Here is a 514439-nt window from a genome sequence, read left to right as displayed (position 1 = left end):
TCCAGGAGCCACAAAAGAGACAGGATCAGTGCAACTTGGCCTCTCCCTGGATCCCTGGATGCAGGTCAGAGTGTGTGTGTGTGTGTGTGGTCTAGGAGGCCCCCAGGCTTCTGGCTTTTTGCAGCAGTGTCTATTTGACTCCCGACTCTAAACTTTTCATGCTAAACACATTCTGCAGGCCACAACCACACCTGTCTTCTTTGAACAGATCTTTTGTCATGTTGCTCCTTTGCTTCCAAACTTGAGAGTCAGTGTTTTTTACTCGAAAAATATGAATTTTTGAACTTCCTTCCAAGGCCTTTCATTGAGTCTACTCCATGGCTTGAACTTTAAAATCCCTCCTACGCTCCTGAACTCTGCTCTCTTCACTGTGACACAAACATTCCATTCCCTTCATCTCAGTCCCTTTCATCTTCCCACAAGACACCTTAAGTGCACCATCCTCCCAGGCTCCCTTAAGCCTCACCTCCTTCATGCGGTCGTCTCTGAGCACTTTGTCCTGCCTCACTCATCTGCGGATCTCCATCTGCTGCAGCTTGGAGCTAAGTACGTAACCCTAGATTAACAGGGATTTTTGTCTGCTACTTTCACTGCTATATTCTCCCACTTAAAACGGTGCTGAGAACATGGTAGGTACTTGATAAAGATTTGTTGAATAAATTAATAGTGACTATTAGGTCCTCCATAAATATTTAAGGAAGAAATCATTATCAAGAACTAGAACAGAATGAATTTGATCAGTAAGTTAACAAGCATGTGCTGAGTGATTGCTATGTGACAAGCGTTGTGATAGTTCCTAGGTATTCAAAAAATAATGAAACCTGAATTCTGTCCTCAAGAAGTTCATGGTGAGAACAAAATTGTTATCCTACAGAATCAAAATCTGGTGAATATTTACATTTTAACATATATAAAGATGAGTATGGAAGAGTAAAAACAGTAGATTTTTGTTTAAAAAAGAGCAAGAGTTTCACATCACTTAGATTTCCACACCCCTTAGATTTTCAAAGTTGATAATACCAAACTTTGGTAAAAATGTGCTACAGCAATCACCCAAAACAAAGCTAGTGGGGACGAAAATTAGTGCAGTGACTTTTGAGAGCGATTTTCCAGTTAACTCATAGGGTGAAGATGCATGCGTATAAGACAGCCCAGCAATTCTACTCCTGCATAGAAAAACTCTCAGACATGTCCACGGAGACAGATACAGTAATGCTAATTGAGGCACTTAAAATGAAAAACTATAAAGAACCAACATGTCCCATTAACAGCAGGATGGATAAAGTATGATTGTATCCAAACAGTAGAATCTTCTGGAGCTGTGAAAATGAATGAACTTGAGTTATAATTACCCATATGACTCAATCTCACAAAAATTATGTTGAGCTTGAAAAACAAGCAAATTGTGGAATGATAATGCAGCATGTTCTTATTTACTTAAAGTTTAAATATAGAATATAATACAATATATTATTTGTGAATTGATGTATACATAGTAAAAGTATAAAATATGCCCGTTAGGGTGACCAACCACCCCAGATTGCCCCGAACTTTCATTATTTTACCTCTGGACGTTCCGTATCCTGGGAAATCCCCCAGTTTTAGGAAAACCAAGATAATTGGTCACCTTCCCTGAAAAAGAGAAACATCAACTTTAAATAGCAGTTACTTCTTGAGCGAGGGAAAGAAATGAGATTGGATAAAGGTATGCTGAGTATAATTCAGCTGAATTTGTAATGTTCTATTTCTTAAGCTGGGTTATGGGGATGTGTGTGTTTGTTACGTTATTCTCCATGTGTATATCTGAAGTATTTCATAATTAAGAAATAAAATGAAAAAAACTCTAGTAGATGCTACTTGTGCCACCCAGATTCACCCCAACCTTTAGGACCGAAGCACTCACCCCTCCAGCTGCCCAGAGTTTGGCGGGTTTGTCACCATAGTCTCATCTGACTTCTGAACTTCTCCAGTTCCTAATGGCCTTTGTTTGAATAGATTCACTTCATCTCTGGGGGCAGCCTGCAGTCAATGATTGGTTGATATGGGGTATAAAGGCTCACCCTCCTTGCCTCAATTTGAGACCATTCTGAAGGGTCACCCAGGCTCCAACCCTCCCTGTGGGATCAGCTGAGATGTCTGTTGTGATAGCATCACACCGCACCTACTTCTGCCCAGTCCTGTTTCCTTCCCTTTCCCTATAGGTGTTGATCTGAGGATCTGAGAGCACTTCCCATTAAACAAATGCCTGGTTTGGGGGTGGGGGGGGGGGGAAAGAGAGAGAGAGAGAGAGAGAGATCACAAATTATAAAAATACCTTCCCTACCTCTATTTTTTCTTTAGCACCTGTCCCCCTTGTATCCCATTTTATTTTAAAATCTCAAGCCTATATGCTACAAAGAATTCTAGGCATGGCTAAACAGGATCTGGCTATGAAAAAGAATAAAAGAATTACTGATTAATTTTCAATGAACAACAACAAAGTGATACATTTTTCTTTTCCACGGAGGGATTTTGTCGGTTAGAGAACATTCTGGCACATGGCTTTGTTGTTCTTACCAAGTAAGTAATTTAAGGACAGGTGATTCTATCTGAGCTGAGGTATGTCATTTTGAAAACAAACAAACGGCGTCTAAAACAACATACAATGAATCAGTAACTTGTGTAATACAATGTGGATAATAGAGGGGAGAAAGAAAATAGGAAAATAGAGAGGCGAGAACGATCAGTGAGGTAATGCAATGGGGCCAGGTTCAGAACACGGAAACAGAAAAATAAAAATAAATTAGAAAAAGGAGCATCTCAAAACAGTCATCTGTCCATAAGCTTAACAGATCTTGGAGAAAGGTCAATCGTTTGATCTTGGACCATAGCCTAAAAACCTACAAGAGCACAGGACCACCTCATCTGAGACATTTCCTTGAACCAGTTATCACTCTATTGTCACCACCATCCTCTCCCAGTCCTGACCCCCATAACCTTGCATCTGGACAACTTGTAAACTCCAAGAATGCAGGTTCCCTCTCCCAGGAAGACACACACACCACCACCACCACCACCACCACCATCACCACCACCACCACCACCACCACCACCACCACCACCACCACCACCACACACATAGCCAAAATTCCTACAGTAGTTGAGCCAAGTTTCTTGGGGGCAGGCACCATTTGGAACTACTTTCTGATTTCTGCTTGCAGGAAAGGGCTCTGGATGTAAACTAGATTTAAATCACGGCTCCACTACTTATTAGCTACCTGTGTGACCTTGTTCAAGTAAACACACCTCAGTTTCCTCAACTATAAAATGAGAATAACATTCCTCATAAAGTAGATATAAGGATTAAGCAAGAAAATCTTTCTGAAGCATTAAGTGAAATGCTTGGAAACATATATAGGGTTTAATAAATGGCTGCTGGGTTGAATTTTAAAAATTATGATTCTAAGAAGGTACAGGAACATACATATTTCAATACTATGCAAATTATTTTAAACTGACAGTGATGCAGGATTAAAATAAATCTAGTGAGGACAGAAAGGAGGAATAAACTTCACATTCTTACCAAACCATCTGTAGAAATGTTAAAATTAGAACATTCTTTTGACAGAGAATTGCCACATTCAGTTAAACTGAATGGTGGGGGGGGGGGGGAAATGGTCAGGTTCTGTTTAATGTAACAAATCCTATGAGAGTAATTAAAATCTGAAGCTCTGTTTCTTTTTTTAGAAGTAATGTCTGCTTAAAATGAGTCTAATTGTCTCTATTTACACACTGACTGCCTAGCACCCATCCTGCTGCAGACAAGCTGTAATTAGCTCCATTCAAGAACAAAGCAGTGTCCATTTTTCAGCTGCCTTCTGGCTTTTGAGCTTAGGAGGCAAAGGAGAGTTTTTGGCTCTCTTGCAAAATGGAATTTAAATGTGCCACAAGCAGTCAGTTGTGAGAGTGATAATTGCACAGTTTGTTACAATTGATTTATACAAGCCCCAGAAAAGAATGAAGGTCTTCTGGCTAAAATTATCAAAAGAATAATCAGTGAAATTTTCAGTGAAATAATACGTGAAATTTTCCTTCCATGGGATTTTAATGGCTGCATTTAGAATAAAATAGTAATGTTGACCTATTTCTGATAAAGTGAATAAACTAGCTGATATTTTGGGGTGTGTCTTTCGTAATTCTCATAGATATCACCCTTTTGAATATTCATTATGATCTGCTTTATATTCAGTAGTCTGTATTTTTCAGATGAAGAACTTTCAGTGAAAAAAAATCTTAATTGAATTATATGTTGTGAAAATATGTATGCAAAAGTTAAAATGGTACTACTGGACCCAAAAACTTTTAAGTGCCATCACAATCTTTTACAAAGAGAATGTACACTGAATTAGCACCCCAGCTCTCAACACACACACCACACTCACACGCACAGACACACTCAGCTCAGAGAAAAAAGAATGATTCCACTTAGGTGTTTCACATGCAAGTATCTTAATTTGCTTGTTTTATTCAATCTAGAAGTCTCTTTATTATGTGAGTTTAATAGCTATATTTGATGTAGTTCCTGAGGTGTTTGGACTGTCTCTGCTATTTTACTGTTAGTTTCTATTTTCATACTTTCTGTTTTGTTCCTTTTTCCTCCTTTCCTGCCTTCTGTTCTCTTCCACCTTCTTTTTGCCAGTTTGCAAACGTTCTATTTTTTTCAATGGTTTCATTAAAATTTTTAATGTGCTTACAAAATACAACTCTCAAAGAAAACAAGCACTTAGCATGTTTATCTTTTCTCTGTACCCCACCTATCACTAACTATCTTTCGTGTTATTATCTAGGATTTTAGGTCCATCTTGTCTTTAAACAGGAAAAATAATTATTATTTCTAGTTTTGCAGCCAGTAATTATTTCCATTTTCCAGTCAATATTTGCATCCCTTACCTTCCTCATGATTTATTTTTCTTCTTCCTTTAGTAATTTTTTCAGGGAAGATCTTTGGAAAGTAAACTAGTTTAGTCTTTGCCTCACGATAACTATTCCATTCTTTCTCTCTCACGCTCTCTCTTTTTCTTAAATTACACTTACCTTTGGGAAAAAGGAATACTTTCACATAATACAAAATTCAAGGAAGTTAAATGTTATTTTTGTTGAGTGTAGAATTCTAGGTTGAGTATAGCTTTTCCTTGTCACTGTGGAAATATGACTCCATTCTGGAGTCTCTTTTTCCTGATTAGATGTTTTGCATCCATCTGATTGTCACTTTATAGTTTCTCTCTGGTGGCTTTTAAGAATTTTCCTTCTTGGTGTTCTACTTCTACAAGGTATTCAAGAGTGGAAATTTTGTTTAAAAAGTTGTCATGTTTGATATACCTCGATATATCTTTTAATATACTTTTGATATACCTTGTTATTCTGAAGACTTACATCAGAGCATTATAACCTATCTTATTATACATGTCTCTTCACTTCATTTTCGTATTTTCTGTCATTTTATCTCTCTATGCTGTATTATGGATGATGTCCTCACTTTCAATCAATGATTCTTTAAATGAATCCAGTTAATTTTGATACTTTTTAATGTCAATTATTAATTTTCATTTTCCAGAAAATTTTTGTTGGTAGTTTTTTATAATTCTTTGTTCTCTATTATAACCTTTATCCTTGATCTCTTTTAAGATATTAAACATAGTTAAAAGACCCTTGGGGATTGCTGTATTTCTATTTCTTTGAGTACAAATTTTTCTGTTTGTTTGGTTGTTAGATATCTTTCATGGTTTTGTATTAGCTCATAAATTTGTAAGTTTGTGGCCTTAGCCCTCACTCATAACTATGGATGACTCGTTTCCTGTTCAATAGAAACTTTAAAAAAAATCTGTGACTATAGATTTTTAAATTTTAAAATATATGAGCTATCATTTTGATGTACCTGTGCTAGAAAGAAAAATTCTGTGTGCTCTTAATTCTCTATTGTGACTGGAAATCAATTTATTTGATTTTTGAAATTCAAAGACTGAAAGAAAAGATAAAGCAAGAAAATATATCACATATGTTTAAATAGAGTTAAATAGGGCACAGTGAAAACAATTCCAGATAGATTATAGCTCTAAGACATTTCTATATGGACTTGAGATTCTATCTCTGTTTGGATTACATGTATTTAAATATAATGTTTTTCCAAAGATAAATAATTGAGGATTATGAATTCATTCATTTTTTTTTTAATTTAACAAACTATTATTGAATGCCTCTGCCCAGAAGTGTACTAAGTATAGTTATAAAAAGACCAGTAAGTCTTAATGTTTTCATCTGTAAACATTATGAAGTCGCTGTAAAGAGTAGAGATGAAGATTATAAGTGCCCAGGAGAGCATCTGGTACATGGTGGGCATCTAATAAACGGGAGTTTCTGTTTTACTATTAATACCATCAGTTGCCTCCACCACAGAGAGTGTGTCAATTTGGGAAGACAAACAGATAAATACTTAAATACACGAACACTTATAAAACTTAAAAAAGGATCACTCATCCATGCTTGGGATGGCTGGGAAGCCTTTGTAGAGAAGATACGTAAACTGGGTCTTGAAGACTGAATAGGAGTTTGCCAAGTAGAAACATTAGAAAAAGTGGAAAAGCATGTTCAAAGACATGGAAACTTGAAACAGCAAATTATATTCTGGGAACTGCAAACACTCAGGATGAGTGCAAGATGTAGAGTGAGCAGAGTTAGAGAAGATGTATTTGAAGAGTTATACAGATACCAAGGAAAGAAAAAAGGCATTTTAGTTATAAACTGCATCAGTCTGGAGGAGAGATGATGAAGGACTCAACTAGACAAATACGGTAAGAATGAAGAGATGGGAATAGATCTGAAAAACAGGAGATCAAATATGCAGGACTGGCAGTTGGTAGAATGTGGAAGTTCAGGTGCCAATAAGACCCCTTACCAGGTGTGGGACTTAGGAAAGTTGTATAACCTCTCAGGGCCTTAACTTCCTCATTAATGAAATCAAACTGCGAATAAAATAGGGCCTATCTCGTGGGTTTGTATCGAGGATTAAAAATGTAAGACATGTAAAGTACTTAAAAGTGCACCTACCCTGTTTTCCCCAAAATAAGACCTAGCTGAACAATCAGCTCTAATGCGTCTTTTGGAGCAAAAATTCATATAAGACCCGGTATTATATTATATTATATATTATATTATATATGACTCAGTCTTATAGTAAAATAAGATTGGGTCGTATATAAATTTTTGCTGCAAAAGACACATTAGAGCTGATTGTCCAGCTAGGTCTTATTTTTGGGGAAACATGGTAACTCATACAAAGTCACGATAAATGATGACTGTTGTTTCCCCCTGGGATGTGGAGGGTGCTGGAGGAACCAGCATGAAGCCCAGCTTTCTGGTTTAATCACTGAGAAGTTGCTGCTGCTACTGATGGAGACAGGGCCCGTGGAGGAGGGGCAGGTTTGCCTCAGATTTCCTGCCCATCAATTAGGAAGGATCAAGCTATTGTGAGGGGTCAGATATAGCAGGCCTCCTGGGACCTAATCATTTGCTTTGTTAGACAACCATTTCAAACCTTTCATCTGTACTGTGGTTGCTGGAAAGCAGCGTGTTAATACAGTACAGGGAATGAAATGTGGGGGCCTGAGTCGGAAATGCCCAGGAGGTCCCTGGGGAATTTCTTATCACCTTAGGGTGACAATAAGAAGTTCACAGAAGGAAGGTGAAGGAACTTAGGAGCATTTTGAAAAACAAGTCTGAAAATAGCCACACTCTGCCTGAAAGCTGAGAGAAAGAATCGATCCAGTAAGAGAGCAAACTCTGGATCCTCTCTGATTTTCAGTTAGGATTTTGTGTAATTTTTTATCTGCTAATATCATACTCTCATGCTTAACAGTTTTTTTATTGTGCGTTATTTTATGTCATCTTATAAAAACCATGGAGGATAGGAAGAACAGACATCATTTCCATTTTACAGATGAGAAAACTGAGGCTCAGGGAGATACTATTATTTGCTCAAGTCCTCCTGGCTAGAAAATATGCAAAATCAGGATGAATGGCAAACATTTTGATTTCCATTTCCTTGCTCTTTCTAGTTCTTGTTGTTGCTTCTCAATATGCATCTCATTAGTGAGGAACCTTCTTCCCATCTCTCCCAATGTTTCCTTCCCATAAAAGACGCTCAATCAGTGTAACCCCTGGCCTCTTTTCTCTTTCCTCACTCCACTCTGGGAAGGTAGTAGTAACTTACCTGACTGGTGAATTTAGGAAGACTTCTCCCCTTATTTCTTTTGGGAAGGAGCATGTCTGCCCAGAACGAAATTCTGCTCTGCTCTGCAATTCCAGGAGGTTCGTGGTAAGTGGGCGAGTGAGTGAGAATGAGGAAGCTTTTCTGGTTCATTTCTGCCTGGAATTTGGTGCTTAAATTTGCCTAATCCCATTAGCAGGCTCATTTGGTTAATACCCTAAGCTTTACTTTCCCATTTAGCTTTTATTACAAATAATGTCAATATTTTGGTTTCTATCTTTATTCATTATTTGATTTCTCAACTTGCTCAGAGCCTAGACAAAGAATAGCGCTACTGTTTATTGGGGCAGGGGTCCCCTAGAGACTTCCTACATATCTGCAACATTCTAGAGGATTTGGAAATAAAAATGAAGTGTGAAATCAAACAATCATGACCAGATACTACAAAAACCACAGGAATGTTGCATGACTCAGAAAATATATTAGACATCAACAGAAGTTAGCTTGGAGAACCCACTTGTGGTATGAATGATCAGATGAAGATGCTGAAAATGAAACCCATTCTTTTAGGAGAAAAATCAATGGCTCAGAAAACAAATTAACCTCTATTCACTGCTGAAGTCTCTAGAAACAAAATTAAAATCAATATATACCAAATATGCAGTGGTTCTTTAAAAAAAACCCAAAGCATCAGAAATGAAAACTAAGGTGAAGCATTAAGCTTTTGGGGAAACCATTTTTTTCATAAAATGGCCTTATACATGAGCTTCTTTCCTTAAATCATCTTAAAATTCACTTCTTCAATGCAGCCTGCGAAAGTGAACCTCTCCCAATTTTTAAAAATTATTTACTGTCTGTTAGATACCTTCTTAAACATAAATATGTCCATAAATATACAGGTAAAAGCAGAATATGATTCCTTACTGAAGAAAGAAGTTTAGCAAACTTCTCATTTGGGACTAAAGATGAATTTACAATCAGAAAGGAGACCCCCCCCCCCCCCCACTTTGAACCAGGGCTGGGGAACCTGTGAATGTGTATTTGCGGATCCCGGGTCTTGTAGATTGCTGATTCACATGGTAGAATACAAAACTCATTTCTGTGCAGGTCACAATAGGTGCCACATGGTGACTCCCAGAAGGAAGGGAGCAGCTTGGTGTCTGTCTGGTTCTTTCCACGTCTCCCGCTTCTCTCCTGGAACTGTCAGGGTGCATGTTCAATGGCTCATTTTTGCTCGCAATATCTGAGCCTCTGACAAGCATGCTCATGTCACGATGCCTATTTACAAAGAATCTCTACTGAGTTTCTGTTGCTTTTTCATTTACTAATGAAGTAACATGAGACTGGCACTGGATATATCATTCTAGAAACTTGCATTGAAGAGGGTGTGATGTGCCTAGATAGATATTTTAAAAAACAAGTGTTACAAAACAGTTGGTACTTCTGATAGTGAATTTTTCTTTCAACTTTGGAGTTTTGCTTGGGTGCTCCTAAACATGCTGTATAAGCTCTTTTACCGGCTCAAAAACTTCCTGTGGGGGCATGAATTGGGTCACATTAATCTATGTACCCCTCCCAATGGTGTGCATACAGATTGTGCTCGATAAATACTTGCTAGGGGCAAGACTAGTCATATTACTGAGGGAGGAAAGAACTTGAAGCCACCCAGAGATTTCCTCATTACTCTGATTTACCATCAGGCTCACATCCTCCACAAATGCATTCATATGAGGAACAAAAATGTTGTGCTATAAGGGGCAGTAGTTCCAGCAACAGGAATGTTTTTTCTAGATAGCTAGAAAGTTTGCACGGTTACTTTGTAGGTAGTGGCTACAAACAAGAAGAATCCTTTAGTGCAACTAATCTGAAAATATTTTCACTTGTCAGAAATACCTTAATTTTATTAGAATTACCAGCCAATGTTAACAAATGTTTTTGTAGTTTTTAATGAATATTGCCAGCTGCTTTTCACAATGTTTTTTTGGTTTCCAATGCCACCAGAGGGATAAAAACATACCTTTCACAGCACTTCTCTCTCTTCTCTAACTCCAGGTAGTAGTCTTTTTTTTTCCAGCTTAATAAATGGAAAATGCTAGTTCGTTGTTCTTATCATTGTCATTTCTTTGACTAAACAATTTCTTCTATTAGTGTCCTTTTGCTTATTCAGTCTTAGTGGTCTCTTGGCTGATTTGCATAAATGTTATTACATAAAGGTAAAAAACATCCCCTGCCTTTGTCCTTAGAGAGAGAGAGAGAAAGAGAGCGAGTGTGTGTGTGTATGTGTGTGTACGTGTGTGTGTGTGTTCACAGTCTGTTTGTCTTTCGTTTGGTTATATTTTTCATATGAAGAGCTTTTTAAAATGCAAGCAGTGAAACCTCTCACTCTTGTGATTTCTTCTATCACTTCCAAGTTGGTAAAGTTGCACTGCCCCCCAAAGTTTGATAAATATATTTTCTTTTCTTCTACTTTTTTTTATGGTTTGATTTTTATAAATAAGGAGTTAATCCATTTGAAATGTATTGGGATGCATATGTGAGATAAAGGTCTAAATGATTTTTCTGCCAAATTGCTAACCAACTCTCCTAACACCATTAATTGAATTATTCTTCTCTTCTAGAGTATTTGGCACTGCCTTTGTGAAAAATCATATGTTCAATTCTTCTATGTAGTAGAATGTACAACTTTTATGTTTATTGTGATCCGGTGATCTGTCTATTCTTGAAAGATTACCACACTATTTCAAATATTGCTTTAGAATCTTCTATGTAAGACTGCTCACCGCTATTTGTCTACCCCACCAACAATATTACTACTCCTTTGTGAAAGTTATTTTATAGTCACCTTTGTTGATTGCTGCACATGAACTTTAAAATATTTTTCTTTTTTTCTCATAAAAGCATTCCTGTTGGAATTTTGTTTGGATGTCATTCATCTCTATATGAATTTAGAATTGACATCTTATGCTATTTAGTTTTCCAATACGGTATGCCTTTCCATTAATTAAGTATTTTAACTCTCTCAGTAAAATTTTGGATTTTCTTAGGAGAGGTCATATACATTTCTCATAAAAATTGCTCCCGAGTATGTTATCTTTTTCTTGCCATGGCAACTGGAATCTCTTTCTCATTATATTCCCAGTAGCTTCTCATATGGAAATGCTGCTGATTTTCACAAAATGCATTTAGCTCTTATTCAGCCTTTTTTTAAACCATGGGTCTTATCTTTTGTAGAGAAGTATTGGGAGAAGCATTCATGAGACGAATGTTTCTGTATCATTTATAAAACCCAGAGTCACCCTTATATGACTCAATGCCCCCTTATATGAAAGATGAAACATATTTATGTCCTCTGCATCCCTGATCCTTGAAATACTGTTCCCTCCTACCTCAGGCCAGCCCTGTAATTCCAGCTGTGGTCAACAGCTGTTACCCAGGATCCTCTTTCCTTGTCTCCTTGGTGTTCCAGTTCCTGCTTTGGGCCGCCTTGGCGTGGTAAGCCAACTCAGAATTTTCTTGTAGCTTTTAGAGTTAGGCCTCTCATCCATGTCCTCATGAAGCCACTCTTCTTGTTTTGGTGTCAGCAGCTGCTACCACTGAGCGGCTGTCTGTCTCCATTTGTACTAGTCACCTGGAAGTCCGTCCAGCCAGACTATTCCCTGGTGAGGATCCAGAAGCAATAGCCCATTTTGTTTTCCTTTTGTTCTCCAAGAAATCCAAAGCTAAACTTGTGACTATGTAGCTTACCCCATGCTTATCTCTTTTCTTGATGGTTTTTCAATCTCATGAATATTTTTTCATTATCTTGTTTTATATATGATTTAGTATCATAAGCCTCATCAAATCTTTTCTTAAAATAAGCAAGATATAAATCATTAGCGAAGAGTACTATTAAATCATACCATGTACGCTGTTTGGATTGACAGCATTAAAAAAAAGAGGGTGAAGCAGTGGGGATAGGGCACACAAATGTCTTACTATATGACCAATTTTCCATTGAGAAAACAAGCTAGAATACTTTCTGTGTGCCTACAAATGTATATGTGTGTGTGTGCACGTACTTGTATAGATACCCATGTCCTATGTATATGTACGTGTGCAGGTTGGTATCCAAAATATACGTGTGTGCACAGCTGATATTAAAAATATTTTAAAACAATATGGTCATCTAAATTTACATATAAATAAAATTTTAAAAATACATTCCCTTTTAGTCTCTAATAGAACTGCTTTAAATGATATCGGTTATAGGAAAGAATGCATCAGATAATTTCTAAATTGTTGGATGATTGTTAGAAATTGCTGGTGGGATGTTTCATGTGACTGGTGAAATGGTGCCCCCCTTCTGAGCCATGATTCCACACCCTGAACTGCCTCCAACTCTTCCAAATACTCCCCCATTGAGCTGTAGACATTAGGTCCCCATAGCCTAGGACTTTGTTGTAGGCACAGAGCAGCTAAGCCTGCGGCTCAACGTCACAGCCAGGCAGCATCTGGACGCCAGTGCTTCCCACGGGGACTGGACTCAGATTACGTGCACCTCCACCCCTGCCCATGACATGCAGCTGTGCTTGGGCAGTAGGGAAAGGGAGGGGGAGTCTCTTTGTTCCCAGAATACTCCTGGCCAGACTCCTCAATCAGATCAAAGAAATGGGTGCTGTTACCTGGGGATTCCTAGAATCACTAACTGATAGGACCCAGAACAATTCCCACCCTATTTAACTGAAGCAGACCACTGCCGCCAGGTGGCGCCAACCACAGCGGCCCGGACAGGAACAGATTTGGACATCGCAAGTCGGGCTGTTAAAACCTGCCTCAGTCATTTAATTAACCTGGCAATAATGACCCCGTATTTGCACGGCTGCGTCTATGGGGGTTTCATTTTCTGTATTATGGGTGGGGGGTGAAATTTTAGATTGTTATGAGGCTATCCGTTAATTTTTAACATTCCCATCAATATTTCATTTGAAAAAAATTGAACACTGGAGAAAAGTTACAGGAATACTGCAGTGTATAATGAAGCCCTGCAGGCCCTTCATCTAGATTTACCAATTTTTAACATTTGGCCACATTCTTATTTTCTCTCTGTCGCTATCTCTCTCAACCTCTCAGTCTCTCAATCTCTCTTTCTCCCATCTGTGTGTACATTTTTTTTTCCCCCTGAATCATTTGAAACTTACTTGTATCATCCTGACTCTTCATCCCTAGATGTTTCCGCATGTGTCTCCTAGGAGCAGGGCCATTCTTCTACATACCCACAATCACAGTCAGAAGATGTAACTTTGGTGTTGTATTATTATGTACTATTATCTAATACATAGATCTTAGTATTGAATTTCCTAAATTGTCCTGATAATGCCATTTATATATATATATTTAAATCCAGGTTCGAATCAAAGATCACACACGGCATTTATTTGTCATGACTCTTGAGTCTCCTTAATCTGGAGTGATTCCTCAGCCTTTTTTGGGGGGTCTTTTAATGAAGTTGACATTTGTAGAGAGTCCAGGCCAGTGTTTTGAATTCACCTGATTTTTTTTTTCATAATTAGACTTGGGTTAAACATTTTTGGCAAGAACATCAGAAGGTGATGTTGCATTCTCTTAAAAACAGTTTTAAAAAGATTCAGACAACTCTATTTTAACAACATGCTTTTGTTTAGAAAGAAAATTGCTAATCACTCCTAAATTTACAAACACACACACACACACACACACACAAACCTTATTGTGCTTCCTCATTTGCCATTCGGATCCCATTTTCACAAGCATGTCACAGATAATGAAGATCATGTAAAATCAAAGGAAATTAGGCCCGTGATAACTGGTAGATCCAAGTCCGTAAGGGGTTACAGTTAAGTTTGTTCCAACTGGGTCTACTGAATTCAGTCTCTGATGGAAACCTGTGTATTGGTCCAGCAATCTTCATTTCAAAGAACCACCATTTCCCTCTCCATGTGGCCTTGGTCAGCTGTCAATCATGGGACTTCACTTCTCTACCCTGGTGATTGGTTAAAGGATAAGAGGGGTGGATGTGATCTGACAGAGCCAGGGTCTTTGCTGAGAGATTACACACAGGTTCTGAAAGAGAAGGCTCCCTCTTCCTCTAGGATCATGAGATAAATGATAATGCTGGGCGGAGCCACTTGTGGTCATCGTCCTGATTTTATGGGGGAAACTCTACAGGAGAAGAGAATAAAGCTCATACACAAATGAAGCAGGGCAAGCTGAGATAAAAAGATCAGTGAAGAGAGCAGTGTTAGTTCAGGTGACACTTTTTAATCCTTGGATCTAGCCATACTTGAGGTTAGATTACCTGTAAATTCCTTCCCCCACCCCCTCAAGCTAGTTTGAATTGGGTTTCCATGTCTTGCAACTGAGTTTTGACTAATGCAGTCATGATTTAAGGACTTGGTCAGAATCTCTTAGGGCTATTTTTCTTTGCAATTGTGGAAGCCATGGCAAGTCACCGAGGAGCCCCAGGTGACAGTAGGGATGATAATATCCATTTTAGGGGTGTCTGTTGTGAAGATTAAGGAGGGAACTAAGTAAGTACTTCACGGTGCATGCCTCATATCAGGGAACTGACGAACACTAGAGACGTGTACAAAAGTCTAGGGCATCTGCCCGGCTTCTGCCATTGGCTCTGTGTCCTTGAATTTTTCCTCTCTCTGCCCAGACTAAATCAGACTTTGCTGAGAACAGTGCTTGGTCAGGAAGTATTCATTGCTCACTGTCAACATCTTGGTTATATCCTCTCTATTTGTCCTATAAGCACATCAGCACGAACAGAGCATTGAATATGTCTTGAGGGTATTCAGCGTTTGTCAGGTTATTATTTTTCCAGATGAGAGGGAAACCATGGGTGAGGTTAAGCAGAGCTTCCCTGACGTTTTTGGCAGTAGCCATCCCCTGCTCCCTGGAGCTCCCTCCATGAGCTCAAGTTGAAACTCAGGGGCAGGGCTAGTGGTGGGGCAAGGAGAAGGAAACACTGGGCTTGGTAGGGTTTTTGTTTCTATTTGTATTTGTTTAGGCTTTATTTGTCCTCTTTCTGCGGTGGTTTCCAGGAGGAAATTTGTTCTGTCAGAGCCTACAATATCCTCGTATTTTCTGCTGTCAAAGGGGCCAGTGGCAAACAGTCTTTCAGAAAAGCAAAAATCCCAGAAGAAAGACATTATGAGGTTTGTATAAGCACAGGGATTCCAGAATTGCAAAGGCTCTCACAAATTTATTTTTCTTGACTATTGCTCTAAGTAGTACCTTAAGCAATTGTTAAAAGGGAACACCCCAGGTAGGAGCAAACAGATGTCCTGACTTACTTCAGGCCTGGAACATCAGTGGAGACGACACAGAACTGTGGGCTGGAGCGGCTATCCCACAGCATGAATTTGTGGCTGGACTGGACTTTCCATCCAGTCCGTGACATGTTCGGAGTGGGGAGCAAAGGCGTGGGAGTAACCTCTTATGCCTGAAAAATGTGCCTCCAGTGGGGAGAATCTGCGGGTCTTGCATTGTGGAAGTCAACCACCAACTGAGTTTCCCAACAACTTCCTGTATATTTTGGGTTTGAGTGATGGTAAGCCCAGAGCTGGAAGTGGATTTGAGCAGACCTCAGTTCCAGGGGTCCTAACTAAAGAGGACTCTCTTTTGCTACTTGGATTCACTTGCACCGGGGAAGGACTAGTGGGGTGGGCTGGCAGGAGCCTCTTTGCTGTAGGGGCTGTTAGATCCTCCTTGGAAAGAACTGAAGATGCAGGCACACAAATTCAGCCCAAGAACAATGTCCCAGAGGCCTGAGGCAGGCGTGGTTTGAGTACAGTGCAGTCCACCTCTCAGGTGCTCCCTCCAGAGTCCTAGAGGGGGAGCTGCAAGGAAAAACCTAAGAACTGCCCTCACACATCCTGTGTCTGGAACACTTCGTGGGCACTGCTTTGGGCCATGCTTGGGGGAGGGGCCAAAAGGCACAGAAAGGGAGTTTCCTTCTTCTAGCAGTGCAGCTGTGGGTGTCACAGTGAGACTTGAGGGGCCAATGCAGGGAGCATAAAGGATGGTGACAGCAGTGGTGCCACAAGGAGGGGCCAAGGTATAGCTTTTGTGGGTCCCAATGCCTCCAAGAGCAAAGGCAGGCAGTGGGTGTGCTGGGAGACAATGCCCCCTGGTGGGCACCGGATGCAGTACCAAACTGGCCCTGCTCTGTGTGGTTGAGACTTGGGCAGAGACATCAGTCCTGAGGACTGAATGGGGGGCAGGCCGGTGGGAGCCCAGGATTGGTGAGCTCATGAGCTTCCCACACCCCAGATTTTCAGAAATAATTGGAGGAAATGACATTAGACAGGGGCGTGGGGAAAATGAAGAGAAACTTGATTTGTTATTGTAAATGTAACCCATTGTTATCCTTTTATTCCCAAGAAGTGAGTCTGGGTGGTGGGGGGAGAGAGAGAGACGTGAGTTCCACCTGTAATTTCAAGTCTGTTTATTCAGATGATAAATAGTTTGTGCCACAGAAGAAGAGAAATGAGAAATGATGCAGGGCTGTTTTGCTTAATTGACTGAGAAGCAGAATTCGGAGGAAGCCTGATTTGGCCCCCTGGTGTCCCGGCCACATCAGGAAATCACAAAGGGACTCAGAAGATCAACTCATAGCTTTCCTTTAATTCCCCCTGAGGATCAGAGCCTAGAGTTAGCGTTAGAAATGTCTAGGGATTTGAAAGCAAAGATTCTGGGAGAAGGTTTGAGCTGAAGTATTAATAAGGGGGGTGCTCACATCTAAATCAGCATAAGATTTCAGGGCATCATCTAGTCAATTCCCTAACTAACAATAAAGTGAAATAAATGGGAAGCAATAATATTAGACAGCTCCAATCAGGCTCTTTGGAAATACCACTTGCAGAAATAGTGACTATATTGGATTGTCCATGTATAATCTACTATTCTCTTGTGAGACTAGTTTGTACACAGGAGTGTAAATCTATCATATGATGGCTGAAGCCATAAAGTCTAGTGTTCTGATTTGGTTCTTGGGAGATTCAGTGAGGCACAGCGCAACGAGCATTGATATTGTGATCAGAACCTGGTTTTCTCTACTTTTTACTAACTTGTGTGACCTCAAGGAGACCCCATTGCACCTCTTAGATTCAGGTCTCATACAGGTAAAATGTGGATAATAACAGTTGCCAAGTTTCTGTTATTGTGGGTAAGAACTAAACATCTCCAAGTTTCAGCATGGGTTATTAGTAGTGTCGTGTTTATTGTGAACTGATTTTAACAAAGTCTGTATACGCAAAAATAACTCTTAATAAACACACATTGCAAATTACGCTGCCCACTGACATGATAATGACAGGTGATAATGACATTAAGAGCTTCAGGTTAGGTCAGCACTGCTCTCGCTTTTCTATTAGGTACAACTTTTAGGGATGCTGAATATAAAGATCAGCAACTCCAATCTGAACCTCAGAAATTATAGTTTTAAATCATCTGAAGTTTGGTCTATCTAGCGAGGTGAGATGGTTCAATACCTTAGAGAAATAAGACCCCAATACTTGGATTTGACATTAAGCCATAAAGGGCTGCGATTATGCTACATCAAGCATCCAGGAAAACTAAAACCCAGAGAGGAAATGAAGTTAACTCTAGTTGCCTCATTTAATTCAAGTGTCTACCCTTGATCACCCTTTAAGTCATTCTCCCTGACTGTCCCTTGTGGATCAGGCTCCCCAAATTTTGGATCCACCCCTGAGTAGGATATGCAGAGAACCACAAGGGCACAGAGGTAGAACACTATGCCAGGCTAGGAAGACTTCCAGGAGGAGACAAAACTGAAAAATGAGACTTAAAGGATGAGAAGGGGATTTTCTCCACAAAAAACAGGGAGGGTAGAGCAACATTCCAGGCAAAGGAAAGAGTCTGTGTGAGTGAGTGGGTGGATGGATGGATGGATGGATGGATGGATGGATGGATGGATACCCTTTACCTAGAAATAAAGGTATCTCCTAAATGTTGGTAAACCTTATGCTGGTTAATGGCTGATACTTTCATCCCTCTGGAAGTATCTCAGTCGCCAGGGGCATGCATTGTATGATTGGTGAGACCCTGACTTGAATCCTGGCTGTGCTGGTTACTTACTATCTGTGTGGTCTAGAACTAGTTATTTCCTCCAACTTCTTAGGCTTCTAGTATCTCAGTTAAAAAATGAGGACATTAATGTCCACGTCAAAGAGTTATTCTAAGACTTAAGTGGAATTTTGTAACGCTGTTAATCCCATCCTTGGCATGTAGCAAGTACTGGATGAAAGATCGCTTTAACCCTCATCATCCCATCATCATCATCACCATTATCATCAACAAGCAGTTTCCATCCAAGAGAAAGCAGCGACTCACTGCAACAGCCGCTGGCATCACATTCAGCCGACACCAAGGTGTGCTAGGTCCTCTCAGAGGCAGAGATTTACGGAAGCAATGCACAGAGGTCACCTGAAGCTCTTTCTTGGTCCAAACATGCAGCTCAGCCTGAGAGACCAGAGACTGGTTAGGGATGTGGCTGCTGAGCTAGGCACAGAATCAGATGCAGTGAAAGCTGGGTTCTACCCAGGCAGTACAGAGAAGCAGAATCAGAATGGCACATCGGAAGGAAGCTCTCGGGATTCTTGTCCTTTATAAAAACAGACACTGTGGACTGTCATTTTTGCCCCTGCACAGAGAGAGCAGCGTGCCCAGAAAAGACCAGTTAAATACTGTCTCCCGAACTTACTGGCTCTGCAACCTTATTTAATATCCCTTGAGTTTCATCTTTAAAATCACTTTTAAAATTTCTTCAGTCACTTCCAAACTCTGCCCAGCTCCCCAGGTTGCTGTGGGCATTAGACAAATGACCAAAAGCAACAGACTCAGAGTCTCAATGAGGAGTGGTGGTGCTGTTGCCCAGAAGTGTCCGATTCTTAGATAACTTGCTCTTCTCAGAGAGCAGAAGGCCACCTGCCTATAATCAATATCTCTGGGAAGCTGAATTATTTATTTATGATACACTTGGGTTTACAAGGAAGGAAATTAGTTCCTTTAAAACAGTAACATTGATTGGCTTAAATAGCAGAAACAGCACTCTCTCATCCTTATTTACAGACCCTGGACTGCATTCAAGTGCACAATGGCACATTATAGATGTACTTTCAAGCCTACAGACAACTATGAGGGTCAAAAGATCAATTAAATAATCTTAACTCGTGAGTGGCCAAGAAAATATTTCAGCTAAAACATTGATCTCGGTTCTAAAATATAAGACAGTGGAACTAATTAAGTTCATGTGCAGTATTCAGACAGCAGCAGCCTGTATCCCAGCCCTAGGGGGCATGTGACTGATGGAAGGCAAACAGAACCCAAGGATGGGAATAGAGGAGAAAGGAGTATTTATGAAGCACCTCTTCTGGCAAGGCAGCCTACCTGGCCGTTTCGTACAGGTAGCTCACCTAGTGTCTTTCAATTTCTGGGAGGTTAAGTTCCTCATTCCTTACCTTCAGGTAATACAGCTGGTCAGTGGCCGGTGGCACTAAAGCCAAGAACTGATTCAAGAACCAGTGTTCTTTGTCATCCCCACCCTGACCACTCAGATAGTCAGTCAACAAACATCCATTGAGCTGCTTCTATGTACCAGCCACCTGGGATGCAATGACACTTCAGGTAAGTTCTCTGCCCTCAAGGAACTCAGTCTAGGGAGGGAGACAGACAAGTGAGCTTGCAGTTTCCACATGGGGTGGATAGGGTGGGATCAGAGGGTGATTTATTGTAAATCTTAAGCTTCAGGACTCTTCATTTGTATGTGTCCCTTCATTTGTGTCTTTTTATAACCAAATCTGTATTTGTAATTTCGTAGTCTTTTTCTTAAAGAGTGCCTCTCAAATTATATAAGCTTCAGGACCCACCAAGCCTAGATTCAGCCCTCAGCAGATACATCTGTGTCAGCTAAGAAGACTAGGAGTAGGTGGCCCTTGAAATGAGACTTAAGCAAGAGAAGGATTTTAGCTGCACAGAAAGGTGGGGTGGGGGATGGGGTGGGCAAAGAGAACAGGATGTGTGCAGGCCAGGGTAGAGGGGGGTTAAAATAGCTCAATTTATTCAGGGAGCAATGATGCCATAGAGCTGGGCAGTTGTTAAGAAAGGTGTGCTGGCTGTGGGAGTGGCTGGCACGGGATGGGGTGCTAGGCAGGGAGGGGCAGGAGAGATGTTGGGCCAGTGTCGGAAGGGACTTTTGTGCTGAGTCCTACAGAACTTTAACTTTTATCCTTCATGCTAGCAGGAACAATTGAAGAATTTTCAGGATTTTTTTTTCTTTTTTTTCTTTTTTTTTAGGATTATGGTTTAGAAGCATCCCCCTGACAGCAGGATGGAGGATAACCTGGAATTAGGGTGACCAACTGCCTAGTTTACCCAGGACTGTCCTGTTTTTAGCACTGAAAGTTCTGTGTCCTGGAAAACCCCTCAGTCCCAGGGAAACCAGGACAGTTGGTCACCCTACCTGAAGAAGGGTAGGCCCAAAGCCAAGAGAACCACCTAGGCGGTGTCTCAGTAATCTCCCCTGAACCCCAAACTCTGTGCATCTAGCTACCCGCTTGACAACTCTACTTTGATGTCCAATTGCCATCTCAAAATCAATGTATTTAAAACCTCAGGGCCTTTGCACTTGCTGTTCCCTCTGCTATAAATGCTGTTCCCTGGGACAGCCTCATGGTTCACTCCTTCACCTCCTTCAGTCTTTACTCCAGTCTTACCTTCTCAGCGAGGCCTTCCCTGAAACCCTCTTTATAACTGTAACCCTACTTCTGAAATTCCTCGTCCCTGTCCTTGCTTTGGTTTTGTTCATAGCACTTATCACCATCCAACATACTTCATGTTTATGTTTTTGATGTTCAGTTTTCCCCACTTAGAAAGAACCTTCAGGAGGGCAGAAATTTTTGTTTTATTCACGGTGTATAGGACAGTGTCTGGCATGTAGTACACATTGTTTTATTGAATGAATCGAGTTATCCTTGGTTACTCTTTATTCTCACACCCCACATCCAATTCATCTGCAAATTTTGTTGATTCTTGTTCCAAATCGGTCCAGAATATGACCAGCTCTTACGCCTCCACCACTACCATTCTGGTACAAGCCACATCATTGCTTACCTGGGTTATCACAAGCCCTACCTGGGCTTCCTGTTTTCACCCTTGTTCTGGACAGTCTATTCTCAAAACAGCAGCTGGGGATCCTGTTAAAATGTGAGTGAGATCATGGCTCTCTTCTGCTCACTCTTCACCTATTTCCTATCTGGCGTACAGTAAAATCCCCTTCCCGACAGGCTCCCCGACAGGCTCCCCTCGGCATCTTCAGCTGCCTTCAGGCTCTCACTTGATCACTCCACTCCAGCCGCACAGGCTTCCTTTGTGTGCTTCAAACATGGGAGGCACTTTGCTACCTCAGGGCCTTTGGACTTGCCATTTCTCTCTGCCTGTAATACTCTTCGGTAGGTATTTGCAAGACTCTCCCACATGCTTCAGATCTCCAATCAAATGCCTCCTTACCAGGGAGCCTTCTCCCCCACACCCAAAGGCAGGAACAGACCCACCTTCACACAACTGAAGGTCCTTTGTTTTCTCTCTTGGTGCTTGATACCTCCTGAGTCACATGTGGTGAATTGTCTATTGTTCCTCTTCTCCTCCCCCAACCACCGCTTCACAGTACTTGAGTATAAACTCCATCAGAACAGGGACTTCGCTGGTGATGGACCCTCAGTGCCTAGAACATGACCGGGCACAATACAGGTGTGCAATCAATATTGGTGGGATGAATAAATGTTGCATGAAACATCTAACATCTATGCGAGGAATGATGAGAGTCTGAACTGAAGAGGGAGCAGATATAAGACCTGCTAAGGAGATGCAAGCTTCTGGGCTTATTGGGAAAAATCATAGCCCAGGCCTGTGATGAATAAATTAATAAAGAATAAATTAATATAAGTTTTAGCTGTGAATTATATTAATTTAGCTGTGAAAGGACAAGTTCACAAAGTCCACAACCTAGCATTATGGGGACACCGCATGATATGAGTCACTGCAGGAGGAAGAGCCAGCTGGACGGATGGTAAGTTAGGAGTTGTTAGTCACGTTAAATATGAATGTAGATGGAAGGTCTTGGTTAGACTATGGAATTGGGTGAACACCTGGAAAGTCAAGTTCCAGAAAGGACAGAAACCAGGGGGAGTTTGGGGGAACCAAGGCCCTGAAACTGTTGGACAATTTTTTTTTGGTACCATCGTTAGGTTAATTAAGCTTCAATTACTCTCTGTCTCGGTGAAGAATCTAATTCCAGGTACAGAGTGTGACTGACTGAGCTGAGATGGGATGCAGGAGTGATTGACACAAGCAACAGGAGAGATGCTGTTACTCCCCCATCCCCTAATATGTCACCTTGCTGCTTCTAGAAAAGGAGTGGGATTCTGGGCATTCAGGATGACACGTGTGCTTGAAAAGGAGAAAGGAAAATGGCTGCTGAGTAAAGGCAAGAGAAGGGGAAAATGACAGCACACAGAGGAGACAAAGGAGGCATCTATAAAGGAAAACAATTATGGCCATTCCAGCTGCTTCCAGGGGCCATGTGATGGATTTGTTCCCTTCTGATATAATCTCCTGCTTTTCTCCCTTTTATTCATTCTGCTCCAGACACACTGGTTTTCTGGTGTTCCTTTACCCCACCAGATACATTCCTGCCTTGGCACATTTGCACTTGCTGTTCCCTTTCCTGAAACAGTCTTCCTTTATCAGCACGCCTCTTCCCTTCAAGTTTTGTTCAAATTTCACTTTCCGAGAGATGCCTTCCCTGGTCACCCAGTCCCCTCTACTTCCTGCCTTCTTTCTCTGCCTTACTTATCTCCATTTAGATAGGATGTTACCACTAGCTAACATTATATATTTAGTTGCTTAATACATGTCTTCTTTTATGAGACTATAAGCTCCATGAGGGCAAAGGTTCTGTAACCCCAGTCCCTACCATTATTCCTGATATGTAGAGGGTGCTTGATAAATATTCATTGAACGAACAATGAATGAATAGTTTCTCCACTCTCCCTTCCATTAAGGTTATCGAGTATGTATATCAGACTTCAAAACAACTCAGAGAGACAAGCTCAAAGCTGAGATCCTAGGGATGGCGAGAAGGGAACAGAGGAAATCCAGTAAAGGCAGAGATTCTCTGCTCCTCTAATCACTGCACACAATGGGGAAGCCACAGGCAGATGGGGATTCCAACTAGGGATTGAATTACAGTTTCTATATGCCATTTGCTCTCTTAATGTTTTAATTGATCCCTGTATGGCCTTGTGGTTATATTTAATAACAGTGACCCCAAGAGTTGTCGACATGCCCTTTTATCTTAGAATTTCCAAATACAAACAGTTGAGTTATATTTCTTATTTTGCAAGTAACCTGAGAGCAGTATGATGTTTCTTTGTTGTTGTTGTTGCTGCTGCTCATCTAGTAAGTAAAATGTTTCTCTGAATTCTGTGAGCTGCTCTAGCAAATTAGTCGAACCCAAGGAGTCAGTCCTGGGAACCTCTGATGTATAGTCAGTTGGTCAGAAGCACAGGTACCAACTTGGACTTGAGAGTGGCATCTGAAGTGGAGGGCAGTCTTGTAGGACTGAGCTGTTACTCTGTGGCATCTGATGCTACCTCCTGGTAGATGCTGTCAGAATTGAGCTGAATTGTGGGACACCCAGCTGGTGTCTGAGAATGGCTTGGTGGTATGGGAAGCTCCCTCCCCCAACACACACACACACACACTGGAATAGGGTGCAAAACATTTAAATGCCCAGACAACTATCTTGGTCCATGATGTTTGATGCCATGTGCTGGGATGGCAGAGTCATCCATGCTGAGTTTCTTCTCCTAAATTCATTAATCATGTAAGTGACTCCTCCACTGGGGATCAGAGATAAGCCCGGAGTGTGACTCTAATGGAGGTTCTTCAAGTGGAAATACGAGGAATCAGATCAGAAATCAGTGTTACCTGGCACACTTTTTTTCCCCCCTTTTAACCTCAATTTTACTTTAGGAAAGTAAAGTTAAGTAACATAGTAAATGTAAAACTAGGACTCTAGTTCAAATCAGCCTGACCCTAAAACCTGAGTGCTTAACCACTATACTATACTGCACTAGGTTACCATTACTAATAGCTTGCTGTTAAGTAGTTAACAACAAGTTGGGGGTGGGAGGAAGAACCTGATTTTTAATGTTTGCCCATTAACTTGGTGTAAATATTCCCACCAGGCCAATTTCAACCTGACTTGCAAAGTTCCTACAAATTGAACAATCTGCCCGTGTGAGCCCATATGAGCCAACTCCAGCACACCTCTGAAATAGACTTAGCTGAGCCTAAGGGATGTCTCCAACTGCCTTTCCTAGTACCCAGGTTTTATAGCCTTGGGTCTAATTATGATAACAGCATTCCAGACCAAGTAGAACACCTGGTGAACCCACACGATGTTGAGCATGAAGCAGTTAAACAGCAGCAGCCTGACCTATGGCCTCTGAGGGATGTTCACGGAGCTACATAGGAAGTGTCATGGCTTCCTGTTTCTTTTTGATGAGCTATCCTTTTTCAGAGAGATCACAAGTAGCAAGTGACTCTTCTGGCCAAAAAAACTGTCAGGTGTTCCTCCTGCTGACAAAACTCTGAGAATGCCAAGGCTGGAGCTGAGGAAGTGCAGTTCTGCAGCGAGAAGGACAGGAACACTGGAGTTCCAGAGAGAGACAGCTCTATTTTCACAAAGCCACAGGTGGCATCTTGCAGGGCCTGTCGAAGGGATGCAATGCTTCCTTTGGCAATCAATGGATAAAGACTCTGAGTTCAATGAAGGCTATAATTTGAGCATGTGCCGGAGGAAAGACTGAGACTCTTTAGTAAAGTGTCTGTGGTGCAGGGCAGTGCAGGGCACAGAGATGAGGATTTGGACAAAACCAGCCCCAAGAAAGTTCTCTTACCACATCCTTAGGAGGAAGGCTGGAAACTCTTATCAGAATCCACTGCGCAACCTTTGTAGTGTGTGGACAGTTGAGTTTGTGCCACAACTATAAATAGTTCTCTTAACCGAGTGGGTTCAGTCCCGTTCAATAAATCATTTTGTTAAATGTACAAATTCCTGAACTAAAGACGCTCTTCAGCGTTGTTGAACACAGATTCTAGACGTAGAGGACCCCAAGTGAGGATGAGAGTCAAGGTTCTCCATGTGAGCAGAACAAGGCCATCAGCCCCTCCCAGAATTCTCGCTCATCGAGGCCTGACCCTGTCTGTCTCTCTCTGTCTTACGTAAGCGGGACGCTTTGATCTGGCTCTGTTCTCCTTCGCATCTCTCTGTTCGCAGAGAATCTGTTCCAAGGTCCTAATGTTTTTTGGTAAATCTCACTTGCTTCAAATCTGTCTTATTACTCCCAAGGTTGAATCACAAAACCCACACTCCCCTGTGTAGATTCTCTTTGTCTAGTGGTGGCTTCTCCAGTGACAGGATTGTAGACATCTTCCCAGGAGGTACTGGAGAGTGAGGATCTTGCCCTTCGGTTCCGTTCCACTGTGTCCCCATCCATGAGGCGATAATGCTCACCTATTAGTCTATGAACAAGCCTCAGAGGGTCCATGAACCCCTAATTTGTGTGGATCGTGTCACTGCGTTCATTTTTCTGGATAGTGGACCTAACAGATTCTAAAATGACTCTGTGGCCACCCCCCACCCCTGCCCCAAATTAAGATCTGCTGAAATCGTCTCTATCTTTTGGAAAATTAGAGCATTTGACTTCAAAGTATGTCTTCTTTTTGTCCCCCCTCCCATTGACATTTTCTTAAACTTAGAAATGTGAAATTATTTTTTCTTCTACATCTCTATATGATCTTATCACCATTATTATTATTATTATTATTTTAATTTAAGACTTTTTAGGAAAAAAAACTCTTGAAAAATAGGTAAATAGATAAATAGATAGTATTGAAATCAGCATTTGTAATCTGGGTCATAGGGCATGTTGTATAAAAATATGTGTGTTAATGAGAAGCCAGTAAGATGAATTTTAATTATGTAAAAATATAAAACCAGAGAATCCAAAAACAAATATGTAAATAGGAGGGAGTGATCTTCAGCAGAAAGAGGGCATAATGTGCTTAGGAACAAAGCAGAAAACAGCAACAGAACAAGAAAACGCCTTTCATCTCTCGCTGCGTAAAGTGTGTCCCTGGACCAGCAGCCCACACTTCCCCGGGGAGCTTGTCAGAAAGGAAGAGTTTCAGGCCCCACCCCACACCTGGGGAACCAGAATATGCATTTTTAACAGCATCACATCCAGGAGATTTCTATGCAGTTTAAGTTGGAGAAGCGCAGCTCTGACCTATCTCCCCAAGCAAACGCCAGGCCATGCCTAAAACATCACACTCTACAAATCAGAGCTAACTTCTGTGACTGGTGACCATGTGCTGGATTTCATGGGAACACTTGACATGGATTGTCTCATTAATCTGGCAATCCTTTGAGGTGGGCGCTATTATTAACCTCAATTTATAGGTGAGGGAAGGGAAACTTACAGAGTTTGAATAACTTGCATAGCTCTCTAGCCTGACTCTATCTGACTCCAAAGTCCGAGCATTTAACCACTCTCTTGATTAGTTTTTTTTCGGCATCTAAAGAGGATCCACTCTCTTTTTCTTACTTTAGTGTGTTGATCCCACAAAGAACCTTGACAGGTTCTATCATGCAGGATTCTTTTTTCCTTGCCAGAATCACAGAATCAACATCCACATATCCTTTATCTAAAGTCACCAGTTGTCAGTGTTCTGCCACATTTACACTCTCTATACAGATAGATAGATGTTTTCTAAATATGCAAATTAGTTACAGACGTTATAGCATCTCACTCTTAAATTCTCCCGCATGAATTGCCAAGAAAAAGGACTTTGTTCTTCTGCATTCCTATAATACTATTATCACATGTAAGAAACAAACAATTCTCTAATATATTCCAATACATAATCTGTATGTAACTGTCCTCAGTTTTCTCCTAAGAATGTCTTTTATTCCTGTGTTCATTTCTTTTTGTTGTTGTTGTTCCAGGATTCAGTCAAGCATTATGCATTGCCTTTCCTGATTATGTCTCTAGCCTGTTTAAATCAGAACAGAACCTCTGCTTTCCCTATTTTCCCCCACGACACTGACACTTTTAGAATCTGAGCCAGTTGTTTTGTGATTGACCCATATTCTGGATTTCTTGTTTCCTCCTGATTAGCCTCTGCTGAAACATTTGGCTGGAATGTGCCATAGGTGATGTTCTGTTACCGGACATCAGGAGTTACATGGTACCAGGTTATCTCACTCCCGATGCTTGCTGGGAATTTTGATCAGCTGGTTGATGTGAGGACCACAGTTCTCTTCATTGTTATGGTTCCTTTCCCCTTGCAGTTATCATCTGCGATGATTTGAGATTTTGTGAATATCTTGCTTCTTGCTTCCCAGCAATCTTTCATCCAATGTTTTTAGCATCCATTGATGATACTTGCCTTAGTCAATTAATATATCGAAGGTGGCAAATTTGTGGGGTTTTTTAAATTCTATTATTTCTTCAATTTTCTTTATTTGCTGACATTCTTCTTAAAGAAGAATTTCCCTATTCCTTCTTTTTTGAGTATTACTAGGGAGTCATAGTAATTTTTTTTTTAAGTCAATGCTTCTTTGTCCTTTTGACATAGCTCCATTAATCTTGGAGCACATCTTTTCTGTCTGGCATAAAATGTTTCGATACCACTTTTACTTTTCTCTGCCCCAGAATCGGAGCCAGCCATGTCCATTAAGAAGCCCTGGTTTCTTTAAGTGGGAAATGGTATTTCGAAATGAAGAAGTAAGTGTGAGGTATGCTCATTGTTACTGGAGTATCATTGCTTCTGGGCGTTTTCTATACAGAGCTAGAAAAACTATTAAATGATGACTTCATAATGATTCCTCAATTCAAATAAAAAACAACCCAAGACCTTAATTTCCCCATTCTGTATATTTCCTTATACCACAGGGAAAACATTGGTTTTCAACATTAATATATTTACCTGTTTATGGTGTCATATAATAAACACAAAATAGTTTCAGAAACACACCAACCAATAACACTGCCAACAATAAATCTATTAAGGAAAGTTCAAGATATCTCTGTAATTCTTGGATCTTAAAATATAGTCTATTAGGGGTATGCAGTTTTAATATTGTATTTAAAAGTTATTTGAATTAATTTACTTTTCTGTGTGACTGTTATCTATCTAGTGTACGTAAGATTCACTTCTTTCTGCCTTCGGTACTAAGGTTTTATTTTATCTTTCTTTTTATTTAATTTTATGTTTTCAATATATAAAATATTTACACAGATTAAAAGTTAAAACTAATAAAGAAAGTTCTAATCACAGAAGTCTTGTTTGCATCCCTATTCCTTATACCCCACCCACCCACCCCAGCTATTTTCATTTGTTTTTATTTATCCTTCCTGACTTTTTGCAAAAGTAAGGAAATACATGTATATATGTTTTTATTTCCCCTTCTTTCTTATAGAAAAGAGCATATCATGAGCACTCTCTTGCACTTTACTTTTTATCACTTGAGGGTATATCCTTCACATTATTTTGTATCAGTTTGTGGAGATCTTTCTCATTTTTTATGACTGTATAGTATTCCATTGTGTTGACGTACCATAATTTATTCACAGTGCCCTATGGATGGGCACCTGGGTGTTTCTAGTGTTTTGTTATTACAAATAATGTGATAAATAACTTGTACATATTTTTTGTATTTCTGCAGGTGTATTTTCAGGGTAAATTTCTAGCAGTGGGATTGATGGGTCAAGAGTTAATACTTACGTACTTTTGCTAGAAAATGCCAAATTCCTCTCCATATGTGCTATGCCATTTTGCTCTCCCATTAGCAACATATGAAAGCTTTTCCCCCATAGTCTTGCCATAAACTGTATTATCAACCTCTTGACTTTTTTTTTGCCATTCAGATAGTTGAGAAATAGAATAGCAGTGGAATTTTAATTTGCATTTCTCTTATTATAAGCGAAATTGGGAATTATTAATAGATTTAAAGTTCACTTGTATGTCTTTTTCCATGAACTACCTGCTCATATCTTTTACTATCAGGCAGGTTTTTAGCGCACAGTCTATGAATCATCAAATTCTATTTATAACATCAGAGTTTACAAAAGACTTTCACAAGTCTTCTTATTTGATCCTAAAAGATTTTGAAAGCCTCAGAAAGAATGAGGACAGCACTGTTGAAACAGAACAATTTCAAAGACAGACTTATTAATCTGGAAAATGTGGGAGTACTTGCAATTATACGCATGAACTACCTTGTCTGATTCTGTTAGAGACCTTGAGCAGAATATTTCATGTAGAAGATTATTAACACTGACTGAGGGCAGCTTGGAACATCTTTATAATCATTTAATAAATATTCTAAGAAAGCCAAAGTTGTCACATACAGTTTGAATTGTTTTCTGCTTACAGTATGCCCAAAAGGAATGCTGGGGCGGGGGGGAAATGGGGAGTTGGCAGAGCAGCAGCTACACCCACCAAACTTTTCAGTCTGATGGATTTGTTCACTTGGCTATTTGTGTGGTTTGTTTTTTCAATTTTTGCTTTTATTTCTACTTTTATTCAGAAAGTAAATTGAACTCTCCCTAATGGTTGCAAAGTCCAGCAATTTTTCTTAAGAGGTTCCCTGCTAAGAATCTTCCATTTAGCAAATCAAACCACTAAATGCAAGAGGGGTTGAATTATTGGAATTATTGCTTGGCAAGTATAGAATGGTCAACCCTGCAACACAGTGACCCAGAGAAAGATTTTGGAAAAATAAAGATCATTCTGCTCAGTTGGAATGAAATTGTTCTGCAAGGAATCAAATTGGCCCTCTGTCAGCATGATCTTCTTAAGCAAGAGAAAGATAAATGTGCTCTGTCCCAAATGAATCTGGCCCAGCAAACCGGGAGGGGGCGGGGAGGGAAGAAGCCTCACCAGCTTCCCTATTGATCTGAAAATCACCTTCTGAAAGAAGTAAGGTGAGAGAGAGCACACATCTCAAGTCCACAGACCGCTTTCACTCATGGGCAGGAAGAAAGAAAGAATAGTGTCTCCATTAAGCTTAGGCTATCCTCAGAAATCATGCCAAAAATGCACACAGGGTTTTTGTGGAGGGGAATGGATGACTCAGAAGGTAGCAAAACAGCCACCATCTTTCTGAACCGTTCCCTTGACTAAAGCTGAGGTCAGCAATGACTAAACAGAGTTAGCATCTGAAGGTAATCGGCGACCATAAGGAACGAAGTACTCGAGCCCTCAGTGTGTCTATAGAATAGGTATGAAGGTTACAATGGTGACCACCGGGGGCTATAATAGATAGGAGAGAGACAATACAGAGTGCAGGTAGATTACAGGAGATTGGGTGCAGGAGAATTGATACATTTTTAAATCAATTTAACCATGGTAGAATTTCTAAACAATAAAATGCACACTTTAAATGTATAGTTTGAAGAGTTTTGACAAATGTACATACCCATTGCCATCACTGCTATCAAGATATAGAACACTTCCATCATCCCCAAAGTTTCCCTTTTTGCCCATTCCCATTCCTGGATTTAGGCAACCACTGACCTGCCTTCTGTCACAATAGATTCAATTGAACTTTGCTGTGCATTTCATGTAAAGGGAACCATGCAGTATTTACACTTTTAGTGTCATGCTTCCTTCACTCCGCATAACATTTTTGGGGTTCATCCATGTTGTTGCTTATACCAGTGGTGAGTTCCTTTTCACTTATCCGTTTTTTGGGGAGTGTACCACAATTTGTTTATCTGTTTGCATATAAATTGACATTTGAGCTGTTCTCTGAAGTCGTTGTTCATTCCCACCAGCAATAAATGAACTTCTAGTTACCCACATCCTCACCAGCATTAGTCTGGTGTCATTAGTCTTTTCATTTGGGACATTCAAATGGTGTCTTTATTTGCACTTCCTGGGTAACTAATATTTTTTTAGCATCCTTTCGTGTACTTAATGGCTACTTATATATGTCCTTTTCATGTTTTTTGCCCATTTAAAAAATTGGGTTGTTTGCCTTATTATTGTTATAAGAGCTCTAGATAGATGTTCCTGATACAAATCCTTTGTCAGGTACGTGTATTGCTAATATATGTTCCTCATTTGTGTCTTTTACAGGGTGCTATTGGTGGAGAGAAAAACAAATGAACCCAAACCAGGGACACTGAGAAAGACTTTTTCCAAGAGGAGGTGGCTCTTGAATTCAGACTTGAAAGAAGAGTCAGTGGATGGGTAGGTAGAGGGTGTTCAGGCCCCCATGGTAGATCTTTCTCAAAGACACCAAAGGATGACCCAGTTATTTTCTTCCATGTGGATAAATCTCCAATGCAGACTGATTATATCCAGGTGTGAATATGATTACATTAATTGGTACTAATATTAGAATCGCTAGTAAATATATTCCTCCAAAGGGATATTTGAAATTAAAAATAATAATTTGCTCACCAAATGTCCTTCAATCCACCCCCCTGTATAAATCTGTAATTTATGAAATTGTAGAGGAGGTATTTTGGGGTAGGAAACTTCTGGTTTTGTCTAATGTCAGTGAAATGTAATTGACAGAATATGCCAAGACAACACTTAAATAATTTATGTCAACCTCTTTCATCATCGTGTAAGCAGTGAAATAACCATCATCTGTAAATAGTCATTGTCAAAGTGGTAAAACAGTACACCTGGGAGTGAGCCAGGCAGACCATGGGGTTGATGGACAGTAGCTGTGTTCTCTTTTATGTAGTAGCAGCTACAAATATTATGAAGTGAAGAAAGTCACTATTTCCTGGTCACAGGAGCTAGGAGATAATAGTGATTCTTTCCTTGGGGGAGTTTTGTTTGTTTGTTTGGTTTTTTTCTGGTGGTATTGCCTGGAAGTGAGCCTGTTCCTACTGAAATGGTGGAGATTCCTGAGCTGGATAATGGATAGATGGATGGATGAGTGAATCAGTGGATGGAAAGAAGGAAGGATGGAAGGATGAATGGCTGTCTGGATGGGTGGATGGATGATGGATGGATGGATGGATGGATGGATGGATGGATGGATAGATGGATGGATGGGTGAATGAGCAGATGGAAGGAAGAAAGGATGGAAGGATGAATGGCTGGATGGATGGATGACTGGATGGATGGATGGACAACTGGATGGATGGATGGACAAATGTATGAACGGGTGGATAACCAGCCAGCCAGAGGGATTTTATCTCTCTATTTGTGAGAACAGATGAAGGAAGAGCAATAAGCAGGGCAGTAAAAATAATGTGCATTGAATGGGAAGGAGTAAAAAGAGAAATTACGAGATAATAGATAGCAGTAGTTAGTAGATACATGAAGAAAAGAGAAATAAAAGTACAAAGAAGAAGCTATTTGCAGCAAAGGACCACATACCCCTTTAACACATGTAACCACAGGGACTGTGACAGGGTAAGAGAGTTGAGAGCTGGTTCAGCAGCCGACATCACTGTACAGTTCATCAGAGAGTGATGGGCAAGGTCCCAAGGGAGGAGACAGACATACCTTTGCTGGTCCCCTTCCCTTTATACGCCACTCTCCCAGACGGCATCCCACTGTCTCCTGTTCAAACGAAAAAAGTTATTCTCAGTACACTGGTTTTTAAAATTATTATTGAGATATAATTCACATAATATAAAATTGAGCCTTGTAACATATGCAATGCAGTGTTTTTTTTGGTGTAGGTAGAATAGTGCAAACATCACCACTAAGTCCAGCATACTTTCATCGCCCCCGTTAACTGTCACTTCCCATTTCTTCCTCCCTCCAGGCCCCTGACAACCACTATCTGTATTTTTTACCTTTATTTTTTAGAGCAGTTTTAGATTTACAACAAAATTGAGAGGAAGATACAGAGATTCCCCATAGACCCCCTGCACCCACACATGCAGAGTTTCCCTCACTATCAATAGCACTCACCAGAACTGTACATTTTTTAGCAAGGATGAACTTACAATGAGAAATCCTGATCACCCAAAGCTTATAGTTTACTTTAGGGTTCACTTCTTGGTGTTGTACCTTCTATGGGTTTGTACAATTGTATAATGACATTTATCCATCATTATAACATCATGCAGAGTATTTTTAGTGCCCTAAAAGACACTTGTTCTGGTCCTATTTATCTCTCCCTACCCCACCCTCCCACACTGTCTGTTTTCTCTCTATATAGATTTACCTATTCTGGGCATTTCATATAAATGGAATCAAACATATGGCCTTTTGTCTGGCTTCTTTCACTTAGCATAATGTTTTTTTTAAATAAAAGAATTTTATTTTTTAGAGGTTTTAGTTTACAGAAAAATTGAGGATGAAGTAGGGAGTTCTTATATCTTCTTTACCCACCCTTTACACAGAGTTCCCCATTGTCTTTTTTTTAAACCGTTTTTTAATGTACAGTTCCATAGAGTCAATTATATTCACAATGTTGTACCAGTATGCTGTTTATTTGTTTTCTGTGTGTTTTTTTTTTTTTTTAAGGTAAGGTATAGACTGGTCTTCAAACCAAGGAGAAAAAAGTCATGCCCTCCCTGGAACCGAGAGTTCATGACCTTTAATAATTTTTCAGACGGTCTCCAGAGGCAGCAGCTGGCTGGGGTTCAGTCCCCTTTGCATTTTAGGAAGCTCCATTATAGGCCTGAGATGGGCTCTTGGGAGCAGCAGTGACTCTCCAAGAATATGTACGTTTCTCGGTGACCTTGTAGCATTGATTTGTTCCCCTCCACTTTAGTAAATATTTTAAAGTGCTGAATTGAATTTTGAAGATCGGAAGCTTATTTTTATCCCTAATAAAACTTAACTGAGTAAATATCGAAAGCAAGAAATGATTCAACTCTAAATACTTGTTAAGTCTTCCTAAAAGTATTTTAATTGTTTATTTGTAGCACATTTGTTTCCTCTGAGCACGGAGGCCACGTGACTTAAAAGATTTGGAATACTGATAATATTCTTAAGCATTGGAGATGTTTGCAAACTAGGAGGGTGATTTAGGAATAATTCCCATGGGACTAGATTACTTTTCATGAGTACAGAGGCTACATTGGAGAGAAAGTCTAAGGACATAAAATGCTCTCTGCATTTTTAGTTAATCTATAGCTAGTAGAAAAAAACACTGGATTAGAAGCAATAATCACTACTATTTGTTGAGTGATTCGTATGTGCCAGGTATTATGCCAAACATTTTTACATGTGTTTTGTCTTTTAAAACTCACGGTGGTCTTATGAGATTCCCCATCAGCTGGTCAAGACTGCCTCAGACCTTCACTGCAGCCTGAGGCTCTTCCTTCCCTCTCTCCTTCCGGGGGTTAGACCTGCATTGTGATCTGAAAGCTCCCCTGGCCTACTCTTGCTCCCATCCCCATTTATTGTTCACAGACACTTCCCTCTGTAAACCCTTTGAACATCTAATCCTGTCTCAGCTTCTGATACTCAGAAGACCAGCACTGACACAACTTCCAACATTGGTGGGAGAGTCAGGAAACTATTTCAAGGAGTCCAGAAATTCCACATTCAACAGGCAATGTCTTCAGACTCTAGGAATCCTAGGTCTCACATTTCTATGAACTGCGACTTTCCAAATGAATATAGATGACAAATATAATGTGGAGTAATTTAAGAACCATTGAATTTATAGCTACTTTTTGTCACTATGTATGTTTTCAACCAGGGGATTTTAAAAGGATGATTGATAAAAGGGGTCTTCACTCTTGAAAATGTTGGGGGGTATTGGGCTAGGTGCTCGCTCAGGGTCTCTCAGGTCTGACATCCCCAGAGGCCATGCAACATGGTGGTTCCCGAGCGATGCTAAGAGCATGAGCTTTGGCATGAACGGGCCTGGGTTTGAGTCCTTGCTCTGCTATTCACCAGATGCATAAGGTCAGGCACTTGGATAACTTCTCCAGGTCTTTGTTTCCTGCTCTATCCAATGGAGATACTACTAGTGGTGTCCTTATGGTAAGGTTGTGAGGGTTAAATGAGAAAAATAAATGTAAAGTACCTTGCCTGGCTCAGAGCAAGTGCTAATAAAAGTTCAGTGGCGTTATTACTATTACTTATTCTTAGCTACATTTTGTATAATCATCTTCAATTCTAACTAAAAGATTGTTTATAGTGTATTTTATAGTCTTAAGCTCTCTATGAGACTACTTCTTCTTATGGATAGCACTTCTTGTCTTCCTAAATTTCATGGTTCATCCTTCCAGAAAAATTGCATCTCATGTTCAGTACACCCCAGACTCCTCTGAGCTTAGACCTTTGAAACTAACTGAGCTTTCATTTAATCATCTGGAATAACCTTGCCCTTAGTGTTTTTTCCCTTGTGTAATTTCTTTTCATAGCTTATTTGTCACTAATGCTCAGACTAGGGGCATAATAGAAACTTGAAGAATTGAGGAAATCTATCATTCACACAAGTCCATCTCAAGTAGATGACTGTTTCAGGCGGATATAGGGGTTTGTGATTTGGGAGGAGGGAAGTTATGGGAGTAATATAAATAGTTGATTCTTTGAGTGCTGATTTTACAGTTGACAGAAAAAAAAAGTCTTCTGGGGTGGCTCATTAGTAGCACAGGTGCCAGGGAAGCTGTTCTCATTTATGTCAGGAATCCCAACTCTCAATTTCTATTAAGGATTAGAGAAAAACTTTACTATCTGATTACACAAACAGACTGGACTGAGGAGGGGTAACCGATAGGAATGTTGTTAGCTGAAGGTAATAAAATATGACTTAGGTAGCTTCAACAAACTGGAGTTTATGTTTCTCATATGAAGCAAAATCAAGAAGCAGCTGGTTGTTGGTGTTGGTTTATCAGCTCAGCGATGTCTGTGTTTATACCCCTGAGATTCTTTTCACCTTTCCTTCATTGTCCCAAAATGGTTACAGGAATTCCAGGTGTCATGCTGACAGTCAAGGCAAGAAGAAGGAGGAAGGAGGATGGAGGATAAGCAGTTTCAGCAGATCCCCAATAAACCCTGTGCTTATGTCTCATTGGCTGGGACTGAGGGTGGGGCCCACCTAGCTGCAAAGGAAGCTGGGAAATTAAGTATTGAGCTGGGAACCTTGCTATCCAGGACCCAATCAGGATTCTATTAGTAAGGGAAAGTGGAAAAAGTATATTAGGAAGGCAACCAACACAATCTACTCTTAGAGACGCCCCTAAGCTTGTAAATGATGTTTATGTCTTAGATCCACTTACTTTTTCCTTTGAGGGAAGAATGAGTGGAGAAATATTGTAGTGAAAATACTGGAGGTCAAAACACATCACAAGAAACTTCAGAGAGATATCCACAATGTTCTCTCTATTTAAGTTTCCACTGTACTGAGAAATAATTTTGTGGTAAAACTTAGAAATCATATTTTTAATCATGAAGAAATTTTTGCTGTAAAAACGTGGTGGTAACATGATTTACCCATAATTACAGAATTACAGAATGTAACAGAGATTCTTATGAAATTACCTTGATTTCTCTGAAACAACATATTATATTTAGGAAAAAGTACATCCTGAAATCTGTTTGAGAGGTCAGTTGTAATTCACCAAAATTAGTTGTCTCCAAATTCACATTTTGATTTTAAGTTTCAAAAAAGATTCAGATTACATCAGGAGCTTAAGCAGAATATAAATAGATCTTAGAGTCCTGAGGTGTGCAATATAAAATAGGCCATGCCTCAGGAGTTTCTTATGACGATGCCTGCAATGTGAACTTTTGGACCCTGATTCTGCAAAAATTATCCATCTTCAGAACTAGGTAAAATTGTGAAAGCTGGGCAAGTATCTGTCTGAGCTTTTTCTCATATGTGTGACATTTAACTATGTCAGAAATTACAATGGAAATATGTAGTTTTCTTTTCAGCTTTATTTTAAATCTTGCTTAATAATTAATTAATTATATGTTTATCCTGGGTGAAATAAATATAATTATTTAGCTGTAGCATATATTTACATTACTTATATAAATCTCCTCTTCCCTAATATCTTTAATATGTTTAAATTGTTTAGCCCTCATATTGTCCTTTTAAAAATTGGTGATCTTTTCAAATTATGTTCTTCATGGAAAACTTGACAATTACAGAAAAGTGAAAAAGAAAGCCTTATATAATTTAAGACACACATGCATGTGTTTATTTGTTTCAATCCCGACGGCCACTTGGTGCAGTGTCCGGGATGGATTTATACACAGGGATACAGTGATGGTGTGTGTACCTGCAATGAACTAATACGTCCCTGAACCTGAGTACATAAAACTATGTTCCAACCTCAGTTGATGCATTTGGTGAGAGCAATCCATTTCCAGGCCAACTTGAAAGTGGGTATGAGGTTAGGAAGGGTAGACAAGGAAAGGCAGCTAGCAGAGGCATTTACTCATATGTTCTTATATGATCACCATGGCAATAAAATACTTTGACCTAGAAGTGGCAGATATACTATCTGGTCACATTTCTTTTTTTTTTTTTTTTTTGACTAATAAACAGTTTCATGGAAAGGCCTAATTTTAACAAGCTGGGGACATGCTATGCTTCTGTATATCCAGAATGGAAGGAGAACTGGAAATGTTGGAAAGTAGCAGTAATGCCTACCCCAGTCTACTTTCCTGATCACCAGGTTTTTAATGTGCTTTTCTCCTGCACACCACATTCACTCATCTTTTCCCAAGGAGACAACCCAGTAGTTTCATGTTTCTGAGAATCCAGGATGAAGTGTACTTCAGGTCCAAATTTTGCTTCTATGGATCCAGACCACTGCACTATGAAGTTCCTGGTGTGCCTAGTGCCAGGCACAGAGCAAATTCATCATGAACAGCCACCCGTGACCGTAGGTTAACAGCAGCAGCCACAGTGGCTTCTTGCCCATCACATTACAACACAGCATCTTCTTCATCAAGACATGTTTTTAGTTCAGGACACCCATTGTTTTGGCAGCTGAGCATCTGGTCCCCCTTTTTAGGGAATTTGCCCTCTTCTCATCTCACTCCACATGATTTAGATGGAACTGCTCCTGTCCTCTTCCCACTCAGTGTAGGCATAGGACTAAGCCTGAAAGAATCAATTTCTTCCATCTTACTGACCACTGAGGTAGGTTCAGAGAAGAGTGCTTTACCTAAGTTGTTTCCAGGAAGACTCAATCCTAGGATATCTACTAGAAAGGGGGAAAAAACCCACCTTTTCTCTATTAGAGTTGTCGGGAGGATAAGATGAAAGCCTATACCTGCTGAAGGCCATCTTGTGACCAAAGTAAGAAACTTCTAAAAAGTAATTAGAAAACAAAAAGGAATGTCAAGAAATGGTGAGAATGAGATTGAGTTCTGTGGATAGCATTTGAACCCCTGGATTCAACCATGGTTGGTTCTCTGAAATGTTCAATAACTCGAACGAGTAATTTCTCCTTTTGTTTAACTCAGGTTGATTTGGGTAGTTTTACTTGTAGTGGTGGATTTCAAAAATGGCCACAAATTCTTCCCCTTCATATATTTATATCCATTTGCTCTATAATTTTAAGGGTCTAGTTCCACATTGATTCTGGGCCTAGTCATGTGACTTCCTGTGGACAAAAGATGCCCACAAACATGACATAGAAGAGGTTTGAAAACCATGTGCACAGCAAAGCTTATCCTGTCTTGACGCTTTTTTGACCCTTCATCACTGCTGCCATGTGAATAAGTGCAGATCACTTCCTTGCTGAACAATGAGAGATCAAATGTTCAGCAAGGAAAGAACCTGTACTTAAGCAGAGAAAAGAAGTCTCAGCTGAACGATCTTAGATTAGCCAGCCCCAGCCGACCTACTCACTGATCACAGACCCATGAAAAAGCCCAGTGCAGACAGCCAAGCTTTGTCCAGAACTGAAAAACTTCCCACAAGATCATGGACCAAATAAATGATTGCTATTTTAAATTCATAAGATTTGGGCTGGTTGGTTATGCAGCAAAAGCTAACTGATACATTTGCCAACAAAAGAGGGCTACCTGCTACAACCATGATAGTTCTTTTATATCTTTTCTAGTCATTTTTAAAACACCAATTTTCTCATAGTTTAATGAGCATGTAAGCAATGTCTTAGCCCACTGAATTGATTTCAGTGCTGAAAATTTTAGGCATCAGGGAAGAACTATGGAGAAAATGAGAATCTTTTCACGTACTTACTGACCATTTGCAATCTTCTTTTGGAAAGTGTGTTTAAACATTTTGCCCATTTTTGGGGGCAGAGAACAGGGGGAATTGTCTTGTCATTGAGTTGTGAGATTTTTTTATATGTTCTAGATACAAGTTTTCTGTCAGATATAAGTACTGTGAATATTTTCTTCCAGTCTAGGGCTGTGTTTTCCATTTTCTTAATGGTATCTGTTAAACAGCAAATTTTATAACTTTGATGAAGTCTAATTTATCAATATTTTAAATGGTTGATAATTTTTGTTTCATTTTAGATAATTTTACCAAACTCAAGATCACAAAGATTTTTCTCCTATACTATTTACTGAATTTTTTAATTGTTTTAGCTCTTACATTTAATGCCATGATTCATTTCAAATTACATTTTGTATATGGTGTGAGATAAAGGTCAGGGTTCATCTTCCTCCCTTCCTCCCTCCCTTTTTTCTTTCCTTTCTTTTTTACTTCCTTCCTTTCTACCTTCCTTCCTTTCTTCCTCCCTCCCTCCTGCCCTCCTTCCCTCCCTTCCTTTGTATATGGATGTCCAATCGTTCCAGCACCATTTGTTGACAAGACTATCCTTACCTCATTGAATTACCTTGGCATCTTTGTTGAAAATCAATTGACCATGTAAGTGTGGGCCTATTTCTAGATGCTCTGTTCTGTCCCATTGATCTGTATGCCTATGCTTCTGCCAATACCATGCTATCTTGATTCTGTAGCTTTATAGTACATCTTGGATCAGGTGGTATAAAAAACCGAGATTTTTTTTTGTCTTTTCAAATTGTTTTGGATGTTCCAGGTACTTTTTATTTCCATATAATTTTTAGAAATTTCTTGCTAACATCTAAAAAAGCCTGCTGAGATTTTCATATGGATTACATTTAATCTATAGTCCAATTTGAGGAGAATTGACCTCTCAACAATACTGAGTCTTCAGTTCATAAATATGATATATCCTAACACCTATTTAGGTCTTCTTTAATTTCTCCCAGCAGTCTTTTCTAGTTTTAAGAACACAGATTTTGCACAATTTCAATTAAATTTATTCTGAAGTGTTTTTTGTGCTATTGTAAATGGAACTTTAAAAAATTGCTGCTGGTCTATAGAAGTAGAATTAATTTGTGTTCAGTTTTGGTAATTTGTATCTCTAAAGGAATTTGTATGTTTCATTTAAGTTGTCAAGTTTATTGGAATGACATCATCATCATTTTCCCTTACTATCCTTTTAATATCTGTAAGGGCTATAGTAATGTCCCTCCTTTCATTCCTAACATTGGTAATTTGTGTCTTCTCCCATTTTTTCTTGATCAGTTTAGTTAGACAATTTCAATTGTATTAATCTTTTCGAAGACCCAGACTTTGGTTTTATTGACTTTCTTTACAGATTTTATGGTTTCTATTTCTTTGTTTTCAAATGTTATCTTTGTTATTTCCTCCTTTCTACTTTCTTTGGGTTTAATTTATTCTTCTTCTGTAGTATCTTAATGCGGAAAGTAAGATCATTGATTTGAGGCTTTCCTAATTTTCTAATATAAGCAGTTAAAGTTTTAAATTTCCCTTTAAGTGCTGATTTAGCTATACCCTACAAATTTTGATATAATGTTTCTTTCATATTTATTCAGTTCAAAATATTTTCTAATTTCCCTTGTTATTTGTCTTTGACCCAAGGGTTATTTAGAAGTGTGTGTTTCATTTCCAGGTATTTAGATGCTATTGATTTCTAATTTAATTCTATTGTGATTTAGGCATATATTCTATAGGATCCAATCCTTTAAAATTTGTTGAGACTTGTTTGTGGCACAAATATAACTTATCTCAGTGAATGTTTCATATGTAACTGAAAAGGATATGCAGTATTTCATAAATGTCACTTAGATCAAATTGATTCACAGTGTTTTTCAAATATATTGTCTTAACAAATTATTATTAGTAGTATACTTATTCTTTCAATTACTGAAAAGTGTGTTAAAATAGCCAACTATAATTGTAGATTTATTAATTTATGTTTTTAGTTCTGTCAGTTTTTACTTCATGTATTTTGAAGCTTTGTTATTAGGTGCATAAACGTTTAGGATTACTATGGTATTTGATGAATTGACCCTTTTAACAGGAAACTTCCCTCTTTATTATTGGTAAAACTCCTTGTTTTAGACTCTATCTAATGTTAATATACTTCCTCTAGCTTTCTTTTAGTAGTGTTTTCATGTTATATTTTTCTTACCCTTTTACTTTTTTACCTGTGTCTTTATATTTAACACACATTTCTTGTAAACAATATATAGTTGAGCCCTGCTTTTTAATTTAGTCTAAAAATCTCCCTTTGATTGGCATGTGTAACTCATTCATATATAATGTAACTATTTATGTTGCTGCTAATTTCTTGTTATTTGTTCCACCTATTCTTTTGTTCCCCTTTTCATCTTTCCCTGACTTCTTTTGGATTAATTGAATTTTTTTTTTGTATTTCATCTTGTATCCACTATTGGTTTATTAGCTGTTGTTGTACGTTTTGTGGTTGCTTAAGGATTAGAACATGCTTCCTTAATTCTTCATATACCAGTATGAATTATTAATATCCCTCTTTACTTGTCATGTAAGAACCTTTCAACAGTATATGTTCTGCTTACCTCCTTCTGTCCCCTCTTCTATTATTGTTATATGTTTTACATCTATACATTTTATAAATGCTATAATACTTTGCTATTATTTTTACTTTAAATAGTCAGTTGTCTTTTAAAGAAATAAAGAAACTATATCCTCATTTTTAAACAGATTAGCTCATGACTGGTGGAATGCCATTAGTTGACTGGCTTAAACCTGAATAGCTAAATCAATCACTGTCCAAGAGAATGGATTTATCCTTAGACTGCTTAGGCCTACTGAAGCACTAAACTGGGTACACTTTTCCTGAAGCACATGGGGTTTGTAGGGAAGAAATATAAACTTGAAGAAAAACATTATTGTACTTTAAGGAAGAAAGGAAATAATTTATGCTGTCTAGGTAACCAGCAATGACCACTGGCTCGAGTTACTTCCTTACTGGTTTTTAATGAGTCTGGCTGCACTACTAAAGGGCTGTCATCCACTAGAAATACACATAGACACACTCTAAGCAGGTCCAGTTCCATATAATTTAATTGATTAGAAGATTTCATTGGTATGGTTTAATATTATTGTGCATTTTATGTGGATTGCTAGGTAATTAATGTTATGGAATGGCAGGTGGTATTTCTCTGCATTGCATAGCACTCCTGGGAATCTCAGAAATATAGGTAAGTATCTTATCATAAAGTTATATTAAGGAGCTTGATAAAGAAGATATTAAAATCGATTTCTTGAAAATCAATTAATGTAATCCATCACATCAACAGGCTGAAAATGAAAAATCACATGATCATGATCAATCACATGATCCATCACAAAAGATGCAGAAAAAGCATTTCATAAAATATTACCCATTCATGACAAAAACTCTCTGTAAATTAGGAATAGAGAGGAACTTCCTCAACTTGATAAAAAACAATCTACAAAAAACCTGTAACAAATATCACTTAATGTTGAGAAGCTTGAAGCTTTCCCACTTAAATCAGGTATAAGGCAGGAATGTCCTTCTCCATTCCTTTTCAACATCACACTGGAGAAGCTAGCTAATGCAATAAGACAAGTAAAGGAAACAAAATGTATACAGACTGGGAAGGAAGAAATAAAACTGTGTTTGTTTGCAGATGACATGATCATCTATGTAGAAGATCCAAAAGAATCAACAGAAAAACCTTCCTGAAATTAATAAGTGATTATAGCAATGTTATAGGGTACAAGGCTAATATAAAAAATCAGTTACTTTCCTATATACCAATAATGAACAAGTAGAATTTGAAATTAGAAACACAGTACCATTTACATTAGCATCTTCCAAAATGAAATACTTAGGTATGAATATAAAAAATATGTACAAGATCTATAGGAGGAAAACTATAAGACTCTGAAGAACAAAATCAAAGAAGGAATAAATGGATAGATATTCCACGTTCATGAAGAAGATTCAGTATTGTCAAGATGTCAGTTTATCCCAATTTGATCTACAGATTTAATGCAATCCCAGTCAAAATCCCAGCAAGTTATTTTGTGGATACCAACAAACTGATTCTAAAGTTAATGAAGAGGCAAAAGATGCAGAATAGCCAACACAATACTGAAGGAGAAGAACAAAGTTGGAGGACTGATCTACCTAACTTCAAGACTTACTATAATGGTACAGTAATCCAGACAGAGTGATGGTAGCCAAATAATAAACAGATCAATGGAACAGAATAGAGAAGCCAGAAATAGACCCACATAAATATAATCAACTGATCTTTGACAAAAGAGCAAAAGCAATACCATGGAGCAAAGATAGTCTCTTCAACAAATGGTGCTAGAATGTCTGGACATTTACATGCAAACACAACAAATCTAGACACAGACCTTACACACTTCACAAAAATTAACTCAAAATGGATCACAGACCTAAATATAAAATGCAAAACTATAAAACTCCTAGAAGGTAACATAGGAGAAAACCTAGATAACCTTGGGTAGGGTGATGACTTTTAGATGACACTAAAGACACAATCCATTAAAGAAATAACTGATAAGCTGGATTTCATTAAAGTTGAAAACTTCTGCTCCGTGGAAGACAATGTCAAGAAACTGGGAAGACAAGCCATATACTGGGAGAAAATATTTGCAAAGAATGCATTAACAAAGGGCTGTTATCCAAAATATACAAAGAACTCTTAGAACTTAACAATGAAAAAAAACCAAAATCAATTAGAATATTGGCCAAAGACCTTAACAGACACCTCACCTAAGAAGGTATATGGATGGCAAACAAGCATATGAAAAGGTGCTCCACATCACATATCATGAGGGAAATGCAAATTTAAAAAGCCAAAAAAAACAAAAAACAGTGAGATACCACTACATAACCATAAGCATGGCCAGAATCCAGCACACTGACAACACCAAATGCTGACAAGAATGTGGAACAACAGGAACTCTCAATTCATTGCTGATGGGGATGCAAAATGGTACGGCCACTTTGGAAGGCAGTTTGGTAGTTTCTTACAAAACTGAGACATACTCTTACCATATGATCCAGAAACTTTGCTCCTTGATATTTACCCAATGGAGTTGAAAACTTATGTCCACACAAAAACCTGCACATGGATGTTTATAACAGTTTTATTCATAATTGCCAAAATTTGGAAGCACAAGATATCCTTCACTACGGAAATGGATAAACTGTAGTATATCTAGACAATGTAATATTATTCAGCATTAAAAAGAAATGAGCTAGCAAACTATGAAAAGACATGCAAGAAACTTAAATGCATATTACTAAGTGAAGGAAGCCAATCTGCATAGGCTACATAGTATATGATTCCAACTAGTATTTAATTCTGGCAAAAGCAAAACTATGGAGATAATAAAAAGATCAGTGGTGGCTAGGGGTTGTGGCTGGAGTGGGGAGAGATGAATCAGCAGAGCACAGAGGATTTTTAGGGCATTGAAAATATTCTGTATGATATCGTAATGATGGATACATGTCATTCTACATTTGTCCAAACTCATAAAATGTTTAATATCAAGAGTGGACCTTAATCACTGGACTTTGAGTGATTATGATGTGCCAATGTAGGTTCATCAATTGTAACAACTGCTACTCTGGTGGGAGGTATTGATCATGGAAAAGGCTCTGAATGAGTGGGGGCTGGGGTTATGTGGGAAATCTCTGTGCCTTCCTTTCAATTTTGCTGTGTACCTAAAACTGCTCTAAAAAAATGTCTTAATTTAACAAATGAAGTTCTTTTCTTTTCTTTTCTTTCTTCTTCTTCTTCTTTTTTTTTTTTTTTTTTGGCTGATGCCCCTAAAGGCCAACAGCAAACAAGTAGAAAATGTTCCATTTCAAATAAGATGTTACATTCCTCATGCAGAACTTACAATTGAGGTGGTCAAACATGGTTTTGCAACCCGCAGCCCCACATTCACCTCAAGAATATAGTGTCGAATCTGTTGACATGTTTATTATTAACTCCATTCCTTAGGAGAATTGCATCATAGTCTTGCCCAATTGCTGATGCTATATTTGTCCTGTATTTGCCTCATTGGAAACAATTTCTTTATTGTTGCATGTTTGTCTACATTACCGTGTCAGTGCAAGCACATAAAAAGATTGAGGAGTAGAGCTTGTGAGTATGTGTTTTTCTAGGTGTTTCTGAGATCTACACAGAGAAATGTCAGAAAGGATCTAAGAAGACTGTGGAATATTGCACCCTGTAATTATTCATAAGTAGTCACTCTTACGAACTCTGAAAAGGAGAATAATAATTTAGTTGTCGGGATTTTACCTGAGACATGAGCATATAAACAAGTAGTACTGAGTTCCTTTTAGTTTACTTAGCATTTTCACTATTCTTTTCCCCTCTCATCCATGGTAAATTTCGTCAGAACTTTAATTAAAGTAGATCTATATCTTAACTTCTGTGAGTATTTGAAGATAATACTGAAATAAAAACAGAGGAAGCTTATTTGTGAAGATACTAAGATTCTTAGCATTTATCTTAGATTGCTTCTTCATTTTTCCTAATTCTCTGTGTAAATATACACCTGAAAACAGCGCAAGTGGATTTCAACTGCATTAAGTTTTGTGCATTTTTGATATTAAACAAATATGGGTAAAATAAAATACTAATTAATTCCTAAAAAAATAAAACAAAATAAAAAAGAATATACTGTTGAAAACGAGTAGGGTGAATTACCAGACTCCTGGGAGCTGAGAGAAGAATCACAAGCAGCTAGTCAGAGGAGATGCATTGCTTGTGTCATGGGAAGTTCAGATAGATGTTCCCAGAGGGGAAATCTCTGAGGAACCTAGAAGGTGCCCCATGAAAGAGAGAGAAAGGTCTAATCTGACATGAAAGGCCACATTTGTTGTGATCCAGTGTTAGCTCTTTTGGGCTTTGGGTTGTTTCAGCAAATGAAGAAACCTCAGTTAACGTCAATAAATGGAGAATTCGGGAGCTCTTTCATCCAACACATTCTTTTTACTTCAGGACTCTGCTGCTGCTGGTTTTTAAATCTTTTTCTGGGTTTTGTTTACATTTTATTTCTGAGTTTGCTCTTCTGCACTGGAGGCAAATATGTTCTTCCCTAATGATTATAATCTCCTCACATGAAAATTTTTTTTTCTCAGTAGGCAGCTAGCTAAATCAATTCAGCATTTTTCTTGGTTAGTATGTTATTTATTTTGGATGATTTGGTTAATGTTATTTTAAAATGCCTTTAGAGTTTACTACCCCTCTCCTATACGTGTTGTATTAAACAAATATTTTAAATAGCTCTTATTAGGAAGTGCTCATAAATAGAAGGTTCACATGCCTCCCCCAAATATCAACTTGCTATGTGCATTTTAATAATCCCATTATGTTTGCTTTCACTTCTCTCAGTAGGGAGTTAGAAACTAAAACATGTTTGGAATGAGAAGGTCTAGTTTGTCTATGGAGTGGCGAGGAAGTTCAGTGGTTTGGAGGTCCAGGTTGGGAAGGTGTGAAGCAGAGCTGATACAGCCAGGACGCACTGATGACAGTCTTAAAGTATTGAAATATTTCCATACTGGTTGGTAAAAGACAAGCACCACCCCAAGACCCCCCATTGTCTGGCTCCTTGGTTCCCTTAGTCTGACCCCCAACCCAGCGGCTAACTGGTCAAACCTGGCATGCCTGGATCCCTGTTTGATTGCCAGTGCTTGGTGTGGTGTTGGCTGTTCAATATTATGAATATCACCCCTTGGTGAAAGGATTTACTACTTGATTGGCATTGGAAATAATAATAATATGGGTTAACATCTATTGAGAACTGTCTAAAGGCTTTGTGTACATATTTACTCATTCCATACCCTCCACTATTCTGCACTGTTGCTCTTTTTACCCCCATTTTGGAGATGTGTAACTGAGGCCCAGGTTAACTTATTTGCCCAAGGTCACACAACCAATAAGTGGTGGAGTTTGGAATTTGAATTCAGGCTGACTCCAGAACCAGTGCTCTTGTCTAAGTCTCCTCATGGCTCTGACCTTCCAAAAAAGAAAAATAAGACCTAAATTCTGTCTTTGTGTAATTCATCATCTAGTGAATTCCATCAAGCTCCTCTTGTCCTGGTCTGGCCAGTACAAGTCCCACACAATAAGAACCCCACTTTTTGTGCCTCGAAAGAACAGAGAGTGCAGTTTGGACACAGTTGTCTGGCCTGGCCAAAGTATGTTGTACAGTGGTTTCCATGTCAGAGAGACCATTTGATGAGGAAATTCCAGAGGAAATGTTTAGTGTAGGATTCTAATTTGATAGTGTTCATTGAAGACCAGAAGAGTAATATTTTCATAGGTTGCTTTCAAGAACATGGGAATTTGTTTTTTAATATAGAAATTTTTGCTTTTCACATTGAGATGGAAATCTGTGGTAACATTTTTCATAAATATGAATTCAGAATAAGGTAGGTCAACTTGAATTCCACACAAATGAATATAAAATGTTTTCACTTGTACAGCCATTGTAACACTCCGAATTTTAGGATGTTACATGTGTCTGTTTTCAGAAAAGAATCATGTCATTTATATAACAACATAAATTGTATTTAAGGTAAATATGTTTGGATCCTCTAATAATTTTTTTTCTGTATTAATGCATGGGATTTGATAACAAGGCAGTGCCTCCAAAATCAGTTCTATTTTATCCAACATTTGGTTAAGTTGCCAGGACAATATTGTGTTTCCCGAAAATAAGACCTAGCCAGACAAGCAGCTCTAACGCATCTTTTGGAGCAAAAATTAATATAAAACCCTGCCTTATTTTACTATAAGACCGGTTCTTATATAATATAAGACCAAGTATAATATAATATAATACAATATAATATAGTATAATGCTGGGTCTTATATTAATTTTTGCTCCAAAAGACGCATTAGAGCTGATCGTCTGGCTAGGTCTTATTTTCGGGGAAACACGGTAGTTAGTGTAATATGTTATAAAAGGCATTTATACGGGGACAGAATGCATGAAGTGGTCTCCAAACACATATTACAGGCAAAAGCTTTTCTGTTATAAATTGAAGAGAGATTTTCATGACACTTGAGAAATAGAGGGCAGGAAGCCAGAACTAGAATAATCTGCTCTCTTCCTCAAGATAAGAACTCACCATTCATGTTTACTTTTGCAGTTTGTTTCAACTGGCTGGTCCTGATGTCCTTCGGAAAAATCTCACTTTGTCTCTTCTCTACCATCACACCTTACTGCCTCTCAGTACAACTTACCTATTTTTCTTCTCAAGGAAAAAGTATAAATAAAATGCTTATTTTAAATGGAAGATTTAGAAGGCAATACAATCAGATGGTCTATGTGTATTCAACACCATTTGGAAGTATATCATGAGCTCTGGAATCTGGTTTTAAATCTTGGATCCATCCCTTACTAACAGTTAATTAGCCACTTGGTGACTCAGTTTCCCTGTCAAATGGTGATAACAATAGTAGATTTGATTAATCTTACTATCGATTAAGAGTGTAAATATATATAAAAGATATAAAGATATAGCACTTTATATGTGTTTAAATATATACAAAGAATTAATATGAATATTATATTTATATATATGAGCAGTTCCTGGTACACAATAAATTTCATTGTTGCAAATTTGCCAAATTTTATAAGAACATGTTATAAACTTTCATTTAAAGCCCTAAATATGAGCTTGTTGTATCTGCTTCTTTGATATCTTAAATTATTATTTTGTTTCAGAAAAATAGTTTGAAGATTATACATTTCCATTTAACAACCCCAAATTTAACCGTGAGGGCCTAACAGTTTTAAATAATTCAAATTTAATTTTGGAATTTTTAAAAAGAAATGTTGTCATTTAATTTTATCTATATATTTTTTCCTGGTATAGCAAATTATAGCACAGATCCAACGGGGCCACAATTATTATAGTAAAGGGATCTGTTATGAAGCTATAATGCTCTATTGTTGTAATTACTTTTCTTTCAAAAGGCTGTGTTTGGGATGTGAAACATTTGCTATGCCATAATTTTTTAATCTCTGTTGGATCAGGCTCACCACTGAAAATCTGATGAAAATTATGGATCCTCTTCCTACCTTAAAAAAAATGTATATACACACCCAGATTAGAATGTAATTTTCAGGAGTCGCGTGAACCCCATGAAGCGCCCCCATGGACCCTTTCCTGAATCCTCCAGTTCCAGGGAGAGTTTAATGGATTCCAGAATAAGAACCCCACTTTTTGCGCCTGGAAAGAACAGAGAGTGCAGTTTGGACACAGTTCTCTGGCCTGGCCAAAGTGTGTTGTATAGTGGTTTCCATGCAACAGTCTTTCTTAAGGGAGGGAGATGCTTGAGAGCTACAGAATAAAGTCACCTGCAGCTCAAGTCTCCTAAACACTGACCCCTCAACAACCCCTCCTCTGTATCATCAAATATTCTTTTCTCTCATACTTAATCATTCAACTAATATTTATTGCATAACTAATATGGGCCAAATAATGTGCTAGGTGTTGGGATACACTGAAATGTAAGACATGGTCCCTGCTTTCCAGCAAGAAGATGGATGGGTAAATAGAAAAATTATGATGTAATCAATGATATAATAAATATATTAAGTGTTATGGGAATACAGAGGAGATAGGGACTAAAAGCTTTGATCAGTCAATAACAGCAATATTTTAAAACGTTCAGTTTGTTAAATCTATAATAATGGATCAAATTTTAAGTCAAGTTGATTACAGGCAAATGAAAACTAAATTACTTTTCAAATGCAAATAGTGTTTTTTAGTTTATTTTTTTTAATCACAGTTGACATTCAATATTATTTTATATTAGTTTCAGGTGTACTGCATAGTGGTTAGACATTTATATAATTTGTGCAGTGATCCCCTTGATTAGTCTAGTACCCACCTGGCACTATACGTAGTTATTATAATAGTATAGACTATATTCCCTATGCTGTACTTCATATCCCCATGGCTATTTTGTAACTACCAATTTGTACTTCTTAATGTCTTCACCTTTTTCGCTCAGTCCCCCAAAACCCTCCCATCTGATAACCATTAGTTTTTTTCTGTATCTATGATTTCTGTTTTTTTGGTTGTTTGTTTGTTTGTTTTGTTCTTGAGATTCCAGACAAGTGAGATCATATGATATTTGTCTTTCTCTGTCTGATTTATTTCACTTAGTAACTCTAGGTTCATCCATCTTGTTGCAAATGACAAGATTTCATTCTTTTTTATGTCCAAATAATATTCCATTGTATATATGTACCACATCTTTTTTATCCAGTCGTCTATAGATGGATGCTTAGGTTGCTTCCACATTTGGCTGTTGTACACAATGCTGCAATGAACATAGGGGTGCATATATCTTTTCAAATTAGTGTTTTGGATTTCTTCAGATAAATTTCCAGAAGTGGAATTGCTGGGTCATAGGGTAGTTCTATTTTTAATTTTGTGAGCAATCTCTGTACTGTTTTCCATAGTGGCTGCACCAATTTGCAATTCCACCAACAATGCATGAGGCTTCCCTTTTCTCCACATCCTCACAACACTTGTTGTTTGTTGATTTATGGATGATGGTCATTCTGATAGGTGTGAGGTGATATTTCATTGTGGTTTTAATTTGCATGTATCTGATAATTAGTGATATTTGAGCATCTTTTCATATGTCTATTGGCCAGATGCAAATATTATAGTTTTAAAGAATGAGTATGTGTAGAGTAGCTATTAAATTACGAAATTAAAGTAAGTTATTAAAAATATTAATCTCAGAGAGTTGGGCTCTTCCAGTGTCAAATGCAATATAATGTTCAGGGCAGTTAACAATAAATCAAATAGTTCTAGTTCAGAGCATGCTGAAAAGAGAACTAATTTTTCTCAATCTATCATCTGAACAAATCATTTTCCTGGAAAGATTTAGAACACAGCTTTCATCAAGGTTGTAGCCGTTCATATTTTACTCCTGAAAACATGGACAATGAATAAAATATAAGAAAATTTGAATGACAAACTTCTCTTTAAGAAATTTTACCAGCAACCACACAAATCTTGGACCTCATCTTTCAAATGTCATCTCCTTGGTGAAGTCATCTTTGCTGCACAAACAGAAGAACCACTTGCTTCCTGCAGGGTTTGGTTAACAGCTTGTCCTTCATCACTGTATCACAATTCTTTATTGGCTTTTGTTCCCCTCAAGAATGTGAGGTAGGGACAGCACCTCCTCCTGCTACAGACCAGGAGGAGGAGGCTGGGAGACAGGGAGGCTGCTTGAAGAGCTCACTGTCACCTGACAGCACAGTCCTGCTAACAGGAAGGCTCTTAGCAAACCTCACAATGAAGGAATGAGGTGTGTTTGTCCATCAATTTCTCTACGGAGAGAATGGTGTGCTCAATCTTAATTTTATTGAGGGAGCTGAATAGCTCAAGGATTTGAGATGATAGCATGTGGGCAGAAGTTCTGGTGGCCTTAAGAAAGGTTAATTAATTAGACACTACATTTTAGTTCTTGCTAATTAGAAAGAGCTGCCAAGAAGAATTAAAGGGCAATTTGTAACTCATTTTGGTTGTCCTTCCTTGTGACCCTACCTGAGCTAAAGCGTGGAGGTAAGGAGAGGAGAAAGAGCTGGAGGTCAGAAGACAACTTGCAACTGGCCTTGGGTCCCAGCAGAGGCACAGACGGGATTCCAGGGGGCAGCTCCCGGCTCAGGCACCAGGGCAGGCACGGAGGGGAGGGCAGGGGAAGGGCACCAGAAGTGGAACAGGCTGACCTGAGGGCCCAGCCTTGGGTGCAGAGGAGCTCGGGGGCGGGGGTGGGGAAAGCAGGGAGGCTGCGGACGATGTAAAATGTGCTTGGGGGTGCACTGCCGAGGGCAGGCCTGGAGAGCAGGCCTGGAGAGCAGGCCTGAAAGAGCAGCCCGCCCCTGGGCTAGATGGGCTCCCACAGCCTGGGGCTGAGGGCAAGTCTCCAAACTGCTCTAGGCTTGGGGGCGACAATTCATCGCGGGGTCGGTGTGAGAGGCTGAAGGGACTCCAGGGGGAGAGGAAGTGGGGGCCCTCACGGGACAAGCTCCAGGCAGAGAGCAGCGTTCAAGACAGAGCTTCAGAGATAAGGATACTGTACCCATCACAGTCTTGCGAGGCAGGCATGGCAGTAAAGGTTACCGCCACTTCACAGCTAGGGGGAATGAAGGCTCAGAGAGACGCGAAGGTCTCGAAGGTCTCGAGAGCAGAAAAGCTGGCGGCTAAATTAGGCCGGTGAGCGCCGAGGGGCTGCGGCGGCGATCACAGGAGCACGAGGCCAGCTTCCTAAAGAAACGCCAGATTTTGCCTCTACCAGATTTCTCTGTCCTCTCTGTGCTACCACCCGAGTTGGCACAACCCCAAACGCAATTAAACAGCCTTGACAGCATAGTACCCCTATTCCTTGGGCGCTGGCGTTATTAAAGGCCACGATTCCTCAGTGACCAGGTCAGCCCTGAGCCAGGAAGCCCTGGGTGCGCTCACGGTGTGGTAGTGACTTGACACTTGGGTAAAGCGTCCGGTGCGCCTGACCCCGAGGGGGACATTGGGTGGCCTCCCCTTTTCTCTCGTTCTCCCCACTCTCCCAACTCTCTTCCGATGGGTGCCACTTGCTTCTCCGGTCTCTTTCTCCCTCTCACTCCCCATTTCCCAGTCAGCTGATTGCAAACAGAAAACCCGCACCATAGAACGGATTTCCAGGGAGGGCGAGCCTCTGGGCTCGGACATTGAGTCATTCAACAAACATTGTATGAGTTTGAGCCCTGATCGAGGTGCGGGGCAGAGCGGGAATTGGACACTGGTGCCATTCGTGGGGAGACAGACGCCCGAACGAAGGTTCAGGATGATGTGCTGAGAGGGTCTGAACTGTTGGTGTCAGAAGTCGGTACTCGGCGGTTAATGACTTCATTAATAAAAGTCCGCAGGACAGACTTGCTACTCTCCCCCGGACACTGGCCTCGGCCCTTCTTGAGACTGTCCCCCAGGGTGGGAATCGCGGGCGAGTCACCGGCGGCCGGACCCAAACCCTCTGTCCCCGGGCGTGCTCTCCAGTGGAACATCCCTAGAAAAGGAGCTGAAGGCGTGAGGTCCCGGAGGCTGTTGCACGCTCCCGACTCCCCTAGCCCACGTTTGTCCACGTCACCCCTGCCGCCCTGACTCGAGGCAGCATCCTGTTGGCGTGGACCCAGCCGGGGTCCTCCCCGACGCGCGGGCCTTCTGCCACCGCTTGTCTCCCCCCTCACCCCGGCACCTCCCACCTCCTGCTTCGCCCCTCCTCTCTCCCGGCCCCGCGTCCTCCGCTGCAGGTTCAATCCCCGCGGGGAGCCGGAGCGCCGGCATTCGGAGCGCGGCGGCCCGTCTGCGCCCACGTTCCCCAGCGCCCTTGCAGCGGAGACCCGGCTGGGGGCACCTGCGCGTTGCCGGCACCTCACCCGGGCGGCCGCGGCGGGCTGACTGGGCATGCTCAGGAGCAGGGCGGCCGGGCGCCGCGGGAGCCAAGCGCATGCAATCGCCGGACCCGGCGCCGGCCGTCCAGGGGCGCCGCGCGCAGGCGGCCGCTCTCTCCGACGCCCTGGCCAGCCTAGGCAGGACACCGGCCAGGATGGCCTCTCTCGCGGCATACGGTAACAGGGGGCTGTCGCGGGGCTCCCGGGGCGGCTGGGGCGGGCGGGGTCCGGGAACCGTTCGAGCACCCCGGGAAACTTCGGGGTTCGGCTCCGGAAGGGTCTGGAAGGGAAGGAGCCGACTGCAGCGCGCGCCGGCCTGGGGGGGGGGGGGGGGTGGATGCTCCGCGCGGTTGGAGGCTGCCTGGAACTTGGAGAGGGGGTGTTCACAGAAAGAATCGGTGGAGTTAAAACGCCTAAAATTTAGAAGGTATCTCGGAGCTTCGGGACTCCAGAAAAATCCATTTCGCTTCAGAACACCGAGGGGAAAGGATACGGGTGTTAAGTCCTTTTTAACGGTGCGAGGCTCGGAGATCTGCGTTCAGTCAGCGCTTATCTTGCCCGCGACTGACCTTGGGCAAGTTATTTAAGAACTTTTCTGTTCTTGCATTTCTCTATCTGTAAATTAGAGGTGAGGACATCTTTCTGCCAGATGCTATGGGATAAAATAATATGCACAAAATATATTTTTAATGCAAAAAAATCAGCTTGGAAATAGCATTTCTATGGAAATAGAAGGCATTATTCCCCTTTGTTAAAGAAATATATTTTTTATTAAAGAAATATATTTTTTTTATCATTTTAAGACGACATCGCACAATTCTGAAGGAAAAAAAAATCACAGTGTGAAGGTTTCAGATTCAGCTAGAAATCTCAGCGCGCTGGCGAAGCCAACAAAGCTCTTTATCAATATTCCTGCTTGTGTGGAAAAAGCAATTCTCTTTAGTCCTTTATCAGAGATGCTGTGGAGACTGGGTTATAGCACGCAGAAACTCAAGTAGACCTCCCTCCCTTCCCCTGGCTCCCAGTCAGTTGAGGTGATAACATCTAGTTTGGGCGTTTTAAACGCGAAGGTAGTGAGCAATTGTTGGGGAATGTTCAGCAGGGACATCTTCAAGCCTGGAGTTGGCGGGAGGGGAAATTTCTGCTCTTTTGCGTGGAGGCTTCATTCTCTGGGACGGTGATGTCCCCTGCTCATTTCCCCAAGGTTAAAGAGGTCAGTGTTTCTTTCTTAGGATTTAAACTGTTTCAAATGACCATTCGGGTGGCTCTGAGGATTTGCAGTTGATGCTGGGGAACTGCTAACAAATTGTGAGCTGGTAACAAATTGCATATTAGTGGCCTTTTTATTTTTTTCTTGAATCATTTTCTGCTGGGTTATGACTTGTTCTTGCCTCTGCTGCACGTGTAACACACAACACTGTCGCTCTTGGGTTACCATCTGGGGATAAGTCAACACTGTATTTCAGGCATGGTATTTCAGGCATATTCATTGGCAGGAACCTATTTTTACACCTTTTCTTATCAGAGGGCTCTAACTCTTGTTTTTTTATATCATGTTAGATTTCACATGCTGCTCTGTGGATACTGTCAATAATAGGTTTACATAATAATCAGTTCCACAAATTTTTGCAAGCTTTAAAGGCTTAATTGGGCACCCAGGTGGAGAAAATGAAGCCAGAAGTAGTGGAATTTTTTGAAAAGTAAATATATGTCAGTAATTAAAGGAAAAGGTGGCAGATCATTTTTTTTTTAGCAATTAAGAATTACACAGGTTTCTCTTTAGAGCCTTAAAAGAAAATGAATTTGTGCTGTTTTAAATATATCCTTGACAGACTTTCCTCCCTCCCCATCTCTAAAGTGGTGAGGGTACCTAGCCACAAAGTATGCATTATTTCTTTGGTGAGTAGAGATAGGATCCAAGACATGACAAGGTAAGTTAGTCCATCAGGGTTTTCAATCTAGGGAACACGTGAAGGAAAAACAAAATTGAACACATTGAATCTATTTCTCACTCTAAGTGCTGTTGAGATCATTATTTGATGAGAGCCTGGCCCAGCTCTGGAACCTTCCACAAATCATCTTTCTGAAAATTGAACTGCTTTAAAAAATGTCCCCTTTTGGTTCTGATGGATTTGGGTTTATAGATTATGATGGAGGGTGATCTAAGTGTCTTGCCTGGAATTTGTAGGATTCAACTTTTTATATTCATTTGGCTGATTAACAAATGCCTTAGTTTTGTCTTTGCCACAGGAGCTGCCAAGAGAATGAACAGTTATACTGTAGACCATGTGTTTTAGGTTCCTAAGGAGAGAAATTTGGCTTATGTATGCATTTCATTATCAGCAGCTTCCAGTAAACCTTATTAGCTACGTATCCAAATGTGTATTTTGACACTATATTGGAACTCTTGCTCTTTCTGTATTTTAGCATCAATTTTTATGTCCAGGAAGTCGTCCAGATGCATATATTCTAGAAATGTGAAATGAGATTAGGGTAATCAATAACTGTAATATGCCCTTTAATAAATATATGTTCAATGGATATGCAGTTTTTAAAATTCTGGATTTTTAATGCTTCAACCTTTTGTACTAAGCTCTGATTTTTCGTTCCTCGTCCTTTAAATGGTTTAGGTTCTTAACCGCTTTTAGCTCATTACATAACCACGTGCATGAGACCAAGGATGGGTGACAAGTCTCTTTTAGAGAGAAATGACTGGGTCTTGATTTGTTCTTGACAGTGCAGAAGACACAGGGCTGTGTCCGAGGCTGAACCAGGAAGGGACTTGTGGTTGGTTTGCTAGCCTGACATTAGCTTCCGGTTTGAGGAGGCTTAATAAGGGGTCCAAGGAGCTTACAGAGCACAGAGGGGCTAGGCTATTTTAGATAGGGAAAGCCTCTCTGAGGACATATTTGAATGGAGACCTAAATGGAGGAAAGGAATGAAACATTCTATTATGTGAGGAAAGAACATTCCTGGCAAAGGGACCATAAGTGCAAAGGCCCTGGGGCAGGAACAAGCTTGTCATGTTCACAGCCAGCTGGAAGGTTAGTGTGGCCAGAGCTGAGAGTGCAAGTAGAAGACGAGAAAGAAAAGTAGTCAGAGCCAGTATTGCTGTTATAACTATTTTCCCCTCATTTCCCTCCTACCTCTTAAAGTGCTTCTTTTTTTGTGGATTCTTCCTTCTGTTTATGTTGGTGTTTGCCTGGGTTCTGTCTCTCAACTATGTGGATGACATTGATTAGACATCTACCAAATTTGAGACAACAGTCCCAAGTGCAGACTCAGTCTCTTAGTGGGAAACCTGTAAATTGGGGGGGACAGTTTCCTGCATTGTAAGTAGAAGTGTGGGGTATGCTGGGACACAATAATAATGGCACTTTATGTGAATTAGCTTATTTCAATTTCACAACCTTTAAGAAATGAGTCCAGTGTTGGCCCCATATTCATTCGAAGAAATTGAGGCACAGACAGGATGAAGAACTTAACCAGGCCTTCTGTAACAAGTGGGGAGCCCAAATGCAGGTCTAGAGAGTTTGGCCGTGGAGTCTAGGGCTGAGGGTAGTTAGGGAGAGGTAGAACATGAGCGAATGTGTGGGTGGCTGTATGAGGAATTCCAGGCAGAAGGTATGGCTTGAGCAAAGGCTAAAAGGTAGTGGGTGACCAGAAATACAGGACTTGTGATTGGAAGGGGGTATAGGAGAGGGTTGTAGTGAGAGCTAAGCCTAACCATGCAACATGGGAATGGAGTGAGGCAAAGAGATGAGAGCCTAGGACATAATTTCCCTCCTTTGACTTTGTCTTTCTTCAGGTGACTCCCAAATTGCAATCACCAACTCAGAACTTGTTGTTTGAGTGTGCTATGCTTGTATACCCAGCTGTCTGCTAGACTTTTCTACCTGTATGCTACACATCTCAAACAGTGTGTCCAAAATAATTCCTTTCTCATACCTGTTTCCTATAGAATAACGATAGCTACTGAGCTCAAACTATGTTCCAGACTCTAGCCTGGACCCAGGGTACCAGAATAAATGAGATCGCACCACTTCTTTCACAGATGGCAGGGTCAGCTGGAGAGGATAGATTCCTAAACTGAGAATTCTAATGCAGTGTTGTAAGGGAGGGGCCGGGAGGAGTGAGGGGTAGGTCAGGAACAGTTACCTGGAAGAGACATGTTAAAAGGCCAACTGGGAGAAGGAGGGCATTCCAGGGAGGGCAACAGCATGAAACAAGACAAAGGAGAGAGATGGCAGAGGGCTTCAAGGCAGCCACGAGCAGCGTGGTGTTGGAAGAGCATGATGTCCAAGACAGGAGTGGTTGGTAGGGGCCAGTGTGCTCTATTTAGTTACATAGGCCAGAATTCTGGGAGTCCTCTTTAAGTCCTCCCCTTCCATTACATACAAACAGTGACATTGGGCAAACTAATTCACCTCCTGTGCCTCAGTTTTCTTACCTGTAAAATGGGGTCACTATGAGGTTTAAATGCAATCATGCTTGTAAGTGCATAGGAGAGGTACATAGTGAGTACTCAGTGAGCATTACCGTGTTGCCCCGAAAATAAGACTTAACCGGAAAATAAGCCCTAGCATGATTTTTCAGGATGGCATCCCCTGAACATAAGCCCTAACGTGTCTTTTGGAGCAAATCTTAATATAAGACATGGTCTTATTTTCAGGGGAACACAGTAGCTGTTACTATCAACTGCCTCTCCCAGCCCATATACTCTTTTTTTATTAAATTTATTGGGGTGACCATGGTTAGTAAGATTACATAGGCTTCAGGTGTACAATTCTGTACTACATCATCTATAAATCCCATTGTGTGTTCACCACCCAGAGTCAGTTCTCCTTCCATCACCATATATTTGATCCCCCTTACCCTCATCTCCCACCCCTCACCAATATACTCTTAATCACCAAGTACTGCTGATTTTTCTTCCTTAAAGTCTTTCTCTTCTGTTTTATCCTCTTCCTGGCCACTGCTCTTAGGCTAGTTCAGGCCACCATAGTTGTTCACTCCTAAGGCAGAAGCCACCTCCTCAGCTGATTTCCCGGCCTCTAGTCCTGGCTCCTCCTAATTGCACTTGCAAATCTGATCCTGCTATTCCTCTGCCTAAAACTCTTCAAGGGCTCCTCTCTGTTTACAGGTCAAAGTCTAACCTCTCTAGTTTGGTAAACAAAGCCCTCCAGGAGCTGACCACCCTTCTCTCTGGGTGCCCTTTGCCCCAGCATGCCACCTTTTAGGGAGGCAGGTGGTTTTGCGTGGCTGAGGTTTACTCAAGTGTCTGGACCCTGCTCTGAAACGCACCTCTTTCCCCGTTACGAGGCTCATTCTCCCTCCTGTTGACCCTCCCCATCTGACTTGGTTCTTCTTTTGGGACCTCTCAGGGTAAGTCCTCTCCCTCACAGTTTATTGTTTTGTGCTATAAGGAGGACTCCCCTCTGTGGTTTGTAAAATCCCAAAGGGCAAGGACTATATCTTTTATCTATGTGCGCATAGTAGTTGATCCATATCTGGCTGTCCAACTGCCTGAAGGACAGAATGAAGGATAGTAGGGGGCAGTACCCCATGCACAAGAGTTTAAAAATCCATTTTCCTATTGCAAATAAGCAAGATAACTTTTACCCTTGAACAAACGAAAAGAGCAGATGCATCCATGCTACTTGGTAAAATCAGATGCGTGAATTTACGGTTTAGCTACAAAATAAATCCAGGGAGCTATTTGATGACTTCTCTTGTTCTTGCCCTCCTCCACCTGGCAATGCTTGTATTACGCTATCCAGACTCTCGTGGTCAGCACTGATTAGGATGCTTTCCATTGAGAAGCTGCAGCAAAGCATGTACAGATTGTTCTTTCACCTCAGCCCTTCATATTTTAAAGTTTCTTTCTGGGGTAAAATTAAATTAACATTTTATTTTGATCCTATGAAGAAATGTTTTAGTATTTTCCTTTAAAACATTATGTTCTTTGTAATAGGCATGTTGATTTTTCCATTAGAACGTACCCCCACACAAACAGCCCACAGCTACCGAGGAAGTTTCTAGAAAAAACAATTCAACATATTTTGTGAGTGCTTACTATGTATCAGGCACTGTTGTGGGTTCTGGAAGTTAAAACAAAAACGAAAACTGCCTGTTTTCATGAATCTTACATTGTAGTGATAAGGCATGGCTCTTTCCCTTCTGGAAAAAAATTGAAATAGAATATAGGATTTTCAACACTGAATGGAGTAGGTACCAGTAGGAAAGCAAGGACAGGAAAGGAAAGGCTTTTCTGTAATTAGGGCTCATGAAAGGGCTTTTTGTCACGGTGCTGTGAGAGTAGAATCAGAGGGAAGCTGAGATAATGAGTATCAGGCACGGTGTTTAAAATGCAGAAATGGTGATTAAAGTATTTGAAAGCTTACTAGAGGCTTGGGCAGTCATTTTCTGTGTCTTCGATGCATTAGGCAGAGCCAGGAACTGTGGTCATAAGACGAATAAGGGATGATGTTGGCCTGTGGGCGTTTGGGGCTAGCTCAGGTCCAGTGGAAGATACAGAGCATGATGTTACTGCTACTAGTAAGTACTACCACTCATTCCTGTCCTGCCTCCTCATGCTGTTGCAAACGTCACATGAAAGAGCAAATGCCAAAATGTTGTGAAAACCTAGAAAACCCTATGCAATATACAGCACGCTGTGCAAGGTCCACTATATAGCACCAGGCTGTGTTTATCCTCCTCACGATATTATTTAAGAGATCCGTTTTTATAGGAAAAGATCTGGTGAGTGGAAACACACGTTTTAGACTTTAATCGATTCATCACACCTTAGAGAGACCTCCCAAGGCACTAGATCCTACCTGGGGCCAGGCCTTGTCTACTGTATGTGGTAGTTAGTTAATGTTTTTTGAATGAATGAATTTCAGTCACAATATAAAGAAGGAAATGAGGCCCATTTCTTAAATAGCTTCCTGAAGAATTGAACCTGAACCTTTTATCCTTATTTACTTATCCTTTTTATTTTTAGTACTGCTTTTTGTTTTAAAGCATTTTTCATCTAAAATTAGCAAAGCTACTTCACCTTTATTTTGGTTCGTATTTGCTTGCTGTAACTTTTTATGTCTTTTACATTCAACATGTCTGTGTCCTTATATTTTAGGTGTTTCTCTTATAAACAGCATTTAGTTGGTTATTTGTTTTAGAAATCCATCTCACAGTCTCTTAAACAGCAAATTTATACCATTTACATGTATTGTTATTACTAATATAGTTAAACCTCTTTCTACTGTTTTACTTCATATTTACTCTTTGTCTTGTTTTTTCCCCCCTTGTGCTTTATTCTCGTTTGTTTCCTTTTCCTAAGTTGAGTTTTGTTAAATCCCCTCTCCCGTTCTTCCCCACCGTCTATCTCCCCCCCCCCCCCCCACCAATGCAACAAACTGGTTTGGAAATATAATCTATTTCTGTTGTTTTAATAATTACCCTTCTAGTTTTACTTAAATCTTACTTAACAAAGTCTACACTTACTCATTACATTTTGTTAAACTAACTCTAAATCTAATCTGTCAGCCTTTCCCTGAACAATCCTTTGACTTTGAACACCTACCTCCTGGCTTGTATAATATTATTATTTAGGATTTTAATTCTATTTTTTAAATAGATCTTCCAAATGAGACATTATAATTATCATTTTATATTAACAGTTTTTGTTTAGATTTGCTTATATTTTTACCAGAATTTTGCATTCAGTGGAAAGATGTAAATAGGCACGGTACTTGCTTTCTCACTGTGGTTAAGATGAAAGGTAAGATAGATTGAATGTTGAGATGAGCCTGATTTTTGTTGTTGTTGTTATAAGATCATACTGGTTCTGAGTACATGAAAAATAATTTGAGACAAAGAAATGTGTGTTAATTTTGTCACACGTTTCGTTTAAGTGGGCCTCTGAAAACAGAATACATGTGATGATGTCCATCTTGTTCCCTATAGAACTTCAGTGCTTAGTACATCCGATAAAATCTTGTCAAAGACGTAGTGCCAGATACAGCAGGAATCCACCTCACCAAGCTTGTGACATTAATCTGTCCTCCTTCTGTCTTTGCCTTTGTTATCAAATATTTGTCTAGTGTAAGACAAACCTGCGTTTTAATTCCAGCTTTATGACGTCTCAGAGTGTGACTGAACCAGTTCCCTAATTTTGTGAGTCTCTAGTTCCTCATATGTATAGTGGGCTAACTATAGCTACCTTAAGTGAGTGTTTTGAAGCTTCAATGAAATAATGGATGCAAATGAAATAATGAATGTTTAACATGGTGCCTGGCGTGCTCAGTCACTAGTGTTGTCTAATGCTACTGCCAGCTCATTTTCTTAGTTATTTTGTCAGATTTTGCATTCCTAGTTTGCACTGCCATGATTTCTGCCCCTCTTCATTTCTTAAAAATATGACTGGGAACTATAATTTATGTATAAACAGATGGGTAAGAAAAATTTATAATTTAACAAATAATTATATATAATTTAACAAATAACTATATACCATGTGACCACCACCTCTGTCAAGGAATAAAACATTCGCAGCACCACGGAACCCACCTGGCACTCCCTGTTTGCTTCCACAGTTCAAATTGCCTTCTTCCCCGCCAAATGGAACCACCTCTCTGACTTTCATGCTCATTATTGGGTTACTTTCCTTTACATTTTTACCATCCATGTATGCATCCATAAACAATATAATTTAGTTTTGTTGTGAAATTTTCATAAACAGAGTCATGTATTGTTTTGTATTGCTTCTTTCATTCAACGTTATGATTGTGCAATCCGTCCATAATATTTTGTGTAGGTTTACTTCATTTTCTTTGCTGTATGGTATTCCATTTTAGGGATATCCTTGGACTTTTTAAGTTTAACATACAAATAACATCTAGCATTAATTGAACACTAGGTGCTGCCTTATTAGGAGGTTCCCTTATTATTCCCATTGTATATACGAGGAAACGTAGCCACGTGGAGATGAAATGTGCCCAAGGTTGGAACCAGGTATCTAGTTTAGATACTGACTCTAGAATTTGTGAGGATTATTTATGTCAAAGTCTCAATTTTTTCCACTAGTCTCAAGTTACCAGATTAAAAAAAAAAAATTAACTCAAGTTGGTTCCTAAAGGGACCAGATAGATATTCAGATCCTCCCATAAAATTTAGCTTTTTTGTTTTATTGCCTGTATCAGAGAAACTCCTTCCTTTGTACAGAGTCACCGTGTACCGCAACTATCACAGTCTTTGGACTTTTGCTCTTTGAGTCTTTTTGAAATATTGCCACCATCATTACACCCCAGTTTTACCATTCATATGCGAAGTGTGATCAAAAGATACAGTGAGTGTAAATAAAAAAGTTATTATAGTAAAAGACACATTGCCATTAATCCCCCTCAAAATACTCCCCCTCGTTTCGAACACACTTATCCCGTCATTCATGCCACTTTCTGAAGCAGTTCTGGAAGTCCTTTTTCATGAGTGTCCTTAGTTGCACTGTTATGGCTGCCTTGATGTCCTGAGTTGATTAGAAATATTTACCTTTTATGGTCATTTTGACTTTGGGGAAGATCCGGAAGTGGCATGGTGCCAGAGCCGATGAATAAGGTGGATGAGGACACATTGTAATTTTTTTTTAAGTGGGGAATATTGGGGAACAGTGTGTTTCTCCAGGGCCCATCAGCTCCAAGTCGTTGTCCTTCAGTCTAGTTGTGGAGGATGCAGCTCAGCTCCAAGTACAATTGCCGGTTTCAACCTTTAGTTGCAGGGGGCATAGCCCACCATCCCATATGGGAATCGAACCAACAACCTTGTTGTTCAGAGCTCGCAATCTAACCAACTGAGCCATCCTGCTGCCCCTGTAATGTTTTTATTTGACATAAATTGCCATACCAGAAGTGATGTGTGACGTAGAACGTTGTCATGATGGAGGATGAAACCATTTGCCCATTTCATGTTAATGCATTGTTCATGATTCATGATTTACGGGACTTTAAAACACACCTTCTCTCAACCATAGCTCACACCTGACTGACTGCACTGAACAAATTGAAACTTGTCACACACTGTTACTAAGTTTTGACGCGCTGCTTCCTGTATTGAAAATCCCTGCCTTTCCATTGGATGGCACTCGGCAGCAGCATTCACCACATTTTGTGATCACAATGGAAAGGCTCCATGTCACACATCACTTCTGGTATACGGCAATTTCTGTCAAATAAAAATGTTACGGTGTGTCCTCATGCACCTTACTCACTGGATCTGGCATTCTGGCTCTTCCCCAAAGTCAGAATGACCATAAAAGGAAAATATTTTGAATCAATTCAGGACATTGAGGCAGCCACGACAGTGAAACTAAAGACACAAAAGAGGACTTCTAGAACTGCTTCAGAAAGTGACAAGAACGATGTGATAAGTGTGTTTGAAGTTGGGGGGAGTATTTTGAGGGAAATGAAAGGCAATGTGTCTTTTACTGTAATTTTGTTTTTAATTTAAACATTCACCATATTTTTTTTATCACACCTCATCATATGATTCATATTTCAATAGTTTCACCATTTAGATTTATTCACAGCCTCTTCCCAGACATTCATTACTAATTTAAGCATTCTGCTGCTTTCCTCTAGAATTCCTTAGTATGTTTTTCTCCATTTCTTTTCTTCTCCCTATTCATAGACATTTATGTACTTGGGAAAACCTCTCTCTCTCTCTCTCTCTCTCTCTCTCTCTCTCTCTCTCTCTCTCTCTCTCTCCTTCACTCCCTGTCTCTCTCTCCTTCCCCTTTACCTCTCTCCCTCTCCTTCTCCTCTCGCTCTCCACCTTTGATGCCTCCATTCCAGAATCTTTTAAGGAGAGATCATGAGTGAAGGGTTTCAAAAGAATTAGGAGTGACAACTTTAGAATAGAGTAGTTTGATATGTTTTAGGTCTGGATTTTGTTGATTCAGCCGATTCTAAAATATATGCTAAATTATTTGCTAACTATGAATTTTGTATGGCTTTGTATAGCTGATTATTTTTATTTAACATACCCCATTTCCCCCCTCCCCCAGAAAAAGTTAGATAAGACTTATTGTCATTATTTTCAGATGGAAAAAACAATACTAAAGGAAGTCAAAAGTTTGCCCAAGTTCAGTGATTATATACAGCAACTGGGCTTCAAACCCATCGGCTGACTCCTGGTCCCATGTTCTTTCTCTGATCACAGCCATCGCTAATGAAGTTATAACTAATAGGAAAGGGAAATAGTCATTTGTTATTCTTTCTTTAATTTCATGCATTCCTTTTTTCTTTCTTTCAGTCAATGAACATATATTGAGCATTTATTTGCCTTATGCCAGACACAGCACTAAGCCCTGGAAATTGCAGAATTGAATAACACCTGGGTTTGAGTAACACCTTGACAAGTACATGGTTTAGAATACACATAAAGCAGTAAGGTAACCGGCTTCTTTTCAAAGGTTCACATTGCACCACTTTGCTTTTATGAAAGACCTCCATTAGTACCTGTTTTCTCTAACCGACAGAAATCTGAAGAGGATTTTTGCTTTTAAATTCATGGTAATTGCTTTTTTGCTTTGTGCCATTTTGGCTGATGAAAAGTTTCATAGGCATGCTCTCCTTCTGGGTAGCAGGGAAACCTGTACTGGCCCCCCTCATTTTATTGTGCTTCACTTGATTGCGCTTCACAGATACTGTGTTTTTTAGAAATCGAAAGTTTGTGGCAAACCTGCGTCAAGCAATTCTAAGTGCATCATTTTTCTCACAGGCTCATAATGATTTTAGCGATAAAACATTTTTTAGCAATAAAGTATTTTTTATTGAAGGTGTGGACATATTTAGCCATAATGCTATTGCCCACGTAATAGACCACAGTGTACTGCGAACATAACTTTCATATGCACTAGGAAACCAAAAAAAATTCATGTGACTTGCTTTATTGCGATATTCACTCTACTATGGTGGTCTGGAACCGAACCCACTATATCCAAGGTGTGCCTGTACCATCTTGCCTGCTCATCTCTGTTGGGGGCGTGGGGGGTGGGGTGGTGCCTTTTACTCAGGAAGCACCCTGGAGAATGGAGATGGCCTGGGAATGTTTCTTAGAAGAGTAATTGGCCACATGCACTTGCTAGAATTATTTTTTCCCATGTTAAAACAGTAATTTTTTTTTCTTTTTCATTTTATCTCCGTTCGTGGACCTGCTGTGGCCTTGGTGTTGCCTCTGAGGGTCACCAGTGTTTCTCTGCCCTCTGGTTCATTACCTGCTTGTGTCAGTATTTTCCAACCCAAGCACATAGAGACACCCCCGCAAATGACTCTTATTTCCTCTGACCAGGTGCCTGCAGTTCATTCTTCCTAAGAATGTTTACCTATAAAATCATCTTCTCTTCCAATCCACATCACTCTCATTAAAATCTCAGTGTTTCCAGAAATCCCTTTTCTTTGACTGGATTTGACTAATCGTTAATAATTATTTTTCTCCCTCAGATCCAAAATTTTCATCTTTGTAGATGAGAGTTTTGAAGTTTTCCTAGTATTACGTAACATAAAGTATTCAGCTGTTTCCTTCAGGCCAGTTTTGCAACCATTACTGTAATGACTATGTCTCTAACCTGTAGTGTTTTGTATTAGACAATAGTATTTACTCTGATATTTTAAAATCAGTTATTGATGCCCTACCATGTTTTATAAACAATTTGAAGCAGTTCTCATCTGGATTTGAGCTGTTTTGCCACATGCTGTCATGTGACCTTGGGCAAGTCCCTCAGCCACCTCGAATCTCAGCCTTTCCGTCAGACGCGAAGGGTGATGCCTGCCCTCTTCTATCTTGTGCATGAGATGATATGGATGAAAATGCTAAGATGCTATGTAAATGTGAGGTTTGGGTTTCTTTTGCCCCTTCTGTCTAGAACATTTCCTGTTCCCGGTAGTGAAGAATTCAGTGCAGGGGGTTGTACTTTTTGCCTCGAAGGGAATCTCATCCACTTCTCTCTCTCCGCTACCACTTCTCCCACGACTTGGCAGTCACCGCCTCTCGCTGTCAGGATTATTGCAGCTGCCTCTTAGAGGGGCCTTTCTGCCTCTTATCTCACCCTCCTCCCCTCTGTTCTCCAGCTGCCAGAAAGTTATCTCTTCGAAATGAAAATGGGATCGTGCTTTCTAGGCAAAATCTAAACTTGTTAATGCTGTTTATAACACCCTTCATAGTTTGGCTCCTGCTTCACCTCTCCTTACTGCGTTCAGCTGCAGCCGTGATAACTGGAGGCTGGATCTTTCCCCTCAGTTCTTCCCCCTTTTGCCTAGTCCGATAGAATTCACATTTAGTTTTAGTTTAGATGTCACTTCCTCTAGGAAACCTTACCTGGTACCTTCTAGTCCTGTCACCTGCCTCTGCACACACTTCCTCCCCCAGCACTCTTCACCTCGCTCCCCCCCAATTATAATAACAGTGACATTGATCTCAAATTGTTTGTGTGGGCAGCCTGGGTTGTTTGTTGAAATGTTCCAAGTACCTGGCACCTAGTACTCCCGAAGCATCCATGAATGAATGAGAATGAGACTGGGCAGACACCGAATGCTGGTCTATTTACTAGCAGTCATTGTGGTGTCTCCCAGAATATAATTGACCTTCTTTTTCTTAACAGACAAAGATGTGAGCAGTGGGAGTTATAACCTTTCCAGTGCAACGACAGGCAGCTACTACAGTTGTGTCAGCCAGATCACCATCGGTGAGCAATTGTGTCATTTTGTTTTATAAAAATTATTATTGCCTGGGAAGGCTGGTGAGGGGGAGGGCTATGGAAGGAGTAGAAAATGCAATGGCATGAGCGTTTATTTTCTGAATCAGAGCAATTGCTTGTGAATTCACCTTGCTGCAGCGCCCTCTTGTGGGGCACTTTATTGCTTTCGCATAGAAATGGCCGGAAGCAATGTAGTCTAAAGATTTTAAAAATCCGGGTTTGCCCAACTTTTCGTTATTTGCTTTAACTGTTTCACTTGTGTATCGCCTGTATGATTATGCACTTAATATTAAAAATCATTTTTAAAGATTTATAGTCATGTAATTTAAAAACAAATTTTATATCACCATTATAAATAGAAAACATACATTATTTTCCATAAGTACGAGGTGTGACAATTAAGTTCACGAACTTGTTGCAACAATGTTGCTAACCTTTTTTTGATATCAGAGAGATTATTCATTATGAATTTGTACCAACTGGACAGTTAACCAAGTTTACTATTTGGAAGTGCTGTAAAGGCTGCGTGAAAAAGTTAGATGACCTGAACTTTTCACCAACAACTCATGGCTCCTGCATCAGGATAATGAACCAGCTCACGCCACGCTGGCTGTGAGGAAGTTTTAGCCAGTAAACAACTAACTGTATTGGAACACCCTCCCTACTCACCTGATCTGGCCCCCAATGACTTCTTTCTTTACCCGAAGATAAAGGAAATATTGAAAGGAAGACATTTTGATGACGTTCAGGACATCAAGGGTAATACGATGACAGCTCTGATGGCCATTCCAGAAAAAGAATTCCAAAATTGTTTTGAAGGGTGGACTAGGCACTGGTGTTGGTGCATAGCTTTCCAAGGGGAGTACTTCTGTAGTGATATTCAGCAGTGAGGTATGTAGCACTTTTCCTAGGATGAGTTTGCAAACTTAATTGTCACATCTCGTAAGTGTGCCCTGCGATTTTGAATCAGGGTGACAAGGAGTCTGAACCATTCCTAGAAACACAGAAGTCAGGAAGAGGATGTGATGGCTATAGATTAGATGTGCTGGGTTTGAGGTGCTCATGAAACTGCTCCCACCTTAAAATGCCCCACATGAAACTGGAAATGTGGAGGGAATGGGCAATAGCTGAAGACAACATTGAGGGCCCATGATGAATTTTGGGGGGAAGCACAATTAGAGTAGAAATAATGACAGGTAGAAAGACCAAATGTGCACGTTTTTTGGAAAGCCCAAAGAATTTCTAGAAAGGGAGACTGAGGAGAGTTAAAGTTGAAATCTGCTCTGGTGACATCCTGGAGCCAGGTCAGTAGATGGTGTGATGTGAGCCAAGTTGCAAAGCTCTGAATAAGGAGTGATGAGCTGACTAGGACTTCTTTTTACAGATGCTTCCCAGTGAAAGTGGAGGGAGCGATGGCAAGGACCATATCATAGCTGCCACTCTTGGGGAGGTCTCTCTCTGTGCTGAGTTTTGTTCTAGCTACTCTTTTTCTGTTTACTCATTTAATCCTCACAGCAATCCTATGAGGTAGATACTGTTATTGTCCCCATTTTACAAATGAAACTAAATTCTCTAGAGATTAAAAAAGTTGTCTAAGGCTATATGAGTAGTAAGAGGTAGGATTTGAACCCAGGTAATCTATCTCCCACTGGACAAAACTTTTGTCACTTGCCATCTTGCAGACTGGCTGGCCAGGTGCCCTCCCCTGGTCTAGTTAGCTGTGGCCACCATGTCAGAGTATTATATGTTGAGTTGTGTCCTCCAAAGAGATATGTTGAAGTCCTAACATCTGATACCTTTGAATTTGACCTTGCTTGGAAATAGGGTCTTTGCAGACAGAATCAAGTTAAGATGAGGTCATACTCGATTAGTTGGGACCTAACCCAATATGACCGGTATCTTTATAAGAAAAGAAGAGACACAGAGACATTTAGGGAGAACACCATGGGAGGTTGAAGCAGAGATTAGAGTGACGTATGTATGAGTGAAAGAACAACAAGGATTGTCAGCAACTTCAGAAGCTAAGAAAAGGGCATGGAACAGATTCTCCTCTAGGGAATTCAGAGAGAGTGTGGCCCTGCTGACATCTTAACTTTTATACTTCTAGCTCCAAAACTGTGAGAGTATAAATTTCTGTTGTTTTAAGCCACCCAGGTTGTGATTCTTTGTTACAGCAGCCTTAGGAAACTAATATAACAGATGGTTACTGACATATATAGTTCCTTCTGAAGTGGAGGTGGGTATGACGGACACTTAGTTTTCTCAGAAGGTGATGGGATAACTGAAAGACCCTTGAATATTGCTTCAGCTCCCTGACTCAAAATGGTTGAAACCATAAGGCAATGCATTATTTCACATAACAGGAAGACCAGAGGCAGGCCTGTCCATAGAACAGGTTGATTAAGCTCTTCAGTGATGTTGTGAAAGACTTTCTACCCTTTGCTTTGCTCAGAGAATTTATCTTTGTGGTGGCAGCCAGATCGCTGCCATGGTTCCAGGAATTGCATGTAGATACAACAGTGATCAGAGGGAAAGGAGCTTTGGTGCCTTCCTCAGGCTTTCACTTGTGGAACTGAGAGGATTTCCTCTGAAGTACCTCAGAGACTTTTCCTATCTCATGGGATTGGGTCACATGACTATCCACGAACCAATCATTGACAAGGGAGCTGAGATTATCTTTAGATCCATCATGCCCAGGGGGAGGGAGGTGAGGATGAGGTCACTTGCCCTGAGTTACATGACTGAGTGGGGCTGGGATGAAGTCCCAAACAAAATAGGGCTCTATTGGGAGGAAGAAGGGGTATGGATTCTGCACAGGCATCAGGCAGTGTTCAGTGCCCATAGTCTGTCCAGCACGAAGCACTTTTGCAATATTTATAGTAAAAGCAGAAAATAATTAACAACCTTAGACTCAAAATACTGGAGGGAGGACAGATCGCTGGGTCTTCCAAGGAGTTCAGTTTTAAAAGCTCCTTTTATTTCTTTCATTTTCTTCATTTCAGTCCTCCTCTTACAGAGGAGTCATTTCACAGAGAAGTGTCATATTGTGAGAGAATTCCATTTAATAAAACAGCACACTTGTGGATTTCCTAATAATGTAGTTTCTATAGGAACCTATGTCCTGCCTAAAGCAGAGTTGCCAAAAAATTTCAAGAAACAGAAAAATGACTCTTTCTGAAATCTTTCTATTTATCCATGAGACCTTGGATAACTCCTTATTTTCTGTTAGTAAACTCACATCTTACCCATGTATAAGAGATTTACGAACTTCATAGTTAATTAATATCATTTTTTTTCTCAAGACTGCCTGAAATTTTGAGTGTTCCTTACGTGTTTCTCTTTACAATTTTGGGTCTAGTGGGTGATAATGTTGACATAGAACACAGAGAGCTGAGACCCCACTCCCCACGTGGGCACAGGCTGGTGGGTGGGAGAGAATGGGCAGGCTACCAGTGTGACATTTCTATTACTTGCCTCTTGGACACTTGGATGCCAGCTGTTCCCCTGGATGGTCGGTTAGTTATTCTCTCAAAATACTGTGACCTCATTGCCACTTTTAAACTTAGGCTGGTCCATTTATATTCCATCATAATTATGCAGATCTTATCATAGCTCATCTGTATCAACACCATGGATTAAAATATTTGCTAATGAACTCCCGTTCAGGAGTGAATGCTGTAGTAATTTCTTAAACTAAAAAAAGTGCTTGCTACCTATGTGAACAATATCTTTTCAAAATTAACTATATGCTACAAATCAATTATAATTTTATAAAAGATATGGTAAAACCTGAACTGTGGAGAGACCAGAGTTCCTTGGGACTATTAAACATGTCACTTTCACACTGTGCTCTATTCTGTATAACGACTCCCCAGGAGCTTGGGAACGTGGACTGAGAAGAGGGATTTAAGCGGGTTTCTGACTGAAGCAAAAGGCAAGGGAAAACATGGTCCTGTAATTCTTCTTCTTGTAAAAGTGTTCTCTGCTGTGAATAGAAGGTAACATGTTTTTAAATTTTTAATTGGAACATAATGGGACATCGATTTAAATGGGAGCATTCTGGAGTTTGATTTCTACGGCCCCAGTACACTCTTAGTAGCTCTGGGCAATCTAAGAGTATTGATCACAAAAAAATAAACAAATTTGTATCGGAGGTTTAGTGTAACAGACTCTCTTAGGGGCAGTCCTGGGTCAGTAGGATTCACATCAGTCTTCTACAGCTCTGAACGTTGAGAATCTGTGTTCTCGTCGAATATTTCTAGAGGCTCCATAGCCCTCGCTCAAGAAAGATTTCACTCACCTTCACTGCATTCTGCTGAGTTACCTTTTAGGAAAGTGACTGACCAAGAAAAATTCAAACAATCCAGTTGGCATGTGTCAGCGTTTCTCTTTCCTCAAGTGTTTCATTGAGATCCTTCTCTGAAAAATTGTTCAGAACGAAAGAAATAACCTAAGAGTGATTTGTGGGGAAATAGGACTGGTTTCCAGCCCCAAGAATCCCTCTTGCCCCCCACCCCCTGGTAGTGAGGATGGTTCAGTGGTCCAAGAGCACCCAAGTTGTCTTCAGTGAGCCTGGGCTTGAATCTTGGCTGTTATTTCTGTGTAGCTGTTGACCTTGGGGATGTAACAATGTCCCTTAGCCTCAGTTTCTTCATCTGTCAATGGGAATAATAACACCTGCCTGACCGAGCTATTGTGAGGTTTAAATCAGGTGGTGCTGGTAGATGCCTTAGCACAGTGCCAGGAAGCGTTAGGCAATACGGTAGTTTTAGTGGATGTGTAATTTTATAACAGTGAAATCGATTGTTCATTTCTAGGCTTGAGCCTTGCCTTCTGTGTGGACGACTAATAGGTCTGTGACTATGGTCCCATTTTTTCTGATCTTCATTTCCTTTTTTTTCCCAGCCTCCTGCCAGACATTTCCACATACCATGTTTCCCTGAAAATAAAACCTAGCCGGGCCATCAGGTCTACTGCGTCTTTTGTAGCAAAAATTAAGATAAGACCCGGTCTTATTTTACTATAATATAAAACCAGGTCTTATATAATATAATACTAGGTCTTATATTAATTTTTGCTCCAAAGGACGCGTTAGAGCTAATGGTCCGGCTAGGTCTTATTTTCGGGGAAACACAGTAGATATTTCTACTAAAGCTCCACTCTTCATGTCTAAAAACACACCCAACCTTCCTCATGCCTTGTAAAGCCAGTCCTGATCACCACAATTAGGATGAGGACATCCACCATTCTGGTTGCTATAAGTCTCTTCTGACATCATGCCAGTGAGAGACAAAGCTACCTGGCAGCCCCAAACTCCTTTCTTCCCATGTCAGGGTTGCATATCTCTCCGAACCTCTTTTCCTTTCTTGCTGCCCATACTTAAATTTGGTCCCTTAATAACTCTCGCCTGAACTCTACTTCATAGCCTCTTGCATCTAGGAAGAATTCACTTAACAGTGGGTATCTATCTGTTGGGAGTCAGCTCGGAGTCTCGCTTTGTGCGAGGTGGAAGAGGAGTGAGGGAAGGAGTCAAGTAGAGAAACACTGGGAGGGAGATTCAAAGGGGACTGAGACACCCTCTGACCTTGAGGGAGTCTCAGTTCATGAGGGAGACACACATGGAGAGAATGAACACTTAACTGTAAAGTATGGGCGGGGGCCGTCTGACTCATATCCGTGTTCCGGTGGTTTCTAGCATGGTGTAGGAGGGCTGCCCCAGATGCCATCGTTCAGTCTTGTCCCTTGTACCTCTTTTGGGTCTTCTTGGTTCCTAACACCTACTCCTCAGTTTGGACTTTCTCCCCTCACACCTCCAGTCCCCACATATCAGCATCTTTTACTGGGCTTCCCTTCACTATGGTTAAGACCTTCTAGAGGAAGAAGGGACAGATTCTGGCTACTTTTGCAGCTATTAATTTGATTATTTCAGTCTCCACTTCGCAAACTTTTGGGTATATTGTTTTCCCTGCCAGATAAAATCCAATTTTCTTGCCTTGGCATTTAAGACCCTCAACTGTCTTGTATCAGCCTACTTTTCCGTTCTTATTTATTTGTTTTCCTGACTACACTTATATTCTTTCTGTTCCTAACTTCTGTATCTCGGTTGCACATGCAGATGCCTGCTCAGGTCAGGCATGTAAGACACATGAGTGAGTAGGCTGGGAGTGTATTAGGGATGGTGGGGTCTGTCGCAGACTGGGGAAGAAACAATGTGAATTCCCTTACTCCACCTTAAGAGGGCGGCTGCCGTGGTTGCTCCAGCTGTTAGTCACCATGTAGGAATGCAGTCCAGTGTCGCATGATTTTTGGAGAACATTAAGGGATTTTTCAAGAGAAGCTAGAAGGCTGATTTTTCTGTACATTTTTATTGTTGTGAATTTTGATTGATTTTTATTTCAAATTAAGAAAAGCGTGGACTGAAAACACATCTGTAGAACAACTGCAGTCCTCTGGCCCCAAGGTTGCAACCCTTGCCCATAAGGTCAAGTTCATGCCACTTTTTTCATGATCTTGTCCTTCCACCTAAAAGGGCTTTCTCCCCAGAGGGAAATTTCTGTCCTACTTTAAACTGTTTCTTTCATCTTGCTTTGTACCCAGGTTAGTTGTAGTTTAGGGGGAAACAAATATAGATTTTAGAGTCAGTCAGTTCTGGGCTGAGATTCTGTTTCTGGCCCTTACTGACTGCTTGACCTGGGGGCAAGTTGAGATCCAGTTTCCTCATCTATAAAACTAAAATAGTGATAGTCCCCTTGTACAATTGCTGTGAGGATTGGAATCACTTACGCAAAGTGTCTAGCACATAGTAGGCCTCCAGGTATTTTTTCATTATGAACGTAAGTCTTACCTCCTATACAAAGACTTTACTAGACTCTGAGCTCCTTAAGGACCAAGACTGGGCACATAGTATGTGATTAATAAATGTATGTTGAATAAGTGAACAAGATCCATCAAGTGTGGTGATTCCTGCCTCTTTATTCGTAAAGTAACATGCATCCTTATCTCAAGTGGTATTCGACTTGACTCACAGGTAAGACTTTGGGAAATATAAAAATCACTGTAGTTAAGGCTTTGATAGCTGCTACTGACCTCATGTGTTTGTCTCACCAGGTTATGACGTTGCTGGGCCTGTTGCAATTGGGCTCACTCACTGGAAAAATCCGTATGTGCAAGGCAGACCTCCCCTCCCGTCAGATCTGCCGCTCTTCATCTCCAAAGATGCAGGCATCTCCGGGTACTACCCGTCCCTCACTCGCAAGACGGAGCTGGCCACACCTTTGTCTTGCCCAGCCTCACTGTCCATCACTCCAGTGCCTTCTTACAGCAGCAGCAGCCAGGAAACCTTGAGTCAAGACACGACAGGTAACGTTGTTGGCTTCCTGTTAGAGATTCCGGACTCAGTATAGTGAAGGTTCACGTATTTGCCTGCTGACCAGGTTGCATCTGTATTTCTGCTTGTGTGATGTTATGGACGGCAACAATTTCCTCAAATTGACAGCTTGGCTTTGCCAGAAGGAAGGTTGGATGTCTTTAGAAATATCTGACCCAAGTCTGTATTTGATCTAGTTCTATTTAGTAAAATGATCATCTGGAAATGAACCCCTGAATCAGAATTCCAAGTTTTGTCATATGACTTTTTGTTGGTTTGTTTAATTTATTTAATCCTCTGTTTAGTGACAAGGCATCTGTCTTGAACTAAACTCTTGTATTCGAAAAAGTCATCAGAAAGTCATTTTGAACGCCTGAGTGGCTGCCAATTCATGTTACTCCTCCAATTCCATCTATGTCAGGGGTCTGCAGACTACTGCCCGTGGGCCAGATCTGACCTGATTAGTTCCACTCAAGAACTAAGAATAGTTTTTACTTTGTAAACGTGATTGGTGTCTTAGTGTATTCAGGTTGCGCTAACAAAAGCCTACAGACTGGATCGTTTATATGTGTAAACAACAGAAATTTATTTCTCACAGTTCTGGAGGCTGGCAGTTCGAGACCGGGGTGCCAGCATGGGTAGATGAGGGCCCTCTTCTGGGTCTCAGACTTCTCATTGTATCCTCACGTGACAGTAGGGGTGAGGGATCTCTGTGGGGTCTATTAGAAGCACACTAATCCCATTCACGAGGGCTCCACCTTCATGACCTAAGCACCTCCCAGGTGCCCACCTCCTAATACCATCACATTGGGCATTAGGAATTCAACATATGGATTTTTGGGAATTGGGGATGGACACAAACATTCAGAGCATACAGCTGGAAAAAATTCAGAGAATAATAATATTCTGAGACACGTGAAAGTTACATGAAATTGAAATTTCAGTATTTATGTGTAAAGTTTTATTGGGACACAGTCACACTCAGTCATATATTCATGTGTTATCTACGGTTGCTTTCTGGTAACAATGGCAGAATTGAGTAATTGTGACAGAGACCATATGATCTGCAAAGCCTAAAATATTTACTATCCAGCCCTTTACAGAAAATGTTTGCTGACTGCTGACCTGTGTGATCCTTGGGAGTTGTGACCTAAACAATTAGGGCAAGAAAACTGCTTACAGCATCTTACCTTAAAATTGACTGCACTTTAAATGAGCCACAGAAAGTTTGATCTATGCAAGGATAACCAGTTAATTGTGTTTGTAATAAAAACTCCGACTTGGAGGTTTAAATTTTGTAACATCTGTCCTGCCATGTTTTTCTTCCATAGATACAGCACTTTGTGATAATGGTTTAGTCGGCCAAATCCAGTGCATAATTCCTGTCCTGGAAATCAGTCTTTGAATGTTGACAGTCAGCATTCACAGTACCACTCAACCATTCACAGATGCTGCCACCTAGAGATGAGATGCTTATGTTGCAGACGTTCCAGATTGTCAAAAGCAATCTCTAAAACAGCCAATTGCATAAAATGTTCAGTCACCATTAAACTTGTTAAAAATGTCGACTCCTGGGCTCTATGCCAGGGGACACTGTGTTCATGGCGTAGAGTGAGCTTCAGCAGCCTGTGTGCTGCAGGCTGCCCCTCCTGGGGGCTTGATTCCTGAGGCTCACAGATACGCCGTGGGGGACGCCCTCCAAAGTATCTTTGGTTAAATGGCTAGATGAAAATCGAAGAGATTGAACTGTAGGGTACGGGCGGACACTTGCATGTCATCAGCTAGCTCCGCCATGGCAAAACTACCCATCTTTCTTGTCCGCCCTGAGGGTCATTTTGAGAGGAGAAAAATCATGATCTGGGGTGTGAACATTTTTCCATATGTATGTTTGAAATCTCCAGGGTTTTGATGTTATCACAAAGGGAAAACAACTCGGCTTGCTTTCAAAGTTCAGTAAAATCTGAACTTAAGAAATCAAGTGCTGCCTTTGCCGGAGTAGCTGAAAGGTTGTGACACTTCTTGACAAAGAGGAGTGTGAAATGGCAGCTGCCAGATGCACGATTTTACCACGTTTCCCTTTGAGTTGGCTTTTTTCAGAATACAGAGCACTGTACTCTGATATTTGGAATAGGTTTCTATTTTTAACTTGTAGGTTTTCAAAAACAAAAGCCCGTCATTCTCTTTATTCCTTGGAGCTTTCAATTAGCAATAAAATACTGAATTTTTCCAAGCAACTGGTATTATTATTATTTGTATACTTACAAAGTAAGCCTGAATATTTAATGATGTAGTACACAAGCATTTTATTGGTGTTTTATTATAGAAAAATTTAGATGCTGGTATAGCTTCTGGTATAAGTCTCAATTGTGATTATAAGGTCAATTATTACATTTATTTGACTCTTACAGGAATTTATTGATTTTAATATGTATTTTGTGTGAAAGCATCCAGTTTCCTTTCTTCTTCTTGTATTTCTTTAAAAAAATTTAATTTTATCATTTGTTCATATATATATATACACACACATATATATATACACACACATATGTGTGTATATGTATGTATATGTATGCACACACTTGTATATACATGCATATATATTTATGTATACATGTGTATGTGTATATATATGTATGTGTATGCACACACTTGTATATATATACACGTATATATACATATGCGTATATGTGTATATATATGTATATGTATATATAGATAGATAGAGAGAGAGAGAGAGAGAGAGAGAGAGAGAGAGAGAGAGACAGATAGATAGATAGCTTATGTTGCTAGTTTGAAGAAAACTCTGGGATGGGATAAGCCAGTTGAAGTCTATCAGAATGTCTTACAAATCCAGACTTTGCTAGACATACACCCTTCATATTTCACCCCTCATATTTTCTGAGCTTTCTTTTTTTTTTGCATACAGTATAAGTCTGATGAAGGAGCTGATGTGAAGGAGTTATTTTGTAGGCACGAAATAACTGTACAATTATTTCTCAATTGTGGGAGTTTTTTTATCTTTAAGAATTTAAAAATTATTTTTTTGTGTTTTATAAATCACACTACTCTACAATTTAGGAGCAGTTTAAAAAACACTAAATGACTAGAACTTCTTGAGTTCTCATTTTATTGAGCTGTTTTTACTCTTGCTACCACCCTATTCCATCATCCTTTCTCTTCATTGTGTGACTTACTTGTACAGTAGGTTTTCTTGTATTAAACTTTACTTAATCCCACTTGCCATCTTGTGTGGTGAACAACCTTGTGAAACTCTCCATGGTCCTGGATGTAGTGTTCTTTCCTCATGGCAGAGAATGTTTTAATCAGTAAATAAATCACAGCAGGTTAAGTTGAAAAAACAGTCTCCCCTTTTGGGATCGCTCCATCCATCCATCCATCCATCCATCCATCCATCCATCCATCCATCCAGTACATAACAAAGTTTCCACTCTGTACCATGTGCTGTGACAAATCCTTGGGATAGAAAATTCAGTGAGGCATCACCGCTGTCTCAGGAGCTCAAAGTCTACAGGAGAAGACAGATAGTAAATCAAGTATTTTAATTCAGTGTGATAAGTGCTTAGATAGAAGATTTCATATTAGGTGATTGTACACATGCATGTTTTTGTTAAGTTGTTTAACTGGTATACTATTAAAATACTAATAACATAGCATTAAATATACTATTATAAAAATATAATGTTAAAATATATTGGGTGCAAAAGATGTTATTAAATTATTTCTTCAATTAAAAGAAAATAAATTTGAGAGAACCATAGGAGGAAAGTTTGGAAACTATCCCCATGCCAGATATTTTGTATAGGTTTGATACCTAATTTTTGAAGACCACACTTTACAATTTGCATCACCACACAGCTTACATCTTTCGTCACTCCCCACCCCCAGCTGATCGTCGATTACTTTCTTCCATTGTATTCAGTTCCCAGCTGTATACTCCGATGACTCCAAAACAATACTTCCCCGTCTGATTTTGCTAACAAGCTTTAAAGATGTGTTTACAACTTCCTAGCAGACTTTTCAGCATGGATACAGTCCATACATTTCCAAATTTATGTTCCTTGAATGGAACTTTCTTCTGGTTGCTCTCAAAGTCAATTTCTTACTCAGTTTAATGGTGTCAGTCCATCAGACTCTCGATATAAAAACTGGCTGTCCTTATGCTTAACCCTCTGCTGGCCATCAGCCTCCACAGCCAGCTGGATAACACAGTCCTATGTCTGCCTTAGAAATATCTCTAATTCAGTGCCTCCTCTCCATCTCTACCAATACTATCTTAGCTCAGGTTCTCATCTTCTCTACCGAGATTAGTGCAGCCATCTTGTAACCAGCCTCCCTACGTTTTAATTCTTCCATGTCCACAGGGTTAGCTTTCCCAAATTCATATATGTCTACCTCCCTCCCTTCTTCTGTTTCTCCTTTCTCCTTTCACCTAGATCCCCTTGAACACCTCTGTTGCTTCCCCATTGTCAACCGAATAAACTGTAAACACTTCATACGTGGTACATAAGGGCTTTCTTAACTAGCTTTAACTGACAGTCTAGCATCTCTCACCACTCTCTACAGATGTATCCATGCAGTAGTTACACTTAATTCTTTATTGTTCCCTAAAGATTCATTATTTTTGCACATGTTTTACCATCTGCTTGCGTACCCTTCCTCACAGTCTCCTCCTAGAAAAAGTATTCTTCAAACCTAGCTAAGAGATGACCTCCTTCATGGATTCCGTTTTTTCCCCTCCGCATTTTTAAGTCATTCTTTATGTTTCCTTTGGCAATTCCTATAGACGTCTTGAATTCTGCTCTTATTATATACTGTAATATAATTTTCCTTTCATGTGTCTGGTTAGTTTACTAGATGTAAAGTTCTTGAGTTGAGAATTAGTGTCTTAATCATGTATTTGTTCAGTCATTGTACACCTGAGCATTAGAAAGTATGTTTTCTATTGTCATTAAAACTGCAAATTAGACACAGTTGAAGAGAGAATTAGGCCTGGAAGATATATCTGAAGAAATTACCCCAAATGTACTGTAGAGAGATAGGAGATTGAAAAATAAGGAGGAGGAGGTTGAAATACAGAAGACAGAATGAGAAAGTCCAATATATATACATTTAATAGAAATCCTGTTCTGGATTCTGAGAATAGAAAGAAAAAAGGAGAGGGAGAGAGAGAGGAAAGTAAAGAAAGAAAGGGGCAATGTCTGAGAATTTTCCAGAATTGATGAGAAACACAAATTCTTTGATTTATGAAATAATGACTACCAAGCAGAATAATTAAAAACAAATCCACGTATAAACATACTATGGTGAGTCAGCAAAAAAAACAAAAAAAAAACACAAAGGAAAAATCTTAGAAATAACCTGATTAAAAAAAACACATTACTTGCAAATGACAAACAAGCTAAGAATAGAGTTTCCAACAGTAATGATAGAGACAAGAAGACAGTGTATTGATATCTTCAAAGTGCTGAAGGAAATAACAGTCAATACAGAATTCCAAATACAGTTAATGATGATTGAAGAGAGAGGTTAGCAGAAGAATATTTTTGGAAAAAAACAGGGAGAGTGTATCCAATGCCCATCTATGTAAAGAATAAAAAAAAAAAAAAAGCCTATTTTAGAAAAGAAGAAAGGATTAAAATTAAAGAAATGAGAGAAAAAAATATATTTAATTCAAAAATATCTTTCTTGGAGAATGGTTTTCAACCAGGAATGATTTTGTTTCTCAAGGAACATCTGGCAATGTCTGGATATATTTTTGGTTGTCACAACTGGGCAGGAGGTATTACGGGCATCTGGTGGGTAGAGGCTAGAAATGCTGCTAAACATCATGCAATGCACATGACCTGATTCCTAACTCGGTGTCTCACGTTCATCATTAATTCTTAATGCTGCTTCCTCCCTTTCAGTTTCTCTTCCTGTGTGTTATACCTTTCCCTTGCAATGGATTCCTGCTTTTATGACATTCCCAGGTCTCTGCTCTCTCCTCTGGGGCTGTCTTTGATAAAGTATGTCTTTAGCACCCTTGATTTTCCCCCTTTTCCATGTTTTTTCACATCCTTTAACTCTCCCTAAATTGAATTTCATGCTGCACCAATGCGTTCACTTACATCGGTTTTCTCTTCTTCTTCATTTATACCAGTGTCTCAACCTTGGCACTCTGGACATTTTGAGCTCATGATGGGGTTGTCTGTGCATTGTAGATATGTGGCAGCACCTCTTGCCTTTACCCAATCTGACGCCAGTTGTGACACCCAAAATATCTCCAGACATTGTCGAATTGCCCCCAGTTGAGAACCACTAATTTATGTCAGTTAAGTCTGGTTCTGCCTCTGGAGCTCTGTTGAGTGGGAGTAATCTGGTGGTCATCATTGAGAATGGGGTCAAGCGTTCTAATGAGTTTTGCCCTATATTGAACAAGGGCCTTTTGCAAACTGTGCCCTAATCAAAATTCTGGAGTGAATTTCTTTCCAAAGAGAGAGATTATTTTCCCCCTGAGAATACAGGTGACACTTTTGATACTTGCCTACCAGCCACCAGTATACAGTCCTCTGAAATTATATTATAAACCAGAGCTTCTCCATTTGTATTCAAGACCAGCGGCAATCGCCTCGGGTCTGCAGACCCAGGAGTAAGGGAGAACTCATCCCTTTTGCCTGTGCCCTCCTTCCGCGTCTCCTGCATCTCACCACTTTCCCTCTAGGGGTCTCTTGGTTGAGCTGAATTTTAGAAAGAGATCCTTAATGAATTCCAAACATTCCTTATGGATTTTAAATAGGTTCCTCATTTGTGCAAGGGAACAGAAATGTGAAATGATTACCTCTATTCCAGATCAGTGATCATTTCCCAAGTCTAGCTTTTACTTGTGTACCTGTAGTCTGAGCACAGCACCGTGTCTTGTAGGATGGAAGATGTTGACGTACCTTTCCCAGGGACTTCGTTGGGCTTCCCGGTGCTCCTATATGGGTGAGCTCTGGAAACTTGAGATATGACGAACTGTGGTGATGCTGTGAATTTGCCTGAGGTGTAGAGTGCCCTAGAAGAGGTACTCATTTAATAGCACAATTTTCTTTCAACAAATTGTGATCAGATACACTCAGCATTGATGCTGAAGGAAACAGGGAGGTTTTGTATTTCTGAGCTAGGGGGCCACAAAAAGTGAGCCTGCAATTTGAGCTACTGATGTGACCAAAAGATGAAAGTAATCTGACCCAGCTGGAAGGTGGCATGCTCCCTTTTAGAGATGCCCAGAGCTGCTCACTGACCTGCCCCTGCTTGCATGCCATCTGCCCAGCAAGTCTAAAGCTGAAATTTCTGCTTGAGTGTTAGCCCAGATAAATTCACGGTACACAATAATGGGAGAACAGCTATCCTCGCTATGAAAAACAGGAAAAATGTAAATTAGACAGTTTCTAACCATTATATATATATTTTTATTAAATTTATTGGGGTGACAATTGTTAGTAAAATTACATAGATTTCAGGTGTGAAATTCTGTATTACATCATCTATAAATCCCATTGTGTGTTCATCACCCAGAGTCAGTTCTCCTTCCATCACCATTATATTTAAAATGGGTTTCTTATAGACAACATAAAGTTGGGGCTTGTGTTTTTATCCTCTCCGACAATCTGTCTTTTCATGATGTAGTTAGACCCCTCACATTTAAAGTGATTATTGCTATAATTGGATAGCTATCTACCTTGTTTGTAACTTCTTTCTGTTCATTGAATTTTTTTGCTGTTTCTTTTTTTCTCCCTCTTTTTCTGACTTTGGTTTTAATTGAACAGTTTATATGATTTTTTAAAAAAAAAGAATGGGTACCTACCCATGTCTCTCTCTGCCTTTAAAATTTTTCCTTTTGTCAAAATAGCCCTGAAGGGGTGTTTCAATTTTAATCTTGGACTAAATTTCCTGGTAAGGTTTAAATGGTGGTTAATATACTCAGGTTAGGAAGTTATAACAGGTAAACCACATGTCCTGGCTTTTGGGAAGGTGATTTGTGGTTTTCTAGAATACAGGCTGGGTAGAGGACGTCACAGTAGAAGGGCTGGCTTTTGAATAGAGGCTGTTCAGGTAAAGGACTGGTGTCCCAAACAGTGGGAGGGTGTGTGAAGGCTGATTCCAGGGCAGCTGGGGATAAATGTGTCCTTCACACAAGGTCAAGCACTGAATGCCTTATCCATAGAGATATTATTGCATGGGGTGCTTTGGTTCTCTGGGGCTCCTATTCCAGTATTACATTGATTTTTGGTGTTCCATGAGTTAACTGACATTTGTGCAGGCCCAGAATCTTAACCACCATGTATGTGTCACTTCTCTGAAAACACCTGACGTTCGCTGAGGACCACCTGTACTTTAGAACTAAGAGGAAATACTCCTTTGATGAGCAAATTGGCTAAGATAAATAAACCGCTGAGCTTTCTTCAACTTTCCTAATTTCCCCTTGTTCTCCTAAATTTTACTATATTGTTCTTTTTAGAATTCAAGTCTATGTCCCATCATTTAATTCTGATTCTAGCACAATCCTGTTCATTTCCTCCTCATGTGTAGTGGTTATTTAGTTTTAGAAGATTGAAAACAGTGAATCAGGGATTGATTAATGGCACACGAGGACAAAGTCAATTAAATGATGCAGCTTACTTGAGGATTTCTGATATAAGACACTGAAAAACTTGATTTAAAGCTGTATTAAAAATGATTTGCAAAGAATGATATATTTTAGAATTAAAAAAACCATTAAGATGGTCCAATAAACTCATCCATTCATCCAGTAATCTCAACTCTTGCTACACAAAGTGTCGTCCTCAATAGATAAGAGGGCATGAACTGGGATTAAGCAATATAGTCCAAAAGGGTCATTTTGGAGATAGCTTCAGTAGGACTTGGTGATTAGTGGATGTGGCATGTGAGTGAGTGGATATCCCAAGTACCTACAAGTTAAAATATGATACCGAACCTTTATAGTTTAGACCAGTGATCTTTTTAAAAAAAATTTTATTAAATTTTGGGGTGACATTAATCAGTAAAGTTATACAGGTTTCAAGTATACAATTCTATAACACCTACATATTGCATTGTGTGTTCACCACCCAGAATCAGTTCTCCTTCTGTCACCATATATTTGATCCCCTTTACCCTCTTTTGCCACCCCTCCCCCTTACCCTCTGATAACCACCATACTGTTGTCTGTGTCCTGAGTTTTTGTTTGTTTTTTGTCTTGTTTGTTTGTTGCTTTCAGTTTTATATCCCACATATGAGTGAAATCATATGGTTCTCAACTTTTTCTGACTTATTTCACTTAGCATAATCTCAAGATCTATCCATGTTGTTGCAAATGGCAGTATTTCATCTTTTCTTGTGGCCATGTAATATTCCATTGTGTATATGTACCACATCTTCTTTATCCAATCACCTATGGACACTTTGGTTGTTTCCATGTCTTGGCCACTGTGAATAATGCTGCAATGAACACAGGAGTACATATATCTCTATGGATAAGTGTTTTCAGATTTTTTTGGTAGATACCTAGAAAGGGGATTACTGCATTGTATGGTAATTCTATTCTTAATTTTTTTGAGGAAACTCCATACAGTTTTCCATAGCGGTTGTACCAGTTTATATTCCCACCAACGGTGTGTGAGGGTTCCTTTTTCTCCACAGCCTCTCCAACACTTGTTATGACTTGTCTTGTTGATGATAGCCATTCTAGTGGGTGTGAGGTGGTATCTCATTGTGATTTTAATTTGCATTGCCCTAATAGCTAGTGAAGTTGAGCATTTTTTCATATATCTGTTGGCCATTTGTTTATCTTCTTGGGAGAAGTGTCTGTTCAGGTCATCTGCCCATTTTTTAATTGGCTTGTTTCTGTTTTTGTTGTTGAGTTCAATGAGTTCTTTATATATGTATATATAGACCAGTGGTTCTCAAACTTTCATGTGAGTACAAATCACCTGGTGATCTTGTTAAACTGCAGCTCCTCATTTAGTAATGGGTGGTGAGGGGTAGGTGAGATTCTGCCTTTGTTACAACTTTCTAAATGATGGTCATGGAGCTTGGTATTTAGCACAAGACACAGACAACAAAAAATGAACCCCCCCCAAAAAGAAAAAAGTATCCAAGAATGTATGGCTACAAACAAGCAGATGCTGCGAAGGAAAGTGGTCTTTTTAAAGATCTTTGGCCATACTGTTTTTATCAAAAATATACCTCAGAGTTCCCAAAACACACTCCATAAAAATATTTGCTGTACCACTAGTTGTAAGCGGGAGGTTTGCTTATACCTTGTTATGGGAAAATTACTGACCTGTGAGGTATAAGGGTTCTAACATTTTCATATACATTTATTTATATACTAAAAACCAAACAAAAAATCCAAGCCACCATGGTAATGACTTGAGAGGCAGCTTAGTTTTCTTAGTTTTGGTTCCTTGAGAAAGAGATTCTGAGCCAGAGATGTACATGTAAGAAGTGTGTATTGAGGCACGCCCATGGGATCAATGTGTGTGTGTGTGTGTGTGTGTGTGTGTGTGTGGTGGGGAGCAGAAGGATGATGAAGGCAGGATTGGGCAGAGGGAGGATTTGGACAGTGATGATGCTCAGATGCCTCAGCCTGTCACATACGGAGATCTGGAACTGGAACAGCCCTTCAAAGGTGTCCCACAATGGGGCTTTTGTACCCTCCCATCATTGCCTGGATGCAGCCTTGTGCAGGGGAGGGGTATGACCTGGGGGAATTCTCGTTGAGGGCAAAACTCAGAGACTCAGCTGAGAGCCATGAGCACCAACTCTCAGGAGCAGGGGAGTTAGATGGCATCCTGCAGCATCTACTACATCAGATGACTGAGGTGAAGCCAGTAAGAGGATATAAATAGGAAGGGCAATTGGAGAGCGCAGTGGAGTTCTCAAGCCACGAGTACGGTAAGTCTGCTGACCTTTGTCAAACAACTTGTTTGTTAAATAGTGCTGAGGTGAAGTAGGTTTAATATTTTGCATGTGTGTTTTATCCGAGTTCATCCAGTGGGTTTGTGGACACCAGCTGACTTGTAAATCATTTGAAAGCCAAGACCAAGTAGAGGATCAGGGCTCAGAGTTCTCTTGAGAAGGAGGTCCAGCAACTGGGCAGGTTTTCTGAGCTCCTGGATTCAGGGTCAGCTTGTAGTTCTCTCTAGCAAAAGCGTTGCTGGTAACACCCTTCTGGTCACTATTCACCTGGTTATCATATTATGAGGGTCTGTTTGGAAACTTTGTATAGTCTTTGTCTCTTTCAGGAAAATAGGATACAACTGATTTATGGTTGGAGTTGGACAGTGGGAGAGTTAGGTCTACTTTTCTCACCTGAGGTAGTGTGGTTTGTGTTCATTCATTAAACAGCTGTTCACCGAGTGCCTACTATGTGTCAAGCACTGAATAGGTGCTGCATATTGTAAGGACCCACACAGGGCTCCTTTCTTTATGGAATGACAGTGGAGTAGGCTAGTGGATGAAACATATTAAACAGATATTAAGTAATTATACAAGTAAGAAAATTTGGTTTTCTCAATGAAAGAAAAGAACACTATTAGCAAGTATATCCAGAGGGGATTTAATTTAGATTTTGGAAACAGGTGAAGACTCTGTGTGACAGAGAGCTGAGAGAGCTCAAGGATGTGTTGGAGCTGGTAGAGATTATAGTGAGAATGTGGAATAGGAGATCAAAGACCTTGCTTCTCTTCTGCACTCTGCCACTTACCATTTTACCTTCACACGAAGGACTCGACCTCTTTGAGCCTTGATTTCTTCATTTGTAAAATGGTGCCGTCATGAGACTCAAGTGAGATTAAGTAGACAAAAGTGTTTTTCAAAATCCTGCAAGGGAGTTTCTGTGCAGCATGCTAGAAGTGCGTGGAAGCTGCTGGTCCTGTTAGTTACTCTGGCCCACTGATTCCTTCTGTTGCTTCTGTCACCTGTCTCCTGCTCATTTCTTCTGAGTTGGCTTGGATGCTGAGCTTGGTGAGTTGTAAAATTCTGTTCAACTACCTTTCAGCTTGTGGCTTTCAACTTTCTTTGACCATTACCTAGTACTTTCGTAGTGTTATCACTACTATTTTTTTCTCTTCTTCCTCTTCCTTCTGTCTCTATGTGTGTGTCTCTCTTTCATCCACACACACCTGAAAAAAATGTTTCAGGAAATAATACTTACTATTTGTCATATACTCTGATATTTTTCATTGCATTCCATCTTTTCCCCAAAAAAGTCCTAGTCAAGATCCATTAAATTGATGTTGTTGCCTACTAATTAATGGCAACCTGTAATTCAGCAACATTGATCTAGGTAAGATAATCTCTCAAATCCTTCCAAAAACAAATAAGGGTCACAGGGGTAAGTTTTTTCCTGGTGTGTGTGAAGTCTATTGTACAAGGAAATGCTTTCTCTTTGAAGACTGATTATTGTTTTTAAAAAATCATCTATGATGTGTGCGGGAATGAGACTGTCTTCCATGTTTGCAAAGCTATGATCCCCTCAAAAGGGCTCTGTGTTTCCTGAAGTTCTCACAGTGTTGAGTCAAAGAATCGTGGCAAAGGACCTTGTATCAGTTAACCGTTACCACAATACTACTGCAGGCCAAACAACCCCCCAAACTCAGTGTACAACACTAAGCATTTACTTATGCATCTGGAATTAGATGGCTCTGCTGATCTTGGCGGGGCTCACTCAGTGTCTCAGAGTTGGATGTCAGTTGGTTGATCTAGGCTGACCTCAGCTGGAGCAGTGAGGTGACTTGGCTTTGCTCCCCAAGTCTTTCAGCCCTGGCATGCTATCATGCAAAAGAAAAAAGAAAGGTTTCAAGCTTCTGCTGGGAACACATCAGGCAATATCCCATTGACTAAACCACATCACATGACTTAGCCCAGAGCTAATGGTGGGGCAGAATGTCTGTCAGTGGGTGGGCACTGCAAGTTGCATGGCAACGGGATGTGGAATCAGGGAAGGATAACAAATTGGAGCTGGTAACACAATTTATTCTAGCCTATCTCACACACATATAGTCTTCTTGACTCACAAGTGGACCTTTTCTCAAGGAAGGCTCAGATCTGCATCTTTAAGGCTGTTTTCCTGAAAGAGACACCATGCTGTCCTCCTCATACTCTGGTTGGGTTGTCCTCTTTTACTTAAACTTCCTTGTAAAGGCCCCTTCTCTCCAGGGTAGATCATCTTAGGAAAGTAAATGTTTGAGGACTCCCTGCCCTGCCAACATCGGAGATGTGCCTGGATCTGCCTGAAGCCTAGCTGTGGCATAATGTAGATTAAGCCATAACCCACACTATAGTTTTTACTCCTGTTGTTCCCAGTTCTTCCTAGGAAGATATTTATGCCATTATATTATGGAATTTTGAGTTGACTCATGAAGTTAGATATCTAAATGAGAGAGATTTTAATGAGTAAAGCTACTAACATTTGATGTCAAAATACTGTCTTTTGTTGCATAATCCCCCTAAGACTTAGCTCTGAATTTCTAGCTCTGTTAGACACCCCTACCTTCATGTTCCCACAAAAACCTGTCTGAACCAATTCTGTGTTCCCTGTTTCAGCAAACTGATCACCATCCATCCTCTTTCTCAAACAGACAGTGAAGAGTCATCTTAAACCCCCCATTCACAGCCATTATCTATCAGTTCTTTTTCTCTTGTGAATAACAGTGTCAGCCAGACACTAAACTTGTTCTTTGTTCATTTACTGGGTCAGGTTCTGTGCTAAGCACTGGGGATGTGAAGGTGACTAATACATGACTCCTTTTTGAAGCTCAGCATCTAGTCAAAAAGGAGAATTGTCAACACATAACCCACACTATAATGTGGAGCTATGAATAAAGTGTTTTTCTCAGTCCTCTCCTACATCTAATTGCTCTTCAATTCTTGCTCATTCTGCCTCAGAAATGTATCTTAAATCTACCCTCTTTTCTTCATTCCTCTGGTCATTTCCCATGCCATGGATTAAAGCTTTCTATTCTCTTACCTGGGCTGGGGCAGTAGTCTCCTGGATGGGCTCCCTGCCTTCACTCTTTTCTCAATTTGTTCTCTCCTCCCTAGTCACTTGGTATCAATGGCTAAAACATTGGGCCCAATGTGCCATTCCTTGGCCTAAGAACCATCGGTGACTTTGGTCGTTTTACAATAAGCAGAACATAGAATGACCATAGAAGGCAGCAATTTTAGTCCTGGGTATATTCCCAAAAGAATTGATAACAGGTGTTCAAATAAACTTGTGCACCAGTGTTCATAGCAGCACTAGTCGCGATAGCAAAAAGGAGGAAACAACCCAAATGCCCATCAACTGATGAATGGGTAAACAAAATGTGGGATAGTCACGCAATGTAATATTATGCAGCCATAAAAGGAATAAAGTACAGATATATGCTACAACATGGACGAATCTTGAAAACTTGTTAAATGAAAGAAGCCAGACACCAAAGGTTACATGTCGTATTATTCCATTTATATGAAAAATCCAGAATAGATCTATAGAGACAGAAAGCAGATTAGTGGTTGCCAGGGGATGAGGGGAGAAGGAGCAGTGATTACTTAATATGTACAGGATTTCCCTTTAGAGTGAGGAAAAGGTTCCGGAGCTGGAGAGTAATATGTTTGCACAACATGATTGACTGTACTAAAAGTCTCTCGTGGTAACTTTGTTCTGTGTATTTTACCACAATAACATAAATGCAAAACAAACAAAGCATCAGTGGTCCCTGACTGGCTATAGTTAGAGTTCAGACTTCATAGCATGGGGTCCGACACCCTCACGGTCTGGCCTGGCCTGTTTGCCCCAAGCATCCTGTGTTCTGGCTCTACTTGGTGTACTGCAATGTCTTCCTGCCTTTGCTGAGCCGAACGCTCACCTGGAGTGTCCATTCCTCCTCCTCTTCTGCTTGATGAAATTGAAGACCTGGCATAAACGCCATTCCTCTGAGGGCTTCCCCAGGCTCCATGCGCCTTCCTCTGTGTGCCCATGGCACCTTACTCAGATAATTAACCACAGTGAGTCAGAGCTGAGTGTGTATCTACACGGCCAAATGGTGAGTGTTGTGCAGACAGCGAACGTGTGTGGCCTGAATTTGGATCCCTGTGGCCTTGTACAATGTGAGATACACAATAGTTGATCAGTATTTATTGAACTAATGGCTTAATGATGAAGTCTTCATTCTGTCCTTAAACTAATTCTGTATCGCTAATCCTTAATTTATAACTCGGCCACCATCACTGTACTTTGATTACAATCCTCCTTAGTTATCTGCATCTAATTACCATTAATTGACTTAACCCTAACAAATTTCTCCCTGGTTTACTACCACCTGCTGCTTACCTTCAGTACGAGTATTTGTTTTCTTGACCGTTTGCGCACTCACTTGGCTCTCACCTACTCTCCAGTTTGCTGCTATTGCAGCTCATGTTGTCTTACCTCCCTTCCCTACAGAGAGATCCTTTCAAACCTTAACATGTAACCATTTTAACTGTTCTAGGGAAAAGACAAGTGACAAAGAACAAGTCTTCTACTACTTTATTAGAGTATCATTTGCTCTTAGATAGCGTAGTTTGCAAAGAGGGTCTAAGTGATAAAGCACTCGGAGAAAGGGGGTAGTTTCCTTTAATCCTAAATCAGGACTTCATGTGTCATTATTAATTACTATTGCTGCTGTTATTATTTTTTCAAGCATTAGATACCAGTTACTTATTAGGTAAAATGCAATGACAAAAATCCTTAAGTTCTAGCTAAGTGACTTTTGGATGTTTTACTTTGTCCATGTGTACTGCTAGCCTTCCCCCTCACCCACAATTATTGAGCTATAATTGGCATAAATAAGTTTAAGGTGTAGAACATGATGGTTTGATATATGTATATATTGCAAAATGATATCACAGTAAGTTTAGTTAACATCCATCATCTCACAGAGTTGCAATTTCTTTTTTTCCTGGAGATGAGAACTTTTAAGATCTCTCTCAGCCACTGTCAAATGTACAATCCAGTGTTGTTAACTAGAGTCATCACAGTGTACATTAGACCCCTCAGAACTTATTTATCTTACAATGCAAGTCTGTACCTTTGATCACCTTCATCCATTTTTCTGCACCCCCCACATCTGGCAACCATCAATCTGTTCTGTTTTTATGAGTTTAGCTTTTAAATTTTTCACTGGTAAGATTGATCGTACGAGGACGTTATTTCTCTTTCTCTCATTTACTTGACTTAGCATATTGTCCTCAAGGTCCATCTATGTTGTTGCAAATGGTAGGATTCTCTTTGTCATGGCTGAGTAATGTTCCTGAGTGTGTGTGTGTGTGTGTGTGTGTGTGTGTGTGTGTGTGTGTGTGACATTATCTATTCATCTGTCGATGGACACTTAAGTTGTTTCTATATCACGTTTGCCTGGACCATTGTTCTGTCACTGGTCTTCCCTGGAGTCTCTCTGGAAACTTCGCTGAAGTCTCCGTTCTCCATGAGACTTAATCTCTTTAAAGGGCAAATCTGGTGATGTCACTTCCCTTTGTAAAACTTGAGTGGTTCCCGATTGTCTAGAGAATAAAATTCAGTCTCCTTAGCCCTTCATGATTGGGCCCCTGCCTGTCTCTTTTCAGTCTCATCTCTGAGTACTTCTATATACTCTCCTTTGCCTGACTTAACTTCTAAGATAGGCCTGATTATTCTGTACTGTATGACAAGAACCTTGACCTTGTAGAGGGTGGAGTGAGTCACTGCAGACTTTGCAGTTGAGGAGGGTGAATTTCACACTTGGAAGGAATCTTTGAAGGCCACTGAGGCCACTCACCCCATTAATTCCTGATAAGAAAATGTTTGTTCTCTGAAGGCAGATTGCCAACCTGCCTCCTGTTTATTCTGATTTATAAAATGGGAATAGTACCAACTTTCATACAAGCAAATTATGAAGTCTAAAGCCACCATTAAATTCATCAAGGATTATAATCCCACCTGTCTCTTACATTCCTTTTCTTTTACAGTTTCTGCAGCAGGTTTTCCTTCTCTGTGTGTCTTCCATCCATGCATGCATGTTACTCTTTTTGTGCTTTTTGCCAACCTACTTTGATCAGTTTATTCACTGTATCTATTCACCAGTCCCTCAAGGACTGTGGATTTTAATATCAAGGAAAAAAATTCATTACTCAGGACTCCCCTTAAAAAGGAATGGCTGATGGTGCCAGGTGGTTACTAGACTTATTGGGGAGATCACCTCATAAATTATATAAATGTCTAGCCGCTTTGCTGTATACCTGGAACTAATATAAAACAACATTGAATGTCAACTGTAATTGAAAATAAATAAAAGCCTACTCGTGACCGGAAGCCTTACCAGTAACAAACAGTCAGTCACCACAGTTTATATGTCATATGTATTTTAATACTGTATTCTTACAATAAAGTAAGCTAGAAAAAAGAAAATGTTATTAAGAACCATGAGGAAGAGAAAGTGCATTTACAGTAAGTATGGAAAAAAAATCTGAGCATAAGTGGATACATGCAGTTTAAACCTGTTGTTCTAGAGTCACCTCTATTTAAATAGCTACATAATCTGATTTGGAACATCAGCTAATTAAGTTAACTTGTATCCAGTTGTTAGAACTTTGCAATTTCTGAAGTGTTTTACAATTAATTAAAACCAGAAGGACCAAAAATAAAACAAGCAATGGCTGGGAAGGATCACGTCAGACTCAGGAAAGTCCTAAATGAGCCTCTTTGGATCAGAGATGGGTAGTTGAGGGCCTGGCCGGGCGCCCTTCCTTCTTCAGCCTGGAGCTCGTCTGCTCTGAAATGCTCTGACCCACAGTGACACTGTTCATGGACAGACTCTTGCCCCAGGGGCACCTGCCCTTGGTGCTGGCTCATTCAGGATGAGAGAAAGGCTGACATTGAACTGTTCTTGAATGTGAGTTGTTAGTGCAGATGGTGGCCTCCGTGTGTGATGCTTGCCACGTGACCAGTGTCTGAGAGCAGTTGGGCACCTTCTTCCTACACTCACTGATGCTCTAATCCTCCTCAGAGGCACATGTGCAAGTGGAATGAGGCGCTGGCCCAGCAAGGAGCCAGTCCCCAGTTTTCTAAGGGGCCTCTCTGTGTCCTTAGGGGCAGGTCTGGAATTCAGTTCCTCACAGAAGCCATGCTACTCTCCCAAATTTTGTGATTCAGTAATGATAGCTACCACTTACATCCCTCTAAATAGTTCCCAATGGGTTTCCACATGCATTATCCTACTTGATGTTCACATTGACCGTGTAAGGTAGTACTGCTGCAACAAAGTACCACAAACTTACGGGCATAAAACAACAGAATTGTATTCTCTCACAGTTCTGGACGCCTGCCAGCAGTTCGAAATTAAGATGTCAGCAGGACTGTGCTTCCTCCAAAAGCTCTTGAGAGGAATCTTCCCTTTCCTCTTCCAGCTCTGCTGGCTCCTGGAGTTCCTTGGTTTGTGATAGCGTAACTCCAGTCACTGCCTCTGTGCCTCTGTCTTCACACAGCCTTCTTTCTGTGTGTCTGTCTTCTTTTCTGTCTCTTCTAAGAACACTTGTCATTGGGTTTAGGGCCTATCGCGTCCTGCACGACAGGAGTTGTGGGAAGCCAGAAGGGCGGCCCAGGGTTAAGAAAGACAGTAGCCAAGAATAGAGGCCAAAGGACTCAAGCCTCAAAGACTGAGCCCCAAATTGGGCCAGCTCGGGCCACCTCATAGCTTTTATTGGTTAACTTCTGAGGAGGTAAAGATTGTTAATCTCAAGATCTGTGTGTTACGTGGCCTTGTGCTCCAGCTTGTACTTTGCCTTCACACACACCCGCAATCCCGGGGGATCCATTGAAGGGGAGGGACCGATATTGTTCCATTGGGTCTCAGTTTGCTGAGACATCCCCTCAAGGAAGCTTCTCTGATACCTCTTCATCGGGCCTCAGTTTACTGAGGCCCTCTTGTGAAATCCTGGGAAGAGTGCGGGGGTAACAAATGATTTGGCAGCTCTAAGGCAATAAGGGCCCGTTCTAATCCAGGAAGATCTCATCTCGAGATCCTTAGTAACATCTGCAAAGACCCTTGTTCCAAATAAGGTCACGTTCTGAGGTCCCAGGTGGGCATATATTTTAGGGGGCACCATTCAACCCACTACAGGTAGGTACTAGAATACTCATTTGCAGATGTGGAAACTTAGGGAGGGTACATGTTTTGCTCAGGGGCATGTCAGAGCATGGCCTTAAGCCCAAGTCTTCCAACACCAAATCTCATATCTTCCCACTGGGCCATGTTGGGCCCCAGTCTCTCTCTCTGTGGGTATCTGTGTGTAGTGGGAGCATTGCTTTCACTCCATGTACTTAGTTAAGCCTATACTGTGTATGCCTTGTGCAATGCATACGAGTATATCCTTATCGAATTAAGAACAGACTAGAATGGAGGGTTCTTAACATGGCTGACACCAGAATCAGGGGAGACTGAGTTAATAATGGGTTTCTCTGTGTTGGCTCTGTCACTTCTCTCTCCTTATTCTTCTCTTTTCCCATGTCTTTAGGACTATCAGGAAAGCCTGGGCAAAGCTTAGCTGCTACAGTTCTGTGGTGAGTGTGGCTGAGCTGACTTGGCAGAGGATACGAGACCCCTCAAACATAGCTGCGTCCTTCTTTCCTTTGACAAAAGGCACCTATATCCCAAACCTAAAGATTGAAAGGAAATGTATAGAGAAACTGAAGATGTTTATATTTACATGTCTTAGGAAGGCTAGGTAAAACTGAGGGAGGTCAAGGTTGTGAGGTGCTCTTCTTAGCCCATTTTCCCCATGGAATCCTGCTGTGTAGGACCCTGTCCCCAGGGACAGTTCCCATAGTCCCAAGTTTTCCTTTTTTGCTGCTATATAAAGACTTTCTGCTCCCAGGTGCCATTTTTCTCAATGACTTATTTTTCTGTTTATCTCTTTTTATTTATTTAAACATTTTATTACCAAATTTTCAGACACATGAAAAGGCATAAAAATATGATGAAAATATATGTCCTCACCACTTACCTGCAGCTATCACACAATATTGGTGCATTTGAAGCATTCACTTCCCCACAGACGTAACCTGTACTCTGAATGTTGGGTTTACCTTCCCACACACTACTTTAGTGTTACGTCATTCCCTCTGTTCCTTTGTGACACAAAACCTTGATCTCAAGGGAATGCAGTGATCCTTTAGGTTTTGGAGAAGGCCATTGGGGAAGACATTTAGGGAAAGATAATAGGGTTAATATTTATTGAGCATTTGTATGTACTGGGTTCTATGTCCGGTGTTTTCCATGCACTCATTGACAGCAGCCATCGGCATTTGTAGTTGTCATCCTTGTTTTATAGCCATTTAGATAAAGAGCAGAAATGGTAACTGCCCCAAAGTCTAACAGCCAATGCCTGTTTGACTGCACCATGTTGTTTCTCTTCAAATTGCTGCTTATCTTTCTCTCAATACAGGGTGGCAAGGAGGGTACTTGTTGGCAGCCCTGGCTATGAATTGGCTGTGTGACTCTTAATGAGCTTCCTGACCTCCCTGGTCTCCCCTCATCTCTAAAGTGAGGAACATTGAGTCAATCTTTAAGGTTTCTCCTGTTTTAAAAGTCTATTAATCTCTTACACACATGCAGATAGACGTGCTTTCATGCTTTGGCATCTTATCTAAGGCCCTTTTCCTCCAGTCTCCCTTGAAGACATTCAGGTGGGCACTTTTCTGTCACTTTGACATTCCTTTGTGTCACACCCCCATCAGCTTGGAGGGCGAGGATAAGGGCCTGTAGCTACCACTACAGGCTAATCCCTGAGAGGTGAGAAATGCGAAGTATTCAACTTGGCTCTTGCACCCTCTTCCTCCTCCTCCTCCTCCTCTACCCAGGTCCTTTCCGATTTACTTAGACTTTCACCATCTGAAAGCAGTTTAGCCATAACAGAACTAAAAAGGCCTATTTCCACCCAGTAAAAAGGCTAAATGAACAGGGCTAATTTGTTACCCTAAGGGCATTTGTTACCCAGGTGAATATCCAGTTCCCCTCTTCTCTAGCAATTTCCACACTGTCTCCTTTCTCCACCCACAGTCACCTGTTCACAAATGCCCGCCTTTCAAATGGGCAGCTCTTGCAGAAGCCCCCTGACCCCCTCCTGTCCTGCTGCAGGAGCTGGTATCCAGCATGCCCCATTCCCAGTTCACGTAGCTCTGGGCACTTTTATTGTCATCGTGGGGCTTTTGTGAACTGGCCTTGAATTTTGCTATGACTTATAACCCTGTTTCTGGCATTCATTAATTAATATACTCCTCATTTTTTGAGCGCGTGCCAGGCTTGTTGCCACTTCCTGACAATATAAGAGGAATACATACTCCTGAACCACTTGGCGAGCTTGTTTTCTGCATTCTAAACAAAAGGCCTCATAACCACTTCGTTCCTAAATTGAAGACCTACTGTTTTGCATCTTAAGGAGAAGCAGCAAGGACGGGGGCTTTATTTGGTTAAAAGAAGCCTCTACGGAGACTCCATACATTTAGCTGCAGGCTACTTTTAAACTGGAAAACCTCCTGACGCTTGCGGATGGCTGGGATAATTACCAGATGATCATTTTTGTTCCTTTAATTCCTCAGGGCATCATTCCATCAAACGTATGTTCTGGAAGGAATAGTGCTGATTATGTATAAAGTGAAAACTAATGCTATTGGTCACACTGTTATTGTGAAATGACAGATGAGTCCAGCAGCCATCGTTGGTTACAGGTGAGTTCAGGGAGCTGCTCGCCTATTAGGATTTGCAAGGAGACATTGTTCTACCTTAGAAGGACATCGATTAAAGTGAGTACAAATGTCAAATTGCTTTATTTAAGAAATATACCGAGAAGGATTGAAAATTTGGCAAAACCTTGAGTTTTCTTAGAACTAGGAGGAATGAAGCATTTGATTAATGTCCTGGGGGAAGAGCAAAATCAACTTCTTAATGGAGAAGGACTGTTAGAAAGTCTGGATTTTGAGACACGCTCCAAGTTATTAAGTCCCGGCTCCACAACTGATTTGCCTGAGAACCTTAGACACATCCTATCAGTCAAATTCCTGTCTGATAATGAAATGCCACATTGAATTGTACATGAAGCTTGCCTCTGAGTACCATTTTTAAGCTGGAAGTGTAAATATAATTAATGAAGTTGTGTAAAAGAAAACAACAATGGGAGATAGTCAAGCTGTGATGTGAAGACTGCCAAAACACATTCTCCTTGGTTTTGCGGAATGATAGTGGTAGAAGTTAGAAGTCTTAGGCCAGGCCTCACCTAAGAATCTCTCCTTTCTCTACCGCAACAGGAAACACGGTCAAAAGCAATGTCTGTGGAGGGAGCGTAGACAAGTCCTCGATGCTTTGTAATACAAGTATTTCTTAATCACAGTGTCTGGTAGAATGAAGGTGATGGAGATTACAAATTCTTTGAAACCCATGGAAAAGGTTATGACTCTGACCTTGTATCTTTCGACATTTATTTCTACCCTCATCACACTGCATTTTAATTTACATGCTTACATACCCAGCTCTCTTGGGTCTCTGAGTGCCCCTGGGTCAGGTACTTTGTCTTATTTCTGCATTTTCAGTGTATTTTTAGCACAGGACTTGTGCCTTATCGGTCCTCAGTGTGTTTGTTGAATCAAATTGCTTTGTTTTGTTGGTTGTAGCTTTTGAGTTGTAAATACCATACTTTTATGTTTTTACTAGTATCTTTGAATGACAGAAGATATTTTTCTGTAACTTAAAATGTTACAATTTCCTCAAATTTTCAGGTTTCCCCATAGTGAGTTCACGTCACACTCAGCTATTTTAGGGAGAGTGGAAATAGCATTAATTTTGGTAGTGCAATTCTGTTCTTAACAATTGTCACCCCAATAAATTTAATAAAAAAAAAAATCTCAATGACTCCCTTAAATCTAAGTAATCCACAGATATTAAAAATGTCATGTCATGAATCTCTGTGCCTGTGATAGCATCTAGTGTATGAAAAACCATCTGTTTAGATAGCTATTTATGATGTGTTACATAGCTTCTCTGAAACCAGGAAACAACCAAAATACAAAGACAAAAAAAAAACAACAACATGGATGTTTTGTAGGATTAAAAATGACTGTGTGAATAGTCATTTTTAATCCTACACAACATCCATGCTTTCTCACAGGAAGACTTCTGAAGTCCATTTTCTTGGATGGCATTCATTAAATGTAAAATTATGCGTCCTTATCAATCTCACTTTCCTCATCAAGGATGCAAGGATATCCTGAGAGGTATGCTTTTGTGATTTTAATACAAAGGAAAGATGCTGGTGTTCTAGAGGGCTCCTGCAATGGATCTGGCCTCTTAATAAATAATGCAGACAGATGACTAGAATATTCATGAAGATGGAAATATAATTGTTATGTTGGTGTTAGGGTCTAACAATGAGAGTTTGCAGTGTGGTCATCTCGCTGGGGTGGAAGAGGACACCTTGGGGTTTCACTCTTGCCTCTGCCAGTACCAGCTGTTGTCCGTGGGTAATTCCTTAGTGTCTCTCTCGGTGATATGAGGCTGTTAGAAATTTGCATACTGGGTTGTTGTGGTGCTTAAATGAACATGGAAAATTTTCATGTGAACTGTAAAGGGATGTACAAATACAGTGTTACCTCGGTTTTCGAACGTAATCCACAAGTCCTGAAACGTTCAAAAACAGCCGACAGCTAGGCCTTAGGATCTTGCACTCAGCGGAAGCCGTGTGACATGTTCGACTTCTGAGTCATGTTCGAAAAACGAAGCATTTACTTCTGGGTTTACGGCATTCATAAACCAAAATGTTCGTCAATGGAGATGTTTGAAAACTGAGGTACCACTGTATTTATAAAGAATTAGAGGGAAGATCATCTGGATTGTAGATTACTCCTAGGAAATCTTTGTTAGTTCTTTGGACATAATTAAGTACAGATTCATTTGAGAAGGGTATACGTTCCCTCCCATGTCTAATATGATCTCTTTGCTTCCTAGCCTGTAGGTCTATGGTCGGGCTCTGTTAAGTCACTTGAACTTAAACACTTACCATGAAAGCCATCTCTTGTGCAGGCTCCAGAGGCAGAATTATAAATTGGCTATAGGATATTGGCTTAACACGTATTTCCAGGAGTAAAATGAATTTAGAATTTTATTGAGTACTATTTGATGTATTTCCACATAATGTTTTTCTCAACCATATTATCTAAACTTTCAGGAGAGAGCGTTTACAAATTTCAAGTACCGGTAATTCAGCTTAGAGATTGTTGATTATGTAGATAGCAATAAAAACATGTTCTATTACTTTTAGAATTTACAAAATGTTTGTCTCTCTGGATATAGTGATGGTTATGTTATACCATGTTTCTCTTTTTTGCTTCGGTTACCAGGAGACTCAAAGTTCAACTTTTAATTAGAGTGACGATTTTAGCCGACATCAGTGGTACTTAAGAAGGTTCTCCTTAGACTACTAGCATTAGAATCGTCTGGAGTGCTATTTATTATGGACTGTGGACCTCACTCCAGAACTCCTGATGTAAATTTCTTAGATCCTGTGTTTGGAAATCTGCGTTTTAGATGGAACACTGACGAACACTGGTTATGCTTCGGCACACTACAGTTTGAAAATGACTGGCTTAGGATTTCAGATTCTTGCTGCTTCTTCCCATTACATGAGTTTTGATTTTATCTTTTTAGCTTAAAAGCCGTATTATCTATCTGATAATCACACACAACCCTCTTGGATAGGTAGTGCAGAATAACTACAAACATTCTACAAACATGGACAAGATTATAAAAACCAAGACAGTCAAAGAAAGTTCTTTCTGCCAGTTGCATTGTATTCTCTTTCCTTAGGTACAAGTAAATTTTTCAAATGAGCTCTTGCATTGAAGAAGGCGAGAAGAAGAACTTGTGGCTGGGACCTGTTGGCTCACATTTGACCCCTTCTCTCTGGCAGGAGTGATGGTGTAGGTGATACAGAAAGGCACGGGGCTTCCTAGGTCTCATTAAAGAATGCCAGATGCCCTGTCTTGGTGTCTTGTTGCTGCTTTTACTTACCTGTCTCTAGTTTGACACTCAGATCCTTGGGGGCAGGGACTCTTTATTTGTTCTGTGTCTCTTAGGCATAGCCCAGCACCTAGCACGTAGAACACAGTGGAAGGCAGGGGTGGAGGGAGCGAGGATTATGGTGTTGATGATGTGAAGAATCCAAACTTAACCTATTGGTTTCAGTTGCGGAGAATTCTTACCTCATTGGATAGACCAGTCTTTAAAAATACACATTTAGAGCCACATGTGAGTGATTTTTTAAGTATGATTCACCCTCTGATACTTCCCATACCACTGACTATTGAAAAGGAATGGGGTAAAGGAGAACTAGCAGATTTTGGCCAGGACCCCAAATGCTCTTTGGTTTTCTTTAAATGCTCATACTATTCTTACCCGTCTCTGCCTGGCATGCTGTATTCCTTCACCCTCAGATTTCTGTATCGCTTTCAACACCCAGCACAGATGACATTTGATTCACCGGGAGACCATGTGGCATGATGGAATGACTGTGGGCCAGGGAAACCTCAACACAGGGCTGCCAAAACCTCAGGGAGTATTGACACTTTCTAGATCAGTGACCAGGGAAGACACTGCTAATAGATTGTAGATTTTTCTCCCTTGGAGCCTGATGCAGCTATAGAATCCCAAGGCAGAGTTTCAGTAAATTGCCATCACCCAGTTAAATTGCTGCAAAAGAAAAATTCTGTTTGCCATGGTGACCAGTCTGTCCAGTTTCTCCCAGTCAAAAGTGAGCTCTTTCTTCTATAATTCTTTTTAAAAATTGGTTTTTATTAATTAAGTGGATGTAAAATATAAAGCGTATGTAAGAGATAAAGGGTCACGTGACCTCATACACCTGTTTATCCACCATCCAATTTAAACAAAAGAACATAAGCACTGCCTTTGAAGGCTCCTGTGGGCTTTCTCGGTCCTATTCCCTCTTCTCCCCCATCTTAGAAGCAACACTCTTAAATCTGTGTTTTTTCATTTTCTTGCTTTATTTTATATGTTTACTATACATTCTTATCCTTAAACAATACATAGCTGAGTTTTTGAATTTTATGTAAACAGCATCATGTAGTATATTATTTTTGAGTCTTTCACTTCAAGGTAAATTTGATGAAATTGATCTATATTGTAGACAAATGTAATTCATTCACTTCTGCTACATATTGTATTCCAGTGTATTAATATACCCAACGTATGTATCCATTCCACCACTTGTAGACACGTGCAGGATTCCAGTTTGGAGAAATTGAGAACAATTTTGCTTTGAATCACCTTTGAGTCATCCAAGTGCTAGAGTTTCTCTAGGGTTATACACTAGAGTGGAATTGCTGGGCCATTCAGTATGAACCTGCTCAGCTGTATTGAAGGCCAAATTGTTTCCCAAATTAGTTATGTCAGTTTACACTTCCACCATAAGCACATAACAGTCATTCAGTGACAATCATGACGGTGGTGACTGATGATCGCTAATTCACCTAGGGTTTCCTGTGTGCCCGGCAGTGCAGTAAGTCCTCACTTAACGTCCTTGATAAATTCTTGGAAACTGTGGGATGTTTCCAACCTGCTTATTGCAGTTCAGGGTCACAGGTGGCCAGAGCCTTTCTCAGCAACTTGGGGCACAAGGTGTGACCCAACCTTGGACAGGATGCCCTTCCATCACAGGGCGCACTCGTACACACACTCTCACACTCACACACTCACTCACACACTCACTCACACACTCAGACTGGGACAAGTTATGTGCCATTTCACCTTATGTGCACATCTTAGGGATGTGTGAGGAAACCAGAGTATGTGGAGAAAATCCACGCAGACTTGGGGAGAGCGTGCAAACTCCACACAGACAGTGGCCCTATCTGGGAATCTATTTTTTTTCCCCTTTTCATCTGTGTTCTAATGAAATAATGTTAAACAGACCTACATTATTCCCCTCTAAGCACCTTACATATATAAATGCATTCAATTCCCACAATGGCTCCAGTGTCCTAGTTGCTCTGCATCCTTGCCAATGCCTGAAGTTGTCTGACTTACATTTTGCGGGTCTGCTGAGTATGAAATGCTTCCCTGTTGTGGTTTTACTTTGTATTTCTCTGGTAACTAATGACGTTGAGCATCTCTTCATACGTCTGTGGAGTGCCTGTTCAAGTACTTCCCCTATTTTTAATTGAGATATTTGTATTTTTGTTCTTTAAGTGATAATAACTTTCTACTATTATTTCCTACTTTTTATTATAATTATTTGTGTCCTGTCATTTCTCCCATTAGACTGTAAGCTCCCTAAGGGACTGACACTGTCTTAGGTGTTTGTGTTCTCACAGAGCCAAGCATTATGAATTGAAGCTGGAAATTGCACAGGAATATTTAGCTATCTAGCTAGCTAGCTATTCTTGAAAGATTGTACCGTTTACCAATCTCTTCCTATTTCCCCCACCCCTGCAGCCCCCAGCAAACACTTTTCTACTCTGTTCCTGAGTTTTGTCTTTCTCTGACTTATTTTACTCAACATGCCTTCAAAGTCCATTTATGTTGCAAATGGCAGGATTTCCTTCTTTCTCATGGCTAAATAATATTCGTGTGTGTGTGTGTGTGTGTGTGTGTGTGTGTGTGTATGCATACATATACATATACACATCTTCTTTATTCATTCATCTGTTCATAGACACTTAGGTTGTTTCCATATCTTGGTGTGATATTGTGATTTATAATAAGAAATAGTACATATTTGGTCTTTTTCCTCATTTCTGGCACAGAGCTCCTAAGTCTCTTGGATTTTCCTAAGTGGTGAGAGTGTTTAAGGTGTCTTTTGTTTTGTTAATGAGGTGACCTTTAGAATGCACTGCAGGATGCCGGCAGGTTGCCCAGAGAACCAATCAAGTGATTAAAGGGGTGGAACTTTAGTCCAACCCCCGGACCCCTCTGAGGAGAGATGAGCTGGAGGGTGAATCAGTTGCCAATGGCCAGTGATTTAATCAATCAGGACTATGTAATGAAGGCTCCATTAAAAACCCAAAAGGTTAGAGTTCTGAGGTTGGTGAACACATGGAAGTACTGGGAGAGTGGGTGCCTGGAGAGGTCATGGAAACTGTGCCCTTTCTGCGCACCCGCCCTATGCATCTCTTCTATCCGGCTGTTCCTGAGTTGTATGTGTCTATAATACACTGGTGGTTCCATAAATAAAATGTGTCTCTGAGTTCTGTAAGCTGCTCTATCAAATTAATCAAACCCAAGGAGGGAGTCATGGGAAGTTCTGATTTACAGTCAGCTGGTCAGAAGTACAGTTGACAACCTGGACTTGCACTTGGCATCCTGAGTTGGAGGGGATCATTGGAACCTCCAAACTGTAGCTGGTCAGTCAGAGGCATAGGTAATAACCTGGGCTTAACAATCGGCATCTGGAATGGAGAGTGGCCTTGTAGCACTAAGTCTTTTACCTGTGGAATCTGACTCTGTCTCCCAGTAGATAGTGCCAGAATTGAGTTAAATTGAGTTGAATTCTTGCACACCCTACTGGTGTTGGACAATTGCTTGTTAGTGTGGGGGAGCTTCCACACACACGTTGGAATTGGGTCCAGGAACCCTTTTACTTGGCTATTGTGAATAATGCTGCAGTGAACATGAGGGTGCAGAAATCCCTTCATTATCCTATTTTTAATTTCCTTTGACTATATATACCCAGAAGTGGGATTCCTGGATCAAATGGTAGTTCCATTTTTAGTTTATTGAGGAACCCCCAAACTGTTCTCCATAGCAGCTGCACCAATTTACATTCCCACCAACAGTGCATAAGAGTTCCCTTTTCTCCTATCCTCTCCAGCACTTGCTAGTTTTTGTCTTTTTGATGATAATCATTCTAACAGGTATGAGATGATCTCACTGGTTTTGATTTGCGTTTCCCTGATGATTAGTGATTAGTAGCGTTTCATATATCTGTTGTTCATCTGTATGTTTTCTTTGGAAAAATGTCTATTCAGTTCTGTCCATTTTATAATTGGATTGTTGTTGTTTTTTCTTCTTCTATAGATTTGTATAAGTTCATTAAATACTTTAGATATTAACCCCTTATCAGATACATGATTTACAAATATTTTCTCCCATTTGGTAGGTTGCCTTTTCATTTTGTGGATGATTTCCGTTGGCTGTGCAGAAGCTTTTTCCTTTGATGTAGTTTCTCTTGTTTATTTTTGGTTTTGTTGACTGTGTCTTTGGTGGCCACAGGAATATTTGTTGAATAAAATAATTACAGAGGGCCAATTTTGCTTTATAAAATGGTAATTCTTCCCCCACCCTAGTCATAGACATATTCCTTCTGAGGTTAACAGAATACCTGTCAGGGATGTTACAAAAAGAATTCCTCCACCGGGAAAGTGGTTGGACTACATAACATTTTTGCCCAACTCCAAACTTTCCCAATCTCTGTGTAAATCTTTGTCCTATCCAGAAAAGTTCCCTTTGTGTCTTGCCTCTAAGTCTTGACCAATCAGTTTCCCTGGATCCTTTGGTCCCTTACTTAAAGTTTCTTTTTTAAAAATCATGAAATAGAAGCCATGCAGATCAGTGCATAAAACACAAATGTACACTATAAGGAATAATTATATAACACTCAAGTCACTCAATTTTTAAATAACCTCTTGTGATGTCAGGTAGAAAATCAAACACCCTTAGAAATTCAGCCTCTTGGTGTAACCTAGAGAATGTTGGCAAACTATGGCCCTTCAGCCACATATGGCCCACTGCCTGATTTTATAAATAAAGTTTTATTGGGACACAGTCATGCTAATTTGTTTTCATATTATCTCTGGCTACTTTCATGCTATAATGGCAGAGTTGAATAGTTACAGCGGAGAATTTATGGCTTGAAAAGTTGAAAATATTTATTTACTACCTGGCCTTTTACAGAAAAAGTTTGCCAATGTAATAGCTTTCTCCCAGCTGTGTGTCTTTAGACACCTATGATTTTTTTTTAAAAACTTTGCAGTCTGTAGTATAATCACGGACGTTAATTGATGAACATAGGCAGCACTGAGGAAAAGAGCCAAAAGATTAAATGACAAATACCACTTAATGAGTCCTTAGTGTATGTCTGTTCTAGAGTCTGACTTGGAAAACCATAACCGACAATATGTCCTGGGTGGCTTCACCCTCACACTAGTCTAGCAAATGTTTGTTTGAGAAAAAGCAGTTAAATGATTATAACATTCAAAAGTATGACACTGTCTGATCTGTTTTAATGAAATGTTAAGAATAGCCAGAAACTAAATGCAAAGCAAATCATCTATAAATGTTGACCTCCTTAAGGGTATGCCGAATCATATCAACAAGATTTTATAACTAGAAGACTGGGACAACCCAATACATTTTTTAGGTCACGGGGTATATAACTAATTGGATAGAAAAAGGGATCGACATCTTGAGATTACATCTCTGGAGAAGGTAATACCTAAAACAGATTGAGTGTTTTGATTAATTTATTCCTTAGTGAGTAGAAATTAAACATCCAAACAGACGAAAAGACTTATTAGGGAATGGACTGAGAGCGTACATCCTCTGTAATTGGCATTTGGGAAGTGCGCGTGCAGGCTAGACCTTGTCCCTCACTCCCACACGCATGGAATGCTGCTTAGTCAAAGACAAACCAGAATGGGATGGCCATTTTCCATGTTTTTTCTTCTTCAGCACAGAAAGTTTTGGCTGTAATTCTTTCCTACAACCATCAATTTCCCTATAGCAAAAAAACAATTTAGTTCTTTTTGGACAATCTCATAAATGAAAATAAAATGAGGGAATAATTTAACTGCCTCCAGGGGAAGTGCAGTTGGAGATAAATGATTGTGTAAAGTTAATTTAAAAAAAAAATCCAGTGTAATCTCTCCTTGAAGCTGTATTTCAGTCGAAAGGTCTCACGCTCAGGGGGGGGTACCTATTGTGCTTCTCTGAGGCAAAAAGGGAGTTGTGATCTGAAAAAAAGATATACAATTCAAAGCCTGATTACACCACCTTCCTCCTTCCCGCTTCAATTAAAAAAATATATTTATATGTATAAAAATGCCTTGCTTTTCAATTTGCGTTTAAAGAGGGCTTGTTTGGGGCTGTCGGAGTGAAAAACTGAACACATTAAAATAGCAGTCTTTCAAGTATACAGAACATTATTTTTCCTTCCCCAAAGGAGTGGTTGCTGAAAGTGCAGGTCTTTGGAGATGTATTCTTTAAAAGTCATGTGCAGAACATGGGTGAGTTTGAGATCAGAAGGAGACCACAGATCCAAACCAGAACCCTCTGACTGATACAGGTGCATGTAAATGCGAATCTCTTTGATCATGAGTTCCTTTATGTCTTTTATCAAAGCAGAGTGTAAATGATACGTGGCCATGGGATACAGTGTTTAGGAGTTCAGTGTTTGTCATCAAACAGATCTGAACTCGATTCCTATTTCCAACGCTTCACAATTGTGTGACCTTGGGGAAATTGTCCTCTTAGAATCTTAGATAACCTTACCTGAAAAATGAAACTAAATTGATTCCCTGCCATTGTGTTGTTTTAAGTATGAAACGAAATAATACATATAAAATTCGTAACTTAATACTTAGAATATAGTAAAAGAGTGTGAGAAAAATAAGCATGACACTCCAGTGCTTTTTAGTGGCTGACCACTGCAGGGGTGAAGCGGGTAGCAACTAGTACAGACTTTTTTTTTTTTTCCTAATTGCCATTCTGACATTTTGCAAAGAAGAGCCTTTTGCTTGTTAAAGGGCGGGGGGGGGGGGGGGGGGAGGCGGGGCGGGGGAAAGCAGTGACTTCTCCCAGCTGTGTGTCTTTAGACACCTATGATGTTTAAAAATTTGTGGTCTGTAGTATAACCATGGACGTTAATTACCAACTGATAAACATAAGCAGCACAGAGAAAAGGAGCCAAAAGGTTAAATGCCAATAATAGTTAACACTTAATGAGTGCTTGCTATATGCCAGGTGCTAGTCATTCATGAATTCGTGCCCTTCATCCTCCTGAAACCTTATAAAGTAGCAGTATTACTATTCCCATTATACAGGAGGGGAAGTAGAGGCACTGAGAGGTAAAGTAACCTGTCCAGGTTACACAGCCAGGAATGGGTAGACCCAGGACTCGAGGTCAGGCAGTCTGGCTCCCAAGCCTGTTCTGGGCATGTCCCTGTGTCCTGGATGCTCAGATTGCCCCCGCCTGTTCTGGATGGTGAGTGGAGTGGTTGCTAGAGCTGAGGCAAAACCAACTTCTGAGAGCCCTCTGCAGCGATCCAGACTCACGCCAGAGCTCAGGGACGGTACTAGGTTGGTTCAAAAATCACCCCTGGGATTCTGCGCCAGAAATGACCCAAGGCCCTGCCTGGGTCTTACTTTTCTTTCTAGACCTCTCATTCCTGGAGTCAAGGGGTACAGGCTGTAGTGTAACTTCTGGAATCTGTTGATGAAGTATCTTTTGTGGCCGCTTCTTTGGACAAGAGTAACTTTTAATGTGAAGGGGCTACTTGAATTTTTCATAAAAATAATGGTATCTTTTAAGAACTGGTTTAAAGGATTAATGTAATTAAATTTTTAGAAATCTCCTTCATCTGCATTGCCCACTCACTGGTCCGTTGACTTTTGCCTTTATTTCTTTTACAACAATCAATTAAAACAGGAAAAGTAAATGCCTTTCAGATAATTCATGGCCTTTTCTTTTCCTTTGGAGGTTACTTTTTCTTGTAGATGACATTTTTAAGAACTGTCTGGGGATGAGAGGAAGGTGGGCAAGAATGCTATGTATGAGGAAAAATATCCAAGTAGTGGTATTAAGATAACTTTTAGGGACACTGCTTATCACTTGTCTTAGATGGGACACAGGTATTCAATGCAGTTTTAGTCATAAGGCACCTGAAAAACGAGTCTTCATTTTCACAGGTAAGGAAGAGGAGAAAAAGCAATTTAGTCACAAAGCTCGGACTAGAAACCGGGTCTCCTGATTTCTATGTCCCTGTTAACATTTGGAACTTAGTACTGGGAAGAGCAAAATGCCACGAGACAGAGGCAGCTCCCAGAATTGTCCCTAGGTTGCAGATGCAGCCCTAACATTCAGCTTCCCTAATGTTTGGGTTACTCCATAAAGAAATTCCATAAATGCGAAGGCTTTTTCTAAGTTTTATGTGGGGAAAAATAGAAAGTTGCCTCTGTTGCATGTAAAATTTGGCAATAAACAGTGCCATTATTTTGTAATGTTACTGCTTGGCATTCAGATTTATAAATTTAATCCCTATCTTTCCACTCCCACAAAACTAATCTTAGCATCTGTAAAGATTGTTTTCCAACCTTTTATTGATACTAATATTCCCTGTTTAGAGATTGTGATTTACTGCCTTAATATCCATTTATGAACAGGAATATTCTTACACTGTCATCGTATTGGGAGGTTCCTTTATTGGCTTTAAAAGACAATGCTTAACATACTTGAAAGTGTCTTTTTTCTTCCTCTTTGCCACAGCAAGGAGTTTGGATGGACTTTAATACTTTCCATGACAAGTAAGGGTGAATATAACTTCCTATCAGAGCTTCTGTCTGCATGAGATAATCAGTGCTGTTCCAAAACGGAGTGATAGAATTCCAACCAAAAGGAAAGAAATCATTTCTGTTTGTGTGTACTTGATCAATGGAAATGCGTGGTATCTGTTAGGTCCTTCCCTTCCCTTCCCTTCCCTTCCCTTCCCTTCCCTTCCCTTCCCTTCCCTTCCCTTCCCTTCCCTTCCCTTCCCTTCCCTTCCCTTCCCTTCCCTTCCCTTCCCTTCCCTTCCCTTCCCTTCTCCTCCCCCACTTTTGTCTTTCCTTATATCCACCCAACCAGTGTATACCTAGCACTGTCTTATGGGCCATTCACTTAGGGTGCAACAAAGAACAAGAAAGTCCCATCTGATGCCAGAAGAGAGGGTTGGTTTTAAAGAAATGTGATGGGTGCTATGATGGTGAACAAGAGAGTGCAGTGGGAGCACTTCAAAGGGCCCCAGCAGACTTAGGATGAAGTGGGCCAAGTTTAAATTTCATCTCCCATCCCACCCCATTTTCAGTTGATCCTGTAAATGTTACTTAAGAAATATCATATTTCCTTCTTTTCTTCTGTATTCCCACAGCACGTTTCTTCCAGTCCAAGTTTTCCAGGCACACTAGTTTTGGCTGGACATTCCTTAGAGTTTCCGAGATCGGTTTCTATTCCATCTGTCTTCTCTCCAGTCCCTTTTCTAAGCAGCTGCCCAGGTCACTTCCTGAAGCACAGGTCTTTGCTAAAACTCTTTATTGGTGACACCATTCAGGATTCAGTATAGGAAATAGAGGCCACGCTAGGTATTTTAATCAGGAAATGATCTAACATGGGGGGATAGGGAATATCAAATCAGGGGAGGGTTAGAGGCGGGCACAGGAACAAGGGTCTACCTCTGAGGTGTCTGATAGAAGTCTGGCATTGAGGAACTTTCAGCCACAGCTGTTATTCATGGATCAGGAAGCCATTAGTGCTGCTGCCCCTCAACTGCCTTTCCTCACCCAGCCAGGCGATAGACCATTCGATGCTGCAGGCAAACCGCACACCCCTGTGACCTTACTTATCAGAGCAGAAAGCAGCCCAAAGAGGTCAGGAAGATGGTCTCCATCTCACGTCTACCTTCCAAATCTCACGCAAATTCATTGAATTAGTTGTGTCTCATTCTTGTGCAGAGTCCTAGCTTTAAGGAGTCTGGTAAATGCAGGCATCATGTTACCAGTCTCTATATGGGAAGGGAGACCAAAATGAACAACGCATCGGGGGAGCAAGACACCCATGGCGTCCATCTCACCAGGTTCTCTGCTGCCCATCACAAGTGCACCTAACATTCAAAGCTGTGTGCAGTTTTGTTTCTGCTCATCACATTTTGCTGACCTCCTTTCTCTTCCACCATCTACAACATCTGTCACTGGCAGGTGCTCAATAGATTTTTGTTGAACATATGAATGAACAAACAAATCCACTCCTGACCCAGTTCTCTGCCTTCTAGCCATAACTTTAGTAGGAATGATGTTCCTGGCTGGTCCTAATTTCTTCTCCCTGCTGATGTCCTGCCCTTTCTCAGAGGCCCAGCCAAAGCATCCATCCTACGAGGGTCTTCTCAAAATTCTCCTTGAATCCCCCAACCCCATTTTTTTGTTGCCCCTCGCACACTTGTCTTAGAGCTATCACCATCTGTCAACATTCAGTATCCTATGTACTTGCATGTTTTTTGCCTGACTATGGTGAACTTAAGGGGAACAGTGACTATTTTATTCGCTGATGTGTCACCTCCCCCCTCGCCACTTTTTCCTTTCCTCCTCCTTTTCTCCAGACACAGCAACTGCAGGTCTCTTCTTCTATGAAGACTTTCCTTTTACTCTCTTTTATTTTCTTGTAATTGCAGTTGAAATTTGATAATTCATAGGTAGATGTAAATCTTTTATAGCTGCTTTTCTCCTGCCTTTACTCCTGCATAGAGTCCTGCGTGCTATTTGTTTTTATGCTATCATATTTTTCCTGTTTTAATGCTAAGTAGAAATACAAAATAAACCTAAACGGGGAGGAGCCTTAGAAGGGAAGAAGAAAAAATTTTTTTTGGTTTCTTTTTAATTGTTTCAGTGGAATTCACAATATCTTCATAGTGCTTTGCTTTGCTAGGCCCTGACAATGGAAATTGTATTAGCAAGATACTCTAGCCATTATAACATTCATAGTTTGGGTTCTGAGGTGTGAAAACATGGCCGTATGATTTTGTGTGTTTGTCACAGTGAATTTCTTAGAATTTTACTTTGCTTGTGTGGGATATGGGGAGTCCTTACACCTTTCTTTCTTTTTCTTTTCTTTTCTTTTCTTTTCTTTTCTTTTCTTTTCTTTTCTTTTCTTTTTCCTTCCTTCCTTCCTTCCTTCCTTCCTTCCTTCCTTCCTTCCTTCCTTCCTTCCTTCCTTCCTTCCTTTCTTTCCCTTTTGTTTTCCAGTATCTACTTCATATGACAACTGAAATTTGTAAAAAGATTACCTAGTCTGCAGGGAAATTCAGATTTTTTGTGTGTTTATATTTAAATAGACTTTTTTTTTTTTTTTTAAAGCAGTTCCCAGAAAAATTAAGCAAAAAGCACAGAGAATATCCATATACTCCCTGCCCCACACCCGCAGCCTCCTCCATTATCAACACGCCCCACCAGAGTGGTACATTATCACTCAACGTCCGTATTTCACATTAGGGATGACTTTTGGTGCTGTGCATTCTATGGGCTTTGACAAATGTATAATGTCATGTATCCACCATTATAGAATCATGCAGAATAGTTTCACTACCATAAAATTCCTCTGTGTTCTACCTATTTATCCCTCCTTCACCCTAGGCAACCATTGATCTGTATCCATAGTTGTGCCTTTTCCAGAATGTCACACAGTATGTTGCAATCACGCAGTATGTAGCCCTTTCAGATTGGCTTCTTTTAGTTAGTAATATACATTTAAGTTTCTTCCATGTCTTTTCATGGCTTGATGGCTCATTTCTTTTTAGTGCTGAATAATACTTAATTGTCTGGATTGACCACAGTTTACTTACGTATCCACCAAGAAGGACATTTTGGTTGCTTCTACGTTTGGGCAATTATGAATAAAGCTGCTGTAAACATCCATGTGCAGGTTTTTGTGTGGACATAACTTTTCAGCTCCTTTGGGTAAGTATCCAGGAGTGAAACTGCTACACTGCGTGGGAAGAGCATAAGCATGTATTTAGTTTTGTAAGAAATCACTAACATGTTTTCCAAAGTGGCTGGGCGAATTTTGCATTCCCACCGGTGATACAGATTTATTTTTGTTAGAGGTTCAAGGGACTTCTTACAAATTCATAAAAGGAAAAAAATCCATCCCTACAAAGGTTTAGAATGGTCAGTGTATGGCCTAGTTTTACTTTACCAAAATGTGAGCCTGTCATAGTCCTTTAAAACGCTCATTCTGCCTTCTCCTCACAGCTCAAGTAATAGAGTTCAAATTTGGTTGCAGAGAAATGAGGTGAAATTATATTAAAGAAGCAGACTAGATAATCACATCTGTAGCACTGATAATGTAGTTCATTCTTGATTTTCTGCTTGTGGATCAGCGACACTAGCAGAATGGGGGATGCAGGCGTTCTTCTGTCCCCCAGCTGACCCCTCAGGGGTCAGCAATCACTTGTGTGGTTAGATGTCCTCCATTTAGCCACGCCAAGGTGGAAAGGGGGGGACTAGTTCTTTAGGTGCAGATGGCCATTGCAGCTATGAGCAGAGGAGTTTTATTCCAGTTCTTTGGATGCATCATATTTTTTTCCCTGTGAGGTGGGGGAGAGGGTGAGGAAATTAGATAACCCTCTGGCTGGTGTGGAGGGCCCATTGTAAGCTTCAGGTCTTGCCAGCCCTCCTCAAGCCACACCCCTTCTTATCTGGGTGCCTGTGTGTTGGGTGGGGCACTGGGATTCTAAGGAACATCCACAACCCCTTGGCAGCCCCTATATTAGCAGTGAAATTCTGTGCTCAGGAAGACAGGGCTCTTTCCCCTCCAAACTTAAATGCTGGTGAAACATCTTGAGGAAGCCCCTTCTCCCCGAGAGAGTCAACCGTCTTTCCTGTGCCAGGCAATTCAAAGTAGAAAGTATGTTTGGAATGCTTTCTTACCCTAAGGTGCCTCACTTAGTTGGGTTACCATCAAAAGCCAGGAGTTTCAGAGGATGAATCTTTGTGGAGTAAATTAATGCTGGTGGTTTTTTATAATCTCAAGGAGAAGGAGAATTTTGAAATTTAAATTTAAAAAATGAGCTAATTAGAAATCAGCTCAGAGGGATTTCTAAATTCCTTGAACTGAAGGGTTGGTTTTTTTTGTTTTTGTTTTTTCCCCCAATCATATTAAAAACAATTCCACAAATATACAGTGAGCATCTGTATGTACCAGGCATTGTAATAAGCTGAGGAGAAGTTAGAAAGATAGATAGGATAGTCTTTCATTCCTCAGGGAACAGTCTAGTAAGAGAGCCAGACATACAGGGAAGCCCAGTCTTTCTATAACCACGTATTTGAATGTCTCCAGGGAGAGTTTGTTCCCGGGGATACAAAGATGAATACAACTCAGGACCAGGACTTTCCTGACGGAATCAGATAATATGACAGTTATGATACTGTGTGATCAGTGCCATAACTTGGAGATGGTTAACTCTAATAGAGGAGTGAGTAGGGAGTGAGCGTCAGGGAATGCTTCCAAGGAGATGCTTGAGTTGGGTCTTGGCGAATAAGAGTTCAGGAAGAGGAGGGCAGGGATAAGAAATTCTAAGCAATGGAGAAAGCTTGTACCGGAATGCTGAAATTAAACAGTGTGGTGAGTTCTGAGTGTCAGGAGATAGATGAATGGAGGCTGCAAGGGCGGGGCGGGGGGCTGATGGCAAGAGGACAGGTGGGAGAACAGTCGTGGGGGCTGTTGTGATAGGATAAGGGATGCCCTTCATCCTGCACATGGGAAGAAGCAGAGAAGAACTTCCTTCGGGAGAGGACCGGATGGTGGTTTTGTTTAAAAATCCTTAGGTAGCTGCGAAGGATGGGTTGGACAGAGGAGACTCAAGGGAGAAAGACTGCTTCTGAGACTATCACGTTAGCCCCGGGGAGAACTGGTGGCTAGACTGGGGCAGTGGGGAGATGATGGAAGAGAGAAGTGTGCAGGAGGTGAACTGGACAAGATGACCTAACATTAAGGACGACGCTGACATTTCTAAGTACCTTAGAAGGTGGCCGGAACAGTCTTCTATGTAAGAGTTCAGTAAATGTCATTTTCTTTGGGCAACAGAGTAGATATTGATGCTCTTAAATGGGAAAAAAAGCCAGAGGAAGAGCAGATTTGGGAGAAAAAGATATGTTTGATATTGGGTCTAGGATGCTTATTCTTTAAAAAAGTTAGCTGTTTCCTCTTTCCTGGCAATGACAAATAAATTCTTATGCCTACTTGGTAGATTGGCATGCTGCTGCTAATTGAAAATACTCCAATTGAAAACTATGTCCTTCCAGACGACCACTGGAAAGTAACCTTCATACATTATAGAGGATTGCCATGTTTATTTATTTATTAGGCCTTCTCTCGGGCTGGGCTAATCTGAAACAGGGATGGGATGGTCAGGCTTGGGAGGGTTTCTGTACCTCGCCTTTGAAATAGCTCCCTGGGTAGAAAGAGAAATTGTCTGGATTCCTGGGCTCCTGATACGCTGAAACCGTTTGTTCTATTTGATGCTTCAGAAATCAAGGACCTTGTCAATTTGTTCTCAGAGTCAGCTTGGACCAGAGCAATGTTAACATACAATGTGAATTAAGGATCTAGTAAATCTCCTGAGTTGTTAACTAAACACAATTTTTAACATTTTTGCTCCGTCTTCAGTTCCAGTTATATGGGGGGGATCAGCATGCCATTCTTGGTAATTCCTTTTCTAATGGAGACAGGAGCTGGCATATTGCTTGTAGGTACCCCTTGTCCCTGGATAGCATTTTAATGTCTGTTAATGAATGTTACACATTACTTAATATCTGTATAATCTTGAACGTTGTGGTACTGCTCTGTGTACCATATTAAGTGACCCCCAAGATTTCATTCCCCCTCAATAGTCAAGGATGATTGGAACTTTGTGCAAATGTAGAGAACATGGGGACAACTGTAAAACATGGGTCATGCTGTAAATAGTCGAGGAACGTATACTGAGTGTATCATACATTCTGGACACTATTTTGGGCTCTGGGGACACATTGAGAAGCACGAAAGAAATTTTCGTCGTCTGACAGAAACATACATTACACTGTAGAGGGCAAATGTTAAACAGGCAATCAAAGAAATAAAATGCTTACAGTTAAAGATAAATGGTATGAGAGGAGTGAAGAGAGTAATGTGCTGGAAAAATGATTGATGGGGTCAAGGAGACTTTTCTGACGAGGAGCCGTGCCAGGAGCTAAGGAAAGGCTGGGGCAGGGGAAGCCCATACACAGACCTTGGGGTGGGAAGTCGCTCTGTGAGTTCAAGAAACAGAAAGAGGGCGATGGTTGGAGGGCATGTCAATATTGTAGAGTTAGGGAGAAACGGCTACCTTTTTCCAGCCAGTCTTGGAATACTTATTAGAGACTCATAGTAGATGTACATATACTACATATACAGAGGTGCCAAGAAAAGGTATACACATTTTAACAAAGGGAAAAACTATATTAAAATTGTAATACTCAATATATACAGATAACAAGAGATGAATACAAGTCATGTGTATATATTCTTTTGGCACCCCGGTATATACCCCATCTCATTCACGTGAGGTAGGCATTGCTGTGCACATTTCCTGGCTGAGGGAAGTGGGTATCAGACCAGGTCCACACAGCCAGGAGGTCGCACAGCTAGGGCTTGAGTTAGGGCCTTCTGGCTTTTCCACCACACCGTAACTGCAGACCAGCAGAACTGAAGCACTTAGAATGACTAAGTGCTGAGTCATTGGCTTCCTAGGCTGGCTTTCTTATGGTACCTGTTCTAACAAATTGTGTGGTGGCTTTGATGGGATGTTTACAATAATTATCAAACGATGACAACAGCAGCAATAACTATACCTATACCACATACTTTCATAGTTTACAAACGACTTTGCCTTATAGTTTCTCATTTGTTGCTCAGAAGAGCCCTCAAAAGTAAGTAGGACAAGTTTTATTATTCTCATTTAGGTTGAAATCACCTGAGATTGACACAAGGAACTAAGCTGGGATGGGCTCTTCTGAGTCTAATCCAAGGCTCTTTCCTTAAACCACAGAAAGTCATGATTGAAGGAGGAATATATATATATATATATATATATATATATATATATATATATATATATATGTATGTATGTATGTATGTATAGATAGATAGATAGATAGATAGAGAGAGAGAGAGAGAGAGATCATAAGCTTGTAATCCTTCAGACTTCCACAAAACAAATTTGTACTGTCTTCAAATTGCTTTTGACTGAAGAAGAGGCATAAAATATTGATTCACTCATCATGTGTTTATTGAGCAACTATTGTGTGCCAGACCCTGGGAATAGTAAAGGATCCCAATTAAATAGGTTAAAACTAAGTTGGCATAGTGTTATTTACCCTATAACACAAGACTAGAAAAAAATTACTGTAGGAATACAGAGGAAGAAGTGACTAAGTACTTTGGGGAGTCTGGGGAAGGCCTCACCAAGAAGATGACAGTAAAACTGGGCCTTGAAGGATGAATAGTAGGGTTTCTCCAGGGAGAAAAGCAAGGAAAGTTATTCTAGGGGGAAAAAAAAAGATTATCATGATAAAAGAGTGTGGTATCTGTGGGGAATAGTAAGAAATCATGTGTAACCTGAGCATGGGGTATATAGGAAGTAACAGTAGGAAATGTACGGTAGACTGAAGTCTGATAGCAGAAGGCCTTGAATGCTAGGCTCAGGAGGTGCTGTGTTTGGCCTGACCATCCCAGGCTTGTTAGCAAGGGAATGGTATGACTATATTTGCTGTGTTGTAGAAAGCAAATGCTATTGGCAAGAGGAGGCTGGATTGGAACAGAAGCAAGGTTGGAAGCTACTATAATAGTTTAGGAGAAAGAACGAGTTTGTAAATTATTTGTAATCCCTAATGATGTGTTGAGGAGAAACATGGCTGTCACATTAATGTGATTTAAGGACTAATTGGATGTAGAGACATACCAACTGGATCATGGATGCACACACTAGTTTTCCATCTGTACACACACACATGCTCCATATTTTCGCCTCCCCAGGCTCAGCTCAATTTTCCCTGACTCTTTCCAGCCGTTGATTTATTTTTCTATCCTCAAGAAAAAGGAGAAAAAGGTATAGGTCTGTGTTCTTATGGATTCTTTTTGTATGATTTGATCTTTGACGATCCCACAGGATTCTTCTGGCTGAGAAATGCTGAGAGCAAATGAATTTTTGAAGACGTGGATGCTATGACTATATTTATGTGCTGCAGATTATTTACCTTTTATGTATTTGGAACTATTTTTGCATATTTCAGAGCCCACCTACTAAGCACTTTGGGGAAATTATTCTCAGTCAGTGACCTCTGGTAGGGGGACATTAACAGAACAACATCTTCTCGTTCCATTTTAGGTCTCCCACCAAACGAACACTGAAGATTTAGGTATTCGATAAAGGACTATGTTTTTCTGGAAAATTCTTTCATTCTACTCTTCTCATGAGGATCATTCATCTTGCTTTAAAAATGTAATGTGGGGTCAGAGTTGGGAAAAACAAATCAACAAATACAAATTATTTGCTCTTTATAAGCATAAAGAATTCACTTCTGCTGCATACAAGGGTTACATTTAGTCTCTGAGGTGAAATGAGTTTTTTTCTGCCTTAATAAGAACTTGTCTCATTCCTACTTCACCAACATTCATATAACACTGTGGGAAGGGTCCCCAAATAATCTTATACGTTTAGTCAAAAACATTTTGGGGTGCTTTGTCCATGTTCAGATCAATATGTTTCCATAGAGGAGAAGCAGCGTTTTGAGGCTGTGCCAGTTGTTCGTATACTGGCCTTACTGGCAACCTGGACAAGCTCCTTCAACTGCCAGTGCCCCGGTTACTGCAACGTCCATAATAATATGTCCTAGGAGTTCTGTGAAGACTAAAAGAGGTATGGGAAGCCACTAGAATCAAGTCTGGCACAAAGTAAGTTTCAGTAAATATTAGTTCCGTAACAGACTGGCATTTCCTTGAAAGAGATTATCACTTTATTTTCAAAAACATTGATGGCTGAATGTTATTTAAAATTCCTTGATTCTCATACTTCCGTTACAAATTCTGATGTCATAAACGGCATTACATGGTTATTCACTCTCTTGGTGATCTAGAAAATAGGTGTGTTTTTATTTTTCTCTTCAGGCTGATTACAGAAAGTGGAACCCAGTTCAGTGTTGCAAGCCTGAGCTTTAAGAATCCTCGAATGTCAGACTTTATAAAGCTCTGTCAGCAAGCCACTCTGAAGCAAATTTCTTCTTTTTAAACAAGTGGTGGGTATAGCTATGTAATTCAAATGATCTTGTAGTCTTAAAAGGTATTGAATCATGCTGTTGTAGAATTTTAGCCAGATTATTTTGGCTATTCAAATGGCCATCTAACAGTTATTGAGAACCCATTATACATTAAGTACTGGTGTTATACCAGTGAGCAAGAGACAGTCCCTAAAATTGACCCAAGTTTAATTGATTTGGATAAATGTTTTGTACTGTACAAAAGTTAATTGGTGCTTATTGCTGTCTGAAATGGACAGTGTTTCTATCATCTTTTGAGGAGGAAGGAGTGGAATAGTCGCCAAACTTTAAAATTAATTACATCTGAGTAAGTGACAGAATACCCATTTTTATTGACCTAATTGTTATATAGATGTGGCATTATTTAATCTACTAAGTAATTTGTACTTCTGCAGTTTTGTCATTTTCATGCTTCATTATCACCCTATATATTCAAGGTATTGAAGCTGTTCCGTAAACAGTACTAATCTCGAATACTTTGGGAGCTTTAGATAATATTCCCTTATTAAATTATGCTGCCCCGTGTTTTTGCAGTGTCAGAAGCTGTTGATGCTGATAAAAGCAAACATTCAGTTAAAAACCCTTTTCATGTTTTAATTAGATTTAAATAATTTGGGCATTTGTAGTTCCCAAATGGTTTTGATTATGGAAAACGCCTTATTAGTCTAATTTGGAACTTTGCGTCCACAGTCAAACATCATGGTTTGGTTTTATCTGAGAGACTTTAGAATAGTAGAATATTTTCTGTCTTGGCAAGAGTCACAGCGTTGAAATTTTGAAAAAGAAAAAAAAAAGATTTAAATTTGCCCATGAGACTATAAATTTCTTGAAGGCAGGGCCTGCCACTTTAATCTCTGTACCTCTGACACATAGTACCCTTTAAATGTTTGCTCATTGCAGTTGAACGGGAGTGAATAATTAAACAGAATTTGAGACTTGGGCTCCCAGGTTTTCCTTATTTAATGTACGTAGGACTACCCTAGCAAACCACACTTTCTTCATTTTAAAAATTTAACTTTATTATGTTCATCTTTGATGTGGAAGATTTTTATGGCCTCCTGCTGTAACTCATTTGGGTGGTGAGTTAACTGCTTCCTTGGAGACCAGCCCTTCCTTTTAAGCTGTAGTGTTCACACTCCCCAAAGTTAGCTTGCCTCTGGGTAGAGACTGCAACGAAATGTCCAAATTATAGTTCAACTTCTAGGTTAAAACAGAACCAAAATGAACCTTTTCATTTAAACAGAACCTTTTCTGCAGAGATAAAATGGTGACTCGAGGCAATCTCAGGTTATATAAAAGTTCTGAAGTTTCACCGTGGAGTCCAGTTGGATTGGCATTGAACTTTAGGACCCACTCCCCCGTCTACTTTAATCACCAATGAACCCAAATTGATTAACGTAGGTACTAAGTTTATAGGTTCAATATTAAAATAGAATGGGGAGAAAGGCCACCAGGAAAAGTGTAACATTTTTCACTCATCCTTTAGTCACCACTAAGAAGGGGATTTTGCTCCTTTTCCTCTTCCATTAGTCTCGCTCAGAGTTTCTCAAAGTTCAGTGTGCAGATGAATTATTGTACAGGGTTGTTTCCCCAAAACCACATAGTCTCTGTCTTACGGGTAATTTAACTGACCTCCAAAGGAAATGTTAGCTATCTTTATAAACTCATCCCTAACAGGTTCTCCTGTACATAATATATTGCACAAGAAAATGAATGTAACCGAGAGGCAAATTTCCAGAGAGACCTTTTCTAGCTGACTTCCTCACTTGTGAAATAGGGAATCTTGTCCCTGGTCATCCCATCCTGCACCTTTGGCGTAAAGAAACTCACATCCAAAGTACCATTATTGTACTCATGGTGACCTCTTGGTGCACATTTGCCAGGCTGTCAGGTCTGTGAGATGCCGTTAGACACCATTTAGGGTGGGTTTCAAGTCTGGTTTCTTGCAGAGATGCTGTGAGATGCGTCAGAAACTTCCTAAGTGGCTGGTGTAACTATGGGGCTTTGGATCTTGATTTTAGTAACAAGCAGATATTATCAGCAATTGAGCGGAGGGTAAAATGCCAGTCCTTCCAAACTTCTGTGGAGGCAGGGGCTGTCCTGTCTCTCTCAGAACGGGCTGTCATCTGCTGCTGCTCCCTTGTCACACTGACACGGCCCCCTGGCTGGGCTGATTGGTCGCTGGCAATAACTGATGTAGAATACTGATATTCTCGCGGGGCAGTTCCTTCCACTCCAAAGAAGCTCCTCTTCTCGCCTTTCGACCCCAGCCTGCTGCCCAGGCTCCCCGACCGCCCCTGCCTCCCCTGCACCCGGGGGCGGACGATCCTGAGCGTGATGCTCTGAGGCTGCTGAAATCCACCAGGCTCCTCTCACTCCGGCTCGTTCTCAGGAGAGTCCTGCTCCAGACTTCTCAGGGTTTTTTACAGCACAAACAACTGCATGCGGGCCCGAGGGGAGGCTGAAAGGGACTTGTGTGGTGGTTTTATCGCCTTTCATCACTTTGCTGGCCTCATCTGCAGCCTGCCTGGAGCTTCGCGGTGGATTTCTTTCTGCCTCAGACACTGAGGAAGGATCCCTTCTCCTTCTGTGGACCCTTTCTATTTTTATGGTAAGTGCTTGCCTTGAATGAGGTGCTCTGCTGCAGTGAACGGAACGCTCGCTTGCTTGCTGTCTTTCCAGTGATGCTTAGTGACCTTCTCTCTGCGTTTCTCCCGTTTTGGTGGATCCATGTCTGGGGAGCTCACTAAAATGCCAGGGGTCGTTTGTCTGGATTGTTTGTCCTTTTATTTTTATTTTCCCCCACAAACCTGAGCTGCTCAGCTGCGATGGAAACATAAGCGCTCTCTCTTTGTCCTTGAAGCAGCAGCCAGGGAAATGTGTTCAGGATGGTGAACTGCAGCAGTGTTCAGGGAATCAGTCAGTGGAGGCTGACTGACAAATTTAGGCAAGATGAGGGGCACTGTCTGGGAATCTGGAAGGCTTGGGGTTGGTCGGCCCGCGTAGCAAACTATTCTATCTTTCCGGGTGAAGGCAAGCACACGCATGAGTTATGTCAGAGTCCGCTGTGGGCAGTGGCGCTTGAAGCACCTGCGGGTGGGTCCAGAATGGCCCTGGATGTTGAGGGTTTAACAACTTGGCAGTAACATCCCCGACAGGAGGAATCCTGCACTGGCGGATGGGGTAGACAGCATGACCTCATCACTTCTTTCCCTTTGGAGTCTCAGGGTGCCTGTTCTGCCAACCATATTTTACATCCTCTTCAGAGGGTAGTGGGGCAGTGGTGATAGGGACATCTCTGAGTTGACAACGTAATTTCATCCTCCCGCTGGGAGACCAAATGCTTTGAGGCTATTAGAATAGTTAGACTTTTCTAAGAGAAAAAAGGTTTCCAACATGCGTGTTGCAGCACCACCGTCCAGTTGTTTATTCCAGGGCATTACTTGTAGAATAGTGTTCTAATTTTTCGCCTGGTCTCCCAGGCTTCCCTTCAGAGAGCACAGCTTCAAGTTTATTACTGGCTGCCTCTTGAAGCCCAAAGGAAACCCAAGAACATTGAGGTCTGGTTCTCACCTTATGGAACCTGTGATTAAAGGGGTCTGTCTCCACAGGGAGATATCCTTCTTCTTCTTCTTTTTTTTTTTTTTTGGTAGAAGATGTGTTGAATTACTTTGGTCAATGCGACATTCCAAAGAATAAGTGTCATAGTTGTAATTCTGTTTAGTTCTTTTCTAGTCTTGGGCTGGAGTTGGGTTATCTTATCTGATTTTGTGTGGGTTTTCCAATTCTGGTCCATTTCACATTAGGGAAGATTCCCATTCAATGTAATTCAGCCTCTGATTTATAAGATACTGTACTAATAATATATGTGATTTTGGGGGGTAATAATGAGGGGACAATGTCGGGTGAAATTTCTGGTCTCTCCTGTGGATTGGGAGTTTGGAATGTAAAGTTCCTTAACTGTCTTTCTTATTCTCACCACTTTTGTTTCCACTGTCTGTGTGGATTTTTCTTAAAATAGTGGTGATGACATCAGGCATATGCTTTTATCCTGCTCCCTGAGTCGTAAGAAGAAACATTTGGTGTTTTGTTTTTTGGTGGAGTACTCTTTCGTATATGAAAGCATACATACCAACATCTACAAACTCTTCTTCATTTAAATGATAGTCCAGTTACAGAGTAAAAGCAGCAGTGGGTAATAGCAAACATTACAAATCAGGATCCTTGCAGGATGTAGTCTCTGAATCCTTAAATAATGTTTGGATTACTTTAAGCATTGTTTGGATTAGCTATTCCAATTTCTACTCTTTCCTACTTCGATTATCGCTTGTAGCAACATAGTGATTCGACCGGCAGACTTCTCTGCTTCCCTTGATGATTCTTTAATATTTAGTTGTTTACTTTCATCTCGAGTGGTGTTTTCTTACTTTGCTTAATTTCCCCCCTCCATTTGCAAAGATTTTTATCAGGCGCCTGGCAACTGAATGTGAGGTATTCATATTCAAGATGGAAAGAGTTGGAATCAGCTTGGGTGTCATAGAAATAGACACTGTGTTTCACACTGCAGGCAATTTCAGATGCATTTAGAAAATATTCTTTTAATTAGTCGCAACTTTAGCCATGAGATTAATTCCATAGGCTTTCTTTATTTTGCTGAACAATGTTTACCTATGCAACCAGAATTGTATATATATATAAGCATATATGTGAATGTACCGTTTACTTGTGACTATTATGTGTTCATATTTTTAATAGTTGTAGCACGTTCATTTAGAGAATAGAAGAAAAATTCCAGAGATATTAAGATATGGCTTAGCATCCTCTAGCTAGCTTTCCTCCTCCTCCTCCTCCTCCTCCTCCTCCTTCTTCTTTTGCTAGGGATTTCCCCACTTCCCACACCCCTCCTCCAGGTAACACCTTTGGGAATCTGTTTGAATTGAGAGAGTGCATTCTTCAGCACTTTCTTGTCTCACAGCATGGGGTCATGTTAATTCCTTTGCAGGGTCTCTGAAGGCAGCCTAGAAAACTACTGCAAGAAAAATTGATGAAGGCAGTGCTAGTAGAGCCTAGCCTCTTGGTGTGATGAAGTCACTGCCACATTTTATGTGTGTGTGTTAATTGAGCTGCTGTGCCTTGCAACTGATTTGGCTTGCACCCCTAGTGAATGGATGTTATTTGAAATGGGTCTAGAAACACCTAGATTGGTGTAGATGCAATTATTAATTTTTCACATTTCTTAATCAGAGCTGTTGTCGAAACAGTGCTCTTACACTGTTTCTTTTTGGTGTTGTTTTAATTTGAAACTTGCAGCTTATGTTGTGAATCAGTACTCTCCATTTTTATCCTCTTTCTTTCTGCTTTCTCTCTTTCCCACCTCTGCTTTATATCTGTTTCTATATGTGAATGTGCGTAGATGTGCACATATAAACGCAGACAGTGAAAATTGACGATTAATGAAGAGTTGATTACAGCTTCTCTTTTAGTAACCGAACTCCAGTGTTCAACCTGTAATCATGTACCTGAGAGAAGAAATTGCCCCCATTAATAGGAATATAACCTCATGCTTCTTCTGCAAGCATTCTTGACATTGAAACTATTTTCCATAGTTGATTACCAGGAACAGAAATAGAATCAGTTTTGCATTTTAATTAATGATATTCTGTGTCTGTCTAGGTTGGACTGCCCTTAAATCTTGACATGTTTACTATCTAAAAAGTCTTTGTGTTAAGAGGGGTTGTTTATGGGTGATACAAAGTGACATCATTTGATTATGTGATATAGCCTTTCTGAGGGAATTGAATGAACAATATCATTAAGGATGTTGGTTGAATTTTTCTGTTGCCTTTTCCAACATAATTAAGTCAATGTAGTCTTTTACCATCTCTCCCTAAGCCTTTTTTACAGAGTGAAATGAGTAATGTACAACTCCCACATAAAGCTGCTTAGAGGGAGGACCATTCTTTAACAGAGATTCAAAACCATTTCTAACACCAGCTATGATGATCTACTTTGAAAGGAATTTGCTATTCAATTGGCAACTCAGACAGATTGTATAAAATAGGAGAAATGCTTCATGAGCTGGGTTAAATCCTGCGTGTTTGAAGTGCGCCTCCTTACTGAATTCATTTAGGACTGTAGTCGCTAGATCAGCTTCGCAGCAAAAAAAAAAAAAAAAGTCATGTCCTCAGTAGCATAACATAGCTAGACTGTCATAAACGTTTACATTGCAAGTTATATCTCTTGGGTGGAAGAGGGAGATGGCAGAATTTTGGAGGAGAACCAGATCACAGCCCCAAAATAATGCAAGATAAAAGGGGAAACTTCTTCCCTATATTTAAGATTTAATTCTCCAGACAAACTGTTGGCTCTTAAGTCTGAAGAGCCACGAGATGGTTAAAAACACATAATGACAGGTTTTGTGGGCCTTTTCTCTAATAGAAAAATTTGACCCTTCATTAGGCATCTGCTTAGTGATCTTTTGGCTTGTGAGAGCCAGCAGTAATGCTTATAGGAAGCAGACATATTGTAATACAGCAGGAATTCACTTACTTACATTTTTCCTGTTGGTCTCCCACTGGGGACCTCCTGTGAGTGTCAGAGAGGGAATGAGTGTCTGCAGATCATCAGAGATGACAGCCAGTCACAGTGGAATGTCTTCAGGACCCCAGGTTCCAGTCTAGCTCCAGCCACTAATTGGCTGTGAGACTCAAACTCATCTTCCACATTGCCCTTCAGTCACATAACCTCAGAAAGCTCCCCCAACCATTAAAAAGTGTGAACTGTTATTTTGCCTCTCTATTCTTTTTTTACTAGAGGGATGGTAATTTCTAGGGCAGTTGACCCATTCAGGAGGAGATGGGCTACACCTTCCCTTGACCCTACAAAGCCCCCAGAACTATGACAGTGACACGAGCATCGGTGTTACTCAGAAACGTGTAAAATCGTGAACCTTCAGGAACAGGACTTATGTGTATATGATGACTGCCTGTTTATCTTGGGATCTCTTGATGTGTCTTTCCTTACCATCAAAAGGGACCTTGAGGAGCATCTTACCTTCCCTCTCACTTCCTGGATAAGAAAACTGAGGCCCAGGAGAAGTTAAGTGCCTTCCCCAGGGCTAGAGAGACCTGGTTAGCACCTGGGCAAGACCAGTTAGTGCATTGTATATGGATTTACTCAGACCCCTGTTCCGTTCTTGGTGTGGGGCCTCTTCCACGATACACAGCTGACACTTACTGTGTCATTCATTGCTCACAAAACTGCTTTGTGGCATCTAACTCAGTGGTGTCCATTATTTCTGGGTTCATTTCATGCAGATTACGTGGCTGTACCAGTCAGAGTGAGTCACCGTCAAGCAAACGTTTATGGTAATTTGTTCACACTTGTGTGGAAATGTCTTTATTTTAATTGAAATTTTGCTTTTCTTAAATACATTTCAAGAATTTTACAAACACTATGCTCATTTTTTTCTCCTTGTGCTTCAACTATTTATTTGTTTTGTGGAGGGGATGATGCTTATGGATTGATTCCTTCATTCATTCACCTAATATTTATTGAGCACCTATTGTGTTCACGCTAGTGCCAACTGGTTAAAATCAGTGGTGAGACAGCTGGATGTGGCTGTTGCTCTCAGGGAGTTCCGAATCTAGTTCTGCTTCGTGGAGTTTATCATCTTTTGATTCTCAGCCAGGGGTCTGCTTACTGTTTCACATGGTTTCTCAAGGAATCCAGTTGAAAAACAGTTTGCTTGGGAAGTTCTTCCCTGGGATTCTTCTGCAGACTAGTTCCTTTCATAAAAAGGCACCTTTCCTGTCATTGTACCACATGTCTTCCAGTTTTCCAACATAGTATTTTTAGCTTCCGAGTTTTTTTTTACCTGACTGAACAAAAGAGGTTAATTAGCTAAACTTGTTTGTACTATTATTGTGATTCACAACACGACAGTTTCATTCTTTGGCTAAAGTAACCTGTGTCCTGGAATCCGAAATGGATCATCTGGATAGCACAGTGTCCATGGAACAAACTGCAGGTTAAAGACAAAACTCCTTGGCCTCTCATACCAGGTCCATACTAATGTACAGCCCTTGCTTTCTTGTTCTGTGGCTCCCCAGGAATGTTCCAGAATAATCAAATCATTTGCGGTGCTCAGAAATATGCAGCTCTCACTTTTCTTAGTGTGTTTGCACATACTGTTCCCTCTTCTGGGAATGTCCTTCTTCTTTCATCAGTCTAACTTCAGGGCAAGCTCAAATATCATCTTCCGTGAAAGCTTTTGGATGCTTGCCATTTTTGTTTGACCCTTACTGCGCAAAGCTGAGCTAGGTAGACCATGTATGTCCTCTTCTACAAAGGTCTCATAGGACTTTACTGACTATAGTGTCATTATTTGTCTGTTTGGCTCTCTCTCTCTCCCAAAGAGACATTTTGTTCTTTGAGGGCAGGGACTATCTTTGAATCTCTATACTCAAGGACCTAATTCGTGACCGCTACAGCAAAAACCCAATAGTCCTTGAACAAATGAATTGGGAATCACTATATACAACCTGTGGTGCTGATATTTGTGACTGTTGTTCTATATAGAAAACTCAATTTTTCAAAACAATGTGACTATATGAATTTTAGTGAGAAGGATAAAGAGATTGGCAGCCATCCTGATGTCATTCATTAGAAATTCTGTGTAACACCCCAGAAAAATGTCTTTGCCTCCAAAAGAGTTTCAATAAAGTAAATGACAAGAATTTATTAAGTGTCTTCTATAAGCAAAGCATTATGTTAGGTCCCCAGGAATGAATGAAAGATTGAAGAAGAAAAAAAAAGTAGCAGCATAATTTCTGTCCTCCAAAAGGCCACAAACTTGGAGGGATTTGTTCCGTGTATAAATGACGTGGTTACAAGGCAGACTGTTATAGAGAGGGATTCTAGTAGGCTGTAGACTTGCGGTAAGGCCGGGGTAGAAAGGGCGTCCCAGAAAGAGAGGCTGGCTTGAGCAAGAACCTATAGAGCTGACGGTGTGTCAGCAGGGAGGGAAGGGGAGTGGAACATGCAGGGGAAGATGAGGAACCTTTGGAGAGGGGAGATGGGAATGGTATCAGAAGATCTAGATGGCAGTCTATTTCTACAAGTTGGAAGATAATTAATATGGTCTAGAAAAAGCCACATGGAAATTTGTTTGGAATCTCCCCTCAGGCTTAATTAAATCAAAAGTCTGTATTCAGTAGGGAAGGAGGGCAGTTGCTCCCCAAGGAGCCACATAAGTTTGTTTCTCACTCATCCCTCTGGCCCTTGAGTTATACTTTGACATTCAAAGTCATCACAAGGAAGTGAAGCCCGGAAATCTAACTTAAATCAATCAGTTTAGACCTAGAGAGAGATTGAGGTCACTGAATTGCCTGTTATTATGCTGTCCAGAGGGTAAAGAAGCCCAAGGCTCTATGGTGCTTTATTACTAATAACTTGTTATGCTTCTTTGGCAATTAACTTTATTCTATTTACAAGGAATGCAATCATTTTATGAAACAGTGGGAATATGTATGCATCAGCTAGTGTCCTGTAGGTGAAAAGTGGCTTAGAATTTTCCATTTGTAATGGTTCAGTTCATCCCTAAAGTATAATTTCTGCTGTGCCTCTTCCCTCCTTTTTTTTTTTTTTCTAAAGGAATCAGGGAACATATGTTTAGGGAGTGGTAAGTTAAGTTTTGTGCATCTGAGAATTGGATCTGATTAGATGATTCTCCATTTTGAAAGTAACCTCAAAAGATTGAGAAGATGCAAGGAAAATCTCTAGATATCTTGACCAGAGCATGAAAGCAAATAAGTTTTATTTATGGAGCAAAAGATGAGACAGGAAAGCTTCCTTCATTCACTCACTCACTCAACAAGTACTTATTGAGTAGTTACTGTGCTCCAGGCACAGTTCTAGGCACTGGAGAAGCAACAGTGAGCAAGACAGCCTCTTCCCTTCAAGGAGTTAACATTCTGGCAGGACGAGGAGGACGATACAGGCAAACACCTTAACAAATATAAAGCATGTCACATGGCGATAAGCACTATGGAGGAAAAGAAAATGAAGCATGTTTTTGCTGCTGTTATCTTCACATTTCGGTTTTCTTTTGACTTATTTCACTTATGCAGTATGTTTAAATTATCTTCTCTCCGTTATTTTTTTTCAGCTTACTATTTTTATATTTACTTTTTGACTAGTAGATCATAAACCACAATCTTGAGGGTCCCCCCCGACCCCCAGATAAGTTCAGCTGTGGAAACAGTTGAAAGTACTATGACCAAAAATGAAAATCAGGCATTTAGTGCTTGAATTGACTTAAAGGAAAAGTACTGTGGACTTCAAAGCCCATGAGTATTTTTCTCAAGGATAAAGGTGTCAGAATTTCGATGAAGAACACAGGAAGAAATGGATCTGTTCTTGTGTGAGGGGAGCAGATTGGGGTGTCCTCCTGGGAAATCCGGTAGCTCGTGTGGAGAGAGTTCTGGCCCTGGGAGGGGACAGGAATGGTTGACGTCCCCAGTGAGCACAGCTCATTAAAAGGTAAGGATGAACTAGAAAGTGAACACACAAGAAATTTTCCAAGGAATTGCAATTTGAGAGGAAAGGAAGGGGAGGGAGAGAGGATGAAGCCCGTGAGACATATGTATATCAATGAGCAATGAGCAACGTTTACCAAAACAGGTTCTGCTTAATGTAGAACATCTGGTGAGTTGGTTAATGGAAATGGTGCCTTGAAACAAAAAGCATTATTTATGGATTTCCCCCATTTCCCACTCTCTATTCTATGTGATCTTTAATTCAGTATCAGTGTTTCATTCTACTCCAGCAAGCTTTCCATCTTGCTTCTAAAAGAATTAGGATTTACAAGAAAGTATCTCCTAGTGGTGGAGAGCCTGGGCCTGGGGCAGACAGTTCCCATTCTGCCTCTGCCACTTATTCACCTTTGGACCTTGGGCAGGTTACTTAGTCTCTATGTGTCATTGTTCTCAAATATAAAAATGGGTATAACTAACAGTCTATGCCTCATAGAGTTGCTGTGGGTGTTAAATGAGATAATACTTGGAAAGTGCTTAGTGCGGTCCCTATGAGATGGTTACACTACACAACGGTTAACTTTCATCATCACTTTGTCTTCCTGGCGTCAGAAGTTTGGAGAAGTTCTCATATGCACGTGTGTATTATTTACCTGCTTAGCAGGATTTTAATAACTAAGGTCATACTTTCTTCTTCATGTTTCTGATTAATGATTTTATGATGAAGCTTTCTGGAGGGATCTCACAGTTTTTCTTATTCTCTTAAATACTTGTTGTAATTTGGGATTCAATTGGATTATAAGTCTGAATGATAGTGATGTATGAACAGGGGAATTGAAAGACCACGTGGCAATGGGATCATGGGAGGATGACCTACTAGACACAGGAAGTGGCTTTCTGGCAGGAAAAGAGTAAATTGAGCAAGATGGCAGCAAATATGATTAAGTCCCTTTACTGTTGCTATTTGAGAGGGTTTAGGGATGGTTGCTCCTCAGGTGGTGTGTGTTCTAGGCTGTACTGTATAGATTTGTAGTTTCCTGGAGAGAATAGCCACGGAGATGGGATTGGTAGCGTGGTCCACGAGAAGTGGTTGTGTTCCAGTAAGTTTGTAGGAAGATTTCTGAAAGTAGAATGGCTGAGTCACGGGGCATGTGAGTTTAAGATTTTGATAATTCTTATGAAATAGCCATTGACAGAAGTGTTGCCAATTTACACTTCCACCAGCCATAAAGGGAACTGCCTGTGTCCTCACCCCTACACCCACTCACATTTTGATCTTTGCTAATCTGCTAGGTGAAAGGTGCTATCTCATAGTTCAACTTGAGCATCTTTTCATGTCTTTACTGTGTATTTTCCTCTTCTGTGAACAGTCTCTTCAGGCCCTTTGCAAATTCACTTGTAAAATTTGAGTTTGGGCCTTCTTGGTTTTTAGGAGCTCTCTGTAGGTTAAAGAAATTAACATTTCCTTGTGATTTTCCCCCACATATTTCCCCCTATTCTGTCATTTGTTGTTTGATATTATATATGACATTTTGAGCATAAGAACTTTTTATGTAGTTAAATTTGTCATATGTTTCCTTTGTAGTTTCTGGATTTTGCGTAATAATCCCCAAAGCCTAACCCACTCTGGGAACATGGAAACTGATTCTTCTACAATTTTGTATTTTGTATTTTTATGATTCTATTTTTGTAAATGTTTCTGGTTCATACTTATTTTGGTGTAGTAATGAAATAGGAATTTAATTTTCCCACAGGAACTACCCAGTTCTCTCCAAACATTTCTTGAACAGTGTGTCTTTTCCTTGCCTGTGATGTGGTAATTCCTGATGAAAGATGATGACTAATTGGATCAGGGTGAAAGGTGGCACAAAAGGGTAGCATCATCTATTCAATCCCCTTATGCAGTGAGAACTATTTTTGGAGAGTTTGCGTTGTTTTGTTGACTCAGTTTGTTGGCTAGCTCCACACTATGTTAATTTCTCTAGTTTTATGTGTTTCAATATCTGGTATGGTCAGTCTCCTCTTATTATTCTTTTTTCTGTTCCAGGATTTTCCTGGAGCTTCTTACATGCTTATTTTTCTCAATGAAGCTTTGAAATTGCATAGTTAAAAAAATCATGTTTTAGGGGAGGGTTAAATTAAATTCATAGATTAATCTAGGTAGAATTTTTTATGAAATTGAGCCAAACGGTCCCCAAACAGGATATATGTTCCTATTTATTTAAATCTTCTTTTATGACTGTCAGTAGTGTTTTAAAATATCCTTCATATGGATTTTGGTAATATTTTTGTCTTTGAATAATTTGAAATGGTTTTATGATAGGGCCTTGTCTAATCTTCAGATTTCCAGGAGTATTGAGGGATGAGAAGAAAATGGGAATGTCCTTTAGGTACCATAGAATGAATAAATTTCCTAGGGGAAAATATTGAAAATTTGTATTGGTAGATGTGATTGACTGATTTTTTTTCTTTTATCACTCCTTTAAAAACCCATATTTTGAATTGTTGATCTAACTATAAAAACATTTGTTTTTAAATTTGTAATTGAATTTAATAAATGTTCTTCACACTCCCAAATTCAGAGCACCAGTTGCTCAGATCCTTTTGCAAAGTGTTCTGTAACATTTTATTATTAATTAATTTGTCCAGTATTATTTAAACTCAGGAGGCATTTAATGAGCATTTATATATGAGGTCTGACAGTTAAGTTCGCGAACATATTATAACAATCTTGCTAACCTTTTTTGAGATCAGAGGGATTATTCATTATGAATCTGTACCAGCTGGACAAGCAGTGAACCAAGTTTACTATTTGGAAGTGCTGAAAAGTCTGTGTGAAATGTTAGACGACCTGAACTTTTCTCCATCAATTCATGGCTCTTGCATCATGACAATTTTCCTGCTCACACGGCACTGTCTGTGAGAGAGTTTTTAGCCAGTAAACCAATAACTGTATTGGCATACCCTCCCTGCTCACCTGATCTGGCCCCCAATCAGGTGACTTCTTTCTTTACCCAAAGATGAAGGAAATATTGAAAGGAAGACACTCTGATGATATCCATGACTTCAGGGGTAATACGATGACAGCTCTGATGGCCATTCCAGAAAAAGAGTTCCAAAATTGCCTTGAAGGGTGGACTAGGCACTGGCATTGGTGCGTAGCTTCCCAAGGGGAGGACTTCGAAGGTGACCATAGTGATATTCAGTAAGAAGTTATGTAGTGCTTTTTCTAGGATGAGTTCACGAACTTAATTGTCAGACCTTGTAGGCCAACCATTAAGAATATGAATGCTAATAAAATGCTTTCATTAAGGGGTTTGCTGTTCACTGGGAGGCTGACCTGAAAACAAATTATTATAGTAAAATAATGTGCTATTTTTGTAAATAGAGGCAAGGTAGAGTTGGACGATGGGGGTGAGGGTTTAAGGCTAGCCTGAGGCAATCAGAGACAACTTCACTGAGGTGGTAGAGTCTGAACTGAGACCATTAAATGAGATGCTGCCAGGTAGACAAAGCAGGAGCGGCTGCTCCAGACAGAAATTAGCGAGTGCAAAGCCCCTGGGGCACAACTGAGCTACAAGTCTCTGGAGCTAAGGTAGGAGGTGAGGCTCCATCAGTAGGCAAGTGGCAGATCTCCAAAGGCTTAATGTGACAGGCAAAGGAGGCTTTGCTATATTCTGTAGGCACTGAAGAAATTTTTGAGCAGGAGAGAGACAAGGTCAGATTGTAGCTGACATCACTGTGGTAGCCTTATGCAGTGCAAATAAGAAGGGTGTGTGTCTACAATGAGGAATACGGGTATGGAGATTATAACAGTGGGCACAGTGAGAGATTATTTTCATTACACATGAGGATTGACAAAGGGACCTTATGTAAGAGTCTTTCATTCAACAATTACTTATAATCACCTGGAGGCCAGGCTTCGTTCTAGGATCCAGGCATATAGCAGTCTATAAGACAGACTTGCTCCCTGCTCCCAAAGAGAGTACACTGAAGAAGGAGGCGACTAGCAAGGAAGTTGGCAAGTAAGCTGATATGACGGGCGATTTAAGTGCAACGAAGCCGAATGCAGGGGCAAGGGAGAGTGGCCTGGAGTATGCTGGCCAGAGCAGACCTCTAGCAAGGTGGTAGTTGAGCAGAGACCTGAGGTTGGGCGTTAGGGAGGGTACAAGCCAGGGGATATATGGTAAAGTGTGCCCAAGCAGAGGGAACAGCCGTTGGCAAAGACTCTGAGAAGGGCCTGTGCTTAGTGTGATTAAGAAATAGCAAGGAGGCCAGGAACGCTAGAGCAATGTAACAGAGAAGGAGGCTGGGAGCCAGAGGTCATGGTAGGTGTTAGATTTTGCTCAGAGTGAGATGGGGGGCCAGTATTTTGAGTACTGAAGTGCCATGATTTGACTGGCAGCCTTGAAAGGTTCTCACTTACTACTACTGTGAGGGGAACAGATCACAGGGAGTCAGGGCGGAAACAGATCAGTGAGGAGGCTGGTGCAGAAATTCAGAAGAGAGGTGATGATGGACCAGGGTGGTGGCATTAGAGGTGGTGAGGGGTGGTAGGGTTGTGGGTCTGTCTCCCAGCTCGAGCTGAAAGGATGCAGGAAGATGTGCCTCAGAAGTAAAATGGGCAAGTATAGATTAGGTAGGTGCTGCTAAGGAAATACACCGTATCTTAAAGGGAGACGAGGAAGGAATAGTTGGGGAGGGTGACTTCAGCAAGAGCAGTCATGTGGCCGGTATGGTGAGTGGGCCATCATGAACTCTTGCAGGGTTACATTCTATGCATCTGTATACTTGTACACCACACTGGAATGAGTGAAATGATTCCGTAGAGAATTCTGAGGATTTCCTTACTCTGGGAGGCTGCATTATATAGGGGTTAATTGGAAGTATATAAATGGTATCTACTTTCCTGAACAATAAAATTGATAGAGACTACCCTTAAATTTAACTTCAAGCAATTTCACAGCTTGAGAATTTTCAGCAAATAGTAATTAAGACCCTGATCATATAAGAAATGGACAATCCATTGGGATTGACATAGAAAAGGAACAATGTGAGGGCACAGCAAAGGACCCCCAGGTCATGGATCTTGGGAGTGTGGGAAACATGAATTAAATGTCACCGAAAATTATAAATTGCCTAATATTTTATCCAAGTGTTTTTGGCTAAAAGAGAGTTCCTTCTAAAGCCTAGGTACTTGTTTTCCATTAGCAAAGGTTATAAAATGTTCCAGAGAGTTGAGTCAAGGCTAATTCTTTTATATCTGCAAGTTATCTTTGAGTGAGACAGTGCCATCAGTTCCCAATAGTAACTCTGTTCCTATAAATCATGTGGTGTGTTATGTCATGAAACTGAAAATGCATTCATGAGAGTTTTTATGGATCTCAGCCAGGTACCCTTTTGTCAGACCTGCCTTTTGAAGGATTTTCGGCTGGCTATAAGAAATTAGATTTCCCCTGAAAAATTGAGGATGAAAACCATGCCCAAAGCTGAACTGCCCTAGTCACTGGGGACTGGGTAAATTTCCATGGTACAGGACAAGTAGAGATCAGAACTGGACAGGAGTGGAGACTGTTCCCTTGGCCATACTAATGAAGTGATACAGTGTGACATATTATTATTCTCCAGTTAACTGTACTTATAGGAAACCATGCACAGTCTTCATTGAATTGGGTGGGTTCATTCTTTCTTGAATTAACCTGTTGTTGTCATCATAAGTCACAAAATTAACTCTTCAGTTATATTTTGCCAGAGTGATGGATGAGAAGGAGTCCTTTAAACCATGGCAGTCAATATGAAACCTTTCTTTTGTTACCCCCATAGGTGGCATTAACTGGCCCTTGTTTTTATAACCTTATATAGATGTATGTCATAGTGTTAGTGATACACAATATACGTTTGTATATGAGTGTGTGTGTACACATACACACACACTCATACACACACACAAGGGTGCCAATAAATGTATACACGTTTTAAGAAAGGAAAACTGTATTAAAATTATAATACCTCAATATATACCGATAACAAAAGATAAATACAAGTCACATTTGACTTCTGCAATTACAAGAGGTGCTCAAAGTGGTTACCATCAGCGTCCAGATACTTCTGATTACGATGAACTATTGCTTGAGAAACGTTGACCGAAGTGTCCACTTGTATTCGTTTTTTGGCACGCTCGGTATGTGTGTGTGTGTGTGTGTGTGTGTGTATGTATATGTATATATGTGTGTATATATATGCATATATGTATGCATGCACGCATGTATGTCTGCATGTGTTTGTGTGTATATGTCATACACACACATGCAGACATAGATACGTACATGCATACATATATGCATATGTAACTCCTCTCCCTCATAGGCTATAGTAGTCTTTTTGAATCATGAACCATTCTTATTTTCCTTTTAATTAATTCTTTATATCTAGCTTAGTGTCTGGCACAAAATAGGAACTCAAAAAATGGTTGCTGATCAAAACCTAGAAATAGACTTCGTTGTTGTTGTTATTGTTCTGTTGTTGTTTTTCTCTTGATTAAATACTCCTGTATTCTGTTTAGTTTTGAATTACTTTTGGAGACCCTAATGATTTTACCATGTGTTCTAGGTAACTTTGTTTTATGTGACAGTCTATAGCATATTCATGACTCCAAGTATAAAACATAGGCAATATTTTAAAGGAAAGTAGCTCTGTAGTGGATGTGGAAGGAACATGGACATAGAAGGAGCAAGATATTGGATATAGGAATTCATATGTATATTACCTCTTACCAGAAGGCATTTAGGGTGCTGATAAGAGTACATAGTATTTGGCATAGTAAAAGTAGATGAAAGTAAGGAAGAAATGGTGGGAACAAAATGGAACCAGGAATACAATTAAATTGCATGCCTAAGCATAAGGATGCAGGGGCCACAACTTCGACTGTCAGCTTTGTGTCAGCCACGGGGAAGGGGAAACACTTTGCAGGAGTAAAGAGAAACCGGTTGCTCAGGATGATTGTAACTACTCTTGGCACCAGCATCAGATAAGAATTTCTCCCAGGAATCCCCATAAAGAGTGCACTGTGTCTAATCATTACATTGTTTTGTGCCCCTAAAACTAATACAAAAGAAAATAAATAAATAAAAAACAAACAAAAAATACAACAAAAAAAAAACTGTTGACTTGACCATCGTTATTTAGGTGTCTACATTTCCACCGAAGAGGTTGGGACCCAGGATGTTTTTAATAATTCACTGTCAATATGTCCAAAATGAAGTTTTGCTGAGGTCTTTTGCCGTCTTAAAAAAAATAAATAAATAAAAGAGTGCACTGTGTTTTGTTATACAAATCATCAAGTTTTGTAAGGTCGATTCTCCTAAAACCCTTTATGTTAATAGTATTGCTTCAAAGCAAAATTTTGTAGTGTTCGTTTACAACTGCAAGGTTCTGTTTAGGTCCCCCGCTGCCTGCTGATCTGGTTTGGCGATATGAAGAGTAGATGAACTTCTTGTCCTTCAAGCAGTCTTCCGTCTGTATTGTTTTTCTCAACTGAGGTTTTGAGAATTACTCATTGGCATTGAACTTGAAGTGGCATTCCTCCCAGACTCATAAAGCCCAGAGTACAGCTATTCTGTGTGGCCAGTTAAGGAGAGGCTTGGTGCCCTGACCGAGTGTCAAATTAAAGCTGTGGTTAGCATCCTTCAGAGTGAGCTGAGTTGTTAACAAACAGATTTGCCTGAATAGCAGGCTGCTCTCCTTATTTCCAAGGGCAGCATAGAGGTAGCCAACCAGATGGGCCAAGATTATACATAGAAGATTCTTTACTGCTCAAATGAGTGGTCCACTCTGGGAGCTTTTAAACAGCATCCAAACACTTAGCAAAGTAGGGATGGTTTTGAGGGCATCAGTTCCCAAAATCTGAACTATATGCTTAGTCTCATGTCTCACCTCCTCCTTCACAATTACTTTTTCCTGTTTCAGCAAAGAAAAGCATCTTTTTCATCCATCCCAAATATTACTGTGGTGTCTTATGCAGGGATATAGAATCTGCTGGGCACTGAACAAAGCAGCAATTTGAAATACTTTCTTGCCAAATAAATATGGTAGTATGAGCAATAAAAGCCTTTCCAACATAACCATATGCTATACCAGAATAAAGTTTTGTGGGAAAGTGGACTGAATGTAAGAGTTAAAGGAAAAAAAAAAAAAGCCATATAAATTTTCCAACTGATAAGGAGCTTGCACTTGATCATGTGTTTTTAAAATGGATAATGGTGTTTGTATTAGTTAGGGTTCTCTAGAGAAACAGAAGTAATAACATGTATATACACATGTACACATATTTTACACACATGTATGAGCACGCATACATGGGGTAGAGGGAGAGAGATTAAGAGATTATAAAGAACTGGCTGTCATGCGTTACAGAAGGTGAGAAGTCCCAGGATCTCTAGTCAGCAAGCTAGAGACCCAGGAGAGCCAATGTTTCAACTGAGTCCAATGGAAAAAAAAATGTCCCAGCTCAAGGCAGTTAGGAAGGAACAGAAATATTTTGTATATACAATTAATATGCATGATTTAGCTAGCGATCTGAAATAGTCATTAATTGGTACCATGAGCGTTTAACATACAACATTAATTTAGCAAAACTCATGGTATTTCATTTATTATACTGCCACTTGCTTTATTTGGATTAAATTTGTTGCAGTTTTTTTGTGTCTGTTTTCATGTACCTGAAAGTGGAAATACAGTGAATATAAATGGTAATTCTGATTTTATCTAGACTACAATTCAGATTTACTAATTTTAAAATATTTTAGACATTATTGTTAATAAGACTTTCTAGCAGATAACATTATGTATATATGTGTATGTATGTGTGTGTGTATTTTTGCCAGGCAACAGAAAAATATTTTGATGAAAAAAATTGAATGTCAGTACAAAATTGTAAACAACTAAAAATTTGGCATATTTAAATATTACAGTAAGCAATTTAAATATTACAGTAAGCAATATTTTTAATTGTTTATGCAACTTTAAAAAATATTTATATTCCAAAATAACCATTTTTATAAATGAAAATAATTGTACTTAGTTGATGGATTGGTGACAAGTGTATAGCACAGATCTTACAGATTGGCAGATGGCATCTGTGGATGATCAGAGAAACGTTTAAGATTTTTAAAGAGAATGAAGTTGATATTTTAAATCTCTGTAATTCAGCATTCTTTAATTGTCTTCACAAAGCATTTAAAATATAAAAATGTCATAGCATGAGCTACATGGCATAATACTACTATTTCATTAATTCATTGATTTATTTAAAAATATTTACAGAGAACCTGATATAGGCCACTGCTAACCAGTGGGCATATAATAGTGAATAAATATGGCATAATTTCTGTCCTTAAATAACCTAGAGTTTCACAGCATAGTTACATGAAGTAAACACACGAATCAATATATAATTACAAATGGTGATTATTGCTATGAATAAGCAACTGGCATGAGAGAGAAAAACTGGGGAAGCATAATTTAATTTGTGGTATTAGGGAAGACCTCTTTGACAAAGTGATATTTACATGAAGCTCTGAAAGATGAGTAGGCATTCAGTCCAGAGTAGATAACAGTACAGGCATACCTTGTTTCATTGTGCTTCACAAATAATGCATTTTTTACAAATTGAAGGTTTGTGGCAACCCTGCAGCAAGTCTTTTGGCACCATTTTTCTAACATTTGCTCACATTGCGTCTCTGTGTCACATTTTGATAATCCTCACAATATTATTATTTTCACAATAATAGGGGGTAGGACCTATTCTTTAAGTAAGAATTATATTTGTCATGGTGATTTGTGATCAGTGATTTTTGATGTTATTGTAATTAATTGTTTTGGGGCACCACAAACCACGCCCATGTAAGACCATGAACTTAATTGGTAATGTGTGTTGTGACTGTTCCACCTACTGGCCATTCCCCCGGCTCACTCCCTTTTCTATTAGTTTCTTAAGTGTATGCTATATAGAGACATTTCAAAATATGTGTTACCAAGTTAAAAAGTACTTGATTATCTGAAGCTGGGGTGCACTTGTAAAGCTTGCCTACTTGGTAAGATTCAAACAGGCAGAAACACAGTTTGTATTCTAGCTGTAATTGTGGTATCTGAGCAATTTAAGTGATTCCTAAGAGACAGAACCAAGGGTAATCCCTGCCTAGACAGTCTAGTTAGAGCCTATTTAGCTCTTGGTTGGAATGTGATTTGAGATTTTGAACACAAAGTAATTGAGAAGAATCAAAGCAGTATGATAATGAAGCTATAAGCCGGTTTACTAAAGAGCTAACTTAGCTGTATATCTAGTCTATGTGAAAAGAGTTTTTACTATGATATAAACGCATCTCCTTATAAAAGAATGGACAACCTTTACTGCTATGTGGGACAGCTTTGTTGTTCAGTTGTTGGATTCCATACTTGATCTACTAAACTGGCCATCGACTTTTATACTGTGGACTTGATTATTTTTTAAAATGAAGACATTATTTTTTAGAGCAGTTTTAGGGTCACAGCAAAATTGAGACAAAGGCACAGAGATTTCCCATATACCCCCTGCACCCACACGTTTATAGCTTCTCCCACTGTCAGCATCCCCCATTTTCAGCATCCCCCATCAGAGTGTTACAGTTGAACCTTCATTGAAATATCGTAATTGCTCAAAGTCCATATTTGACGTTGTGGTTCTCACTTGGTCTTGTACATTCTGTGGGTTTGGACAAATGTATAATGGTATGTATCATATAGCGTATTTTCAGTGCCCTAAAAGTCCTCTGTGCTCTGCCTACTCATCCTTTCTCCACCCAACCTCTAGCAACCACTGATCTTTTTACTATCTCCATAGTTTTGCCCTTTCCAGAATGTTATATAGTTGGAATTATACATATGTAGTCTTTTCAGATTGTTTTATTTCACTTACTAATATGCATTTAAGGTTCCTCTATATCTTTTCATGGTTTGATAGCCCATTTCTTTTTAGCACCGAATAATATTCCATTGTCTGGATATACTACAGTTTATTTGTTCATTCAACTACCGAAGTACATTTGGGTTACTTCCAATTTTGGCAGTTATGAATACAACTGCTATAAACACCCATGTGTACGTTTTTGTGTGGACATAAGTTTTCAACTCCTTTGGGTAAAATACCAAGGAGCAAGATTGCTGGGTCATATGGTAACAGTATGTTTAGTTTTGTAAGAAACCACCTAACTGTCTTTCTAAGTGGCTGTATTGCTTTGCATTCGCATCAACAATGAATGAGAATTCCCGTTCCTCCATATCCTAACCAGTAGTGTTCTGGATTTTGGTCTAGAGGTGCGCAGTGGTATCTAATTGTTTTAATTTGCATTTTCCTGATGACGTATGTGGAGTGGACATTCTTAATGTCACCAGAAATACAGTTAGAAGCTCTTTTATTCTAAATGCTTAGGACAGATTTTGTTGGGCAATGAAAAAAGATGTTTAAATGAGAGAATCATTACAACACTATGAAATATGATATATTTCTTGAACATTTTATTTTAACCAATAACCTAAATTAAGATGATCTGCTAATCTTTTGGTGGGGGGGTAAGACCTATTCTTTAAGTAAGAATCCATAATTTGTGTTCTACGTTATCTTTCTTTCATAAACCATGCTTGTAATTCATCTCTTCGGAGGACTTAGATGCTTGTAAGAATAAGCTAAGTGTGGAATTCATTTAGTGTTTTACGATTTCTCTCATTAATACAGTTGCACAAGCAATTTGTTTTATATATGTAACTCAGCTTTATCGTGTTTCTACAGCTTTCATAGAAACACCAACTTTTTTATACTTCATTGGTTTGCATTTTAAATAAAGTCACAATTACAATAATAAGTGTAAAGGGCATAACATGGTTTGGGAACAAACACAACTAGTACTTGGAAACCATGTAACTTAAATGAAGGGATCAGAAGTGGATGAGTGTGTTCAAGACCAGACAACTGAAGTGATGAGTGTTGGTGAGCTGTGGCATCAGTCTTTGTTTTACGGAGAGACTAAAGAGTGTTGGTTGGCGTGAAGTTGGGTAAGATGGCATCATCCATAAGTCATGACCTTGTGGATTGTGATGGAAACGATTGGCTTGTGGGAAACTGTGATAGGAAGTCTCTTTGACTAGGATGCAATAGATTATCTGCATTATTTTCTGGCTTTGCCTTCACAAAAGGCTGTGTCATAACTCAGAACATGTGACTATGCCTCGTATGCAAAAACAACTTTACAACCACGTGTGGGTTTTATAATAATACACTTAACATGAATACACGTAATTCATGTATGCAAAAGCTTAATCCTATTTTATGAAGAAATGAATGCTTTGGAACACCTTAATGAATAATTCATTTTTTGAAAACCCCTACCTCCTGGCCACCTCTAGTTCTCCAAGCAGATATTTGGTCATTCTTTCATAGCTTGAAAGATGGAGTAACAAATTGCAGTTCTCACTACTTTTGCTTTAACCATTCCATTTGTTGATATGCTCTTCCCACCTTTGATTGATTGATCGGCTCTCTAAAATACCATCCTTCAAAACTTGGCTACAATGTAGCTTTCTTCAGGAAACTTTTCCCAACACCCCAGTTTGGGCTCATTGCCCCTGGTTTTTGCTGCCATGGCACCCTTTATAGAATTATTAAAAAATAATTGTGTATATTAACACTGGATTATAAGTCTTTGAAAGGTAAGCACTGTGTCTCATTTATCTTTCTACAAAGTCTTGGCAAGGTGAATGTTCTAGGTCCTCAGTGTTTTACTGAAGAGCAATGTGCTAGAGTTCATGTTTCGCAAAGTTCACAACAATCATTCAGGTACAGAATTTTACCTTAACAGCAGGTCTTTATAAAGTTTGGATGTAAAGGGCAGGAACTTGGCAGAGGACTAAAAAAGGTTAATGTAAAAATTGCATTTTTAAATTACTGGAGGGATAATAGATTTGTATCTTGGCTACATGCTAGTATATTATCCAGGCCTTGAAAAATTTGGGTCAGCTTTCATACTAGATATATAAGCAGTAGAAACCTAAATATGTTCATCTAAAATTGGGCATCTTCTTAAATTATCCCAGGCTAATTTTCTGTAAAGCTGAGTTTCCCTCAAGTAGCTAAAGGAAATTGAGGGTGGGGAAGTTTACATGTAGTACAAATAGAGTTAACTAATTTTTAAGGTTTTAAAAAATTATTTAATATTATTGACTTTCATCATTATCAATCAGGTAATTAAAATACCCACTTCGTTACCTAATATGGTAGTGTCTAATGGGAGAAACAGGGGCATTGTTGAAAGAACATTCGTCTAAGATTCAGATAACTTGGCTTTAGTCTCATTGATGTCTTACCTAAGCTTTGCAGCTTTGAGTCAATCCTTGAACCTCCATGCGATTCAACTTCTAAATCTGCAGGTTGATGTTTTTTAACTGGAGGCAATTCTGCCCCCCTCATCCCCCTGGGGGATATTTGGTGATGTCTGGAGACATTTTTGATTGTCATGATTTGGTGGATGTTGCTGGCATTTAGTGGCTAGAAGCCAGTGCTGCTGCTAAGCATCCTACAGTACGTAGAACAGCTGCCAACAACAAAGAATTATCCACCCAAAATCTCAGTAGTGCCAAGACAGAAATCCTGAGCTGGATAACCTACGAGGGGCTCTTCCATCCTAGGTACCGTGTTTCCCCAAGAAGACGACCTAACTGGAAAATAAGCCCTAGCATGATTTTTCAGGAGGACAGCCCCTGAACATAAGCCCTAATACGTCTTTTGGAGCAAAACTTAATATATGACCCGGCTTGTTTTCGGGGAAACGCGGTATTGCTCATTCTCAAAAAGGCTGATATGTATTTTTTCTTAAATGACCTGCATAATATAAAGACAGTTGATGAATTCACCTGGCCAGTAGGTCTTTAAATGGTGTCCTAGTAATTTTCAGTGAACAAAGCAACATAAGCAGAGAAGAATAAATGTAGTCAAAATTTACTACTCTGCTCTTTTTCTGATTTAGCATTCTGAAATGTAAGTTAAATGTAATGGTAGAACACCCCGGATAGATGAAAATGTGTTCAGCATTGTGGCAGTTTACCAGTGCTGTCAGATAGGGACTAGTAGTATTTATAGGGAAGGGGGAAAACTATTTAATATTGGAGAGCTTAAATACTATAATTCAGTTGAAAACAGTATTTCAATAAATAGCAACTTTCAAAGATGGATATATATCCCTATGATTTAAAGTAAGATTCATCAGTGGTATAAAAATATTTTAGTATACTGAATTTTATCGCTTAGCATCAGTTAAGAATGAGCATCGATGCTAGTAAAATTTAAATTATTTTGGAGGAAACCTGTATTTTGAAATTCTCAGTGGTGATTAATGGTTATGGCCTATCTGCTCCATATTTTTAGGAAATAAAGGTTGATATAAAGAACCTGAAAATAAAGTTGCAAAATCAACAACATAGTGACCAACCACAGTTTTCTAAGTATAAGATACATTTTTCATTTGTTGTCTAAAATGTTTTTTAAAGGCTGTGGTGAAAGCATGCAAGGCTTGAGGTGGCTGTGGAAGGAGAACCTGGAGTTGTTCTCTTCTTGTCTGGTCACCTCTCTCGAATTCTCCTTCTCTGCCCACCTATCCCAACCCCGTGCAACTCGACTCACCATGCATGGAGTGCAAGTTGGAGACCATGCCAAGCTCTTTAGACAGTGGGTCATGTATTACTTGTCTTTTCATCCTTAATGTCTGGCATGCAGTCGCTCTGTCACCTCCCTGTCCCCAGGCTCTTTCCCTGTGGGCAGCCCTGGCCTAGTTTCTGCTTGTTGCTTTTTACCTTGGAATCCCACCCTCCCTCTTTTCCCCTACTTCTGGCTTCTCCTCTCCTTGCCTTCCAGCTTGGCTTGGCATTTACAATTTTTGTGGTTGGGTAGCTACATTTTATCTAGCATTTTTAGATGTTTAGAGCAGAAAGGGAGCTCTCCCACCTGACCACAAAGCTGGAACCCATTCATTCTTCAATCTATTAAAATCTTACTCCTTTATTTATTACCAAAGAAACTCTTTCAAACAGCTAATTGATGGGTCTCCTGGTTTTCTTTTCCACCCCAGCGAGAAAATTGGTTTCTCAAATTTCCCCCTTTTCCCTCCCCTGATTATTATGTAGCATGAGAATTGGCAGAGCAAAGACAGGCAATGATTACAAAGAATTTTTTACTGTGTGTTGAAATACATTTGTGGTGTTTCTGTCTCAAGGAAAACCAAACACTTGGCTCAAAATTGAGAAAAATGTAAGCCAGCAAGCTTATCTCTAACTCCTCATGGTGAAAGAAATTGAGATTTTAGAGCTGTCAGTAGTACTTGTGCAATTCTTTCTCTACTGCTATGTCAATTACTTTTTCCCCCTCAAAATAGAACTGGTGTATAGGCAAAATCTAAGCCAGCAGTTGAGATTCTGGACTATCTCCACCATCGGGTTTAATTCCAAAATGTTCATCCCTGCTTTGCAATGCAGAGTTGTAGTCTCAATAATTTTTTCTTGTGCTGATGAGGAAAATGATAAAAGAATGGATGCTTCTCTTCCGTCCTATGCTTTGTCATCCTGACCCTGGTTTTACTGGTTGATTTTCTCATTAATGATGCAAGGTCTAGTTATCTGCATTGTGCTCAGCTGGGCATGATTTCTCATACTTAATTTTTCATTCGTCAGCACTAATGAATAGTCTTGGAACTGGTTTACTTAGCTCTCTGTAACTGTGCCACAGCCAGCACCCTTTTGAATAAAAGTACTTATAGTTGTTGGAACTGAAGGGACATTCCTGCATTTCTGATTGGCTCCCAGATTCATCTACTGATGGCCTGAAGGTAATTCTCAGCTGTTTTATTTATAGAAATAGTTTATGCAGTGTAGTCATGTCTAGTAAGCTGCCATATGGTGCCTTAATATGCCACCAAATGGGCAGTGAAAGTTTAGGACCAAATTTCCAAGAACTAATAAAACAAATGTGATGTACAGAATGAACTTCATTTAGGACAGTAAACATCAACGGCTGCATCACTGAAAAGGGCTTTGCCTTTTTCTCGGCTATTTGGTAGACAGGAGGTTTTAAGCAGATATGTCCAGCATAGTATTTAATTTTTAATTATAAAAGCAGTACATGTTTATTATTTAAAAAGCAGTAAGTACAGACCAGAGGAATAAAGATGAAATGACTCAATTTATCCCCTCACTACCCTAATGCCACTCCTAGGGATTATGCTTTCAGATAATCATAGAGACAGAAAAAGAAATAGAGATGGACTCAGAGTCACATATATGAAATTCAAAAATATAAATGGATTATTTTATGGCTATATCTATATATTGCTATAGATAGATAGATAGCCAACTTGTTTCTTCAATGAATTCATCTTGGAGAGTTACCTGCCAGGAAATGTAGGTCCATCTTGTGACTAACAGCCGTGTAGTACTCCAGATCATAAGTGCCACTTGCCATAATTTAGGTATGTTTCCACTATTGATAAACATAAGGTTATAGCCAATGTTTTACTGTTATAAATAGTGACTTACTGAACATCCTTGCATGTATATCTTGGGAAACCTAAGCTGATGTTTCTGTAGCATTAATACCTAGAAATGGAATGGATCACTCAGGAGTTACTTGTCTACGTATGTCGAATTCCAGTGGATATTCTCAAATTGCTTCTCCCCAAAGACATTGTTTTAATTGACATGTTCACGAGCAGGAAATGAGATATGCTTATTTCCCCCCATGCTCCACCGACCCAATCAGTGCCCAGTGCTTTTCTCCCAATCAGTGCCCAGTACTTTTCTTGATGGGAAAAAGCTTTGGAGTTCTTAAGAATTTTTTTTGAGTGTGAATGGGCAGATGAGTAATTGAAAAATAACATCAACATAAAAATTAAGCTGAGGATTCCTGAGCTTATTTTTCACAATCGAGAACTTTTGAGGCTCTATAGGAGAAAGGAGTTTTTAAACAAATATACTCAGTTGTGTCGTATATGCCCAGTGTATCATGCTTGGAAAGAACCCTGGGTTAGGAGCAGGAAGGCCTTGTGTTGGATTTGGCTGTCCTGTAAGTCAGTCATGTCACTTGCTCCTCCAGGTCTCATTCCTCTATTTATTTTTTAAAGTAAACCTACATTTTTATTTTTAAATATTTTTTCCTAGATTAACTTTTTTTTATTAGTTTCAGGTGTACAAACAATGTACTAGTTAGGCATTTACATCCCTCACAAAGTGATAACCCTACTCCCCCAATCTGCTACTCCTCTGACATCATACATATATGTTACAATTCCATCGACTCTGTTCCCTATGCTGTACTCCACATCCCATGACTATATATATATATATATATATATATATATATATATATATATATATATAAAATTATAGTTTATATATATAATATAACATATATATAATATATAAAAAATTTATATATATATATAAAATTATAGTTGACATGCAATGTCATTCAGCTTCAGCTATACAGTGCAGTTGTCAGGCATCTACACAGTCCATGGCGTGGTCTCCCTAATAAGACAAGATCCTCAATTTAAAAAAGAAGGGTTCTATACTACAGAGTAAGGGCTTAATAAATGCTTGTTGAATGAATAAAAGAATGAACGAAACTTTTAAAAATTGCTTTCCTAGATTATCAAATTCCACTAGGAATCAAAAGAATAAAAATAAAAAGACAGCATCACAGATTTCAAAAAACTCCAGCTAAACATTCTTTCTATTTAGTTTAAGTTTGTTTTGTAGATTTACAGATTTTCTAAAAAACACATTTTCTCAGATGGGCACAAAATGACTTCTGGTTTCAGAGTACAATGCTACCTTAACTGATTTGGAGAGTCTCATATTCTACAGAAATGGGGCTCTGGGTAATGCCAGTTACTCACAGATGGGGATAAATTAGTTGTCCAAAACATTAAAATATGTGCTGCATAGAGCAACTTCAGTAGCCAGTGCAGAAGATCTTATCAATGAAGTACCCAAGACTCTGAATGTTTGCTTCACAGAGGAAACGGCTTGCAAACCAGAAAACTAAGCTGTCATGGAAACCTGTATGCCAGATGCTTTGTTTTAATTTTAGTGTTAACACATTAAGTGGAATCAGAGACAAAGGAACTGTTGTGATTATTAAAGTCAGGTTTTCTGGTTTTCTTTTTTGACTTGCTAAATTGATGTCCATTTTCAAAAAGACTTTTAAGATCTAGATGGGAGTAAAGTATTTTTGTGTGAGTTGCCCGTAGATTTATGTTTTAAAAACTGTTTGAAATCAAATCCAGGTGTTATATAATGGTGAGCTTTCTCATGTTTATTTGTCATTATAAATTATCTTTTTACTTGGAATCAAAATAATTTCACTGGTATCAATTAGTGACATAGGAAAGTATATATCCCAACTGCATATATTTTCATATACAGAATCCTAAATCTCTTACTTACAGACTTGGATAGTAGCTACTAACAGTTTAGAAATGAAAATTAATAGAAACTGGTATCCCAATCTACTGAATAGTCAGCCAGTTAGGAAAACAGACAAATACTGGATCATGTGATTATCTGGAGAGAAAGTATTTATTGAGGGCCGGCTATGGGCCTGACTATGCTAAACTCTCTATGTACATGATCTCATCTAATCTGCCAGCTTCTCTGAAATACGTCTTTATTTTCCTGATGTATAAGCTGAGGCTAAGAGATATTAAATGATGTGTCCAAGGTCATACACAGGTAAATAGGCTGAGCTGGAATTTAAACCCATTGGACTTCCAAAATGACACCATGTTGCCATATACAGTTAACTAGATACAAATATCAAAGGCACAGAGTAGACCTTTTATGGTAAGTAAGGCATAGAGTGAGGTAGGATGGAGACTCTGTAGTAAGAAGAACTAAAAAGACTGTGTGAAGGTCCCTACAGGACCATGTTAGACATCAAGTTAGATGTCAACAGCCAGCCTCCCAGTCTGGTGAAAATTTGAAACACTTAATTATGGACATGAACATATTTGCATATAATTCACACTAATGCCATTTTGATAAATGATCCAAAATATGCCTGCATGCGTTTTCAGCTTTTTAAAAGGAAATGATGTGATTCTGGGTTGTTGATTGCACAGCCTGTTCACTGGACATTTTCAGATGTTTCCCCAGAACATTTATGTGTTATTGTTTATAACATTTAGCTATTATTTATGAAATAAAAAGTTTAAATTGTACAAAATTTCTTTATCATGGAAGTTGTTATCAAAATCAAACACCTTGGGGATATGCCTCACTGAGGAGTTTGGAGCAATGAAATCGTTAGGCAGAGAAATGTAATTATCCATACTTCAGACAACCTCTGGTGATGGGCAAGTTAGTTGTACTATTCTCAGCTCCACTGTAGTTGATGTGACATTTTATAAATGAGCATAGATTCGTTAAAAAGGAGTAATGTTTACATGCAAAAGGCAATATAACAGTGAAAATTTTAATTGGAATATGAAAAATGACCAAAGAGGGCGACGTTGGAAAATGTATAGCAGATTTTTTATGAAATATGTATTTAAAGACAGAAAAACAAATATTTCTGAAGATATGGTTGAGAAAGAAAAATATATGGAAAATGGTGATTGGCCACAGAAAGATTCACAGAGCTCATCCATTCAGCATGATAATGATTTGTTGAATACAACTAATAAAATGGCTACAGAAAATTAGTTGATATCCATTAACAGGTATGCATTGATTTCCACTGATCGTACTCATAGATGTACTATGACTTTCTCTTTTCGTATTTGGCCCCTACCAGTTTGTTGGGTACTGTCCATGGTGCTGAAGCAGTGTTGCCGGCAGGAAGTTGTAGGGATGTTTTCCTGATCCTAACGGCCGTGCCATTTCCTTACCTTACACTGTGCTTAGATTGTAAATGCAACATGTAAATACTTTAGTACCATTTCTCTTATTGCCATTTCCAAGTATGGGATCTCTGTAGAGGTCCCAAATTTAATATGGCTAAGACGGAGATTTTCCCCAAATGAATTCTTCTTTGGTCTTCTCCATCTCACTTTATGGCAATGCTCTTTGTTACTCAAGCTGAAACCTTGGTCTCATCCTTCACTCTACTCTCTTTCTCACATTCCACATCTATCGGGTCTACCTTCAAAATACATGAAGAATCCAACAAATTTTCATCACTCCCGTGGGAACATCTTTGTATAAGCCACCATCTCTCACAGTTAGAGATTTCTCACTGGTCTTCCTGCTTATGTCCTGCCCCCTCGCATTCCAGCTTTTGAAGTTTGTTCTCCACACAGCAGCCAGAGAACTGTTGTAAAATGTGAAGTCAGGTCATAGCACTCCTTTACTGCAAATCCTGTGATGACTTCCTGCTTCAGTCAGAGTGAAATCACAGTCCTTATAATGGCCCTTACATGATGTAGTTTTCTTTCTTCTTCTTTTTTAATCACTGGGTATTTTTTTTTGTGTGTGAATTTAATGTTTATAATGCAGTTCTGTTGTCTCTATAGTCACTGTACACCAGGTCCTTGAATAACCTCATTTCCTTCAACATCACTTTGTTATAACGTTGATGAGATTTAAAAAAATTGATTCTCAGCAGGGCCATTGTTGGTGTAGCATTTGTACATTTTCCCTATGTCTGTGTGGATTTTCAAAGATGTGCATGTGAGGGTAGTTGGCATGTCTTAATTGCCCTGGTCTGAGTGACGGTGGATGTGTGAGTGTGCCTTGCGATAGAACGGTGTCCTGTCCAGCGTGGGCCCCTGCCTTGTACCCCGAGCCGTTGAGGTAGGCTCTGGCCACCTGAGACTCTGAACTGGAATAAGCGGGTTGGAAAATCATCTTACTTGTTTGTATTAATCTTTCTTAAGTGTATGAATGCCTCATATTTATTTCAATGTTTAATATTAGAAGTGTGTTGAGTCTTTACTTGGAAGTTTGACGTTTTTGTAATTAGAAATACTCATGTGCCTTTGAAACTTAACTCATGTTTATTCATATATAAGCCTATGGTAAAATTGGTTTTGTTAACTTTGTTTTGCTTCAAGTTGTAGTTTTGAAGAACCTATCATTGACGCTGAGGACTTACTCTAGTATGTATTAGGTCCCTAGATGTAAGTATGTACCCTTAAACAACATCTCTCCAATTCCCCCACCCTCAGGCCCTGGTAAATACCATTTTAGTCTGTGTTTTTATGGTTTCAGTTTTCTTAGATTTTACATATGAGGCATCATACAGTATTTGTCTTTCTCTAACTTATCTCACTTAGCATAATTTTCTCAAGGTCTATCCATGTGTTTGCAATGGGAAAAATTTCCTTTTTTCTCATGGCTAAAGTGTATTCAGTTGTGTGTGTGTGTGTGTGTGTGTGTGTGTATCACATCTTTATCCATTCATCCACCAACAGATCTTTGGGTTTTTGTCCCCCCCCCCCCCCCCCCCGTATCTTGGCTATTGTGAATAATGCTACAGTATGTCTCTTTGGTAACCTGTTTTTATTTCCCTTAGATATATACTTAGAAGTGAGGTTGATGGATCATATGGTAGTTCTATTAATCTTTTGAGGAACCTCAATACTGTTCTCCATAGTGACCGAACCAGTTTACCATCCCACCAGCAGTGCACAAAGGTTCCTTTTCCTCCACATCCTCACCAACAATTATTATCTCTTGTCTTTTTGACATCATCACTATTTTTACAGGTGTGAGGTGATATCTAATTGTGGTTTTGATTTGTATTTTCCTGATGATTAGTGATATTAAGCATCTTTCCTGTTGGTCATTTAGATGATTTATTTGGAAAAATGTCTATTCAGTTTCTCTGTCCATTTTTAAATTAGATTATTTTTGTTATTGAGTCGTATGAGTTTTTTTTGAAATTTTGGATATTAACCCCTTATCTGATACACGGTTTGCAAAAATTTTCTCCCATCCTATAGGTTGCCTTTTCATTTTGTTTGTTTCTTTTGTAGTACAGAAACTGTCAAGTTGATTAGCACCACTGATTTTTTTTCTTCATTTGTTGTTTGTGCTTTTGGTGTTACATGGCTTTCTTGACTGTTCTGCATTGAATTCACCTACTTCTCTTCTGCTCACACACCCCATTTCAACCATAGAGGCCCTTGTGGTTCTTGAATCTACCCAATTATGTTCTTGCTTTAGGGCTTTTGTACTTCCTGTTTGCCCTATGCCTGGACATTTCTTCCATTGTTATATGCATGGTTCACTTCTTCAGTTTCTTCTGGTCTTTATTTAAAATCTCTTTTTTTTCATTGATGTTCTCCTTGGTCTTCCTACCTAAACTTGTAAAGAATCAAAAACAAAAAAGAACCCCTCCCTCAAAACTGTTTATGTCTCCCCTTTTCTTGGTGTTCCGTCCCCTAGCATGTCTATAATCCAACAAACTATATTGTTTAAGTAAACATATTGTTGTTGTTTGTTTTGCCCTGTAAGATGTAAGCTCAAGACAAGTAGGGATTTTTTGTTTTGTTTTGTGTACTGCTCTGCCTAGAATAATGCCTAGCACGTGGTAGAAGCTCAATTAATATTTGTTAAGAATGGAATTATATTCACAAATGATTGATTGAGGGAGAATGAAATGTCACTATTTGATATAAACAGACACATCACATCCTATGAGATTATTATTTTAGGTAACAAAGAAAAATGTTTTTAGCATTAATTGCTTTATGGTTTGAATTCTAGTGTTTGGAGGTGCTAAAATGGGTATGAAGTCCAGTCACTTAAGATGCAGAGGACTTTAGCAGAAGCTGATGTGGTTGCAGGAGAAAGTACAAATGAAGACAAGCCCCTTGATTCTATAGTTCTGCCCTTCATTATTTACCCCTCCTTCTCACATATGTGTCCCAGAGAAACTGAAGGTTTCTAGTGGTGTGGAGCTAAGAGAGCTGTTCCCTCAAATCGTGTCATACAGAAAGAGGTAAGTTGTTTCTAGAGTCTTATTTCGAGAAACAAGGTTTGATACGTGCTCCTGATTTAAAAAAAAAATAATAATTCATAAATATGCACCTACCACTAGGGGGTGCTGGACATTCATATTCGCGGTAGTGTCCACAGTCTCACTGGGTTTGGCAACTTAGCATGTCTAGTCTCACCTCCTCCAAACCATTTTCTTACTTGTAGTCCTTTTAGCATTTTGTGTAAACTTACATTTGTTTAATATTTCCCAATTCCCCTTGCCCCTCAATATTTTCTCCAATTGGAGAGGGCAGTTATGGGAGCCTTTGCTTTCTCACCTTTACAGACTGTGTTTAATGCCTTGTGACCTCCTTCTCATTTGCCAAGTGGTGTGATTCATGCACTGGAGCCTTGTTAGTGCTTTCCCATCCTTTGGCATTTCCCCACTTTCCTAAAAAGTATAAAAGTCTTCTCAGTGATTTTGCCTGTGTGTGTAGGGGAGAGATTTTTAGAAAAAATGATGTTCAAAATGAGTAGTATTTACTCTTAGGAGTCCCTGTTCTTTCGGTTTTTGGTTCCCATGCTATTTTACTTTGGGAAAATAAGAGCCTATGAAAAGCCCCACCTTACTCTTTATAACTTTTACACGTGATTGATTGTAAAAGTAATGGGGACACCAGTATCCTATTGCCAAGAGTTAAATAGAAATCAGAAATAAGTGAAAGGTGGACATAGAAATAATTTTCTTCTCTCCAATCTAACATAGCTTACTATTATTAATTTAAAGTTTTTTCTTTTTGATTAGGACAAACCACTTAATAGAGTACTCTCTGATAGAGAGCCATATGGAGAAAACATGTATCTTGATTTCTTTATTTTTCAATTTTTCAGTTACAGTTGACATTCAGTATTATATTGTATTAGTTTCAGGTGTACAGCATAGTGGTTAAAATTTATATAATTTATGAAGTGATCCCCTGATAAGTCTAGTATACACCTGGCACCATACCTAATTATTATAATATTATTGACAGCATTCCCTATGCTGTACTTTACATCCCCATTATTATTTTTATAACTGGCAAATTGTACTTCTTAGCCCCTTCACCTTTTTCGCCCAGCCACTCAACACCGCTCCCATCTGGCAATCATCAGTTTGTTCTGTGTATATATGGAGGTGTTTGTTTTGTTTGTTTATTTTGTTCTTTAGATTTTACATATAAGTGAGATCATATGGTATTTGTCTTTCTCTGTCTGACTTACTTCACTTAGCATGATACCCTCTAGGTGCATCGATATTGTCTCAAATGGTAAGATGTCATTCATTTTAATGGTCAGGTAATATTCCATTGTATATATGTACCACATCTTTTTTATCCAGTCATCTATTGATGGGCACTTTGGTTACTTCCATATCTTGGCTATTGTAAATAACGCTGCAATGAGCATAGGGTTGCATATATCTTTTCGAATTAGTGATTTGGACTTCTTTGGGTAAATACCCAGAAGTAGAATTGCTGGGTCATAAGGTAGTTCTATTTTTAATTTTGTGAGGACCCTCCATACTGTTTTCCATAGTGGCTACACCAATTTGCAATCCCACCAACAGTGCACAAGGTCCCTTTTTCTCCATATCCTTGCCAACATTTATTGTTTGTTGATTTATTAGTGATAGCCTTTCTGACAGGTGTGAGGTAGTTTTAATTTGCATTTCTCTGATGATTAGTGATAATGAGCATCTTTTCATGTCTGTTCGCCTTCTGTATGTTGTCTTTGAAGAAATGTCTATTCATTTCTACCCATTTTTAATTGGATTGTTTGCTTTTTTGGTGTTAAGTTGTATGAGTTCTTTATAAATTTTAGATATCAACCCCTTATCAGATATATCATTGGCTAATATCTTCCGATTGATAGGTTGTCTTTTTGTTTTATTGATGATTTCTTTTGTTGTGTAAAAACTTTTTAGTTTTATGTAGTCCCATTTGTTTATTTTTTCTTTGTTTCCCTTGCCTGAGGAGATAGATCAGAAAAAAATATTTCAAAGAGCAATGTCAGAGAGTTTACTGTCTGTGTTTTCTTCTAGGAGTTTTATGGTTTCAGGTCTTACATTTCAGTCTGTAATCTATTTTGAGTTTATTCTTGCTTATGAGGTGTGATAAAAAATTATGGTGAATGTTTAAATTTAAAAAAATTTATTACATTAAAAGACACATTGCCATTAACCTCCCTCAAAATACTCACCTTCCCTTCGTACACACTTATCCCATCGTTCTTGCCACTTTCTGAAGCAGTTCTGGAAATCCTCTTTCATGAATGTCTTCAGTTGTGCTGTCATGGCTGCCTCGATGTCCTGAATCATTTTGACTTTGGGGAAGAGGCAGAAGTTGCATGGTGCCAGATCCAGTGAATAAGGTGGATGGGGACACACTGTAATGTTTTTATTTGACATAAATTGCCATACTAGAAGCGATGTGTGGCATGGAGTATTGTCATGATAGAGGATGAAACCGTTTGCCCATTTCATGTTAATGTGGTTTTCGTGATCCATGATTTACAGCACACTTTAAAACACACCTTCTCTCAACCTTAGCTCACACCCAATTCCACCGAACAAGGTGAAACTTGTCAAACACTGTTACTAAGTTTCGAAGTTCTGCTTGCTGTATTGAAGATCCCTGCCTTTCCATTGGATGGCACTCAGCAGTAGGATTCACTGTATTTTGTAATCGTAATGAAAGGCTCCGTGTCACATATTGCTCTGGTATGGCAGTTTCTGTCAAAAACATTACAGTGTGTCCTCATCCACCTTATTCACTGGATCTGGCACCATGTGACTTTTGGCTCTTTCCCAAAGTTAAATTTATTCAGGACATTGAGGCAGCCACGTCAGTGCAACTAAAGACATTTAAAAAAGAGGACTTCCAGAACTGCATCAGAAAGTGGTGAGAATGATGGGATAAGTGTGTACAAATCGAGAGGGAGTATTTTGAGGGGGATTAATATAATTGTGTCTTTTACTCTAATAATCTTTTTAGTTTAAACATTCACCATATTGTTTGATCACACCTTGTATGGTGAAAGAAGGTGGTCTAGGTCCATTTTTTTGCATGTATCTGTCCAGTTTCCCCAACACCATTTATCGAATAGACTGTCTTTACCCTATTGTATAATTTTACCTCTTTTGTCATAGATCAATTGACCATATAGGAATGGGTTTATTTCTAGGCTCGCTATTCTATTCCTTGGACCTATTTGTCTATTTTTATGTCAGTATCATGCTGTTCCGAATATTATAGCCTTATGGTATATTTTGAGAACAGGTAGCCTGATGCCTCCAACTTTGTTCTTCTTTCTCAAGATTGCTGTGGCTATTTGGGGTCTTTTGTGGTTTCATAGAAATTTTAAAATTATTCTAGTTCTGTGAAAAATGCCATTGGTATTTTGATGGGATTGCATGAAATCTATAGTTTGCTTTGGGTAGTATGGATATTTTAACGACATTAATTCTTCCTATACATGCGCACGCTATATGCTTCCATTTATTTGTGTCTTCTTCATTGTCCTTCTTCAGTGTCTTGTAATTTTCCAACTACAGGCCTTTTACCTCCTTGTTTAAATTTATTCCTAGTTTTTTTAAATGCAATTATAACAAGAATTATTTTCTTAATTTCTCTTTCTGATAGTTTGTTATTGGTATATAAAAATTCAATGGATTTATAAATATTGATTTTGTATCCTGCTACTTTACTGAATTCATTTATCAGTTCTAGTAGTTTTTTGGTGGAATCTTTAGGGTTCTCTCAATATAGTATCATGTCACCTGCAAATAATGATAGCTTTTTTCTTTTCCAATTTGGATGCCTTTTATTTCTTTTCTTGTCTGATTACTGTGGCTAGGCTTTCTAATACTATTTTGAATAAAAGTGATGAAAGTGAACAGCCTTTTTTGTTCCTGATCTTAAGGAAAACATTGTTAGCTTTTCCCCCTTGAGTATGATGTTAACTGTGGTATAAAGCCTTTATTTGAGGTGTGTTCCCTCTATTCCCAGTTTGCTGAGAGTTTTTAAAATAAATGGATGCTGGATTTTGTCAAATGTTTTCTCTGCATCTATTTATATGATCATATGATTTTTATCCATTTTGTTTATATGGTATACCACATTAATTTGTGGATGTTGAACCAACGTTGCATCCCAAGAATAAATCCCACTTTATGTTGATGTGTGATCTTTTTAATGTGTTGCTGAATTGGTTTGCTAGTATTTTGTTAAGGATTTTTGTATCTATGTTCATCAGGGATATTGGCCTATGATTTTTTGTTTTGGTGATGTCTTTATCTGTTTTTGGAATCGGGGTAATGCTGGCCTCGTGAAATGAGTTTAGGAGCCTTCCCTCCTCTTGAATTGTTTGTATTAGTTTGAGAGAGATAGGTGTTTATTCTTTTTTGAAAGTGCAGTAAAATTTGCCTCTGAAACCATCTGTTCCAGGACTTTTGTTTGTTGGGAGGTTTTTGATTACTGATTCAATTTTGTTAGTAGTAATAGGTTGGTTCAGATTTTCTGTTTCTTCTTGATTCATCCCTGGAAAAGTCTATGTTTCTAGGAATTTATCCATTTCTTCCAGATTGTCCCAATTTGTTGCCTTAAAGTTGTTCATAGTATTTTCTTATAAACCTTTGTTTTTGTGGTGTCAGTTGTCACTCTCATTTCTGATTTCATTTATTTGGGCTCTCTTTTTTTCTTGATAAGTGTGGTTAAAAGTTTATCAAATTTGTTTTATCTTTTCACAGAACCTTCTCTTGGTTTCATTGATTTTTTTTTTTTTGTTTGTATTTTTAGACTCTATTTTGCTTATTTTCACTCTGATCTTAATTATTTCTTTCCTTCTGCTCATGTTGGCTTTGTTGTTCTTTTTGTAGATCCTTTAGGTGTAAGGTTAGATTTTTTTTGGGGGGGAGGATTTTTCTTGTTTCTTGAGGTAGGTCTGTGTTGCTATGAATTTCCCTCTTAGGACTGTTTTTGCTGTGTCCCATAGATTTTTGGGTGTTGTGTTTTTATTTTCATTTGTGTCAAGGTGTATTTTGATTTCTTCCTTGATCTCATTATTAATCCAGTCATTGTTTAATAGCATGTTATTTAGCCTCCATGTGTTTCTGTGTTTTCCGTTTTTTTTGTCTAATTGATTTCTAGTATCATACCATTGTGGTCACAGAAGATGCTTGATATGACTTCCATCTTTTAAAATTTATAGAGGCCTGTTTAGTGGCATAACATGTAGTCTGTCCTGGAAAATATTCCATGTGCACTAGAAAAGAATGTATATTCTGCTGCTTTGGGGTGAAATGCTCTAAAAATATCAATTAAATCCATCTAATGTATCACTTAAAACTGCTGTTTTCTTGTTTATTTTCTGCCTGGAAAAATCTATCCGTTGATGTCTATGGGGTATTAAATTCTCCTATTATGACTGTATTACTGTTGATCTCTCCCTTTATGTTGGTCAATATTTGCTTTATGTATTTAGGTGCTCCTATGTTGTGTGCGTCGATGTTTACAAGGGTTACATCCTCTTGTTTGATCCCTTTATCATTAAGATTCCTTCTTTGTCTCTTATTATAGACTTTGTTTTAAAATCTGTATTGTCTGATGTAAGTGTTGTTACCCTTGCTTTCTTGTTGTTTCCATCTGCATGAAATATCTTTTTCCATTTTTTTACTTTCAGTATGTGTATCTTTTAATCTGAAGTGGGTCTCTTGTAGGCAGCATATGTATGGGTCTTGTTTTCTTATCTATTCAGCTACCCTCCGTCTTTTGATTGAAGCATTTAGTCATTTGCATTTAAAGTGATTATTGTTAGGTACATAGTTATTGCCATTTTATTATTCATAGTTATCTTCTTCCCCCGCCTCCCTTCTTCTTCTTAAAGAAATCCCTTTAACATTTCTTGTAATTCTTGTTTGGTGGTGATGAACTCCTTTAGCTTTTCATTGTCTGGAATATCTTGATGTCTTTAAATAAATTAATAAATGTAAAAGCTGTGTCAATATATGTTGTCATAATGTAGCAGTTAAAAATCAAGTTCTTTGGCATTATAGCCCTTGGTTTAAAATGAAATATGGTGCTTATTAGGTGAGTAATTTCAGGGAAGTTGCTTCTGTCTTGATTCTCAATTTCCTCATCTATTGAATAAGATTAATAACCCCTATCTCATAAAGTTATTGTGAAGATGCCTAGGGAGATTAATTATATGGCTATAGATATGATGATCAGAAAAAGGTATGGCAGTCAGTAGCGGCTCTATAGAAGTTAATTCTTTCCATTTTTATATGAAGATTTTTTATTTAGTTCTTAATTAGCCAGTCCTAGTGGAAAAATTTGCAATTGAATTTTCTCCTCCCTTAATATAATACAGTATATGTGTAAATCGCAAGTAGGAATTCTATCATTAGACTTTGTAGAATGTAAATAAAAATTAATATTTTGCTTTATGAAGCTGTTTTTTATTGTTTCTGGACAGACTTCAGAGAAGACATGAGTACAAAGTAATCACTTAATATTAAAGTTGTGTATATATAATTATGCTTCATTGAAACAGCATGAGTAGAATCAATTTAAAGTATAGTGAGCTGCACCAAAACTTTTTATGCCATTTTTTTCTTTTGGCTTAATACATTCCCAGACCCACTCCTTTGTAAATTGTGTGCCATAGCTTTCAGTGATGCATTGCCCATGTATATTTTCTATGGGTTTTTGAGGTCATGTGACCACAATTTGTGTAAGATGCCACACTATGGAAGAGAGTGGTGACAGTAGTATATTTAAGTCTTGGCTCTTCCACTCAATAATTGTGTGATTTTGGACAAGTTGATTAATTTGTTTGAAACACAGCTCTTGTCTGTAAAGAGTAGTAGTAATTTTGCCTATTGCATATTTTTGTATTGAAGCCTATGTGAAAGTATGTGTACATGAGAGCCCTTTAGAAACTGTAAAGTGCTCTCCAAATGTGCGAGGGTTTCTCCTTGTCAGACTGGTGGCTGCTTCTTTGACTTGTCAGCACACTTGTAAAGCAGTTTAGGTTGCTGCTAAAGTTGAGACTATGTGAGGGGCCCAAGATGATGTGGGGAAACCATCTTTCTCTACTTTCTTTTCTAAATGGCAGCGGTAAGAAGTCTGTGAGATGGAAAGTCAGGGCATTAATTATGGGACGATTCTACATTTGCCTAAGAAGATGAATGATGGTTTTTGTATATTTTGGAAATTAGACGGTGTTTAAGAGTCTTTCATTTTTTCTCCTTGAGTGTTTCAATGTATTCACTGAGTAGGACCCAAACAAGTTCTCCTACCTAATCTGAACAGGCCTTTCCCTTTACTTTGGGTAATACCACCGTTGCTTCTGTCTCCCGCAGACCCTCAGCCCTCTGCCCTTATAGCAGATGAACAGCCCTGGGTCTGCTTCTTGGACAATAATGGGCATCACAGGGGCCCTCCAGGCTCTCTTTCAGGGCTTGTGTGTCATCCTTCCTGCTCAGGCAAGGATTTCATACATTGCTCTTCTGCCATCAGTTGTGACCTGGCAGCTGAGATAATGTTTCTCACATTTTATTTAACTACTCTAGCATATTTATCTGAAGACATGGTTAACTTGACTTGCATTCATTGGTGGCTCTACCGTGATTTCATGTTTAGCTTATGCGTCCACTTTGAGCACAAAGTCTGGATTTAAAAATTTAAAGAGAAGTTGATTTTTTTTTTTCTCTTTTAATGAGGATAACAAGGGGCTCTTATAAATACTATACAGAAATCTGTCTCTTGTGGAAAGTAGGCCAGACTTATACCTCAGTGGGTAGCAGAAAAATATATTTCCCTCTCTCTAAAAGTTTAACATATATGAGTACGTACTGTACATTTTCAAATTTTAATGTGTTTATAACTTGTCTTGCTGCAATGCTTTTTATAGTGCGTTATAATTTGGTTAAATACGCCATTTTGAACTGATAGTTAAAACTGTATGAAGATCTTGTGGTTATTGATACAAGTACTTCAGCAGAAAACACTGTGACATGTAAAACACTGCCAAGCTGCAGTGGGTGACTTTTCCTTGAGGTAGTTGCAAACATCCCACAGTTGACCTTTAGTCATTTTTCCTGATGTCAGGTCCCTTGCATGAGACCTTCTGAGTATGTTGATGCTTGTGAATTGTACATTTCAGGGGTACCTGGAGAAAGCTCCTTCCAAAAAAAAAGGAGGTTTCGCCATCAGTTTCCTGATAGAGATTCTCTAAAATTCCAGATTGATTCCTTTTGATTTTTTGTTTTTGAACAGGTAGGTTTATAAGTGAAGTCACTTACCGAGCACTTCCTGTGTTCCTAATATGTGATAGACCCAGTGCAGTTACTAGAATCAGTCATTTCCACCTGTGGAAAATGATAAACTGGTTTTGATGATGGGGAGAAAGAAACAAGTTGAGGGCACTGGGCTCCCGTGTGTGGTAATAATTAAAGAGCTGGCAGAGAAGAAAAGGATATGTGAAAGTTTGACCATAGAATATGTTTAATAAATACTTATTAAATAAAATGTAGTTAGTAAAGTAAGTCTGTGGTCTGGCTTCATCAACTTGTGATATAGTGAAATGCCGACTGGCCTGGGTGTAGGGAAACATGGGTTTGGCATGACTGTCTGTGCCAGTAAGCCATGTAGTTGTGACCTCTTGGTCAAGACACCTCACGTCTCTGGGCTACAACCTCCTTACTAAGGGGGTGATGGAATGGGACAAAATAATTTCTACAATTCATTGAGCCTTGTGGGGACAGCGTCCCAGAGAGCAGTTTCCAGGCTCTCGGCCTCACGTGGAAAGGTGCTGGCTCGGTTATTAGATGGCCGTCAGCTGTAATCAGATGGCCATCCGCTGTGGCTGGGTGGCAATCAGCTGTTACCGGTTAGCCATTGGCCACTAATATAACTTCCATGGCTACACTGGCAAGGGGGTTGGTTGGCTGGCAGAGAAGCGGATGGTGGATTGCAGCTAGCAGGTTGGGTCATTTGGCAGAAAAGTGGATGGCGGATTGCGGCTAGCAAGTGGGGTTAGCAAGCGTGGATGTGGGGTTGCGGATTGTGTGGATCCTACTTCTTGTGTCTTGCCCAGCCGCTAGTGAGACTGGGGTGCAGGAAGATCCCCTGTTGGGGTCCTGGTGGATGTTTGCTTTTGTATCTCCAACCCAGCCGCCATCAAGAATATAGTGGTATGACTCCCCTATCTGTGGCTCCGCTGGTGTTCCTTTTCGCCCTCACCATATCCTGCGTTCTTGTGCGGGGAGCAGGAGATGAGACCCTGCATTACAAGCCTTCCCTGCCCCCCCCCCCGAAGCATGTACACCTGAATTCTTATGAAAATATTGTTAATATTTATTCGGAATTAAAATATAGCAGTCACTGTCTCTATTCCCATCTTACAAATGATGCAATTTGTCAGTTGACAATCCTGCAATCTGCTCTGGTGTCAGAGCCATGATTTGAACTGGGATCCACCAGTCTCGGCCAGCCCTGTGCTTACCCATTATGCTGCAAGATTCCATGGTGAAGGCTGAGGAAGACAGGGACGCCCCTCCTCTCCCGATCCTCTGTGTAAGTGTCTGAGGGTACTCTAAAGATGCCACTTACCGTGAAAGAACACAGGTGACTTTTTGAGAATTATGGACCCTTATACTTGGGGGTGCCTGAGAGGCCCGCTAAGGTCCTAACTTATTTTTTGTTCAGTGCAGGAGTCCTTTCTATTAAATCCATGACTGAAACTTAGCTAAATGATAGGTAGGGGCAGGTGTTGGGGTGAGTGGTAAAGAAGCAAGACCAGTAGTATTTTTTTTTATTAGTTTCAGGTGTTCAAAACAATGTAATAGTTTAACATTTATCATTTCTATCCCTCACACTGTGTCAACCCCCCTCCCCCCATCCACTATCCCTCTGACATCGCACACAGCCATTACATTTCCACTGTCTCTATTCCTTATGCTGTATACCTCTTCTTGTATTTATCTTAAGACATGTTCTTTAAGAGAGCTGTTCTGGAATAAGAACAGGCAGAGGAAATGGTATATATGTATATGTATATACATAAATACATATATATATATATACATATATATATATATATATATATATATATATATATATATCAGCACTTGTTGTTTGTTGATTTATTGATGATAGCCATTTTGACTGGAGTGAGGTGGTATCTCATTGTGGTTTTTATTTGCATTTCTCTAATGATTAGTGAGGTTGAGCATTTTTTCATATGTCTGTTTGCCATCTGTATATCCTCTTTAGAAAAATGTCTCTTCATGTCCTCTGCCCATTTTTTAATTGGGTTGTTTGTTTTTTGGAGTTGAATGAGCTTTTTATAAATTTGGGATATTAACTCCTTATCGGATATATCATTGGCAAATATCTTCTCCCATTCAGTAGGATCCCTTTTTGTTTTATTAATGGTTTCCTTTGCTGTGAAAAAAACTTTTTAGTTTAGTGTAATCCCACATGTTTATTTTTTCTCTTACTTTCCTTGCCCGAGGGGATATATCAGTAAAAATCTTACTTTGGGTAATGTCTGTAAACTTTCTTGCTTTATTTTCTTCTAGGAGTTTTATGGTTTCAGATCTTACATTTAAATCTTTAATCCATTTTTAATTTATTCTTGTATATGATGTAAGGAAGTGGTCCAGCTTCATTTTTTTGCATGTGTCTGTCCAGGTTTCCCACACCATTTATTGAATAGACTGTCTTTACCCCACCATACATTCTTGCTTCCATTGTCGTAGATTAAGTGACCATATAGGCATGGATTTATTTCTGGACTCTCTATTCTGTTCCATTGATCTATGTGTCTGTTTTTATGCCAGTACCATGCTGTTTTGATTACTGTAGACTTGTAGTATAATTTGATGTCAGGTATCGTTATACCTTCCACTTTGTTCTTATTTCTCAAGATTGCCGAGGCTATTTGGGGTCTTTTATGGTTCCATATAAATTTTAGGATTATATGTTCTCTTTCTGTGAAAAATTGTCCTTGGTAGTTTGATAGGAATTGTGTTGAATCTGTATGTTGCCTTAGGCAGTATGGACATTTTAACACTATTAATTCTTCTTATCCATGAGCATGTGTCTTCTTCAATTTCTCTCTTCAATGTCTTATAATTTTCTGAATACAGATCTTTTACTTCTTTGGTTAAATTTATTCCCAGGTGTTTTATAGTTTTTGAAGCAATTGTAAATGGGATTGTTTTCTTAATTTCTCTTTCTGATATTTTATGATCGGTATATACAAAGGCAACTGATTTCTGAATATTAATTTGGTATCCTACTTATTTACTAAATTCATTTATCAGTTCTAATAGTTTTTTGGTGGAGTCTTTAGAGTTCTCTCTATATAGTATCATGTCATCTGCATATAATGACAATTTTACTTTCTCCTTACCAATTTGGATGCCTTTTATTTCTTTTTCTTGTCTGATTGCTGTGGCTAGAACTTTCAGCACTGTGTTGAATAGAAGTGGAGAAAGTGGGCAACCTTGCCTTGTTCCTGATCTTAAGGGGAATGGTTTTAGCTTTTCCCCATTGAGTGTGATGTTAGTTGTGGGTTTATCATATGTGTTTATTTTGAGATATGGTCCCTCTACTCTCACTTTCTTAAGAGTTTTTTTTTTATCTTAAATGGCTTCTGGATTTTGTCAAATGCTTTTTCTGCATCTATTGATATGGTGATATGATTTTTATTTTTCATTTTGTTAATGTGGTGTATCATATTAATTGATTTGAGGATGTTGAACCACACTTGCATACCAGGGATGAATCCCACTTGATCATGGTTTATGATCTTTTAAATGTATTGCTGAATTCTGTTCGCTAATATTTTGTTGAGGATTTTTGCATCTATGTTCATTAGGATATCTGCCAGTAGTTTTCTTTTTCTGTAATGTCTTTGTCTGATTTTGGGATTAGGGTGATAGTAGCTTCGTAAAAAGTGTTTGGGAGCCTTCCCTCCTGGATTTTTTGGTATAGCTTGAGGAGAATAGCTGATAATTCTTTTTTGAATGTTTTGTAAAATTCACCTGTAAAGCCATCTGGTCCAGGGCTTTTGTTTGTTGGAAGCTTGTTGATTACTGATTCAATTTCCCTGGTGGTAATCAGTCTATTCAGGTTTTCTGCTTCTTCTTGAGTTAGCCTTGGAAGGTTGTATGCTTCTAGAAAATTGTCCATTTCTTCCAGATTGTCTAATTTGTTGGCATATAGTTGCTCATAGTAATTTCTTTAAATTTTTTGTATTTCTGTGGTGTCTTATCCTCTTTCATTTCTGATTTTATTAATTTGGGTCCTCTCTCTCCTTTTTTTGATGAGTCCGGCTAAGCTTTGTCAATTTTGTTTATTTTCTCTAAACACCAGCTCTTGGATTCATTGATCTTTTGTATTGCTTTTTTTAAGACCAGTAGTATTTTTGAAACACTTGTTAGGGAGAACTAACACTGAGTGACATGTGTTTCTTTAAATATTCCCCCCACCGTTATCCTCCCCAATCCACACAGAACTGATGACATTCGCCACCTTTTGCTCATCATCTCAGGAGTCATTCTGGTTTCTCAGAAACGTGTGTAAAGTGTTCACTTATGTAAACATTTTATGCTGATGCCGGAGCATCTGCTTTAGCCCGTTAATCATTCTTTTCTTGCTGTGCTTTTTGCTTATGTATTTGTTCAGACCTATTCCTTAATGATTTCAGCCAGCCATCCTGCCGAGTCAAAACCACTTGCCTTTCAAGATGTGCTCAGCCAGTTTTACTTGATCACAACAGGAATGAATTTATTGGACTATTTTGGGCTACATGGTCTTCAAGATACCATCTTAAATAAAGAGAACATAAAGGAAACAAAATTTTAATCATTGCTTTGTTTTCCAGATCTGTTTCATTACCTCCCATATATTGAGTGAAGTGTTCATATTATTTTGCTAATGCTTTAAGCACCTCAGCTCAATAAATATTTAAACTTTTGTGGAGGCAACTTGCTTTTAGATTTTATGGCACACTGATTGCTTGGGAATGACACTTCTAACCAACTGAAATATTTTTTTCAAAATACTGTGTTGTTTATTTTCTTAGTTTATTTGTGAACACTAGAGCTAAAGCCCATATGAAAGGGTATAGGGGAGGGGGTGCATAGTTTCAAAGAAAAAGGTATTGAGGAACTGGACAGGGTAATGAAAATTGAAAATGGAACTTATCAGGCCCAGACTATATATTTTTTTAGGTAATTGAGAAATGAAAAGCAAAAAATAATTATTTCTTACATTTAACACTTTCATTTCAGCACCTGATGATAGTCATTGGGGTTTGTTGCAGCTCAAGAAAAACATTGTGTGAAAGAGTAATAAAGAAATGGAAGGCACTGTCATTAATATTCATAGATACATTAGTTTACTATTTTTGAGAACTCATTCACCATTTCATGTTCAAATTTGTGTTTCTTACCAAATTTGTTTCTAGCCTTACTTTCATTCCTGAATCATATTCAGAGATGAAAAGTCATAGCCTGAAAGTTTAAATTTAGCTGTTCTACCATTTACCACCTCACCCTTAATATCAAACCTTCTTCAGCTCTCCTCTAATTAAGCACGTCTTCTGTAAGCCACTTAACCTTATAGCCCCTTGAAACCACACTTTGATCTGGCCTCCAGTCTGTTTCATCACTTTTTTTACTAGTTGAGTATTCTTGAGTAAACTGTCTCACAGAGTGCCTGGTTTATAGTAGGAGTTCTTAAAAGGTTTTGTTTCCCTTGCCTCAGAGCGTCACCCTTCTCCACCCATCAGATCCTGTCCATTATTCAAAGATTCGGTCTGGTCACATCTCTTACATGGAGCCTGTGGGACTTGCGTCCTCCTCTGCGCCAAAGAAGGAAACTTATTTATTTGTCACTTAATAGATACTGCCCTGAATTATTTTCTTCTTTATGTTGTATCAGTTGGGGTTCTTTGGGTAACAAATATTTGAAATAGATTTAGCAAACTTGAGTGAAGAGAAGGAATTTTGGGGAAGGCTATGAGTAGCCCACTGGATTCACCGGAGCCTGAGAACCAGGGTTGGAAGTGGATAGGCAGTACCACATGGATGAGGTATGAGGGCTGGGGAATGGGCTTATAGCAGGAGCAGTCTGAGTAGCAAGCCACTGCTGAGATGAATGAACTCCAAGCACTTCTTCCACTGTGGTGGCAGTTACTCAGGGTACAGATAGGAAGACTGTGTGATACGCTCAGCCCAGCTGTACCAGGGCAGCGAGAGGCAGAATCTGCCCGTTTGATGGCCTTAATGGCAGCCTGGCACCTGGATTTCTCATCTCCAAAGACTGCACATAGTGGGAGACAAATAACCCTCTAAAAGAAAACTTGGATGCCATTAAGAAGGCACCATAGATGGTTAGTGGCCAAACAAAATGTTCCCTAGTAGTTTTGCCCTTCAATCTCCAGAAATTTTAATTTCCTTGCGAGCACAGATTGCATCATGCTGTGTTTTTAGAAGTCCTATAGTTTGTTTATTCATTGCATACTTAGTAACCGCTTATTATGTGTGCACCAGCACGTACTTTAGGTGTTGTATATACAGCGTATATAGCAGTGTACATAAACACTCCTAAGTTGGGAGCTTGTGTTTTGGGGAGGGGGTGAGGCAGACAGTGAGCAAGATGAGTAAAATTTGGGATGTGTGTTAGTGAGGGGAAAGAGCGCATGGTAAGGTGATAGAAAATGCTGTGGTACAAGACTAGCAATTTTAAAAACTGGTCGAGGAAGGTCTCGCTGGGGACATTTGAACAAAAACGGATGGAGCAAGCATAGGGAGCAAGCAATACAGATATCTGGGGGATGAGTGATCACGACAAAAGGAACGCAAGCGTAAAGACCCTGGGCATGTTTCCGTGGCATTTTGTGGAACAGCAAGGAGGCCAGTGTGTCTGGAGTGGAATGAAGGAGAGGAAAAGTAGTTGGGGATGAGGTCAGAGATGGAGGAGGAACCAGCCCACCATGGATGCAATCAGTGTATGAACAAGACGTAACCTCTGTTTCCATGGGCCTTATGGTCCAATAGGAGACACAGATGTGTGAGGATGTAACTTCAGTACATTGTAGCAAGTACCACAATTAGGCTTGGGGGTGGAGCTAACTGCACCCACACAGCAGGACAGGCCTAGCTAGATCTGTTTGCCGGTGAGTTCTTCGAGGGAAGAATGTATCATTTATTTTACCTCCTGAACAGCTTGTGAAGAACCTTTTGTATATATTTTTGAATTCACTTTGATTGGCTGAATGAAGGATAGTATGGATTCAACTTGTAAGAAGGAGCAGGTTTTTCCTTAGTCAGGCACAGATGAGGCTTAGAGAGATGAAGGAAAATAGAAAGAAAGTCATAGACGATGGAAGGGCTGAGTTTTGACTCCGCAGTCTATTCTCTACGCAGTACTTTTCCTGTCCCTGGTATCATTGCTTTGATGTTGCGAAGTACTGAAAACGAAATCGCTAAAAAAAAGTTTGCAGAGGTAAACAGAATGTCTGTATTAGTTGCGTGATTTGTAATGTTAATGTAGTTGATTATTTTACTGCAATATAGGCAATTGATTTATTGATTTAATTGTGCTGTTTTTTCCTCATGTGGAAATTTTTGTGCTTATAGGTTTTCTCTACAATATACCCCCAAAATACACAAATGTAAAATGGCACCATGTCTCAGTATGGCTGCAGGCAGCCAGCAGAGAGGCGGATAATTTGAAATTTTCTGTTGCAACTGGTGTTGCCAGCATATTCAGCTATGTAGTATTATCTAATACTGAATGGCTCCTTCCACTATGGCCTCTTGAGTTGTGAAGTGGAAATTTGGTGCACTTATGTAACCGAGCACTTGTGTTATTTAATTAAGCAAGGTGCTCCATGAATCAACAAAACACCCCAAGCTGAAAGTCAGGAAAGTACATTTCAATTAGTGACAGCAGGACCACTTCCTTAGGGCCCCATTCATCAGGTGAAAAATATGACAGTGTGAGAAAAATACAAATGCATTTCTTACAGTATTCTCCCCACCAAACTGGTATTTATTGGAGTCAGTAATCTTTGCACATGCATCTCGCTTACATCCCTTTATGTTCCATCTGTCAGTTAGTTTTTGGAGTCCCCACAGATGGAAATGTGAATTTGTGTTAAGTATTTAAAACACCAATTGTAGGTTTGCCTGGCCTCAGAAGCCTGTTAATCAATTTGAAAAACATGTTGTGTCAGGCATTGTACTAGGCATTAGGGATACAACAATGAATAAAATAGAAGTCTTTGACTTTTACTTGACAAGACAAACAGAAGCCAGTAACTATCATATAATACGATAAGAGCTATGATACTAGAATACTTGAAATAGGATACTTTGAGAGTATAGAGAAAGAGAAGGTATTCCAGCAAGGCACAGGAAATGCTTCCAAAGGAGTTTATGTTAGAATAGAGAAAAGGGGCCAAGGGATTTCAGGTGAAGGGAATAGCATAAGCCAAAGCCTAGAAAATTGAAAGGGATGGCACTTGAAGTGTACCCTGTGAGATGTGCACGAGAAGGCTGGGCTGAGGGATTTGGAGTTATCCTATAGGTAATGAGGAGCCAGGAGAGAGAGGTGTTGAAGTTCCTGTGGAAGGCTCATCCACGGGAAGATGTCAGCAGACAGTTAAGAGTCTTCACTTAGACTGCAGGTTTGGAATTCATGGGGGAAGCTGGGTTGGTAATACCCCCAGAGGAGAGAATTTACATTGGAAGAGAAGAGGGGTCATGACAAGGCATTAAAGCAAAGCACTGTTTATTGGGTGGGTCAAACAAAGGATGTCAGAGAAGCCAGGCTTTGCCTTATGTTTGGAACAGGTCTTCCAACTAGTTTTTAAAAAGTAAATATAGTAATAATAATAATAATATAGTGATAGTGATAGGTAATATTTATTGAGCACTTGCTTTGTATCAGGCACTGTTCTAAGATGTTTTTCACTTAATCCTTATAACAGCCCTATGAGACAAGAAATGACAAGTCATGTTCTTGTCATTTCCAATTTCCAGATGAGGAAACCAAGGCACAGAGACTTTAAGGTCACTTGTTCAAAGTGACCTTATAATAATCAGTGGGTCCGGGAGTGCAATGGAAGCAATCTGGCTCCAGAGTTTGTTCCCTCAACCCACTACCATTTGATCCCTCTCAATAGTCTAATCATTGTTTGGGAGCAGGATTATAAATAAAAATTGCTCTCTCATCCCTAACAGTCCGGGCAAAGAGGTTTCAATGGTTAAGTCACATAAAAGTGCAGCTGCAACAGATTTGTTTTTTCCTTTAGATTTCCAAGTCAGCATGAGATTGTCTGATAGGAGCATCACAAACATCATGATTAAGCAATTCCATTTCTCAGAAAGCCTCATGGCTCTTGTAACTGCCCCTTCCTTGCGCACAGACCAGCTTATCCTGCTAAATGTGAGCGAGCCTTGAGTATTCACTATTACGCAGGAGCATATCTGCCTGTTGGTGGCCATGGTAGGGAGCATGGTTGATTAGCTGATGCTTGTGATGATTCTGTGTGGAATAAGATATAACAGTGCCAACGGGCTGCAGTTGGTGGAGGTGAAGGGGAAGGATGCCGTAGCAGATGGCTGGAAGGAGCATGGACTAAAAATGACCTGGGTCCCGACTTGACAGGAAATGACTGAGCCCCAAGATTGGTTCAGTGTTGATGATTTTAAGCTGACAGTCTCACAGGGAAGAAGAAGAGAGCACACATTCAGTCTAAAACCAAAATATACTCCCTATTCGTATCATAGGAAACAGAAAAAAGGCAAGTCCCAGGGTCGGGAAAAGTCAAGGAAGACTGTAAAGGAAAGGTATTGGAACTGGATAAGGGGTGTGGGCGGTAGCTTGAGCAAAGATGTGATGTTGGCATGCATATGGTGGGCTCAAAAGAGAGGGAGGAGAACAGCCTAAACATCAGGCCAGATGTGTGATGAGGAAGGTAGAAAATATAGTTTGATAAGTTGAGTGAAGTCAGATTATGGGGGCCTTCAGAGGAGTTTGGTGTTTGAACCATGAGAAAAAGGGAGGCAATGGAAATGCTTGAGCAAGGAATTAATGATGAAAGGGCTGTTTTAAGGTCATCGATCCTAGTACATTGGGTTGCAGAAGGACTGCAGGGAAGAAAGGCAGGTAGGAGACCACAGTCCTACAGTGTGTGTAAGGTGGGTTGTGGCATGGCTGTGGGACTAAGGAGCAAGGGGCAAGTCCACTGGGCATTGTGAAGTGAGGCTCGAAAAGGACATAGTTAGACATAGTGGATGGAAGAGAAGGGAGATTAAGTGTAGGTTCCAGCTTTGGGGAATGGAAGACTGAAAAGACCAGCGATGAGGTACCTGGGAAGATAGGCCTATTTCATTTAGTTAGAAGATTATTATTCAGAATTGATTCTCCCAGAATGATATACTATAGCAAACTGTTTCCAAGATGCTTATCCCTAGCGCTCTGGGCTCAGGATGCATCCTGTACTTACTGTTGGCCAGACTGCAGTTGTGATGTGATTCATTGCCTTTGGCTATAGGTTTGTACCAGAACTTGCAGAATGGGTGTCAGTGGCTGAAAGGAAAATCTCAGAGACAGCATAGGATCTCTCTCCATGGTACAGGGAATGATTTTGTGTGGACAGAACAGAGATTGGAAACACCTAGTCAAAACTGATTTGGAGATGAAACTCTGCAAATGAAGAAAGTTTAGGGACACCTTAATCAATTTGTTTCTTTTTAATGTACATAGAAGAACAATATATGTTAAAAATATCAATCTAACTAAGTTTAAAGGAGCCTTTCAATAATGATAAAATAGAAAAAATGTTAGTGATAAGAAAGCATCGTTTCAGAGTTTAGGTGCTAGGTTATTTATTTTTTCATCCTCAGTGCATGTCATGGTTTTCTTTATGATCAGTGACATCTTTCTTCAATGATATCCAGGACCAACTGCTGGTATGAAATTTGCTGCTGGAGAGTTAAGACACATGAGCATTTTAAAGACTTTTTTAGGCAGAACTTGGTTTCTTTTGTGTAGATTGAGTGGACTTGGATTCTGCCCACTGGTTCATTTAAGGTGACAAAAACAAAACAAAACAAAAGAACAAGGATGCTGTGCCTGTGAGCGTGGACTCTGAGAAAACGAATGAATTATTGTAAAATGTGCATTCGTCTGAGATATGTATTGATTTGTCTTCTCTGCTGCATTGCTTTTCTTCACAGAGACATGGGTTCCATAGTATTTCCGCTTATTGTGAATTTTCTTAATCATGTGCTAATGAGTGTTTGGTCTCTCTCCCTCTCCTCCCGCCTCCTATGTATGTACCAGTGGTAGAGATATTTAGTCTACCTTTTTCTGTTTGCTTTTTGTAGAATGTAATAATTAAATAGAAGTTGGCTGTCCATCTTCTATGACATTTTTGTCAGTGTGTTTTAAGAAAGGCACATTGCCTCCTTGTGGGTGTCCAATCTTCCTGGGTGCTCAACCAAATTAGTGGACCCAACACTGGCGTATATCTCAGCCAAATATCCTGTATAGGTCCTGACAAATTCTAATACTGCAATGTCCATCCCCCACCCAAAGCCAAGGACACGATATTCTTTGTTCATTTTCTGGCTCTAAATGTCCTTGTTTTATTTTTGTTTTTGCAGCCTAACCTTTTTGTCATCTTTGGCATTTTTCACAGACTCCAGCTCATTCCTGGCTTTAGTTAAAATTTTCTGACGTTCTTCTTATAGGTCAGTGCTACTTGTCTATTTCATTCTTTGTTATATGCACCCCCTTCCATCTTTTATGAGTTTTTTTAAAAAACCAGACACCCTCTGTAGCCACATTATTTTCTGTGATCTTTTGCCTTTTCTTTAGAGCTGTTTGCAAGTGTGTGTGTGTGTGTGTGTGTGTGTGTGTGTGTACACGCACTGAGATGTCATTTTTTAGAGTCTCTGGTTCCTTTTTAGAACTTCTGAGCATAACATCATGACGTTTTACTTCTAAGTTTAATAAACACTTTGATTAAAATCTTAAGTTTGTGTCTTAACCCAGCCTGTCTCTTCTTTCATGGACCAACTCCAAGATGACACAATTTCTTTCTCCCATACCAGCGTCACCAGCCAGTGGTTCCTGTTGTTAGAATTGTGATAGATAAACTGTGATCAAGAGCATGCCACAGACAGAAGAAGTCAAGAGTCATATGACTTCACTCATATGTGGGATATAAAACTGAAAGCAACAAAGGAATACGACAAAGAAACAAAAACTCATAGACACAGGTAACAGTTTAGTGGTTTCCAGAGGGTCAAGGGGGAGATGGTAGAAGAGGGAAAAGGGGATTAAATATATGGTGATGAAAAGAGAACTGACTCTGGGTGGTGAACACACAATGCAATATATAAATGATGTATGATGTATTATAGAAATGTGCACTTGAAACCTACAAGGTAGGACAGTTAAGTTTGTGAACGCACCCTAGAAAAAGTGCTGCATACCTCTTTGCTGAATATCACTATGGTCACCTTCGAAGTACTCCCCTTGGGAAGCTATGTACCGACGCCAGCGCCTAGTCCACTCTTCAAAGCAATTTTGGAACTCTTTTTCTGGAATGACCATCAGAGCTGTTGTCATATAACCTTTGATGGTCATCAAAATGTCTTCCTTTCAATATTTCCTTTATCTTCGGGTAAAGAAAGAAGCCATTGGGGGCCAGATCAGGTGAGTAGGGAGGGTGTTCCAATAGTTATTGGTTTACTGGCTAAAAACTCCCTCACAGACAGTGCCGTGTGAGCTGGTGCATTGTCGCAATGCAAGAGCCATGAATTGTTGACGAAAAGTTCAGGTCATCTAACTTTTTTATGCAGCCCTTTCAGCACTTCCAAATAGTAAACTTGGTTAACTGTCCAGTTGGTACAAATTCATAATTTATAATCCCTCTGATATCAAGAAAAGGTCAGCAACATCATTGCAACAAGTTCGCAAATGTAATTGACATTGGTTAGTAATATAATTTTACTAACCAATGTCACCCCAATAAATTTTCTAAAGAAAAAAGAGCATGGGCAAATCCCGGTTCAAATATAACTCCATCATTTACTCTCTGGGTGACTCTAGGGAAACTGTGAAGAAGACTGAAATAATGCACTCCCAAGTGCTTAGGACCGTGTTTGGCACATCATCAGTCCTTAGTAATTATTAGTGGCCACCACCACCACCATCATCAAAGTCATGATTCTGAGAGAAGAAATTATTGTCAAGCCAAGTCGAGAATTAACAGGTTCCCTAAAGAAGTGTCTCAATTTCTGATGTTCTGCATTGCTATGATGTTGTAACTGTATGAAAATGTTTCTAATCTATATTGAGGAAATACCCTTCACACCATCTGCTCCTGAGAACATCAATTTCTTTTTATAGAGCAGTTTAACTCAACCCAATTTCTGGCCCCAAACTTATAGATCCAAACCCTTATCAAAGTGTGTAACGGGATAAAGTGTCTTACTGGTATAAAAACAGTACCTTGCAATGTAGAAGGCATCAGATGCAAAAAGGAATGACTTGGTAGGAAGGACTTCTATCCCTCCAATACATACAAAATCACTTTTAACTTGGTTAGAATTTTGAATAAGGAGAAAGATATGGTTTAAATTAGTCATTTTAGAGTAATTATTTCATACGGATAGAGTGGCATGGAATAATCTGAGTGGTTGTGAGAGTTTAGACTTCAATCTGAAATATGTCCTGAGTTCATATTGAAAAACTGGCCAGAAGGAAAGAACGTTGGCATTATCGGACACTTCTCTTCAGTTAGAAGTTAAACTAAAACCTACTTATCACTTTATTTTCTATTCCTTCACTCAAAAACAAAGGCAAGACAAGGCACAGTGAAGGTGTCCATGCTGCATTCATTCATTCACTCAGCAGTTATTTATTGAGTGTGCAGTCTATGTCAGGTAATGTCTTGGGCATTAGAGTGAATGAGACAAGCCAGGTACCTGCCTTCATGGAGTTGACAGTCTAGAGGAGGGAATTACATGGTAATAGGAAATAAATTAGAAAGATAATTTCATCCAGTGCTAAGGGCTATAAAGAAAAGAAAGCAGGATGATGGAATTGGGTGGGGCCATGAGGGAAGACGTGAGATACTTAGGGAAGAGACGGGAATGATGAGAAGTTGCAGATCTGAGGGCAAGTACTCTGAGGTGGAACTGGGTTTATACTTCATCCTATATGGGTTGGGAAACCATTTATGGGTTTCAAGTAGGAGAGTAGCATGTTCTGAATTTCGTTTTCCAGCGGTTCCTCTGTCTTTTGTGGATAATGTACTGTGCGGGGCCTGTGTGAGGAGATCAGTTAAGAGTCTGGGTCAGCGGAAGGAGGATGTGGTTTGTGACTGGAGTGGGGAACGAGGGGATAGAGAGAAGTAAATAGATTCAAGAAACGTTTTGGGAGCTGAGTTGGCAAGACTTGCCAATAGACCAGCTGTGTGGGATGGTAAGAGAGAGGATGTTTTTGGCCTGCCTCATGGGTGGGTGGTGGAGCCCTTTATTGAGATCAGAAATAGGAGAAGCTGACTTTCTGAAGAGGGGGGATGAAGAAAGAGAGATGAAAAATTATGTTTGGGGCTTTTCATGCTTGGAAAAGCCTATGAGGCATCCACGTGGAGGTATAAATAGCCAGAGGAACAGTCAAAACAAGAGGGAAACTTGGGAGTGTTAATATAGTCATAATATTGAAACCACAGGAATGAGGGAGTTTGGCAAGGAAGAGAGAAAAGAAAAGAGGGTCTTGGGCAAAGTCCTGGAGAAATGCAGGTGCATAGACGAAGAGAAGGTTGTAAGAAAGATTGAAAAGGAACAGCCAGGAGGAAGGGAGAAAACCAGGAGAATATTTTATTGCTGAACCCAAGAGGAGAGGTTTCAGGAGGGTAGTTGTCCACCTTGTCAAATTCTACTGGAAGATTTAGAAGCTGAGAGCAGAAAAGGACCATCATATTGGCAAGATAGAAGTCATTGTACCCCAAGCACAAGTGATTTGGTGGGATTTGGGCGTAGGAGAGAATTAGAGGGATTCAAGAGTGAACAGAAGGTGAGATGGCGGATGGAGACAGTGAGTGCACATAATTCTTTTAAGAAGCTGTGAAGGGGCCAGAGAGAGGAATAGGACCTGGAGCAGGGCTATGAGTTAAAGGGACTATTAGAAATTTCTGGCATAGCACCTGAAAGAAAGTTGATCTGCGCAGAAGACTGGGTGACATATAGTAATTACTCTGATGCTTAAAGGCTAGAAATGGCTTGGGGTCAAAGTCAGTGTCCCCTTTTCAGCTTGAAACAAGCCTTCTTTCTTCCTCCTTTGTCTCTCACAAGACCATATTGTTTAGCATCCATCTGTGCCTGAAACCAGCCTGTCCTCTCACATTTCAGTAACATAAGCCAATAAATCTGCTTACTTTAAAAAATGGCTTAAAATACTTGCTATTGAATCTTTTTATTGTCTATATGATATATGTATATATTATTATGACACGTATCTCTATGATCATATAGATATACTGTCTGTATGATGAAATTTCAAAGAAATAAAAAAAGCATGCTCATTCTACTAGCCATCCAGACTAAAGGAAGAGGGGGATGAAAAAAAAAGGTATTTTGTTTTATTTTAGAGTTGTTTTTAGATAGCATATGTAACATTTATTTTACCATTTCAGTGTAAGGTTACATATATTTAAAACTGGAAATGAAGGTAGAGGTCATCTAGTTCAAATTCTTCATTGGATAGAGGAAATGGGTGCCGACAGTGAGTGAATGGTGGAAGGAAAGAACCTAGGAGCTGGTTTGTGACTTAGAAACCAGGTCTTTGGGGTCACTCAAACATGAGTTTGAATCCTGGCATTGACACTCAGAAGCCCTGAGACGATGAAAATTATTTCACTGTGCTATGGTTTTCTAATACTTAAACAAATAATAATGTATTGATCTTACAATTATGAAGCATAGATGAGGTTGCAAATTAATTAGCAAGGAATCCGGCACCTAAAAATCCCTTGACAAGTGTTAGCTCTGTAGAGTTCCAAGACCTTGAATGAATTAATAGTGTACACTGAAAAAAATCAAGATTTTTGTGATATATAAAGGTCATATTTTTCTCTCTTATGTCTTAGTTTTTGGGTAAAGTAAATATTCAGTTTCTCAATTGAAAGTATTATTTAGATAATTGTAGTTTCACATGAAGTTTTAAGAATAATACAGAGAGAACCCAGGTACAGTGCACCCAGTTTCCCCAATGGTGACATTTTGAGAAAACTATAATATCACTCAATAATGTGATGTTATGAGCAGAAAAAAATTTTATAGATGCTAATATCTATTAAAACATTAGGAGTTAATTTTAGACCACATTCATTCAATTGAAAACAAGAATTTTAAGCTTTCAAATTCACCATAACTCAAACAGAGGTATGGATAGCACATGTTTTGATTTTTATATTTATATTTTTTAATTGTGTATTTTTTTTCAGTTTCAGTTGACATTCAATATTATTTTATATTAATTTCAGGTGTACAGCATAGTGTTTAGGCATTTATGTAACTCATGCAGTGATTCCCCCCATTGGTCTAGTACCCACCCAGCTCTATACGTAGTTGTTACAACATCACTCACTATATTCTGTATGCTGTACTTTACATCCCCATGACTATTCATTACTGTTTGTAATTACTCATTTGCATTTCTTAATTCCTTCACCTTTTCCACCCAGCTTCCCGACCCTCTTCCCCTCTGGAAACCATCAGTTTATTCTTTGTATCTATGAGTCTGTCTCTGTTTTCTTTGTTCATTTATTCTGTTCTTTAGATTCAACATATAAGTGAGATCATATGGTATTTGTTTTTCTCAGTCTGACTTATTTCTCTCAGCCTGATACCCTCTAGATCCATCCATGTTGTTGCATTGATTCTCTTCTTTTAAATTGTTATGAATTTTACATAATTTGGAACTAAAGCAATATTCTGATTGGAGTATCTGATGAAACTATTAGACTAATGGATTTAGTGCTGCAGAGTTACGACTTTGCTCTGATTTGGTGACCCTGGCCAAGGCACTTAACTTTTATGTTGTAGAGCTGATTGCAAACTGGGACAAAAGGGTTACCCATCTCTGCCTAATTCATGGGAATGTTCTGGAAGAATTAGATACCGTGTCTATCCTCTTCCTATCTCTCCAGCCTCCTTTCTTGATACTTTCCTTTTGCTCTATACGCTTGACCAGAAGAATTTTCTCAATTTCTAAAGCATAAGATGTTCTATCGAATTTCTACACATTTTCTTATGCTGTTCCCTCTACCTGGAATATACCCTCATTCCCTTCCTGCTTGGCCTCCTAATCTATACACACATACGGATACTCGTTTCCTTCCCTTGCTCTCTAACTTCTACTGATTTTTCCGCTCACACCTTTAGCAAAGTCCACAGAGGCTGCTCTTCATGACCCTCCAGGCTGGAATAGGTCCCCACGTTGTATTTTCCCTCAGCATCCTGTGCCTCCCCTTCACAGTACTTACCGCATGTCCTCGTTCTGCTTTGTCTGGTGTCTGTTTTCACCAGTATGTGAGGTGAAGGCAAGGAGAATACTATCTTGATTGCCAGGTTATCGCACCTATCACAGTGCCTGCCTCAGAGTGGGTGCTCAGTAAATACGTATGGGATGAGTGAATGAATAAATTTAATAAACATACTCCTAGCTTTCTGAAAGAAAACACTATGCAGCTCAGGTGGAATTGTGGGTGATATTTCTATTTAGTAGGTGACTCATGTAGAAATAAGACTGTTAATATATTTAAAAATAGACCTCTGCGGGTGGTTTGGTTTTCCTTATTTTTTTCCCATTCCTTTCCTTCTGTTTTCATGTCGGAATGCTGTGTAATTACGTCTTGCAAAATACCTCAAACTGTGGCCAAAGCAAATTTTAAAAAGGAAGGCAGCCCAAAATAGAGATGAATGTTTACTTTGGTGCATTAAAGGGTTGTGAATTTTCAGTTCTTGCCAGTCCTCTGTAAAGAATTATGTTGACCTGGTACAGTAGTGTGTTGCCGCTTCTCATTTTGCTTCAGATTGTGAAAAAAAACCTCCCAGTTTTCAGGTCACTGGAGGTTATATGTGCTGCTTTCTTCTAAATGCCCAATATGGGTTTGTAATTTCAAATATGTGGCCAAGAGAAAATAATATTAAATGGTATTCTCTGCTTTTGCATGTTGTACTGACTTAAAAAAATTTATTCTTACTTTGGTTGTTTTTTATATCTGTATCAACTGGACTCATTTGTTTTGTTCCCCTTGTGAGATGAGACTTGTAAATGCTTCCTTTTGGGGGATTGGTCTTGAGTTGTCCCATCGTTCCTGCTTTCCATTTTCTGTGGCTGACGTGTTGGGAACGGCCCAGTGAAGCCAGCTTTCTGCTTGCTCAACACTTCCTTGTCTCTTTTTCAGTCTCCAGCAGGGTATTATTTTTAATCTTTATTAAATTTATTGGGGTGATATCGGTTAGTAAAATTACATAGGTTTCAAGTGTACATTTCTGTAATCCATCATCTATATCTCACACTGTGTGCTCACCACCCAGAGTCAATTCTCCTTCCATCACCATAGATTTGACCCCCTTTTTCCTCTGCTACCATCCCCCCTCCCCCCTCACCCTCTGGTAACCACTAAACTGTTGTCTGTGTCTCTGAGTTCTTGTTTGTTTGTCTTGTTCATTTGTTGCTTCCAGTTTTGTTTCCCACACATAAATGAGATCACATTGTTTTTCACTTTTCCAACAGAGCATTTTGAACCCCTGTTCCAGGAGATCCTAGATACCAGTGGTTTCCATACTTGGTTCACCATCAGAATCATCAGGCAGACTTTGAAAAACTTAAAAAAAAAAAATTTAGGGTCCCGTGCCCTAAAATTCTCATTCAGTATGTCGGGGTGGTACCTGAAAATCAAGCTCTGTTGGAGACACTGATGTACAACCACATTTGGAAACTGCTGTTTGGGAATCCTAAATGCTTGAAAATATTTGTGTCTCTCTGATGTTTTTTGGGCTAAAATCACAACCCATGAATATGGTCCCTGGTGATCACACTTCTCTTGATCCATTGCTCCAGCCTCTTTTCTGCCCATGACCCGCTCACACTCTTCTCTCAAGCCAAGCCAACTACTTGTAGGTTCCTGAAAGTACCACAGGGTTTCTTGGCCTTCGGACACGGTGACGCATTCTTATCCCCTCCATGGCCTGGGTAATTTCCACTGGTCCCTTGGACTCACCTCTCTTGATTGAGCTGGATGCCCCTGTCTGAGCTCCTCTCGAGCCTCTGCTTTTCCTCTTTTTTCATACTTAACATGTTGTATTGCTTTGCCCTGCACATAGTGGGTGCTTAATCAGTAGGTGTGGACTGAATGAGTTGCCTGTTTACTTCTGTCTTCCTTAGTATATTGTGAGCTCCTTAAAATAAGACTGGTGTCTTTTCTGCTTTGTAACCCCAGCAAATGTGTTGGTACATGGAGAGCACTCAACTAATCCACAGTTGAATGAATGCATGAATTAATTGCTAAGAAAAATAAAAGAATCCTGTCCTTGTTATGAAGATACAGTAGTTGCCATTGTTCTGAGTTGGGAAACATTTGCCTATTACAATAGAGACATATTTTAGTAGAATAAAAAAGAACTTGGGTCATTGACAGTAATTGTTACTGTGAATATTAGATAGAGAAACATAAAGGTAAATTGTTCTGTATGTCTTTTTCAAGTGTTTCGTTTTTATATAGGTGTTACAAATTCTGAAGGTACAAGAAGTATACAGGGAAAAGTCTCCTTACTGCCCCTAGCAACCAAATTCTTCAACCCAGAGACAATCAGTGTTTCAGTTTTAGGCCTTTGAAAAAACAAGCAGTAACACGTGGTACACACTGTTCTACTTGTGCTTTTTTACTTACTGCTGTATCATGGTAAACATCCTATGTAAATAAGCACACAAGAGGCTTCATCTTATCTCTTTTATAGCTTCAAATGTATTCCAATGTATGAGGGTATCCCAATTCATCCCTTTACTGATGGGTATTTAGGTTCCTATTTCAAAGTCTGTATCTATGAATTTGTTTCCTTGTACATGTCATTTTGCTTGTGCATATGTCTATGTAGGAAAATTTCTACTCATCAAGCCATTGGATACATGCCTTGCAATATTAACAAATTTCCCAAAATAGGGATTAGATCAATTGTCCTCTTTAATTGTGACCACAAAACTCCAGTGGTACCTCAAATCGCCATGACCTGTGGGCTTTGACCATCAAACCTATGGTCTTCCAGGCTGTGCAGTGTGTTCTTAATATGGACAGTTGGTTGAAATGAGTTGAAAGTATTTGAGGACAACTGGAACTAGGCAAGTCCAAGAAATTTTATTTAGGTCAAAACCTATCGATCTTTTTCTTTGTGAATAATTTCCTAGCTTTTGTGTTTAGAAATCCTTTCCACATCTATAATGCAGATAGATATTTGCCTGTATTTTCTACTATATATTTTTATAATTTCCTTGAAAATTAACATTTCTTAAAGAAGTAATTCTGTAATGCGTCAGGTGGTGGTAAATGAGACAAAGCAAAGTAAATCAACCAAGAGCGGCATTGGAAATGAGATTGTGAGGGAAGACCTCACTGATCAGGACACATTTGGGCAAAGAGCTGAGGGGGACAGGGAGTGAGCCAGTGGGTGTACGGATGTGTTCCAAGGAGAAGTATCAGCAAGTGCAAAGGTTCTCAATGGAAGCACACTCAGCACACTGAAGGAATCAAGAAGGCTAGTGTGGTGGACGGAGTGAGGGAGCGGGAGAGAGCAGGAAATGAAGTCTGAAAGAGAATGGGCTGGGGGCAGGAGTATTCCCGCTCTCTTACACCGTTTTGAGTACTTAAGACTGGGAGCCATTGCAAGGCTTTAAATAGAAGAGGGATCTGACGTGACTCGCTTTTAAAAAATTGCTCTAGCTGTTCGATAAAGCAGAGCTACCTAAAGGAACACATCCAGGCAGAGGGAAAACCATAGCGGGACCCTAAGGGGGGAGCACCCTGCCATGTGAGAGGAGTGGCAATAAAGCTAATGTGGCTGAAGAGGTGAGGGATGGAGATGAGGTCAGAGAATGTGGGAGGTGGGGGCAGAAGCTTTGCAGGACATACTATTCCATTTCTTACTGTCTTCTTTGTTGTCTAGGTTTTACTCCTTCTTAAGTTAATTTGGCTAGTTTATAGTTCATCACAAAATGGTCTGTATACATGTCTACTTTTTTCAGTATTCAACTGTGTTTAATTTTCTCTTAGAACTTTTCATCCGTCTGTATCTATCATGTATACACTTTTTCCATTTGAAATTTGTGTTTTGTTGCTTAAAAACTTGCTAAATTATGTTTGCAACATTAAGTCATGAAGAGAGTAATTTGGAGTCTCAACCAAGTTTCCGAAACGTAAGTCTGGGACTGTCTGTAGTTTTATGTAGATTTATCAACACGATAACCAGTTTATTTATTATTGCTTTTTGCATTTCTCTCATTCCTTCTGGATTCTGTTTGGTTCTTAACAACGAGCATATTTATGGTTCTGTGGGTGGTAAAATCTTATTTTGTTGAAAATGTCTTTGTTTTACTTCATGAATAATAGTGTTACTGAGTATAGAATTCTAAAGTAAGTTATTTTCCTTTCGTTCTTAATTTCTTAGAAGTTCTTAGAAGATATTTTTTTCATTGCTTTCTGCATCTTTTGTAGCTGATGAGAAATCTGTTGCTCTGATTATGCTTTCCTTCTTGGTCTCTATTTGTTTTAGCTATTTCCTCTTTTCTTTGCAGGAGTGCAGTTTGGAGTTGTGATAGCTGTGGTTAGACTTAGAAGTGTCAGAGACCCATGTCATGTCTTTCAGCTGTGGAAATTTTTCAGTCTTTATTTTGAATTTTCCCTTTCTCATTCTCGAATCCTTTTTCATTTCAGAACTTGTGTATACACCGAGTTGAGTATTCTATCCTTCATGTTTCTTAGTGGATCTTTCATATTTTTCATTTCTTCATTTTTCAGTGCTGCGTTCTGCACGATTCTCCCAGTCTATCTAATTAATGAATCTAATTTAGTTGGCTTCTTTTTGGTTCTTTTTCAAAACAATGTTTTGTTCCCATAGAGCTGTGTTCTAGTCCTTTTAACTCATTTGATTTAGTAAACATACGCGTATTTTATAGTCTCTTTAAAACTATTTATTCAGTTCTTGAGTTGTAAATTATTTTTATCTATTCAGCCTTCCTCATCATGTTCCATTTCCTCAGTGGTGTTTAGATTTCCTTTGTAGTTTATCTTCAGTAGAAGTTTTGGTTGTTTATGTGGGGAGGGTTTCACGTGTCCAGGCTCCTATGTGGATCCTTTCAGAACCAATTCATTTTTGCTTCCAACTGACTTAGATCTTGAACTGTTTTCTGTTTTTCTAATTTCTCAAGTCAGGATTCTCACTCTTTGGGAATATGAATTTGAATTTTATACCTACCCATTATCAAGGGTTTGGATTTCTCACAGGGGACTTATCTTTTTTTCTCCTTCATGGCATGTGCAATGAATGAGATTCCTTGCTCCTTTCTTGGGTATGTGGGCAGAGTTTATCTAGTGTCCTTTGCATGGACTGGATGACCTTTGAGTTCCTGGGCTTCATGGAGGGAGACTTACACCAGCTTTCACCTCACCTGGTCTCAAGTCCATTTCTTTTATCTCCTCATATGCTTTATCCCAAGCTCCTAGTTTCTTATGTCTTAATCTGAAACCTATTTGGACCACAGGTGTATCAGGTCCTGATTCCTAATCAGGAATTGAGTTCCTTCTTTGTCTCTGTACCTGGAATATTCCATTTCTTATTTTCAAGCTTGACCCTGTATCACTTTATGTTTTATATCTGTGTGTATATTTTTTTGTGTTAGTAATGTCAGCTTGGTTCGACACATTCTTTTTTTTTCTTCTTTATTTCTGTTTTTGTCATTATTAACTTCTATTTCTGTCCTTAAGATTTTATTATCATTATTATTATTTCCTAAAACAACATTATGCTAACGTTGGAGGAGCTTTATAAAAAATTTTTTTTTCTCCATAATCTCATCATTGGAGCAGAATGGCCTATTTCTAGTTTCTGGCCATCATTCAAATCTTTATTCATCGTGCTCTTTAGTTACAATCATGTCATATATTTAATTTTGTGTTCTAACTCTGTATTTCCAAGTCATCTTCAAATTACCGTTTTTAATGACCTCGTGATAGTCTCCTGAATTGGTGTACTCTGTCATGCTTAGAGAGTTTGTTTCTGTTTTTCATTGTTATAAACATTTTCTTCTCGGAATGTTTTTTCATATGTAGCTTTGCATTATTTTTATGGCTAAAATATCAAGAAGGAGAATGTTACTAAAAATTCTTGTCTGGACATTGTCAATTTATCCTTTGAGTGGGCTTTCTCATTTTATTGTGACATCAGGGATGCATTCACATAGAACATAAAGCACTTATTTAACACCTACTGTGTGAGAAGCTCTGTGTATTTTGAATACCATAGAGACAACTTTTATAAAATTAAGGCAAAAGGGACAAGCGCTGCAGTCTAAATCTAATTAAGGAAGAAATTTCACAGAAGAGCTTGCATTGCAGCCACATCTAGAGGAAAGAGTGGAATTTCCCTGGGCAAGGAGAGGATGGACAGTGTTCAAAGCTTAGAAAACTTAATGGACAAAGAGCCATGGGCATGAAAAATTTGCAGTGCATTTGGAGAACATTGAAATTGATGGTGTGGCTGGAATAATGGGTGAAGGAAGGGAGCAGCCTGGAAACGAAGTTAAAGGAGGGTTGTTAGATATAGATCATGACTACTTTGCTAAGTAACTTTGAACATCATCAGCCAGAGTTTTCATCTCGGCCTCTAACTGTAAATGCAGGTTTTAGAAAATCGTTCAATGTAGAACCATCGTTCCTTATGGTTGGCAGAGGACTTAGCCAGCCGGTTCTCTATTTTACAAATGATGACAATTGATTGCTATAGACGTTAAGGAACTTTTACAAGTATATATTGGTAACTAGGAATATATCTGGGGATAAACGTGCTCTCTCTTTCCAGAACTCTTTGTTGAGCATCTGTTCATGGCTCCATACTGAGAACTGGGACGTCAGAAGGTGAATAAAGTATAGGGCCAGCTCTCATAGCTGTTGGGGAAAATAGACAGGAAAAGCAATCATTGGAACACAGCAGAGTTGAGAATGATGGCAGAAATGGGTAGAGGTTACTCTGAGAACACACAAGAGGGGCAGCTGTTTCAGCTTGTCAAGGTGAGGATGGGGGCAAGAGGTTGTGGAAGATGATGTCTATGTTGTATCACGAAGGATGGGTAAGAAGAAGTTTGCCAGACCACGGTGAGAGAAGTGTGCTTCCACGTGAGCAAAGGCCGGAGGTGGGAAACAGCAAGGTGAATATGAGCATCAAAGCAATTTCATATTGTGCAAGAATCACCTGTGAGGCAGGCAGTAGAAAGATATTAAGCAAGGGCCAGATAGCTAGATAGTGTTTGCCATGGTAAGCAGTATGGGCTTTATCTTTTAGGATAGCAAAGGATCTTAAAATATTTAAGAGGGAAACTTGGCAGGACTTTCTGATTGATTGGATGTGGGGGTACAGCTGAGGGAGAGATGAGCAAAATATGATTCTCAGGTGGACTTATCTTTTCTTCTCTAGCTGGGTTCATCGAGATTTAAGGTGATGGAGCTTTTGTTTCAGTAGAATCAGTGCAGTGTGGTGCCCCATGTCAGTGGAGAAGCCTTCACTGGGCATACAGAGACTCAAGTGTTCTTGAAACACCCAAGAGGGTGTCCAGGTACATTTGGAGGTCACTGTCAGGGGCCATGCACTTTGTCACATTTTTAATAGCTGCTCTTTATTGCTAAGACGTCTGTGGGTATAAGAATGCATTTATAAGGTTTAGAAAACCTTAAATAGACAATTTCATATATGCAATGTTTGAAGCATAAGAACCAGCAGTTCTTATGGGTAGTGGGGCCCATCATTATAGAATGACTATAGTAGGTGATAATAACAGTAACTGACATTTATGAGGTACTCACTATTTTCCCCACGTGGTGCTAAATGCTTTGCATTCGTGATCTTATTTAATCCTCACTACAGTCCTTATATAGGGAAACAGGGGCACAGAGAGTTATCTGCCCAGCATCACTAACTTTAGTGCAAGCACCAGAGAGTGCCAACTCCGGAGCCCTCAGTCATAACACTCCAGGCCACCCGGCCTCCCCGTGAAACTGATATGTAGACAGGTGTGGTGTGCCATCGAGATTTTCAGGGTTCAGCTGTCAAAACGATGGCATCATTGAACCATCCATGTGAAATAAGAGTTTGGGTACCCTACCTCAGTTGTCTGTGAGGAGTGGTTGGATGTGGGATGAAAAAGAAATTGGTTGTCTCTGAAGCTAAGTTGTAATATAACTGCAATCTCCTTAACTCCAAATTATAAAATAACCTATGTCACTGCTTTTCTTATGAAAGACTTATGAAAGACTTTTCTTATTAGATAGGTTAATATGAGAAGACAAAATGAAATCAATTAAAGATCACCTGAAAGCCCCCTTCCCCCACTTTAAATCAAACCATTAGGGCAAGAAAAAGTAAAACTGAAATGTAAACCATCCCTTCTTCATTCCTCAGCAGGGAAATGGGTATGAAAATATAAATTCTATCATCGGTGGTAGGAGAATTTGAGATTGAGGACTTCATGGATTGGGAAAAGCAACTTTTTAACTCAGCTGATAAAAATCCATATAAGTAATATTTTATATTTGCTAAAATAAAGCTACAGACCTCATACTAAACAGAGAAAATTGGCATTTTCTATATTGACCTGGATTGTGTAATTAATTTCTAGTTAGTATCTTTTGCTTCTTAAAAACTTTATGCTCCCTTTTAGTTTAAAAAAGATCCCTCTTAATTTCTTTTATTTGATTACAGATAATTTGCACATGAAAAAGCTTTTGTCCTTATATTCTTTTCCTGGTTTTCCATTCAAATAGTCAATGTTGGTGTGACTTAAATCCTTATAAGACTTAAATTCCTTTCTTCTTACAATATGGAGTGGATTTAGGATTTGGGGTCCATTTTCCTTCAGCTTCCTGTTTCTTGCCAGTAGCTTCACTGCAAAATCTACTACTCTTCTACCATCTGTCCTTTTCTGTTTCTACCTCCAGTTCCCTCATTTTCTAATTACTCCAAACAGCAGTGACTCAAATGTATATTCAAAGCAAGATTCCCAAAGTTGCCAAATAGGAACAGGAAAGTGTCAAATACTAGATTTTCACAAAAGGAGTCATCATGCATCTGGATTTTCATTTCCCAGAGAAGGAGAGAAGGAACACTCAAGGAAAGTCAAGCTTAGGGTAAAAAGTGACATCACATACGTATTAGGGAACAGCACTTTCAAACTTCCATTTCTGTTGTACTTTTAAGATAGTCTTCAGGGCTGCTCACAAACATTTGAGTCTGTCCCTCTTTTGGGATACAGTGCAGTACAATTGCTCTTCCTTAATACAACTCAGATATGGCCATATGACTTACAGCCAATTGAATGTGAGTGGCAGTGACACGTGTCACTTCTAAGAAGGTTTAAGAGCTAATGTGTGCTTTAATTTCTTCTAATTTTTGACAGTAATTGTTGTATCCACTTGCGTCTCTAAGTGGTGATGTGAACAGGGTCCTCCAGCTGACTCACAATGGCACTGCATATAATGTGAGCAAGAAATAAATTTTTGTTGTTTTACGATGTGCTGTGATCACAAAATACGGTGAATGCTGCTGCTGAGTGCCATCCAACAGAAAGGCAGGGATCTTCAATACGGCAAGTGAGGCGTGGAACATTAGTAACAGTGTGTGACAAGTTTCACCTTGTTCGGTGTAGTCAGTCAGGTGTGAGCTACTGTTGAAAGTGTGTTTTAAAGTGTGTTGTAAATCATGGATCACGAATAACACATTAACATGAAAGGGGCAAACGGTTTCATCCTCCATCATGACAGCACTCCGTGTTACACATCGTTTCTGGTATGGCAATTTCTGTCAAATAAAAACATTGTAGTGTGTCCTCATCCACCTTATTCACCAGATCTGTCACTGTGTGACTTCTGGCTCTTCCCAAAAGTCAAAATGTCCATGAAAGGCAAATGTTTTGAATCGATTCAGGACATCAAGGCAGCCACGACAGCACAACTAAAGATACAAAAGAGGACTTCCAGAACTGTTTCAGAAAGTGGTAAGAACACTGGGATAAGTGTGTTCGAAGCGAGGGGGAGTATTTTGAGGGGTATTAATGGCAACATGTGTTTTACTGTAATAACAATTTTTTTGTTTAAACAGTCACCGTATGTTTTGATCACACATTGTAAGTCAGTGAGATTTTTTGGAGGGTTGTTTGTTACTTTGGCAGAACCAAGTCCATCCTAATTGATATACTGAAATACTTCTAGTGTCTGAAGCCCATAAAAATGTATAAGAGATGCAAATCACATACTTCCTATACATGGATCACAGATGATTTGAAGACTTAAACATTTAAAGTATTTTTAAGCATTCACTCTATGAGAACACATTCTTTCTGCCTCCCTATCATAGTGTGGAACCTATAACATGATTGTGTTTATGGCTTCAGCTGAGGAAGGATGTCCAATTCTTCTTTAACCCTGGTTATCTAGCACTATGTGTGACATTCAGTGGGCACTAGATTAATGAAAAGGACCCAAAACTTGCCTGACACATAATAGGTGCTCAATAACTGACTATTTGACATCAAGTATCTTAACACTTGTGGTTGCACAAAGTGCACTGTGGACATGTCACCTCCTTGGTAGCACTTTGGCTAATTTTCCATGGACAAAGAAGTAGTTTAATGTGAATTCTCAGGTTGAATTTTCCTTGCCACCAGGGCCTTTAAAAAAGCTTTATTTAAAGAAGGACCATTAGTGCGACTGTGGCTGGAGGGATGATGTATTTGCATATAAACTGTTTTGGAGCCAGATGCTGAGCTTGCATCTTGACCATCTTTCCACTGGGCATTATAATTAGGAGGAAATTCTGATGCTAAAGCTTGGCTAATGCGTAGTTATTGATTCAAAGTTTATTACTTCACCAGGGATTGCGAAGAATTTTATTGGGTTCAAAAAGTGCTTAATACATGTTATTCTGAGGTGTTGAGGGAATATCAGTTTGGCTGTTTTGTGTGCTCACCTTGGTCAGTGAAAACCCTGCCTGGATCCCTGGCTCCAGAAAGGATTTCAGGCATCTGGAAAGACATATGTACACAAGGCTGTTGTGATCCAGTCCCTACTTGCCTACCTTTCCATATTCTCCCTTCTAGATTTAAATTTATTCTCCCTAAATGAAGCGTACTTTCCCATGTCCCTATCCGTTGTCTAAGCAGTTTCTCCAATGCCCAAAAGGCCCTTCTTGGGTTCACTCATTCTCAAATATGTATTAAGAGCCTACTCTAGGCCCAGGTATTTTTCTAAGCTGTGTGAGTACAGCTTTCCTGGAACTTACATTCTATTGGAAGAGACAGATGATGAACAGATAACCAAGTAAATAAATAGAATGTCAGGTGACTAGAAGTGCTATTGTGAATAATAAACAGAGTAAGTGGGATCACCAAGGGGGGGTGTTGGGGTGGCACAGTGTTGCTAATTATTGCAGGGAAAGGAAAGTCAAACTGATAAGGTGCTTATCAGATGCCTTAAGGAAGTGAGGAAGAAAGCCACGAGCCCTTGGGATGGAGGGGAGCTGGAAGGGGTCCCAGCAGAGAGAACAGCAAATGCAAAGGCTCTGAGGCAGGAGCTTGCTTGGAGGGCTCATTGAAGAGGAAGGAAGCCAGACGGAGGGGGATGGGCTGGGAGTGGAGTGTACAGATCATGCATTACTTTTTGGTCCGTGTAATTTTGTCTTCAGGCTCATTGACATGGGAAGTTATTGTGAGTTCTTATTTTCCCCCCCATTTTTTAAATTAATTTTTGTGTGTGTGTGAGTTTTTTAGCAGAAGTGTGTCTTAAGAGGATCTGGGTGATGTGATGAGAGTATACTTTAGGGTGGTTAGAACAGAAAAAGGGTGACCAGTTAGGAATCTGGCAGACGAATCCTGCATGAGATGAAGGCTTTGATCTTCAATACTCAACTCAGGTGTTGGCTCCTTTGGGGAGCCTCTCCGATCTCCCCGAGGCTGAGCACCGTCTATCTCTTTTGAGCAACCATAACAAACTTAACGCTTGAAGTGAAGGTATGTAGCTGAGTCCACTTAAGTCTGGAGGCCAACTACGTAACTGAGTTCTCTGAATTAATTTCCAATTAGAATATCAAGTTTCTTATAGATAATTGATTTTTAAAAAGCCTGATTTAAAGCTTACATGTGTTAATATACATGTTATTAAAATTTAACAGTAACTTCAACCGTTATTTAGAACTTTGACTAATGAAAATATTTTGGAGGGAGGAATATTTTAATAAGGTTTAAAATTGCCAATGAATGGTAATACTAAAAAGCAGACTGACTCGTAGTGGGTTCTGTTGTTGTTTTTAAATTCTTTGTTATCTGCCCTCTTAATTCCTACACCCAGGGTAACCTCATCTCACCACCTTGTCCTTAATAAGTCACTGATAGTAAGAACTGTTTCTATTGTAGGTGACAGAACACCCAACTCAAAGTGCCTTGAGCAAAAGACGAGTCCAAAGGAATATCTAGCTAGCTTCAGGCATGGTTTGATCCAGGGGACACCAACAGTGTCATCACAACTGCTCCCTGTGTTTCTAGTCTGTTTTTCTTTGGGTTGGCTTCCTTCTCGGGCAGGCTGTCCACTCTGAGTTGCAAGGTGGCTTAGTTGCAAGTGACTCCAGCCATCTGGATGCCTTGCTCCAGGTCACTGCAGCAAAAGTCCCAAAATATGACTCTAATACTCTCATATAGTTTCCCTTGAATCAATATCTGCGGTCAAGGGGATGTGTTACTCTAATTGGCCAGACAGGCCTGGGTCTCTTGCCCCCTTGTAGATATGGGGATAGATTAGGTCCATTTTATTTGAATCATATGGAAGTAGGATAGTAGAGGGAAGGCCCCCCAAAAAATTAGGATGCTGTTAGCCGAAGAAGAGGAAATAGATGTTGGGTAGTCAAGCAACAATCATGTACTCACTACAAGCAATTATTTCCTATTTCTGTCCAGAATTCTGTCCTAGAAGGGTTCCCGGTTGGTAGAGCAGGTACGTAGATGTGGAATCCTCACCCCTAAATTGATTGTCACTGTAGTTTCCTCTCCCTATTTAGGCTTAGGATTCTCGGCAGGAATCTCCTCTTTGCCTCTCACACACATGCACACCCACACACAGACACCTTTCAGATAAGCTGTGCTTTTGCCTCAAGTGCTTTACTTGAATTTACCTCATCATATGTTGTGTGTATACGTTAAAAAAAAACAACAAAGAAAAATAATGCCTCACAAAAGCTGCATTTTATTTTACACTGTTGATGCTATCTATATGAATCTAGGTCTTAGTACGAAACAGATGGAACACTTAAATTGGGGTAATGTAAGAATGTAATAATGGACCATTTGCAAAGGTGTGGGCAGGGTGTAAGGAAACCATAGAAACAGGACAGCGCTCTAGGGCCAGTAACCGCAGCTGTGTTTACCTCCCCTAAGCCTGAAGGGGTTGGGGTATGAGGGAGCTGCTGGCAGATGCAGTTTCCACTAAGCTAAAATTAACATTAAAAATTCAAAAGTCTGTTTTAATGTTACACACTCCATGTTTAGCACAGGTTCCCTGATCCCACAGGGAAGGAACTGAGAGAGTAAATATCCTGGCATCGCTCTCCTTTCACCCTCCGGTCGTCTGCTGGTGCCTGCATTGGCAGAACCCAACCAGAAGCCACTGGAAGGGGGAGCCCATTATGAATCCATTCCAGTGATCGTCTCAGTGCACAGGGCAGGATGGAGAAGCGTGGGGAGAAGATCTAGAAGGGGAGTGGATGGTATCTAGCACAGTCTCCTCTTTTTGCCCCTCAGTAGATGTGCTCGTCTTTTGTCTAAGTGAAAAGTTCTTGTTCCCTTCACAGGTGACACATGAAGTCCCATTCAGTAATGGCTCATGGTTAAATAATGTCACTCACTGATACTCCCTCCTCAAACCAGTAGCAAAGGAAGAAGGAACAGTGTAAATATAGCTGCGGCAGTCCTTGACTGTAGCACAAGCTGTCTTCTCCCATCTCTGCTCCCTGTTTCCCGTATGTTTTTCCAGCTCCTCAGCTAGATGGGACTGGAAAGAGGTGGCCCAAACATTTATCCTTCCAGAATCTCAGCCCTTGGCAGTCCCTTCTTTACCGGGTTGCTTCTGTGTTTCCTGCTTCCAAGCACAGTCCTCCATGTTGCATTAGCACCTCAGTTTCTCTCTGGTAATTGTGATGAATCTTTGAATCTTTCTCTGCCTGTTATTCAGTAGTATGACCAAGCCAAACTACCCAGGGGAAATCTCAGCTTCTAACACAGTGGAACTCTGGCTGTGTTTCCTGACACAATAGAAGCATTTTTCCCTTAGGCAGTCAGACTTCGGAGACTCTGTGGTCAAGGTCATGGGGATGAGAAGCAAAAATTCTAAAAGTGGGTTATTAGGTATTAGGGTTACAGTTAGGATAGGAACACTCTCATCTCTCCTCCTTGCATCTGGACCTGGGCTTTAGGGTTGAGGAGGAGGTAAATTGTGGCAAGAGTGCCACGGTGCACTTCTCTTGCCTTAAAATACGTTCCCTGGACAGACGCCATGTTGAAAGAGACACCGCAGCAAATGGATAAGGCATTGTCCACATCCACAGATAATGGTGCTGGCAGAAGTGCTCCAGGTGATAACATGACACAGGCCTGATGCTAACAGTAAAGGTATACTTTCCCCTCAGTCACTGAAAGCAAACTAAATGTGGCTTCTTTTACTGGTGGGCATGGGGGCAAATAGCGTTTGCCTGGTCAGTAGCTGTATGCCAGATGCCACAGTCAGTGTTGATTTCTATGATAAAAATACCACTTCTGGAACCACAGCTGTGGTTGGCAGGACTACTTGGTTCAGTTTGTGGTTGTCTCCTAATAGTCGCCACAAACCATCTGGCTTTCTCTGAGTTAAGATAAGAGAGGAATAACCACTCTTTAATTCTCCAAGTCTGGGATGGTAGCACCAATCTCTGTGATTCCACCAGGTGTGTGGCAGTGATTGCAGTTTATGGACTGGGCAGGGTGGTTCTAGGAATGCTGTTTGGCCCTTACTCCCTGAAGCAGGGAACCGAGGTGGGGATTTTACAGTTGATAAAAGTATTGGCTTCTGTACATTCTGGGACTTGGGAAACAGCCCCAGGATGGCTGTCTGATGCCACTGGACCCACTATGAGAGGAACTCAAGCCAAGACTGTGTCGGCTATCTCCATATTGCACAACCCCCCCCCCCCCACTGGAATGCAATATTTCAGATAGTGCGTCAGAGAGCACTATGATTTCAGATCCAGTATCTAACTTGGGGAAGGTCCGAGTATTTCCCTTTCTCCCGTGCACAGTCACTCTGGAAACAGCCACAGGATCCTTCATGGAAGGCCTGAGGGTTGATTCTCAGCATGGCTCTGAGACAGCATTGCAGGGCTTCCTCAAGGGCAGCCAGCGTCTACCTCTCAGTTGAGAAGCTGTGGGTCGGTGGAGCTTGGGAAGAGGCTGAGAATCCCCACTATAGTGACTGTATTAGGTTTCAGCCCATCAGACCTGGAGTTTTCCCCCTGTATGTCAGGTACAACTACCTATTTCATTTCTTGGAATCCTGGGATCATTTAGTCATCACCCCACGTCCTTGTGGATCAAGGCTCCGATTACCACTCATCCCTGTGATGTCTTGTGTCCATGTTGTCACTGACGGTTAAGTGCCACCAGCTGGCTTCTGCTCTTGGATCCCTTTGTCTCCATTGAGACCAAAGGACCTGATTCCATGTCAGCATCCCCAGCCCCCTCCTCCCCACCACCATCTGCATCCTGAGAAGACAGACATCAGACTGAGGACAGCCACCACAGCTTTCCAAGGGTGCTTTCCCTCCATCTCCCCTAGTCATGGAGCAGTGTGGGAGTTGTGGTTAGGGGTTCGGGATGCTCAGAGACCCACCCACCCAGCACTCCCCTCTCTCTAAAGCCTCGGACTCTTTTCCCAACAGCAGGAGTCAGCTTAGTCAACTTCTGTACAGGGCCAGATAACAGATATTTCAGGCTTGGTGAGCCAAGAGGCAATATGTAATCGTTATTCTTGCCAAAGTCCAGTAGGTTTTTGTTTGTTTATATATATTTTTTTAACTTGTAAAAATTGTGAAAAACATTCTTGGTTTGCAGATTGTACGGAAACAGATGGCAGTCCAGATTTGGCTCACGAGCCATAGTTTGCTGACCTCTGCTCTACAGGGTGGCAGGAAAGTTCAACTTGACCGCGTAAACCTAGGCCACCTTTGAGCCCAGGCTTTAATTTGACAATTTGGCAGATCACTAATGCCACTTTTGAGCTAAAACATTAAATCCTAAATCCGGGGCTTGTGCCTCCTGTCAATGAGTTAAACCTCATCAAGTCTTATTTTTGTCCTCCTTGGTCCAGTGCCCTTGGAAAGTCACGTGTGCTCCCCTGGTTCCTGCCAATACAGATGGGCAAGGTTCTGCCAATCTTAAGGTACATGGGCTGTCTCATGCTTCTCCCTCTGGGCTGTGCTGGGACCAAACCTTAGCAATACACCTAGAGGTGATGAGAGGAGGTTGGGTGAGTCCTGATGATAACCCACAGATGATGCAGGGAGAGGCTGGTTTTCTTGGGGACGAAATACCTGTCCCCACGTGCAGGAGGATTTTGTGGTGCAGAATTTTCAGCTTTGTTTGTGTCTGCTGCCATCCCATCTATCAGGGTCACTCTCCCTTCCCACTAGTTTCTTACCTTAACCTCAGACACCCGGTGGAGCTGGTCACGTGGCTGGCACGCAGCTGTGCAGTCTTCACAGACGGGTTCTGGGCTCGCTCCTCAGCCCTTTCTGCCCTGTGACTCTTAGAGGATGAAGGATTGCTGAGACTGCAGGAGACAAGTGGTTTGGGAGGCTTTCTGGCTTACGCCTGTACGTTCTCAGCTGTGTAGTCACAGATCTCCATTTCTCTTTTCCTCTTGTACACCTTCTCGGGCTGCGAGAAGAAGCCAAGAGACTTCATAATCTTTACAGCCGTTACTGTCACCATAGCAATGAAGTGCCTCTGCCAGCATGACCTCCCAGCACCTTCCCCTCGCCTACACTTCATCTCGTGCCATCACTGGTGACAACTTGAGTAACTGATGTCACCCCTTGCCCTGAGTCATTGGTCTTCCGTTTCCTCCTTGCACGGAGGTTCTGCCCGCATTTCTCAAGTACATGAGCAATCCAATACCAGAATCCCACTGCAGGGGCTGAGTAGAAAACAGATAGTGTGCTCAAATTAGGATGATTTGAAGAGAAACTCATAAAGGGATATAGAGGCCTGTAGCAGTGGTGGGAAGGCCTAAGTGCTGGAACCCATGGCAAATGTAACAGTATGGAAAGGGTTGCCAGAAAGGAGCTGACAGGATCCTAAGGGGAGGGACATGGTTAGCACTTCGGACATTTTCCTGTGATATTTTATGCAGCAAATCTCATTTAAATGGATCTTATTTAAAACTCCAGCGCATCATACAACTCCTGTTTTTAAAAGTCCGCAAAATAATTATTGCACTTTCTTTAGACATCCTTATCATATTCTACAGCTGATGGAATTCAGTTAAGCAGCCTTGGTTGTCTATTGAAAAACAATATGAATAGAGTGAGGTTTTATTTTCAGTTTTCATTATTTTTTTCTTACAGCATAGTCCTTGAAACATGACAGTTTGTCATTCCTTATATTTGCAGAAGTTTTTTTTTTTTTTTTTTTAAGAACGCCATCCTGATCTTCTAGTTCCTTTTTTTAAAAAAAAGTCATCCTGATTTTTTATTTTCTTACTTTCAAATACCATCACAACATAATTTATTTTAATCCCTTAGCCTGTGGGTCTCTTGTGTCTGATGATTACTTTCATTTAAATTTTAATTAGGATTTGCAAGCCCTGCTTTTGGCACTGCAGGACAATAAATAAACTTTTGCAGTGTGGCAGGGTGATCCATAGTCCAGGAAATCAATATCCAGGCTTCTATATGTATTAATGCAAGGCAGGAACTATTTTCTTATTTGTTCCTGAAATTGCTTTAGGTGCCCAAACATACATGAAATGCCATCATTTAAGGGTGTAGGTTTGTTGGTTCTAAAGAAGTATCCTTCTCCACAATGGTATTTTTCAGGTGGTACTGGCACGTGTCCATGTTTTTCTGGAAAATTGACCCATCTACTCTCTGCCTTCATTTCATCGGTCCTCCCCAATCCTAGGAGATGACCAAAGACTCAATTAATAGGTGACACACGCGCCTCTTAACATCACTGTCCCCATCTGTGGTGCTCCCCATGGATGGTGCTATTAATTGTTCCCTGGAAATCTTTTCACTAGGGCTGCCCCTGGTGATCAAGCTCCATCCATCACTGTGATAACTGAGTTTTTGTATCACCTTAAATCTTTGATGAGCTGTTCTTAAAAGAAAGAAGGTCATTTGTCATGTCTGTTTCATTGAGAGAACTAGACATGACAAAGAGGTGTTACGTAATCCATTGCACCTATGAAACTTTCTAAGACATAGTCTAAAATGAATAGTGATTTCTTTAATCAAACTCTGTACAAAATATATCGGGTGTTGTTTGTGAGAAACCCCTCTCTCTCCAAGCCAAACCTTTTCACACCGTTTAATTTATAGCTTGAACGTCAACTCTCCTCTGAAGTGGAGTTTGAGACTGCTGAAGGCAGTTAGCTGTTCCCAGGGCTGTGCCCTTTCTACGCACTTGTGTTGTATTACTAAACACCTTAGGCTTATGTCTTTTTATGAATCTTCTCCTCCTATAGACTGAGCACCCCAAGAGCCCAAAATGTTTTTTATTTGCCATTCTGTACATAGGGTGCTTAGTTATGTGTGTTGGCCAACTGAGTAAATTTTCAGGGGCAAGCTTAGCTGATGTATCTTTGCATACATAATGTGATTGCCACTGATAACTCAAACGAGTACATTTATGATGCATTGATGATGCTGTTTTCCTAGTCTCAGCAGCCAAATGATTACTGGGTTCACTTTTTCTATCTCTTTTCATTTGTTCATTCAACATTAGTTGAGCACCTACTAAGTGTCAAGCTGTGACTTAAGCTTTGAGAATCAAAGAAGAGTAAGACCTTGTTCTGCTTTGCCCTTCCTTCAGTTGGGTAGACAGACACAGAAACAAATCAGTTGCATCCTAACACTACCGATGCTGTCACAGGGCAGAGTGGGAGCAAAAGAAGACTGAGTGGGGCAGGGCAGCTGAAAGAAGCCCTCTCACCCTCAGGGAGCGTGAACATGTGATTTTGAGATCAGCTCCATTTTCTGAGCAATCCTGGCAAATCAGTGTAGTTAGGAAGATGTGTCCAAGTGACCATTTGCATTTCACTTTATGATGCTAAGTAATTACTATGAGAATGAGCTGCAGAATTAACATGCATTTTCAGCTAAGCAAGTCATTAAAAAGAAATGTAAGTCCAATTTAGCTACTCTTTTAGCTTAGGCAAATTAATATGTTATCATAAAAACCCTGTTAATTTGTATGCTGATAGAAAAAAAAGCCACAAAATGACCTTATTTGCACTTTAATTTACATTCAAGCAGCTATAATTTTATAAAAATGGGACACGTTGGCTATCTGAAAAGTACTTAGTTATATAATTTCTACAAGTCATTGAAAGTAATTGTCATATCATAATCTAAGTGCTTCCCTGCGGTCCCCATAGAAAGCAGAGAATATTCTACCCTAAGGGCCTTCCCGCCCCCCACACCATCATTTATTTAACAGATACTTACTGAGTACCTACTGTGTGTCAATGAACAAAAAGGCAAATCCCAAGGCCACTCTTGGCCTGACTCCTTAGTGAGGTCACAATAATTTATTATTGAAAGGATACCCTCAGGGGCTCCTTCCAACATCCTGTACATTGTGATTCCTGAGCACGTCCTTTGAGGCTCTTTCTTCTTTTGAAACTGCACACACTCCAGGGATCTGCTGCCAGAGAAGTAACAAGTTTGTACTAAAGTAACTCTAATTGCTATGGCAGATAACTATCAAAATCTCTATGGCTGAACACAGTAGATGTTTCTCACCCCGGTCAAGTCCAACTGTCCTGCAGAGAGGAGTAAAACTCTGCCCTACCTCCTGGGATCCAGGTGTAGTCTCTGCCATCGTCAGTACATGGTCTCCAAGGTCAAGTTAGGGTACACCAACCAGCCAGCAGACTGTGAAGAGTAAGAGTAAGTGATTTCGTGCAGGAAGGTTCTGTGAGCCAGGGCAGCACACATCACTTTTGTCCTTATTCCACTGGCCAGACCTCAGGCACATGGGCACACGTAATACAAAGAAGGGAGCCTGGGAAATATAGTCTAGCTTTGTGTCCAGGGAAAATAAAAAGGAACTGCACTTGGTGAATAACTAGCCAGTCTCTGTAACAATGATGTTGAACTTCCTTTTATTATTAATTGCATTGACTACAACTGCTATTTACTGAACACCAACTTGTAATAAGAACTTTACACTGATTTCCTCAATTTTCACAGCAGCCCCATTCACCCATTCATTCACTGACAAATGTTTATTCGGTTCATGTTATGTGCCCAACATTGGGCTAGAGTGGAAGTAGTAGACATGGTAAAAACTTGGTCAGATGAGCGATATATTTTGAAGTTAAAGCTGATAGGATTTTTTGATGGATTAGATCTGGGATACAAGAGCAGCAGAGGGATCAAGAATGACTTTCAAGTTTGGGCAAGAGCAACTGGGAGGATGAGGGTGTCATTTACTAAAACTGAAGCCCCAAGCCAGGGGCAGGTTTGTGGGATGGATGGAACTCCAAAGTTTTCTTTGGCTATACCAGGTTGAGATACCTCTTGGACATGCTGGTGGAGATGTCAAGCAGGCAGTTGGATAAAGAAATCTGGGGCTCAGGGGAGAAGTTAGGACTAGAGATTTAATTTAGATGCTATCAGCATAGATATGGTTATTAAGCCTTGAGAGCAAATGAACTGCTCAGAGGAAGAACATTAGATAGAAAAAGGTTTGGGATGGTGCTCGGGGACCCTCTAACCTTTAGACAAAGAGGGACCAGAGCCAACTTCATGGGCATGTGACCCGTGCAGTCACACACGGTTCCCACACTTAGAAGGGTCTGCACTTGGTTTAATGGCTTGCTATTGCAGTTTTGAAATTCTTAATAATTTTTAAGGGCCCCGCATTTTCATTCTTAAGTGGACCCCACTAATTATGTAGTCAGTTCTGGGAGGAATTTTTAGTGAGGCACAGGAACTCGTGAGAGTGTGGGGTCCTGAAAGCAAAGAAAAGAAGGCCTTTAAGCAGGGAGATGTGTGAGCGATCAGGGGAAGTAAAGACAGAGAAATAACCATGGGATTTATCAAGATGGCGATTGCTGGTGACTGACAAGAACCATGAGTGGAATGGAGTGGACATAAAGGCCATTGGAGTTTGCTGAAAAGAGAATGGTCCTGTAGCTGACTATGTCCACAGGCTTTTGGGCAGAGCAGGCAAATGGGATGGTAGCTGGAAAGGGATGTGGGTCAAGAACGTTTCTGAATGTAAATGATGTTTATTTGCAATGTGAGTGATTCAACAGAGCGGGAGAAACTGATGATGATGAGTGAGAAAGGGAAGAACTGCAGGACACAATGCTTGTGTAGGTGAGAGGGCAGAGGTATGGAGGCCAGGTAGAGGGGTTGATTGTAAGAACAGACAGATTCTTCTGTTTCAGAATCACAGGAGGCAGTCTGTGGGTTCCAGTAGGTTGGTGATGTGGAATTGGTTCTAGGCTGAGTGCTCCTTTTTTCTTAATGGTATATGAGGTGAGGTGAGTAGCTGAGGTGGTGAGAGAAGGTGTGACGAGTTTTGTGTCCTGTCAGAGACCTGAAAGATTAACATATACTGCAAAAAGGTAGGACTCCTAGGCAATTCTGCACTGAATTCCCATTTGGGACTCTGTGAGCATCCATTTAAAGTCAACATGGTTGAATGATGCTTTTTTTTTTCTTAGCATCTTTAAACTACTCAGGTGCAAGTATAGGGTGGTAGGAGAGTTGGATTTATACAAGATTGGTTCTATTACTGTACTTGTTTTCTAGATGGAGAAATGGGTTTAAAAGTAGGTAACTAGCTATAATATTTGGAAGAATTTGGACATAAATCTTCTTCTCTGATACCAGACTCCAAGCACTTGCACAATATGTCATATTTCAGAGCTGTTCTTGATCTCATGCACTAATCAGTGTAGATTCTTCAATATTTCATTCCTCCCCCCAGTGGTAAGCAAGTGAGTGAGTAATACTACCATTTGTATCTCAGTTATTTCCTGGAATTATCCAAAAATATTTCTCAGCTAGTCACCAAATCCTGGCCCTCAGAATTATAGAGCAATATTGTCCATTAATGATATGCTGCTGGGGTGGGAAAAGTATTGCAGTTTGAACACCTCCTCTCCTGCCTTCTGGTCATGTGACTGGTAATGCGAGAATCCATTTAACATTTTTGAGCACCTTTAGTGTTCCAACTAGTATGGAAGGTGCTGAGGAGATAGGCATGAATCTGACCCAGGCTTGTCCCCAAGGAATTACAGTCCAGTGAATTCAATGAGATAATATATGCACAGTGTGTGTGACACAGGTGGGCACTGGATAGGTGTTAATTCTCTTTGCCTTCTCAATGCAGTTTGTCCTCAAGGATCTGATGACACTTCTTGGTGAGATCATCAACAGCCAGTGGGAGTTTGTTCCATTTTCTGATCACATGCTAAGTGGAGATCCCACTTATGTGTAAATATCCAACAGTGTTACCATTTAAAAATGGGTTCCCATCCAGCCAAATCAGAATCAACAACTTAGAGCCAAGGCAGGACTGAGTTGATTCTCCCTCTACTTATAAGAAAAGTCACGTTTTCCTAAAGCAATAGGATAAACACACGTTAGCACAATTGTTTATTGGCAGTGCTGGAACAGGTTCCCCAAGGAGTGCTGTTCTCTAGCAGGCAGTTATTTTATTGTATGTATTTTATTTTTTAATGAAAGGAGCATCAGCTTTTCTTGGTTTATTTGCTTTCAAAAAGAAATCAATGCGAATTCTTTAAATGAAATGAATCAACCATTGATCTTAAATTTTATCTTCTCAACACTGCATGCTCTGATTCAGCAGTCAATATTTATTTCTGAGCCTTAGACCTTGAAAAGTTCTGTCTATGGTACTTGAATTAGTGTGTCTCAAGAAACCAACCCCTGGTGAGGTGCTTGCTTTATAATGAGGCTGGAGTTTGTACTCCTGGAGGGGAGGTAGTTTGTCTTTCATCTCTGTACCAGAGTGCCAACTACAGGAAAGTTTCTTACATGAAGGAAGGACTGGACCCACAGTGGGGAATGGGGCTTTGCCTGGTGTCAGCGTCTTTGAATTGAGTACCATAAATCTCACTTTCTAAAGTTTCGGGGTGGACGGGTGGTTCAGTTGGTTAGAGCGCCAGCTCTGAGCAAGGGGGCTGATGGTTCGATTCCCACATGGGCCAGCGAGCTGCGCCCTCCGCAACTAGAATGAAGACAGTGTGCTGCTGCTGAGCTCCTGGGTGGCCGGATGGCTCAGTTCATTGGAGCGTGTGCTCTCAACCACATAGTTGCTGGTTCGACTCCCGCAAGGGACGTGGGTTGCTGTGCCCTCCTGCAACTAAGACTGAACACAACACCTTAAGTGGAGCTGCTGCTGAACTCCCGGGTGGCGGGATGGCTCATTTGGTTGGAGCGCGTCCTCTCAACCACAAGGTTGCTGGTTCAACTCCCACAAGGGATGGTGGGCTGTGCCTCCTGCAACCAACAACAGCGACTGGACTTGGAGCTGAGCTGCACCCTCCACAACTGAGAGTGAAAGGACAACAACTTGACGTGGATGGAATTGATAGATCCTGGGAAAAACACACTGTTCCCCAATAAAAAGTCCTGGAAATACACACTGTTCCCCAATAAAGTCCTGAAAAACAAATAATAAAATAAATAAATAAATAAATAAATAAATAAATAAATAAATAAATAAATAAATATAAAGTTTCTAGTGCCGTTAAAGTTCCTGACAGTGAAGCAAGCCATTGAAGCACATTATTATAGATGTATTCTTATATATTCAACTAAGCTTTTTATTTTATATAATTCCTGTCCAAGCAGATGGAACTCATTTTGTAGATAAAGGAACAAGAAATTAAGAAGTTTGGACACCTGTGAATTAGACTCAATGTCCACTAATAGAGCAGATAACTTTGGGTAACTGGGCCCCAGCTTCTTTTGGGGATCAGGGATTGGATTGGAGTTTGTGAACCTAATTGTGGTTTCACTTGTGAGATTGGAGTCCCTTGGGGCTGAGAGAAGATCTCCTTTTTTAAAAAACAAAACAAAAAACTTTTATTTATTTTAAGTGTATTTTTCCAGGACCCATCAGCTGCAAGTCAAGTAGCTGTTTCAATCTAGCTGTGGAGGGCGCAGCTCAGAGTGGCCCATGCAGGGATCGAACCGCCAACCTTGTTGTTAAGAGCACCGCGCTCTAACCAACTGAGCTAACCGACCACTCCTTCTTTTTTTGCATATTTCAGGCACACTGTAAATGCATAATAAATAGTTGATGAATTAAAAGGTACATATTTTATTTGTTCTTTGGGGGAAGATATGCATGTAGGCATTTTTGTACACTTAAAGTTGCTGAGAATAGGTCTTATGCATTTTCATCACACCCCAAAATGTTAACTATGTGAGTTGATGAATGTTTTAATTATCTTGGTCTTGGTAACCATCCCACAATGTATAAGTATATCAAATCATCACATTGTATACTTTAAATATATGCAATTATATTTGTCAGCTATTGCTCAATAAAGTTGGAGGAAAAATGAAGGCAGAGACCATTTTCTTTTTATTTTGTCTTTCTAGCATCAGGAGAAATAGTAGGAACATAGTAGGTATTCAATAATTGTTCATTGACTCCTTCCCTCCCTCTTTTTTTTTTTTTTTTCCATCCATCTACAGAAATTGATCGAATGCCTTCTAAGTGCCAGACACTGGGCTACATCAGTGAAAACAAAGTCCAGAAAGGGCAGAATTTTATACATATATAAGGAATGACAAAATAATAATTCCGCCAGCATTTGCTATCTTTTGCTATCTCCTATCTTCTCATTTACTTCTTGGCCATTAGTATGTCTTTTTGGGAAAAATATCTATTCAGTTTCTTTGCCCATTTTTAAGTTTAGTTTTTTGAGTTGTGTGAGTTCCTTGTACATTCTATTATTAATCCCATCAGATAATTTGGTTTGCAAACATTTTCTCCCATTCCATAGGTTGCCTTTTCATTTTGTTGATGATTTGTTTGCTTTTTGTGTTTTTTTTCTTTTTTCTTTTTTTGCTCTGCAGAGGCTTTTTAGTGTGATAAAAGTCCCACTTGTTTATTGTTTGTTGTTGTTGCCTTTGTTTTTGGTGTCAAATCCAAAACATTATTGCCAAGACCAATGTCAAGGAGCTTACCCCCATACTTTCTTCTAGGAGATTTACAGTTTCAAGTCTTACATTCAAGTTTTTAATCGATTTTGAGTTGATTTTTGTATATGGTGTAAGATTGAGGTTCAGTTTCATTGTTTTGAGTGTGGATAAAATGAAGGCACACTCCAATATCATTTGTTTTCCCAATGCCATTTATTGAAGAGACTGCCCTTTCTCCGTTGTGTGTTCTTGTCTCCTTTGTCAAAAATTAATGGACCATATATGCATGAGTTTTGTTTCTGGACTCTTGGTTCTGTTCCATTGATCTGTGTGTCTGTTTTTATGCCAATATCACACTGTGTTGATACGATAGTTTTGAAGCCAAGAAATGTAATACCTCCAGCTTTGTTCTTCTTTTCTCAAGATTGCTTTGGCTATTCAGAGTCTATTGTAGTCTATTGTGTGTAAAATTCTATATGAATATTAGGATTTTTTTCTACCTGTGAAAAATGCTGTTGAGATTTTGACATGGATTGCATTGACTCTGTAGATGGCTTTGGGTAGTATAGATATTTTAACAATATGAATTCATCCAGTCCATGAACATGGGATATATTTTCACTTATTTGTGTCTTCAGTTTCTTTCATTAGTGTTTTATCATTTTCAGTTGACAGATATTTCAATTCTTTGGTTAAATTTATTCCTAAATATTTTATTGTTTTAGATACTATTTAGATACTATTATAAATGGGATTGTTTTCTTAATTTCTGTTTCTAATAGTTCATTGTTAATGTATAGAAATGTGACTAATTTTTGCATATTGATTTTGTATTCTGCAATTTTACTGAATTTGTTTATTAGTTCTAATAGTTTTTTTGTGGAGTCTTTAGGTTTTTTGATATATAAAATGTCATGCAAACAGACAATTTTATTCCTTTCTAATCTGGGTGCCATTTTTTCTTCTTTTTGCTTAATTGCTCTATCTAGGACTTCCAGCACGCTGTTGAATACACGTGTCTTGTTTCTGATCTTAGAGGGAAAGCATTTAGCGTCTCACCATTGAGTATGTTAGCTGAGGACTTGTCATATATGGCCTTTATTATATTGAGGTACATTCCTTCTATACCCAGTTTGTTAAGAGTTTTAATCATTAAAGAATGTTGAATTATGTGAAATGCTTTTTTTTGCATCTATTGAGATGGTCATATGATTTTTATCCTTCATTTTGTTAATGTGTATCAAATATATTCACCTGCTTATATTAAACCATCCTTGCATCCCAGGGCAAAATCTCATTTGATCATGGTGCATGATTCTTTTAAAGTACTTTTGAATTCAATTTGCTAATATTTTCTTTAGGATTTTTGTACCGATGTTTATCACAGAAATTGCCCTGTAATTTTCCTTTGTCGTGATGTCCTTGTCTGGCTTTGGTAATGCCAGGGTAATGCTGACCCTACAAAATGAATTTAGAAGTGTTCCCTTCTCCTCAATTTTTTGGGAAGAGTTTGAGAAGGATTAGTACTACTCATTTTGATGTTGGTATTTTCTCATTACTCCAATGTGTAGGACTCACGCAGCTAGTTTGTGGATTTTCAAAGGCAATTGATCCCTGTGTAGCTGCACATTCAGGTCATCTGTGGAAGGAAGGAATTTCAGGAGAAAGGAATTTCAGGAGGCTTCAATGTCACCATCTTAGTCCCTCCCTCTCCAACCCTGTTTCTTAATCAGCCTGTTTTATCCTGCACAAATTTGTCTGTATTAGGATTTAAGCCCAAAGCTCTTCTAATGCTGCTGTTAGAAAGGCTCAGTTTCTAGTTCCATCACTGGTTACTTAACCTCCCTAATCCCTAAGTTCCCTCATCTTAAAGTGGTGTTGATAATAGTGACTTCATAGTGTAGAACATTTACCATCAGTCCTGATGTGCAATAATGAAAATATTCATAATTATGATAATACTAATAGTGAAAATAATAAAATAGCTAACATTTATTGAATGTGTACTCTGTGCCCGGCACTGCTATATGTATTAATTCATATCCTCAAAACAGTCATATGGGGTAGATACTACTATTATTCACACAGCTAAGTCAAGTTGTCCAAATTTTCACAGCTAGAAAAGGGTAGAACCAGAATACATAACAACCTAGGTAGATAGATTGCATTAATCTCATTGTCAATAAAAAGATTGTTAATTGTTAGTATATCACTATAAATAGTCAGGCCTATGTTACAGAACTTTCTCTTTGCCTAGAACTGCTCTATTCTATGAGGTAGATACTATTACTATCCCCATTTTATAGTAAAGGAAACTGAGGCCCCTAAAGGTTAATTGTGAACATACAGTTGGTAATGGTAGAAGCAGGATTTGAAGCCAGGCAGTTGGATACAGATTCCATGTTCTTAACCATGGTGCTTCAATGTGAGCTGCTATGACCATTACCCCCAGTTCAGTTTGGTATCCATGAACAATATAAGAAAATTTATATTATTATGTTACATTACATTATGTCATATCATATCACACCTACACACTAGACCATGTGAGCCTTTTTTGTGGTCTGTTGCAGCTCTGTTTATACTTTTACCTATTGTTACCTATAGCCCCCCCAGAATGTGCCCCTAACTGCCATATTAGTTTGTGAAAAGGCTAACAGGAGGGAAGTGCAAAAGTCTATGAAATTTCAAGCCATCAAGGTTTGAAATTTCGAACAGATATAGTCTGTAAAACATTTGAGAATCAGATGGGTAATAGACTTGTTGGGGTTATCACTTTGAGAGGTGTGTACATGTCTAATCACTGTTGTTTTTGTATACCTGAAACTAATAATAATAGAAAAATGAGTGATTCAGTAGGTCAGAATACCTGAGCAATGTTTTCCAAATATCTTAGCAATATTGATCTAAAACAGGGGTAGGCCAACTTCTTCTGTAGAGGGCCAGATAGGAAATATTTTCAGCTTTGAAGACCATATGGTCTTTGTTACAACTACCCAACTTTGCCAGCATAGTGCAAAAACAGCCTTAGCAGATATTTAAACAAATGAGTGTGGTGGCTATGTTCCAATAAAACTTTATTTAACAAAACATATGGTGGGCCAGATATGGCCCACAAGCCATAGTTTGCTGACTCTTAATCTAAGAGAAAGATTGCCCACTGCAGCAGGCATTGGATGCCAGTGAATTTTGGGATCAGTAGCCACCAGGAGGCATGTATTTCAAAACGACGTTAAGTTTTTATTTTTACCTCATGTTTATTTTCACCTTACCTTTTCTATGGAAACTGATCTCGCCGTCACCCCACATTTGCTCAACCAAGGTGCTTGTAAACTGTGGTCAGTTAAGGCTTTCAATATTTACATTTCCATGAAAGTGGTACATACCCGATTCCAGCCATGTGACTCATTAATATATTGAAATATGACGTTAGGGACAGGCTTTCAGCACTATGTAACAGTGATGACAGATAAGTTTTAAAAGATCATAGAGAGTGACAGTATGTGAATAGATGCTTTACTTTGACCTATCCAGAATCCTTTGCTAGATACTTTTTGCAGAGTAGGAGGTAAATTAACTAAATGTTTATTTTAGAAAAATGGAATGTAATTCCATTATTTATCATTGAAGGCATTTCAAATAGGCTTTAAACTGTAACAGTTGTCTGCCAGAGGAATTTTCGTTAATTATTAATTGTATTTGACATTTCATTAAATAAGCACTGAAATTAGTCAAGCTCAACTTTATAACTCAGATTACATAAATAATCTTCATTGTTCCTTTGAAATAATCATTGTAAATATGATTAAAAGATGACATTTCAAGTTTCATGTAATTTATTGCTATTTTGTTCCTATTTTCCAAACATTTGTTAAGTACATTGTATGGCTAAAAATGTAATCGCACCATTATTATCATATTTGCTGTAATCAGCAAATAATTAGTGGGTTGTATTCTGGAGTTAGTTTTGATACATTTTTAGACTTCTCTGAGTTGATATTTATTTTATGGTCAGTTAAATTCAATATTGATTAACGCCATTCACGCAGGCCCAGCTTCTCCATCGTTCTCCTTCATAGGCCCCTCAGTACATTGCTTTGGATGTCCTGGATGCTGTGCTTACTCTGGGGAGGGCCCATCATCAGTGGGCTTTGCCTGGGACAGGCCGATGGACCGGGGGCTTAGAATCGTTATCAAGAATATTGATCAGATGAAGGGGAGATGGGAACTTGAATTAGTGTTCTATTGCTTTGGTAACAAATTACCACACACTGAGGGGCTGATAATGACACAAATTTATTATCTTAGAGTTTTACAAGTGAGAAGCCCAACACAGGTCTCACTGGGCTAAAATCAAATTGTGAGCAGGGCCGTGTCCCTTCCGGAAGCGGCAGGGGAGAATGTTTGCGTGCCTTTTCCAGCTTCTAGGGTTGCCACATCCCTTTCCACATGGCCTCTTCCAGAAGCCAGCAACATAGCATCTCTCTCTGACGCCAGCCACAAAAGAGTCTCTGCTTTTAAGGACTAATAACCCAGGATAATCTCCCCATCTCAAAGTCCTTAATCACATCTGCAAAATTCCTTTTGCTATGTCAGGTCACATTCACAGGTTTAGAGATTAGAATTTGGGCATCTTTGGGGAGCCATCATGCCGCCTGCCACAGAACCTGGACTCAGTATCTTGGATTCACTGCGCTTCCTGTACTCATTGCTCCATCTTCTCTCTTCAGCTTCTTGTGTTTGGGCATCTGTTGCTGTCTCAGTTCATTTTAAACCTTTCTCTTCTCAGTTCTTCACTTCTTCAGCCTTCCTTTGCATGCAGTCCCGTTCACTCCCTTCCGTGGAGTGCAGTATTGCTGCGTAGGCTAGCCAAGCTGCCTGGGTTCAAATATCAGCTGTGACACTTATCTGTGACCTTTGGCAAGTTATGCACTATCTCTGTGCCTCAATTTTCTCATCTGTAAAATGAGGATAAAGAATGCTTGGACCACGTATGACTCATGTGATGATTAAATGAGTTACCATCTTGAACATTCTTAGAGCAATGCCTGGCACATAGTAAACCCTGAACAAATGCTAACTATACTGTTGCTGTTACTTTGGTTTTCTTCTAGACATCACCTCAAGATTTTATCTGTGATCTCTTCTGTCTTCTTCAGAAATGCAGCCCTCTGAGAGTGTCAGCATTAATCTCTAGGCAAAGAACTCCAGCCACAGACATTTCCAAACCCCTCCCCTCTGTTTCTGACAGTGCTGGGTGAACATTTGACTTGGATGTCTCAGGGAAGCCAGGGACACAGCATATATGAAGCCAAACCCAGAATCTTGCCTATCAGAATATTCCATTCGTGTTTTTATTTCTTCTCTGTCTTCAGATCCAAAGTTAATTTTGATTCTTTCCTCTCAACCCTGAACGTCAAGGAGGTTATCGGATCTTCCAGACTCTACTTTTAGTCTTACCTTGATCTACTGCCCCAGTTAAAGTAGACCTGCCTTCTTAAATCCCTACTCTGACGGCCCTCCCACAAGCCTCGCTCACATAACCTCAGTGATTCTTCATGCCTTAAACGGAAGATTATGCTTGTAGTGCAGCATTTAAGGCTTTTGAAAAATTCTCTAAAAGTTTTAAAATTCCATATGAAAGAAAGTTGTCATTATCACTACTTCCCAGTGATGTGATGAGCCAGTGTTACTGCTCATTTTAAACATGCTTGAAACTGGACACCTCTTCCTTTCCTGAATTCTGTTCTTTCGTGCTTTCATACCCTCGTGCCTCTGCTGCTAGAAATGTTCATTCCCTCTATCTCTGCCGATTAGAAACCTACTCAGCAGCCCAGGCTTAGTGACAGCAATGCCTTCTTTGTGAAGTTTTTCCTGGTAGCCTTTCCCACGCTCTCTAAGTCAGGGCTCAGAACCCACAGCCCACGTACCAAGCCTGGCCCACTGTCTGGTTTTATAAGTCAAGTTTTATTGGCGCTCAGCCACACTCATTCATTTATACATTGTCCATGGTTGCTTTTGGTCTACAGGAGCAGAACTGAGTATTTGTAACAGATCATATGGCCCACAAAGCCAAATATATTTACTATCTCACCCTTTACAGGACAGGTATACGGACCCCTTTCTCTCCTTGGAGCTGCATAGTCTGTATGGTACCGCCCTTGTGGACCTTTCACATCTCCCTTCTGTTAGAGTTACTTTTGCTCACTTGGTGAGACCATTTAATAAGTGGTTCCACTGGAATTTAGGATTGCAGTGTATACTTTTTCACAATGTGTAGGGTTCCCCATAGGAGGTAGATATCTAGTTTCTCCTTAGTTATTCGTGTTGCCTATTCACAACTGTATGTACCTGGGATATGATAACATTTGACTGTGCTGTTCTTTTATGAAGAGGCCAAACAGTTAAATTTGTTTTAAGAAAACCAGAGATGCCTCACTGGCTTCTTAAGGAGAGACCAAATGACCTTGGATTTTTTTTTTTATTTTTATTTTTTTAGCCCAGGAAGTATTGATGTCCTCCTTCAGATTGCATCAGATGCCATTGCTCTCCGCTCTGTTAGTGCTGGGGGAATGCCTCCTCTCAGACTGTGAGCTCCATTAGTACAAGGGCTCTGTCCTCTAATCTCTGAATCCTCACTGCTGAGCGCAGAGAAAGCTCTTAACAAATGTTTGTTAAATGAAGCAATCAATAAACAATTGAAGATCTCAAAAAGCAATCTTTCCCAAGGTATTAATTTTAAACCAAATACTTGTAATTGCCTACTTCTATCTTCTTTACATCCTTCAATATCACCTAGGACACTATTCTGTTATCTGTGATAAGTTTATATCTATCTGTGTGGGTTTGGATGGGGGTGGTGGTGGCATATTGTGCCTAAGTCCACAGAACACAAGGAAAACACCTAAGCTTTTCTGAGGTTACAAGAAATCCAGAGCCGTTCTCTCTGTTTCTCTGAGTGAGACTGTAAAGATTTAGGGTAAGTTAAGTATCACAGGATGAAGTAAAGTTGGATTAGTCTTCAAGGTAGTGAAGAAAAACAGATGACCCAAAATGACGCAAAGTGAGAAAATCTTGGGGAACAAAGGTAAAAGATAGCAAACCTGAAGTTTCTGGGAGCCTTCCAAGAGAGTTTTCAGTAATGTTGTTGATTTGCAATGATGTAGAACCATTAACTATGGAAGTTGAAAGAGCTGGATTTCCAAGACTCTGGTAACCAAGGGTCAGGTAGAAACATAATTCCAGTAAATGAGCAGATTTTAATAAAGGGACCTCTTATGTTACAAAGGAGTGGATAAGTTAAGGAAATTAATAAGACATGGTGAAGCACCCAATGACTAGCAACAGTGGGGAGTCTTTAATATGTCTGAAGAGACAAGGGTAATAATAGAACCCAGCAGCCATGGAAAAAGAGCCACCCACCAGGAGCAGACTGTGTAGAGGGCCCTCAGAAGTGCTGAGGCAGAAAGGGAGCATGGAAGAAATAACCCAACCTCTCCTCCCACTCTCCAGCCCTTGCTGGTGCCTCCCATTGGCTGAGGCCCCTGGGAAGCCTGTGAGGGAGCCCGGGTGATACAGTCTGTAGGAGTCAGCTCTCCAGGGCACAGAGGGTAGAGAATGGACTTGACATTATGGGGGCCAACAAAACATCACTCGCATGGAGACCATCTCCAACCTTCCTCTTTACGAAGGAAAAGGCGTCCCAAGGTGGGGATATAGAACCCCATGGAAATCCATCCCTTTCTCCATTAACACTCAATGGTTCTATATCCTCATAAATCAGTTTTCAAATGACAGAGGCAGTTAGTAAGGAAAAAGGAAGAATGAATGAATGTGAGCATTTTCTTATCTTAACATCCATTTGCACCAACATCTTTGCTGTATAGCATTCTAACATATGAGTGGACCATAATTTATTTAACTATTTCCCTATAAACAGGTATGTTTCTAGTTTTGAATATCACTATTGATAATAATGATTATATTTATAATGCCAGTATTAATAATTACAATTATGATCCTAAGTACCATTTATTGAGTGCTTATCATATGTCAGGCACCATGCTCTACAAACACACAACACTCTTTTGGCCTTTATCACAAATCTTTAAGGTATTAATTTAAACTCCCCATTTTACAAAGGAAGAAAATTGAGGCATAGCTCATAAGTCAACCGTAATTCACCAAAAGTCCCACAGCTCTTATAAGATAAAGCCATAATGTGTACCAGTATCCATTTAGCAGGAAAGCCATCTTCCTATTGCTTCCCTAAATTACAAAAATTCTTAAGTGGGACATCTTTGTACATAATTCTTAGTATGTCTGATAATTTCCTTGGCATAGCTTCCTAGAAGTGGAATTATGGGTCTGAGGGTATAATCCTGTTTTTAAGTAGTAAGGAATCACATTTAGTTGCAATTTGAAATGCATTAAATATCTATAGGGAGAAACATTCTTATCTGGGCATGAACTTTTAAGTTCTGTCAAATCGCCTAATTGCCCATGGTGAGGTAGCGATGTCTGAGGGCCGGTGTCATCATATCCTCATCAATAATGAACAGCATCATTTTTTTTGTCTCTTAGATCATTCTTTATGAAGGAAAAATAGTCTCACATGGGCAATTTTTCACCCAGGAGGGTGTTAACTGATGGGCTAGTGTGAGTGGGGAAGGGGAAACAGCTCAGCTGTTTAAGGCTCTCTTGTTTTACTATGTCCGCTGAAGCCTACCTGCTTCACAGGTCTCTGCTATCCTCCCGGTGACTAAACATTCTCTAGTCACAATCAGTGTAACAGAGGAGTAGAGTTTGAGAGGGTAAGAGAAGTTTCAATGATGTCCCATTCTCTGCTGTGTTCCACACTTACCCCTCTCTCCCTCTGTTCTTTTCTAGAAGTACGTAATTAGTGCCAACCATGAGCCATGCGTTATGATGGACATTAAATAAGATGGTCCCTAGTTCAGGGGACAGATATGCAGACAATTACAGTGCAGGTGGATATGCTTTGATATAGGTATGTACCAGGTGCTAACTGAGTACAGGAAAGGGACATGTCAGCTTAGGGTAATGAGGGTGGGTGGCTGGGTAAGACGTTGTGGGTAATAGGATTTTTTTCAGATGGGTAATAAATGAGCTGATTCTAGAAGAATGTGTTGACTTGGAGTTCTGAAGGAGAATATTTCAGGCAAGAAGAAGGGTGTTTGATTTGTGAATTCCCCACTTAGCAACCAAACTGTAACCACTGGTACTATTTCATTCCACCTTGTGAAGATTGCTACTGGGGCTGTGTTTGTCAGTTCTCTGCTGGGTCCCCCAAATCTCAGTGGATCCCCCAAATCTCAGTGGGTCACATCCTGAGACATTTGTTTTTTTGGTCTGGGGTCTTTGGGAAGTTGGTGTTGGATTCATCTTGGCTGGAGCATGTGGGGCGCGGTTCAGGGCTGCAGGTCAGGTTAGCATCTGTCCTCTGGGTCTCATTTTGGGCTCATGGCTACTTGGGACATGTGCTTTTCATAGTGATGACGGAAACCTCAGAGACCAAGCCAAGCATGCAAACACATTGCACGTCTCTGCTTTCATCATGTCCACTAACATCTCCTTGGCCAAAGCAAGTCGTGATGACCAAGTCCAAAATCTCTGGAGCAGGGAACATATTTTCCCTCTTTACTGGGAAGTACTGATGGGTCACATGGGGGAGAGAAGGTATGAAAAACTGGAGCCAATAATCCACTCTGTTACTTTGGTTTCCTGAAGTGAAATCCTTCTAGAAGAATTCTAGCAGGGTTTAAAAAGGAGGCTCTAAATCTGCCCCAGTCGCAGGAGAGAAAGAAGTTACAAAAAAGCTATAAAGAATCTAGAGGTGGATTTGAAGGAGAAACCCTAGTCATTTATCTCCAGCACTGCATTTGAATTCAATTCATGCTGGTTAAACATTCTTAGAGGCTCTTATCCTTTGGTTCTGTAAATTCTTCATATAGACATTGAGCCAAAAGTTAAATATGAGTAATATATCTAGTTTTTTATCATTTTTGGTCTCTTTTCAAAATGCTTGAATGCCAAGGTGGCGTTAGACTGACAACTGTCACAAAATTACAAATAACGGCTACTTGGCAGGAAGTTCTTCCTGGTTTGGATGTGTTAGAGTTGTCAGATTTGTGTAACTCCCCGATGCCAATCCATCAAATAGCCTGTCACCATGCAGGAAGACCAAATAGAAGGAGGCATGGCGCACCCAAGGACCTGATGTGATGGAGGAAGGTTGGGTCGTAGCAAAGCCTCTCATCAGGCCTGCCGGGACTAAGCAGTGTCCTAGCTTCAGGCCTCCACTGAGGTCCTCTGTGGATTTCATCTCAGCTTCTGTGACTGCTCCCTGCCATGCACCTTTGCTTGGTTACCCCCATTTCTGAGACTCGAAGCTCCTCAGAATCTGTTTGCCCTGTTGTCCACCTGAACTCACTGGACTGAGGTGGCACAAATTCTGCCCCCAGTTATGGGACTCTACCAAAGTTAATGAATACACCTAAGCTAATGACAAGAGGGGCGCGTCCTTTGATATGTGCAGTCCTGGGTGTTTGAGTCTTTTCGCTCCGGATATGGGAAGGTATCAGTATACTTTTGTAAATATTTTGTAAAATGTTTTTTGGAGCCAAATAAGAGAGGATATTAGAAAAGCTCCAGAAAGGCTGGGAAAAAAAAAATCCAGACCTGACTAGCCTGGAGAATTTTCACCTCCATTCTCTCAAGTGCTCTGGGAAGAAGTGCTGGATTTGTTCTCCACTGTGTAGCTCAAGTTGAGAAAAAGAGATAACTAGAAGTGAATAGCCCATTCCACAGATGACTTCTTTTCTTAATGAGGAATAGGCGAGTCTCATTTGTTGCTAATGTTGGTGACATTCAAAACATAGTTTTTCAGTGGTTTGAAAAGTTATTTATCTAGGAATTGACAAGGAGAGCGATGCAACACATAGACGTTGTTGCTGCAAGTTGTAAAACATTGACAGAACTACACGTTTCTGTGGCAGACAGCTCTGCTGAATCACAGGAATGACATTTAAATGAAAGCAAATCACTTTTACACAGGCACACATCTACTGGGTGATGCAGCCAAAACTTGTGCACCTTGGATCTGAGCCAGAGAGAAAGAGGACCAACAGATTTATTTTACTTTTAAATTAAAGTTTATTGGGGTGACAGTTGTCAGTAAAGTTACATAGATTTCAGGTGTACAATTCTATAATACATCATCTATAAATCACATTGTGTGTTCACCACCCAGAGTCAATTCTCTTTCAATCACCATATGTTTGATCCCCTTTACCCTCATCTACCACCCTCCTCCCCGCTTACCCTCTGGTAACCACTAAACTATTGTCTGTGTTTATGAGTTTTTGGTTTCTTCATTTGTTTGTCTTGTTCTTTTGTTGTTTTCAGTTTTATGTGCCACGTATCAGTGGAATCATATGGTTCTCGACTTTTTCTGTCTGATTTATTTCACTTAGCATAATAATCTCAAGATCCATTCATGTTGTTGCAAATGGCACTATTTCATCTTGTTGAAAAAAATACTTATATTTTAGATAGAATTTCTGAGAAATAAAGAACATATATGAGGAGCTTAAAAGAAATCTGAACTTTGTTTTCTGTTGTCAGAATGTTACACATTTATTGTGTTTCTGTGGACTCATTGAATTTCTCAGGAGAAAACTCACACCAAGTAGGAAAGATGGGCTTGAAATGTAGGAGGCAGAGAAAAGCAGGAGTGACTTTGGGAGCTGACCACACAAAGGAGACATGGGGAGATGATGCAGAGAATGGAAGGCCAAAGTCAAAACCTTGGGAAAAGACCTTGCCCACTACAGTAGGCTGACAATGGCTCCCAAATATATGTGCATGTCCTAATAATCCCTAGAACCCGTAATGCAACCTTATTTGGAAAGAGTTTGCAGATGGGAGTATGTTAGGGATTTTGCGATGATGAGGTTGTCCTGTATTATCGATGTGGGCCCTAAAATGCCATCGTAAGTGTCTTTGTAAGAGAGGCAGAGGGAGATGTGATACCAACACAGAGAAGGAGATGATATGACTATGGAGAAAGAGATGGGAGTGATGTGGTTACAAGGCAAAGGACACGAAGGAATGCCAGCACCATGCAAAGCTGAAAGAGGCAAGGAACAGATTCCACCCCCAGATCTTCTGGAAGAAGCACAGACCTCCTGATACCTTGATTTCAGACTTCTAGCCCCAAAACTGTGAGATAATAAATATCTGTTGTTTCAGGCCACCAGAGTGTGGTAATTTTTCACAGCAGCCCTAGGAAACAAATACCCCATCACTGGGAACAAGAGAAGCAAAGAGATTTAAAGCAGATGAGGATAAGTAATGGTGGTAAATGCTATGACTTAAGAGGTGTGAGAATGAAGAGTGAGGGGAAGTCATTGATATGATAGAAGGTAATGATGACAACTAACTTGTCACCCAAGCAACTGCTGTATTCCAGGCCCTGCCGTAAGACCTTTAGAGTGTTCATTCATTCTCACAACAACTCTATGAAATATAAACTGTGATTATCCTCATTTTACAGGTGAGGAAACTGAGGCACAAGAAGATTAAGTAGCATGCACTAGGTGAAACAGGTAGTAAATGGGATAGCCAAAATTGGAACACAGAAACTCTGACTCCAGCACCCACATTTTAACCACACACTACACTTTGCTGTCACCTCTAAGGATATGTGTTTCTCAAGGTCTGACTTTGGACCTTTTATCAAATAAGAGAGATGACACATTTCCAGGCGGAAAAAAAAGTGCTTTTTAAAAGATATTTTGGGGTGAGATGGAGGGAAGATTGGAAAATTTACCTCACCTGGACTCCATCTTTCTCAGCTCAGTTGGAGAGAGAGCTGCCTGCTGAAGCTGAGGGAGGCAGCCACGTCAGGCCTCAAGGAGTCTAGGGAAGATGGTGAAGGTATAATGAAACAGGAAGCACTAAATGCTCATTGTCATTTCCTTGGCTGGCTCTTGACTCTGTACCCTGCCTATGCCCAAGGAGTCTTTGCCCCGTGTAGATGCCACGTTCAGGGGCTGAATGGGGGACTATCATCCCACATCTTTGTGCAGAATGTACTTTGTTCAGAGCCCAGGAAGGAATCAGAGAAGTACACAATATGATCCTCCTCCTTGGAGACCCTTGAGCTAGTTGGAGAAGTGGGACATCCATGTGCTGGTAGGTGAATGACAGTACCAGGGCATTGCATGACAAGGGCGAACTGCAGGATAGAGACAGGAGTGTTGACTGTGAGCCCGAGGCACTGGAAGGGCCTCCAGGGAGGGTGCCCTTCTTAGTGACTGAGGAGTGTGATAGCTAGTCAGGAACCTGGAGCACAGTTCAGCCTGGATGGGAAAGGTGGGGGGTACTGGAAATGACAGCTCTGTAAGTGTTGTGTCAGAGGAGTGCCAGCATGCTGTACCTTCCAACCTTACCTTGATAAATTATAGACCTTCCAGCCCTACTTTGTTAAATTATTCAGAACCACTACAGACTTCAAACAATTAGCCTAAGTTCTGCTATTTAATTCTTTGGACTACATGGCTTAGTGGAAAAGAGCAGGGTTAAGATGCCAGTTCATTAGTTGTGTGTGACCTTGGACCAGTAACTTCCCCTCTTGAGCCTTTGGGTTCCCATCTGTAAAATGTAATTACCAGTTCTCTCTTTTCGGGTTATGTGAGGCGTTAATGGGATGCCGACTGATATCTCAACACAGTGCCTGGCATTTAGGAGATAACCAGTGTCCACGTTTTTTTCTAAAATAATTAAGAACAAATGATGTGATGCAGTTTATTGGCTGATAATTCATTTCTGAAGATATGATTGCTGCATCTTTTATAAACGTTCACCTTTTCATATATCTGGAGTATATTTTCTGTCTTGTGTACAATTTGTTTGCACATCTCTCTCCTCCATGGACTTGGCCAGGGTATGCGGAGAGCTCTGGTGGGCCGGGTCCTTTATCTGTACCTCTGAGAACTGTTAATTCTTGGAGGGCCTGGATGGATTTGCACAGGTATTAGGGGTTCCTCCCAAATTCCCCTGTAATATACCCAAATTCCTCAACTTCCTCATCCATCTTCTGGTAATACTCATGAATTCTTCTTTATTTTTAACACTTTCCCCATGATCTCCATTATCATATTTTTTAAGACATGGGATTCAACCATTTCAAGCACTTATGCCATTTATACCCACTGTGTAATTTTTATTCTCATTTGTCATTTGGTACTTCTTTGAGGGGAGTTACATAAGATCCCAAAGTGCCACACTGACTCACAGGCCTGGTCCCTTCAGCTTAATGATTCTCTGCGAAAGGGACAGGAAGCAGTGTTTTGGGGAGAGCCATCTAGCTCCCATTCTCAGACTGAGACTGCAGGTACTGTCTGTTGTTGACTTAAAACACCTGTCCCAGCCCTTTCATGTGTCACCCAAAAATCTGTCTTTTTCTGGAATTTCGATGGTTCTGCAGATGTTCACTTTTCACCTCTACGGAACTGTGGCGCACACAGGGGTAGTGGGGAGCGCACGGGAGGAGTGGAAGAATGCCAGTTCGGTGCTGTGATGCTAGTCCTGCCCATAGACACCAGGAGTCCAGGGCACGCACTTTCCCAGGCACCTGAGCATCAGAGCAGGGCATGCATTGCCAAGGGAAGGCTGCCAGGCTATCTCCCAACGGGCAACCCAGCATGACAGACCTTCCCCGGGGGAAATTCACAGGACCAAGGCTCAGGCTCATAGTATGTAGACTTAGAAACCAGATCAGGGGCAGACTCATATTAAGCAATTCAGGAGAAGGTAGATGTGTGAAACCCGGGACATCAGCTTATTAGCCCACACTGAACACCTAGGCTGCCAGGTAGATGGAACCACTCCTTCCCTGCACTGGAAGCTAAGTCTTACTTCACGGGTTGTCTGATGAGCGCTGTCAGAGCGAGGGCAGTTAAGTGGATAACGGAGAGTAAAATTGTGTGTTGGGACAGTCTGACCGTGCATTTGGAACACTTGAACTTTGAGGCTGTTGCCTGGATGGTCATTGCCCACGTGTGTCTCCCTTATACTCGTTTTGTTTGTTTTCATGCTTCCTTGACTGACCAAACCTCACTGTAATTCAAGTTATTCTTTCTTAAAATTTGTTAGAATTTACAAATTGGTCCAGGTCATATCTTTTCTCCCCCCTTGGGGAAATTTAAGTTAACTCTTTACACTTTTGACATGACGGATGCTTGCTGATTTAGTTTACCTCCGAGCAGGCTTTTTTTTTTTTTCCTGCCTCATGTCTGGGTTTATAGTAGACTTCTCATTGTAGCCTTCTGGTATTGGTAATGTGTAAACCAGTCATAAATACGCAAACCCTGCCAGGCTCAGTTTCCTCATCTGCGTAAGGCACCAGATTAATTAGCTAACCACTAAAGTAACTTGTAACTCTAAATTTCTACCTTCACATTTCAAAAGATTTTTCTCTTAATAAAAAATTCTGTGATGATGTTTAGCTTTCCCCATCACATGGCCTGATTCCTGACCAATTGATTCCCCTGGGCTGGTCTGCATTAAGTAAGGCCAACATTTTTCCTTGTTTTTTTTAAAGAACAGATCTGGAGACAGTCACCCTCTAGTTGGAATTCCCCCTCTGTCCTCACAGTGCTTCTTTGGACAAATCATATATTTTACTGAGGCTTCTAAAATGATTTTCTAATTCTCTTTTTCATCAGTAATTTCTTAGCTGGAATTCTTCTGTAGTGAAAAACTGTCTCTTATCAGCTATTTGATTAGCTTGAAATATGGTGAATAAAGGAAAAGCAGGACAAATGCTTCATTTTTTCCCTGTTTATCAATTTTCTGAGCAATGAATTGATATTTTAGCAACTTCCAATGTTGATCAATGTTTTTGTAAAAAAAATCTTTTGAACTTAGAATTTAATATATTTCATATGTATCAGTAGGTGTGACCCACATTGATTTAATCAATGAAATTGATACAATCAATATGGTTTTTGATGAGATTGCCATGATATCTGGGGTTTGCTTTAAACTACTCTATCTAGCACCTGAAAAACAAACCAATAACAAAGGGATAGATAAAACAAGATTGGAAAAATCTTTTTTTTAAGCTTTATGGAAAAATCTTGATATTTATTGAAGCTGGGTGGTGGGTACATAGGGTTCAGTAGTATCCTTTTTGCTTTTGACATGTTTTAAATTTTCCCGGAAAATAGCAGTAAAAAGGTACATAATTCTAAGGTTACCAGATGTGTAAATCCGAGTTCAATGTCAACTCTGGCCTCTACATGAATCCCGTGGAGAAAGTTCCTTGATTTTTATTGAAATTCTACATACCCCAGCAACACTTCCTAATCCTCATTGCTTCTGACAATAGCATGCCAGATATGTACGTATTTTCCAAGATTTGGGAAATAATTTTAATACTTGATTTTATTGGATCCTTGTTGATTAAGCTCGTGTCATGATAACTGAGGATAGCAACTTTTGAATAAAACAATGTGCAAGAAAATAATGTGATGTGCAAATCAGTTGGTATCACAATTCAGTTGGTATCATCACTAGCATACCTTAAGAATTTGAAATATATTTCTTGTACTTTGTGGAATTCACGCCAGAAAGTAATCTGACATTTTAGCCTTTCTGAACTGATTTTTCCAATATAATGATGCTGTTTCTCATTCCAGGTTTAAGTTTATCTATTCATGGGGCTGAAAAGCGTTTGCAAATCCATCAACGGCGAAGTGTGGCAAGCCGCCCAGGGTCACGTCGTCGCCTGCCTGTGGTCAGGCATTCCTCACTCCCACCAGGTAGAAGGTCAATAAAGATGGAGGCAAGCTCTTCTGGAACCAAAGCCTTCCATCCAGGTAATGCATTGGGGCAAGTTCAACACTAACACAGCCGGCATTAGTTATGTTTTTATTATCTCATTATGCCATTCTCCCAGTTATGCTTACTTTGTAAGAGTCTTGTTGGTTTTTTTTTTTCCCTCTCTTCCCTTCAATCAGTGGAAAATGTAACCGAGACCAGTAAGAGAAGAGAGAGCCTGATGTAACGGAAAAGTTTCAGGCTGCATTGTACCTACAATGGTAGAATCTAAATAAATGAAAATCCGAGTAAATAAACTTACTCAATTCAAAAAAGCTTATTGTGTAATAAAACCAAAGACAGATTTGGTCATTTTCTTGATAATTTGTTCTAGGGTAGCCCGGGGAAAAAGTCAAACCAGAAATGCCCACTTTGAAGCCTAAGATACCTGGTTTGACTTGCCTGCATCCACCTAAGATTAGGGGAGAAGACTGAAGTTATATTGAGTTTCAAAGCTCTGGGAAGCATTTTAACACTGAAACATGTTAAAATGCATCTATATCAAAACAGATAATTCCCAGCTAAAAGGTTCTATTTGTTGGTTTGGATGAGAAGTTCATTTAGGCATTCATTCATTTATTCAACACATTTATTGAGTGCCTGCTATATCCCAGACATTATTTTGGGTGCCGAGGAGACATCAGTGAACAAGACAACTTTTCTGTCCATCTGAATCACAGAAACATTGAACTTTGAGGGAATTCAGAAGTCATTTAGTATACTTCTCACCTGATCCTGGTTCCTCTGTGTAAAGTCCTGGCAGGTGGCCACCCAGCTCTAACTAAAGCCAAGCCTCTATCTCGAGCCTTGTCACACCATCCTCTTTCTCAGTTAATAACTTTATTTCCTAACCTCCCTGAGAAAGCCCGAGACCATGGGACATACATTACTACAGATCCCTTATCCTCCATCTCTAAATGTATCTCTGTTTGCGCCCATCCTTCCCCCCTTTCCTTCAGTGTTTAGAAAATGATAGTCTTCCTCGTGTCCTTGAACAAGGCTTCAGCTTTGGCCTTGGCCATCCTCCCCTCTTGAGCCTTGCCTAGGAGAATGTCCCCTCATTCTCATCTCTTCCCCATCCCTTACTGCTGGCTCTTTCCCCTCAGTCTATGAAAAAGTCTTGAGCTTCTCCCATTCTCATCATCTTTGTTTTACACTCGATCCTTTGCTCTTCTCTGCCACCCCCTGCCCCCCGCCCGAGTCAAACATCTCAAAGAATTATCTCCTCTTGTTTCTCTTCTCTTTCCCTTTCCAGCCACTTTTCACCCTAACACATCCTGGGTTCTAGCTCCTCCACTCCATCACAGCTGTTTTTGAGGACCTTAGTGACCTCCTTGTGTCACAGTGTGGTGAGTAGCAGACGTTTCTGATGCACCAGACCAGGGTGGCCCACCATTTCTTCCCAAAACAATGTTCCCTGGCTTCTGCGACAGTCTTCATTCTTGGTTCTACTCTTACTTCTTTCACGTGTAATTTGCCTGGTTTCCCATCTCTAGCGTCTCTTTCTTCTTCTTGCCTCCTGTCTGACTGTTTCCTTTATACTAAATCCAGAAGCATTCATCTTCACCCTGATCATGTCATTCACCATGCTTGTCTGGCTGGTTATAGGGTCAAGTTCAAACCTCTTAGCAGAAGAAATGTCCTTCAAGATTTACCCATACTCTTCCTTAACCTCCGTTATTTGCTCTCTTCTGCCTTAAACTTTATACTCTAGTGTACCCAGTCAGGGTTCAACCAGGAAAGCAGAACCAGTAGACGATATATACTAAAGCTTTATTCCAAGGACTTGGCTTCCATGATTCTGAGACCTGTCCAGGCACGTCTGAAATCCATAGAGCAGGCCATCAGGATGGGCAGTCTGGAACTCTTGGACACAGCTGAGGCTCCTCTCTGCAGGTAGAAATTCTTCTTCTTCAGGGAGGCCACTGCTTTGCTTGTGAGGCCTTTTAACTGATTGACTCAGTCCTGCCCAGATGATCAAGGATAATCTTCCTTGATTTTGACTGATTATGGACTTGAATCACATCCTGAAGACCCTTTCATAGCAATTTCTAGGTTAGTGTTCATTGAGTAACTGGAGACTGTGCTCTAGCACATCAACTAGACCGTTAATTGGATTAATCGGACAGTTAATCAGATTGACTTGCTTTCAGCTGTCCATACACATGGTGCTGTTTTGCATCTCCCAACCTTTGTTCATGTTGCTGTTTCTAGGATGCACTGGTGTTACTCTGTTATCTTTCTACAGTTTAAAATTATCTGTCCATCTCTCCACCATAAGGTTGTCAGGACAGGAATTCTAGATCGTTCATATTTGTATCTCTAGTAAATATTCGTAGGGTGGGACTAACCTGAACTTTCATTAGCAGTTTTTCAGACTACTACAATAGCTTTCTTTAAAAAAATTCTTTCCAGCTTTATTGGGGTTTCACTGACAAATTCAAATAGTTTTCTAATAGTTTTCTTTCAACATATACAGAAGGTGCCCAAAAAATGTATACACATTTTAAGAAAAGAAAAAAAAAACTACTAAAATTGTAGTAGTCAATATATACCAATAAAAAAATAGATGAATACAAGTCACATTTGACTTTTGCAATTAGAAGAATTGCTCAAAGTGGTTACCATCAGTGTGCAGACACTTCTGATTATGACGAACTCCTACTTGAGCAATGTTGACCAAAGTGTCCACTTGTACACATTTTTTGGCACCCTCCGGTATTTATTGCGTGTGTATTAGGTTGCCAGGCATTCTTCAAATACTTGGGATACATCAGTGAAGGAAACAGACAAAGGTCCCTTCCCTCAGAGAGGTCACATACTAGCTGGGGGAGAAGACAAACACATAAACATAATGAGTTGATGGGTTATATAGTGTTTAAGAAGAGGTAAGTATTATGGGTAAAAGAAGAAGTAGGGGAATCTGGTGGTTGGATTGTCTGTTGCAATTTTAAATGAGATGGTCAGGGTAGGCCACATTGTGGAGGAGATGTGTGTTCAAAGGCTAGAAGGAGCCGAGAATGCCATGTAGATGGGCAAGTTCATTCCAGCAGAGGGATGGCCAGAAGACAGGCTCTAGGATAGGGATGAGTCTGGAAGTTTGAGGAACAACACAGAGGCCCTGAGCCTGGAATGAGGGGAATATCAGCGGGATCAGATGGGGCAGGGCCTTGTGGGCCATTGTAAGGACTTTGAATCCTGTGTGAACTGGGAGCACTTACAGGGTTTTGAGCAGAACACTTCCATGATCTGACGTATATTTTAACAGAGTCCCTTTGGCTATTGTTTGAGAATAGACTACAGATAGAGAGCGTGAAAGGAGAAAGGTCAAATTGGAGGCCACCATAACAATCCAGTCGAGAGATGACAGTAACTCTGACTAGGGGCTGAGGACGTGTGCAGAGTGGTGGTGACAATTTGGATTCCAGAAGTATTTTAGAGCTAGACCAACAGGTTTTTTCAAAGGGTTCGATGTGGTGTAAGTGAGAAAGGAGAGATAAGAATGACTCTAAGGTTTTTGGTTTGAGTACATTGGACTGATATCAACTGACATGGAGAAGGCTGCAGGGGAAGCAGATTTGGTGGGTTTTAAGGCAGACATGGAGCCAAGATCAGAAGTCGGACTGTGAACATGATAATATTGAGAACTGGCAAGATCATGTGGGTGGTGGGATAAACATGTCTGGAGTTTGAGAGATTGGTCTCAGAAGGAGATACAAAATTAACTGCTGTTGACATACAAATGGTGAAAAGCAGTTAGGTGAAAGGAGATGACAAAAAGAAGAAGTAAAGATAGAGAAGGGGAGAGGATTAAGAGCTGAAATCTGGGACACTCCGATAGTACATGAACCAGCAGCAACGAAGAGCAAGAAAGAATGCCGAGCAAGGTTGGAAAGAAACCAGAAATTATGTGTCTTGAAAGTTATGTAAACAAAGTTTATCAAGAAGAGAGGAGTGGTTATCTAGGTTAAATGTCGCTGAAAATCAAGTCAGTCAAGGTCTAAGAATTGGCCATTGATTTTAGTAAAGTGAAGATCAATGATGATTTTGATAAGAACAGTTTTGTGAAGTGGTAGGGATGAAACCCTGACTGAAGTAGATCTGAGAATGGAAAGATAGGAATTGGATACTGTGAATACAGATGACTTTTTTTGAGCAATTTTGCCTCAAAAGATAGTGAAATAGGGGAGCCGCTGGAGGAGAAGTAAGGCCAAGAAGGAGTTTCTTTTCAAAATAGCAAATCTCCAGCAGATAATTTTCGAGAGAGGGGAGAATCCATGATGTGGCTGTCAGTGAGAGAGCTAAGGGCTGTGCACAATGGAATCATGGATACTTTATCCGTGATAACAGGTGGAATGGGAGAATATGTGGGTGGTGGCAGTGTGATGAGGATCTACGAATTTCTTTTCCCATTGTTTCAGTTTTATCTGTAATGTGGGAAGGAAGGATGTCGCTGAGAATGAGAATAGAGCCAGAGAGGGGTAGAGAAAGTGGGAGAGAGAGAAATATGCTGGATAGGGGAATGGGATTGCCAGCCACGTTAAAGGGCCACATAGATTTATGGTCTTGAAATTAAAGTAGGACTAATCACCATGGTTGTGTGTTTTTCTTTAACCATGTTTAACCACGCGAGTGAAGACATAGAATAGATGGGGAGTTAGAGCTACTCAGGGTTGCGAATTTGCCAAAGAATTAGGCAAAGAGAGAGGAAGTCAAAGATGCATGTGAAAGAATGATTATAACAATTGATTATGTGATTTAAGCTTGCTGAAAAGGGAGTGAAGCCATTAAGGGAGTGAGGAAGAGTGGAAAGTTGATCAGTTGGTTGGTGGTCCCAGATGGGTTGAAAGGGTGTGGAGGTGGGGTAATGGGAGGAAGAACTGGAAAGATAAGAGGTTGTTCTGAGAGAGAATTCATGGCACTGCTACTGTGGAGGGAGGAGGTGCTGTTATTAGTAATAAACCAGTCTACAGTAGGGTATAAATGAGTGACTGTAATAGGCTGAAGGGCAGGATCATTGGAGGAAAGAATTCTGAGGGACTGAGAGGCCAGGGTTTGGGAAGGGTCATCCATGTAGTTATTATAATTGTCAAGAATTGAATAGTGTTTGGATGAGTGATAAAAAGCCAGCTGTTAACCTCATCAAGAAATGAGGGAGCATGACCTGGAGGCAGCAGGAGAATTCAGTGATAAAGGATAGAAGGTGATATAGTATAACAAGATGGGCTGTAAGGCAGGGTGTGTTTAGGGAAAAGGGAATAACAATTAAGACTCAAGGAAGTCTTATATGTTCTCATCACAAGAACAAAAATTGTAACTATGTGTAGTGACAGATGCTAACTAGATTTATTGTGGTGATCATTTCTTAACATGTACGAATGTCAAATCATGATGTTGTATACCTGAACCTAATATACTGCTATATATCAGTTTTACCTCAATAATGAAAAAAACAACGCAAGGAAGATACCTTCTCCTTCTCCAGATCTGTTGGTGTTAGGGCTGTAGGAGAAAAACTGTCGCATATGAAAGAGCCACAGGGAAATAGTGACCTCTGGGAAGAACCAGGCTTTTATTAGCGTAAGAAGAAAAAGGGAGCAATGAGAAAAGACTAATGATAGCAAAACAGTTCTGGAGGGTCTAGTGGAAGGGTTTTGTATGTTGGGAATTTCCTTCAGTGGCTCTCTGATTATTTTTCCAGACCACCGCAAAGTTCTCCTCCAAAGAAGATGATTAATATTACCCCTTTTCTGCTTAAAAATCTTATGATTATCCAGAAGAAAGTGCATCCTTGTGAGCCCTGTACAATTTACCTCTCCCTTTTTGTCCTGGCTTATCTCCTTTTTTTATGCTCCATAACCTGCGTATTCTACTAGAACCATCCATAGTTCTTCACTATTTCTCAGGTAGGCTTTTGCTCTCGATTTTTCGGTCATTGCTCAAGCTCCTCCCTCTTTTTGGAATGCCCTCCCCCATAAATCTCTAGCTCATCTCATTCCTCAAAATTGACCCTAATTCCATTTTCCCCAAAGCCTTTCTAGATCCCACTGGTCAGAATTGATCTTCCACTTTGTAGTACTTCCACAGAACTTGGAAGATTTATTAAAGTCCACCTCTTTCTAGAATTTACAATTCTCCTGGAAGGCAGCAACTGTATTTAATCTATCTTTGTATCCTTCATCTCCCCTGACCCCATGCATTATTTAGAGTAAATTCTTACTAAATGATTATTTGTTGTTTGTTGAATCTATTCCGTCCATTGGATACAGGTTTGCATTCTGAAGTTACAGAGTAAATCGAATCCTTCTTTCAAATGATGATCTTTTAGTTGTTCAAACACTCATCTTGAGCTATTTGTCAACTGAAGCATTTCCTAGTTTCTTTAGTGCTTCCTTCAGTGACATGGTTTTCAGATTCTTTACCACCCTACCCACTCTGCTCTTACAAAGAGTCTTATTTTGTGACTGCTTCTTTGAAAATACAGTGCCCAGAGTTGCGTATGACCCAGGGTTACATATGACCCAGGCAGAGTAGAGTCAGCCTTTAATTGACATCTTATACTGATATTAATATAATACAATTTAAAGAAATGTTACTGAAGTGTTTCCCAATAGTGTAACATCAGTGTGGGAAAATTTAGTCACTGCTCTTATCTTAATAGCACATTGGCGCATTTATCTATCCATAATTTTATCATAGATTCTTGAACCCCATTTACATTGGCTTTCGGGTGAAAATATAAAGCCAGTTATTTAGCACAGAATTATAATTAAGTAAAATTATGTTAAACAGATTATGACTAGAAAGCCTTTTTAAAAAAAAATACGTATTTAAAACTCATTCTGCAAGATGGATGTGATTTCAACTTCATCCTTGTATTTTGAGTGTGCTTATACTAATGCATCGTAGCTCTGTTGAGAGATTATAGAAGAGCTCTCAAAGTGAGTTCCTTATTTGTAGTGAGTCATAGTCCTTAGAAGCAGCGTGGACATTTTAGTCATATTGAGGCCTATTAAGTCATCCATCTACTTTTTACAGAGTTAATAACCCCAATTCCCAAAGCACTTTCTAAAAGCCCACTCACTGGTTGTTCAGTATGAAAAGAAAGAGCAAGAGAGTCGTGCAGGTCTTCTGTGCCATCAGCCTTGAAGAATTTGGGTTCACGTATTTGTCTTTGAGTTTACAAGCATTTCTGAGTGTCTACTATGTGCTCACAGTTATTTATTTGAAAGATTCCTCCTCGGGGTTGGAATGGTATAGAACTGTATTACACACAAACCTTAGGGAGCTCACAGTCATGTCCAAAGAGGTGATCAGTAGATGTTCTTTGATTGTGAACCAATCATTTAATCCAAACAAAGAAGGAAGTTAAATTGAAACGATATAGTAGGAAAGCCTGGAGAATCAGCCTTAGAAAAAAATGTTTCACTATCCTGAATAAATGAATTTTTACCTTTTTTTTAGGGGATGGGGGTGGCGTTATTTGGCTCAAGTTTTGAAGACCTGGGAGAGAAGTCCTACTGGCCATGCACCTTTCTATTGATTGGGTAGAGGGTGATGAGAGAGGATGGGGCAGAAGGAGATCCATCCTTTAGCTTTTATAATAGGAGGGGAGTACCCCTTGATTTCTCCTTCTACCCAGGCTGCACACAGTAAGGGAAAGACAGTTCCCAAAAGGAAATAGAGGTGATATCAGAACAGGGAAATAAATATGCATGGAAGAATGCCCACTGCAGGAATCTGTACTTAACCTGCTATAATGAAAGTCAAACTGTATTAAGGGCTGGAAAGGTTGGTGCAAAAGTAATTGTGGTTTAAAAGGTTACAAACAATTGCAAAAACCACAATTACTTTTGCACCAACCTAAATACAAATAAAGTTATGGGAACATTCTTACTGGGGAAAATTTAAGAATGATTCAAAAATCATATGGTTGACAAATTGGACTTTGAAGATCATCCAGTATATCAGCAGGAGGATGGGAAGGTTGGCCATCCAGGTATAGGAAAGAGCACAATAATAGAGACAGTGCATTATGCTGGCTATGAATGCAAGCTTTGTTGTTAGGTATTTTAAACCCAGATACAAGTATGTTACCTGACACCTATATACAACTGACCAAATGACTTAATTTCTCTGAATCTCAGTTTCCTCATCAGCTAAATGAGGGTATTAATACCTGTCTCATGGTGTTAGAGTTGCCAGATGAAATACAAAACTCACAGTTACATTTCAGAATGAGTACTTTTTGGTATAAGTATGTACCAAATATTGCAGGGGGCACACTTAGAATAAAAAATTACTAGTTATTTACTTGACATTCAAATTTAACTGGGCACCCTGTATTTTTATGTGTTATACCTGGCAAATCTATACAAGCATTATTACGACAATTAAATAAATTCATTCATGTAAAATGCTCAATATGATTTTTTGGCACATAGTAGGTGCTCAGTAATAAGTAGTGATCATTTTTGTTGTCACCATCAACACAGACAAAATTCAGAAGAATACAAAAGCCTGAAAATATGTGTCTTCTGAATCATTTCTTGCTGTCACTGTCACCATTAGACAGTTTCCCAGTTAACTGGTGCCGGATACCGGTAAGATGGCATTTCATGATGCTGTACTGACATAGGAGCTGCTCACCTACACCTTGTATGTGCTGGTTTCTCTTTCCTTCTGATTGTTTTAGATGTTTCTCTTGTAGATCAATTTCATTTTGACCTTGTCTTTGATCCACTCATAATTAATGAATATTATTTTCCATTCCCTCTTAGAGGCCAATAATAAAAGTATTAAGTGGCACCAGGCTTAGGACTATAATTTAAGGGTCAAGATCACAGTAAACTGAAGCATTGATTATAATTTTTTGAATTTGAAACTGTAAAGCTTAGAGGGTATAGATCAAGTCATCCCACTTTAATTGACTGTGCCGTATAAAATAGAATTAGAAGCCTTCTGAAATATAAACTATTTCTTCTCTTGTTCTTCCTTTATCTGTTAGGCCCATCATATAGTGCTAGAGAAATGTCATTAGTCACAGAATATGTCCTTTATTCTCTTTTAGAATTTGCAAAGTGATGATTTGCTGATGTGTTTGATTATTTTCCCTAGTAATTTTAACCTTCTTTTATCTCCCTTTTAAAACCTAAGCAGCTCTTTCCCCCTTTATGTATGATTATTTTTCACTTATATAGATGTGGTATTTAAATGCTGGGACACGTTGGTATGGTGGAGAGATGGACAGGTAATTTTAAAATATTAAAAGGTAATGGAGCAAAATCAGTGACCTAGAATAACTGTAGTGCTGTCTGTATACAGAGGAATTAAATATGTGACAATAATAAAATTATAGCTACAATTATTAAGCACTCGACCATATTTCCAACCTCAAGCACCATTAAGCTATTTGCCTTCATTATCTTGTTTAATTCCCATAATATCCCCATGCTGTTACCCTTATTTTATGTTGGGGAAACTAAGGCACAGAAAAGGTTAAGTAACTTGTCCAGGGACATGGCAGTCAGTAAGTGGCAGAGGCAACATTCCAACTTGGGTGGTTTGATTCTCTCATTCGTTGTGCTAAGTTACCGTCTTTAAACAACTTGATAGCAGTATTTCTAGCAAGTTAGTAAAGAAGCTTTGGAAAATTTAAATTAAAAGCTCTGTAATAGTTCCAACCTTAGCATAAGAAGACCATACTGAAGAAGGGGCCATTAGTGTTCCATTGACAACATACAAAGTCACCTTAATGTGTTATTATTTCTTTCTATGTAAGGGATGCTCCACTTCATGGCACCTTTTTTTATTCTACTTTGCATTAGACCTTTGTTTTTTCATCCTCTCTTTATCTAGCTCCAACATATGAAACTCATTTCTGTTTCCATGAGTTTCAAAGATTGCTTTCTAGTCCTCCTGTTAAGGTCTGGTCTCAAATTAGGGAACAGACTGAACTCAGCAAGTGTCTTTCGTGTTGTTTCAGCCCTGAAACAGCAGTACCAGAGGCTGTAGGGAGAGTGAGAGAGATTTACAAATGAAAGGCAGCCAAGGAAGACTTACCTCTTAGCTGACTTGTCTCTAGTTCTGCCAAGGTGAGAATCAAGATTCAACTCATTCTTTAGGGAAAAAAAAACAAGGAGAAAGTAAATGTGGGGCTAATCTTTACAACAGTAAGAATCACGGTACCACCCCCTTACATTGGATGATCCTCCATTATTTCCAAAGGGCTTTCACAAATATTTCTCCTACATCACACTTAGTTTTCACAGAAGTCTGTGAGATGGCATTACCTGTATTTTGCTGTGGCTCAGGAAATAGAATTCCTTGCCCCGAAGTAAACAATCAGTGATTGATAGACCCTGACTAAAACCTATGTCTTAAATTTCTCATGGTGTTTTTTACTTTTTTTTCCACTATGTCAATTTTATTTTTCTTGAAGATAAGAATTAGTCGAGTGTGAAATTTTGGTATTTTCTCATCACTTTATCTGGAAACAGACATTTTGTTTTTGAGAATTGTGGCTGAATCTTTGCTTGACTGAGCCTAAGCAAGCTCGCTGCTCTTTTTGAGGAGATCTGAAGCATAGATGAAATGACGTATTTGTTTTCCTATTTGTGGAATGGATCTTTGGTAGGGCTGGAAGATAAGATCTTCCACATGGCTTTGAAATTATATGGAAGAAAACGATAAGAGCTCCTAGGACTTCTGTTTTATTTCTCATTGCGTTGAAGGTCATTGTGATGTCTTTCAGAATAGTTAGTACTGTGCTTTAGAAATAACACTAATCATCCTTCATTTGAATCACTTCCTCTTAAGTGGTTTTTTTTTTTTTTTTTTTTTTGGAAGTGTGATGTGAGTTTAGTAACTCACATCACATCACATCGGGGGTGCTTAGGAAAACAAGCTATTTTGAGCCTTGGCAAACGTGGGCATTGGTATCAGTGCCCCTTGCTATCATTTACTAAGTAACAAAATTGTGTTGTCTAAAAATACATACAGATTCTTCCCTTTGATATTTGCATTTTCTTTTCCCTTTGCTGAGGGACATATGCATATACAGAGGATGCAGAGGGTGCAAAAAAAATACATACACATTTTAAGAAAGGAAAAAACTGTATTAAAATTGTAATACTCACTATATACCGATAATAGATGAGTACCAGTCATGTGTATACATTCTTTTGGCACCCCTGGTATTTTGACCTATATGATGCATTTAGAGACACTTTTCTGAAGAATGTTTTCACAACCATTCAAACATACAAAGTATGAAGGAAAGCCATAGGAAAAGCAGCCCCAAAGAAAACCAAATGATTCATTTCTGGGAAGTGTTTTGTGGAATTTAAAACTGCATCTCCTGCCTGAGGCTATTTGAAATAATTTTATATTTAAGGAGCTTGGAGAGATTTATGTAACTATTTCACTTAAGATCATACAACTATATACAAAATAGTAATGGGGATGTAAAGTACAGTATGGGGAATATAGCCAATAATATTGTAAAAACTATATATAGTGTCAGATGGGTACTAGACTTATCAGGGAGAACACTTCATAAGTTATATAAATGTCTAACCAATATACTGTACACCTGAAACTAATATAAAATAATATTGAATATCAACTATAACAAAAAAATGCTCATGAGGCTGCAAAGTACAGCATAGGGAATATAGTCAATAATATGATAATAACTGTGTACAGTGTCAGATGGGTAATAATAGACTTATTGGGGTTATAACTTTGTGAAGTATATAAATGTCTAATCACTGTGTTGTTTTGTACCCCTGAAACTACTACTAATAATAATAGTAATAAAAGATCATACAACAGTAACTAGTGGCCTAAGACCTAAGCCTAGCCTAAGCCCTTAACAATGGTAGTCAGTTAATAGTAACTTCTGTTATGCTTAATTCCCTGAGTGAGGTTAGAGGCTGATATACAAGCTGTCATGAGGCTTGTTGTCTTCCAAGCACACTCCTTCATCCATCCAGCCCAAGCCCTTCTGTACACCCAGATTTATCATGCAAGTTAAAAGAGTAAACAACATTTTAGTGTTGCTGAAAGTCTCGTGGTTTCTATTCTGTAACCTCTCCTGAGTTTCTCTCGTCCTTTCTTCTGCAAGAGTCCCTGTCATCATAGCAACAGAGCTCAGCGTGGTGGGGAGATTGGAAGACCCCCGCAGAGCACTGCCTAGATGACATACAAATACTTCCTGCCATTTGGAGCTTTGCAGCTCAGACCGCCAGGCTCTCCTTGGAACTCTAAGTGCAGCGATGCAGTATAATTCAGGAGATGACTATCTTGCCAATCCTGGGAAACATGGAAGCAATTCTGTTGAAGATCAGCCATTACTGGCTGAAGCAGTGGGATTATTTCCATTTTAGACCTGAGGAACATCCGCCCGCTATTAGCCAAATGTGGTTGTCCAGTCAGGGCCCAGTCCAGAATTGGGTTTTTAGAACTCCTCAGTGTTAATTTGGAAGATCTTTAGCTTTTGTAGTGTCTAGTGTGGGTGAACCCATCTATTTATTCCTACTGTTACAAAGCTGAGCTTTCTTCTATAGAAGAATGATCATGCCATATCACTACATTTATTGTTACACAACCCTAATATAAAAGAGTGTGATTGGCGTGTCTTCTTACAATAGCATTTATGAAGCATCCTCTATTGTGAAGTCTTTTTAGCATATGGAACCCTAAATAGATTTTGGTAAGCCCTATAAATGAAATTAAGAAAGAGAGATGGAAAGTTTTTCCAGAACTAGGGGAATATCCCACCTGTAAATCTAGGGTTTTCAATTTCAGATCCTCCAGAAGAACGGAATTTAGTTTCATTTTTCTTAACAGATTTATCCTGGACACTGGCTGTTAGAGGGAAAGTCTGTAAAGAAGACAGACTATACCTCCCTCCCTTCTTACTACTGTTTTCCATCTTAACACTGTCATAGAAACACACTGAATTCCATACTGGGAATTGAAAACAAACTTCCAATTTCAAAAATGGTGTCTTTCCAACCCATTAAGTCTAAAAATATTACATGTGAGGATTTATTTTAGATATTTATATCAAGTTTTGAAATATCACTGTTTTCTGTTCTGTAAAAAAATGCTGCTTTTGGGGATTGACTGTCCTCTCAGGACAGGAGCTACCAATTTTTATTTGCAGAAGATAAATAGAATATAGACAGAAGTTCAGTTTTAGCATTGTTTATTATGAAGAAATCATGGAAAATACTATTTGTCCTCTTAAGCCTACTTTACAGAGTCCTCCATCTTTTGTGTTCCATGGGGAAGGTAAAATTTGACTTGTCACGCTTCTGTTTAAATATGGACTAACCATTCCAGGTACAAATTACAGGATGTTTTTATTGAATTGTTTTGATTTAGTCTAGGCCCTAGGCCTGGAATTGGCCCTCATTGTGCAGAGAAAGAATATGTCACATAAAATTTTTAGTGAGTCCTGATGATCTAATACTGTGAGCCAAGTTATTTACAAGTATGTAAATAATTGTCTGTAATTTTTAATAGAGCCACAAAAAATTTGTTTTTCATTTTATAAATGAGAAAAATGAGGCTTATTTAATGACTCAGGGTCATATACAAATAGAATTCAAATCCAGGTCAGTGTAGTGTCAAAATCTGCATTTTGTACCACTTTGTATTAATTTGTAAATATAAGAACTGTCTATATTTGATTGAACAAGAAATTGAATTTTAAGTAATTTATTTAAAGTTACTAAACTGAGGCAATATAATAGAATAACTAAGAATAGTGATTTGATGGGTGGGTGGAGGGCAAGGGAAAGCAACAGTAATATAAGTTACGTTGTCTTGTAGCATAGCAGAAAACAATAATATATAAAATTGATCAAGAAACAGCACAATTACACACACAACGTATCCAAAAGAAGTAAAAACACAAACTCTTAAAAGGGGTTGTACTGGGGGACTGGAACTGGGGTTGAGAAAAGTGTGGGGTTTGGCAACTGTTGATTTTCATTTTAAGTCGTTTGGTACTTTAAGATTTTCTTTATTATTTGCGAAAAATTTTTTTCTTTTCTCTTTTTTTTCAAATTAAAATTTATTGGGATGACAATTGTTAGCAAAGTTATGTATTTAAAAAGATTTTACAAAAAAGAGCAAATGTATGACCTCAAATGTATCTTTTGTGGTCGCCTACAGATAACCTATCAAGATGCCTAAAAATGGTGGAGTATGAGGGAAGATTGGGACATTTTCTTAGTCTGTATCCATTACTGTAACTAATAATGTGAAAATGCAATATGAGAGCATTAACTGAAAATGCAATATGAGAGCATAAACTGAGCAACTATTTTTTTTCAAGGCCTTGTTTTAGGTTCTGTAGGAGCTAAAACGGTGGATGCGGTTTGGTCCCAGGCCTCCATCACATTACAGTCTAGTTGAGGGTGCTGGAGATCACGAAGAGATCTAGATGGGAAGGAAGAGGAACTCACATTTTGTTGCTGTCTACTCCACACTGTGCTAGATACTTTACCTACCTTATTTTATTTTATTTTCACAGCTCAACAACAACAGAAAAACCTACCTTATTTTTGATGGAAAATATGGACCATAGAAAAGATAAACTACAGATAGCTATAAGGGGTCGGTGGGTGGATAATGGTATTTACTTCTTAAGATCAAGCAGAGCATTTAGGATGGGCCTTAAAAGTAGAAAAGGATTTCTATAGACAGAGATGGGATGGGAGAGACACTGACATATTTGCCAACGAAGAAACTCATGTTTGGAACTTGCTTCTTTGGTTCCTTTTGTACATAAGCATTTAGCTAAAATCCATGTAAGCTAGATACAAATCTAAAATGAGTTTGTAAAATATTGTTTACTCAGCTGAAGAACTTTTATTACATGTAAATGCTGTTATCAAGGTTACTTTTTATTGAAACTACTTTCAACTTTACTCATACCATAGAATCACAATTAAGATTTGAGTCTAAACATCCCTGTCAGTCAAGTGGGAGAAAAGCTAAAGGCAAATTTGGGGGTCACATGAATTTTGTAACTATTACTGATTCTTAAAAATTGTTCAGTATGTTCTTGACCTCATTAAGGATCTTTTAGCTTTCCTGTTTGATGTGACTTATTTGTTTAGTTTCCTTGGGATTGTGCTTAGCTGCATGTCAATTACTGAGGCCGAGTGGAGTTATATTTTATTTTAAAGATTCTTCAGTTTGAAAACATGACATCTTCACCGTCTGGCCTAGTGTCATGCGGGGGACCCTGCTCGCTGCGCCATTTGTCGTGCAGGGAGGCCTGCGGGGTCTCTGCTCCCGCTCCCCATACAAGAACGCAGGACATGGTGAGGCCAAAAAGGAACACACAAGGAGCCATAGGTAGGGGAGTCATACCACTATATTCTCTCTGGCGGCACTATACTCTCACTGGAGGCTGGATTCACACTGTCCGCAAACCGCCATCCATGCTTGCCAGCCCAGCCGCCATCTTCTTGCTAGCCCCCATTCTTCTCTTTCTCTTCTCTCCTCTCTCCCTCCTCTCCGTAGCCACAGCAGTTATATTAGTGGCCAATGGCTCACTGGTTACAGCTGACGGCCAACTAGCCACAGCTGATGGCCATGCAATCACAGTTGGCCATTTACTACCTGAGCCAGCACCTGTCTATGTGAGGCCGAGAGCCTGGAAACTACTCTCTGGGGCTCCGCCCCCACACTCCACCCCTACAGGCTCTCGCCTCACAATCTACGCAACAAGCGTCTTCCGCGAGGGGACCTGTGCGAGGAGCCTGGGGGTGAATGCAGTATCCTGGACACAGCCAGGCTCTCTGGGCACAGCCAGGGTTTCTCAGGGCACCACCAGTGCTTCTGGGCACGGCCAGACTTCCTGGACTTCTTAGGGTACCACCTGTCTTCCCGGACACAGCCAGGGTTTCTCAGGGCACCACCAGTACTCCTGGGCACTGCCAGACTTCCTGGACTTCTTAGGGTACCACCTGTCTTCCCGGACACAGCCAGGGTTTCTCAGGGCACTACCAGTACTCCTGGGCACAGCCAGACTTCCTGGACTTCTTAGGGTACCACCTGTCTTCCCGGACACAGCCAGGGTTTCTCAGGGCACCACCAGTACTCCTGGGCACTGCCAGACTTCCTGGACTTCTTAGGGTACCACCTGTCTTCCCGGACACAGCCAGGGTTTCTCAGGGCACCACCAGTGCTTCTGGGCACAGCCAGACTTCCTGGACTTCTTAGGGTACCACTAGTTTCCCCGGGCACAGCTAGGATTTCTCAGGGCACTGCCACTTTCTCTGGGAACAGCCACACTTCCTGGACACAGCCAGGGCTTTCAGGGCACTGCCACTCTCTGTGGGCACAGCCACACTTCCTGGACACAGCCAGGGCTCTCAGGGCACTGCCACTCTCTCTGGGAACAGCCCGACTTCCTGGGCACAGCCAGGGTACCTTCAGGGCTCTACTACTCTCTCTGGGAACAGCCCGACTTCCTGGGCACAGCCAGGGTACCTTCAGGGCTCTACTACTCTCTCTGGGAACAGCCCGACTTCCTGGGCACAGCCAGGGTACCTTCAGGGCTCTACTACTCTCTCTGGGAACAGCCCGACTTCCTGGGCACAGCCAGGGTATCTTCAGGGCTCAGCCAGACCTCTCAGCGCACTGCCACTCTCTCTGTGCCTCTCAGGGTACCCTGCTGGAACATCAGCGACTCACAATCAAGGTGCTTACATATTCTCAATGGCGGCCAGTCAAGAGACAAAAGCAAATATCCCCCAGTTCCACTAACAACAATTCCCAAACAAACAGTCAAGCGGTCCATTAAATTAGGGATGGAAGGCAATTCCCCATAGTCCATAGTCATTCGCCAGGGCTGTCCTGGGAGTGAGGGACGACCGTGACCTCACCCTCATCTCCCACGGAGGACTCAGCAAGCGTTACCTCCTGGGACTATAAGTCCTGCATCCGGGCTGCCTGAGCAGGAACTTCCCCGGCCCACAGGGCTGCAACGACCTTTGCTTTCTCCGGCCTGTGCTGGTTGGGGAACCGTCCACATCTTTCCACCTCTCCACGGGGCTCCATCTCTGCAGCAGCTGCATGGCTTTTCCTGTGCTGGTGGGAGAACCGTCCACGTCCTCCCACCCCTCCACGGGGGTCCAGCTCTCCGGCAGCTGCTCCTCCTGGTCTTCCTCAGACTGGGTGTTCACACACACAAACTGCTCCACCGTCCTTCGGAGAGCTTTGACCGGCACCATATCCTGCCGACTACGCCATGTGTCATGCTGGGGACCCTGCTCGCTGCGCCATTTGTCGTGCAGGGAGGCCTGCGGGGTCTCTGCTCCCGCTCCCCATACAAGAACGCAGGACATGGTGAGGCCAAAAAGGAACACACAAGGAGCCATAGGTAGGGGAGTCATACCACTATATTCTCTCTGGCGGCACTATACTCTCACTGGAGGCTGGATTCACACTGTCCGCAAACCGCCATCCATGCTTGCCAGCCCAGCCGCCATCTTCTTGCTAGCCCCCATTCTTCTCTTTCTCTTCTCTCCTCTCTCCCTCCTCTCCGTAGCCACAGCAGTTATATTAGTGGCCAATGGCTCACTGGTTACAGCTGACGGCCAACTAGCCACAGCTGATGGCCATGCAATCACAGTTGGCCATTTACTACCTGAGCCAGCACCTGTCTATGTGAGGCCGAGAGCCTGGAAACTACTCTCTGGGGCTCCGCCCCCACACCTAGTTTTTCAGAGTTGTGTGTTTTGACTCAAAGAAGAGACATCCGTGACTATAGGAAGAACTCCACTTCTCTGTTTTAGAAATCACATCAAAACTATTAATAAATAATCATCAAAAGTCCAAAGTAAACATACAGCCTTTTGTATATTGAAATAATTTAGTCGTTTTCATTTGGGCGGTAAGTGCTAAAGGTGAAGATTGTCACGTTGAAAGATTCATTTGAGAATGTCCTTACACAGAGGTTACTTTCCATTTAGGAAAGTTTACAAATGTCCTTGTTTTACACGAGCTCCTACTTTGTCATGTTAGACTTTAATGAATGACTTACTGCCAGAAATTCCAGGCCATTATATTATACTTTATGAAAGTATATTTTATATTTCTTCTGGAGCACAGGAAGAAAAATAACTTCTATTTAAGGGATTCTAAATGTGATCTTAATGTTTATCATGAAGAGAACATTGCAGTCTGCAATTTGGAGCTGCAATTTGGACCTGGAATTATGCATTTTAAGAATTACATTAATGTAAAAAATCTTATATTAAATTAGTTCCTTAATGGTTTAACATCTGTAATCTTTGTCTTGAATTCTCAACTCTAAGTACTTAATATTCTCCACTGCCAGAATCTGAATTTTTAAATGACTTTGAAATTATAAAAATATTTTATGGTTATTGTGAAAAACAAAGAAAAGGTAAAGAATATAACAAAAATATACCCATAATTTCACAGCTGAGAGATAACTTCTGTATCCATTTGAATATTTGTCTTTTAAAAAAAAAAAGATTCAAAAAGGGTGTGTGTGTTTAATATACTTGAGACATATCTATATATTTATGTTTCCTAATATCTGTTTTCCTCACTTTTTCATTATATCTTAAGCATTTCCCATATCATTAAATATCCTTTAAAAACAGACTTTAATGACCTGAATGCCTCCTTATGTGGCTTCTTTTGAAACTTCTTATGCTCTAATAATGTCCTCTAACAAAAGAAATTTATTAAAAATTTGTGGAATTTTATTAAAATTGTAGTTATTTAGTAGTCATAACTAGTCCATGAATTTATGAACTATTGACTATGACAAATAAAAGGTAAATAAATTAGGCTTCTGTTTATTAGTCTATTTAGGAAGTCATTTACTTTTTAGGTCATGTAATGGATTTTGTCTTGGTCTGAAGTACTAGGACATAGGACTTTGGTAAATCCAGTTCTCTCACTTCTAATAGCCTGTATTTGTGACTGTTAGGCTGTGGGTGGTATTAAAGACGAGTTAAGAGCATGAATTGGTATTATATTTTTACAACTTAGTAGCTGTGTGACTTTGGACAAATTACTACTTACTGCACTTCCTTGTCAAGATGAAAGACTAAGAGATAATAGAGTACATAGCACAGTTCTGGCCTATGGGGGGTATTGATTATTCTTGTGGTTTATTTTATTTTATTTTTTTCATTGCCATTGTGAGATCTTTGGTTATTGAGCAGAACAAAGGTGACTAGCCTTAGTCGAGTTTGAAAAGCATCAGAACTTTTCCCTACCCATTCAAAGTAGCCTGCCATGGGGAAGAAAGCAAATAACCCATTTTAATTTGGGGCCAGCAGGAAGCATCTTTGTTCTGTCCCATTGAGAAGCTTAGTCTCACAGAGAACTTCAGACTCTGCAATGAGGCAACTACATGTATGCATTTAAAAAGTTCACTGCTGTGTCTACAGTACCTGAGAGTCCCACAGAACTGACTTATCGCTTTCTTCTCATTATTCAAAGGCTAGATAGTTTTTATACACATGCCAGTCTTGTTCTAATCAACAATTATGGATGGTAATAATAATGGCTTCCATTTACTGAGTGTTGGCTGTGTGACAGCTAAGAGCTTTTCATGCATTATCTCCTGTAGTCCTCATGGCTACTCTGTGAGACTGTTACTATCACCCCTATTTTATAGATGAGGAAACTAAGATCTATTGAGATTCAGTGTTACCTCATAAGAATTTCAACGCTGGTCTGACTCCAGATTTTGAGCCTTTAGCTTTACTAATAGCCCTACTGCCTTTGTTTCATAATTACTGCGTAACCTCATTCATTTGTTCACTCTACATTTGTTGAGCTCCTACTGTGTGCTGGCACTGTTCTGAGTGCTGGGTTCTAGCATGCAGACAAAAGTCCCTGCCCTCTTCAAGCTCACTTTCTAATATATTAAGTTACTTGTGTTCATTTCCCTCCTAGGATACGTGTCCCTGTGTGGCAGTGACTGTGGCTTACTCCTCTTGAGTCTTAGGGACAGAACTGAAATTTTATTCAAGGCTCAGAATAATCCCTGGGCTTATAAAACAATTGTTTCTACAAAAATATTGGAAGTTAGGGCGTGCGTCAACATATTCATCAGGCTATTTGTGTATTTTAGCACTGGCTTTTAGCCCTTCCAGACTCCTCGATTGGAGATGTTCTTACTGGTACTTTAAGAAGTATTCGGAGGTTTCTTATTGTTCACGATAATGTTACTTTTTGATGTCTTGATTTCTTTGACTTCCTTAAATAAAGGTGGGTGGAGCAGCACAAAAATCCTCTTTCTTTAGAATACACCAAAATACATCAGAAAAAAACTAATACAAAAAGCTTAGTTACTTTATAGAATAAATGACAGTATTCTGATATCATTGAAAAAATGCGTGATATAGAAGGGAAGTCCAGCTGTGAGAGGAAAAAGTGATACCTTTTTTTTTCCTGTGATATCAAGAATATTAAATTCTTTTCTACAAATGAATTATTGTTTTAAAGAAGATGTCATAAAGTGTTTGTGTTGAATTTCACTTATTAGCCATGTAGAAGCTGAAAATAATTTTAAATATTCTTGGGTGCAGGCTACCATGTTATAGTCTTCACTTAGGAAATCATCAGTAAATACTGTAAAGAATATGGTATTGCAATAAAGCAGTTGCTTTATATTTGCATTGGAAATGCAGTTAAACCTTTTAGGTCCCATAAGAAGCAAATGGCTGATAATATTTTTCTTTTTTTAAAGAGTCATTTATCCAAGAGGGAAGATCATTGGCAAACCAGCTGGCTATTCATTTTAGATTTTAACGTTGCTTCTCCTTTTAATGCTGGGCTCTCTGATAACCAGTGCAAACTCCATGAATATCTTTCATTTCTCTAGAAGGAGGTGTGGATTTGCAAGGCTACCAGCTGGATATGCAAATACTACCTGACGGCCCAAAGAGTGATGTGGACTTTTCAGAGATTCTTAATGCAATACAAGAAAGTAAGTTTCACTCAAATTTTAAATTCACCGTGAAAGGAGAAACTATTATAATACTTGGGAGGGGTACCAAAACTAGAAATCTTGGATGCCAAGCTTTAAAAAAATACAATGATGTCTTAAAAAAAAAGATACCAGTTAAAATAATTTTGAGACCAGAAAAGATGGTTAGTGAAATGTGGGTTTAATTTGTGAAACTGAACCACATAATTTTGGGGTCTTTGAAGAAGCCTGATGGAAAACTGTAGTGAAATTATAAATTATGTAAATTTAATATGCGATAATATTTACTAAATTAGTAGGTATTATAATTTTTTAGATTACTTGATTGATCATAATGAAAGAAAAATCTTTACAAAATCAGAATATTTTTCCTTTGTTCAAATGTAAATAGTAGGAAGTAAGTGTTGATAAATAAGCCGAAATCAGGAGTTTATTCTCCAAAAACGGGTATTTGGAATAATCAATGATGGGCTGTGATTTACAAGTGAACCCCTCTTCCTAAGCATTTTGATTAATCAAGGTTTACTCTTCTTATACTACTGTATTTGTGTTTTCTAGTTTTCACCAAGGCTTTTATCATAATCAATACATTTACTCAAGTTGCAGATTAAGCATTAAGGATGGGTAGCACAGTATCACATACTAAGCCACTTACATTTGTGTTTTGTTATCAGAGCTCTAATTCTAGATAATGATGCTCCTCTTTTAATATTGAATAGTATTATGTAATGTTGCATTTGAAGGGTTGGATCTGAAGAACATTGCATAAAGAACCACTGCAGTGTTTTTGCTATGTTTAATTTTGTGACATTGCACTTTCCTATGAATTTTTTAACGAGCAATTTTAAGCATTCTTATAATAGTGATCCCCTTGTATCATTATACTTCCCTCTTGACCTTATGAGATAATTAATATCTCCACTTCATAGGTAGGACAACTAGGGTGGGAGAAGTTAAGTACCAAGATAATATGATAAATAGTGGAAACCAGATTAAAATGGGGGGGTCTCCTACCCTTCATTTAATTCCTTTATGAATGTGCTCAGTATAGGGTTTATATACACTGAGGTGAGAGATTCTAAAATTGAAGAAGGTGAGGCTTATTCTGAGAGAACTATTTTTAATGAAGAATATAAAAGGACCAGCTATTTGTTCTGGTTGGGCAATCCCTTCAGATTAGTTTAATGAATAGAAGAGAAAAAAATTTCCCCAGGAGAATAAAAATCAAGTTAATAGACATTGGAGAGAAAATAACTTTTCATGATAAGTTATAAAATTATGTAATTACTTCATTTGATTTGAAAGATGATAGATTATACAGTGTTGATAGGATTTTTAAAAAAATTTAGTAAATGATAAAAGTTGGCTTCTGCCATATGCAAGTACAGGAAATGAACTTAAATTCTTTTAGAGCTAAGTGAACTTATATCATAATGAACGAGATGTTCATGAAACTATTTTTATAGTAATTGTTGTTTGCATAGCTTAGTAAAGACACATTTGTTGTTGTTTTTTTAATTAAAGTTTATTGGGGTAATAATAGTTAGCAAAGTTGCATAGGTTTCAAGTGTACAATTAGGTAATACATCATCTATAGATCACATTTTGTGTTCACCACCCAGAGTCAGTTCTCCTTCCATCATCATATATTTGATCCCTTTTACCTTCATCTACCAACCCCCTCCCCCCTTACCCTCTGGTAATAGTTTTTCTTTTCTTGACTCCCCAGCATATGCAGATCTAGACTGTGGGACTCTTGAATGGTGTTCATACCCAGCAGACACTGTTGTGTTATAGTCCATTAGGTTCAAATGAGGCAAGAGCAAAGAACAGAGTGTTTGAAATGAGAACTCGGGGGTTGGAGGATTATTGGATAGTTGTTATCCGATAGTCTGACCTTTTTGCTTGCACATGTGCCTACATAATCAGAATAGCTGTTCCTCCCTCGGTGGTACTCTGTGGTTCTGTGGCTGGGGAGACTGAGTCATTTCTCAGGGACATCAAGTGAGTCACCTTGAATCCAGTTTCTTGAGCCCTGATTTCCAATTTTATTTTATTTTATTTTATTTTTAATCTGTATGCTCATGCTGTTTCAAAGGAGAAGATGAGAGAGAGGGGCTGACATACATTAAACTAGTAATCTTATCTGGCCACTCTGCGGTTCACCTTTTTACCTATATTATTAATATTTTCTTTAGTGTTAAATTCTCTTTGCCTTAATTTCCACATTTGTAAGAGAGAGAGAGTTGCAGTAAATCTGTGTAAATTTAGTGTTGTGCTTGGCACATGGTAAGTGCTGTCCTAAGTGTTGGCTGCCACCGTGCCTCTGTACGGCAAATTGTATCATCTCCACTTAAAACAAAGAAACAAAAGCTTGAAGAAGTCAAATAACCCAGTCTAATGGCTAGTAAGTAGGAGGTTTAGCATGTGAACCCAGGCTTGTCTGAACCCAAAGCTCATGTTCCTTGCAGAGAAAGGAAAATTATATGGTCAGTGGACTTTGAGGACATTTGATACCGAACACCACTGACTTCATTTCAGGTTGTGAAAAGGTAACCAAGGTTATGGAGCAAAGCTTGAATTAGGTACACAGTTCTCTAAATATCACATCATTCCTAGGATCTGCCTTGTTATATGTTAGGTTGGGACAAAAGTAGTTGCGGATTTTGCAATTGTTAACCTTTTAAACTACAATTCCTTTTGCACCAACCTAACAGAAATAATGGAGGTGCCTGTCCTTTCTTTGGAATGGAGTGTTAAGTAGTCAGAGAAGGTCTTCCTAAGAAACATGCTGTCCCAGGAACAAGGTAATGATGTTGGCCCCACTGCAGAGCATCCTCTGGGCACCCCATGCCATCATGGATGCTGTGTCTAACAAACAGCATTGCTGAGCCAGGAAATGTCAATGGAATTATTATTTTTTTTTAATGACCACATATATTTTTTAAATCTTGGGACTTTTTTTGTTTGTTTTTTTTTCAAAGGGATACTTTGACTGTCCAAGTATTTCAAGTAAACTTTCCATGACAGGAAAAAATGTGCCAATCTGTATCATTGAGGACTGTAGTTTTCTTACCCCAGTGTTTTGGGGATATGTTAACATAACCATTTAATAGTTACCATAATACACTGTTTTTTTCCCCAAATACATTTTTACATATACTCGCAATATTGAAAATAGATAACTGAACTGTTTGGAGTAGGGAGGGGTAGAAGGTGTAGGGCTTTGCCCACTCAGTTTTTCCTTTGCCCTCTCCATGGCCTCTGGAGTTCCCAAAAGGATTCTGGGGTTCCAGGGAACATACTTTAAAAACTACTGGCCTATTGAAAAGGAATAAACCCAGCTAAGTAAGGATTTATGTCCTTTCCAAGTACTTTATTTATTTTGAGTGTTCTAAAGTAGTCCCTCTTCTTTTTTTTTTTTTTTTTTTTTTCCCTTATTGGTAAACTAGGCAGTCTCTGCCTTAGGGATGTTACCAGATTCATTTGAAGAGTAATGAACATCTAGGGAGTGCCGGGCTTGCTAGTATTATCCTATAAATGCTAAGTACTGTTTGGTTTTTAAAATCCTAGCCTAAGGTGCTCAAAGCTGTGCCGAATCTGTGTCTTTCTCTGAATGTTTGAAAACATTTAATTTGACGCATTTTTTTAAATTTTAAAAAGTGTCAGACCTGTAGTGCTATAGATGTAGAATCTAGCTGTATTCAGATAAATGTTGTTAGAACTGTGACAAGATAATTGTTTGGTGGTTAAATGACTTCCTGTTCTCGAAAGCCTCACGCGATTAAAGAACAGTAGAATGCTTTCCAACAACAACAACAAAAACAACAACAACAATAAAGAAGCCAGCTAGAAATAGCATGGATTTGAGAGACAGAATGGGGTTAGAATTCATCTCTGTCACTTCCTAGCTGTGTGGCCATACTTAGCATCTCTGGACCTGGCTTCTTTCTCATAATACCTGTCCCATAAGGTGTTCTGAGGATGAAAGGAGAAACCAGACCTAACAATTCTTAACGCACAGTGGGCTCTCAATAAACTGTAGTCTATTCTTACTTCCTTCTAATTTAGCATCTGAGCCTAAGAGAGAAACCGGTTCTTTTGAATAATCTCACTAAGATAATTAAAATAGGGAAAGATAACAATTGATATACTCTTACAAATAACTTTTAAATGGACACTGAGTACCTCCTATTTGCTAGCCCCTGTGTCAATTTTGGAGCTCCCTTGAGCCTTCACCTGAATGGGACCCAAGACGTAGAGGTGAACTTGTTATAAAACAGCCAGGTAAGGTGTTCAGGTGGAGATGTAAATAATTTTTTTTTTTTTGGCATTCTAAATTATTCTTGAAGGTCTCCTTTTTTTTTTTTTTTTCATTTTCTAATGAGGCTTTGAGGTCAATATGCAATACCTTCAGAATTCTGAGTATCAGATGTAATAATGTAGAACTCAGGACAAAAATAGTATAATGAACTGGCACTCTGGAGAACAAATATAGATACTGAGATTATGCTGCTCAGCTCTCTCATGTCTTCAGTGCCCTATAATTTCATTTTATTTTCTCTGCATCAGAAAAATACTGAGATTAAAGCGCTTCTTTCCTGTAATACCAAGGTGGAGTTGTTCTGCTGCATTTGGAAAATAGAGAATTAACGAAAAGAGCAGTGAGTCAAACTATTTGATTTTTTTTTGTATTTGTTCCTTATTTTCTTTTAGACAATTTCTGAAAAATACTTACTTTTTTTCTTTCATTGCCTTTATAACATTGATTCCTTGATTTTATCCTCTTCTCTGGAAGTAGGAGGCTTCCAACTCCTGTCTTGGTTATGTTAATGTCTCGAGCACCTAAACTAAATGTTGGTTCAGTGAACAAATGGCAGAAGAGAATTTGTTTGCTCGTTTATTTGTTTATTTGTTTGAGCCCTTGCAGTATATTTGTGGTCTTTCTCTAGAGCATGAATGATGATGTTCACTGAAGGAATCATTGAAATGAATGCAAATATTTGATAAGTAGATTCAGTACTATGCAGTAGATTTGCCTTCTCATCACATAAAGAATGTCAGGACCTGCCTGTTTCCTGGCCCTCTGACTTCTCTGCAATAGTGTAGGGAGCCATCCCTTAGAAATCTCTTTGCTGTGCTGAGTTTGGTGATTTACTCAGACTCTGTAGCTGTTAGTTTCTTGACCTTTGTTCAGTTGTTATAAGTGAGCTCCTGCTGTTTTTCCCCCCAGGTCGTTTTAGGCTGAATGCCTGCTTTTCTTTGCAAAAGAAAATCATTTGGGTATCTCTCTTGCTTTTCCAAATGCATGGTCTCAATCTTATGGTAGCTGCCTGGTTCTGTTCATACAGCCCTTCCTGAGTCTGCATGCAATGCAGGTCCATTATTTGGGTTGCACAGGAATTTCTGCATTCTTTCTCCCTCTGGTCATTCTTTTCTTTTCTTTTCTTTTTTTACATTTACATTTTTAACAAAATTAGTTTCAGTTGCACAAAACAATGCAATAGCCAGAATTTCACCCCCCCCACAAAGTGGCAACCCTCCTCCCCCAACCTACTGCCCCCCTGACATCGTACATATCTATTACAATTCCATTGACTCTATTTCCTATGCTGAACTGTATATGCCATGACTATATACATATATATTCAATTATAGTTGGCATATAATATTATTCAGCTTCAGCTTCATGTGTACAGTGCAGTGGTCAGGCTAGATGGGAGGGGAGTGGTGATGAGGGAAAAGGGGAGGGGATTAGAAAGCACAGATTTGTAACTATGATACAATATTGCCTCTGGTCATTCTTAATGACTCCTAAGAACATTTTGTCTTATTTTCTTATTTATGAAATTAATAGCAGAATTGTTTTAGGCAGATGCTTATCAAACATACTTTCACTTGAGAAAAAAAGTACGTGAGAGGTCATGGGATCCATTAACAAAGTTACCTTGTTTGGACGTAGAGTATATTCCTGCCCACACATAGAGAGGCCCCGCTCCCATCTCCGCTGGAAAGTGAGCTCTATGAGGACGGGGCCCATGTCTGTCGTGTTCATTACTTGAGCCCCAGTTCCTAGCCCAGCATAGTGTCTGGCCATGGTAGGCACATGATAAATATGTGTTGAATAAATAGATGTTTAATAATTGGTTAACTTCAGAAGTTGGTGATTATTTTCTGTTTAAAGAAAATATACATGATAAATGTCTAACTATTACATTGTTTTGTGCACCTGAAACTAATTTAAAAAATGTTAAGAAAAAGGAAAAAGAAAATATAGAGTCATGGAATGTAAAGTACAGCATAGGGAATATAGTCAGTAGTATTTTGATAGCTATGGACGGTGTCTGACAGGTAGTAGACTTGGTCGGGCTATCACTTTGTGAGGAGTGTAAACGTCTAATCATTATGCTGTTTTGTACACCTGTAACTAGTAAAGAAAGCACATGATGTAAGTGTTCATCGAAGGATATTGTACTTCATTTATAAAATTTACCTCAGAGTGAAAGCTCATAGATCAGTAACAATGGTGAAATATTGATGAAGGGCACATATTTCTTCTGTCTGTGGAGAGTTTCTATGTTCAACAGTCTTCTTTCTGAGGATTCCTGACAGTTCAGCATTTCTAATCACTGTGAAATATCTTGAGAGGCCGGCAGGTGATAATGGTGCCTTCCTAGCTAAAATGTATTCTCTGAAAATCAGATTGCCATCCCGTACTGATTTCTCTCTTTCTCTCTCTTTTTAATTTATTGGGGTGACAAATTTCTCTTGAGCATTCAGGAATCCCAGACAGCAATTCTGCTGGGCAAAAGTAAGGGGAAGAAAGGGCTTCTCTCCCTTTTCCCACGTTATCTGGTTCCTCTCGAATCAAATAGTTGGGCGTTTAATGTAGAGCAGAATTTCTCAACCTTAGTGCTGTTTACATTTTGGGCTGGATAACTCGGTGTTGTAAAGGCTGTTCTGCGCATTGTAGGATGTTTAGCAGCATCCCTGGCCTCTACCCACTAGATACTATTAGCACTGCCCCTGAAAATCAAAAATGTCTCCAGACAATGCCAGAGGTCTCCAGGGTTACAGTTTGGTCCCAGTTGAGAACACAAGAAAGTGATCCTGGCAGAAGACGATCTGGTGGTGGTCTGTCCATAGCAAAAGCATAGGGGCAGTTCTCATGGAGTGTCTGTCTTCTCATCTGAGCCAGTTACCTAGACATGAACGTCAATGTCCTCTTTAGCTTCCCCCTTTAACCCACATCTCATGCCAATCCATCCTCCATAGCAACAATTACAACTTATAAATGCCCCTCTGCCTTCTTGTATTAATAAGGCTAGACTGCTAACTTAAGGTCCCTGAGTCTAATCGACAAACCGACATTGCTTGCAGATCTGCTCTGTGTCAGCCACCCTGCTAATATGTAATTCATCTCATATAATCCTTTCAGCCACCCTAAGAGAGAACTTTCCTTCTATATCTGTTTCACCAGTGAGGAAATGGGTGCACAGATTCACACAGCTAAGCATTTGGAGTAGTAAGCAGGTCTTCTTACTTTGTTAACATCATACTTTGTCCAGTTGTTCAAATCTAGCCAATTTAATTACTATCTACTTGAAAATGTAATCAGTATCTACTTGACACTGTGGAGCTCCTGGCTTGTGAATAAGAATCAAGTTAGGAGAAATGTATGTGCAAGGTCCTAGAGCCATAGAATGTTGGAGAAAAGGAGGCTCTCAGACGTCATGGCGCCGTGACTGCCTTGAGGTCATCACTCTGTCGTTCAACAGATATGTGTTGAGGGCTTCCTCCATGCTAGGACCTCTGTACACCAGTCAAGACAGACAAGGTTCCTGCCTGGTGAGAACTTATATTCTAACAGAGTAAATATCCAGTACACAAGTGAACAGAGAAACACAATGAACAATACAGAGCTTGATAAGGGCTGTGAAAGATTAGTGAGCAGCAAGAGGAGTTGGAGAATAATTGGGTGAGGGGGAGCTTCTTGACATAGAGTGGTCAGGGAGGTTGTCTGAATTTACTGAACATACAGCACTTCATCCCCAAAATATTAGAACCAATCCTTGAGTGCCTGGTGCACAGTGGGGGCTCCTAAACCTTAGTTGGATGAAAGGACCATGATGTTTTTACTTTGTAGCCTCCGAGTTTCAAAACCTATAGTAAGTATATTAGTTTTATTTTGCTGCTGTAACAAACTACCACAAATTGAGTCACGTAAAGCAACACAATTTATTATCTTACACTTCTGGAGGTCAGAAGTCATCAAGGTGTTAGCGAGACTCCCTCTGGAGGTTCTAGGGAGAATCGACTTCCTTGCCTTTTCTATCTTCTAGAGGCCTCCCGCACTCCTCGTCTGGTGGCCCTATCCTCCTTTTCCAAAGCCAGCAGCATAGCATATTCCAGTCTCTCTTTGATTCTGGCTCTCCTGCCTCCCTTGTAATTACATTGGCCCACTCAGATGATCTTGAATAATCTCCCCATTGTCAAAGTTTTGACTTAATCACATCTACAAAATCCCTTTCGCCATATAAGCTAACGTATTTACATGTTCCAGGAAGAGGTCCCCTCTGGGAGCCATGATTCAGCCTATCACAGTAAGCAATAAAGGTTAATTTTATTCCCACGCCTGCTTTATTTTACAGATGAAACACTTGAAGTTAAATGAATTGCCTAAAATCACACACTTGGATATAGCTTTAAGATCCTGGTTGCCTCATCTAAATATGTTCTCTCCTGTCTCTGTATATCCAGACTGTTCTTTTCTTTATAGCACTCACCTCACTTTCCATTTCTTTGATTATTTGTTTTGTTTACTTATTACCACAAGGGCAGGAAGACATAGCACTTTTATTCACCAAGGTATGGCCATCACACAGCTCTGTATGTGACACATGGTGTGCATGCCTCTAAAGGTTTTTTGAATGAAAGAATGAGTAGTCTTTCATATGCTTGGGTAAATAGAACCCAGTCTCCTGTGAATTATTCTGTGTATTGGCTTCTGACAGGTTAAACATACCTAGCCTTTTAAAGCATCAAAGGAAAAAGTGAACTTCAGTGTTCGTCCATAATTCTAGTTGATAAAGACGGGACCTGTACCTGGCATTAACGTTTGTCATCCACTAGTGTTCAACTTGACCTTCTGGTATGCTGCAAGGCACTGTGAATTTGAACATGGTATTCTGTATTTGGAACTCTGATGTACAGTGCTTTATGTATTGACATGTTGGCATCAGCAGTCTTTTGAGAGAGCCCTGAGTGGCTCACTTCATGATTTCAATTCATGATGAGAGGAGAAGAAAGACAAAAAGTCTGACTGCATGCTTTATTCCTGCATTGGGTTTTCTTTATTAGGCTCTAAGTAACAAAGGAGGAGTAAAATCACAGTTCTTAGTGAACCACACAAGTGGCACATGTATGGGTTTACTTAACAAGTTGTGTGGCACTTAAATGAAAAAAAAAATTAAAAAGTATAGGTCGTCTCCAACACAGAGAATGAGTTCTTAGAAGTCATAAATGATAGTGCCTTATGCTAAACAATTAAGTGAATGAAAGCTAAGCACAACACCTCCTGTTATCATGGAATGCAAATTATGTTTATGTTATGAAGGTACTTTACTTTGCATTGCATTGTCCTTAATCTCACCTAATAAAGACACTGTTTGGTCAGGCATGTTATATATCTGGCATCCTTTTCTCTTAGGAAATAAATACCTGTCATTCAAGGTGTTACTGAAACAATGAAAAAAATATGAAGCCAAAGGGAGATGTATTCTTTTTCAGTGTAGCGTTTAAGATCGCAAATCCTTAATCCCACTTGTAATGTATTTACTTTTGTTCTAGTGGCCAAGGATGTCAATATTCTTTTTGATGAATTAGAAGCTGTCAACAGTCCTTGCAAAGATGATGATTCTCTCCTTCACCCTGGAAATCTGACCAGTACTTCCGATGATGCCAGCAGATTGGAAGCAGGGGGAGAGGTAAGAGTGTGATTTCTTAGAAAAACACAATTTTTTATTTATTTTTTATTTTTTAGTCTTATGTAAACTGACATTTATTTGCTTTTTATTTGGTAACTTAGCAACCAAATCCATTAATGTGACTCATAGTTAAACATGTTTTTTTCTTTTTTTTAAGTTTAGATGCATTTAATAAAATGATTTAATAAAGTAGATAACAACATAGTAATAATACAAATTAAAAAATATCCAGTCTGCATAATAATGTCTATTGTTAACATATTTGGTGTTCAGTAAAAATCTACTGAATAAATATTACATTTAATTTTTGTCTTCAATTTGTACTCTATTAAGCATTTCTATCCTATTCTTCTTTTTTTCAAATGGATAGCCAATTGTTAGTTTTATTTGTGCTCATTTAAATTCAATGATATTTCCTGTGTGTTTTTTTTGACATTCAAAATTTATATTAGTTTTAGGTGTACAGCATAGTCATTAGACATTTATATAATTTACAAACGATTCCCCTGATTAGTCTAATACCCACTGGGCACTATATATAGTTTTTACAATATTATTGACTATATTCCCAAGGCTGTACTTTACATTCCCCTGACTATTTTGTAACTACCAATTTGTACCTCTTAATTCCTTTACCTTTTTCGCTCAGCTCCAACCCCTCTCCCTTTTGGCAACCATCAGTTCTTTCTCTTTATGAGTCCGTTTTATTGTTCATTTATCTTGTTCTTTAGATTTCACATACTCATGTAAATGAGATCACATGGTATTTCTCAGTCTGACTTATTTCACTTACATAATAGCCTCTAGATCTATCCATGTTGTTGCAAATGGTAAGATTTCATTCTTTTTTATGGTCGAGTAATATTCCATTTTATACATGTACCACATCTTCTTTATCCAGTTGTCTATTGATGGACACTTAGGTTGCTTCCATACCTTGGCTATTGTAAATAATGCTGCAATGAACATAAAGATGCACATACCTTTTCGAATTAGTGTTTTAGATTTCTTTGGATAAATACACAGTAGTGGAATTGCTGGGTCATATGGTAGTTCTATTTTTAATTTTTTGAGGAACCTCCATACTGAAAAACACAAATCTTGATCCAGGCAGAACCTGTAAAGCATATTTCAACGGACCGTTTAATGTAATCATATCATTGAACTGTAGGTTCCTAGAAAACAAGGGGGCAGGTCTTACATTCCTGATAGCCCCATGGTCTTGTATACTTCAGGGGTCCCAACTCTACGTAGGCTCAAAACAAACTGTCAGAGGTCCATGCACTTCCCATCTTATACCTAAAGACATTCTGTTTATATAAAGGAAGATTCTTAAAACAACCTGTTATTTTAAGATAATTGACATTCTTGGTGTTAGTAGCTACCGTGTTTCCCCGAAAATAAGACCTAGCAGGACCATCAGCTCTAATGCATCTTTTGGAGCAAAAATTAATATGAGACCCGGTTATTTTATGTTATATTATATTATATTATATTATATTATATTATACCCAGTGTTATATTAAAATAAGACCAGATCTTATATTAATTTTTGCTCCAAAAGATGCATTAGAGCTGATGGTTCAGCTAGGTCTTATTTTTGGGGAAACACGGTAGTATAAAGTAAGCTTTACAAGGATGGAGTTCCTTGTATAAATCCCCCAGCACCTAGAACAGTGACACAGAATGGATCAGCCCTTAGTAGACGGTGTTGTTTCAAGCATCTCTGAGTTCCATTTGCCTCTGTAATCTGGAAACTCATTGTAATTGTAAATAGACCTATCTGCTCATTTTGGGAAAAGAACTATTTTGTTAGCGGCATTCACTTTTGCTTAGGTGGTGTCTCAGTGGAGTTTAATATCTCCTTTGTATATGCACTGGGTATAGGTGATAGGAACACAAAATAAGAGTCATTTATTTACTGCATATTCCTAATGTTTTTACTATTCCAGAGCCAGTTAGCCATTGAAAGGATGACATATTAGAACAGGTTTTCTTCTCCTAAGCTTCCCAGATCTCTCCCTACAAACACCATACACTACTGTCCATGTTATTTTGTCATCCATTCACACAGATATTATGAATGCCATGATGTGATATAAATGAGAGGTCTTGAAAGGTACCTCAAAAAGCAACTAGTCTCATCCCCTTAACTTACAGATGAGGAAACAGCCTCAGGAGGGTCAGGGCTTTGCTAACCCTCCTCCTGATGCCTTAGCTGAAGCCTTGCAGGCAGGTGCTCGTGTGCTACATAAATAGGATAGTTCCCTGGCTTGGCCAATAGTTGTTACGACAGTGTTTACTTGGGTAGACTTCTGAGTACCTCTGAACGCCAAAGGCAAAAAATAGCCGGTGAGAATGGGTCATCAATTGTAGATGTCTACACTGAGTATGGGACAAGGGTATTTCCATGCCTTCTGGCTGAAATGTTCCTTCCAGATGAGGCTGCATGCACAGCACTTATGTGCAAGAATATGGATTCTAGCAATGGCCTTGGTGGGCTGGCATGTTGGCCTTCTCCATACTAATATTTGGAAACTGATGTATACTGTCGCCTGGAGAAAAAATAGCTTCCCCATTTCTACTTGCTAGTTTACAGACATGTTTTTGAAATCTGTCAGCCTGGCAGCCCATACGTGGCGTCTTTCAGGGCTGTACGTGATTACAGCAAGCCCATGGAGCCTGGATGGAAATTACAACTACTGTTTTTGGTATTTAACTTGTATATATGTAATAACTGCAAAATAATATTTTCAATTTATATGTCAGTTCTGAAGCATAATAAGGAATGAACACTTTGAACCACCATCTATCTTATTAGCTAGGATGGTATTTTTCTTTTTTGCAAGAAAAAAATATTTTTTTATTTGTTTCAGGTGTATAAAACAACATAGTGGGTAGACATTTATATAACTCACAAAGTGATAATCCCAATAAGTCTTTTACAAGGGATTTTTCAAATTAGGGTCGCAACCTAATTGTAGGTTACCAACTCCATTGTTTTTTAATGGAATGGAAAATTAACATTAGTGTGTATGCAAGTAGAAAGGGTAAGTATTAGTGTATAAAACTTGTCTCAGATATTTTGTGTGTGTTTACATATGTACACAAATAACACAAAGTAAAATGTTTTTCTCATTGTGGGCAAAATATTTAAGAAACATTGAACTAGAATATTTCTAAAACCATCAAAGCTACTTGCAGTCCTATCCCCCTAGCCTACCAATCTTCCTGAATTTTTGTGTTTGTTTGTTCTTATTCTAAAAATAGTTTTACCACATACACCAGTAGCTTTAACAACTTCTTTTTAGATTTATTTTATTTAGTGCTTTACAAAAAGTAATATCATGTAGTGTGACTTACTTTTTTCTGTAATGTTGTTATTAAGATTTATGTTTATAATTAGAGGCAACTATAATTCATTCATTTTCATTGCTGTATAATACTCCGCTGTGTGACTATTCTACAATTTATCTGTCTGTTCATGGGTATTTGAATTCTCATTTTTTTGTTTTCTACTCTTACGAACAATGCCGCTATGAATACTCATATACATGTCTCCAAGTTGCTTTATCTGAAATTTCTCTATGATTGTATTTTATGCAAATGTTCAATTTTATAAAATAATGCCAGTGTGTTTTCCAGAGAAAGTATATCAATTGTCACTCTCATCTGTAGAATATTAGGATTCTCAGTTGCTCCACATCCCTGCCAAGCATTTGGTAATGTTGGGTATCCTAAGTTTTACCCAATTGACTCAATGCTTTTTCCAGTTTTTATTTTGTTTCCTCTTGTTTACATTTTTCATTAATAAAAGTGTGATTTTGGTAAAGCACAAGAAAAATTGCATTTAGTTTGAATTGTTCTTTAAAAAATATTCACCTAAGGCTTAGTTTTAGTTAAACTGGTCCCTTTCTCTTTATATGCAGATAGTGCGGGAAAAAAACAAATCAAATGGACTTTACTTCAGAGATGGAAAGTGTCGAATTGACTATATTCTTGTGTACAGAAAATCCAACCCCCAGACTGAAAAGAGAGAAGTATTTGAAAGAAATATTAGAGCAGAAGGATTACAAATGGAGAAAGAGGTAAATAGTTTGCTTGGATTAGAAATATACATATACATCTATTCATATCAAGAGACAATTTGAAAAATAAGCCATTAGTCATTATGTTAACTGAGTGTTTTATTTGGTTAGAATTTGCCAGTCCTCAGTGTTTGGGGAATATTCCAGCAGTTAGACTTCTGCAGCACAGTTTGCCTTGAGAGCATTTTAATACCAAGTGATTTCATGAAAATCAAAATACTCTATTCCAATTGAATACATTGTTTCAAAGTGTTACAATTTACCTGACTTCCTTCACCTGTTGCTTCTCTGTGTGAATGGAACATGCTAGTCTCATGGATTAAAGAAAACTGGATAAAACGCAGTCACCTCACGCTAGAGGCTCTTTTTACATTTCAGGAAACATAATGAGCTCGGGCATCTTCATACACCAGAAGAGACTGTCTGACTTGGCCCCAAACAGCTGAAACTCACACAATGATTTCAGTTTTAAGAAACTTTCAGGTTGCTTTTATCATGTTCCCAAACTCCAGGGTTACCTTACCAGTATTTGCTCTCCTCCTTCCCTCTTTCCTCTCTGTATGGAGCGTTTTAAGGAAAAGTTTAGTAAGGAAAGTGCAAGAGGTCCAGCCAGGTCTCTGATAATAAAACAAAGTGAGATTATTGTGTACCCAGAATTACTGTGTGTGTTTATAGAACTTGGCCCTGGTAGGTGGATTATGTAACTCAGCTCAGATTTTCCTTAAATATTGTGCAAAGATTCTGGAGCTTTTCATAGTCAATAAGAACAATTTAGCAGTGAAAATCTTTTGCTTCTAATTCTGCTCCTTAAGGCTGAGGGACTAGCTCTTTGAAATCAGACATCCAGGTTTCTCTTTGTATGGTGCAGAATGCATGCTGATCTTGGAACACGTCAGATAAGTGGGAGTTTTCCAGATCTGTTAGACTGATCTCAACTCTTGAGGATTTATAAAACAAGCTGTATTTTTCTAGAATGTCTAAAAAGAGAATTAGAAAAATGGTGAGATGAGCCTGGCCTTAAGGGAATAGGTTCTCATTCTCAGGAAAGTGGAACTAGATTACTCCAAAGACTGTCTCAGTTGGACGTTCCTCTAGAGAAACAAACAAAATTAAATACGTTGTTGTTTTCCACTTTGGTGGGGTTCCAGAAAATCTTTCCTATACTCATTGAACATGTCTTTGATAAATCTTGTTTTTTAAGTTCTTGCTGAGGCAACTGTATACTCTCTTTTCTCAACATTAATGGCACATGAACATTTTTATCTTTCAAAACCATTCCTTCCTCTTTTATTCTTATTCCTAAGTTTCAGAATTTTTCTATACAGAAATCAAAGCACTGTATTGTCACATGATCTTAAATAATGTCAGTCCTTTCTCTGATCCATTCTGTCTCTGTCAAATTTTGAATCCCATCAAAACTAGGTACCTTTATTCAATTAATTGAATATTGATATTTAATGCTTCATCACTATTTTCTCCATATCTGGGGCTGCTTCTACAGAGGTCTTTTCAATGTCATTTCATGACTTATTAGTTAAAACTCAAAAAGCCTAATACTTTATCAAATAATACACATTACTAAAGAGATAACAAATCTCTCAGGTGTCTCCTAAGATATCTAGACTACAGTACTCATCTACTAGAATTTGAGCAGGTAGCTGAGGAAGATTATTCTGCCTTTTGTCATACAGTTGTGCTGACCATGGTTTGCTTTTATGTATTTTGGTTGTATACGAGATAATTTTGTTTGGTTATAACTCTTAAATTTTTTTAATAGCTAGGTATTTATTTTAATATATATGAGGAAAAAATTAGCAATTGGAAAAAGGGTGATGTCACCATATGGCAAAACTTCATAAAAATTTATCTAAGCATCTCTCCCTCCCCTTGCTTTCAACTGTTCTTTTCTGGGTGGCAGCTCTCCTACTTCTCCTTGATCCCACAATCTTCTATCCACTACTGATATCTAGGCTTGCCTCTTTCTGGAACCTTCTTCATGAGTAGCCTTTCCCCTTGCGTGGCTCCCGACTTTCACTGCCGCCCACACCCTTTGCGTAAGTGGCACGGTGGGCTGTAACGCAGCCTCTGAGCTCTGCTGTTCATCCTTAGGGCCCCAGCCAGCTCAGCAAGAAGAGGGGCCTCTGCAGGTTCTTCCCTGCTTAGAAAGCAGCAGGAAATTATAGGTAAATTAATTTTCCCTGCCACAAACAATTAAAATCAAATGTTCCTTGGTTGAACAATAAACTTCTATCAACATGGTGTTATTAGATTTAGAACCCATCAGGAGCACTTTTATGTAAATCAAGTGTTTTATAAACAGCTGCAATAAAGAGACAACCATTGTAATAGCTATTTCAGCTTCCAGAAGTTGCTTGAACCTGTTCTACATAAAACACAGAACTTAGTTCATTTCAAGGTGGGAAAAGAAAGAAGAAAACCCAGAAAGCTTACTATGAATCTATATACATCCGAGGTGATTAACACTAAGTACATTTTGTGAATTACTAGTATCTCCATCATTAGCTGTGTGTCATGATGTCCAAAAATTATGGAAAACATGTTTTACACGTCTTAGAGGTTTATGCTTCTAAATGGCTAAAGACAGACTCTCTAGTTGAACAGTTTAATAGTAAGAGTCTTATCTCTTTAACATTGAATATCAGGAAACACAACTAAGAGAATCTTTAATTTATGATAAAAGTGAGCACATAGTCAAATTTAATCTTTCTTAAAACCTTTGCCCCAGCCTGATTAGTCAGCAGTTAAGTGCTTGCTTTGGCACCCTAGGTCTTTAATATTCTTTAAGTCAAGTAGCCCAGAGAAAACAAAAGCACAGCAAAATTCCCAAATAAAGTATTAGTTCCCAGTGATTTAGTGCCAATTTAAAGAGATCCCTTTCCTAAAGGTACACTCATATATATGAATTCACATTTTCTATTTTAGATTATTTTTTTATTTTTAGTTTTATGACCATTATTGACACTTTGGTACCTATTTTGAAATCATTATCATCAATAAGAAGTGTATGTTTTCCTTTGTATAAGTAGTCAAATCACGGATGACTTTTGAATTATTTAGAATGTATGAATTGCAGTTGTATTAATGAAGTACTCTTCCTCTAGAGAATCGTGCAGAACCTGGGAGGAAACCCATAACATTACCGTCATTGCAAGATAACTATAATTAGATAAATTATATCCTTTTGATAATCGTTAATTCATTCAACAGGTATTTATTGCACACTCATTCTATGCCAGGTGCTGCTTTAAGCACTAAGAATTCAACAATGAATAGCACAGGTAAAAACTCCTCCCTGTTAGAATTTAGGTACAAAGTAAATAAGTAAATATATAAATAAGTAAATATATAAATATATCCATATTTGTATATTTACTTATATATATTTTCTTATATATATTTACATATACATATGCATCTATATATCTATATCTATATAAAATATCAATAATTGCTAAGGAGAAGAAAGTGCAGAACGAAGTATTGGGAGAGACTTGCAATTTTATAAAAGTTGGCAAAGGTGGGCCTTTCTTCCAGGGAGAGAGAGCAGCAAGTGCAAAGGCCCTGCGGTATATTCATGGAAAAGTGAGGTCAGTATGAAAGAAGTTGACTGAGCAAGGTGAGAAGAGTGAGACATACACCAGAGAGGCAGTGAAAGCCAGTTGACATCAGGCCTTAACAGTTACTGGGGAACTTTAATTTTTCTCTGAGTGAAGGGGAAGACCTTGGACAGCTTTGAGCAGAGGCATGATGAGATCTCGTTTCTATTTGATTAGGGTCACTCTGGTTGTCTGATGATATTAAACTATGGGAAGGGGGAGGTGGCAAGGGCAGAAGCAAGGATCCAGGAAACAGATGATGGTGGCTTGGTTAAGAGCACAGCAGAGGAGATGTTGAGAAGAGTATAAAGCAGAGCTTTAGGGAATTGCAGACAGTACACAGACAGCTTGAATGAGTTATGTGAGAGAAAAGAGTCATAGGCTATTCATGGGTCATATGCTATTTCAAGAGGTGAAAGAAAGAAGTTGCCTTTGTTTATCTTCTCTTGATGGCAAGTAATACATTGATTTTCCAGTTATGACTCTGATACAAAAGTCCTTTGTAAAATAATTATTTTTAAAAGTAAATTAAGGAAATAGAGGAAATGAAAATATTTTGGGTGATATCCAAATTTGGCAACATTTGAGAAGGTGGCACAAACATGATAACAGTCTTACGTGGCTAGTGGTTATGGCGGGCAGACCCTAAAGTCTGTGATGCCCGCTTTCTAGTTTTCACACCGCAGTATAATTCCATGCCCTTGAGTGTAGGCAGGACTGTGACTTGCTTTTTTAAGCAATAGAATATGGCAAATATAGGGGAATGTCACTTCTCTGATTATGTCATGGTACAGAAGATCCCATCTCAGCCGGCTGACATTAGACTCTCCTTTATGTATTGCTAATGTCCTTTCATGTGAGACAGACGTGAAGCTGGCCCTGTACAAAGATTGGGTGGCCTGTAGAAGCTGAGAGTTGCCCCCAGCTGACAACCAGCAAGAAAAGGGGACCTCCCTCCTATAGTCACAAGGAAATGAATTCTGCCAGCAACTGAGGGTTCTTGGAAGCTGGTCTTTGCTGAGTCAAGCCTCTGATGAGACTGCAGGTTTAACCAAGCCCTGTGTGATAGCCTGGGGACAGCCTGAGCAGAGGACCCAGCCAAGCTGTGCCTGGATCCTGACCTGCAGAAACTATGAGCTCATAAATGTGTGTTGTTTTAAGACTCTAAGTTTGTGGTAATCTGTTACGCAGCAATAGGAAACTAATACAATGGTGAAGGGTCTGGGGTCAGATATTCTGAGTGCTCACTCGTTTCCACCATTAAAAGCTGTGTGCTCTTGAGAAAGCTAGTTCATCAGCAAAATGAGGCTAATGATGAGATCTATTTCATGGCTTATTCAATAATTAAATAATCCATATTAAGTGCTTATCTCTGTACCTGTCATATTGTAAGCAGTTAATAAATCTTTATTATCACCATTATAGTTATATCAGCTAAACACAGTGTATTAACACTTTTACTTTTAAAACAGCTTTTCAGGGCAAACTTTTTAGGAAAATGTTCTTAGAGTTTACAAATCACTTAAAATGTAATCATTAGGAATAGCAACATCAACTGACCATGTATTGCTAATGTCTGTTCATGAATGAGATTTATGATTATCTTTAATGGTCTTAGAAAAACTCAGAATACATTAGGTCACAAGTTTAGCACTGTCAAGGTTCAGACATTTATCTGGTTTCAGAGGATTTGGTTTGGATTCATCAAGAATGAAGTTATAGATCAACCCAGAGCTGAAAACCTGTACCTGACTGCCTGTCTTAGTCTCGTTTTACCTCTATCCAAAGGAAACCATCACAAAGATTCCAATATAAAGTGCTTATCTCACCCGCGTTCTCTGCCTTCACAGGCTTCGTGCCCATATGACCCTTTCTATTTTCATTCCTGTTTATGTTCTGCAACCACATCCAGCTTGTTGCTATAGACGGTTTCTCAGGATTTAGAGCTCTGAGAGACTGAGGAGAAAAACAAGGACTCCTTACTTCTTTCACCATTAAAACCATGATAATGAGAGTCTAAAATAAATGGGTGTCACGACAAACTGAACTATACACATTCCTGTCCTTTAATGCTTTTCGGGTCTCTAAAGAGACTTAGACCTTACTCCACTTAATAATCCCCACTTTCTTATATGTCACCCATATGTATTACCAAGGGTCTCAGGTTGGGGTGAAGAGAAAGGAAAGTTGAGGGTAATCATAAGAAAAGAGAGAAGAAAGCTAATTTTCATCTGAGCATAAAAGCTCTGAAGATCCCTTGGAGGCCTGTCTTAGTCTGTTTGGGCTGCTATAACAAAATGCTACCAACTAGGTGGCTCATAAACAACAGAAATGTACTTCTCACAGTTCTGGAGACTGGAAGTCCAAGATCAAGTATCCCGCAGATTTGCTGCCTGCGGAGGATCCACTTTCTGGTTCATAGCCAGCGCCTTTGCTGTGTCTTCATGCAGTGGAAGGGGTGAACTAGGTTTCTGGGGCCTCTTTTATAAGAGCACTAACCCCATTTGTGAGAGCTCCACCCTCATGACCTAGTCACCTCCCAAAGGCCCCACCTGCTAATACCATCACATTGGGAGGTTAGGATTTCCTCATCTGAATTTTGGGGGGCACAGACACTCAGACCATAGCAGTGTCTTTCAAGAGTCACCACTGTTGATGCACTCTTGCAGGGACCTTTTTCAAAAAGTGAAATCTTAAGTTGAACTTCTCAAGCAGAAGCAGAGCCTGAGGCAAGGATTCTTGCTAAGGTTGTTCGTTGGTGCAGGGCTCTCATGAGAAAGGGGAGTGAAGGGGAGTGAAGGCAGTAGAAGAGGGCAGGGAAGAAAAGCTAAGCCAAGAATGTGTTCTCTGTTCCAACAGGAAAGCTCTGGAGCAGAGTACATCACAGAGCTGGGTCACCTTTAAAGCAAGGGTCCCGTGTCAGTCAGTCATTGGGTGAGGTCTGTGTAGGTGATGGGAGGTGGGCACTGCTCCTGTTTGGCAGAGGATGATTCTGCAGCACTCACGGCAGCTCGACTTCCAGGCTGGGTGTTATCAGTATTCACTACCACTAACACCAAGTTCGGAGTAGAGATGCTGCCAAATCTATGGTTTCAGACGGCCCACCTGGAGTGCCCAGCAATCAGCGAATTCACGGGGTCCTTGATGAAAGCGCAGAAAGAGAGAACAAGTACACAGAGGCATTTATTCTGCTTTAATTTATCCAGTTTTCCCTCTAAGTTGAGTATACGATATGTTAAAGCCAAACATTCCACGTTGCTGGTGTAATCACTTTGAGGGCAGAAACTGTGTCGTACTGGTTTTTGCACCCTGAAGACTTAACCCAGTCCTTAGTTGATAGAATTTTGACTTTGCTGCAAAAGACTGTGAATAGCTGATGTCCATGGCTGTGTGTGGGTGACATCAACCAATTCAGTTCCACAGTTTCTCAACCTCAGCACTGCTGACGTTTTGGGCTGGAGAAGTCTTTTCTGGTAGGGGCTGTCCTGTGCACTGTAGGATGTTTAGCAGCATTCCTAGCCTCTACCCACTAGATTCCAGTGGCACTCCCCTCAAGTAATGACAATCACAAATGTCTCCAAGCATTACCATATGTCCTCGGGGCATGTGTGTGTGTGTGTGTGTGTGTGTGTGTGTGTGTGTGTGTGTCTACACCCATGCACACATCTTCCCTGGTTGAGAATTATTGAGTTAGACCCTTTGACCCAACATTATGTAGTTTGTTGCATTGTCCATGAGGTAGCTTGAAGCATTGAAGGCAGCTATTCCGTTCTTTCATTCATGTGGACCAGCTAATTGAAGCACTCTTAACACATTGCGTACGGATCACGAGAATCTTCACGAGGGATTTAAACCCCGCCGTATGCAACGTGTTAACATCAGATTCTTAAATCAGAAAACAGGCTTCTGTATGAAGTGTGACAATTAAGTTCATGAACTTGTTGCAATGATGTTGCTAACCTTTTTTGATATCAGAGGGATTATTCATTATGAATTTGTACCAACTGGACAAACAGTTAACCAAGTTTACTATTTGGAAGTGCTGAAAAGGCTGCGTGAAAAAGTTAGACGACCTGAACTTTCATGGCTCTTGCATCACGACAATGCACCAGCTCACACAGCACTTGTCTGTGAGGGAGTTTGTAGCCAGTAAACAAATAACTGTATTGGAACACCGGCCCTACTCACCTGATCTGAACCCCAAAGACTTCTTTCTTTACCCAAAGATAAAGGAAATATTGAAAGGAAGACATTTTGACGACATTCAGGATGACAGCTCTGATGGACATTCCAGAAAAAGAGTTCCAAAATTGCTTTGAAGGGTAGATTAGGCACTGGTGATGGTGCATAACATCCCAAGGGGTGTGCTTCGAAGGTGACCATAGTGATATTCAGCAATGAGGTATGTAGCACTTTTTATAGGGTAAGTTCATGAACTTAATTGTCAGACTTCGTATGTGAGAGGAAGGGTAGGGTAAGTTAAGATTGGCCTTTCAGGCCAGACAAGTGGGATTTAAATGCACTTACAATTTCATCACTTACTAAGTAAATAACTAGGTAAGGCTGTTAACCTCTCTGTGCCTCAGTTCCTTCATTTATTAAATAGCAGGTAATCTTAACTGATGGGCTGTTATGAGGATAAAACGAGTTAATACATTATGACGTGCTTAGAAGAGTGTAGCACATATTAAGAGCTCAATAAATGCTTGTTGTTGGTATCGATGGAGAAGAGAGTGGCTTCCACCACTGGTCATCCTGATTCCTTATTGAGCCTTGTTGCCTCTTAGACTGAGGGTCCCTGGCCCGTGCCTGGTAGCTAGGACTCAGTCCTTTTTGGTATCACCTACCACCGCCCTACATCAGTCCATCAGAATCTGGGCCCTATTCTCACTGGTCCATCTTCTTAAAGCAGCTTCATCAAATTTGGGGTGGGGTGGGGGGTGGCATTCTCTCTTCTCTCTCCATCTCCATCTGTCTTTCTGTCTCTGTCTCCCTCTCCCCACCGCCACAACCCCCTTATTTGCACTCTAATTTTTGAGACCAGTTAAAGATCTGAGGGGCTAGTATTGCCTCAACTGTTTTTGCTTGTTTAGGAAGACAAAGTTTAATGAAAACATTTCTGTTGCCAGGTCAAGATGACCAGTACAAAGTTATCTTGAACTGACTTACTCAAAGGATTGTTCTAAAGCAATACCTATTTCATATGACTCATGCATAGTCCTTCACTTAAGATAGCACAACATTCAGGGGAAAAATAACCATTAGACAAGGCACAGCTGAAAAAGTGAAGTGGTATAATAAACTGTTGTTATCATCCCACACGCTGAAAATTAATCTGAAAGATCTTCTCAGTGGTCTAAGTGGAATTTGTCTGATATAAAACACATTTTGCATTGTCATCGTGTATTATGTACCAAATGTAGGCATCACATTGTTACAGCTATGAAAAGAACTGAGGTACTTTCTCTATGATGTTATTTTTGTTCCTGTTGTTTTTTGTTTTTGTTTTTTGCTGCATGTTATGTTAAATTGCTAAGAATGGCTCAAAGTATATACTAGGGGTCACTAATTATTTATTAAAGAGATGGAGAAATTTCAAATCTTTGAAGCAGTCCACACAACTGTAAATCCATAGTCTGTTTGTAATTCTTACAAATGGAAAGTTTGACAAAGATGAATGGTAAGCTGAATTTTAATAACCAAGCTTGATATACTTTAGTTGCAAAAGGGATGATTCAGCACTGACCCTTGAGGCGGGGACCAATAACTTACTTCTTGTTGTGTCTTAGGCATAGTTTAAGAGCAGTTGATGGTACTTGATGATTCCATTTCTAGATGGAGTCATTTTTTTATTCATTCATCAAATATGTCGTGAGTGTCTACTATTATTGAGGGAAGAATGGCATTAAATAAATAAACATGTCAGGAGTGATGAGTGCTGTGGACAGAATATGCAGGAACACTGGGATCGAGTCACTGTTTTATTCCAGGAGTTCAGGAAAGTCTCTAAAATAATGGGTGCCCTAAGCAAAGACACATTGGAATTTGCACTCTTAGGTCCAACTCTCTGAAGCTGTTTAGAGTTTTCTCACTGTTGGAGGTGTGTTTGCCTTGCAGTTTTCCATGTGTGGGTTGGGATGAGCATAGGAAGAATAAATGGAACAACTGAATGGAGGCGGGGTGGGAGCGGGGTAGGTGAAAGACAGGAGGAGATAAACTGGCTGGATTTGGCTGAAGGAGAGGGTTGGGAAGGCTGTGGTGTTTGTATCTAAATGATCTCTCCCCGGGCACAGAACTGGGACAAATCAAGTGTGTGAGCACTGTTAGGACCTTTGGGGAGACCTGACCTGGTCGCAAATCCTCTCCCTAACTTGTCCTTTGCCATTTGTCAGTTTAACTTCCACCTCTTTTGAAGCTACCTCTTTGGTGGTCGTCCACACTTTAGTCTACACTTACACCAAAGTTTCTTCTTTGAAAGTCTTACCTAGTGCTTTTAACTGCTTGGCTCCTCTGTCAGTTAAGGTTCTGCAGGAAGACAAGCTACTCTGTGTCTTCCAAGAATGGAGTGTTTAATATAGAGGCTTACACCACTGCTAAAAAGGCTGGGGAGTGAAGGACAGGAAGTCACCTCCACAACTTCCTGAAGCGCCATAGCAATAGGTCCTGTAAGCTGGCCTGGAAGCCACTAGGGAATCTCAAGTATTGCTGACTATGGCACAGATAGATGGTTCTCACAAAACTTAACTGAAGCTGTCTTTAACTTACACAAATAAGTTACACAACTCTCTCTAACTGCCTATCTGGAGATAGAAATAGCCTCTTCTTTTCGACCTTCCAGGTTTTACCTGAGCACCCCTCATCTTCCCAGGGGGAAGGGGATTCTGGGAAATGTAGTCCCAGCTTCTCCACAATATGTGAGGAGACTTCAGAAGGAGGGAGCACAGGTGCCAAGCTGACATCACAAAGTATAGGGCAGCCACCAGCCCTCCCCCTAACAGAGTTGATTGGGCCACCTGTCCTTTCAGTTAAGTTTTGCTAGCCCCTCCTCTGTCACACCCAAATGGTTTTGCAGTTTATGTTATGAACCCTAACGCTGCACCTGAAGGTGATAGTAGATTAGCTTTTTCTGGTGTTTTACGTAGGCATGGCTGGGCAAATTGCCCACAGTCCCAGTACCTGCCCCACACCCACGCCTTTGTTCTGATGCTGACACTGTACTGTTCTCTTAAGCAGAGCTAAGTTCATTGAGACCAAATCTTTAATTTGTTGGTCAGACAGTAGCAGTCACAGCCTACATAAGGAAACAGTCATGTGTTTGTGATGCAGTTAAAAGGGGCAGAACGAAGGAAAGACAAGCTGAAAACGCCTTCTGCACTACTGCCCACAAGAGGAAGGTTCTCGCCACCACTTCTGGCTCCTGTGGTGTTAAGCAGATCATCAGGCACATGGATACTTAGTATCTGTTATATTCCAGGCACTGTGCCAGGCTGTGGAGAATCAAAAATGAAAGTGTTCCAGTTATCTATTGTTGCATAACAACTCCAAAACTTGTGGCTTATGACATCTCTCAAATCTGCAATTGAGCAGGGCTCAGTAGGAACAGCTTTTCTCTGCTCCGTGGGGCATCAGCTGCAGCAGCACCTCTAGGGGTCTGGAGGACCCTGTTTCAAAATGGCTGAATTACGTAGTTGGAAAGTTGGTGCTGGCTGTGAGCCGAGAGCTCAGTCAGGCCTGTAGGCTGTGGACCTTGGTTCCTTTCCATGTGGACGTCTCCATAGCCTTCTCTGAGGCTCCTCTGCCTCAGGCTTCCTCATGACATGGTGGCTGGGTTCAGGCAGAACAAGACAGTGCATTTGTATGATCTGGACTCAGGAGTGTTTCTTCTGCTTCATTCCACTGGCAGAGGCAGGATCAAAGGGAAGGGACACAGATTCCATCTCTCAATGGACAGTGGCAAGATTCTAGAAGACATATGGGATGAAGGCTGTTGTCAGGGCCATCTTTGGATACTACAGCCTGCCACAATTTACTCAGTGTGTTTGAGGAGCTTGTTGACTAGCAATGAAGACAGACATGAAATGGGCGTTTAGAATACAGCCTGAAGAGTTTCTGTAAAAGCACTAAGGGAACTTCAGACTCTGCCCAGAGGTTTCAGGAAGGTTAGAGGAAGGGACCTGTGTCTTAAAGGATGAATAGGTATTTACCAAGCAGAAAGGTAGCAGGACGTGGCACTCCAGACTGGAAACAGTATGAGCAAAGGGACCGTAACTTCTGAGGGAGGCATCATGGCTCCTCTGTACATCTCTCCTTCTCCAGTTCGAGTGGGAATCCCACAAGGACCTCACGGCTTTCCCCACACAGCTGAGCATATGCCTGGCTCATCATTTCATCTTGACTTTCACATTGTTTATGCTCACTCATCAATTTCGCAAGAATGTAATTTGTCAGCTATAATTGTTCTCCTAGGACTTCATGACTGGAATGATACTAGTCAGATATGTATTTTATTTTTCTACTCTTTTATTTCTTTACAAAGTTATCTAACTTAATATCGTTTAGTTTATTTGCAACCAAATCCATCCCACTGTACTTCTACTTAAATAAAGTCATCTCGTTGCTAGATTTCTTTCAGGCCAAGGGTTTTCCTAAACCAACTATACGAGCTATTACCTGCAAACTTAACCAAGATCATGATGGTCTTCCAAGAAGATGGTATTTATTTCTCACTAGAGTTCTTGTTCTTTACCTCCATTCTGACTTTTTCTACATATGGTTGAAATTAAAAAGAGCCTCATGGAAGGCTGGGAATAGAGCAGGCAGAAGAATGAAGCTGTACTGCACACAATTTTCCTTGACCTTAGCAGTCCAGTGGGTGGGAAAGAAAATGACATGCAATGAGACCTCATGTCCATTAGTGTTTCAGAAATGCATTAGGTGTTCTCTCGAGACCTCTCCTCCACAGTCTGTGGGCTCCTGGGTTTAGCCAGGATATTATTTTGGATTGCTCAGCAGTAAATCACTTTGGCATTCATTTGCGGCTGCCTTGGTTCAGTTTTTCAGACTCTAATAAGTACCTGTGGGTCCTCTGAAATCTAGTCATTCATTTGGTGACTCATGGATACGTGATGTTTGAGGTGCCTGATGCGGGAAAGGAATGCCATTCTCTGTACAAACTCCAGTGGAATGAAAACCTACTAGTCTTGATTGTTTTTGTCATGCCGAGTTCTATTTGGTTGGCAAAACAAAGATAAACAATCAGCAGGTAAATACTGAATTTTACTTTTCTTTTCCCTATTTATACTTAGCAAAGCTGTACCTTAATCGCTTTAAAATGAAGTCTCTTCAGGGAAGGACAGTTCTAAGTAAACCCTTAAATACTGAGCTAATACCTGGAGCTGAAACTTGCTTTCAATTGGCTTAAATATTCCAAAATGTCACTGGGAAGTACATGGAATATGATAATAAGCCTGCTGAGTAATTGTCCCCGGCTGCTTTTTCAGCCATCATTTTATTTCCTTCATTACTTAGCTTCAATTTCATAGTCTAGCATGATGACCACTCATTTACAAGCACCTGAATTCTCTCATTCCTTCGTTTCTTTGGCTTTTTTGCATGGCAAAGCCTTGACCTTGATGGAACACCACCTTCTTCGTGCCTGCACCTGAGTGGTTGAATGTTGCTATAGAAGACCGTGCAGACAGGTTCACTTTAAATCATGACCACTGTCTTAGATGAGAACCAAGGAATGCCCAGTGAGCCTAGGAGGTTTGCAGGCCTCCCTAGCCCCCCATAACAATGAACTAACTTCATGCCTCCCTCCCACCTTCCCTTCCCTTTCTTTACCTCCTTCTTTCATTCATTCATTTTAAAAACGTCATTCAATAAATATAAAGTGCCTGGCATAGTTTTCGGCATTTGGAATACGTGGGTGAACAAAGAGCCCTTATCCTGTGACACACATTCTGATGAAGGAACCAGGGAACAATAAACATGATAAATAAGTAAATAACATAGTATGTTTGAAGGTGATAAGTGATATGGCAAAGGAAAAAGTAGAACAGGGTATGAGAATGCTGGGGGTGAAGGTTTAGTCATTTTAAACAGGGCATTGGGACGGGATCTCCCTGAAGGTGACATCTGACTGAAGAGTGAATAGGTGAGGGAGCTGGCCGGCAGTTATTTCATACTTTCTTCTTATCTGTCAACCCTCCCCCCTCCTTTATCTGTACCACCCCATCCCCAAGCACACACAGGCTTTGCTGATAACCATGCTTATACTCTGGTAGAGAATAGAAGCAATGGGACAAGAACTGCTGCGACTGTCCCCACACTCTCTGCCTTCCCTTTGTCACTATGCAGGGAGTGTCTGCTGCTATCTCTGGAGCCCTCCTATTATGTGCTGAATCCCCTCCCCTTTCACCTTCTCAAGGACTTTGCTCCTGTAAGTGTCTCCTCTCTCTCCTGCATTATCAGTTTTTCCTCTCTACTCAATCATTACCAACAGGCTTCTGTTACTCATCTTAAAAAGAAAGATGCTTTGACTCCCCTGTTCTCCTCCAACGGCCTCCCCATTTCTCTTCTCCACTTCACAGAAAAACCTTGAAAGATGTTCTGGCATCATTGTCTCCTTTTCCTCGCCTACCAATCTCTTTTCAAATTGGTTCAGGCTTTCTCCCTCAACATTCCACAGTAACTGCTTTTATAAAGGTCACCTATCAACACATCCAGTGGTCACGCCATCCCTGTTATTTTATTAGCCTCATCAGCAGCATTCATCCAAATGATGGCTTTTTCCTCCTTTGAAAGACATTCTTTTAAAAAAATATATTAAATTTATTGGGGTGACACTGGTTACTAAAATTATATAGGTTTCAAGTGTACAGTTCTGTAATGCATCATCTATATATCACATGTGTGTTCACCACCCAGAGTCAGTTCTCCTTCTGTCACCATATATTTTGACCCCGTTTACTCTCTTCTATATCCTTACCCTCTGGTAACCACTAAACTATTATCTTTGTCTATGAGTTTTTGTTTCTTTATTTGTTTGTCTTGTTCCTTTGTTGCTTTCAGTTTTATATCACACATATGAGTGAAGTCATATGGTTCTCAGCTTTTTCTGTCTGACATATTTCACGTAGCATTATAATCTCAAGATCCATCCATGTTGTCACAAATGGCAGTATTTCACCTTTTCTTATGGCCGAATAAAATTCCATTGTGTGTATATACCACATCTTCTTTATCCAATCATCTGTCAAAGGACACTTTGGTTGTTTCCATGTCTTGGCCACCATGAATCACGCTGCAGTGGACATAGGGAATGTGAATTGGTGCAGCCACTATGCATGTTCTTCATAAAATTAAGAAGAAAATTACCATGTGACCCAGCAATCCCTCTTCTGGATATCTGTCCCCAAAACCTGAAAACATTTATCCATAAAAACATTCTTTTCCTGACTCAGGAGACATGTCATGCTCTCCTGGATTTCTCCCTTCTTTATTGGTCCTTTTTCCATCTCCTTTGCTTGCCGTCTTCTATTTGATCTCCAACGTTAGAGCATCCTAACATTTGGTCCTGGGTCCTCTTTCTTTCTATATCTCTATCTCCCAGTGATCTCATGACATTCCACACAGATCTTTACATGATTTTTACATGTCACTCAAGATTTTGCCATGAGGCTTATGGCAACAGGGTTCAGTTCTTGATCTCAGAATAGCAGGGGGAGAGAGAAGGAGACTGCTATTGTAGTTACCAGGGACCCAGCGTTACATAAACTTCCTCCGGACACCTGCCTCTGTGGCAAGGAGAGGTGAATCAACACCAGTCTCCAAGGCTTCTGCTCTAGCTCAATAGCCAGAGCTCATCATATGCCTGCAGCCTGGTACAGTGGGCTAGGAAGCCCATGTACTGTGAAGGAGAGGAGAACCAGGTGCCAGGGACACACTCATGACACCTACAAAACATGGTTTCACATAAAATATATATTAATACATATAATATCTAATGATGTATAATGATCTAATATAATTATGTATAATAATATGTTACTATATAATGTTATCCAATAACATACATAGTTATCATACATATGCGTATACATGGCTTAGTCTTGTAAAGTAAGCAAAGTTGTCATAGCATCATTATACCAACGAGGAACTGATACGAGTCGTGTTATAATCTATCAGCTGCATTTCTCTGTTATCAGAAATCATGTGAGCCCTATTCCTTGACAGCTTTTTTATAACCTTCAGGTCAAAAGCACATCGTACACTATATTGCTGCATACACTGTTACTGCATTCTCCAATCCTGATCAGCATTCCACCAAGAGACAAATACACTATGCCTGGGAGGGATGTCATAACCTTTCCAAGAGCATAAGAAAGTATTTCCGAAGTTAAATTACTTCTTCACTGGCAGCAGACACCCTGCTCATCTGTCCTTTCTGGGTCATGCTTCTTTCATGGCTGTGAATCGCTGCAGCTCTTGAAGGGCGTAATGATATGTGGGTTATTGATTGGGTCGGAACTATTTATAGTTATCAGTGGGCTGATGATTTGTGATGATGTAAAGTGTAGGTGTGATGATACAGTTGTCCCTAAGTTCAACTTACCTAATACGCCACCTTGAAGGAATAAGGAGATGTTAGAATGATCTGTAACAAGTGAAAGAACTTTTGAAGTTGTGGGAGTCAGAATTGACATTGTTTACTTTGAGGACAGATTTATTACTGCATGGAGGGGGCATCCACGGAGGGAGCGTTTTCTCTCCTGGGCTCCCAGAGGATATTAGACCAACTACTAGTCATATTCATCACACTATTTGTAGTTGTTATAATACTTGCTCTGTTGAATTGTGAGTTCCCTGAGGTCCAGGACCATGTCATAGCCTTCTCCACATCCCTAGGGGCCAACATATTGCCTAGGATGTAGTCAGGATTATCTTTAGGCATTTGTTGAATGACTTTGTGAGTGGTTATGTTATGAGGAAGAGAAGACACTTGCTTCACACAATAAATCTGTGATCCTAAGCAGATGATGGGGAAGAGTATTACACCACAGTGTGCATTCATTAGCGCTACTTATCAGATATAATTTTTCTTCCTGGTGACCTTGTAGACAAATGGTTCCCTATAACCACTTCTAGCCAGTGGTCAAGGTGCAGAAGTGACATGTGTCCTGATGAGTCCCTCTGAGCTCTGCCTGTCCTTTGGCACAATTGATCCATCAGTGTGACTCACAATCACTACAGTGAGCTGAGCTGCGATGGACACGTAGCACAAATAAGAAATCAACCTTTATCCTAGCACACCAGCCAATAGAAATAATGGACTTCTAAATTTTCTGGTAGCACATATAAAAAGTAAAAGATGAAGTTAATTTTAATATGTCTTATTTAATCCAGTAGATCTAAATTATTATCACTGTAAACGTGTGACACAGAAATTAAGGAAATACTTCACATTTTTTTCAGATATTCTAGATCTTCAAAATCTAGTAGATATTTTCCACACACAGCACATCTCAATTTGGACTAGCTATATTTCAAGTATTTAATAGTTGCATGTAGCCAGTAGCTACCATATTGACAGTACAGCCTTGTTAAGTTTTTGATATTTGGAGCTAGTTGTTGTTGCAGCCTAACTTAGCCTATCCTAATTGATACACCAAACGTTGATTTTCTTCAGTTATCCTGATGCAGTAATTTTCCTAGGCTTGACGTAGGCATCATTAGTGTTGATGCAGAGTAACCAAGTTGTATCAGAGTTCACTTAGTAAAATATTTGAAAATGTGTGCTCAGCAACTCAGCACTAGTTCTCTCCTGATTGTGGCATAGAGAAGTGTTTCTTTGCACCTTTCATAAATTTAAACCATATTAAACCTTTGTAGTGGCAAGAAGATGAAATTGTCCTATCTAATAATAGTGTTTGAACAAGCTAATCAATAATTCAATAATGTCAGAGAGCTACTCAGAGCCTTGGTCTCAAGAGGCTCATAAATTAACTTAGAAACATTCATTCTCAATGACAAAGTGCTTAGTAACACACTGGGTGCTGGGGATACAACTGTGGAGAAGCTAAACAGTCTCTGATGGCCATTAGTGGAATACGCATTACAGAATTAATTGAAATATGACCTATATTAGTTTTATATTGCATAAGAGTTTATCTCCAACTTAGAGGTTTAAAACAACATATGTTTATCATCTCATAGTTTCTGTGGGTTCCGAGTCTGGATTCAACTCAACTGGATCTTCTAATCGGGACCCCACAAGGCTGCCATCAGGTGTCAGCCAGGCTTCATTCCTTTCTGGAGTTCAAGGTCTTTTCACATGGTTATTGGCAGAATTGAGTTCCTTGTGGTTGTTGGACAGAAGGTCCCCAATTTCTTGCTGGTTGCCAACCAGGGACTGCTCTCAGCTCCTAGAGGCCCCTCATGATGTCCTGCCCTCACCGGCCCTTGCACAACACAGTAGCTCACTTCTTCCAAATCAGGAGGAGAATCTCTCTGACCTTGAGACTCTCTTTTAAGGACTCACATGATTAGTTCAGACCAATCCAAGGTAATCTCCCTTTTGGTTAACTCACAGCCAGCCAATCAGTATCCCCATCACAGGAGTGCTATCCCCTCATATTCGCAGGTTCTGCCCACACTCAAGAACAGTTGGTTATTCAGGATGTGTCGACTGGGCAGGTGGGAATCTTGCAGGCCTTAGAATTCTGCTCACCATTTAACTTGGGACCTGACAGAAGAGTATTTACCAGGCAGAGAAAACAGCGTATGAGAAAATCCTGAGACTGTCAGGCGTTTGGCAATTGGGAAAAAAGAAAGAAGGCCCTTGTGACTGCGACCCAGTGGTACAAGATAAGGGAGTAGCCAGATCGTGCATTGGCCACTTTAGTGATTTTCATGAGAGCCATGGGAAACCATAGATCACATGCCTTTTTAAGGATGTCTCTGATGTCAATGGGAATATACAAGGCACGAGTGGAATTGGAGGAAGCCCAGTGACAGGGCTGTTGCACTCTTCAAGGAGGTAAAGGATGGTGGCTTAAAGGAGGATGGTGGCAGTGGAGGTGGAGAGAAGTGGACGAATTTGAGAGGAATTTAAGAGGTAGAATCAATAAAATGTAGTGACTAAATGGATGTAGGGTAAGGAGAAAAAAAGAAGTCAAAGGCAACTTCTGGACTTGAGCAACTGGGTGGATGGTTGTGCCGTTTCCCGAATCTGGGGGCACTGAGGAACAGTTTTGCCAGAGACACAGATTCATTTTAGACACATAGAGTGTGACATGCCAGTGAGACAGCTGAGGACAGATACCATGCTGGCCATTGGGTGTGCTGATCTGGAACTTGGAAGAAAGGCCTGGGGCAAAGTTACGAATCTGGGAGACATCAGACAATAGGTGACATCTGAAGCCATTGGGGAGGGATGAGCTCTCCCAGGGAGAATAGGTAGATGAGAAAAGGGCCTGGGTGGAGTCCTCAGGGAACCCTCCTTTAAAGATGTAAGCCGCAGTGAGTGGCCATTTCACATACCTATTTCCTGTCGCTAATGCTAATGTCATCTTCAGAGAATGAATATGTGGTTATTTAGGAACATACAGTGCCTCCCAGGCTTCTCTCTACCAGGTACAGTCAGTGTATGTGAGTGTGTGTGTGTGTGTGTGTGGGGGGGGGGGGGGAATTGTGGAGAGAGAATTGCATCAAAATCAGCTGAAGAGTTTTTTTTGAACTACACTCACAATTCTGATATGTCCCTAAGGAAATCAAGGATTTAAAAATGCAAAAGTCTTTTTAGAGATGTATGCCCTCATTTTTCAGAGAAAACTGAAGCTCAGAAAAGTACAAGTCATTTACCCAGTGACACACAGCTGGTTAGGTGGCAGCCCCACTGAGAGGAGTTGAAATTACTTAGCAATTACTTCAAGCCCTGTAACCCTACCATCAGTTTCAGAGACTAGATTCCACATCCACCAATCAGCTGTCGGTTAGTGGAATGCCCACGTAAGCATTCAGTAACTATCAGAGAAAGAAATTCTTGTTACTTGAACCACCTACTGTACAACTGTGTCAGCTTCAGAACAACTCTGCAAGGTGGATATTATTATTCCCACCTTACAAATGAGGAAACGGAGGCTCATGAACTAAGTAACATGCCTGGAAACACTCAGGCAGTGAGTGGCAGAACGAGGCTTCAAGTTTGTTTATACCACGGGCATCACATTCATTTTAGAATGCAGAGGGAACTATATATGGACTGTACCCTGACTTCCATTATGTAACTCAGCATTTTTCCAAAAAACAAAATGACAGTGGGATTGAGTCCAGGAGAAAATATATTCACGTTAGCCCCAGGTTTTCTCCTGTGGAGAAGCAGTTCTGAAACCCAGCTCTCTTTGCAACAATCTGAGTTTCCTCCTTTCTCACTGTGTGATCTTAGCCACCGTGCCCAATCTCTCTGTGCTTCAGTTCCTCGTCTGTAATAGATCAGGGTAATAATGATGCCTGCTTCACAGGGCTTGTGTGAAGAGTAGATTTAATGTGTGTGAAAGCCCTAAAACACTACCCAGCATGTAGTATGCACTGTGCGCCTCTACCGCTCCTGTTTTCTTTCTCCACGAGGCTTGTCTGACTTCCCAGTTGGAAATTAATATCTCTTTTTTGCCTCAGCATTTTAGGGGTTTGCTTTGTTTTACTAACAGCATAGTTATGAGCAAGTAATACCCAGGTAGCTGCCTAAGGGATACAGAACAGATGCCAGTGGCTACCCTGGTGTGACACTTTGTCCTCGGTAAGTGGAAATGTCATGCATATTTATACCCGGGACCCTTCGCCTTTGACTCTTCTCACTGCCAGGAATGCTGTCTCCCTCGATAAGGAAATAGCCTCTCTCTGCACTTTCTTCAGATTTCTGCTCAAATGTCACCTTATCAAAAGGCCTGTCCACACTACTAAAATAGCATCTCCTCTCACCATTGCTTTCTCTTTCCTTACCCTTCTTTATTCTTCTAAGCGTGCCATCGGAAAGGTGTGTTGATTGAGGGCCTGTGTCCCCAGTAGAACTTGAACTTCAGTGGAGTAGGGATTCGGTCTGTTGAATGTTGCTGGAGAAATGCGTGTCCTTAGAGGAACGTGTAGCAGATGCTCGGTGCTGTGGAGGGACAGGAGACAGGACCTGGGGACTTGACTCTCAGAGTTTCTTCTAGTTTAGCCTTGTAAGCAAAGACTGTAAAATCCTTCCCAGATATTGGTTCCTTATTTGTCATCTTCCCAGGTCATCACTTGGAGGAGTGCTGTGTTCTTACCACCACCACCAATATGGCATGGCTCTTCTTGGAGTTAATGATAACTAACATGTTTTTAGATGCACTGTGAGCATCTTACCTGGATTATGTCATTTAACACAATTCAATAGATTGATACAGAGGGTGCCAAAAAAATGTATACACATTTTAAGAAAGAAAAGAACTGTGTTAAACTTGTAATACTCAATATATGCCGATAACAAAAGATGAATACAAGTCACGTTTGACGTCTGCACTGACAAGAGGTGCTCAAAGTGGTCACCATCAGAGTCCAGACACTTCTGATTATGGCAAACATCGTTGGGTAGACTTCTGTGGCGAGCGTGTAGACTGTTCCAACACCACAGCAGAAGAAGCAGGACTTGTTGCTATGCGAGGCCTTCCGTATCTTCCCTTGTGCACATCACACCATGCGTCTCAAACTTATCACGAATGCGTGCAATTGTTGGGTGTGTTGGAGGTTCTGTTGCATATTCACGCTTCCATTGTTGTATTTCCACAACGTTCTCAAATTTCAAATACCACTTCAAAATGGTCTTGCACTCCTCAAGTGACAACCATGTTTCTGCTGTTTTCTTTGACTGTCCTGTCTGTTGCATGTGACGCTAGCATTCATTTGATTAACGCCATCTTTGGAGTGAACGTCGTACTACACATTGCTACCGTAATTCAATTCAACTTTGAAAGGTAATACATAGATAACATCTCTTAAAGTGTGTATACGTTTTTTTTGGCACCCCGGTATTGGCATTATTTCCCATTTTACAGTTGAACAAACTGAGGCTTAGAGAGGTTAAAAAAAATAGTTTGCCCAAGATCCCAGTGATGGTAAGAGATAGACATATGACTGTGTGCAGTCCAACCTCAGAGTCTGCATTTCTAACTAACCTCTGGAATTCAGCTGCCTATGGACCTATGTTCTCTCCCAGAGTGAACCTCATCCAATACTGGGGATTTTAATATTGTCTTATCTCGGCCTCACTTACTTTGTATCCCTGGCCCAGACTGCTCGCCTGAGCTCCAGACTCATTTATCGAACTACGCACAAGCCATCTCCTCATGGGTTTAGTATCTTGAACTTAACACTTCCAAAACTGAACTTACGATCTTTCTCCATGCCCCTACTCCTAAACTTATTTGTCCCTTAGTGTCCCCTTCTCGGCAGTGAGATCAAGGGTCACGAGATGCAGAGATGTGTATATCTGTATGCATGTCTTTGAGGGATAGATTGCTTGGAGTAGATAATAGCATGCTATTTCTTCTTTTCCTAGCTATCACCTTGTCTAACCTTCCCTTGCTAAATTGAAACATACCAAGGCAAGGACCATGATTTCTATATCTTTGCATTCTTAGCATCTAGTGCATAGAAGGTGTTCAATATGGACTTGTTGAATGAAGGCAAAAAGAGGAGGAATGTTTTCTGTGAATCATATCTATTTCTATTCCAGGTAGCTTCCATGCTACTATTTAATTTATCCTTTATTCTTCTAAGGATATTTCCCAGATTCCTCTAAATGGGCATTTTTCTTCTCACCAAGGGTCTAAGGGATTTTTATTGCAGTGTGTTAATGAAACAACTCTGGGTTTCAAAAAAGTCATTTTAATTTCTCTTCACTTTGACATTTGCACACCTGGATTTATGTGGAAAAGAATACTTAATAATGAGGAAAAACCCTATTTAGACACAGAAGCATAATCATTCAGCAGTAAACAAAAGAGTGATCCCTAACCCATATAATTAGCAATCCTCTATTTCATATTTATTTTTCTGGGCTGAAAAGCTCAGTCCCTTCTTGAGAAACTGAATATAAATAGTAAGCCTTATACACACAGAGAGACATACGCATGGGTGCATGTGTGCACACACGCACACACCCGCACACAGGAGCCATGAATAGACGTTCATCATCATTCAAGGGAATTCAGGTAACAGTTTTCTCAGGTTTATCAAAACAACTTTTAAGAGGTTCAAATCAAATCTCGGTTCCGTAGTACCATCAGTTTGCTCTTTGTTTTGTTGCTTTGTTTTCTAAAATACGAAATTCTTTTCAGATTAGTTTGTATAAACCGATAAAGGAACGATTCAGAGATTGTGCATCTTTAGTACATACAAAGCCGTGAATTTATTTCACCCTCGGAGTTCAGTAGGTAAAATTGACAAGGGAGTCAGGGAATATAGGTGTGGCATCCACTCAGTCTGGGATAAACATTTAGTTTCCCTGCAAGTTACTTGACCTAGTCTCTCCCTCCTCCTTTAAGAAATGGAAGGAAAGCCTCTCTCACAAGGGTTCAGTGGGAGTAAAATGAGGTAAGGTGTGAAAGTACTTCCAAAATTACAAAGCACTGAAAAAATCATAATCGTGATAAAGTGATGGCCTTATCATTATTCCAATTGAAATAATCGGAAACAATATGTCGCTTGTATCATGCTGAATGAATCCAAACAGCTATGATTTTATGCAGAAAATGGTTGAGATTGGAATTTCAGTTGACTCAGTATGTGTTCAGGTAATGAACTTGGCTTTTCCACACACAGAAGTGTGGCATTTGAAAGATGCCTTAAGTGGAATATACTAATGTTTCTTAGGTTCACGGGGATCTGCACAATAATTATTATTCCACTAGATGGTTTATTTTCTGTAACACTAGCCATCGCAGTAATTCCATGAAGAGAGTATATCCTAAGATGACATTGTGCTCTAAATCAAGGTTTGTCTGACTCTGTGAATCAGTCAGATTCTGTGAATCAGTTATATTCCCATATCGTCTGTCTAGTTGCACATTTTTACGGTTTCCCTCCTAGACAAGAGAGATACAACAGCGAGTGTAGAATCTTGTAGGAAGGCTAGGTGAATTTAATGAATGCCATTATCACAATTAAAATTTCCAAGTGAGAAAGCCACAAAACCTTCCCAGACTCTGAAGTATATCTTAATATAAACAAAAGACCCATTTTTATCAAATATACTCTTTCATCTGCTTTATAACTTGGAAAGCTGTACTATACATTGAGAAACAAGTGGTAATCTTCTCCAAAGCACAAAAATGCTCGACTGATATGCTGTGAGACTATCTCAGAGCAGGGCAGCAGTGCATTTGCAGACATAGATTGGACGGGACGGAGAGTTTTGTGTATGTGTGTGCTCTGTTTCCGTACGTTCTGGACAAACATTGCCACCCATGAGCTCATCCCTGCTGGCTTCTTAGTCCTGACTACCCTGTGCAGGGAGGACCTAATGTAATGGTTTACGAAACAGAAAAGTAACTTGTGCTGTGACAGCACTGGCCACCACATCTGCAGTGGTTACTGGCTTGTCCATTCCCTGGGTGGTTGCCTCATTCACAGTAACTTGCTGTCTTGGCTCAGAGAGAGACTTCATCGACAGTCACTTCCTGCCTCACAGGACACACAGCTTTCATCTGGGCCAGGACTAACTGTTCGTATTTCACCATATTCATGAATTACACAAATATTGGTTAGGCCCAGAGGAATCAACCATGAATAACAGAAACATCCCTTGTCCTCAGAGGGCTTTCAGTCAAGGGTCTGCTTGACCTGAGCCTGAAGATAAAACCTTATTGCAGCTTGAACTGCCAGAAAGTTTGATTTTTCAGAGCAGTATCAGAGGGTGCCCCGCCCCACCATTGTGGGTTTTGGCCCTGGTCCTCTTCCCTGTGGGAAATTCAGCATCACCAGAGTCCCTGAAAACATTGTATTATAGTTGACACTAGTTTGACTTTTATAATATCTTGAGGCGTTCTTTTGAATTAAGTGCAGTATTTATAAGCCCAGCAAGAAAACCCTGAGTGAGAATATGCGGAATGATGACAATTATACATCATCTATAATTGAAAAATAATTCCCTGTAGCACAGATTTACCCCAGCTAGAGCCTAACGTTGAGCTTCTATTTTTGTCAGCGATGTACAAATATCGGATTGCTTCTAAATACTATTACAAGGAGAGTTCAGCCACAAAGTCCTAACATATCTGTCAACATTCTTCAACTATAAAAGTTTAAATGACATGCAGTCCCGAACGACCCTGTGTGAGAAAGAGATGAATCAATCATCGGTCATGTTGCTAAATTAAACTGGTCTGGCTCACTGTTTTGTCACCTTCTACCTCTTTCCACAACCCAGCCCTCCTCCTGGGAAATGACTTCTAAAGGAAATCTCACTGGCAATGTCCTTTTGGCCAGAGACATAGACCAAAACCTGTTGGGTGGTTATCAGGGTGTGAAGTCCTAGTTTTACTTCCCTAAGTTCTGTGTTGATAAAAAGCCCCACAGGAGGCCAAGGTTTTGGATCAAAGAACACAGTCCTTTGAAAAAGCTCTGCCGGATACTGACCCAGATTTAAGTCTCACGTCTCTTAGGTCCCTCCATCTCCACCACCGCCAACTTTTCTTGTCCTGGATGATTGAGAGCACCCCTCCCTCTCTTTGCTTTCACTGCAGTGCGCTCTTATAGTTGATTCCCATACAGCAGCCAGACTGGTCTTTGAAAACCTAAATTCAAATGGCTTCCTAGTGTTCCTAGAATAAATTGCAGCCATCTTGTCATGACCTGTGAATCACTGCACACTCTGGTCCCTGCTCACTTTTTCAGCCTCTTCTCATGCCAATCTTTATTATTAATACACTCCAGCCTCTCTACTCTCCTTCTGTCCGTCAAGTGAAGGAAATACCAAGCAATTTCCCAATTTAGGGCCTTTGCTCCCAGAAACTCATCGCATGCTCTTTACCCACCTGGCTCCTTTTTTCATCTCAGCTCACATGTCCCCTCCTCAGAGAGGCCTTCCCTTGATCTCTTCTCCAAAACAGTGTGTGCCCCTCTCCCGGTAATTTTTTCCCCATTACTTTGTTATCTTCAGAGCACTCATCATTATCTGAATTTGTCACTCTCTTTTTAACTTTTTACCTATATTTTTAAAATATATTTTATAGAATGTAAATGTCATTCAGATCTCTACTGTTCACAGCTAGGTCTCCAGGGCCTGCCACAGTGGTGTATTTGTTGAATGAATATGTGGACAGGTAATGACCTAGGTTATGGCTGAAGAATGCTGCAAACTTAAACTCCATACAAGTTCATGCTTTCTAAGTTCCAACTCAATTTAAAGCGTAGGAGAGAGACTTGGATATGATTTTCAGTTTAGTTTCTTTTTTCTGTTTCAGTCTTCTCTAATAAATAGTGACATTATCTTTGTGAAGTTGCATGCCCCATGGGAAGTGCTTGGAAGATATGCAGAACAAATGAATGTAAGAATGCCTTTCAGGTAGGTGTAAATATATTTTCCCCTACTCTCTCTGCTGCTTCGCTGTACACCTAATGTGCTCCTCTCTCTGAACAAACAAAACTGAAATGCAGGCTGTGATGCTATTAGAGAAGAAAATCCTTTGAACATTTAGGAAGTGCAATAAGTCTTCATAATCAATAATGATTCCATAGCTTTTTGTGAAAATTTTCTGGCTAATTCATTCCTTAGTAGGTAGATATTTCAAGTGCCTGTGAGAAAGAAGAATTTTCCAGGTGATATTTTGATTTTCCAAGTGCCATTTTTGGAAGCCCCGAGTACAGCTATTTGAAGGGCCAAACTCCAGACGGCAGCAATACCAGGCAGTATTCATGGTCTTTACAGACAAGTTCCTTCCAGAAAATCGTTAAAATCTGCTTCCATAGAAACAAGTTCAAAAAGTTTCATGAAAACACACTTTATAGTTAAAAGTAACCTATTTTTAAATTTTAAAAAGTCAGTTTGTGAGTACTGTGCAAACACAAGCATTGATATTTATTCCAAAAGGAATGGAAACTACTTTGTGTGGATTGCTTAGTTGTTTAAAAGGATTAATTTACCTTTTTCTCACAGTGCATATTATTATTTTCCCTATTGATTAAGGAAAAGTGATCTTCATTTGCTAGGTAGAAATAAAGTATTAAGCCTGGAATTTAATCGCCAGAAATGTGGGTAGTCCATAATGGAATCTCCTGAAGGAAGTGGAGGGATTTAGTACCAAGGACAGTTCCAAAGGGTCTAAAGAATTGCATACTTTTGGTTTGCAATTTGCCAATAAAGTCAAGTCAGACAACAGGAAATACGTAAACTGGTGCCAATTCTAAAGTATACCTCTTAATGAGCTGTGAAAGGAATAGAGACAAAGAATCAGCTACGTTTTTAGAGACAGAGAGGAGCTAGGGACACATTTAGAGAAGGGCCATTTCCATTCATAGGCCTGTGATATATCTTCCTGGTACATATTATTTTCTTTCTTTGTTGGCCTTTATGTTCTAATATTAAATCAAAACAGAGGCTAGGATTTCTCGCATCTATTTGCCTGAAGGCAGCTTTCTCAAAGGAATTGAGATAAACACAGTTCTAATCTTTGGATTTATTTTTGTATATAAAATGTTACCAAGGAAATCTAAGAACTCAAGGATTTAAAATATGTGTATTTATCACTAAGAGAGAGAAGGAGTATCAAATTAGTCTTTATGGAAAATTGTTAAATAATACTATAGTTTATAGTTAAAGTCAGTAATCAATACTATATCTAAAATGAATTAGTAATATATCACACATAAGGACCACTACAAAATATGCTTAGACAGAGTTATAAATCAGATCAACATCTTCTGGCCAACAAAGCTCAAACTCTACCTTTTGATAAAAGTAACATAGTGAAACTTAGTGAAATTGATGCCCCCTCCCCAGTAGACATCTCACAAAACCTTCTGCCAGAACACATTTCTGGAGCCGAGAACCCGAGCAGATGGTGGAAACTCAGGCAATGTTAATGGACGGCAAATTCCCTGAGTACCTGCAAGGGTTTCCTGTATGAAGGGCCTGGCTTCATCATAGCTCACACTTCTGCAGGCCCATTACCTAGCAGAAAAAAGCTGTCTGCAGCAGCAGGACGTTTATGATGCAGCGTTAAGAGAATGTGATCCAAGCCATAAAATGAAAACCATCGTAACTGTGAATAATAATCTTCTTTTTAAATATAGGCATTCCTGCAGGACAACACTTTTAGGAGAAAATACTGTTAATGTACGGACACTAATAGGCATCATTAATATTGATGTGCTTTTACCTGAGTATGCTTTCACTTGATGCAATCTGGTGCATTTAAAATGTATGCTATCATCTCATCCAACATTTCAGACAAATAACTCTACCTAAGGAGGTATATGCGTTTCCAGAGGAGGAACTGCCCTGCCATAGCATTTCAACAAAATGTACAAACATCCATTTGCCTGGATGTAAATGCCCCATATAATCTTACCTGTATTTATTATTTTCTGCAGACTGCACTTCTGAATCCCAGGTTTAGTCTCCTTGGATTGTTATTTCTACAGTGTTAAAAAGAAGTTGAATTATAGGTTTCCAGTGAGACATTGCCAATAAAACATGTTTAAATACCTATATGTCCATGGATATGGTTTTTTTCCCTTAAATAGTCTATTTTCAGAGCACTTTTAGGTTTACAGACTATTGAGTAGATAGTACAGAGTATTCCCACATACCCCCTCTCACCCCACTCAATTTCCTTATTAATATCTTGCATTAGTGTGGTATATTTCTTATAATTCATAGACCAGTATTAATGCATTATTGTTATTATCAAAGTCCATAGTTTACTTTAGGGTTCACTCTTTGTTTTGTAGGTCTGTGGGTTTTGACAAATGCATTATGTCACGTAGCCACCATTATGGTATCACCTAGAATAGTTTCACTGACCTAAAAAAATTCCTTGTACTCCACCTGTTCATCCCTTTTCCCCAGCCCCCCACCAACCCGAACCACTGGCAACCACTGATCTTTTTATTGTCTCTGTAGTTTGGCTTGCTAAAAACATGGTTATGCTTTTAAGTTTTCATAGATAGGAAAAATTACTTTTGGTGTATAAACTTTTCCATTTTCCAAAAGTGAGGTAGCTCAGTAACAGCTCAGAATACATAGGAACTGCCTCCGTTGCATCGCTACTCCATTGATGGAAGCCCAAAATATGGAAAGGGAGATTGCGTTTCAATAAAGCATCTACTCCATGTTTCCTTCATTCAAACTACACCCAGAATTTTCATCTTTAATATTAAAAATTGCAGATACACAGAAGGAGGACAGATCCTTATTAAGTTTGATTCAAAAACAAATTCCGGGATTCCTTGGTTTACCTCTTTAATTCACCTGTAACCAGGGCTACTGATTAGGCCACATGCCCTTGTGTGGTTATTTACAGCTAGAAGTTGATACTGACTAGTTAGTGTTCGTCCCATACTGGTTGTAAAATATCTGTATTTTTATATTTCCCTTGCCTGTATCAAATGAGAGAAGTAGTCTGTAAACTTAAAGTGCTGTATGAATAAATATTAGTTAATATAATAGTGTCCCATTAAATTATGTGCCTTGCCAGCAGGCTGGCAGTCCATCTCTGCATCCCTGAAAAAAAAGCTGATCTCAGCTGAATTCATACAAATACCAATTGCTCCAAATCATCACCCTGTACAGGTTTTGTAGGCATAGTGGCAACCATAAAATTTATGGTAATGAGGAGAGGAAGAAATATCAATGGGAAATGTTTCATAAGATTGCATGGCTCAAAAATGCATGCCTGATGTTCCCACTACATTTCTCACTGTTAATCTCTTTTTAGTTTTTTCTTCTTCACCTCTTACAGGCTTCTATCTTCAATCTCCTTTCCTTCCTTGCTAGTTCAAACTGTAACTGACGATGGGTTTTCTTCTCGACTGGCTTCATTTTTGCTGTTCTTCCAGGAGAAAAATCTATTACCTGCCCCGCCGGTACAAGTTCATGAGCAGGTTAGTACCATGCTCTGTCGTGATAGTGTTTGTTTGATTTGTTGCTTTGTGTGCTCCAACAATGACAATGCATGCTGGGGAAGACGCGGTCTTTGTCACCTGGGGAAACTGGCTGCCAAGCACATTCCAAAAATAGCTAGTTCAGGTTAGCCTGGAAAAAAGAAAACAAAAATGAAAATGTCCCTCTCAGAGTGTTCTCTGTGACTTCTCCACACTTGAGAGGACGCAATTCAGCTGCAGGTATGTTGAGACTGTTTTTGTTTGCTTGTTTAAGCCCATTCTGTTAGATAAGTTACCAAAAATCCCAGCTGTGTAGGGTATCTTTGGCCAGAATGTTATTTATTTATTTATTTATTTATTTATTTATTTATTTATTTATTTATTTTTTACCCCACTCAAATTCCACTCGCCATTATATGTAACTTGAAATATTGAAGTACAGACAGTCACCCTTTCAAAAAGCTGGTAGTTGCTTGGCCCCCCGCATGGGTGGGGTCCTCCTATGTTAGTAATAATTTGTTAAGAAAATATGTAGATATATTACCTCACTCAGGAAGTCTTCCTACCCACTTTTTTACCACACATCCGCAGAAAAACAAGAACAAAAACCTTACTGTAGTGTGTATTTTTCCAAAGCTTGTTTCTCCTTATGGTTTGTTTAGAAACCAGGGAGAATCAGTGATGTTTCTTATTTTGATTGTGTTGTGATCATTAGACATCTAACTTCAAAATTGTAATTGGTCTTATGTGACCATTCACCCTGAGCTGAGTTGCTGGTAAAACTTGGAAACCACTACATTTCTCTGAAAGTCCTATACTTAGGTCAGTTGTATGAGATTTAGAATTCAAGTTCACTCTATTTATGCTATGCAGAATTATATGTAAAAGAGTAACTGATAGATTTTAGTGAGGTTACTCAAATGTACCTATGCTGAACAAAATATGGTGTGAGAATTGGCATCCAAAGAAACTAAGATGTTATGATTTCCTAAGATTTCTCGGTGTGGCATTCTTATTAGCAGTTCTTTCATTAGGCAGTAGCCATGGCATTTGAATTCACCGTGATTTAGATTCATCCTTTGTCACAAAACGTATACATTCCATAAAAGCCTGATGCTACACGTGAGCCTTTTCAGTAGTTCTTAATAGTTCTTAAACTTCAGCCAGCCTCAGAATCAGATGGAGGACTTAAAGTGAAACACAAATCACTGGGCCCCACCCTCAGAGCTTCTGATGCAGTGGTCTGTGGTGCGGCTGGAGAATTTTCATTTCTAACAGGTTCCCAAAGTGAGGCTAATTGCGGCTGGTTCTGGAATCATGCTTTGAAAGCCACTGCTCTGTGTGCTAGGTCCATCTCTACCTCCCCAGTAAATTAAAGATCTGCGTGACTATGGATCGAGTGAATTAAAACTTAAATCATATAAAACCTGAAGGAAACACAACCAGGTGATGAGAAGATTCTGCCAACTGTCATGGCATAGAATATCCAGTTTGTCCATATTGTTACAATCTGTTAAATGTGGTATAGTCCAAAGGCCTAAAGGAATAGGGAATAGGGAGAAGGCTTGCTCTTGTTCAAATTTGCCAGCCTTCATTACATATTAAACATAAGGCTTATCTTTAAATCTTGTCACAGGGTGACTTTGGGCATGTTTCTTCACATCTTTGAGCTTAAGTTTTCCACATTAGTAAAATAAGTGTTCTTGTTACTGTCCTATAGGGTTTATGTGAGGTTTAGTGCTTAGTATGAAGTAGAACTTCAATAAGTGGTATCAGTAATTATTATATGTAACATTCATAATAAGAACCGTATATCTTTTCATACCTCCCATTCCCTTTCTGCTTCTGAACTTGTTATCCATCTCCTCTAGTCTCTCCTTTGTTCCACCCTTTAGTGACTAGTCCACTCGCTCTCTTCTGATTCTACCTGTCGTTCTTTCCACTTACATTCCCTACACAGGCTTTGTCCATGACCTACACAGTCACCTAATTTAAAACCCAAGGTCACTCTGGATGATTTTCCCCCTCATGTAATCAGTCTTTCATATTCTACAGACGCTGCCCCAGGAATACCTCTAGAATCCATGCATTACTCTCTATTCCCTCTGCCATGGCCTTAGCTGGACTCTCATCACCTCTTGCCTATTTTACGTCAATTTCTCTTTCTCCTATGTTCTGACCCTCTTCCAGACTCTTCTACTCACCTTCCTAAGTAGCAAATCTGATCATGTCACTTGTTGACTTCCCCATAGTGGAAAAATAAAGTTAAAAGCCTTCCTCTTAAAACACAGCCCTTTTGTGAGTTGTCTTCACTTATCTCTCTCCTCCCATCACTCTTTGCTTCATCCATATTGAACACTTACTTATGGCTCCTGAACATATTATGGTTACTCAGGTTTATATGCCTTTGCATTTAGTGGTCCTTCTAGAAGGTTCTTTCCCATTTGTTCACCAAGATAATGCCTACTCAGCCCTCAAAACTCAGTCCACATGGTCAGGCCTTTTGACCAGGTTAATAATGCCTTTTCTCTGTTCTCGCATTGGTCCTTTCTGCCCCCCTCACCCATGACGTAGATGTCCACCTCTCTACCTGTGTGGTATGTGAAGGCAAGACTAGCTCATCCAACCCTATATTTCCAGCATCTAGCACGTAGTAGGTTAAGTGAGTGAATGAATAAATCTCCATACACCTGCACGAGGATTAGAGTGGGGAAAAAGAAGGTCACAAAGAAAAGAAGCATTGAAAAACCAGGTCTGCCTAAATTGTCACAGATTTGAGCCTGAAACATTTGCTCACCCTGCGAGGGAGGGGTGGGCAATGAGAGCTAGAAAGAAAACGATGATAAAAGGAACCACATTATCTCAAGGTTGGATAGGATATCAAATGTCATCAAATCCAACCACTTATCAGACACTTGGACCTCTGCTATGTGGTCATCCAGCCCATGTCTGAATATCCCTGGAGACAGGGAATTCCCAAACACATCTGTGGGCACCTCTGACAGAAAGTTCTTCCATAACCTCTGTTTAGCTTTCACTCTAAAACACACTCAGATTGTTGTTCTGCCTTCTGGATAGACAAATAATCTACAGAGGAAAATGTCAAAGTATATGAGAAATGCTGTAAAATTATAAGCCAAAGGATTTAGCAGGTATTTGAAAATTAAGGGTTGAGAAGAGAGAGGTTTCTATACCTAAGGGACTGAGAAAATGTTGTTGGAGGTAAAAGAAGAATGGAAATCCAGAAGAGATACAGGTGTGGTGAGAAAGATGATGATTTTCATTGTAATGATTCTGTATTGTAACTCACAGTAGGTCTTTGAGGCATTAGTGTCCCAAAGGTCTTTAGAACTGATGGCAAACAGTTGAAGCTAAAAGCTGGAGAATACAATTTGGGGATCAAAGTCATAGACATAATGACGTTAGCTAGGGGAGTGAATGGAATTTTCCAGGGCAGGGTGTAGAGATCAAAGAGAAGAGGGCCAGTAGCAGTTCCTTGGAAAATCTGCATTAAGGAAACAGGAAGAAATGGGAAGAGCATGAATAGGAACAATTTGAAAAGCAGGAGGACAACTAAGGGAGGGCAGTGCAAAGGCACCAGGAATGAGCTTCCTTAAGAAGGGGTGATTCTGCTACTGATAAAGTATGAGGTGAGAATCAGTCTTTGGTTACCATGGTAACCGCCTTGCAGTCTCCACGGAGTGGTGGTTTTCAAACTTGAGCATCCATCAGATGTTCTGCAGGGCTGTTTACTACTCTGGTCACTGGGTCCACCCCCCAGGCTTTCTGAGGTGAGGCTCAATAATTTGCATGTCTATCAAGATCCCCAATGATACTGGTGTTGCTGGTCTGGGACGACGTTTTTTTAGAGGGCTGACCATGGAATAGAGTGTAATGGAAACCAAATTACAGCTGGGAGAGAATGGAACGAGGTCCTGACAAGTCAGAGGCAGTGAGGGTTCACTGATACCTTGACAAGTTTTGTGGCAGAGGAAGGGAGAAAGAGGGGATGGGATTTAGAACAGGAGCCAAGAGGAGAGAAGCAGAGGAGCCTGTGAACACATGGCCAACCACATATTCTCCATGTGTGTAAAGGGGAAGTTGTGAGTGAATACAAACTTGGAAAATCCTCGCTTCTAGAACTCGAAGAACAATTTACTAAACAATAATCTCTGGCCTGAAAAAGTCGATGCTACTTCATGTGCATAAATCACATAGGGAATATAGCCAATAATATTCTAATAACTACGTATAGTGCCAGATGGGTAATTGACTTATTGGAGGGATTACTTTGTGAGGTATATAAATGTCTAGTCACTATGTTGCTTTGTACACCTGAAACTGATAGAAAGAGGCACTGGAAGACTCTGGGGAGAAAAAAAATCTAACTATGGTGGTACGAAAATTATTCAGAATGGCCTCTTAAGATAAGTTTCATTGCTTACCACGTAGAAGTTTTGGACATCACTGTGGTGGTTTAACTTTGTGAAGCCCAGTATCTGGTGTAAATTTTAAAGTGCAGTTAGTCAAAAATTGTGTCTTTAACTCTTCCCTTCACCTCAGAACAGTCTGTTTTAGATGCTGAAGAATGTCTGTGTTTGTAGCCAGTTCTGACGTTACAAACTGAAGGGCACGTCTACAATTGTCTTGATCGTACACCAGGAACAAAACATTCATTTCCAATCGTCTCAAATTCTTATGTCATACTAAACATGCATATTTAATTTAGCTTTTAGTTTCATCTATATAAATGGTATTTCCTTTTATTAATTCATGGAAGGATCCCTGAAACCAACCTAGCTCCTTTAAGATACTAAGAGAAATGATAGGAAGTTTCTGAGCTGGAAGAGAAAAAGTATCTTTTCACAAATATTAATATCTTTATAATGCAAAGTCACCTGGCTTCCCATAAAGCATACTCATGTAGTTCAGGCATATGTATTTGGAATAAATGCTCTTTTCATTCATGTACTTGGTCTATTAAACGCTGTGTTGACTTACCTTTGGGCAGACTTAACAGGCATTATAAATTATCTATCCAATAAAGAAAGGGAACTTATTTCCTACTTTTTTTTTCCTTCACCTAATAGTAAAAATGTAGTCTGTAGAAGATGTGATTACCAAGTAACAAATCTGATTATTGTGGGTGGCTTGTAGCAGGCGTCTCATTACTACTCATCCCTTTTCCCTCCACTCCCCCAAACACACCCTGCCTGAAGTCAGCCTTTGCAATGGTTGGCAGAATGACTGCTGGACCCCACTGCATTATATATTCAGTGCAGCTGTAATCTTATAAAATGAGTATGCAAGCAGAATGACAAAATGGCTTGTATACTTCCATCTTCGTTTTTAAAAATTAATATACATAAGTGTTCCAAAGCTTAGGGACACTTCCATAAGGTAATTAGGCTGTGCCCCAATTAGTAGCCTTGAGACCTAAAAAGAATCATATTAGCTTCCAAAGATCCCTAACTTCTATTCAAGGAGAAGCTGTAAATGTAGGAGACTTGGCTCTAAGAAGAGGAAAAAGAAATCCAAGCCTGCTGGTGTCTAACTGTTACCAGTCCAGTAGGGCTTCATTTACTGCAATGTAGGGCTATGTGTGGAGTCTATTAAAAAAAGAAAAAGAAAAAGGAAAACTCATCTGTATATTCCCTCTAGGCATACCATCCCTGAAAATGTAATAATCTGTTAGAAATGTGCTATTATTATAATATTCTGGTCTAGGGAAAAGCAGGTGTCTCTGAAGTAGCCTGTTTCATTTAATTCAGCCTAATTAAGTTGTCATTAGTACAAATTCCCTTCTGAGTGGTTAGTGGCTCAAGAGAAATGCCTTTGTCTTCTGTTTCTTCAGGGTACACCTACAGCGTCCAGGTAGGGTCCCTGCACACAATAGGTAATTTATGAAGGCCTACTGGCAAGTTAGCATGTGGGTAGTGAAGTCCTTTTCATGTGGCCTTTCCGTTCATCATCACCACTGGTGAGGTTGGCAGGATCGTCTCCCCTTTCCAGCTGAGGGAACCGAGGGTCAGAGAGGTTTCAGCAGAACCTTCCCAAGGCATTCCCAAGGCATACCTCGGAGAGGCACAGCATGGTGGAGGGGACACATCTGTGCCCATTTGCTGGTGCTGTGCTCTTTCCAGCCACCAAACACCTCATCTGCCATGAACCAGCATTTATTTGGGGGAGGGGGATGGCGTGGGGGGGTCCCTGAACTTATCACATCTTTCTATAAAAGTTTTCACCTTTTAGTTCAGTTATTAATGTGACACGTTAAGACCAGAAATGCCCAAGTAGATGATCCATCTTCTCTTTATTGATTTGCCCATGTAGTCTGTAAGAGGGCTTTTGCTCAGTAAATGGCAAAACGAAGTGACAGTGTATCCGACCAGAATCAATGCTAAATCATTAAGCCAACGTTTTCTCTTTTCTTTTCCCTATCAGTGGAGACTTTATTAAGTAGTCCCCACTTCTATACTGCAGAGACAAATGAGATGCTTTCTGGTTGATTGGTTTCTCGAGCTTTACATCTCTAAGTGAATTTCAGGATTGCCTGTTATGGAAGTTTATTAGATGCAAGATGGAAGCACAGACCTTAAATCCAAATGACGATCCTAGCTCTAGAATTTCCATTGAGAATCCTCTACATAAAAGTTCATTGTCATCATCATTTTCTTCATCCTATATACCACCACTTAATTGATACCACTTAATTGTGCATTTTGTACACCCAAGGCATTGTGTGAATAACACTTGATATTCATGATCTTGTGTTGTCCCCATCACTGCCTCATGTAATGGGTATATTAGCTTAGAGAGATTTAGTCACCTGCCCAGCATCACATGCACCACTCACGAGCTGTACTGCTAAGATGTGAACTCATTTCCGGCTGGCACCAAAGTCTTTCATTCTATAGGAAAGGTTATCCCTTATGCATTGTGAAAAGGAAGACTCTCTATTAACTCAAATTTGTTTAGACCGATCTAGCCAAGCTATCATTGCTTAAGTCACCACCAATATGTAGACTCTAAAGAGCATCTGATGGACCATCATTTAGAGATGAGGATACTAAGACTCAGTGAGGATAAAAGGCTGTCCCAGGCCCCACTGACATGCAATGACAGAATCAAGAGCCTAATCTGAGTCTCATGCTTTCCAGCCGGGTGCCTTTTGCACTCTGTATTTCTTTGCATAGTAGGAGGGGATCCTCAGTGATGTCTGAGTGGCACAGTTTGGGGACAGGAGTGTGTTTGTTTGCGGAAGAGCAGCCAGTTGTCATCCAGCCACAGAGAGCCATACCCTTGTTCCCAGAGCCACGTGACTGGCAGGTGGGGGCACTATGTGGAACATCCGCCCAGCATTGGGAGCCTGGCTGGCCATAGCCAGGTCTCAAGGGGAAGATCAGACCACGGCTGTTTTAAGAGGCGTGTTAATTTCCTGTTGCTGTGGTAACATTCCTGCCGAATTAGCTGCAAAAACAACACATATTTATTATCTCACAATTCTGCAAGTCAGAAGTCAGGGGGTGGGGGCTTACCTGGTTTCTCGGCTTGGGGTCTCCCAAGGCTGAAATCAAGGTGTTGGTCAGCCTGGGCTCTTTGATGGACGCTTTGGGGGAGAATCACCTCCAGGCTTATTCAGGTTGCTGGCACAATTCAGTTCTGTGCAGTTGGAGGTCTCGGTTTCTTCCCTGGCTCATGGAAAAAGGTCTGTGTCAGCTTCCAGCTGCCCTCACGTCCTGGCTCCTGGCTCTCTTCATTTTCAAAGCCAACACTGGCCAGCTGAGTCTTTCTCACACTTTGACTCTCTCTGACCTCCCCTTCTGCCTCATCTCTCTTGTCTCCAGTTGGAGAAAGTTCTTTGCTTTTAAAGGATTCATGGGATTACATGAAATCCCCTTTACCATGTGAGATTACAGAGCTAAAAATAGGGAGAGCATCCCGGATTACTCAGGTGGACCCAATGTAATGGTAAAGTCCCCTTTACCATGTCACATAATATATTCCCAGGTTCCGGGGATTCGGGTGCACACATTGTTGTGGGGGAGGCATTCTGCCAACCAGAAGAGAACACAAACTGCTGACCACATTTGAGTACTTATTTCTGTCATTGTAACGAGCACACAGCGTGGACCAGCGTGTGTGATGGAGCCTGGGCCATCTATGCCCCGTCCTTCGCCTCCTGCTTGTGCTGTCCCCAGGAAGGCCAGTCCACATACCTCCCAACCCCAGTCACTGTGTCAGGAGTTTTCATACTAAGATGTCTTTCAAATAACTTGCTTCCACAATAGTGTTTAAAAAGCCCAGTTCCTCTGCTTTCCATCACATTTCCGTTAGCCTCCATGGTCCTCAAGAAGTTGATAACACTGCTGCTGCCTGGCAGTTTCTCTACAGCTTTTCATGTGCACCGTCCTTTATCATCCACCTAACAGCCCTTCAAGGTCAGTCATGTGATGAGGATGAGGAGGATGATAACCCCATGTAAAAACTCTTGAAAAATAAGGTTCAGAAATGTGAGTGAGTTGTAGCTCACACAGCAGATAAGCAGTGGAGCCAGGATTCAGACCTCCCCAGTACAAATCCCAGCGTCTTTCCCCCATGCCAAGCAGTCTTCCCTCACTTCTATGTCACTTCTTTTTGCCCCAACTCATTTCTCAATTATTTTCGTTACTCTTTTCTACTATCCTCCATCTCGCCACATTTCACGTACATTGTGGAACTACATACAGATTCGTTGCTGAGAGTTGCCATTTCATTCCCAGAGAGTATTGTGCCTGATTTTTCGCAGCTTTATTTGTTTGTATCCGTGATGAGTACTGGCTCCAGCAGGATTTGATTCCTAGTCGTTGCCTAGTCGAGCCCAGGTTCTGTGAGAATGTGAATTTGCAAAGTGTAATCCGATTAGTGTTGCAGACTGGAGATGTGTGGGAGGTAAAAACTCTATTATGAAAAACCTCTGAGCCAGTGTCCTCTTTTTTTTTTTTTTTTTTTTTATTGAGGCAAAATTTTTATGTGACATATTAGTTTCAGGTGTACAACAACATTATAACTTGGTATTTGTACACACTGCAACGTTATCAGCACCATAAGTCTAGTTACCATCCATCCGTATACAATGTCCTCTTTCTTGAACGAGTTTTAAGGCAATCAAATGAAGTAAAGCTGAGAGCCATGAGGGAAGCCACCAGCTTAACTTAGGCAGCTTAACCTAATTTGTGAGTTCGTTTAAGGACTAAACCATTGAACTTGGAAAATTGATAGATGCTGGTGAAGCACAATTGACTTTGAATTGAAAAGAAAAAAGACAGAAATGTTAAGAGGCAAGCATATTGCTCAAATTGTTATTTTTTGGGGGAAAAAAGAGATGGTAATAATAGTGCTTACTGTACACCAGATGCTGTCCTAGAGACTTTATGTGCATACCGATCAGTTAGTCGTCACAACCCTGGGACTTGAGTATCATTATCATGCCCATTTTACAGAGAAAGAAATTGAGGCACAGCAAAGATAAATAACTTGCCCAAGGTCACACTGCTAATATTTACAGAGCCAGGATTTGAATCTAGGCACTCAGCCCCCCGTTCTCACTGTCATACTGCCTCTCTAAGGCTCGTCATCTCACTGTATTTTAAGCGAGGGAGGAGACAACCAGGAGAATGAAGAATGGAGGAGATAGGAACTTTTTGCCCTCCTTGGGGCTTTGGGCTCTCCCAATCTACTATTCTTCTCCGCCTACATTATCCTGGGTAGAATCTTTACTACTATGTGCATATGTGTTGGGGACGGGTCCCTCTTTGAGAGGAGGGGCCAAGCAAAGCTGAGAGGTTCTTTCCAGTTTGAACTTACAGGGTTTCTGAAAAATGAATGGCCACCACCAGGCCGAGTGGGGGTCCTGGTGAGGCTGGAACAATGCTGAGAATAAAAGAGGTGGTAAAAGAACAGTTTGCCACCAAATTTTTCATTTTCAAGTTGATTGGTAGTATAGAAAATAATTCCTTCATCTGGGAGTTTCATTGAAAAGGATAAATTGCCATGTAAATATGTTTTTTAATTGGAAAAAGTAAAACATGCCCAGATTGCATGTGTTTTCAGTTAATGGACTTAGAAGTCATTTAGTATTTTCTTCTCCAGAGGGAGCTGTCCCTTCTGTAGCCCTTAGGTGAAAATTTCCATCATCACCTATTTGATGGGGTGATCCCTAAAATCAAGAGTCCAAAATCTGTATTCTGGTTCTGGTTTTATTCACTGGCTGGGTAATTTGGGCTAAATAATCATACCCTCCCCACCATGGGGTGTCTTGTGATGTGTAAAATGGGTATGGTACCTGTTCAGTCTATCTCGCAGAGATGTTATTTGACATGTGCTTTTGGAAAAAACAAAACAAAACAAAAAACAACAATTTTTCCCCGTGGTATAGATACCTGAGATAGCACAATTATTTAAAACTCTGCTGTGATTTTTGCTCCTGCCAGTGGCTGTGAGTGATTGAAAATTGGTCACTTAAAAGCTAGATCTCTTCCCTAGTAGATGTCAGAGCAGATGGGAGGTAGTCAGGGGAAAATGGTGGCTTGAAAACCACTTTCAGGACACTTTGGTTCTCCTTGACATCATTGTGTGCCCTGGGCAGAGTGACACAGGTGTTGCATGACGCCCCAGCACCATGACAACCATTGGGTCAGCCTGAATAGAGAGAAGTGAACAGTAACGGGCCATCTGTCTGCTGAGAGGCTGCTGAGGGGCGGCGTGAGAGGCCAGAAGCAGATCAGGAGATTGGGCTCCGTGCACAGTCAACCCACAGCATGTGCTGTCAGCTTCCCTGCACAAAGTTAACGCCAGCTAGAGCTCTTCCCGAACCGAGGGAAGATGGGGGAAGTTTCCAAGCACAAAATGAGGTTTCTAGAACCTGCAGAATGTAAGAACTTAAGATCTCTGCTGCTTTGCTTAAGGGACTGTCAACTTCCTCTCCAGAGCCTTCCAGCCTTGTGAGGACTCCTTGCTCATTTATTGGCATAACTCATGGCTGTTACCTCATGAACAGTAACATTGAGGCCTCTTGGTGAAATCAAAAAACACTAGAGTTGTGGCTCTCTTCTTTTGGTCTGTAAAATGGGGGGTGTGGGATATCATGAATGCAGTATCAGGAGCATGTGGTGTCATCATTATGGCTCTGCAGAGACTTCTCACCTGTGTTTCGGGGCAATGCTGACATGCTGTCCCCTTTGGTCTTGCCTTTCATGTACCACAGGATCGATAAACAAATAAGCAGGTTTCGGAGATGGTTACCTAAGAAGCCAATGAGGCTGGACAAGGAGACACTGCCAGACCTGGAGGAGAATGACTGCTACACTGCCCCTTTCAGCCAGCAAAGGATCCATCAGTGAGTGTTTCCTGTGAAAGCCCTTGTCTTACTAAGGACGTGCAGTTGTGCTAGAGCCTTCCCCTGCACGCCTTTGATTCCTTGACACGGGGAAGGAACGGCGTAGCGCCATTCTCCCCTGTGAGTCCTGGGAATGTTCATGGCCCTTTTATTTTACTCCGGGAAAGCAAACTGCTCTAACAAACAATCCCCACGTCTCAGCGGCTTAACACAATAGAACACGCATTCGTATGTGTGTTGGGTGAACCACCTCTGCATGGTGGTTCAGAGACCCAGGCCCCTTCTGCCTTGTGGCTCTCTCTGCCAATCCGCGGTGCTCAGAGCCCCCTGCAGGCTCTTCTGCACCTCTCCAGCCAAGAGGAAAGCTGATCTACACCTTCTCCTATTGAAAAGAGGAGCTGTTGGTTTGTTTCTTTTACATTTTAGTTTGCTTCTCAGTTCTCCTTTCCTTAGCAACGTACCAAGTTGCCCCAGGAAAAGCCACATCACCTAGCAGTGGGCTTCCTGGCTGATCTATCAGACAGTCTCTGAATTGTCACAAAAGTAAATTGTCATTTTTGACAAGAGGTCGGGGGTGGGGGTAGGGAGTTGGCTAAGTAATTGAGCCTTTGGGGACTTGCAAAAGTTATAGAGAATTGACTCTGAAGCTTCTGAGATGACAAGAAATCATGACCAGATGGCAGGGTCAGTGGTAGGAGAGGAGAGCATGCCAAAGGCAGGAAACAACGAGGCAAAAACAGCCTCTTAAAGTGAAGATGAACCAGGTTGGCCCAGCCTCACTCTCAGCCAGACTTCCGGAATTCCTGGCTCTCCCTGTTTTCAGCCTTAGAGACAGCCTCAGTAAAAATGGCTCACCTGAGGGGAGGAAAGGAGTGACATTCTTGCTTTAGAACAAAGTGATTAAAAACAACAAAAAAATAGATTGCTAACTTTGAGAAAAAATAAACCAAATGGCAGTTGCCAAGTTTCAGGGAGTGTAAATTGGGGCACGTGTTAGCAACAGAAAATCAGTTAAAGACTGTGGACTTCTAGAGCCAAAGGAGGGAAGAACAATCAAAAATAGATGGTCTGCATCAAAATGTATAATGTGTGATGCAAGGGAAGCAACTCAGTAAGCCTCTGAAATAGCCAAACCCTGAGTCCCCACAGGTCAGATTGATGCCAACCCAACCACATTATGTGAACATTTAAAGGGGTCGTTGAAGAAGACGTGAAACTCCCAGCCCAGCTTCAACATCCTAGCTAAATCTTCCATGGGAAATAAGAACTAAAAGGGACTTCCTGTTAACTCAGAAATGAGGCCTTATGGGTGTTTTCTTAAGAGAAAAAGACAGATGAGAGCTGACATGTTCCTGTTCTTAAACCCTTGCCATGCCTATGTCGTTCATCTTGAAGTTTCTTACATGAGTGATTATTTGGCTTTCAGTTCTTCTGGAATAGACTCTGATTTACGTGTCGATTTTCCCTTTGCTTCTCCTGTGCCTGAGAGAGTGCTGGAGAGTCTCCTAGCACAGTGCAGGGTAGATGGATGGATGGATGGATGGATGGATGGATGGATGGATGGATGGAGAGTTCAATGAAGTACATGGTGTATGTTCTGGTTTTTGTTTTACTTCAAAGACATATAGGTAAATGGAAGAGGAATGGGATGGATGGATAGTTGGATGGATAAAGAAATCAATAAAGTATATGGTATGTGCCCTGGGGTTTTGTTTTGCTTAAAAGGAAAAAAGATAAATGGACTAGGAACTGGATAAATGGATAGTTAGATAGATGGATGGAGGAATCAATGAAATATAAGGTATGCACCTGGAGTTTTGTTTTTACTTCAAAGGATAGAGGTAAATGGAAGAGGAAGGTTTCCCAGTCCTCATCTACAGGCTCGTTTTCTTTCCTGGTGTTCTTGCTTTAGAACAAAGTTTCTCAGCAGGGTTCTCAAAGTCAGAGCATCTGGGAACCCATCAGGATCTCTAGGGATTAGAACCAAGACTCATATCTTTACAAGTGTTTTAAAATATGTGATAAGTGAAGATGCCTGTGGGATATGAGTACTCAGTTGTCTCACATACACGAGAAGCCTTTTTTGACAGGTTTGAGTATTCACTGAACAATTGATTCATTCAATTTGATGTCTACGAATTAGGTGTCTACTTCTTGTCAGGCACTGTTTGGTTACAGAGGATATAAAGGTAAATTATCCACAGTCTTGACCCTTGACATAGTAGAAAGAAGAACGTTTCAAATAATTGTAAACAGTATGATGGGTGTGACCTGAAAAAGGGAGTGCTCCGTGCTTCAGATTTGGTGGGAGTTTGGTAAGAGACGAGGGTTGGTCACAAGCAGAAAATGCTTGAGATGGGTCTTAAAGGATAATGCTTGTCCAGGTAGGTAAGGGGGCAAACGTAGTTCAAGAAGAGAGAATAATATATGTATAAAAGAACATGGCGTGAAACAGAATGGAGTGTTTGAAAAACTACAAGTAATTTTCTGTGAGTCGGTATAGAGTGTGAGAAAACCTGCCGTTAATGTTTGAAAAAAGAGAGTAGTTTTTGGAAGATGAGCTTTCAAGACAGGAGAACTAAGGAGGAAAATGCAGAGGGACAGCTGGAATGAAGCCGACCCAAGAACCAGACCTTAGTGGGAACAAGAGGGTAGTGTGGGCACTTCTGTCATGCGATTGGAAGAGGAAAAATTAAACAAGATCTTGAATGTCATGGGAAGTGGTGATTTCTTCCTTTCGAAAATTGTCAAGCCACTCAGACAACATCCCTTTAATGAATGTGTAAAATTAAGACTTGAAGAACGCTGGTTGTCAAGTTGGAAACAATTGTTTGATGCAAGCAGAAAAAAATTTCCCTAAGGATGCTTTGAGAGTGATGTTAATGGCTTTAAAGTAATCAGAAGTAGTTGGTTAATTAGCTCTGGGGGTTATAACCTGATCTGCTGGTTTTCCTAATGCAATCCCAGACCCCATGTGACTTCTTGGTTTTGCTGTGTGTTTGATACTGTATTTATCTAAGAATAAAAGAGAATGATGTGGTGTGTGTGTGTGTGTGTGTGTGTGTGTGTGTGTGTGTGTATGTAGTAGAAAGAAAAGAGAATTGGAAGTTTAAATAGTGATCAAAGTGGGAAAGAGCCTTAAAAATATTTTGCTCTCAGGATAAATCCCAGACTCCTAAGTTAGCTCACTCGCTCCTGCTTCCATTCCCCAGTTGTGTGATTTGGGTTCACTGAGCTGCTTTGATCTCCTTAACTCACTGTGCCCTCTTGTGTCTTATGTACACGTGTTCTCCCCTCGCCTGGAGTACCCTTTCCTTTGGGCTCCCGTATTTCAGCTTTTATCAGAGACATTTCCTTCAGATATCCTTCTAAGATTTCCAACCTCCACCCCAATTCTGGGTAAGCTGCACTCTTTTATGTCTTTTTAAAAATTTATTGGGGTGACATTGGTTAATAAAATTATATAGACTTCAAGTGTACAATTCTGTAATACATCATCTATATGTCACATTGTGTGTTTACCACCCAGAGTCAGTTCTTCCATCACCATGTATTTGACCCCCTTTACCCTCTTCTACCACCCACCTCCCCACTTCCCCTCTGGTAACCACTAAACTGTTGTCTGTGTCTATGAGTTTTTGCTTATTTGTCTTGTTCATTTGTTGCTTTCAGTTTTATATCCCACATATGAGTGAAATCATATGGTTCTCAACTTTTTCTGTCTGACATGTTTCGCTTAGCATGATACTTTCAAGATCCATCCATGTCGTTGCAAATGGCAGAATTTCATCTTATGGCTGAGTAATGTTCCATTGTATATATGTACCACATCTTCTTTATCCAATCATCTATCAAAAGCCACTTTGGTTGTTTCTATGTCTTGGCCACCATGAATAATGCTGGTAATATTTTTTCCTATCATAGCTCTTAATTAATAGTGCCATCCATTTTAATTGCTTTCTCCTGGACCATAAGCTTCTTGAAAGACTATGTTTGGATCATCATTTTTGAATCCCATCATTGGTGCTTACTAACGATTTGTTAAATGAGAAAATGAATGGATAAAAGGAAAATAGGAGAATCAAGTGTATAAGAATAAAGATGATGTGAAGTTAGCTTACCGCACACTCATCTCAAACTATGAGTAAATTCAAGACATTTTCTCCTCAGTTGTGGTCACCTCCATTGTCCCTTACAGTAAACGGCACTGATATTTTTACAGTTACTGAAACCACAGTCTGGAAGCTATGATAGACACCTCCCTCCCCTTCCACTCCCCACATCTGATACATCTCCAAGGGCTGAAGATTTTACATCCTATGTGTCTCTTTAATCCAACAACTGCTCTCTCTCTTTACCACCATTATCTCACTTCTGAAACCTGGAAACATGTCTCCCTGGTTCTATTCTCACCTACCTCCAATCCATTCTCACAAATGCATACAGAATGATGTTTTCAAAATGTACAACTAATCATGTCACCTCACCCTGTTTAAAAACCTTAGAATAAATATCAAAATTATTGAGATGACGTACAAGCACAAGGCTTCGGGTGGCCTGACCACACTGCCAACTGCTCTGCAGCCTTAACTGCCTTCCCTGCTTTCCACTCCTCCCTTCTATGATCCAGGAATATACAACTTCTCTCAGTTTTTTGGGTGCACTCTGCCTCAGGGCTTCGGCACATGCATTTTTTTGCTTCTGGGATTCTCTTCCCATTCCTGTTCCCTTTACTTTGTTTGCTTTTATTATCCTTCAAAATTCAGTTCCAAAGACTCTTCCCAGGGGAACCCTCCTCCCATTCTTCCAGAGACAAGGTCTTCTTGCTAAATACTCTTTTAGCCGCATGTTTCTTATGTAACATTTTTCACATTTGAAGTTTTATAATTATTTAGGTATTATATGATTAATGCCTCACTCTCCAGCTAAACTGTGAACTCCATGGGATCATAGGCCATATCTGATTTTGCTCACAATTGTATCTCCAATACTTAACACAATGCCTAGCATGCAATAGATGCTCAATACTTGTCTATTAAATGAATGGAGTAAGGATAAAAGTAAAGAAGACAACATCGAGGAATCTAATCATAAATCTTTATACTTTGAGTTACATTATAGAAAAAGATTAAGTTGAGAATAGATTGAAAAGCAGACAGCTTAGTGCACTATCTGAACAGATAACTATGTTTGAGAGGCAGTAGAAGCAAACCTGCAGGTATATATCTCTATAAATCAGCATAGGATGTCATTGGTCATTTTACATGGTATCACCAAAGATGGGCTTACAGCTGGGATAACTCTTGCTAGGTGCCAGACATTACTTTAGGAAGTTTAATCCTCAGAACGCTGTGAGAGAGGAGCTATTACCATCACCGTTTTACAGAGGAGCAAAGTGACGCACAAAGGGATTAAGGAACCTGCAGTACATCCACCTGCCGGAACCACCCTGAGACATCAGTGCTTTAACACTGTAGGTGTTTATTTGTGATTTACCTCACTGTCTAGTGTGACTCACCACGGGGAAGGAGGCGCAATGCCTCTACTCCATGTAACTGTTCAGGTATCCAGGCTACTTCTATCTAGTAACTCCGCCACCCCCTAGATCCCTTGTATCTGGTTGACAGATAGGAGAAGAGATATGAGTCATTTTGTACGATGTTTTATGGGACAGGCTTAGAAATGGTGTATACTACTTTTACTCACATTTCTTGGGCCAGACCTTAGTCATGTATTACCCCTAACTCGAGAGATGCTAGGATAGTCTCAGTGATGGAACAGGGATTCAAATTCAGACAGAGGCTCAGATCCCACACTCAAGCATTACACTCTCCTGGAGGATTTCCCAACCTGAGCAGCATTGACATTTGGGGCTGAATAAGTTTTTGCTGGGGCAAGTGTCTTCTAGATTGTAGGATGGTTAGTAGCTCCCCTGGCCTCTATCCATTACATGCTAGTGGCAGTTTCCTCCCAGCCTAGTTGCGAAAATCAAAAATGTCTCTAGACATTGCCAAATTTTCCCTGGTGGCAGTGGGGGGGGGGGGGGGGTGCAAAATCACCCCCCTCTTCCTCCTTGAGAACCATTGTTCTACTGTCTTTTATCACCTGCCACCTTCCAGGCAGGGCCACCTGCTCTCTGAGATAAGTTAAATTCTAGTCAAATCTCATGACTATGACAGACAAGTCCATTTAAAAATTAATTTATTTCTCTTCACTTTCTTGCCTGTGAATGTTGGCCTGTTTAAGTATCACTGTCCTTAATTCTTAAAATAGCATTAGCAGTAGCACCCTTGAGACAATTACTTTCTAAAGTCAGTACTCATAATAAAGGTTTTATGCTGGTAGAGAAAAGGAAACATGGAAGAGAGTCATGTCGCTTTCTATAATAAACACAGTATATTCTTTCAAGAAATGGAGTAATTCTGAATTGCCTTTCAGAAGAATGTTTGTGTTAGATACAGACAGAAAAATATTCCTTTCTGTATTTTTTTTGTTTTTATCATTACTGTTATTTTATTTTTAGAAAATCCATAAAAGGCGAGGTAAAATTAAATGTTGATCACTTCCTAACAGAAGAATCTGAGATGTATGTTTGTTGTGGGTACATATGTTTAAAGAGGTATTCATTCATTCACATATTCCATGCCTGTGGTTTTTCTGGGTGCTTGGGAATCAACAGTGAACAAACAGGGAAAGATGCTTGCCTTCCCGGAGCTTACATTTTAGCTGGGGTCACTGGCAATAAATTATAAACCTGTGGTTCTCAATCCACGGTGATTTGGCAATTCTGAAAACCGTTTTTGGTCGTCACAACTTGGGGTGAGCAGTGCTACTGGTATCCAGAGGGAGGAGGGCAGGGAGGCTACTAAACATCCTACCCTGCATGGGCAGCCCCCTCCCCCGCCCACAACAAAGAATTATCCAGCTCTGAATGTGGAAACATTCTTTTTTTTTTTTTTTTTAAGATTTTATGGGGGAAGGGGAATAGGACTTTATTGGGGAACAGTGTGTACTTCCAGGCCTTTTTTCCAAGTCAAGTTGTTGTCCTTTCAGTCTTAGGTGTGGAGGGTGCAGCTCAGCTTCAAGTTATTGTCCTTTCAGTCTTAGTTGTGGAGGGTGCAGCTCAGCTCCAGATCCAGTTGCCATTGCTGGTTGCAGGGGGTGCAGCCCACCATCCCTTATGGAATTCGAACCAGCAACCTTGTGGTTGAGAGGAAATATGGTCAATAATACTGTAATAACTATGTATGATGTCAGGTGAGTACTAGACTTACCAGGGGGATCACTTCGTAAGTTATATAAATGTCTAATCACTATGTTGTACCCCTGAAACTAGTATAATATTGTACGTCAACTGTAATTGAAAAATAAAAAATTAGTTTAAAAAAAAAGAAGAGAGAGAGAGAGACCAGAGAGCTAGCTCCCTCTCTTTCAGCCATGCGAGGACACAGTGAGAAGTGGGCAACCTAGAAGAAGGGCCTCAACAGAACTTGACCATACGGGCCTCCTGATCGAGACTTCCAGCCTTCTGGAAATAAATCTCTGTTGTTTCTAAGCCACCCAGTCTCTGGTAATTTATGGTAATTTGTTATAGCAGCCCAAACTAAAACATGATTGCCATTTCACATTTATCTATCAGTAAAACATATGCATATTTGTTTTCTAAATGCTCTCAACATAGATATCTGAAGTGACATAGGGAAACAGTCTGATGCATCTTGCCTGTGCCTTTTATTGTATTTTATTTTCAGGGTGTGGAGGGTTTTTGTTGCTGGGGTGGTTCTTTTATTTGTTTGGTTTTTGGTTGCTTTCACTGATATGAAATCTTTAGAGAGTTCTTTAGGCAGAGATACCGAGATTGATTTAGGTAGGAGAATGTTCTGCTAGTGCCGCTGTGACTCACAGGCATCTCCGACGCCGGTTTTAGTGCAGCCACTTCCTTACCATTAGCATCCTCAGTTTGCCGGGAATTCGTATGGATCTACAGAGTCAGGGGAAACATAGCTGGGTCCTAGGAAGTTTTAAATGGAGATGAAAATAAAACAAGCTCTGCAGCCTGAAATTTGTGCTTCTGAAAATGATGTGGCTCCTTTTCAGTAGGACAGAATTTAATGACTTTAGTTTAAGGGACAAAGAGGTCATCTAATCACGCGGGGAGAGCACACCTTTGGCTGTCTGGAGATCCAGTAGTTAGCTCGCTGTTTTCCCTTAGTATTTGTGGGACCCACTTTGAATAAGTCACTCAGAAATCTTTTATTGACACTTATCCATCTGTAAATAAATACAGTTTTTTAAAGTTACCAACTCATTCAACAAATTTTTACATATATGTTGTGCTAAGTTATTGTAGTGTAGTAGAGAAACATATGTTCACGTGTATTCATATGTATGTTTATATGTATTTTTTTATTTAAAAATTTAATTTGAGCATGTTAAATTTGATGGGAAAGAGGCTATTTTACTCATCAAAGTGGCACAAGGCAATGTAAAACACCTAGAGGAAAAGGGAAGATTTGCCAAATTTAGGTACAATAAAATAAGGAAGGGTTAACATAAAGGGGAAGGCAGGACTAGTCCCTCATGTGTGGTTGAATTGCAAAGCGCATTACATCATGTGGAACAATAGTGGCCAGAGGGAACCAGGGAGATCGGAGGGGAGGAAACAATTGTGCCTCTAGGTGCCCTGTGCCAGGCTCTGTGCTGTTTGTTCATCCATTGTCTCACTTGACCTTTGCAATAACCTTGCAACATAATTTCATTATCATCATTTTGCAGAAGGTAGAATCGTTGGGGTTGACATCTGCCTGATTTCAAAAGATTTTAAACCCTTGTGCCTTCCCTAATACCACAGCTGACATTTATCGAGCACTCACTAGACACCGGGCTTCTCATGAGACTAGTAGCAGTGTTATCTGCATTTAGAGATGGAGAAATCGAGCATTTAGAGATGGAGCTGGAGAAAGGGAAGTTCAGTTATCTGAGTTACACAGCTGGGAGAAGCAGGAAGCCTTTCTAAACAGTGAGATCCCATGAGCTCACGCCCATCTACTCTGCTAGCACCCTCACACTGAGACTCTCTTATTTATCATCATTACATTTGGGGATGAAAGACAATAGATTTCTCTCTTTTAAATCACCTCATTTGAATCTAAGGGAAGGGCTACTAACAACTGTAAGGCTTGGGGCAGGAGTACAAATAAAGCCTATAGACCTTATGTCTAAATGATTAAAAGTAATAAGTCACATTAACAATTAAGTACAACACAGTCTCTCCTTCTACCCTGACAAATACATCTGCATAATGATCTGGGAGTCCAAGATATTGGGGTCCTCAGAAATCCGTTCCACTGGTGGTTGTGGGGAAAATTGTCTCCCCTCCCCGCCTTTGGCCTGCCCTCTTCTCTTCCTACTCGTAGCTCATCCCACGCTGAGGGGCTTCAGACTCATGCATGTGGACACCCAATCCCATATTCAGGTGCCATCCATGCCCCCTGCAAGCAGCTTGGTTACTTGTCAGGTATAGAGGTGTCTTCAGTAGGACAGGCCTGGAGTAGAGGTCCACAAAGACCCAGAAGTGGCCTTGGGACTTTGGGGGCAGGCTCTGGCTAGCACATGCCTTTGGCTCTGCTGATACCTCACCCCGTGGGACACAGTATGGCTGGGGAAGTCCATATATGAGCCCTCTACAATCCAGGGCCTGGGCAGGGAGCATCTTATATCTAAGAGTGGCAATGGGGAGGGGACAAGAATTAAAGCTGTAGTCTTTGATTAGTACTTTATTCAAATGACCACTAATTAGGACCATGTCTTAGAAATGTCTTTATCCCTGGGAGTAAACCAATTCTTCTCATTCCCCACTTTCCTTACCCCCAACATTACACCCATACCATGAATTTTGTGTTCCCCACTCCTGATTAGTGATGTCACCACTGCGTGTTGACCAGGCTTGACGCTGCCATCTTCTTCACCGTACACCAGCAGGACCACATCCTTTTGGTCCCAGCTCCTCCCCTCTGATCTCACCAATAGCTACCTTGGTTGAAGCATCTCCTGTTGTGTCTTCTCACCTCCTCCATCTCTCCCCACTCCCAAATCTGCCCACCACACTCAAGCCGCAGGTCACTTGCAAGCCTTCTATCACTAGTCCATACAGCACCATTGTACAATTAGAAGGGGACCCTTCCTCCTGGAATTCACAGCCCACAGATGGACAAGCAGAGTATGGGCTGGATTTCCACCATTCCTTCTCTCCGTCAGCCCTGCACCTTCAGCAGTAAATAATACGCACTGCCATATGGGGTAGCATTGCTTCCTTGTGAAACAGCTTTCAAAGATGCTCTAAGGTAAAGTTTAAACTCAGCAGGACACACAGAACTGCTTTTCCAGCTCCTCCTCTTCTCCCCAGCCTCCTAGGCTGGATGGGCTGGACGCTCCTACAGCACGGCTGTGGAGGTTACCTAACTATCCCATGACAATTGTTCCTTCTTCTTAAGGTGCCCTCTCTTTCCTCTCACTATGTGAAAACTTGTTCTTCCCTCAGGAACTAGTTCAGATGTCATCATCTTTATGAAACCTCTTACATTTCATGCAGGTTGCATTAGACTTCTGGGCCCTTTGCCTTGGTAAATGCTTTGATTGTGAAATTGATTGTATTGTCCCACATTTATGTGTTTCCATGTGTACATGCTACACAAAGCACAATTCAACAACCAAAAGTAGTTAGAAGGGAGTCCCAGTCTTAACTCAAGTTTCTCAAGAGACACAAAAAGAAATCAAGTATGTGTTCCTCACCAATGGCTTATTATCATCCGTTCTTCTTTCTTCACATGCTCCCTTTCTATCCTGACAAAAAACATTCCTCCTGCACCCCAGCCTGCAGTTTTTCTTTCCTCTTCTTTTATTGTTCTTTTCCTCCCCAGCCCTCCTCAAACCTCACCCCTCTCTCCTATCACTTTATTATGTAGACTGAAATAATTTCTTCACCAGGAAAAAAAAAATTCACCCTTTTCAGGAGAGGTAATTAGGCCATCAATTATAGGATTGTCTTTGTTGGATTAGAGATGGGCCAGTCAGATGTTGCTAGATTATGCTGCAGTGACAAACAACCCTCAGATCTCAGGGGCGTACTCAAATGCTTACTTATTGCTCCATAGTAGCTGTTCATCAGCTGAGGCTCTGCTTCACATGTCTTCTTTCTTATGGGATCTTGGCTGAAGATGTAACCTGTACCTAAGACATGCATTTTTATGACAAAGGGACAAAATAATAGTAGAGCCACACACTGGCTTTTAAAATTTCTACTCATATATGGCATATATCACTTCTGCTCACATTTCACTGACCACAACAAGTCTCATGGCCATGCCTGGTAATGGGGTGGGAAATTATACTTCTCCCCCAGGAGGGGGGCATGTGAGGCCATGACAATGGATAAGGTTACATAATCCTCACAAAGGAAAAGCAAATTAGGAATAACAATGTAATCTACTCAGGAATACCTTTTGTGATTATGTTTTTGTCCTGTCACATTTATATAACACATTAGTCTGTGAGCTCTTCTAGGATGCAGGCGATACCTGGTACTGTTTTCTTTGGTTTCAGACACCTTCCATATTTTTAGGGAAGGAAGTTTCCATGAAAGTTAGTTAGCAAAGATTTGGGCAGAAGAGAGGAAAACTATGTAGGGTAGAAATTAGACTTGGGGTGGAAAATATTTCAAAATTCAAATTCAGACACCATCTTTACACTGTGATGATATTCCTGTCAGATTAACAAGCAGGATAGGTAGATGGCTGCTTATGTGGTATGTGATTTCAGAGAGAGAGAGAGACAGAGAGAGAGACAGAGAAAGAGACAGAGAGAGATTCTTCCTTAAAGAATGTTTATTTTCTCACTCCCTGAATCACTGAGGCTCCATTCAGGAAAACAAACCCAGGACTTATTTCAACAGAGAGGTTAATATGGGGAATTGGTTAAGTAAATAATAGATACTGGAGAACTAAAATGCCACAAAGGGAGCACTGAGGCCACACAGACATTAACCACAAGAAGTGAAGCAGCTACTTCCCCCAGGGCTGGGGGAACAGAATACAGAGGTTGGACTTACCAGAACCTAGAAGCTCAGAGGAAGGGGCCCCCCGGAGCTGAGCCACAGTCCTGTGGGGAGGAGATGCCACTCTGCTGATGCCAGTACCTCTGGGGTAAGGGGAACTGTAGTGGGTACAGTTTGTCTTTAAAAGAAAAAAAAAAAGATAGAAATTTGAACCAAGTGCCACTGTGTGGTTGAGGAATCATTGCTGCAACGACATTGACAGGAACCACAGGCAAACAGGAAAAACCAAGTCCTTTAACCCCCTTGTTTCCCTTTTTCAGTCTCCTGTAATGTCCCCTACTGGCAGAACATATCAGAGAGCCAGATGCAAAGTAGAATTGTTGGCAGAATTCCAGCTCCAGCATCTTAGAGGAGAACATAGAAGTTGGAAGCTAAGAGATAATAAAAAGTACACTCTCTCAGACCAGGAATTTTACAGTTTGAACTTTAAATCCTTTGGCTAAGATCGCCTGTGTCTAAAGTTAAAATGTCCCTGGGAAAAATGAAGAATTTAACGTTATTCTTCATTTACACCCCATTATGAATAAGTCTACCAGATCTCTTCTAGAGAGTTAAAAATTAAGCTGAGGTGGAAAGAAGAGCCATAGAGGGATACTCTGGCTGTAGTGAGGATAGATAGAGGGTGCCATTAGGATGGTAAATGTGGGGGGAAAAGGTCAGAAATGAAAAAAGAAGACAGGGATTATGGAAGATAAATTTTACCAACTTTCAAGTTTTGTAGATAACTGGCAGAGTTTCTAGGTCTTTGCTGATCACAGCAATATAAATGAACTGCAGGAAAGTAGATAGATCTGTCCCTTCAGATCTGTCCCTCTAATACTCGGGCCGAGTCAGCTCCAACAAGGGAATATTAAAACCAGACCTGGGACCAAGACCAGACTAAGACAGTAGCAGTGAATGAGTCACTGAATGACCAATACATACAGTGACAATTGTCTAAGTAATCCAGGTAAAAATTATTATTGATTGAATTTCAGTAGCACCCTAATTATTGGAAAGCTGAGGCCTGGGTTATTCTTAATTGGATTTTTTTCTGTTCTGAGGATTAATTAGGAAATCCCTCATGTTTCCACACCTGTTTTTATAGATTGGTAAAAAACTATTTTTTCTTCATTTTGACTCACTTTTACTTAGCAAATAAAAGTGATCGCTAATAAATGTGTATATTCCAGTGCTTTCCTGTTTTCATTCTGAGTAGCGATTTCAGTTCCATCAGCGTCAAGCACCAGTTCAGTGACAGGCACCATGTGGGATGGGACAAAGATGAAAGAATTACAGTTTCTGCTCTTAAGGGCTAGTGGTTGAGCTCACACAAGTTCTGTTTGGGAGCTCAGGGTCTGGAGTGAGTGGGGCCTGGTCCCCAAGTCTCCGCTCTGCAATTCACAAACTATATGATTTTCAGCTTCAATATCTTCATCTGTGAATTGGGAGTAAGAGTAGTACCCAAATAATAGGAAAATTAGCAACGCAGTGTGTAAATGCCTATGGTAAATTTTCAATAAATTTGTCTATTATTATTAACATACAAACCTGATATATAAACAGATATTTTAACGTGTGTGAGTTCTGTATATATTCATTTTCACTGTTCATTGCTAAAGGTGGAGATAGTTTAGGAATGGTTTGAATTATTGCCAATTCCAGGATATTACTTTTGTTTCTTTTCCTCTTTTCTCCTCTTTCTTTTAGCATTCCTTCCTTTTTTCCCCCTATCCTTTCCTCTTCCTGCCTCTTCTTCCTCCAGAATTATCCAGACTATTGTCCACCTCCCCGGTTCCCTTGGTTCTGTGTATACTTAGCCAATATCAGAGGGAGTGTGTAGCCTACTGTGCTTACCAACAGGTTTTCAATGACCGCATATCCTCTTGTTAGGTAACTGACATTTAAAAATATTGTTGTTCAACCAACGATTCTCCAAGTCTTTTCTACCATGATGCATGCTAAGGTTTACTTATTCAACACACTTCTTTGTGCTTTCCTGCTCCCGTAGGAAGCACATTAGAATATATGGGAGTAAGTTGGTGTTATTATAAAGGTACTCCAAATCAATTCTAATCCATTCTAATATATTGTTTTTAAAAAATATCCCCAAATTTAGACACTTTAGCCATTATTAGTGTCAAAGTAATTGCCACACACCTTATCATTGATCATGTCACATCAGGATGTTGTGACACATGGATGAATTGGACTCCCAAATTTGACTCTTGCTTCTTTCTTAAGACCTGTCCAAATCTACGCACCAGAAATGCCACTCCTACCATATTTCTCTGAAAATAAGACCTAACTGGAAAATAAGCATTAGCATGGTTTTTCAGGATGCTCGTAATGTAAGCCCTACCCCAAAAATAATCCCCAATTAAGATCATCAGCCACACGGATGCATTTAGTATGTCCGTTGCAACACACGACAGACGTATTGAATTATAAAACAATATTAATATATAATTAAATATAAATACATATTATTGACATTAATACTTAAAATAAATGATTATATAAATTATAATTAAGTATTTGTAAATACCCAAGCGGGTGCCTTTGGACGAGAGATAAACGTCTATGTAAGCAGATGAACTTGAAACTTATTGCCGAATGACCAACAGAGTACAGACAAAATGTATGAATAACATGTACACTTGATAACAAATGGATGTGGTTGTGTCTAATATGAATCTTCATAATTCAATACATCGTGTGTTGTAATGGACGTACTTAATGCACTCGTGTGAAATAAATATTTGCTGAATTTTGGTGCCGGCAATTTTTTGTCACTTTTGTGTGGACTATCATTCTTAACTGTCATCATTTTTGTTGCCACTCCTGTCTCGTAAGTCTTCAATTAGCACTTGATTTCATGGTAGATTTAAAGGGAGTAATATTTTGACCCCCAGACAAAATGAGTGCAAAAAGAAAGAGCTGTTCTGTCAAGTACAATAAAGGAATCGTGGAGAACTCCCAGGGAAAGAATCTTACGGCTTTCTGCAAAGAGAAGAAGTTGGATCTCCGAATAGTCTGAAAACGGCGAACAGAGTACGATAACTTCAGTCAACAGGTGGACGAGGGAAATGCTAAGAAGCGCAAGTGTGGGTCAGGTTGGCAACCATTATTTCCTGAGCTGGAAGACATCTGTGAATGGATTGCTGACAGGAGAGCAAAGGCTTTGGTTGTGCGCAGGGCTGATATTCAAGCATTTGCCCTTGCAATGGCACCACAGTTAGAAATCTCCCCAGAAGAATTCAAAGCATTACAACTCTGGCTGGATGGCTTCCTTCAGTGATATGAACTGTCTTTAAGAACAACACTGTTCAAGCTGGAAGATGCTGAAGTTATGAAACGTGCACTTGCATTCAAGTCCTTTGTTGATGGCATCGACTTTTCTAAATACCAACTCTCCAACATGACTGCTATGGATGAAACTGCAGTGTTTATGAGCCAAGGATCTCAAATGACAATTGATCAGAGGAGTGCCTCGTCAATCTACATTCCCTCATGCTCGCTTCAGCAGCACATATACTGGAAATCTGCATTCCCTCTACTGGTTACGGAAGTGCACGTGTTACCTGTATTTTGGCAATTCATCTGGAAGGAAAGAAAGCCCCACCTCTAATCATCACTAAGGGCAAGAAAGATAAAAGTTGAACATGTTTCAGGCATTTATGTTCTTGAAACCAAAAAAGCCTGGTGCACACAAGCAGTTATAAGGAAGTGGGTCTATTTAATGCTGCCACTTGTTTTGCGAGGTGGCCAAAGAGGTCAGCTAGTCTGGGATTCAGCCAGCCCTCATCACGCTAAAGACATGAAGAACTTCCTTGCAGAGAGAAGAATAGATCAAATAATGATTCTCCACCCGCAGGAATGACTGACTATCTCCAGACTCTTGATATTGCAATAAACAAGCCATTCAAAGACCATTTGCACATGGAAATCAATGACTACATTGAAAACAGAATGGAGAAAAATCAGCGTAGAAACTTTGTGAAGCCTCGCCTGCAAGAGGTCATGACTTGGGTGAAGAATTCATGGGATAAAATCACTGACAGCTGTGTTGCCAATGCACTAAGAGCAGGCTACATGGACAAGAAGTGCTCGTTTAAGGAGAGCTCTATTGCTGGACATGAGACATTGGGGCCAATGGTTCTACAGGAAATGGAGTCGCAAGAAATTCAAGCCGGAACTCGGGGTTTGGAGAGTTATGACGGTGTTCCAGAAGAAGATGACATGACTGTATTTGAATAAATGTAGATTGTTGTACATGAAAAGATAAGACATCCCCTGAAAACAAGCCCTAATGCGTCTTTTGGAACAAAAATTAATATAAGACCCAGTCTTATTTTTGGGGAAATATAGAAGGTGTGTTCTTGCTTGAGAACATGTGCATTTTACAGTGTTGTTTATAATAATAAAATGCTGGAAATAGCCTAAATACCCACCAGCCAGAGAATGAACAGATGAACGGCGGTGTCCTCGTACAACAGACTTGTAAGCAGAAGGCATATGACTGGACTCGAGCTCCTTGTATCAACATGAATGAACCTCAAATGGTTGCACAGGGAAAGCTGGTTACAGGAGAATGCGTACCGCATGATACCATTTCTGTGAAGATTTAAAACATACAATATAATGGTGTGTATTTAGGAATACATACACATTAGGGATTATAAAAAGTTTCCAACAGTGATTACTTCTGGGGGAGGGACTAAAATTGAGGAGGAGCGCACAGGGGACTTCAAGTACATCTGCAAACTTTTATTTCCCGAGTTAACAGGTACATATGTGTTTGATATCATTCTCAATACATTTTTTTGTGTGTGTCCGAAATATTTTATTAAAATACATTTATTAAAAGACCTTTCAACACCTGATTTCAAAGTGGCAGGTACTTATTTACTGGGGCATGTTAGAACTATGAGGCTCAGTAATCTTTATAAAAAATGAGCTAATAATAAAATCATAAAACTATAATTTACAAGCCCACTGTGTACATGAGAACACTGCACACAATACCTCCTAATCCGCACACCTCCCTCTGAAGTGGGACATTTGAAACATAAGGATACTGAGGCTTAAAGAAGTTACTTTCCTAAATTCAAACAGTATAGTTGACCCTTGAACAACACGGGTTTGAACTACACAGATTCACTTATACACAGATTTTTTCAATAAATACTGTAAATGTGTTTTCCTTACGATGTTTGTAATAACATTTTTTTCCGGCTTTGTTGTAAGTATACAGTATATACTGCATATAACATACGAAATATGTGTTAATTGACTGTTAATCGTAAGGCTTCCAGTCAACAGTAGACTTTTAGTAGTTAAGCTTTTGGGGAGTCCAAAGTTATATGTGGATTTTTGACTGCATGGAGAGTGGAGGTTGGTGCCCCTATCCCTCGCATTTTTCAAGGGTCAGCTGTACTTGGCAGAATCAAGACTGTAACCCAGGTTTGTTTTACCTTAAACCAATAAAGTAGATGTTATTATATCAGCTCTTAGGCTCAGAAAAAATTTCCATCTATCCGTGAAGCAGCTCCAAAATTGTGAGAAAACACATTTCTGTTCTTTAAGCCACCCAACCCAGAGTACTTTGTTATAGCAAACTAATGCACGTATCTATTATAGTTCACTCGTGATGATAGTTTGACTATGTATACAATTCTATATCCAGACAAATTCCTTTTCTCAGAATTTTAAAAGTCTTGCTCCTTTGATTCTAAAATTCAATATTGCTGCAAAGAACTTCAAAAACATTCCCGTTTCTCATTCTCTCTCTGTAACTTGTTTTCTTTTCTGTGGAGGCTAGCATCATGAGCTCTTTGTCGTCCCCAGTGCTCTGAAATATCCTAGTTATGATCTTGACGTGGTTCTGTGTTCATCTATTATACTGGGGACTCTGTGGACATTTTCCTCTTGAATACTCTTGCAGTTTAGGAAAATTTTGCTGCGTAATTCTTGAATTTTGTGGATTTGTTCCTTCTCTTTCTGGAATTCCTATTTTTCAGATAAAGGACTTCCTGAGCTGATCCTCTCGTGTCCTTGTATTTTCTCCATTTTGCATAATATGTAATTGAGAGATTTCCTCAACTTATTTTTAATTCTTTGAGTTTTAATTTCTGCTCTCATTTTGTTTAGTTTTTAAGAGTTATTCTCATAATGTTCTGGCTTTTTTAAATCATATTTTCAGGTGTTTTTTTTTTACAATTCAATTATCTTAATTCTCTGAGCATAATGATTTTTTAAATTGAGGTATAATTGACACATAACATATTAGTTTCAGGTGTACACCATAATGATTATATTTGTATATATTGCAAAAGGATCATCACCACAATAAGTCTAGTTAACATTTGTCACCATACAGAGTTACAGGTTTTTTTTATGATGAGAACTTTTAAGATTTATTCTCTTAGCAGCTTTTAAATATGCAGTATAGTATTATTAACTAAATTAACCATGCTATGCATTACATCCCCAGGACTTATTTATTTTACCGTATAACTGGAAGTTTGTACCTTTTGACTCCCTTCTCCCATTTTGCCTACCTCCCCCCTCAACCCTCTACCTCCTACCTTTGGCAATCACCAATCTGTTCTCTGTATCTGTGAGCTTGTTTGTTTGTTTGTTTGTTTGTTTAGATTCTACATGTAAGTGAGATGGTATATGTCTTTGTGTAACTTGTTTTCTTTTCTATGGAGGTACATGGTATTTGTCTTTATCTGACTTATTTCACTTTGCATAATACCCTCAAGGTCTATCCATGCTGTTGAAAATGGCGAGATTTTGTTCTTTTAATGGCTGAATTCTATTCGTGTGTGTGTGTGTGTGTGTGTCATATTTATCCATTCATTCTTAAAGGACACTTAGGTTGCTTCTATACCTTGGCTATTGTAAATAATGATGCAATGAATATGGGGGTGCAGATAGCATTTCAAGTTCATGTTTTCATTTCCTTTAGTAAATATGCAGAAGTGGAATTGCTGGGTCATATGTAGTTATATTTTTAAATTTTGAGGAACCTCCATAATGTTTTCCATAATGACTGTACCAGTTTACAATGCAACTAACAGAGCATATGAGTTCCCTTTTCTCCACATCCTCACTTCTTTTTGATATTTCTCTTCTTTTTGATAATAGCCATTCTAACAGGTGTGAGGTGATATCTCCTTGTGGTTTTAATTTGCATTTCCCTGATGATTAGTGATGTTAAGCCATTAGTATGTCTTCTCAGGGAAAATGTCTATTCACATCCCCTGCCCATTTTGTTTTTAAATTGGATTGTTTGGGTTGTTTTGCTATTGACTTGTGAGTTCTTTATATATTTGGTTATTAACCCCTTATCATATATGTGATTTGCAAATATCTTCTCCCATTCCATGGGTTGCCTTTTGGTGTCTAATCCAAAAAATTATCCCCAAGACTGATATCAATGAGCTTGCCACCTGCTTTCTTCAGGAGTTTTATGGCTTCATGTCTTATGTTCAAATATTTAATCCATTCTGAGTTAATTTTTATGTATGGTATAAGATAAGAGTACAGTTTCATACTTTTGCATATAGTTGTCCAGTTTTCCCAACACCTTTCATTGACGAGACTGTTCTTATTGTATGTTCTTGGCTAAACCATAAATATTTGGGTTTATTTCTGGGCTCTCTATTATGTTTCTTTGATCTTTGTGTCTGTTTTTATGCCATTGCCATACTTTTTTGGCTACTAAAGCTTTGTAGTATAGTGTGAAATCAGGGAGCATGATGCCTTCAGCTCTGTTCTTCTTTATCAAGATTGCTGTGGCTATTCAGGTTCTTCGTGATTCCATACAAATTTTGGCATTGTTTGTTTTATTTCAGTGGATAATGTCATTGGTATGTTGAGAGGGATTGCATTGGATCTGTAGATTGTTTTGGGTAGTATGGATATTTTGAAATATTAATTCTTCCTATCCATAAGCATGGAATATCTTTCCATTTATTTGCGTCATCTTCAATTTCTTTCACCAGTATCTTATAGTTTTCAGTGTACAGGTCTCACATCTCCTTGATTAAATTTATTCCTACGTAATTCATTCTTTTTGATACAATTATAAATGGAATGTTTTTCTTAATTTTTTTTCCTGATAGTTCATTATTAGTGTATAGAGACACAACAGATTTTTATATATTAATTTGGTATTCTGCAACTTTATTGAATTTGTTAATTCTAACAGTTTTTTGGTTGAGTCTTTAGGGTTTTCTATATATAATATCATGATATCATGTCATCTGCAAATAGTGACAGTTTTACTAATTCCTTTCTGACTTGAACGCCTTTTATTTCTTTTTCTTGCTTAATTGCTCTGGCTAGAGCATCCAGTAGTATGACGAATAAAAATGATGAGCGTGACATCCTTGTCTTGTTCTGATCTTAGAGGGAAAGCTTTTAGCTTTTTACCATTGAATATGATGGTAGCTGGGGGTTTGTCATGTATGGCCTTTATTAATCATGATTTTTTAGTAGGTTTTAATTGATTTCTTCAGATACCTAGTAATCTTTGGTTGACTGTCTATAGTGAAGAATAGGAAATACAAAACTTGAATGTAAGTGCAAAGTAATAGGTGGGGCCTGTCCACTGAGGGCTTCCTCGTAGGAAAAACTGGATGGTTTCATTTTGGAGTCTCCAATGTCACTGCCTTTAGATCTTTCATCTTAGATAGATCAGATTCCCCAGAGAAGAATTTGCCAGTCTTCTGCCTGGAAAGTCAAGGCCTGGCTGCCAATATTCTGGAGCCTAAGTGGATGGAGATAGCTGGATACCAGGATACAAATATTCACTCGATCCTTCAGTTTTCACACCCTAACTATGCCTGATGTTTTACAGTTTAGAGACTGCATTATCTTATGAAAACAAAACAAAAACAAAGCTCCAGTCATCTGGTAGAGTACAGGTGAGGATATGGGCACCTAACATCTTCCTAAATAGCTTTTAACCAGTACCTATTTTAACATCCATTTCATCCCACTTCTAGAGGTCACTGGTATCCCAGGTCTAAAATTTTATGAGATTCTTGTAGCATAAATATGATTGTTCTTGGTTTTTCCCAAGAGCTGGTTTAGGATTCAGGTTTTCTGGTCCCCTAAATCTGTTACTACGTATCTGTCTGCTTTTCACATTCCAACATTTTGTTGCTGTTCTCTTTTGTTATCTTTGTTCTTGGAGGGTTTATACCTTTATTTAAGCACACACAAATGGGTACACGCATACACACACACGCTTTACTATTCTTGTGGGGTTTTGAAAGAGAGCAAAATTGAAGGCAAGTGTTTAATTCTCCATCTTTATCTGGAGGTCTCAGAAGGAAATATTTCTTAACTTCTATTTAACATTCAAATAGCAAAGATGATATCATGAAGTAGAGTTAGAAATGACCATTGGAATAAGAAAAATGCTCACATTGTTTTATATTCCACAAACTTATCACCTTAATCCTAAAATGAGGCTTGAAAATCTTTACCAAACAGTCAGAACTCTGAACATTATATGTTTAGTCTGATAATTATCTCATCCTTTTACTCATAACAAGTATACTTAAGAGAAGAAGTTAGTTATTGCACTGTGGTTGCCTAAAGCCCGGAGAACTCTCAAAATAGGCCTTGTCACATAAAAAATTAATTGGTTGCTTTGTTCCTACTTAAATTTTCATTAATTTGAGGACATAATGTAAGTGACAGTCAAGTGTATCAGCTTTGCTTCTCCTTGTTAAAAAGGAAATTTCTACTTAAAACCCAATTAAGAAACTTTCCTGAAATATTTATTTTCAGGCTTCTTTACATTGGCAGTCTTGGGGCAGTCTTGGAAGCTACAGCACCTGGGCCGAGGCTCAGAACTCTCACAAAATCACTTCTGCCACATTCTGTTGATTAACGTCAGTCTCAGGTCCCTCTTGGATTCAAAAGGTGGAGAGATACACTACCTCTTGATGGAAGAAGCAAAAAATTCCAAAGGAATGTGCATACAGCAATGCAAAGAATTCCTGTCCATTTTTCACAGTCTACCACAGTCTTCCCTCTGGCCATCATTTATTCTCATTTCTCCCACATAGAAAATATATTCATTCCTATTCCAGGATCCCCGAAGATCTCATCCCAATATGGCATCAGGCTCAACATCCGGGATCTCATGTTCCAACATTAGGTTCCATTGGGGATGAGAGTTATTAGAAGCATCTCTTCAGGTATGGTTCTTGAGCCAGAGAACTGTTAATGAAATAAGACCAGTTAATTGCCCCCTATATTTCCAAGAGACAGTGGGGAGATGGGCACAGGATAATTACAATAGATGCTTCCATTAAAAATGGAGACCGAGACGCATGTAGCCATCACTGATGCATAGCACCTCTGGCATCCAGCGAGGCACATGCCTCAAGCACCTCAGCTCCAGGGCTAAGAAACATGCCTTCATTAGTTACCTGGGTCTATTTCCTGCTTTGCCATATGCCTTAGGGTATTTTTTCAGTTTATGGACGTCAGTAATGTGACTGTAATTCTGAAATAATTGTATAGCACCATCTATAAGGAATTAAATGCTTTTTGAGAAAGATAACTACTTGAAGTTGTAAACCATGGAGATTTTCATACCTTTGAGATACTTGTTTATTTTACCAATCTCAGAGATTCCATAAAATAGGTGTTAAACCAAGTTGTAAAAGCCTCTTCATTGCCTTTGTTTCCCCCAAAGTAGTATCACATACAAAGAATCATGATAGAATAAACTGATTTTCAGAATCTTACAAGTTAGGAAAAAATTGTAAAATTTATCTATAATGTAATCTGACAATTTCTGGAACATTCAGTGGCCTCTGGGTAATGAAGAACATGTGGTCTGCTTATTCCCTCAGGCCCTAGAGTAGGGAACAAGGCAGTCCAAGCCCTGCCCTCATAAAGCCTGCATTCTAGAGAGGAAGGGGGGCAGATAAGAATATGGAGACACATCTCCTCCTACCTCTACACTAATAAAAATTTTTGGAGAGTAAAACATAAGAAAATGAAAGAAGGTTATGGAAGAGAGAGAAAGTGACTTGTGGAGCTGGAGAGTGACTGTCTTAGCTGAATAGTAAGGTGATGAATTAAAGCTGACACAAAAGTTGTTCAAAAATCTGGGAACATCATGAGCAAAAGCCCTTGGCAATAACACTCTGGGTTATTTCCAAGGACAGAAAAATGAGCAGTGTTATGGTTTACAAGGTGTAAGAGGAAGAAGAGAGGAGGAGATAAGGTCATTGGTATAGGCAAGAACCAGACCAGATAGGAGCATGGAAAGCAGCTTTATTCCAAATCTATGAGGAGTCATTGAAGAGAGAGGGATAAGATTTTATTTATGTTTTAAAAGATCATTGCTATGTAGAGAATGAACTAAAGGGAGAAAGAGTGAAATGAGAGACTAGTTCAGAGGCTATTGCAGTGGTCCTAGAAACAACTTCAAAGCAAAGAGGGCAAAAAGGATCAAGTTCAGGATAGCATTTGGGAAGAGGGACTCTAAGAATTTGATTGGATATTGGACATGAGGCAAAGAAAGAATCAAGGATGCATTTCACATTTGTGACTTGAAAAATTGGATGTGTAACAGTACCATTTCTTTTTTTGTGAATTAAAGTTTATTGGGGTGACAATTGTTAGTAAAGTTACATAGATTTCAGGTGTACAATTCTGTATTACATCATCTATAAATCCCATTGTATGTTCACCACCCAGAGTCATTTCTCCTTCCATCACAATATATTTGATCTCCTTTACCCTCATCTCCCACCTCCCACCCCCCTTACCCTCTGGTAACCACTAAACTATTGTCTGTGTCTATAAGTTTTTGTTTCTCATTTGTTTGTCTTGTTCTTTTGTTGTTTTTGGTTTATATACCACATATCAGTGAAATCATATCTGCTTTTCCTGTCTGACTTACTTTGCTTAGCATTATAACCTCAAGATCCATCCATGTTGTCACAAATGGTCCTATTTCATTTTTTCTTACCACCGAATAGTATTCCATTGAGTATATATACCACAACTTCTTTATCCATTCATCTATCAACGGACATTGTGGTTGTTTCCATGTCTTGGCCACCATAAATAAAGCTGCAATGAACATTGGAGCACATGTGTCTTTTTGGATACATGTTTTCAGATTTTGGGGGTAGATACCCAGGAGAGGGATTGCTGGGTCATATGGTAATTCTATTCATAATTTTTTTAGGAACCTCCACACTGCCTTCCATAATGGCTGCACCAGTCTGCATTCCCACCAATAGTATATGAGGGTTCCTTTTTCTCCACAGCCTCTCCAACACTTGTTACTATTTGTCTTGTTGATGATAGCCATTCTAACTGGGGTGAAGTGATATCTCATTGTGGTTTTTATTTGCATTTCTCTGATGATTAGTGATGTTGAGCATTTTTTCGTATGTCTATTTGCCATTTGTTATGTTCTCTTTGGAGAAATGTCTCTTCAGGTCCTCTGCCCATTTTTCAATTGGGTTGTTTGTTTTTCTGTTGTTGAGTTGCATGAGTTCCTTGTATATTTTGGATATTAGCCCCTTATCGGAGGCACTGTTTGCAAAAATCTTCTCCCATTCAGTTGGTTGCCTCTTTATTTTGTCGACAGTTTTTTTTGCTGTGCAGAAGCTTTTAAGTTTGATATCATCTCATTCATTTATTTTAGCTTTTAGCAGTACCATTTCTTAAGATGGAAAAGACTAGGGAATAAACAGATTTTTCTCTTAAGAGTGCAGATCAAGAGTTCTGTTTGGGACATGATCAGTTTGAGTTGTCTCTTAGGCTTCAAATGCTATGTCAAGTAGGCAGTTGGATATATGGAGTCCAGTCATTTACCAACTAAGTTTGATGATCTAGCTTAATACTTTATAGCCTCACTTTGTGACTAGCTAACCCTGTCCTTGGGCAATTAAGGCAATATGGCTCTTATTTTCCCGAGAAGTAACTGTGTCCCAAAGAAACTCAATGATTTCCTCAAAACCACACAGCTAAAGTGGGAGAGCAGGATTTGAACCCAGGTCTTCTGACAACCTGTACATGGACCTGGAGCGCACTCTCACCCATCTCACACTCTTCTGCTTCAAAGGGAGATTCAGTATAAGGATCCCGTTACTGAGCCTCTGCCCACATGTTTAACGTGTTATCCACAATCTTGGCAGTTGTTTATTTGTGTTGTCAAAATGTTTATTTGCACATGTGGCTATTTGAATTTGAATTTTAATCAGTAAAAATTAAATAAAAATAGAAATTCACTTTCTCAATTGCACTAGCCACAGTTTTAAGTGCTCAAGAGCTACATGTGACTAGTGGCTACCATGTTGGATAGCACAGATATAGAACATTTTCAATATCTCAGAAATTTCTGTTCAATAGTACTGGACTCCAGAAAATTCAAACTAAAGTAGTTGTGAAAAAAGTGTGGTCTTATCTTCATAGCCATGGCCTAAGAGGAGAGTTTGTAGGAAGCAATGAGTTATCTGCTTTTAAAAGTGGCACACTTTCTAATTAGCTGTTTTTATACCCAGCTGTAATGAACACCTCTCCCTAATTTATACTCTTTAATGTTCATGTGTTTCTCATTTTGTCTAATAAGAATAGAAACTCCTCTTAGGAGAAGAGCTGGGTTCTTTTCACCTTTGCATTCCCCTCACTCAAAATACATACATACATAACACCTACATTTCTTCCTACCCTCTATCCACCTCCACATGCAACACCCTCAATCATTGCACATTGCTTTGCACAGAACAAGTAGAATGCTTGCTTACTAAACAAACAGCATATAGCAGTACTTTATACCACTGCTGTGGACAGTTGGCCATGGGAGAATGTATTAGTAAAGAGCAAATAATCACTTCTCATGGAAGTCTGTAACTAAACCTCAATTTCACAGCATATTCCTTTCCCATTTCCTCCCTTCCTGGCAAGGAGGAGATCATGAGTCTTGCCAAACAAAAACAAAGGGTTGCTTACCTCTGGAGAAAACAGGAGCATAGAGGTCCTAACAGGGAGTTAGTGGGAACTTCAGGCTCAGGTTTATCCATTACTTAAGCAGGGCCTTCTTCACAGGGCAAGATAAAAGCATCCAGAAAACCCCCTTCACACACACATGTGTACAGGCAGACCTGTGCTCCCAGCAGTTCCTTTTACAAACTAATGGGAAATTTTGGAACAAGACAGATGGGTTTTGAATCCCTCCTCACCACCTGCTGGTTGTATGACGTTGTGCATGTTACATAACCCCTCCAAAGCGCAGGAGAAGGATATGTATGTTTAGAGCCTTAATCTTCCACCAATTCAGCGGTGTATTCCCCTCCTCACCACTCAGCGGGAAGGTGAGAACACACCTGAAACAGTAATTGCATTTTCCCTTTAAAATTTATTTTTAAAAATATATTTCCATTTTTATAGGCAGTACTTACATGTGATAAAAATTTCCTAAGTATGTACATTGAAGTTTCCTTCCTACCTTCCCAGCCACCTAGTTCCCAGAGGCAACCAGCATTTCCGATATGTATCCTTCCATAGTTATTTTATGCATGCACAAGTGAATGTATATGTCATTACTTTTATAGCTATTATTTCCTTATTTGTATATGTTTGTCTTTTTGACACAAATAGCTGTGTGGCTGTTTTAAACCTTGCTTTTCCCCTGCAGTGTCTTGGACTTTCATATATATATATATATATATATATATATATATATATATATATATATATACACAGTGAGCACTCTTCATCTTTTTGTTTAGCCAATCCTCCACTAATGATTTGTTTAGGTCATTTCCAAATTTTTTGCTATTATAACTTACTCAGCAATGAGCATTTGCATACATCTGTCACTTTGCACATGTGTGAGTGTATTTGTAGAATAAATTTCTAAAGGAGGAATTACTGGGTCAGGAGATATTTAATGAGGATATATGCATAATTTTGATAGACCTGGTCAAGTAGCCCTCAGGATTTGTACTGACTTGCTGTCCCAGCAGCAAAGTGTGCAAACAGAGCTGAGTTTCCAGTCCTGGGTGGCGCCCTGATACCTCAGAGACTGAGCACCAAGTCTTATGTTTCTCAGAACAGCTCAGCTTCCATTGTGTGTGTGTGTCTGAGAGAGAGAGAGAGAGAAAGAGAGAGAGAGAGAGAGAGAGAGAGAGAGAGAAATTTCATTTGAAGAAAGTTGTTTTAGCTAAGTGACTAAGAAAAGCTTAAGAACCATGATGTAGAGAATCATCACTGTTCCTTCTCTTAGCCCTCCGGTTTGAAGGATTGACAGAGAAAATGAGATTGCTCCACACCCTACAGGAAGATCCTTAGGCAATTTGTAGAGGGAATGGTTCAAGTAGTAGCTGGAAAGATGGAGTGGGTAGAAAGAGTAGAGGCCAAGGTATAAGGAGATGAGATTTAGTCTCGTAACCTCCAGTGTTAGCTAATGCTCTCTAGAAGGTCAGCTCATTTGAGCCAATTTTGAAAGCTTGTTATGTGCCAAACCCTGTGCCAGTGCTGGGAGACAGAGATGAGTATGGCTGGTCCCTGCCTCAAGAAGCTCACACAGAGAAGTCAGGCATGTAGGCAGACAAGGACTGTATAATGTCATAGAAGCAACAGCAATGACAGCTAACTCTGAGAGCTTATTGACTGCCAGACGGTGGGCTCAGCAGTACTCACCATCTCTTCTAATTCTACAAAAACCCTATGAGAAATTACAGTATTATCCCCATTTTCACAGATGAAGAAACCGAGACTCAGAAAAGTTGAGGGGTGGTCCTAACACCACATAGTAAGTGGCAAAGCCAAGGTAGACTGAAGACTATCTCATTTCAGCATCTTAAGGAAAAGCAGGAGTGATGTTATAACTAAAATCCCATCTCTCTCCTTCATTAAAGGGTTTCTGCTTCCTTCTGTTTTTATAGTACCACGTTACTTTTCAGGGTAAGGGTAGGGGCTCAGGAAGACCCTTGGAGGTAGATGTGCCCTGAGCTGAGGCTTGAAGGATGAGTGGAAACAAAGAGAGCATTCCAAACGGAGCAACTCTTGGGCTAATCCCAAGGAGAGCCAACTTCTAGGAGTCAGGAAGTTTCTGACCCAGGAAGTCAGATGAGTGTAGTGGAGTCTCTAGAGCCAGACTGCCTGAGTTCAAATTCTGGCTTTGCCTCTTACTAGTTGAGTGACTTTGGGCACATCACTTACGCTCTCTGATTCTTTATTCTTTAAGATGGGGCTATAGAGTACTTAACCTCCTGGGTTATTGTAAGGATTGAATGCGTTAACATATCTGGAGTGCTTAGAATAGCTCCTGGCACATGCTCTATATGAGCTGTGATCAGAAAATACAGTGAATATTTAAATTTAAAAAATATTTATTACAGTAAAAGACACATTGACATTAATCCCCCTCAAAATACTCCCCCTCGCTTCAAACACACTTATCCCATCATTCTTGCCACTTTCTGAAACAGTTCTGGAAGTCCTCTTCCGTGAGTGTCTAGCAGCACTGTCGTGGCTACCTTCATGTTCTGAATTGATTCAAAACGTTTACCTTTCATGATCATTTTGACTTTGGGGAAGAGCCAGAAGTCACATGTTGCCAGATCCGGTGAATAAGGTGGATGAGAACACACCGTAATGTTTTTATTTGACAGAAAGTGCCATACCAGAAGTGATGTGTGACATGGAGCCTTTCTGTTGTGATCACAAAATACAGTGAATGCTGCTGCTGAGTGCCATCCAATGGAAAGTCAGGGATATTCAATACGGGAAGCAGCACTTCGAACCTTAGTAACAGTGTGTGACAACTTTCAACTTGTTTGGTGCAATCGGGTGTGAGCTACGGTTGAGAGAAGGTGTGTTTTAACATGTGCCATAAATCATCCTCCATCATGACAGTGCTCTGTGTCACGCATCATTTCTGGTACAGCAATTTCTGTCAAATAAAAACATTATAGGGTGTCCTCATCCACCTTATTCACCAAATCTGGCACCGTGTGACTTCTGGCTCTTCCCCAAAGTCAAAATGACCATGAAAGATAAATGTTTTGAGTCGATTCAGGACATTGAGGCAGCCATGACAGTGTAGCTAAAGACATTCATGAAAGAGGAATTTCAAAACTGCTTCAGAAAGTGGCAAGAATAATGGGATAAGTGTGTTGGAAGCAAGGGGGAGTATTTTAAGGGGGATTAATGGCAATCTGTCTGTTACTATAATAAATTACTTTTTATTTAAACATTCACAGTATTGTTTGATCACACCTTGTATGTTTGTTCCACTATAGTATTTCCAGGCTCCAGGTACAACGTAGATGTGAGAAGAGGAAAACACATTTGTGAAGATTGTCTTTAGTACTTACAGAGAACTGTCACATGAGCTCATAGAATGTAATGTGGTGCCATAAAAGGAGAAGGAAGCAGAAAAACATGTAGTGACAGAGGGACATGGGCTTTTAAGCTTGAAATTGTCTTGTCAAGTATGGCTGTGCTTACAGCTTTCAGTTATCATATGAAATTGTGAGTCAAAATGGGCTTTTTTATTTGTTGTCTATTTCTTTATGACATCTTTATCTGGTATTAAAATGCAATGGTATGTCTCAGGTAAGGTGAAAAAGCAGAGGAGGATAAAATAAAAGGAAGCACCTTCAATGTGTCTCTTGGTTTTTACCTCTTCCTCTTTGATACCATAAAATGTTTTCAGAAAACTCTAGAGAAAATATAAAATACATTCGGCAGCTTCCTCATTCACCCACATAGCATTTATCTCTAATCCATCAAGTCAAATTACTTTTTTCTGAGAAAAATATTCAGTAACAAAATTCAAGAGAGGTAAAAGTGAGAGGAAAATACTTCTCTAAGGAATCGGTTCATATGATTTACATATTTTGTCTTCATATTCTCAGCCCATTCTCTCCTTTATATGTTATCCTAAACTAACATTCCCAACTCTGTTCCCAAACCAAACCCCATGTCTATGTCTAGACCACCCTTTCTCTAGGCCAGTTTTATCTCTTTCTCCATCATTTGAGTGATTCTTGATAATCCTTCTTCGTAAAGAAAAACACATAATGACAATTTTCCAACATAAATCCCCATGATCCTCACTTACTGCTGTTCAAAAACCTATACCTGTACTGTGTTCCAGCCACATCTATATCCCGGGGCTATGGAAATAATGATGATTCAGTGTTTTGTCCCGAATGAGCCCAGTCTTGTGTGGGAGGAAGGCATGTCAAAGGAAGTTGATTCTGCCCACCTCTGCCCTGCGATCATGTTCATTTCTTTTATGGTTTGTCTTCCCCACTAGCCTGTAGGCCTCTCAAGGACAAAGATTTTATCTACTTTATTTACCATTATATAATCAGTACTTTACAGAGAGCCCCCAATAAACATTTGCTGAGTGAATGAATAAAAACATATAAATGACAGTAGAGAACAATCAGTAAATTAATGTATTTTCAAGATAAGAAGCTCAGGAGAGAGTACTGAATTCTTTTGGGGGCAGGAGTGCAGTTTGAGGGGTGGGGAAACTTGCTGGGGGAGGTGACTTCTGAGTTGGATTTTGAGGACAATGGCTGTCAACACTGATATATACCTTGCATGGTGTTCAACTCATACAAAGAATTGCATCAAGGATTGCTTGGTTAAACTTCACAATTTATGAAGCAATTTTACTTACAGTATCTCTAATAGTTTACCGTTCAACACATTCCTGGGAAAGGAAGTCATGCCCACTTCATGCTGGATTATATGGTCCTGGAAGCTCTATCTCTCCTGGAAAACCTCTCAGTAGGGTAGGAACATCGGCTGGAAAACCCAGTGTCGGGGTGTGAGTGAAAGGCTGGGTGGGCTGCTGGCTGAGAGAGAAAGCAATCAAGTACAGGCTTTACAAAAGAGGTCTCATCCTGGAAAGAACATGGGAAAAGAATGGACAGGAGTGATTTCTAGAGACTTCCCTCTCATCTCACCCCTGAGCCAGACCAGAGCTCATTCCCTAAGTCCTGTGTCCACCATCCAAGCCAGTCTCAGATAATACAATTCCTGAAAAATAAAGTGGTTATGACATGGGAGGGGGTGGGGTAGAAGAGAAGAGATGAAAGCAAAATGAATTTTTAGTTGAATTTGTCTAATGACCTTACTGAGAAAAATAAGATGTGAGGCTTAGACTCGCTATTAGTTTATTTTAAGGTTCCTTAATTTTGTTGAGCTCTAGCTCCTTCCTGACATATAATGACGTTAAATGCTCGGGAGACTGAGAACCAAAACTACGGAGATTTGTGGTCCTCCTGCCCCTGGTGTGACCTCTGGGCTCTCATGCTCTTCTAGACAGACCCTCTCTCCGCCTGACTGGAGACACTTCTATATGAGTAACACCAAACTGTATCAAAGATTTGACCCCTTGCCTCCAATTAATCCTCAACTTGTGTTTTCAATGTGTGCGTGCAGCTTCATCATACACAACAAAGACACTTTCTTCAACAATGCCACAAGAAGTAGAATTGTACATCATATTTTACAAAGAATAAAGTACGAAGAAGGAAAAAACAAAATTGGTAAGTAGCATGTTAGTATAACAAGCTACATTTGATTTGGGGGGACTACAGACTTTTTCCTTTATTTTTATTAAGTTTATATCCATTCTAGAAATGCTCATCATTTATAAAGACTCTGACTTGACGGTTGATGGGTAACTCACAAGTGTAAAATCTTAATAACATCTTTACGTCTCTAATTTAAATAGCATGTTATCTCATTCATGTAAGATCACGGAGAAATTCTCTCAATTCAACAAATGTTTATGGAATGCTCATTATGTGCCAGGCACTGGACTAGGTGTTGGAGAGATGAGCTCAGTTCTCTCTTGGAGCTTATGTTCAAGAAGTTAAAAGCAGACAATAAATAAGTAAATATAATAAGTAATATGAAGAAATTGAAATGGATGATGTCCCAGAGATAGGCTGGTAAGGGGTGGGGTTGAGTTCAAGCTTAGATGGAATGGTCAGGGAAAGCTTCAATGAGAAGCTGAAGTTTGAACTGAGGTGGGACTGAGGGAGCCAGTGTGGGAAGAAGGACGGGTAGGTGTTGCCGGTAGAGGGAGCTGTAAATGCAGAGATGAGCTGTTACACATAAGTAAATTCTCCAAATGATCACCTCCCCCATTAAATGGCCTCCACAATTTACATTTTGGATATTTTTGTGAGAACCTTTCCATATTATATTACCAAATTTTCTGCCTTGTTGAGCAGATTATTATATGTCAGGAAGATTTGGGTAGCTTTGTCCTTATCTCTATCCCAGCAACATCTTTATCAATAGTTTGAATAACCACCTTTATCAGTCAGGGTCTAATCGGGAGACAAAAATCCCATATAATTGGAAGAAAGAAAGTTCGATATAACAAATTAACTGTGGCAGAGGATTCGGGTAATAGAGGATTGGCTGGTAAAGAGTAAGAAGAACTCTAAAGAATAGAGGAATAGCGGATATTAGGAGCAGCCACCAACCCTAAAAAGATTCCCCCCAACAGAGCTGAGATCCAGACCCTGTCAGAAGGGGTGTAGCTGTGGCTCCCTAGGTGGCAGAGCAGTTGGCTGGGGGTTCTGTGCCAGTAGGACTCTCTGGGAATCTGCGCTCTCAAGTACTGCGGGAAGCTGCCTGAAGGGGTTCTAAGGAAGCCAGGCACTGGGAGGTGTTGCACCAGCAGCACTACTCTGTCGGCTGTTCAAGGGGATACGTGCCCTCGGGGAGGTGCCATGTGTCACTGGCCGCCATGCACTGCAGGAGCCGGGTGCCATAGGAGCCATAGAAGCCTGCTGAGAAGAGCATACTGGTACCAGGGAGACAAACTCCTTCCTCCTCCAGTGTCCCTCCAGCGCATTCCCCTGACAAAGCTTAACATTGTACCATCTGGCAAAGGAGAAATATTTACAAGGTTCAGCTCCATTATTGCAAAGCAGGCAAAGAATGTACATTTGGAGCAAAGGGGGCAATAAATTGATAACCAGTACATTACCTAAACAGCCTGCTCCTCAAGCTTTCAAGTGAGGGGTAGAGACTGGACGGAGGCTTTAAATGTTAGTCATTGGAGGCAGGAGCCTAAAATATCTCAGTGATCTGGAAATCTCAGCCAAATCCAACAAGATGACATTTAATAGTTTGTAAATGTAAAGTCTTGCACTCAGAATCAGCAAAGCAACTACCCTGGTACAGTGTGGGAGAAATGTTGCTCAACATCAGCAGAGGAACAGACTTGAGAGGGTTAGTTGAATGCAAGCTCAGTGTGAGTCACTAGGATGGTGAAGCTGCCAAAAATTACTTTTATCCCAAGCTGCATAGATTAAAATATAACAGGGAGAAACAAATGGCTACCTAGTCCAGGTGCGAATACACCTGGAGTAGTATGTCCAATGTGAGTCAATGCAGTGAAGTGAAATTGAACCTGATTTAGGTCTGTCTTAACCTCATAGGGCTGTGGCTTAGCACATCCTCCTATTCTCTGCAGCAGCCATCCACCCTTGAGACACATCCTGTCTATAAAGCCCTACATCCATTGTAGCTTGAAAGAATTCATCCCTCCTCTGAATTCATATGGCAATTCTATTTGGAGTGTTTATTTGGTAATTAATCATTTGCACATCTTCTCTTATTATCTTGAATTATTTATTTTCAATGACATTATGAAAATTCTACCACCTAAAGAGAACCACTGTTAACATTTTGATACACTAAATAATTTAAATATTATGTTAATTTTTTAATATTTATCCCTTAGTTGTCCATGTGATATTTTAAAAACAAACTTAGGATGTGCTACACTTATTTTTTTATCATACTTTTTTTTAAGTTAACTTTGTGTCATGAACATACTAGAAAACAAGTGTGTGGAAGTGAAATGATTATGGCAGTAGCTATTCTGGCTTATTTCATAAAATGCAAATCAGTTTTAAAAGCAGTGCCTTCGCTGATATTGGTATTATAACTTGCAGGACACACCTCATAACTTACTATAACACATTAGTGTGTTGAGAATCTTCAGTTGACAGCTGCTAGTCTAGATAATAAGCTCCTTAATTATAAATAAGTTGTCTTATTAATCTTTGTATCATCATTGCCTAGCACAGTATCTGGCATATAGTGGGAGTGCTTGTTGAACTGAATTGAAAATCTTTTGAACATGATGAGTGTCTATAACATCCTTACACAGTCAAAAACTGTGTGTAATGAGGTCATGCAGCAATCATTGTGCTCAATTTTTCATCTCAAAATGTGGGCTATTTTTACAACTAGTCAGGATGAAGACAAAAGAAGGGCAGAGACAGTGATTTTTAAATGTATTAAAGGAACACAGGAAGTGTAGTATTGTTATTAGTAAGAAATATTTTCTTACTAGTGTTAGCATTTTATGGAAAAAAAAAAGGAGAATTCTATTCAAGAACCCCAATGCTTTGAAAATTGTTAATGATGAACTGGAAGAGTGTCCAATTAGAAATAACCATTTACAGAATAAACTATTAACCCAGGATCAGGCATTATGCCAACAAATATGGAGTACAATTGCAAATGCTCTGTTGATGTTTCATTGTCATCTTTAGTTTCATAAATAAAAGAAACAACATGTTAGAAGAAAATTTGATTTTTTGAAAGAATAAATGTTTGTGTTATTTTTTGCCTGAAACTTTCAGAAAGTGGCATCTTACATGAGCCAATTTGATTAGAGATAACACAAAAATAGTGATTTGTAAACATGATTCATAGGGTATTTTATGGAGTGTAAACTACCACTATGTAAGTTTTTCAGCTTCACTCTGAATTTATTACAACTGTGAAAATCAAACCAGTTGAAATTCATTTTCAAAATACAGCAATTAATAGATCAACCAAGGTTTATTTAACAATATAAGTGTATAAAATTAGTCTTGAAATTGATTTGTATTTTCAAAGTTGGTGCTCAAAGGGTAACTGATAAACTTCAAATATTAACTACTTTCTCACTTTCTGGGACATTGATAAATTATAAAAACTTACAAAGGATACTATCAGAGTCTCTTATTAGGTCCCTGGGAATTGTATTTTCTCTAATATCTGGAATGTTTGAAAGTTACTGATGAGTTATGTGGAATTCTTGATACAGAATCCAGGAAATCAAAGCTTTCTACATAATCATTTATCCATTCATTACAAAGGTATTTATTGAGGACCTCCTTTGTGTTAGACAAAATGCAAAGCCCTATGGATGTTATTTTCTTAGATATTAACATCCAGTGTTAATGTCAATCATCTTAAAACACATTACTGTATTACTATGATTACGAGTACCTAAACATTGATTGACCCTCTAGCAAATCCTCCATCAATAAAAAGTGAATCAGTGCATGTTCCATTTTCCAGTTAGGCTAAGCCTATGGACTCCAATCTGGATCTAAGCAGGGAGAGCATTCCTTTATAAGCTACTTGAAAGACATCCTTCTAGCCATCTTTCTTTGAGGTTATATTTCAGGAAGTAGCATAATTCTTGATGAAAAAAACTTTAAATATCGACACATTAAACTTCCACTTCTGGCCAAAATGGACTGACAGGCACAAGATTTACTCGTCTACCTGAAACAATCAAAAAGGAAAGACAGAAAAAAAAAAGTATGAAATAATCTGATTAGCCCTATGTATTAAAGAAATTGAATCTGTACTTTAAAGTCTTCTCACAAAGAAAACTCTAGGCCCAGATTATTTCACTGGTCAATTCTATCAGTCATTCCAGAAAGAAGTAATATCGAGTCTACAAAAGTTTTTTCTTTTTTTTTTTACAAAATTGAGTAGAGAATACTTCCCATCCTATCCTATGAGGGTAATATTACCCAGGTACCAAAACCAGGCAAAGACAATACTAGAAAAGAAAACTATAAATCCATATCCTTCATAAATATAGATGCAAATATTTTCAACAAAGTTTAGCAAATAAGACCCAACAATATATAAAAAGGATAATACATCATGACCAAGCAGGGTTTATCCAGGACTGTAAGGTTGGCTTAATATTTGAAAATCAATCAATATCATTCACCATATTAGCAAAGAAAAAAGGAACACCATTTGGTCATCTCTACAGACAAAGAAAAAAGGTGCAGGATGAATGTAGGATTTGACAGAATCCTACATTCATTCCTTATAAAAACTCAGCAAACTGCAAATAGTATGGAACTCGTTCAACCTCATAAAGTATATTTATGACACACTTATAGTTAACATTATACTTAATAGTAGTAAGAGACTGAATGCTTTCCCCCAAGGATAAGGAACAGGACAAGTATGTCTGCTCCTTGTAGTAATCATTTTACTAGCCAGTGCAGTAAGGCAAGAAAAAGAATAAGAGGCATCCAGATTAGAAAAGAAGTGAAACTATCTTTATTCTCAGATGACTTGATGATTTGTGTAGAAACTCCAACAGAATCCACTAAAAGTGTAGTAGAACTAAAGAGTCTAGCATTGTTACAAGAAGCAAGATTGATATACAAAACTCAATTGTATTTCTATAAACTGACAACTAGCAATGAAGAATTAAAAATTTTAAAATAATACCATTTACAATAGCATAAAAATAGAAAATACTTTTCTGACAAAAGACATGTAAGATGTATACACTGAAAACTACAAAACATTGCTGAGAGAATTTTATTTAGAGACATATCTTGTTCATGGATCAGAAAACTTAAGATGTCAGTTCTCCTCAATTTAATCTACAGATTCAGTGCAATCTCAGTCAAAACCCCAAGGGTGTGTGTGTGTTGGGCGGGGCGGGAGGAGGACCAGGGGTGACAAACTGATTCAAAAATTCATAAGGAAATGAAAGGACCTAGAATAGCCAAAAAAGTTTTGAAAAAGAACACAAATTTAGAGCTAAAGTATTAGCTACCTGATTTCAAGAATTATAAATCGGCAGTCATCAAGAAAGTATGGTATCTTTATGGTGTAAATATAGACAGATAAGTAGACCAAAATAGAGAATCCAGAAGGGGAGCCACACATATGAACAAATGATTTTGACAAAGGCTCAAAGGTAATCCAGTAGATAAAGGATTGTCTTTTTAATAAATGGTACTGGAATAATTCATCCATATGCAAAAAAGGAACCTGTACTCATATACAAAAACCAACTCAGATGGATTATAGATCTAAACGTAAAACAGATGATATATTAAAGAAATGTACACTTAAAACCTATATAATTTTATTAACCAGCATCATCCCAATAAATTCAATGAAAATTTTTTGAAATTTAAAAATAAATAAATGTAAAACCTAAAATTATAAAAAAATCTAAGAGAAAATCTTTGTGACCTTGGGTTAGTCAGAGAATTGTTAAATATAATACAAAAAGCACAATTCATAAAGAAAAAATAATGGATAAATTGGACTTCACAAAGTTAGAACATCTCTTTGAAATATATTTTTAAGAGAGTGAAAAAAGGATGTCACATACTAGCGGAAAATTTTTCAAAGCTTATGTCTAATGAAAGACTTACATCTAGAACATATAAAAACACTCATAACTAAGTCATAAAAGAATTCATGGGCATAGATTTGAATAGACATTTCACAAGAGAAGATAGATATACAGATAGCAGATAAGCACATGAGAAGATTTAAATGTCATTATTCATTACAGAAATGAAAAGTAAAACCAGGAGATACCACTACATGCCTATTAGAATGACTGAAGTTAAAGACTGACCCTACCAAGTGTTGGGAAGGATGTGGAGGAACTTGAACTCTCATACACGGCTGGTGAAAGTGTAAAATTGTACAAACACATCAAAAAACAGATTGGCTTGGCAGTTTCTCAAAAAGTTGAACATGCATCTATCATATTCTAGGAGTTCCACTTCTTACTATTTACCCAAAAGAAAGGAAAGCGGATATCCATACAAAGACTAATACACGAATGCTCATAGCAGTATTATTTATAATAGCTCAAAACTGGAAACAAGCTAAATGTCTATCATCAGGGGACTAGATAAACAAATAGTTATTTATCCATATGATGTAATAGTACTCAGCAAAAAGAAGCCCCTCAGCTCTTACCGTGCTGAAAGGAGAACTGACTCTGGGTGGTGAACACATAATGTGATCTATAGATGATGGATTACAGAATTGTACACTCAAGACGTATCTAATTTTACTAACCATTGTCACCCCAATAAATTTTAATTAATTAAAAAAAAGAAGGAGCTACAATATGAATGAATCTCAAAGTAATTGTGCTGAGTGGAAAAGTACTGTATCATGTATCTATAACTAGAAAATGCAAATCAATGGATAGTGACAGAAAGCAGATGAGTGTTTGCCTTGGAGATGGCATAGGGAGGAGTGGGATATTACAAAGTGGGATGATATAATTTTGGGGGTGTTAGACATGTTTGCTATCTTGATTGTGCTGATGGTTTCATGGGTGTATACGGAAGTCAAAACTACTCAAATTGAAGGTCTTAAACCTTTGTTATTTATTAGGTGTCAGTTACCTCAATAAAGCTGGTTTTTTTTAAAAAAAAATCCAGATATCCAACACTGCTCCCCCATTTTATGGATGAGAAAATTGAGGTCTGAGGACAAAAGGACTTTTCAGAAGTCACATAACTAGTCCAGTGCAGAGGAGTTAGATTTGTCCATATTGAAGCTTCCAGATGAAAATAGAAGAACCCCTGGTAGAAAGTCACTTTTTTTTTTTTTTTTTTTTTTTTTTTGACTTTATTGGGGAACAATGGTCAAATTGTTGTCCTTTCAATCTTAGTTGTGGAGGGTTCTGTTCGGCTTCAAGTTGTTGTTCTTTCAGTCTTAGTTGTGGAGGGCGCAGCTCAGCTCCAGGTCCAGTTGCCGTTGCTAGTTGCAGGGGGCACAGCCCACCATCCCTTGCGGGAGTCGAACCGGCAACCTTGTGGTTGAGAGGACGCGCTCCAACCAACTGAGCCATCCGGGAGCTCAGCGGCAGCTCAGCTCAAGGTGCCATGTTCAATTTTAGTTGCAGGGGGCAGAGCCCACCATCCCTTGCGGGACTCGAGGAATTGAACTGGCAACCTTGTGGTTGAGAGCCCCGCACTCCAACCAACAACTGAGCCATCCGGGAGGCAGCTCAGCTCAAGGTGCCGTGTTCAATCTTAGTTGCAGGGGGCAGAGCCCACCATCCCTTGCGGGACTCGAGGAATTGAACCGGCAACCTTGTGGTTGAGAGCCCACTGGCCCATGTGGGAATCGAACCGGCAGCCTTCGGAGTTAGGAGCACGGAGCTCTAACCGCCTGAGCCACCGGGCCGGCCCGAAAGTCACTTTTTTGATGTAATAAATTTGTCCACTTCTCTCAGTACATTCCAGTCTCTGTGCCAAGCACTGTACTAGGTGTGCTTCCTTGTTTTCTGTTTGAAAACCTGATTTCCCAGCCCTCGATCCCAATTTCCTAGCAGATAGCAAAACCTTCTTTCTAAACTCTTGGCATTCTTAAAGCACTTTCTAAAACCTAGATTGTTTTCTCCAAAAAGTACCACACTTATGTTAGTCTTGAACATTGTGAGAGTTGAAACTCTGTATTAATTCAATTTGGACTTTTTTGTTGTTTTAGGTCTGAATCGTTTGCTTACCAATGGCTCCTATGAAGCTGCTTTTCCTCTGCACGAGGTATTGTCCTGTCTTTCTCCTTCTCTGTCAGTTTCTTGTTCTTAAATCAGCATCTGAGGATAGTTATTAATAGGGTTTGTTGATATGACATTTGTTCAGAATGAATTTAGTTTGTTCAGAAGGTAATTAGGGTGAACCTACTTGAATTGTGACGTCTCTCTCCCCAATAGATATATTTCTACATATCTTTATGTAACTGCAAGAATACTTGAACCAGGAGTCACTCGGCATGAATTCAAAGGACTAGCTGAGGGACTCCAAGTCGTAAAATTAAAGAGACATTGAAAAAGTGCATGAGGCACCAGACCCAGGGGGAAAATGTTCCTGAAATATAGAGTCTGTGCAACAAAGAAATTTATAGCTGCTCTTAAGGACTGGGAGGAAGCCATCTTGCAAAGTCTCTGGTAACCAAAGGGTGATAAAGGGAAATTAATAGTATTGTACTTACCATTGCTCACTTAAGGTACTCAAATTCTCATTTTTAAAAACCTATTTATTTTTTTATTTCCTTACTTTTTCATTTTCTTATTTATTACACACTCTGTGTCATATATAAGGACTTTTATAAATGTAACTGTGATTACCCATAACTATTTCCCCATTAGATCTTGGGTTATTTCACCTAGAATTCTCTTTACACGTGGGCTTTTCAGGGACATAATCCTCATTATTAGTCAGAGATTATTGTCTTTTTCATAGTTCTGAGCCCCTACTCCATATGGGTCACTGTATGACAGAGAATAAAAAGATAAAGATCATGGCCCAGGCCCCCTAGGACATCACAAACTAGCCAGGCAATACTACTATTAGAATGATTTTCAGAGCAGTCTTCTATTAGAAACAATGTTTGCAGTTTGCCAATAAACTTTGGAGGATAATTCCAACTGTCCTCAAATGGCAAGTCTTTTCATTGGGCTTACAGTGTTTCTTCCCTTGATTTCAAATACCATGAGGATGTAAAAGATGAAAAAAAAATTTTTAAACCTTATTAAGAAAACTAGGTGCTTTGGTCTGAGACCCTATTTACAGTCTGCGATGAAACATTTTTTAAAAGATCGTTTTAGTGTCACAGAAGCAAACATTTTGACACACGGTTTTCTAGAGCCACACACAGGTGTTTCTGAACTCTAAAGACAGATTTCCCCCCAAAACATTATGTGGCTTCCTCTAGTTGTTTAGTTAGCATTGCCCAAAAAAGGGTTTCAGTGAGTACTGTACCCTCCTCCTGCCCCGCCCTTGCTCATGGTAAGGGCAGTGTCTGAGCAATGGTAGGTGGGCAGCAGGATCTGTGCAGGCGAGTGGATGGCGGGTATGAGCGTGTCTGAGAGGTGCAGCTATGAGACCCCGCACAGTAACTCCAAAGCCTTCCCTGTGGTTTTCATATCTTCATAAAGCCTTGTATTTTACAAGAGAATGTCCAAATTAGTAGTACAGCTGCAATAACATAATTGCTGTTTTGACTTTTTGCTCTCAGCTTAACTGTATTATATTATTTAATCATAACAAAATTCAGAAGCAGGAAGGCAGGAAGGACAGCTATTGTTGCCCTTATTTCATGTAAAATTTAAATATAGGTTTAGAGAAAGGTTAGCCCACCTCTAATCACACAGTGATTTGGTAGTTGAGCTGAGAGTAGAACCGGAGCTTCTTGTCTCTTGGCCCTGTTCACTTTCCACTACCACAGGACTTCTCAGGTTAATATTAACATTTACTTTACCTCCAGAAAGTACCTTTTCTGGGGTGAAACTAGCATTGCCATTAACTGAACTCAGAAAACCCCCCACCTCTCTGGCCCTTGGTCTCCTCATTTGTTCAATAAGGAGGTCAAATTAGTGTTTGAATTTTCTACTTTTGAGGTGACTTCCAGGGTTTTCTTATAGACAAGGCCATGTGACAAGTTTACTGCTGTGACTCTTTACCAACTACCCTGTCTTAACCCAAGTGGGAAAGAGAACTAATAAGTCTTGGGCAAGGCCTGTGGCCAAGACACTGTATTCATTCAAACCACAGAAGAAACCAATGAGGCAGATTACTAGTTCCATTATGAACTAAGAATCCAAGGCTCAGACAGTTTAAGGTTCTTAGCTACAAAGGAGCAGAACTGAATTTGAACTCAGTTCAAACCTGCCACATGCGTTTTACTACATAGCATCACCAACAAGGTATGTCCAGAATAACTAATCAAACTTCTTTCCCTTCAATAGTGTAGATCCATTACCCCCCCCCCCCCCCCCCCCCCCGTATCACCTCTATTGCTACTCCTGCCCTAAGAGACTAGCGTTCACTTTCCTTATGGATTTTGTGAGTATCACCTGACCGGCAGTGGTGTTTTTATCCCAGGGAAGTTACAGAAGTAAGAACTCCATTAGAACCCATGGAGCGGAAAACCACCGACATCTGCTCTATGAGTGCTGGGCCTCCTGGGGCGTGTGGTATAAATACCAGCCTTTGGATCTTGTAAGGTGAGTTTTTTAACCAGCTGCAACTATAAAGCTTGCATGAAATGATTAGGGCAGACTGTCTGCTGGGACGAGAAAAAATGGTCTAAGGTGCACAGCTCTCGCTCGAATTCTTCCTAAGAGAGCAACTCCTCTGCGGACATGGGTCATTCTTGGTAAATCAGACCTCCCCCTGATGAGGATGGTGTTTCCTCCAAAAAAGCCTTAGACACAGGCCTGTGAGATGAGCCAGGTTTTCCACAGGACTCCATAAGGAGCAGGTCACCCATGCGACTGTTATTAACAAATTATCAGTAACAATTGTAGAGAAGTGACACTGCGTACATTTATTAGTGACAAATCGAATATTAGTTACTTTTATGTAAGTAAGAAATATGAAGTGCTGTCATTCTAATAAATTTCAGGCTTATTTTAATTTTAATTTTAAACTAATAAACTTTAAAAGATTGTTTTAATTCTTCAGGTCAAAAAAAAATCAGCTTTTAACCTATGATAATTGTGCAGTGAAAATGTATACTTTTGTAAACTATAAATGCCCAGCTTTCTTCCATGGCAGCATTATACTCTGACATCTCATTATTTATTTAGAAACTGGTTATTAAGACTGGGTAGGAACAATCCACACTTCATGGATTTCTTGTTAAAGAGAAAGGCATGTCTCATTTCCTAGACTAGCTGGGTTTGTTTCACTTTTACGGGAGCCCTCCAAACATGAGCCCAGAGGAAAATGAAATATTAGGACAACTAATTTCATGTTTCGTCTGCCTGGGGAGTCATTCTTTCTGTCAGAGTCCTTGTTGCCAAGTGGTGACTCCTGTTGACTCAAGGATATTGATGAATTGTGTACCATTCTTTGTGTTGGTAGCCGATAATCCAGGTGATCTGGGTGAGTGAAAAATATTTTCTGAGATGAGACCATTTTCCTTTGATCGGTCTCAATACTGGATAAAACAGTGGAGGAAAAAGAAATAAAAGCAAATTGTTTTCCCAGCCTCAGTCCCGTATTAAAGGATGACATTGATTAAAAATTACAGAAAATAGCTGTAGGCAAAACATCTCCGTCCGTGACAGTATTTTGATTAAGACTTTGCAGTTTGTCAATGAGTATTAATTAACTGCCCATTATGTTTCTGGTACCATGCTACGTAAGTACTATTGGCAGGGATATGCAGAAGCCATCATCTCTGGCTTTGAGAAACTCAATTTCCCTCAGGAAAACAGTCCGTGCAATACTTGAAACAACTATAAAATAATACAAGACTGTGCACAATTAGGTAAAATGTCTGATGGAGGCGATAAGTTTTAACCACAATTCGGAAAAATAGAAAGGATGGGTGTGTGTCTCTGTGGGAAGCTCTGTAGAGCTGAACCCTGGAAGAGAAGTGGGATTGACTGGTTTTGGCCAAAGGGAAGGAAGATGAAAAGCGAAAGCAAGATTTGAGTAAAATGAATTTGTGGAGCATCTAGGGAATCTCATCTCTGGAATAGTTTCTGCCCTATAGATTTTGCTTCCTCCACGTCTCTCAAATCTGGCCACACCCAGCATCTCCTCCGTCACACTGCTTCTGTCCCCTGTAACCTAGACCCTGTCCCCTACGGGTCTCCCTTTTCCTACTCTGACCCCTTCCAATCCATTCTCCTCCCTGCACACAGAGTGATCTTTTCAGAATATGAATCTGATCATGTCCCTTGATTATTAGAACTGTCTCATGATTATCCATTTCTCTCAGGACAAAGACTAATGTGTTTAACGTAGTCTACAAGACACATTGAGGTCCAGCCCCCACCTACCTCACCAGCCCAACCTCTTGTTCTTGGTATTGCAGTCACACTGCGCGTAGTTCATCTTGTCCTTCCTACCACAGGACCTTTGTATGTACTGTTTCCTCTGCTGGAAATGCTCTATGCTGGCCCTAACCCCACCTAGCTAACTTTCACTCATCAGCACAATAGTCACCTTCTCAGAGGAGTCTTCCCTGAGTAGAATGGTCAAATGGCCTTGTTATATGTACATATAGAATTGTGTTCCTCTCCTTTGTAGCTCTTTTCCCAGTTTTGTAATTATAAACTTATTTCTTTAACTGATCTATGTGAGTCTCCTCTATCACCCTGTAAGCTCCATAAGAGCAGGGCCCAAGCTTATTTTGCTCACCATTTTATTCTCAGCACCTAGCACAGTATGTGTTATGTGAATATACTCATATGCATATATGAGTGTATATTGGAAAAAGTCTTCTGGGAATGGAAAGTTTCTGTTGGGACACCATGGAAGATGGGATAAAATAATCCCATTCTTTTAGGAACTGTTGGGCATTCTAATAGGAAAGTAGCAACCAGTATTTGGAAACAGATGGTTAACAACAGCTCTTTAGAATGAACATAAAAAAGAATTAGAATATTATATTGGGCTAAGAAGTAATTAACTTCTGTGTAATTAAATGTAGCAGTTGACAGGCGCAGAAAGCACAATTGGTTGGGCTTGTAGTCTAACACAACTCAATCACATTATTAATGATTTTTAATAAATAAAAGAAAAACTGAGGAATTTCCTGGACACTTCCGAACTTCACAAACCACAGGATCCTAGGCAGGCTGGTTACCCTCAGAAAAATATTTATAGAGGTAAATATTTATAGAAAATATTTATAGAACCCTGTGAAAAGTCATCACTTAAAAGGGACAGTTGCTCTCAGCATCGATTCATGTTGAATCTCACTAGAGATTTTTTCTTTCCAATATCTTGTGATTCTAGCATTGTAAACATCTTGTAAAGTTACAAAATACTGAAATGGATAGTTTTTCACAATACCTTGGTTTCCTATTTAAAAAATATATATATATATATATATAGTGATATATATGACAAACTAACACACACTTAAATATTAAAAATGAGATCATGTGTTGGCACCAACTCTTCAAATTCCCTTGGTTCTGTATTAATAATGGTGTCACATCTTCCAGATGGGCTTGGATTTATTCTGTGTTCTCAGAAAAAGCTTGTGTACAATCACGCTGTTTTATAAAAGGAGTCACCCTATTTCTGCAATAGAGAGGTAGGAGAAGCAATGTAACCCCAGAGCCTAGATTAGGTCAAATGTTCTATTCTCTCGGCTTCCTTGTCTGCATGTTTACCAGCAAGGCCACTAAAGTAGAAGACTGAGCAAAGTGTTACAATGCCTAACTAAACATTTCGCTATAATTTGCAAGGCTGTTGTGTCTTCAACAGGCGGTACTTTGGAGAGAAGATTGGGTTGTATTTTGCCTGGTTGGGCTGGTACACCGGCATGCTCTTCCCAGCAGCCTTCATTGGATTGTTCGTCTTTTTGTACGGAATCATTACTCTGGATCACTGCCAAGTCAGGTATGGGGAGCCCTGGGTGAGAAGGCCTCTGCTTGTATTTAAAGATGGCTGTTTGTGCTTTGGGGGTGTTCACAGATCGTGGGCCCACCTAGCTTTTCCTTCCAACTTCCTTCCCAGTCTCTTCTGGAAAAATTCAAAAGGCTCAGTTCACTGGGTCTCTTCATCCATTGCCCCTGCTACTATGGTCTTCAGCTACCGAGGAAGCAGAGTTTACATTTGTGGACATGTAGGCCTCCATATGTCCACAGAACAAATCACTTTCATTCACTGGCTAAAAGTTGCTCTTTCTGACTTTGTCCACCTTCTTTCCTGTATGCTAATCCTGCAAACTAGTGAGTTAACAATCATTTTGTATGACGTCTGTGTTCTTACAAGGACCCTTTAAACCTAAACCAGAGAGACATCTCTCCAACTTGCTAGGTTCTTGAGAATGAGTCAGTGTTAATGATTGTTATCTTGTCCCTCTCACCAGAACAGAGTTTTAGGTATTCATAGAGATCTTATTACAGGACTGGACAATGCTCTTAAATAATAAATGTGCCTTTTAGAAGTGATTACAAAAAAAAAAGTGATTGATTGATCCTCTCACCTACCAAAATATTTTACTTTCCGGTGGAATTGTTAATGACATATAGTTCTCTCCCAGAACTAATCCCTAGTATTTTTATTTATTCCTCCATTATTAATGTTAACTTATCATGCATATAGAAATTAAGGCAGGCACTTTTAGGTATCTCATTGTTCCCATAATTCAGTATGAAATTGCTTCAAACTTATGCAGTGTTGTGAATAATTTTTGTATAATTTGGGGTAAAACAACCAATGTTTGCTTGACACATTTTTCTGAGTTTAACTTATTAATATGTAATCCAAGAAACAGCCCCATAAATAAGTAAGTTTATCAAATTACTAAATTGTGCAGGAACTTGTTCATATTAATAACAAATAAGGCTAAGAAGCTTTGGAGGACAAAAATGCAGTTTACTAGACCTTATTTACTGCTTGAATATTCTGGTGAAATTGGAGGAGAAGAAATGCTCTTATGTCATCAAAAAGCAGTCCTTTTCGGTTCTCTTTTCCAGTAAAGAAGTCTGCCAAGCTACAGATATCATCATGTGTCCTGTGTGTGATAAATACTGTCCATTTATGAGGCTGTCAGACAGCTGCATTTATGCCAAGGTAATTTCAACTGTGCAGCATTTCATTTATTTTTAAATTTTATTTTATTATGAGTTTCAGGTATACAAAACAACATAATGATTAGAAATTTACACCCCTCACAAAGTGGTAGCCCACCCAGTCTACTACCCCTCTGACACTGTACATAGCTATTACAGTACCATTGACTATATTCCCTATGCTGTGCTTTACATCCTGTGAATACACACACACACACACAGACACACACATGTGTGTGTGTGTGTGGTTGTGTGTGTGTGATAGTTGACATTCAAAATTATTTTGTTAGTTTCAGATATACAGATCAGTAGTAGGCATTTATATAATTTATGAAATGATCCCCCCGATAAGTACAGTACCCATCTGACACCTACATAGTCTTTACAACATTATTGATTATATTCCCCATACTGTATTTCACATCCTTGTGTCTGTTTTGTGACTATCAATTTGTACTTTCTAATCCCTTCACCTTCTCACCCATCACCCGACCCCCCTCCCATCTAGCAACCATCAGTGTTTTCTCTGTATCTGAGTCTATTTCTGTTTTGTTTGCTCGTTTATTCTGTTCTTTAGATTCCACATATAAGTGAGATCATATGGTATTTGTCTTTCTCAGTCTAACTTATTTCACTTAGCATAATATCCTCTAGGTCCATCCATGTTGTTGCAAATGGTAAGATTTCATTTTTTGTGGCAGAGTAATACTCCATTGTATAAGTGTACCACAACTTCTTTATTCAATCATCTAGTGATGGGCATTGTGGTTGTTTCCATATGTTGGCTATTGTGAATAGCACCGCAATAACCATAGGGATGCATATATTTTTTCAAATTAGTGTTTTGGATTTCTTTGGGCAAATGCCCAGGAGTGGAATTGCTGGATCATAAGACAGTTCTATGTTTAATTTTTTAAGGAACCTCCATACTGTTTTCTATAGTGGCTGCACCAATTTGCTACTACACCAACAGAAATATGCAGCATTTTAGGTGGGTTGACTTTTACATACCCTTTCCTGAGGAATAGAGGCTAGCTATATTCTCTTGGTGGTATCTGATCTTTGATTCTCAAGTTTATGTTGTAGGAGAGACTTACCTCAGTCATTCAGTTTCCTAATTCAAATATCTTTTGGTACCATATATGTATTTTAAATGTATTGGATCTAATTATCACAAGAAGCTGCAGCACACACAGTGCAAAACGAGCAGTTGTTCAAGTCAGAGAGAGGTTCAAATCTTGACAGTGCTCTTTACCACTTGTCAGCCCTGGAGCAAATTACTTAACCTTACTGAGCCTCAGTTTTCTCATTTGGAAAATGAACGTGATGCTTGTTTCACATGATTGTTATAAGAAGTGAGATAAGACGTGTACGGAGCAAAGTGCTTGGTAAATGATACGGTCTCAGACAATGCGAGCCGCCATCCTTTTCCTCCTCTTCATCATCGTTCTTGTCAAAATAAGACTTAGATTCAAGACTAGTTCAGCTACTTACCTCCTAGACCCTGCACAGGTACCGCCTCCTTGAGGCTGAACTTCCTCCTCTCTAAAATGTAGCCTGTGACATCTGCCCTCTCAGCCTCCTGGCCTGTCATGAGGAACAAAGAAGAGCGTGCTTTGAAAAAAACAAGTACATAGGACCATTATGTCTATGATATGTTAGTTACTGCATGTCCCTTTCTCATGTTATGCCTTACGTTATTAAAATTTTCGACGTGTTCATCAAATGCCTATGGTTTTTCACTCTGGGGCAGTGTCACTAATGCAAAGCTGGAATATGGGCCGATAAAGACTTATCCAAGACTCACTGCCTATCAACTTGCCCAGATTCCAGATATAAAAGGGGTTGGCAGAGTTTCCTGAACCTCTGCAATCACTGCAGCTTGGATCTATCTAATTATGCTGCTGGCATTGCAGTTTTGTTCATTTTAAATGAGAGAACACTGGATAGGCAGCCCAGAAGCCTGCCCATCGCTGATGTCTATAGCAGTGCAGGTGGCTGGGCTGTGTGGGTGGAGCCTAAACCACAGCAAGCTCGCTGTAATTACGAGAAGATTGGGGCCCTTAGTATGTGCCGCAAAGAACCAAAAAAGCACAACACACTCTTCCTGCCTTTGGAGAACATATAAATAGGCCTTTTTGGATGAGGGCAAATTTAACAGAGTGAGCTAGGGAAATAGAGATTTGGTAAGGATCAAGAGAATTTTGTCAGTAATATCATTTTTGTTTAAAGATCATGAGTTAAGGCTGAGTGATTCGGGTACAAAAATCCTGCATTGGGGGAATCTCAGAAGCCCAGTTTGTTGTTGTTGTTTTGGGGTATTTACGTGTATTTATTTGTGTTTTTTTTTTTTTTTTTTTTTAACATGCAAAGACATGCTTTTAGTGAAGTGCTCTCTTTAGAAGATCCAAGATAATTCCTTTAAAGGGTCATCTTGAAATAGTTTCGATTACTCAGATTTTATAGGGGCTTCTTTGGGCAGTTATCCTACTGAATATAAGATCTAGAACAAAAGTAATAATAGCTAGGTTATAGCTATCAAAAATAGCTAGACAACCCACCTTTATTATTTCTAATTCTCACAGCAACTTCAAGCTAGATGTTATTATTCCCATCTTACTCGAGATTCAGAAGTAAAAATTACTCATCCATGGTCATGTAGCAGTAAGTAGCTGAACTTCGGTTTATCTGACTGAAGGCCGTAATTTTCCCAACTACATCATAAGATGTTTAGATTCTGGATTTTAGGCTTGATCGTACCTGGAAACTTAGTAAAATGAAGGCTAAAAAGCCATAGAGTGACAGAACTGAAGTTCTACAGAGTTTCACCTAGAAAAATGTATTTAGAAATGTGAGATTGATTTCATGGGGCTGAGGGTACCCAGGAATCAAATCGGAGCCCGGATACAATATAATCAATGGTTGTTTTGCTGATCAGGAATGGTTTTTCCCTGACCCTCAAACACCAACTCTAACTGACTTAAGCAAAAAGGGACTTATTGGCTCATTTTGCTGGAAAAGACACTGCAGTAGCTTGCAGTATCTGAGCACAAAGGCTTCATGGCCTGGGACTCGTCCTCCAGGCCCCCAGGTCACTCTCTGGCCACCTCTCTACATGATCATTCTGCCGAAAAGGTTTTCTCCCATGATGGGGAAGGTGGCTGCCAACCGCCATAGCTTCAGTCTTGCATCTTCCTTCCTTTTTCTCCTGAAGCATATTTTTATGCTTATTTTAAATCGTAGTCTGCTGTAACAGAATGTCTGAAGGTATATGTTACCTAGTTTGGATTTGGGGTGAGGTGCTCTCTTCCCCAAATATACCATTATTTTGGCCTGTGGGTGCTTGTCCTCTGGAGGTACCAAGCACTTTGGGTCAGGGTCACAGGCCAGGTTCTAGGCTGTGAGCCCTGGTGAGTTTACAGGGAGGAGAGGACAGTGTGTCCCAGGCCTCACTGTGTGCTGCACCTCTTCCAGAGGACTTTTGTGCTGGGAGTAGCATTTTTAAGCCAGCTTAGAACAAAGGAGAATTGGGAGGAGGCACTCTCCCTTGATTATAAGCTGCCAGCCCTGGGGCTTACGGGGAAATGCACCGAGAAGTGAACACCCAAGGGCCGCTGGCTAGGCAGCACCCACTTCCATCATCTCCTCAACCAAGCAAGACTCTGAGCCTCCCTGATACTACCCCAAGAACGCCAGCACATGTGGTTTGGCCTGTTGCAGCTGATTTCTAAGGGACGCTTGAGGACAAGGCTGGAGTAGAACTTATGTAATATCTCTAACCACCTATGCTCTCACTCTTCTTGGGAACTGCCACCTAATTCTCCCGTATACCACCATCCACCATTTTCATTCTCTCTCTCTCTCTCTCTCTCTCTCTCTCTCTCTCTCTCTCTCTCTCTCTCTCTCTCTCTCTCTCTCGCTACACACACACACACACACACACACACACACACCAGTTCAAGGCAACCTTCCCTCTCCCCTGGAGTTCTCAGGGTCTTTGTTTGTTTTTGTGTTTTGTGAGTTCCTGGGTTGGTTTTGGCAGAAGTCGCTATTAACTCACCCCTCCTGATTCATATATTCCCAAATTGGTAACTGCTGCAGAAAAATGTCTTTCTCCAAATGTTTGCATACCAGTCCCAGAAAAGGACTCTGGTTCTATTTGAGCCACGTGCCCCTTGGTGACCTACATGAGAGCGATCTGTTACCTGGAGAAGGGAGAAGGAAGGAAAGATGATCTGATCAGCCCAAAATAATGACAACCACAATCCATTGCAGACTCTACACACTGGTTCAGGCAATAACTTCTACCCACTCCCAGTAAATACCCTAATAGAGAGCACATACCAACCACATACCTCTGGAACTCTCAGGCTTGGTTTGATGCTGAGTGCCCAATATACAACATAACACTCCCTCTGGCATATGAAATAAATCAGCTTTAGACTTTTGTCTCACATTAGATGTTTGAGTGTTGCCCATCTCTCCTATGTTCCAAAAGAGAGAGAGAAAGAAGGTATAAACTTTTGAAAAATTTTGAAATACTTCATACTCTGCTATAACAGGAAAAGACCTGTTTACACTTGGCACATTCTCCAAGGGACAGTAAAGTATATTTTATAGAGAGCTCTAAAGCACCAAAAAAAGTTATGCTTTATGAACATATCAGTCATCATTTCAATTTGGCATGATACTGGTGTGATGTATCCTGGTTGGAAAAATGAGCTTGGCAGTTTTGCAGCAAGAATATTTTTTGCTTTCTGCTGTGGTGTTTGTGATAGAATATATTATTCTAACAATAAAGTATTTGCTAGCTATCCTTACGTTATGTGTCATAGGTAAATATAGTGATTACCCGAGGCTTTAACATAGGTGGAAGTGGACTTTCTTCATGGTCTGCTCTCTCCTCTTTATAATGCTGAAACCCAGAGGACAGCCCAGAAAATGTGTGCTCAAAACTACACAAACAAAATAGCCATGTTTTCAAAGTGAACAAATGAGGCATTAAATAGAGTGCTTAGGGGCCAGCTCAGTGGCTCAGGTGGTTGGAGCCCTGTGCTCCTAATACCGAGCTTGCTGGTTCGATTCCCACATGGGCCAGTGAGCTGTGCCTTCTACAGCTAAGATTGTGAACAACAACAGCTCTCCCTGGTCCTGGGCTGCCGTGAGCAGCTGGAGGTCAGCATGAGCTGCCGTGGGCTGCTGTGTGCTGCCGCGGTCTACTGTGGCTTGAATTGGAGTGGGGGTGGAGGGCAGGCGGAAGAAGAGGGGATAAAAAGAGTGCTTGGGAAATCAGAGACCTTTAAAGTAGCAACAATAATACCTTCCTGGTCTTTATTATCTATCTATGTAGATATAATATGTAATATATAATTAATATATGATATACATATATTCACGTATAATAGTGTTTATAATGCATGAAAGGAAATTCTTAGCAGCACTATTGGGGCTGTTGGTAAATGTTCAACTAGATGCCCAAATAAAGGGAACAGATTCTCTCTTCCATATATAAACTACTTCACAGTTAGAGGATATCCCTTCTTGATTATTATCTAAAAGGAATATCTTACAAAGAAACCCTGCAAAATTTATTATATCCTTATAGCTAGTTTTACAGAACCTGAAAAAAAATATGAATTGAAATATAGTACATAAGAAGTTAGTTTAACTATGACTCAATGTTCCCAGGTCACCCACCTTTTTGACAATGGAGCCACTGTCTTCTTTGCTGTTTTCATGGCAGTCTGGGGTAAGTGTTCTACATCTGTCTAACTTGAGTTCCCCTCCTATGTTCTGTGATCTGTTCCTTTGGAAATCTGACTTTGGATTTGAAAGGAAGAAGCCTGAGTAAATTCAGTTGCTTGTTCTGATAGGCACAAGCTGATAAGTGATTCATTTGGTTTATTTAAAAAATGATATTGTGGAGGAGAGGCATGTCTGATTTCTCTTAACCTCCAACAATTTTGTCAGTATTCCATTATTAAAGTAAAATTCACCATCCGCTGGAGATAAAAATAAAGCTTATATTATAGTATAGCAAAAGGTCTGGCAAGACCTGAATACCCGTCTCAGTATATATCAGACTTTCTGTTGTGAGTGGGATCTTTTCAGTAGGCTAATGTATGAGTACCCACCTCTGGATTTCTTCCAGTTCTGGTCAAAATGACCTCCTCTAAACAAGAGCTATGTATAAGGCTGAACTGAGTTCTATATAAGTTCAAGCCAATGGCACCATAATAACAAGGTGTGATGAGACATTCACTTAAAGAATTACTTAACCCAAAGAAGTTCCTTAATCCACTTCTTTGTAAAATGGGTTTAATAGTATCTTCCTAGTCAAATAATTATAAAGCTTTCGTTTAATAGTGTAGAAAAGAGTCTGGACAAATTCACAGTGAACAGTGAATAGCAGTTACTTTGGAGAGGAGGGTTCGTGGAAGGGTAAGTGAACAGTGACAAGAGACAAACTTTTTACACTATACATTTTTAGTGTGATTTGAATTTTGTACAATGATTATGTAATTTTTTTCTAGAACTTAAAATACCAAAATCTGAATTTTGATGTTACTCCACCAACTTGAGGGTTAGGCTCATGTTGTTCCTTCTGTTTGGGATGAGTATCTGAATCTTCCCCCATCTTTCAGGGCCCAGCTGAACTGTCATCTGCTCCCGCCAGAAGATGTCTTCCTCATTTGAACTGTCATAGTGTTTGGTTTACATCATTCTTTGGCACTTATAATGATATGCATATACAACGTACCTCCCCTAGGAGGTTTGTGGTCCTCAAAGACTGTTATGGTCACTAGAGACCCCATATTTCTTTTAAAGACAGACAGATTTTTGTTTGGTGGATGGATGGATGGATGGATGGATGGATGGATGGATGGATGAATGGATGGAAAAAATAAAAGAGAAGGGAAAGAGGAAGAAATTACCAAAAGAATTTCTTTATGAGACAACGAATATGTTTAAATACTCTCTTTGACAAGTGAAAATATAAAACCTTTTTCTCTTGAGGAGGCTTGTTCTAGATATATTGTATCTTCACTACCTAGAGATCTTTAACGGATAATTGTCCTACCCATCACAGCTCTGTTAAAGGGACATATTTTGAATTCTGTGACTATAGCCCCTTTCAGCCAGGGGGCATTTGACCCAAGGTCAGTCAAACCATAGGTTGGTGAGTGGCCTTGGAGATGGCCTGAGGTTCTGCCCAAACAGGGACTTACAGTGCCATCCAGAGTCTTATTCTCAAGGATGTGGATTGGGAAATGTGGATAGAGATAGGGAGTTAGCAGTAGGAACTGACACAGAAAGCTGCAAAGAGGGCAGGAAGGAGCCAGGGAGAGGGGAATTGAGACCAACCATCAGGTAGAAGTAGGGGCCAGGAGGAATTATGAGAAGGCTGAAATAATGACAACTCAGAACACAGAAATAAGCAAGAGCAAATAACTAATGGAAAAGATATAGGATAAAGGGTGCAAAAGCCAACTAGTGGCCACCTGGGAGAAAATGCAAGGCTTTTCCCCAAAGAGAAGCACAGAGAGTATATCCAAGCCATGTCATTAGTGGAGTATCAGCATGAAAACCCAGCAGGTCTCTTGTGGCTGAGGTCTCTCGAGCTGCTGGCTTCCATATCCTGTCTCTGAATAGAGCCAGTCTGTAATTCCCACGAGGTACCTGCCTCCCTCGGTGGGCTTTGCAGAAAGCCCTCACCACTTGTGCCACTTTTAGTGCACAACAAACAGAGGAAGCTAATCATTAACAGAGTTTGGTTATTGGACCAAGCTCTCCAATCAAGAATGTGTATTTGGTTTTTCTGGATCATATCAGTATCGGTAACTATGATCAGGAAGTATAATAAGCAATCCAGTGCTTGAGCTTTGCCCTGGTTACAAATGTGTTCATTTCTGGTTTAAGAACCAGCGATTCCCAAACTTTTTCCAATCATGGCGTACATGGAAAATGATACGATTTGTGCAATGTATGGATGCACGTGGAGGAAGGAACCTGCTCTTAGCCTGGGATAATACCTCCCTACCCCCAGCCACTGCAAGGGCTGAAGGGATTATTACCTCTTGCAAACCTATAGTCCATTCCTGTCAGACCCATTGGGAAGCTCTGCTTTGGGCTACTAGTCTGCTCTGAAAGGAGTCAATGCTTCTGTATAGAGAGTTGTACTCTGGAAGAATTAAAATACAGAACTCCCTTACCCATTTCATTGTTTCACCCATTTGAGGTATACTTTGACTGAAGTAATGTTTTCTTCTCCCACAATTTTCCCTCTGAGACTATATATAGAAGTAAAATTCCGGTATAATGACATTTGTCTACTAGGCAGCGGTTGTCATCTCCTCCACCCCTCACTCAGTTCCACCATTACAAAAGGGATTGATTGCATTCCTTCCTTGCAAGTTCGAATGCCTCATTCTGGGCATAATAAGTAGGTTTTGTTTTATCCCTGACAACCTCAACTGATTGCTTGGTGGTGGCTGCCTGGAGGGTGGAGTTGAGAAGCTTCTGAGGTTGCAAGTAGGTGGGTTGGAGATTTGACATTCCTTGTTATTCAGAGGGCACTCAGTAAGAATCTGATAGATGTTTTGTAATAACCTATAGGCACAAGGGAACATTTTAGGCTCACTCCAGGCAACGCAAGCCCAGAATAATTCATCCTCTGGATTGCTTTGTTTCAGTTGACAACTTATTGCTTAAATCTTATATTGTTCCCAGGAAAAGAATGAGAAAAAGAATGATTTACCCCGGATGTTTCTTTGTAGATAGGGCTATGCCTTTTTGCAGAAATCTGGAATGGCCAGTTATAATAATAGCATACACAAATTGAGGACCTACTATGTGCTGGGCACTGTCCTAAGCATTGTACAGTATCATCTCAGTTCATCTTTATACCAACCTTTGAAGAAGGTACTAGTGCTGTTATTATCCTCATGTGATAGATGAGGAAACCGAGGCAGTAGCTAAAAAGTGGCAAAACCAAGAGTTCAACTGGCCAGTCTTAGCTCTTACACTCTACTGCTAGGATCAGAGATCCTGTTGGCTTCTGCTTCAGAAATCTGAACTTGAAGATAAAGGACTGTTATGCTTGACCTGAGCCCCATTTATACTGCTTTGTGAGGGTGATGATTTCTAAAAGCGTGCCAGTTCTAACAGAGCCCAGTTTAATGGTCTCAGGATCATCCTTTATGATTGACAACTTACAACATTTAACAAAGCAAACCTTCTTTTTGAGAAATTGCTAGATGTGGGGTGTTGAGAACAGATGTAAGTGGTATACAAGACCTCAGAAGGGGCAAGTTGATGCTTGCTGTGTTGCCTTTTGCTTTGTGTGTTCACCAGAGAAACAGTAAGGCTCCATTTGGAGCCCATCTGTAGCGGCTAGCGTGGGCCTTCGTGTGGGATTAGAAATCTTCCCAGAACTCCACTGCCTTCGTTCATGTTCTCATGCCTATGATGGCAGGGATGCCTGGGGAGCCTTGTGGTATGTGGTGAGCCTTGGGCTCTGGGCTGAACCGCAGTGTGGCTTTTTCCTCAATGCTCATTTTTGTTCAGAAGGATTCAAGGAACGAAACAATTATGGCTTAAGTTAGCTTCTCTCCCTAGGGAAAACAGAGTCATTAGGGAACGATGTGTGGAGACTTGTAAGCAAACAGATTATTTCCCACTGTTCTTCATTTCTGGGGTTGTTTCCCTCCTTCCTCTGTTTTTTCTCTCTCTCAGTGTTATCCAAAATTATCTCCAGTAAACAAACAAATCTATATTCTCGTAGCTCTCCGACCAAAGTAACAACATTGTGGTTATTTTAATGCAAATTCAAAGATTCTTTATATGATCCTGTCAATAATCTATGAATGAAGTATGTCTCATTTTTTGATAATAAATTTTATAATAATTGGCCTTTTATTCTGGATATTTGCACTAATTATCTTTTATAACGTATGTCCCACAAAAATGGTGATTGTATATTCAGAAAAAGAAAAGGTTTACACATGCTAAATGCCTACTAAGTGTGTAGGTGCAGTCACTCATGACACCTCATCAATTTCTCATAACCCACCAGGAAGAAATTACTATCCCCCTTTCATAGATGAGTATATTGAGGCTCAGAGAAGTTATCCGATTTGCCCAAGTTTACCCAGCAGCTGGTAAGTGGTAGAGCCTGGATTTTAAACCAGACCTGGTCTGCCCACCTCCAGAATCATTCCAGAGAGTGTTCACCATGTCATGTGCGTTCTGTAGGATATATTGATTAAGATTCCATTACTCAGCAGACAGTGCATTCTCACTGGCACTAGCACTGAGTATACAAAAATGAGTAAGATGGGATCCTGGTATATTGAGGGAGAGTTGGTCATTGTGATCCAGGATATGAAAGCCAATGTACAATGGGACAGTGAGGGTCCATGCACCAACTTCCTGAGGCAAAAAGGAAAAGCAGAAAAGGTTTCGGCCAAGATGAGATACTGGGACCAAGTCTTAAATTTGCCAGGCAAAGGAGTGGGGTTGGGGAAGGTGTGGGTAAGATTCTGAACTGAGAATAATGTGGGCAAAGCTCATATACACTCTATGTGCTGGTTGCACTGAAAAAGAAGGATGTCCAGTGCAGTCAGCTCACAGAGTGTGTGTGAGTTTCCTAGGGGGGCTGTAAAATAAATACCACAAACCGGGTGTCTTAAAACAACAGAAATGTATTCTTTCACAGTTTTGGAGGCTAGGGGTCCAAAATCAAGGTGTCAACAGGGTTGGTTCCTTTGGAGGGCTCTGAGGAGGAATTTATTCCATGCCTCTCTCCTAGCTTCTGGTGACAGCCAGTGACCCTTAGCGTTCCTCGGCTTGTAGATCACTTTAGTCTCTGCCTCTGTCTTCACCTACATTCTCCCTGTGTGTCTGTTTTCACATGGTTGTCTTCTTAACTAGTCATATTGGATTAAGGGCCCACTCTATTCCAGTATGAATTCATTTTATCGAGTTAACTTGCAATTACCTTATTTCCAGATAGAGTCACTTTCTGAGGTTGGCACTTAGGACATCAACGTATCTTTTGGGAGGTAGGAAACACAATTCAACCCATAACGGTGCATGTTGAAGGCTGAGATCTGCGTATCACAGGACATTTGTGCCACAACAGCGAACCATGGCTTCAACCTGTAGGCCACAGAAAGCCAACTGAAGTTATAAGCTGGGGAGTGACATCATCAATTGTATTTGGAAAGTAACTGGCAACAGTATGGGCAGAGGTGAAAGTGGCAACTAATATGTAACGGGTAGCCGCTTAGAAGGCTGTTCTAGTGTTTAGTGAACATATTATGCAGAATTGGGCTCAGAAAAGATGTAAGTTACATGAATAAAAACTTTATACTGAGATATGTTTTGCTTGATGTAGTCACAGTATTGGTGGTTTTTTCTGGATGATATTGTAAGAGTTTTGTCAGCTTTATTTAGGTTTAATTTACATGCAATAAAATCCAAAATTTTTAAGTGTCCAGTTTGACAAGTCAAATGTGTATAGTCATGTAGCCATCATCATCGTGATGATATAAAACATTTTTATCCTCTAGAAAGTTTCCTCACGCATCTGCAGTCAGTCACTCGGCAACCTCTAACCTGCTTCCCACCACTATAGTTTCACCTGTTCTAGAATCTCAAACAAATAGAATCATTCAGTATTTAGCATTTTGCGCCCGGCTTCTTTCACTAAGACTAATCTTATCGAGACTCATTTATGTTGTTGTGTATGTCAGTAGTCTGTTCCTTTTAGGAACAAATAGTATTCCATTGCCTGGATATACCATTTTTTCACCCATTTTCTAATTTTTAAAATTTGTTTACCCATTTACTAATCAACGAATATGTAGAGCCGTCCAGTTCTTAGCCATTATAAATAAACTTGAAAATCATTGTTTATTACAAATTTTTGCATATTTACACAAAAATCTTTGTATCTGTTTTTTTTTTACGGAAATAACTAGGAGTGGCAATGCTGGATCACAGAATAAGTGTATGTCTAACAGTATAAGAAGTTGTTTTCCAAAGTGACTTTCCATTTTGCATTTCCGACAGCATGATGTACGAGTTCCAGGTGTTCTACAGCCTCACAAATACTTGGAATTATCAATCTTTATTATTTCAGTCATTGTAATGGGTGTATATTGTTATCTCGTAGTTTCAATTTGCATTTCCCTCATGACTAGTGATGTTGAACATCTTTTCATGAACTTATTTGTAATCTGTACATCTTTGGTGAAGTATTTGTTCAAGTCATTTGTCCGTTTGTTATTGGGTTTGTCTTATTTTTAAGTTGAAAAAATTCTGTATGAATTCTGGATAGAAGTCCTTTATCATACACATCTTTGCAAATAGTTTTTTTCCCAGTTTGAGGCTTGCATTTTTATTTTCTTAATGGTGTCTTTTGAAAAGCAAGAGTTTTTACTTTTGACATATTCCAGTTAAGATTTGTTTTCTTTTTTTCTGTCTGTGCTTTTTGTGTTTTATTTAAGAAATCTTTGCCAACCTCAAGGTCCCTAAGATTTCCTTCTTTGTTTTCCTCTGGAAAGCTTAAGAGTTTTAGCTCAAATATTTAGATTTGTGAGTTATTTCAAGTTGATTTTTGTATGTGGTGTAAGGTAAAAGTCAGATCCATTTCTTGGCATATATGGATATCGAGTTGTTCCAGTAATAGGAAAGATTATCCTTTTCCTCCTTGAATTTTCTTGGCATTTTTTTGGTTAAAATTTTGTTCTGTTTGATCCATATTAGTATTTTTATGGCAGTAAAACACTGTCTTGATAACATTATAGTGAGCCTTGAAATCTTATTCTTTTTAAAAATCACTTTGGCTATTTTATGTCCTTTGCATTTCCATATAAATTTTAGAATCAACTTGTTACTTTCTACCCAAAAAAATCTGACATTTTGATTGTGATTAAATTGAGTCAATAAATCAATTTGTGAACATTGAAAACTTAATATCAAATATTTCTACCCCTAAATGTCATTTAGCTTTTTATTTATTTAAGTGTTCTATTAATTTCTCTAAGCATGTTATATCATTTTCAATGTACCAGTGTTGCATATTTTTAGAAAATTTCCCAGAATCATATTATCTAGTACCCCAATTACATGTATATTAGACCACTCAATATTGTCCTACAGGTTACTTATGCTTTGTTCACGTTTTTTAGTCTTTTTAGTCTTTGTTTTCTCCATGCTTCTTTTGTATTATTTCTATTGATTTGCCTTCAGGTTCACTGATCTTTTCGTCTGAAAAATCTAATCTTCTGTTAATCCTATCCAGTGTATTTTTCTCTTCATATCTTGCGCTTTTCATCTCAGATCTCAATCAATTGGGTCTTTTTATATCTTTTATTACTCTCCCTATTGTGCTCATGTTTTTCATCTACCTTCTTGACATATAAAGTATATTTATAATGGTCACTTTATCATCCGTACTCTATTATTTCTGTCAGTTTTAGACTGTCAGTCAGAGATTGATTGAATTTTCTCCAGGTTATGGGTTTTATTTTCCTGCCTGGTAATTTTTTATTAAATGATGGAAAATGTCGAGTGTGGGTTTTTGTTGTCTTTCAATCTTAACTTTGTTCAGGCATGCAGTTTAACTTACTTGGAGCCCAATTTGATTGGTTTGAGAGTTATTTTAGCTTGTTAGTGTAGGTCCAGAGACCCACTCCTAATTTATGATAGTTATGAGGCCTCCTACAATACGCTATGTGTAACAACATCTCTCCACTCTGATGGGTGGGATTGTGAACTACTTCCAGCCCTCCACTGGGGATTGTTTGTTACCAACAAGCAGCCTGTGTAGTTTCACCCCATACATGTCAAGAGTACAGGGCACCTCATTGTTGCTCTGGAATTTTCTTTCAGTCTAGCTCCCTTGTCTCTGGTACTCTGCCCACAAATTCTTACCAACCAACCCTCCCTACTCCAGTCTCTGTCTCCTCAGCTCAGTAAGACCACAAGGCTCTGTTTTGGTTCTTCCTGCTTGAATTGTAGTCGGAAATGCCTCTGAATCATGAGTTGGTACAATCCTAGGGCCCACCTCATTTATTTCTTTTCTCTCAGGGATCACGGTCCTCCACTGTCTCTTGTCCAGCATTGATAACTGTTTTTTTCTTATATTGTAACAGTTGATCTCATGAGTAGAAGTGAAAGTCCTCAGGTTGCTACAGTTTGATGGGTTTTTATAAAAGGGAAGCACACCCTCAGACAGGGCCTCAGACAATTATGATTCCTTGGGGAAACTGGCCATTTCTTCAGCTTCACCAGGTCAGAAACATTGTTGGAATACCCAAAGCTAAACTGACTTGAGGATACCTCTTCTAAGCTTTGCAAATACCAGTGCATAATCCAGAATGTGAAAATACAGGTATATGATAGTGAATACTTTATAATGGTCATCTAGAGTACCTTATTCATGTGTCAGAATGTTTGGGAAACCAAATTAATCATCAATATTTGAGCAGGGAAATTAGTTCAGCTAGAAAAATCCCTAGTACATCAAAAAATGCAATTAATGATTGTTAAGTGAATGGAAGAGGGGAGCAAAAACTATTTTTTTTTCTGTTTGATTAGTCATCCTTATCCCATTATATAGAACATCCTTGGAGACTGGTTCATGTCAGGATACCTTTCTAATATTCTACATCATATCAAACTCTGCCAAATTTGTATTCTTAGAGACTTGTTTTTCCTAAGTTACATATTGGCTATCCCCTATCTGGACACACTGACTTTCTCCAGGAAATATTCAATGCCAATAATTAAGTTTTAGCTTCTTAAAATGTGCAATCACATTCCTGTCCTTCTGGAATCCTGAGGTTACCCTCATGTTGGCATTTTAGGGTAATCTATATGCTTTCTAGTCACTCACTTACATTCACTTACATCACTTCTGGCAATGGCCTATCTCAAATGTTTTAAATTAGCAAACCTACAAAAATATTCTATTTGGTTCTCACTAATTTTAGAAATATACAAATAAACTATTATCACCTTGAAATTGAGATAGTTCACATGAAGATATATTTTATATTTTCTCTTGAAAATTTTATAGATCTGGCCACAATACAGTCAATGGAAACTGAAGAACACCTGCCGCTTTACATGGTCCACACGTTCCCCAATTTGTTCTGATCCCCATCATTCTCTATTGTGTGGCTTCCTCTTCTAGATTTTGTACTGATCGGGCGCCTTACCATTTGCGTTTGTGACTCCTAGCTAAGCTGATTGCTTTTGTGAAGATTTTATAAGTGAAGCTCTCAAGAGGTGACCTCATTCCTCTATTTCAAGTTCTTGGAAGGTACATGATTGTAATTCTTCTGTTCCTCCTCGAAAGGAACATTCTCAGAAAGTTATAAGGGCCTGAAAAAATGAAACCTATTCGTAGTATTGATTTTACTTCTTATAAAAGGAAATTAGTATAGGTAGAAAAGTGGCTGAATGTGTGTATGAAGTAAGCCATTCTTCTTTCCTAGGAAGTGAGAGAATCACCGTGACCAGGTTTCTGAAAATGCTTTGAGTCATCACACAGCAGATCATGAAATAAAAACCGTCCTTTCTCCTTCACATGTACTTCCCATTTTATTGCTGACCACAGCTCAATTCTTGGTTTTACACATACAAATGGAGCATAATCTTTTGACAAGGAAAAAAATTAAACTATAGGATCTCTAAGCTCCTTGTTTTTTAAAAAATATTGGGAAAAAATGCCTTTAAAGTTATTTTCTGGTATTAGACCTAATTCCCCTCTGGACTATCAGTGTAGACATTTTCAAAATGAAGATTCAAATCAAGCCTTTCCATACCAATTGTGTTATCAGAGGGCAAAAATTGACAGCATTGTATCCCTAGCAGCTTTGGGAATAAGTGTGGGCTTTTCTAGGCCTTCCAGAAAAAGAGGATAGTTCTGAGGATAAAGATAAATACCAGGCTCTTACAATGAGCCCATAACTTCAGGGCATAGTACTTTTGTATCTATAAGTAGTTTCAGTAAGGTGCTACTATGGTTGGAAGAGTAGGATTTCTTTGTCTTTATTTTTGGCTCTTCTCATTTCATTAGAATTTAAAACTCCCAGGTTAAATTGTGAACTAGTAGCTAAGATTCAGGCAGATACCCCCCACCCCCGGCTTCTACCCTAAATTCTAGTGTGCCCCTAGTCATTGTGACAAAACAATCTTGTTGAATTGTGTCCCAAAAAATATATATGTTGAAGTTCTAACCCTCCCCCATACCTCTTACTGTGACCTTATTTGGAAATAGGGTCTTTGAAGATGTAATCAAGTAAAGCTGAGGCCATACTAGATTACCGGTATGACTGATAGAAGAAGAGAAACCAGAGACACAGACACAGGGTAAAATGCAACGTGAAGACAGTGGCAGACATTGGAGCAGTGCCCCCACAAGCCAAGGGATGTCAAGGTTTGCCAGCGACCACCAGAGCTAGGAGAGAAGCATGGAACAGACTCTCCCTCAGGGTTCCAGTAGGAACCAACCCCAGCAACACCTTGATTTCAGACTTTCCACCCTCAGAACATGTCACAACTTATTGCTGGGGAAATTAAGCATGTCCTCTGTGGCCCCACTGGGAGAGAACTCTTAGAAGCTTGTACCTGGTTTCCCCCAGACCTTGCCCCTTGTGCCTTTTTTCTTTGCTGATTTTGCTTTATATCCTTTCATTGTAATAAATCTCAGCCATGAGTGCCACTATATGCTGAGTCCTGTGAGTCCTCCTAGGGACTCCTCAAGCCGGGAGGTGGTCTTGGGGGAACCCCTGACACAACACGACTCACAGGAAGGACTCTGATGGACAATGGCTGCTCAGTGTTGGCACTTTTATTAACCTTCAAAGACATCTCATCCATTTCTTTTAATTTCCCTCTTCTAGAATTAAGCATTTGATTATTTTAGGTGCTCATATATAACAACTATAAGTACTCTGAATTTTTCAGATTTTAGGAAGGCACTGTGGTGTATATACCATTTATTATGTGATGCCCCAGGAGGTCTGGGAAGGAAAGAAAAGAGGACAGGCCTGAATCAACTGACAAGGGAGGGAGGTCTTGGTGACCGAGCTCAGCATGGGGACTTGAGAGACTTCTGACAGGAATGGGGCAAGAAGAGAATATCAAGACCAGACATGGGTTATAAGAGGGCACGGTGTATTGGCCTAGAAGAGGTAAAGGGAGAGTGATGGGGCTGGGAGATGTTCACTGATATGGCTGCTTTCAATGTATGGATATTCTCAGAGGGGTAAATGGAGACTCTAAGTAGCCTCATGTCAGCCCAGGTCAGAGCTTGCCACAAGATGAGTTTATGGCAAACTTAAGGTAAAGCAACCTAGAATTTTTAGAGCATTTTGAATCCCTCTTTTGCTTAACAGGAAGTAGAGAATTAGAAAAGTTAGTTGATTTGCCAACAGTAGCACAGCTTGTATCTGACTGAGCTGGATTTCAAACCTAGGAATGAATGTCTGGGTCACATGCCAGAGAGCTCTTAACTATATTCTGTCCTTCTAGTTACTTATTTTGAAAATGTATGTTCTATGTCTGAATACCACTAATAAGGAAATAGTATGAGAGCAAGGCAGAAAAGGAAAGAAGAAAGTAATTCTCTCTCTTTGGAATGGTCATTTGCCTATTTACCTTTCCTCATGAAACTGATTCCAAATAGATGACATATTTTTGCCTCCATAAGTCTAAGTATTAAGGGGTAGAGACACTAATTGAGTCTCCTAGCATGTCCCTGTGGTATCTATAGTTACAATTGTCCTCAAAGTTTGAGTGTGTGTATATGTGCATCCCCTCATTTGGCCTGTGACTTCCAAGGCAGTGATACTATATTTGATTTTTTTTTCATCTTTCTCTGTCATTGTATAGTGCTCAGTAATTCATTTGAGTAGATTTTTTTTAGTAGAATTGAGTAGAAAGTTACTTTGGCTGGATGAAGATAACCCCCAGATTTCCCTGGGTGGGGAGGCCAACACTTGTTGGAAAAGGTTCTTTACAGAAATTATACACATTTACCTTCAATGTGACGGTAAAGAGATGGTTTGGAGAAAAAGAGAAGCAACAGGACTCCTTCATCTAATAAAATAGCTTCTTTCAATGAAATACTAAAATACATTTTATATAGATATTTGCTGTGAGGAGGATTTGGGGGACAAGTAATCAAATACATGTGAACTGCTCACTTACATGTTTGCCTTTTTGCTCCAACCTGCCCCTCACTTTTAAAAATAAGTACTCTATCAATTAGAAACTTGTTAGTAACCTAGTTTTCTGTATTCTTATATCCCAAGAGTTTTGTCTTTCTAATAAGTCAATTCTGCCTCAACTTGCAAATCAGCTTAATTTAATTCTAAATGAAGTCTTGATTTTTTCTTTATGCTTGGTACAAACTTAGTAATTCTGAGAAAACAGTCCTAGTTACATTAAGTTTAGCTAGAAATTCTGATATTCATGGATGCTTACACAAACAACTGTCCTTCTTTGCAGTGGCTTCATTATTTAGTGACATGGTTAACAACATTGCTTTGTTTGAAAATGTCTTTGTCTTTCTCTGCTTATTCCAGCGACAGTTTTCCTGGAGTTTTGGAAAAGGCGGCGAGCAGTGATTGCTTATGACTGGGATTTGATAGACTGGGAAGAAGAGGAGGTTTGTATCATTTACCTCAGAATTTTTAAAAAAGCAAATCACCAAAAAAATACACAGTCTCCTTGAGTTATCACTCTCTGCTCTATACAGAAGTCAGGTTTATTCATAAAGCATTTTCAGTACCGGTCTTTGCAGAAAACTCCAAGCAGTATAAAACCTACTAGCAGAATTAAAAAAAAAACACACAAAAAACATTTTGATTGCTTAGTGGAATAAAAGTCCATGGCTAAGTAAAACATTTCACTTTTAGATAAAGGCTTCCAAAGAATTGGTAACAAGACTTGTTTAGTTTTCTTAGCTATTTTCCATTTCTTTACTTCAGCAGAAAGAGGGTAATAGTTTTACAACTCTAGGCACGTGGAGGCAAACCTCCTAAGAGAACTACTCCAAGGAAAAGTTCCTGTGAGTTCCAGGACCCTGGACAGTGCCCAGTGTGCACATGCTCAGACTGGAAAATGCTGAGGAAAAACTGCTCCTCAATCAACCTCCTTGGTGGATGTTTGTTAAATGCAGGTCCAGTTCCGGATTAAACTGTGAAGGAGAGATACACATCTCCCAGCCCCATCACTCTCCCTTTACCCCTTCTAAGCCAATACACGGTGCTCTCTTCTAACCCGTGTCTGGTCTTGATATTCTCTTCTTGCCGCATTCCTATCAGAAGTCTCTCAAGTCCCCATGCTGAGCTCGGTCACCAAGTAGGGACCCTCCCTCCCTTGTCAGTTGATCCAGGCCTGTCCTGTTTCCTTCCTCTCATCCATTATCTCTTAAACTCTCCTGAGTCCCATTTCCTCCGAGCTCTGATGTGCCAATAAATCAGATAAATTAGTCCTCTATGATGGGATAATGGGTATTTATGGGTGTGTTTCTTCCAAGAGACATGCATATATATTTTTATATATGAAAAGAAATCTTGTAGAAACATAAGTGAGAATTTTAACCCTGTGGTAGGTATGGCAGAAGAGATCATTTGAGAGGTATTTTTGTTGGTTTTTCTTCAAGTCTTGCCTTGTGAATGGCTGACTTTTCTCCTCAGGTCCATGAACACATTTGGGCAGCTTTAGATCTAGAAGGATGCTGGGCTTTTCAGCATTCCTTGTTCTTTTGATAAGGCCTCTCATGCTTTCGTAAGCATTCTCCAGAAAACGATTTCTGGATTTGAAGGCACTGCCCAATGGACTCTGGAGTTTCCCGGCAGTAGCCAGTCTGCATTTTGGACTTCCTCCTGGGTAAAGCTCTTCAGTTTCTTACTACGTATGTTCATGGAAGCGACTTTCAAATGAGATGAAAAATGTTCTTTCCTGGGAATTTGAGTCACCACCAAGCAACTATGTCACCTTAGACAAACTACCTCACTTTTGTACTTTTCACATTTCTAAAGAAAAGAGCTGTTTCTACAGTTTCCTCTTTGTAGAGGAAATTTTCTGAATTTCATCTTTGTAGAAACAGCTCTTTTGGCACTTGTGGTGGGCCTAAGACACGTGTACCCTTAGGATAAACATCCCTTATAAGTCTGGAGCCTTCTGCCTTCCCAGCCCTGTTAAAAAGCTTGCAGCACTGAACCGTTCTTTTACTCAGCATATATTTCTATAGGAACCTACCTCAGTAGCCATGTGCTATTCCATTTCTCAGAGTGGGATTCATTGTAGAAATGCCTTATACCGTGTTTCCCCGAAAATAAGACCTAACCAGAAAATAAGCCCTAGCATGATTTTTCAGGATGACGTTCCCTGAACATAAGCCCTAATGCATCTTTTGGAGCAAAAATTAACATAAGACCCAGTCTTATTTTCAGGGAAACATGGTAGTTCTAGCCTGTGTCTCTCAGCTTGCTGTGCAGAAAAGCCCAGACTTGTTCATGCCTCCTTCAGGGATAACCCAGGGTGTTAGTTTGCTAGAGCTGCCGTAACAAAGGACCACTGACTGAGTGGCTCAAACAACCGAAATCTATTGTCTCTCAGTTCTGGACACTGGGACTCTGAGGTTAAGGTGTTGGCAGGGTTGGTTTTTTCTGAGGACTTTGCGAGAAGGATCTGTCATTCCAGGCCCCTCTCGTGGGTGTATAGATGGCCATCTATTCCCTGAGCCCTCCCATTGTCTTTTCTCCGTGAGTATCTCTGTCTAAATTTCTTCTTCTTATAAGGACATTAGTCATACTAGATTAGGTGCCACCCTAATTACCTCATCGTAACTTATTACCTCTGCAAAAACCCTGTCTCCAAATACATCACATTCTGAGGTACTGGAGGTTAGCACTTCAAGATATGAATTTGCGTAGGGGACACAATTCAGCCTATCACACCTAGGAAGACAGGCCTGACTCCGTAATTGGCCTCAGTTTTTGGATGGCTAACTCAATGACTCTTGATGACACTTACAGCCTGATAAATTCTTTGTTTCCCAAAGAAGCAGCAAAGTCTAGGTCTGTTCTATTTATATTTTCAAGTGTAACTGCCTAAAATAAATAAAAGGAGACAAAAGCTGTTTATAACTGTATCATCTCCCTCTGACCTTCCCCATTACCTGCCACTGAGTGAAGGTCAGCATTGGGTTTATCCTGAAGGAGGAGCCAGGCTGCCTTTCCTCCTGCATGGGCTGTGCCCATTTTTTCCAAATGGTGCCCATTCTTCATAACCTCTCCTCTCTTGGCTTCCTCTTCGCTTTCTGTCAGTGCCTTCATCCGAGTCGTGAGTGTTTATGCCTGGATTAACTCAGTCTCCATTTTGCCAGAGTTTCCGCTCATTTTCTCTCCTCTTCTAAGACACTTAAATAGAACATGCACTTAATTAACTGGAACTATTTCAACATACCCTCTTGCTGATTACCTTTTCCTAATCCCATAATTGCTTTTTAGTCAGAAGCTTTTCACATTGGATGGGGTTTAACTAATTGAAATAAAATCTCAGTTTGATTTAGAATTAGAGGAGCTTTGCTGTTAGCTGTGTTTGAAAGGTATTTACTTTGTTTTCAATACCGATTAAGAATATTTTTGAAATCTATGGTTAAAGGTGAATGACTCCTATAGGGACTTATAAAAAAATAGATCCACCATGTTTTTAGCTGCCTAAATCGAAAAATTCAATAAAATTTGTACTACTAAGAATTATATTGCCATTAGATATACTCACAAAATGAATTCTGAACATTTCGCTGTTCTGGAGCATTCTTTGTCCTAGTATTCATGTCATTTCCTGGTAATAAGAGTAAAAGCTTATTAATTGTTCCAAACCACTAGAGAAAGAACAGGTGGTCCCTATTCTCATTCTCAGTTACCTCAGCATAATTTAATAAGATAACAGACATTTAACTATTAGTTTAAATCACATTGCCTCGATGATAGTAAGATGAGATCATCATTCTTTATATATTTTCAAGTGGCCAGTTTCCAAACATTCATACCTGGGTCTCAAGCCCGCCTCCTTCATTGACTGATTAGTGTGAGAACTGGTGACTCAGTTTTCCTGTTAGGTAAAATGATTTTTTTTTATTGTGTGTGCAACTCTTCAGAGCATAAAAATATGTCTGCTTGTTTTTTAAGGAAGAAATACGTCCCCAGTTTGAAGCCAAGTATTCCAAGAAAGAGCGGATGAATCCCATTTCCGGAAAGCCAGAACCATATCAAGCATTTGCAGATAAATGCAGCCGACTGATCGTTTCTGCATCTGGAATATTTTTTATGGTTTGAAAGTTTTTTTACAAAACTATTTTTTTCAGAAAGTACAAATTTGTAGCATGATAACAACAGTAATCATGTCAGGCATTTGCATAGTTCTACCCAACATTTTTGCACGTTCTTTTATTTAAATCTCTCAACAACTCTGTGACGTGTCAGGGAGGATCTCATCTCCACATTACAGATGAAGCAACTGAGACTCCAGAAGGTTAAGGGGCTTGTCCAGGTTAGCTCCTGAATAGGGAGGAAATGTCCAAGAGTTCAGACCCTCTAGTCCAATGTTCTTTGCACTCGCCTCTTCCTGCCATGCCGAAGGGTAACTAAAAAGATGAGGTAGGACCTCCAGCAGTGTTTTCAAACTTTTTTACCAGGCCCATGTAAGAAATACATTTTCTGTTATGACCCAGTATATGCTATGCAAATAGAAGTATAAAACTAAACAGAGTCACTGAAACAGTGTTTGCCTTTCCAATATGCAACGAACTCTACTTTTTTTTCTGTTTTATTGTAGTCTTTTTTTAATGTCAGCTCTAACCCCCTAAAATTGATTTTCAGATTTACTAATGGTTTTATCAGTTTGAAAAATACTAACTTGAAGCTGAGTGGTTAGCATTTTCTAAAAGGAAGTCGTTTTGGTGATCAGCTTTGACCCTCTTAACCATTAAACAAAACATGCAGATTCCTCAGAAATGTCATTTTAAAACACTAAGAGGTGGCTAGGATTCTCTTCTCCTCTTTTTCGATAGCAAGTGTGTAACTATATGTCCTAGGTCATTAGAGTGGAAGGGACAAGACTACAGTAAATCCAGACAACCTATCCCGTTTAGCTAGAAATGAATTCAGGAGATGAAAGGGTAGGCAGCATTCCCAAGAGTCCTTCAGCTCAAATCAAGATTCATACCGATGCCCTTCTGCAGATCCTGTTTTGCGTCATGCTTTGCCTTCTATAAGTGTGTTCATGTTTGTTGTCTTGGTTTTTGTTTCTCACAACAAGACCTATACACATAAGCTTTCTCTCTTCTACCTAGAGCATAGGAGGCCGAAGCCATGGACAGGACAAGCTACTTCCCCAAGGTCACATGCTACCGTGTTTCCCTGAAAATAAGACCTACCCCGAAAATAAGCCCCCATTAAGATCATCAGCCAAACGGATGCCTTTAGTACATTATGACAATGTTCCAGAAGAAGGTGACACGACTGTGTTTGATAAATGTAGATTGTTGTACATGAAAAAATAAGACATCCCCTGAAAATACGCCCTAATGCGTCTTTTGGAGCAAAAATTAATATAAGACCTGGTCTTATTTTTGGGGAAATATGGTATAAAATCTGATCTTATTTTGGGGGAAATACAGTAGGTAGCAGCTGAACCAGGACTCAGACCTGACTTATTCCTGAGTCCAGCAAGCTGTCCATTCCACCATATTGCCACCTTGTCTGAAATTCAGCATAGATTTTACCTATCTCCCTATTAGCAGCTCTAGGATTAAGACATGGGCAGTGTTTTGTATTATTATTATTATTATTATTATTATTATTATTATTATTATTATCATCATCATCATCATCATCTTGGCCAGTTCCAGCTAGAGTTCATTCTCAGGTTTTTAGAGCATGTCACTCACAGTAAGCCAAAAATAGATTTGTGTAAAACAGGAATGCTTCTATGAAAACAGAAATCTGTAAGCCAGTGGAGGCCATCCTGAGGCTTAGCTTTAAGATCCAGTGTTTGATAACTAAGTAGGCTAAGGTCTCTACTCTGACATATAAAGTGAGTCACCTAATAAAAGTCACAAAACTTTTTGGAGCCTCAAATTCCCATTATTTTATAGAGATAGAAGACATGCTGTATTCTTCTCCAATACCATGAAGTTCTTCAGAGAAAGATGCCTCAGTTCAGTCTGTGTTTATATCTGATTAATAAGAGATTATGCACCTATCACATAGTTGGCTTATTCAGCAACAAATAACTGAATACCCATAATTGTATTAAGATGCTACAGAGACCAGGGTGAGCAAAACGGATACCACCCTTGCCCTGATGGGGCTTACTTTCTAAGTAGGGGCAACTGTCAATACTCAAACTGACACATTGTTTGAAATTATAAGGATACTGAAAGAAGAGTACAGATACTATATAACAAAATAAAAATCTGGGGAGTCATGAAAAGCTTCAATTATGAAGTGGTTCTTGAGCTCAGATGTGAAGGATGAGTAGGTATTAACTAGGCTGCCTGTGTGTACAAAGTCTGACAATTAAGTTTGTGACCTTGTTGCAATGATGTTGCTAACCTTTTCTGATATCAAAGGGATTATTCATTATGAATTTGTACCAACTGGACAAACAGTTAACCAAGTTTACTATTTGGAAGTGCTGAAAAAGCTGCATGAAAAAGTTAGTCGAAAACGACCTGAACTTTTTACCAACAATTCATGGCTCTTGCATCCCAACAATGCACCAGCTCACAGGGCACTGTCTGTGAGGGAGTTTTTAGCCAGTAAACAAATAACTGTATTGGAATACCCTCCCTACTCACCTCATCTGGCCCCCAATGACTTCTTCCTTTACCCAAAGATAAAGGAAATATTGAAAGGAAGACATTTTGATGACATTCAGGACATCAAAGGGTAATACGATGACAGCTCTGATTGCCATTCCAGAAAAAGAGTTCCAAAATTGCTTTGAAGGGTTGACTACATGCTGGCATCAGTGCATAGCTTCCCAAGGGGAGTACTTCGAAGGTGACCATAGTGACATTCAGCAGTGAGGTGTGTAGCACTTTTTCTAGGATGAGTTCGCAAACTTAATTGTCAGACCTCATATACTTGGCAGGGGAATTGGGTGGGTCAGCATTTTAGGTAAAGGAAATGGTCTTGAAGATTAAGGGTGCTTAGCCCATTTGAAACAATGAGAGAAGGTCTGGAGTCCCCCAGGGGAGGGTAAAATGGCACTCGGTGGGACTGGAGAGAGTCTAGCGGGCCACTAGAAGGGCTTTGCTCTTATCCTAAGAGTAAAAGGAAACCAATAACTAGTTCTAAACAGAAGAGTGACATCACAGGATTTCCACAATAAATATTTGTTCATCTGTTCAATCTAATATTCTGCATAATAAAATGTTACCCCATAGCTTACATGGTTTATGAACTTTTAAGCACTATGGTTTTTCTGTTTGAATAACACGAGAATAAATACAAACAGACACAAGAAAGCATTAACCACAGTGAAAAGTATGCATTGTGCTGTGGTTTTTTGAGTTAGTACCACCCTTGCTTTATTTTCTTTTGTCATCAGAGGATTTTCCCAAGTGGTGGGGACCCCTCTTCCTGCCACATTCCACCACAGTGTTCACTGGGACTTCTTTGTCTTCCTGCCAGATCTGTGTGGTGATCGCCGCCGTGTTTGGGATCGTCATTTATCGGGTGGTGACCGTCAGCACTTTTGCTGCCTTCAAGTGGGCGTTAATCAGGAATAACTCTCAGGTCGCAACCACGGGGACTGCCGTGTGCATCAACTTCTGTATCATCATGCTGCTGAATGTGGTGAGTGAGCTGCTGGTAACGAGCCAGACGGGTGAAGTACATGGGCTGCGGCGGTCGTTTTCTTCTGTTGCTGAAGGGACCTGGCCTCAGAGAGTCCAGGAACCCTGGTGGCCCAGCAGCAAAGTGCCTGGCATGACATGCTTTCGGGTCTGGGTCATTAGAAGGCTTGAGTTAAATCTGGGCTCCAGGATTTTCTACCATGTTAGGTTGGGCAAGGTCCTCATGCTCTGTGAATCGTAGTTCCCTTATTTATCCAGTAAGATAATACTGTGTACCACTTGAGGACATTCAGAGAATGTATTTTAAAGGCGCCGCTCAGAATCTGTGACATAGTTCAACAGTATTGGTTCCCATTTCCTTTGATTCTGAATGACGGGAAGGCATCAGTATCCAAAGCCTTCCTTGAAATAACTCTGCAAGGGACATACCAGGGTGGGGTGTGCTGCTTGTCTTGGTTTCACGTGTTTTTCAGATGTATTATTTCAGTCCAGATGTCGCCCCTGAACCTCAAACTCATATGTTGAACTGCCTACTCAACCCTCCTCACTTAACACATTCAAACCCAGCAGACCCCCCATCTTCTTTCCAGAATCAGCTCCTCCCTCAGCCTCCCCCTTGTAGCTGCTCAGGCTGAAAACCTTGGCCTTATCCTTGACTCCTCTGTTTCTCTCACCATCGAAATGTTTCCGGAGTTTGATCACTTTTCACACACATCCGAGTCCCACTTCAGTTATTGCAGTACCCTCCTAACTGGGCTCCCTGCTTCCACATTTGCTCCCCCCAGTCTAGGCTCATCAGAACAGCCAGAGCAAGCTGCTTACATAGAAGTCAACTCATGTCACTCTGTTCACATATCCAGTGGCTTTCCTCTCGCTCAGAATAAAAGTCCATGTCTTTACATGGCCTCCGAAGCGCTCCCCCATCTGGCACCAGTGACATCTCTGACCCTGTGTGCTCACCACTCACCCGGATTCTCCTGCTCCTCACTGGCTTCCCTTGGCTCCTTGGATGTCCAGGCACGCTCTCGCCCTAGGACTTTTTACTTGTTCTTCTCTCTGCCTGGAATATTCTTCCCCAATGAGTCTGCACAGCTTGCTCCCTCACCTTCTTCAGGTTTTTGTTCACATGTTACTTTCTAATGGCTTCCCTGGTCACTCAATTTCAAATTGCAACCTATTCCTGCCATCTGACAATGTCTTATCTCCTTGCCTGCTTTGTTTTTCTCTATGGCATTTATCACCATCTCATATGCTATTTTTAAAAAGTTATTTTGTTCATGATCTGTCTTCTCCATTGGAATGTAGGCCCATGAGGGCAGAAACTTTTGTCTGGTTTTTTTTTTAACTGTTGTTATTTCCCAGTATCAGGGCCTGGCACATCATAGGCTTTTAGTAAATTGTTATTATTTGCAGAACAAAAGATAATGGCTGACACTGTTAGACCTGAGGTCAACCTATATATAAAAATACAGACATTAGAAGATTGCAGTAGGGAATAAATAAGATAATGTACGTGAAGTGCCAGGCACCATGTTAAGCCTGGAGATACTCAATTAATTATACTTCCCCTCACCCTCATTTATACCTCATCATAAATCTGGGCCATAACGCCGAAACACTCTCATCATTAGTAAAGAGCTTTCCAAAGTCCGAGTAATTTAATACTATTATCAAAACAGTCTCATCCACTCAGATTGTTATTTCCAGCTCTTTGAACAATCCCGAATCCTGTAACCAGTAAACTCTAAGGGATTCCTAAGAGCATTCAACCTACCCAATAATAGAGAAGTTGATTTAAGGGTCTTAGGTGAACTAGTAGTCATTGAGTTAATGACATGTGGGTAATTTGTTCTTACTATTATGATTAAAATACACAGGAATTTATTAGTTTAGAAAAAAAGTTTCAAAATCCAGACGTTATAAAAATGGAAGAAGAGCAGTTGTTGATCATTTTGACGTGATGGCTGTATAATTGCTTGGTCAAGTAGAGATTGAAATTGGCACTCCCCCCTCCACCACTCAGCTAGTCTGAAGGTGGATTATGAAGGGGGTGATTCACGGTGACATTAACCAAGCAGCCAGAGCAGTGAAAGATTCTACGTCCATGTAGGATGCAAGGAATGAAAGGTTATCGTATGTTTTTTAACATCTCTTTTCTCTGATGTGTGATTAAAATTTAATTTATACATCATACATAAATTTCTGTGTACGTGCAGTGAGCCTATAAGTATATGTTTGCTCATACATTTTGAGCAGGTGCCAGTGTTGTCAGAGTAACAACTTCATTTAACTGGATAGCACTTATCCAGCAATCTCTACTTCACGAGATGCAGCTAAGAAAAGAGGAAGTAAATTAAAAATGAAGAAGGGAGCATAGGAAGTGGGAAACATATACAGTTACAGACATTACAAAGCACCTACTATGTGCCGGGAGCTAGACTGGGAGGCATTTTGTATGTTTTGTCTAACAAAGGGTTTTAGGGTCACCAAAATGGATGATGCAGAGTCCACACAATAAAGCTAACAGTTACTTTTATGAATACCCTTAAGGTGTATTTTCATTTATTTTAAATACAATGTGAATACCTTTAGTATTCTGATTTGTGAGCCAACATCAAACTAGAACAAAAGGTTACTACTAAGACAAGAATACTGACAAGGACAGGAAATGGCAAGCCATGGCAAGGAAAAGGAAAAAGAAAATGTATATACATGTAGGAATTCTCAAAGCAGTGTCATCAGCACCTTTTTGTGCAGGAACCAATTGCTTTATCCTCCTTGGCTATCTCTGATAACATCCCCCTCCCAGCACTCACATTTGCAGTCCTGTCTTATGCCCTGAAGCTTTGCAGGTTCCATTACGAAGGACACCAAGTGTGTAATATAGTTTGGAAAGATTTTCATTAGAATATCTAAAAAAAAAAAAAAAAAAAAAGTAAGTGCTCAAAAAGCAAATATCACATAAAGGACAGATGACAAACTAATGACTATAACATAGCTTTGACCAGTTTAGAACTGAACTCTCTACTAACTTCTGAAATTACTCAATTTAAGATATTTCATGGTCCAATAACACAGTTTTTTATAGCTATATAAATTGTTTTCAGCTACTTAAAATCTTGGTCATACTGGTCTTGCAATAATGATCATTTATACATTAATCATTACTACACTTTCATTAATTGAACATAAAAACCTTGAGAGCTAGATTGGTTTTTAATTTATGTTCACTAAAGCCTCTAATTTTTAAATAATATCAATTGTTTCTGATCACATACCTGTTTCTTACTTTTTGCTAGAATTGTCCAATGCTGGCTGAAGAAGCAGACCTATAAGGAATGCCTACTTTTAGATTTAAGGATGTGTATTTTCTCTTACTCAGTGTGTACTTTAAAAATAAAATTCATATTGTCTTGCAAAAGTATTGTTGATCCTAACAAAATATTATGCCTCTTAATGACTGGTTTAGAAGCACTCACTGGTTTTCATTTTATTTCTTTTCTTAAAAAATAAATACTACAAAAAATAAATATTTCAAAGATGGAATGAATAGAATGGATTTTCTCGTTACTTGTCATACTGTTTTAATTCCATGCTGCTTCACTAGCAACCAAAGAACATATCAATATGATGGTTGCAAGCTAAAGATGTCAACAGAGGATATATTATATCCCAGAAGGAGACTAAAAGTGATTACCATCTTTTCATTCACCCACACTAATATGAGTCAGATATTTCATTATATTGTAAACAGTGAAAACCACAATGTCTTGTTCCAAAAAGAAGTAAACCACAAAATATGGCTTCCAGCAGACATGCTCAGATGCATTGATCCGGAGAACAAAATCAAACTAGAAGTATTTTAATTAGAAGCTTCTTTTGGAAAAGTACTTAAGATCAGAAAGCTTTCTGTCAGTTACAGATTTTAACATTCACAATTTGTACTATGCAGTTTGGAAACAGATTTCCCACTGCTCTCATCAGAACAAACCATTTATGGTTTCTGTCTCACCTGCCTAATGAGAAATCAAACCCCAGAAACCACTCATCTAAAAATCTGTTGCCAACCATCAGTTTCCCTATTTATGTGCCCTTTCCTATTGTATCCCACTCAAAGCCTCACTGTCCATCTCTGTATATCTTCAGTGTATATATAAAGGGTTCACAGGTACTATACACTTTGTCCCCATACACTTATTTTTCAAAAGGTTAATATTAACTGGGTAACCCAACGCTGTATTTTTGAGAAAGGTTGTTTCATCAGTCAAATCTAATTTTCCTTGATAATTAACTTTAATGATACAATATGTTTATAATAGTAAAATATATTTTACTATTGATTAAAACATCTGTCTTAATTTGTTATTTACCACCATTTTATTTTTAAGGTAAAATTTATGATTAATCTATTCCACAGGATTTCTTATTGAAAATTATACCAATGTCTGTTAACATTGGACTCCAACAGTCTAAGGTTTTATCCACAAAATTTGATACTATGGCCATATTAATTATATCTTACCATAGCAAGCCATAGTCATTGCTGAAAGTTTAGTGTCATAAAGTCTGAGTATTTTGCCTGTTCCTGTAACTAGCAACTTGGAAAAGATAATTCAAAAGTGAAGAAGGACCTTAAGATCGATGAGTCCAATACCCATTCTCAACTACATATAAAAGGAAAAAGGATGGTCTGAAGAAGAGGTGAGGTAGCGTGCCCAAGCCCTACAGTTAACTGGCTGGTAAAGTTATAATTCCAGCCAGGAAAATTGTAACCAATGCATTTTCACCACTTTACTCGAAATGTGATCAGCATTTGCATATTATTCAAATCCATTTGACCAGTTTTCCTTTTAATTTTCATTTATCACCTTTCATTTTTGATAAGGCACTTGTTCTTTTTCTCAGTTTATACCCTCTCTGGGGAACTCTCCTAGAGCTGGGTTGGCCCTGAACTGTACACTCTGCACTTCTATACACACAAGCACACACATACACACATGCACAAACACACACAAACACACACCTTTTCCTTCCCTCCTAGGACCCTCCATTTAGCAGATGATGGGTTAGTTTAAGAATGCATCCCGGGCACTACTGGAAAAGCAGAGTATCATAAACTTGGGAGTTCCCAGTAATGTGAGATCACGTCAGTATTTATGACTGCTATAAGCCAGAAAATCCAGCAGTCCCTAAACAGGAAGGCTTACAGAATCCTACCACCACAAGCAGTCTTGGAGAGTTTCCATTGAGGCTGTGGAGCCCAGGAATGTTGTGACTTGTCCAGCATCACTCAGCAAGCTGGTAATTCGTGGCTGCTAGCCCTGTTGTCACAGAATTACTCACTCCAAAATGAGAAGTGAGATTTTAAACATAGTAAAATGGAGCCTTGTACCACGGCACCTTTCTTGCCCTGAAAGGACACAATTGTTCACATTATTTTCATTATTGGAGCAATGGGTGGATAAGGAAATCATTTTCACTCATGGTTACCTATTTCACTTATAATTACAGATTTTAGAACATCTACAATTCATTTGTTAAATGTATGAAATTTATTTTACAGCTCTACGAAAAAGTTGCACTTCTTCTGACGAATTTAGGTAAGTCAAACCCTTTTTATTTCACGGTACAGTATTGTAGTCTGGAAAGTACCTTTTCAAAGATTCATTTCTGAAACACTGCTGCAAAGAAATATTCCCTTTATTTTGAGTTACATGCAGCAATTTGTTCTTTGCCTTCAACAGGCCAGTTTAAATATGTACAATAATTGGGGGACCTTTTTTACTTAAAGCTTTGAAACCTGTGACAAACATCAATTGTAATGTAATCTAAAGTACGTTTTCTCTTATATAAAAGGAAAATGCACAAAAAATAAAGCATCACAGAAGTACATGTGTATAAAGTGCCCAGAATCATTTAGAAAAGTATTCATTTGCCACTGCCCGCAATTTTCATGTATTCAAAAATGTATCAAGTTTTCATGGTGTATAAAACCATAGCAAAGTTAGTGGCTTGGAAGACTGTATCTACCAGGAATGTAGGCAGGCTAACCATCACCGACATTGGTTGAAATAACATTCGTCTGGACGAGTCATCCCTAAGAACTTTTCTCTGACTAGAATAATCTGGTAGCCAGCTATACACCATACATTTTCCAGCTTTTCAAGATATAGAAAGTGTCACAGTTTTATTGTTGCGATATTAGTCATTTCATTCTATGCAAGTTGAGGAAATTACACGCTCCCACGTAACCTGTTTTAGTGCATTCCAATATGTAGCTTATCCGGGGCAGGGGGAGTCACAAAGGTGATTTTATTTATAATATTCATTATAATGCAGGGTGCTATTTATTGAGTCCTTCTGTGTGCCAGATACAGAGCTAGGCACTTGGCGTATCTCCTTTAATGTTATTGAAATCTTCCATCACTACCATCCCTTGCAAAATAGATAGAACGAGGTTTAGGTCCATAGAAGAGGTAATTGTGCATTGGTAGACTGTGCCAAGTGGTGCCTTGATCCAGGCTGGCAAAGATGCCAGTGGAGATACAGCCATGGTTCATCCATGATTGGGACACCTGGGAACCCACCCACCTGGCTGACAACTGGAAGATCTTCCTATGTAACCAGGAGCTCGGTAGCAGAAGTGACATAAACCTAAAACCCTTTAAGCATCCTCTTCCTTTTCTTCCCTTAACAGCAGTGCAGCCTTGTTCTGAAATGGATATATAAGCTGTTTTAAATCAGATTCTCTTTCTTCCTCCCCTCCCTTCTCTGATATGCTCCCAGGAAACATTTTGAGTTGTATTATAATTTGTGGAAAAGGAATTGATGGATTGAAATGGTAAACGAGCAATTAGAAGCTCAGGGAATGTAGAAACAGAAAAAGTGCTGTTGCATTAAATACATTTTCTTTGACATTGTTTGGGGTGAAGACACAGATCTTGGGGAAGGATGAGTGCATTTGACTTGTCAAGTTGGAGGTTTGGTCTGTATTTTGGTTCATATCACAACATCCAAAGAGGATTTGCTTTACAGAAGTTGAAATAGAAGGATCCGTTCCTGACTGAGGTCAGGAAATTGTGAGACACAGATGGTGATACACAGTAAAAGCTCTTAAAGCCGAGTCATCTCCTTGGCATTTGTCCACGAGAATGAAAAATGGTGGCCGAGGGTGACTGGTAAAGGAGTCAAATACTGGTGACATTCTGAGATGCGACTCTGACTCCCTCTCACTTAGTAGCACCTGGTATTTCACTGAGGAATTATTAGCAGTTGGGAGGAGACCTGACCCCACACACAGCCCTACCCACAGGCAGAAACAAAGAGCCAAAGGAGAGACTCCTGCTGGGAGCCAGCACGGGGAATGAGGCCCCTGCAGCCTAGCTGTCTGTACTGCAGACTCTCTGGACATCCTGTAATGGTGGAACCAACTGGATATTCTGTCCCCGCAGACAAGTCAGTAGTCGCTTCCCACCAAACCCTTGTCGGGGCTGGTCTACAAGCCTGAGGTTCCCACGGACGATCCACTTACCTCAGCCATCTATAGGCAAACTGGGCTCTCCTGCAACCTCCTGAGGAGGCCTCTGTTCCCACCCTGTGTGTATGGGGAGCGGGACAGAGGCAGCTGAGAGGGGATCAGATGCAGCCTTTCAAACTCGGTTCCCCATTTATCCACAGAACAGCCTCGCACAGAGTCCGAGTGGGAGAACAGCTTCACCCTGAAAATGTTTCTTTTTCAATTTGTCAATCTGAACAGCTCCACGTTTTACATCGCGTTCTTCCTCGGAAGGTAAGAACCCTATGTCTCCTCACTCCCCAGGCTGAGGACAGAATGCTCAAAGGTCACTGACTAGAGGGGACAGAGAAGTCCCTCCTTTAGAGTGATTTATACAAAGTGTAAAAGGAGAAGCTCAGTCTCCTCCTTTCCCTTCCCACTCCCATCTCAGGAAATGGTCTAGAGTATCTGTACACCTTTTCTTGCTAAGAGGTAAGTGGAGGAAAATCATCTATACATGTGAAGGATGTGGACTCCATCTGCACCTGAACCAGGCCCCCCGGGATCTCACACCTGCATGAGCAGCTGGCATGGCGGGGGGGTGGGGGGGGTGGAGAGTGGCCTCAACATGTCCTAGATCCCTGACTTCACAGAAGAGGGAAGGACATCAGACTGAAAAGGGGGCTGACCTAGGATGCCAGTGCAGACCTGGTAACCTCTGAATGCAGCAGTTACGAGGATTTGGAAAGGATCCCATGTTTAGTGGTCGTGGCCCATGAATTCCATTCCTCCAGGAAGTGTTTCAGAGCAGAGGAGAACCAGGGATAGGCCAAGGATTGGGTTTTGGTCAGATGGATACAGCAGCTTCTCTTCAGTATTTAGCATGGAATTCTAGTCAAATAGTTTAATTAAAAAAAAAAAAAAGTCATTGCTATTATTCAAAAAGATCAGGATATGTTTCAAACCAACCTGCTGCTTCCACAGGCCGGAGCCCTTGGTATTCAGCAGAAAATGTTTAAGTCACAGCAAGCAACTGGCCTCTGTGGTCTGCAGCCAGATAGAAAGGCCAAAGAGACAGCGCCACAAGAATTCCAAAAGCTGCAGTTATGACAGCTCCACAGAGTTTCCTAATTCTCAGACCTGATGTCATAGCCATCAAGGGAGCTGTCTTTTATCTTCTAGTAATATGGACATAGAGCAAAATTGTGAAGTAGGCAGTTTGTCTTTGATAACTATCCCCTTTGATAATTATTGCAAATAATTGCAATGTACCAGTAATTTTCACTGGAAGATGTGCTAATCTGAATGTAATATTCACTGAAAGCTTCGACTTATAGGATGCTAATGGTTTGTTTTTCTGTGTGTGTTGAAGATTTACAGGACACCCAGGTGCCTACTTGAGGCTGATAAACAGGTGGAGACTAGAAGAGGTCTGTATTCTCCCATCATTCCTTGTTTCCTCCAAACTTGTATTAAACAGCCTTAGGGCAACTTCGTACAGACTAGAAACCAGGCACCCTTTCTTCCTCTCCACTGATTCTTGAATTTCTGTGTTTGCTTACCTCGCAGTGCCACCCTAGTGGATGCCTTATTGATCTCTGTATGCAAATGGGTATTATAATGGTGCTAAAGCAGACCTGGAATAATTTCATGGAACTTGGCTACCCGTAAGTACCTTTGATATCTGTAGTGGAGAGGCAGCACTGCTCGTTGTTGGCTTTTCTAGGTGTGGCAAGTAAGATAAGCAATGCAGACTCAGCAGCTAAGCCAGTGCATGTACCCGGAGCTAACAATGTTCATGCTCAAATATTCAAGGACACTCATGAAAGTAATAAGCGTGGGCTCTTTTGGAAGACTTAGCACAAGTCACAGGAACAAAGGTGAATAGTCTATAAGAAGTATACCGGGGAAATAAAGGTATACCAGGCCCCTAAATATTGGATACTTGCGTTCAAGCTGCTTTAAATGATGTCTCTGACCCTTTAAGCTCCAGCTTTGCAAATCTCTGTGACACATTAACTAAATCTCTGCTCCAACATCCCTGAGATAAATCAGGAATGGTCATTTTTTTTTAACTACCTTAAATTCAGACTGTGCCGAAAAGAAACTTAAGGAAAGGAGAAAATGTAGGGATTCAGAAAAGAAACCATAGTATTTCTAAGTCAACATAACCAGTAAAAATGTTATCATAATAGTTTATGTTGTTGACAGTGGGCAAAAACTTGCATCACCGGTGTAAGGACCACCTTGAAATCTGCTGGGTTTGCTCACCTCTGGTCTGTTAAGATTTAAAGAGACGGAAATCAGCAACACTTCTATTTCTGTTTTAATTCCACACCTACTAGTTTCCATGTCAGCTTGGTGTCTCCATAGAGAACTTTGGGTTTCAGGGAGGACCACTCAGCCAGAAAAATTAGCTGCAACTTGCTTCACTTTGAAAATTCATCACTTAGCTTCCTGTCAGAACCAATACCAGTAATTTTCTCTTCTTAGATTTATTCTTAGAAAACTCATTCCAAGTGTTTGATGTTTTCTACAGAACTTTTTAAAGCATAAAATTTAAAAAGTAGAAGCATTATATTCTACTCTAAAGTATAAACCATAACTTAGCAAAATGTCATTAGCCATCAAGGGAGCTATCTTTTATCTTCTAGTAATATGAACACAGAGCAAAACTGTGAAGTAGGCAGAGTTTGTCTTTAATAACTATCCCCTTATTGCCTTCATTTCACGTTTGTTTTGTTTTTTGGCATTTCTACTGCCAGAAGCCCTTCAACTTTTCCCTTATCCCCTATAGCACACAGATCTCTCCCCACCCGCCCTCACCCCCCCATTTCCTCAACTCTGTTCCATGTCCAGTTGTGGGACTGCTGGCTTCAGTCAAGAGAGGAAGCATTTTGTGGGTTTGCAAGTCTTCTTGGCACCCCCAAGTCAGAATACGCAGCTCAGCACCCACGTGGGAAGACTGCTCGTTCGCCCTAATTTAAGCCTTATCGGTCACATCTTCCTCTTCTCACACATCTGAGTATTGCCTCTGTCCTGGAGGGGTTGGTTTATGGATGTTCTCAGCCCTCTACCCAGCCCTTCTAGGCAGCACTGAACATGAGACAGTTCCGTGAATGATTAAAATAAGTTCCTCCATCATTCTGTTCACTTGGAAGTACAAATACTTGAAGTATAGCCTCCATTGTGATTTTTCTTCCTACTCCAAGGCTTTATTTCCTTGGCAGCCTGTCCTGTTTTTGTTTTTGTTTTCTACACTATGATTCTATGTTCGAACTCCCTCTGATTCTTACTACTTAAGTCTTATGAACAGTTGTATGTATTTTTTAAATCAATGGGTCTTGTCTTGCAGGTTAATTCAGAATTGGTGGACTAGAAGAAAATTACGGCAAGAACATGGGCCCGACAGGAAAATAAGTTTCCCACAATGGGAAAAGGACTACAACCTCCAGCCAATGAACGCCTACGGACTCTTTGATGAATACTTAGAAATGAGTATGGAAATATTTTACTTTATCCTATGTTTCATAAATGCAAATTCTAGATCTCTAGCTACATTCGGCTACGCGTACATCAGTTATCATCTAGGCTATCAATGCGCACAGATTTTTGAGCTAAATGCAAAGGAAGCAGTGTCTTGCTTTAAGAAGCTCAATGCATAGAGATGGTGCCAAAAGCCTGTAGTCACATCAAACTCATCATGACATTGTGTTCTGTCCCTTGTAATAAATCACCAGAAAACAAAACTGAGTTGGAAAATTTGATGAACCAAAGACAAAGGAGTTATCACTCATGACTTGATTGATCCATTCAGCAGACATCTGTTGAGCCACATTATGTCCAGGCAGATACTACAGTTGGCACTAGAGATATAAGAAGAAATAGGACACAGTCCTAGCTTTCAAAGAATGCATAGGCTAGTGGGGGAAGCCAGAGATATAAAGAGTAAGTGTAATAAAGTTTCATAAGATGCTGTAATATGAATCGGTAGGGGGTATAGTGGGGACGGTTGTTTTTTTTCTTGGAGGGGGTTGACAGAAAGCTAGGAATGCTTAAGCTATGCTACACTGTAAGGAATCAGATTTCTCTGTAATCTTTTTATCTTAGCATGTAACTAAGAGCATGGGATTTGGAAACAGATTGCTTGGGTTCAAATTCCAGCCCTGTAACTTATTAACTGTGAAAGCTTGGGCAATTACCTAGTCGTTCTTTGTCTCAATTTCCTCATTTCTAAAGTGGAGATGATAAGAGTAACCACTTCATAGGGTCTGTGTGTGGATCAAATGAGTTAATGCGTGGAAAGGGCTTAGGACAATGCCCAGCTCATAGTTTGTACCTGGCGCATGGTATCTTATAACATTATTATTTTTCTATTCTTCTTACCTCCCAAGGGAGAAAAGCTAACAAAACCCCTTAGCAGATATATTGAGCATGTATAGTTTTTTTGTTTTTCCTTAATTATGTTTAAGTTTTATAACATTGGGTGAAAGTGGGGTAGGGATGGGCGAGATGCATTACTTCTGAAAGAAGCAGTTCTTTCTGGGCAAATATGAAAATTAAAGGAGAAGTAGAATTGATGCTTAATGTTTCTTAGATTGCTTATGTCCTAAATACCTACTGATGTTTCTAGAGTTTCAATTCTAAAATGGCAGAATTATATAACTTGGAGAAGAAATCAATTTGGGCATTAATAGTCAAACTTAATAAATGAGAACTAACCACATGGAGGTCTCTTATGGACTCTTCTCCCATAAAGAAGGAAATGAACAAATAATGTTGGTATATTGAGTGCTGGCAGTGAAGCTTTTATGGGGCTAGAAGTGGAGTGCGTCAAATACTGTAGTGTCTTTGCAGCAAGAAACAAGTCTCAGTGAATTCTAACTGCTTTCTTCCATTCTTGCTGTTTTGTTATTTCTTAATGACTTTCTGCTTTGTTATATTTTTAAAAATTTATTAATGGAAGTATAATATATAGTGAGAAAAGTATATAAATCATAACCGTACAGATCAATGAATTTTCACAAATTTACGCACAAATGTACCCAACCTGTATAGGTAGGTGAGGGGTTGGCAAACTACTGCCCGCAGGCCCTATCTAGTCCACTGCCTGTTTTTATGAATAACGTTTTATTGGTACAGAGAAAAACCCATTTATTTACATACTATCTATAGTTGCTGTTGCATTACAACAGCAGAGTTGTGTAGTTGTGACAGAAACTATCTAGCTTGAAAAGCTTGAAATATTTATTGTCTGGCTCTTGACAGAAAATGTTTGCCATCCTGTGAGCTAGATCAAGAAACAGAATATTACAGAATTGTACACCTGAAATCTATGTAACTTTACTAACAGTTGTCACCCCAATAAACTTACAAATAATTATATTTTAAAAATAAATTAACATAAAAATTAGCATAAAAAAGAAACAATATTATCAGTATCAGTATAAGACCCCTTTGTCTTCTAGCCCCATCATAATACCCTCCCCAACCACTTTCCTGACCTTTAACACCATACAGTAATCTTGCCTTTTTTGATCACCTATATATGGAATTGTATAATACATACTCTCTTGGAAATGACTTCTTTCATTCCATATGATGTTTATAAGATTCTTCCATGTTGTCACAAGTAGTAGATCTTCAGATTCATTGCTGTGCAGTATTCCTAGAATGTGTACCTGACGCAAAATTATGAAACAGGCATAGTTTGTCTTTGATACCTACTCCCATCTTTCCTTACTCATATTTTTTTACATTTCCACCCCCAGACACTCCCCAACTTTTTCCTCTGCCCCCCACAGCAACCTCCTGCCAATCCCTCAAACCTCTCCCATACCATGAATTGTACTTCTAACAACTGCTAAGGATTAATGTGCTAGACAGATGCATTTTAATAGGAACAAAGCCTGTGTCCAGCTGGAGTTGAACAAAGGTCAGTTTACCTGTGGGCCTGCTGGCCTCAGTGTGCCAAGAGTTAACTATGTGAGTTTGCAGATCTTCTAATCTCCTGAAAATGGGAATGCACCCATTATTTATCCATCCATTCTGATAGACACATGGATTGTTGCTAGGTATGGGCTCTTACAAATAACGCAGAATAATGCAGCTATGAACATTTTGCTCCATGTATTTTGTTCAGTGTATGTACAGATTTCTGAAGGGAACTTATGTAGGAATATAGTTCGAGGTCATAGACGTGCACTTGTTGATGTTCAGCAGACACGTGCAAACAGTTCTCAAAACTGGGTTGTATCAATTTACACTCCAACTGGCAGCATAAGCTTTCCACATACTCATGAAAACTTCATAGTGTCAGCCTTTTTAAAATTTTAGCCATCCTGGTTGGTATCTAGTAGTATTGTATCATGGTTTTAATTTGAAGTTTCATGGCAACTAATGATGCTGAGTACCTTTTCATATGCTTCTGGTGATTTGGATATCCTCTCGTGTAAATTCCCATTCAAGCCCATGGTTTTGTTGTTCCTTTTCCTTAGTGATTTATAGAAGTTTTTCACACATTCTGGATATGAGTCCTTTGTCAGATATATATGGTGCAAATCAAATAACCTTTCCTGGTTGGTGGCTTGCTTTCCCATTCTCTTGAGGTGTATTTAAGTAAACAGAAGTGTCAACTTTATTCTTCAAGGGGTTCCATATAACTTAAGGATCAGATATCTAATTTATACAAAAATCTTCCTGAAATACTGGTTGGGATTCAATTGAACCCCTAAATCAATTTGGGGAGAATTTAGTTTTTTTTCTAATCTATCAATATTATATATCTCTGCATTTATTTCTTTTTACATTTTTCTCAGCGATTTTTAAATAGATTTTAGTATACCAATTTTGTACAACTGTAGTTAGATTTAGTCCTAGGCACTTTATGAATTTTAGTGCAATTGAATGTGATGTTGTTCTTACAGTATTATTTCTAATGTTTTGTTGATAGTGTACAGAAATATAATAGGTTTTGTATATTGCCCTTTTTAGCACACAAATTTGCTGAAGTCTAATATCAATTATAATTGTTTCTATATTTTTTGAGATTTTCTGTCTACATATCAGTCATCGACAAATAATGATAATTTTGTATTTTTCTTTCTAATTATTACACCTTTTTTGTTGTTCTTACCTAATTACACTAGGACCTTCCATATAATGCTGACTAAAATTGATGACATTGGACTTCCTTGTCCTGACCTAAGAGTAAAAGTGTTCAGTATGTTACCATTAAATGTGATGTTAGCTGTATTTTTGTACATATCTTTTTTATTAACGATAACACATTGTTTTAATGTGGTTGTCTGTGCACATATTTATCGACCAGTTATATTTTCCTTTCCATGAATTTCCTGTTGCATTTTTCTATTACGATAATCTTTTCTCATTGAATTTTTTAAATTTATTTTTTAGTTATAGTGACATACAATATTATATTAGATTCAGGTGTAGAACATAGTGATTAGACATTTATATACCTTATGAAGTGATCCCCCTGGTAAGTCTAGTACCCATTTAACACCATACATAGTTATTACAATATTATTGACTATATTCTCTAGGCTATACTTTACATCCCCGTGATGATTTTTATAACTTGCAAATTGTACTTCTTAGTCTCTTTCACCTTTTTTATCCAACCTCCAAGCCCCTTCCATTCTGGCAACCATCAGTTTGTTCTCTGTATCTCTGAGTTTGTTTCTATTTTATTTGTTTTTTAGGTTCCACATATGTGAAATCATATGGTATTTGCCTTTATCTGTCTGACTTATTTCACTTAGCATAATACCCTCTCGGTCCGTCCATGTCGCAAACGGGAAGATTTCATTCTTTTTATTCCATTGTGTATGTGTACCACCTCTTCTTTATCTAATCGTCTATCAGTGGTCACTTACGGTGCTTCCATCTCTTGGCTATCGTAAATGATGCTGCAGTGAACATAGGGTGCATATATCCTTTGAATTAGTGTTTTGGATTTCTTCAGATAAATACCCAGAAGTGGAATTGCTGGGTCATATGGTAGTTCTGTTTTCAATTTGATTTTATTTATTAAATTTATTGGGGTGACATTGGTTAGTAAAATTATATAGGTTTCAAGTGCACATTTCTATAATACATCATCTATATATCACATTCTGTGCTCACCACCCAGAGTCAGTTCTCCTTCCATCACCATATATTTGACCCCCTTTTCCTTCTTCTACCAGCCCACCTCCCCCCTCACCCTCTGGTAACCACTAAACTATTGTCTGTGTCTATGAGTTTTTGTTTCTTTCTTTGTCTTGTTCCTTTGTAATTTTCAGTGTTATATCCTACATATAAGTGAAGTCATACAGTTCTTGACTTTTTCTCACTTATTTTGCTTAGCATAATAATCTCGAGATCCATCCATGTTGTCATAAATGACAGTATTTCATCTTATAGCTGAGTAATATTCCATTGTGTATATGTACCACATCTTCTTTATCTAATCATCTATCTAAGGACACTTTGGTTGTTTCCATGTCTTGGCCACCGTAAGTAATGCTGCAGTGAACATAGTGGTACATATATCTTTATGGATAAATGTTTTCAGATTTTTGGGGTACATGTCCAGAGGAGAGATTGCTGAGTCATATTATAATTCTACTCTAATTTTTTGAGGAACTTCCATACTGTTTTCCATGGTGGCTGTACCAATTTACATTCCCACTAGCAGTGTATGAGGGTTCCTTTTTCTCCACAGCCTCTCCAACACTTGTTATTACATGTCTTATTGATGATAGCCATTTTCACAAGTGTGGGGTGGTATGTCATTGTGTTTTTTTAAATTAGTTTCAGGTGCACAAAACAATGTAATAGTTAGACATTTATCATGTATATCCCTCACACAGTGTCAAACCCCCTCCCCATCCACTATCCCTCTGACATTGTACACAGCCATTACATTTCCACTGTCTACATTCCTAATGCTGTACTCCGCTTCTTGTAGCTATATACATAATATATAAACTTGTAGTTGACCTTCATTATTGTTCAGCTTCAGCTTCAGATGTACAGTGAAGTAATCAGGCATCTACATCATCCCTGAGGTGGTCTCCCTAATGAGACAAGTGTCCATCGGATACCCAACAAAAGCTTTACAACATTATTGATTACAGTCCCCAAATGCATAACCCCGTGGCAATCCTGTGGTTACTGACTGTGCTTTATAATCCCCTCACCATCCCACTTATTCCCACCCGCTCTCCCATCTAGCAACCCTTAGTTTTTCCTCTATGTCTCTGAAACTATTTCTGATTAGTTCATTCATTTATTCTTTTCTTTAGATTCCACATATAAGTGAGATCTGTCATTGTGTTTTGATTTGCATTTCCCTAATAGCTAGTGAAGTTGAGCATTTTTTCATCTATCTGTTGGCTATTTGTATGCCTTTTTGGGAGAAGTGTCTGTTCAGGTTCTCTGCACATTTTTTAATTGGATTGTTTATTTTTGTTGTTGTTGAGTTGTACAAGTTCTTTATATATTTTGGATATTACCCCCTTATTGGAGACATTATTTGCAAATATCTTCTCCCGTTCGGTTGGTTAACTCTTTGTTTTTTTGATGGTTTCTTTTGCTGTGCAGAAGCGTTTTAGTTTGATACAGTTCCCATTCATTTATGATTTTACTTCCCTTGCCTTTGAGATCAAATTCATAAAATCCTCTCCGAACCAAAGGTCCATAAGTTTAATACTTATGCTTTCTTTTATACAATTTATTGTTTCAGGTCTTATGTTTAGGTCTTTGATTCATTTTGAGTTAATTTTGGTACGTGGTGACAGATAGCAGTCTAGTTTCATTCTTTTGCATGCGGCTTTCCAATTTTCCTAGCACCATTTCTTGAAGAAGTTTTCTTTTCTACATTGTATGTTTTTGTCAAAAAATTTTTATCCAAGATCAGGCACAAGACAGGATGCCTACTCACCATCTTTATACAATATAGAACTGGTAGTCCTAGCTAGCGCAATTAGGCAAGCTAAAGAAATAAAAGGCATCCAGCTAGGAACGAAAGAAGTAAAATTGTCACTATTTGCAGGTGATATGATTTTGTATATAGAAAGATTCTAAAGACGCAACCAAAAAACTGTTGGATGTAATCAACTTTCAGTTAAGTTGCAGCATATAAAATAAACATACAGAAACCAGTTGTAAGGAAACACTAGTAAGGAAACATCTGAAAACAGACATAAATAGAACTATCCTATTCACAATAGCATCAAAAACAATAAAATACCTAGGAATAAATTTAATCCAGGAAGTGAGAGATCTGTACAATGAAAACTATGAGACTTTCCTGAAAGAAATCAAAGAAGACACAAACAGAAAGACATCCTGTTATTATGGATCAGAAGAATATTGTTAAAATGCTTATACTACCTAAAACCATCTATAGATTGAATGTAATCCCCATCAAAATACAAATGTCATTCTTCACAAAAGTAGAAAAAACAATTCTAGTATTTGTATGAAACCAAAATAAAATCCTGAATCCTGAGGAAAAAGAAGAAAGCTGTAGGTATTACACTTACTGCTTTTAAACTATACTACAAAGCTATAGTAATCAAAACATTATGGTACTAGCACAACAATAGACACGTAGACAAATTGAACAGAATATAGAGCCCAGAATTAAACCCGTGCAAATATATTCAACTAATAATTTGACAAATGAAACAAGAACATCCAATGGGAAAAGGATAATCTCTTCAATAAATGGTGTTGGGAAAAGTGGGTAAACACATGAAGAACAACGAAGTTGGAGCCCCTGTCTTAAACCACTCACAAAAATTAACTCAAAGTGGATCAAAGACTTAAACATAAGTCCTGATACCATAAAATTCTTGAAAGAAAACATAGAGAAGTTCGTCCACGTTGGTCTTGGCAATGATTGTCTGGATATGGCACCAAAAGGAAAACTCCACAAAAGGGACTGTCAAATTTCAAAGCTTCCGCATAGCAAAAGAAACAATTAGCAACATGAAAAGACAACCCACATAATGGAAGAAAAATTTTGTAAACCGTAAATTGGATAAGAAGTTAATATCCAAAAAATATAAAGAATTCATACAACTCAATAACAAAAAAGATATCTGTTTTAAAAATTGGCAGAGGGACTGAATAGATTGTTTTTCCAAAGATAGCATCCAAATGGCCACCAGGTACATGAAAAGGTGCTCAACATCACTAATCATCAGGAAAGTGCCAATGAAAACAATGATGAGACATTACCTCACACCTCTTAGAGTGGCTTTCATCAAAAAGACAAGAGATAACAAGTGTTGGTGAGGAAATGGAGAAAAGGGAGCCCTTATACACTGTTGGCAGGAATGTAAATTCGTTTAACCACTGTGGAAAACAATATTGGGATTCTTCAAAAAAATTTAAAATGGTTCCACTGTATGACTCAACAATTACACTTCAGATTACATACCCAAAGGAAATGAAAATAAGATTTTGAAGATACATATTCAACTTCCATGTTTACCTTAGCATTATTCACAATAGCAAAGATATGGGAACAATCTAAGTGTCCATCAATAGATGAACGGATAAAGAAGTGGTACATACATTCAATGGCATATTATTCTGCCATGTAAAAGAAGGACATTCTGCCATTTGCAGCAACAGGGATAGACCTTGAACATATTATGCTAAGTGAGATAAGTCCGACAGAGAAAGACAAGTAGTGTATAGTGTCAATTATATGTGGAATCTAAAAAAACCAAACTCATAAAAGTAGAAAGTAAAATGGTAGTTACCAGGGGATTTGGGGAAATAGGACAGATGTTTTTTCAGGGTACAAACTTGCAATGAGTAGTAAATAAGACCTAGAGCTCTAATTCACAGTATAGTGAATATAGACAACAATATTGCATAATAATTCTCAAATTTGCTAACAGACTGGAACTTAATGATTCCAACCACTAAAAAGAAAAGATCATTATGTAACATGGTAGAGGTGCCAACTATTGCTACAACAGCAATCATATTACAATATAACAATGTTATGCATCTTAAATTTGCACTGTTATATGTCAAATACATTTCAATAAAAAAATTACTAGGCAAAGCAAAGAGGCAGGAAAATGTGACTAATAATAAAGAGGAAAAAGGAAACCCACTAATGATCCATAAATTGAAGTTAGCACACAAAGACTTTTGAATCACTATGATTAATATGTTGAAGTAGAGGAAAATAACAAAAATTATTAAAAGACAAATTGCAAAAGAGAATTAGACTCTATTAAAAAAACTCTAGAATTGCAAAGTCTGAAATTAAGAATTTATGTGATATCTAGATTTCATATCAGATTACCACAGCAGAGGATAAGATTAGTGAACTTGAAGACAAGTCAATAAAAAATCCAGACTGAAGCACAGAGAGAAAAGAATAGAAAAACAGAACATAAGCGGAACATGGAAAATAGTCAGATGGTCTAAAATAGGTATAATGGAAGTCCCAGAATCTGAACAGAAAGAGGATGAAGAAAATGCAATATTTGAAAAGATCATGACTGAGAAAGAATAAATCAAAAGGAAACATATTCATATATTGGAATATAAGGCAGTTCAAAAGGTTAACTAGGTATCAAACTGAGAAGATATCAAGCTGATTTCAAAAACACGTGAAATGAAAAGGGCAAAAAAATATGTAGAGAATGCTATGTAAACCAGAAAGACACAAAACAACATTGTTTACATGATGGATATGCTATGTATAATTTAATATGTATATGTATATAAAAATATAAATAAATGAACTGGATGGATGCATGGAAAATTCAGTGGTTGCCTCTGTGAAGGGAGAGAACTTTGGTAGAAGAAATAAAGGGAACTTTAGTTTTATCTATATGTTTCACTTATTTTGTTTCTAAAAAGGTATGAAATCAGTATGACAAAATGTTGTAAGAGTTAATGCTAACTCTTCCATGGGTATGTGGATGTTTGTGACATAATTCTCTGTGCTTTCCTATGTTTAAAATGTTTTCCAAAAAAAATTTTCAATTCATCCACCTTTTTGCTAAAACAAGTCTTTTCCCTGGACCCCACTGATAAAGCAGCAACTAATGGGAATTGTAGTTAATCACTTCAAGACTGATACCGTGTAGGTTGCATCTGTGTTACATGAAAGCAATTAATTTGATTACAGGCCATAGTATTTAAGTACATTATTAAGTTTGTTAGGTGTCAGGTAAATAAGAACTACGATGGACTAAAGACACTTTCCTTTTACACTTGCAGTTTATATAAACTCAGTCTTAGAGAGTTATGCGACAGTGAATGTTGGATTTTTCCATCTCTAACACCAGTACTCTTAGTGATCTGCTAATTTTATTTCCACTCTTTGCTTCCCTGACCTTTCTTCATTGTAATTACATGTCAGTCAACTAATCAGCATTACTTTGTACCTTATAAGCCTTATTTAGTTTCTTCCATGCACAAAACCACTATACTGAGTATGTATGAAATAGAAACAAAGAAGTCACCATACCTATCTTCATGAAGCCCAGTGCAATATGGGGAACAGGCAAAGAGTCAAAATCAAAACAAAATAAATTCTATGATGGTAAGAAGGTTTGTGAGAGCTACAGAGGAAACAATAATGAATTACAATTATGGAAGGCTCCAGAAGAGGGCACCTTTGAGCTTACCCTTGAAGAAATAATAGAGTTTCACCAGAGTATAAACAGAAACAAAATATATGATGTGTCCTCGTAAAACCAGAAGTCTGATATGGTCAGAGTAGACGATTTTCTGGGAAACCTGTCTGGAGCATGGGGTATGTATGAACACAAGGCTTCAAAGATCCTTGAACGGCATGGTAAAAAGTTTGGGATTTAGTCTATAGGCAATGAGAACCCATTGAAACATTTTGAGTAGGGAGCTGATAAGTGATGGACTTTAACCAATATGGACAGCAATTTGAGGAGAGAGGGAGGCAAAAGTCTAAGGCACAGAAGCCAGTTAGAAAAGCCAAGTCTGAAGTCCAGTAGGGACAGCGGGGAGGAGGGAGAGAGGAGAAACATTTCTGAAGGGTAATTGTCGAAATGTAGAGGCTACTTGTGCTAAAGGTTGAGCTATAGTTGAGACCTGGTTGTCATGCACAACAACTCCGAGGGGAGGAGGAAAGGAGGGACAAGAAAGGAGAGACAGGTTTACGGTTGAGACTGAGAAATTGGGTTGCAGAGTGCTGTTTCTGGAGCATAATAGCAGACGACTGGAAATTCCCTGAAAAGAGTCAGGGTTACAGACAGAGAAATGAGAATCCTTATCAGAGAGATAATAATGAAGTCATAAGAATAGATGGACTCCCCCAAGGAAAGAGGGAAGTCAGGAGAAAAAAATGAAACCAAGGGAAACACCAAGGGGAATGCCTATGTCTATTGGTGGGAGAAGAGTCACTGAGTATGAATGTAACCAAAGATAGGGGACACACCGGAGGTGTCAGTATCACAGAGATGAGATACATGGACTCTTCAGGTCTCTGGAACCGCACCTCCTGGGTTAGAATTGCTTTTTAGTTATGCGTTTGGGGCAATTTACCTGATCTCTTTGTGCCTCAGTTTCTTCACCTGTACCCACCTTGTAGGTTGTCATGGAAATTAAATTAAGGTATGTGAAGTAATTAGAACAGTGCCAGTTACGCTGAAAGTAGTATATAAAAGTTAGTCATTGTTTTCTTGTTGTTACTTTCTAAAATAAAGTTTAAAAAGTAAAAATAGTAAAAAAAAATACAGTCACTCAGTCAGATACTTTTTTGGAGTCCATGATGCTGAGTAAACTATATATATATATTTTTTAATTATGTTAGCTAGTTGCTTTGCATCAAGGACTGCCTCTATTTAACTTTTTATTTTGCAAAGTTGCAAAAATAGTACAGTTCCCACATTCTCTCCATCTTGCTTCCCCTAATGTTAACATCTTACATATCTATTGAAGTTAGAAAGTTAACATTAACATAATACTATTAATTCGTCACAGAACTATTTGAATTTTTCCAGTTTTTCCGCTATCTTTTTTTTTTGTCCATGATCCAGCATTGCATTTAGATGCTGTTATCTCCTTAATTTCCTCCAGCCTATGGCAGTTGTTCAGTCTTTGTTTTTCATAATCTTGACATGATTATGATCTTGACATTTGAAGATTACTGATCGGTTGTTTTGTAGAAGGACTATCAATTTGAGTTTGTGTGATGTATTCTCATGATTCGGTTGAGGTTATGCATTTTTGTCAATACCACAGAAATGATACTGTTTCCTCCTCAGTATATCATATCAGGGGTATATGATGTGAATATGTCTTATTACTGATGGTATTAATTTTGATCACTTGCTGAAGGTGATGTCTACCAGGTGTCACCACTGCAAAGATACTAGTTTAATCCCTTTATAATTAATAAGTATCAATATGGGGAAATACTTTAATATACAAATATACTCCTCTCTGCTAATTTTAGCATTCTTTGATGGTTCTTGCCTTCAACAATCATCAGAATTCTACCATAAGGAAGAATGGCCACTTCTCCACCATTTAGTTATTTATTCAATTATTCATTGAGATCAGTATATATTTATATAAGTATGGACGTAGATATTTAGTCTTTAGGTTATAATGCAATATTATCACTATTTATTTATCACACAAATTGTTCCAGCTTTGGCCATTGGGAGTTCCTTCAAGTTGTCCTGTGTCCCATTCATGTGTCCCATCATTTTTCAAGCACTTCCTAACTTTCTGGCATCACAAGATATTCCAGGCTCAGCTTGTGTTTTCCTTACCATAGCTCTGGAATCAAACATTTCTCCAAGGAGCCCTGGCTCCTTTATTAGAGAATGGAATTTAGGAAACAAGACCTGGACCCTATGTGTGATCATTGCTTCTAGGGTGCCACTGCTTCCAGGCCCAGGAGCGCCTCTTTTTCCAGTGTCCTGGCCATCTTTCTGGAAGAGATGTTCCCCATGCTTCTGAACTGGGAAAACATGGGTTAAAACAATGAGACATTCATGGGAAACCAACACACTTTTTTCTTTTTCCTTTTTTTCTTCCCTAGTTCTTCAGTTTGGATTCACAACTATCTTTGTGGCAGCTTTTCCCCTAGCACCACTTCTGGCCTTACTGAATAACATAATTGAAATACGACTTGATGCTTACAAATTTGTCACACAGTGGAGGCGACCTTTAGCATCAAGGGCCAAAGACATAGGTAAGTCAGATTTGGGTATGTTTTTGAAAAGATATTAACCATCTGGTAGATAAAGTTAAAATAGACACCAACTTTAAATTTTTTATTTACGGTTTCCATATAAGATGACTCAACTAACTTGCAAAAGAATAATTATGTTAGCTTTAAATAATCACATAAGAAGTAAAGCAGCCTATTTGGAAATTTATAATTTCCAGTGCTAAAGAATTTGTGCTTAACACAGATTCTCAATTTGGTTATTTTTATCTTAAGATTTTGGAATCTATAATTTCAATTATCATGTATTTTCTTTTTAGAGTATGTCCTCCATTGGCTTAACTTTGTTTTGCTCTTTCCTAAATGTTTACCTGAGTCAAATGAAGCATGCTCTAGTTTGTCTAAAGGTGGAGATCGCCTTTGGTCTTTGACTAGAGATGCTGAGTTGATTCAGCTGCAGCCTCTCGAGAGCTGCCTGAGATCAGAGACTGCTTTTTATTTGTTTCTGCATCCAGTGCACAGAGCAGGCAGGTGATGCTCAGTCAATGTGTGGGAAAGAGGATTGAGTGGCCCTTTAACCTCCACATGAAACAAACACACATTCAGTGAGCACCTACCCTGGGTCAGTGCATCAACTGGGCCCACAAAGATGAACTAGAGGGATCCTGTCTGTACCCCAGGGAGCTCCCAGTCTGGCAGCAACTTGACATGGCATATGCCAGTCTTACCAGATGGGGTTTTGGTGTCTTCCCATTGACCAGAATTCTCTACTTAGGTCTGATCCTGATAGTTTTTAAGTCATGAACATTGGCACTTCCACAGGAAGTTCTGCAATGCCAAGGTGTTTACACATTCTTACTCCTGGTTGCCAGTGTCAGTCTGTGGGAAGATGAAAGGACCCATGGAAAGGACTGTTGTAAATTAATTACCCACTTGTTGTCCTACTTATTACCTCTGCTGTTGTGTCTGGAATTAATGCAACACTTCTCTTTGAATAGGAATTTGGTATGGAATTCTTGAGGGCATTGGAATTCTCTCTGTAATTACAAATGCGTTTGTCATAGCGATAACATCTGACTTTATCCCTCGCTTGGTGTACGCTTATAAGTATGGACCTTGTGCAGGCCAAGGAGAAGCTGGGCAAAAGTAAGTTTACTGTAAAACCATCATGAAATCTTTACTGCCTAGCTATTGTGTGGTGTTGGGACACTTAGAAGCCTCTACATTGGAGTACATGGGACAAAGGAAGTGAAGGCCTGTGGTGAGGGAGGTGAAATTATAAGATGATAACACTTTCAGCCAAAGGAAACACATCTTGCTCTACTGAAGGGATAGAGGTTATACAAGTCAGACAAGTTTAAGATGGAATCCAATGGGAGAGCAGCAATTAATCAGTTTCCTCACCCTTAACCTCTATAAATTCAGAAATGTGTGGTATGCTAATGTGTGTAGCAAAAAACATGGTACATGGTGTGGTGTATTGTTACGCCATTTTTCTGAGTTTGTAAAAGGACAGTTACAATCTGATTCCCCTAATGTCCTTATATGTAGACTCTGCAAATTCTCCATGAGAAATATGTAACCATGTACTGAGTACCTAATAGGTACTCAGTAAATATTTATAGAATAAATAATTGAATGATGCTTTCTGGGCTACTGGCCTGACCAGTGTACATATTACCGCAGGCAAATTCAGTGAGCTTAACCTCTCTCGTAGCTCAATTCTGTGGTATCACCTCCATGGTCCACAAAGCCAGGGCTGTGTATTTCTGGTCAGGTAAAGCCTAGGTAAAATTATGACATGTCCCCTAGCTTTCATTGCTATACCCTTGGAAAAAATGACAAGAAGTCTTAACATACTTTCATGGGAGAAAATACCTCTCTTTGGCTAACATCAAAATAATCTAATTGTGGGATTTACATGTCTGTAGGTCAGAGTGGGATGTGTGTTGGGAATCACAGGGTCTTTTCAGTGCCCCAGAAATCATCCCACATGGTCTGCTGTACTCATACAAGCAGCCCTGCGTCCTGGTTTACTAGTATGAGCCAAGACTAATTCATGGTCTGTAAACACTATAGTTTGAGTAGCCCCAAGGAGTAAAGTGCCACGGAATCAAGATAACTGAATTCACCCGGACTAGGTCCACATTCATTAATCTGACATAAATGCTCTAAAGGATGGATGATCAAATGAAATAAAGCTCACAATCTAGCTATGTGAAGAGACTTCTATGAAGTTATTTACTGTAATAACCACTTGGCCATTAAACACTAGTTATCTAGCAACTTTAAGGGAGCGTACTATCCTATTTTAAGAGAAACTTAAAGACTTATGTTGCACTACCTACTCATTTCTTCTAATGGTAACCATTGTCAACATTCTCTGCTTGACTTAGCCTTAAAAAGCTTACCTTTGTTCAAACCACTTTCACGTATGTTTTGCATTTGATTTTCAAAACAACCCTGGGAATGGGACATGCGTTATTACCCTAACCTTGAAGAGCAGAAAGAAATTTAGAGCAGTTAGATCCAGAATCACAAGGCAGTGTAATTGCTGGAGCCCACACAAGGTAAGCCTACACTCACGTAGTGCTTTTCAAACTGAACGACACAGCCCTCAGGGCACTTTCCAGTAAGTGGTGATCTAGCTGACTCACAATACCCTCCCTGGGAGTTAAACCCCACTGGTTATTTCAGTGCTTTCCCTACTCCAAATATGGTGAAATCTTGTTGTTTGGGGGCACACCAAACAGTAAAGTAGAAACATTTATGCACGGTTGATAGTGAATCAAAGCTTTAGAATTTTAACAGCCTATAAGATTTAAGACAGTGTTCATGGTGCTTAAAAATTCATCTAATAGCCTCCTTAATTCAGTTTTATTGGGCTCTCTAGAGCTTTTTTTTTTTTTTAATAACCTTTCTCTTTGACTTAGCCTTCTGCCACTTTGAAAATCGAAAGATCTACCTTTTATCTTCTAATCCATTGGTCATTTTTTTTCTTGTTTTCACGTAGTTTTGTTTGCGTATATTTCTGCATGAAGCTTAGTTTTTACCCCACCAGCTACTCTGTTATCCTTTACAGGCTTTTTCCTTTTCCAGATTTAGAAATGCTTTAGAAATGACTGAACTGATAGAGGAGCAGCATTGTCATATTTTAGATGTCATAGGCTTTGGGCGTGGTGTGTACAATCATAGTCAAATCCCACTTCTTATGATTTAATCTTGATGCAGAGATGCCATATTTCAATTTAAATTGACCCTAAATTAAAAGTATTCCAACCAAACCAGTAACTTTTCTCCAACACTCCAGGCTACCTCCACACCTTCTTCTTACCCTTCCTACAGCTTTTCTTGGCTTAAATATGGTATATACTTCCATCTATTGGTAGCTTTTTCAATATCTTTCCTGAGTACAGGTCTTTTACTTCCTTGGTTAAATTTATTCCCAGGTATCTTATTCTTTTTTATACAGTTGTAAATGGGATTATTTTCTTAATTTCTCTCTGATAGTTCATTATTGGTGTATAAAAACGTAACTGATTTCTGAATATTAATTTTGTATCTTGCTACTTTAATGAATTCATTTATCCATGCTAATATTTTGGTGGGATCTTTAGGGTTCTGTGTAAATACCGTGTTTCCCCGAAAATAAGACCCAGCTGGACCATCAGCTCTAATGCGTCTTTTGGAGCAAAAATGAATGTAAGACCCCATCTTATAATATATTCTATAAGACCCAGTCTTATATTATAGTAAAATAAGAGGGGGTCTTATATTAATTTTTGCTCCAAAAGACGCATTAGAGCTGATGGTCAGGCTAGGTCTTATTTTCGGGGAAACAGGGTAGTATCACGTCATCTGCAAATAATGAGTTTTACTTCTTCCTTTTCAATTGAATGACTTTTTTTTTCTTGTCTGACAGTGTGCTTATGACTTTCAATACTATGTTTAATGAAAGTGGTAAAAGTAGACATTCTTGTTTTATTCCTGATCTTAAAGAATAAGCTTTCAGCTTTTCAACTTTAAGTATGATGTTTGCTATGGGTTTGTCATATATGACCTTTATTATCTTGAGGTATGTTACCTCTCTCCCCACTGTGATGAGAGTTTTTAATGATAAATGGATGTTGTATTTTTTCAAGTGCTTTTTATGCCTCTATTGATATGATCACATGATTTTTATACTTCATTTTGTTTATGTGGTGTATCACATTGATTGATTTGCAGATACTGAATGAGCCTGGCATCCTGGGAATAGATCCCACTTGATCATAGTGTATAATATTTTTAATGTTTGCTGAATTTGGTTTGCTAATAAGTTGTTGAGGATTTTTGCATCTATGTTCATCGGGTCTATAATTTTCTTTTTTTGTAATGTTTTTGTCTGGTTTGGTAACAGGGTAATGATGACCTTGTAAAGCGAATTTAGGAGTCTTCTCTCTGCTTCAATATTTTGCAATAGTTTGAAGATAGTTATTAATTCTCCTTTTAATGTTTAGTAAAGTTATTAATTTGAATGTGAAGCCATCTGGTCCAGGGCTCTTGTTTGTTTGGAGTTTTTTGATTACTGATTTGAGGCAAATTTAGTAGCAGAATTCAGAGATACTCTACAGTGAATTTGATCTGGAATCTATGAATTCAAAAGTCAACTTCTGGTTCTGTTCTTTCCCTTGAAACTGATTATAATGATCCCTAGTTCATCCTTCCCCCCCAGAGTAAAGGATTGAAAACATCAAGTAATGAATGGTTTTAAAACCAGAATTCTCACATTTAAATGAATGTGGTTTCTCAGAAGTTACTTGGAAGAGGTATCCATCCTAATGCAAACAATGCTACCCTTACATAAGATGTTTTCTGAATCTCCTTTCTTGGAAATGCCTTCAGAGGCCATCTATCAGTTAGTCCCATAAGAAAATTGACTTCATTATTTTATATTCATAGGAAATCCTTCCTTTGTCTGACACTTATTTTCTCCATACCTCTCTGCTCCCTGATCTTCAATGTCGCCTTGTCTTTCCCCTGTCTCACTTGGAAGTGGTGGTATGTCACCCAGTGAGGGTATATAGATCTCCTGCCAGCAAACTGAGTGATTAGACATGGGATCTACTGCTGCAACAGTAGGTCACTGAGTTGACCCATGAATGCCATTTGGCCAAACTTTGTACAGCAAAGTTTGGGAAATCTCATTTCCTTGAGTTGATGACGGTGTCAACTATTTGATGTTGGCAAGCTAAGATTCTATCATAGTGAAAAAAATTAGAGAAATGCCTAGACAGTTCAATATTAACAGTCTCTCTCCTTCCATGATTATGGAGATTATGTGGAAAGGAGACTTACACAGTGGGTAACTATGTATATATGTACTAGGTCCATGTGTAATGCTTTGTACCCAGAAGGAGTACACATCCACTAAAGGCACAGTTTCAATTTGGATTTATGATGATAAAATGCTTAATAAATAGTTTAAAGATATATCCTCTTTATTATAAGGGTAGGGTGTTCAGTCCGTAGGATGGGTGTTTCATTTCAATTTAGATTTTCTAACTTGAGTTTTTGAACAGAGCAGTCATTAGTCAGAGAAGTCATCAGCTTCAATCTCAGAGCTGCTTTATGAGAAGAGTGTAGGAGGGGTGGTGAATATTTCATTTCAATGCTGGGCCTGTTTTTTGCACCTTTCCTTTTACATTGTTCAGCTCCTGAGAAGACTCTGGTATTTTCTGTATTTCACAAACATCTGGCTCCGTCTCAAGACACTAATTTGTTTCCATGTCATGTTCTAAGCAGTTCATAGATGAGGGAGACGTAATTCCAAATCAGCCTTTCAAGGAGTAGTGTAGGAGGCCTGCTGCCAGTTAGACTGAGGCATGTTACACACTCACTATTTGTTTCACCTGTGAGAGACTTGATAAATAAGTCCTGTTTGGTTCACTTTTTTTTTAAGGCCATGATAAAACCAGTCATTTATCTTCAGTGAGACAACATGTAGAACCCATGTGCTCTCAGAATTATGTTCATGTCATTATTTTGGTTTGGTGTTCAGCACCTTGGGAATAATCACACCAGGCAATTTAATAAAGTTTGAAGACCATGATTCAATCATTCAATCAATAATTACTAATGACCTCCTGCTAGGTGCAAGAAATAAAGTGAATTAATAGCCACTTACATTAATTAAGATCTTGCTGTTGGCTAAGCACTATATCACCTACTTTGTATATATAACTTTATGACCCTATGAGGCGGGGACTTTAGTCACTTAAAGAAGTTAAATAATTTTCTAAGGTTACATGTCTAGAAAGCCACAGGGCTACAATTTGACTCCAAAGCCCAAGCATTTAGTATTGTAATATTCTGACCCCAGTGTAGAATGAAAGCCATGTTCTCAAGAACCTTATAATCCCTGGGGATTATTCCTGGTCCATTCTCAAAACCTTGATAACTGACTCTGGGTGGTGAACACACAATGGGATTTATAGATGATGTAATACAGAATTGTACACCTGAAATCTATGTAACTTTACTAACAATTGTCACCCTAATAAACTTTAATTTAAAAAAAAAAACTTTGATAGAATCTCTGGTACTTTAATTTCCTCTAATCACATCAATTGAGTTCAATATTTACTGGATTCCTGAAGTGCATGAAACTGTCCTAGATCCTAGGATACAAAAATATCTAGGGCACCCGCTCTGCCTAAAAAAAAAAACACCCACAGCCTAAAGGAGTATACATACCTGTATGCGGCCAACTCCTGTACAAGCTGTATGGCAGTTGTGAATTATGGCACTGTAGAGAGAAGGGAATGAGCCTTCTGACAGGGATTAGGATGCCTTCCCAAAAAGTATGGCATTTCAGTTGGCCATTGAAGGATGAGCACTATTTTCACTTTTAAAGAAATTAGTAGCGGGCCAACCTGGTGGCTCAGGTGGTTGAAGCACCGTGCTCCTAACACTGAGGTCGCCGGTTCGATTCCCACATAGGCTCGTGAGCTGCGCCCTCTACAGCTAAGATTGTGGACAATGGCTCTCCCTGGAGCTGGGCTGCTGTGAGCAGCCGGAGGTTGGCGTGAGCTGCCGTGGGCTGCTGTGTGCTGCCAACTGACAACTGGCAACTGACTGCCTCAGCCGGGGGGAGCACAAGGCTCAGAATACCAGCATGGGCCAGGGAGCTGTGTCCTACACAACTAGACTGAGAAACAACAGCTTGAGCCAGAGTGGGGGGGGAGGCGAAAGAAGGGGGAAAAATTATTTTTAAAAGAAAGAAATTAGTAGGAAATCCCATCAGAAAAAACAACCTGAGCACAGGCATGAAAGCATAAGGTACATGCAGGGAATATAGTCTAGCGTAACTGTAGCATGGGATGTGCGTTGGACAGAGAGCACTATATTCACACCGATCGTATTAAGGGCATTATGAGAGAGCATAGATATTGATTAATGAAGTAATGTGTTTATATGGGCATGTGTATCATCTCTCTGTGTGTATGTCATCGATGAAAGAAGCAGTGACTTACCTATAATTTATGCTGGTTAAGCAATGCTGTCTTTCATCTATTGCACTGAAGCATTTTGGGGGGTAATGATTTTCTGTATGATGATTCTACACAAGAAGGACTAGAACAAAAGAAATGACTTGTTTCTGATTCAACACCCCCAGGGTTTTTCAGTGTATCCTAACTTGAGTGCTTGTGACAAGGCAGGGTCAGCTAAGGACACTTAACAACTGCAGGAAATTCTAGAAAGTACAGCCTTTAGTGAATTGGATGCCGAGGTGATTGGGGTTCTAATTATAGAATATCCTTCCTATTTCAGGTGCATGGTTGGCTATGTGAATGCCAGCTTGTCTGTGTTTCGAATTTCCGACTTTGAGAATCGATCCGAGCCTGAGTCTGATGGCAGTGAGTTCTCGGGGACTCCTCTCAAGTACTGCAGGTGAGCTTGACACTCTTAGCCTAAGATGGGCTGGCTCTGCCATGGGGAGAGCTCAGCCCTTTCTGACTGACTTGGTTTAAAGCAGTGGTTCTCAACCTTAATATGCATTAAAATCCCCTGTAGAATTTAAAAATCTCCCCTTGACCAGGCTGTCACCCAGACCAATTAAAACAATCTCTGAGGATGGAACCCTGACATCCAGGTCCAGGAAGCCTATAGAATTCCAAATAAGAGGAATCCAAAGTGACCTGCACCAAGATATTATAATTAAAGTGTCAAAAATTAAAGACAAGGAGAGAATATTAAAAGCAGAAAGAGAAAAACAACTTGTTACATACAAGGGAACCCTAATAAGACTATCAACAAATTTTTCAGCAGAAACTGCAGGCCAGAAAGGAGTGACACGAGATAGTCAAAGATTTGAAAGAAATAAACCTCCAGCCAAGAATACTCTCTTTGGCAGAATTGTCCTTCAGAATTGAAGGAGAGATCAAGAGTTTTCCAGACAAGCAAAGCTAAAAGGAGCTCATCATGTCTAGACCAGCCTTACAAGAAATGTTAAAGGGACTGCTCCCAGCTGAAACAAAAAGGTGCTAATTGGTAATATGAAAACCTATGAAACTATAAATCTCACTGGTAAAGGTAAATATGTAGAAAAGGTAGTGAAATAATCACTTACAAAGCTAGTATGAAGGGTAAAAGACCAAAGTAGAAAAACTAGTTATAACTACAATAATTGCATAAGGGATACATAAGCTAAAAAGATGCAAACTGTGACATCAAAAACAAAACATGGCAGGAGAGTAAAAATGTAGAGCTTTAGAATGCAAATGAACTTAAGTTATCAACTTAAAATAGACTTATAAATACAAGTTGTTATATGTAAGCCTCATGGTAATCACAAGCATATAGATGGGTCTTATTTTCTTAGTCATTCAGTCATTCTATGTCCTTTTTTTTTTTTTTTTTTTAGTTTCAGGTGTAAAAAACAATGTAATAGTTAGACATTTACACTCTTCACAAAGTGATAACCCCCTACCCCCCAATCTACTACTCCTCTGACATCGTATGATGAGGGAGAAGGTGAGGGGATTAGAAAGCACAAATTGGTAGCCACTCTATGTCTTTTGATTGGAGAATTTTGTTCACTTACATTCAAAGTAGTTATTGATAAATGTATACTTAATTGTTGTCTGGCTGTTTTGTAGTTCCTCACTATTACTTTGTTCTCTTGCTCTCTTCCTTTGGGGTTTGATAACTCTTCTTTAATGGTATGCTTAGATTCCTTTCCTTTTATCTTTTGTGTATCTACTATAGGTTTGCGCTTGTGGTTACCAAGCAAGCCCACAGCTCATGTCATACTCAATAGTGAAAACTGAAAGCTTTTTCTCTAAGATCAGAAAAAAGACAAGGAGGCCTACTCTTGCCACTTTTATTCAACATATTACTGAAAGTCCTAGCTAGAGCAATTAGGCAAGAAAAAGAAAAGTCATGCAAATCAGAAAAGAAGAAGTAAAACTGTCACTATTTGCAGATGATATATTATACATAGAAAACCCTAAAGGCTCTACCAAAAACCTGTTAGAATTAAAAAACAAATTCAGTAAAGTTGCAGATAGAAAATCAATATACAAAAAGCAGTTGTGTTTCTACAACTAATAACAAACTATCAAAGAAATTAAGAAAACAATCCCATTTACAATTGCACCAAATAGAATGAACGACTTAGGAGTAAATTTAGCCAAGATGATGAAAGACCTATACATTGAAAACTATAAGACACTGATTAATAAAATTGAAGACACAAATAAATGGAAAGATATCCCATGTTCATGCATTGGAGGAAATAATTTTTCAAATGTCCATACTACCCCAAGAAATCTACAGATTCAATGTAATCCCTATCAGAACTCTAATGGAATTTTTTTACAGAAATACAACAAACAATCCTAAAATTTGTATGGAAATACAAAAGAGCTAAAATAGCCAGAGCAATGTTATGAGAACAAAGAAGAACAAAGCTGGAAGCATCACACTTTCTTATTTCAAACTATATTACAAAGCTGTAGTAATCAAACCAGTATGGTATTAGCATAAAAACATACAGATCAATGAAACAGAATAGGGGGCCCAGAAATAAATGGTCAAAAATGCACATATGGTCAATTTATTTATGAAAAAGGAGCCAAGAATATACAATGGGAAAAGACAGTCTCTTGGATAAATGGTTTTGGAAAAACCAGACAGCCACATAAAAAAGAATGAAACTAAACCATGTCTTATACTATACACAAAAATCAACTCAAAATGGATTAAAGATTTGAACATAAAACCTGAAACCATAAAATTCTTAGAAATAAACTTAGGTGGTAATCTCCTTAATATTGGCCTTGGTGATGATTTCTTGAATCTGACACCAAAAGAAAGGCAACAAAAGGAAAATAGACAAGTGGGACTATATCAAACTAAAAAACTTCTGCACAGCAAATGAAACCATCAACAAAATGAAAAGGCTACCTACAAAATGGGAGAAACTACTTGTAAATCATATATCTGATAAGGGGTTAACATCCAAAGTATATAAAGAACTCATACAATTCAATAGCAAAAAAGTAATCAAATTTTAAAATGGGACTTTAAAAAAAAATAGACATTTCTCCAAAGAAGGCATACAGATAGCCAACAGGTACATGAAAAGATGTTCATCACTAATCATCAGGGAAATGTAAATCAAAATCACAATGAAATACCACCTCACATCTATTAGAATGACTATTATCAAAAAGACAAGACATGGAAACAACCAAAGTATCCTTTGATAGATGATTGCATAAAGAAGATATGGTACATATGTACAATGGGATATTACTCAGCCACAAGAAAAGAAAAGACGAAATACTGCCGTTTGTGACAATATGGATGGATCTTGATATTATCATACTAAGCAAAATAAGTCAGACAAAAAAAGTCAAGAACCATATTGATTTCACTCATATGTGGGATATAACACTGAAAGCAATGAATGAACAAGAAAAACAAACAAACAAAAACACAGACAACAGTATGGTCTTTACTAGAGGGTAAGAGGGTGGGGGATAGAAGAGGATAAAGGGGATCAAATATATGGTGATAGAAGGAGAACTGACTCTGGGTGGTGAACACACAATGCAATATACAGATGATGTATTATAGAATTGTACACTTGAAACCTATATAATTTTATTAATGCTATCCCAATAAATTTAATTTAAAATGATGAAAAATATCATTAGTGTTGGTGAAGATGTGGAGTAAAGGGAATCCTTGTGCACTGTTGGTACGAATGTAAATTGGTACAGTCACTATAGAAATAGTATGGAGGTTTCTCAAAAAATTAAAAATAGAACTACCATATGAACCAGCAATTCTCCTTCTGGGTATTTTTCTGAAGGAAACAAAAACTATTTCAGAAAGATATGTACACCCCCATATTTATTGCAGCATTATTTACGATATCCAAGACATAGAAACAACCTAAGTGACTATTGATGAATGAACAGATAAAGAAAATGTGAGATACACACACACACACACACACACACACACACACACAAATGGAATATTACTCAGCCATAAAATAGAAGGAAATCCTGCCATTTGTGACAAAATAGATGGAACCTGAGGGCATTATGCTAAGTGAAATAAGTCAGACAGAGAAAAACAAATATTGTATGATCTCACTTGTATGTAGAATCTGAAAACAAACAAAAATTCAAACTCATGGATTCAGAGAACAGATTGGTAGTTACCAAAGGCTGGCGGTGGGGCTGGGCAAAATGTGAAGGAGGTCAAAATGTACAAATTTCCAGTAATAAAATAAGTCTTGAGTATGTAATGCATAGCATGCTGGCTACAGTTAACAATGCTGTATTGCATATTCAAAAGTTGCTAAGGGAGTAGATCTTAAAAGTTCTTGTCACAGGAAAAAAAATTTAACAATAAATAAAGGCAGAACCCAGAGTGGTAGCAGAGTATTGCAGTCAACTTTTACCCAACGGGCATTTGCTGAATTGGATAGACTTGAGCTTTGTTTTTCAAGGCCTTACATGGTTAGAGGAGTTGAAAGAAAAGAGAGAAATGACCACCCTGTAAGTATAAATCTAAACATACACTGCATAAAACAACAATAATATATTCATAGTATGGTCTGTTTTATAGCAGTGGAAATAAATTAGCTACATGAAGCAGCATGGATGAATCATAGTAGCATGATAGTGAAAAAAGCAAGCCTCAGAAGACTACATACCGTATAATATCCTTTCTAGAAATTTCAAAAACAAACAAAGCTACACAGTATAATATTCAGACAAATGAATATGCATATACATACATAAATATATATAACTATAAAAATGAAACTCAAGATGGGAGAAGCAAGGTACGAGATGGAGGAACACAGAGGTAGCTGTAAGCTACTGATCATGTTCTAATTCTTGGGTCAATGGTAGATTTATGAGAGTTCATTATATTATTAGAATATTAAATAAATGTAAAAATTAGAGAAAAATAAGAATATGAATAGGCCAATAAGGTTACTTATAAAAAAATTAAGACTTATGATTAAGTCAATTCTGTTGACCTAAGGGTCAAAATAACGTTATATAGAAATGCAAAGGATAAAGAAGAGTCAAGACACTTTGGAAGAATACTAACGAAGTGGAGATTTACCTTAGACATAGTACAAAATTATAGGAATCAATCACTGTAGTGTTGTCACAGGGGACAGATAAATAGAAAATGGAATAGAATTGAGCACTCAACAATAAATTGAATAATAAAGATGTAATCCCAAATAATGCATACAATATGATTTCATTTATATAGAGTTCAAAGCATGCAAAACTAAGCACTATTTTATTTAGGAACACTTGCATAAGTAGTAAAACTATAAAGAAAAGCAGAAAATTACTACAGGAAAATTACTACAGCAAAAGCAGAAAATTACTACTTCCTGGGGTGTCTGGGGTTGCCAGTGAGGCATTTCTCAGCTACTCACCATGTGCTAGGTCTTTTAACTTGGACCGGGGTTACATGAGGTTCACTTATCATTTTTTCAGATGTACATACACTTTTATTTTCCCGATTTAAAACGAGGTATGAATTAACTATACCTGGTCCTAGAAAAATGTTTCTACGCCAATCAGCCACTTCCTGAGAAGTAAAAGTAGCTCTAGAGAATACACTAAGTCAAAAGGGAACATCCCACTTTTCCCACATGTAAAATTGAAGACAAGAATTTAAAAGTGTTACTTTCTGAAGACAACTCGGACTCACTTGAAAAAAAGTCCTCCAAACATGAATGCTACCAGATGATTTAGTGTCTTTGAAGTGACTAGACTAAAAGATTAGAGGAATAAAACTTTGATTTAATTGGCTTTGAAGCTGGGCTTCCTCGTTGTTCCTACAGGAGGACAGGGAAGTGTTTTCTTTGTACGAGTGCCAGGGAACATGTAGCCAGTCATTATGCAAATAAATAGCCCTGCATAAAAAACGGAGACTCAGAGCACAAGTGACACCTGAGCATGGCCCTCCCTCAATCCTCTGCCTCACGGAAAAAGCCAGCGGGGTCAGGGGTAGGCTGGAGCGTCAACTGAGAGCTTCACTTGCCACAGTCGTCTACAGACTCACACACGATAAGAGTGAGAGTCCAAGAGTTTAGAGCAGGGTGAGACGGAGACCCTAATTTTGTTGATAGGGAAAAACCGATGTCCAGAGAAGCTTCGTGAATTATCCAAGATCCTGTTAGTCAGGCGAAGCCCAAACTTGGTTCCAGTGTGCTTTCCAGTACATAATTCTGGAGACAGACATCCGAACTCATTGGCACCACTGAGTGTAATTCCCTTAGGTTAGCAATAAAAAATTTTCTAGAGAGAAACTTGACGGTACGATGATATAAGAGAGTAGGAAGGCCAGAAATCTGCTGCGTCTGAAAAGTGAAATTTCTTCAGAATTTTACATCTGAGTGTTGCTCTCAGAACAAAAGTGCCAGGATAAGCACATTGTTTTCCTCTGGTGCGGTTTAGCGGGGTCTGTGATGGACGCACAGAGGGACATACACTGCACATGGGCATAAGAAGTAGACACAGATTCTCAGTAACTCGATCCTTACATAGAAAATATCTGAAAATGTAGCCAAGTCACTATAGCCATAAGTATAAGTGGTTTTTACTGTTAAAAAGAAACCAGGTAAAGAACATTAATTTTTAAAATACTAAAAATCCATAAGTTAAAATTTCAAATTGCCAACTAAAAACAGCTGTTTTCACTTTGCATATTATACACGTACAATTTTACAAATAGAATCATCGTGTTAGATTATCTCCTTTCATCATTGAGCCCTAAAAAAGTATTTCATCTTTCTATTTTTCATACTTATATTTAACGGTTCTTTATAGTTGATGTGTTCTAATTTATTCAGCTGAATACATGAATTCATTTATTTGCTATGAATTTGTAACAGGAATTTTAAGAATGATACATCTATATTGTATTTTCTGGAAATAGTCAAGAAAAAATGGTCTGCAAGGTCAAGGGAAAAAACCATGATATTCCGCCCAGTGAATTTAGAAGGGATCTGGGGAAGAAGAGATTTGTCAAAATTCTTCAAATGGAAAGCTGAACAGGTCTGAGAAGCTAGGAGATGGAACAGTCAAAACAAAAGGCAAAAGACAAGAGCAGAAAAGAGGCAGAAATAGGACCAGTGGGTCCTGAAAAGAATTTCTTGTTTTAGTGAACACTATTGCGTAAAATGTTTAAGGAATCAATGAAGGTGACTCTTGAAACAGTTCAGGTTCTCTCCTCTTATAAATATACTTTTGTCTAAAAATCAGCAATATATGTAATAAGAAGTATACTGCTATTTTTCTTCTGGAATATTTACCTGGACTGTATTTGACATAAACATAGTAAAATACGAGCAAAAGAATTGTATTTGTTATCATAATTGCAGAGAACATTTTCTGGTTCTTGGCTAGCTGTGCTATGCAAAAAGTAAAAGGAAGCTAGAATAGTCCACGCAAACTTTCAGTTCTGAATAAATGTTTCTCCCTAAAATTCCAGTCATTATTACTGGACCTATGACAGGAACAGATTATGTAACAATGTATTAGAAACAACAGTGTTTTGGATGATTACCTAATCCTCATTATCAGAGCAAGAACCAATAGTTTGAAGACACTAACAGATTCATTCTTAAGTTCGTCACCAGGTACTCATCATAAATAACACTTTACTCATAAAATAATCATGATACATTATTACATCCCATAGACGCTAGTAATTTAGATGACTATGATGATGATGATAATGACCACTCATATTTTTGTAATCCTTGATAACTTTTCAAAGATACTCTGCATAGGAATTATGCGTATCCTGTATCCCCATATGCAAATTAGTGCTGACCTTGAGGTCAGGTACTATCTTAAATGAGAACCTGGGTAATCATAATTTTTATTCAAACAAGAGAACTTGGTATGTCCAACAGCATAACTGTTGGAATAAGCAATATTTCCAGATCTTTTCACGTTTCTAGAGCTAATTAAAAGAACTCTGGATTCAAAACATGAAAACTTTCCAGTTTTCCCACCTGTGATAATAGTAACGGTATGATAAGGATAAAATGGAGCCACATGGATTTCTTAGGATAGTGTTTGGCCCCTAGTAGATGGTCAACAAACATTTGTGGAATTTGATGCCGACTCAGAAGTTACTGTTGGAGACGCATTAGGGAGGATTCTTCAGTGGAACGTGACAGACATCCAGTATAAACTGACTTAAACAAAAAGAAAGTCATTGGTTCAGGTAACTGGTAGTTGGAGGGGAGATAGTAACGTTAGTAGCAGTTAGATCCCAAACCTCTAGCCGTGTCATCAGGGCACTGCCCCTCTGCTGGCTCTGCTCTGCTCTGTCGACTTCATTCTCTCCACACAGTGTGTGGTGGCCACCAGGAGCTCCAGGCTTTTACCTTCTGTGGGCTGAGTGATAAGTCACTAAGTGATCATTCTAGCTGAAGTCCTGGTGACGAGTGTCACTGATCCAGTCTGGCTCACCTTCTGAGGGGAGGGGGCAAGCCCTGCCTAATTCACACAGATGATTCCCCGGAGAAGAAGAGATATTCTTTTATCAGGAGGAGAAATACTGGACAAGCAAAACAACAGATATCTAGTATACGGAAGCTTTCTAAACTTTTCTCCCATGCATAAGGACTACATAGCGGGAAGAAAAGAGATTCGGGAGTCAGGAAAAGCACAGTTTGGAATGTAACATTCTCCTGTATATTTATAGGTACCGAGACTACCGTGACCCCCCTCATTCACTGGTGCCCTACGGCTACACATTGCAGTTCTGGCATGTCCTAGCAGCGCGGCTGGCTTTTATCATTGTGTTTGAGGTAAGTTTTCTCAACCCATTCCTTTATATCCTTTGACATAATGAAGTAACTAAAAGTAATGAATAAACATAAGTTATGAGAACTTTCAATGGGATTATTTATGTCCAAAAGTAGTATAGTAATGTTATGTAATCTCTTTTCCTTAAAGTTCTTGAATTGTCCAAGAAATATTTGGAAGTCCATTATTGATTTTTGATGCATAAGTCGGGAATCACTGGTCCTAAATTTAATATTCTAGAGCATTGATTCTTAAACTTTTGGAAAATTGCTGGTTTTTCATCCAACTATTAGAGATTCTCATGCATCATGTCTGCAGTTGGCTTTCACAAGCCCCCCAAGACAGTACTGCTGCAGGAGTTCCAGGACCGCAGTTTGGAAAGGGTCGAACTGGGTATTACAGGTGGTAGCCTTGTGTATCAGTCATCATGACATTACTTACGCTCAAGCACACAAATAGGTATTCATCATCTAAGACTCAAAGTAGACTTAGAAAGTATAATCTGCCTAGTCATTGCATGAAGTATGTGTCAATAAAAATATATTATCTATTATCTTTTAGTCTTTAAGAACATTGCTGCTAAAAATAGTTCGCATGTCTATAACTATACTCATAGAAATTGTACCTCCTGTCACATATATTAAAGCCAAATTAATGCAAGCCAAGGCTGACTTTTGACTTGTTCCAGAAGCTTCCTAACCTCTTTGAAACTATTCCTATTCCTTCACTTTTTTTTTTTCCCCTTCACTCCGGAAAACCAGTAGAAAACAATATTAAGCTGCTCTTCCCTGGCAGTTAACTTATCAAATGGCTCAGTCCCTCTTTAAAGAAATTTTAACCCATCACTGTCTTCAAGTTTTTCAGACAAAATAGAAACAGGATTGCATTATTATTTGACTTATCAAGTAGAACTTTCCTTTTCAACTTATTGTTTGTAAGCTATTTTTAAAATACTAGAAATATATAGAAAATCCTCTTAATTAGCAGGATCATAAGCTATCCCTGAGTCACCAAATATACCAAGTTTTCAATAAAGTTAAGAATACTTAATGGTGTCATTTGGACATGATTAATCATTATTTAATACTTTAGAATTGTAAGGGACTTTAAATTGTCTTCTGGTACTTTATCAGTCACCATCATATAGATGAACAGAAGTGACAGTGATTCTAGAGTTTCAGCTGTTAGTATTTCAGGTAAAGAATTTGTGGCAGTTTGCCCCCCATAAAAAAAGAAAAAAAGTTTCTTCCTGAACATTCACTTCCCTAGGCCCATTGATAATTCTTGCAATCCAGAGTAGCAGACCGTTTAACAATCTACAAATCATCTTTAAACATTTTCTTATAATTTTCACAATAATACCCATTTTATAGATGAGCAAATTGAGGCCCAGGTGACTTATCCTCAGGTAGACCAACAGCTCTTAAGTAGTAAAAGCTACCGAGCTGGGATTCAAACCTGGGTTTTCTGATTCTACAGTATGCGTTCTTCTGGGTGTCCTTTGCGTTCTTCAACCATTCCTTCTCCGCTTCCTTTTATGACCCCTCTTCTCATTTCCTATGTGGTACCATCAGACCAAATTCAGTTTTCATCTATCCTTGAGATCCTTCCTTACACACACCTCCCCTGGCCTCATCCCACTTTCCAGACACTCCAGACAGTCCGTGTTGCTGGAGTAAGAGGAGTTCTTGAACCAATACCCAGAGTTCTTAACAGCTAAGGATGGACAATAGACCTGACTCTGTTGTATTCTCTGTGTTTTTAGCACCTCGTGTTTTGTATAAAGCACCTCATTTCGTATCTGATCCCAGACCTCCCAAAAGATCTAAGAGATCGAATGAGAAGAGAAAAGTACTTGATTCAGGAGATGATGTATGAAGCAGAGCTAGAGCGTCTGCAGAAGGAACGGAAGGAGAGGAAGAAAAATGGAAAAGCTCACCACAACGAGTGGCCATGACCAGGTAGGTGAGAGGTGTGCTCCTGGTCTGAAACCTCTCCACGTGGGAGAGGGTGCCTTAAGCCAAAGCTTGCTATTGTTCTATGGATAGGAATCAAAATTACTCCTGAGTAGCTTCCAAAACCAGCCTGTTTCCTACTTTAATCGCAAATTTAACTTGATCTTCCCATCACACACCCTCCTGCAGCAATTCTTTGCCTCCTTGCCAGGCTCTGGCCGGGCGTCAAGCGTTCCTGAGTGGGCCTAGTGTTACCTGCAATCAACATTCCTCTTCCTTCTTCCCCAGCCTGGCTATTCACTTTAATAATATCCCCAGGGCAACATGTCCCATTTTTCTGGTTACAGTCACCTGTTCATCTTATCTAAGATGGCCCTCCCTCCATCGTCTATTTATTGTTTCCTCCCAGGCTGATCCAGTCATGCCATACCCTCTAAGAAGTTTTCCCCAGACTCATCAGCCCACTCAGACTTTAGTCCTTGAAAAGTCTCTGGTGATTGCATCCGTGCATGTAGTGATATATATTGATCTGTATTGCTAATTTATAATTTTCAAATAGTTACCAGGCTTTCCCCGCACAGTTGTAAGCATCTTTAGAAAAGACTCCATGGATGGCAATTTTATTCTCCAAACTAGTTAACACAATGGCACCCATTAAATGCACATTCAATAATAAAGTTTGGCTGGAGAGAGGCTAAAAACATTGTAAGGAAGTTCCATCATGTTCTCACATGTCTTATCTAAAAGTTCGGAAACCTTCTGTCTGGCAAGTCAATTACTAGCTGTGTGTCTTTGGATAAGTCATTTACCTTCTCTGGGCCTCAGTTCCCTCGGTGACAGAATGATTAGATGAGCTCTCAGTTTAACACTCTGTGAATCTAATAATGTGTAGCATTTCTTTTGCCTTCCTATCCCTTCCTTTCTCTCTTTCTGCTTGTTTGAAGACTAACTTTGAAAACATTTTCTCCAATTCAGCCTCTAAAAGCCAGGTCTGTGATAAGAGTCCAGGAGGTTATTATAAGTTGGATATGAGGGTGGACTTGGGAATCACCTAGACCCCAGGCTCACAGCGATCACAGTGGTAGATAGAGTTTGAACACTGGCCATACCCTCAATTCCAGAGTAGACTTTGTTTTCCCTAAAGGCGAGAAATGTTTTGCTACTTAGTAATTTTGCTCTTCCCTAGATCTGCCATTTGGTTATGTGACTTTGGGAAAATTACTTAATTTTTCTGAGCCCGCTTATTAAGAACTAATACTCAGCTCAAATAGGCACTGCATTTACGAGACGATGAAATGCTATGGAATACTATATGGGATTTCTATTGTTGCTAAGCATTGTGTTGTAGTCCACCCAATTCTAAACCTAGCTTTTCCATTCTCTGTCTATATGACCTGGGGTTGAACATTCATGTGGATTCTATGGCCACGTTTGCAAAAGTAAGGGAGTGAAGAAGACTTTAAAAGCCTGTCGTGCTTTAACCTTCTGGGATCCTGTAATTTGTTCCAAGCCCCTGGCCCTTGGCCCCATTCTGATCACCTCTTCTCTGGCTCTGGTCAGCCTTCGGAGGAGAAAGCTGACTATCCAGACAGCTTTGGTTGGGTAGGAGGCAGACATTAGTGAAGAGAATTGGTCCTGGGAGCTCCAGTGGCCGGAGACCAAGGGCAGCTGTGGCATTATCCACACCTCTGGGCTGCTGGGCTGTAGGACCAGTAACAATTGGGAGTTTCTTCTTAGCCTCATCGTTATGGGCTGCTTTCTCTGTAATGGGGCCATTTCTCATTTTTGATGAAAAGCAATGTTTGCCTATCTGTTTCTATTCCCCTAACAATTGGCAGGATGGCCCCTTGCTTCAGACTGCCTCTCTGACTCAGTCTGTTCACCTGTAAAGTAGGCACAATAATATGTAGACCATATGTGACTCCGTTTGGGGTTACAAATTCTATGAATGCCTTTGTTTCATGGTAAGTACACACCATTGCACAATTGTGTCCTTAAGCCATCGTGTCATAGGATTTTAATGCCTTTTCTCTTTCCAGGTAATAGTTCATTTCCAGGCCAAGGATGGGAGTTCTGTTTACTTCTCCTGGCTGTGCAGAAGCACATTCAAGTGAATGACTAAAATGCAACCGCAGTGCATGTTGCAGACATTGCAGCAGCAGGGGAGACGGCACCCTGACACGACTGCCTGAGAAATCACGTTGCAGTCCAGCACACAATTGCTATCTATCCATAGACCATTCTTGACCAAGCAAGCATGCACATCACGGGCAGTTACAATCTCGAGTTTTTAAAACCAAGGGGAACTTGTATACCGGGCCTGTTTTTCAGCCTGTTTGCTACCTTTTTTGCATTCTGTCCCATGTGAATTTTACAGACACTGGGCTAATAAAAAGGGTATTCGGACACCGGGACACACATTCCTAGAATGTCATCAGATGGTCCTAATTCCATGTCACCAAACAACACAAACAAGACCCTGTTTACAACCTTTCTTTCTTTTTTTTTCAATTTCAGATCTTTCTGAGGAAATTATTATATATGACATATCTATAGCTATGTGTATGGCCATAGATGTATTTCTGTGTGTACATATGTATAGTCATGTATTCTTACATATGTACATACAAATACAGAGATATATAAAGTACATAAAAATTCCTTACTTGTAAATAGCCAAAAGGTACTGACATGAATGATGAATTTTCACATTTAAATAGTCATCAACATGAAGCCATGTTTAATGCTTGTATAATGTGATGCAATAAAATTTAAAATAAATTTATGCACATGGAATATTTGCAGCTGGGTCTTCTGAAATTCTGTTGTATTTTCTTCTCATAGGATAAGAGGAACCATAGCAGAGTGGGGTCTTTAAAGAAAGATCTATCACTCCCAAACACCCCTCAGAAGTCACTTTACCCTGCAGAGAAACATTTTTCTTCCTAACCCATCTTTTCCATCTACTTTCTTAGGGTACCAAGCCGACTAATTAGGAATCATTCCAAAGAGCTTGGGAAATGCTATTGACACACTTTGTTGAGGAAATATGAAATATAACCAATCATACTTACAATGCTTTTGCTTATCCTGCCTACCAGTACACTTTGCTAATCCGAGGAAAGGGGCTGTCTGTCTGGGGGGAAATGATGTTTCTAAGCAATGCCTGTTATAATTACTCTTCTTCCAGACATTGTAGAACCTGCCCTTGAACCATGTTTTCACCTTTCCTAGGCCAGCTGGGAGAGGAGAGGTCTCCCATTACCACATCCATCAAACACTGTCTCATTTTGGCTGTGGGCTCACCTGAGCTGATTGATTTCCGTCCCTCAGATGGCAACAGTCACAGTGGCTTTGGGCCGGCTAGAACTTCAGCCATTCTTTAGTTTCATCTTACTAGCACTCCTTCTGACCTGACGTTCCTGGAAGTGAAATACTAACCCTAGCAGAGCCTAAACTAGGGAGATACACTTTACTGCAACAAAGACAAGAGGCCATTAACAGAGTTTTCTTCTCAATCATTGGCCAATAAGTCTGAAATATTTCACACCAGTCCCAGGAGGAGGAATTTCCAAGGAAGGTCTCAAGAGAGGAAGTACAAAGAAAAGTTACAAAAAGACAAAAAAGATACAATGCTGCTCCACTGAGTCAGCATTGTTACTTCTGCTTGCTGTGCCCGAAGCTCCACTCTCAGCGTCAGGACCCGGTAAATCCTGGATTTGACACATCCATAGCTGCTCTCCTACTCCTTGGGGCAAAGAGAGTGGTGGGCAGGGAGACCTTGGGTTTGAAATGGGCCATGAACATTCAGAACTAGTAGAGGACCACTCAAGGCACCGGTCAGGATAAAGAAGTGAACGTTTATCAAGTGCCACTTTCTACCTGCTCTGAACATAAACTGAACCTAAGCCAACTCCATGGCCAGAAATTTTTTCTGTCTGTGGAATTCTGCCTTTGCTATTCCAAGTGTCTCTGGCAATCACAATTCCTGATAAGTTTATAGTATACAAATCATTTCTTTCCTTCCTCTCTCCCTTCCACTTTCTTCCCTCCAATGTACCCACTCTTCCTTCATTTCTTTTTAGTGGCACAGGGAATGCACTTATTCACCTTCCCTGTTTTTGGTGCAGGGAATGTGGTGAATATCTTGATGTTTTTAGGTTTGTTGGGGGAGAAAGGCAAAGAAAGCTGTAGAGGGGAATTTCTGAGGGACTTTTTAAGAATTCAAGTATTGGGAATAATGACACCAAGGTGGTGACATAGGTCATTCCTAACTTTGCTCTCCCTCACAAGAAGAAAACAAGACACCACTGACAGAATCCTAGAACACGGGGGTGAGGCTGAAACACCCCCTGTACCAGAGACCAAACCAGACCTCATTGGAAGGGTGAGAGGAGCGGCTATATGCCGACCACATTGCCCCTTGCCCAGGTTGGCATAGCACCTTGCCAAGAGGACTTCCTTGAGCCTACAGTTTCTTCAGGGGTAAAAGAGAGCCCGGTGTGGACATCTAGCTCCCCCAGCATTGTGGGTCACGATGGGGAGCCCCTCTGCAGTCTCACCCCACGAGGATGATCGGAGAATCGGCACGACTTGACCCCTGGGAATCGGATTGTGATGGAGAAGGGGGCAAGGGTTTGCTACCACCAGCTCTCACATCTTTGTGGACTGAGAGCCTACCTGCAGTACCCAAGTAGCAGTCCCAACCAATAGCTTTGCTCATCTGCAGGGAACTTGGCGGGGTGCAGGTCTGCCTGATTTGGGTCCTCCAAGGAAGATCCTTTCCAGCCCTGGAGACTGGTCACAGCCGGAACAACTGGAAGCTGTGTAGCCCAGCAACATGCATGCAATGAGTACAGCTGGCACAGTTGATTCACTGCAGAGCAAAGCCAATGGCTGTTTGGTCAAGGAACATGGGACATGGATTGGCTTGAGTCAAGACCACAGACTCAGAGCCTTGCCAGGTGTGGAGCCAATTCTCCCCTTCCACCTAGGCAGGAAAACTAATGTGTAGCTCCACTCATTGCTGAATACTCCTCAACGTGCCTGACCTGGGAACCTAACCAGAGCACACTGACAGCTGCACAGCCCTGCAACAGTCCTGCTTACAGTGGAACAGAGCACAGTTCATGCTTTCCTCAGCTGCAGAGCTAAACCAGTGGCCCCATCTAGCCCAGGAATTCAGTGCAGTCTTTCCTAATTTGGGTCCCCAAAACATGAGCCACATAGGCCCTGGGGCCCGTCCTGCTGCCCTCCCAGGGCAGGAAAGCTACTTCATAGCCTCACTGCTGAGTATAGTACCCAGTGCTGACCATGTAGTAAGCCTGACCAGAGCACCCAGGCAACTGTGGGGCCCCATCCTATATTCTTGCTTGGGCATGGAACCAAGGCAGCAGACTTGTCCCTCCCAATATTCTCAGTCAGTGGCACCTCTTTTCAACCCCAGAGTGTGGGCAGTGGGCTCGCCCCAAAACTGGACCCTGATAGCAAGCCCCACTGGCCCAAGGACATTACCAGCAGACACGTCCAAAAACCCAAACGAAGTTGACTGGTATAGAACTAACCGCCAAAGTCTTGCACTTGGCTCTTTACGCTATCTTCTGCTCTAGAGAAGAACTTAAACTCCCTCAGATTTAACTGCCAGCTATTGTTTTTTTCCAACAGGGACACAGTAATTTCCCCAGATTACCAAATAACTGTCAGATTTAGATGCCACTTTTTAATAATATTTTCAACAAAAAATGAAGGAGGTCTTGCTCAACCCTGTCCCCATTACATGAGTGATTTTATATACTTGATGTACTCAGTTTGGATCCCATTAACACCCTGGTAGGGAGAGGTAAGGACTAAAGCTGTTATTAGTGGGAGCCTATGCACAGTTGCTTACCTAGACGTTAGTCCCCAAGGATGTAATTTTAAACTTTCACGAATTCAGATCTCACTAATTAGGAAGCTGTGGTCATTTGGAAGGGCTGAGGTCCAACACGCAAAGCAAATACTGTGAACAAATAGGGTACATGTTCAGACCATGTTTAAAGAAATCATTTTATATAGTTTATTTGCTAATCCCAACTCAGTTTTTCCTAGTAATTACCATTATCACCTAGTCCAGTAGTTCTCAAACTACCTCTAGCATGCATTAAAATCCCCTGGACCTGACCACCACCATTTCTGATTCAGAAGGTCTCAGGTGGGCCTGAGAATTTCAATCACTACAAGTACCCAGGTGGTGTTGACACTATATGTTGGGGAACACTCTGAAAACTGATCTAGTCAGTATGTGCCATAATTTGAATTACTTTAATATACTCTCCATTTCAAGCTGAACTTAATCATTTTTATCTGACTGTATAATAGTTTAGAGACAATTATCCTGGTGGAAAGGTAGGTGGGTAGCAATTTCAAACTGTAGCAGTCATCAGTTAATCATAATGTGCAATACAAAGCACCATCACTGCAGGTTCCTAGCTGAACACAGCACTGGGCATTTCGTAAAGGATTGGGTCAGTGCCACACAAAGGTCGTTCACCTTGACCTGCACTTTGTATTAGCCCAGAAACCTGAGAATAAGTCCTCCTAACTCCATCTCCCACTCTCACCAACTTAGGAGTGAGCTTACATCAACAGGTACAGTAGAACAAAAATATTAAGATTATGGGCTCTGGAGTCAGACAAAACCAAGTTCATATCCATCCAAGGTGTGTGACCTTGGACAAGTGTTTTACATTCCCTGAAATGAAGTGGACACTGTAGCACCCGGCTGAGATCCCCCTTTGTCTCCATCCCCTCTCGAGTGCCTCATCTAAGAGGATCGCCTGGTCCAAAACCATTCCCCTTCCTGTGACAGCCATCAGGGACTAATTGAGGCAGCAATATGAAAGCCTGGCTATCTTGGCCCAACTTGGGATAACGCTGAAGGGCTCCTCTCACTTCAGAGTCTCCGTGAGGGACTGTCCTTGGATCTGCATTACAGCTCAATCTCCACCTCGGGCAAAACCTGCTTCTGTCATCTTTCTTCCACAGGTGTTGATCCCAAAGGCACTCCTTAATAAACATCAAACTCCATCTCACACTCTGCTTCCCAGAGAATAAAACCTGTGACACTTGTTTAAAAACCAACATACAAGCAGAGAGGTAGATGAAAACTCTAAGAGGTAGGAATTGTATGGATTCATTCATTCAACAAACATTTATTGGGCCGGACTCTGTCTAAGAATACGGCAGTGAACACGGATGTCTATGTTTAAGAAAGAGATCCTGAAAAGCATTAAGAGGTTGAAATAAATTTTTAGCTAAGGATTGGCTACTGCTGTAAGAAGAGAATATTTCTTCCTCCCATCACCACTCCCCCACCAGCCTACATTTTTTCAAATTGTCCAAGATTATAATGTTCACGCTGTGCTCAGAAACCATACGATCTTTGGTTGTCAGTCTAAACGTAGTCTGAGTCCCATACCTTCCCTCCTGACCTTCATGCTGTTCTTCTACTCTACTAGGTTGTAGGAAACTGTGAGGCTAAATTCCTATTTGCCTGGACACCTCATTCAACAATTTGTGCTTCTGTGCTCATGGAAAAGTCTCTCTAACACCCCAAGGCCATAGGCCTGCCCAGACATATCACTCAGCTCTGTATTTAGTGGGGTCTTGGGGCTCGAAGCTCAGTCAGGAAATGGGGCACGGGTTTGATTTTCAAATCTCACAAATCTATGGTGATTTCCTGTGGCCATCCCAGGACCCAGCACATGGAGGAGGATACAGAGACCCTTCCTCAAAGACCCGCAGATCTGTTAACTCTTATCGCTTCCCTCGAAACCTCCCAACATTGGGAATCCATTTCTACTCTAGGGGGTCTGAGAACCTAGCTCTCACCTTCCAAGATATTTTTATCCTTATTAACCTATTTGACACTCAAATGCCAAGAAAACCCTCTTTTCTCTGGTATTGGCTGAAGCATCCTTTTAATGAGTTATAAACATCAAAGACCTGATTATTTGAATGTGAAAAAGAGCCAAGGCGTCAATGGAGTCAAAGGAGCAGGGAGGGCGAAGGTAATTGCTTAAATTTTATGAATCATCTCGCCACTATACTTTCCCCTGAAGCTCCTCACATACCTCTTCTCTGCTAGATTACTGCCCCTATAGACAGCCTCCTTGAGTCAGCCCCTTGCCTTTCCAACAGCATGTGAAACAAGGTATTTCTTGACTCCTACAATTTTTTTTCTTTTCAAAAAAATTTTTTTAATTTTTTAAATTACAGTTGACATACGTTATATTGGTTTCAGGTGTACAACACAATGATTAGACATTATATACCTGATTACGAAGTGATCACCCCAATAAATCTAGTAATCATCTGACATCATACATAGTTATTACAATATTACTGACAATATTCCCTATGCTGTACTTTACATCCCCTTGACTATTACGTAACTGCCAATTTGTACTCATTAAACTCTTCACCTTTTTAACCCACCCCTCAACCCTGCTCCTATCTGGTAACCATCAGTTTGTTCTCTGTGTCTGTAAGTTTGTTTCTGTTTTGTTTGTTCATTTTACTTTTTTAGATTCCACATATAAGTGAAATCACATGGCATTTGTCTTTCTCGGTCTGACTTATTTCACTTAGCGTAATACCCTCTAGGTCCATCCATCCATGGTGTCACAAATGGCAAGATTTCATTCTTTTTTTATGTCTGAGCAATATTCCATTGTATATATGTACCACATCTTCTTTATCCTGTTGTCTTATCAATGGGCACTTAGGTTGCTTCCATATCTTGGCTATTGTAAATAATAGCATTTATTTTTGTCATGGAACATTGCTTGAAACAGGATACAGTTGGATAAACACTGGTGTCGGGGTTTGTCTAGTATCCAGCCCACTATAAGAGCCCCTCTACAATTTCTTGCAACCTTGGCCTTCATATCACTTTTCTCTGAGCCACAGGTCCTCATCTGATACTTTTCCCACTGCGCTGAGAAAGTGAAGAGATGATATGAATATAATGAAGTCAAAGAAATCTGTACAAGGCTGTCATTGAACAGTGCTAATTTCTTTTACCTTCTTGTCCTTTTTCTAAAGACTTTTTTTAAAGATATAGCTAACATACAATATTACATTAGTTTCAGGTGTACACCACAGTTATTCAACATTTCTATACCTAAAGAAGCAATCACCATGATAAGCCCAGCAACCACCTGACACCATACTATGCTATCACAACGCTATTGACTATATTCCCCATGCTGTATATTACACCCTCATGACTTACTTGTTTTATACCTGGAAATTTGGACCTCTTATTCCCCTTCCTCTCCCCCCTCCTTTTAAATGTATCAATTACAGTTGATATTCAATACTATTTTATATTAATTTCAGGTGTACAGCATAGTGGTTAGGCATTTATATAATTTAAGAAGTGATCCCCCTAACTAGTCTAGTACCCACCTGGAACTATATGTAGTTATTACCATATTATTGACTATATTCCCTATGCTTTACTTTACATCTGCATGACTATTTTGTAACCACCAATTTGTACTTCTTAATCCCTTCCTCTTCTTTCACCCATACCCCCAACCCTTCTCCCATCTGGCAAGTATCAAAATGTTTTCTGTATCTATGAGTTTGTTTCTGTTTTGTTTGTTAATGTTTTTCTTAGATTCCACATATAAGCGAAATCACATTGCATCTGTCTTTGTCTGATGTAGTCTCCACTCAGTACAACACTTTCCAGGTCCATTCATGTTGCTGCAGATGGCAAGAACCCATTCCCTTCCATGGCTGAGCAATATTCCATTGTATATACAGTATTACTTCCTCTTTATCCATTCTTCCATCACCAGACACCTAGGCTGCCTCCACATCCTGACCACTGTAAACAATATGCAACAAACATATGGATGCACAGGTCCCCTTGAAGTAACGTTTTGAGTTTCTTCAGATAAATACCCTGAAGTGGGATTACTGGATCCTTCATTGTCTCTTATCATAGCCTTTGTTTTAAAGTCTATTTTGTCTGGTATAAGTATTGATACTCCAGATTTTTTTTTTTCCATGAAATATCTTTTTCCATCTTTTTACTTTCTGTTTGTGTGTGTCATTCAATCTGAAGTGAGTCTCTTGTTGGCAGCATATGTAAACGTTTTGTTTTCTTATCCACTCAACCTTCCTATGTATTTTCATTAGAGTGTTTAATCCATTTACATTGAAAGTAATTGTTGCTAGATATGTAGCTCTTGCCATTTTATTAGTCATAATTTTGTTTTTGTTTTTGTTTTGTTTTTTTGTCTTATAAAGAAGTCCCTCTAACATTCCTTGCAATACTGGTTTGGTGGTGATGAACTCCTTTAGCTTTTTCTTGTCTGGGAAGCTCTTTATCTGTCCTTCCATTTTAAATGATAATCTTGCTGGCTGCTCATGGAGAAAGTGCCTCCAGTTGTGCGTGAGTTGGGTGGGGTGGGGTCCCAGCTGAGTCAGCAGGGTGGAGCAGTGGAGCTTACCAGGCCAATCAGGTTCAGATTTGGCCTGTGGGGGCGGGCTCAACATAGGAAAGATGGCGCCTGCCTGCCAGCTGCATGGGAGAAGTACCTCTCACTGGGAAAATGCTGACTGTCGTCCAGCCCTCCACCTGCAGCCACACACCTCAGTCTGCCCCCAGTACGTCTCCAAAGCCCCCCAGAGTCACCGTTCCTCCACTGGAGCTCAAGGTGAGTGCCTGGAACTGAGTAACCCGGTGCATGGGCCGTTTTAAGAGGATGTCTGTGCTTCTTGCTGCCTTCCATCCCACCCAATGGTAGGAATCCCCACTGTTTTTCATTGCCAGATGTTGTGGGGACTCCTTTTTCAGTACTCAGGACTGGGGAGCCTGGTGTGGGAGCCCAGGGTCCCTTGTTCCTCCAGGGGGAACCTCCGTGGATGAGATATACCTCCTGATTCTCAACCTCCAGAGGGAGGTTTGGGGCCTGTTTGGCGTCTCCACCCTTCCTACCAGTCTCAATGTGGCTTCTTTATATTTTTAGTTATAAGATTCCTGTTTGGCTAGACTTCAGATGGTTATCCAGGTTGATTGTTGTATAATTTAGTTGTAATTTTAATGTGTTCACAGAAGAACTGAGGCACAGTGTTTATCTACTCTGCCATCTTGGATCTCCTGTCCTACCATTTTTTGAATACTTTTCTTTGCCTGGGTGTATTGGATTCCACCCAGCACAGCATTATATAAAAATGCTGTGCACAGCATCAGCTGGAGAGAAATCTATGTATTTATCTGTCTCCTATCTCTTGTCTCTCCACCTCTTTCACCTAGCTCCTTTTTTCTCTCTGTCTATCTCAACTGGCACTATTTTAAACTGCACTGTACTTTTTATGTCTTATTTACTGAAACATGATGTTTCTTATGCTGTCTTAAATGTGTGCATAGGAGGCTTTATCTATCTCTTTATATTTCTCTACTTAAAAATTACATTATACTTTACTTCTATTTAGATTTCAAGTGACTTTTCTCTGTAATTGTCCAGGATACATCACATATAACAAGATGGACGTCATGAACCAGATTAGGAGACATGGAGGACAGGACAATAAGTTGCAACACTTATCTAACAGGAGTTAAAGAGTTACAGAATAGAGAAAATGGGAGCAGGGGTATATTCAAAATGATAATGACTATGAAATTGCCAGTATTAAAGATATTAGTTTCCATTTTCAAATATAGTTACTTAATTACTTAAAATACAATACATTCTTCAGTGACAAAAATTTGCATGTTTATTTGCTTACAATTGTATAATCTATATGTAGTGTGTAGGAAGAGGGTTTTTTTGTGGTAAAGTGGAAAGAACCTTTTGTAAAAGCTGATAGAATTAATTATATTCAATTTGACATTATCCCCCAAGAACAGACAACTGCAAAGACAGTTATAGAGAGTTTAATCAACCAGTTGAAAAATCAGAAATGCAACCATGTTTTCCATTTTAATGTTTAAGTCACTAAAATTTTTTCATAAACAATGGGCAAACAACGTAAGTGTAAAAGTAAATTTTACTGTGACTAAATTTTACTGTGAACTTTTAGTAACTAAATGGTCATGCACTCAGCTGACTCTGTATCAACAATTGTTATTGGAAAAACTCAGAATTTCCTACAAGAATCAACACAGAGAATCACTTCCCCCATCTCAACTCCATCCAGTCCTGTATATCTACATCATAGACAGGCACTCAGTTGTTAACAATAAACTATACTTTCAGGGGTATTTGTAAATAAAACAATATTAGGAAATCTTCATATACATATACTTAATATTTCCTTCATTCTAACATGTGTAAATGTTGGAAATCATGTTGGGAAACAAAATTCTCTTAAGAGTTGTTTTCATAATGACTCCCAATTCTGTAGTCCTTAATATTTTCAAAATGCTATGAAAATATATGGTCATTATTCTACATCATAACATTTTGTATGTTACTGATATTTACTCCTCACCTATGGATGAGAAAGATCAGATAGAAGAGTCATGGCAATTTCCCTAAAGGAACATAATCAGGGTGTGTGACTTCAGGAAAATCTAGATTGCAACCTTACCCACTAGGTTTTCAAACTCAGAATCATTTTTTGTTGTGGAGGAGAGGGCTGCTCTGTGCATCTAGGATGTTTAGCAGCATCCCTGAATTCTATCCACTAGGTGCCAGTAGCACCTCCTCACCAGCTGTAACAACAAACAATGTATCTAGATATTTCTAAATATCCCCTGAGGTGCAAAAGTGCCCCACTGAGAACCATTGGGCTAGAGAAAAAATGATTGCAAAAACAACCAAATAGGTGAATATATATTTATACTGTATCCTATAGGATTTTATATCCTATATATAAAAATTTCATTCTTTATGGAGTGAATATGATTGTTCTATAGCTTTCTTTAAAGTTTACATTCTCTCTATTAGAATAAACCTGTTGATTCCTAAATATATTTTAATGGCACATATTTTTTTTTTTTTTAGAGAAGGAACTATCTCCACATAATTACATTGCAAATTATTAACAGCTCATCTTTTTTTTTTTTTAAGCTAGCAAATGACCTTTGTCTCAAATTTTGAGTAACACTATTTGAAATTTTAAGTAACACTATTTGAGTTAATAAAGTGCTATCTGATCTTCTACACTCACATTATTTCTGTGAGGTAGGTAGTGTTTAGTGTTATGTTCCATCATTAGAGGAGATTAAGGATAAAATCAAGGTGATACAATTTGTCAGTGGCAAAATAAAAATCGAACAACTTTTCCCTCCTGTTAGGATTGTTGTGATTGAAAATAATTAAGAACATTAGATTATTTAATTTACATGATAATATAGTAACATTTTACCTCTATTTGATTTTACCCAAAGATTTAGATAAAGTAAGTAATTTTTAATAATTAATAACATCACTTGGATTTCTTATGCATTCTATGTGGCACTCGTATATAAAGTAAAATATAAATAGTTCCTACTATCACAAAGGTATACTTTGTTAAAAGAAAATGGACAAGAATGGAAGTACTATATCTCTCATTAACAATACATTGCAAAACCTCTTCACAGTAAGATAAGAGAAAAAAATTATTTAAATAACCTGATTTTGATTTTCAAAATTGAAGAATTCTACACACTTGTGCATTTAGAATTATTAAATAAATAACAATAGTTCAAATCACACTCACATAAAACAAATAAGACTGTATTTTCCTATTCATTAAAAAATTATAGCTTTACAAAGTTTGATGTATGCTTATAAATATATTAATTAAAAAATAACATCTATACATATATGAAATCTATGAATACATTGTTAATTTAAATATCATATGTATCTCTTTGCTTTAGATAAATGCTACTCCCTATTTTTTATTGCTTAATGTTTTCAATTGGCAACCTCTAAATATACAGAGCATGCTTACCTAAATATCAGAAAATAAGTAAAATAAAATATTTTAATGTACCTAAATTTTCTGAAATTACTATTTTAAAACATTATAAAGCTAAAAAAAATCCTAAACATCTAATGTGGGTACTGTAGGAAAAAAAGTTATTGTTAAAAGCTTTACCAAACTCTTAGCTAGAAACATAGCAAAATAAAAATTAAAAAAAAAAAATAAACTTTGAGACTGCTACTTGAAATTTTAAAACATGAAACAAAGCATATATTTAATATTTCCAATATATTAAAGAAAAATAGTAGTGTTAGCCTATGTAATTTAGATCTCTAACTAGATGAATATAGAATTCAAGATTTCTAAGTATATATACCATTAAATTTAATTAATTGCAAAGTAGTTGACATTCAAAAATTTAACTTAATAGCATTCAATGTCATCATCTAACTCTAATCATGTAAACATTCTTGGATCATCAAATCCATGAGTACCCATGTTGAAAGTAATTTAGTCAGTATCAGGCTCATGGGTGTTTATAATTCATAGGCTGGGGCTTAGTGAACCAGGATATTGGTTAGCATGATTCAAATGGGGTGTCTTAAGATATATATATGCAAGCCCAAGACAATAAACAGGAAATTAGAAAGGTAAGCAAAGGTAACGTGCACAATAAAATCAAAGTTGATGGGTCAGAAACAAGGAATGCAGATAAGAACGAGAGTCTGAGAAAAGTAATACAAGCAGCCAGTGGCCAGGAACTCTAGATACCAAGCAAAAGGCACAAGAATAGACACACAGAACCAAGAACTTGATCATTGGGCCTATGCTCTGTCCCAAACAGGATAGTTCTTGATTATCACCCTCCTGAGCCAGAATTGGTTCCAAGGCTAATATGTGCCCTGGGCTGATAGGGGTCGATGAGAAACAAAGATATACATAAAACAGACCTGTCACCTCATTGCTCCTTAAGACTAGAGTATGTAGTAGTACTGAGAAAAGCTCTATTTAACATTCATTATGATTTTGACAAACCCCAAAATTTACATGCTAGCACCAAAGGCATGGAAAATATTTTTAAGAATGCCTGAATTTAAGAATATGCTTTTGACCATCAAGTATGCGTGTACGTATTAGCTTTTCAACACATATGCAGTCATAAGTTCCATAGCTTTCACATCTACAACTTTATGGTAAAAAACCAGAAGTAAATGTTGATGTGGAAATACTTAACTCCAGAGTAGCACTGATTAATGAGTGCAGTTAAGTGAAAAAAATCAGGACTTTGAAAGTCAGGGCTTTAACAAAAATGTATCCCCCGAAAGTACCCCCCAAAACACTTACGATAGAACAAAAAAAATCTAAACCTGATCCAATTGTCTTAGAAAACATATAAAACTGGCACACTGTGTAAGATCATCTAGCATCACAGCTGCTTCACAAATGAGTCCCATCGATCTTGCCACTTTGATCTGTGAAGTTCAATTCAATGTGGTTGAAAGCAGGATTATCAGTTCCACCGTCTTCTATCGGATGGGACTTATAGCTTAAAACGTGTTTCTTCTAAAAGAAAATGTTAACATGGTGATTACAAAAAAATATATATTCATTCAGGCACTTCTAAATAATTGTTACTACTGCTTTTCTTTCACTAAATCAGCTTTGTAGTCTATGGAGGGAGAGATGTACAACAAAAATAGATCATCAAACAGGGCGAATACCTTCCTCGTCCATCAGAGTTCAAAAGTCTGAAGACCAACTAGTAGTCTATCTAGGTGATAAAAGCAGTCTTACTAATTTGAGGAAAAAGAAAGCTAACTTACTTTCTTAAAAATGTCAAAATTGGATAAAACATCCTCTTTGGTCAATAGAAATCTGTGGTCTATGTTTTGTTTTCTTCCTCCTGAAAAACATATAAATTATTTACATTGTTAAAAAGAGAACTAGAACCACCCAGGGACAGTCCATCATACAGGCATTTAACTTGTACACATTCAACTCTATGTGCTCATAAAACTCAAAGAGAATGTGAATCTTCTAAATAGTGCTGGAGACTTAGCCCACTATTTCCCTTCCTTCATTCAGTCTCACATTCTACAAGGCTCTCACTATGATAAACCTGAGTTCAGTGTTTAAAAATAAATGCAAACCAACTAGTGTCATCTGGCCCAATGCTGGTAGGAAAACTGGTTCAAAAGCATTCTTCATGATCTACCAATAAAACATCAAACCATATGCCTCTGTTTCAGATGGTAGAGTTGCCTTTCCCCAATTTGGTGGCCATGAATGTAGATGTGCGAGAAGAAATGCAAGAAATTATGAATTGTTGAATAAATTATTTAAATGAAAATCAATATGGTGATTGGTGTTTGATCCAATTCCTCTTACCTAATGTTTTGCTTTATAAAAAATATTCTTTGGTTTGGTGTTTTATTTGTGGATCAAAGAGGATGCTTTCAAAACCGTGTGGTTCTCAAACTACCTCTACCCAAATCACCTAGGAGATGTACTAGCAGGTCCCTGGACTCCAACCTGGATTAACCCAGTTAGAACCTTGGGGGTGGGGCCACTGAATCTTGAATTTTACCAAATTTCCAAACTGATTATTATGTCCTCTAATGTTTGAGAACCACAAGTTTAGTAAAAAATACTAGACTTAATTATGGGAGCCTATGCTGTCCTAGAGATAGGATCAACTGTAAATTAATTGACTCAACATTGTTGAATGCCTACATGTGCTAGAGACCCTACTAGGTGTTCTAGAGGAAGAGATGAATAAAACAGTCACTGCACTCACAGTCTAACTAGCTCACAGTCTACTTAGGGAATTATTTACCCTACTTTTCTGATGAAGAGCTACACGCATGGTGCACAGTACATGGTTAAGTAAAGCTGAAATGCCCACCAAGTCTGTCTGGCCTGAATTCTTAGATTCTTAGTATCCTATGGTAGATTTTAAAATATATTTCCCAAGGAGTGCCAGGATTTTACATTTCCAGATTTTTTTCCAATGTGCTCACTGCTGCTGTGGAGTGGGAGTAAGTCATTTATGAAATTCATAAAATTGAAGTGTTTTTTATCACTGCATGCCTGCTCACCTAGAAAAAGCATTACTTTTTAAAACACAATATATGGTTGTATATGGTTATCAGAATCAAAGCATTTAAGGGGGAAAAAAAGGAGTACTCTAATAGCCCATTCTTAAAGAAAAACAAAAAATGGGTGAATAAGGACCAACGGTCAAATAGTACAAGAAGATTGGTTAGGAGTATTCCAGATCTGAACAATTGGGTTACTGGTGAGAAAAGTTTAAAATCTTCCTTAAAATATATCACAATAGATAAGAGAATAAACCTACTATGCTGGTCATTTTATTTATGAGAAAAAGCACTATCCTTTTTGAAAAGAAAGAGAATAGTTTAAAACAACTGAGAGGTAACAAATAGCTACAGACTTTATTATAAATGTATAATAAATATAATTAATATAATGATGGATATAATTATATTATCACCAGTAATTATTAACATAATTCATTAATTATAAATACAAGTGTCAGAAGTTTGAAAGACAGTGCTGTCCAGGTGCCAAAACACAATGATTGATAGCTGGATTCCTTAAAGTGTCACAGTGCTGATAGCTTTGTAGCATAAGGCACACCAAGATATCACACATACTTGGACAAAGTGTAAGACTTCTAACTAGTTATTACCCATCTGAGAAAGAGGACAGTGGAAATGCCTTCTCCTAGTTTGGTTCCTACGGATGTCCACGTGGGAGGGAATGTACAAAATTAGAGAGCCCAACACTTTTCACAAACTCCACACTACTACCCTGATCTGAGCCACTGGGACCGCTCACCTGGATTCCTGCAATAGCCTTCTACCTGCCCTCCTTCCCTTATAGACTATTCTCAAGATGGGCTCAGAGTGCTCCTTTGAGAATTATTGGAAAAGTAATTGAAAAAGTATCCCATGTAGTAGACCTAAAAGACACAAAGATGGAAAATTGGAGAGAAAAGATAAGAAAATTAGAACGGTCTAAAAACTCAAACATTTGACTAATAGGAGTTTCCAGAAAGAGAAAATTAGAAAATGGCAGGAAATCACAAAAGAAATAATGCAGGAAAATGCCCTCAAACTGAAGGACCTGGGCCTTCAGATTCATAGGACCCCAATGAGGGCCTAGGACAAAGCAGCCACTGTGAAATGGGTCACGTGCGAAGGTCAACAGGTAGCATGCATTCCCATTCTCAACAGCAACATGGTAAGCTAGAAGAGCTGGTGCAGTGTCATGACGCAAGAGCATGAATTGTTGGCAAAAAGTTCAGGTCATGTAACTTTTTCACGCAGCCTTTTCAGCACTTCCAAATAGTAATCTTGGTTAACTGTTTGTCCAGGTGGTACACATTCATAATGATTGGACCCTCTGGTAGCGAAAAAGGTTAGGCACATTGTTGCAATAAGTTTGAGACCTTAATTGTTAGACCTCATAGAGGTAAATACAGCAATAGTAGTGTTTATAGTTACCTGTTGGTAGACTGATAAGCATTCCCACGAATAATGTTACCAAGGTTCCAAGAGCGCTGAAGTATAGATAGGAAATAGAATACCAGTTATCCATCAGTGGAGTCCTAAGAGAGAGCAGAAGCAGAACCATAAGATTTCATGTAATGCTACTAGCAACTAAGAGTATGTGTCAATAATCCTCATGGCAGTGTCAAAATACAATACTTAATAATGTTTTAAATGGCATAATCTGCTATCCTAATTTTTTCTTATTGGATCAGGTCAAGGTCTTAACCTTGACCATATACTATAATACTAAATGTCCATGTGTATTCCTTCAAGTCTGCTTTATGTGCCATGCATGGTTCTTGTCATTGGAAAGTCTACCATAAACAAGGTAGATAAGACTCCTGCCCTCATAAAGTTTACATTCTAATGGGGAGAGAAATACAATAAACAAGTAAACTAATAAATATAATAATTTCCACTGATGGAAAGTGCTATACGGAAAATAAAGCAAGGTAGTGTGGCATTAACAGGGTGGAAAGAAGGAACTACACTCTAATATGGAGTCAGGGAAAGCCTGTGTGAAGAAGGGACATTTACCTGAGATCGGAATAAGAAAAGTTCTTACCAAAGCGTCCTAGAGAGAAGTAAACACCAGCTGACCAAAGCACAGTGCACAAGTACTGGGAACTTAAAAAATAAAAACTCAATCTGGGTCACTGACACCCAGAAGCTAGGCAACCAAAGGGTATCTTACTTCATCTTCAGCTGTGTTGTTCCCTCCTCTTGTACACTAGCGATACTGAACTACGACATTGAATTACATATGGTTTCCTACGGTGCCATCTGGCTTTGGGCCTTCATGCCTTTGCATACGTTGCTTTTCCATTTCGCAATCTACATTCCTCCTTCCTTTTGTCCCTCTGCCCAACCTTGATCACCTGATGAACTCCTGCTCATGTAATACTCCTCTAAGAAGGTTTCCTTGACTCCACCCAGGAATAATTAGGCTCTTCCTCCTCCTGGCTCCCAGGATGGCCTATGAATACCACTTATCACAAAAAATTGTTTATTTTCTTGTCTAACTTTCCTCCTGGTCATTTTCTGTGACCAGGAATGATTTTCCAGACCTTCTCTCTCTAGCCAAACTCTGCATTCTTCAAGTAGTACTACGTCTCTCGTGCTAACCTGCACTCCATCTTTGTTTATATTCATTCTATTAACAATTATGTATCAAGTATTTATTAGCTATTTACCATGTGCTAGTTATTATACTTATCGTGTTTATTGAGTTAATTGTTTTGTGTATATTGACACATTCTCTCCAGCTAAATTATAATTTCCTGTAAGGCAGGAACCACAGAGAATGGGAGGGGAAGACTTTCCATGAGTATTGTATAAACAGCCAGCCCAGGACTGAGTACGGAGTTCATGCTCAAAAGCTCTTGTTTATTAGCTATTTTATAAATAAGCTAACATATAAAAGTGATTATTATGGTACCAGGCACACGGTAAACCTCAGCTAATCTATTTGTTTCAGGAATCCAAATAACAATTTTGTCTTAGATTCTTAAATTAAAAGAGACATTTACACAATCAGGACAAATGCTGAGTAAAACTGTGAAACAAGCACATCCTGAATTCTGCCCATTTGCTCTTCCATTAATCTTTTCTCCCCTTCTGACTCTCCCTAATGACTTCCTGACATTCGTGTTAGTGCTTTCATGCTTGTCCAGACTGCTCCCTGCATTTCCTTACCCCTCTCCCCATAGCAGCGCACCTAGTCAAACCTCCCCCAAATATGCTCCAGGGTCTGGAACGACTTTTCTCTCTCCCCATACAGCGTTTACCAGCCTTGAATCCCCACCAGCAAGCATTCTCATAGTTGAAATCCCTGCAGGACATGAACCACTAATAATAATTGTCACATTTCTTCTCTCAGGAGTGTGTCCATTTTAAGAGGGAGGTACTATGTCTTGACCCAAAGGGAATGATTCTCTAATGGTTTCATTCTAGGCAAGCTGGAACCGGGGCAATACTTTGGGGACAGTGGCCTTATTTTGCATTCCTTGGACATAACTATGGCGTTTATGCTTTAAGGCCCGACATTTATACAGTTGACTCTCGAACAACATGGGGGATGGGGCGCCAACCCCACCCCCCGCACAGTAGAAAATCTGCATGTAACTTTTGATTCCCCCAAAACTTAACTACTAATAGCCTACTGTTGACCCGAGGCCTTAACAATAACATAAACAATTGATGAACACATATTTCGTATGTTACATATATTATATACTGTATCTTACAATAAAGTAAACTAGCGAAAAGAAGATGTTATTAAGAAAATCAAAGGAAAAGAAACTATATTTACAGTACTGTACATATTCATTGAAAAAAATCCATATATGAGTGGACCCACACAGTTCAAACTAGAGTTGTTCAAACTTATACCCACTAAAGAAAGCCTTGCTCTTACATCCACTATACAATTAAACACTCATCTACCAACAGGTCTATATCATTTCATGAAATCAGACATCAGTATTGAAAAGCTCCAAAGTGTACTACTGCATACTGAAAACTCTAGCAGAAAGATCACAGGTACAACTCATTGCTTGTTCTCTAAAGATTTGGAATCTTTAAAATTAAACAAATAGCAATTTCCAACATATTTAGATAATTGCAGCTTTTAGTTAGTAAGGCTATGCAAGCAATGTTTCTTTTATAACTGAGCTTTTCATTTTGTTAGGTTGGTACAAAAATAATTGCGGTTTAAAAGGTTAAAAATAATTGCAAAAACCGCAATTACTTTTGCACCAACCTAATAAAAGTTTTTGAGTTGACAAAGACAAGTTTTCATTCGACTAGAACTGGTGTTTGGTAGCATTTACCCATAATGGAATTTTGTTATTGTTGTTACCATTGAAGTCTTCTCTGGATCTGTAGGTGAGGCAGAAGTTTCTATTGAAGTTAAGAAAATATGCCATTTTTTGCTATTTCTAAACCAAATATTATAGCCAGAAAGCCACATGGACTTTGCTCATTTCAGAATTAGGTAAAATCACAGGGCTGCAGGTAAGACAAAAATTAACTAGGGTTCTCTACCTGTCGTACACATATTTTTAAATATGACATCATAAAGCTTAATACCTTTCAGCACTGTGTCCTTGAAAAGCACTGGTAGAAAACGGCACTTCTGTGGTTGACATCCAATCTGTCCCATTGTGTGTGGTATTACAGCCGTAAGTTTCAAGGCTTAGTGGCATACTTCTCTCAGGAAGCAGAGGATAAATTTGAGCTCCAATTCCAACCCAGAAAGAAATGACAAATCCAGCCAGCACACCAGTAAGTGCTCCCTGCAAAACAAGAGTGTTTTTAAAAGGAAAATAACACAGCTTGCTTTGAGATGGAAATTAACATTAGAAGGTCAAAATCAACATGGTCTAAGCCAAATTTATCAGCTTCCCTCCTAAAACTATTGCCCTTCGAAAGACCCTGCCTCTTGTCAAGGGCAGCATGGACCCCTGCTCCCTCAGCCCAGAGCCATGGGGACTCTGTAATCCCATCCCCTTTTTCATATCCCTATCTAGCCAATCACCAATTCCTGCCCATCTTTCTTTTCACATGTCTCATACTTCCATCCCTTCTACTCTGTTTGATGGCCAGCCCTCTGTTCTGGCCTCGTCATCTCTTCACACCCAAATAACTACAATGCTCCTGTAGTTGACTCCAGACCAATTGTTCCCTCTATTTGTATTTAATCTGTGAACAGATGGCATGTCATATGAGCAACAGACTACGAAGAAGAAAGCACACACAGAGTTTATTCCTATACTTAACAACATACATGACTGTAACTGTGCTGCAGAGTAATTAGGGCGAAAATAGCAAGCAGTTTTCACAAGTGACGGCAACAATGCATACAACCAAACCAAATATTTCCAAAGATAAATGGAGACATCCTCTCTGAAGATATTTGGCTTCCCAATCTGTGGAAGACTTACTTGGGTCCCCTGCTTGTGCTTTTTACCAGTGATTCAGGTGCTCTGCCAGCCCTTGAATGATATAAGCTCTAATTCCAAATGATGAGGACAAAAGCAAAGCAAAACACAAAAAAGGAGCTGTGAAGCCCCTTCCTCTGTGGTGGAATTTCCCCCCTTTCTCTAAGAATAATGATCAGATAGCGATAGCGGAGCTTGTCCCTTGGGCTCCACATAGAGAGGAGGGGGACAATATCTGCAGTAAGGGGGAAACATAAGCAAAATCATGGGGTAGAAACAAACAAACAAACAAACAAACAGCGTGTTGGTGGAAGAATGAGAAGGCTACTGAACAGATCAGAGGATTTATATTGGGAACAAAGACTGTGAGCTCTTTCCTTAAGCTGTGAGCCCCTGAAAGCAGAATTAGGTTTCCTTAATTTTGAGGCCCCAGCACTTAGCATCGCGCTGGGCATATTGTAAGCACACGACAAATACTTTTGAACATTATGAGGTTGGAATAGTAGGGTGACCAGCTGTTGACAGGCCAGATTTGCTTAGCCTTAGCACTGTACATGACTTGGTCAAGGGTACATAAAATTACAAAACCCACGAGGGCAGAAATGTTCAGTGCGCTCTACTCCCAGGATAGTTCTAGGCCCGTGAATATTCACTGAACGAATGAATGATTGAATGCGAGGCAGGGAAGGAAGGAAGAAAAGAGGGAGGATAAAAAGCAAAGGAAGGAAAGGATGGAAGGAGAGAAAGAAGGAGGGAGAGAGGGAAGGAGAGAGTGAGAAAAGCAGGAAGTCCACTCCAAGGTAAGGGTAGATATTCCCCTAGTGAAAAATGTGGATATAGTAAAAAGAGGTACTTCCCCTTTTATAAAAATAGTAATCTTACTTCCCTGAAAAAGTGCATGTTGGACCTAGTCATCTACAGTTGTTCTGGAGGCAACTCATGGTGGAAATAAATGTCAAAAACCAAAAGTCAGTCTTTTTAAAATTTTTCATGCACTCAACAAATCACTATGCATTTCATAATACAAAGAGTCAAATCAAAGCTTTAACATTCTGAGGTAGGCACAAACTACTCTCTCATTATAATCAATTTCTACCAAACTAGCTTTTTGTATGATACTTCATTGAGAATTATTATTTTTTAATGTTTATTGGGGTGACAATTGTTAGTAAAGTGACATAGTTTCAGGTGTACAGTTCTGTATTACATCATCTATAAATCACGCTGTGTGTTCACCACCCAGAGTCAGTTCTCTTTCCACCACCATATATTAGATCCTTTTTACCCTTATTAGTAATAATAATGACATAAAGCCCATATTAGTATTTGCCTTACTAATTCTTAATGCATTATGAGGAAAATGGAATCCTATATGTAAAGTCATAGCTCTATGGTTATTCTACATTTGTCTGAAAAAACCATATACGTTAGCAGTTTTTCCTAAACTTCATCTTATAGCAGGCCTGAACCAATGGACTTTCTTCTGACTTTCAGAGAAATAATTTCAATTTCATTTATTCCAAACAAAATTTAGTTCTTTGAAATACAGATATATCTTTGTAGAAGAACAGAGATATGCCCTCTTTTGGATACTATTCCCAACTATCATCACCCCTTTAGGGCTAGAACCATGTTGTTGGAGATATAGCTTTAAATATGAAGAGCAGAAACTTTCTAGCCAAATTGGTGAGTTCTCATTGCTACTCTTTGCTGTATTCTGGATATTCACAGGTATCCTCAGTTCTATTGCCCTTAAATCTCTCAAATATGAGGCTGGCAATCTCCTTCTTTAAATGCTAATGATTAATTTTCAAGAAGGGCACAAAGATAAATGCACAAGAAATGTTGCCCTTTAGCTATATTGTGAATATTTGAAATAGCACTATATTGTTCCGACAGTTTCTATTTAGCTGCATACATGCAGGGTCCCAGTGCATAGTACTTCATTGTACACCCCAGCCAAGTCGATATGAGTAATTTAAGTCATTGAGACAAGTCACTAATGACAGATATCATAGGAACTACATCTTTACAAGTGAGGAAAAAAAAATGGTACAGCTGTTACTGTATTTGAGAAAGCAAGCTTTATACATATTCATTCTTTGTACTTACAATTGAGTTGGCGAAGGGAACCAAAATGCCCAAAGTAAACAAGCCCAGAAGTGGTCCACCGACCATGCCAAATATGCTGAGTGCTGCCTACGAAAATGGTAAAAAGTCAGCAATTAGGAATGTCGAATCCAAAGTTAAAGTGTTTCCAATTAATTTCATTAGGATGAGGATTTAATGTCTCTGGCCTCCTCCTGAAAAACATGGCAGTCTTGTCACTGGTGAAGAGATCGTTAGAACTTGGAAGCTTTTGCTTCTTAGTCTCAAGTATCTATATGATCTTTCAGGTACCCTTAAGAAGGGCAGTAAAATGTAAGGAAGCTGGAACATCATGAGACAATGGGAGCACCTACATGAATGCTTAAGTCAAGAGTGATTACCACTCTTCCGGGCCTTGTTCTCGCAGAAGTTAATAATCAATCACATCATTCTTTTGTGCTTTGATAGTCTCAACACCTCCTCCTCGGCAGGTACTTCCTCCACTGAAGTCTTGAACCCTCTACATCACCCATGAGGGTTGGAATCAACTTCTTCCAAACTCCTGTCAATGTTGATATTTTGACCTCCTCCCATGAATCACAAATGTTTTTAATGGCATAAAGAATGGTGAATCCTTTCCAGAAGGTTTTCCATTTACTTTGCTCAGATCCACCCAAGAAATCACTATCTATGGTATTTATCACCTTACAAAATGTATTTCTTCAATAGTAAGATTAGAAAGTCAAAATTACTCCTTGATTAATGGGCTATAGAATGAATGTTGTATTGGCAGGCAGGAAAACATTAATCTTGTAAATCTCCATCAGAGGTCTGGGGTGACCAGGTGCATTGTCAGTAGTAGTAATATTTTGAAAGGGATCTCTTTCTCTGAGCAGTGGTCTCATCTCAACAGTGGGATTAAAATATTCAGTAAATCATGTTGTAAACGTATGTGCTGTCATCCAGGCTTTGCTGCTCCATTTATATAGCACAGGCAGAGTAGATTTAGCATAATTCTTAAGACCCTTAGGATTTGGGGAATAGTAAGTGAGTATTAGCTTCAACTTAGTCACCAGCTACATTTTCCTCTAACAAGAGAGTCAGCCTGTCTTTAGAAGCTTTGAAGCCAGGCACTGACTTCTCCTCTCTAGCTATCTATCATTTCTATTATATTGTCATCTCTTTCCAATATAAGGCATTTCAGCTACACTAAGAATCTCTTGGTTAGTGTAGCCACCTTCAACATGTAGCTAGATCTTCTGGAAAACTTGCTGCAGCTTCTACATCAGCACTTGCTGCTTCTCATAACTTTCATGCTTTGGAGAAGGCTTCTTTCCTTAAGCCTCATAAACTAACATCTGCTAGCTTCAAACTTTTTTCTGCAGCTTCCTCATCTCTCTCAGCCTTCATTAAAGTGAGAAGAGTTAGGGCCTTTCTATGGATTAGACTTTGGCTTAAGGAAAGTTGTGGCTGGTTTGATTTTTCTCCAGACCACTAAAAATCTTCTCCATATCAGCATATCATGTGTTCAGTGGAGTAGCACTTTTAATTATCTTCAAGAATTTTTCCTGTGCATTCACAACTCAGCTAACTGGGGCAAGAGGCCCAGTTTTCGGCTTATCTTGGCTTTCCATATGCCTTCCTCACTAAAATTAATAATATCTAGGTTTTGATTTAAAGTTAGAGATGTGCAACTCTTCCTTTCACTTAAACACTTAGAGGACACTGTAGTGTTATTAAGTGGCCTAATTTCAATATTGTTGTGTCTCAGGGAATAGGGCAGCCTGAGTAGAGGGAAAAAGATGAAGGAGCGACTGGTCAGTGGAACAGTCAGAACACACGCTTTTATTGATTACGTTTGCCATATTACATGCGCACAATTTGTGGCGCCCCAAAACAAAATAGTAACATCAACAATCACTGATCACAGATCACCATAACAAATATAATAATGGAAACGTTTTAAATATTGAAAGAATTACTAAAATGTGACAGAGACATGAAATGAGCAAATGCTGTTGGAAAAAATGCTGCTGATAGACTTGCTTGAATTAAAATCATACAAAATGTATGTTTTCTGACCACATTGAAATGAAATGAAATCAATAGCAGAAAGATAACATAAAAATCTCCAAACACTTGGAAACTAAATAACATACTTTTAAATAAGCCATCGGTCAAAATGACATCTCAAAGAAAACTTGAAAATACAAATTAAAAAGGAAATACAAAAAGTTGTGGGACACATCTAAACCATTGCTGAGAGTAAACTTTTTAGCAATAAGTATACACATTATAAAAAAGGAAAACTCTCAAATCAGTAATCTAAGGTTCTAGTTCAAACAGAGCAAAATAAACCCAAGGCAATCAGAAGGAAGAAAATAATAAAGATAAAAGCAAAAGTCAATGGTTGAAAACAAACAAAAAAAACCCAGAAAATCAATGAAATAAGGTGCTAGTTCTTTGAAAATATCAATGAAATTAAGATGCCTCTAGCAAGACGAGAGAGAGAGAGAGAGAGAGAGCGAGAGCGAGAGCGAGAGCGAGAGAGAGAGAGAGAGAGAGAAGACAAAATTACCAGCATTAGAAATGAAACGGGTTATCACTATAGACACTGCAGACAAAAAAAGGATAATAAGGGAATGAATAATTCTCCACACATAAATTTGGCAACTTAGATGAAATAGACTAATTCCTTGAAAACACAAACTACCACAATTCATCCATTATGAAACATAATTTGAATAGCTCTATAACTATTAAGGTAATTGATTTCATAATTTTAAATCACCACAAAATGAAATCTCCAGGTTTAGATGGTTTCACTAGAGAATTCTACCAAATATTTAAAGAATAATTAACACCAATTTTACACAATCTCTTCCAGAAAATAAGAGAGACTTTTCCCAATTTATATTATAAAGTGAGTATGACTCTGACACCAAAATCAGACAAAGACAGTGGAAACACACATGCACACACATAACGCACAAAAACAAAAAAAGCAAAAAATCCCTGCAGATGAATATTTTTCATAAATATAAATACAATAATCCTTAACAAAGTATTAGAAAATAGAATTCAGCAATATAGAAAAATAGCTATACTCCATGACCAAGTGAAGTTGATTCCAGGTAGGCAAGGCCAATTCAACATTTGAACATCAATCAATATAAGCTACCATATCAACAGGCTAAAAAAGAAAATCATATGATTAGATCAATTGATGCATAAAAAGTATTTGACAAAATTCAACACTCATTCATAATAAAAACTCTCAGAAAAATAGAAATAGAGGAGAGTTTCCCTAACTTAGTGAAGTGCATGAACCAAACACCTATAGCTAACATTGTACTTAAGAGTGAAAGACTGAATACTTTCTCCACTCAGATTGGGAAACAGGGCAAGGATTACACTCTCACCACTCTTATTCAACATGATGTGGAAGCCGAAGCCAGTGCAATAAGAAAATAAGAGGTATAGAAACAGATTGGAAAGAAAAAATAAAACTGTCCCTATTTGAAGATACCATGATTATGTATGTGGAAAATCCCAAGAACTAATAGGTAAATTCAGCAAGATCACAGGATATAAGATAAATACAGAAAAATCAATTGTATTTCTATATATTACTGAACACATGGGCATGGGCATCAACACTAAAAATACAATACCATTTACAATCATTCAAAAATGAAATGCTTAGGTGTAAATCAAACTAAATATATACAGGACTAGTATAATGAAAATTGCACAACGGTGATGGAAAAAATCAGAGAATATAAATAAATGGACAGATCTACTATGGATTAAAAGTTTCAGCATAGTAAAGATACAATTTCTCCAAACTGATACACAGGTTTAATCATAATCCTATCAAATTTTAGAAAGATTTTTAGATATGGAGATTATTCTAAACTTCATATAGGGAGGGAAAGGAACTAGAATATCTAAACAATTTTGAAATGTAAGAATAAAGTAGAAAAACTCAGTCTTCCTGAATTCAAGACTTATTATAAAACTATGGTAATCAAGACTACGGTATTACCAAAGGATAGACACATCGATCAATGGAGTAGAACATAGAATCCAGAAATAGTCCACATAAATATGCCCAAATGATTTTTGACAAAAGGTGCAAAGTCAATTCAATGGAAGAAAGATAGCCTTTTCAACAAGTGGTACTGGAGCAATCTGATATCCATGAGGGAGAGGAGGGAAGAATGTCAACCTAAGTCTCACACTTTACACAAAAATTAACTCTAAATGGATCACAGACATAATTATAAAATGTAAAATTCTGAAACTTTTAGAAAAGAAACATAAGAGAAAATCTTCAAGAGCTGGGGCAAGGCAAAGAGTTCTTAGACTTGACATCAAAAGCGTGATCCATAAGAAAACAACTTAATAAATTGGATTTATTCAAAATAAAAATAACTTTTGCTCTGTAAAAGACCCTGTCAACAGGGTGAAAAGATAAGTTACAAAGTGAAAAATATATTTGTAAACCACATGTCTGACAAAGAGCTCTTATCTAGAACATATAGAAAACACTCAAAACTCAACAGTAAAAATAACAAACAATTCAATGAGAACATGAGCAAAAGATAAGCGATATTCTATGAAAGAAGGTATACAGTTGGTAAATGACTGAAAAAAATGTTTAACATCATCAGCCATTAGGGAAATGCAAATTAATACCACAATGAGATATCACTACACACCTATCTGAATGGCCAAAATAAAAACTAGAGATATTACTAAATGCTGGAAAGGATGTTAAGAAACTGGACCATTCATACATGTTAATGGTATAAAAATGGTGCAGTCACTCTGGAAAATAGTTTACCAGTTTTCTTTAAAGGTAAAAATGCAACCGCCACTCAGCAATTACACTCTTGGGCATTTATTCCGGAGAAATGAAGACTTAAGTTCACACAAAAACCCATACATGAATGCTTATAGTAGATTTATTCATAGTAGCACAATACTGGAAACAACCCAAATGTCCCTTCAACAAGTGAGTGGTTAAAAAAAAACTGTAGCACATCCATACCAAAGAATACTATGCAACAATAAAGAGGAACCAACTGTCAATACACACAACAACCTGGATGAATTCCAGAGAATTATGCCGAGTGAAAAAAGCCAATCTCAAAAAGTTATGTACTATATGATTCCAGTTATATAACATTCTTGACATGACAAAATTATAGAACTGGAGAACAAATTAGTGATTGCCATAGGTTAAGGAGGAAGTCAGGGCAGGAGAGAAGTGGGTGTGGCTATAAAAGGGCGATATGAGGGATTCTTGTGGTGATGGAAATGTTCCATCTCTTGTCAATATCCTGGTTGCAATGGTGTACTATTCTTTTGTGAGATGTTATTGAGGGAAACCAGGTAACAAGTATATGAGATCTCTGTATTACTATTTCTTACAATTGCATGTAAGTTTATAGTTATCTCAAAATAGAAAGTTAAAGCAAAGTTTTAAGAATTTAGTCCTCTGTTCCTTGCTATGTCTATGTGTAGATATATATAAAGAGAAGTCTGGAAAGATGGTCACATCAACATTAAACATGAAAAGAAGAATTTAGTGATTATGACTCAAAGTTTTGAGGGTCAACTCTTACCTGTAACAAACCTCCCATTAGCGATGCCAGTGCAGCCATTCCAATACACAGGACTCCAAACAGCACACCTAAATGGGTGACATAAAAGCCAGCGTAAAGTCTAGATCCAGAGGATTAGAATTCTCAATAGAATAAGCTACCACACCTTGGATTCAAAGTGAATAACATGACTGTGGTAAAGAATGACCATGTACGTCAGAGCCAGCAAAAGAGGAGGGGGAGGGGTGTTTTCCTACAGGATCAGCAATGTGTAAAGAGGTAAGAAAACCCTGATATTGTGTCCAAGGATTAATTACAACATCAGGTTATATAAGAATCCCTAGAATTAACTCTAAGGATTTTAATGCGAAGAACTATTGTTATTCATCTAATTCTCCATCAACATTTTTTTTATAAAGGAAGGCTCAGGTCTCTGTTTTCCGTTTGGGAAAAATAGGACACAATTCAGCTCTGCTCTGCACAACATTGGTGGGGTAGGAGAGTAATAAACATGGGGAATTAGAGTCTTCTGACTGTAAGTGTTCATTTCTCCTGGAAAGTGTCAATCCCCACCAGGATATGGTCTCGGACCATTAGCCCTCTCATAATCTCCATCAACAGACCCAACCTTTCCTGTTAAACTAGAAAAGAAAGGCAGCTTCAAGACGAGTGCTTCTACTAAATTGTTTCCCCCAAAGTTGTTTATAGAAATTCCCAAGCCACCACTGGTGGTCGGATTATGGGACTTTTTTATTTTAATATTTTTTTGGTCTTTTGGCTTTCAGTATTTTCCAGATTTTCCCCAAGTACATGTTTTATTGTTTAAGTGATAGGAAAACTCCCCCTGACACACACCAATTTTATTTTTAACGGCTTTCATTCAGCGAAAATCACGTCAGTCAATAAAATTAGTGCATTCATTAGATTAGTATGTTATTCCTATATTACTTACACTAACCCTCACATCTTTGTTAAGTATATTAAGTAAATAATCTTATTGCATCTAAATGGAAAATCTTACTTAATTCTTTGCAAAGAGCTCTTATTGCAATAATTTTTTATGCCTCTGAATCCTAAAGTAAATAATATTTCCAACATATTTAATTTGATTCTTCTCCATTTGATAGCTCATGAACTGTCCTCATAGTGGATTCTGATATTCAAAGCCATTGGAAACACATTCAAAGCATCTGCTGTGTTATTCTCTGTGATATCCTTACTGTAAATATCTTGAGATAATAATTTAATATAAATCTCTCTATTAATCATCATCAGCATCATTCTTTGAGCACCAGCTACTGCCTCTTGTTTTATATGCATTATCTCTAATCCGCATAGTATCCCTGCAAGGTAATTATTATTTTTTCCTATTTTCCATATAAAGAATCAGAGGCTCAAATGGGTTGTTTGCTCAAGCCTAACAGTGAGTAGTACACTGATGAAGCAAGATTGGGTTTAACTGGTTTCAAAAGCTTCTATTCATTCCACTAAACCACCCCCTTTCAATAACCTCGCAATGAGCCAGTCTAAACACTCTTCAGGAAATATTGTATCATTCTGAAATTATGCTCGAGGATTAAAACTGGGTACATGATAAAATGATGCAATGCTGTTTAAATTTAGGGGACACTGAAGAATACGGGAATAAATTGAGTACTTATTCCAGGCAATAGTCATGACAATTATATACAGAATTATGGCTCAAAACAGAGCACCTTTACAATTTCTTTGAAAGTCTATGAGTGTTACTCTGCTGAGGTTTAGAACCGTTAGCCCTCTCATAAAGTTTTGTTGGTCGTTCATTCCAAAACATGTATACCCAAGATGTCAAAATAAAGAAGGAAGTACATTAGGCAGATGTCTTTGAGACAGATATTACATTTGGGACACTTGGGAACGAGAGGTCTTTAAACCTTTTGTTCAAGCTGATATTTAACCCCTAATCATGTTCTATAATCTAAGAACAGAAGTTGAGCTTTCCTTGCACAATTTTATAGACCATCTCCAGGACAGCGTACGTGTGCAGACAGAACAACCAATCAAGTCAGGTCAAAAATCATGATGCTCTGTTTCTTTATCTTCACTTCATAACACACAGACTATTACCTTAAACTGACAGCTAGCTCCTTCTCGGGTACTATAGAAAAAGTGTGGCTCTTGGTTCCAAACTAAGGCTATTTCTTAAAATTGAGGTCTAAAGTTGAAAACGATTGAATTTTTTTCTGTGGTTAAGAATTTTAACAGATTTGGGTTAAGAAGAAGGCAGGAAAGGAAAACTAAGTAAGACACCTAGAAATTGTTCTTTGTGGTCCCTGACAATTAACTGTTTGACATGTCTCCCAGATCTTGATGGCAAAGTCACAGGCACACATATGTATATATATTTACACTCAGAGGTTCTTCCCCTGTGTCTTCCATGGGAAAGAATTGCTGGTATATCTAAAAATCATCTCCCAGAGCTAAAATGGAATTGTGAAAATGGAAACTTACTCAGTCCTTGGGAAATCCAAGAGAGAGACTTTTCTGAAAGTGATTTGAAGTGAGGTTTGACTAGATCTTCCAGAGTTACTGCTGCTAAGGCATTAATACTGGAGGACACTGTGCTGTAAGGGAAAGTAACATTTTTGTTATAATATTTGAATTTTAATCATACTTTAAGTTGGAAGGAAAAAGGGAAAAAACAAATTGTTAATTCTGAAATTTAACCAGATTTCTACTACATTATTTTTAGTGATCTTCCGGGAAACTCTTATCCAAGTATGATTCAGGAAACATGCATAGGCTTAATAGAGAAAAAGGATAATTTAATGTTGCTTCCATTTTGCAATTACTACTCAGTGTCTATGGAAAAAATCTACATAGATTATGCAGAATTTTAAAAAAATATTTTATTAGTTTCATGCGTACAAAATACTGTAATAGTTAGATGTTTATCATTTATACCCTTCACAAAGTGGTAACCTCCTTCCCCCAATCTACTACCCTCTGACATTGCATACAGCCATTACATTTCCACTGTCTTCCTTATGCTGTATTCCATTTCTTGTGACCATATATATATATATACATGTATATAAAATTATAGTTGACATTCATTATTATTCAGCTTCAATATTATGCAGTATTATTATATCATGATTTCAAAACATATTTTTCTTCGTGCATAGAGAGGATTGCCATGAATCCTCACTAACATATGCCATAAATATCAGTAATACTAATTTCCTGGTTCCTCACTATCATATGCTGCACATGTTAAGAATTCTGTGGAGCAAACACAGAAAGAAAAGTGCAATGAATAAGTTCAAACACAAAACAAGATTCTTTGGTCAGTGTATATTATTCAGCATGTAAATAGGAGATTTTAATTCTAATTTTCCATTTGACCATGCTTTAGCCACATGTATATTTAAAACCAAGACTATGAGCACACGTTTTTGATCCTCAGTGAATGCTACCATCAACTGATTATCATCATTGTGACTCTACAGGGAGGTGACAGTTTATTAGATAGTAGGGACCAAGTTAAAAGTGGGATAACAGACTGCTAACCCATAGAGACAAGAGTTAGACCAACAGAGAGGATACCCAAGTAGGTTGCCTCCTTTGGAGCATCTGTGCCCCATGTCTAGAATTCAGCTTTATCCCCCCAAATATCCAATAACAAAAGAAAGATCTCAACAAGGAAACCATGTTATTAGAGTCAGAGTACATACCTTAATGTTCCACTGTAAGCACAGGCCACAAAAAGTCCAGGAAGTCCAGGATAATCTTGCAGAATGTCCAGTACCAAATACGGCATGAGCTAAAAAATTCCAAAATTTACTCCTGAGTGCTATTTGCGATCAAATAAAATTTATAATGCCTCATTTACCTTGTGTTCCACAATAAAGACAGGTAGCTATTCCACATAACTGAAACTTCTAAATATCTAAAATTAAACTCTTTTTTTTTTTTTTAACTGCTGAGACTTAAAGAAAAGAACAGCACAGTAGTTAGGTTTACCGCCTCTGGATTCAGACAGACAGATGTAGCTTTTGTTACTTAATTTCTCTAGCCTCAGTTTCCTCATCTGTAGCGTAGGGGCAATAATACTAACCTCATAGAGTTGCCATAGAATTTGAATTAGATAATCTATATAAAGCTCTTAGTATGGGACATGGAATATAGTATTTTAAATGCTTGATAAAAAGGTAGTTATTCTCATTCTTTGAAATAACAAATCCATTTAAAGGGAACATTTTACACACCTCTGTGCTTAAGTGAGCAACATTCACTTAATTTAACTTTACTTGATGACTCAAAGCTATCCTTGTGAACTTTAATCACTGCCCAGGACTGAAAATGTCATTATAGCTGCATGAGACAGACTGACAAGTGAAAAGTAACCTCGTTAACACGTTGCGTACGGCGGGGTTTAAATCCCTCAGTGAAGATTCTCGTGATCCATACGCAACGTGTTAAATTCCTGAAACGTGCTTCTTTTCACAAAGTTCCTCATACCAACTTGCTTTTTAATAAGTTACTTTTTAAAACTTAACTATTAAATAAGGATGGGAAGGTATATGATTTCAGCACCATGTTATATAGCAGTCTTTCAGCAAGTTTGATTTTTAAATCAAAAGGGTCCTAAGTGGATAATTTTCCAGAAAAATGTCCTCTCATTTGCAATGAAAGATTATTGATTCCTTCTCCCATAGGGGAGTGTAGAGGACAGGCTCCACCTTATCAGCCTCTTTGATTTCATTTAACAATGGTTTGCCGATGGGACATGGACGAACATCATCCATTGTTGCACGGGTCTGTGTTGAATTGTTTGAGCAATGCTTCCTCCATGTTCTCCAAAGCTTACTAACTATTCACAGAAAAAAAAGACTAGCACTTCTCTCTATACAAGATTAAGACCTCATTTTTCCAAGATATCTTAAAAGTTTAACTTCAAGAGGTATTCTATACATAAGCAAAAGTCAAGTTTCTATTGTCAGTATCATAACAAGATCTAAAATACTCTAACTTATCATCAACTTTCTTAAAATCTTTGGTTTGATATTTCATGTTCTGAATAGTCCCCTCAGGTATACGTAGTATCAACGAGGTAAGATTGATAGAGAAAAAAAAAATAGTAAAACTACATCTAGGCACTGATCCTGTTTCCTTGGAGTGAGCTCCAGCAGAGTGTAGCAGAAATATATCTTCGCATTCCTCAGGTAAAGATTTTGACATCATCTTCAACTGACTGTGCCTTATTTGCACTGTATCCTCAGTGAAATATTAATTGAATTAACCCTATAACAAACAACACAGTACTGGAAACATCCTGTGAGGAGAAAACCTCTTTCTTTCTCAAAAAATTTAGTATATACTCTCCAAGTGATAGGTGCCTGCATGCAAGAGACCCTTGAATGGTTTCTATAAGAAGTCTCAAGGTTAGGAAGTTGTAGGGATTTTTTTCCCCCCTCAGGGTAAAGGGAAGATATATTAAAAATGTTTTTTTAAATCCCTATTGTCTTCATGATACAAACTACAGATGATAAAGATTGACAAACATCACAAATAATCTTGACTAGGAGGAATATAATGGAAAAGTGCGTCCATATTCAGTATAACCATGATTCTTGGATTCTCTGAACAAATAGGAAGGATCTGTTTACTGAAAGGAGGGCATGTGTTAAGATAGGGTTGAGATACGCAGCTCAAGGATGCTCTCTCATTTTCTAATCCCACAAAGTTGTAGTTTCGGGGGAATATGAGTTCTGACAATTAAGTTCACGAACTTGTTGCAATGATGTTGCTGACCTTTTCTGATATCACAGGGATTATTCATTATGAATTTATACCAACTGGACAAACAGTTAACCAAGTTTACTATTTGTAAGTGCTGAAAAGGCTGCATGAAAATGACCTGAACTTTTCACCAACAATTCATGGCTCTTGCATCACGACAATGCACCAGCTCACATGACACTGTCTGTGAAGGAGTTTTCAGCCAGTAAATAAATAACTGTATTGGAACACCCTCCCTACTCACCTGATCTGGCCCCCAATGACTTCTTTCTTTACCAAAATAAAGGAAATATTGAAAGGAATACATTTTGATGACATTCAGGACATCAAGGGTAATACAACGACAGTTCTGATGGCCATTCCAGAAAAAGAGTTCCAAAATTCCTTTGAAGGGTGGACTAGGCACTGATGTCAGTGCATAGCTTCCCAAGGGGAGTACTTAGAAGGTGACCATAGTGATATTCAGCAATGAGGTATGTAGCCTTTTTCTAGGATGAGTTCGCAAACTTAATTGTCAGGCCTCGTATGTGATGCATTTGCACCAACACAAAAGTCAGCCTTTCTTCATTCTAATGAATGCTCTGGCTCTTGATTTATAAACAAGTCTTAGAAAATAATTTTGGGAAGAACTGAGAACAAGAACTCAGGCTTTGGAGTCTGGCAGTCCTGGGTTTGAATTCTAGCTCTACTTTCTGAAGGAGGTACATGACATAGAGGTTCAAAGTTAGGATTCTGTTGGCAGGCTGCCTGGGTTGAATTCTGGCTCCAGGTTTACTAGCTGATTACTTAACTTCTCTGTGTCTCAGTTTCGTCATCTTTCAAAAGGAAATAATCATACAACCTACCTCAGAGTGTAGCTGTGAGGATTAAAAGTTGAAATTTATACAAAACACTTATGATAGTGCCTGGCCCAATGGAAAATATCTGATGAGTGCCTGCAGTTATTCTTACTTATTAGCTATGTGACCTGAGCAAGTTTTATAACCTCTGTGAGATTCATTCATTTCCTCATCTATAAAATTAGAATTACAGGGTTGTGAGCACTAATACTGCAAAGCACTTGGCACAGAATCTCATCACATGGTATTCACTAAATGTTTACTTATTAGATCCATTTCTGTATCATTTAAAAACTGGAAGGTAAGGAGAATATAGTCAATGATATTGTGGTAAGTTTGCACGGTGACAGATGATTATTAGAATTAGTGGGGCGATCACATTCTAAGGTACAAAGATGTCAAATCACTATAATAATATACCTGAAACTAATAGAGCTAATGTTACATTGTGTACCAACTATACTTAAATTAAAAAAATTAAATAAAAATTGGCAGGTAAACTGTAAATGAGCAATCTAACAATACTGACAAAATGTTCTACAGTAACACGGTTTGTGTATAGTTTTGGTTTTCTTTTAAACTATGTTCGCAAACTTTTCTACTCCTAGCCTGGACTATTTCTTGTTAACACTTGGCTTGAAATTTTCTCAGGTATTTGAATATGTTAATCTCGGGTACAGCAGTCTTCATTCTTGCTATATCTGCTAAAATAAAATTTTGCCAAATGCTTCATAGAAATGAAAGACGATTATATTGTACCTATTTACTGTTTCTCTACAAAAACATGAATATTCTTTCCTCCCAACTAATAAGCTTTCTGAATGTCATTCATGCACATGTAAGAAAGACATGGTACTGAACCTGGTCTGGAGCTGATACTTTCTTGGCTGTCCAAGGGTCACAATCATGGTACCTAGAATATAGCGCGAGCCCAGAAAGCAGTGCACAGACCAGGATTGTCCAGAGTCCCACAAGATTAATGTAGAGAGACCTAAAGAAGTGGGGGGAAAAACAAAAACCAGCCAATGGCAATTGTAATTCGCATCCCAACAATTAGGAAACTTATTACGTAAACAGAAAAGGCTTTCGTAATTAGATTCGATGAATGCATACTATCTTTTGTTTATCAAAAAGGCTCTTTATTTTATCCTGGCCTAGCCAGGCCATCACATGCTTATGATGTCAATCAATAATGTGTTTGGAAGTCCTTAGACTGGGTAAGGTTTTCCCACTGAATGAATGTATTCTCCTGGTCAGAGTTCCATGAGCATTACTAGCTTTATAATGGTATCTAATTACACTATTTCAGGGCTTCTTGTCATAAAACAAAGATTGTTAATGGTCAACAGATCAGTAACTATACCTCATTTACCTTTTAAAAGTAATACTAAACTGCTAAACATAGTTATCATCTACATAGCACCTCATCAAACGTGTTTGAATGTAGTTTGTAACACCGTACATTAGGTATGAAAGGCAAACCTGTATTCCTTGGACAGTATCTTCCCAAGCAGTGTTCATCATTATAATACATGGTGTGTGCTCCAGTAGAGTGCAAAAGTTTACGTAACAGCACTGGAGTCAGACATAAGCATAAATCCTGGCTCCACCCACCATATGTGACCCTGGGCAAGTCCTTTAGTCTCTCCGATCCTCAGTTTCTTCATTCACACCCAGAGAGAACAATGTCTACCTCACAGAGTTATAAGATTAAATGAAATGGCATATGTTATACAGCACAGCGCTTGGCATGTAATCAACACTTGTTGAATGGTAGTTATTGAGATTGTCAGTATTCATGCCATTGAATGCTATGTCTTCATAATCAGTGACTAGTAAACATTGCTCTCACTCAGGTGGCCACATGTTTTTCCCCAGTGGTGCTATAGTAGACACTGTGATGAGCTGCCTTAGGATGAAGAGAGATATCACCCTCCAAGTCATGCCTCCTTCCGTGGAGCACCTCAGTCTAATGACTCATGGATTCAGATGTTTGAAGGCCCAGCACCCTCACCCTCACTCGGGATAAGTCTGAAGAATCATCTCAGCTTTAGAGCTCCCCCAAGGCCTGAGTTGACACTGCATTACAGTCCAACTTCTTCCTCAAGCCAATCCTGCTTTCTTCCCTTCCTTCTCTTCTACAGGTGGTGATTCCCTAGTAGACTCTGGCATGCTTACCTCCATCTCAAAGTCTGCTTTTGGGAGAACCCACCCTATAAGAGGTGCCAAACAACAGACTGGTAGCCTTTTCCCTTGATTGGCTAAATTTACTCTATATTTTGTTATTGTCTAAAAATGGGATAACTATATCTCATCTCCAAATTATCATAAAATATACCTAGACACTTTCCTGCTCAGACACCCCCCTTGCTTATATATGAGGTTAATACTTCACTACATTGTTTTATTTTACTTTAATGCCATTCAAATAGATCACTTATCAACATCTGATATTGTTCCCAGTCAATCAATGTCAGTAGGTCTTGATTTTTGAGCTGGGATTCATTCTTCTCATGGAGCCAGTGCTAGGAAGCCAGAGAAAATGGTTCCCCTGAGCTCAGGGAGTCTGCCTTGTTAAGGTCCATGGGGCTATTCTGAAGGAAATTATTTCTTTATAAGAAAGTTCTCATGCTCTTCTTTTAGTTATAAAAGTGGCCTTCTTGAGCTTCATGTTCCCAATGGAACAGAAGAGCGTGTGCACAATTACTTTGGGAGAGGCATCAGTTCCAGTACAGCTTTAAAGTCCAGTGGATTGCTGGGTATATAAATGATATTCCTTCAAAATTCCTCAGAATAGCACAACTCTTAAGCTCGCCTTTCAGGGCCTGCGTATCCAGTCAGTGTACTCATATTCGTATAGATCTTTCATTGTGGAATTTTCCAGAGACAGATAATGTCTAAAAAAGTTTATTCTCAGTATGCTGAGTTCTGACATGTCACATAACAGTATTTTCATGTTCTCCTTTAAATAGAAACAGAATTGCCAGTTCTTTTCCTGCTCCGACCACCCTGTTACCCGTAATCAAGCTATGTAGTTTTTAAGCCCCTAAATGTGTGTGGGGGCCCAGTCAGCCTTATCTATCAGCGTGCAGAGTGGTGATCACCAAGCTTATCTGAGGCCTTCTGAGAAAGAACCAGCCACTGTTCATACTCTTTTGCTCAAGCCAAGATGGGCTTGAGAATTCCCTGACCATGTCATCCTTCCGACCTCTATGCTTTGTCCAAATTACTCTGTCTGCCTGAAATGCTCTCCCACTCTTTTCCCCCTGCCCACATCTGATCATTCTTCAGGCTCTGCCTAGTTTACAGTAATCTCTCAACCACGATTCATATCCCATGATTTGATTTGGAAAAAGGAATTCACACTTACTGGACCCCTACCACGTGTGCGTTGAACACAGTATTTTATAATACCTCCTGTGAGATGTATAGTATTTCTTCTGCTCATTTCACAACTTTAGAAACTAAAGTTCAGCTAGACTAACTCGCCCAGGATCACTCAAATAGCAAGACTTAGAGCAGTGTTCTAACCCCATGACTGTGTTTGAAAATAAAATACACCAGCCCACCTGGCACTGTAATGCTCTGGAACATTTCCCCTATTGTTATATTGTTTCATGGAACTGTCATACCTCTCTAGTGTTATTTCGCTTTTCATATACTTGCATATATTTTCCTAATTTGCTGCTCAGTTACTTCATAACAAGAGCCATATATTTATAATTTTCTTTCCCCATAATTCCTGATACAAACATGCATAATAAATACCAATTTATTTGATAAGATTTGTTTTACTTTATAATTCATATACATAGTTTTAAATATCTGATTTAAAACATACAGTACAACTTTACTTGGTCCTTTCATAAGTATATCATTTATCTCTTGGAAGTTCACTTAAAACAAAAGACTTAAAACTTGAGCAAAGCTTGACTTATGAAAGAGTTTCCATAAAAACAACTAATGGTTATTAATGATACATATAGTATAGTTTGGCTTACAGTTTTCCCTGGGCTCTGCTTTTGCAGGAAATAAATCTCTGCACTTGGGACTGGTTGATACCATATATGCCGGTCCACGTGAAGGTCCCTCCTATAACAATTGTCCAGAATGTGTGTCTTTGCAAAGGGTTAGGATCAAAACTAAATAAAAACAAACAGAAAACAAATCTCAACTGTTGGCAGAAAAACTACAGACATCCTCTCAGAATATTTTTGGAAGCAAGCAATGTATAAATACATAACTATATACAAATGCATAAATATGTACATATTTATTAAGTATTATAAAAGGTAGAAATATTCCTAACTTAAATTCAATGAAATAAAATTGATACTTCCAGAGATGTGGGAATTCTGCATGAGACTAGGGGGAAATGAATATTCTAATCATTCTGAGCATTTATATAAATTTTTCTCCCATGGCCATAGGAAATAATGTAAACAAGTCCACCATGCTGTAATCAAAGAGCATGAAGCTGAAAAAAGAGAGAAAGAGAAAGGTTCCTAAGTATTAGGTTGATGCAAAAGTAATTGCAGTTTTTTTCAATTTTTAACCTTTTAAACTGCAATTACTTTGACACCAGCCTAATTATACCACAGCAATAATAGATATGGTACTGAAATGAACACAAAATTGACATATTTTGTGTGTATAATTCCTCTTCTAGCACATGTATATCATAGTTCTAATTTACATTCAAGCTTAAGAATTCAATTAATACAGTTTAAAGGTTTTCATGTTCTACAACTGACATGCCATTATAGTCATGCTTTCTTAAAATGCTGTGTGCACAAGCTAAATACTAATAGTTGAAAGTCACCTTATGACATGTACAAAATATTGTTACGAAGAAAGTACATTGGATACATCTTTTAACCCTTCTTAGTGTATCACCTTAGAAGGAATGTTTCTGTTCATCCCTAATGTATACAATATAAGCTTGAAAAATTTCTGCAAAATTGGCTTTCATGGAAATTTTATGAACATTATGAAATTCTGCAAATCCATTTAAAATCTATATTTGAGATCAGTTAAATAAAGTGTTCCAATATTACACATATTCCAGCAATCCTATGGGAAGATGAGAGTCTCTGTTCCATTCTCTAATATGTATTATCAAAGTCTAAGAATTTCAAGAGTGTTGATCCTTTCTCCCATAGAGAAAGTAACTACTCTATTAGCTAATGGAAGTCAAAAGCCAAAAGGATTCAGCGAGCTACTTGAGAAAAGTAATACAAGGTTTAGAACATCCCATTCAGCGGTGTTAGGCCATAAAGAATACTTATGCCAACTACAAACTGTACAGAAAAATACCAACCCAAAATCCATCTCTTCATTGATCTCAAACAGAACAGATCTTTTACCCACATTATTCTTAAAATATATCTGAATAACAAGGAATATACAGTAAGTCTTTTCATTATTACTTAATTGGTTGGCAACCTTCAAAGTAAAGGTCATTAAAATGTCTAATCTTTTACTTTTTAGAATCTCTTACTGATGTATCATTTATCACTTCAATGTAGCAATATGTGTATCTTTTGTATAAAGTGACAATTACCTTGCAGAAAAAGGATTGGCTATATACTCTCTCCCCTCAACATAGCCTACTAAGAAGAAATTTGGGAGTAAACAGTCTCCTGAGTGGCCACTGGTTGTTTCTGCTTCTTGGTATCCATTCCCCCCCTCTTCTGGTAACAGCAACCCAGGTCTGCTCTGGGGAAACTACCATTTCTCCATTAAATAGTCTAAATGGCTGTCAATCAAAATGTCCTTCTCTGCCCTAGCTAAGGGATGGAATCACAGCCAAGCTAAGCTAATTAGAAGCTCTCTTCCTTGGAATCTTAAACTTGTGGTAAAAGGAAAAATATATATTGACAACAGTTGAAGTTGATTCTCTGTAATACATTCTTGCAAATTAACACATTGGCCCTGTTCAATTTATGAAAAAGCTCTTCTCAAACATTAGCATCTATTTTCAGAAAGCCAGAAGAGAGCCACCACGAGCAAAATTTTTCTTTCTTCTTGACAGTGATTTCAGATTCCCTGTCTCAAAAGAGGGCTGTTTAAAGAGGGAATAAGTGGTTCTCCACATTGAACACGATGTATAAGAATGACACCAATGACCTAAAAGATAAGGTGTTTTAAAGATCCTTTTAAATTGTGTGATATATTTGTGGTGAAATATCAAGTTTCGCCATTAGTCTTTCTTTAGGAAAACTGAATAGCTGTTTAAGACATGTTATATCTCGTGCTGTACTGACACTTGATATATCAGTCATAACTCTTCTTGTCAATTCTCTTAAAATAATACATAATAGTATATAATGCAGATTATGTATTATATATGGCATAATAGTAATACACTATATATTGCCAGGGCAATATCAAAAGAGAAATTCTCCCATCTGCTCGAGACACAGAACTGTCAAAATGGAATCACTGTTTTAGTGTTTTCTTCTTTGGAGGTTTCCTTTTCCTATCTCTCCAATAGCTCATTCCTTTATCACCCTACCTCACTCTTCAATCTATGCACTAGCTAATTATCTTATCACCCAGGGTGGGGTGGGTGATAAGGTAATTAGCTAGTGCTATCTGTAGAAAATACTCTTTGCTATCAATCCCTTCCCTGGAGGAAGCACCATCCTCAGTACCAAGTAGATAAGTACCATCTGACTGTTTTAAGCCCCTTACAGACCTGCTGAAAACTCCTTACGCATTTACTTGCCAGCTTTGAATTTCTGTACCACACCCTTACTGGTTTGTTTGTTTTCTAATGTAAACTTACTATTTCAATAAAGAGATTATTTTTACATAAAAGGAAAGTCCTATTAACTAAGAGGTAAATAGCAACTTACTTCCAGAAGTTTAATCTTCCACCATTATAGGCATCATTTAGAATAGTGCTGATTCCACCTTGAATCAGTACAGCTTTTATAATCACAGACACAAATCCAGCCAACATGATCCCAATTTGAAAAACATCTGTCCAGATGACTGCTTTAAGACCACCCTTTGAGGGGAAAGAGTATTAGGATTAATACTTGTATCAGACATTACTAAGCAACTATATGCTTATACATTACGCTTGACAGAGTTAATGAATCCATAGATCTTGGCCAAGAAGTGCAGCCAAGGGAAATAGTAAAGTCGGGAGAGCCTTCAAGAGAAAGTGATATTTAAGCCAAACCTTTGAATATAAGACAGGCAAAGAAGGAAAGTCCTCCCAGAAGAGAAAACAGCATGGAGGAAGTATAAGTAGGTCAAAGTACATGGCATGTTGAACATGACCAGATATATATATATATGTCATTTTAGGTCATATATATATAGGAGTCGATGGAGTGGTATGGAGTGGGTGGAGAGACCGTTGGGAAGAAAATGCAGAGTCAAATTTCAGACAGCGATATCATAGATTTTATCCTATAGGTAGGGTTGATATTCAGCTAGTATGCACACAGGAGGTCATACTAGTTGTTGAAATACTAAAATTGTTTTGTACTAGCCACTGCCACAAATTTCCCAGGTATCCCCCTCCAGTCCCTTTGACCTTGGCTGAACCAACCCTTTCTTAAAGATCTAGCAATCAAAAGTTTAATACCTAGACTGTCGGGGATCCCTTAAGACTTGCACTATTGCTAAGGACCAGCCTCTATTATACTATCAGTGCCCTTGCCATACTGGTTCTTAGATATTTTGACTGTCTTACTTAAAGACAACAGGAAGTCATCTCAGGTTTCTAAGAGCTGAGGAATAATATAAACAAAGCTATAATTTGGCAACTGTAAAAATGAATTAGAAGACAAGATTAGGGACCATGGCATGGTTCAGATGAAAAAAAAATTTTTCATTTAAGGTCAGTGTTCTACAAAGGATCAAATTTTACCCCAAACTGAATATTCCTTAACAAAAAAAAAGTTACATTGTGGGAGATAGGAGAATAGGTATGAACAACCCAGATGGCAGCACACAACTACAGGAATTTTCAATTTGGCAAAGCAAATATGTAGCGTGCAAGGAGAAATAATGTTCTTGACATACCAGCGTGCAGTAGAACGTGCAGACCACCCCTGTAGATACCACTGCACCCCACAGATGAAATCCTGTGACTGTAGACGAAAGGAAAATGCACATATAACTGTGAAACCTGATTAATGAAAGTACTACTAAAAGAAGCAGGGGGGAAGTTATGTAATTTATTGGGCACCTACCTCTATACCCACTTGCCTAAAACTAATCCAAATCTCATGAAATGTAAGAAAACAAACAGTTTAATAGACCTGGTTTTCACCCTCAGACACCATACATGGATCTAACATTGGCTAAATTAAATATACAAAAAAGAGTTTACATTGTAATTAAGCTAAGAAACTGCTTAATATTATGGTTATTCAGACAGAATGGAGGTGGTTATTCAGACAGAATGGAGTCCTAGGGTATTTGTCATTATGGTTGAATTAAATACAGTATCTTTACCAGTCCTTGAAAGACAAGTTGTGCATGTTACTAAAATGGGACCAAGACAGATAAAAGTCCATATAATTTGTTACCATGTATCTAAGAAGTGGATGGGCATATTATATATGTATATATATAATGGGCATATGTGTGTGTGTGTGTGTGTGTGTGTGTGTGTGTGTGTGTATGTATATATATTTTTTTAAAATAGAAGGATAACAACTTTATGCCCACAAATCTGAAAATGGACCAATTTCTTGAAAGACACAACCTGCCACAACTCACACAGTTGTTGTTGGATGATCTGAATAGGCCAAAATCTGTCAAAGAAATTGAATCAATGGCAAATAATCTTCCAAAAGAGAAAGCTCCAGGCCCAGATGGGTTCACCAGTGAATCCTAACAAACATTTAAGGAAGAAATTATACCAACTCTACAATCTCTTTCAGAGGATAGAAACAGAGGAAATACTTCCTATCTCATTCTATGGCGCCACCATTACCCTAATATCAAAACCAGACAAAGACATTACAGGAAAAGGAAACTATAGACCAATATCTCTCATGAACATAGATACAAAAACCTTCAACAAAATCAGCAAATCAAATAAAAAATATATAAAAAGTATTATACAACATGACCAAGTGGGATTTATCCCAGGTATGCAAGCCTGATTCAACATTTTTAAATCAATTAATGGAATCAATCCCATCAACAGACTAAAAAATAAAAATCGTATTATCATATCAATAGACACAGAAAAAGCATTTGACAAAATCCAACACATCATGCATGATAAAAACTCAGTAAACTAGGAATAGAGGGAAATATTTTGACTTGATAAAGACTAGCTACAAAAAAATCTACAACTAATATAATAATTCATGATGAGAAAATGGAAGCTTTCCCACTAAGACTGGACACAAGGCAAAGATGTCCCCTCTTACTGCTGCTTTTCAGCATCATAGTGAAAGGTCTTGCTAATATAATAAGGCAAAAAAAAAAAAAAAAAGGAAACAAACGGTATACAGATTGGGAAGAAAGAAGTAAAACTCTCATTGTTCACAGATGGCATGATCATCTATGTAGAAAAGCTGAAAGAACCAACAAAATGTCTCCTGAAACAAATAAGTAATTATAGGAAAGTTGCAGGATACAGGTTAATATACGAAAGTCAATTGCTTTCCTACTTACCAACAATGAACTGTGGAATGTTAAATTAAAAACACATTACTATTTACATTAATCCTAAAAGGAAATACTTAGCTATAAATTTAACAGTATATATAAGATCTATATGAGGAAAACTGTAAAACTCAGATGAATAAAATGAAAAAAAGAGCTAATTAAATGGAGAGCTATTCCCTATTTATGGATAGAAAGACTCAATATTGTCAAGATGTCACTTCTTCCAATTTAATATATAGAGTCAATGCAATCCCAATCAAAATACCAGCAAGTTATTTTGTACATAATGACAAACTATGTAGAATCAACAAACTGATTCTGAAGTTTTATGGAGAGGCAAAAGACTCAGAATAGCCAACACGCTATTGAAAGAGAACAAAGTTGGAGAACTGATTCTACCTGACTTCAAGATTACTAAAAAGCTGCAAGAACCAAGACAGTGTGGTTATTGGTGCAAAAATAGACAAGTGGATCAATGAAGAAGAAAGAGCCCAGAATAGTTCCCATAAATATAGTCAACTAATCTTTGGCAGAGGAGCAAAGGCAATATAATTGGGCAAAGAGAGTTTCTTCAACAAATGGTTCTGGAACAACTGGACATGCACAAGGAAAAAATAAATAAATCTAGATACAGACCTTATGCTCTTCACCAAAATTAAATCAAGATGGCTCATAGACTTAAATGTGAGCTATTAAACTCCTAGAATATAACATAGGAGAAAAGCAGGATACCTTGGGCATGGTGATACCTTTTTAAATGCAATACCAAAGACATAATCCAGAGAAGAAGTAATTGATCAGCAGGATATCATTAAAATTAAAACACCTATGCTCTATGAAAAGATAATATCAAGAACATTAGAAGACAAGCCATAACTGGGAGAAAATTTTGCAAAAGACACATCTGAAAAAGGACTGTTATCCAAATTATACACACACAAAAAAAAAACCTCTTAAAACTCAACAATAAGACAATGACCTGATTCAAAAATAGGCCAAAGATTTTAACAGACATTTCACCAAAGAAGATATATAGATGGCAAATAAGCACACTCCACATCATATGTGATCAGGAAAATGCAAATTTTTAAAAAATGAGGTATCATTACACACCTATTTGAAGAGCCAAAATCCAGAACACCAACACTACCAGGTGTTGAATGTGGAGCAACAGAATTCTTTCGTACCTTGCTGGTAAGAATGCAAAATGGTAGCAGCCACTTTGAAAGAGAGTTTGACGGTTTCTAACAAAACTCTACTCTTACCATTCAAACAGCAATTGTGCTCCTTGGTATTTACCCAAAAGAGTCGAAAACCATGACTACAGCAATGTCTGCACACAGATGTTTATAGCAGCTTTGTTCATAACTGCCACAACTTAGAAACAACAAGATGTCCTTCAGGAGGCAAATAAGTGGATAAATAAATTGTGGTATATCCAGACAAGGGAATATTATTCAGCACTAAAAAGAAATAAGCTACTCAGACATCAAACAACACACAGGAACCTTAAATGCATATTACTGAGTAGAAGAAGCCAATCTAAAAAGGCTACACACTGTATGATTCCAACTACATGCTTTCTGAAAAAGACAAAATTATGGACACACCCAGGGGAAAAAGAGAACTTCAAAGAAATGAATTTTAACTGTTTTTGGCATCACATTATTAGTAAAAATAATGGAATTGCTAATGTAAAACTATTACATTAGTGTTTCTCAACTTTGTACATTAAAATCACCAGAGATTTTAAAATTCCCAATGACTTGTACACTCAACAGGCCAATTAATTCAGAATCACAAGAAGTGAGAGCTAGGAATTGGTGTTTTTTAAAATGCTGCAGGTGAATCCAATGTGCAGCCAAAATTGAGAAAGCAATATATACGTATATGAGTATATATGTGCATAAAGAAAATAAATAATCTCATTAATATTTTTTAAAAGAACAATAGTTTCAGCATAAAATAAAAGAGACAAACTATAAAATCAAAGTCGTGAGGCAAACACCCTATAATCCAAAATTTGAATTTGAAAAATTGGAAATACTAGTACAACTTCTTAATTTAGTTTTTCTTTAATATACATCCTCCAGTTCTGTTCACTGAAAAGACCTAGAATAAATGACTGACTCAGTCGAATGAATACCTCTACTATGTAGATTGTGGTCTCTAAATACCATTTCTTCCTAAAAAGAATAGCAGATACCTGGCTGGGCCAGGATATTTACAAGGTAAGACTGAAACATCTGGCCATTCCACAAAACAAAGAAACTATTAAGCACTACTGGAATCATGTCGAAAGGATTCAGAAGACAACTTAAGAAGACTCCTGCTGGACAAAAATGAGACAATATGAGCATCAATAATTATAACCATAATGGTATGAAATAACATCAGCTGTTTAAATCCATGCATTCCCAATGATTTTTTTTAAAAAAAACCTTCAGTTACCTGCAGAGAGTAGCAGGGAACCAATTTATAATTTGTTTTGTTTTGTTTTCAAATCATAGTGGGACTTTATTATTTCTCTTATTAGTTTCAGGTGTACAAAACAATATAATAATTAGACATTTTACCCCTCACAAAGTGATAATCCCCCTCCCCCAATCTATTGCTTCTCTGACATAGTATATATCTATTACAAATAAAACTGATAAATAAAGGTGGAAAATCAGACATTTATCCTGCTTTTTCTATACAAACTATATTTCATGGTAACCAAACAGTTGACAAGATGAAGTATCTCTTTATAGGAGTATTCTATCTAATGAAGATGGAATCATAGAATTAGAATACCCATCTTATAAATCCTAATGAAATAATAGACCTAGAGTGATCATTAATTGCTACTAATAAAAAAAAAATAAAGGCTGTCATTCTGTGCCTTCTGAAGGAAATAAATGAAACCGTCTAGGAAATATTCTTTCCAAAAAGTTGAACCGGAGTCTGAGAAAGCTTCTAGTTCCAACTACTAGTTCCCAAGAAACACAGAGGACTGGGAACATGAACCCCATGCTGATGTAGTCAGTGAAACCAAGAACCTAGAAAACCTGACAGAACAAATGACCCAATTTCTTCAACAAATAAATTGCAATTTAAAAAAAAAAAGGAGGGATATTATAAATTAAAAGAGATTTTAAAAGAGCTTCAAAATACATCTAGTAAAAATTGATAGGACAGGAGAAAAGGAAAACTTAGCAGTTATATTTGGAAATTTTAACATCCCTGTTCCATAACTGATGCAAGTAAAAAAAATTGGTAAAGACATAGAAGATCTGAACAACACTATTAATTAACTGAAACTTTCACATTTGTAAAACATGACACCCAACACAATACACATTCTTTATAAGAGTACATGGAAAAAAAAAAAAAGAGTACATGGGATTTTGGGCAAGATAGGACATATCCTGGGCCATGAAACAAATCTCAATAAATTTCAAAGGATTAAAATTATAATAATTCTCTGACGAAAGTATTATTACTTTAGAAATTAATAACAAAAAGATATGTTAGAAAATCACCCACTATTGGAACATTATGTAACACACTCCTAAACAACCTATGGGTAAAAGAAATAGAAAAAAAATAGAAAATGTTTTGAACTGAATGATAATAAATACACATATATCAACATCTGTGGGATGCAGATGAAACAGTGCTTAAATAAAAATTTATAGCTTTAAATGTTTACATTAGAAAATAAAAATTTTAAATCAATAATCGAAGTTTCTACTTTGAGAAGCTAGAAAATTTAAACCCAAAGTAGAAGAAAAACATCATAACCATAATAGCACAAATTAATGAAATAGAAAGCAAAAACAAGTAAATCAACAAAGCCAAAAATTGGTTCTTAGAAAAAATTAAAACAACAATAAAAGATTAGTAAGATAGCAAGGAAAAAAATAGAAAGGATATCTTATCAACATTAAGAATAATTAGGAGGGACTATGGATATTACAAACATTAAACAAATAAGAGGATATTATAAAGAAATTTATGCCAATGAATCTGATGTTAGACAAAATGAATTAATTCCCTGAAAAACAGTTCACCAAGACCACTTCACTAAGAATTAGAAATATGAGTAACTATGTTTGCTTTAAAAATCTAATCTATAAACCAAAACCTATCCACAAAAACTAGCATCAGGCCCAGAGGCCTTCATTGTGAATTCTATCAAACATTTAAGAAAGAAATACACAATTTTACACAAACTCTTTCAGAAAATAGAAATGGGCACACTTTCCAACTCATTTATGAATCAGCATAACTGATACAAAAATCCTGATAAAGACATTGAAGGAAAAGTAAATTTCAGATCAATATTCCTCATGGACTGTAAAAATCCTTAACAAAATATTACAAAACAAATCCAGCAATATATAAAAAGGTTAATACACTATGACCAAGTGAAGTTTATCCCATGAATGCAAAATTAGTTTAAGATTCGAAAATCAATATATAATTTCCCACAGTAACAGTGCAGTAAGACAAAAAAGAGAAATAAAAGGAATACAATTGGAAAAGAAGTACTAAAACTGTCTCTATTCATAAACAACATAAAAATCCTAAGAAAACTACCAAAAACCTACTTGAATTAGTATGTAAATTTAGCAAGTTCTCTGGATAAAAGATCAACATATAGAGGGGTCAGATAGTTCAGTTGTTCAAGCTCTGAACAACAGTGTTGCCGGTTCGATTCCCACAGGGGCCAGGGAGCTGTGCCCTCCACAACTATATTGAAGACAACGAGCTGCCACTGAGCTTCTGGAGCGGAGGCCATTCAATTCCCACATGGGAGGCTGGGCTGCACCCCCTGCAACTAAAGATTGAAAATGGCGACTGGACTTGGAGCTGAGCTGCGCCCTCCACAACTAGATTGAAGGACAATGACTTAGAGCTGATGGGCCCTAGAGAAACACACTGTCCCCCAATGTTCCCCAATAAAATTAAAAAAAAAAGATCAACATATAAAAGTCAACTGTATTTTTTATATACTTGCAATGATGAATAATCAGAAAATGATATTATAAAACAATACCACCTGCAATTGCATCAAAAACATCAATTATCTAGGAATGAATCTAAGAGATATGTACAAGACTTCGATATCAAAAACCATAAAACATTACTGAGAGAAATTTTAAAAGGTCTGTGTAAATGAATAAATATACCATTTAATGGATTGAAAGAATAGTTGCTTTTGTAAACTGTTCAAGTCTTTTGCCTACTTGTTACTAGTCTTTTTGTATTTATTTTATTCTTCCATGACCAATAAGCTCAATATTAGTAGTCATCAGGAAAATGCAAATTAAAACCACAATAAGATACTAGACATACAACTAGAATAGCTAAAATTGAAAGACAAATATGAAATATTGTCAAGAATGTGCAGTAACTGGAACTCGTATACATTGTGGGGTGGGCATATAAAATGGAACAACCATTTTGCTAAGTAGAGCAGCTATTGGGCAGTTTCTCTTTAAATTTCCTATATGCATCTACCCTGTGGTAGGTCAGAACAGATACATATTTAACTTTATACTGCTTCCAGGTATTCACCCAACAGAAATGAAAATGTGTGTCAAAAAGCAAAGCAAAGTGAAATGAAACCTGTACAAGAATGTTCTTAACACCTTAATTCATCCTGGCCTAAAACTGGAGACACTCCAAAGTCCATCAACAAGCGAACAGACAAAGAGATTTTTGTAGGTGCATATCATAAAATACTAACAATAAAAAAAAGAATGAACTCCTGATACATGTAGCAACATGAATAAATGTCTCAAAAATATTTTGTTCAGGAAAAGAAACCAGATGCAAAAAGGCACTACGTGATTCCATTTATAAAAAAAAAAAAAAAATCTAAGAACAAGGGAAATGAATTTATGGTAATAAAAATCAGAAACTGGCTGCTCGGAATGGTAGGGGGGATTTATTAGAAAGACACACAAGAAAATTTTCTGGAATTGGATGATGGAAATATTCTATCCCTTGAGTTGAGTGGTGGACACACAAGTGTATAAAATTGTCAAAACTCATCCAACTGTACACTTAAGTTCTGTGCATTTTATTGTATATAAGCTATATCTCAGCAAAAATAGTTTTCAATTTTAAAAAGCAAGAAAGAAAAACTTAAGAGACAAATCAGCTAATACAATTAATAAGCTTATTTGGATCCCGATTCTAACAAACTCTGGGGGGAAATTCAGGAAAATCTGAACACTGACTTCATGTTGATGATATTAAAAAATGAATGTTAATGTCTTAGATATGATGATGGTGTAACTGTATTTTAAAAAATCACATCCTGGTACAAACTTCCAGTTATAGAATATATGAGTCATGGGAATGTAATGTACAGCATGGTTACCATAGTTAACAGTACTGTATTGCATATTTGAAAGTTGCTAGGGGAGTAGATCTTAAAAGCGCTTATCACAAGAAAAAAATTGTGTATGTATGGTGATGGATGTTAACTAGACTTGTTGTGGAGATCATTTTGCAAAATAGAAAAATATCCAATCACTATGTTTTACACCTGAAACTAACATAATGTCAATTATATCTCGGGGTGGGGGCGGGGGAAAGCACATCCTTATTTTTAAAAGAGATAATCAATACAGATGAAATGATAAAGTATCTCAGATTCACAGCAAAACAATCTAGTGAGGGAAACAGGGAGTGAATTAACCAAGAGTTGATAATTATTAGTGCAGAGTTAAAGGTGTATTAGGATTCAATACAGTATTCTCTTTGTCTTAGTACATGTTTGAAGTTTTCCATACTAAAAATAAATTTAAAAAAAAAGATTGGACCTAGAAAATGTGAAGTTTTAATTCAGTTAAACAGGTTTCTACTGCGCACCTTTTTCAAACCAAGTAACATATCTATGCTTGTGCCTACTGCCTTCGTCACAGTGCAATCCACAATTGATATTGAAGTGGTCAAAATGCAGTCCCCAGGTTCTAATGGAGTCCAAGGAAGTGGATCAATAAACTGATAAGAATCGAGTCCTCGATTTCTTCACAGATTGAAAGTAGTGCTCTCATTTTACCAGAACTGTACTTTAAAACCCTAAAACCAACATCTTTAATTACACTTAAAGCCAATAGGTAACTTATTAAGTTTACCACTGACTTTTTTGCATATGAAATGATGCATTCATGATGTTGGTAATATTGACATGGAACATACCTACCATTCAGAATTCAAGAGCACATTATATAATGGAGTTCTTTGTAATGATACTGCTTGTGTTTTATAATAACGTAGGTGATAACACTTCTCTTCCTGTCATGAAATTTAAAAATTAAGAGTGTGGAGTTAGCAAGGGGTTTTTGTGTGTGTGTGTGTTTTTCAATTTATATTAACTCCAGGAAGTACACCACATCCTTCCCATCACAAAGTCCACTTGTGCATTTTACAAGGAAGTTTTCGAGGTAAACTCCCTTGTGATTGATAAGAAGTCAAAGGACAGAGGGTTTCCCTGAAGCTGTTTGAGGATATAACACACACCTCTATCTCAGTAAACGATCTCAGCTTCACTGCTATTATCTGCCCAAATCTAGAGCATAGATTTAAGGTTGTGCTGATCAGCATAACCTTAATACATTTGTGTATAAGGACACTATAGCCATCTGTCCTTTTGTCCCTAGAACAATCTGATATTTCAGATCACAGATCTGTTTGTTTTGCATTTTGGACCACATTAGAAATGGGGAGAAGAAAAATCTTCTCTCCCTGCCAGATTTTACAATGTAACTGAGCCAAACAACACAGAAGCCCTTTGGAGATGTGCTCCTGGTGACAACCACCAAGGGAGGAAGCACAGTCATTCAGGATTTAGATTACAGGGGGTGCTCATTCTGAGGAATGGAGAATGGCTGTTTGGCATATCCTAGGGAATCATTGCCCAGTGAGGTCTGTCCCTCTACTGATCTACAGAACTTTTGGAGCTACGGACCCAGGAACCCAAAGAAACTGCTAGTGGAGACACTGAACCCACCTTTCCCACCTCAAGCTGATGCAGGTCACTGGCAACATTCCTCCATCTCCCCAGCTCCCCAAAGAGAGAACAGGGTCTATTAAAAATGAATCCCAAAATGTGACATAATTGGTAACTCTAAAACGTACCTTGATTCAAAGCCAGGGCAGGGGCATAAATAACAATTCCTGTATACAGAATCTAGGAGGAAGAAGAAAATAAATAAATACTATGAATTACAAAATAAAATATCAGTATTTTTTTCTATAAATTCAATTATGAATTAAAATAGAAGTTTCAATATGCTTAATAAAATTTGTTTATAACTTGAAAAATGTTATTTAAGTTGATTCTCGTTTTCCAGTTATGGTGTGGTCATAGCTTACAAAATATTTTATGACGAATGTTGTGTAAAAATATGGACTTTTCATGTGCTTTGTGTAGTCACTAATCCATCAACTCAAGTTTAAAATCATTTATCCTAGATCTAAAACAATGAGAATGAAAGAATACAAATTTTAAAGTGGGTGGCCCCTCATCCTTCAAACTATTATTGGTAATCACCACATAATTAATTAGGAAAACAGTGAAAATTTCAGAAACTCGTTTGTAAAATTTTGCATGCCTATTAAACAAAAGTGAAAATTTGTACTAAAAATTCCTGAAAGCCAACCAAAACTGTATTCCATCTTTTTCATTTTGTTTATTTGTTTCATTTACACGTTTAACAAATATTCAGTAATCGGGGGTACAACAGTAAATAAGATAAATAAGGTATTTTTGCTCAGAATATCATTGCCATTGTACTTGATCTTTCAAATATATCACATAGAAGCTAATTCTACGATTTCTTTATAAAAACATAAAAATACCATATTATGTAGTATTTGAATATTTGATTATATTACATGGTTAGATCTATGGAAGTAAATCCTTCAAATGGGAGATACTAAAGCTCCCCTCTTTCTGCAAGGATGAACTACATTTCCACAATCATTATTCTATCCAAGTGAAGATGTGAAAACATGACCACAGGCTAGCTTCTAAATACTAGCCCCCACTTTTCATTTGTATTGGCATTTCTAACAGTGATCCAAAGAGTGTCTGAATTGTTAGAGAGTACAAGCTACCAGCCTCAGCTCTGTGCCAGAATCTCTACCAGACCCCAAAGGGCCCCTTCCTTTTACACTGCAAGTGTTAAGGACTGATATAATTTAAGTGATATAATTTACAAAGATATAAATAAGAGTTGAGTTAAATAATTTACAAAGGCACTCTCTTGTGTTGTAGAAATGCTTAGGTAGCTTTTGATTAGAGAAATGGTACTGTAAATAGAGATGGGAATGAAAACTTTCTAGACTTCTATTATCGAACCCATCCCTAGAGCACTTAGCTGCCAAGAGGAAGATAGATATAAATCATGTGACAATGATCATGACAAGCCTCCAGCAGCCTGGATGAAGGGTGGGAAGCATTCTCTGTCACTGACTGCTTGGCAAATCTCTGCTTTCCATTTGTGTCAATCAGTAAATCTATACTTGCATATTCTTGAATTACTGGACTGTTGCTTGGCTTTAAAAACACCTCCATTGCTTCTTGGCCTTTTGGCTAAGATCAAGTGTAAAAACACCTCTCGAGTGCATGGTTCTGTTGTTTTACAATCAGTGACTGCTTCAATTGGGTCTATGTTTCAATTTTTTAAAAGAGATGAATGATTCATTTTTAAACTATGCTTTCCAATAAAGAAAAGTATTTCCTAATGTCTTTATATGTCAGTAAATTTTTTCAAACCTATTCAACATGTTGCAAAATACTATGAAGCATACAATTTGTTTTCCCTTTGTTACAATTCCTACTCTCAGCTACTATAGCTCTTTCAAATATCTTTGTCATCTCAATAATGCCTTTACAGAGATTTTGGTGAGGTGGTGGGATAGGGAAAAACATATTTTCCTAAAACAACATAACTGTTGCTTGATCAATATAATGTTTAACATTCATTGAAATCATTCTGTTTTTCCAGGAAGTAATATATTTGCTAAAACACTGTTTAGTGATCTTAAGGGTTAATGCTGTGTAATGACTAGTGTTTTTCCTTTTTTGTTTTCTCCTACTTTCAACATTTCTTTATTTACCTCTCAAGGCATCGGTGCCAAAAAAACTTGGCACCGATGCCTTGGTTAAAAATATTTTAGATGATAAAAGATCAAATAAATTAATGGAGAGCTACTTACTGTTTGAATAATGTAGAAGATTGTTCCACAGAGACGAACATATTTGTTAAATCGAAGTTCTAAATACTGTTTCCAAAAAAGAAAACATGGTTAATATGTTTAACCTCTGGACACCTTTTTTTCTTAAATCAGAAGCTTAGGAAGTAAAGGAGTTAGAAATGTAAAGCAATTGCATAGTTAATTTGTATTCTCTATTTTACTATTATTTTTATTTACATATAGCAAAATTGACTCGTTTTAGAGTACAGTTCAGTGGGTTTTAACACATACAGAACAGTTCCCTCACCCCCAGAAAACTCCCTCATGTTGCTCCATTATAGTCAAACCCTCCACTACCTCTTAACCTTGGCAATCACTAATCTGTTCTCCACCCCTAGTTTTGCTTTTTCCAGAACGTCATATAAATGGAATTTATATTCTGCATTTTTTAAATGAGCAAAATGTTGATTCCCCCTTGCTTTTGGTATCTACTCCATTCATTTCCTTTAATTCACTTAGTAAACTAACCCTCTCCCACTGCAGGCAATTGTGAGGGGATTGTCAATCACGGTGCCCTGCATCACATGACCCAACTCAGCTAATCAGCTTCTCTTCCCAATGGGTATTTGAATCTTAGAGGCAAGATACTATGTTGGTGCAAAAGTAATGCGGTTTAAAAGGTTAAAAATAATTGCAAAAACCGCAATTACTTTTGCACCAACCTAATATAAAGAGAAAATGAATGGAGCAAAAGCAGGTTGATTCTGACAAGGGGGCCTGAAGAGTCTGCCGTGGCTTTTGTCCTTTTCACAGTCTGTTTGTGCAGCTTTTCCCTGTTATATGTGCTACTCCCATATTCTTCCAATATTTTTTTTACCTTAAGTCAACCCAAGTCAGTTTCTGTTCAGAGCCAACGACCCTGCCAATTCTTCCTACTCTCCTTGATGTCGGCTATATCTTATGATACAATCTGCTTATCTCCTGTATGATATATCATAATGCATTATAGAGTGAGAATTCTAGAATTTCAGAACTGGAAGGAACCTGGGGTCCAAAATAGTCTTTAACTTAAAGATTATCACTACATGTAGAGAGAATTTTAAGGCTGACAATAATCTTTTCATACAGCAGGGGGAAAAAGAGGAAAGAAAAACTGACGTTAGGTCATAGTCAGAGGAAAACACAGGATAATTTTGCTCCATAACCACAGCTCACATTGATAGATTATTTTCTTTGTACATTGTCCTCTCAACAATTCCGCAGGCAGGTTCTATGTATCAGCGCGTGAGAACACAAAGGCTCAGAGAGAACACCAAGGTTACAGCCTAATAATTGTTAGAGCCAGCACAGTGCAAATCAAGTACCATTTGATGCGAAAATCTGTGCATGTAACCACGACATTATTCAAAATAAACAAGTAAACAAACTGACCATGTGTCTAAGATTCATACAGAGTGAGTGGGTAGCACAAACATATAGTAGGACTTCCAAAAATAACTGACAGGTAAAAAAAAAAAAAAAAAAAAAAAAAAATATATATATATATATATATATATATATTGCAGTGTAGCACCTAAGGAGAAGAGTTCCAGCCCTTGTCCCAGCCTTCCTCCGGACTCCACAAACTTGGGGCAGTCATTCAAAATCTCAGGTTCCTCCTCTTGAAAATGAGGATCCTATAAATAAATCTTTCCACTCTGGCTTTGCAGAGTTTTGGAGACTACCAAATGCTATAAATGTTGTAAACTGTTCATTCAGCAGTAAGACGAGAAGAAGCTGGTATCCAAACCACAGGCCTTGAGAATCTGAATCTCAGTGAATTACGTGTTGTCAGAATCATCCAAGGATAATCTGGAAGGCATTTAGAAAACTCAAGAAGTGTCTTGAAGCCTGGAAACAGGGCAGTGTCCTCTCTTCAGAGTTATTTTGTAAAATTGTAGTAAGGAATGAATGTACGTGAATAGAGAAGTTTTGGCCTTTTCTGGGTACATGGATCCACATTGCTAGAGACTAAAGAAAAGTGAAGAGAGAATGTAATAAAGGTAAGAATGTAGCAAGTTGAACCAAATAACTTGAGTGTGTGTGTGCATTTCCCCCCCAAGATCAGCTGGATCCAGGCAAACCTATGGATTTAAGCTCACAGAAGACCACCTCAAGACAGATTCAAGAAGTCTACTATCTCAGCTATCAGTGTTACTGGGCTGCTAAAGAAATACCTGGAGGCCTCCCAGAAGCCCAAGGCACTGAGCTATTAATAGACATAGGCTCTAGGATTTCCAGACAAAACTACAGAATAATAGAAGGTGCCTATAGCAACAAAGATCTCTCACAGTCCTCAGAACTTTGAATAACTTAGGGACTCTAAGACTTCTACTGAATAATGGAGGAGGAAGAGGAGGAGGAAGAGGAGGAGGAGGAGGAAGAGGAGAAGGAGGAGGAGGAGGAGGAGGAGGAGGAGGAGGGGGAGAAAAAGAGTCTGGACAACTCAGTTCAAACACCCAGATTTTGCTGGATCCAGAAAGATACTGCAGAAGTGGTGAATGAAATCCCATTCCTGCATTTGACTTCTTATTTGTGGGTCTGGGGGCTGTTAAACACCTACCAGGACTAAACTTTGAAGGCAGTGATAGGTAGCAAAGATGCTCTGAACAGCCAATTTTAGCTAATGAACTGTAAATGGGGAGACATTTACTACTTGAGCAAGAATGCCAGTATCACTCCATGCTAGACGTCTTATTCTGTATGGATGGCTCTACCTCCCAGAATAAAACAAACAAATATTCTTCAAGAAGCCTCACCAGAACCTTCCGAAGCAGCCAAGACACACTACGGCACAGCCTCTAGGCAAGTGTCTACTTTGCTTCATGCTCCCTTCTGTGGCTTAACTTACTCTGAGTCTCTTGGGCTGCAAAATGGGGCTCTCATAGTACCTCCCTTACAAGGGCTGTTTTGAGGACTGAGTTAGATAATGTATGTGAAACATTCAGCCCAGGGCCCAGCATCGATTAAACATTCAATAAATGTTAGCTTTTTGCCATTTTTAACTGGAACCCTGCTAACGTAGGCTCCACCACTGGAAATGTGTGGAAAATCTGTTGCTGGTGGAGTTAACGTTGCTGGCCTGCAGAGGCACACCTCAGTGATAACGAGAACAGCACTCATCTGTGGGGACTGAGGTCATCTTGCCAGGTTCTTCAAAGCCTTTCTGAGATTTGCAGTTGGGGAACGACAGATCAGAGCTCACAGACCCAAATGTCTATGGGTCCCATGAGGTAACATACGTGAGTGACATTGGCCAGGTGTTCACATACTAATGTGTTGGAATATTCCTCATAGCCACTAAGAAATATGTTCTCTCACCACTCCCTTGAAATAAGAACTCCTTTCACCCCTGTCCATTTTCCCTTTTGTTTTTTGATAAAGACATTAAGTGCAGATAAAGATTTCTCTGTCATAAGAAAGTAACCATGCAAACACAATGATGGGTCCTCAGTATAGAGTGATAGCAACGGCCAGAAACTGCCTTCCTGTGGCCACAGGGAAAGTGGGCCCAAGGTCACCAGTCAAAAGAAGCCAGAATCTGGAGTTTTATTTAACTTCTCACCATCATTAAATGCTTTTTTTTTTTTTTTTTTTTTAAGCACCCTAAGGATCAAAAAAAAAAAAAGACTGAAGACTGAGTTTGGCCTGGGGCAATCAGTTTGTTATCTTTGAGCAAATCAGAGACATTCCATCCTGCTCACTTCTGGGGTAAAGACTTTTCACTCTCCCAAATACAATGACCACATGGAGTATAAGGCAATGCAATCCCAGGGGTGCCTTGCCCTAGATGACGTCACTAGAGCCCTTGCAATTTGTCACCAACACTTATAGTGGCACTGGGGCCGTTGAACCAGCCTCACTAGGAAACCACCTTCCAGTAGCTCTGGATTGGAGCAAACACCATATACACTCAAGGACAGAGAAAGCTGCTGAGAATGAGACTCAGAGCTGCCCAGATAATGGCCTATCAGAGAAGACACTTCTGTAGGCGTGTGTATGTGGCTCATGGGTTAGCACCTGACTGAAGGAGATCACTGAGGGCAATGAACTGAACCCCACCAATCCCCTGAGCTTTTGTCCTCCCCAACATTCCCATTCAACAGCTCTTTAAACCAAACAGTCACCATCTTTGCAAAGCCCTTTCCTGCAGGCAACTTGAGAAAACCTATACCCAGTGGACCTGTGCAATAGGAAATCATCTGCCAGAGAGATGGCAGGTAGAGCTGTTTAAAAACCTTGCAGCCAAATTTTCCTAGTGATCCCAAGATAACCACGTCTCCCAGAACCACCACGACAAAACTTACGGCTGATATTTATTCAGCACTGACCCTGTGCCAGACACTATTCTAAATGCTACACTTGTATTATCTCATTTAATCCTCCCAACAACCACATGAGGTAAGTGGTATTATTTTCATTTTGAGATGAAAAACTAGGCACAAAAAGTTAAATATGTCACCCAAGTTTACCCACCTAGTTAAGTGGTAGAATTTGATCTCAAACTCAGGTACTGGGACAAGAGATACAGCACCTTAACCACTGGAGGGCCAGCCTCTCTTTGGAAGGTGTGTCTGTGAAGAGGGGAGAGGGGAAAGTACAAATGTTTCCACCAACTATCCTGGAAAAGTGAGCTTTGCCTGAGGATCTGGAACAAGGGGATTCATTTCAAGGAGGAGGCGCTGAAACTTGAATGACTTACCCTCCACCAAGATAAAAAGTTTTCAAATCTTTCCCCTTGACTCGGAATTAAAGATGTTAAAGCAGAAAAAGCCTTAAGGAACACAACAGGTCTTAATCACTTTGGAAGGCTGTCTCCTTCACTTGAGACCCTGGGAGTACCTCCCAAGATGTTTTTCTCCTTTAAAGGACACCTCTTCCCAAAAGGGGGGTGTCGGGGGGGAGGAAGGCAATGGACCTGCACGGGGAGACATTTCGACTTGGTGGTGAGTCTGCCCTCGGGAAAATCCCTCCAGGAGCTTGACGAGTCCTCGCCTCTGCCTTCCCCAGCCCACCCTCGCCCGTTACCTCATAGGTGCTGGTGATTCCCAGTTTGTAGAACACTGGCAGGAAGACCTCCGCGGTGATGACCACCACTAGAAAGTAGGTGATGCCGAAGAGGCTGTATATCATCCCAAAACGGTAGACCTCGGCGGGGGTGCCCAGGACGGTGACGGCTGACATGAAGCTGGCGGTGAGGGACAGCGCCACTGGCACGGCGTGCATTCTGCGGCCGCCCATCAGGAAGTCCTTGGAGGTCTCCCGGCTGTCCCCCGCGAAGGCGTAGTAGATGCCGATGGCGGCCGAGATTAGCAGCACGGCGGCGAACACCACGTAGTCCCACACCGTGAAGGTGCCGATACCCGGTGACGGGTCCATCTCCGCACGGTCAGAGGGGCCCTGTGCGTAAACTGGCGTCCTCGAAGCGCGCAGCCTGGACTGCAGCTCTACCTGGGCTGCCTGGCGCTCACTTCTTATTTCCCCGCGCTGCAGGCGCGGCGGGCGTGGCGCCCTTCGGGGATTGGAGGCGTCCTCAGGTGTCTGTCCCGGAGAGCCCCGACAGCCTAGCGAAGGGGGGGGGGGGGGACACGCGCCCTTAGCAACCTCTGCACCCACCGCAGCCAACAGAGACCTTCGGGTCTGAGACCTCGGGAGGCTCCCACGCCGCGCTGAGCGCTCACCAGGTGCCAAGCCGAGTTGGCCCAGCTCTCTCAGGCGCCGCGGACACCTGGGCAGGTGACAACTGGATCCTCTTCCACGTCTGGCGAATCCACAGGGAGCGCTCAGCGCAAATTGTATCAACTGCACCGGATGGGACGCACCATTTAAGTGAGCAGGCGATCGATGGGCAGTTGTCACCTTTTCTTTTTTAGCTTTCCAGTTCAAAAGTCCGGGTCCTCATAAGAAGATACGCCTGAAGTTTTTAAATCGCCTTATTTGATGAATTAATGGGCGATGGGCGGGGGGAGAGTGGGGACAGCGTGCTCTGAGCCGAGGTATCAGTCCTGAGGCAGGTAAGCAATTATAAAGGAGAGAGACAGGTCTGTGCTATTCGTTGCCTGCGTTTGCATTCCACAATTATTTTTGATGCCCGACAGTCTCTCATAGAAATCATAGTTGCTGTAATATTAAGGAGCCTTACCTACTATGTAATGAGCCTTTACCATGTGATACATTAACGCGCTCGGCACTTTATACATCAACTAGTGTAATTCTTGCTATTTATCCTTGTTGAGATAGGAATCATCTCCATTTTTAAAATGAGGAAACTGGTTTAGAAAGGTTAAATCACTTGCCCAAGGAAATGCTGGAGATTAGGATTTTTAATCCAGTTAGGATTTCAGAATGTGTTCTCTTAATCATTTGCTGTATGTGGTAGAGCCCAAACGTAGATAGTGTGTTCAATGTAGGCATAAATATGTACACTTTCATGACGGCACTTGAAAACATATGGAAGACAAGATCATCGCCAGTGTCAGTACTCAGGACATATTTTAAGTGGCTCGCCTTGGAATGTTACTAACCATGCATGAGTCACGCTTGTAAAGCAACGCGATTCTCGGGTTTTTCTTTTAACATGGACACTCCAGCCAAATGTGCCCAGACATAGGTCTATTTCAGGCCATGCTTGTTCATTTTCGTACATCTGTATAATTTGGTAAAACAAGCCTTGATAAACAGAATACATTTAGCTGAGCCCAGTATGTGAAGAGGAAATAGAAGTGAAATCCAAGTAAAGCAATCACTTAAACAAATATGTGGCTTAGAATTATGTCGCAATTTTGTGAAGTTTGCTCTGTCATATACATACATATATATATATATATGTATATATATACACATACATACATGTATATATATGTGTATATACATATATATATGTATATGTATATATACGTATATATATTTATCTATACATATATATGTGTGTGTATGTATATATATATATATATATATATATATATATATATATACACACACATACATATATGAGGTCAATTAAGTTTGCAAACTCATCCTAAAAAAAAGTGCTACATACCTCATTGCTGAATATCACTATGGTCACCTTCAAAGTACTCCCCTAGGGAAGCTATGCACCGACACAAGTGCCTAGTCCACCCTTCAAGGCAATTTTGGAACTCTTTTTCTGGAATAGCCATCAGAGCTGTCGTCTTACAACCTTCGATGTCCTGAATGTCATCAAAATGTCTTCCTTTCAATATTTCCTTTATCTTCAGGTAAAGAAAGAAGACTTTGGGAGCCAGATCAGGGAAGGTGTTCCAATACAGTTATTTGTTCACTGGCTAAAAACTGCCTCACAGACAGTGCCGCGTGAACTGATGCATTGTTGTGATGCAAGAGCCATGAAAGTTCAGGTCGTCTAACTTTTTCACGCAGCCTTTTCAGCACTTCCAAATAGTAAACTTGGTTAACTGCTTGTCCAATTGGTACAAATTCATAATGAAAAATCCCTCTACTATCAAAAAAGGTTAGTAACATCACTGCAACAAGTTTGTGAACTTAATTGTCAGAAAATATGTAAAAAATATATAGTATAGAAAATATATATAGTATATATAGAGGGTGCCAAGAAAAGGTATACACATTTTAAGAAAGGAAAACTGTATTAAAATTGTAATAACATATACCAATAACAAGTCACATTTGACTTCTGCAATTACAAGAGGTGTTCAAAGTGGTTACCATCAGCGTCCAGACACTTCTGATGACAGAGAACTACTGCTTGAGCAACGCTGACCAAAATAGCTACTTGTATATATTTTTTTGGCACCCCCAATATATAAACAACCTGTAAGCGTAACACAGAGGAATCCAGCTCAGGAAACTTTCTAGTAATTAAATGCATTTTCTGGAAACTTCCTTTAAAGCCAATAGCCCTAGATACGAGAAAATGCTATTTAAACAAAACTTGTTTTGTTTTGTTTTTTTTAGATATCTAGAGTTAAGAACAGAACCTCAGGCAGCTAATGACCATATCTTTGCAGTCATGTTAGAGGAAGAACAGCTCGAGGTTAAACTCTAGACTCTGAAGACATCCACAAGCCGTGATATCTTGGGCAAGTACTTCTGTGCCTTAGCTTCCCACATCTAAAATGCAGATAATAATTCTTTTCTCATAGTGTTGTAGAGGATTAGATGAGACTATCTGCAAATATCCCTGGCACTGTAAGTGCTGGCATTGTATAACTCTTTAGCTGCTTTCGAATTTATTGACATTGGGGCTGAGGTAAAAGATGTTTTGGAAGTACCGCTGTTAGAAACAGCCTGTGTTCCCTATTTTCCCTTGCTTTATTACTTTTACAGAATGCCATGAACTATGTATAATCTATACCCTGTTATTTCAGATCTTGCAAATGTCTGATATATTTATCCAAACAGTGTTTTCAAAAAGAATTCATGAATTCTCTATTCTCCAAGCCTTTGCCTATATAATGTTGTTTATCTGGTATTTTCACACATGAAAAGAAAATTCAGCTGAGAAAACCTTAGGTCATAATCTTCTTATTCAAAATTTGTAGATATTTTCCTATTGTCCTTTCAAAATTAAAAAAAAATATTCAATTACAGTTCACATTCAATATTATGTTAGTTTCAGGTGTACAGCATCGTGGTTAGACATTTATATAACTTATGAAGTGATTCTCCAGAGTCTAGTCCTACCTGACACCATACATAGTTATTACAATATTATTGACTATATTCCCTATGCTGTATGTTACAGCCCCCTGACTACTCTGTAACTGCCAATTTGTACATCTGGTTTTTTTAATGATAATGTTGAAAACATTTATTTACTAAATCACTTTGAGGTTGGATTACGTAAGATAATTTCATCAAATGTTTAATGAAAAATTGTGGTATACAATATACTTGTCTTTAGAAAAAAAAAGTCTAATTTACAAGTTAAAGAAAAAAGTATTTAAGTAAATGTAGGTTTTTTAAAAAAAAACATTCATTATACATTACTACCATAATAAAAATGGATTTCCTAAAAATAGCTTGAGCAGCCAATGAACTCTTAAGAAGTGAACCAAAATATTTTTCAATCATATTCAGAAAATCTAATATGCTTACTTGCATGTTGAGTCTTTGCCAGTCTAATCTTGGTATAACCTCTTCTCCCATTCTGTGCCTCTCTTTATGTTTTATCTCATGCGTCCTTTTTGTTTTTAAGATGCATCTGTCTTTTGTATCTCCAGTATCCTTTTCCTCGTCAGTAGAGTCTTCTAAATCTTTGTATTCTTTGGCCATTTCTGAGGCTTTTTTAAGTTTGTCTTTCTGAGCCGTTTTCTTGACTTTTGATCTGGGGGTGAAGCCTTCTGCATCTTCAGAGCTACTTTTCTTCCTCTTCCCTGTTCTGACCTAAGGTGAGCTGGTTCCTTCAGCTCTTTCCCGTTTCTTCCTTTCCTTTGAGGATGGCTTCTGGGGTTCAGTGACCTCTCTTTCAGAGCCCTCAGACGTGGTCCTGGAGTTCTTCACTGCAGCCACTGCTGTCTTTCCCTGTGTCCACGTCCAGCCTTTTGGTCTGGAGACTGTCTTCCTTCTTCCCTTGCTCTTTCTTCTGCTTTTTCGTTTCTTCAGCTACTCTAAGGGCAGGAATGGGCTTATTTTTTGTGGTTTTAGGAAACATACCAGGTTTTCTTGGTGCTTCCTCTGGTGGGTTGTTAAGACACTCAATAGCTTTTGCTGCTTGTTCTTTTGTTTCAAATTCCACAAAGGCAAATCCCTTTGGATCTCCAGTAGATTTATAATGTGGTATACTTACATAAACAACATTGCCACTTTTTCCAAATACTCTTTCAATCCAGCTGTGATTATTTTGGGGAAGTAATTCCACATACACTGTCTACTCATCCTCATCCTGTGGTCTTTCGCCCAAAGGCTTTTTTCTCCTGATTCTGGTGCCTTTTAAATCCAGCCCTACAACAGCTGAAATTTTCAGTGCTCTGGCTATTAGCTTTCCATCAGTGGTCAATTTTCTCATTTTGTTACAAGACATGAGAAGTGATATGTCAACATACCCATCTCTAGATTTTTCTATGTGCTCTCAAAGAAATCTACCCTTGTGAAAATTTGCATCTCCAAACGAGAAGTCCACTTGCTTAGCTATATCTGCAAGCACCTGTTTAACTTGAGACTCTTTCTTTTCTTTCTACTTCTTGTTTCTTTTCAGTACCTTCCAGAGAGACTCTGGACAGAGGACACAGGGCACAACTGTGGCCAAACTTCTTTCCTGAAACCTGGGAACTAAGGTTTGTCCACATACACAAAAAAAGAGTAGATTCCCTGTACCCTTCGCCCGTTCATCTCTTTCCCAAACTCTTTCCCCAAGACTGTAAATCTCCACTCAATATGTTTCAATACATCAGGTAATCACTGTGAACTGTTTGCTCTCTAGACCTGTTGCACAGTTATTTCCCTGGGATCTCAGTGTATTATACTCTGGGGATATTCCCTGTCTTTATCCAGTTGACCTCTTATTTCTTGAAGCTTGTGTTTCTTCTTTGGTATGTTTGTCTTGGCTGCATACACCGTCCAGCAGCTTCTGGAGAAAGCGTTTACAGGAGCTATTTCTTGAGAGGCAGCATATCTGAAACAGCCTTCATTCTCCTCTCACACCCGGTGGATTACTGGGTAGAGGCTTGTCAACAACAGTCACGCACCGCGTAACAGTGTTCCAGTTAGCAATGGAGCGCGAATACAATGGCAATCCCATAAAATTATAATGGAACTGAAAAATTCCTATTGCCTAGTGATGTTGTAGCCATGGTGACGTAGTGTAATGCATTGCTCACCGCTACTAATAAGGATGTAAAGAAATATTTTTGTACAGCTACACAAGGCATTTGTGTTCAGCTAAGTGTTATTATGAAAGTCGAAAAGTTAAAGAAATTAAAAAGTTTATAAAGTGAAAAAGTTACAGTAAGCTAAGGTTAACTTATTATTGAAGAAAAGTATTTTTATAAATGTCGTGTAGCCTAGGTGCACAGTGTTTATAAAGCCTACAGTGTACACTGTGTCCTCGGCCTTCACATTCACTCACTCCCTGACTCACCCAGAGCAACGGCCAGTCCTGCGAGCTCCATTCATGGTAAGTGCTCAGGTCTTGAGCGTAGCCAGCAAGACCTTCCCTAACCTAGCACCTGGCTACTTGGCCAGCATTAGCTCCTGCTACTTTGCCCTCCCTCGTTGGGCTCCCTCTCACCAGCCTCCTTACCATTCCTTGAGCACATCAAACAAGCTCTGCCCCAGGGCCTTTGCAGTTCCTGTTCTCTTACCGGAATGCTCTTTCCCTAAATAGTTCCATGGCTCACTCTCTCACATCATTCACAGCTGTACTGAAATGTCACCTCTGACCAGTCAGAACTTCCTTTCCCTAATTATTCTGTATCAGATGTGACCTTCCTCCTCCACCCCCATTATTCCCTTTCCTCTTGATACATATTTGATTTATATACAGAGAGATGTATAGATTATATACATAACATATATCATATACATATAAATATACATAGTATTATATGTTTTGTTTTCCCTCCATTTATCACTACCTGCCATTATACTACTCAGTCTTGCCCTGTATAGAACTGTTGGGGTGGGGGTGGGGTGCGGATGTTACAAGAAGTAGAGTTAATCAGTTTTACTTAATACCTGCTCTTTGGCTTGTGAATCATTCTTCACATTTGGATTTGGATTTCTTGGGCTAGGAAGCCACAGGCACATGTGGCCATGTGTCATCCTTACAGCCTTGGGAATCATGCAGGTTGCCTTAAGTTTCTTCTTTTAGAGTACTCATGGAACTGTTGTGGAAAAATGACGAGGACCCAGAGACTCAAGCGGCACGCAGAGATCAGGGAGAACACAGCTTTATTACTCTGGATGGCTCAGCAGGATTGTTCCCAAACACTGAGCACTCACTGGGGTTGGGCGCTTTGTTTTATAGGGTTAGGCCTCCGGGTTGGGGGAAAATCTGGCCGGGGTGCAGGAGAGGTCCGTCCCTAGCAGCTGTGATCGCTCAACATTGTTTTGACGGGGAGGCCTCTAACCATAGTTCCCGTGGGAGACAGCTCCAATAAGGGGATGGAGCTCTTAGCGGGAGCTTGCCGGGACAACTGGAGACAGCTCCGGTAAGGTATGGGAGGAGGAGGGGGATGGAGCCCTGAGCAGGGCCCACAGGAAAAAACTATCCTGACAGAACTATTCATTTTGTGCATCATTTTCATCCACGTCTTTAGTCTTTATGGTTCATCTTTTTTTTTCATTCAACATTCAATTATATAAATACTGGGTATCATACGGATGCTCTGTGAGCACAGACACATCTTATAATAATTATTTGCCTATGATATAACTTGTCTATTTTAATGGGATTGGTGTTGTTTTTAGCATAAATGGGTGTTAATTTCGGGATTCAAGAGAAAAAAATGTTCCTGTGTCGCGTCCAGCGTGACGAGGGTTGTGGGGAGTGAGGAGGGTGGCGCAGGGTTAAGAGAAGACAGTAGCCATGAATAGAGTTTAAGCGGGACCAAGGGTCCTGCAGCCTCAAGAACTGGACGTGCCTAATCGGCCAACGCATTAGCTTTTATTAGTTAGGTGGGGATAAAGCTTGGCAATCGCAAGATCTGTGAATTCCATGCACCATAGTAGGAAACTGATTCAAGCCAATCACCTTTGCCTGCAGACAGCTGGACCGCAAGTGTCAGGATGTTTGTACTTCCCCAAGGGACAAAACCTATATGCATATGAATAAATGGAGAGCACATCATTGAATCTCTTCCCTTGCAGGTTTTGGGAAGGAATGCAGCCACAGAGGCAGAGGTTTATCTTAGCCTGGGGAAGGTGGGGGGGCTATGCCCACATCTACAAACCCCGTGGGTTCTCCTGTTGGTCCCCACTCGACGGCGCCTGGCTTGAGTTGCCCCCCCCACCCCCCCCATGGGGAATATTACTTGTCATTGGCTGCCCAGCCATCTTTTTGGGACCAAAAAGGGAGACGTAAGGTGCAAACACAAAAGTGAAGCAAGGTCCCTGAAAGGATCCATTTCACAGACTCTCCTTTCTTTGGGGGCAGGTACAAGGGGACAGACGGGTAGGCTGCTGCATGGCGACATTCCCGTTGAAATTAATGTTAGTTACATTTTCAGCCTATGAGAAAATGAGCTACATTTTCTGTCCATAAGGGGCTGTATTCAGGAACAATTATCCACATTAGTTGGGGAATGTTGCACATTACTTACTTGTTTATTTATATATTTTACGTCTACCCCACTGAAATGTTAGTTCTGTGGGACAGGGATATTGTTTTATGTAAAACAATACCCAGTACATGTATACATTCAATAAATAAATTGAATAAACATTAAAAATTACTTAAATTGCAATGAGAAAATTTTTCTTGTTTTCAAAAATAGAGACATGAATGGTTAATGATTATCATTATATTAAGCATATGAGAACAAACACATGTTGGAAGAAAAAAATACAAAAATGATAGTTATTGGAAAGTTGTGATTATGGAGGACTTTTTTTTTTGCTAAAATTTCTAAATTTTCTGAAGTGTTATATTGTTTTGTTTTTTTTCTAAAAAAGTCATGCCTGAAGTGAAAGCACATTGAACTGAAAGTCCAGAGATCTGGATTCTAGTACTGACTGTGCTGTGTGATAGGCAAGTCTCTGCATTTCTCTGTGCCTCAGTTTCCTCTTCGGGAAGTAGAAGGTCTTAGGTCTTAGAACTTCCCAGCTCCAAAAATTCTGATACTCCTTTCTGCCAACATCAGCCATTCCCACTACTTTCCTCTGTAGTGCCTATTCTTCACTGTGGGCTAGAAGGTAGAAACGTTCTAGAATGGCAGTAGACCAATCTAAATAGGGGGAATTGTTTTCATTGCTAATGATCTTTCTGATTATTATTTTCTTTAAAGTGATATCTTCTGCTGTAGCTGCAGTGACTACTCCAGTTTCTGGCAGCGTGGTGTGACCTGTTCTCCCAATTTCATTCTCCCTGAGTTTCAGGAATACCTCAGGAAGCCACAAGTCCAACTGGTGGCTGTGGGAGGAGGAAACACAGCACATTCCATAGCATTAGGCTCCTGCTTTTCTGGTTTGGGTGGAGTGATGGGTTGGCCTTGGGCTGCCAAAGACTTCTCTTTGCTTTCATTATGTATGATTTTTTTTTTTTTTTTTTTTTTTTTTGCTTCCCTGGAGACACTAGAGAATCACAGGTAGGATAAACTAGCTTCCACTGCCCATCTGATGGGGCAGTACTCAGGGCTAGCAGGCCAACCTCAAAAACCCCTGTATGTTGTAGGCTGCTTTTCACTTTACATAGAGTCATTGAAAGTGTGTGTGTGTGATCACTCCGTGCTTCACAAGATGAATTAGTCAGTCAGGGTAATACTTGGAGATTTCTCATCTAGTGGACAAGTTATCTTCATGCCGTGAAGCAGTCTAGAACTCAATTGACTCATAGTTTCAAAATCTCTAGTCATAAGAAAGAATTTCTTTAGTTCGTTTGCACCTCTACTTATGACACATACAAGTCCCAATTTCATGGTACCGTAAAGGCACACCTTTGTGTCAATATAGTGACCATTTCCCTAAAGTCTTTCAAATGAATGTACAAGGGTTACTGCATCACTATGACCGGAATCAAAAAGTACGTCAGTCTGCTTACATAAAATCAGGAAATGATCCAGCTTTTGAGCACAGGATATTTCTCAAGACAATGTTGATACACCTGTGATTAGAAGAATCATTTTTTGGATTAAATAAGCTAACACATGTAAAGCAGTTCCTGGCATATAGTAAGCACTCAAAAAAAGTTAGCTTCGGTTGATTGATTGATTATTACATTCAAATACATTTGTGGCCCCTTTTTCCTCTAGGAGGGGAGAATGTTGCTGAGGGCAGAGATTCTCCCCCATCCCCAATCATTGTAGAAAAATTAGAATATGCAAATAAGCAAAAAAAAAAAAAAAAAAGAAGACCTGATATGCCCTCAATCTGACCCAGGTTTTTATTATAGATATTCCTCAATATTTTATATAGAGGGAGTAAAGTATTTGAAAATGTCATCATCAACACACAGCATATATTCAGTACCTATCATGTATAAGATATGGTCTAGAAACTGAGATTTAAAAAATGTATTACACAATCGTTTACTTTAAGGGCTTTATATTCTAGTTGTGGAGATAGGATTTAGGAGGGAAGTTTAAAAAAATATCTGTAATAGCAGAAAATCATCCATAAAAATAGTTGTGATTTTTTTTAGTCAGCATTTCTATCCAGGCCTGAAAATGATGTATGTGGAATTTTTATCAATCTAATCATCTAAGAAGTCCTGTGGCAAATCTTTTTGTAAAGACACCTATCTCAAAACAAATATCCATTCACTAAGTTACTTTGTAACTCATTTTTTATATTTCAAGCTTAGATAAGGTGTACTTCTATTCCTCCTGAGATCTAGAAATGCCTAAGGGAGATGTCTTATGAATGTGGCACCCTAGCCGCAAACTGTACTTGACTCTCAAGCTCCACTTGACACGGGCTCTCACTGGAGATTTTGTCAAGCGTCCAGTCCAGTCTTCTCTGTGACAGAACTATCTTTCTACTGCAGCAAATGGGCCCAGAGCCTCTAGATAAGGATAAGGGCCATTAGCAGAGAACAAACAGAATAAATTGCCTTTCTTATAAAGATAAAAGGGAAGGAACGGATCCCCACATTGCAAGAGCTCTGCTCACTGGCACTGAGTGTCTCCTCTGCCCCTTTATTTTCCCAAAGGCAGCCACCTGGACCAGGTGGTGTGTTAGAACTTTCACTGGCCAGTCGGTAGTTGATACCAAACGATAACCAGTTCCTAGGGGGAAACGGCCTCACACAGCTACGAGAAATGCTCCCAGCTCAGCCCTGGCTGCTTTTCCAATTCTAGTAGTTGGAGAGATTTTGCTAGCCCAGTGGAAAGCACATGCAACCTAGTCTAAACCCAAGGCTAAACCTTGTAGCTAAGAGCTTTCTCTTGTCCTCAGAAATTTGAAGCTTCACTGAAAAATTCTGAAAGTTGGTAAAGTACCATTAAGCTAAATCTATTGTCCATTTAACTTATTTCCCATAGCACCCTATGTGCTTAATCTGGCAAAAGCTCTCCCCCTCGAGTGTCATTACAAGCCCCTTCACCTTTTTGAAAGAGCAAAGAAAGGAAAGAGGCATGAGTTTCCCAGCTCATTTTAAGATCAGAAAAGGGCCTGCAAGTTCTCCAAACTTCATTTCCAGAAGAACTGAATTAGATGGACCTAGACATGTAAGCTTTGCTAAGGCTGGTGCTTTGCAATTCTCCAAGAGCAATGCTGTTCACTCCCAGCAAGTAACGAGAAAGAATTGAACAAGGGGTTAAGTGGGGGGAAGCCAGGTTATACCTAGAACCTCCTAAGGCAGATCTAGTATTATTATTATTGTGTGTGAAATGCAGAAAGTCCCATCCTTAAGGAACTTTTAGGAATAGATTATGTTCCTAAAACCTTTTAGGAACAGGTTATGTTCCTAAAATCTATTTATTTACAAAACTTGTTTGGAACTAAAAATATATTCCACACCCTGCCTGAAAAAAATCATCTCCTACTTTTGATTTATTATTATTTTTTAAAGTTTATTGGGGTGACAATTGTTAGTAAAGTTACATAGATTTTAGGTGTACTATTCTGTAATACATCATCTATAGGTCACATTGTGTGTTCATCACCCAGAGTCAGTTCTGTTTCCGTCACCATGTATTTGATCCCCTTTATCCTCATCTTCAACCCCCCTTGCCCCTTACCCTCTGGTAACCACTAAATTATTGTCTGTGTCTATGAGATTTTGTTTCTTCATTTGTTTGTCCTGTTCTTTTGTTGTTTTCAGTTTTATATACTACATATCAGTGAAATCATATGTTCTTGACTTTTTCTGTCTGACTTATTTCGCTTAGCATTATAATCTCAAGATCCATCCATATTGTTGCCAATGGCACTATTTCATCTTTTCTTATGGCAGAATAGTATTCCATTGTGTATATGTACCACAACTTCTTTATCCATTCATCTATCGAAGGACAATTTGGTTGTTTCTATGTCTTGGCCACCATAAATAAAGCTGCAATGAACATTGGAGGACATATGTCCTTATGGATAAATGTTTTCAGATTTTTTTGGGCAGATACCCAGGAGAGGGATTGCTGGTCATATGGTAATTTTATTCTTAATTTTCTGAGGAACCTCCACACTGCCTTCCACAGCAGCTGCACCAGTCTGCATTCCCACCAACAGTGTATGAGGGTTCCTTTTTCTCCACAGCCTCTCCAACACTTGTTACTATTTGTCTTGTTGATGATAGCCATTCTGACTGGGGAGAGGTGATATCTCATTGTGGTTTTTATTTGCATTTCTCTGATGATTAGTGCCGTTGAGCATTTTTTCATTATGTCTATTGGCCATTTGTAGTTCCTCTTTGGAGAAATGTCTCTTCAGGTCCTCTGTCCATTTTTTAATTGGATTGTTTGTTTTTTTGTTGTTGAGTTGTATGAGATCCTTATATATTTTGGATAGGATTTAATATTATTTAAAAATTTTTGATATTAGTTTAGTTTGAGGGATCCCTGATTTTATAAAAAATTTGATTTTATTAAGCTGATACATGTATCTGGGTAAAAAAGTCAAATGGTACTACAAGTCTTATAATTAAATAACCAATACCCACTTCCACAAGTGTCCTAATTCCCACTCCCCAGAAAAACCACTTTTATAGTCTGTTAGCTGATTCTTCTAGTATTGACTGCCATATTTCTAAGTTGCTATGTACTACAGCTACTTCTTGATATTTTAAGGCTTTGGTATTTTCTATTACGGAAACTGAGAATTTAGCACTTTTAACAGGCTCCTTTCTTTCCCCACCTTCACACACATAGACGCGCACTTCCACACTTCCTGTCCCTAGTTTTCCCAATAGCGATACATCATAATTTTTTGTTAGAGAAAAAACTCAGCATTTATTTTATTATGACTATACAAATATTATTTACAGCCAAGTCACATAGTGTGCTAAGAAGAAATTGACTTTTATATGTAACCTTTATCTTTTCCTAGAGTTTATAACTCTCTCTCTCTCTCTCTCTCTCTCTCTCTCTCTCTCATTTGCTTGTTTTCTTTGAACTGCTTAGCAATTCTTTCATCTTTCATGTCCAATTACTCTCCATCCTCAGGCCAAGACACAGATTTACAAAAGCAGTAACAAGTCTCAATTTTCTTCCAACTTTAGGCATCTCACTTTGTATTCAATAAGATACAATTCTTTTTTAATTAAAGTTTATTGGAGTGACAATTGTTAGTAAAGTTACATAGGTTTCAGGTGTACAATTCTGTAATACTTCATTTATATATCACATTGTGTGTTCACCACCCACAGTCAGTTCTCCTTCCATCACCATATATTTGATGCCTTTTACGCTCTTCTACCACCCCCCTTGCCCCTTACCTTCTGGTAACCACTAAACTGTTGTCTGTGTCTCTGCATTTTTGTTTCCTCATTTGTTTGTCTTGTTCCTTTGTTGTTTTTAGTTTTATATCCCACATATCAGTGAAATCATATGGTTCTTGACTTTTTCTGACTTATTTCATTTAGCACAATAATCTCAGGATCCATCCATGTTGTCACAAACATACAATTCTTGAGAAAATAATTGGTTTATCAAAAAAAACCTCTAAGTTTTTAAAAGGCATATCATATTGACAGAATGAGAACCTAACTGCCTTTCCTGCTTTCTGGCAAAATTCTTCTGTTGATTTTCTTGTACAGAAAAGTAACTTTTCACTTTAAACAAAACGAAAAAAACAACAACTGGAAACTGCTGAAAGCACAAAGAAAAGTATTTCAAAGGAATTTCACATTGAGTATAGAAGGCACACTGTGTCAGGAAACCAGTGACTGTATAATAAGCACCATTGAAATACTTGGAAAGATAGATACAAAATACCTGACCACAGGCCTCACGCATCACAGCCTCAGCCCTCTCATGTCTGTAAGGCGTCTGTGTGCTGATGGTATTTACTACTTGGATTATGTAATGACAAGTTGCTATTACTCAATGATGGTTAAACAAAGGTAGGAGGCACTGGGGCACTTTCTTAGAACATCTCATACCTCTTCACCAGGGTAGTCAAATGAAACAAAGTTAAGACCAGGAACTGGTCAAAGTTAAGGCCCATCTTCAATGGGGAATTCTTTTCATTTGTTGTCATGGTAGTATAACTTTTCCATTTGATTTATTCATTGTTCCCTGTGATATTTCAGTAAAATCAGTTGATCTGCCCAAATTCATCGAGTTGTATACATTAACTAAGTACAGCTTCTTACATGTCAATCGTATGTCAATAAAGTGTTTAAAACAACAGTTGATCTGACTCATTAAATAAGCATAGGTTGATTTTAGAGCAGTTACAAGGATCTATTTATTTACTAATATAAGAGATTGGTCAACGTATAATAAACAATGTACACTAATGAAATCCACATACTTTTCGTGGCTTTTTACCCGTGATGTGTGATTTTCTTGGCTGTAATGTTGTGAAGTCTGACACTAAGACAAGGTGATCCCTCTTTTTTTAAAAAAAGTCTCAAAGTAGTTGCTCTGAGACACTGTATTCTAGTACTGTAATGTCACCGTTATACAAAGCAGTTTCAGCAACTCCTGTTCTAGAATTATCTTCAACAGCTGGGTAGGGATGTCAAATAAAATACAGATGCCCAGTTAAATATGAATTTAGTGTAAGCATGGAATATACTTATTCTAAAAAAAAAAATGTATTCAACATTTATCTGAAGTTCCAATTTAACTGGGCATCCTGTATTTTTATTTGTTAACTCTGGCAACGTTATGCCTGGGTACTTCTACGTAAACAACTTAACTGATGACCGTCTTTGCGGAAGGTGGCTGTGATTTTAGACAGTTTAAAGTCTTTCAAAGCAAAGTCTGATGCCAAGAAGGTTAATGCCACTTTTGGTTAAAAACAAACTTAAAAAGTAAGCAGACAGGTTTTCGGATGGGCCTTGTAAACTGGCTCTCACAAAAGTGCTTAGAGTTTTCTAAGGTGGTTTTAATCAATGGCAGGCATTGAAAGAGTCATTAGCCTTCCAAAATAATCAGTAAAAAGGGTAGGCAGATTCTGCGAAGGAACTAACAAAACAGAGCCATAAATTTGTGTATAGTTTCAAATGTTACTATCAGATTAAAGAATTACATTCAACAACTGAAACTTTTATCTAGTTTGCTCTACAAGTTCTGGATTGTTTTTTTGCTGTTCTTTGGGAAGAACTGTACAAAAAAGAACATCTCTCCAGAGAAATTCAAATGAGTTTACTCCCTGGTGAGTTAACTTTCTCTATGAAACATTTCATTCATTTTTTTATACTTTTCTATCACTCCTGGTAGACAGTAAACCTCAGATTCTGTTCATTCTCTTTGCCAAAATTCTTGGCAGTGTGTCTTACCATGGTAGCTATTTTTTATAAAGCATTAGTGCATTGTAGGCATTTTATCATCTTATTGTTATTATTACTGTTATTTTCATAAAAATACCATGATATTGACATGGCAGGAATTATTTCTCAACTTCTGCAATGAGATTACTGTGGTTCAGAGAGAGAGAATGACATGCTCCTAAAAAGCATCAGACAAAAGCTCATTTGTACTAAATGGGTACTTTTTTCTTTAGACCAAGCTGACTCTGAAAAAAAATTAAGTAAACATTTGGAGTTTTCTTTCCAATTTGAGGGTTAGGAAATGACTCCAAAAACGTAAGTTAAGGTGAAACAATATTTTACTGAAATGTAATATTCCAAAACACATTTGTTGGTTATTAAACTCTACCCAGAAACCAAAACTCAAGGATCTTTCCAAAGTAACTGAAATACCAATGTAAATTGATGTCTATTATTGATGAGAAGTGACGTGAACTTGTGACCCCTAAAATATCACTGAGAAATGATAAAACATCATAGAATTAAGTTTGCAACAGTTTCTTTCCTCAAATAGCATGCAAAAATCACTAAACATGAAAGGAAAAAATTTGTAGATAATGTTAAAATTGAGAACTCCATTCATCAAAAGACATGAGTAAGAATGAAAAAGCAACCATAAAGTTGGAGAAGATATTTGCAATAATTATATTAGACAAATGATTCATATCCAGAATATATAAAGAGCTTCTACAAATCAGTAAGAAAATGGTATGCAATAAAACAATGGCCAGAAGACTTACAAAAGAAAAAAAAAAGACATCCAAATAGCTAATAAGCATATGAAAAAGTGTCCATCTTCATAAGTCATCAGGGAATTGCAAATTAAAACCATAATGTGATATGCTACTTACCCACCAGAATGACTAAAATGAAAAAGATGGAAAATACCAAGACTTGGCAAGGATGTGCAACAACCTGAATCCACATACTCCACTAGTGGGAGTGTAAATTAATACAACCTCTTGGAAAACTGTTCAGTACTAAAGCTAAATGCAAACAACCCCTAAGACCCAGCAATTCTACTCACATGTGTATACCCACCACCAACGCAGACACGTATTCACCAAAAGCCATACACGAGAATATTCATAGCAGCAATCTAAATAGTAATCCCCAAATCAAAATGTCCCAAATGCCTATCAACAACAGAATGGATAAATTGTGGTGTATTCACACAATGAAATCCTATGCAGAAATGTGAATGAATAATTTCTAACTACAACAGCAATCTGGATGAATCTTAGAAACATAATATTGGACAAAGAAGCCAAACACAAAAGAGAGCATGTAGTATTGTTCCCTTTATATAAAATATTAAAATAGGCCAAACCAATCAATTGTTAGAAGTCAGGACAGTGGTTTTCCTTGACAGTGGGAGGGGAGTAGGAATAAGGACTGAAAAGGAGCATGTAGCAGGACTTCTGTGGCACTGGTAATACTTCTTCATCTGGGTACTGGTTATAAGGTTGCATTCAGTGCATGAAAATGCATGGGTGCACTGTTATAATATGTGCAGATTATAATGTATATTATAATTTAATAAAAAGTTTTTGAATCACTAGGATTTTAAAGAGATGTAATATTCCATATTTATCAGAATTTCTCTTGGAGAGAAGTTTATACGCAGTTGGAAGCAATATTTTCATGAGGTGCTGGTTAGAAGGTAGTATGGTAGACAGCTGCTGTTTTGCCTGCCCTATATACCTTCCTTTTGTTCTGGAAACAAAATTCCAATTTCCCTCTGTATAATCATCTATTACATGATGAGGCTTTCAGATGCAATGTCCTCGCTGCCACACCATGTCCCCGCTACAGGAGTATGCATACAACTCAAGCCAACCACTCAGAGAACCTAATACTGGCATATACCCCCAAAGAATTAACCAAAGTGCTTTTTAGTAGATCTGAGGTTGAAGGTGCGCAGTAAACCCTTAGATCCCTGGGTATGTCAGTCAATAAACCCCAATTTTATGTAAGCAAGTTAAAGTGGGTTTCTGTTGCTTACAGGCCTGCCTGGGCCATATGTTTGCGCTGATATATATTCACAACTAGTATAAGTATTTATTAAGGGTGGTAGGGAGTCCAGAAGGTCAAGGAGCTTGGAAATTTTACGTAGTAAATTAAATCTCTAAACCAAAGTGGAAAAACATTCAGTAGTAAGATTGCTCTCCACTCCTGAAACTTTGAGACATCAAAGGAATATTACAAACTCCATGGAAGTTTTGCTATGAGAATACTGACAGTCAAGCACTTTATTTTTTTTTCCATCATGCACTTTGTTTTTTTTAATTTTTATTAAATTTATTGGGGTGACATTGGTTAGTAAAACCATATAGATTTCAAGTGTACATTTCTATAATACCTCATCTATGTATTGCATTGTGTGCTCACCACCCAGAGTCAGTTCTATCACCATATGTTTGACCATCACCATATATTTGACCCCCTTTACCCTCTTCTACCATTCCCCCCTTGCCCTCTGGTAACCACTAAACTAAACTGTTGTCTGTGTCTATGATTTTTTTGTTTCTTTGTTGCTTGTCTTGTTCATTTGTTGCTTTCAGTTTTATATCCCACATAAGAGTAAAGTTATATGGTTCTCGACTTTTTTTGCCTTCCTTATTTCACTTAGCATGATAATCTCAAGATCCACCCACGTTGTCACTTATGGGGGAATCCAAATAGCAATTTAAATTTAGTCATCTATTTGGAATCCCCTATAAGCTCTTAGACATGCATCAGAAAAGGCAAGATAAATTGGTTAAGATCACAGATACTGCCCAAATTTAAAACTTGGAAAGAAAGAAAATTATATATATACATACACATATACATGTATACATATATAAAAAATATATATTAAATAATATAAATATAATTACTATATTCATAATATAATTTTTATATTGTATATAATACATACTGTATAAATAATATAATGAATATAACATAATATAATATATATAAGAAGGTATATAGACAGATTGATAGATATCATGTTTCATATCATGTTTCCTTTAGTTGATAAATTCTATCTTGATTTCTACCTTACCTCCAGTTCAGATTTCATCCTTTTGAGGTTATGGGAAGAAATGGGGGAAAAGACTTCTCTATCTGCAGTTGAGTAGTTTAGAGTAAGGGAATTTGTGCCAGTCAAACACAAATAAAACCCTGTTGATTCATAACAAATGTCTAGTCAGCTTAATGTTGGCACACATTCTCAGATTCACAGATAATTTTCGGCTTATCAATAGGCAATGTTCCAAAAGCTCATTTGTAAACATTCATTAAATAGACACTACTGTTATTATTTGAGGCACATATGACCTCTAATAAGTATGAAACAATTCTGAAGATTTAGTTAGTAGCGGTTTTTTTCTGTCACAGAGAAAGCACATGTGTGGTCTGGAAAGTCTGAATCAACAGCCCGGAGACCCCGGCACTAGATTCTATGTGCTGGGACTCATCCGTAATGTGACTTATCTGACGTCCCAGTATATCGGAGGAAGACTGGCCTTTGACTCCTATCTCCCCTCCGTCAGTTAAACACCTAATAAGACCAGAAGCTGAAGCAATAGGAGTAGCAGGGAGAGAGGGGAAGGAACAAAGCACTGCACGCAACCAGGGTCTCCATTCCCACCCTTGTCTAAGTGAGTGCTCACCTTGAGGCAGACCCTAAGTTCCTACACAGTTAGAAATATATGAAACATGAGAGTGAGGTCACTTTTTGGAGATCTGTAATAAATAAATGCTATTTTGCCTGCCCAGCATAACTGCCTTATCCTTTTAGTAACAGAACTTCAGTTTTTCTTGGGTATGTACTCTCCCATGCTCTCAGCCCACGCAGTTCAGGTGAGCCTACCACAATATAACAGGGGTACACAGAGGAGTGACTCAGGCCTGACAAATCAAAGTCACAGTGATTGGTTCATGGATGGGTACGTGGGCACATGACCCGATATGGATCATTGAGAGTCAGCCCGGGGACTTTTGCCAGAACAATTACAAAAGAGGCCTTCACTTTTGGGCTTGTAAAATGGTAAGATGTGGAGCCATCCTGAAAATTAAACTCTCCTGGGACAGGGTGGAAGCAACGTTTGAGTAGCAAATCCCAGCGTTGTACTGAAACTATTGCTAGTATTCAATGAATGTCCTAGGTACTTCCATTTTCTCCTCACTTGGGGGAGTTTCTGGTGTCTTTTGGATCCCCCAAAAGTCTGAGGATGATCTTCATCTCACCGGTTAAGGAGCTTGACGTTAGTGTCCTTGGATCGACGCTCTACTTCCCAAATTCCTCTTTAATATTTTTTCCAGATGGCCAGTTGTCTTTATACTTTAGAATTCCTAACCTGCCTTGATATGCCAGTGTTCGGAAAATGTGTGAAAATTTTATAGTGAATTGCCATTGTTTAAGAAAGAATTTTCCAACAGAGCTAAAATTGAATGGATATCTCATAAAGTCCCCTGTCACTGGAGTTGTTCCTTATCAGTATGATTCAGCAAGGCTAAGTAAATCACCTAAGATCACACAGCTGATAAATGGCAAAGCCAAATAAACACCAAATCTGATTCCCAAGGCCGTGTTCCTTCCCCATGCCAAGCCATATTGCTTTTCTAGTCTTCCTAGTACAGATGGATTTGCAATTTTTTTTGGCTTTCATCTGTCTCTCACTCCCCTTCAGTGATCAAGGGTGTGCATTTTCAAGATGGGTACCTAGTATGTAACCACAGGACAATGTGGACTAAATTACGGATGGAAGGATTGATCTAAAGTCATGCCTAATTCAGTCGCTTCATTGGTAAAAAGAATCTGACTCCATTTTTTGATGTTTGACTACTAACGGCTTTTAAGCTTCACCCCTTCCTCTTGCCCCTTCTGTCCCACGTCTGGGCAAACTGACAAGAAAGCCTGAGTGCTCCCTCCTTTTTGGTGCTGATGAGAAGCTCAAATCATGTGTGGAAACCCTCACCCTGGTCCCACCCCCTAACCACAAAAAAAAAAAGAAATTAAAAAACCCAAGCCAGTGCCATTTATTTGCCCTCTCTCAAGCCACTTTTTGATCTGCTTGGGAATCACCTCACTCTCTCCAGAAAGCCTTATTATGTGAGTAATAAACCTTTTCATGCCCTCTTGGTGTGTGTGTGTGTGTGTGTGTGTGTGTGTGTGTGTGTGCACGCGCGCATGGCATCATTAGTCTTGACATACCAACCAAATTTTGGGTGGGATCCTTCCTGTTTCTGAGGAGTGGTCACAACAATGGAAATATTATAATACTATCTTCAAGGATTATTGTTAAGAATGATGGATATTTTAATAAAGTACAGTGCTTTACAGTCACGTAGTAGGTGCTCATAAGGCTGTGATAAAGTAGAAATGAGTTAATAATTATAGAACAACTTAGAACAGTACCTAGCACATATTAAGTGCTTTCTACGTTTTTAAAGCCTCAGAAGAAGCCTTGATAGAGACCAACCATGGCAATCTGGCATGTTTATGATTTGAACTCTCTCTCTCATGCAAGTTAAATATGCATGTAATGCAACTCCACTAAACGCATGTGGTTGCCGCTATTCTGTAATCCTTTCATCAAGTGACTATCTGCAGCCCTTGACTTGAAGTATCTATGAACTTCAGGGAGAGATGAGAGGCCTGCGTTGGATCAAGGAGAACCACCAGGACCTACCTGGGAAAGGCACTGACAGCTACAGGCAACAGTTTGGAAGTCCTCTAGGGAGAAGAGCTCTTAAGGGCAGAAATATCATCAAGACTGTACACTGGTGTTTGAGAGAAGTCAGTCTAACCCTTCCCTCCCTTCCCGCCAAGAGATGGTACATGCCCCTATGAAAGACTTCCTTCAGAAACAGTAAGCAATATTAGCTCTATGATGGCTTTGGTCCCTCATCTCTATTAACTTCGATAGTAAGGCTCCTTTTTTCCTTTTCAGAGGCAGGAGGAGGACAAGACATCATGTTCTTAACTGGAAAATCTCTACCAGACACATTAAATTGAAATATCTAAACTGCATAGAAGACTACTTCCAATTTCTATGACTGGTATTTCTAACAGAAAACTTAGGGTATGCAGCAAATGTCAAAATCATGAGATGTTTCTCCTCTGATAAAACGTTTTGCAATGTGTGGGATGATGTATATTATGGGAGATAATTTTAGGAGCTGGCTCAGGCATTAACATATATTGAATTATAAGGGGAGAAAAATTATTCCTCTATAAAATTCATTTCATTCCTTCTGACTACACCCCAGGGTAAGTCTCAGTTGCTGCTAGTATTCTAGTAGCCCTCTAAACAGGGAGCATGCCTTAGGCTTAGAGATCAGGAAAGACAGGTTTAGTTAGAATTTTTTATAATACGTTCTTTGTTTTTATTAGATTTACGTTTACAAGTACATTCAATGTTTAGCAAGTGAGGCCTGTCTCCAATTTTATGGTAATGATATGCAGTCCCTTTTCCAAAAACATAAATAAATAAAAATTTAAGGAACTGAGTTGATTTAAAATATCAAATCAACACTAGTACAGGTAATACAAAGGTATAGTAAACACTCTGATGGTAATGCAGAATGACGAAACTTCGGGAATCACTGTCCTAATATACAGAGGGTGCCAAAAAATGTATACACATTTTAAGAAAGGAAAAAACTGTATTAAAATTGTAATACTCAATATATACCGATATCAAAAGATGAATACAAGTCATGTGTATACATCTTTTGGCACCCCCGGTATATTTAAATTACACGGCATAAACAAATCCCAGAAGATGATGTACCCAATTAGTTCATATCAATTCTAAATCCTGACACGAAATACCTAAGAAATATAGAGTGGGGTGAAACCTGAGATGCCAGTATGCTCCCTCTTGGGACCCCACTTTCTCTCTCCCTCCCTGTTCAATTTTCCAGTACGCACATATCATCTTCAACTGCTCTTTAATGCCAAAATTTCACCATAAGACAAGGGAGTCTTATTTTATGGGTAATGGAAATAAGGTCAATGTAATCATTTTAATTAAAAAGTTGATTTAATCAAACCCACAGGTGTATTTAATCCACACTACTGAAAACATCTTCAAGTTCAAAGGACTATAATAACAAATTAATCAGCTTTGCAGTTATCATATGATAGTAAGTAGAAAATCAATTATTTGACATAGATGGTCTTCGAACTGAAACCAACGTAAATGTACTTTTAAATAACATGAGCTTTAGCAAAAATTAGATAGATGAGATAGATAGACAGATGATAGATAATCGATAGACAGACGTGTGCACGTAACGTATCTATTCATATTTAACATGTGGAGCATTTACTATAGACACGACAATTGTGCTAGTTGCTGCAGTGGGTGTACAGATAAGTAAAGACATGGCCCCTGGCCTTCAGACCTTAGCCTCGTCTAGGCTCGCCAAAAGGCAACTTATATAAATTTTCTGGCACAGAGTAACTGCTAAATAAATGTGAGTTCTCTTACCTCACTCCCCTCCTTCCATATTCTCATTCTTCATACGAAGTGAAAGAGCCTCATGAATTCCTTTTAAGTCAAATTAAAAGGAACGCACTGCAGGAGCCCGTTGACCCTAATAAAGCAAGTCATTTCACAACACATACTACAGATTTAAGAGTCAGAATTCTCAGAGTAAAGAATTTGTAGCCGCATTATCCCTGCTTTCCACCAGCGGGAGGAAAGCGTGTGGGAAGCAGGACAGAAGCTATCCCATGGGAAGCTAACAGGGCAAATTCTAGGAATTGTATGTCCCCACACCAAGCCTGTCCCGATGTCACCATACACTGCCCGTCCTGGCAGCAGGTTTGACACAACTGCATGCTCAGGAAAAACTGGCTTTTGGGGAACTCCAATACGCTCCCCACATTATTTATTCTTGAGGAAGTGACAGAGTTCTTTTGATGAAATGACAGGGTTTTTTTGTTTGTTTGTTTGTTTGTTTGTTTGTTTGTTCTTTAAAGAGGGCACAGCTCACAGTGGCCCATACGGGGATCAAACCGGCAACCTTGGTGTTGTTAGCACCACGCTCTAACCAACTGAGCTAACCGGCTACCCCCTGACAGAGTTCTTTATAGGTGAGCCACAGAGCATGGTCACACTCCCTGGAATCCTGCTCTAAATAAAGGGAACTCTGCAACCCTAGTTACAAAGGTTCTTGAGAAGACATTGAATAGTCAGTTTTTCTTTTTTAAGGAAATGGAAAATGGGCATTTTTTTGTTGCCCAGAGCCTAGCATAGTGCCTGAGATATCTAGGCATCCAGTATATCACGTAGTGTTTGAAAAATGAATGAACTAAAAGTGTCACTTAGGAAACTGCCAGTTCTGTATGACCTGTTAGGAGTCTAATAGAATGATCATAGCTAACACTAACATAGTTTCTATTATATGCTAGGCATTGTTCTAGGTGCCTAAAGTTATTACATTTTTTTTTACCCTTGCAACAACCCTATGAGGTAGACACAAGTATAATTATTAACAGAAAGTTATTTTATACCCACTGTACAAATAGGAAAATAGAGACTCATAAGGATGAATTCACTTGTCTAAGATTGCCCAGCTAACAGTGAAACTAAATTCAAGCCCAGGCCTCATTCTTCTCTTCTCTCCTTTCTGTAGTCCAACTCATCTGGAAGCTTAACATCTACTGTCTACTCTTAAAATGTGCTCTGGGGATGACGGTATCAGAATTACCTGGGAGTGGGCATGAGAAATGTGGATTGCTGGAACCCATCACAGACCTGATTTAGGATGTCTTGGGATGCATCTAAAAGTCTGCATTGCAGACAACTCCCTCTTCCACCGCTCATAACTCATATGCACACTAAGGTACCCACTGTGGCTGAGCCCACCTATATCCTTGAAGCCCCTTTGAGGGTATTAACTCCCTCTTCTGAATCCCTGAACATTGATTTCCCGTAAATTCACTTGGAGTACTGTTCCTTCTCACTGTTTTCCTGTGACTCTGAGTGAGAAAAGTGAAATTCATATATGAACTCTGAGCTTTATCCTGTGAGTCTCAGGATGTCGTGTTTACTTAAGGTTTGAATTTCACATTAACTGACTTACAATTCAGCCAGTTTGGTTAGTTCCAAGTTAATGTATGAAGAACAACTAACAAATGATCACTGGAAAAATAAATGACCAACTTACCTTCAAAATGCTATTACTTTTGTTTTCTCATTTAGTACTGCTTTCAATCTCTGCTCTATGTTTTTATCCAACTCTTGTGACTTTGAAAGCAATATTTGTTGTTATGCCTTTGGTCAAATACAGTTTGTAGCCATTATTCTTGGTTCTTCAAAAAACCAATATTAATCAGTGACAATCATCATTGCTAGGGATGCATAATACTTCGACACAAACATTTGCTAGTCTATTAAAATTGATAGTTTCTGAGGTCCTTCTTGATGCTGCCTTTTATGTTATGAAAAGAAGAGACAATTTTTGTTGAGTGCCTATTATTGTGAGGTGTAAACATAGTTAGAAGAGGTGGTATAACATAGTTAAGGGCTCAGATCTGAGACAGATTACCTAGGTTCAAATTCTGGCTCTGCCATTTCCTAGCTCTGAAAGCATAAGGAAGTTATTTAAACTCTCTGTGGTTCCAGTTTCCCATCTCTAAAATGGGGATCATAAAACCATCCTGTAGATTTTAAAGGTGGACAGAATTTCTTCCCTCCGTCCATCCATGCCTATGCAAGATGATATTATAGATATGTCCATCAGGAGATAGAATCTGTTTCTCTACCTCTTGAGTCTGGATTGGCCATGTGACTCGCTTTGACCAATGCAACATTGGCAAATGTAGCACAAACAGATGCTTATAAAGCACTTGAAGAAACAGAATGCCGAATTGACCTGCCATTGACTGCAGATGCAATAAAGCCCTGGTGAGGCCAGCAGAAGAACCGCCCCACTGAGACCAGCCCAAATTACTGTCTCTGATTCATCTACTTCCTAATCATGACTATTTCTGTGCTGAATTCCTCCCACCCTTCGCTTTAAGTATTGGTGTTCCACAGGGTTTTTTCTTCTAATACTACAGTTTCTCTTTAGGAACTACTTTCATATCTCAACTATTACCCACATGCCCCTGGCTCTAAATTTATATCTTTAGTCCCTACCTCTTCCTGAGCACCCCACATCCAGCCTTCTCAAGGTCACCCAAAACCCAATATGTCTAAGTACAACAATACCATCTTCCCCTATAACCGCCTGTATGCTTTTCTCAGTTACTGGCTCCATTTGGAAGCCCAGGTGATGAAACCAAAGTCATTTAGACGGACATCAAATACTTTATTCTGCCTCCTAATGGCTCTCAAATCCACCCATCACCTCTTCATCTCTATATTTTTGTATTAGTTCAGTCTCTGGTAATCTTTCACCTGACTGGCCTCCAACTCCAGAGAAGGTGTTGCAAAGTGACACACCTACAGGTGCCAGGCAAATAACTTTACTAAATAAAAGGGATCAGGTGTAGATACTTTGTTGTAGTGACAAACTGGAGAACACAAGCTTTACCTAAAGCACTTCCAGATTTTTAATGTAGGTGCAGAACTTGGGTTGCCAGATTTAGCAAATTAAAATTCAAGACTCTCAGGAAATATTTTATAAAACGTCTGCACTCCAGGGACTGCCTCTTATTATTGTTCAACAAGTACTGTTTGAGCTGCAGCTGAGTCAGCATCTCTTCGTCTGGTTTGGTGCTATCAGATTTTGGTCATTCTCCAGATAACTGGACCTCAACTATGTAAACTTGGAAACCTACCTGTCTGTCCTGCTACAAGGTCTGAAGACTCAAAGCCAGTCCATCTGCAGAGATATGAGGAACTCTGATAGTAAATGGTTCCAATTTTTCCAGCCCACACCTTTGTCTTTGGGTTTCTAAGATGCCCATGTGCCCTTATAATGAATTTGCACTTTTCACTTCAACGAGCCTGAATTGGTTTCACTTAAGGTCTTTCAAGTGCATTTAGTGTTCTCTCTATATGAGTGTCTGTCTCCAAATTTTCAATTTTTTTATAAGGACATCAGTCATATTGGATTAGGGTCCACCCTAATGACCTCGTTTTGACTTGACCACCTCTGCAAAGACCCTATCTCCAAATAAGGTCATATTCTGAGGTACTGGGAATTGGGACTTCAATAAATTCAACATATGCACTTTTAAGGGGACACAATTCAACCCATAACAGTAGGAGGCCCACCTCAAACTAAAATTTCGGCTTCAATCCCATGAAAAGTTTAATGTTTGTTTTAATTTTAAAAAGTGATGTTCTTTCCCCCTTAAATCCTCAAGTGAATTGACATTCCAGAAAGATGCTCTTTGTGTATGTTGTGGCTTTCTTCACCTTGCTTCTGATGTATCACTAAGTGGAAATCTTAGAGTCATCAGAAATAAGTTTATAATCATATCTTATGGCAGCAAATAGCAAGGTGTAAGTTGCAAGGGAAGAGAAACTTTGCCTTTCTTGTTCACTACAGTATCCCTACCACATAAAAGAGTGCCTGGAACATAGTAGGAGCTCAAACAATACTTGTTGAATGATAATAAGAGGCGGTCCCTGGAGTGTAGACGTTTTATAAATAGTTGGATCACTCTCTTAATCACCATCTCCATTTGAGAAATCGAGGCACAATCTGAACATTACATGAAATGCTATGGAAAGATAAATAAGGATTAGTCAGTCTAAAGCTTGCCCAAATTAGGGACATAGCCCCTCTTTTGGCAAGACTTCATTTTGATTCTTGTTTTCTTTCAATGAAACAGGTATTGAGTATACACGAGATAGATGGACCAATAGGCAGCACTCTACCTTGGCTCCTCATGAAATGCTTCACTAAGTAATATACAGACACTATCTGTACTGCCTCCATCTCTTAGCCAGGAGTGAGACTCCTTAAACCATCCACAGAGTAGCCTGGATGCCTGTCTGAGTCAATCCTGTTATTTTTTTCTAACAAGACGGATCATAGAGGGTAAAGGTATCTTGCCCCTTTTTATTATCTTCTCTAGGGCAGAGTTATGGGCCTGTAACAACATCTGTTATGATCTCAAGGTTTGTGTCCCATTCCAAAGTTCATATGGGGAAGCCCTAACCACCAATGTGATCCTATTAGTAGCTGGGCCTTTAGAGGTAATTAGGTTTAGATGAGGTCAGAGGGTGGAGGCCCCATGATGGGATTAATGTCCTTATAAGAAGAGGAAGAGAGACCAGAGCTCTCTGCACCCATGTAAGGACACAGCTGGGGGCAGCTGTCTGCAAACCAGGAATAGAGTTCTCACCAGGAACCAGATCTGCCGGCACCCTGGTATCAGACTTCTGTCCTCCAGAACCGTGAGAAAATCAGTGTCTGTTGTTTAAGCTGCCCAGCCAATAGTATTTTGTTATAGCAGCTCAAACGAAGACAATATTCCATCACAAATCTTTTTGCCTTGTCTTAAAAATAAAGGGATACGTTTCTTTCTAGTTTTATACAACTGTTAAAAGAAAGCAAGTATGATTTCTAAACAAAGGAGGTTCAAGAAAGGATTGGTTTAGGTGTTACTTGTTCTCTTTCCTTATTGCAGCTATGTGGCCTTCCTCTGGGAAAGGGGCACTGAAATTTTGGTATAACTTACTTAATAACAATAGTCAATTGTCATAATGCGTTAATCTCAAGTACTTCCCAGGACAAGGAAAAATTGTTACCTGGCCTTGTCCTGATAGATTTTCCCAAGGGTTTCCCATAATAAGGATCTACTATATTTTTAAAAAGCAGGTTATAAAATAATATGTATTATATAATTATATTTTTTATAATATAAGTATTTATAGGCATAAAAAATGTTCTGGAAGGATACACCCAAGGGTGTTAACAGAAACTCTAACTACATATTCAAAGTATGTGTAATTTTTAAGCTTTCTTTTTTGTTTCTTTAGGTATTTTAATTCTTGTGCCACAAAAAAGGTATTGCTTTTGTAATAAGACAATCATAATAAAATGTTTCAACTACTAAAATAATACAAGCTTCAGAAAGGATACACAAACAGTTTCTGAGAGTATCAAAATGACACTTAGGGGCCGGCCCGGTGGCTCAGGTGATTAGAGCAATATGTTCCTAACTCCAAAGGCTGCCGGTTCGATTCCCACATGGGCCCGTGGGCTCTCAACCACAAGGTTGCCAGTTCAATACCCCGAGTCCCGCAAGGGATGGTGGGCTCCTCCCCCTGCAACTAAGATTGAACACGGCACCTTGAGCTGAGCTGCCGCTGAGCTCCCACATGGCTCAGTTTGTTGGAGTGCGTCCTCTCAACTACAAGGTTGCTGGTTTGACTCCCGCAGGGGATGGTGGGCTGCGCCCCCTGCAACTAGCAACAGCAACTGGACCTGGAGCTGAGCTGCGCCCTCCACAACTAAGACTGAAAGGACAACAACTTGAAGCTGAATGGCACCCTCCACAACTAAGATCGAAAGGACAACAGCTTGACTTGGAAAAAAGTCCTGGAAGTACACACTGTTCCCCAACAAAGTCCTGTTCCCCTTCCCCAATAAAATCTTAAAGAAAAAAAATGACACTTAGATTTAATGTTTTCAGGAAGAGGTAAGAAAATTCACATTTATTAAGTACTTGCTATATTTCAGCAATCCTGCAAGGTGAGTGATAGTATTCCCATTTTACAGGTGAGGAAACTTGAGGTTCAAGGAGGTTACATAAATAGGCAATGGGACTATGATTTAGACCCAACTCAAAGCAGAGGGGCAATGATTTAGTCGCAACTAAATCATAGTTGGGTCTATAATTTAGACCCAACTCAAAGCTGAGCCAGGATTAAACACAGCAGCTACTCTCTCCACTTGACTGCGCAGCTCCCAGCACAGCATAAGAGAATGCACTAGAGACCTGGTTTTATTCCTCTCCATTCGTGGCGCCTGTATACAATAAATAGGCTGTCAGTAATGGCTGCACCTAAGCTGCATCTGAGTCAAGTTCCTTTCTTACAGCTCAGGGAAGGAATGCCGTGTCAGGCTCACAGACACGTCACTCCTCCCTTTACTCGCCCTGAGTGAACACAATGGATCTGAGATTTTTGTCACCACTGCAGTGCAAAGTGCTGCGTCTTTTAAGACTAAATGTGGCTTCCAGTCTTTCCGCTTGTGGTAAAAGACCATCATTAGGGTGACTTAGATCTCTTTGATAATTCTGAGATACACTTGCTCTTAAGGGAAGCTCTCTACATCATGATCGACTGACAATTGGTCTCTTATTTTAACAACTGGCAGAGCATTACAGCGTTGCCTCAATTATCCTTTGTTTTCTTGTCCTGTTGGGTGTTTTGTTAAGCATTCAGATGACTCTGATTCCCATCACACCAAGGAGCTTTGGGCAAATTATTTATGATCTCTCCTTGCCGTCCCATCACTTGTCTGAAGAACATAATTGCTAAACATTGTTTTCCCATTGTTAAAATGGACACAGTGGGGCACTTCCTCTGCATCTCATGGTGGCAAGTGGAGACGACTAGCAAGGAGCCAGTGTGACAGGTGGAAGAGAAGCGAACTCTGAACAAAACATGAATGAGTGCTGATATTTAGGGAAAGGTGGAAAATTATGTGCGCTGATGGGGGGGGGAGTGTCTGCATTACAACAAGGACGATTTATGAAGCTCTTACAATGGGCCAGACCTGGGCTAAGTGCTTTATACGTGTTATGTGATTTGTTCCTACAAGCAGGAGCTGACCCAAATTGTGTGAGGTGCTGAAGAGTATACACCTTGGGATGGGAGTCTTTTAGATTACAAAATTAAAACTACAACATGTCTAACGGCCCCTGATGAGGGGCTCATGCAAGTGAGGTGCCTTGATGCTTAAACGCTTTGGCTTCATGGCAAACCCACAAACCCTCTCAAGTGTGTATGCTCCATTCTACATATAAGGAAGCTCAATGGGGCTAAATAAGTTGCCCAGTCACAGAGCTACCAAGTGGCAGAGCAAGGATTCTAACCAGGATTCCAAAATCCTTAAAGAATTGCCCAAAGCCCCCAAATAGGCAATTCATGATGAGAAACTCCCTTGAAAGAGCAGCACGACACCTTCATGAGAGTTTCTGGGCAGGGCCCAGCCCGTCAGAACCTGCAGGGCTTGGGCGTGTAGAGTCCTGCCAAAAACCTCTGCAGGATTTGCATATTTCAGATTCATGGACTCTGTAAGGAAAGCCAGATTTTAATGACTGCTCTTTGTATCTACAAACTAAAAAGCAGAGAAGAAAAAAATATATATATTTTTAAGACATACTTAATTTAGTCACAGTCCTGGATAAGAAGCTGCCAGTGTTCAAAGCTGGATGCAGTGATAAACTAGGTTGAGGAGCACAGGGAGCCCCCATTTGTAGCGTTCACTAATTTCTATGGTGTCAATATACACTCCATGGATAGTTTCAAGATACCAATGGTTGTTTGGTTTTCAAACTTCCTGAATATTTAGCAATCAGCTTTTAGAAGCAGGTCTGAGCTGTCCCACCACACCACGAACTAGACGTTGGACTTGGCTTGTGAAGGTCATGGCCTCAGGTCCTTCAGTTATGATGATCTTTCTTAAAACTCAGAGGTAAATATTCTTGGCCCTGAAATCTTGTCTAGTTGGCACTGTGGAAAGAGGACTTGAGATTAATTGTAAAGTCTCAAGAATGTTAGGGAAATGAGTTTGGGGTACTTCGTGGTCCACCACGACCCATTATAAAATCTTTATGCAACATATAGTCAACTACTGATGTATGTGAGAACTCTCAGTACCTGTCCCTCCATAGTCACCAAACCTATTTGACTCCCTCAAGCCTCTGTCCCTTCCCCGGCCCAATGAGTAACTGCAACAGCCAAGGATAGGACAACTGGTAAAAGCAAAATGGGACAAGTCCAACCTCCTCATTTTATAAATAGGAAACTGAGGCCTAAAGAGAAGAGAGTGACAGAGGTCATATAGAATTTTAAATACTAGGGCTAAAAGTTAAGTCTCCTGACTGTCTGCAATCCTTTCTAACACCTTGCTGTTTAAGCAATTAAACTTTATAATAAACATTTCATGATGATTGTCTTTGAACAGTACCATATCTTCCAGATTAATTTTATAACAACATCAGGAAAGTGATAATTTGGCTGTTTGGGTCCCTGACTCATTTCCTCTGCTTCTGCTGTTTCTAGTTTTGTGGACCTGTAAACACTCATCACTGCACAGGTAAGCTCCAATTCAAAGACCAACTAGATTCCCCACAGAAAACAGCCTAAAACAGGGGCTTGCCCAGAGGTAGTTTATTTTGGGACCTAACCCAGGGAAGCAGGGAAAGGCAACAGAGGTGTGTTACTAAACCCAGGGCAACTGGAACTTACCCCACTGGAACCCCAAGAAGAGTCTTACAGATCACCTTTCAGAATTAAGGGGTTCCTGCAGTGTGAGATTTTCAGTGCAAAAATCAGGAAAGTCCTGGGAAAACCAAGATAAGTTGGTCACCCTAAGAATCGTCTGCCCAACAGCCAGAAGAGGAGAACATTTATCCTCTAGCTCCCGTCCTTCGGTGATTAAGTTGCCCCATGAGATGCCAACTTTCATACTTGCATGTTTGCATATGTGAAAGTCAAACATTTCTTTAGGTGCCAAACAAGTGGAGTAAGAGCAGCCCCAGAGCAGAAAGAGACGAAGTGCAACACACCTCCAGCCGCTGGGTACTGTGGCAATGGCTGGAGCTGGTAGGAGTTCAGTATCAACTGACCAACCCCTGGGCCCTGGGATATGGTGACAACGGAAGCTGCTATGCAGTTTACCAGGCTGCCCTTTCATGAATCTACCCATGACAAGATGCTGACCCTTACATGGTTTTCTCTTCTTTCTTTCCTTCCTTCCTTCCTTCCTTCCTTCCTTCCTTCCTTCCTTCCTTCCTTCCTCACTTCCTTTTTCCTCCTTCAATAACTATCTAGTGAATACCAACAATATCCCAGGACCTATGCTAGATACTTGAGATGTAAAAATAAGTAAACGCAATCCTTGCCCTCAAGAAGCATGCAGAGGAGGGGACAATCATAAAATAGTTACAATATAACTCGGTAGAGAAATGGGCAGGAAGGAAAAAGGAGAAGGAAGGCTTCACATAGGAAGTAACCTTTAAGTTAAGTCTCTAAGGATAATTAGTAATAATAGTAATAATGGGTAACTTTGGTGGGATGCTGAATATGTGCCAGGCAATGTTTTAAGGTCTTTGTAGTACTAATTCATTTAATCCTTACAACAGCCCGATGAAGGAGGGGTTATTGTTATCCTTGATTTAGAAATGACAGAGCTGAACTATTGAAACATGAAGTAAGTTTCCCAAGGTTGAAGGGACAATGGCACAGACTGATAGCTATTCACCAAAACCCAATTTTCTCTTCTTCCTAGGCACACAGCTAGACTACATTTCCCAGCCTCCTTTGCAGCTAGGTGTAGCCAAGTGACTGAATTCTAGCTAATGAAATGTGAGCAGGAAAAATATGTACCATTTCCAGGACTGACCCATTAAAAACTTCCCATGGATATTCTCCTCACACTTTTCCCCTTCCGGATGTCTGGAAAGGGTAATGTTGGAAAGCATATGTTGAACATGGTTGCATCCCTACCAGTCTGGGCCCCTAAATACAGGAGGGCTGATCCCCACTGATTACTCACCTAACCAGCCTGTTATTTGGGCAAGAGATAAGCTTTTATTGTGTTTGAGCCACTATAGATCTTTGGGCCTTTTCATTACAGCAACAATTCCACCTATATTATGAGTTTATTTATTAAGGCAGTGCATCTACTATAATTAATATAGGTACATATGAGAAAGTGGCCAAAAATTAAGTTGAAGAGATAAATGAAAGATGTCATGTACCATATGAAAAAGACTTAACTTTTTTCCCCCAGAAGTATAGATTAAGTCTTCTTTTAAAATGGAGCAGAAGGGGGGAAAAAGGATCGTTATAGTTCCAGTTGAGTCAAGAGGAGACTTGAGGGAGGTCATACCAAATGTATTCTTTTTTCTGAGTAACAAGAAGCAGAGTTATTTTCCTAGGGGCATGCTGTACATGCAGGCCTGTGGGTAGGTTGGGAGGGAGCAGGATGAGAGTCTGAGAAAAGTGGTGAAGGTTAATAATGTGAGAGGCAGCCATTAAGAGAGCATACTTTGGAGATTATATCAGTCACGTCCTGTAGGGAAAACAGCTATAACTCTCGGTCTTTCAAGTAGAAGGGTATTTAATACAGGAAATTAGGTGCACACAGAACTGATGGAAAGGCCCGAGAAGCAAAATTCATGGAGATCGCCACTAGCTTTCATTGTCTCAGAGCCAAAGAGCTGCTGCCATCCAACTCAGAAGCTTGCAGGAAACCACTGCCAACTTCAGAGACATGCACAGTCCCAAGGCAGGAAAATGGCAGGGAAATGTAGTGATGACGACTAAGAAAGACTTACGTTTGGGAAGTCCATTTGGGTGTTTTAAAAATGTAAAAGAAAATTCTTTGAAATTATTTCCATCAAGACATGTAATCTACATCCTTTCCCCCTTGAATCTGGGTAGGTTTATAACTGCTTCGACCAGTGCAATGTGGTGGAAATGAAGCTATGTGACTTCCTAGGATAGTTCAAAAATAGCCTTGAAGGTTCTATCTTGCTTGCTGAGAACACGGAATTCTAGGAGCCCTGAGCTGCCGTATAAGAAGTCTGATTACTCCAGACCACTATGTTGTAACGGAGCACGAGTCACATGGAGAGTTTCATAAGAGGAGGCAAGAGGGTTTGAAAAGGCAATGAGAAAATGGAGGCAGAGGGAGAGAAGAAGATGTGATGATAGAAGCAGCGGTTGGAGTGATGTGGACCATGAGCCAAAGAATGCTGGCAGCCTCTAGAAGCCGGAAAAAGCAAGGAAACAGACTGTCCCCTGTAACCTCCAGAAAGAACGCAGCCCAGCTGATCCATTTTAGATTTCTGACCTCCAGATTACAGTGCTTTAAGCCACTAAGTTTATGGTCATATGTTACAGCAATAGCGACCCAATCCAGTGCCCAACTCTGTGTACACCCTCCATAGATATTTATTAGTAAATAAACAAATGAACACGTCTACAAGCATCTCTTCTTACAAGTAAACATGGAATTGTAATCCAGTATAATTTTAAAAGATTCATTTACTCCTGAAATGTAAATATTAGGAGTTATGATATTTTCAGTTCCCCTAAACTCCTAAACCCAGACTAGATGCAGGAAAGAACAAGCCAAATAGAAAAACGCTGTGTTTTAAGAGACGACGATACCTAAAATGTATAGAACATTTCTCTCGTCTAATTCTCACAACTACTACCATCGTTCACAGAGGGGTTAAATAACTTGCCCAAAGTCTCATAGCTCATAAGTGATAAAGCCAGGATTAGAGCCCAGGCTCAATTATGGCCACGTTTAAGCATGTGACCTCTACTGTGTCCTGCTTTGGTGTGGGGAGGGTACAGCACAAGATGATGAAAGGCTGCTGTACTGGGAGTCACCAGCTAAGGGTCCTGATCTGCCACTGCATGACCCTCAGAAAGTTCCCTACCTGTGGGGCCTGGTTTCTTCTTCTGAAAAACGTGCAGGTTGAGCCAGATGACCTTTACAATCTCTTTCAGAATAGGGTTTCTGAATCAATTTCTAAGTTCAAGGAAAATCACACATGCTAAACAAGTGAAATAAGGACAGGGTAGCATCATGCCCTGTTTGATACACTGAAGGAATTTTTGCTTCCTCTGGTGAGTACCTGGTTACATTCCAGTATCCATTTGCTTATTTTATCTCTTTACCACCATTGTTTTATAAAAGGAACAAGGAAGAATGTGGTAGACTGATTACAAAAATGGCTCTAATTCTCCACTCCTCCCTGGAGCTATGCCCTTTGCAATGGGGATTTGTGTCTTACTTTACCCAATAGCATACAGTGGAAGTGGTGGTATGACAGTTCTAAGCCTAGGCCTTGCACTCCTCCAGGCTCTCTCGGGCCCATATGTTGCTATGAGAAAAGCCCAGGCTAGCCTGCTAGGTGATGAGAGACCACACATAGCAGAGCCATGTAGCCAAATCATTCCAGCCAAAGCCATGCTAGATTAGCCAGTCCCCAATCAGTTGTTCATCAGACCACAGATGCTGGAATGAGCCAAGATCAGCCAAGGCCAGCTCGAACAGCAGAATCACCCAGCCAACCGCAGACTGGTTGCGTGCCACTATGGCTGTTTTTTTATGTAACTTTACCATGGCAATAGATAACTGATACAGTTCAACTTTCATGCAAAGCAGGAAGTCTAGTATATGAATTAGGCCTGCATTAAGCAGAACAATTTATTAATCAGGAAAATTAATCTAGGTTGCGAGCATTAGAAATCTGACTCAGAATTGCTTAAACATACAAGGAAGGGACTTTGGGACTTGTTATTGAAAAGTCTAAGGGTAGACACAGCCAGATCTAGGTTACCCAAATTTGTCATTAGGAGCTTGACTCTCTCCATCTCTTGGTTCTACTTTTGTCTGTCTTGTTTCTTTCTCTTGCAAAGACTCCCTCATGGGGCAAGAGGGCCACCAGCAGCCTCCAGCTTACACTGTATTGTATTTGTTGTTAAGTAGAAAGAGGATTTCTGTTTTCTAACAGTTCAAGTAAAAGTCCTAGGGACAACTTTCAATGGAGCAACCAGGACCACACACCTATCCCTGAACCAAGCACTTTGTTTTTTTCAAGGAGATACGCTGGGCCTAGGCCTAGGTTGTGCATCCAACCTTAGAGATAGGGGATGGGTTAGTATTGAAACCACGTGGACCAAGAATAAACAAAGAGGGGATTTCCTAAAGGAAAATTGAAATAGTGCTACCAAAAGAAGGAGGAATAGATGAAAACAACACACATCTTCTATACTCCCCAGGATTACTAACGAATTAAAGAAAGAGTGAAGCAATGACTTAGCATTGATTCTACTGCAAAACAGAAGGCGGTTCACTCCTACCTGTAAAGACTTTCCAGCTTTGATGCCAAAGCAGCTATTGTTATGCACAATGCTTCTTCCACCCTGACCAGATGTCATCTAAAAATCAAGTTTTGATCACATCTATCACACAAGAAAATAAAATAAGATCAAGTGGCCATACACATTAAAGGAAGGGCTTGTGACAGTCATGGGAGCAATGAGGTACCTGAATTTGATCTCAAAGACTCTTGAAGTGTGCCCAGGAGCTACCTGAATCATAAAATCATTTCCACATCCTCATTGGAGACGCGACGCAGAGCAGTGGCTCAGAGCACGGATTCTGGGTACTGCCTGCATATGTTCGGGTCCCAGCTCTGATTGCTTTATAAGACTATGTGACTTTGGGCAAGTTACTCAGTCTCTGTGCTTCAGCTTTCCCATCAGTAAATGAGCATAACAATTTACCTTGTAAGAAGAGAAAATGAGTCATAATATGGAAATCACTTGGAATATTATCTGGTACGTAGTAAGAGCTATAAAGTGTCAGCTATTAATCATCAGGGAGGTTGCATGTGGCAACATGTCCTTTCAGCAAGGAATAAGAAGGTCTGGCAACATCAATCAAAGATATGTGACCTTGGCTGAGCTACTTATTGTCTGTGGGGTTATTTTATTTCTTCATCTGTAACACGATGGAAATTACCCTGTTTACCTCACAAGGCTACCATGAAGATCAGAGGAGATGGTGGATGCTAAATTCTTTGAAAACCTCCTTTTATAAATAAGAGGCCTTATTAATACTGATTATCTTCAGCCTGATTATCTTATTTATGTGCAATCAGGAACTTTTCATCCCACGCTGTTTTGCACAAGGAATCATTAGGAAAGAAAATCTGCTGTTGACATAGATTCTCCAACCAAACCCAGTTCAAAGGTCACTAGGATTGCTTTGAGATTTGAAATATCCCCCACCACCTTTTGTACCTAGCCTGAAGTAAAGCTGACTGAAGGAGAAAGGGTATTAAACTGGAGGTCAGGACACCGGGATTGTAGCTCCCAGTTATGTCATTAATTTACTGGGTTGTCTCAGGTGAGTCATTTTATTTCTCTGGATTTCCCGAGTCTGTGAAATGATGAACACCTAGCTCTTGTGACAGAGAGGATCTTGGGCATTAGGTTTCTGGTTCCTTCTTACCAGAAGTGGAGTATTACTCATTTCTTAAGTTAAATCACCCCTGAATCTCTGGAAAATACATCCTCCAAGATAACATTTGCCTATAAATATAGCACTTGCTTAAGAGACTACAGTCAAGAGCATATGTTGAAACCATAATGTCTTTGTCTCTGGAATTCTCCATGAATATAAGCATAGATCACTTTATAGATGCTTCAGAAGAGGATGGTCACCTTCCTTTCTCTGGCCTGACAAGGCACCTGGCAAGGTCCTCTTCATGGATTCTCTCCCACTGTCCTTATCTTGGAACTCTGTCAACTCTTTCTAAGGGGCAGTATCAGCAATTTCCTACTATGCTCTATAAAGCCCTAGGTGATCTGCGCCTCCCCACCCCCTCTAACTTTCTCTCCTCCTCTCTCACTGTGTTTCAGACATGCTCGGCTCCTGGCTATTCCTGGATAGACCAGAGCTCAATCCTGTGTCAGGGCCTTTGTACTTGCTGTGCTTCTGCTTGGAATTCTCTGAATCCCATGGCTCCCTCCCTCCTTCCTTTCCTTCAAGTTTCTGCTTCCTTGACCACCTGACAACTAGCAAACCCTCCCCACTTTGCTGTGCTCCCTGAATTAGGTATCAGCTAAGATGCAATAACAAAGAGATCCAAAAACAAAGTGGCTTGTATTCTCTCTCATGTAACAAGCAAGAATTGAGCAGTCTAAAGCTGGGGGCTCTGTCATCTTCCACACTTGGCTTCCAAAGATTGTCCAGTCAAGGCCATTTCCCAGCCAGGGGGAAGGAGAAAGAAAGGGTACAAGGCAAGTGGCTTTATCCTTCTGCAAATATTTAAACATTACACAAAACACTTCCACTCATATACCATTGACCTGTACTTGGTCACAACAGTATACTCAGATGCAAAATGGAAGGGAGGAAATGTAGTCTCTAATGCATGGTCATGTTACAGAGAAAACTTGAGGTAGAGGTTCTTTTTCTAAAAGATAAGGGGGAGAATGAATTCTGAGGAATAATTAAATTTCTGCCACACTCTGTATCCACCTGCTATACTTATCTCCACAGCACTTATTTCCATCTGATAGTCTACAGATTTACATGTTTATTTTTTGTTTTCCTACACTAGAGTATGAGCCCCATAATGGCAAGGAATTTGTTCACTGCTGTACCTTCAATCCTTAGATCAGTGCTTGATCAATAAAGATTCATTGAATGAATAAATGAAACAAAATTTTTTTTTTTTTTTTTGCTGGTATTCTGAGGCACTCACTTCTCTTTCTGATTCACTTTGAATCCCGCAGATCCAAATTTTCTTGATTTCTAATGTTAATGAGATGTTTGTTCTACTTCCTCTTGGAGCCCCATAGATTCAAGAGCAAGTTGTTGTCTTTCTAGATCCCATCTCTGGTAGCCATGATGCTCTCCAAAGGACTTTGGGTTTAGAAAAGGAAGGGGTTGCAAAATTTTAAATGAATAGACTTTATTTTGGGAGCAGTTTTCAGTTTAGAGAAAAACTGAACAGGAAGACAATTGCCATATACCCATTGCCCTTCCTTACTCAATTTCCCCCATTTTAATAACGTATATTAGTGTGGTATACTTGTTGTAACGATTAGAGCAATACCGACATTTAAGACTAAGTGTACAGCACTCTCTGTGTTTGTACAAAACTTCCAGGAGTTCCTGATCAAGCTAAATAAGGAAGAAATCAAGGAATTATAAGTTTCCTGGCTAGAATTGGTTAGGGCAGGCAGAAGCATGGTGGAAAAAGGAAACAGGATGGCATGGGGTATCCCAAGTCTTAGCACAGAGGGCAAAAGCTGGAGACAAGGAGATGTTCTAAACAGTAGTGCTGATTTGGCTCTTCCACAGAACCTAAGAAACTTAGCTTTGGGAGCGACCTTAAAAATCATGTGGCACAACCCACACCCAATGCAGGAGTTATATTATTCTTCAGTTTGTCAGGGTTAAATAAAGTACTGTATCCTTTGTTAATTCAACAAACATTCATTAAACATCTCTTAAATTCAAGGGATGCACTGGTGATGCCACGTTGAAAAAGTACATGGTTTCTGCCCTTAAGGAACTAGTCAGGTAGCCATATATCCTGTTTCCCCCAAAATAAGACCTAGTCGGACCATCTGCTCTAATGCGTCTTTTGGAGCAAAAATTAACATGTCCCAGTATTGTATTGTACTGTACTGTATTGTATTGTATTGTATTGTATTGTATTGTATTGTATTGTATTGTATTGTATTGTATTGTATTGTATTACATTATTATATAAGACCGGGTCTTACAGTATAGTAAAATAAGACTGGGTCTTATATTAATTTTTGCTCCAAAAGATGCATTAGAGCTGATTGTCCGATTAGGTCTTATTTTCGGGGGAACACGGTAGCAGAGAATAGTCACTTATTTGTCCTTTCAGCAAACATTTATTCCATGCTCTATGTGCCAACACAATACCTTGAAAGATTGGCATTATTATCATCTCCATTTAATAAATCAGGAAGTTTTATTAGGGTCTTAGGAATGTTAAGTAACTTGCAAAAGGTTGTGCAGTTATGGTACCTGGCATCATTCTAAACACCTTTTATCCATTAGCTTATTTACTCTGCATACCAGCCTTCTATAATGTGGGGACATTTGTTAGGTCCATTTCACATATGATGATGCTCAGAAAGGGTAAGTAACTTCCCCAAGGTCACACCAACTAATAAGTGATAGAACTAAGATTCAAACCAGTCAATCTGGTTCTAGCATCCATGCTCTTAACCACCCTGTTATATTGACAAATTGCTCAACCAGAATTGTCAATATATAAGAATCATATAATGATTAACAATGCAATACATAAGTTGTGTCAGTTCTTTTAGTGTCCTTGATTTTCATTTTTCTCTCTACTCCTTATTGTCCCATTAACTTCATTTTACCAAAAATAAATAACAGACAAGGAAAAGGATAAAATTATCTGGAGGTGATTTTGGCAACAAGTTGGGAACATTGCTTAGAGTGGGGTCTCTTACCTTCAGGTAACTTCAGATTTCTAACTCTCTGAAATCATCTACACAGTTTAGTGTGAATGAGCTTATTTGCATTTTCCTGAGAAGTCCTACAGCTTTCTATGCCGTCCTTAACAGATCTGTGACATAAAAAGAACCACCTAAAGAAAGGGAAAAACAATTAGCCAATTAGCCTACTGGACGCCAGCCAAACATTGGACACTTCTGTATTTTATTACTAAAAAATAAAATCCATAAATGCTATGGAGCCATTAAAAATAGTTACAACAACCCTGTGATGACATGGAAAATGTTGATGCTGTAATGCTAATGTAAAAGTGTTACGTACTTCACTTCTTCATCTGATTCCTCAATCCATGCATATTTCACTTCCTTTCCTCCACAATGGACTGTATTTGTCAAGGTCACCAGTGACTTTCATCTTGTCAGATACAGCAGCTACTTCTATGTCCTCAGCTTTCAATATAGTTGGCCACTGGCTCTGTTTCCAGGCTAAGACTAGTCTGTTTCTATCTCACTGGCTCTTTCCTAGTCACCTCCTGGCCACTGCTAATTTTTGGAGTACTCCAGGGTTCAACTTGGGTCCTCTTCTCTTTTTCATCCTCCTTTTCATCACTCTCTCCCTAAGTGATGTCTTCTAGTTCCATTGCTTTAATTACTTCATACTTTCTGTAGCTAAGTGGATATAGGCATTTAATTGACATCTCCAGTCCTGACCTCTACATTGAACCCTAAGCAGGAATGTATTCAGTTGTTTACTTAACATCTTACCTTGGCTATCTAAGATGTAAGCACCTCAGACTAAAATGTCCCAACAGAATTATTATTATTATTAATATTATTGTCTGTCTTGTTCAGCTCATAGAACAGTGCATGGACCATAGTAGATTCTCAAGACATATATATATATATATCCACACAACTGTTTATACAATTATGTTTAACAACATGACATTAGAGTGGTGGGAAAAAAAAAACAAAATATTAACTGGTTGTCCATGAAATTATAAGATTTTTCTTTAAAACTCTTTCTATTTTTCGATTTTATTTAGAACATGGTGGTTAAGAATATCAGACTTTGGAGCTGAGTGATCTCTGCCAGACTGCCACTTACCAGCTCCACATTCTTGCTTTCTTCATATGCCAAACAGGCTTAAAAATATGTGCCTCATTTCTATTCAGGCAGCATTCACAAAGTGCTTGAGGAATAGAGTGAAGACATAAAATGAAGTCACTATAGTCAAGCTGTTAAATTACTAAAATCAAGTAGGTTGAGATGTAAGTGAAGGATTGTTTTAACTAGCCTGGGAATTTAAACATTTGACCTATCCAGTCATGTGTAAATGCCTGGACATACAACAAAGTTACAGATAACCCTCTGATTAACCTTCCTGTGGGATTAAGGAAAGAATGGTCATGTATCCAGATCACCTGAGGTCCATTATCCAGACCAAGGGACATCTATAGGGTTACCATCTGT

The 514439-nt window shown here is 39.3% G+C and overlaps 2 protein-coding genes and 1 pseudogene across 5 annotated transcripts; 1 reads left to right on the top strand and 2 right to left on the bottom strand.

The window, feature by feature from the left end:
- The first annotated feature begins 53994 nt into the window (after positions 1 to 53994).
- Positions 53995 to 413345, top strand: ANO4 (anoctamin 4). 4 transcript variants are annotated; one of them, XM_074326212.2, is made up of 30 exons: positions 53995 to 54266; positions 67744 to 67827; positions 74947 to 75198; positions 219480 to 219659; positions 240563 to 240667; positions 250517 to 250653; positions 254583 to 254741; positions 280849 to 280949; positions 284444 to 284488; positions 295734 to 295865; positions 327424 to 327530; positions 335581 to 335636; positions 337977 to 338098; positions 341325 to 341459; positions 342542 to 342638; positions 348326 to 348386; positions 361243 to 361325; positions 364861 to 365001; positions 368371 to 368535; positions 374098 to 374134; positions 376212 to 376323; positions 377402 to 377459; positions 377599 to 377696; positions 379385 to 379527; positions 392105 to 392257; positions 393232 to 393379; positions 400046 to 400165; positions 408491 to 408596; positions 410360 to 410555; positions 412589 to 412725. In XM_074326212.2, exons 1-29 carry the CDS (start codon positions 54146 to 54148, stop codon positions 410549 to 410551), a joined length of 3450 nt encoding a protein of 1149 aa, XP_074182313.2. In that variant the 5' UTR covers positions 53995 to 54145; the 3' UTR covers positions 410552 to 410555; positions 412589 to 412725. The 4 variants fall into 4 exon arrangements, with proteins under 4 accessions (XP_074182313.2, XP_074182311.2, XP_019587753.2 ...); XM_074326210.2 differs by lacking the exon at positions 240563 to 240667 and having other exon boundaries at positions 54098 to 54266; XM_019732194.3 differs by lacking the exons at positions 53995 to 54266; positions 67744 to 67827; positions 74947 to 75198 and adding an exon at positions 120526 to 120991 and having other exon boundaries at positions 412589 to 413345.
- A 9120-nt stretch (positions 413346 to 422465) lies between these two features.
- SLC5A8 (solute carrier family 5 member 8) lies at positions 422466 to 473919 on the bottom strand. Its single transcript, XM_088797303.1, has 15 exons — positions 472223 to 473919; positions 467177 to 467242; positions 465092 to 465143; positions 455348 to 455415; positions 454165 to 454319; positions 451306 to 451446; positions 448166 to 448295; positions 444398 to 444486; positions 443172 to 443284; positions 440703 to 440770; positions 435094 to 435180; positions 432131 to 432336; positions 428993 to 429096; positions 426287 to 426366; positions 422466 to 426026 (listed from the first exon to the last, which is right to left on the bottom strand). The coding sequence occupies exons 1-15, from the start codon at positions 472571 to 472573 to the stop codon at positions 425901 to 425903; spliced, it is 1836 nt and encodes a 611-aa protein (XP_088653429.1). The 5' UTR covers positions 472574 to 473919; the 3' UTR covers positions 422466 to 425900.
- Positions 472669 to 478785, bottom strand: LOC109447588 (la-related protein 7 pseudogene; annotated as a pseudogene).
- Positions 478786 to 514439: the final 35654 nt, after the last annotated feature.

Source organism: Rhinolophus sinicus, chromosome 1 (genome assembly GCF_057876585.1).
Source record: "Rhinolophus sinicus isolate RSI-liver-muscle chromosome 1, RSI-T2T, whole genome shotgun sequence".
NCBI classification, from domain to species: Eukaryota; Metazoa; Chordata; class Mammalia; order Chiroptera; family Rhinolophidae; genus Rhinolophus; species Rhinolophus sinicus.
This window is presented reverse-complemented; position numbering and strand designations above follow the sequence as displayed.

Excerpts from the sequence above, each read along its gene's own strand:
- SLC5A8 (XM_088797303.1), bottom strand. The coding sequence starts at position 472,573 with ATGGACCCGTCACCGGGTATCGGCACCTTCACGGTGTGGGACTACGTG. Across the intron at positions 451,447-454,164 it reads GGAAGATTAAACTTCTGGAA|TTTTGATCCTAACCCTTTGC; the intron begins GTAAGTTGCTAT and ends GTTTTTATTTAG. Across the intron at positions 426,027-426,286 it reads ATTTTGACATTTTTAAGAAA|AAGAAACACGTTTTAAGCTA; the intron begins GTAAGTTAGCTT and ends ATTTTCTTTTAG.
- ANO4 (XM_074326212.2), top strand. The coding sequence starts at position 54,146 with ATGCAATCGCCGGACCCGGCGCCGGCCGTCCAGGGGCGCCGCGCGCAG. Across the intron at positions 295,866-327,423 it reads AGCCAGCAAAGGATCCATCA|CTTCATCATACACAACAAAG; the intron begins GTGAGTGTTTCC and ends GTGTGCGTGCAG. Across the intron at positions 392,258-393,231 it reads ATCAAGGGCCAAAGACATAG|GAATTTGGTATGGAATTCTT; the intron begins GTAAGTCAGATT and ends CTCTTTGAATAG.